The sequence below is a fragment of the Platalea leucorodia genome (assembly GCF_965183815.1).
Source record: "Platalea leucorodia genome assembly, chromosome: 14".
In the NCBI taxonomy this organism is placed as follows: domain Eukaryota; kingdom Metazoa; phylum Chordata; class Aves; order Pelecaniformes; family Threskiornithidae; genus Platalea; species Platalea leucorodia.
This window is the reverse complement of record NC_138836.1, coordinates 1,894,709-2,417,364: the sequence shown is the minus strand read 5'-3', so window position 1 is coordinate 2,417,364 and position 522,656 is coordinate 1,894,709. Positions and strand designations below refer to the sequence as shown.

Below are 522,656 nucleotides of genomic sequence, written 5' to 3'. Positions count from 1 at the left end.
GGGATGGCTGAGCCCTCTCCCCCGCTGGCCCGGCAGCTCATTTGTGACCCTGGAGGGCTGGGGGGTCCCGGCCCGGTGGCAGTGGGTCCCCAAGAGGGAACAGGCCATTGCTCCAGCGCCGGTCATCAGCCAGTGATTGGAAAGATGCTCCTGGGCACAACGCTGCAACCCCAGTCCTCAAAAATTAAATACAATTTCCCTTGTAACCACGGCACTGCCCAAGCCCAGACCCCCTCGCTCCCAGGTGTCCTCCCAGTCCCCAGACCAGAGCCACCAGGGCCAGCCACGCATGTGTCCCCGCGGGCAGGCACCCGACCCGGCGGCTCCCCGGCAGCCGCCCACACGAAACTTTTACCGCTCGGCACAGGCAGGGTAACTCCAGGCTCCATCCGCTGCCCTCTCTAGGAAAGACGGATGTTTCCAGCCTCCTTGGCACGTGCCAGTGTAAGGATGGAGGACGAGGACCCCAGCGAGGTTGTGCCAGGGGTGGCACTAGCCGGCACTTGCCGCCTCAGGCTGATCCGCAGCCGAGCAAGGACCATTTGCCAGGGTGGCTCAGTGCCACTGTCCACAGCTGCTTTTCGGGGCCAGGTCTCCCCGCCAGCTCCCACCACCAGTCTTGCAGGCCAGAAGGGAAAGGGGCTGGGAGGGAGGGTAGGGCTCAGGGCCAAGACCCTTTTGCCTACTCCCCCAGGAGTATTTGGACACACTCCCGCAGGGCTGTTGCGTTTGCCCACTTTAAGAAACCAGAGCTAAGGTGGGCACAGACCAGAACCTGTGTCTTGACTCCGTTGCTGCTCTTTGTGGGATCAGGAGATGCTGAATTCATGGAAACCAGCAATTCCTGTAAGACAGAAAGCTCCCTGCTCATTAAGAAGGCCATGCACGGCTTTAGTCGGCAAGAGGAGGGGTTGCACGATGCTGTCCCTGCACCCGGGATGGGCGCTGCCCTCCACCGGGCACGGGATCGCACACTGCCCCAGCATCGGCTCTGCCCCAGCACGGCGGGTTGGTACCACCCCGGGTGCAAACAGCAACTGGGTGCTGCTGTCCCCGGGCAGGTGCCCGCTCCCTCGCCGCTCCGGCCGGAGGGGAGGCGAGGGCAGCCGGGGCCGTGACGTAACCCGCCGTGCCCGGGAGGCAGTGCCTGGAAGGGAGTGAGCCACCCAGCCGGGGTGGGAATCCAATGCGCTGTGTCACTCCTTCAGGCTGGAAATTTGGTCGGGAGCCAAAGGGCTGCCTAAATCCAGCCGGACTCCAAGAACGCACCCCCGTCTTCCCAGGTCTTGCACGGCCATAACCTACTTCCCCGCTTTTGGCTGCTGCGGGGAGGTGATGGTTGAGCCAAGGGGGCCAGGGAGGGGGTCTGCTGTCCCGGCTCCATCAGACACAGATGGGCTCCATCTCCCTGCCAGGCTTGGGGACGCAGCCAGCCCATATCCCGTCTGTCCGCCCTGCCCATTACACATGGGGCAGACCCAGCCCCGGGCAAGGGGGACTGGCTTTCTGGGGCTGAACTGCCCCGAGCCCACCTGCCCCGGGAAAGAGCCCATCCTTCCCGGTGGGCACGGGCAGCCACCGTGCTGAGGGCAGTTTTTGTTTCTTCTTCAAGGCGAGCGGCCAGATGCACCCTGCCAGCCAGAGGGATAACTCACACACCGCCTGGCAGTTATTTCATCAGCACGGCTGGACCAATAAAACCAGTTAGCTTGGAAAAACAGGGCCTCTTCTAATGATACCTTTGGAGCAGTGGTGCTCCGGATCTCAGTCCACCAAGGGAATATCTGGAGGAGCCCAGAGGAGGCTGCGGGTCGGCTCTGGCTGGCATGCGGCTGCATCCCCAACCCTGCCAGCAGCACCAGGTGAAGAAGCCATCCCCCATCCCCAGCACCCCAAAAACTGGCATTTTGCAGCCTCCTAGGAAGACACAAACGCCAGGAAAGCTGCTAATCCTGCAACCGGTTTTGCCACAAAAGCAACGTCTTCCCAGCCCCATCGCTCCAGCTTTCCCCCTCCCACCTAGAGCCGTTGCAGGCAAATCCAAGGTGCTGCTCCTTAATCCCGGCCTGAGGAAGCAGGACCCACCCTGACCCAAGCAACCTTGCCAGTGCGTTTTATTACTGACTTTGGCGAGACCCCGCTGGGATCGGGGTTAGCAGCAGCCGGGGCCTGCTGGCAGGAGGGCAAAGTGGGGCAAAGCGAAAGAGGGAGGAGGACCGTGAAAAAAAAATAGGGCTTAGAATAGAAACCAGGTTAGGGCTAAACTGTGGGTGGCAGGAGCTGTCGTGGCAGGTAGAGCGGGCTGCTGCTGCCAGGCCAGGGGCCCCGGGGGCCTCGGAGCCATCCTCGCCATCCTCACTGAGTTTGCTGGGTTGCCAGTCCTCCAGTTTTGGGAGTCACTGGGCTGGAGGGCACAGGGGGAGATGGGCCGCAGGGATGAGCCTGAGTGCAAAGAGAACACGAGCTCAGCCCTAAACCCATCCCTGCATCCCTCAAGGGCTCTTTTGGTCCATCGGATGGCCAGGGTTTGGGACTGCCCCTCCGGAGGGTCCTTGCTGCCCCAGGAGAGCTGCACGCGGGGCAGCTGGACAGATTCCACGGAAACAGAGACTCAGATAGCAGTTCTGCAGATAAAGTAGGGGTGTTGTTGTTTTTTTTTTCTCCTTTCTTCCTGAATGAGAAAAGAACAATCAACAATGAGCGAAGCTTGGCGCAAGGTGAGATAAGACCGACCTCCCACGGCCCTTGTGGCAGTGGGACCAGTGTCACCGGGCACTCGTCACAGCCTGGAGGGTTCTCCTGAAGGGCACAGAGGGCTCACGAGGTGCTGCCGGCACTGCCCCGGCACCCACCAGCCCGGGGAGCCCATGGGTGGCCGGATCTGCCGGCAAACGCAGGAGCAATCCCCATAGCCATGTCCCTGGCTGGGCCGTGGCCAGCTCGAGCCAGGCAGGGAGCTGATAGTGGGATTTACTGAAGGAGGCTGAGGCGGTTCTGGGAATGGGAATATCCCTGCTGCCCGGCACGAGCCCGCTTCCCGAGCAGGATGTGGTCTTCCGGCACGTTGAATAGGTGATGCCCCAGAAAACCAGGCGATTTGCTGGAAAAAGGGTGACTAAGGCTTGTGTTTTGTTGTGAAAAGGGGTGAAACCAGGCCACCTGGAGTGGATGGAAAGTCTCCTTGGAGAACCCGGGGTTCAGCCTGTACATGGAGTGATGGTTTTCCCCAGCCCACAACGCACTTGTCACCCAGGACTTCACTCCATCTGCTCCAGACTGGGAGAAAACTCGCTGTCAGCTGCGGCAAAAAACATCTCTACGACCTCCCTTTCCCATAGTGAAAAGTCCTGAGGTCAACAAAATGACCTCTCCAGAAGACAAGTCCACAGCAATACCGTGAGTGGGCCCTCGTGCCCATCCCCTGCCCCGCTGAAGCACCGGGCGCGGTGCCCTCAGCCCCTGGGGCCGGCTGTGCTGGCGGCAGGGCTGGTGGGGAGCTGGGACTTCTGCAGAGAGATGGCAAGTGCTGCCAGCTCCCCCTCCTTCTTTACACACCCAATAATCTGGGGAAAGAAACAGTGTAAAAAGGTGCTTTTTTTCAGCTTTCAGTCCCAACATGGCCTTATCCTGCTGTGAGGGTTGGGACAGCTCTTGCCATCATCTGTCCCTGGGCTGGTGAGAAAGGGAGCTTACGGTCCCCTCCAGAGAGGATGGCACCCATCCCGTGCCACCTCCTCCAGCCCCTGGTGTCCATGGGATGCCCAGGGACCTCTTCATCCCACCCCGGCACAGAAAGCCACCCAGCAGGCACCCGCAGCGTCCAGCTCCTCCACCTCGCGCACGGACACTGTCCCCAGCCGCGGGGCTGGTCCTCCCCAGGGAAAGATGGTTTGAGCACGTGGCATTCCTGCCCGGTGGAGCTGAGCACAGCCCCGGGCCGGGTGAGTAACGTCTTCGACTGGCTGCCTCGAATACCGGGGGTTGATCTATCACCTGGTGCTGGCGGGCAGGGAGGCGTGCTGCTCCGCTGGCACCCAGGGGCCCCTCTCGGCACCTCCAAAATGCCTCCTGGGGGGGTCAGGGAGCCTCTCCCTGCTCCTGTGAAGGAGGCTGATCCAGCTCAGCACCATGTCCCAGTGCCACCCAGGTTCCCTCTGCTCTTCTATGCCCTCTCCCACCCACTCACTCCAGGCAAGTGGTCCCCACGGCCCCTGAGCCACCGGCCAGGGACTCTGCTGCCCTCCACCCCAACACGCGGCTCTTAGGCACGTGGACACCACCAGACCATCTTCACCCCTCTCCAGGCCGGCTTTTGCCCCTCTACGGGTGCTCCCCAGGCCCGCTCTGCTCCTCCAGGAAGCCTGTGCATCCCTTGCGGGTACCGCTCCGGGGTGCCACTGCCACCCAGGGCTTTCGTGAGGGATGCCCAGCACAGGGCAGGGGGCCGGGCTGTCCCCATTCCTGCAGGTGTTACTCCGGAGTGGGAGCAGAGGTCCGGTCACAGACACGCCGATGCTGCTGCCGGCACCCTGCCTGCGCAGGCTTGTATAACCTCTTACGTCAGGCAGCGCTGGGCCGCGGCCGAGCCACCTCCTGCTTCCCTCCCTGCCTGCACCAGCCCAGCACCATGGCCATTTGCGGGGCCCAAAGCTCCAGGGCCCCACTCCCTGGGGATCCCCGCGCCTGCTGGGTGCCCCATGGGCCCCTCTGCCCAGCAGCCTTCCCGCAGGGATGCCGGCGGGTGCTGCCACCTGGTCCCTGCTGCGACCCGAGGATGCTCATCCTCCACTGCAGGCAGCTTCAGAGCACAGCCCTGCTTCATACAGAGCAGCCTTCCCAGTCATCTTTGAAAGCAAACAAAAAAGGGGATGGTTTCTTGCTTCTCCCAGGGGAGAAGGGGCAGGATGCGGCAGCGGAGACAAGCCCAACATAGCCCGGCACAGTCCAGAAAGCCTCCACCTCCCCAGCCTTCCCTGGCCTGCTTTCCAAACCTGACCGGCCGGGTTTCGGGGTGCTGGAGGTGTGCCAAAGCACCAGGGCAGCAGGGCGAAGACATTCCCCAGAGCCAGAGTGGGCAGGACACCATGCCAAGAACAGCACGCACTGCTCACCTCCCCTTCCCTGTCCCCAAAATGCGAGCGAAACCCCTGGGGAGATGTTGCCAGCGGGTGCAACCAGCGGCCAGCTCATGGCTGCCTGCCAGCATCCTCGAGGGCTGTACAGCACCCATGAGACCTGCAGCTGGGGTCCGTACACCCCTGGGCATGGGTGGCCGAGCCCGTACACCGCTGTTGAGCATCCGCTGTTGACCCTTGGGCATCACTCGCAGGTTGCAAAGCGCCACTGGGTTTGTTTTGGCACTTGGTGCCCTTATGTAAGGGAGCGGGAGAGCGGTGGGGATGAGCCCTGCTTTATAGGTCAGAAAATGGAGGTGCAGGGCAGTTAGGGGATTGGGCTAAGTCAGCCCATGAGTCAGTGGCAAAGGAGGGACCAGCGCGGCGGAGGCTTTATTAGCTGATGAGGGGTGGAGCAAGGCTCCGCAGGCAGGCAAGGAGCCACACCGAGACGCAGCATCAACAGAGCGGGGTCTTGCTCTCCTGCTTGGTGCATCCCCCAGCACCCTGACCCACTGGTGATGTGGCCCTGGCCCTGCTCCTCCTCCTCCTCGCCGTGCCCCTGACGGGCAGCTGAGCCACTCGCCCCCCGCCGCAGCCCCAAACTCGCCCACGGAGCAGCCAGGAAGGCGGTGATGGAGCAAGGTCAGTGAAACAGGTTTCTCCTCCCGCGTCCCTCGAGCAAGGCGTCCTTCCCTGCACAGGCTGGGGAGCTGCAGACTTGTTGACAGCGGCTCTCGTTAGCTCGGTTATTGAGCGAGGCCCGAGGGCTGGGCTCTCGGCTCCGGAGGTAGCGGCTCGGATGGGGCCACGGCCGCCCTGTGCATCTCCCCGTCCCTCCCCGGGTGGGCAGCTGTGCTGCTCAGCCTTCCCCGGCCTCACAGGACCCCACGGGAGCCCCGCGCCCCGGGAGGAGCGCTCCGAAACACCGACGGGGCCGGGGCGGCTGAAATAACGGGTGTTGGTGTGGGAGCTCTGCCGTGCCAGGGACCCGGAGGGGTTTGGGGGCAGCAGCCCCAGTTGACCTTGGTGCCGTCGTCCGTAGTCGCCCCCAGGTGCTGGTACGCTGGCCGAGCGGCCAGTGCCAAGCTCAAGGGTTGTTTGTGGCTGTGGAAAAGGGCCAGGCTGGGTGTTTATCACAGCAGAGGTAAAAGGCAGCACCCAGGCCAGCTGCCAGGATCCCTCCCCTGCCCCGTTCAGGCCTTTTGCCGTCTCACTGGAGCTCCCACACTCTCCTCTGCGCTTCTCGCCAGCAGTGCCCACGGCCGGTGGCACTACAAACCGGGCTTGGAGAAACGCGGAGGTCAGCCATCCCGTCCACGGGCGCGTTTACAAAACACAGCTGGAGATCCTGGGGACAGCGTCCTGGGGGGGCGAGCGGGGGCGAGGGTCCCCGCTGCCAGTGCCCGGTTTTGCTGCAAGGCGGCAGTGCCAGCCAAGCTCCGCCGCTTCCCAGCAGAGAGATAATGGGTCGGGAAGAAAAGGGATGTTGTAACAGCCGGATCCATCCCTGGTGCCTCCTGTGAGGGCAGAGCCCATCCTTGGGCAAGAGCGGCGTCGTGCTCAGCCCGCTGCCGGTGGTGCCCAGCTGCAGCCTCCACCCGGGCACCGGCAGGCTGCAGCCGCACCAGAGCCGGGGAGGGGAGCCCAGAGAAATCCCTCCCCACCAGGGCTTAAATGCTTGCGCAGGACTTACTGCCTGGGTTTAGGGGGTTTCTGGGCTGGATCCCTTCCTTGCAGCCCTGGGTTTGCTTCTCCAGCCTGGTGCAGTCCCACGGTGGGTTGGGTGGCTCAGCCTTCGCCCGGCTGTCTCCTCTGGTGATGGCTGCTCTGGTCCCACCGGTACCTTCTGGGCTGGGTGGCTCTGCCGGCTTTGGAGAACGCTCGAGAGTTGCAGCTTGGTGTCCTGCAGCAGGAAAATACAGTTGTCAAACTGTATCCTGAAAGGTTAAAGCTCAGACAAAGATCAGGGAACAGGAGCAGCGGGAAGGTTGTCCCTGTCCCTCCGAAAGAGCACTGGGAGATAGCAAAGAGGGCCGGGATCCCTGCCCGCCCTCGGAGCTGCCCCGGGGCCCAGGCTGGCATCGCGGGGCTGTGCCGCGAGCAGGGGCCCCCGCTGCTGCAGGGCAGGCGGTGCGGCGGCACGGTGCCGATGGGCGCTGGCTGAGCCCACACCAACTGGCTGTCGCACAGCCCCCCGGTGCCTTCGTCACCCACCTTCCTCCCACTGAAGCATCTGGGGAAGGATGTATGGGCCGGCCAGGGCACCAATCCTGCAGCGCCGGTGTTTGCCCCAGCCACCCGCATGGTCTCGGCTAGCAGCGCTACCGAGGAGCCGGTGCCGGTATTGTCCCAGCTACGTAGGGTTTCCCACCCACCGTCACCTCTGGGACCCGCGGGCCCCCCTGCTGAGCTGGCCCCTCGTTCACGCAGGAGATGCCCTGTCGCTGGGGCTGTGCAGGGCTGCTCGCTGCCCTCACCCCGGCACGTGGAGCGGCACACAGCCAGCTCCATCGCTGGGGTTGGAGTCAAGTCCTCCTAAAACACAGTTCCCCACAGCTTCAGCATCCCCACCAGCAGTGCTGGGCACGACCCCGTCCTCACCGCTGGTTTCAGGGCAATGCCAGAGCAAGCCAGGAGCCCGGGTGTCACAGGGGACCAGGGATGTTCAGCAGCTGGGGACGAAGATCAGGCGGTGCCTGTGCGTGAAGCACACTTATCCCCAGCAGCACCGTCACTGCTCAGCAGGATGAATCCAGACCAATGCCGCGTACCTGCCGCAGCCATATCTTCACCCCAAGCAAAGGTCCCCCAGCCTGAAGTCCCCAGATACGAGCCCTTCAATCCCTCCCTGTTGGGGCAGGAGCCCAGGAGAAGACATCTGGCTTTTCCAGCTCTGAGTGACCCCGTAGCTCCCCCATTAGCCCCCGTTCGCCCAGGCTGAGTGCCAAGGGGCCCCGGGGGGTCTTGCAGTGGAGGCATTTCCTTGCATGCTTCAGCAGAAACAGCTCCATAGCCCTGCTGAGGCTGGAAAAGTTATTGCAGCAACAGCTCCCCAATTACAGAGCAAACCGGCGCTCCAGCCCTGCACCGAGCCCCGTGGGAGGTGCTGCCCTGCTCCTGACCCTTATTCAGGGACAGTCAGGGATTTTAGCTTAACACCCAGGAGGGAGCATCTCCCTGCCCTGCACCTCGAGCGCACAGCCTGCCTGCTCCAGGCGCTGCGGACAGACCACCAAAAGCAGATGGGCCTGGGGCACCGGTGATGCCCCACACCTTGCTCTGCCCCGGCTCTGCCCCAGGGATGCTCAGTGCCGTCTGCAGGTGCATCCCCGTGCTCCTCTGGCCACACCAGCTGAGAGCAGCCGGGGCGATGGGTACCAGGACGATGGGTACCGGGGAGCTCCCTCCTGCCCTGAGACACTTGGTGGCAGAATCCACGGCATCGCCTGATGTTTTGCTAACATTTATGGATTGCATGAAGCAGATGTAGAAAATAATTCGCCCTGTTAATACCGAAAGCCAGCATTAAAAGAAAACGACATTCCACTTCTGCTTTCCTGGCCTGCTCTGCAGCTCCCTCTCAGGGAGGACACACTGAGCTGTGTCCACATTGCTGCCTTTTGGGGCATTTTGGTTTTGGGAACAGTCACGGAGGGTCCCAAAAGCCATTGCAAAGCCCCTACAAGGTGCTGCATCCAACCCAGGCCACATCAGCACCGCATCCAGCCCGGCGCTTGGCTGCTGGAGGGCCCCGTGCACGGCACAGCAAAGCCGGGGTGTGCCACGGGTGCTCTGCACGGAGCCCCTTCCCGCTCGCCTCCGTCCTGGCCGTCCGCCTTCCTGCAGCCGCGCGTTACTCAGCCGCTCGGCCAGGAAGTGAATCCCCGGCGGGATGGGCAGGAAATAGTTAAGCAAGTGGCGTGCAATGGCCCACGCTGGCCCGGTAGCTCCCTGGACCCCAGCATCACCCTCCCGTGTGGGCACTGTGGCCGTCACCAGCTCCAGGTGAGGCTGGAGGAGAGGAGCATCAGGCAGGGCTGAGGACCTGGTGCTCCAGCCCAAGGGAGATGCCTCCCCGAGGTCCCCTCTGCTCCTAGGACCTACCTGGTGTCCTGATCTCGGTTCCCACGGCATGGCATGGCTGAGCACACGTGCCATCCAAGGGGAGCAGCCAATAACCCCAGTGCTGCCAGCAGCCTGGGGGAAGGAGCCACATCCCCCCCGGGCCGGCCGCGGTACCCAGCAGCCGAGCAGGGATGCTGCAACGCTCACTCGGCGCCTGCAAACCCGCATGTCCAACGCCGCTGCTGCACACCCTCGGTCATCTCGGAAAACCTCCCCTGCCTTCTCGCTCCTCCAGACCGCGGTCTGGGGGCCCAGCCAGCTCCTAAGGACAGGGAGACAAAAGCACCTGAGTGACAGCGAGTGCCAACACATCCCCCTCGCAGCAGCCGCACGGGGATAAGGGCAGGGCCTGTGAATGGGCATCACTTTTGCGAGCAATGCTCCTGCAGCCGAGGAGCCGGAGCTGTCCAGCTCAAGGATGGGGTGTCCATGCCATGGCTGGACCGCTGGTGTGGCCCCTTGGTCTCGCTCCGCTCCCTACGTGCCACCTCCTGCACCATCAGGGACAGCGAAATACATATCCAAGCTCAATCCAGGGGACTGGTTTTGCTGAGAAGCCGAATTTAACACAGGCACAGGGCGGTTTGGTGTTCGTGGCTTGGGGCGTTAAGGGACGACTGTCCCCAGGATCACAGGTTCCCTGCCAGGGAGATGCTGCCATCCGCTGCCACGGTGCCTGCAGGACCTGCGCCGTGTCCGACCGCCCAGGCGCCGCGGGCAGGTACAAAGGCCGGTGTTTTCTCGCTGGCAGCACCAGGTCGGGGAAACCTGCCGCCTGGCTCGGTTTCTGTTTGGGAGGGTATTTAAGAGTGTTCTCCAGGGTGTGCCAGCCCTGGCCTCCACCCTGCTTTCACAAGTGCCCTCTCCGAAAGGAGCTTGTTGTTCTCGGCCGTGGAGCAGATGCAATTAGCACCGGCGAGGTTCTCCCGCCGAGGCCGGGCTGCCAACGGGCAGAGCAGCAATGGGGCCCGTCTGCGCTGAGGACGCGGGGATGGCCACGTCCCCTCCCCATGCCCAGGGCAAGGAGAGCCCGGCTCCATCATGAGCCTGGTGAGATGCAGCAACCCAGCCGGCCGGGGGGAGCTGGAAACCAGGGGATGTCTCCTGGGCCAGGGGGTTTGAACACCGTGTCCTGCAAGGGCTGCGTCCCCACGCTTTGTAGGAGACGACCTGGTTGGAAACCACCAACCAAACCCAAAGCCAAGCAACACGCACGAGCCCAAAGAGCGGGCGCTTGCTCTGGGGCTGCCGGCGCCTCTGACAGCCGTCCCTGTGCCCACAGACTGTCCTCCTCGCCCCATCTGGGGCAGCCGCGGGCCTGAGCCCATCTCTTGGGCTCTACAATGCTGTGTTGGTGCCACGGCTCAGTTTCGGTCTCTCTCTGTGGTTGTGGAGGTGACCACATTGGTCTTGGGGCTTGGCAATCCCGAGTGGGATTTCTGGGCTTGGTCTCAGCTGTGCGGGGACGTGTCCCATGGCACTGGGGTACCATCATGTCACCAAACCTTTTCACCAGCTCTTTGGAGGAAAGACAAGTTGGGAGAAGGGATCTCTGTCAGAATCAGCCACTGCTTGGGTGCTCCTAAGCAAAAAGGCAAAGTTAGGGAATGTGTGAACCCCAGCTACCCAGCAGCCCCCAAATAACCGCCGCATCCCGGTGCCCAGCCCGTAAAAGGCTCCGGTAGGTGCCAAGCCAATAGATCCGCTTCTCCCTGTCATCCGCTGGGTAAACTGGTCCCCATTGCACTGGAGTGACAGTGATGCGAACCAGGGTGAATCGCTCCCCTCCCATGTCCGGCACAAACCCAAAGCCATGATTCATCCCCGGGGGAATTGGAGCCGGAGCTGGTTCGTGGCGAGCAGAGGGCATTCTGCCGGTTATTCAGAGCAAGGGCAGAGGGCTTGGATGAAATCACACGCGTGCACGGGGAAGGGGGAGAATTTAGCCGCCGTAACCTCACCTGAAAACCAGTCTTGAATACGGGTCCTGCTCGCAGACGGGACTCGGCAGCCATGTGCTGCACTGCTGCCTCGCAGCCCCGGCGGGCAGCGGGTCCCATCCTGCTCTCCCAGGCCTGGTCCCGGCAGAGGGAGCTGTGACATTAGTGAGCCCAGCCACCGCTCTCCCTGCTGGGACGGCAGCCCCAGGCTTTGGAGAGGGACCAAAGAAAACAGTGCTGGGGCCCCGGTGCCACGCAGCCTTCACAAACTTGCTGACTCAGCATATCTGATTGCTTGCCCTTTTGCCTGGAAATCAAGCTAAGAGTTATGCAGAACTTCTTGTAAATTCAAATATAAAAGCATTTTTAGCTCTAAAAGAAACACTTTAAAAAGCTCCTTCTCAGTTTGCATCCATGGAGAAAGATCTTGGACCTTCGATTCAGAGGCAGTGTTTAGCCGATGCTGGAGCACCTCTGTGTGCAGGGGCACGAGGCTGGGACTGGAGACCCCACACTGCTCCCGGTGGGGCTTCTGCCACTTGGGGAGCACAGCCTCACCCCCAAAAAATCCCCATCCTCCAAACAGAAAAACCACAGCCTCCGCAGCCCCGAAGGGACAAGTGTGGTCCAGATCCCAGCCAGACCTGGGCTGAGCACATAGAGACTGCCAGGAGTCACTGTGCTCAGGTCATTCCTTATCAATCATTTGCATCCTTGAGATAAGGCTGGATAAGCAGTACCAGAGACACCGCGAGGAATTGCTCTGATCTGGTAGTTTGCATCACAGCCTGAACAGGCACGGCGCCAGCACCCCACGGCAAGGGGCTGGTGCCTCTCTCCCGTTAGGATACGTCACTGCGAGATCAGGGGAGGGCGCAGGTCCCCAGCCTGCTGCTGCACCCCAAAACCACTCCTGCCACCCAGGAGCTGCCCATAGATCATGTATGTAAAATGGTGCAGTGGAGCTGGGAGTTGAGGGCCTGGTAAGCGAATGCGATGGTCAGTGAGAGATGCGATGGGTCTGTGCAAAAAACCAAGTAATGCTACGGCTTGGAGCTGGGCCGTGTTTTCAGCGCTGATGCATCAGGGGTGCTTGGAATAGGCTCTGGGCTGCAGCCTGGTGCTGCGCTCCGTCCTGGGAAGCTCCTGGAGGCAAAAGCCCAGGCTCTTCGCACACAAACTGCTCACGCAGCTCAGTGCCCTGGGGAGAGAGGGCAGAAACGCTGCCTCGCTGGGACAGCCGTTTGACCAGCGCGCTGGAAGACAGCTACCAGCATGTTCAAAGCTCCATCTTCATTTCGGATCGTCACACTCAAGACAGCACAGACTGGACTGACAGACGTGCTGGGCACCTGCTGGCAGAAGTCAGGGCTGGCACATCTCAAGCTGAACAGCCCCAAACCACAGTAATCAAAACTCCCTTCCAAAAACACAGCATCGAACACTGTACCAAAGCAGCCAAGAGCCAGGAGAGAGGCCAGGACTCCCCATCCCCCTGCTCCTCCAGCACAAACCCCAAATCAACCACTTGCTCCAGAAAGAATGGGTGTAATTATTTATTTTGGGTCCCTTTGAAAATACCATCACGTATCTCCTTCTGCTCATGGCTTCGTGTGGTCCCTCAGCCTATGAAGGCAGTGTCCTCGCCAGCTGGGCAGCACGCTTGTTCCTCCAGCGAGCGGGTGAGCGTGGTCCCTTCACGGCTGGCAGGTTGGAGCTGCCTGGTCCGATCTCAGCAGTCGTCCCTCCGTACCGGGTACCGCCTGGGAGCATCGCACAGAGAGGGAGCGGAGCGAGGGAGCAGGAGGGCAGTCCGGAGGGACTGGTGGGGATGGCTGTAGCCTTCAGCTGCCCCAGGAAGAGAATCTCTGGCTTGTGTTTTCTGGCAACTTAGAACTGGGTTTTTTTCTTGATCATTAAAAAAAAATAAAATAAAATTATGATGCTGCTATCTGCAAAAGAGAAAGAGAAAAATCTATCAGCACCCTGAGGACCCAAGACTGAGCTGTACTGAAAGCCTGTAAAACCAGCAAGAAGCACACAGATATTTGCAGGCTGGGAAGCCCAAACAATGCAGTGGATTGGGGTGTCAGCAGATGTGACCGTGGGGAGACCCACACTACTGCCTTCCCTTCACCTCTATGGCAGGCACGTGGTCCTTCAAACCAAACCGACCAAACCCTGGGAACACCATAAAACAGCAACAATTCCAACCCAGACAGGCAACCTCCAGAGGTCTGAGTAAGATCTCAAGCACTTGGGGAAGGATTCCCAATGCCACTGGGCACTGCCGTCAGCCTGCTCCCACCGGGAATTGCAGTTGATTTCCTAACGCCTTCAAAAGGTGAAGAGTCAAGACAAGCCTGAGTGTGGTTGAAAATCCCAGCTACAGGGACTCAGAAGAACCAGACCACAGCGCAGTCTGCATTCATACTGGTTATGAAACAAAGCAGAGGCTTCACGTCCTGCCCAGCCACACTAGGGCTGTTGAGTAATGAACTAACGCTATTGCCACCTCTCCGAACTCTCATCGTTTCCACACGAGCAGGAATTTGCCCACACACAGAAGCACTGAGGTTACCTGGACTCCTACTCTTCCAAGTGGGTTGAAAACAAGACCTTACTTTATCCACATCTCCACCTGCTGAAGGGCTTAATCGCTCAGAGGCCCCATCTCCTACTTACAGTTCAGTGTCTACAATGACATCTGGCTTCTCCAGAGTTTGCCGTCTCCTCTGGATGGCATCCACAATCTTTTTCCTGGGGCCCAATGGGATATTGATGCTCTTCAGGTCATTGTCTGAACATAGCATGAGGGCCTCCAAGTCGATCTTTTCCTTCTTCAAGATGGAGATGAACTCAAACATGTGCAGGGAAGCCAGAAAAGTCTCCAAGGGGCTGGTCTCTGGTTCGTCATCATCATCTAAGCCCAGCTCCACCTCGTCCCAGGGTAGCTCCTCCGCGTTCCTCTCCTGCAGGCTGTTGGCACTGCCAATGCTATCGTTGAGACTTGGCGAGCGCTGCAGGCGGCTCCGCAGTTTGACACCTACCCCATCGGCGTTGTCTTCACCCAGCGTGCCAGCGTCCTCCCGGCCGATCCCAAAAAGCCCACTGCTGACGTAGTTGCGCCGGAACACCATGGTGCCCAGCCCGGGGCGGTTGAACAAGGAGTCGTGGCCAGAGTCGGTGCTGACTTCTGAATGGGCCGAGTCCATGTGCAAGCCTGGGTCACTTATGGCACGGGAGACGGTGTCTTCATCCGTGAGGAACATGTCTCTGATATTACGCCGAGTCCACTCCTTGGGGCTGGCGTACGTGCCCTGCTTCACAAACATGACGTCGTTCCCCAGCTGCAGGCCAGACAGAGACCGCACGCTTTTCCTCCCATCCTCATAGATCTTGAACGTCCCGTCTACCTGCTTCTTCTTCTCTAGCTTCTTTTGTATTTTCGTCTTTCCCTTGGCTGTGCCATGGATGGTGGCTTGTGAGTATGGCAGGGAAGTCACCATAGACATGTGTTGGAACTTCTTGCTTAAGGTGCTACTCGAATAGCTGGAGAAGCTCATGGTATCCGAATTATCCGACATCTCCTTTCTGTACCGTTTCTCCATCCTTTCGTGGTGCTTCTTCTGCAGCTTCACGCAGTCCTTAATCCTCCTCTCCGCGTCCCGAAAGGCCTTGTCCTTCAGTTTGCTCACCAGCTTGGGGTTGAGGCTGCTCTGCTTGGCAGCAATAGAGTCCAGGTATCGCACACACTCCATGTGCCCCTTCATGGCTGCCATGTCCAGCGGGGTGTGGTAGTCGTTGTCCAGGCACCAGATGTTGGCCCCAAAAGAGATGAGGAAGGAAAGGCAGTTCAGGTGGCCGTTGGCTGCTGCCAGGTGGAGAGGGGTGTTCCCCCAGATGTCACATTTGTCTGGATCGCCCCTAGACAGCAAGAAAAATGACAAGTTAACACGCAGGCATGGCTGGCAGACTCTACCGAGGTATTCCCAGTTGTACAGGGGCAAATCAGCACCGTGAACTGTTGCCTCCTCAAAATATGGAGCTACACTCCTCCAGCCCCAACAGCTTAATTTTAAGGGGGTCTTCTGGAGGGTTTTAAGGGGGTCTACTGCTGACATGGAATCACATGCCTGACACGCAAGTCTGATTATTCCCGTGACTTGAATTTAGCTCTCAGGAGACAATGTTCCTGCATCAAACCGAGTTTTGGAGGGACTTAAACCAGATTCTGAATAGCCCAGAACTGAGATATGGAGCTGATTTCTAGCTCAGCTCGTTATAAAATTTAAAATCTCAAGCATCCTATTAAATGCTAGTCAGATTTGATCTTCAAATCTTGGCTTCATTCAGATTCCATGGAGAGACATCCCAAAATACCTCTCCCTACACCATACCCTGTGTGGGACACCATGCGTTCCCACCATGATGGCAGCACCACCACGAAACGGCCATCCTCAGCGTTGGTTCTGAAAGCCACCAGCTGCTGCCCCTTCCCACCCTCCTGTTCACTGGTGCCTGGGGGATTTTGGGGCGCAAGAGGGCACGTAGCCAATAAAGAATAAGAGCAAAGTTGCTGGCATTGGCCTCGGGGTTGGGGTTTTGTGGGGGTTTTTGCTGCACCACGCTTGGTTTCGATTGCATGGCTCGAAGCGCATTGGTATTAGCACATCGTGAGAATCCAGTTTCAGAGAAAGTGGAGATTAGGTTTCTGCACTCCTCAAGAGCTGGACACTCGACTAATGCCTTTAGCATCCCTTCTCACCCTGTGCCGGACCCTGCTGCAGCAAGCTGCGGACGGGGCACAACCACTTGCCCGCATCTCCTGCCTCCTGTGATGGGATGGACGCAAACCGAGGACTGAAAGAAGTCTGTCCTCCTGACATTCCTCTCTATTTATGATCTGCTGAAACAAAAGAGAGTTCACACCCCTGCTGGCACCCGCCTGTGCCCGAGCGTGTGCTAACGATACGCAGCCAGCAGCAGTATCTGTCAACAAGGCACTCTCCCTTCCTGCACATGGGTAAGGCAAAGCCTTTTATTACGGCTGTGCAGCTGCACCACCCTCAAGAGCAACTCCCCGCGGGCAGCAGGGCTCCGGCAGAGCTCTGGCTCGGCACAGCTCCTGCCCGTTTCCAGCCACCCTTTCAACGAGCTCTAGAGGAACCGAGCGCTGTCCCTCCGCCACAAGGACCCCAGCTCCAAGCCTCGGTGACACCAGGAGTCTGGGAGGCAAATGCACACTTGAGACCTTCGGCCCGTGTTATTTCACTCCTTGCTGCTTTAGGACCTGTGTGGAGAAGAGCTGGGAGCAGCAGAGCCCAGAACCCTCTCCCAGATCCCGCATGCTCTGTGCTTATCTCACTTGAAACAGTCTGAAAACGGCTTCAGAGAAAGAAGACAGAGATCACAGGAGCTGAGGGACTTCTTTCCCCTGCCAGCTTCGCATCTTCATCGCTAGCAGCCATGCACAAGACCCAGCGACAGCTTCGTCCAGCACATTCACCCTCCCAGACCGCAGGCAGGCTCCCTGTGCTCGCTCTGGACGCTGCTGCCCCGGGAACAGCGGAGCCGGAGCAGAGCCACCCGGCCGGTGCGATGTCTAGTTCGCAATCCGCAGGCTTTGCCGACATCTCAGCTATGTAATACTGAAGGGAAATGATTCTGCAAAAGGCAGAAGCAATAAAGACGGCGTCCAGAGGTTAAGCTGGAGATTATTTGGAGCCAGAGCATGAGCTTCCCGGCTGTATTCCCCAAGAGCCGCTACGACATCCACTCAGCTTTCCCCTTGTGGGAGCATCAGCAGTCGCTTTCCACCACACGTGTATTTTCACAAAACTTGTAGAAACTTAGTACCCACAACCTTGAGCCTGCTGGCAAATTCAGCAAGAGTTTGAGTTTTTGAGTCAAAAGGCTCAAAACTGCGTAGGGGCCAAAAAGACGCACAAAAACTGCAGGACTTCCATATCCAGAGCCTTCAACATAGAATCACAGAAGCACAGAAAGGCTTCAAAGATGGGTGCTAGGGAGGAGAAGGGCAGGAGATCCTAGGATTGAGGAGCCATGAAGCCAGCAGAAGGAGAGGAGAAAGCGGCGGGTACTCCGGCAATGCCGAGTTTCCAGGAGCGGTAACTCCCCAGCCCTCGCCTCTAACCTCATCGTGACATGTCCAGGCTGGGAAATTCATGGGGGGGATAAATATTTGATGAATTGCAAGAGAGGAGTAAATTATTGATAGAGCTGGATTAACGAGCCAGTGAAACTGGAGCTGCCGGCGCTGGCGGTGGGACTCCAGCGTGCGAAGGGTCGTTCGTTCGTTTACGTGTGCTCTGAACGGGCACGCGTGTGCCCGACCTGAGCGGGCAGATGAGCCAGGGCACTGCGAGGGTCCCACCACGTACGGCGACTCACGACTCGGGCAGCGACTTAGCAGCGGACTCACTAGAAACAATCTTGCTCCCCAAGCCGAGCGTATGGATGCTCGATCCATAAAGCACATCTCGGAGCCCATTCTCATGTCTGTCTGGTTCGGGTGGCAAAGAGCAAAGCCAGGGAGGTCTTGGGGGGCTTCATATTTGAAGGTCTACTTTCCTCATGCTTTTTACCACCTCAGAGAGTGAGTGAGGGGGAAAAAAGTACCAAACCCAGCTTTTCCTGGACATTTCCACTGTCTAGAAACAAGAGTATTAGAGCAAAATTAGATCTCTAGGTCCCTTTGCCCTATAAACGTCTGCCGCAGGCGCTAAAAACACATCAGAAGGAAAGAAGAATGGTGACTTGCAAAGTAGAGGTGTTTGATCCAGCAGAGATAATAAACATGAGGCCCTCCCTCTGGCAGGTGTCTGTCCGAGCAAAACTTCACCTCCAGGGCGCCGCGCACGCGGAGATGCTGACTGCAGGGTCCACTAAGTGGGAACGCATTTTAATAACAGGGGTGAAGCGCAGCGCTTCTCACCTTCAAAGCGTTGTCGAGTGCTGAGTCAACTCCTGTAATAATCATTATTAAAAACACTCTTAATTGAGCCCCTTAGGTGGACATGTGCATCTCCTGAGTCATTGCGTTTGTACCGTGACATGCACACTCACTCCCTTCCTGCCGGTTTTTCCCCTCCGCTTCTCCCATAGGATCCCAATTAGCCTGGGAATCCACCGGCACTTACATACGTCCTTCCCTGGCTGCACGTGTGAAGTTCCTCTGATAGCAATGGGCTGGCTCACCCCCAGCTCATGGCTCTGCGTGAAGGATTGGGCCCTCGGACCAGGAGCCAGCTGGGTGCGGAGCATCTCTGGCTCCCATGAAATGTTTTTGGATGGAGGAAGAGGAAGAGGAAGAAGTCGTTTATGGCTTGAGGGAAAAAAACCCACCATCTTCAGCATAGCCAGTCAGGGCAACGATCCAAGCAAAGGCTAGGAACGAGCAGAAAAGATGAGTTTTTGGACCCAGAGCAGAGCCTTGGGTCCTGTATCCCAAGCTTTGTCCAGGTAGTGGTAGGTCAAGGATTCAGCATTTCTCCAAGTTCAGATCCCCCAAAATCCAGCAGAGATGCTGTAGGTGAGGTTCACCTCGGGGCTCTCTGCCTCTTGTACCAGCAAAAAGCCAGGTGAGGAGTTACTGGGATTATGAATGCCGGCTGTGCTGCGGTAGCGCCTAGGGGCACGTCTACCAGCTCAGCGCTTCGCCATGCCCAGATCTCACGCCGGCTCCAAGCAGCCCGCTCAGGTGCCGGAAGCGCCGAAGCTGCGACGCGCTCCACCCTGCTCCTGCACCTTCCCGGCAGGTGATCGCCCGGGCGAAGGTCCCCACCGACACGGCCACGCTGCTCCTGGCACCCACGTGGCCGTCAGCCCTGTGGCGTGCAGAGGATGCACATCCCCTTCATGTGCCTTGCTGCCACCTCCACTGCAAGCCTGCCCCAGCCGGGGTGACGCGACTCCCTCGAGCAGCCTGGCTGATGTCAGGAGCCATCTCGTCCCCTCCAACCCACTCTCGCCCCTCTGCCATTAACATCCAAAGCATCCGTGACCCCCATTTTTGTAAGAAGGGAAACTGAGGCACGCCTCTGCAAAGAAACGCTGGGTGACAAAGCTGACTGCGGACCCGTCTAGCAGAAAGACACATCCTCACCTCTCCCGCGATCCACTCCAAGGCAAGAGAGTCCCAGCCGTTCCCAGCCGAGGCCCCCAGACCCATGGTTAACTGGAGCTGGACTGGCGCCCGCCACTGCCACAGCAGCTCATAACGAACCACGCTGAAGAATTACTGCCTCTGAAAGGCTGCAACGCTAAATGCCAGTTAGCCTGCCTTTTCCCAGCCATCACATTAATTGAGTTTGCTTCCCTCGCTGGAGCCCAGCCAGGAGGAAGAAAAAGGCTTTTTGTGTTGCAAACAAGAAGGATGAGCCACTGCTGCTCCCTCCGTCCCAGCCCCTCTCTCCATCCCCATGCAAAGGTGGCACAGAGGCCCGGAGACATCACCGGCTGTTATGGACAGAGCAATAGCCCTGCTTCGTTACCCCTTCTGTGCGAGTAGAGACGACAAACTTTCCTCAAGGATCCCCCAAGGGATTTATTATATTTTCTTTCCCCCTCCCCATTTCAGCCCCACACCACAATCTGCTGAACACGGAGACGTATGAATGAGGCTCCTTCACCGATGACAGAGCCCAGATAATCCTAAGTGTCCCCCAGCCTGCCCCGACGATCCGAGCCGTGCTGTCTGCCCCTAGCAGCCCCCTCCCTCGCCGCGCTGCTCGGCACAGCCCTGCCTTCTCGGGGTGCCTCTGGCCGGCCTCGCTCGGACGTTTAACAACAGCCTGGCCCCAGCGCCCAATCTCCCAGCTTGTCTGGGCACCGGTATCACTGCCCAGCGCTGGCAAGGAGGATTCAGTGTTCCTTGCTGCCCCAGGACTCCCCCATCACCCGCTGTGCCTCGGCATCCCCCTGCAACGCGGTTGGAGGGCAACCAGCCCCCTCAGACCCCGAAGCTGCCTCCCACCCATCCCTGCCCCGAAGCCCCCGCTCCGTGCCGCGGTCCCACGCTCTCCTGCCTCGCAGCGCAGGGCTCTCTGTGCCAAAGGAGGAATGTTGTGACAGCAGAGGCCAGAGAGAAATGTCCTGACATTTTGGGACACTCGGGGGTCCTCCCTCTTGCCTCCCAGTTGTTGTAGTGCAGGTGTAATAGCAACATATCTGACACAGAATTAAATTTAATCTCTGAACAAGACTTAACTACGATTGCACGTCATCCTAAACACTAGCAGAAAATTACCAGGGTCTGCTCCCTGGGCAGGGAGGCTCCCTGGGTCCTGTAGGATTTCCCCTGTCCCCCCCGTCCCCAGGCTGGGGCTCTCCCGCCTCTCGCAGACCCAAAGCCAGCAGAGGTGCGCCTGCCTCCGCACCGAGCCGGGCGAGGAGGCTTCGCTGACCCCTGCGTGGTCCTGGGCGAGGATCTGACACACGGAGATGGATGCACAGACATAAACGCATCCTCCAGCCCCACAGACACGCGCTTTGCTCCACCATCCATCACGTAAAGGGCACTGGGCTTTTGCCAGGCTATTTTCCCTGTCAGGAACAAATGCATATTAGGCTGTTAATTAAAGAGCAGCCAAGCTGCACTCGGACATGATTGAGCCCACAAGGACCTTTCAGTCAGATACAAATTTCTAAAAGGGGCCCCTCCATGGAAAAGCAGCCCTTGGGCTTCACGGAGAGGCAGAAGCTGCTGGCTTGGATGCATGGATCAGCAGGGTGTCCTGCGATGGAGATGGCAATACAAGGAGATATAACGATATAAAGAGATATAAAGTCAGTCTGAAAGGCCCATGCTGTGGATGAACGCCCCGTGGCACGGGCCTTTCAGACTGACTTTTTGGCCATCGAAGGGTCTTTGGAACCGTTTCTAACTTCGGGGTCTCATCCCCAGAGCTCCTGCCCTTGTCTCTCCGGCCCTGGGTGGCGATTCCCCTCCCGGCGGGAGCTCAGAGCGGGTTTGTGCCGGGCACAGTCTCTCCTGGGGGCACACAGTAAGTCACGCAGCCCCCACCCCGGGTAGCAGCCCAGGGGCAGCTCGGGATGCCCCGCTCAGACCCACGCCTTGCTCGCTCCCCTCCGGGCTCTGAAATCATCTTATCCCGGGCGTGCTCCTGTTGCGCCAGGCACTCAAGAACTTTTCAAAGCAACACCATACAGAGCCCTTCTGACCCCAGGATCTGAAAAGAAAATGTTTTACAATGGAAGGACGGCTGGCCAGGGCCAGGGGAGCCGGCTGAAGGTTTTGCAGAAGCAGACCGGAGAGTCAGGAGACGCTGAGAGCCCAGGACCAGGCACAGCGGAGACGTGGCCGATGGGGTACGAGAGCTGCAAATGCAGCTGAGGACGGACACAGAAAATCCCTGCTTGGGAGCTGACAGCCCCACCGAGCCGCGACCCAACGTGGAGCAGCAAAGCCCTTCCAAGGAGGCACGATGTACGCCCAGGCTGCCGGCCCCAGCACTAGTCCTCAACATTAGAAAGAAAATAAATCAAAGCCAGCAGCACCACCAACCTCTCAGCACAAGGCAGAGGCCACCCCACCTTGGATGCCTTTAGATGAAGTGCTCAGAAAGGCAACTGGAGTGGGAAGCACTGGGACGTGCTCCTTTGGGCCACCGGTAGGAACAGGAGAGCCACGAACTGCTCAGGAAGGAACGAGGTATGGCAGCTCTTGCCTCAGCACAGACCTTCTCCTACGGTTCCCCCAACACCACGGCGCGGAGCCTGACAAGCCCCCTCAATCCCACTCCCCTCTCTCCGCCGCATCCACGCTTACGCAGCCAGAGACCCCCCGATTTGGCAGCGCAGGGTGAGGGAGCGAGAGACGCATCAGCATCGAGCAGCCCCCGCGGGGGAGACGGGGCTTCAAGAAATCTGCTCTTGGGGAACCTGCTCCCAAATTTTCTGGGCTGCTGGTGCACGACAGGCTGCCCGGGGGTCACGTATTCAAACCTCGCTTGGGTAAAACACATCTCTCCATGAGAGCATTTCTTGGGACAGAAGGAGCAGTTATTCTCTCTGCCCCCTCATTTAAAAGGGCTTTTTTCATGCCAGTGCCCCGATGTGCTACACTTCAGCTCTGCCTGTCTTTATAGGACCTGGCTGCAAAAGCACTTGCAGGGGAGCAGGGGGGGACCCAGCCCCACCTGGGGAGCTGCAAGCAGGGTTTGGGGCCGGAGCAGAGTCACGGGGTGGTTATAGGATCAGAGGAGCTGGGAAAACACAGATCGGTTATCAGGAGCATTGGATTAGACTCAAAGCACCGCAAGGAGAGAAAAATAACAGAGGGGAGGACGGGGGGGGTTGTGTTATGGACAGAAGCCATCATTTTGTGGGGAACCTACACCCACGCTGACCTGTGAGCAGGAAGGGGGAAAAATGGGCTCCGAGCTGCCGTGTCCCCCGGGACCGGCACCGTGCGTTCGCCAGCGCTCACCCTCTGCTGACGATGAGGCGCAGGGCGTCCAGGTTGCCGTGGTAGGCGGCCCATAGGGTCGGGGTCATGCCATCCTCGTCCGGTGAGTTCAGGTCCTTCTTGGTGGCTTCCTTCAGGAGGTCCAGGTAGCCATCCCGGGCTGCTCGGTGGTACTGGTCATTCATGGTGTGGAGCGGTCCCTGGGCAAGCGCATGGGTGCCCAGGGGGTCTCAGAGGATGGGCATGGACGTGGGGAAGGGGGAGCTGCCAGGAGGGCCCAGCTCGCCGCGCACAGCGCCGCTGCCGTACCAGGACACCTGAGAAGTCCTGGCCGCGGAGGCAGGAGCTCCTCCAAGCCCAGCCAGCCAGGCTCTCCAGCGCTTCCCCTGGGTCCTAAGCATCCTCCGGCCCTGACGGTTCCTCGCAACAAACCTTTCACGCATCAGCTGCACGGCACGTTAAAAGCTCCAATTAAGCAGCCTCGCTGCGCTGGGCTCAGCCGAGTGCTGTGGACACAGGGTCACGCAGCGAGACCTCACCAGGGTCTCCACGTCCCCTAAGCGGAGCAGCTGCCAGAACAGCTCGGGGGCCGTATCGTGCCCGATACCCCTGCCTGCACCCCATCTCCAGCGAGGACCAGCAGAGCCCCGGGGCAGAGCCGCAGGAGGGAGCGGGGACTGGTGAAGCGGGAGCCCCGCTGCCTCCGCTCGCAGCCCCGCCGGAGCGGGGCGGCAGCAGGGACCTGCAGCGATGCTCCTGCTCCGGGCAGAGACAGCCAAGAACAATTTGGTGGCTTCCCCGATTTCACAGCAACACCAGGGGTGTTCACAGCTCAGCTTTTCCTAGTTAAAAAAAAGAAGGAAATATATAAGTACCCCTAGTGTCGCTAGGCAGGCAACAGCAGACCCAGTCCCCATCCCTGTCCCCCCCACTACCCTGCCTGTGCCCGCAGGACTCTGCTTTCCAGGGAACCGCACAACAAACTGCACAACAGGGATCTGTGAGATAAACCTGTGATAACTCACACGGGCTGGAAAAATTCCCTTCCTCACCCCTTCTCCCTCTTTAGAGACCAAAAAAAAACCCCAAAACCAAACCCGCTCCTGCCTGCGGCTCTGCACTTCTACCGTGATGTGCACGAGGGACGGTGCTTGGCCTCCAGTGCCTTTGATGCGGACACAGAATTTCGGGCTGGGCTGAGCCCTGCGGGGAGCTGGATGGCCCCAGGCAATGCCTCCAGCGCAGGATTCCCGGGCCCCGGGCACCCTCTGCCGTCGGGAGAGACGGAGCCCAGCCTGACGGTGGACCACAGCACGTGGCCGTTATGGCATATCACGCCCGACGGTGAATCGTATCCCTTGGGGCACGTGGCTGTCACAGCATGTCGCGCCCGATGGTGAATGGTATCCCTTGGGATACGCTGTCACAGAGCAGGAATTTCCTGCTCCTCGCTTCTGAGTTTTGCCTATCGTGTCCTGGCTCTGGGGATGGAGATCTCTAGGGCTGGGCGCCACAGACGGGGTTTGGAGAGGGGAAAGGCAGACCCAGGTGGGTGAGAAAGGAGGAAAAGAGTGGAAAAATGGGGAAAGACTGAAAGACAGCAGCAGAGAGGGCTGGGAGGTAACGAGCAGAGAGGAGGAAAAACAGAGAAATGCAGCTTATTTTTGTAAGCCCCAAGACAGCAGGGCGGCCCTAAAGCAGTCCCAGGTGCACCCACGCACGCTGCAGTGATTAACCCCTGGGTGACCGACACAGTCACTGTCCTGGCTGCCCGGGGACACCTGGGTGCTTGCCACCGGAGGGAGGGTCCCCTCCCCGCACCCTTTGCTCACATCGGCAGATTCGGACTTGCCCGCTCAGCCTCCCTGGGCGAGTCCCGACGGGATGTATTAAACATCGAGGTATTTGGCACTGGGATCCTTCAAGGTGAAAAGCAGCATAGTAACGTCTGCAATTCATTACCGAGGTTATTTAATGATTCTTGTATTATTACCAATTAAGATTGCTGTGCTGTACGGTGGTTCCTGGGAGCATTGCCCAAGGCAGTAAATGCTCTTTCCTCTGTTGCTGGCTGCTAAGGACAAAAAAAAGGGAGGGTAAATCAGTGCATTTAGCCCAGGGGGGACTCTGAACCTCTGGCCTCTGCAAAACATCACCGTTATCAGCTCAGATTCACCGCACGGGGTCTGGGCTTCCCCTGGGAAAGGCTACAGACGGAGAAAGGATCACCCGCTCACCCCAAAGTGGAACGCCTAAGGATCAGCAGAGACCGGGCAGGGCAGATCCAGCACTGCTTGTGGCAGCACGGGAAAGGCACACGAAGGTCTCCTTGGGCTGCAGAGCGGATCCTGAGCTCTCCTTCGCCATCCCGCAGAGTTCGGTTCGCTGCTGTCCCTGTAGCGGTGCGAGAAGGAGCGCAGCGGTGGGCAGGCAGGAACGGGGCTGGGAAAGGCACAGCAAACCGCCCCGTCTCTGTGCCTGCCCCGGAGGAGGCAAGCGGCGGGGACATCGCCAAAAGAGGCGTCCTCATGAAGGAATAAAACTTGTCCCCAGCCCCTCAGAACTGCCCTGGGCCCCCCTGTCTCCCCCACCAAAATATGGGGTAAAGGAGATCTTGAGCAAAAGCTCTCCCCTCACCTGGCAAATGCTTGAATCCCACCCACGCTGTGGTTTGTAACACGGCTTCTTTCTCCTTGGAAGGAGAGAAGTTAAGCTCCTGAGAGCCAGAGAACGGCGATCCCACCCTGAAAAGTCAAAGGCAGTGCGTCAAAGGGGAACGTGGACTCCGGTCCCCAAATCCTGCCCCGTTTCAGTACTAAACCTTCCTCATCGTGGGCACCACGGATGGGAGAAGATTGAGCTGCCCTTGGCACTCAATAGATACAAATGCAAATTTCTTCCTTTCCCTCAAAAACATTCCAGGCATAGAGCATACTGACAGAAACAGTACAGGGTGAGGCACAGTATTTGCTGTGTGCAGTTAACCAGAAAGCCAAGCCCCAAATCATCAGCAAAGATAAGTTCATCACCTAAACCATCTTCTCTCAAGGGAAGAGATCTCGTGCCTGCAGGTAGATGGGTTTGATGGGGTAGCTTTGCTTTATGGTGACCGTGACCCTGTGACCGAGCGGTCCGTACCATGCTTTTCGCAGTGTTGTCATCTCATGCCCTCCCCAGATAAATAACCCTTATCTCCTCATCTCTCTCCTGCTTCCCCAAAATCAGCTATTGCACAAAATGGATCATATGACTTTCTCTGAGAAGCCCATGAAGCACTGCTGTCAGCTCCAGACATGGTATAAATCACAGAGACATCCCAACGAGTATAAATTCTTCGGCTGACCAAGCTGCAGCAACGGGGAAACTTCTCCGACAGCCTGGCAAGAGCAGAGATTTGGACTCCAGGAAGCAAAACAGGTTGGTGGAATGGCTTTGTTTGAACAGCTCGTTTGCTTTGTTTCAGGCTTTTCTTTGAGAATCAATGAAGTCCCAAGCTTGGCACAGGCCAGGGGCTTTAGAGGGAGCGACAGCGGAAATAGCTCACATCCTTCTTGCAGGGACTGGTATAAACCATGATGTGACGTTCTAAAGACTCCCAGGGCTTTCTTACCTTTCACCGGCCTGTTCCTCAGCCGGGAAGTATGACGTTTTCTCAGAATGTTTTGTGGTTGACATTTAGAAATCAAACCACATTTGCACCAGGATATTTGATCCTGCGAGTGCTTTTGTAGTGCTTTTGCAATATCTTGCATCAATAAACACCTAAACATTGTGTGACATATTAGGCACGCTTTGTTAAACTGACCTGGGATCTGCCCAAGCAAAAGTATCTTAAGCAAGAACACAGCCTTTGGGGAACCGGGAAGAGAAAGGTTGAAAATGAGCTCATCCCTCTTTTTGCGCTCCTTGTCTCAGCCTTCCCCGTTCCTCTGATACGTCCTCTCCTCCTCATCACATGTCCTGCTTTGGTCCAGCCCTGGACTATTCAAAATGAAGTGACGCCTCTCATTCATGGGGCTCTCCTCCCAACAGCATTAAAGCCTCAGCTAAGGCATTAGCTGAATCATGTCAGAAGAGCCCGTGCGGAAGGACAGCGAGATCAGACACCCCAACTCCAGCATGGGCTGCGGACACAAGGATGACAAAGCCAGCCTGGCTTCGAGCCAGATAGTGTCTTTCGGCCACCAGCCTCATCAGCCCCCCTCCACTCCTGCCTCCAAGGAAGTGTGGAAAAAGGGCGGCCGCATGTTCTCCATCCTGCTGGCCGTGCACTTAGCCCTGCTGGCCTGCACGCTGGTGAGCAGCGGGGCTTTTGAGAAGATTGCCGTGCACGATTACGACGTCTTCTTCCTGCTGACTGTCATGATGCTGATAGTCATCATATGGATCATCTTCTACCTCGTCGGCACCTCCCGGTGCCCAGATGCCATCCTCTGCAAAGACTCCCACGCTGGGCCCGTCTGGCTGAGAGGTAGGAGCTCTGGAAGGGCTAGGGCTGGAGGCGAGATGCGGGGCGGGCAGTTCATGGGGGCAGCAGTTATTACAAGGGAAAGAGCAACAATCTGGGGCACGGTCTCCTCCTCCTGTGCTGGGGCATGGCACCATGCCCTGCTTCAGAAGGTTAGCTCCTAGTCTTTCCACCGGTTTCACTGCCAGGTCTCCCTTTATCCGCAAGGGCTCTTAGTACTTTACACCAAGTTCCTTCCCAGCCTTGCCATTGCTCTCGCAAGAGCTCTTAGCCCCAGTCAGCGTACAGCATTGATTAAAAACCCCTTCCAGCCAAAATAATCGTATGATTCTGCTGGTGCCAAGATAATTTGGGTGCTGGGAGAGGAAAAATAGAGGTAGAAGCAAAGCTTCTCCATGGCAATAGTTCCTCTGCTTCCTCTCATCTGTCTGCATTAGCCCACATGTGCGTACATCTGTCCAACCACGGATATTTTGGTTCCTCAACAGGAGGCCTGATCCTATTTGCTATTTTCAGCCTTGTCATGGATGTGTTCAAAATAGGATATTACTCGAGCTTCTACAGCTGCCTGTCTGCAATCAAAATAATCTACCCCATTGTGCAAGCAATATTCGTGGCCGTCCAGGTGAGATGGTTGTGCTCTGTCTCGGGGAGGGGTAGAGAGACAGAGCCACCAGCGGAAGGAGCTCTGATCTCACGGGCATGGTTCAGCTCCCCCTGCGCCAAAGGCAAGCGGCTTAGCTCAGCCCCCACCCAGCCCACATCATCTCCCTCCAACCACAACTTCCAGCTGTGGCAACTCTCTTTAAGGCATTGATTTAAACTTCTTCCCATCCTGTGACATTTTGGCTTCTGGCAGGATGGCTTGTCACAAACTCTAAGCAGCCCCCATCCAGCCAGGTCTCCTGTCCCATGAAGGACAGAGGGAGGAGGACAGTCAGGGCAGGGACCGCCTTGCAGTTTGGAGTCCTACACAGAGGACCACCTGCTCTGGGACAATACCAAGGAGGGAAGAGGTCAGATAGGGACAATTTAGACAGGAACAGGGACTGGCCATGGGCAGAGCAATGGCAGTGGGACAGGGCAGGAGGAGCAAAGAAAGAACAGACCACATCCAGCAAATGGCCGGGATTATGGGCTAGTAGGCTAGTAGGCTGGGCCCAGACGGACCCAAGCCCAAGAGGCTCCAGCTTGCTCTCCTCTGCTGAGCAGGGAGATCCCTACTTCAGAATGATGCGATTTGCTTTCTTGCTTTGTGGGAAATAACTTCTTTTCTTGCCCCTGCCAGACGTACTTCTTGTGGGTCTCTGCCAAAGACTGCGTCCACGTACACCTCAACGTTACCAGGTGAGCACTGCTGCTCTTTGAATGCCACTGGCCTAGAAGACCTGGGCCACCACAAGCCCGCTGCACTCCCACACAGCGAAGATGCAACAAGGGGAGAATCCCGTCCCCCTTAATGCTGGCCAAAACTAAACCTGCTCAGTCTCCAGCCAGCCTTAGATCCCAGCTCAAGCAGTTGAAGTTCACGACCTGTGGATCTAGCAGGGTTGGGATCCAACTCAAGAATACAAGCATTACTCAAAGCAGATTAGTATTAAATAAATAATTAGCATTAAATAAAATGATTCATAGCTGACTTTTGCTTCCCTGGGGAAGACAACGATGCAGTGGGCAAGCCTCGGGCTAAACCAAGATCTTGTCTACTTTTGCAAGACTGGATCTATTGGAGACCAGTCCAGACCTATAGATCCAGTCACTGTTGAGAAGCTCTTCCAAAACCAACAAGAGGAATCAGGCCTTGCTAATTCTCATAAGCACAGACAAAAAATAGGAAGAGAGGGAGACCAGCAAAGCAAGGGTCAGGATTTCCAGCCTTGACCACCAGACTCCTTGCACCACTTCAGGCAGCTCCCACAGCCCCTCTGAGCACGTGCACATCTATAACATGGATGGGAGCAACATGGCCTAAAGCCATTGCTTGAATCTCATGAACCTTCTCCTCCTTCTGCAGGTGCGGCTTGATGCTAACGCTGACCACAAACTTAGCGGTGTGGATGTCAGCAGTGACAGATGAGTCTGTTCACAAAGCGCATTCGAAGTTGAAGAAGAACATGACAGACGATATCTTCAGATGGCTCCTGAAAGGTAATCTGCCCATTTGTGAAGCCATCTGGTCCAGGGAGGGAGCCCGTGAGGTAGAAATTGTTCTGCAAGTCAGGTTTTTTCCCTTTTCAGAAGGCCTAGCACTGAAGATTCCTTTAACAGCGCTGGTATGCTAAAAGCCAGGTCTTAATGTTCATTTCTTAACCTGTATCACAGAGGAGTCAGAAAGGTGGAAGGCCCTGTACAAATGGGATGGGGATGAAGAAGGGAAGGAAAAAGAGCGATTTAACCTGGCACCTAACTCCTTCAGAGAGAACATGAGCACCAGAAAGCTGAGGTTGAAGTGCCCTTGTTTTCAAAGTGGTCACGTATTCTTCCGTCCTTGGTCTTGTTTTTCGCTGACCCTAAGTATCCAGTTCTCCAGGGCTGCTAACAAGTGCTGGCTCTTGTTTTAATACCACTGCATCTATGTGTTTTTATCTTGTTTCAGTGGGAATGAGAAGTAGCTCAGCCGAAGAATGCAATTGCAACAGCCAAATCTGCCAAGTCTTCAAGAACGGCTACTTTTGGCTGTACCCCTTTAACATCGAGTACAGTCTCTTTGCCTCTGCCATGGTCTATGTCATGTGGAAGAACGTTGGACGCTTCATAGACCACCACTCCCACCACATTCACCGCCTGAAGTTCAGGCTCTTCCGAAGGACCTTCTTTGTAGGCATCGTGTTGGGCCTCATCATTCTGGTGAGTGGTTTGGGAGTCCTTATTCTTTATGAGGTGCAGGTAAATTCCAGCACTGAAACCAGTAAGAAGAGACAAGCACTCACCATGTACTACATCTTCAACATTGTTTGTCTGGGCCTGATGTCTCTTGTCTGCATCGGTGGCTCTGTCATCTACCGGTTTGACAAGAGAGACATGGATCGGCACAAGAACCCGACCAGGACCCTGGACGTGGCCCTGCTGATGGGTGCAGCCTTGGGGCAGTACGCTATTTCTTACTACTCCATTGTGGCCATCGTAGCCAGCACACCAAGGGACGCTATCAGCGCGCTCAACCTCACCTACGCCCTCCTAATGATTGCTCAGCACACCTTCCAGAACATCTTCATTATCGAAGGCCTTCATCGGCAACCCCCCAAGGAAGACCACAAGCACGATTCTCGCCAGAAGGATCTCTACGGACTCACCTTTGTCAACATCAACGCAGTGTCCCTCCGCGTGCCCGACAGCGGCAGCACCTTGGCCCCTAGCACTGCCTCTGGCACTGAAGCCATGAATCCTTCGGACCTCGTGCGGTCCCTCACCGCCCCCAAGAAGATCAACTGGAGGAGGAAGTTCTTAAGGGAGATCTCCATGTTCCTCCTGCTGAGCAATATCATCGTGAGTACATCCAGAGAGAAGAGTTTGTCAGGGTGGGGGAGAGGGAAGCAAGCACAAGGGAGAAGCGTCGGTGTGAAGGAAAGGACGCGGCCCGTGCAAAAACCGTCCTTTCTGTGCCTCCGCCATGCAGAGAGCACACCGACTTACGTGCGGAGAGCTGTCATTCCCTTGTCGCTTAAAAGCAAGAGGAACTGCCCTAGAGTTAAGACATTTTAGGCTATGCCGATAGACCTAGCATTGTCACCAGAATATCAGACAATAAAATTGGTGGGTACAACAGAAGAATCAGCTTCAGTATTTTTATTGGGTACTAGCAGATATGTAGAATAGCTTATTAAAAGCAATAAAATTCATTAAACCCTTCCCTTACACCCCCAAAGAAAGGACGTAAAGTGGCAAATACCTGGGGTGAAGTCTGGGTTTTCTTGGGAAATGGCAGCGTGTCTCTTCTTAACACCCAGGGCCTGGGAGCCCACACGCTGATCCCAGTTGCCATGAAGAGAAACTGGTCACTGACAACTTTGGTTGGGGTTTCCACGTTCATGAGCAGCCAGGGAACCACAGTTCCCTGCTTAAAGAAACGTAGGATTACAGCTGCACCTCCAAAGAAGCCAAGCACACGTTATGTCTCTAGAGAGCCTCCAAATCCCCAGCTAGCCAGTCACATCATCTCCTCAAACTGATTTTACACACACAGAGAACGAGCTGACAACCCCCAGGCAACCAGATACGCGTGCTGGCTGGGCTTCTGGGCAAAACGTGGGAGACCGAGCTGCTGCCGGCTCAGCCCTACCCACGCTCGCCCCATCCAAAGAGTTTGAACGGGCCAGGCTCATGCTAACACACAACATGCTCAAGGTCTTCCCCTGGTGAGCGCTTCAGCACTTGGTTCAAGCCTGTCTCCGAGCACGAATTGAGACCGGGCTTAGGGTACAACACTAGATCAGACTTGATCTTAATGTAAACACAGGCTCCTGGCACAGGTCCCGTGCTCAGAAGGTTGCTCTTTTCCCATCCCTCGGTAGCTGTGATTGCAAGTGCTTGCTGCACCGCACGCCCTTCTCACTGCAATGTTATTCTCCTGTTTCCTCAAACAGCTCTGGATCATGCCAGCCTTTGGCGCCCGGCCCCAGTTTGACAATGACACAGAACTGAACTTCTATGGCGATTCCATGTGGCCGGCCATCGTGGACATTTGCCTGCCCTTTGGGATCTTCTACCGAATGCACGCAGTGGCCAGTTTGCTGGAGGTCTACATCATGTCCTGAAGAACTCTCTCGCAAGGAAGATGAGATCCTCCTCAATCAATCCAACTTCTTCCCACCCCGGGGCTGGGAGGCCGCCCAGACGTCCCGAGGGGCCCCCAGCACTGCCTGAATCGTGTCCCCTTGCAGTGTTGGGGCGTTTATGAACTGCCAGTGAAGATCATCCGAACATAGTCCAGATTTTATTTTTGCTACTTGTGTGTGGATGTGTACGCGTGTGTCTGAAGTTCTTAAAGCTTAAAAGAAAAAAAAAAAAAGATAAAAAAAAGGAAGGTGTCCAAAGTAGGATCACGGTAATTACCCTTGGTTCGTGCAGAGACTCACCTTCCTTCGTAAAAGCCTGTTCGCTCCGTGCCACCGATGCTCGTGCTCGGCACCCTTGGGCAGCCCGTGCCGGCCTGCACAGAGACTCGGTGGGTACCAGGGGCTAACGCAGGCGTGGAAGGCAAAGGAAGGGAAACCCCTCCAACTGCTGGTACGGCCAGTCGGAAATCGCTCCCCTGCAGAGATGTGAAAAACAAACCGGTGACCACCAAAGGCTTTAGGAAACATTTTCATCTTTCCTCTCTGTATTGCCCGTTCATATTGGCCCTCTCGACCCTCCCCTGTATCAGCCCCTGCTGTTTTCCTTCCTCTCCAGGGAGGCACCGCCGCTGCCCCGGGGGTTTGCTCGCTGCAGCCTCCCTTCCCGAGGGGCAGGTCGTCTCTGCAGGAGAGCTGCGCGCGGCCCTGGGCCGGGATTGCTCTAAGCACACTTTTTCCCCCAGTTTTCCTGAATCGGGGCTCAAAAACCATAAAGATCATATGGGCAATACAGTCTGGGAAACGATAGAGAGATTTGTTTTTTCTTTTTTTTAATAGATAATGATTTTTTTTAATATGTGAACATTTTTGTACGCAGTTATTTATTGATTTTCACTGTAACACTGAACTCCTGAAGGGACCTTCTGTGCTCTACGCAGAAATCAATCCAACACCATGGCCAATTCGATCTCCCATGCCCTGGAGGGATGCTTGGGCTGCACCCTCCGGCCTGGGCGTGCTTTGAGGCTGGGAGCACAGCCCCGGCCCCCAGGCAGCCCCCAGGCAGCCCCCAGGCAGCCCCCGCGCACGGAGCCCTGCGGCCCCGGCACAGGCTCCTGGGCGCCCGCAGCTCCCCGTGAACCGCTGTGCAATGGAGGGGGCATCCAGAGCAGGACCCCTGGGCCGCAGGAGGTAGAAACGGGCCCCTCTGCTGTACCCAGAGTCCAAGCAGAGCCTCGGAAAGCCCACGCTGCCAGGCTGGGAGAGCGCATGCCAAAATGGCACAGCTGAGCTTTGTCTGTACCCTGAGACATCAGGGTTTATTGTTCCAATAAAGAACACTGCAAAGGTGGCAGAAATCATCCAGCCTTTTCCTATGGACCTGCATGCCTCCGCCAAAGAAACAGAAAAAAAAAAAAACCCATGGAGATCACGATACTTGAAATCAAGTGATGCGATTTCCCACCCGACGGCCCCGACGGCCAGCCCGGGCTCACGCGTGTCGAGCCGCCTTTCCCCTCCAACCCCAGATCACCAAACCAGACCGGTGCCTCTGGCTGGCGTGACACCAGCCTGCCGCTCAGCAGCCTTTTCCTGAGGGGGGCAGAAGATGGGGTAACCCTGATTTCCCACGCCCCGAGGGCCGCACTGACCCAGCGCCCTGGGGGGGTCAGTCCTTCCCGTCCCGCGCCCGGGAGCGAGGCAGCCTCTCCCAGCCCCACCGAGCCGCCAAAGGCCCGGCTCTATTTTTCCCATTGATCTGGTAAAGATACAATCTCTCCCTATAAACTTTATCTTTCATAGAACAAAAGCCTTATTAATTTTAACTGCAGGAGCCACAGATTAAGTCAGAAAAGAGACGTAAACGGTGCACAGACGTCAGTCTTACGTACACCCCTACGCGCTGTTTTAGCCCAAGCCGCTGAGCTCGCACAGGGGCACAACACGCTTTTAATCACCTGCTCTCTTCCTAGGGGCGCACCGGGTTTTCCTCCTACGCACGCTTGCTGGTCCTGGTCCCAGGTTCCCAGGGCTGGGCGCACTGGGCCAGGCAGGGCAGAGTTTGAACTGCTCTTTTGTTCTGGACAGAGACCCTAGGGGCACTGCTGGGGCCAAATAAACTCCGGATGGGTGCAAGGAGAACCCCACGACAGCCCGAGCACCACTGATACAGGCAATAATCCCAAATCAGCCCCTCCGGGGTGCTGGGTCATCAGGAACCACAACATCCAGCCACAAGCCATCGCTTTGGGATAAACCGAAGCACCGCAAGCTCTGTAAGGACACCTTGAGGCTTCTCCAGGCTGCAAGTGCAGGGACAGCAGGGGTTTCCAGCCAAGCGCTGCCTTCTTCTGCCCTCCAGCCACATACCCGCATCTTGGGAGAGGCAGCAGATAGGGAAACGGCCATCAGCAGACCCTATCTGTATACCCAAGAAGGAGGATAGAGGGCAAGTGAGCACCCACAAGCCCAAAAAGCAAAACAAAAAACCAACCAAACCCCAAACCCTAAGAAAACCCCACTGCAAACGCGGGCGCTGCTGCGTGCTCGAGGATTGCCGACCAGAAGGTATCAGCTCATGGTCGGTCAATGTGCAAAGGGACGATCTCCAAGGCTGGTGGCGGTCAGCCAGACGTCCCTGGGCAGCTCCTCGGTGCAGCCAGCGTCCCGGGCTCGTCACCCAAACCCGGGGGCAGCCCCGGCGCAGGCGCTGCCGCATCCTCGTTGCATGGATCCATGCCCTTCCCTGGGACTCCGCGCTGCCAGGCGCCGCGGCCAGCGGATGCTGGCTGCTCCATCAGCACCCTTCACCGTGGGCCCGGAGCGCGCCTCCTCACAGCCCAGTTAGGGGGACGTCTCTCCCTGATGGGGAGTTTTACGGATGGGGAGAAGACCCCAAATGCAGAGCACCTGAGTAACGTGGGGGGGTCCCACTTGGTCCTTTGCACACACATCCTCGTGGCAGGTGCCTGCAGAAAAGCACTGCTGTTAGCTCCATCTTCCACAGCTGGAAGGAGGGAAACCGAGGCACGGGAGTTGAATCATAGAATCATAGGTTGGAAGGGACCTCAAGGATCATCTGGTCCAACCTTTCTAGGCAAGAGCACAGTCTAGATGAGATGGCCCAGCACCATATCCAGCTGAGTCTTAAACATGTCCAGTGTAGCAGTCAACCCCTTCCCTGGGGACGTTATTCCAATGGTTGGCTGTTCTCATTGCGAAAAATGTTCCTCTCGTGTCCAATCGGAATCTCCCTGGGAGTAACCTGTACCCGTTACCCCTTGTCCTCACCACGGGACTCCTTGTAAAAAGAGAGTCTCCATCTTCTTTGTCGCTACCCTTTAAGTACTGGTAGACGGGCGAACAGAAAGCCTGTATCAGAGCAGGGAGCGAGGCTGGGCCCCGAGGCCACCGGCAGCGTGCTGCCGGCTGCTCCTGCCGTTGCATCCGTTATGGAGAGACCAGATCCGCATTCGGGGATGGGGAAGGGGACAACGATGTGCCTCGGGGTGACTGTTTAAATAGCAGCTGTTGCAAAGGAACGGCTACGGGAAAGCAGAGGCCTGTCCTGGGGCTCTCGCATCTTGCCAGGGGCTTCCAGTCTTGCTGGCTTTGGTATAGGAGCCACCTTGGCCTGCCAGGGAGCGGAGGACCTGCTGTGCTGCAGGGGTTTGGGGGGAACACTGAGCCCCACTGGTAAAAACCACTCATCGAGGGATGCCAGGTTTAAGAGCTCAGCTCTGGCTGAGCTCAGGATCTGCAGATCCAGCCCCAGGACTTCAGCCACTTCACGAGTGCCGAAAAGGTCCTGATCCGGACGCTGGCCTGCGGCCAGCAAGGGAGAGCAGCGAGAAGGGGAAGAGCCGAAGAGCGGGAGAGCAGAAGTCACTGCTCAGAAAAAAGCAGGGAAGTCCATAGCCAAGGCCAGAACTGAGTCATCATCCCACCGCTACCGGGGTTTCGCACGCCCTCCTCTGCTTCTTAATCATCTGTTATTTGAGGGCGAGTTTTGTTTTATTAGGGGGGGGAAAAAAAGCGTTTTATCTGGGTGATTTGCTCTGACGTGTGTCAGGGACAGGGGAGGAATCGAAGTTAATTATTACCTGTCAATGCAGCAGCTGGAAAGCAGATGCAGCGAGGAGGTCGCAAGGCTGGAGATGAGGAGCGGGTCTGCAGCACAGGCGAGGCGCAGCCCGTGAGCGGGACTGGCTCCGGGGCGCGCAGGGAGCCCGGGCGGGAGCTGGCGGTGGAGGAGGCAATTCCCAGCAACCGAGGCAGTGGTCCTTCCCGGGAAGGAGCATCTCAACGCCGGCAGGAGGTCGAAGCAACCCACAGCAAGGGCCAGCAGGGAAAACGCAGAGCCGTGCTTCACGCATGGAGCCCACCTGCTCCCGCAGCGAGGGGATGGTGCAGCACGGCTCAGCCTCCTCCACGTTTTAAACTAAAAGAGGGGAGATTCAGACTAGACATAAGGAAGAATTTTTTCCCGATGAGGGTGGTGAAACACTGGCAGGGGTTGCCCAGAGAGGTGGGAGATGCCCCATCCCTGGAAACACTCAAGGCCAGGCTGGATGGGCTCTGAGCACCCCGATCTGGTTGAAGCTGTCCCTGCCCGTGGCAGGGGGATGGAGTGGGTGGCCTGGAAAGGTCCCTTCCATCCCAAAGCGTTCTGTGGTTCTGTGTCGATGGGCTGCTCTTCGCAGTCCCGCCGGCCCCACGGGAGACACCGCCGGCGCGGTTATCAGCGGGGAGGAAGGGTGTGGGCCGGCCGGGGAGGCACGAGGCGCGCGGCGTTCCTCGGGCAGCCTTTGGGCAAACACGGCGGCTGGGCCCGGGCTTCCTTCCTCCCCAGGTCCTGTTTACAGATCCGCTTGGCCCAGCCTGGGTGTTATTGCTGCTAAGTGCACAGATAACACCATTAAAAAGCGCGCTGCTGATAGCAGAGGGGCAAACATCACTCCTAACGTTTAGCAGCTTTCTCCCAGCCTCCGAGTAAAGACAGCTTCTCCAGGGCAGAGCAGGGCAGTGATTTATGTGATCGATCCAATTAGTTCAACTCATCCTCTCCCCTCCTGCCCCTCTCCTGCGCATTTGCTTACCTTGGTTAAACTTGTGTCAATACAGTCAAGTCAAACAGCTTCTCTTCTTCACCATAAAGGCCAAATGAGGAGGATTAAGAAATCTCCCAGGGCTTTACAACTCCTCTGGGTTCACCCTGGGCTCCAAAGCCAGGAGAGGGCAAGCCAGACTAGGAAGGATGCCTCAGCTTTGCAGCCCAGATGCAGGGTCCCATTGGCACACTGGGGCACAGCAGGCCCCAGCATTTTATTTCAGGCCCATCTTTAAAGGAAAAACCTCCAGTTTCACTCCAACTTATTTACCCCAGGATAGATTCAGGCTCCTGGCCTCCATTTCCCAGTTCTGCAGTCACCCCAGTTTAGGACCACATGCACTGAAAAACAGCCAGGTTTGATACCCTTGCATGTAAATCGTTGGCTTTGTTCAACGGAGAGGCCACCAAATAGCAGTGGGGAGATCCCAGTTCCCTGCTAAGCTCTAGAACGGGGTCCGGAGAAGAGCCAGGAACCCAAAGCAGAGCCCGACTGCGCTCAGGGGATCCCAGAGCAGCAATGCAAGGAGCAAGGCCACGGTCCTCCGAGCAGGCTGGAGATGCTTTGGGGGAAGGCAGAACAAATCTAGCCATGGCTAGTCATGAAAAACCAGCTCAGATCAGAGCGTCTGGGCTCCACCACGGCAGTGCAAGGTTTTGGTCAGACATTAAGCGTGACCGTTTTGCTGGCAGACATTAAACGCAACGGCTGCGCCAGCACACACGGGGTGTTCTCGCCCGGGAGCAATGGGCCCCTTTCACTCTTGTTTTCCGTCCCTTTCATCCCACCCCCACGCGTGATAACTTGCGCTCCCTCACCCACTCCTACCCCTAATCAGCTTCTCGGGGAGTGTTTCATGGCTCTGAACTCCCAGCTCACGTGTTTGCCAGCTGCAAGAGCCCCAGGGCTTGGGGGTTCATCCGGGGACACACAGACAGCTCCTCTCCTTCCACGGAGAGGTCCATCCTCTCGGCTCACGAGCTCAGCCAGGAATGCCAAATCCCCACTGCCAGCCACAAAACCAGGGGGTTCAGCTCACCACAGAGACAGAAATCAGTTTGCTCTGCATCAGGAAAGGGAACGGGGACAGCAGAGCTGGGGCCTGAGCATCCCCGACCCCGCATGGCTGAGCCCGTGGCGCTTGCACGCGAGGGGCCGGCTCCGAAGTCGGCGGTAACAGCTCACGGCTATCGCCCCCCAAAGCAGCAACCTGTCTGCCAGAAGTACATCGAATTGCCATAGTCCCTGCACCTAGGCTGGGCTGCGAGCTTTGCCTTTTGCGTCAGTCTGGGGATCTGAGCCCTGGATAAAGGCACAAAGCAATGGCACGGTTGAGGAAAAATAAAAAATCTTAGGATCTACCTAAAAACAACGGAGCGGGGAACTCGGGTGGATTTTGGCAAAAGCAGTGTGGCTAAGCACTCCCAGCACAAGCCTGTGCCAGGAGATTAGCTCTATGCTCGCCTGAGCCATTGCACAAATTAGTCACTGCGGCTTGTGGTTTTACCAGTTGGCACGTCCTGTGCCAAGGCCGCCGAGATGGGGCAACCCAGCAGGTGCATAAAGGAGCTGATCCCCATTGGCTGCCCTCGGCAGAGCCGGGAGCTCCTCGCCGCGTAATTAGTGTAATGACAATAATAGACCCAAAGTACACAAGGTGGGAAAAAAAAAAAAAAAAAAAGAAATCAATAGGCTGGGAGCAGAGGCTGCATTCGGCGGGGAGCAGAGCGGGGAGCAGTCCTGACGGCTTCTGCCTGCACCTCGGTCCCTTGGAAAGACTCACACGCATCCTGGCGGCACTGCAGCGGCGGCTTTCACATCAGCTGCGAGCGAGGCGGCGCCGGGAGCTGCTGCGGCTCGCGGGCGGCTGCGGGGAGGTAAGGGCTGGGGCTCGGCTGCTCTCCGCAGCCCCCAGCTACGGGATCGAGCGGTCGGGTCCCCGGCAGCAGCTGCTGCGTGCAGCCTTGTCCGGGCGCTTGGGTACCTCCTGATGCAGCCTGGATGCGTCCCCATCTGATCCTTCTGATTTTATGGCCTCTCCCCTCCTTCCCCTGACCCCGAAGCAGAGGAGCTATGGCCCTAGGAGAGGGGAGGGCGTTTGCTCCTGCGCTACTGAGCTAGGAGAGTTTTGGAGCCAAAAGGGGAAGAGTTTAGGATCAATCTCCGCTAACAGAAGCGCAGCGAATCCCCAGAGACCAAAGGGAGAGCGAGCGCCTCAGCGCACGTGCACAGCGGGAGGGAAGCACCGAAAGTTCACCCCCTTCTCTGACAGCTTCTCCCCCAAAGCCCCGGGACAAGCCCACGGATCCCCCCACCCTCACACACGTCTCGGGGGTCTGCTTTCGCTCCAGCCACCCCCCACCGCAGCCAGGGTCGCTCCCTGGAGCGAAAGCCCCTTTCCATGTACCCAATCTATAGAGAGGCTGATCTTGCCCGAGTGCTGCACGGGAGCAAGGAGCTTTCTCTCCCGCGGGCAATACCGTCCTGCCGAGATTCTTCCAAAAGCCAGACAGAAAAGCTCCCAGGCTCTGGATGCCGATCCGGGCCAGTCCCTCAAACCCCTCTGCGTCAGCGCGCTCACAGCTCTGTGCTTTTTCCTCTGTGCGACAAGTAGAAAAAGACAAGCAGGTACTCACCGTGTCCCAGCCTCAGCCCGCCTGGGTGGGAGGTTGGATCTTCTCCCAGCAGCTTGGATCAAAACTTACAGACCCTCTTTTTATTCTCTCCAGCTCTGCCACAATTTGTGCGACCCTAGGAGGAGCGTGGTGTAACTCTCACAGCCCAAAAACACGAGGAAGAGGTTGGATCCATCAACCAAAATCAAACAGCTCTGAATTTTAGAGCAGGTCCAAGCGTGCTCTGCGTTTCCACCTAATCCTCACGGCAACAAAGGGAAAGGAGGAGACCTGAATCCAGGGCTGTACAGAGAGGCGTGAAAGGTGAGGATGGGAACTGCTTGGGCACCTCTGGTCCCAACAACTGCCCCAAGTACCGGCGGGGCAGGGCAGAGACATCAAATACCCGTTTTAATGCAGGCGCCTCTGGCCAGCTTTTGGCAGAAGGGCCTTTTCCCAGTGCCCTGCGATGACTCTGTCCACCAGGAAATTTTTAATGCCTAACCCGGGCTAAGCACCAATCTCTTTTCCCCCTCATCCAGCTTCTGGAGAGGGAAGGGCAGCTGCAAAGCAAGGAAGGGAGGGCACCACACACGTGGCTCTCACAGCAGAGCACCCCACCTCTCATCTCGGCGCGTCCCCCACCCTCCGCCTTACTTCAAACCTCCCCTTTGTTCAACACAGCAGATGAGCCATGTCGGGCAACGAAGCTTCAAGGCAAAAGCCCTGCCATCACTGCAAGAGGAGGTCAGCCTCAGCCCCACCAGACACCTCCGCGATCCACTATGAGAAGTTCTGGCTGTACCGTCACTGCTCTTCCGTGCAACAGAGGGACAGGCAAGCTCAGAAAGCTGGCCAGCTCTTCTCAGGGCTGCTGGCCATGAACGTGGTGTTTCTGGGCAGCGCCTTCATCAGCAGCATGATTTTCAACCACGTGGCCATCACGCTGGGAGACGTCTGGATCCTGCTCTCCATCCTCAAGGTCTTGTGCCTGTGCTGGATCATCTACTACCTGCTGGGCACCAGTCGGCAGCCGCATGCAGTGGTCTACCGGGATTCCCACGCTGGGCCCATCTGGATTCGGGGTACGTTCTGCTTTTAGTGATCATCTCATGCCTTTCCCCTTCTTCCCAGTGCTCGATAAAGAAGATAACGAAATTATTCCCCCACTATTAAAGAGCTAGAAGCCACAGGAGATGTAGTCAGGGCACTGGGAATCTCCCAGTACCCTGCCCGCCTCTGGTGCAAGGCTGGGGGAAGACAGGGGCACAGTGGATGACGGAGAGGAACCAGAGCAGCCAGGAAAGCCTTGAACTTGGCTTCCCTTCAGCCTCCAGCCCACCCTCGCTCCGCGGTCCCTTCCCAAAGCACAACCCGGGCATCGCTCACCCACAGCCCAGAAACTGAGCACGGTGGGAGAGACACGGGAAAGGTTTTAGGCACGGCCGCTTTGCCAGGTGAGAGGAGAGCCACCCCGTCTACCCTCCGAGGGCGTCAGCGGCCCCGTGCCACCCTCGTCCTTGTTTAACATCACAGCAGTCCTGTTGCCAGGGGAAGATTCCTGGCCAGTGACTCACATCCCAGTGACACCCAGGCTTTCCTGGGAAATCTGCCTTCGGTAGCTGCCGCGCTTTGTGAAATGACCCATCTCCGGGCAGCCCCCTGCCTCTGGCCTGTTATGGAGTTTCTAATTAGCGCGCGGTCCTGTTAACGAAGCACAGAGAATTAAAGGGAAGAAAGCTGCGAGGTACCCGGGTACCTAAAGCTGCAGAGAGGTGTCAAAGGCAAAAGGGAGAAACAGTTAAAGGGTCCCAGCCTCTGCAGTCCGGTGCTGCCCAAAGCCTCAGCAGACCTGCGGTCATCTCGGGTTTTCTCTGCGGGGCAGAAACCATCACCCGCCATTAGCTTACCTCTGTCGCTCCAGATTGCACAGAAAAGGCCAAAACCCCTGTTCCCACCTTGTATCCAAGCACAAGAAAATAGCTTGCGTTGTCTCGACGCCTTAAACCAGCCAAAGCGCGCAAAGAGGTTCAGCAATTGGGCTCCCTTCCGCCCCTTCTCTCAAAATCATGGGACTTCCAAAGGCGAAGGCCTCCAGCTCCACTCAAATCCAAGGAGCACGGGGTCTCCGGTCGCCCGCCTGGCCCCACAGATGTGTCTGTTTATTTACTGGTGCTTTTGCTGTTTGCCAGGGTCAGTGCTGCTGTTCGGCAGTTTCAGCATCCTCCTGAACGCGTTTCAGATCGGCTACAGCGCGATTCTCATCCAGTGCAAATCCAGGGTGGAAATTGTGTTCCCCAGCATTGACATCCTTTTTATTTGCACCCAGGTACTGCCTTTTACCCTTCTGGAAGCTCGCTTGTTCTTTCTGTCCCGTTCCTGGGAGTCCAAGGCGGGGGGGGAAGCGGGTTCCCATGAGCATTACAGGCATTAAGACAGCACCCACTGCTTCAAACACCACCCACCCACGCTCCTCGTGCCAGACAGAGACAACACAGTAGGATTTGGAAAGAAATCACTCTAGCCATACCTGACGTACTGTAGGATCCAGAAGAGTTTGTTTTGAAGCATTAAAGTAGGAAGAGGAGAGGGAATTCCGGATTTTGCTAGCGATGTCTTTGCGCCAGCCCGAGTCCCAGCCTCTCTCTCTATTTGCTAACGCATCCCCCCAACAAAATCCTTTGCGTGCAATGGTATCTCACACCGTTCGCAGCTCGTTACCCTGATCCCAACCCCTTTCTTCCCAGACCCAAAGCCACATTTGAAAAGCAACCTAGCTCCCATCTCGGCAGCGAATACCCGCATAGATACGAGACAGAGAAAAGCAGATCTCCTAGATCCGCATTGGGCGCAGGCACGCACGTGCCGCAGTCACCTAAGGATGCCAGCACGCACCCCAACACCGAGATGCAGGAACACACGTGCCCCCGCACCGCTCGCAGGCAGGCAGGTTCGCTCCCACTGGGACACGCGCCGTCTCGCCTGCGCGGCAGGCTGCCAGCCTCGCCCTGCTCACGTCAGCGTTGTTATCGATTTGCAGGCTTTTTTTCTGTGGCGTCACTCCAAGGACTGCATTCAAGTCCAGCACAACTTCACCAGGTACAAAAAGGGGGAAAAACCTGCCCTCGACTTCTCTAAAGGAACTCTTCCTTTCTGTCCGCTTACGATCTCCCTTACTCCTGCTACAGCTCTCTTCACCTGATCTTACGCAGACTCTCTCTATTCTGCACCGCACAAGAGCCAAGCTATGACTTGACCAGACCCATCCTCCTTCCGTTGACCTGGGCTCTCCCCCCTTCGGTTCTCGCTTGGGCCTCGGACTGCTGCAAAGCTTGTTGCTTCCTCCTGACCCCAAACACCTTCCCGCTACGTGGCTCAGGGAGCGATTCATTGACTGGAGGATGAGGTGGGGCGGCCTCCCCATTCCTATCGCTGGGAGACGCCTCAGCCTTCCCTCCCTTGACAGCACGCAAACCTGGGCCGGTTTCACCAGCGAGCCCGGCGTTGCCTGCCCTGCTCCTTTGCAAATGCCCAAACGGGAACGCGCTCAGCCGTATTTGTGTGCGCCAAGTCAGGCGCCAATGCCCCTGCGCAGAGCAGGCACAAACGCACCGTGGCTGCGTACATCCACGCATCGGTAGGCAAGAAGCAAAGGGCTTCTTGCAGGCGGACACACAGGCAGGTTGTAGATGATCTCCGCAGGCAACGTACCATCGAAGTGCCTTTCTCCTCCCCCAGGTGTGGGCTGATGCTGACCATCGCCACTAACCTCCTCCTCTGGCTCTTGGCCGTGACCAACGACACCATTCACTTGGAGGTTGAGTCTCAGCTGCGGGAGGTGGAGCAGCGATTTGAAGGCAAGGCTCCTTTTTCACATCCCTGTTTGTGCTGGGCTGACACAGATGACTTCTAGGGAGACAACAGTTCTCAATCTCGGTATCACAACCAGTTCCCCCAAATGCTGCGACTTCCCTGTTATTGGGGGCCGTCTCGAGGAGATGGGCTGCACGGGGAGGACATCTTCACGTGGAGCGTATCTTCACGTGGAGCGCGAGGGCCCGATATGAAACTGGGAACTGAGGGCTAGGAAAGGAAAAGCCCACCATCAATTAACATTTTTGCTCACATTTACCTGTCAACTGCAAGCAAAAGATTGCCAGACTAGAAGAGATTCACATAATGGTCGTATTTTACTTTCTGAGGATATAGGGGGAAAAAAAAAAGAGGGGGGGGGGGGGGGACACTAATATTCCAGGGGTGAGATAGAGCAGGCTTCGCTGTGAAGGAAAGGGTGTCTCTCTCATCTCTATGGTGTTGGCCAGAAGCACTACGTATTTGGGAAAAGACATTTGCTAAACCCTGTTATTCTGAATCCTCACAGCCTCGAGGACCAGCTGGTGATCACTTCACTTCCCACTGATCACTGTTTCCAAGATAGAGATGGATGTCGTGCCTGCACAGAAGGAGCTCCCAAAGATAGCCGTGAAATCCAGGCCATCGCCCTCTTAATTGTTGCTCTCCTCTTCTCCCGTTCCAGGCAACGAGACTACCTTGTGCAGATGCCCAAACACAACCATCTGCAAAGTCTTCCAGAAGGGCTACATCCTGGTCTACCCCTTCAACACCGAGTACTGCCTCGTCTGCTGCTCCGTGCTGTACGTCATGTGGAAGAACGTGGGGAGACGCATCAGCCACCACCTCGTCCCTCACATCAAGCCCAAGTTCAAGCTCCAGGGGGTGGTCTTTGGGCCACTGCTGGGCACCGCGACCGTAGTCATCGGGATCTGCGTCTTCATGATGTACCAGATCCAGGCCACTGGCTCAGCCCCCAGCCGCCAGGTCTTCATAATGTATTATTGCTACTACATCGTGCTCCTGCCCCTGATGAGCGTGGGCGCAGTGGTTGGGACAATCATCCACGCCTTGGAAAAAAGGGAGCTGGACACGCTGAAGAACCCGACCCGCAGCCTGGACGTGATCCTGTTGATGGGGGCAGCCCTTGGCCAAATCGGCATGTCCTACTTCTCCATTGTTGCCATTGTGGCCACTGACCCCAGGGACCTGTTGAACAGCCTCATCCTGTCCTATTCTGTCCTCCTCATCTTTCAGACCATCACCCAAAATGTCTTCATCATTGATGGGCTTCACCGGCAGCCCTTTGTAGCAGCAAGTGAGGCCAGACACCCAGGCCACGCCGGGCAGCGTGCGGCGGCTTCGGAGCTACCTGCTGAAGAGGAAACCACAACAAGCAGCAAACAGGAGCAGACACAGATCTTTCCCGGCAAAGAGGAAGAAATGAAAGAGGAGCAGAATCGTGAAGCCTACGACCAGAGACGAGTGAGCATGCTGGAGCTGGGACAGGAGATCCGGAAAGCTTCACTGTCCTATCTCCATAGCTACTCCCACCTGAGTTGGAAGAGAAGAGCATTAAGAGAGATCTCATTCTTCTTGGTTTTGTGCAACATCATAGTAAGTATTGCTCTCTCTGCTGCACCACAGCTCTGCTGAGCCATGATGACCTGCGATACAGCCGTGTTCTTCTTGTCTTTCTCTTGGGCTGCTATTCCAGACAAGAAACCTTTGCCCACTAAGTTTCAGTCTACCGGCGAGGCAAGTCAAGGCTGCTTCTTCTGTTAATACCCCGCTCCCACAATTGTAAGGTCTTTTAACCTGAATTAAATATGGCTAGGTTTCCTGGGTGTGGGAAGGAGACGGCTAATAAATCCTTACGTGCCAAAATTTAAGCCTCTGAAAGAGCTATCAAAGTCATTAAGGGTGTTTCATGAGATAGGTAGAGAAACATGAGGCACCAGCAGTGAGTCTTTGTAAACATGAGTCTCCAGGATTGAAATCCACCCAATAAAGTACACTGTGCTCTGGGATCTTGGATCAAGGCGGATCTTCACTGCAGCCTTAATCCAGTGAAAACAAATTGGCTGAGGAAGCAGTGAAATTCTGTAAAGATGAAGCGGCTGGGGCAGAATGAGGCCATCATTGGGTTTCCAGGAATTCGACAGGATTTGGCTGATAGCGAGGAGTCAGCAGCATAACTATGGGATTTTCCTTCTCTTCCCTGGCAGGGAGACTCCTCCGATGCCCTTGAAATATTCCTACCACCACTTGAGCCAGTGCTGAGATTAGAGGGCAGGTAGGAGGGAGTTCGTCATCCTCTGACTTCTGCTCTTTTTCCCTTACACCTCTTTAGCTGTGGGTCATGCCCACGTTTGGGGCTCACCCCGTCTTCGAGAACGGACTGGAAAAGTCATTTTACGGCTACTCCACCTGGTTTGCGATCGTGAACTTCGGCCTCCCGCTGGGCGTGTTCTACCGAATGCACTCGGTCGGGGGGCTCCTGGAGGTCTACGTCACAGCCTGAACCGGGCGGCCTCCCCGCCCCAGACGCTGAGCAAAGATGCAGTAAGCAGCGGACATGCACGTGGAAGCTTTTAAGTTTTTTCCCCCTCCGGCTTCTGCTTTGGCTTCTCCTTGCACAACATCTCCGTGCGTTTCAGAAGAAAAGGAGGTTGGTTTATATTATCAGTTTTTCCTCCCCAGAGAACAGACTCAAAGCCCGTAAACAAACTGTCATACTGCTCTAAGGAAGGATGCACGCTGGTGCGTTTCAGTAGTCTGCCAGCGGATGCTGTATGGCAGCAAGCGGGACTTCACCAGCTTTGACATCTTCCAGATAAAAGAACGCAAGAGCAGCCTTCAACAAAAGCAAAAAAGATTGACCAACACTCCCCAGAACTTCAAAAATCCACAGTCAGGGACCGCCAGCCCCACCAGTGCCCCCCACCCTGCAGCACAGGAGAGGCCCATCAGTACCAGCCACGCCAGACGCACGCGCAGCCACGGTCATTCCGACACGAACCAAACGTACGCTTTTTTAGGTGTAATTTTCAAAAAGATGCTGGTAGCTGCTTTAAGGGTCAGAACCGGGAATATTTTTGTTTGTTCCTGGTTATGACATCTGGCACACCACCTTGGGCGCCCCGCAGGACCCAGCCCCACCGAAGGGCCAAGCTCTCGCTGCCACGCTCAGTCCTGAAGAGCAGGACAGGCCTTGAGGCTTGCACCGCTTCAGGGCCCTTTCCCATTACCAAAAACAGAAGCTAGAGCATCACCTCGCCTTACTGAAAACACACACTATTTCTCCTACAGACACTCACACAGCCTCAAGCGAGAGGCACTAGAGAAGCACTACGGCTGAGCTTCACTTGGCGCTACGCGTGCACGATGTTATTTATCGCCAGCTGTACTAGCAGAGGTCCCACCCTTGCACACAGAGGTAGCTCAAGGAAGAGCTACTGCCAAATCTACTCCGAATCCCTCCCGACCCCAGCACTTCGACCCTCACCGCTGCTTTGCTCATCCACAAACGTTTTGCACGGTGCACGAGGGAAGGTCACACAGCGTGGCGCCTGCTCAAAGACCCCTTGGCGCTCGTTCCGCAGGAGACGCTTGCTTTGAAAGCACACGGGAGAGCGAAGGGGAACTTGCGACTCTGGGGCCCAAACACAGAGCCTGACGAATGGAAATAAAGAGATTGAATTTTCCTCTGTGTGTTGTGAAATCTGCTCTGCACCCACCAAAGACCAGGCTCAAAGTTAGCTGACGCTGACTTACACCACTCTTGCGTTCAGAGGTTATAGGAGATTTAAGGGCAGGCTTTCATACACAATCAATCTTTTGCTATCAAAACCTTTCATGACTCTTAACCAAGGCCAAAGTAGCACGGTACAAAAGGCATCTACGTTATTGCTTCTGTTCCTCTACAAATCAATCGCAGAAGCAGCGTGGGTTTAGGATCAGAGCCTATTTGTGGGCTCTGTTTTTTGTGATCCCTAGAAAAGCGAACTCCCCCAAGACAGTAAGAGCGATGAGAGCCAGGCACTCCCGACCACGCACATCCCGCTCTCCTGCGGATTCAGCATTCAGGCCACGATAGCACCTTTCTCGGTAACTGCGAGAATGATTGCTTGAACATGAACTTTGCCCAATAAGTGTTTCTACTTAGGCCTGTGTCAACAGAAATATGTCATGAGAAATAACAGCTGGATAAATTAGGCTCCAATAAAGTTAATTATTATTCTCATGTCCCAGTTTATACCAAGGGATCTACAGGAGATACATGCCAAGGTCTGGTCCTTTCCAGTGACAAACGTGATCTCAAATCTTCTTCCTAGTTTTTGACAGCCTGGAGACAAGCAATGATGAACTTCACGGGCAAACCCATGACCTGGGTTTTATCTGCAGCGTCATAGATAAAACACTGTTTAAGTTACTGAGCAGGTGACTTTGGAGGTCCCCCATCGAGATGTAAATAGTAAGTCCCATCGGTACTAGGTATGGGCTGAAAGAGAAGTCGGCTTGCGATTTCTTGCTGAAAGCAGATGGACTGCCCGAATCCGGGGTTAGCACAAACAGGGAGGAAGCCCACCAGCTCCAACCCTCACCCACAGCCACTACAGATCAGAGAAGTGGTCTCTGTGTCCTTTCCCAACACCGCCCAGTTCTGTCACTGTAGATGAAGGTCAGAAATCCCACAACGGGCACCAGTAAAAGCATTCTTCCAGGCCAAAGAGAAACGCAGGGTCCAAGGTTTCAGCCCTTTCGCTTAGGAGGGTTCTGTCTCTGGGCTGCTTTGTGTCTGCCTTCAGGAGGGGTAAAACCATGAACACAGTTTGCACGCAATTAAAACTGCCTTCAGCTCCTTCACAAGACTGCCAGCAGGGCCGGCACTGCAACCAAAGCCTCGTGAGAAGTGAGCTAGCCGTGACTCCTGAACCCGACACAGCCGTGCCATGCCAGCGGCCCGCCTGCTCCACCATCTTTTGTCATCTGCCATCCCTGAACGACTTCCAGGGCTCTCCCAGGGCCAGGGCGCCTGTTTTATGGGTCCCAGCTGCACAAAGGTTTTCGTACACGGTTCACAAAGTCAGGAGACTTGATCCTGTTTAGTCTAGTTCCTTTTCTGTACCCTTGGAGGCAGTTACCTTGGATGACATCTCATGCCGTAAACACAGAAATGGCCAAAGCCACACAGTTTAGGCTCATTTTCCAGAGTTCAATCTTCATTTCTGATTACAAAAAAAAAAAAATCCACACACTGCAGGGGAAGCCAGCACACGGTCTCCTAGTAGCACAAATCACCTCAGCGTAAGATAAACAAGATTATAAACCTCCCTGGGAAAAAAATAAGCAGCCAACTGCATGTTTCAGATAATCTTTATCTTTCTCTCTGTAAGTAAGCAAATAGTTTACAGTGCAAGTTGATTTCCACAGAACAAGGATCAGACTCCAAACACCAAGAAACAAACAAAAAGGTTTCCAGAGGAACTCACAAAAAAAACAAAGCAGAAAAGAGGACGGAAGAGATCATGAGAACCAGCAGATCCATGGGAGGGAAGAGGCAAGCGCGTGGGACACAGGATGCCCCGCTCCAGCTGTGAGGTGCCAGTGCCGTACAATCAGGGGCTGGCCCCACCAAACCACATTCTTATATACGAGAGAGATTCCAAGTAAAACAGAGACCTCACCCTGTTTACATCTGAACGGAGATGGGGTCAGGATGGGAGTAGTGCTAGATGGCAAAGTGGGTTGGAGATGGGGGCGGAGGGGGGATAACCTCTCTCTATTTCACATATTTCTTATCCTTCAGAAAACCATTCAGGCTTTATTTCAGCTTTCTACTGGCCTGGGACTCCAGCCCACTTTCAGTGCCCAAAGGAGGAAGCTGCCTGACTGCAAGCCAGCAGGGGCCAGCAGCGCACCAGAGCAGCGCGCGCTAGGAGAGGATGGTGGTGGTGCCACCACTCCAGCCTCACAACTCAGGCAAGGGTTACAAGACACAGAAGCGTGTGCCATACCCATCCCCTTACTTTAACGTGAGACCAGTTTCCAATGGAGTGACCGCACTGGTTCTAAGCTGTGGCAAACAGCTCACGGCCACTGATCCTCCCAAGAGCCTGAATACCAGAGCACCAAGGACTGAGCTTTGGTGGAGAGGGAAAGGTCTCAGTTCATGGCAGGACCCCTCGCACTTCATTGTCTAAAGACCACGCAGGTTTAAGACAGCGGCCCCTCCCAGCAGAGCATAAAATTTGACCCAAACCCCAGGATGTCTCCACCTACCAATGTGCAACCCCATGCAGCAGAACCAGGCCAGCAACAGCAGGTCTCCCACCAGCTCTAATCCTGGTTTCCCAGACTTCACATGCTTGGGACCCAATACATTCAGGATCCGATAACTTGGTCACTAGCAAAATGCCCTGAAGAACTGAACTTTGCCTCAGCACTCTCCACTCCCTAGTGACATGGAGATGCTTCTCCTCCTACAACTTCCAGATTCCTCCTACAACTTCCCTGAGTGCCTCCCTCAACCCCCTGCCTTAGACAGTAGTGTGCAAAAGACCCTTCCACTCCCTGCACTGCGTCAGCCTGCCAGGCAAAGATGGAAGGATATGGTTCCTTTCAAACCCAGGTGACACTGTCCTTTCAGTCAACGGGAGAAGACTAGAAGAGTTTAACAGTCACTTCTCTTCTCCTTGCTCTCACTGAGCCAGTCCCTTCCTCCCTGCGTGCTCACGTGGATTAAGCAGGGCTTTCCAAAGTGACACACGCTCCATTGCAACAGCCCACCACGAAGGACAGGCTGCTGGGCCTGGAAGCCAAGGAAAAACTTCTCGCACCACACCAAAGCACTGGCTACTACAAAACTTCTTAAGCAGCTTTCCAGGAAAGGAGTAGAGAGATTCAGAACTGAGACACAAAGTTTTCCTTCAGCAACTTCTCCTTTGATTTGGATGGGAAAGATTTCCCTACCAATATGCAACCGAGACAGCAGGGAGACGCCTGCAGCCAGAAGGGGTGCCCTGGAAACCTTATGGAGCCACGTGAAAGTGACTGCAGTTTCCAGACCCCATCTCCTGCAGGAATAGCAGCTTCTCCCTTGCACCCAATTTACAGCTAGTCGTCTTCAATTAAACGCTGACTCTGACCAGGGCAAGGACAGGGTCAGATTGGTTTCCAAACCACATCCAGGAGCAAAAGAGTAACAGAAGAGCTAAGAACGGTCTGATTTCTAGTGCAACCACAACGATGGACAATCCCTTAGACATCTTTCACTCAAGGTTCCTGGTGAAGGGTGAGGGAAGAGAAGTGAGCTGGGGGAAAGGGATGTCCAGGCAGGTCCCAATTAAAGCTTTAAATGACGGGGAGGTAAATGAAGTGATTGTCCTTTTGGTCTCTCAGCTGGATGTGAAACGCAGGAATAGCTGTGACGAAGCAGCACACAGCAGTCCTTAGATCCAGTGTATTTCTCTTCATAGAGGTAAGTGCTCTCTTAGACCCGTTGAATTTCAAACAGCTTCACATCTGTATCATACCAGATAGGGGGATCCACATTCCTGAAAGAGAAAGACAAGAGCCACTTTACTCTCTGCGGCCGGGTACATGGAATTCAAACCTCACAGCCAACGCTACAGGAGCTGGCTACACAGAACGCCGCCAGCTTTGCCAAACAGGAAATCACTGCTTGAGACAATGGGCCTTAACGGGATGATGATATCTACAACATCACACAAAGCCAGAGCTTGGCATGAAATCTCTGCACCATCCCCTCTAAGCAGCAGCAGGGAATACAAAAACTGCCAGTTCCCAAACAAGCAGCACTCCCAGAACAACTCCCTTCACGTCACCTACTCAAACAAAGTTTTGGAGCTGCTGATTCACCCTAGTCCCTTCCAAGGAAACAACCTCTTTCTGTCCTGTAAATATGAGACAGCCCAGAGCTGGCCAAATGCACGCAATTCTCTCTACAGGCCCCCCAAAAGTTTGGAAGAGACCAAGCTATGCTGCACCCAGCTGGTTTACCTCAAATAAATAACTCCCCACATGTAGGTCCGGAACCACATGGCAGTGCCCGAGTTCGCCTGGTACTTGCGAATGAGGATGGGGTGAGGGACAGGCAGCAGCCCCACCAGCGTGCCATGCTGCAAGAACTTGAGGATCTCGGATTCATCAGTGAGACCCCTGCCAAGAGAGAGATCAGGAGCATCCTTAGCATGTCCCCTAGATACCCCCAAAACTGCTGCAGCACAAAGTATCAGTCTAAACAAACACAGAGCCAGCAACCGTGGCCACCAGGAACACACACTCCCTCCACTGGAGGGGAAAAAAAAGAAAAAAAAAAAGGTTGAGAAGGGATCAGACAAACAAGAAGCCTGGCAAGCAAAATAACATCTCTGCTGAGACCGTGATGCTTTCAGTTACACTTTTCAAGGCTTCCCCTAGAGGCCCTCCAAATTCAAACTCTGCCAGCCTCACAGAGCTCTTTACACACTGCACAGCCCTTTCTCTCCAAAAATGTACTTACTTGTCAATGCAGATCTTCTCCACCTGAGGGACCAGCACCTGTAAGAGCCGCATGATTGTCTGCAGGGGAAGCTTTGACTTCCAAGACATCACCTGTAAGCAGGAAAGCCCACAGGGAAATCAGTGCACTGCATTAGTAGTTTTTCTATGGTTATCTCCACTCTCTCTACAACAAATGAGGTTTACAAAAATCACGAAGGTGGTGGACGAACTGAGTGCACAACAGCAATACAATAAATCCTGGAGCACGGGAATTATGAGCCACTCAATGAAACTAGCGGGGCATCGGTTTAAAACAGGTAAAACAAAATACTTCTTTGCAGATGGCAGTAAACTTCTGGAGCTTTGACCACAAGTCAAAGACATTCCCCGTGAGGAAATGCTCCTCTGGGGGAGTCTCTGCTGGCAGGGGAAGGGGATGTGTGTGGCATTTCTGCCACAACTCTTCTCCTCATTATTTAGTTCCTCTGTCCAGATTCCCTTACCCAGTCAGGAGTTGGGAGCCACTGTCCACTGGAGGATGCACTAGAGAGACGCCTTCGATCCCGTCGGGGATGTGATGCCTCCTGTCAATAAATATTATTTTTAAAAAAACTAAAGAACAAACAGACAAACAAAAGCAAATCACACTTAAGAGCAAGAAATACAACCCATTTTCTGCTCACTTTCCCCCAGCTTTTCCAGAGCACTGCTGGGAGAGACAGCTCAGCCCGTCCCTAGAACAGATCAAACCCACCAGACCTTCATTCACCGAAACCATGCACTTTGACCCAGCGAGTGGCAATATTTCACGGGGTTAAGCTGTAGGACCCTGCGGCAAGGTCACAACTCCCGTCGCCACTGCTGACGCTCCGGTGGAACAATCCACAGCGGGAGAGTTATAACGGGACTGACGAAAGACTGTTCAGGCATGCTTTTCTTTTAGCACAGAGATTAAACAGCTAAAGGCCACAGCCTTTCAGACCTCTGTCTACTGAGTATCTCTGGGATTTCTGGCATCCATCCTGGAATATCTTAAAGAGCATTTTTCCAAGGGTGAGCTCTCAGCAACTCCTACCTAACAACCCCTGCCCCTTAAGGAACGACACACTCATACCCCAAACACGAACACCATCACTAGTCACTGCTCAGAAAGCTCTGGTCAAAAGTCCAGGATCCAATTCTCTCTTATTATTCTTCTCGCCATCAGTCTGTTCTCATTTCTCTTGTACAGAAGACATTACTAACACCCTGGCTTTCCATATTCATGGTGGGAAGGAAGGAAATAACCCTTTAAAATCACTCAATCTCTGTGCAAGGTAAAAATGGAGAGGCTTTTTCTTTTTGCAATGCACCCTGACCATTCATTACTACAGCCCAGAGCTGACTTTTCTATGAAACAAATGGGAACAGCACTTCCTTCCGACAGCCGTCCTGCCCCTCCACACGCACGGACTCATTCACACGTCACCTTTGCAACCAGAAACAGCAGGCTTGGGGCAGAGCCGTGCTGCAATCCACTGGAAGCTGACAGTGCTGTGCCAGTCCTTTTCTGACTGGGGAACAGCTCAAGCCAGCCGCTGGACAGGGATGTAATGACCCATGATTATGTTTCATGGGCTGCTGGAAGAAGAAAACCTTTCTTCTGCAAGTTCTCGGCCAAGATCTCACTTAATGACGACATAATTAATTGTGTGCTTAAGACGTCTTGCTGACCATGGGCCTCCATCTGGTACCAGGGAGGCCAGGAAGGGTAAGTAAAACTGATCCTGGGATATTCAGGAATTCTGTTCATTCCAGTTTATTCAAAGCCTAAGCAGCAATATTATTTTACAATGTTTGCAGCTACAACCTTATCGTTCAGCCTGTTCAGCTTCAGTGCCGTGTCCTCATCAAGCTTCTAAAAATAAAATTCATAAAAACATAAAAAACTGATTTCTTTCAGATGACCCCACCCTCTTCCTCTTTCCTCCTCGCTCTCCCACAGCCCTTGCCCCCTCGCAGCTGCCATCCAAATGCTGGCAGCCAGCTGACACATTTAGGAGAGGCAAGATGGAATTACACTGAAATACGAACGCTGTTGAACATTTCACGAGACATTTTTGAAATGGTTATGAGTGATAAGGGGAGAACATTACAACAGGTAAAGGAAGGACATTAAATCAGTCATAAGGGTGGGTATCCTAAAATTTATCCAGAACCTCTTATTAATTTATCTTAACTCAGCAGGTTGGAACCAGGTTGGAGCACAGAAAGAAGACAATGTTCAGACAGTCTGAAAGACCACAATCCCTGGAGACAGGTGTGTGCTACCTGAAACACCACGCGATAGCAGCGATGGTTCTCCCCACAGCGTATCCCACACCCACTGCTTTACTGCCCTTCGCCTCCTGTCTGCTTTTTGGTCCCCACCCCACAAACACTCAGACGTGCAAATAGCGTTGCTGGAGCCAGGTGGGGCAGCTAATGGGCAAATGTCTGTCTGAGCCCAAAGGCCCACATGCGCACACATGCAAGCAGAAAAGCAGAGAGGATCAGGATGTAAGGGTAGAATATAGGAGTCTTCAGCCTGCTCCGCTAGATTGCAACGCCTTTGCAAACATCCCCCATTTGCACCCCGATTATGCAGTACCGTCTCAACCAAAAGCATGTCGAGCGCAAAACAGGCTGAAAGATTCTTGTAGCACCACCACAGTCCGTAGCAGCCCAGGATAAAATGCATCATCCCATCCCAACTCATCGCCTCCTGCCCAGTTTGCTCCACACCTGGTGAGACCTGGTGTGTCAATTTGGCCACTCCAGAGAAAACTAAGAGAGGAAAAGCTGGGAGAGTTAGGCCTTTCACCATGGGGCAGCCATGCCTCCGTCTGCAAACGGATGCAATGTTCTCACTGCAATGAAATGGCTCAGTGGACAGCGAACGCTCAGGCAGAGCATGAGGCAGCGCTACGTGTATGTGGGTTTGCTGGAGGAAAGGACGTGCAAGACAGGCCTTGTAATACACTTCCTACAAGACAGCCTAGAGGTTTTTGATATTGGACAGGAAAGGACACGGACTGAGGAGTTAACAAAGAGCAATAAAAGACTACTGCTCCTCTGAATTTGGAAGATAGCTGTTTTATAGCTCTTGACGGGGAAAACTAGCAAGTGCCACAAGGCTGACATTGGCACCAGAGCCTAGGAGGCCAGCGCAGCCTTGATTAACAGGCTGCAAAGCCTCTGCCTCATCTGCATGGCCAAGCAGCCGCCACTCTGAGGGCAGCACCTCAGCCAAGCCCTCACGGGAACACATTTTTCCCAACACCAGCTAGCCAGAAGATTCTGGTAGGGCTCTCCATGCCAGAAAGGAGGGAGAAGAAAAAGCAGCAGCAGTCAGAACCTGAGTTGAAAGCCTCTGGATCAGGAATACATCCCTTTGCAATTACACACTTGCTGCTCTATCAGTAGCCTTCAAAGGTGGAGAGAGCTCACTGCTCTAGTGTCCTCGCTCTTGTGTCACTAGCACAAGGAAAGACCCAAGATGACGCAACCGTACTTCTGAAGCACGGTGTTGTCCAGCACAGCGCACGTGTGCATATCGCCTCTAATGTGATGCCTTTCTTCAGAGGGCCAACCAACCTCTCCTAAAGTCCCCAAGTTTAGCTCCTTTCACACCAAGCCCTAGACCTTCCCTACACACCCGAATGTCTGGCCTTACCCCGCTCCAGGGCTCCCCGTCGCTCACAGCTGAGGGCGGGTTACCCTCTGGCGGAGGCTGTGAAGACTCGGGCTCCAGCGAACGCATGGTCCCATCCTCCGACACCTGTGACTTCTCCGTGAGCTTGTCAATTCCTGTGGTCAAAAGAGACAAAGCTCAGAAACACAAGTGAATTAAATACGCCTAAAAGCAGGGGGTTCTTCTCTGCCCTACTACACACAGACACCCTATGCAGCTGCTGACATCTGAAACACTCTCCTTTCAACAGCAGAAGCAAGATCTAGCCTTGATTTCACCACCCCAGAGGAGTTCGTTTGTCTCTAGGAAAATGCTCCGCGATGTAAGAGGAACACAGATTTACATGGATATAGTTAAACTGAGGCAAAAGGTCAAGATTAGGACAAATCATAGAATCATTAAGGTTGGAAGGGACCTTTAAGATCATCGAGTCCAGCCTGTTAACCTAACTGCCAGGTCCACCGCTAAACCACGTCCCTAAGCACCACATCCACACGGGTTTTGAACACTTCCAGGGACTGTGATTGTACCGCTTCCCTGGGCAGGCTGCTCCAATGCCTGACCGCTCTCTGTGAAGAAGTTTTTCCTAATATCTAATCTAAACCTGCCCTGGCACAGCTTGAGGCCGTTCCCTCTTGTCCCATCACTTGTTCCTTGGGAGAAGAGACTGACCCCCCCGGCTCCAGCCTCCTTTCAGGCCGTTGCAGAGAGCAATGAGGGCTCCCCTCAGCCTCCTCTCCTCCAGGCTGAGCCCCCCCAGCTCCCCCAGCCGCTCCTCCCCAGCCTTGTGCTCCAGCCCCTGCCCCAGCCTCGCTGCCCTGCTCTGGCCACGCTCCAGCCCCTCCATGGCCGCCTTGGGGTGCGGGGCCCAGCGCTGAGCACAGCACTCGAGGGGCGGCCTCCCCAGTGCCCAGCGCAGGGGCACCATCACCTCCCTGGTCCTGCTGGCCACACTATTCCTGATACAAGCCAGGATGCCACTGGCCTTCTTGGCCACCTGAACACAGTGCTGGCTCACATTCAGGGGGCTGTCGACCAGCACCCCCAGGTCCTTTTCCACCAGGCAGCTCCCAGCCGCTCCTCCCCAAGCCCATAGCGTTGCATGGGGTTGTTGTGCCCCAAGTGCAGGACCCGTCCCTGAGCCTTGTTGCATCTCATACAATTGGCCTTGGCCCATCGACCCAGCCTGGCCAGGCTCTGTAGAGCCTTCCTAATGGCCTAAAGCGGCCACATGGACACTAAATGTGAGAGGAGAGAAACTCAAGGTAGTTTACTTTGACTTGTTTGTGATCAGCTTGGGCAAACTGATCTGAAACTCAGACTGAAAGGCAGTTAAGTCATTCACAGATGTAAACTCTTAATCTCTCCCACGCCCAGTGAAAGGGTGAGTCCATGCCATATCTCACAGAGAAAACAAACCTCACTCCTGTTACAAAAGTAAACTAAAGCTGACCTGGAGTAGCCACCAAACTTGTCTTCAGCGTCCCTGGTTCAGCAGGGGCAGCAGGACGTGACCCTTCCATGGAGATCCCGTCCTGGGAGTTGGTGCGAGAAATAGGCTCAGGAGTTTTCTTCTTGCGCTGCAGACCTTTCTGGATGGACTGCGAGTCCGTGGGTAAGTTGGCCAGCTGGTGAAATACGTTCCGCTTGCGGATAACAGCATAGACCAAATTTGAGTTCCCTGGGAAAATCACAGCAACAAAATGAGCAGAGAACTAAGACTCAAAGAGCTCTGCCAATACAGCACAGCTCACTGCGTACACAAAGCGTGATTGTGGAGACCCCGCAAGCTCAGAGAACCATGCTTCCACCCACAAAGGCAATGGCACAAGGAAGAAAGAGCAGAGCTCGATATCCTCTTATCCACTACAAAGCAGCACAGGAAATTCAGTGAAATCCTTCCGAGGCTGGAAGGCTGGCAAGAAATGGCTCAGAAACTGCTGTTCAAACAACCGAGAAGAAAAAGGACAGTTTAAACCCCATATTAGTGCCTATTTTGGAAGAAAAGGTTGTTAGCCAAGATTCAACATTTCTCCATCTTCAAAAGAGTTCACAAAACAAATCAGGGGCATTCCACTTGAGGAGAAACCGGCTTGAAATACCAAAACCAAAAGGCCAGAATTCCAACTGTCTGCAAGGTGGCAGAGAACGGAATGAAACCATCCCCTAAAGTAAAACACAACTCTCAGCCACAAAGGCTGTTTTAGGATCTGGCAACCACCACTTGCAAGACTTCCCCACTTCATCAGGGAAGCAGAATGGCCCCTCTTGATTTGCAGTTTTGAAGCAAAACGTTAAATTTGGAGCAGGGTAAGGGACCTCACTTGTATTTCCTTGAGGTAAAAGACTGTCATGTTTTTAAGAAGGAAAACATAAGGCATTCCCTGGAAAGGCAGCGAGTGCCAGAACTTGGTTTGGATGGGGCTGTTTGGTCTTCAGCTCCAGTGACCTGCCAGAGCAGAACTGAGAGGCGCTTTTAAACGTTTAAGGAGACAGAAGTTCTTTTGCCCCCTCACCTACATTGCTGAACAACATTACCAGTTTCACAGCAGCATCCAGCCACTCACAACTTAAGCGTTACACACTCACTTTCCCTTCTTCTTCCTCTCTGCCCATCTCATCTTCTGGTCTGCAGGAGGCTGACGTTATGCTGATAATGAGCTGCCATCTCATGTTGCTCTAACCCGATCCATCTGGGTCAGGACCCAACACTGATTACCTACTAACTCCACTTCTCAAGCCCAGGCAAGTCTCCATGTAGCTGGTTTCTATGCTTCTCCCCTTCTCTCATCTGTTTGGACCTTCTCTGAACTTCCATCTCACCTTCTCGTGGGCTAAACTAGTGTAAACCCACTAAACACAGCAGTCAGTCTCTTACCATCAAACTGGTACTGAATGATGTTGTTGAAAACTTCCAGCAAGAAGAAAACGAGATGGTGATTCTGGACAGCGGAGAACAGGAACCAGGTGGTTGAAAAAGCCTCCAGGAGATGCAGTAACTTGTTAGCAGCCACCATGGAAAGAGACTTCAGGTACGGAGACACTGTGGAAGGCAAACAAATGAAAAGTGGAGAAAAAAACCAAGGTGTATCTATTTACATAAATACACCACTAAAAATGTTGCTCTTACCACCTTCCCACCCTGCACTTCTGGGAAAGCCTCGTGGAACAGCTGAGCCCAACAGGGTTCCACAGAAACATTTCCAAATATAAAAGAAGTGAAACAGAGATATAGCCTAGTAAAAGCAGGCATTTCTGCTTTTAGAGGGTCTTGTGTGGTTTTACACCAGTAACATCGTCTCTGGCGTGTCTCCTGGAAAGCTTACACAACCGGAGCCACCTGGACACTCACTAAGCCCAAGGGAAGCCACTGCCACCACGGGGAGGTGGCACTCCCTGCTGGAAAGGGACAGCACTGCCAACCACCCTCAGCAGGCCTTCTGGCAAACGCCCTTCTGCCACCCCAGAGGGGCTCCGGGGACTCTGCTGTCCCACCCTCTGCCCCACCCGACTGACCCAGGCAATAGCCCTGCAGGCAGGTCTGATCTGCAGCTGGCACCTCCAGCACGGACCAGAAAGGATCCGTTTCCAGCAGCAGTCACGGACACCAATCAGCGTTACGGGGCGCAGGTAGGAGCGCGGGGAGAGGGGAGCGAGAGCAGCCAGAGCTGTCCCCTCTGCGGGCGGTGGTTTCACACCGCACACAGGGCTTACCGTTCACAACGATGGTGAGCAGGCAGTCAAAGAGAGGCTGCAGCCGCTGATGCCCGCTGGTTATGATCTTGTGAAAGACCTATAGTAAGGAAGGAGTTCTTGAGCAAGGTAGTACCTTACCGAAAGCACCCTCTCAACCAAAACCAGTGCCACCCCCACACTAATCGCTTCCTGACACCATTCCTTCCTAGGCAGGGCCCTGCACACTCCACAGTTACACAGGTGGGGAAGGCTGCTCTCACCACAGACCTGCGCTCCAAGAGTACAAGCTTTCATTTAAAAGGAATCCTTTGGGAATGTGATTAGGGCTCTACAACATTGCAAACAAACTGACTGTGAGCTGTTCCAAGACGCACAGGTGGCCCAAGACAAAAATAAACCACCAGGAAGTAAGAAACATCTTCACCTCCAATGGATTTTGACTCTGAACCCTAATGACAGCTGCTTGAAAAGCCACAGAACTAATCATTTCGCATTTGATTTTAGTGCAAACTTCTAACTCAAATGTTTGTCCTATTTTTCTTAACTATACCCTCGGACATGGAAAGATTCAACTGCCTCGCAACCAGTTCAGACACTCCCAATCTTGGCCTTCCCACCTCTAGCTGGCATGCCTGTAGAGAAGACCTGCAGCATAATGAAAATACAGAGACGATCTAAGATTAATGGAATGTAATAGCAAAACACATAGCATCAAGAACAGTTCTCGTGGGCACATTTCTTCCCACTCCTTCTAATGGGAATCTCCTTTTGAAGGTTTATCAGAAGCTGCTGAGAGATTCTTCTCTGGCACATGAGCATAACATGACAGGAGGGTACCACCTGAGGCTGGTACTGCAGAACACACAGCTGTTTGTAGGCAGTATTGTGGCCCTCGGCACTACAGACGAATGAAATCATCACTACAGATGAATGAAATCTTGCAGCAACCCAAAGCTGTAGGGTTGAGCTTGGTAGCACCAGTGCTCCCATTCTGACAGACGTGCCCCACACAACTCTGGTTACTCGGGAGAGAGCCAGCGATGCAGTCGGATCTCCTGCCTTCCCCACCTGCAATCAAGTCTGGTAGAGACCACGCACCCATCCCACTCATGCCGTCCCAGAGTCCTTTAGACACCAGTCCAGCACCATCTGGGCTCCTGTTCTTTGGGATCATCTCATGCAGACGGAACTGCATCTCATGCATATGCACCCTGCCAGACACGTCACCTCAGGTTAACAGCGTGCAAAGATCCCACCAGTGCTTGGATGCATCCCACACGCTTTCTAGCTACTCAGTGGGCTGGCAATCTAAGAAGGACGAGTATATTGAAGGAGGACAATTATTTGTGGAGGTATGAAACAGGAGTTAGGAGGGACAGAAAAGAACTGCTGGAGCTATACTCACTATGATGAGCAGATCTGCATGTGTCCCTGTGAAGACAGGGATGTCCATAGGCACTCGTACAGAATACGGCTTGTTCAGTCGAACCCCAAAGTTACGCTCCCCACTGAGAAGCAGGAGGATAAAGACCCCAATGTGCATCAAACCCACTCGTGCTGCAGAGCAAAGAAAAAACAAAAAACCACACATCACAGTGAGGCCAGCGGACTCCTAAAGACAGGAGGGCAGTGAGGAGAGAGGAGAAACACTATGGGACTGAAAGAAAAACTGCACAGACCAGGCCATCCTGATAAGGGACATCCCACACAGAGCTCCCTCCGTTGCCAGTACCAGTGTCCTTCCCAAGCACATCCATGGGGCCAGTACAACACCACGTCTTGGATAGATCATGCTTTTCTTACGTTCTTGATGTAAACCCATCGCTGTAGCAGGGAAGATCTGACTACTTCTTTCCACTGCCCGGTGATGGAGTTATGCCTGATTTACACCCAAAGCAAGAGCAGATTGCTCATTTCTCCCTCTTCATGGGATCACGGACGCGGTTTTTGACGTAAGGACTCAAAATGAGTTAACACGTGCTAAGGATCTCCCTTCCCTGGGTTGTGGCATAGACCATGTCCTGCTTCTAGTCTGTTACAAACATTAACACCCAGCTAACTGAACCATTCTACTCCATGCCTGCAGAAGGCTAGGAACACAGTCAAGATGCTGTTGCATCTCAGTGGTAGGGAGGAAGCATCTTAAAAACGTTCTACATCAACTGTCACGCACAGATCATCCCAAATATTGAAAAAAAAACAACTTACACTGGTCTGCTCTGGCATCATTGAGAAAATACAAGATTGGAACAAGGATGTCCAGAACATCGCTGCTCTTCAGCACAAAGAAGAGGAATTTCTGGAAGAAAGGGGAGGATTTCAGACAATTACAAGCATATTTGGCTTTCTGCACCATCTGCAGGACTCAGGCCAGGTAGCCTCAAGCTTATTAGTCTCTCAAGAACGTTAGAAAGGCTGGTGTACACACCAGCTCTTCAACTCCAGTGTTATTTGTAGAGTTATTGTAACGCCTGCTCCGGCATTTACCTCAAGCGCTGACCTTCAGGAGCTGCAGCCTCTCTCACAAGCTCTCCCTGGAGCCAGACCCCCCCAACCCACCCAGCAGGGAGTGGTGCTGCTGAGCAGAGTGCCACCGAGTCCCTGCTAACTACCTGCCCACAGCTCTTCACCAGGGCTCGGTCCAGCCAGAGCCACACCAGGCTCCGGCCAACAGGCAAGGTGTGGCAAAGCTCGACAAGAAGCAGATCCACACCTTGTTGAAATCACAGAGTTTCCAGAAGAGGACAAGGAGTTCCTGATGGAATTGGATCTTCTTGGCAGAGTTTGGCAGGTAGGTCTGGACCAGTGGGTTTGACAACAAGCGGGCCACTCCTTTCAGGATGAACTGGAAATCCTGCCGACAGACCAGGAAAGAGACTGTGGTGGGCCCAGGGCTAATGCAACCCGCGTGAAATCAGACAGGAGACAGTTCAGGGTAGGAGCACGTTACCTCCTCTCGGTGTATTCTTGAGAGGTAATTCACAAACAGATTGTCTGGTCCAGGAGGCTGTGTTCAAAAACAAGGAGTGAAATGCTTACTGGCAACAAGGTTTACTCAGGAAGTGTAACCACTGGCTCTGGGGGCTAATGTCCGTCATTCAGCTTTCCTCTCTGAATGATCCAGTTTTAAATGGTAAGAGACAGAGCACCTCAGTGAACAGTAAAGTCAGGGGCTTTTCACTTACATGCTCCTGATTCAAGTCAGTGACCAAAACCTAGTGGTTTGGTCATCTACAGCTGTTTAGTGACCTACAGGAAAGAAGCAGGACTGGGCCAGAGATAGCAGACTGCAAGGAGAGGAGTGGTGCTGGGCCCTACAGGTCAATATTCAATGCAAGCTGGTGTAAAAGGACCATAGGGAGTTCAGGAGAGCAGCAAATACAGATCCCAGTGTCACTCACATCCACATCATCCATGGCTGTGCCAGTGGTCGTGCCATCCACAGTGGGACTTGAACTGGTGGAGCTGTCATAGTCCAAAGTGACGATCAGCACCTGGGCTGCCTCCTCCACCAGGGGCTCGCGGTAGTCAGAGAAAAGCAGGTGATTGTAAGGAATCCCATAACCCACCGGGTCGTAGGCACAGACGACATTCAGGAGTGAGGTGAAGAGCGGGAGCGCATGTCTGGGGAGGAGAAAACATTCTCAGAAGGCAGAAGCAGGAAGCAAAAGGTGCTGCCTTGGGGAGGGACAGGCATCTCTCTCCCCAAGAGTATGGGGTCATGACAAAACCCTAGCATCTTCCCTAAGTGGCCCACGACTGAGCAGCCCAGAGGCAAGAGCTGACACTCCAGCCCCCAGCTGGTCTCCTGCACCACAGCTGAGAGGGCAGGGGAGGTGAGAAAGGCCGTGCGGCCTCCCAGAAGAATCCTGTGCAGCAATGTGAAAAAGAGGACAGGACCTTAAAGCTTTCTAGACTCTGGAAAGACAAAGCTGCCTGCCTTCGGCCAGGACTGTGCTCCCCCAGATGAGCAGCTCTCGCCCGAGGAGCTGGAAGTCCCAGGGAGCCAATGTCACTAGAGGGCAGCATTCGTCCGCCACCAACACCACAACCCACCCGCTGCAGCGCCAGGCCACCCTCCCCACGGGGGAACGGCGTCTGCAGCAGCGACCTGCCGTTTCCCACAGGACAGGGATCACTCCTGCATCAAACTCCAGTCAGCACCATTCTCAGTCTCTCCTGTGGCTGCTGAGGAACAATTCTCTCGAAGCAGAGATGCTAACGGGGCATCTCGAAGCAGAGATGCTAACGGGGCATACGTAAGAGAGGGACGAAGAAAAAGGACAACAGCCCCTAGATGTTGGAGGTAGCGAGTCCTATGGTCCCCCAGCATGAACACACTCCATGGAAGAGATCTGAAGGTATTTCTCGCCCTGGCACCCAGTCCCCCACCCTTCACCCTCACCTGTTCTCCGTAGAGCAGAAGAACTGCACCCAGGGGTTGGCGTTGCTGCTGTCCGAGGAGGGAGGCAGATACATGGCCTCAGAGAAACACGTCAGCAGCAGCTTAAGCAGCTCTGTCCTGCAAGAAGGGAAGAAGCCAAGGCCTGGAGCCATTCAGGAGCAGGGGCTGGGCACAGGAGGCACCATCACTTACCACAACACCGCACAATTCCCATCCAAAAAGTCCTCCCCACAGAGAGCTAAGCCCATTTCATTTCATAAGCAACACTGCTGTCACCGGTGCAAAGCTCAGCAGAATTGCTGCCTTATGGAAAAGAAATACAGTACAGAGCTCCTAGGCATTTTCAAAGCAGCAATGTTTTGCCAGTTCCTCTTGCGGACACTCCGACTCCCATGTCATACTACAAAAAGCTATTCAAAAGGACAGCTGTTTTGTTTTTGGGGTTTTTTTGTGGGTTCCCCCCCCCCCCCGCCCCGTGTTGCCAGTCCTGTTAGCTCAGAAAGGAGCAAGGGGAAAGCCCCTTGGGAATCACATACACCCGAGGAGGCAAGGAGAGCCCATCTCCCTCAGATCCCTCTCTTCTGAGCCCAGTTTCTTTCCATTCTGCCCTTGCGGACCCTCTTACCTATTCAAGTCATGGATGTAGTTAGGCTGCGGAGAATGAGCAAAGCCCACGCCTGCCTCCCAGATGTACTCGCAGCTGTCGATGGAGTGGATATCTTCTGCTGTGTCCTGCGGGAGAAATAAGAGGTTGGACCACAGAAGGCAAGAGCCAGAGTTGACAGCGCTAGTGGTACCCAAGGCAGTTCAGCCCCTCTCTCTAGCAGCAGCAAAGAAACGAGCAGAGAAGCATCCAAACACTCGGACTGCACATACCAGCTCCACCCAGGGAGCACCCCTGACAGAGGACCTCTTCTCTTCAACAGGTACTAAGCACTATGCAGCATGAGACCCCTCCCCTAGCATGCTAAGGTGCGATGCTAGCCGCCTCCACTGGGAAGGGTCACCCAGTGCCAAAGGATCCAAAATACATTCTGTGGTCAGTACTGGAGGCATCACCATCTCTTCTCCTTTCCTCCGCATCCCATGAAGCACAGCCCAGGTCAGGGCTTTTCCTCTGCAGATCAAGAGCACCACAGAGGGGTTCCGTCTTGCTCAGCACCTCGACCCGGTCTCAGAGTACATCACGTTGAGTTTACCCACGTAACAGTGACCCGCAATGGCTGCACCCCAAAGGCAGGAGAAGGAGCAAATTAACCCTCATTTATAATAAAAGCGGATATGGCTGTGACTTGCTATTCAAAGGGTAAAGCAAGAAGGTGACCGCAAACATGTTATTTCTCCTAGCGAGAACCCTCCCAGCCCCTTGACAGCTGCTGGCGTGACTCCCAAACTCTTACTTTGCAACCTGAGGAGATGAACCACAGCAGTTTGCCCTTCTTTGTCACAGTCGGTCAGGTCAGGGTTGAAGCAGCTTTGCGGAAACAAGCAGCCACTGAAAACCACCTTGTCAACCCTCCAGGAAAGACCAGCAGCAAGGGCCCAGATGAATATGTTTGCATCAAATGCACTTGGCACACTTTGGCTGTCTCTTTTCTGGGGTTTAATTAAGCAAATTCTACCACCTGCCTTTTTTCCTCTCTGCACTTGGGGAAGGCAGATCAGAGGACTGTTTCTAATTACTCTGGATTCCCATTGCATATCTCCCTCCCACAAAGGCACAGATCTCAGGACAGCAGGGCTTGAGGACAACCAAGATGCACTTACCGCCCCAACCACAGCTCCCACAAAACCAGCATGTTGACAGAGGCAACTGCAGCTTCCTCCACAGTCTGGGCTTTTCCTGCCTTGCTACTCACTTCCTACAGATAGGCTGGAGCTCACCTGCTGTCAGGTTTCTCGCCAAACTCCTCAGAACAACTCTTGCTGAGACTGGAGTGCCCAAGACCTCCCTCCACCACCAAATCTTGAACATCTCCTGCCAGGCACGGGCTTCACGGAAAGAAATGCAATTACATCCACAAACCTGCTTCTACCACATGTAACTAAGCAGGAACACTAGGAGGAGACAGCATGTTATAGCTATCACTATAGCAGTTGCCCAGGCCTAAAAAAGCAGGTGCTGATGTCTTCAAAGAGCTCAGCCTTTGCAAGTAACTGATAAAACACAGATACGCAGGCACCGCGCATGACAGAGGCATCCCCAATTTCTAGCCATAATTGCAGGGCTGACTTCAATAGGAAGGCAAACAGCAAAAGAATATGGGTCACTCCTGGGATTCCTTTGCCCATTCCCTCCCAGCTCTTGCTCTTCCTCTTCACTCAATCCTGCTTCAGCCATTATCCACCACCATCTGTATCTCTGGGGCCATGTGCTGTTCTGCCGCGAGCATGAGGTGGTTGTACCCATCTCTGCTCTTAACCTGCAGTCAGACCCAAAAGCGCAGGTCAGACCAGAGATGGAAGACAGCTAGGCAAAGACTGCAGCGGCCACAGGCAGCAGACAGGCAGCTAACAGCATTCACGATCCCATCATCTAATTCAACTTGCCCAGAGCCCTGGAAAGCCAGGCTGGCTGCTGCCAAGGGAGAAGTCACAGGTGTGGTGGCAGGGGGGCTCTCCCAGGAAAAAGTTTCATCACCCCCACTTGTGCAATCTATCCCAAGTGACAGCACAGGACAAGTCCATCTCTTTCAGCCATACTCCCACTTACTCTTAGCACACAGCCACGTGGCTCTGATCCAGCCTTACCCCTTCATCCCCAGATTTTAAGCCTGTTTCTACGACCCAGAAACCTCAAGCAAGCAATTTAGTACTCAAGTTTGTCAGGGAATTTTGCAGCCATCAAATATACAGTGGTTTAGCACGTTCATTTTTAATTGACTTCACAGCTATACCAAAAAGGAGGACTGCCCACTTTTGTTTATAGACTGGACCTACAAGAAACACCACAGAGTCACTGGTGGGGAGAGAGAAAGAGAGAAGGAGGGAGGGAGATGCACCAGAATCTGTCCTTAGCACACCTGGTAGGAGATCCCTGCTTCAGGGAACTCCTCTGAAGTAAAGGCAGTCACCATAAGGATCAGAGCACATTTGTCTTTGCTGCAGTGATACAAAGAGGGAGAGGAGGTGGAAAGAGGCAACAAAGACCATCTCCTCATCCACGTCACAGCACCTGCGATCAGGCAGACAGCTGCTTCCTGCCCCAGACTGCACCAAATAGCCCGTGAGAGGAACCAGGTGCTAAAGGTCTCTGTTCTGATGGCAACAACAGAAGAGCAGTTGTTTGCCAGCACAACCACCTTTTCCTGAGGGGCAAGCTGCAGTGTGGGGTAAGTGCCAGCCACTCCAGCCGAGACTCACCCAGCTGTCTCAGAACATCTGTTTTAGGAGGCACAAACACCACACAGTGAACCCAAAATGTTGATCAATATTAGTCACTGTGGGTTCAAGCTCAGCAATTCCGTATTTTCCTGCCTGCAGGTTTGCAGGAAGCTGCTGGGGTTTTCCAGGGTACCCCCCACCATGCAGCTAATCTACCTCTATGCAGATAGTCTCATGATTCAACTTACCACCGTGCTCCTCCGGTGGCTCTGCACAGTGAAATCGGGACAGAAGAGCAGATCTGCGACAGCAAGGAGCAACGACTCAGCCAGTGGCCGGGCATTTTCATCATCTTCATCTCCCTAAAAAGCGAGAAACATGGAAGAGTATTGTCAGCCCAGGGCGAGCAAAGAGCACACAGTAACACTACTATAACACAGGAAGAGCAGATACGTTCCCCAAGAACACGCAGGGAGGCAAGAAGTTACAAAGGAACAAGAGGGAGAAACACAAAACCCAGCCAGTACAGGAAAGAAATTCCCCCCTGGAAGGTGATGACTAAATAGGAACAAGCTCTTTCATGACACCAAACTGAGCAGACAAAGGCCTAGAAGTGTTGGGGAAACAAAGAGTAGCACTGGACCTTTGCCACGTGGAGATGCTTGACTTACTGAAGACAAAAGGAAAGGGAACCATTTACGGAGGAGAGGGTTTTACAGCCATGAAGGAGGGTGATTTGGATGGTGCACAGCAACAGCGAGAAGCCAGCCAGCAGCGGTAAGGTGTAAAACCTCTCAAAGTCCTGCACGGGCTGCCCAGAACTGGGGGTGACAGAGCCGGGAGAGGCTGCGTGCACCATGCGATGGGCCGCCTCAGCCTGCCATGGCACAGCAAGCATGGCAGCAGAGGGGATTTTGCTGTCTCCAGTGTTCAAAGCAATCACTCGAATCATGCATGGCTACTCCTCTGTAGCCGTTGCCCCGGGAAACCTTGCCAGATCCTGCCTGTCAAAGAGCATCCTGGATGGGAGGCCTTCCCCACCACACGCTGGTGCTGGAGGGAGAGGCAGGGAGCAGGAATGGCAGGAGCTTATCTGTCTCAGCCAGGCCCCCGTCAGCCTGCGCACGACACGCACCTCTTAAATCATAGCAGGCAGCTAACAGAGATAATAGCCCGTGTGGCTCTGACGTCTGTCGTGGCGACAGCGGGAAGACTACCATCAAACAGATCCCGGGTGTAAGGAGAGGCCCAGAGAGGATGGATGGTGCCAGCACAGCAAAGGTGCTTTTACTTGGGCTCGCAGTCAGAGATGAAGTGAAAAGTGTTAGAGTCCAAGGGGATTTGTTTTCCCAGAATGATCTTTGCTAACATCACCTCAGTTGCCAGAAAAAGTCCCTGCAGGCTCTGGGTACCACCACCTCCAAAATGGGCGACACACACCAAACCAATAGGTGCGTACGCAATACAGAGCCCCTTACAGGAGAGGGGCACCCATCCCCCAGGAGCTCTGCCATCCATCGCTGCGTCACGAAGCAGGCGAAGGATAATCGCAGAGATTTACTAACGGTCCAGGCATACCATCATCTTCCCCTTCAGTTCCCAGGGAGAAATCGGACTTCAGACAGCAGAACAGCTGCCCCTAAATTAGGCACGACCCCAGCTTCAGCCAGCCCCACAACTGCTTCTGCACGTGGTTCAACAAGGCAGCCCGCTGAACCACAGCGGCTCCGCCGACATTCAGGAGGCACAACGCAGCGGGAGGGCTCCCAAACCCAGCACACGTGCGCGGGGCTGGATCACCTTGGGGTGACCCCACCACTCCAGGGCTGAGAAACTCTGTCCTCCAGCTACTGAACAAGGTGGAAAAACAGTTGTAAGAGCAGCCTGGCTGGATCAGAGCACCAGGCACCCCGTGTGTTCCTTCCCAAAACAAGCTCCTCCGTCGTTCAGCCTCTCCAGCGCTCCCCGGCCCCTGCAGGGATGGAAGGGTGGACAACCACCACCCTCCCAATCACACAGTTCACAGCACAGCAGGGCTAGCAAAGTCTTCCCTTTCCACCACCCAGAACTTCCCCTTGAAGTGGCCTCAGGAGAAACAGCTTAGAGGTGACAGGCAGAGACAACGCAAGGTGCCAGGTTTGTTCTGTACCAACCACTGCCGATCCTTTAGAACCTTCCCCAAAACCAGTTCAGTACATTTAACATTCAGGGGAAACCACACTCTTCGGTACAGCCACGCTGACCTGCAGATTCAGAAACTCGTAGGAGAGCGCTCTCTGTGCACAGAGCGGGCAGCTGCTGAAGGAGCAAGCAGGCAAATTCCTGGCCCAACTCAACTGTGTTTTCAACACTATTTCTCCTATTTGCAGGAGATCCTAAAGCACTTTCACCCTGATCCTCTGAGAGCCACAGAAGAGCACTACTGTGCCTGCTCTCCAGACAGAGAAATGTAGGGAGGTTCAGAGACTCCCCTGAGGTTATACACGTCCCTGACAGAGCCAGAAACAGCACCTAATTCTTTAACCCCTCTTGCTCAGTTGTGGGCTTCACCTATCAGGCTAGGGCCCTGGTTATAACTGCATCACTCAGCTCATAGGTAGGGTATTGAGTCATGATGCTGAGAGCTCCTCTGGCACTATTTGCTTTAAATGTGACATTGTCAAATCAGTGGAAATGACACCCTATTTCAGTTTGACTTGAATCTTAAATCAACTTTAGTTAATGGAATAAGGTCATTGAGGTTTAAGGAGGTCATACAGCCTGTAGTACCGCTCTCATGTTCATTTTGATTCACACCTTCAGTTATACTGGAGAAGCCTTCCCTGAAATACCAGTGCTCTCCTACAGCTACCCACCCGAGTGAAACATTCAGATGATGCAGCAGCCTGTGCTGAGCAAAGCAGCTGAGGGGGAGAGGAAGAGCAGCAAGAATCAAAGGAAGGAAAAGAACATAGAAGGTGCCACCTAATTTCTGACCAAATAGAAACAACTGGAATAAAGTTGCCCCCAAAAGTATATAGGGTCTCCTCACTGCAGCCTCCCCTTCACCCTCCAGAAAGAAGAATAAGTGCCAAGAGACCAACCCCTCCTCGGCCAGCCCCAGGGACAGTTGACCAGAAGAAACCTCTCCAGTCTGGGTCCTCGAAGATGTAAGGCAGGATACGGGTGAGGAGCCGGCAGCAGTTCAAGACGATTTGCCTCTCCTTCTCCGTGTGGCAGCCGCTCTCTGCTCCCTGCACCAGCTTTTCCACAGCCTGAAGGAAACAAAACCAAGGCAGGTAGTGTTAGCCTGGACACAAGTTAGCAAGAGTTGGGGAGGTCTGTCCTGCTGGTGACACCCTCACATAGAGTTATAAGCAGTTCTTGGAGCCCATTTTCTCCAAGTTCAGTGGTACGGGTGCTGTTGCTGTTTGCAACACTGCAGAAAGAGGGTTAATGATCTTAAACAGACCTTTTTGAAGGTCTTCTGCAAGAGACCTCACATGCCAGGGCTAATCCACGCAGCACACGTGCCGTGCCATGTGAGACGGCCAGCCACAGCACCAGCAGGCTCCTTCCAGCACTGCTCCGTGACACCACAGACTGCAAAGAGCAGATCAGATTAATCAGCCGCACCAGGTACCCGAGAGGCAGGCAGAACCGAGGCAGCAGCACTCTGCTGCATGGTGTGAGGTGCTGCCAGGGGAAGACTGCACAGAAACACACAAAGTCTGGCAGATCTGTATGTGCTGTTGCAATTACAGCAGGGACCTCTCCTGACGCAGAAGGTGGGAGCTAAGCTGCCGTGACTATTAAATGTCCCTGTGAATAAGACTGCTGCTCTGGAAAGAGCTTCTGGGCCGAGTCTCTGCAGTCCATCCAATCACTACTGAAACTGCCGCTGGAGACAGTCACACCGGGTTTTTCAGAATAGGATGTGGGTCTTGCCAGGCAGCAACCACAGCCCCAGGAGGTTTCACCCACAGAGAGAAACGGGCAGCTCCTTCCCCCAGCAGCTGCACCCACTTGCTCTTACTCCCTGATCTCAAGGGGAAACAGAGGGGGAATGAAAGCCAAAGCATTTGCCAAGGATTCACCTTGCTGCTTTTTAATTCATGAGGTCATGTGTCCCTGCTTATTTTCATAGCAGACTGTCTGGGTCACTGGCTCTGCTAGCCTGCGTCATTGCCTTAATGGGTATTTAAATGCTGTTTGTGTAGTCTCAGGCTGTCCACACGCTACTCTATGACCAAGCTTAACGATTTTGTCAGGCACATTTATGACTCTGTACAGTCTGAGTCTCCAGCCATGACTGCAAATGACATTTCAGCCATGCTGTTGTGCTCTCCACCAACACGCAGCGTTGCTAAGTCCGCTGGCACACTGCACCCGGCACAGGCCAGGGCCCTCAGCCTGGCAAAAGCACTGCAGGGGTCTGCAGGCTCCTCTGACCCCACTATCCCAAGATCTAGGGCTCCTGGATAAACAGCCCTGCAGCAACCACGTCTCCCAAAAGGTCTGTTTCCAGCAGGGAGAACAGCCCATATTTTAGTCTTGGTTTTGGGGGAAAGAGGACACAGAGACAAAGGGGCTGTGTGGTCAGTATGGGTCTCCCCAGCCCTTCTCAGTTCCCAAGCTGCTGATTGCCAGAAGCCAGGAGGCAGCACTAGGGAAGAACCATTCCATTTTGCCTCAGTTTTGTATCCTTTCTCACGTAACTACTACAGGCATCTGTCTGAGGCACGATTCCCAGTCAGGGGTACCTTCGCTATGATTCAGTAGGTCTCATTCACATTTTGTAGAGCAGGAAAGAATAACAGGATGACAACAACCATTTAAAACTGGGAAAATGCCATTCCAAATGTTTCCAATACTACAAATTCAAGGCTACTCTTTGCATGGCTCAAATCAGGAGCGTTATTAACACCTGCACTTTCCCAGGCAGAGTAAGTCTCAGGCTGTTGTTCACCAGCTTGACAATTTGCCAAACCTGGCAGGGGAGGAAACATGAGTCAGTGTCCCTTGTGCTCCAGAAAAGGACATGGCAACACCAGAAGCAGCATCAGGGATGTTTTGATGTCACAGCAGAAGGAAGAAAAGCGTTAACATCTCCCCCCTGACATCATCCAGGCACTTGTACAGTGACAATCTCCACATCCCTTTGGAATCTATCAGCTTGAAGCCAGACTTACGCAGTGAGGAGCAACTAGGTGCAGACAGGGTATCAGATGTACCAGCCTCCCCACAAATACGCAGCCTTGGTACAGAGCTCCCTAAGCAGGAAGCAGTTTACACAGCAGGCAAGACCCAAAAGGGCAGGGTGAAACGCAGGAAGGAGACAAGAGGAAAAAGGCTCCAAAGGGAGCAAATGCCAGCTGTGGTCTGTGCTAAACCAAGAGAGGAAGGGCTGAGCGTTACCATCAGGAGGAGACCGGGACAAGCAAGCACATCATGTGGTACAAGGAAATAATGCGATGCCTGCCTCCCCTTGGGAGCCACAGGACTATTGATCCAGGGACTCCCCCCTACTAACACAGCACCCAGGAATAAGACAGCACCCACCTTACCTTATAACACAAAGTGGCCAAGTTTGAAGGCGATTCTTCTCTCACTGCTCTGATCTCTGCAGCTGGTACAAGGGCAAAGACATCCTGCACTGAAGTGGCTGTGTCTGCCCAGAACTGGTCCCAAAAGGCATCATCCGTTGCCTCCACGGGCTGTGAAGAGACAAATGTGGTTACAGATGCAGAACTACCATTCTACAAGGTCCAAACATCAGCGATTATGCCTGGCTTGGGGACGGGACCAGGCACAGAAGAGGTTCAATAAAAGATACTGGCACTGGTTTTGTACCTCAGCCTCTTTGTTACCAGGGCTTTGGCCAATTTGATCTCCCAAAGAGAGCATGCCCTCAGCAAGGGGGTGAGCAGCAAGACATTTATGTGACCAGCTGCATCAGGCTGGGACTCTCCAAGTCTTTCATGGAGCCACAACATACATGAGGTCTCCTGCTTGTCTGCAACCTAGGGCATGTATTACGAGGTCTTTACCCACGCACATGGGCCAGGCTGCTGTCATGCACTCTGTCACCTTCAGAGAGAGCCAAGGACGCCCTGAGCATGCACTGGAATTACTTCTATTGCAGCCAAAGTCTCGGGGACGCAATTGGGGCCATCTCTCATTAGGGCATGAACAAACCCACAGAACGGACAGACCCACCCCAAAGCACTTACAGATGCAACAGAATTGATCTTTCCAAATCAAATATTTATGGGGAACTGGACTCAGTGCAGCTGGCCGCTGCCAAGGCTTTGTTCTTAAAAAGCACTAAGTGTGCAATTCAAGGAGGAAGATGGAAGGAGGAGACTGAGATGCCAAAAAAAGCAATCCATTTCAGACCTGTGGTCTGAAAAGCTCACTCCCCTGGGAACACACCTCTCCCAATTACCTTTTCTGGTTCTGCGGGTGCAGACAACCCCCTCTTTTACCAGCACTGTTGTCCCCTTTTCACAGTGAGAGAACAAGGATTCTCCTCGAGCCCACCCTGAAACCCCAGTGCTAGGGATGCTGGCCACAAGGACGGTCTGTTTGCCAGCCTGCAGCTGGAAAGACAGCTCTGTACAGCTGGCTGCCGAGTCCCAGCGTTATTTCCCCCAGCTTCTTCCTGACAGCGTGGCATCAACTCAGAAATTAAAACAACAATGATGACAACCTGGACGTCAGGTTATATACGGCTGAACAAAGCATATTGGACCTTGCTTTGCCCTCTATGGCTTTGCAGAGCCAGAGGGCAACGCTGGCTATTCAAGGTGAAGCAGAGGCAAATGCCCGCTCAGACACACGAGCCCAGCGGTGCCTCCAACCCTGTGGAAGCCTGGCAATGACTGGCCACCCCCCAAAAGGTGAAAATGCCAGCACTGCTGAACAAGAAGGCATCTCCATTACACAACATCTCAGGCATCCAAAGCCCGGGAGCTCTGATCAGGAAAGACTTAACTTTTCAGCGAGTCTAAAACTGCACATGGCTCTTCCCATCTAAATGCCAGTACTTGCCAAGAGATAGGCATTGTCCAAACAAGGCTGGGGGTGCTCACGCAGCCCAAGGGTCCTGCTACAGGGGTGGGATAGATACACATTATTTATGCCGAGTAGCATGAAAGAGATGGATCCACAATTGCAGACAGAAGAGGAAAAGGGAAGCTTTTCCGGAGGCGCTTCCCCAGCCGTGCTGAGGCGCGGTGGCACTTTGGGCAGGTCAGAAGAGCCGCCCGCCTGAGCACCCCCAGCCCTTGGCTCGGGGGACCCTCCTGCCTGCGACGTGCAGCAGCTCTAAAGCAAACAGCAGCTCTCGTTAACTGCGATAATTAGCACCGTGGGTGGGTCTACCATGTCAGATGGGAAAGGGGCAAAAATATGAACGTGTGTTTAACTTAAACAGTTCCTGCCCACTCCCAGCTCTGCTGTAGTAGGCAGAAAACTGGCCCAGCTCTATGCTGTTTCTAAATGCAGCCAAGACATGACTCCAGGGAGAACAGCTCATTCACAGCTCTGACACCAAGAAGTGCTGCATCTCCCCCTTTGCTACCACCTCCTGAATTAACAGCCACAGTCCGCGAGCAGGTGATGTGTCACTACCACCCAAAGGCCAAAAAGTGAGAGGGGCAGGCAGGCAGGCCGCCCCCAAACTGGTATAGCAGGTTCCTGCCCCGCAGCTCTCTGCCTTAACGCTTCACTGCCATAGAGGCTGCTTAGCGCTTGTCCTCGTCCTTCCAGCCACGCAAGGAATCAGCCCAAGCGACTCCCTGGTCTTTAAAAACAAAACCAGAAAAAACCCCCACGTGTTTAGGCATCTTCTTAAACTCTGCTCTACTGCTGAAACACTCTTCATTTTATCACCTGGCCACCAAAGCAAGTTCCCACCAGACCTCTTCCCAAGGGAAAAACAACTTTTTCCAAATGGTTCAAGAGCACAACTCCTCAGAGGGGATCTGTAGGAACAGCCAAGTGTTTACAGCCTGACTTTCAGCTTCCTGAGTGCGTGAAGGAGCTGTGCTCTTTGTAACCTGGGCATGAAACGCTTAAATGGAAGCAAAGCTATTTTGCAAATCTCATCTCTAATTACGCTCCTCAAAAAGAGCCAAGTATTTGGAAATCCGATCTATGTAATGCACAAAACAGCCTACACTTCCTACACCCCCTTTCAAACCACGCACCACAACCGCATGTATAATTGCCACATGTACCCACTGGCTGCCTGCCACAGCCACTCCCACCCACAACAGCGAGCAGCAATTGCTGCTAATTGGAGATCATGCATAAATAATGGCTTCACTCTCATCTGGAGGGGAAGGTGAAAACCATTTCCCTCCAGTAGACACAGATCCCTTTACCTCCCACTAGCCTGAGGCCTCCTCAGAGGTTGAACACAGCCGCTGTTTTACAGATGGTAACACAACAGCTAAGACGGATTGAAGAACAGGGTCTCTGACTAAAACTACATGGAGGCAGAGAAGCATAGCAGCAATTACCCAAGCTGCAACGTTGGGTGTTGCAGCCACATTAATGTCACGGCTGCCATTTGGCAAGCAGATTACGCTAAAACACCATTTCTTTCATTTTTAATAGCTGCAGCAAGTCAGCTCCTGATCCAACAGATGGTATCCCGTGTACAACCCTGGGACATGGATTCAGTACTGAGTCACTCACATCCCTGCAGCCCCCCTATTTTAATTAACAGTCTGGCATCATGAAGCTACTCGATCCACATAATATCCATCTTCTTGATAGAACATTACTGGATGTTTTTAAGCCGATTGTACTCTGCACGCAGCATCTCTGGGGATCTAAATATCCATTTCCTCATGCTGAGCTCACCCAACAACCTGTATCGAGCTCACAGAGAAGGGAAATAGAGAGACCTAGGACAGTCTTGTTCACCAGCCACGGATATCTTCATGTGAAAATGTCAAGATTTGGTTACAAGACTTGGTACTGCACACGCTGCAGTAACAAATCCCGCAGCACCGCAGCTAGCCTTGACAGTGCTTTAACCAGAAGAGCTCACGAGGAGCTGAATCCTCACCAGCAATACTGTGAGCTGGGGCCACTTCGGATCCTCCAGATCAGCACAGATGTCTCCTCTCTCGGCGAGGGAGCTGCAGCACACAGATCTAAAAAAGAGCCTGATGTGCCTCCAACACAGTGCAGACAACCCGCTCTGCACCAGCGGTGCAATGAGAAATTCATCGTTGCCGCAAGAATCAAGGGATCAGTAGCTCAACTCTACTCTGCAAACACGACTGGCACATCTGGAGAGCAAAGGACGCTCCGGGCCCCCCAGGCACCCCACCGCAGGGGCTGCTGAAGTCAGAGAGCTAACCGGCAGAGAGAGATGCTGCTGCCTGAACGAAGCTCGCCACACCAAAGGGAAGAGATGACCGCAGCACGGAGGGGTTGCTGAGAGCACAGCGGGCAGAGCTGAGCTGATGCGACCTCACAGAGTGGGCAAGGAGGGAGACTCTTGCCTTCAGTTTACCCGGGCAAGGCGTAAAGACCTCCCGCTTGCATGCTGGCCCCTCAAAGGTGGAACCAGTCCTACTGGATGCCTCCAGTCTTTATTTCCCAATAGTTATAAACGCTGGGTTTCAGGTTGTTTAAAGCACACCATACGCGCACGCTGTAGGAGTCAGAAAAGGAAGATGCTCGGTTTGCAAGCATCTTGCCGGTTTCTGAGCAGGGAATGAGCGTCCTGAACAGGCGATCCCCAGGCAAACAGGATACATCACAGGAAACAGGAACACCAGTGGGGCTGACCATGTCCTACAAACAGGAAAAGGTCCCAAGGCACAGCCTCCCCCGCTTCGTCACCTTCCTCAGCCTGACGCCAGTACCACCTTCGCTTTCTCTTTCAGACACAACCCCTCACAAACTCGGGCAGGGTGAGCGTTTGCACCCTCCTCCCAGCCAAGAGCTCTCGGCACTTACGCCTTTACATCGAATGCCCGTTCCCAATAATTCCTCCAACAGGTCCCTACCGGAGGACTGTCCATAATCCAATTCTGAGGTTGCTGCAAATCACCAGTGGAGAATCAAGGGGGAAGCAGCCACTCATCTTCCTCACTGTATTCTCCTTTTGCTCCTTGCCAACACGCCAACCGAGCATCCCTTCAGCCGAGGTAGCGAGGCATTTGGGACAGGGACTCTCCTTTTTCTGGGACTCGACCGCAGAGCAGGGCCCTCATCCCTCACCAGGGTTTCTAGCCAGCACTACACAAGCTCAGATAATATTAACAGCAGCGTGCTCCTTTCCACCCCAAACGAGGCAGAACCCTGGAGTGTAATGACCAGAGCGCCACGCACGCAGCACCTGATCGAGCTCTAGGAGGTTAGGCAACCCTGCGGGCCAGCGGATTAGTTTGAGGCAATTCACACACCTTTGTAGCACCTGTTTGTGAGCCACTGGGCAAAGGGAAAGTCTGAGGTCAGATTTATTCAAAACGTTACTAATTAGCAAGATTTCATCCCTGCTGCCAAGGACAGCAGCTCCACGCAGATTTCGGAGTAACAGTAAATTCTTCTGTAGGATCTTTGCGGTCAGCAGTGCAGAATCAAGGAGAGGCTCCACACGAGTCTGTCGCCAGTTCTCTGCTCCCACAGCAGAGACCACGTTGCAAAGGAAACTGGAAAATGGGATTTGTGGAAGTCTGGCAATGAAAGCCCAGGACAAAAGTCAGCTGCGTGAAGCGTCAGTTACAGCTTCGCTTTTAAGAAAACAGCTTTGCTTTTGATTAACCCAAGAGCCTTGGATACTTGAATCAAGCTAGAATACTATCAGAAACAGGCTACCAGAAACCGATCTCTCTCTAAACATACGGTGTATTTTCATCGGGCTCAAATTAACAGCCTGTTGTACTACTGCATTTGCACATCAGAGACAGAGAAAGGACTGGAGTTTGTCCCTACTGTCTGATCCTTCCTGTCTCTTTAAAAGCAGAGGCATAGCTAGCATTAAAATCTAACAAGCTAGTTCACAAGATCAAAATTTCTTATCTTCCAGTCAGTTGCTTGCAGAAACCGTTTCATCGCCAGGTGGCTGAGGAAAGAAAGCGTGTTTCCCCAGCAGTTACGACTCCCAGCTTCAGTTCCCTGCTCCGCCACGGACTAGCTGTCGTACTCCCAACCTCCATTTCCCTTCACCTGTTAAGTAGACAGCATTTTTATGGGCAATTTGGCAGGGCTCACACATTCTATGATAAAGCACACCTGTTTTATTATTAAAAGGGTGGGCTCTATCAATTTAAAGGTGTGCAGTGTAATGTAATATATATGTATCAAAAAAATCCTAAAGCCCATTGCTCCATGTGTGATTATTAATATACATCTGTAGCATAAGCTAATTCCTTCCTTCTGGTACTACTGCCCTTTTTTAATCACTGAAATCATTCTGAAGCGATTTTTCGTTTTTAATACTCTTACACCTTCTGAGTTTCTCTCTGGCAATTAAAAATCAGTTAAGTCGATTTCATTTGTGTCCAGACTTGGTTTGACTTCCAAGTTCTGGGCTCCCCACGTGCTACAAGCATTCAAGTGTTATGTTCCTTATGGATTTATTTAATTTTTTTAAAGTGTTCACATGGGAACACTCATATTTTTTTAATTAACAAAAGCGTGGAGATTATAAGAACTTATTTTTAAGAAAAATGTAACTTCAGTGCCAACTCTGAACCTTCACCAATGAGTGAACAGTGCTTTCTGCTCAACTACTTCCTTCCATCAGAGCCTTAGGAAACACCGCGTAGCGCATTAATAAGCTCACGGTTTCATGTTACCGATGATTTGACGAAAAACTATTTGTCCAGCTACCTAATGTCAGAGGAGAAGGCTGCAAAAAAGGAGACACGCTGCTGAGAAAGCAAAGCTTATTTTGAGCTAATAGCTTTGAAGTGGGGATTTGACTCTGGCCAATATTGCAGCCTGGTTTGAATCCAGGGTCTCCTGGACCAGGAGGTTACGTGGAGGTTGCTGCTGGTATGAGCTCAGAAGGCTCCAGAAGGGTCCAGTCATGCAACCTGCACAAGCAAACAGCAGTGCCCTTCTACGGTATGTAAATATGGGAGCGCCAACACCCCGCCCTTCTTCCACATGGCAGTTAGTCTCACCTAGACCACAAAGACGTGAAATGAATCCAGCCAAGAATGAAGCTTTTTCTCCGTCCTTTATTCGGAGCCCCAGTAAACCTTCTTTCATTACACACGTCGATAAACTGGGGGAGGGGAGCGCTCTCTTCTTGGCTGGCGATATGAAGGATTGCCTCATACAGGATCTTCTTTGTGAACAGCAGACTGAGAAGATCCCCATAGGCTTGATTTTCCCCCCCCCACAATCTCACTTCATAAGCATGTTTCCCGGTGGAAGAAGGACAGTCCAAAGCTGAAGGTACTCTGAACTACTTGGCATCCAGAAGAGACTTTGGAAGAATCCCTTAAAACATTCATTCATCCACTTCTCTTTTTGCCTAGGGATGTTGTGGAACATCCACAATTGGAAGTTTTTAAGAACATGTTCACAGAAGCCATTCCTGAGCAATGCAGATAGAAGCGATAGTGCTTTAGAAAGTATAAACACCATTTCTCAAAGGCTCTTCCAGCCTTACTTTCTATGATCCATTTTCCAGTCCCAGTCTTCATCTCTTGAGTCTTCACGCAGATTTTCTCCTATTACTCTTTACCCCTTTGCATCCATACTCTTTCGTCTGAATTCATTCCCTATCATTAAATATCCTTCCACCATCATCCCCAAGTTTTCTTAGCAGCTGTTATTCCCTCACCACCAAAGGAACCCAAGATGCAATTTCTCAATAGAGCAAAATCCCTCTGCTCCTTGACAGACGGACAGTCTACTAATTTTCTGCCAGTGTGCTGCTGGGCTCCCAAATTAAAACAAGAACTAAACTAGCTCCCAGGACACAAGCAGCATATGTTAGACATCTAGGCAACCACCCTCTCCATAGCCCATCCTGACTTCTTTTCACTTAACTCCTTCTCTTCTTCAGCCTGCAGAAATAAAGCAGTATCTCACAGGTCACAGATGGAAGCCGCTTCTGCTGCAAAAAGCTCACCTCAACAGCATGGTTGGCCAAAAGCCCTTTCAATCTGCTATCACCCAAAAGCAGGGCAAGATTCTCCACTAATTATTGGGGAGGGGGATATACAAAGAAGGGGGCATTGCCAAACCTTGCGGTGATGTAAACCTGCAGCTGAATACATTAGGAGCTGTGGCCGTCCCTTACGACAGCAGCGTCTTGGTCTGCTACCACAGCTCGCTGTTCAGCAAAGCGCAAGATGTCAGAGGCAGCGAGTGCCATGCTGCCAGCTCGGCCCTGCCAGACCTGACGGCTGCTCCCAGCGACCCAGCCCGGCCTCGCCGCCTCACCCCTGCTCGCCCTCCACAACCGCACCAGGCCCCTGGAGACCAGCGACGCGGCAGATCGGACCAGCTTGCCCGGATCCCCCATCGGCTCCCCAGCCTCAGGGCAAGGCCTCACGGCGAAAGCCTGGACCAGAGCCAGCCACGGCCGAAGCCCCCGGCCGCCGCGGCGTCGCCACCCCCGCCCCGAGCCCCGCGGGCCCCCAGCAGCGCGCAGCCCCGGCCCCACGCACAAGGCACCGGCCCTGCTCACCAGGCCGGGGGTGGCTCGGGGCAGGGCCGGGGGAGAGGGACCTGTCAGCCGGCCCCGGCCGCCTCCGAGCATCCCCGGCCACCTCACGGCCGGAGGAGGCCGCGCCTCAGGAGAGGCGGGCGGCTCCCGACATGGCGGCCCCCCCCCTCACCTCCGCCACCTCCCGACATGGCGGCCCCCCCCTCACCTCACCCACCTCCCGACATGGCGGCCCCCCCCTCACCTCACCCACCTCCCGACATGGCGGCCCCCCCCCCTCACCTCAGCCACCTCCCGACATGGCGGCCCCCCCCTCACCTCACCCACCTCCCGACATGGCGGCCCCCCCCCCTCACCTCACCCACCTCCCGACATGGCGGCCCCCCCCCTCACCTCACCCACCTCCCGACATGGCGGCCCTCACCTGGGTCTTGGTGGTGAGCTGGATCACCGCCTTCCTGAAGTTGAGCTTGGAGTCGGCGCTGCCCATGGTGCGGCCCGGTTCGGCGGGGCTGCGGCCTGCCAGCCGCGGCGGGCAGGGCCGGGCAGGGCCGTCCCCTCACGCCGCCGATCCCGCCTCCCCTCCTCGGGCCGCCGCTGCCGCCATCCCCCTTCCCCGTACCGGCAGCTCTCCCTCCCTCCCTCCGTCCCTCGGTCCTGTCAAACCCGGCCTCGCAGGTCCCGGCCCTCCCTCCCCTCCTCCCGCATCCCTTCCTCCGCCCACGGCCGCCGCTCCTCCTCCGCCGGCGCCGCCGCCCGCCCTCCATCCCGCCCCGCAGGCACCCTCCTCCTCCCGCAGCCTCCCCTCCTTTCCCATCCCTTCCCCACCTCACCCCTTCCCTCCCTCCATCCCCTTCCCTCCCCATGGCCGTGCTCCCCCTGCGCCCTCCCTCACCTCCCCTCTCCGTGAGGACCCACGGCAGAGCACGGCCTTCCTCATTTCATCATCCTCCTCCTCCAGCCCTTCCTTGCTCTCCCCTCTGGCCTAGGCTCCCTCTGCCTTCTCTACCCCTCGCCTTCTCTGACAGCCCCCTTCTCCTCTTCTTCCCCGACCTTTGCCTTCTCCCTCCCCATCAGCTTCCTCGGCCCCCATCTTGCCCCCTTCTCCCTCCCCTCTGCCCGCAGCCTTTCTCCCCCGGAGCCCCTTTGCTGGGCTGACTCTCAGCCACAAGCCCCACGACGGCTCCGTCCAGCCATGGCTGGAGAGCCCAGCCGCTCAGCAGCCTGGCCCCAAGCCCGGATGATCCAGAGATGCAGCGGGATGCAGAGGGATCAGCCAGCTCCAGCCTCTCCCCAGTCCTGGGTTGAAAGGAGCCAGGAGCAAGCAGGCTTCTAATAAGTACCCTGTGCAAGCACCTTGTAACGAGCTCGTTGCATGTGGTGGCCCATTAACCCTAATGAAATTCTACCCACCTGCAAGGAGAAGATGTTTTATAACCCCAGGGACTGGGAATTCAGGATTCGGCCCTCACTGAACAGCTCAAAGCAGGTGTTAAAGGCGATTCAGTCTCGCCTTTGAAGCTATCATTGCTGTTTTCTGCACCGAGCAGAACTGCAAGCAGGTCTTTTTGGTGTCGCTGAGTTACATTTCACATGCTCAGCTCTGCAAACCTCCTTTCTCCAGAGGAAATGAGGTAATTCTAATCATTTTGCAAAAGAAAGCAATGCGCTGACTCCCTGGCAGGAGCAGACTGTGGGAATTCTCATTTGTTGGCGTGTAACCTGTACAGAAATCACCGATGTTTGATTATATTGAGTGACAGGTCAGATCTGAGACATTCTTGTAAAACCTACAGCAAAAAAAATCTTATCATGAAATCATACATCAGGCTTTTGCTGTCAAACAGCCCAGAGCTTTGCATCCAAGCACTCAGTATGGCTGTACTGTACAGACAAATGATGATAGTTTATTTTTAGGAACAGAATACTTTTCACAGGCGATTATTTTTCACAGTTAGTATCTTCCAATTTCTATATTAAAATTGCTCACAAAAAGATCTGGGAGCCAGTCAGAGACAGCTTTCTCCCAGCTTGACTTTGCTGAGTTATAAACACCAAGTTAAAAGAGACTCCTTGATTCTGGTCTGCAACTGCCTTAAGGCAGAAGACTTCCCAGGCAGTCGCTGAATTTTGGGAGTATGTCGACGTGCGTAGAGAGGTCCATCAGGAGAGAAGGGGAGAGGAATTGTCTACAATTTCTCTCTTAGTCCCTGCTCTATTTCCCTCCTCTGCTGCTGTGCCGGAGAGCTGAGTGCTAGCCATCGCTTTCATCACCCAGGGCTCTCAGCTGCCTGTCACCGCTGGACTGGACGGAGTTTTCTGACACAGATCCCATCTTTTCTGGAGGCACACTCTGCTGCTCTTGCATAAACACCTTATATTGCCTTTTCTGCAGGCACCGCTGCAAGGTAACACAATCAAGTGTAAATCCAGGGAGCTCCATCACACAGAAGGCAAAAAAATAATCATCTAAATCCACTGCCATGTGAGTTAATTTGGATCTGATGGATTCCAGCACTGACAAGGACAAATAAATCCCTTTGGACCAAACTCCACACTAGCAAGTAGGAGAAAGGCCGCCTTCTCTAACCCTTATTCCCATAAGCTGAAAAGCACGTACCAAAATCCCAAGTCTTTTCTGACCTTACTTGTATGTAACAGACACATCTCGGAACTCTACAAACCCTCATTTCCCTCAATTGTAGGCTCCTTTTACCCTTCAGAAAGACACAAGAGTTTGTCCTCAAAAATAAAGAGAAACCGGCCTCAGAAGCACTGTTTTTTTCACCAGGGTGCAAAACAGGGAGGGTTGGAGGGAAGACACAACGCTAAGGCGATGCTGCGGGGCTGTGTGTTGGGGTTTCCCCCTTCGCAGCCCCAGCCGGGGAGCTCAGAAACACCCCCACCTTGAAGAGCAACACATCCAGCCCCACCAAGGCAGAGGAGGCACCCACAGCCCCACTGAAGGGTCCCGAGACTTGCCCAAAGCCACCGCGAAGCCCACGGCAAGGCCAGGACACCCTCCGCATCCCAGCCAGCGCCGGAGCAAGCCCTTGCTCCTGGCTGACCTCCCCGGGGGTGCAGGGACCCAGGCGGAGGCAGCAGAGCTGGGGGACCACGGGTCACCCCCACCTTGCCAAGCCCAAACCCCGCTCCCTGCAGCCCCATGCCCGCCCCGCTGCCCGCGGCTGGGCTGGGCCGGGAGGAGGAGGAGGAGGAGGAGGAGGAGGAGGAGGAGGAGGCCGGTCTCGCCTCGCCTCCCCCTTCCCTCTCGCCGGGTTTCCTTGCAGCATTTCCATGCTAGAGGTCTCCACCGAGCTGCGGAGAGAGGATCTGCCTGGCTGCGCCGGGCCCTCTTCCTTCCTTTGTGCATCCCCCAGCCCGGTGCGAGCCGTGCCCCCCGCCCCGGCCCCGCTCCGGCCCCGCCTCGCCCCCCGCAGCCTCCCCCGGCCCTGGGGCAGGAGGGAGCCGCCCCCCCGGGCGGGCAGAGCCGGGGCAGCGGTGAGGAGCCGGGTGCCACGTCGTGCCACCCCCCTTCCCGGCCCGGCCGGGGCACCGAGGCCGCATCCCCGCCCGCATCCCCGCCCGCATCCCCGCATCCATCCCCGCATCGCGTTTGCGGCGGCGGCGGGGTCCCCTGTGGCGGATGCTGCGCGTTTCCCCGGGCCGCTGGTGCTAAATGCTGAGCACCGACAGGATGGAGGAGTTTCAGAGCGAGGAAGAGGAGCCCTGGTACGACCAGCAGGACCTGGAGCAGGGTAAGGATGGGGGCACCCCGCAAGCTGCCAGGGATGGCGGGCCGGGGGGATGCGGGGGCAGAAAAGGGGACAAATCCCGGGTAAAAGAGGGTGGGATACCTTCTCTCTAGACTCCTATTTCCTTGGGAAAGCCAGCGCCTCATCCTGCAGCGGCACCTCCGTGGAAATCTCGGCTCCGCTGCTCCAAGCCGCTGTCCTGGCCGTGGAAAGTTGAAACCCGATGGATAGAGGCAGGGATCCCAGATCCGTTCCGAGCACCAAGGGGGAGTAAAAAATTTGGTGTGTTACGTCCACAAGGAAGCCGGTTCCCCCGAAAACTTGCTGCGGGCAGAATCAACCATGGGTAGTTATGACATTGCTTTCATCTCAGAGCAGTTGCAGGCAGAGTTAGCAGGAACACTGGTTAGAAATTAATGCATCAGAAATAATGTGTTGCTAAGCTGAGGATGCTGAAAGTGTCTCCCAAAAGCTCTTGCTGTCCAAGCCTAAATCCAGAGGGATCTCCAGCTTCTAAGTCACCTCATTACTTCTGGAGATTTTTCCAATCAGCCATAAATGCAGGAGAAATTGGGAAGGAGGAAAAAACCCACCAAAAATCAAGGCCAAGTTTCAAACAGCAGAAATAGCCTTGTTAGAGGATAAACATTCGCTTGTACAGTTTGTTTTGAAGTGGCTGTACCTACGTTGGCACTTGTTCTATGTCCTGTTTATCCTCAGGCCGGACAGTTGGTGGCTGTGGGTATTTGGGGCTTCTTTTTTTTATTTATTTTACTTATCTTAATATTTTGAGTCAACACGCAGTAAGTAAATAACTTGAAAAGTCCTGTTTCAGGCCCCAGGAATGAAATGAACTGATTTGTCATACGTAGGGAAAAATCATTCCTACCCAAAGACAGTGGCCCTCCGACCCGTCGCACTACAGGTAGGGTACAGTTATATATTTGCTTTAGCCAGCTGCCTGGCAGCGGGGACATGTGGTCCAGCTGCAGCGCCTCTGCTCCAGTACATTATGTCATGATTTAAAGTTTACACGATTTCAGCTGCAGGGCAAAGGCCCAGCAAGGAATGATAAGCGGCCCCCCAGGGACTGTTGCAGCTGGTTTTGAACTCCCAATTTCTCAGTTAACAGGACGTATCAATAGCAGGATACTGGGCCCTGTTCTTTGAAACACAACGCTCAACTTAAGCCAGGGCAGAGCACGGAGACGGAGCTATCAGCTGAATAAACAGAGCAGCCTTTGAGTGCTCAGAAATTCACATTTCTGGGTGACGTCTTCCCATGGCTCACAAGGGGCCTGGGCGCTGGTCCAGGGGCAGGGTGCAGGCTGAGGAACAGCAGAACTACGGATGAATACAGGGAGCGTTGAACAACGCGGGACCGATTGATTTTTAGCCTAACGCTGTCCCCGGTGTCAGGTTCGTGAGTCAGCACTGGCACCGTACAACTGGCTCACAACAATAAAAGCACCTTCCCACTGCAGGCCAGGTTCCCAGCTCTGTCCTGGCAGCGTAAATGCAGAGTAACTGCCTCCGGATGATGGATTGATGCTGGGGATAGACTCCACCTTTGAGCACATACAGGACTGGAGGAAAAGACAGACCCAAAACAAAGCCCAGCTGTGGGGTTTGCAGTACGAATGGGGGCTGCACAGGCTTGCACAAACTCAGAAGGAGAGATGGGGAAGGCTTTGACTAAAATCAGCCAACTGGAAAGGTCCTACGGGCTAATTACAACCGTAATTAATTTGTGTGGTGCACAAAGCGTCATGAAGGACAGCGCTAGACTTTGTCCACGTACACCGTGCCTTTGCATTACAACCATAGCAGCATCCGGAGGTCTTTGGTGACGGCACAGCCACGAAGCTGTTGGGTTGGAAACCGGGGGTGGAAGTAGGGTGGAAGACGTCCAGCGTAGCACGATTACGAGGCGGCCGCGGGCCAGCATTACTAAGGGGATTGGCATGCCAACGGCCCGGGGTCGCGCAGAAACCCACGGCTGGCAGCAGCGCCAGGAAGGCGGAGGACAAAAGCACAGGCTTAAAGACTGTTCCTTAGGAGCGAGGGGTGGGAGAAACGAGAAGCAACCTAAGCTAGGAGAGCGGAGAGGGTTCTTCTGTGAACCAGTTGGTTGCTGGGCCTTTATCGTCATTTCACAGCATCATCAAATATTTATTACATTTACATCCAAAACTGTTTGCTAAGCAACGGATGGCTTAACTGGGAGCTCTGTGATGATTATGTTAATTAACCATTTTAGCACCACAGAGGAGATCATGCCTCCAGCTCCACTCCGAGCACCTGTTACTTTCCTCCCCGTCCTCCACAGAGCTTTGGCTTGCTGAAATAACTCATTTTTTCAAGAAAATAAATGCCAATCGCTCTTTTTTTCCACTGAAGTACCCACAGCAACTGACTGAATCCACCACTTGCCCTGGAGGCAGCAAGATCTGGTCCCCAGCCTCAGGGCCCTTCCAGCCCTGTTCAAATGAAGCCAGTGCCTTTCAGATTCCTTTACCCGTGTCCTAGCATGCTGTAAGCCCGCGTGGTTCGAGGCGTTGTACCGAGATGCCGTAGCGCATAGAAGCAGAGACTCAAATCCCAGCCAGGAGACTTGGCAGTGACACGGAAACAGTAGTGGGACACCTCCTCCGAGGTGTTTCATTCTTATAATGTTCCCTCCGGGAAGGCTTTCTGATTTAAAGTGGTAAAAATGGAGCTCTGATTGTTTGCTAGCGTAACCTTGCTTATTGCCAGGCTTTCCAAGCATGAATAGATGCCAGCACTACTTTGGTTCAGCCACAGCCTCACCTTCCACGGGCTGGGGAATCTGTGCCTGTAAGCGTTAAAACCAGCATACAGCGATGGTGAACCTTTTTCCAGCCATTGAGAACTGGTGATGTGGCTACAGTTGCATCATACCCTGTGTACAGGGTGTACGTGCAGCCAGACCCCAAGAGAATGAATGAGCTAAAATGAGAGGCTCTGAGCTGGGGATAAGTGGGGGCACCTTTTCTCTTCATCAGAAGCATTTGTGTTCAAGAACGGCTGCGTGCCAACTCAGTCGCATCTGGATCCAAACAGAGCAGAGAGCAGACCCAGCAGCTATCTCTGCCAGCCACTTCCAGCCTTCATCTCCCCCGCAGCAACCTCCTAAGACGAGTCTTCCTCGCAGTTGCCCCGCTGCATTCCCTGATCTTCCCAGCCTCCCTATCCCCCTGCCAGCATTCAGGTCTAAGCCAAGGAGCACAGAGGGCAGCCCAAGAGGAGGGCTCTCAAAGCCACCCTGGAGCCTAAATACAGCCTAAGTGCTGGGGTGATTCCTCCCGTGTAAATAAAACGGCCTTGTACCGCTCTGAGTTAGCCAGCGGGACCAGAGGTAGCACAAGAACCAGCGCATCATCTCAGTGCCACTGCGAGACTGACAGTCCTTTCCTCCTGAGCAGCCACAGAAACTTTGGGGCCAAACCATCTGCAATGCAGGCGTAGGACTTTATGGCTGTAACCTCTAAAGGTCTCCAGATTAAAGTATCTTATTTTAATTCCTTCTCCTCCTGCCAAGCATCTGATTGCTTGCACGCTAAGAAGGAAAATGACACCAGGTGCTGAGCTTGCACCACTCCCAACTCATCTGTGTAAAGACACAGGGTCACCAGCGCTCCGGTGACCGGCCCCTGACGTTGGGATGAACCCAGGGGATCAGTGCGAGCACCCGCTAGCACCCATACCTGCCCGTTTTCTGCATCACCCAGCCTACGTGGGGTGGTCCCTAGAGCTGCAATGCACCACCGGCTTGCCCAAAGGACTCACTGCGGCGGGGGACTAGTGGTACCCCAAATTCCGTCCCGCGTGAGGCAGGTATCCCAGCGGCCCAGCCCAGGGGACGAGCCACCCAGCTTGCCTGTCCTCCAGGAGCGCAGCGGTTAACTCGCTGTCCTTCCTCCCCAGCGGCAGGCCAGAAGGACGGGGTTTTGCCTGCAGTAGCTGAGCTACTTACTTATTTAGGAGTGCGGTACAGCAGGTAGCTTATGGAAGCGGAAAGTTTTCAGTGACTAATTGCCGAGCTGCTTGGGAATGACAAGAGGGACTAGAAAAGTCACAGGAGACAAGGAAATAAGATGACAGTTAGGTTAGTCTGAGGAAGGGATGAGAGCCTCCGAATCTGGGGAAGAAAAAAATGAATATATAGAGAGATGTATTTGCCTAGAATAAAAATTGCCCTGTTATATGAAGGCAGCAAGAAAATGGGGCATAAGAGAGCCCTGCACAGCAACTTCCAGGATCTCCCTCGTAGTCTCTCACAGAAGCTCCTTTCTGCATCTGCTAACCCCAGGCACATACTTCCAGCTGTGGGAGGAACTGCTGGAAAGGAAAGGAGAGGCAAAGGGAAAAAAAAAAAAGACAAGAAAAAAAAAAAGAAATCCGAGTTTTCCATATCTCCCATCCTGAAACAATCAGCTAACAGTGGCATTTCTCCTTGGCGAGGCCACGTGCAAAGGATTTACGGCCCGAGTCCTGAAGGACATTCCTCCCCCAGCAGCCCTGAGCCCGAGGGACCGGGAGCCGAGGCGGCGGCCGCTAACGCCCTGCACATGGAGGCTGTCCCCCCACCCCTGCGTTTTCCAGTCCTCTTTCTTCCCTCCGGTACCAGCCAGCGCTGGCTGGTGACAGGGCGGCTGCACTGACTCAGTGTGACAGCCAGGAACCACTTAGAGCTGTGACAGCACCGCGGTCCCATCCTGCTCCTGCTAAAAGCAGCGCCAGCGCTCAGGCTAACGCACGGCTTGCTCGCTCCTGCCGACGCTCTGTCTCCTCCGCTGAAAGGCCTTTCCCGGGCAGCACGGTGGTGCGTTCCCACCTCACCCAGCTGATACCTCTGGGTGCTCACACCAGCCGCATCATTAGGGCTTCCAAAGCTTCTGCTTAACCTACTCAAAAACACATTTGTGGGCCAAGGATTTAGGAAAATATCTCCAATGCAAAATATCCTGAAGGAATGAGACCAGATGTTACACAACTGCCGGTCTTTGCACAGCTGGGAATTTTAAAGTGATTTTATGTTAGAGTTTGTTCTTTGGTTGGTTTTTTTTTCATGCATATTTAACAAACAGTTGTAAACCTTCTCTCCAAAAGGTGACAGTTCTTTTAATGGTTTAAACAGCCTGTTCCTCTGCAGCCTTCTGGGAAGTCGCTCTAGTTTATCCCATGTGCAGTGCAGCTGCCCTGGCACTGCTCGGTTCTTGTCTCCTCCCTGAAGAATTCAGTCCTTCGAGTGTGCAGCAGCCAGGTCCACGCTGACCTCTTCCAATTATGCAGCTGCAGCGATGGCAGTTGGAGCCAGGACATTGTTGTGCCGTCCTCCAAGTTTAACTGGCTCGCAAGCAAGTGTTGAGCCGTGGGAAGGCACACTGAACTGGGAGGTGGTGGCCGAGCACTGGTCTCTGCAGGAGGAGGCAGAGCAAGGAGCAGCGCAGCACATCCCCCCGAGCACCAGGCTTTGCAGCGGAGCTGCTTCGGGGGCCCTGGTTTTGGTCCTGGGCTCTGGAAAGAGGCATTGCCCTGCATGCTGCTCAGGACAATGATGGACATAAATAACACTGTCTTGAGAGTACATCAAGCATTTCATCACTCCCTTTCCTCGCAAACTCCGACTGGAAGGCTACAGCACTGTGTTCTTCCTGCGTAGCTCCACGAACGGCACTGATCACTCACCCGAGGCCAGGACCCCTTCCCACACGAGCAGCATCTCCAGCCAGTGCCAACAGCCAGGCGCAAGGCAGCTGGGCTGCGTGTGAGCTTAGCACCCGGAGGAACAGGGCTTCGGAGCATGTCCCAGCAGCGGGTGGGAGGGAGCAGTAGCGGGGCAGCAGCGTGCAAGATGACACGCTTAAAGCCAAGCAGAGGGGCCGCTGGAGAAGAGGTGGGCAGGTTTTTGGTGTTGCTGGAGAGGGTCAGGCTGTTTTCTGCATTTAGCTGTACCACATGGCTGTGGAAAGAAGAAGGATCTTCTCTGCACCTACGTGCCTCTGGCACATGAGAAGTAGCAGACAGGAGTAACCAGCAGCCACGGTGCTGGCGGTGGTCGCGGGGGCTGCTGCCGGCGGCAGCTGTGCTGGAGCTTGGTTGCTCCCTGAGAGACCAAACCACTGGTGGTCCCGCCTGCCTCCCCCCAGCAAGAGGACAGCAAGGGCGGCCGAGTTGGCTGGCAATGGCTCAGAGTAGGAGAACGCGTCGGGTGGGCACAAGCGGGGCTGGAGAGCTGACGTGGCTGTGGCAGCCCACTGCTGCGGGCGCCGTGCCCTGCCGCGAGCCCGCTGACCTGCCCTTCGCGGGACGCCTTTGCCTGGGGCTCTGCACAGGCGCGTGCACAGCACCCTGGTGCAGCAGCAGCAAAAGACAACGTGTAAAGTCTCCCTGGAGCTCATCCTCCTTGGCCGTCCTGGGTCACTTACAACCTCCTGCCCCGAAAACACACTGGGGAGATGAGATTCCCACATGGCATCAATCCACATGTCTGTGTCTTTAGCTTTAAAAAGAGTAAAAGCCTCTACTCACAGTTCTCTGCATCCCGACATAATTAGTTAGAGCTTTGCTGCCCGGAGGAGGAATGCATGCAGGAAAGCACTGGCTGCCTTTCTCCCTCCTCTTTCCTCACTTCTCCTCCCCAACAACTCCGCTTGTATGTATTTATTTAGGATGCTTTCTGATCCAGGTGCGCTATCGGAGCCTCCGAGCCACCCGTCACAGAGCTCTTTGAAACCATTTCAGCCTGCAAGGCAAACACGGGCACCGAGGCTGTTTAGATAAGAGAACAGCAGGGAAAGATGCAGGTGGGGCCCTACCACGGTCTAATAACATTCTCCGTGTTATCATGCTCTAACAGCTCGGCAAAATGCACATCGATTGCTGTGGGCACGGGGATGGGACTGGTGTGTCCGTGTTTGTATGGACACACACAGCTTATAAGGAGAGGTAACCATCCTAGGTCTCAAACGTTACGATATAGGGGAGGCTTTGGGGCACAGCATGATAGAGGGCAGGAAGAAAAAGGTGAGCATCAATTAAATCAAAAAAGCCTGATGAGCATCTGAGAAGAATAAAAAAAGAAGAGCTGACAGAAAGGAAATACTGAATAGGACTGAAAAATAGAGAAGGCAAGGAAGGGAGCGGCAGGGGCTGAGAAGGCTGGAGGGCTTCCCCGCAGCGCAGCACGGTGCAGGCAGCGCAGCCCTGAGCCCCTCGCCGGCGTTTTCTGCTCCTTGGTGGTGCCACTTTTGCTCAGGGGACGGAGACAGCTCGGAGGGAGCTGCTCTCATTGCACTGTGCTTGCCTCGACCCCCTGCAAACGGCATCTCCCTGCCACCGCCCGAGCTCCCCGCCTACCAGGGAAGCTTGCAAAGCCAAAGGCAGCCCGGGGTACGTAACAGATTGCACAAGGGAAAGAAAAGGAAGAAAAAAAAAAAACAAGCAGGAAATCCAGCAAATCTCATTAAGCTAACAGAAATGCCCATGAACCCAACGTCAGCTCAGCCCAGCCAGAGCCACGGTTTGCAAGGAGGAGGGAGGACGCGGCTGCGCTGCCGGGGCCTTGGCGCCCACCTCTTGCCTGCACCCCCCAGCCCTGCCAGAGGCACCTTTCCCCCTCGCTGCATCGGGCTGCTCTGCAGAGCAAACCCTGCCGTCGCGGTACACCTGATCACACCGAAATGGCAGGTCCCCACGAAAAACAGACAGAACATCAAGTGCAAAGCTGCTTCGGGTAGGAATGTCCGAGTTACGCCAGGGTAAAAGGGATGGAGAATCCGCGCCTCAGCGGTAACACTGGTGGCTGGCTGAAAGCTCTGCCTGGCCATAGGAAACACTATCATCTGTGGAATGGGTGTGTTGAAAAGGCTTTTTCACACCCAGACATGCCTGCAGGTCGGTTGCAAGACGCTGTCAGATGGCACTTGCTTCTCTGCACCCCAGCACGTTCCATCGCAAAGGCTTGTAAGGGCTAAGTACACAGATTGCCTCCGTCACCTGTCACGGAGCGGCCGTAAGGGATACGCAAAAGCTGATCTTCATTGTAATATACCCAGACAGCACAATCCCTTGCAACTAAGAAGAAAAATAAATGAGCAGCAAGTACACCCTACCCTGGGGTAAACCAGCATAGCATCATTTATTTAGATTTTGAAAGGAATAATTGCACCTACCCTTGACTCTAAGTACCCGTGTGTAATGGAGCAGACAGCAAATGCAATTAAATTAGTCGTCAACAGCATTAAACATCAGTTCTTAACTCTCAACCTACCCCATCCATCAGCTAACAAGCACCCTGAACTTCCTCCAGAGACCTCCACGCCAGAGCTCCGCTAGCGGCTCCTCCCCGCTCCTTAGCGGGCGAGTTCACCATCCGCAGCAGCAGGAGAGGCGCAGCCCTTTCCGCAGCCCCGCGTTTTGGAAGGGACCGCAGGCGATTCCTTCATAGATGCTTCGCTGAAAAGGGCCGGCAAACACACGCACCGTAAAGCCCTGCTTTTTGGCACGGCAAGCCAAAGGACTTCTGTCAGCCCCTGCAAGCCTGCCCGTCTCGCAGGACGGGGAGAGGGCGGGTTTATTTAAAGGTGAGGAGCAAAGCGCAGCACCGCTCGCCTGTGCTCGGAGCAGCGGGCATGTTCTCTCACAGCCTCGACACACGAATCCCTCGATGCAAGAGAGACGACGGGGGGAAGGCCAAAGCGGCTGCTCCAGACGGTGGCTTCCTCCAGAAAGCCGGTTTTACGAGGACCATCTGAATAGCTACCGGATCGCCGTCGTGCCCAGAGCAGCCGAAACCTCCCCTGCCCGGCACCAGGCTTACGCTGCCCCGAAGCCACAACCAGGAGATGCTGGGGGGAAAAAAACCCTTCAGAGGGCGAGCTGTGGCAAAGCCTGCTCTGCCCAAAGAGACGCAGGCCGGCACTGGGAAGGCAGAAACGGCTCCAAACCCTCTTTGTGCCTCATTGCAAGCTGCTGCGACGGCTGGGGCAGCCGGGCAGCGCCCAGCTCCGCAGCAGCCCCGTGCAGCACACATCTGCCTGTGCCAGCATTGCCACGGGCTGCTGCAGCGGGGGAACACCCTGCAGGTTGTTCCTCGGCCTCTTTCCGTCAAAGACAACCTGCTACAGCTTTTGGATCAGGATTTTTTTTTAAGGTTCTCCAGCAATACAGAGCCAGCAGAATTATCGCTGGGCTGATGATGATCTCTGCAGCTCCAGGACGGCTGCCTCCTGGATGCACTGCCCGGCCGTGCTCCCCTGTACCGAGCGCTGCTTGGATTCAGCTCCTGCTCCCTTCCCACCATATGGCCTCTCTTCTCTTCCCCTCCCTCCTCGCTCAGGCGCCTTTCCCGCGGAAGCTTGCAGGGAAACGCAGCCTCCGTCCCTCCCTCCACTTGGCTCTGTAGGCGCAGCTCTTTGTTTGGGGACGCGGGGTGTCTCCTTGGCTGGTGTTAATTAGAGGGGTCACGGCAGCGCTTGCGGCACTGAGACCCGGAGGGCACCGAGCTGCTACTGCCCAGGACAGTTTGCATCTGCAATCCTCTCCCACACAGGATTTGGGCAACACCAAGGCCCCCAATTTTTAAGTTGAACACTGGCCGTTTCCCGGCGGTGCCTTCAGCGCAGGCAGGCTGCAGCGGGATCGGGCACATCGAGCGGACGCAGCCGCTCCCCATCACTTTATTTCTCCTTCTGCATCGAGAGGGGAGGGGGAAGGGAGGCAGCAGCGTATCTGCTAAATTAGGGCAAGTCGTACAGCGCTGGCTGGCTGATCTGACAGTGGAGAAGCAAAGAGGAATACAAAAAATTGTGGGAAACCACAGTGTTATGCAGAGAGAATCCCCAAAGTTCTTCCCCCCCCCACGCCACACGACTTGCTGAAAAATTCACATTCAGGTTTCCGAGGTCTCAAAGGAGAGGAGCTGTGTGCTCCCCGAGCCCGCGCAGAGCTTCAATTAGTGCAAAGATCAAGAGGGATCTGGTCTATAGCCGACATTAAAGCACTTCCACGCAGCATCCCCTCCCTCCCCACGGCCGGGGGGAGACCAACAGGTGGGGAAGGGGACGCAGGCGCGAGGGGGATGGACGAGACGGGATTACGGAGGATGCTCTGGCTGGCTGGCAGGCAGGGAGCGAGGGGGGGTGTGTGACTATGGCTGAGGCAGTTAAAAGATGCTAAAAGAACCAACTCCCCCGTGTCCTTCAGGCCCGGAGTCTCCCAGGCCCTTACGCTCAAAATGGAAAGGAAGAATCAATTTCCTCCTCAGGGCTCAGCCCCGTTCTTTCCTCTTTCCCGCTCGTCCCCAAACGCTGCCCATTTCCCCCATTAAATTATTGCTGACAGAGCCCTTTAAATTACAATGCAGGATCTTACGCTGCCTAATCCACTTAACTCAACCCCAGCTGATTAAATTGGATGCCATATGGTGGGAGAGCGCTGGTGTAATCCACAGGGATGGGGACACACTCGACTCATTACCTGGAGCGCAGCACGGAGCCCTCTCGCCACGTGCCTCTGCGCCGGGGCCCCGCTTGCTGCAGGGGATGCGGTTTGCAAGGTGCCCGTCTCCAGCACCGACACCAGCTCTGGCAAGGTGGCGGTGCCATTAAATACAGCCCCGAGCAGCTTAAAGGCACAAATTGTCCTCCATCTCTGCTGGCATCTGGCTGTTCCCCCGTCCCCAGCTGGTGCAGCAAACGGTCTCCCAAGGGCACTTTGGAAACTGGGCAAATTTGGTGCTTGGAAAAAAAAAAAAAAAAAAGAAATTAGGTGGAGGAGGTCTGTCCATGGGGAAACGTGCCAATGTCTTGATTGCACTGATAGCTGGGCTTGCAGCCCTCAGACCGGGTCACTGTGCGATGATGAGGATTATAATTAAAAAGGTCACAGCCTGGAATAACACCCTGCAATGCAGGCCGCAGCTGGAGAGCACATTCCCGTGGTAAAGGGGAGATTCGAGGGCACGCTGAGCAGCTGTTGGCTGGGCCACATCTGGGGAGCCAGCCCTCCGGCACCGCTGGAGCCGCGCGGAAAGAAACACGGCCAACACCCAAACTAATAACGCATCAGCGCTTCCCGCAGCGCAGCGTTATCCATCGGGAAAGCCCCGTCCCAAGCACTGGCAGCGCTGATAGCCCTCCTCCCGGCGAGCACTCGTGTCCGAGAGGTCAGCGTGAGCCTCGTTTTGTGAGGTCCCAGCCGAAGTGTGAGGGATCAGTGATTTTCCCAGGCTCGGAATACATCCTAGGCGTCCTGGTTCCCCTTCTTCTCGTCCTAGTGACCAAGTATCGCTCTTTCCCAATCAACTGCATGGCCAAATTAACTGCTGGAAGAAATGATAGCTGCTCTCAGGCCTGGCAGAGCCTTTGCAAAACACATCATTAGCTGCAGACTAGAGAGGAGCGCTACGATGGGCTGAGAAAACCAGGGCAGGAGGCCCAGGTCCCCTCACACGCTGCAGGATTGCCACTCCGCAACTATTAACCCTGCGTGATAACCGTACCGGAGAGAGAAAGAGCGATAACACACATCAGGACCTGTTTCCTTACATTTTTGAAGGTTTATGGTCAGATTTTCAGTCTGCCACCGAAAGAGCTAGAAACTCACCTCTGAAAGCACCAGGAAAAAATAGGAACCCACATGACCATAGGTCAGGCTTTAAGAGGTCAGGCTTTAAGAGGTCAGGCTTTACGAAGACAACCACTTTCTGTGAAAGCAAAGGGATGTTATCAGAGCCAGCCGTGCCACCCCAGGCCCGCAAACAGCATCACCCGAGGTGCTCAAGCTTTGGCCAATGCAGGGCTCACAGGGTCCTGGGGCTTTTTCTTTATGCAGGAGGCAGCAAACCCAGTATTTTAAGCCGACCACACTGTCAACATCTATTTTTCCCTGCACTTCTCCGAAAGTCCAACTATTTCAGTAGCTTCCTAAGGGCGTTTCGAGGTGGCAGAGTGAGCACAAAGCGGTTTGTCCTCACCCCGGAGCTGCCCCAAGGAAAGAGCCGCAGACGCAGGAGGTGCTTCCAGCCCCCTCGGGCCACGCGTGGTTTTATTATTCATGTCAGTCTATTAGCGGGTGATGGATGGAGGCTGACGGGGAAGGCAAGGCACTCCCTTCGTTACAGATACTAATATAATTTCCAGAGCATCCCCAAGGCCCTGCAGGGCTTTACCAACCCTTGCTCTCATCCTGATGGATGCTGAGCCCCTCTCAGCCCCATAGGTCTTGGTGATAGGGGATGGAGGTGCTGAGCACCTGCCACAGCCAAGCCTGGGGCCTGATCCTGGCTACGCAGTGTGTAGTGCGGTGCAGAAGGGTTACGCCGCCAGCCAGGCACCGAATCCTCATTGCATGGAGGAGCTGCAGATGTCCCGAGCTCGGCCTCCCCTTGCTCCTGCAGCCCAGCAAGACCAAAGAGGCCAGATCCTGTATGTCCCCTAAGCACGCATCCATATCAAAACCTGCCGATAACACCAGCGCCGTGCAAAATGTGCCACTGTGCTTGGTGCGGTGGCATTCGGGGACCCCACCGCATCCACCCACGGAGCGCGGGAACTGCAGCACCTTTGTCCCGTCTGCTTTTCAGACTTGCATTTGGCCGCGGAGCTGGGGAAGACGCTGCTGGAGCGCAACAAAGAGCTGGAGGACTCCCTGCAGCAGATGTACGCCACCAACGAGGAACAAGTGCAGGAAATCGAGGTAGGAACAGAGTCGGGCCAGGGGTGGGGACGGGAGCTGCTCGGCCACCGCCGTCACCTAAGGGCGACGGTGGGGAAGGGGCGCTTCCACCAATGCCAACAGCTCAGGCGCCAGGCGAAAGGAAGGGATGCGCCGTGGGGATGGGAGTTAAAGCCCATCCCAGCCCTGGAGAGGACCCCCTTTCCCCACTAACTGGGATTTTGCCCCTTCTCGCATCCCCACCCCCTGCCCAGATGTGCACACGGGATTTTGGCACCAGGTTGCATCTGGGACACGTTTGGCCTTTCCCTGCCCATCCGCCAGCCTTCACACTCGCTTCTCTGCGCTGCTGCTGCTTTCCCTTGATTCCAGTTATTCATAATCGCGTCTGTTCCCAGCTGGCCCCTCGGCACCCCCGTAACACAGCCCCCTTTGTCAGAGGCACAAAATAGCTCTTTCTCCGAGAGCTGCAATCTAACCCACTGTTTCAAGCGTCCTTTGGGGTCAGGGCAGTATTTCTAAGAGCCCACAGCACTAAGCTTAGAGGCTTAAACCTGCTGTGCCGGGAGGGTTTTCATCCGCTGGAAAACTTGTAGGGATCTGCGAGTTAAAAAAGATCAGAAACCCCATGATTTAAAAAGACGCGGGGCAGAGGAGGGCTGCGAGTTCACAAGATCAGCACGCGATGGCGGTGGGGATCTGGCAGCTGATGGGGGGATTTAGCCGTCCTCCCCAGCCGCCCTTCCGGAGCGCGCCCACCGCGGATTTGGGATCTGGTCCCAGCTGAGGGTGAGCTCTTGGGTAGATGCCCCTCTCCCAGGATAAAAATCTCACCATGACAGGCTCACAGAAAGGGAGCTTTGGACACACAGAAACCGCGAGTCTCCTCACATTTCACAGACTCGGAATTTTAGCCTGAATTCCCAAGGAAACGCAGCTTCTGCAATCGATCTGTCAGACGATCCAGTGACCAACCAGCCAATTTCAGTCACCTTTGGGAAGGGTCACAGTCCCAGGGATATCAACTTTCTTTGGGTACTGGGAATAAAAAAGCAGCTGAATAGCGAGAGACTGAGGTTAGCGCCCTTCGCAGAGGGCAGGGGAAGTTCAATCTTATTTTAGACACAAAAGTATTTACAGTGGGCAGGAGTATGAATATTTCACCTGTACAAATGGGTTCAACCACGTAGAGGAAAAATCAGGCACAAAACACATAATCAGAGGAAGCAAAGGCTGTAGGAATTTCTGCCTGCGAAACAACCTGGATTTTGGATGTGGAGTGTTTCTGTTTCGCTCTTTCTTGCAGTACCTGACCAAGCAACTAGAGATGTTGCGGCAGATGAACGAACAGCATGCAAAAGTCTACGAGCAGCTGGACCTGACAGCACGGGACCTGGAGCTAGCTAACCAGAAGCTCGTGCTGGAAAGTAAAACATCCCAACAGAAGATACAGTGGTACGGCCTCCCCTCCTCCCACCGCAGCGATGCTGCACCCGAGACCTTCGTTTCGCCCTTCCCCTGCCCCAAAGCGCAGCGTGTCTCTGCTATTTAAGCCGTTCTCTTATCACTCAGGTTTTGCAGCTATTTACAACACAACCTCACCGCACCGATGCTGGTTAGCAGAGGTCAGCCACAGCACAGACACCCCCGGGACGAGGGCTGGATACAGGAGTGTCTGTAGCTGCCAGGAGAGCGGCACGGCAGCCTCTCCTCCTCCTCCTCCTCCTCGAAGAAGAGGCACACAATCACATCAGGGAGGTCCCCAGCACGCAGCCCAGCAGGCACACTAGGCACAGATCCAACATTTAGCAAAACCCTGGCTAGTCCGTGCTGAAACACCAGTTTGTCAATAACTTTTTCTTTCCTAAAACAGGCCCACGATCAAGGTCATCCCTGGAAACAACAGACTAAGCCATGTCCTTGCAATGCAGCATCTTTTGCAAACGACTGGGCAGAGAGCAGAGAGTTTTACAAACTGCATTCACAGCCAGAACAAAACTAAATCTCTGCCCGGTCTCTCTGTGTTTATCTCTACAAGAGAAACAAGAGGAAAAGAGTAAATAGCTTGCCTGCTTGCTTTTAGTGCAGAGATATTCCAGGACAGTGCTTATGTCCCAGAGCTGGCTGTTTTAGCCAACTGATCTGAGGCCAGAGGGCTTCAAATCAGTACGATCCCTTGCCGCTGCTTCAATCCCTCACCCTTTTCTGCAGACCCCCTCGCCCAAGGGCGACCACACAGAGAAAGACCAACCACGGCCATGAAAAGCAAGCGTTGTCCTGCTCCCAGGGCACATGCTAGAAACTGGAAGCACCTTCCCATAGACTGGCTTTCTCTATGAGGAAAAACCACTTTTCAAAGCCTTGTAGTGCCCGACTCCTCATCTGTGCTCCCTCCTCTCTCCGCAGCTTGACGGAAACGATCGAGGGGCTGCAGAACCAAGTGGAGGAGCTGCAGAAGCAGGTGGAGGAAATGCGGAGCTTGGAGCAACTCCGCATTCGGCGGGAGAAGAGGGAGCGGCGCCGAACCATCCACACCTTCCCCTGCCTTAAGGAGCTGTGCTCCAGCCCCAGGTACGGAGCCTTGCCTTTAGCAACCCCTCCAACCTTCTGCCCCACCTCCTCTGCCCGTGAACAGGGGACGCGGTGGGTTAGCCCCTCGGGGGCACGCAAAACCCCACCTACACCCCCAAAGAGATCTAGGCTCTGCCTCAGAGCCTGAAACTCAATGCTGGAGGTGAAGGGAGGACCTCCCGCTCTCCTACCCGCCTGCCTAAGCAGGTGGCCTTGGCAAAGCAGAGCCTTCGTGATCCCAGCATCAGTGATGCCTGGAGCGGGGAGACGCGAGCTCTTTTTCAGAGGGCAAGAGGAGGCACCCCGGAGGACCTGGATGCCTCACGCAGCCGCCCTGGGCCAGGCTGCAGGGGCCAGGCGTTGCCTGGAGGGGCTGGGACTTTGCTGGCACGTCGGCGGGGAGGTGTGCGGGAACACCCAGCAGACAGGACGCATCGCTTGAGCTCTAGATAGCTCAAACCAGCCTCTCCCAGTACAGCCCACCCAGCAACGCATCATGTGCAGAGGACCCTCGCCTCGAGCTGCCGAGGCAGCTTCCCTTCCCGAACCAGCACAGCCCGCTTCCCTTTGCGGCTGCCTCCCAGCACAGTACCAGCATCGCTGGCTCACTGAAACCAGCCGGGATGGTGCATTTTGTCCTGTACGACTCCAGTACCCCCCAGGAGCCCCAGTCACACACCAAGGTATGCCACGTGCTGCCAAGCGCTGTACAAACACCTTCAGCGCTATCGCACACTTGATCCTCCTTAAAACCCAGCCACTGTGTTAATTCACTGACCTCGTGAGGGCATTTCTTGCTCAGCTTTGTCCATAATAGAGGCTTCTTTAAATAGATAAGCAATCAATAAACTGTGTTACTGAAAGCATCCTCTGCCAGAGGATATGAACAAAAGACACTTTTACTGCAGCAGCAACGGGGACGTTTATGAGGCCATAACCTAACCCCCAGCAAAATCCACTTAATGTCTCCATGGTTCTTTTCCGCCCCGTCCCCCAATCCCCCTCTCCCCCCGGAGCCTCGGGACCTCAGTTGGGCTTGCAGCTCTGCAGCTGGCTCTGAGGGTCAGGCTGCCCTTCAGTAACCTGGAAATCTGCTCAACACCCCCGCCACCGGTCAGGCCTCCCAGGGGAAGCCACGGTGCTTGCTTTTTTCCAATCTGTTCTAACCAGATAGCATGCCATGGGCACTTCATCGAGGAGGAGAAAAATCTGATTTCCCAACGGCAACGTGAGGGAAGGGGGCAGTGCGTGTTACCGCTTCCCAGGCAGTGAGCCGTGAGGAAGGGGTAACTGTCAAAAGTCTCTTTCTGCCTCTCTTGCTGTATCAATCTTCTCCCGCTCTCTCTGGAGCACCTCCCAGGCACAGGAGAGCAGAGCCCGCGCTTCTGGTTTGTGGCTGGGTGGGGTCTGGGGTTGTTGGCAGATGCTGCGAGCAGCTGATGAACTCCAGCAGGAAGAACTCAAAGCCTTCTGCTTTCAGCTCTTGAACTGGTAGTACCTGAACATTCATCCTTGCTTCACGGCAACGTTGGTGGCTTGTCCGTTAACCAGATGAGTCTTTTACCTGTCAGGGTTTCATTTCCCTCCTGTCTTTCATCACTGCTATCACATGAGACTGCAGGTTGTCTGAGACAGAGCCTGGTCTCTGTGTCCAAAAGAGCCACAGCCACAACTTGTGGTCTCCTGGCACATGGGAGGAGACGTATCTCACTCCACGAGCTCAGGTTACCTCCTTTCTGGGCATCAGTGGAATTACTTACATGACGATAAGACACAACCTGAGTGCCTCATGGATTGTCCCTTGGTCAGACTCTCCAGGGTCTTTCTTCTCTTTCAGGTATGAGGACGCGTTCCAGGTCCACAGCTCTTCCACAGAGTTCAACCAGAAGCCACTGGAGAGGGAGAATGAGCGTCTCCAAGCCATGGTGAACTCCCTGAGGTCCCAAGTCAACCAGGAGAAGCAGCGGAAGGAGAGGGTTGAGCGCGAGTACACCTCCGTTATTCAGGAGTACTCGGACCTCGAGCAGCGGGTGTGTGAGATGGAGAACTGCAAACTGCGCATCAAGGAACTGGAAGCAGAGCTCCTAGAGCTACAACAGATGAAACAAGTCAAGAAGTATCTGCTCAGCAGAGAGGACAACTTGTCTGAGGCCCTCCTCGAGCCGCTGAATAACGCCCCAGAAGCAGACTACATCGACCTGTCTGAGGAGGAAGGAGGGAAAAGTCACGGGCCATCCATGACGCCTTCCCCAAACCACCCTGTCCGGAAAAGCTGCAGTGACACAGCCCTCAATGCCATCGTGACCAAGGATGCCGTCAGCCGGCACGAGGGCAATTACACGCTGCACGCTAACAACGTGCGCAAACGGGGCATGTCCATCCTGAGGGAAGTGGACGAGCAGTATCACGCCTTGCTGGAGAAGTACGAAGAGCTCCTGAGCAAATGCCGGCAGCACAAGGACAGCGTGCGCCACACAGGGGTCCAGACGTCCCGGCCCATCTCTCGCGACAGCTCCTTCAGAGACTTCCGGGGAGAGGGACACGAGTTGGAAGAGCGGAAAACCATGGAGAAGACCATCAGCAAACACGTGGAGGCGGTGGACAAGCGGCTGGAGCAGAGCCAGCCCGAGTACAAGGCTCTTTTTAAAGAGATCTTCTCCCGCATCCAGAAAACAAAAGCAGACATCAATGCCACAAAGGTGAAAAACAAGAGCAGCAAATGAGTCCTGCCCCTCTGCAAACTCCCACAGGCAATCGCAACAGCCAAGTCTTCTCTTCAGCCCCAGGAAACGCCACGTGGCCCCACTGCTTTGAAGGTTCGAGAGGTCTACAAGCAAGAAAACGTCACGGAGACTCAACTCACTTTGTTAAGCTTGGGCTCTGGACAACTCGTTGGGACAATTGTACATTGTAGTTAGAGGATTTCAGAAACCGTACGACGGATCTCTGCATGAGTTGCTGCCGCTGCCAGACATCACAACAGCAACATAAACCGCACCACGAAAAAAAAGAAAACCGATCGCTTCCTCCACCCTTTTCAGCTTGTCTTACAGCCCGATTATCTGCAAGCAAAAGCCTGGACGCCCTCCAGCAGCCTGCCACAGCTGGAGCGCAGGGTTTCCAAGTAAAACAAAAAGCCATCAGAACTTCAGGGGCTGCTCCGGCACACCAGCCCAACCCTCCGCTTTGGTTTTATGGCTAAGAACCTACGCTTGTACCCAAGAGACTTCCGTCTACGCCTTCCCCTTCCCCAAAGGGCAGTATGTTCTTGCTATTTAAGCCATTCTCTTATCAGTCAGGTTTTTCAGCTATTTACAATGCAAGCTCATTGCAACTGGAAAAACTTGAAGAGAAACATGAAACTGATTGTTCTGTCTTCATCAGCGTCGCTTGGTATTTCAGTCCATACTCTCCAGACTTTGTAGGCATATGGGATTTCCTCGCTTTAAATCTGCCCCGGTATTTCAGCCCAGGTGAAGCACTGTGCCTGGTAGGAACTTGATGACCAGAGCTTTCCCATAAGCTAGACGAGAAGTGCTATTACAGTATCAGAGACATGCTTTCATCTCATGGTCTGGGTACCAGCCCTCTGTGCTGTGCTCTTCAAGAGGTTGTCATTGCCCCATTGTAGCAAACTCCTCAAAAACAGCTTGCATGGGCTTGCAAAACTGACTGCCCGTGCCTTGCATGCAAGCAGAAGGATAAAGCATCACACTCGTACGGCGTCGGGAGCTCCGGCCCTGGCAGTAGCGCTGATCACGCATTGCCCCACACTTTTGCTCTGAACACCTCCCCAGTCGAGAGGACAGATTTCAGTTTTCTGCTGAAAATAATCTTTCTTGGCTGAGATACCGTCTCCAAAAGTTGTTCACCTCTCATGTTCCAGTTCACTTTCCAGCACTGAAATCTCCTCACTTCTGCTTCCGCAGACATGCAAACACCCAGCCAAAAGGCCACTGCAGTCTCAGGAATCACCAGTTTCCATTTTTCATGAACTAAGTGATGACCTTGTATGGTCAGACACGCGTTTTAGGCAGAGAAGCAGCATTTCATTACAGCTTAGGCGACACCCCGAGCATTGAGCCACAAAAACCCAGCAGTCACTGTAAGCTACCTATTCTGTACCTGCCTGGAGGCAAACTTCAGGCCAGATTTGGATTCTATTTTCACCAGCTTACATCCCAAAGTCTTGGGGAAATGGTTGGCATTTTTGCAACACTGAGATAAATAAATGATAAATAAATGACTTTGGAGGGGGAAGACTGTTAAAATGTAATTATCCTCCAAGTCTAGGGCCTTGACGTTGCGAGGAGCTACCTTTCTTTCACTCACCATGGAATTCATGCAAAAATACCCCCAAAATACCCCCTTTTGTTAAGCTGAGTACCACGGAGGTAAGTTGGCAGGAGCGCGATGCCCAAACCATAGCCGCTCCAGAGGTCTCCTCCTCAAACCGCCCACCACCAACCGCTCCGCTCTTCCACGCTCTGCATCTTCAGGTGCCCCGTGGCCCCGAACTCGAGAAACGTTAGGAGCCATATGCACGACTGTGGCTACCAGCTCTGTAACAGTATGGAGAACCTTCATGCCTTATTTATTTATAATGGAAAGCAGTTGTCTAATAAAATAAAATAAATAAAAAATGAACAACAACAGCAACAAAAGCTTCGTTGTTGATTTTCTCGGAGCGTTCACCACCCTATTACTTCAACACTTGTAGCAGGGGATGTCTGAAGCAATGTTGGTTTAAGTCAGCCAACGCTTATTCCTGCAGTCATCTGGTTGCTGCAGAGGTGTGGGAAGAGGATCCCTTCGCTTTCCGTTTTAAACGATCCCGTGTGAATCAGCACCCCAGTTAAGTGTACAGCAGATTAAATATATTTTCCAATGCTTTATTCTCTTCTCGAATAAAAAGAAACACCGGTATTCTCAAAGCTGCGACTTTCTTTACAGCTCTTTTTACTTTTAAGAACAGCAGAAGAGTTATTTCTTTGATTTTCATGTACGATTTGGGTCAAGAAAATGCTTCAGGCCTCTGTGCAGAAAGCAGAGAGAATGTGCCGAACTACGCTGCTGCATTATTTATATAACATACATTTTATGCACTTGGACTACTAACATTTGCCGCACGATAAAACCCCGTCTTTTGTCAGCTCTGAAGTCTCTGCAAAACCGCACAATTTCTAAGCTTGCAATTCAAATGCTATTTATGTTTTGGTCTTTCTTGAAAGCCACACATCCAAAAATGACTGATGCAAGTAACACGATGCGAGTATCTGGCTTAACAAAGGAGCAGCTGCTGTACATCAGCAGTTTGTTCAGCAAAGTGCTGAGGGCATTTCTTCTGCATCCAAAAATATTAGTGGCCATATATATATATATATACGTCCTGATGACTGTGTGAGTCAGAGTCACTTGATTTTTTTCTTAAGTGAGGCTTTCAGCGATCAAAGGAGGAAAAAATAAGCATCTTCTGGCCTTTTATCCCACCTTCTAGCTAAACTTTTCAAATTGCTTTGAAAACTCCAAGGAAAACTACACAACCCCATTACGAGGTAAGAAGAGAGTACCAACCAACCGCACCGGTCACCACAGAAACCGGTCTGATAGAGAGCAGCGGCTATTTAATAGCAAAGCCCATGATTCAGGACAGAAAAAAATGCTGCATGCAATTAAAATGGATGAGAAAAAGTACGCTGTAATAGGAAATAATGCTTAATTTCAGAATTTGGCAAAACCAATGACCCCGTTCAGCTCGCTCCATTAAGATCAGTAAGGGCACAGCTTGGCAAGAATTCAGTTTTATGCTGAATTTCAAAGACGACATTTAGACAAGTGCATTTCCATCAGATCGGGTCTGGTTCTTACTTTACCACCAGTTTGAACAACCTTCAGAAAAGCACCCATCATTGGGAATAGGGATGGACCGCTTGAAGCACAAATTCAAGGGTTTTACAGAGCTCAAACTCTCCCGGGGAAGGAGATTTCCTGATTCAGCAGCCGTCCCTCTCTTACGGGAGCTGAGACCTTCGGGAAGGTCCCTCAAAGTCCCGACTCGCTCCTCCCTTCTGCCCTCACTCACACGAGGAGCAACCGGCTCCTTGGACACATCAGCTTTTGCGCCACGTCTCAGGGATGGCTCCTCACAGCTCCCGCTGACCAGCGACCACCACCACCAAATGGGGCGAGCTCGCTTTCTACGCCAGCATCGGCGCTGAGGCAACTCACGTCTCCAGCTTAAACGTCAAAAGCTTGGCTCTCCTTGGGTCACGCCAAAGGAAGACCTGCTCACCCCAAGTCCTGCCTGCCAGGGAGAGCTGTCTCCAGCCACCCAAGCGGAGGTCATTCTGCCTTTCGCCGAGGCTCTTTGGGTGCCTGCAGCAGCCAGCGCGGCGTGGGAAGGGAGCAAGCCACAGAAACCTCCTTTTCGATGGGTCTGGCTTCACCCGCGTGACCTCCAAGCCCCTTTCCCAGCCCCGCTGTGCGCTGTACGATGACACCGTCCTTGGCGTGTGTCACCAGCACAATAACAATGCCGACACGTTTGACAACAGTTGGTAAAATGAATCATCCTGCTTTGGATATTTTACCCATCCCTCTGGCTACAAATCACAAACGTTTACCTGTTCCCTGTTAGAAATTAAGGTCACCAGATGGCATGGTTTGTCTCTGACAGTTCTGGGGTTTTTTCCTTAAAACGTTCTGTTTTCAGCCGAGTTTGGACAGGGGAAGCAGAGCAGAAGAACCCCAGGACACAGAGATTCAATTAAAACAAAGCACAGAGCCCTCCTTGGCCCCCGAGCGCTGCTCAGCACCAGTCAGGGCAGACCGACCGTCCACGTTCGGGACCTGCTCCTTTCCTGAGGACCGACTTTCCTGATTTTGCGCTGATGATCCAGAAGGGACCCAGCTCGGATCCCCAATCGCACGCTGTCTTTCTATCAGCTTCGAAACACCCGTTTTGACTTCACCCACAGTTTTAAACAAAAACTCCTCAGCTCCTGTCAAAACACCAGAGCTAATGACAGCCCCATCCCTGCCTGGGCGTCTTCCTGCTGCCAGAAATAGCGATCCTGCCCCTCTCGAAGGCGCACCCTTCTTGTCAAGCCACCGCGACAGCTCCAGCAGGAGCAAGAGCTGAAGGATTTCCACAAGTTCTTCACTCCCCTGCGCTCCCCTTCCACCTCGGCATCTCTCTTACAGACCTGGAAACATATATGTGCTGCCGTATCAGTCTTCATTAAAAAATTACATATACACACATATATATAAAAAAACCTTTTTAGCACTCTTGAGCAGATAAAAATCTGAAAGCTGAAGCATCCCAGGTGCAGAAACTAGACAGTAAATAAAAAACACTGGGTGTATTTTCACTTTTATGCCCGGCCATCAGCCGCTCAGCTCACGTGGGCGCGGGGTGCAGGCGGGCGCACGCTGTCCCCCACCGCTGCCTGCGCCGTGAGGAGCTGGAAACGAGCTGCCCAAACCGGCCCCAGGCACCGGGCCCCACCCCGGGGCGCACCGGGCCACCCGACCGCCACCTCGCCCCAGCACCCTTGTCCCCAGCCATCCCACCACCTGCCACAGCAGGGCCTGCCTCAGCGCCCACGGACCCCACAGACCCCCCAGATGCCCCACATCAACCACTCAGCACCCCACAGACCCCATAACCCCCCCCAGACCTCCCACATCCCCCCCATGGTGCCCCACAGACCCCATAGACAGCCCAGATGCCCCACATCACCCACTCAGCACCCCACAGACCCCATAACCCCCCCCAGACCTCCCACATCCCCCCCATGGTGCCCCACAGACCCCATAGACCCCCCAGATGCCCCACATCCCCCACTCAGCACCCCACAGACCCCATAACCTCCCCCCAGACCTCCCACATCCCCCCCACGGTGCCCCCCAGACCCCATAGACCCCCCAGATGCCCCACATCAACCACTCAGCACCCCACAGACCCCATAACCCCCCCCAGACCTCCCACATCCCCCCACGGTGCCCCACGGACCCCACAGACCCCCCAGATGCCCCACATCACCCACTCAGCACCCCACAGACCCCATAACCTCCCCCCAGACCTCCCACTTCCCCCCCATGGTGCCCCACAGACCCCCTATACTCCACACACAGTGCCCCACAGACCCCCTAGACCCCCAAAGACCCCCTACACCCCCCCCAGTGCCCCACAGACCCCATAGACCCCCACTGACCCTCTACACGCCCACACAGACCCACATAGACCCCCTATACTCCACACGCGGTGCCCCACAGACCCCCTAGACCCCCACAGACCCCCTACACCCCACACACGGTGCCCCACAGACCCCATAGACCCCCACAGACCCCCTACACCCCCCACACGGTCCCCCACAGACCCCATAGACCCTCACAGACCCCCTACACCCCACACACGGTGCCTCACAGACCCCATAGACCCCCACAGACCCCCTACACCCCACACACAGTGCCCCACAGACCCCCACAGACCCCCACTGACCCTCTACACCCCCCCCACAGACCCCATAGACCTCCCCCCCACCGCAGACCTCACGGACATCACACACCCCACAGACCCCACGCATCCCCGTACACCACACGTACACCCCACAGACCCCACACCCCCCATATATATCCCATATATCCAAACCCCTCCGGCCCCCACACCCCCCCCCCCCAAAACCGCTGCCCCCGCAGGCCCCGCCCCGGAACGCGGCGCGCAGCCGCCGTTTCCGTGGGGACGCCGTGGCGGAGGCGCACCGCGGGAGCCAAGATGGCGGCGCACACGCTGCGGGGCCTGCGCCGGCCGCGGCTGGGGCTTCTCGCCGCCCGGTTCTCGCAGCGGGCCGCCGCCGGCACCGAGTACCGGAGCGCCTACAGCCTGGACAAGCTGTACCCGCCGCGGCAGGACGGCGCCGCCGCCGCCAGCGCCCCGGTGCGTGGGGCGGGGGGGGGGAAGGAAGGAAGGCGACCGGTGGGCGGGGCTTAGTGTGGGGCGGGGTTGGGGAGTTGATTGACATGGAGCGGGAGGGCGGGGTTCTCGCAAGGGGCGGTGCCAGTGTGAGTGGGCGTGGCTTAGCACGATTGGGTTGAGAAGTGGGTGGGCGGGGTTTAGCGGAAGGGGCGGGGTTATCGTGGGTGGGCGGGGCCAGGCAGCCCCAGGGCCGTCGCCCCGTGGCGAGCGGGGCCGGGGCCGGGCGCGGAGCGGCGATGGCGGGGCCCTGGCGGCCCCGGCGCCTAACGCGGGCCCCCCGTTGTCTTTTCCAGCAGGAGACGCAGCCGGCCGCCCTCGACATCCCCCTGGGTGAGTCCCCCCGCCGCGGCCCCGGGCCCCGGGCGGTGCTGGGCGGGCTCTGCCCGGGCCGGGCCCCGCGCTCAAGCTCCGCGCTCCGGAGCTGGGCTGGACCCGCAGCATCCCCGCTCCCTGCCGCCCCCGGTCAGCCGCTGCCGCTCTTCCCTTCCAGCTCGCCTGACCGTGTCCTACTGCCGGAGCAGCGGCCCCGGCGGGCAGCACGTTAACAAAGGTGAGGAGGAGACTTGGAAGGGAAAAAAAAACCCCTAATCTTCGACTTATCAGAGAATCGTCAAGGTTGGAAAAGACCCTTAAGATCATCGAGTCCAACCGTCAACCTATCACTGCCAACTTGCTTCTTTATGCTTTATGGTGAAATACCGGGAGCTTGAAATCGAGCATCTCTGTGCTGCCCAATGTTAATTTCTCATTATCATTACCCTACGTTTTAAACACAACTTCTAAGGCTTCACAATGCTCGAGACCAGCGGTACCGTGTGGGATTCTCCTAGAAACACTCGTCCTGCTGCCACACGTCACACCGCTTCTCTCTAATCTGCTTTCATTAAACGTACAGCCAACCGACTGGATTCTGAAACTTCACAGTGCAATAAATTCTCAGCTTAATTCAAATAAACTGAAAAGCCTTCCTGTTTTTTATTAAAAATAAGGTAGTTAGCGACTGGCAATAGCAGTAAATCTTGTAATGTCTAGAAAGGCAAATGCCGTGACAGAGTCTCCATAAAAATTTAGAGTGTGTCTTAGAGAGTGGTATGGAAAAATATAGCGAGAAAAAAATCGTGAGCTTTCAGGAAATTAATACTGGAATCATCCTGTGTTCAAAGCCAGCAGTGAACAGACTGAATTCTCTCATAAAACTTAGGAAGGCGAGCCAGTACATTGAAAAAAAGATCCTGTTTTTCCTCCCAGTGAACACCAAGGCAGAAGTTCGGTTCCACCTGGCGTCGGCAGACTGGATTCCAGAAGCTGCGAGACAAAAAATGGCATCGATGGTAACTACCCCCCCCCGCCACGGTTTACACCTCACGCTTGCAGACAGACCGTGACAAATCTAATGAGGTTTCAGTGATCGCATCCTGGTTTCCCTTCTTTAGCACAGGAATAAGATAAACCGAGCTGGTGAGCTGATTGTGAACTCTGAGGAGAGTCGCTACCAAATGAGGAATCTGGCGATTTGTTTAGAAAAAATCAGAGCCATGGTCACGGAGGCGACGGAGAAGCCCAAGGTGGTGTCTAAGGAGACTACGCAGAAACTCATAGAGAGGTATCTTTATTGAAGTGGCCTTTATTTCCGATTATCGTGTTCCATGATTTAGTTTGCAGCCTCTTTGAACCACCTTCTTCATACTCGTTAGGATTTCCTTTTTAAAAAAAAAAGGAAATCACAGGTCCGTTAGATCTTAACTGCTTTCCTGGGCAGCATCCCAGGAACGGGGACTGGTTTTTCTGTCTGTGGACATTTCTTGGCTCATCAAATCTATAATTATGCTCAAAGTTGAATATTTGAATGTTTTCTTTGTACGCTAAAGGATCTTTTCTTTTTGTTTTAGGGTGGAAAAAATGAACCGTGAACGACTACGGCAGAAAAAGATACACTCAAATATAAAACAGAGCAGGAAGGCAGACTTTGACTGAGACCAGCAGCGATCGGAGTCCTTGGCGTACTGTCTTTAAAGAAATGGCGTTGGCAGCTGGAAACGATGCTAAACTCAGTGACCTATCTTGAATAAAAATGGTGTAAACGTGTAAATAAAAATACTTAACATCTCCTTTTGAACCTGATGATACACTGTGACAGCCCGTCAGTCATTTTGCAGAAAAATTATTGTTTGTGTTTGAGAGAAACTAAAAATTCACGGTTTTGTCAGCTACTTGTTTTTATTGTGCCCCCTTCATCCAGGCCGCTGCTCTGCGAGAGCACCCTCTGCTGCTGAACACATAAGCAGCAGTAGAGTTTTGGGGAGAGGGAAGAGTAAAAGCAGTCTAACCACTAAGTCGCAAATAGAGTATTCACCATTTTAAGCACTTTCCTTCCATTTTAGTTGATTTTTTTTCCTAACCAGAAAAAAGCGCACGCCATTTTGTTGAACTAACGCAAATCAATGGCGGGAATTTGGCGGGAGGCAGTCGCTCCCTGCTCGGGAGCCGCCCCGTAAGCGCAGGAGGCTTCTGGCCCTTGAGGTGGAACACCGAAAACCTCAAACTCGGCTCTCACAGGCTTCACGAGTCCCTCGTTAGCGGGCCCTGTTTAAACAGGATTACGTTCTGTGGTTTAACGTGGATTTCACCACCACCAGTTTACTGGGGGGTCTCAAAGCTACGGAAATTACACTTTTTTCCCCTTTTTGTGGGGCCCCAGTGGCCTAATGGATAAGGCACTGGCCTTCTAAGTCAGGGATTGTGGGTTCGAGTCCCACCTGGGGTGAGGAGAGGCCGTTCTGTTTTAGGCAAGAACCAAATCAGCGGGGAAAGCGCTGGGCCCTGGAGCGTAACTGGGCTTGGGGTGCGGCGAGGTGCACGGGGCGCTCGCACCACGGCCCGTGCCCGGGCCTCTGGGGAAGGGGAGCTTTTGAGTTCTGCCCTTACGCAGCCCAGCATTCACGTCTCCAAAAGCAGCTCGCATCCCCCCGAAGAGGCTGCCTGGGGGTGCGGGAGCGCTCCCCGACATCCCTCCCGGGCCCTCCACCGCCGTGCGCGCCCTGCCCAGCAAGCGGAGCAACGATAACGCCATTTTCTCCTGCCTAAAGCTTCTCTGCGTGGGAGAGGGGCGGCTGGCAGCCGCCTGGCACGGCAAAGCCGTCTGCAGCTCCGTGCCCTGGCAAGCAAGCGGGGTGTCGCTGCTCCAGACGCATTTCTGACCCAGAAGCCATCCCACGAACATCAACCGGGAGAGCAGCAGCCCCAGCCGAGAGCTCCGTGCCCGGGGGACCTCACCGCCGAGCCCCCCGCGGCTCAGGCCTCCCTCCCCGGGCCCGCGATTTGCAAAATTTGGCCGAGCGGAGCCCGCGCACGACGCCCGTGCATTAAAAGCTGGGTCCCCGCTGCTGCCTGCTTTTCCCCTTTCGCCTGTGGGGCGGCCGGAGCCGGGGGTGCCCGGGGGTGCGGCGCCCCCCCCCGCAGCAGGGAGCCCCGCCAACCGGGGCGCCCCGCAGCAGAAAAGAGTCACCCCAGATGGGACTCGAACCCACAATCCCTGGCTTAGGAGGCCAGTGCCTTATCCATTAGGCCACTGGGGCTCTCTGCACCCGGCTTTTTGGGGCCGTAACTTAACTCTCTGCTGGCCAGAGGGGAGCGGGCGGGAACGGGGGGTCCCGCACAGCCCATGGAGGACCCCCCCGGGGCCGAACACCCCCCAAAATCCCCGGGGGGGGGGGGGGGGCGGAGACCCCTGCGCGGGCCCAGCCCCGCTCGCACGGCCTCACGCCGCTCTCCGCGGCGGCGGGGCGGGAGGTGCCGCTGCCCATCCCCGCGGTCGGGTGCAATAGAGCCGCCCCCCCCCGCCCCCCCCGGCCCCGTTTGCTCCGCACCCCGCGGAAACAGCGCGGGGGGGCGCGGGGCAGGGAAGGGGGGGCGGCCCTTGCGCGGCCCCAGTGGCCTAATGGATAAGGCACTGGCCTCCTAAGCCAGGGACTGTGGGTTCGAGTCCCACCTGGGGTGGGAGCTGCCTTTTTTCCCCCCCCATCCCGGCTCCTTGCAGCAGTGGGGCGATGTGGGGACCCCCCCCTTCCACACACAGACCCCCGCGCCTCGCCCCAGCTCACCGGGCCTCCCTGCAGCCGTGAAAAGGCTCAGCCCCGGCCGCCCCCGCCCTTTTATCTCCCCCCGGGAACCGGGCCCAGCTGGGGCTCAGCCCCCGCCCGGTGCCGGGCTCCGGTTGGCCTCCCCCGCCCCGGGACAGGGCGCCCTGCGCTGCGGCACAGCCCCGGGGGCACGAACGCCCCGGCCGGGAGATCCCCGGGGCAGATCCCGCCCCAGGAGTGCCCCCGGCTGCGGGCACCTTCCCGGGAGCTCTGCCCCGCGGGTCCCCGGGGCTGCTCCCACCCCACGGGTGCCAATCGCCGTCCCCCCACGCAGCACGGGGAAATTAAACGATCGTGGCTTTAAAACAACCACGGAGGGACTCGAACCCTCAATCTTCTGATCCGAAGTCAGACGCCTTATCCATTAGGCCACGTGGTCCCCCATAACGGTGCTCCCGGGACGGTGACCCACAGCGGGGGGGTCCCGGGGGGTCCCTGCCACCCCCCGTGCATCGCCCACGCTCCCACCCCGCCGGGGATCGCTGCCGTCCCTCCCGGCCCAACGCTGGCGATGGGGGTGAGCGGGCGAGGGGTCCCCACCCCCACGGGACCCCACATGCCAGGAGGTCATCGCAGACCCCCCCAGACCTCCCCATCCAGCTGCCGGGGGTACGCGAGCCCAGGCCTTCCCCACCACGGCCCCACGGAAAGGCAAAGCCAAGACCGTCCCGTCCAGCCGAGGCCGGGATGAGCCCTAAGCAGGAGGGAAGGCGCGTTTGCCTCCCAGGGTCGGGCACTGCTGGTGACGGAAGGACTGGGACAGCCGGGACCCTGGCGACAGCTCGTCCTTTCCCGTGACAGCCCTCGGTGTGGTGGGCGCAGCGTCAATGAGCCGCCGGTGACGGGCACCCTCTGTAACGTAGCACCGCTACAGCATAGCGCCGTGACGCAACGAGAACCACCGCAGGCCTGGTTAAGTTATCGAGTTATCCTGTTCGTTATCAGTAACACCTCCTGCGTGCGCCTCCCGGTGCAGCTTTGCTTCTCCCCAAAACCTGCGTTTCTCATCTAATCCTAAAAAAGAGTTTCCTAAAGCCGGACACACGGCAGGAAGGTATCTTAACCTCTTCCGCGGCCACGGGAGGCTTTGGGGACATGGTGGTTCCTGGGGTACGTTCAGCTCAGCTTCAGCCCACGCGTCTTTTCCAATGCGGCTGTCAAAGGAAAGCTGTGCAGACACGTGCTGGAGAGGCAGGGCTGCACAAGAGGCGCGCTCGTGCCCCACGGGTGTGCAAAGCTTCCCAGTACGGCGGGCGGCAGCAGCCAGCAGCTGAACCGGAGCACGCAGCGGCTGCCCCAGCTCCATCCCCCCCCGGCCGCCCCGGGCGCTCGCCAAGGCGTGGGGGGGACGGGGGGTGCAGGGTGCAAACCCCGGCGGTGTCGGAGGGGGAGAGGCCGGCGCGACGGGGCTGCGGGCGGGCAGCACCGCACCAGATGCGTGGTGGGGACGGCACGGCCAGGCGGGTCCGGCGCCTGACTGCAGAGCGGGGCAAGGGTCCGAGCCCCCCCATGGCTGAGTGTCCCTCGGTCCCGGGGTCTCACCCCAGGGTGCAGGCAGGGCTCCTTGCTGCTGGCAGTGGTTGCCGGCTCTCGCCCAGCACCGGGGGATTCGCAGCCCTGAGAAAGCCTCGCGTCACCACGGCATTTCTCCCTGGGGCTGGTTTTTTCCCTCTCTGCACCCTGGTTGCCACCCACCAGCCAGCAAAGACGCTCCTGCTCATGAGGAGCAGCACAGGTTCAGCCTTCTGCTGCCTGGGACTTAGTGCTCCAGGGGCAGGAGAGGAGAGGAACAGCGGGAACAAAGCCTGGTGCCGCCCGAGCGAGGCCGTCGCTGATGGAAACCCCTCGGACCACACAGCGAACCAGCCCAGCCCCTCGCGACGCTGCCACCAGGGCATCCCGGCGGGACCGTGGGTACAGCGTCTCCAGGAGATGCAAAGAAAAGCCCGAAGGAAGCCAAGTGATCATCTTGTTCCTGCAACAAAAACCCCCAAGAGCCACCTGATGCTATCCCAACTTGTAAGAAGGATGCAAAAAACATGCTCTCACCATGCTTTCAACTGCAGCCCTGAAGGTGGTCACCCAAAGGGGTGGAAGTCAACTGGTCCCAGGTGATACCGGCCTGGAGACACCCCTTTGGCCCCTTCTCCCAGCCCCCAAAGCGGGCAGGGCTGCTGAGCGGCGCCGGGACCTGCCTGGGGCTGCCGGGGGCTTCAGCAGGTTTGCTGCATCCCAGGCAGCAGAGTCATTTCCTCCCACACCTTAAACAAAATTACTGACAAAGAAACTTACTTAGAAAAATTACTTAGAAAGAAGCTTCACTTTAGGTTTTACTGGTGTGATATCACCCTGACCGCAGCTGCCTTTTAAAACCCATTAACTCTGCAGGAAAAGACCCTCCAAGCGGCTTTTTGATGGAACCTGAGAGGGCGTTGTCCCGGGGAGGACTCTGGTCCCAGGGCGGCAGAGCCGAACGGCGCGGCCCCCCACCGCCAGCCCCTCACGGGGATGCGGTTTCTGGCGGAGGAGTAAAGCTTCCCTCCCGTTAGAGCCGGTCCCGTGCCAGGGGCAAGGGGGCCATCCCCCGGCACCCGTCAGCTTTGTGCAGCGGATGATACAGGGAGCACCCGGAGCGGGGGAAATGACCCAGCACAGACCCAGCTCTGCCCAGACGAGGCTGAAAAAACAGCTTTACCTGCTCTGCTTTTGCACCTTCTGGGACACCTTGGAAGGTGCCCGTGCTCCAGGCGGATGGGGCAGAGCCAGTGATGGATGCGCTCTCCCCTCCAAAACCCATCCTTTCATTAACACCTCCCCAAAACCCATCCTTTCGTTAACACCTCCCCCAAACCCATCCTTTCATTAACCTCTCCCAAGGCAAAAGCCGGCCGTTGTTCCCTCAGGAGCGGCCTCATGTGAGCGCTCGGCACGTGGGACCCACCACCGGCGTGGATGGAGCCCCCGCCTTTGCACCGAAGCCTGGGGCAGTTTGGAGCTGCTCCTCGTTGCTTCCCTTTTTCATCAGATCGAAATCGGGAGCGCTGGCCGGCAGCAGAGAACCACGTCGCCCAAGGGCATCACGCACAGCCTGCGTACAGCGGCTGGTGGCGCGGGGAGCAAGCCCGGAGCTGCCGCGGGGATGTCGCTGCCCCAGAGCGCCCGTCGTGGCCCACCCCAGCCTCCCTCTCTGCCAGCTCCGTCCCCGGCGGCTGCGCTCGCGTACACGCGGGCAGCGGCGCTGGTTTATTTGCACTTCTGGGTTCTCCCGTTGCGTTCATCTCCTTCATTGACATCTGCAGCCGGGGATGGGAAACATCTTCCCAGCCAGCAGCCAAAGCCAGCACCCAGCGGGTGGCAGCCAGAGGCCCGGCGGCACTAAAATGGGGAGAAGGAGCGGGAAAATGGGGTTGGCACTGGCAAAATTAAGGGGAGCCCACCCCAGATGGGACTCGAACCCACAATCCCTGGCTTAGGAGGCCAGTGCCTTATCCATTAGGCCACTGGGGCTGGGTGAAGGAAGATTTTCCCCTGTGGGACCTCGTGCTGTGGGGTGCAAACGTGGTCACGCGTGTAACCCGTGGGGGGAATCACCCCGGGGCTCCAGAGGAAGGGGAAGCAGAGCTGGGCTGTACCAGGAGCGGCGGGGGCAGGGGGCCAAACCTGGGTTCGCTTTTTCCCCCTATAAAGGGAAGGGGCGAGAAGGGAGGAGAGGGGGAAAGCTGGAGCAGGTTTAAAAATGGGGTGGGGGAAAAAAGGGCCGACCACGAAGGGACTCGAACCCTCAATCTTCTGATCCGAAGTCAGACGCCTTATCCATTAGGCCACGCGGTCACCGGTGCGGCAGCCCCCCCGGCGGCGCTGCCAACCCCCGGCACCGCTCCCCCCACCCCCGCGGGCTACCGGGGCTACCGGAGCCCCCGACCCCGGCTGCGCCGCCGGGCACCGGCGGGGGGGTCCCCGCTGCCGGGGCACGCTGCGATGCCAGCAGACGCGGCTGGGGAAGGAGCGTCCGTGGCCGCAGCCGTGGGGAAATCACGGGTGGGACGTGCCGGCCGCCACTGCTGCGCTGGAGCCGGGGGACAGCGCTGCAGCCAGGGCCCGGGTGCTTTGCCGGGGAGAAGCAGGGTGCTGGGCAGGGAGGGCTTTCGCGGAGCATCCGAGTCACCCCATCGCCTCACCTGGCACCCAGGTGCCGCATGGATCCGGCTTTGCCCCCTCCTCCGCCCCCCACGGCGAGCTGCAACGCGCGCAGGGTGCGCGGCGCAGCCAAGGGCCTTGCTGCGACAGGGCACAGCTTTTGGTACCAAAAGTCTGCGGAGCAACTGGATGGATTTGCAGCTCCCGTGTACTGCCATCCCCTCAGCTGCGGGCGGACGAAAGGAGGCCAAGTCGCCGCTCGGGGGGCTCAACGCTGTCCCACCTCCAGTGACACTGTCACCACCGGCGTAAGCTCCCACAGCCAACACAGCCCTCAAGCCCCAGCACAGAGGTCACCCCTCTTCTCCCCGCACCCCTCACATCTGAGTCAAACCCTGTCTCGTGATCCATTCGCTTCCCACCTCCTACCTCAGACACAGCCAGGGGCCACGGTAATAAGGTGCCATCTACGATGTCCCAGTGGGATGGGACTTTCCAAGCACAGATGAATTGGAGCTGCTCCCCTGCAAGGGAACCATCACCTCGAGCACCTGAAGGTATCGCTGCAATCACAGCATAAAAACCAGGCAGTGATGGAGAGGAGGGCGGCTGAGGGAAAGACAGACGGAGATGTGAAAAAAAAAAAAGTCTCCGAGTCTTTCATCTTAACAGCGAGGACTTGGAGCAGCTCCTCGAGGGCAATGGAGATCAGCAAGGAGGTAGAAACAGAAAGTCAGTGGGTGCGTGGCAGGTTCAGTGCTTTGGGAAACGGGGACAGGCTCCAACAGCCCGCAGGCTGGGCTGCCATGGCACGGGGCCGGCTCGAAGGAGAGCAGCCTCCCCTCCGCCTCCCCAGCAGCACCCCTCACGCTGCACAGGCGCTGATTCCGCCTCCATTTCAGGGGGCTCGCAGGAGACTCTCAGCCCTGTAAGTGAGACCAGATTTGTTTCTGAGTGGCTCTGGCTCCTCGCCTTTTCTTTGCAGAGAAAGGCCCTTTCTTTTCCTCGCCCTCAAATTGTTGGATTTTTTTTTAATGACCTTATTTTTCCTTGACCACAACTAAAGGCTGCTCCCAAGAGCCAGCTGAGTGCATCAAACCATTAGCAAATTCTTCCTTCCAAAGCAAATAAATACATAAGAAGTCTAGCTTCTGTTTACAAAACATCCGTCCCTCATTAATAAATATCAAATCAACTTCTACATAACAAATGACGTGCCCTGGAACTGTTCATAAGACACGCGGTACCATTTGCCTCCTTATTTGGGAGCAGGAGAGGATGCAGCCAGCTTTTATAGCCATCCTCACCTTTTCTCTCGGGACAGGTAAGTTCAAGCGGGATAGAAAAGCTTGGAGGAATTCTGTTCTCATCCATGTGAGAAGGGATTCGCCTGTGTTAACGCCGTTTTCCACATCCACAGCTCCATACCCTTTCTCCTTTGGTACGTCTCTCTCTCACAGGCTGAGATCTTGCTTGATCCTTTTCCGATTCAAGCGGAGTCTTTTTTTCTAGCAGGGGCTGCTCCGAGGTACGTCTGCACCTACTACGATGTGGTTGAGTACCTGAACGTTTCCTCTCACAGCAAGCTGCACGCACACATACTGCCCAAGACGAACTTGAAGGAGCCTCTGGAAGTGAAGATGGATTTTATGCTGGTGGCCATTCTCTCTGTGGTAAGGACCCAAACCTCCTGCCGAGTCCACAGCAGAAAGCGGGGTGATTGCTAGGTTGGGGTCCGAGTCTTCTGCCAGGCGGGGCTGGGCCAGCAAGGCCACAGGGATGAGAATCAGCCCCTTCCACTTCTTCAGCTTTCTGCTGTTTGAAAGCATTTTTGGAAGATCTGGAGTATTTTCTCCCTCCTACTTCAAGAAAAAGTCCAGAGGCAGGCACGGACAAACAGCCCGCTTTGTACCAGGCTCTGGAAGCGACTGCGGGGTGCCTGAACCGAGCAATGCAGTGGCAGGGCACTGGCATGGAAATGTTAACAATAATCTATTTTTTTTCAAACCATTGGATCACGTGCTCCCTCTTCTCCGCGGCCGTAGGACCAAGGCCCTTGAGCTCTCCTCCTGAGCTGAGTTTCTGCAACCTGTCCACTGCAAGAACGGGGGAGAACTTCTGGGCTCTGCATGGCATGTACCTAAGAAAATCAGCTGAATATCTTCCCTTTTGTTTCTCCAGGTCGAAAAGCTCCAGACGGTCACTTTTTACTTTGTGTTGAGCCTGGTAGGTCCCTCAAGGGTGTTTCTCGCCTGTGATGCCCAGCACGATAGCTGGTGCCAAGCCCGACACTCATTTCTCTCCTGCAACTTCTTCCCCCAGGAGTGGAAAAACTCTTTTGCAACCTGGAACCCGCAGGATTTCTGTAACATTTCCAAAGTCGTTCTGCCCACGGATACGTATTGGTCTCCCCCCATCTTCATTTTAGAGCGGTAGGTTCCCCTTTCATTTTTATCCGCTGGCTTAACAGAAATACAATGGGTGCAAACTGTTGCTGTTACTGTAGGAAATGGGATAAACTCATTTGGTTAAAAGTTGTTCCCATGAGCTCTCTGTAACCAATAACCTCGTAATTTAGATTAATGGCGACCACAGTTCATACAAAGCACTTTGTGGCTCTGTAATACTGTAACGTCTCCAGAAACGTCCCATCTGGGCTGTAGTTAAAGCCGAGGAAGCATCAGAGGCCGGCAGCGTCGCGGAATGGGATGACCCTTAGCCGTTTGTTGTAAGACAGGGGACAGCCCGCTGCGGGTCTGACAGAGGGACGGCACCGCTGCCGGCCCTTCGGCCGGGGGGAAGGACGGGGAGGCAGCTCTGCAGAGCCAGCAGCGAGCCCCTGCCCCGGGTGGGAGTGGGAAGCGGAGGGCAGCGAGCAAGAGCTTTCCTTAGGAGGTGCAGGGGGAAAAACCAGCTGTCTTGTGCGTCAGCTCAGCTGCTACAAACCTCAGCCCAGAGGCGCTCACCAGCCCTTCTTCAAGCCCCAGGTTTCCTCTCCTCGCTACTACCTCCAATGGCGGGGTGACAGTGCGGAGCCCCCCCCAAAAGGGTGCTTACAGAGCCCCCAAAGGGTGCTTACAGACCCCCCCAAAGGGTGCTTACAGACCCCCCCCAAAGGGTGCTTACAGAGCCCCCCCAAAGGGTGCTTACAGACCCCCAAAGGGTGCTTACAGACCCCCCCAAAGGGTGCTTACAGAGCCCCCCCAAAGGGTGCTTACAGACCCCCCCAAAGGGTGCTTACAGAGCCCCCCCAAAGGGTGCTTACAGACCCCCCCAAAGGGTGCTTACAGAGCCCCCCAAAGGGTGCTTACAGAGCCCCCAAAGGGTGCTTACAGACCCCCCCCAAAGGGTGCTTACAGACCCCCCCAAAGGGTGCTTACAGAGCCCCCAAAGGGTGCTTACAGACCCCCCCCAAAGGGTGCTTACAGACCCCCAAAGGGTGCTTACAGACCCCCCAAAGGGTGCTTACAGAGCCCCAAAGGGTGCTTACAGAGCCCCCAAAGGGTGCTTACAGAGCCCCCCAAAGGGTGCTTACAGAGCCCCAAAGGGTGCTTACAGACCCCCCAAAGGGTGCTTACAGACCCCCCAAGGGTGCTTACAGACCCCCCAAGGGTGCTTACAGCCCAGGCTTTTGTGGGACTGAGGAGCGTGGCAGCGTCTCGGAGCTCGGTCGCTCTCCACTTTTGTTTCCTCCAGAGTGAACGGACAAAACTCCAACTTGGATTACATGGCCATCACGCACAACGGCAGCTTTAATTCCACCCAGCCCTTCCAGGTTACCCTAACGTGCGGCTTGATGATCCTCAAGTTTCCCTTTGACACCCAGACGTGCAACTTGAGCATAGCTTCGTTTCTCTACCCAGGTACGGCAGCACGCTGAGTTTTACCGTAGCTGGGCTAAATTTGCAGGAGGAGGACTAGGTGAGATGGACGCTGGCTAACTCCTGGGCTCCCTTAGCAGCACCGCACGCTCACGCTTAGTGGGGTTGAGGTCATGTAACACCAGGAAAAATGAGCTAAACCGCTGTCGTTCCGCGTTGGCGTGTTTCCCAGCAACACCTCTGGAAGCATCTGGATGTTCTGTGGCCGGTACCCGCCCCGCCGGGGCTGGTCTCCACAAACCAAGAGACTAGCAGGCTTCTTGCAACAAGGCTACTTGTTCATAAAGGATTTTGCAGGGCTGCTCTTTAAACATACCTGGAAGCCATGGAAACGAGAGGAAATGAAGGACAGTTTCAGGGATCCACACTGCAGAGTTCATCCCAGCAGGAAGGGTTGAAGAACAAGCAGAGGCGACACAAAACCCTCAGCTCCCATCCGCAAAGGACAACTGACCTAATTCACCAGAGCTTTCCCCTCTGATCCACCTTCCCAGAGGTCCAGCCAAGTCTCTTGGCCAGAATCCTTTTTAATTTAATGGGCTAAGAAACCCCAGCAGTGCGAGCAACATCACCTTTCCCCATCTGCACGCGCTCTTGGTTGGGAGGGAAAGGGAGAGGAAATAACTGACCTCTAATAAATACCTAAATTTTGCAACTTCTCTCCTCTCCCTCCTGCCCAAGCAGTAACAGACCTTATCATGAAGACGAGACGGACACCAGCTGAGATGATGAGAGACAGCCAGAGTTACTTCCTAACTGATGGAGAATGGAAGTTCACCAACCTGAGCATCATTGAATACAGAGAAAAGCTGGACGATGAAGAATTTTCTGTGGTCACCTACGTGGTACGGCAATACTTCCATATTATATTGTGCTGATTTGCCACCAAAAAAAAGTATGAAATAAGATAATTTTCTACATTAGGGAACAAGCATTCACCCAATGCAGTAAGTTACCTCTTGCTCACCTAAATTTTGTCCATCTTCTTCAACAGGTTTCCATGGAGAGACGACCCACTCTGTATATTTTGAACCTGATCCTCCCAACGTGCGCCCTGTATCTGCTGGATATGGCTGTGTTGTTCGGACCCAGCTCTCTCGAGGAGAAAATCAATTTCCAGATTGCCATCATCCTCGGCAGCTCCATGTTAGCTGTGATTCTCAACAACATCCTTCCAACTTCCTCCAACAAACCACCCGTAATAGGTACCCGTCTTTGTTGAATAAAAACTAACTGCTTTTTACGCAGGTCCCGGCTCTAAGGGAGGTCTTTGGGCGTTTACGGACACGTTCATGAACGCTGAAGTCACGACCAGCTGGGCTTTATCAGCTTGCTGGAGTTAGAAATTTCCCCTTTTCCCCACCGGGCGACTGAACGCAGATAGGATTACAGATTCCAGAAAGCGATGCCAATTATCAAGGGTTTTCTTTGTTTTCATGTTGTTCTGTAGTGGTATTCTTCTTGGGCACCTTCCTGCTCATGATCATGGCTGTGTTAGACACCTTCTTCCTATTGCACCAGCAGCGCAAATCCCTACGCCTCGACAAGGTTCTCGGAAGCTTCCAGCAAGGTAAAGCAACCCATAACCTCGTAAAACAAGTGGCTTGGGTTACGGGCACTTTACTGCAGGTGCCTTCGAGCGAGGGTGGGTTTCCTCGGGGCAACCAGTGCCCCAGACAGCACCCGTCGCGGCAGCCACCCGCCACCCCCCCATACCGACGGGTGCCGCTTGCTCTTTGCAGATGCGCACGCCGAGCCGGCGACGCGAGCCGCGAACGCCCCGACCACCAAACCGCTCGCCAAGGAAGGCGCCCAACTGCCGAACCTTCCCCAGGCGGCGCAGGGCAAGGGGCCGCCAGCCCAGCCCCGCTGGCAGCCGCAGGAGCAGGACCTGTTCCTGCCCGTCCTGGAGAAGGTGCTTCTCTACAGTCACTTCTTCCTGTCCCTGGGGTTTTTTGCTGTTATTTCTCTAAAATGGAGCAGCTAGAGACCAGCTCGGCACAGGGCTCCTTCAGTCTTTCTCCGCTGTGTTGCTTCTAACCCCTCCGCTGTAATTATTCTCCTGCTTGATTCATAGAGCTGCAGTTGTTTCAGTTGCTGAAATAAAAAACCCCACAAACGTGCAAGGCATGAGACCTGCATGCTTACTGCTTTGCACTCTACTTCAGTAGAGAGTTCAGCTACGTACGTTCTTCGAGTATTCTGTGGGCTAGCGAGGTACTTGAATAAAACAGTTGTGAAATTGGGGGATAATACCTTCATTTTAGCCGTCTGTAATTCTTACCACAAGCGTGACCATCAGAAAAGGGAGTTAATGCCCTTCTCTTATGGTGACATTTCCGTTTTGGAGAAAGAATTCCACCCCAGATAATTAAATAAAACAATTCAAGTCTGAAGCGTTGGCGCTATTGTTTCTGTGCATTTCAGCGAGATCCACACCAGAGAGCCGGGACAGAGATAGGATCACCAGGATTAACGGGGTGATACTTGGGATGTTTTAAAAAAATAAAAAAAGAACTTCAATTATTTTTTTAAGTGTATCTCAACACATCTATGCTCCAACTCACAACCAACCTAGAAAACAGCCCTGGACCTCTGCCTGTAGAACTGCTGAGACTTCTCTCCCACCACGCGGCAGATCACTACCAAATACAGCCCGGCACCGCAAAGGGCTTTGTACGTTCAACTTCTCAGCAACTCTTTGCCTGCAACGGCAGAACTACTACATTCCCTGCACCAGGGGGTTACTGAGGTGAACAGAGAGTTTATTTGCGTTACAGAAGATGCAACAGGACTCAGTTTTATCAACAGGCCTAGCTGGGATCTTGGTCCTTGCTACAGAAACAAGCTCACAGGTAGAAAAGACAAAATCCAGGAAAACAGGGTTGTTTGCAAGTCGGTGTATTGTTCCACATTGCTCAACACCTTGCAACCTCATGTCTAAGATCTAAGCCACAAACAGGAGGGGAAGCACTTTTATTTAAAAGACCATCGAGCCTGGCAGTCGTTAGACAAACTGCTTCCAGACAAGTTTACAGATCAGCAATCGGTCTGTGGGGCCAGTACGGGTATTTCTCCATGTCCAGTTTGGTTTCAGGGAAGGCTTCGTGCAAGTCTTCAAACGTCATCTGTTCAAAGGGAATCATGCTTCTGAGCTTCTGCAGCTTGAAGGGGGAGCAGAGACACACACGTTACACGTCACTTGTCAGCAAGAAAGAGCAAAGCACACGCTAAGAACAAGGTGTGTGCCAGGCTGGGTTAAAGGGAGTACTCACGAAGCAAAGTCCAGACTTACTTGTTGCTCGTACTGGGCAACCCGAGCTTTGGAAGCCTGCACGTATTCAGCGGTGCTCTTTGCCTGCAGGAAAGCAGAGGACGTGGTGAATATGGTTATGATAAAGACAGCGACTTAGAGCAAACCTGCAACCCCACGCTGTAAGTTGGCATTAAAATTCATTGTCGTTACACTAGGTAAGTGGACAGAATCTTGATCAAATCCCAGAGAGCCAAACCCTTCCACGGGCAGAAATCCTCTCGCTTAGCCAAAAGCCAGAGACGCGTGCGAAGACCAGAGGCACGCTCTGGCCCAGGCTGCCCTGCCTGCGCAGGTGCGCGTACAGAACACCCCTTCCCTCTCACCCCGTCCTCACAGGGGGCAGAGACAACCCCGGCATCAGGGAACAGTTTAAACACTTACAGCTTCCTGCTCTTGGGCATCAATTTTGGCAGTTTGTGTATCCACTGGCTCAGGAACCTTTAGTGCACTGAACTGTAAATCAAAAGAGAAAATTTGTTTGATTGAAATAATCCTTCACACCAAGCTCATCTTCCCTAGCAGCAGGGGAGCATTCCCTCCTTTCTTCCTAGGATATGCCCACAACATGGGAAGTTAACAAGCTTTCTAAAGCTGATCACTGCAGCTTGACTGCATCCTTCACAAGCAGCGCTGCTCACCCGCGAGCTGAAAGCAAGCTGTTCTGCACGGCCTGCCACCACCGGGACAGGTAATAGCACACACATTCATCACAGCGCCGCAGAGAGCAAAGTGCAGCATTGCAAGGAAGCCTAACACCAAAGACTGATCATATCACAGCCTTTATTTCCCCCCGAGACAAAGTTCGCAGATCCATCCGAGGCCCGTGGGTCCTCCCGCTCTTGGGAGGCCAATTTTCACAGCGCCAGTGACACCACGCGTCCTTCAGCAAAAGCCTCGCTCGTGCTCTTCAACTCCTGCTTGTAAAGAGGGTGGCAACCCCTGCAGGCATCCGCTAGCCCTGCACCTTTCAGTGCGCAGAGCCACGCTCCCCACCTCCTTCCGTTCGGTGAGTTAAGAGAAACACTTTGAGCGTTTGCTTCAGGAGAGGCACTACCCCAGAATTCACGCCTGCAGCCAAAATAATTTATCAAGTTTTCTTTCACCAGCTGTGCCAAGGTTTCCTCCTGAAAGATGGCACTGAAGTGACCTCCTCGAGGTCAGCGACGCTGATCTGCGGGACGTGAAGCTGGGGCATCTGCTAGCCAAAAGCAACCTCCGCTGCCAATTCTGGCGTTCTCCTCTCAACACCAAAGACATTCCCCGTTTAAACCTCCAAGAAGAGCAACAACCAGCTGGCAGAGACCGACCTTCTTCTGAAACTCATCCACCATGCCAGCTTTAGCAACAACAGCCTTGTAGTGAGCCCAGTCGATGGCCGGGGGTTTCTCTGGCAGGGCGGCCAACCTAAAGAGACGGAGGACAGCAGTCACAACCAGCGCTAGAAGTAACCCTGCGCTATCATTTGCTCTCTGCCACAGTTACTTTCCAGAGTGTCAACAGAGCCTGCTAAGTCTAATTTAAATATTTCCAGGTCCATCATTAACAAGCAGCGATGAACCACTTCTGCAAACCCCTCTGCCCTTGAAACAGACTTCGCTATACGGACGAGAAGAGTTGAGCCTGCAGCCCTGCTCCCCTTCAAACTATTATACAGCGTCTCTGGGCGCGGCCCTGTAAGAAAGGGTTAGGCAGTTTTCACAATACTGCGCTAGAGGCAATCAGCAATAGGAACTGTAACAGCCAACGTTTGTACCAAGCAGCGGATGCTGAAGCATTTGAGAAGACTCATGAATTCCTACAGCATTTAACAGAACAACAAAGCTTGCAAAACGTTTTGAACACGCCAAAGCAAACTGCTTTCACAGAACTGCTTTTTTACGTTTCAGCTATTGTTTTACTCTGGGGAGAGTTAGGTAAAGACAATTTGCCAAAAAAAAAAAGCCACCAGCTGTCTTGAAGGTGCCCTGCCAGGACACTTCTGCAAGACCACGGTTACCGACAGCGGCTCACGCCGGTACCGCAAAGGCTGAAGGGTTCAGCTGAGGGGTTGAACCGCCCCACACGCGGGCGCCGGGCAGGCACTCACCGGGCCGACAGCGCGTCGCTGCGGGTCTTCAGGGCGTTGAACATGGCCCTCTGGTTCGGGGGCACCCTCTCGGCGAAGGCCGCCCAGTCAATGGCCTTGATGGCAGCTCTGCGGCCCGCCATGCTTCCAGCCTGCGCCCGGGGGAGACAACACCGGGGGGGGTTACGCTGGGGCGGGGGGGAGCGGGCAGGACCCAGCGACAGCGGGGGTGGGGAGTGACGGCTCCGGCCCGGGGATGCCGGCACCGAGGGGTGCGGGATGGGGCGGGAGGGAGGACGGGGACACGGGGGACAGGGACACAGGGGGACGGGGACAGGGGGGACGGGGACACGGGGAGCGCTCCTCAGCCCAGCCCAGCCCCGCCGCGGCCTCACGCCCCCACCCCCGCCCAGGCCCACCCCGGCCCCTTCCCTCCCCCAGCCCCGGATCCCCCTCCCCGGTTCACCGGCCGGTCCCCACCCCGCAGGCCCCCCCGGCCCCGCCGCCCCCGGCCCCGCCGCGGCGCTTCCCCGCCCTCACCTTCACTGACCGCCACCGCCGTCCCCAGGCGCAGACGCCAGCAGAGACGGAAGTCCCACCCCCGCCGCCCAATCAGAGCGAGGCCCTACCGGAAAGCGTCATTCTCCGCCCTCCCGGTGACCGCCGCCGCTTCCGGCGCGCAAAGCACTTCCGGGACGGCGGCGGCGGAGCGGGGCGGCGCAGCGCAGCGGGCGGTGATGGCGGCGCGGGGGCGCTGAGCGGTACCGCCATGGCCGAGCTGGCGGCGGCGGCAGCGGAGGGGCCGCCGCGGGGCCGCACGCCCAGCCCGGGCCCCGGGGGCACGCCGGGACCGCCCAGCCCCCGCGCGGCCGGAGCGGCGGCGGGCTCCGGTGGGGCGTTGTCCCCTCCCGGCGCGGCCCGGCCGCCCGCCGCCTCCAAGTGGGTGCGCCTGAACGTGGGCGGCACGTACTTCGTGAGCACCCGGCAGACGCTGTGCCGGGAGCCCAAGTCCTTCCTGTGCCGCCTCTGCTGCCAGGACGGGCCCGAGCTCGGCTCCGACAAGGTGAGGCCGCGGCGGGGGGCGGCCCCCACCCCGCCCCGCGGCGGCGAGGCCCCGGGCCCGGCCGGTGACCGCCCCTCCCTGAGCCGCCTCAGCCCCCACGGCAGCCGGTGTCACCGGGGGGGCAGCGCCTCGACTTGCTGTACCGGCTGGGTGACAGCCCCGGCCCCGGTGTCCCCAGGGCCACCACCCCCAGCCCCGCTGTACTGGCTGGGTGACAGCCCCGGCCCCGGTGTCCCCAGGCCAGCACCCCCGGCCCCGCTGTACCGGCTGGGTGACAGCCCCGGCCCCGGTGTCCCCAGGCCAGCACCCCCGGCCCCGCTGTACCGGCTGGGTGACAGCCCCGGCCCCGGTGTCCCCACGCCAGCACTCCCAGCCCCGCTGTACCGGCTGGGTGACAGCCCCGGCCCCGGTGTCCCCAGGGCCAGCACCCCCGGCCCCGCTGTACCGGCTGGGTGACAGCCCCGGCCCCGGTGTCCCCAGGCCAGCACCCCCGGCCCCGCTGTACCGGCTGGGTGACAGCCCCGGCCCCGGTGTCCCCAGGCCAGCACCCCGGGCCCCGCTGTACCAGCAGGGTGACAGCCCCGGCCCCGGTGTCCCCAGGCCAGCACCCCCGGCCCCGCTGTACCAGCTGGGTGACAGCCCTGGCCCCGGTGTCCCCAGGGCCAGCAGACTGGGCCCCGCTGTACCGGCTGGGTGACAGCCCCGGCCCCGGTGTCCCCAGGGTCAAGATCCCCAATGTTGCTTTATGGCCCCGGCAGCCCCTGACCCTGCAGCGTGGATGGGCCGATCTCCGCGGCAGCCCCGCTCCCGCGGTCCCCGGGACACGCGCCGCTCTGGCACACGCCGGCTCCTTGTCCCTCGTGTCCCGTTACACGGCCGCGGTTTTGGCCGCATCCCCAAGAACGGGGCTTAGGGTCTGCCCTCGTTCCCGTAACACCCCGGCACTGTGGGCACCGACGCCCTCCACCTCCCGCCGCGGAACCTTTCTGAGAAACAGGAATTTTAATGATTTCTCACCCTCAGCATGTGTTGGGTTGGTTTTTTTTTAATATATCTCACTTTGCTCTTGTAAAAGATCACACTGCACGTTCCTTACACGGGTGGATAGTTTTGCAGTTGTTGCAGTTTATCGTAAGGATTTTGCAAACAGTTATTCTTGTAATTGCAGGTTTTCTGTAGGATCCACTGCCCCAGGTTTTGTAAATATTTCGTGGGTAGGTCAGACTGAGAATTATTCAGGTGTCTTGCCACTCTGTTCAGAGTTTAATCAAAAGATAAAGCCTGGTTGTGATCAAAATAGCAGTCGCCAGCATCAGTGAATAGAGGAGATGACATTTCAGAGTGGGTTTTGTTTTTTGTTTTTTTTTTTTTTTTCCACAGTTTTTATTGCTTTAGAGCAGATTGACTGGCAGGACAAATGTTGCTTTAAAATGATTTAAAGGAGTGATATGAAAGACTTCTGGGCAGGCTTTGTCAGCGCTTCAAAGCTGGCTCAAGAGATGTTTTTGGTTGCGAATCGTTGGTTATTTGATGGCAATAGTGTATTGCTAGAGACAAGGATGGTACGTTGCAATGTGCTTTTTCAGTAGTAGAAAGGAGAAAAAAAGAGCTGCTTAAACCATCACAGGCTGCTAGCTAGAACTGGAGATTCAATCTTCCTCCAGAGTTTCTTGGCTAAACTAGTCTGGAAAGCAAATTTAGATGCAACACAACTGCCAGCTTTTGGTTTTTAATATTGCAGTGAAGAAAAACAGCTAAGCCCTGCTTTTCTCTCCAGGTACATAAACTCTGTTATGGAAGTGCTTAATCTGAAGCATCTGCCAGCATCATTGAGCTGCAACATTTGTAGCCGAGTTCAGATATTGGAAAAAAAAAAAAAATAATAATGTTGGTTTGAATGTGGAGTCATGAGTACACGTTTCACAGGCAAATGAATCCAGGTTCTCAGAGAAAAACTGTTCAATTTATTGTTTTCAACTGAAATTATTTTTTTCCTGGTACCACTTAACCACCCCCGCTTCATTCCTGTACGCGCTCAACAGGATGAGACAGGGGCGTATCTCATCGATAGAGACCCCACGTATTTTGGTCCGATACTGAACTACCTCCGACACGGGAAGCTCATCATAAACAAGGAGCTTGCAGAAGAAGGTAAGAGAAAAATGCAGGGGAAGCACTGCAAATGCTGTCTGATGGCAGCATCCGAGCGCCATCATCAGAAACTTGCCTGAGTGCGCAGGGTTCCCGAGACGGCGATGTGTAAGGGTGTGAGCAAGCCGCATTTCCCAGTAGTGCTGTTAGTACTGTTGGTTCCTCAGAAGGATGCTCGTTAACAGGGATTAAATCGCTAGATTCTGTAGCTTCCTGAAAGCAGAGGCCTGCAGCTTACAACACGAGCCATCGCTCTTCTGCTTAGGTCAAAAGCTTCTGTTAGCAGAGCAAAAGATCTGTCAGCACATCTCCTCTCCCTCCACGGACAGGAGTTCTCTGCAGGCAGGCAGCTTTGGTGACTTTCCCCTAACGGGGCTGTGTGAACAAAACAGAGATTGTACCACGAGGTTTCTGATAATCCCAGGGAATGGGGAATAATCTTTCTTAAAGATCCTGTAAGGGACAAAAGGAGGTGACAGCTAGTTGGTCATTTTCTTCCAGCCTGCGAGCACGAGATCAGTGGCACAGTCTATTCAGCGTTCGGGGATTTCCTCACATCTGGGCTAGATCTGGAGTCAGGAGCAGCTGCTGCATCCTTGTAGCAGAATCATCTTCACTCTACCCTGGACACAGTAACAGAATTTCTCTCTACTTTTGGTTCCTTTTTTAGGGGTACTGGAAGAAGCCGAGTTTTACAATATTGCATCTCTTGTGCGGCTGGTGAAGGAGCGGATACGGGATAACGAGAACAGAACCTCTCAAGTAAGGCACAGGAACTTTTGCGTTATGAAGTCAGTCATTTTCTGTAGCGTAGTAGAAGGGCGTGTGGCTGTAGATGCTCCTAGTAGCAGATTTTTTGTTTAGTCATCTTTAAGAGGTGGAATCGGTGCTTTTAGGTAGATCTGAGGCACAGCGAGGAAAGAGTATCCATTATGGTTTTATAAGCACAGACCACTGAGTCATCTTGTTAGCACTGCAGGGCAAGACAACAAACAGTTAAATGAGAGGGGCCAGGAGCAAAGACGGGTGGTTATAAAGCAAAACATACTGCTTTGGTGTGTAAGGAAGAGTTCAAACTCTTCCTTCTCTAAATCGTTTTCTTCCCTTCCTATCTGTCTCTCTGTGGCAATTTTTTCCGTTGCTGCTCAGCTGATATTAACACACCCACTAGATTCAATTGCAGAAGAGAAACACTTTCAAAAAGCACTAAATGGCTTTGAAAGCCAAGGAAGTTTTGCTTTCACTGGCCCTTAGACACATAGAAGGCTTTTAAGAGAAGCGTGCCAACCGCATGTACCCGCTTTAGGATCGGTTGGATGGTCGGAACATCAGAAAGCCTGTGGGGCTCAGGCTTCCTCAAATAACAGATAAGAAATAATAAAAGACGACAGAGCAGGAGAGGCTTATTCATTTCCTAGCTTGATACTAGCATAACAATTACTAAACTCACACTTATTTTTATTCTCCGTGCTTTAGGGACCTGTGAAGCATGTGTACAGAGTCCTGCAGTGCCAAGAGGAGGAGCTCACACAGATGGTGTCCACTATGTCCGATGGCTGGAAATTTGAACAGGTACCATTACCGAAGAATGGCAGAATCCCTTTGAAAGCTGCATATGGAATAAGCAGAGTTTGCTATTTAATTGCACTTCACACTGCTCTGCTCTGCTCTTCTGAATAAGCAGTCTGAACTGAGCAGCAGCCCACTTCTGTGGAATAACTGACAGGGAAAGGCAGAATTTACTCAAACTGCCAAGAGAGATGTCATTTTTTCTCTCAGGACTTCTTGTATCCTTGTCAAATCTAGAGCCATTCTTCCCTTCTCCTGCATTTCATCACATATACCAGACCCCAGAACAACAGTTTTATCTGGGAAAATTAATAGAGCCATGAAAAAACACAGCACGACTTTTCTGGAAGCTCAAAGCCACGACTCCCGCATTTGCTGAAGAGGTGCTGAGTGATGTGAGAAACACACTTCCTGCAGATGCCTTTGTAGCGCAGCCGGTTCCAGAGCTAGGTGTCACTGAAGTTGCATATGGCATTAGTTCCAGATTTGGTTTCTGGAATTGCATACAGTCCTCGTATTTAGGAGGATGGAGAACTGGAAACCAGCTGGCCTGCATGGTAATGCTATATTAGGAAACTGCGGAATAGGCTCTGTGGATTACAGCTCTGCTGTCTTCCCAATTAGTCCAGCTTCAGTACAAGTGGATGTTGTGGGAAATATGCTGACACGAAGTGAGGCGTAGGATTAGCAACAGCACTTTGCATCACTTGTTCATATATATCTGTTCTGTAGTGCCTGAAAACTCCTATTGCGTAGTGGAGAGGCAGCCAAAAACTCTTGCCCCTGTGAGCCGGTAGGGAAATCTTGTGACCAAGAGCCACTGGCTGCTTTATGGAAATGCAGTTCTCCAACACCCAGGTTTTACTGTCCAAAAACGTACGGAACAGATGTTGCCTTTCACACATGCACGTACACACCCCCAAAACCAAAAGGCTATAGGCAGTGCCCTACACAGGAATCTGCAGCCTTACATCTTTCCTAGCCTTGCTTTTCAAATCTATAACAATAGGGTCGAGATAGTGGTTACAAGCAAATGCTAGTGTGTTCCCTTCCTGTTCCCTCCCTCCCTCCCTCCCTCTGCCATCCACAGCCTTTGCACAAACCACCGAGCTCCCTGCCAGCCTCCTCCTTCCTGGACACTGCAAGCACCAGCAAAATTTCCTGCACATCCCGCTCCAGCGTGCTCCCACCATCAGGAGCTGTTCTTGCCCTCCCCTGGGACTTGCATTCAGCTCAAACCCCCCCGAGGGCAGCAAGACCGACAGATAGGATGCTTTGGTCAGGGCTAGACCTCACACAGCAGCACAGCCTCTCTCCAGCTGTGAGATGGTCCAGGCTGGGTCACAGAGCAGGAACGTGGCAGTGGTGCAGCACGGGATATGTCCCGTGCTGAAATGGGCCCTGCTGGGAGGCACATTGTAGCTGCAGCCTATTGCCGAGGTCTTTCCTCAGATGTGCAGCCCAGCGTCGCTTCTACCCTCCCCCAAATCACACCGCTTGGCGTGCCGAGACGTGTTAGGAAAGATGGTAACAGATCCACGTATCGGGGACAGAGAGAGCACCTGTTGCTAAGTCTTAGCCTGGATGCCAGTGGTTGAACAGAGCAGATGTTCCCTTCATGGGCTCTTTGCATCCAGTCGCTTCATAATATCAAAAAGACTGGTTCAGGAACCTGCAGGAAAGCCAGGAGTGGTAAAAGCTGTTGCAGCCTTACTGCCTGTCAGGCTTGGGTTCTCAGAGGAGCATGTGGTCTTTCAGGTTCTCTGCCTTGTACCATTCAGTCCTGCTTAAATTAAGGATGGAATAGAAATTTGCTATTTTAAACAGAAATCCATTCTCCTGTCCACCTACAGCTCAGTAGTCTGGAAAATGGCTATCTTTATCAAAAGACACTTTGTGTTTGTTGAGTAAATAATGATGTGTGGTATTGAAATACCCAAGAGCTTAAACAGTCAAGACAGGGAGCAGGGAAGCAAAATTCAAAATAAAAGAAATCTTTTTTTATCCTCTGTCTGTTGCCCTCAGCACAAGCATCAAAGCCTGTTTAAAAGAGTGCTGGAGGCCAGTCAGTACGACAGCCCCGAAGTCCTCCCGCAGCTGCGCTGTGAGCGTATAGATAGTCGTCTGTCTAGGAAGGCTGTTGACTGCATCTGTCTCCTGTATAAATACGGAGCGCGCTCTTCTAAAATCCATCAGGACATGGAAGTTAGGGTGCACGCTGCGTGTTAGAGTTTCCTAGATATACACGGTTGATAAGATTCACACTGCTTTCTTCAGATTACTTAGATTTATGATCTGGAAAGCAGAACTGAGTTGTAAATGACAAATTAGCTCTGCGCTCCAGGGTGTCCTTTTAATGTAATAAGGATCAATGAGACAGATGGGATGGCTTGGATCGAGTCCAGACCCCTCATCACAACAGTCATAGAATATAATCCCATTTACACAGATATCAAACTCCATCCTGACAGCATCTACGTAAAGAATGGTGCCAGTTTGCCAGGTGTCCCCTAGTTAATGTAACATCTGTCCATGGAAAAGAATTGTCTTTCCAGTTGTTACACATGGAAGTCAAAAGGCAAGCCGAGAGCCAAGGTCGGTGTAGTCTGGACCGGGAAGTCTGCATTGCCTGCCCCATATCTGAATTAGCTGGATATTATCTATTGCAAAATCTGCCACGCTCTTCCTTTTTCTGCCCTCAGTAGTTGGAAAATGTTCTGTTGTGTTCAGCATTGCAGTTCCAGGCTGGAATTTCTTCCTGAGGCTCCAGGTGCCACTAGAGGGCTCTGGAGCTTGGCCGTGTCCCTGGGACACGGGGGGACACGCAGGACGCTGGGGGTCCCGAGCAGGTCTCGCTGGACAGTCGCATCTCGCAGAGCAAGTGTAGGAGCAAAGCAAAAGTCAAGACTTAGCGATAGTTACCTTGGCTGTCTCCTGTTGTGCAGCTAATCAGCATTGGATCTTCCTATAACTACGGAAACGAAGACCAGGCAGAATTCCTCTGCGTTGTGTCCAGGGAGCTCAACAATTCCACCAACGGCATTGTCAAGGAGCCCAGCGAGAAGGCAAAGGTAAGGCATCTGCTCGGAGGTATTGACCTGAATTCCGCTATGCAAAGAAAAAGCCCTTCTTACACTAGCCGATCCACGATGGGCAGCAGCAGTTCCGGGTGCCAGCTTTCCTGTTTCCTCCTCTATGCATGATCTTCCCCCTCTGGAAGATGTCATGGTTTACTGTAGGACAAGAGCTATGGCTATTTGTACATTTCAAATTAAGACCAAAAAATTGGAGGAAAGAGAGAGACTTGAAAAAGGAGGACAGCATAACAAGGGCCTCTGAGATTGGTCACATTTTGTGGTTGAAGGATACTGCAGGGAGAGACAAGCTTTTTTTTCCCCTCTTTCAATCCACTCTTTTTTTTTTTTTTTCCCCCCAGGATAGCAACAAAAGGCGACAATCTTAACTCCTGGCAGGCAGCTAAGCAGGATTTCTAGAGAAGGGCTCAGTCAGCTTTAACCAGCCTGTCATTTGTTGTGGTAGCTTAAAACCCAACAAGCTGCTCTCACGTTAGCCCATCTTTCCTTTCTCTGCAAAAAACAAGGACTCTGAACGTGAACTTTTGCATCTAAACTTGTCCAAGGTATTTAGAGAAGCTCTCTTCTTTTTCAGATTCTTCAAGAGCGAGGATCCCGGATGTAATTCAAGCGTCCACGCTGTTAAAACTCCCAGATGTCAAAAGGGCAGTCCCGCTGGGCAGAGCGCCTCTCCGCAGCGCAACCTTGCCCTTGTACAGTAACCAAGCTAATGCAAAGCAAAGCCGAGCCTGTCCTGCCAATGGCGAATAATTCTGGTCATAACCAAAGGCTTCCCTCTTACCCTGGAAACCAAGGAAGGAAAAGACTCTTCCAGTTGGATAGTCCTTTCCACAAGTATTTGTTTTATTTTCTTGGCCAGCGCTGTATTGAATTTTTCCAACAATGGCTGGGCCGGATTCCCAGTCGGAGCCTTTGCGAAGGTTGCTCAGGTCCGCAGGCCCTTGTGATCAGTCCCACCTTCCGCAGGCTGGCGTAGGTGGGAGGATCTGGATCGGAGCTGGGCCATTTCTCGCACCCAGGTCTGCCACCAGAAGAGTGCAGGGAGCTCGCAGTGCTCCCCCCGATCAGCCAGCCCCCCCCCAAATCAGAAGAACAGGGCTTTAAAAGGAGGAACAAAACAACCACTCGTAAAAACCCCACACAGCCTTTTTCCATTCTTGCTTTGTATTTGTTCCGTGTTCAATTCCTGAGAGCTGAGTTTAGGTCCTAAGGGGAGCGGAGTCGCGCGTACATCTAGCACGGGTCTCGCTGTTAACACTAATACATACGGGCTCCTGGCATTTCCCAAAGCCCATTACTTCGCATGCGTAAGCAGAGAGACCTGTGCTCACCCAGAACAGCGACAGGGCGGTAGTTCTGTCCTTTACGCTTCTCTGCTGCAGAAGAGTGGTGACACCTTCCCCTCCAGTACCCTGCCACGGCCATATCTCAGCCTGGTGCCAAGGCACGAGGTTAGGGACTTGTCGCTGCCAAGTTCAGCTTTGCCTTGTTTGTCTCCAGCAGCGTGGGCTCTGTCTCCTTCCTTCTCACCAAGGGAGGACTTCAGGCAGAATTTCTTTCTTACTGTAGCAAGCAGGTAGGTTTGTTTTAACCCATGAGATCCTTTGCGGAGGAGATCCCCTATTTACATGCAGTGATTTATCTGCAGCCCCCTCACGTCCCCACCTTTAAGAGATCACCTCAAATTACAGAGGGGCATCACAGAGCTGGGGGGGTGGGAAGTTGCCAAACTGTTGTAATGTTTCTTGTCCAAAGTGATGTGTCGACTTCTGTGACTTTTCTCTTTTTTTCTTTCCTTTTTTTTTTTTTGGAATGCCTTGGATGGATGTGCAAAATGTTCGTTTGTGCCTCTCGAATTCTGATCTTAGCCAAACTGCAGTCACTGGTTCCCCTCTGTTAATCTGTGCCACCCCTCACCAAGGGCATGTCCCTCCTCGTCTGGTAAATGGAATTGCTTAGGAATTTGCTGCATGTTTTTCCCTTTTCATCCTGGCTTTGTTCTTTGTAGCCTAAGTGTCCAGGCACTTGGGTCTTTTTGGGTCAAGTCCCAAACTGACATTAAACACAAAGCTTCAGAGACGCTGGAATTCACAGATGCTGACAAGCTCAGAGCAGATGTTTCTCCACAAGGTATCAGAAATTCCTCACCTGGACTGAGGAGTTGGGCTCCTTTCTGGAGGACTTCAGCTACCTGTGGTCTCCTTAAGGCTTTGAGATAGAATTAGGCAGGTTTCCCATCTTATCCCTTGCTGACAGGGCCTTGCGGCAGCTTTACCAACGGTCCAACAACCAGTTCAGCAAACGAGGTGCAGCAAAGACACCGCTGCGCTCTGCCTCTTTCCAGTCCTGTACGTACTCTTGCCTGTCCTCTCCCATCCTGCTTTGCCAACGTATCTCCTCCGGTGGAGGCTTTGCCTCATTCTCAAGAGAGACTGGTGAATTATCTGCGCTGGTTTAATCCTGGTAACAACAGACTGTGCCAAATGTCTGAATTCACATCGTGTCAGTTACAGGCTGTTGAAATGCAGCTGGCTTGCCGTCACGCTGAAGAACCCAGCTCTTCTTCTTCCCTCCATCTTCCCTGTTTCGAATGTGGTGAGATGGTATCGGTGTGGTTAGACCGTACGCCTTGGCTGGGCCCAAATAACACTGTGATGTGTATAGATCTCCCTCCTCTGTCCGTATCTCGTAGCCTCGGTCATTGTCCGTCTGTGCTCCCAGCTAAGAAGTCAAGAAGCGCATGTATGCGAGTTAGCAGCCTAAAAAGCCCTTTAACACTCTCATCTGTCGTCTTTCCCTTCCTCAGAGGAGGGAGTTTCTGGGAACTGGTCAAGAAATATCAAAGTAAAGGCAACAGGAGCTGGTCCAGCTGCTTTTGTCACATCGATGCTAGCTGAGCGCCTTGCTGTTCGCGGAGCTCAAAGCAGCACTAGTTGCAAAGGGAGACGGTACAGCTCAAGTAGATAAAAACGATACCTCGTTGCTTTTCTGCATCACCAAACATGCCATACGCGGTGAAGCCCACCGGAGGACTGCCTGATGCAAGAGCGATGCCATCACTTTCCCCCCTGAGCCAGGCAGCCTAAAAATTGCCCTTGCCCGTTGAGTGGAACAGCTATTTCTCTCGCATGCAGAAGACAGACTATCAAAGTTGCGTCTTGGTTTTCCCCTCCACGCTGCTCTCTGCGGCAAGGACGCGCTGGGGGGTTGAAGACGCTTTGGGTTCGCTTGCAGGGTCTTTACGTTTAACAGAACAAGTTTATGGTAGATAACTGATCGCCGGTACTGGACCCTCGAGTTCTCGGGCGATATTTAGGACCAGGCGTGCAGTCCATCCAGAGCAGGGACGTTCCCAGTGGAGGATTTCTCCTTTCCTGACTGTGCTGGGTCACCTTTACCCTCAGACCAAGGCTGGTCTCGGCATTACGCACCAGTTGCATCCCTGCTGTGCTCGACGGGGCTTTTCCTTCCATTGCCTTCCACTCGGTCACAACTATATCAAAACTAGCGCTGAATTAGGATGAAATTTGTCCCGTTCACTCTAAAAAAGGTAGCAGGTTGTGGCGAGTAGGGTAGGTGAGCAGGGGTAGGTCTGCTGGATGTCCCAGAGCGCTTGTGCCTCTTGGGAAGGTTCGCTTCAAAGCATTAATCCTGGGAACGGAGAGTATGACACCTTGGGGTTTTTTTAAAACTTTCCCAGTGGCCTAAATTGTTCCATTATGGCAAGACTGGAAATAACCTCTCGAAGTGTCTTTGTTTCTGCACATTTTTAAAAGTCGATTTTTCTCAGGGGCGACTGAGCGGGCGGAGGCGACGGGGGCACGGTTCGCTGCAGGGCGCCGGGACGGAGCAGCTCCCCAGCCGCGCCGCGGGGCCGGGGGCTCCTCCCCTCGCCTTTGCCTGCAAACCCGGAGCTTTTGTACAGTTTGTCACGTGTCGGTGCCCTTTGCTACTGTTTCTCTTTGTTTATTAAATGTGTTTGAATAACAGTTGAGATGCTGTGATTGATTTTTTTTTTTTTTCAATAAAGATTCTGAAATGGGTTTGAAAAGTTTGAAGAGTTTGCAGCCTGCTGCTTTCTCTGCATCCATTTGCCACCTTACCGCACAAATACTGCGTTCATGTGCAAATTGGGTACCTGCTTCGGCCTCCAATTCATTTGTAACAGTGATTTGCCAGGAGGAGAGCATTTCCGAGTCGTTGGTTACTTCCAGAGAAAAAGGCAAACTGAAGCAGGTTTCTGATTTTCTGTTATACAAAAGAATCTCAACTTCTACATTTAACTTTACCGTTTCTGCTGTCAGCCCCAAGCAAGCAGAACGTTAATACAAGCGTTAAACGTGAGTAGCTAAGAAAGGAACAGGGATTTTTTTGGCGGCTTTCATTTACTAAACCCCTGCTCGACTCTGGACCAGCGCACGTGGCAGAGGTCCGACCGTTGCAGGCAGCTTCGCCCCTTCCTCCACCAGAAAAGGCCCGGGCTGCGCCGCCGCAGGAGCTCGCGAACGGCTCCCCGCCTTCCCACGCGAGACCAAAGGTACCAGGGTCTTGCCATCGCCGAGGCAAACGGAACGAACGCGAGACAAGTAAGTGGAGTTTCTTCAATCCAGCTTCCCCTCGTGTTCTGAGCCTGCGACTGGCTCCTGGGCACGAGCCCGCCCCGGGCACGAGCCCGCCCCGGGCACATGGCATCAGCCCAGAAGCCCTGGCGGCTTTTTGGAGCAGCTGCTGGATTACCTCCACCCCGAAAGCCGCCAGCCTGCCCCGTGCTTGTGTTTTTAGCGAGACTGGGGGATTAACTGAGATTTAGGTTCTTTCCTGTTTACACGGCATCGCAACTGGGAAGCGCCTGAGACAGAGGCACCCGCAGACGGACAAGCGGCGGGGAGGCAAACCAGATATTCAAGCTTGGGTGACGCCAAAAGTTGGATAACCTTGACAATTCAGTCCCAACATGGGGGAAAAGGAGGAGAAGCAAAGACATAAGTGAAGAATGGGAAAATTGGGATTAAGTTAGTCTTGCTTTTGACCACAAGTGGCTGCTGACCACTGTGGCTGCTCCGCAGGCTGCCGCTCCTCCAGCCCCACCACGACAGGAGCCTCAAAGCGACCGAGCCGGGAGGGGGCTGGCACGTCCCCAGCCCGGGGTTTAACACCAGCGTGGTGGAAGAAGATGAGAGTCTCCCTCCATGGGGCCAAACGGGGAGGGCTCGTGGGCACGGAGGGCAGAAACCAAGGCTGAGCCAGGTCACCACGGAGCAGGGGCTGATTTAAGACGGTACTTTTCAAACCTCCTTGACCCAGCCCCGTATCTCCGTGCCAGACCCGACTGCAGGTCTGGACTGCCCGTGAACTTGCCCAAAGCAAAGCCATGCTCAAGTGCCGGCAACATCTTGGGCAGAGATGGAAGCGGCAGGGCTGGCACTGCTGGCGCCGCATGCATATTCGATCATGTTCACAAGGTAGGACTTGTGAGCAGAAATTCAAATTACAGACGGCATTTCAGGCCTGCAGCCATAACCTCCCTGCTCTCCCACTTTAGGGCTCTCCTATAAGGCTACGTAGGCTGGGAAAGGCTTTGTGCGGGACCTCTAACCAGCTCCTGGGCTGCCGGGCGGGCGGTTCCTCTAGCACAGTGCTACACCAGCCCGCAGAAGACACAAGCATCATTCGGCGGTTTCTGCCGAAACCGCAAGCTGGAGCCGCCAGGCGTTGGTGCCATCCACCCCTTTCCCATCCAAGGCTGTGCAACCCCCTTAACTCCTTTCAAAAAATCATTGTTTTTACTTCTTCCTGCAGAAAACACAGGCGATGCCCCAGCATCACCAAGCGGCGAGAGGTTGTGCGGGACAGGCAGCAGCGCTGTGTGTGTTACCTTACCCAGAATAAGAAGTGAACCCTGTGCCCCACCTCCTAACAATCAGGCCCCGCTGTTGCCACGGGCCAGCCCGAAGCTCAGCTCTCGTTACCAAAACCCAGGCTGCTCTGGATCTGCCGCAGCAGGAAAAGGGAAGGAGGGGGACGGTCTGCAGCAGAACCGGCCTCAGCGGAGGGTGAAGGCCCTGGCTCTTGGCTGGGTTTGTTAGGGCACCCCAGGCTGCCCCGAGAAGATGTGGGTTGTGGAGGCACCTCCCAGGGACGAGCGGCGCCGGTGGGCGAGGGGCTCCGCCAACCCCAAGGCAGGAGGTGGGCGGCAGCACAAAAACACCCAGGGAACTCTGTGCCTGCCCGTGGCAGGATTTGGGCCCTCCTATCCCCCAGAGGCAGCTGGGGGAGACAAGCCCAGGTGGCTTTGCCAGGTGCTTGGGAGGAAGATGAGTAACGAAGCATCACTGAGATTTGCCGATAGCCACACAGTAAAGTCAACAAAGAGCGCACCCATCCCAGCTGCAGCGGAGGGACTTTAAAACCCCTTTATCAGCCTTTTCTGCACTGGAAAGGGCATAAAAGGAACAATCCCGCATCCCTCCTCTGGAAGGAAAGGCTCAGGCTCCCACCCGGGCTGAGCCCACCCTGGCCACCCCGCTGTGTCCGGGGGCCACCTGGCTGCCTGGGCTGGGGCTCACCTCGCCGCAGCACCGCAAAACTCCCATTAGTCACCCCAGCCGGCAGCTCGGCTTGCCCCTGCCAGTTTTGCCTGGGGCACAGTTCATTTGTTTTTTCTGTCCTGCCGGCTCATGTCTGTGGACAAAGAGGAAACCCGAACCGACATTAAAGATAGGAAAGGATTTTAGCAGCATCAAGGCACCTATTGGCGTCCGACTTCTCAGCCTGGGGCTCCAGCAAAAAGCAGTGCACACTGCTGCTGTATTTCCCTTCTCCGCACAGGTCGGGGAGGGTGAAACCCGGCGGCGCAGAGGTCTGGCCCCAGCCACGAGCGCGTGTTGCACAACACCCACGCTCTCCTGCTCTGCCTCGGGCTCTCGCGTAAAGACGAAGGTCAGTTCGTCACCTACCCGCCCGCCTTCTCCCGGAACAAAGTAATCGCGCCAGGTCTATTGCGGACAGAAAGCCTGCAGATATTTTCAACCCAGCTTAGTAACTTGTTTGGGAAACAAGGACCTTAGCCACGGTCTTCCACCTCGATCTGGTTTTGAGGCAGTCACTGAAGGTTTAACCCAACTTTCATATGGGCCAATAACCCCCACGTACCCTCGCCCTTCCAGGGCTGGAGAAACACGCTGGTTTCTCTAAACCAGAGTGAAAAGGAGCTGCAATCCCCCAGCAATTGCCTTCAGATGGTGGTGCAACAGAGGAGCAAAGGCATAGATACTGGACCTTTCATCAGTATTTCCTACTGGAGGCCTCCATCCCTCCTAGGAGCTCCCCAGACTTCAGCAGATGGGAGCCCGATGCAAGTCCATCGTCAGTCTGAAGTGCGAGGAGTTCGCGGGTATCATGGGCCCCAAAGAGATCCTTGGGGAGCCGAGAGCTCAGCCCGTCTCCGTCACCAGGAAAATCCTTGGGAAAGGCGAGCACCTTCCACCCGTGATTTAGCTCGGGGCAGCAGGTCCTCCAGCACGGCCGGGAAAACACGCACCAGTGATCTCGATGAATTCAAGTGACGGTGGCTAAAAACGAGGAAAACTGTTTGGGCAACCAAGCAAAGAGCCAGGCCCTTCACCCAGGCACCGAGTTCAAGATGTCTCAGAAAAGCAGGCAGATTAGTCACTAAAGGGCTGGGAAATACCTAACAGTCGTCCTCACCCTGATATCTCAGGGGGGTTTCATCTAAAATTTGAATGCAGAGGAACATGTAAAAAGTAAGAAGGGGGTGGTCGTATTTGCCAAACCAAAGGGGTTTTGCCCACGAAACAAAGGCTCAAGGCCGCGTTTTGCCGTTTCCACACCCCTGACAACGTGACCCTGACGCGCACAGCGGCCTGCGCTTCCCAGCAGGACGAAGAGCTCCTGTCTTGTCTTTTCCAGGAATCGCCATGCCGAACGCTGTGATCCCTCTGGGTGTGGGCCTAGGTGTTGGCACTAAGCTGCCGGCTCTCCTTTTCTGCCCCATTGCAAGTTCTAGGCATCACCTGCACCTTCCTTGGAGCAACCGTCCTTGGACAAGAGACCTGAGCAGGACCTGGTTGGGATGGCAGAGCATCTGCCGAGAGCGGCACAGCCGAAGCTGCTTCTCTTGGCTCGCTGGAGCCCAAAAACCCGCTGGCTTCCCCAAAACCACGCTCCGCAAGCTCTGGCTGCACACCTTCAATCCCCCACAACCTCTTCTCCACCTGCTCCAGGGATCCAGCAGGGAAATGCTTCTCTTGATCCTTCCCCCACTAAGTCCTTTGTTCGTCATTAATAAAAGTCAAGGCAAATGACAATTAAGAGCTTGATAGGCAAGATCTGCTAGCGGGAACCCCCGCAGTACTGCTCAGGTCCCCGATGGCAGCCCAGGGGGGAGGTGGGCTGCGGCAGGGTCAGACCCTCGCCCGCAGCGGCAACGCAGCCCCCTGCCCGCTCCCCGCGCCGCCTCCCCAGCTGCCGGCGAGAGTTTTCATGCAGCTAATGGTGAGGTAACTCCATTTCTTCAAAAGCCCCACTTTTCAGGGAACAGACCACCCTCCTCACCTTCACAAATGCAGGAAATCGATGGAAGAAAAACACCAGCAGCTTCCCGATATCCTCAGTAACCTCAGCCGGGTTCCCAGCAGAGACCTCTGTCCCTTCGGGTAGCCCTGTGCCAGCATCGGCCCCCACCTCCGCCCTGCTCCGCAAACCCACAGCACGGGGCACGGTGGCAGGTCAGGGTGCCACGGCGCGAGCCACAGCCGCTGCCAAAGCCGCCTCCAGCGTGAATTTGCACAAGCCCATCTTTCTCGGACTCATCTCCGCAGCCATCCCCGTTGCGGCGGGGAGAGCTGCCCTTCTTGGCACCGACCTGCCCGCCCACCGCGCAAAGCGCGGGCGCTGGGAAAGCCACCGGCAGCGACCGGGGGGACGGCGGCAGCCAGGAGGGCAAGGGCCAGCTTGCACGCAAACCATTTGCAATCACCCACCAGCCGGAGATTTGCCACCAGGATAAAGAGCAGGGACAAGCCACGTCTTGCTGGATTCCTGCGAACTGATGAGAGCTGTCAGCACACGCTCTGGTGCCAGCTGCCTCCTCAATCCTCATTTCCCATCTCCACGCCAAGCAGTGTTATCCCCGCTACTGGCTAATGGTCATGAAACCTGGTCCCAAAAGTGGCATTTCTCACCTGCTGTTTGACCCGCATTGTTGATGATTAAGGAGCACAAAGCAGCCCGGAAGATCCAAAGTCAGTCCAGGAGAGCAGAAAACAGTGGTGAGACAGATCAAAAACCTATCTAGGCAAGGAGCTGGGCTTAAATGCAGCTGGGGAACAAATGGGGTGGAGGGGGTGTGGGAGGAGGCCCCAGATGAGGCTGGTCAGGCTAATTAAGACCCATTAGTGCAGGCAGGACCCTGATGCCCTTTGCAGGGGGAGGACGTGGGAGCGATGCTATGGGAACTGCTCGGGAAACTCATGACAAACCAGCACTTCCCCGTCCTTGGCTCGGTCCCAGTTTTGCAGCACCAGCAGAGCTGGTCCGTGGGGGTTTTGCCAGGGCTGCTCAGATCCTGTCTCTGCCTCAGTCCCAGGCCAGGAATCTGTTTTCAGGTGCTCTGCGAGCTCAGTTATGCTGGGGCTGTCTGGGCTCAAGGGAAGGACCAGAGCAGGAGTTTAATTTGGGACTGAAATAGCAGAAATAGCTCCCTGCCCTGAACTGCTCTGCAGTCCCACAGCTGAAATGTCACTGAGTTTCCCTTGCTTTTTAAAAAACCCCAAAGAAACCAACTCCCCCGCACTTCCTCCGGAGATTCAGTCTGTCTGACGATTTGCTAATCTGGATCTCTGGAACAAATTCAACTAGTCTTTCTCAAAAGTGATTTTTGCAACTCTGAGGCATTTGCACTTTGGTTTCCAGCCACACGGTCTGTCCCAAAACTGCTGCTGAGCCTGCGGAGCTCGGGACTGGCCGACAGAGCCGTGAGGTGCCGGGAAGGGCATGCACCCAGCGGGGGACTGGCAGCCACCTCCACCGTGCCCCAGGCAGCCGCCTGCCCCTTCAGGGCTGCGAGTCACTGCTGGCAAGTGACACCCCGCAGGCACAAGCCCGTAGCCTTGGGCCAGGCTGCACTACTTGGGCCAACGCTTTAATCGGAGCTAGATCTGGATTCTCTGCTGTCAACTTGCTGGGTCACCTTGGAAAAGTCAGCTGGGATAGAATACAGCCTACCTGGGAGAGGATGGCAAAGCAAGCCAAGATCTCAGGATGAAAAGGTACTTAAAAACGTTACTTCCAAAGGTATTTACCGAGAGAAGTGCTTGGCTTTCCTACCCCCAACAGACACCGAGTGACCCCCAAAAAGTTTACCACCCTGCTCAGTTTGCAGCCAACAGCTCGCTCTGTGCATGCAGCCTATTTCACACGTTCATAAAATGCCCAGCAGACGCCGGGGCTGAGCTGGGGCGGCAGGAGGATGCTGCGAGCTACGCAGTGGGATGCAGAGACCGAACGTACCATCACCAAGAAACTTTCTTCTCCGTTTCCATCCCTGCTCCCAAGCCGCAGGCATCGTCGGGGCTGTGAACGCCCCTCCAAGCCCCATCGCTGCCTCCCCCGTCCGCCCCGCTGCCCCGCTGGACCCTGCTGCCAGCTCCCCTCCCGAGCGGCTGCCGGGGAGAAGCGGGCTGCTCTCCTCCCCACGGAGGCACCCACCAGCCACGAGCTCGTACTGAGGACGATATATAGATACCATCAGCGTTCGCAGGCTAACTATAAACCTCTTCCTAGGAGGTGAGCTACATAAACGTCCTTGTGTTTCTCAGCACGAGGGGCTGCCTGCTCTTGCAGGCAGCAGCCAGCAACCCTGCCGGCTGCTCTCATCCCGGCAGCTGCTTGTCCCCCATCCCAGCTGAGGGAAACCGAGGCACGGAAGAAGCGGGGAGAATCGCTGCGTGAGCACTCCTGGTCTGCTGCCATAAACAACAACTGCTTCCGTCACGGCCAGGGAAATCCGAGAAGGCCTGAATACCGGTGTCTTGGGGTCACTGGAAGAAGAAGAAACAGCATTCAGACCTGAACAAGAGCGAATTAGCTCATCAGGGCAGAGAGCGGCTGGAAAGAAAGACTGAACCTGGCAGCGCGCTCTCCCTTGTCCCACCCAGGGCACCCGTCCGTCCGCGGGCATTGCACGGGCTGCTGCAGGGAAGCACCTTTGCGCCGGTTCATCTGCTCCCAACAAAAGCACGCGGTTTGCAGTAGGCACCCAGGTGTGGCTACTGCTGGGAATTTCAATCCTATTCCCAACAGGATCCCGTGCACGTGAAAATCTGCCCGTGTTTCGCAGGTCTCCCTGGCCTTTCACGTTCACTGCTCAGCACCAGGAGCAGGTGGCCTGAGAACATCGAGCCCACAGGAGCACAAAAGCACGCGTTAGCCCTACACCTTTGCACCGTCCATCCTATCTAGTTACCCCGGGAAGGGTTAAACCAAGGTTTTGCGGCGCTGCCGTTGCTCGGTGTAGCCAGCTCTGGAACAAACTCGTTCCTTTACCTTTATGCAGGCAGGAGGCAGCGGGGAGGCCGGGCAGCACTGGGCAGCACATCTCCGGGTCCCTGCAGCGACTGTGCAGGTCAGGCTGCCCAGTAAAAGGTGTCCTGCAGCCAGGGGCAGAAGGCGGACGAAAGCCGTGGGGTCTGCAGCCCCACCGGAGAGCCCTCCCCGGCGAGCAGGCGCGCGGGGAGATGCGAGGGGAGCCAGAAATCTTCTGCTGGACGAACTCGAGAGTTGGACAGGGCGGCTGGGAACAGAGAGGAGCTGTGCTTCTGCCTCTTTTTGCAGGTTTGCTGTTGCCGGGGAGAGGTTTTAGGCTGTCATCCAGCTAATTCACACCAGAGAGACAAGCACTTGAATTAGTTGCATTATCTGCGCCCAGCTAAAGTGGACAAAGGATTAAAGTGTGCTGAGCACCACCGCCGTGATTTGCATCTCAGAGCCCCTTCCCACGGGCCCCCTCCGCTCCCGGCCCTTTTTTTGGTTTTGGCTGTGAGCCAGCCGGCGTGAGAGCCCTGTTTACAGAAGTGATGCCTAGGTTAATATTGCAAAAGCCTTCATCAAAGCCTTTAGTCGCTACTGAAGCAGAAGTATCCGAGCGTGGGCCGTGAGCTGACCGGGCTGCGCGCAGAGGGATGAGCCGCCCGCGCCGCGCACGCAGCCACGCGCTCGCTGCCCTCCGTTCCGCCAGCTCTGGTCATAGCCTCAGGTATGAAACTAACTTTCTGTCACCGTGGCGTATTTGAAATAACGAGCAAAATCAAACTCGTGTTCATTTTTAACCCTGCACACAAAACTCAAATGTAGCTATTGTTTTAGGGAAAAAACACTGTTTGAGTGCTAAATCAATATTGCCCTGTGCAGTGACCTTATGGGCACTTTGTTTGAGCTCATCCAGCTCCCAAAGGTGGTTTTTTTTTAAATGCGCGTTTATTCGTGTGGAGAGGATGGGGAACGCTGTCGCTAGGCTTTTCGTGCCGCTGGTCTCAAAGACATCAAAACTGGGATCTCTCAGAAGAAGCTCTAGATCTAACCAGAGGTAAAGCAAAAGCCTCTCTGCGATCACCGGATCCTAATTAATTAACGGCTTTAAGAATGTTTTTTTCACCACTAGCACTTGGTGCGGTTTTCCTGAAAGGTTCACGCTGCGCTCTGCCGCAACACGCAAGCTTTATAAGTTTCTATTTTTCTTGGCATTTGCCGAGTTTTCCCGGCTCGTCTCAGCACGGGGACTGAGTGACCTTAGCAATTGCCAGCAAGGGGACTCCGTACCATGAAAGCAGGTGAAAGGGAAAATAAGGGCGGGATCGAGGTAAGGCCAATTCCTACCTCAGAGGAGGTGTGGTCCTGTCTGTACCTGGCTGTGGGCACAGTCTTGTGAAATAGAAAAGGGGCAGGCAGTTGTTTCTCAAGCAATCTGTTGCCAGGATCCTGTAGTGAGAAGGAAGGGAAGTGCTGGAAGGAATGCAGAGTAAGTCTGGGGTGTCAGCTGCAAAAGGTATGGGTGCCTCGGAGCCTCGGGACCACCACCAGCCCTTCTCCGCGGGTCCGTTCGCTGGGCCGAGGGCTGCGTGGTAGCCGCGCTACCTTCCTCAGCAGGCTTGGCTTAGGAGGAGAAAGAAGCCATCATGTCCCAGGGAGGAGCAGCAGCACGCGAAGCTGCCAAGCCCCAGGACCGGGGATGGGCATGGATGGTCCTGCTCGCCGCAGTGGTGCTGCAGGGGCTGACGCTGGGCTTCCCCTCCTGCATCGGCATCTTCTTCACGGACCTGCAGCATGAGTTCCAGGCCAGCAATAGCGAGACATCGTGGTTCCCATCCATCATGGTGGCTGTGCTGCATGGAGGCGGTAAGTAACGGCCGCAGGGAATGCCCTCCACCACCTCCTGCGGTTGTGGTGCTGATGAGGGGCCCTAACGAGGGCTCTCTGAGCATTTCGTTAAGGCGGACGGTGGAAGGGACCGGGAGGGCTGAGCAGGCTACCTGGGCAGCGGTGCGCACCGTCTCCCGGCCACTTTGATCACACAGTCCAAAGCTAAATGTCCACAGATACCAAGCTCCCTTTTGCCACTCTAAGAGACAACCAAGACCCTTGGTCAAAGAAGGTGAAGCCCTTTCTCAGCCCAGCTTCTCCAGACCAGTGAGAACTTAATTCATAGCAGCTCTTCGAATAAGCTGGCGGGCAGCGCTGGGGCTTGGGTACTTTTTTGATTCATCTTCTGTCCAGGAGAGCACGTCTTCTTCCATGTGCCACATGACAACTGTGTTCTTCACGGCTGAAAAGATGCCAAAAGCCAAGCTCCTCCAGGTTGCTGGCGGAGGCAGAGTGTTAAAAGCAGCTCCTTGGGCGGTGGCATAGAGCGCACACCCGGGCAGGCATCAGGGTGGACGTGAGCACAGCTGGATTAACGCAGAATGTGGGTCAGGCAGCGCCCTCCGGGTGAGGGGGGTGGAAGGAGGGGTGGGCTTTGCGGATACTGGAGTGAATCACTGGTGTGTCGGCCCCCCCAAATAAATTGTGGGAGCTGCATAGGACAGGGTCCCCAGATCCCCCACCCAGATGGATATTTCTGCATAGAAGAGAAAAACAAATCCCCAGCAGCTCGAGCACTTCCCAGTGAGTGGTCCGTGTTGCTGCTGACTCCTCCGCGTGCCCATGCTTATTTGATAAAGAGACTACCCAAACCCCACCAGGCAAAAGAAGCCAAGTACCCAGTGACGCCCACGTATCCGAGCCACATATCCCCGAGTTCATACCTCCTTCCAGTACCGGTGAAAGGTGACACTATCGTATGAAGGAAAAAAAAAAAAAGCAGAGTCCTGACTCAGGCTGATGCGAAGGCAGTGGCAGGTTCAGTCTCTCCGGTGCAGGACTTGGCTGGCAGCCACCTCCCATGGGAGGGAGAGCCTGCACCTTAGCAGGAGCAGCCGGGTCCAGAATTGCAAGGCGCAGATGGAAAAGAGACCTCAGGGGAAGCAGCTGCAGGAGGAATTGTCACTGGAGGTCAGCAGGAATGGAGCAGTGTCCTTGGGGCTTTGAATTTGGGCACTGCTGGGCATTCCCCGTGCTGCCTGCCATCCCCTGCGGTCCTGCTGTGGTTGGTGGGAAGGAGCCACACGGGATCTGCGGGCTCTGGGGAACGGTCTCAGAAGCAGCTCAGTCCCAACATGTCCGGGAAGGACAAGCCTGGTGGTATCCCCAAGAAACTATCCATTATCCTACCTTCTTTAACGAAGTAATTGTTTTGTAGGAGGCTGGAACCACAGTAAAAGGTAATATAAAGACAGCCAATAAGCAGATCCAAAAGTTATAACTTAGACAAGGAACGAATAGCCTCATGTTAATCCTATCCACTAACAGAATTTGTCAGGGCATAGCCAGTGAGTTACAAGAGTTGCTGCTTTGCTTGCCAGGGATGGCTCCTGTGGCAGGCTGTTACAGCCGAGGAGCGCTCGTTCTTGTCCCCCAACAGCATCAGGCAGCAGTAACACAACCAGAAACCAGGAAGAAAAAGCAACAAAACCCCAGAGATAAAAGCCTTCCTCTCAGGCCAAGCGTGTATGGCTTTTGCTGCAACTTCTGACCTCCTTTGCAGTCGGCCCGGCTCTTAAACCCTTTCCAAAATTGCGTTCTGCTATGTCACCGGTGTCTCTTACGGGTGCTTCTCTCTTTTCGTCTCCTTTATTCTTTTTAATTCGGAGGAACTGAAGGGGGAAAAAAGCATATTTGTTGCAAAAATTGGTAAAAAGAGGAAGGGGAATGGACAGAGCAGCCCATCCTCGGAGCGGTCAGGGCGGTGCGAGGGGCCCGCGCAGGAGCGGCAACCTCCGCTCCGCAGCGCTGTGGAAGGAAACAGGGAAGGGCACAGTGCAAACAATAGCTCATAACTTATTAAGCCAAACAGATCTCTCTACCCACGCGATGTTCCTGGGTAAAAGCGATTAACAATTATTTGTTGTAAGAATCATTTGAGAGACCTCAGGATCCTCTGGCCGTCTCCGAGAGGGGGAATGCAAGGCTCCTGCTCCGAGATATTCCTGCACGCAGCTCTCTGCATCGCACTCATACAAATGCAGCACTTTTGTTGGAACCATTTTTGCAAAGGAAAGCCCCAGGGAAGCAAGAAATAACACCTGAAACCTAGAAAGCAAGTTAATGGGAACAAATAATGAAAAACCCTTAAGATTTTTAGAGCCAATCTCATTATTTTGGAGTGTTCAATTTATGACTTGTGGCTACGTGGGTTGGTTAAACAGCAGTACCACCCTTAATGTCTTCAGCAGGAGGAAAAATGATCCAGTCACCAGTGTGCCGAACACTTTTTCAAAGGCCAGTTGAAGTCTGAGGTGAAAATCTCCCAAGCAGATCAAAATACAGACAGCTGCAGTCCTAATTTTAATAATGTTCCACTGTTCACTGGGCTATGTGGATTTTATTTCAAACCAGACGTTGATTTAGGTCACAAATATGCCACAGGTTATTTTTCCCTACGCTGATTGACTCCTAATTCTGAAGCTTACAGTCATTTCGCATTTGCTTATCTAAGTTTAAGTGTTCAGAAGAGGGGAAAAAATAATGAAACTTGGAAAACCTTGAGGATCCTCAAAGGCACAGGGAAAGAAACTTTACCTTCAGCTCCTCTTCTGCCGGAGCGTGCAGAGGGAAGATGTTTCCCACTGATGGTCTGCAGGCCTGAACTAATCTTTTCCTACCCCAAAATGAAGGATGCTAAATGGCATTGACAAACTAATTTACCACAATCTCATGGAATTCACCCAAAGTCTATGAAAACCGAAGAATTAACTGACCTTAAGCACCCACCTCCCTGCCTATTTGTTCATTGCGTTCTCTGATGAAATAACTTAACCCTTTCCTAGTAAAGCCTGCCAGCAATGCGGGAACACGACAAAACGCCGGTTTCTGCCCCAGCCGGGCAGAGCTGGCTCTGGCCCATCGGAGCCGCCCGCGTCTCGCTCCCACCTCTGCGGTGGCCGCGTGGGAGCGGGAACCGGGGCGTGCACGTCCGCTCCTAGGCTTGGTCCTCTTGGAAGTGGACACAGTTAAACCTACCCACCCCTGCCAGGTATGCCAGGACAGGCATGTGCAAAGAGCTGTGCTGACAACATCTTATTATTTTCCTGGGAAGACGACTTGCAGGACAGCTGCAAGACTCCACAAGCTGCAGCTTGGATGCTGCTGCCTGAAGCTTAGATTGATTCCATGCAGACATGAATATACCTCTCCAGCCATTTTCAAATACTCCTCCTCAATGACGTCTATTTTTCTCCCATTCCTGATCTAGCTCAGCATCAATCTGCCTTCTCTTGTAAGGAATTTCACCTAGTAGCAGGACACCAAGGGCAATTTAGGAGATTTTGTGGTGAAATATTTGAAAGCCACAGTGAAATGAGAGTGGAAGTAGGCAAACAGAAATATCACCCTGCTTCGCATCTCTTCCTTGGAGGCACAGAAATCCAAGTCCTCTCCTTTTTCAAATCATTCCCGGGATTTATATCATGTGAGAACAGAATTAGACTTGAAGGTCCTTCCTCCATTCCATTTCCAAGAGTTTTAACTAAAATCCATCACAGGGAAGCTTAGAAATCCTACTTGATGGCCAAAATCCAAGCAGCTCACAGGAGCCTTCCCCTCAGCTAACAGGCCGACCACGCACTTGGGAGGATCGGGGAATATATTTTCTCTCCCTGGCTCCCCTACTACATTATGCTGCTGGGACAGCCCTCAGGGTCTCTCGACTATATAATTTGATAATTGCAGCAGTCCAAAACATTTTTCCTTCCTCCCTAACTGCTTCCCTTTTGCTTCTTTGCTTCCAGGGCCCCTCTGCAGCATCTTGGTGAAGCGATTTGGCTGCAGGTTTGCTGTGATGCTGGGAGGCCTGCTCAGCGGCGTGGGCATGGTGTCCAGCTCCTTCTGCAAGTCCATCAGCCAGCTTTACTTAACTGCTGGCCTCATCACCGGTAAGCACCCAAGACCAGCAGGAAAACCCAGCTGCTGTGCTGGACTGGAGAGACTGGAAATAGCGAGAGTCCCGACTAAGTGCTCACGTTTTTTCCGTTCGTCTGTGAAATAGGATAAATCAAAAGGCCCAGAGCCCAGCAGGAATCGTACAGCAGCTCGGCTTGCCCTTCGCACCCCTTTAACACACGCCTCATCCAGCCAAGCTCACTGGAAAGTGCTTCTCTCTGGAAAAAGCTATGGGTCTCCAGAGGGCGAAACGGAGAGCAAAGATGTCTGTTCTTTTTAGTGGCTTCTCAGCCTTTTGTCTTTGAAGAAGGGAGGGTTTTTTTTTCAATCTTGGAACATAATGTGTTGGGACAGCGGCCTTCCCAAGTTCCCTGGGCTTGTATTTCACCACTCCCAATCTGGGCAAATGTGGAGATATCTTTTTCTAACAAAAGAATGTGTTGGTTTTGAACAGAAGTAACAGATGGGAACTTTTCCTTTCCAAATATTTCTCCTATGTGACTGATGTTCAACACTTGCTTTTTTCTAGCACAGAGAAATTAATTTCTTCAGCCAGGTTACTTTGGGACCAGTCCTGTTGGATCTTGCAAGCTAAGCTGTGTCCGCTGCCTAGAGAGAAAACCAAGTAACTCCCCGAGCCCTGATGAAAGGGTCGGGAAGCAGCACTGCTTGTTGCATGCGGTATAAACCCCAAGTTTTTAATGAGCAATTCCATAGCAATTTTAGGAATGGCAGCGTGCCCCAGACAAATGTTAGCTTAGATTTAGTATACCCGAGAACACACGGAATTTAATTTACGCACAACATCCTTCTTCACGCCTTGTGTGGGGTTTCTGAGTGCTAATCGCTGGGGGTTGTCCAGGCTGGCAGGCGGGGAGAGGCTCCAGTGGCAGAAGTCATCTGTGGGTACACTCCGGATTTGGGCTCTTTTCACCCTTTAAGACAAAGCAGAGGGACCATGCACTGTCATTTTCTCTTTCCTTCCTACCTTTAGGTCTGGGATCATGCTTCAGCTTCCAGGCAGGAGTGACTGCGCTGGGCTACTACTTTGTACGGTGGCAAACGCTGGCCAACGCCATGGCATCCACTGGCGTCTCTCTGGGTTTCACGCTGTGGCCGCTGCTTTCTCAATACTTGCTGGATGAGATGGGCTGGAGAAACACTTTTCTCATCTTTGGAGGAATACTGCTGAACTGTTGTGTTTGTGGAGCCATCATGAGACCAATTCAGCTTGCATCAAGGCCACCACTACAGTCACCCAAGCATGCAGAGGAGCCAGGGAGAAGAGCAGAAGGGGCACAGCTCTCCAATGGAGCATCTTCTCCCCACCCCGAGCTCCAGCAGCAAACCAGAAGGACGGCATGCTTCCAGATGCTGCAGAAGTACCTGGCTTTTGACATCTTCTGTCAAAACAAAGGTTACCAGATCTACACGATCGGAGTGGCCTGGATGATGATGGGGTTTGCATTACCCCATGTCTACCTTGTGCCTTATGCCATCCAGAACGGGGTGGAGGAACGCAAGGCAGCCCTCCTCATCTCCGTTATCGGGTTCATCAACATCTTCATACGCCCGTTCACAGGGCTGCTCTCAGGACACAGGATCTTCACAGGGAGACGCATCTACCTGTTCAGCCTGGCTGTGCTCCTCTGCGGGCTGAGCAATTTCATTTGTGTCATTTCAGCCGAGTTCAGCGTGCTCATCATCTACTGCGTCATCCTCAGCATAGCCATGAGTGGCATCGGGGCACTCACCTTCCAGGTGCTGATGGACGTGGTGGAGATGGACAGGTTCTCAAGTGCTCTAGGGCTCTTCACCATCCTGGAGAGCATCACGCTCCTCATCGGACCCCCTCTCACAGGTGAGAGATGCTATTAAAGCAGGCTGGGGAAAAATCGGGTGTTTAGACACTGGTGACAAGTACTTGGGAGCATAAAGAAGAGAAATGAGGGAGTTTCCAAACCCACGCAGGCAGGTGAGTTACGCAAAGGGAGGAATGCAAAAGGCAGAGTCGGAAAGGAAGGGTCAGCCCCTTCTCACAGCTGGAGGAGGGTCATTTCTGCAGCCGCCCGAGTGTCACTGCAGCAGCAGCGGACAGTGAAGAAGTTACCCACTCGGTCGGCAGCTTGGATCGGGATGGGAGCGAGGAGAGCTTCGTTCCAGAGGCAAGACACAGAGAGGAATTCCTGTGGTAGGATCTTGCTGCCCATGAACTATTTCACTGCTCTGCTAGTGTGCGTTGTTTTAGCTGTGAAGTCTCAAGGAATTGCTAACATCCCATTAAACAAATGAACTGTGATCGGGATTATTACCATCTCTACATTATTCAAAAGCCTTATAGTAAAAGCTTCTGTTCACTCTTCTTGCTGAGTTCTAGAGGGTATTAATTTTTCTCTGGAGACAAGAAAGGAGCTAGTTATGACCCCCAATCCAATAAATTATTCACAGATGTCACAGTTCGCTCCAAATGCCACTAAGTGGCCTGCCCAAGACGCACCTGCTCCTGCAGTACAGCAGCAAATTCAAAAGGCTAACAAGCAAGAAACGTGAACCTGAGCACGAAGCCTCAACGCAGGCTTTAGTTCTCTTCTGGGGACGAGGAATTTCGTGCCATTCAGCAGGGAAACAGCGCCTGTTCTAAGAACGGGATGATAACATGCACCACGTTCCACGGTATTCCCTGGCCGAAAGGGTGTCAGTCACTTCTCTCAAAGTGCAAAAAAGGTCTTTTCTTGGACATCTCTGATAGGAGTGGCCATTGGGCAAAACCAAGTACAGTAAAAGCAGCTCCATTTCTATTTGTAGTCCTAATATCTGCTAAAGAAAAGTGCACTATGAAAAGAAACATCACCAGTCTTTACTGAAGAATACAAGCAAACAAACATTCCCGTATTTCCATATAAATAAGCAGCCTATAGAGAAGGCATCATATATTTGACCTGAGTATCGCCTCCCGTCTCTAACATGAGTGTTAAATTACTCATTTGATATATCACGCTTCTAAATGTTTGACGCTGAGGGCGCTTCATGTTCGTTATAATGCTTGCTGTGCTGTGAATTCTCCTCTCCCTGATTACACACTATTAGAGATAAGTTTTCAGTTTAGAGACCCTAACATGTCGATTTTTGAGAGATTTCTCCATTTATTTCCTCTGTTTTCTGACCTGGGATGTCACAGGGTCACTCGCGGCAAAATCCAGTGAGTGACAGTGGCACAGGGGTCCTCTGCTGAGCCAACAAAATGAATCGGCGGGTTGGGGAAAAGTTACAATTTCCTTCCTTTCCTGATTTTTCTGTGTATTGAGAAATACTTTATACAGAAGCAGAAACATCACCTGAGCGGTGACCACAAAAAACCCCAAACAAACCCTAGAATCTAGCGGAGAGAACTTAACTCATCTGTGAATGCTTTTTTGTATATGGCAGTTTGATGATTTAGGTTTAACATTTATGTGTCACCCCGTTGCCTTTAGTACGCAACTTCTCTTCAACTAAGCTGTGGCTTCTATTTCAGGTCTCCTGGTGGACCTGACTAGTGATTTCCACTATGTCTTCTACAACTCCAGTTTCCTCCTGATATCAGCTGCATTATTCATGGGGCTCAGCTTCTGCGCTCTGGAAAGAAAAAACAGATTGAAAGAGGCTTCAAAAGCACCTTTGGATAATCCCTCCAGAAATCAGTACAGCGAAACGCCAACCGAACCACAGTCTGAGAGTCAGTCCCCGCCAGCAGTTGTGTACATCACAAGCATATGAAGAGAAAGAAAAGAAGGAAAAAACCAAAAAAAAAGAGGAACAGAAAGAATTAGCCGCCCTGTACAAACCTAGACAAGGGCCAGCACTGATGGCAGATGAGAAAACAAGCGTCTGCTTTCCACAACTGTCGTCATCCTCCCGCCCTGCATTCCCACTGCGCGGGGCCGCGTCCGGCTCCCGGCTCCCGGTCCAGCCCGCGAGCGCCCAGCGCCAGCCAAAGAGCCGAAGGACAAAGGGAACGGCGCCTTCCCAAAGCAAACCACGGGATAACAGCCATGGTAACCAGCGCGGAGAGACAAAAGCTCTGTCGGTTCAATCGGTTTAAGTCAGTGCCTTTAAGAAGTCACTGGGATTTCATACCCATTTCGGTTGGTAGCACTGGACAGTACGTATTAAAGGCTATGCACGATGGTAGTTCTTTCACAAAGAAGTATTATTGCCTCATCTGAACATGCAATTTTGGTGCAGACTTATATGAAGTTTTCTGGCTGCTTCCTATGCTGGGGGTGGCAAGACAAACACTTTCCACAAGAAGCGTGTTATTATTTTCCACATCTCTCAATGTTGTAGCGAGGCCGCTGCATGGGTTGCAGAACTCAGCCAAGTCTCTACTAAGATCAAGTATTTTCTCCTGCAAGGTGTACGTATGAGTTCTTCATGCCAAGGACATTTTCAAAGCCTCAAAGTTTCAACTCCAGATCATCAAAAAGGAAAAAACCCAAACCTTAAAGTGCCTCCTTTGTATAACCAGTGATATCTCAAGTGCTTCTTGATATATCATAAAACAGGACTCATGGCTTCTGTAAATACACTTCTTTCCAGCATTAACCGGGGCTTATTTTGGGGGGAGAGGGCAGGGAAGGTGTTAGTAGACCTGAGAATAAGCGTATGCATCCTTATATAGGGCCAAATTCAAAGCCACTGTCATTCCCCCTTGTGTAAATGAATTTAGCTCTTTAGTCTTAGACTCTCAGACTTAATTACACCAGCATTCTCATTATCGAGAAGTTTGCACAAGCATAACTTACATTTCTTATAAACACAAGTATAACCTACAAATAAATCTGTGGAGAGAAGTATACTGAGAAGAGCCAGCGTTACTGACTTTCACAGCCATACAGCCTTGGCTTTTCTTGCCGCGCTCCTGGGAGTTACACTGGTGAGTACCAAGATGAGACCTGCATCAGCCCCCGGGCTCCCTCGGCATCGGCTGGAGTTGGTGACTGTTTATTTTCTGTATCGCCCCTGATCTGACAGCAGCAGAGAGCTCACAAAGCACCGCAGGTGAAGACTACTCCGCACATTAGAGCCATCAGAAAGACGGAAGCATAAAATGGGAGCGCAATGGAAGCAGAAACAGCTTTCAACTCAACTGCAGGGCTTCTCTTGAGAACCGTTACATCAAATTCCTAGCTACAAAACCAGTTTTCATTAGCGTGGTGGGCTCCCCAGACAAAACAGACGAAGCAACCAAAAAAACCCACACTGGATGAAAGCCCTGGAAAACTGACTCCAAGGTCTTCAGAGACTACAACGGCTTCCCAGCGGGGTTTTAGGGTTGAAGAGGATCAGCCCTTCGGAGCGGTTCCTGCTCCTACCGCTCAGCAGTATCTGTATTTCGGTACTGCTCCAGGATCACTGAAGCAGTAGGCTTTGCATTTCCTCATCAAACATATACTTAAAAAAAGGGCTAGTGGGAGCCGTACATATCTAATCTCTCATCACACGTGTTTATTAACTTGTGTAATGCTTACATAGTCCATAACTACAAAGTAAACAGGGACCGGTCCTTCTCAGCTTACCAAAACAACGACTGCTGTGCGTTCCTAGGAAAAAGGTGGGGCTTTCCCCCTTCCAAAAAAAAACCCAATGAAAAGAGATCAAGTCCCGAACCTCTTCTAGCGATTGCGAATAAACCAGCTAAGCAGCTGAACAGATTGCCATTTTTTTCTGTGTGTAATTCTTAAATTTTAAATTCTGTTCACCTTTCTGCATTCCCTTTCTGTTTCCTTCCAGAAACACGGGGTCACGTTGTCCCAAATCCTCCCACTGCTACAAATGTCCGGGGCAAAACAGGCAAGATACGGTGTAAGCTACAACCCCTCAAAATTCCTCACAGGAAAAGAGAGGTTAGTTGAAGGAGCAATAGGATGCTTCTCCTGCGTGGAGCCAAGGGCTCTGTCTGCAGGGGTTTGGCTCCAGCTGGCTCGTGAGCAAGCAAATGCATGGTCTGACGCATGCTTGCAAGACACAGGGAAAGGTGCTCACCGGCTGAAGCTGTCACCCAGAGCTCAGCTCCTCCTACGCCACGGCAAAGAAACCTCTTTTGACTATTTCTTATCTGGGCACGGCAGTGCGAGGTAATTTAGGACGGGAAGCTAGGAGAGTGCTTTATAGAACTGCTTTTTGACACTCCCAGACTCGGCACCAGCGTCACTGGGACTTATTTGCAGAGGCAGAGAGATGTTTCTGGGAAGAAAAACCACGAATTCACCAATCCTTTATTTTAACTTTTCTCAATTTGTTGACTAAAAACTTTCTAGCAGCCTTACAGCGTTTAAGCTGGCCGAAAGCTGGGTTGTCTCCCCTGGTTACTTCCCGCAGACCCTTTAGAAGCAATCCACAACCCGCAGGTTGGAAACACATGTTGGAGAGAGAAGAGTTGACATGTTAGGCTGTGTTTCCACCGGTAAATAAGATGTCTGAGCTTCCATAATGGAGAAAAATACCCGCTCCTGTCCTGTTCCACAGCTCTCCGCCCCTCTCTCTCTTTTCAACCTGAATTCCAAGCTGCCGTAAGCAGGAGCTCTGTAAAGCGTAAGCGAAGGGACCAGGCCTACCGAGCATGCGGCGGTGTAAGAAATATTCCCCCTCCGAGCGATCGTACAGGAGCGGTAATACTCAGTCCTTGAGAATCTTGAGGCCCAGAAGAAAAACAAGCAATAAAAGTTCCTTTCATTAGTCTAAGGTTGTCCCGTTACGCAAGGCAACCACAGCTTAATTACCACCACCCCGTGAAGCGGGTTTTTTTAACACCTACAGATGGTAAAATAGCCCTGGCTTTAAATATGGGCAAACACTAATACCTCCGGCAGGTTACAAACCTCTGAGAGCCAGCAGAGCAAGAAAAGCTGACCAGAAATAGATGTCCCTCGCTCGCCTGGTCCCCTCTTACCCCTCCTGCTCCCTTTATCATTTAAAGTGTCATTAACCTTGCAAGCTAAGCGTTTTTGCAAGGAGCGCTTGTCCTCACCGCAGCGAAACATTCACCAGAAGTTCACACCGAAATATTGCAAGATCATGATCCTTAAAAGCCGTAGATACTCTGCCAATGTAATCCTTGGAAAAGTTTAATAAAAACCCAAAGAAAGGTCACGGTAAACTTGCACTCTCTAAACCACCTCAGAAATGCAAAATCCCTTAAATGAAGAGCTTGCCATGCTGTTTGCAGACCTGGCTAGTAACCGCAGGAAAAGAAACACAACTACTAGAAATGAAAATCCACCGAATTCTAACTTTGGTGTGCTACCAGTGTCACTGGACTGGCCCCTGGAGCTGTGAAAACCCCGGCTACACCAGCCCATTCTGTGCTAATTATTCCGGCAACAGCAAGCGCTGGGAGCGCTCGGACAATTAAACAACACAGCCGAAACTGGGGGAGTAAATGGCCTGAGGAAGAGGGTTACAGACCCCGGCCAGCGCTGCCTGCGGCCAAGCGATCTTTCTGGATGATCAGGACAAACTCCCCGCCGTAAGGCAGCACAAAGACAAGCAGCACACAGCTGGTAGCAAAGCGGGTCGTGGAAGCAGCAGTAGCACCGTCTGAAACCCCCGCAGAAACCTCTGAGGACTACAAAACCAGGGGATGTTATCCAGCTCCTCCAGGAGGCAGCTCCAACACAGCAGGTTAAATGTAAAATGCTTCTCACACCTCTTAACCCGCTTTGATTCAACTCCCTGCAAGACAAAGGCATCGCGCCGTTCCCAGAAGCCAAGCCCCGGTGTTCCTCTCCCCCCGATTCCTTCTCGCCACGCACCGAAGAGCGTGGCCTGGAGAGGCAGCCCCTGAACCTCAGCCAGCAGAGCCCCCAGCCCCTTCTGAACGCTGCTCTGTGAAACCGCTCCGGGGAACAAAGGTCCTGCTGCTTCCGTGCATGCAAAATTACACCCACTGGTCAGCCGGATCTAGTACTTACGAACAGAAGTCATGGCATTTTCCCTCTCTAAATACTGTTTTTCCCCCCTTATTAATCAATCCCAGTATCCTTAATCGCTTCTCTTTGTACTGACCAGCTCCTCTGCCTTTGTTTTCTCTTCTGCTTTCTCACGTTAGTCATTCACTTTCTGTGTAATGACAGATGTGGCTTTAAAGTATGTCAACACTTAGCACTTACAAAGGCATACATTGAAAGGGATTTGTTAATACCCTAGCAAAACATTCCAATATTGAAGGAGTCCGTAGCACTTTTGCTGATCATTTTCATATATAGAGACACATATAGAGACACACATATACTTACCGACTTGGGCTGATAATTGCGATAAGAGTTGAAGTTGCTAGCACAGGCCTGGCTTAAAGTTTTATACCTGGCAGAAGTACTTCACATTCTGTCCTCCCACACCACTGCAATGCTAAAAGCTTTAGCATCACCGCATTCAGCGTAGCTTCTTTGCTCATCCTTCTATTTAACGTGGTCACGGGCAGATATTTTACTACCCCCAGCCGTGCGGGAGGAGAGATTATCAGCCCAACGCGCTTGTCACTGATGCCACGTATTTGGCGGATCGGTCCACGTTCAATTTGCTTTATATGAAAATCAGCTGCACTTGGAGAGAACGCAAAAGACAACATCTGCTCGCAGCCTGTTTCCTACCTTATCTACAGAAGAACCTCCATGCATTTAATTGCTTCAATAAAAGCAACGCGAATTGCTGCAAAGTCCACCCCCCCGCTTTATGACGTTTATGTACCTTTACCTTAGGTACTTACCCGACGCGAGCCGCAGCCGAATCCACTTGCGGTGCTCATCGCCACAGTGGTTTCTCTGGAGCTGGGCCAGTTCAGAATCAGGTAATTGCTCTGCGTTGTGCTTAGACCAAGGTATTGTACCACCAGGGCGGGATTACCTGCTGCTGTTTTAATTCACGCCTTCCTGGCTTCGTTTTTTCTCCCCAGGTAATTTATCTTACCGTGCACGTATTCTGCCTTCTTTTTACCTTTTCCTTCGGCTTTGAATCCTTCTGCCATTTTACAAAAGGTAAAAAAAATCCCCTCCCATTGTCCTTTACCCCGTGAGCTGTGATCCCGTATTAAAACTGAAACGAAAACCTTTATTCCTGCCAGCATCGCTCCCCACCCTTGCCCTCCGTGCCGCCGCAGCCGTCCCCGTCCCCGCGTCCCCCGTTTCGCCGCGGCGAGCAGAGACGCCGGGCGCGGGGCCCCGACGCGGGCGGCAGAGCCGCGGCCTGGGCTCTCCCCACGCCGAGCAGCGCCATGGCGGCCGCCCTGGAGAGCCGGGAAGGCCAGCGGCACTGAGCGTGAAGGGCGGCTATTGCAACTGAGCAGGAAAATTACATAGATGTGAACATTTTTTGAGTATATAGCTAGCGGGCGAGGGAAGGTTAGCTCCTTCCCAGAGCAAAGTGTTTAAATATCAAAGTTTTGCCATACAGTGAAATACAGAGCCAAACACCACAGCACGCTCGTTTATTTGCAGGGATCGGTAACCGGTAACAGGGTCCGCGGGGAAGGAAGCCCCGCCGCAAGGCGCTTCCCTGCCGCCCCGCCCGGGATCCGCGCTCGGCAGCCGCCCGCCTCGCCCTCTGCTCCGGCCTCGCCTGGCAGCAGCCGCCCCGGGGCCCCGCACGGCGCCGGCAGCGGCCGGGAGCCGCCGGCCGCGGCGGAGGAGGAGCCGCCGCCCGCCCGAGGGGAGCGGGGCTCGGCCGCTCCCCGCCCACAAGATGGCGGCGGGCGGGCCCGTCCCGCCCTGAGGCCGCCGGCGGCTCCGCGCCCCGCGGGACGCGGCCGTGGGGAGGCCTCGCCCTGAGCGGGCAGCGCCCGCGCCCCGGCCGCACCGCGGGGCTCCCCGGGGAGGGCAGAGCCGAGCGCCGGGCGCCTGCGGGGGTTCAGAGGCTGAGCCCGGGGCGTCCCCTCGCTGCCGGGGCCGGGATGGAGCTGGGGCGGCTGGAGTACCTGCAGGCCCTCGTCACCGAGTTCCAGGTGACAGACAGCCCAGGTAACCCCGGGCGCTGCTGCTCGCCGGTACTCTCGATGTACGCGCCGATACACGTTGAGCGTGCTTGCTCACGCCCCCGATGCTTCTCCGTTGCAGAGGCCAAGGAGCAGGTACTGGCCAACCTGGCCAACTTCGCCTACGATCCCAAAAACTACGAGTACCTCCGGCAACTTCAGGTCCTGGATCTGTTCCTCGATACGCTCACCGAAGACAGCGAGACCCTCGTGGAGTTCGCGATTGGTAAGGATTGCACCCGGCCGCCCGGGTAAGGGGCCGGCAGGCCGGGGCGCCGGGCCCGGCCCCGCGGTTTGGCGGTCAGCGTCCTCCCCGAGAGGCAGATAGCAGTTGTGCTGCGAGGACGGGCCCTGCGGCGCCGATAAGGCTTCGCTGTGCTGATAAGGCTTCGTTTAGCGGAGAATGAGTGGAATGGGGTGAGAGGTAGGAGGCAGGTACCTCCCCTTCATCCTAATACAGCTGCTGTGCTTGAAAGATGCTTTCTGGAAAGGTTTTTTTTTTAAAAAGACCAAGTAAACACTAGATGGATTACTTTAACAAAACCTCTCCTATGGAGAAGCAGTCGTTAATACATAAATTGTTGCCCTGTATCATGAACAGGTCCAATGTTATCTACTACTATTGCCAAGCAGTCTTCTAGAACACTTACCTGAAATTTTTCAATAAGCCCTCTGAGGAACTGCCTTATGATGATACATCTGAACATAAGCTAAGGGGCCAGATCCTAATGGTGAGTGATTCCATGAGATGCTGGTAAATATATTTGATTTTTGAGGTTTGTGGCTGAGCTACAGCAGGGAATGGCTGTATCTTAAAAGCCGCCGGTACAAACATTCTGTGCCTCTTGGCCACTACTGTTACCTCTGTTCGCTCTTTTTCTAACACACCTGCAATAAGCTGCTGGCTTGTAGCCCCTGTTAGGGTTAAGCGATACTGGAATTTGTTCTGTGAAAGACATTATGTCCAGTAGTACAGTGCCCTCTAATGACATACAGGAGGAGGAATGTTCTGGTGGAAAATCTCTGGAAAGAATCAAGAAAACCTTGCCCAGTAAGCTGTTAAGAATTTTCCATCCAAATCTCTCAGAAAATCTGGATGCTTATTTCTGTATGAGAAAAAAGGGATCAGCAGTGAATTTGAACCTTAGTATGAAAAAGATGAGGCTGTGAAGAGTCTGTCTTGCACGTGTCGGACATTTTCTCTTGCTGTTTCAGGCGGTCTTTGTAACCTGTGCCTGGATAAAACTAACAAAGACTACATCCTGGAGGCAAACGGGGTAGAGCCCGTCATCAACTGCCTCTCCAGCTCCAACGAGGAGACGGTCATGTCGGCAGTCACGACGCTGATGTACCTGACAACGCCGCAGTCGCGCCAGCAGACCACGGCTCTCCCGGTGGTGGAGTGCATGCTTCGCTTCTCTCTCTCAGCCAGCAGAAGGCTGAGCAATCTGGCAACCGTCTTCCTGGAGGATTACTGCACACCGCTGCAAGTGGAGGAGGCCAGGAATCTGAGCAAACACACAGCGGTGGGCATTCCTCTCCCCAAGGACTGAAGCTGCCCGAGCAGCGCGGCGCTGTTGAGAGGGAGACCTCCCTCTGTCCTCCCAGGCCTCGGCTTTCTGCTCAGCAGGTCAAGAGTGGGTCAAGAACAACATTAAAGAGGGAAACTGGCCGTACCAGCGCTTGGTTTTAGTTAATAAAGAGGAGGGTACAGCACTACCCTGCCAGTCAGGCCAAGCACGCAGCTAAAACTGCAAGCAAATATTTAAAATAGAACAGGTCACGGGTGTCAGAGCGCAGGTTGCCAAGTGCAGCCCAGCACCCGGCTTGCACAAATAACCCTTCCCAGCAGCTAGGGGGGTTTCTGCGTGGGTTACTGGGCAGCTCATATCCCCTCCAGTTCCTGGCTGGTTCTGCTGCAGCTCTCTTCAGTGCCAACTCAAATGACTTTGAAGTGTCGCATAAACGTTATTGCTCCTGCAGAAGAGAGAAGGTGTTTCCCTGCCCCGGCAGTTTGCAATCTCACTGCGTCCCTTTGGTGCTAAACATGCCATCCTGTCATCGTGGCACAGGCACCCGGCTAGGAAATCGCGGCGCAGGGCAGGTTGTAGCTGTCCTGTAAATCAGGAAGTGGAAAGTGGTTTTTCTTTCATTACCACTGGTAAGAAAGGTGAAGATAAAAAAAAAAGGGCTCATGGTACTCTGGCTCATGAGAACAGCTGTCTTGTAAAACCTTCTCTTAATAAAACATTACCTTAAATGCTGTGTAAACAGTCTTGTATAAGCTCATAAATATTTCTCTACAGCACTTGCAGCCCAGCCTTCGCCCACTCTTACTCGCGCACGTGGCCCAGAAATTGCCCAGCGTGGTCTCCTTTCATTGTCAGCCAACGATGCAAAAGGCAACCCAAAGCCAGGGTGGCTAAATACGTAAAATTTAAAAGGCTCTGGCTGCTGAGCACAGCCTTGCCTGACAGACGCCCACGCTGTGTCTGCTCAAGTTCCCTTCTTCCTCTCCACCCCCCCCCCCCCCGGCCCCCAGTCAGCCCAAAACAAACGGGAGCGAGGTTAAAAGCACATGCACACGAGAAAAAAAAACCCACAAACAAGCAACCCACAACTGCGTGCATTTTATAGTTTCTCTTCACCACCAGCAAACATCCCGAACAGCTCCGCAGAGGTTAACTACCTGAACGCGCTCTTCCCGAAAGCTGGCGAGGAGCCGGCTCTGCGGCACGTCTAACAAACGGGGGCAGCTCACTGCGTGTTAAACTGCCCGCTCGCCGCCTCCTGGGAACGGGAACGGGCTTCCCAGCCCGCGGGCGAGCTGGCCGGCGCCCCGGCAGCGGGAAGAGCACAGCATCCCCTTTTTTGCGTTACTGCCTGCGCTTGCTTTCCAAAATCGCCTTCCAATCGTCCGCCCAGGACAGCAGCCGCCTGCGCGGCGCCGGCAGCCGGAGGTGCCTGTTGTGGCAGCAGGTGAACAGGACGTGCTCCCAGCTCGGGTTCGGCTCCGCGCCTGCGGAGGGCGAGGGAGGAAAGCGGGAGTCGGCTGGGGGGGTCTCCTCCCCAGCTAACAGAAAGCGATGCAAATGCTTTTCAAACCTCTAATGGTATCCTTGTCATCAAAGAGCAGGTCAGCAGATACGACGGTCTTGTCGCGGGTTAGAATAATCCGCTCCACAAACTCGGGTCCCAAATGTTTTTCCACCCACTTATACTGCGGAGGCAAGAAATAAGATAGGAGAAAATTCTGCCGTACTTTCGGTTTGCACCTTGCTCCAGTCAGATCAGCCCCAGGACAGCAATCTTTCCCCCATAAACCAGCGTCTGTGTCTGTGAATCCCCGCCAGAGACTGGCTGCGGCCCAGGACACCGATTTAACCTGTACTTTTAACGGCCTTCAGTCAGCGCCGCGTTTGCCGTGCCTAATCGCTGTCGAGTTTGCGAGCGGCGCTGGCTGCTTGCCCCGAGCACGTGGGTTGTGCCCATCTAAGTCATTCCAGCGATTCAGGTCCCCTCCTCCGTCCTTGTGCCAGTGGCAAACGGGGCTAATTCCAACGCTACAGCCCCCTCTGAACTCAGCCTTGGCCTCTTTCAGGACAGCTGGATATCTCGGGCTCCGGATTTAGACAGAATAAGGTTTTGTCGGTTGAGGAGCCTCCTGTGTGGAATCCCCTGGGAATATCCCATCCCTGTAGGCCACGCTGAAAGCCAAGCTCTCCGGCCTTACCCGGCCGTGCTGCCACAGTCCCTTTGCTATCACCTGCTGACCCAGCTGGAGCCCGAGCGTCAGGCGCCAGCTCCAAGAGCGCGGGGCTCACGGCCGGCACGGCGGGGCACGCCGAGGTTCCCCGTCCTGCGCTCTCGCTGCCCCTCGGGCAGAGGGATCGCAGGGAAGCCTGGCAGCCCGCGCCGGCTGCTGTCTTTAGAAATGCCGGACTGGGGTGGTACGGAACAGCAAGGCCTTGCAAAAGCAGCATTAAAACCAGTAAAATAAATTCTCTCCCACCTTTTCCACGATGCAGTGCTCGTATTTCCGGAGAGGACTTGTGCAAATAAAGACTTCGGTGCTGAAAAGAAACAGCCGTTAGCAGTCAGGGGAAAGTGCGTCAGATAACGGAAAAGGGCTGCAGAGCGCAAAGCGTCCTTACTCCTGCATGTGGAGCATCTCCTGCATGGCTTCAAGGGCTCCTGGAATCGGATCCAACCCCAGAAAGAAGCCAGGCGATTCATAGACACTGGCTACCTTAGCCTGCAAGAGACAGGAGGACAATTAGCAGTGCCCGTGCTTTTACCCGCGCTCTGTGCACAAGCTGTCCAGTCACCCCGTGTGTAACGGCCGTCAAAGGGCCAGCGCTTTAGAGAGGGAGGTGATGCTTCACACCAAGAGCGGATTTTAAAATTTCTCACCTTTTGGGATCCGGGAAAAGTCCAGCTCAGGCACACAAGAACGAGAAGCTACTCTCTGCTGGCTTGTTCGGAGTGAGGAGGCAGAGCTGGCCCCGACCCGGCTTTGTTTCCCCGAGCCGCTGCGTGGGCAGCACCCCAACGCAGCACCGTGCCGCGGCTCGGCGCGCCGGGGCCTGGCAGAGGGAGAGCTCACGCCTCGCCCTTCCCAGCGGGTCCCTCGCCACTAACTCTTGTGAAAACCAAAGGACCACGTCGGAGGCTTCTGCTCCCCTGTCGCGTTTGACTGAAATTTGCTTACGGCTCGGGAATTTACCGGGCGTGAGCGCGTAGACGTTATCGAGTCGCCCTCTTTTCCTTCGGAACCAAAAGGGCAACACGGTCACCGTGCTAATCGCCACCCTCAGCGGAGGGGCCAGCTCAGCGCACCCACACGCTTGGGGTTAATCCTTTTAGACCAGAACAGCTCAGCAAGAGGGAAGGAAGAGGACAGGAGAGCTAGGAAAGCCACGTTTCTTTGCTGCTTTCTATGATTTTCAATCACACGCTATAACACCAGTTGTTAAAGGAGCAGCGCCGGCGGGGCTGGGTTTGGCGGTGGCACCGGGGGGTCCCACCGGCCGCTCCCCCGGCTCAGGGCACCCAGCCTTAGCGGTGGGCTGAGCAGGGCCCTTACGGATCACAGCTTCACCCTTTTTTCCCTCTGCACCCGCTCTGGGTGGCAAACCCACCTCCCCTACACGCGCCTGGGACGCGGCCCGAATCAGGAGGCGTTAATGACAAACGGGTGGGAAAGGCGGCGCGCTCTGGAGTTATAATCGTTTTTAAGGGAGTGTAAGTAGGAAAGAAACAAGATTAACTGGAGGAGCAATGTTTGCCCAGGCTAAAGCAGCCAAAAGTGGTGCAAAAAGGTAAAAAGAATTTAATATGATACAGTGCAGTGGCATCTTTAATCTCTAAAAGGAGAAGTAGTATTTCCAGGGCAATTCCTGTGCCTCTAGGCAGGACTCTCCTTCCCATCCTTTTTTTTTTTTAAATTTACTGATAAGACATTGTCTTTTACTCGTAGGAAGTTCACTGGTTTGAAGCCAGCTCTGGTTAGTTAATTTTAAACAGTGCTGCCCGCTGACGGCTGAGCGGCCGGCGCTCGGTCAGAGCCTCTCGGCGCCGGCCGCGGCAGCCGGCGCCTCTTGCCCCACAGCCCATCACCACGCACCCGCCACGGCTCAGCAGCATTAAGTTAAGGGCTGAGTCCACTTCCAGGCCCAAGTTTCATTCTCAGACAGAGAGGTTAAGCTTCCAATACCTCTTCTACCCCGACACATGAACCTTACCTTCCCTGTGCTCATAGACTGAACTTCAGAGATGCTGAGCTAGCAGTTTTCTGCAAACATTGAACTCTTACGTTCCCATGCCACCGAACAATTTGGAAAACTTAGTTCTTGGTAAGTATTCTTCAAAGGCAGGCTGGCAGCCTGTGCTTAGAAACTGTACAAGATTGCTTTATAGCCCAGCTGATGGTCTCCTTGCCCTGGACCAGCAGCGGAACACCGATATAAAAACCATTTCAGCTGAGCGGCCACGCGAAGGAGCCAGCACGGGGCAGGCCTCCCAGGTCAGGGTGCTCGCTCAGTGTCATCACTTACAGCGACGCATAAAGCAACAGCCAGAACTTCGGCAGCGCTGCCTGCCTTCCCATGCAAATCAGAAGAGGGTACGGAGTCCAGGCGAAGATGTGGCAATCGGATCTGCCCGGATCTCTGTTTCCATGCGAAGCCTCCCCGATCCCAGCAACAATTCCCTGGAGCTCTTCCCGAGGAGCCGGAGTTACAGAGTCAGGGCTTGCGTCTGAAAGCGCTTTTAGCCTACAGCAAGGCATCAGAAACTGGCAAGTGTCCACCACGTCACAAAAAAGGCTGGCTTTGCTGGAAAAAGCCATTTGGTTTGATGACTCTTAGAACCAAAAGCCGTTTGTCAGGGGGAAAAAAAATTACTAAAAAAAGAAAGTAAAACGATTTTCTTTCCTCGTTCTCATCCCACCATTGCTGAACGTTTGCTTTTAACTTCCATTAGCAAGACAACAACTTGGATTCAAAACTGGAGGAATTACGTCTATCCCTAAGCTTTTCCATTTGCGATACTTAAAATAATTCCAGAAATTCTTGCCACCGCTGGAGATGTTGAATCCTTTTTTGAAACTGTCTGGGACCAGGTACCACAGCCTAAACGCCGGGGAGATAAATCCCCATCAACAACATCGCTACACGCACAGGAGGCCAGACAGGCAAGTGCAGAAAAGAAAGTCTTGGGCAAAATACTTTCTAAATAAAATGGATTTCCAGTGTGAAATTCATGATCCGCTCGCAATCAAAAAAGGAAGAAAAACCCAAGGAATAGTTCAAGTTTCAGGAGGCAGCTGCTCGGCGCCAACAACGCGTGACCACCGCTTCGTACGGGGGCAATGGTACGTCATTATCGGGGCGCTGCTGCTGGCGGGCCCGCGCCTGCCGCGGAGAGCGGCTGCCGGGCCGATCCCCCTCCTTTCGGCGGCCGACAACCTGCAGATTCGGTTTCTCGGCACGGACGGGCGGCCCCGCAGAGCCCGGGGTGCCGCCGGCGCGGGACGGAGGAGCCGCTCGCGGTGTCTGCGCGGCCGGGTCCCGCCGGAGCTCCTGCGGCCGGGGGCAAGGAGCGATGGGATTCTCTGCCCCACAGCCGCCCTGTCCCGCCGGGGCAGAACCACCAAGGGCTCTATTTGTAACCAGCTGTGGTATTTACATAAAACCTGTAGGAGCTTCAAATCTTTAAAACTTTATTGTTCTGCCAAACGTACCTAAAGCAGAGATCCAGGGGCTACCGAAGGAGACAGACGCACGACTACACGAACCTAACTGCCTTAGGAAGCGGGGCTAATAACAAACCGTAAGGTGGGAGCTTTCTGCCGCTGCTAATCCGCGTGGGATTCAAAGCCTGGTTATTTCATCGACACACCTAAGGTCTGGGAAAGAAAAGGATGAGCGTGAACCAAATTAGGGAATGGGAATGCCAGAAATAGAACAGAACGCACCTTTCAGGACAGATCAGCCTGTAGGCCTGGATAAAAACAAATAAAAAGCCACAACCCCTTAAATTACTTGCAATTTTTTTGCCCCAGTATACCTAAATGAGATTCACGTAAGGAATACTCACTGAAGCAACAAATCATGTTTGTTCATGTAAAATGATAAACAAATCATGCCTACTCCCTATATTTACAAGTTACTCGTTCCAGGAAGTTTTGAGCATCCCTAGGCATCGATCAGAGCTCGGCCAGTTTGGAGCCTGGGGAAACGCTGCCGGGCCCGGCGCTCCCGTGTCACCCCGGCGCGGGAGCCGGTGCCGCGCTGTGGAGCGGGGGGGAAGGAATGCGAGATGTCCTTTCTTAGCGGGAAAAACCCTACAGGCTCAGTACAGGATCTTAGATTTAGCAGCGAACGCCTCAGGGAAAGCGTGCGGCCCAGCCTGGCGCAGCATCCGTTCCGTTCTCTTACGGAGGCCCCGGCTCTCCTGCCGTCACCAGAAGGAAGGGTGAAGTCTGGATTCCCAGTATTTTTAATTTTGCCTTGCAAATGCCTCCGATACTCATTCAGTCATTAGCAAACATTAAAAATAGCAGCAATTTGCACAGATGCAGGGCGTACCACAAGCTTTTTACGTGCTGTTCCAGACGGCTTACCCACTGCGCGCTTGCTTGCCAGAGCGTGCAGAGGGGACGATCCAGGTACGGGGCTTTCCCGGCTGTACAGCACCCATATATAACATTTACATTTCTCGTCCCGCTGCGGAGCTACGTTAACGCTTGCAGAGCGCTCAGGGCGCTTTAGGTAAGTTATCACCACTGCTGCAGGGCGAGGGCAGTTTAGGAGCGGGTGAAGAACAGCTGAAGGCGGCTCAGCGAACAGTCGAACAGTTTCACCCGCTTATTTTTCATGACGGAATCACTCATTCCCAATTCCCGCACACACACACACCCCCTCCCCTTCGTGAAGGGCTTGCAAACCTCCTGGGAGAAGTCACCAATTATCGCTATACGCATGAAGGCTGCTGGCATGAACCCACCCTTTGTAGCACCCCCTTAAAAAAAAATACACCCCCCCCCCCCTCTGCGGTGCACGTCCCTGGGCAGGGAGAGGTTTCCTTTGCCCACAGCGGGGTACGGGGGGGGGGGGGGGGGGAGGGGGGGGAAGGTGGGGGGGAAGGGAAGGAGGGAGAGAGAGAGGGAGGGAGGGAGGGAGAGAGGGAGGGAGGGAGGAAGGGAAGGAGAGAAGGGGGGGAGGAAAGAGGGAAGGAGAGAGGGAGAGAAGGGGGGAGGAAGGGAAGGAGGGAGGGAAAGAGGGAGGGGGAGAGAAAGGGAAGGAGAGAAGGAGCGAGGGAAGGAGGGAGGGAGGGAAGGAGAGAAGGGGGGAGAAGAAGGGAGGGAGAAAGAGAGGAAGGGAGAGAGGGAGGGAGGGAGAGAGGGAGGGAGGGAGAGAGGGAGGGAGGGAGAGAGGGAGGGAGGGAGAGAGAGAGGGAGGGAGAGAGGGAGGGAGGGAGAGAGGGAGGGAGAGAGGGAGGGAGAGAGGGAGGGAGAGAGGGAGGGAGAGAGGGAGGGAGGGAAGTAGGAAAGGAGAGGAGGGAGGGAGGAAGGGAAGGAGGGAGGGGGAGAAGGGGGGGAGAGGAAGGGAGGGAGGGAGAAAGAGAGGGAGGAAGGGAGAGAAGGGGGGAGAAAGGGAGGGAGGGAGAGAAGGAGAGGAGAAGGGAGAAAAGGAGGGAGGGAGGGGGAGAAGAAGGCGCGACCCCCCCGGTTTCCAGCCGCGCCGCTCGCCGCAAGCCCCGCGGCCGCGCTCACCGCCAGGTCCTCCCGCAGGCAGCGGTACTGCTCCCGCACCGAGAAGCCGCTCCGCTCCGCCAGCTCCACCCGCGGCTCCCCGGGGAAGCGGGCGCGGAAGCCCCGCAGCACCGCGCCCTCGAAGTCGGCCAGGACCCCGTCCATGTCCACCAGCACCCGCAGCGGGCCGCCCGCGCCGCCCATGCCGCCCCGCAGCGCACGGCCGGGCGGGGCGGGCCGCGGCGGCCTCCACACGCACGAGGGGGCGGGGCGGGGCGCCGGGGGGGGGGGGGGGGGGGGGCCTCGCCCCGGAGCCGCCCGGGAACGCGGAGGGGGGGCTGCAGCGGTAGCCGCGGTGGCGAGCTGAGGGCGAAAAGGGGCGAGCGAGGGCCCCTGCGCAGCCACCGGCGGCCGCGCTCGGCCGAAGTCGCAGCCGCCCCCCGGGAGCGCCAAGAGCTCGGCTGGTTGCGGGGCTTGCGAAGCGAATACAATTTGATGCTTTTCCTCCTGCCAGGCCAGCAAAGAGGCGGGCACGACTCCCCCGCGCCGGGCAGCCGTACCCCCCGTACCCCATCCCGCAGCGGCTGCGAGCGCCGCCCCCAGAGCGGGAGCGCGCTGGAGCAAAGTCGGTTTTACCGGCGAAGCGGCCAAGGCCGGGGCCTCTCCGAAGCGGCGGGCGAAGCCGGGGAGGCTGGAGGCAGCGGTGCCCCAGGAGGAGGCTGGAAGAGGCACGCTCTCCCCAGCACCCATCGCTCCTGCACAACCCCGCTGCTCTCCCCAGCACCCATCGCTCCTGCACCAGCCCGCTGCTCTCCCCAGCACCCATCGCTCCTGCGCCAGCCCGCTGCTCTCCCCAGCACCCATCGCTCCTGCGCCAGCCCGCTGCTCTCCCCAGCACCCATCGCTCCTGCGCCAGCCCGCTGCTCTCCCCAGCACCCATCGCTCCTGCGCCAGCCCGCTGCTCTCCCCAGCACCCATCGCTCCTGCGCCAGCCCGCTGCTCTCCCCAGCACCCATCGCTCCTGCGCCAGCCCGCTGCTCTCCCCAGCACCCATCGCTCCTGCGCCAGCCCGCTGCTCTCCCCAGCACCCATCGCTCCTGCGCCAGCCCGCTGCTCTCCCCAGCACCCATCGCTCCTGCGCCAGCCCGCTGCTCTCCCCAGCACCCATCGCTCCTGCGCCAGCCCGCTGCTCTCCCCAGCACCCATCGCTCCTGCGCCAGCCCGCTGCTCTCCCCAGCACCCATCGCTCCTGCGCCAGCCCGCTGCTCTCCCCAGCACCCATCGCTCCTGCGCCAGCCCGCTGCTCTCCCCAGCACCCATCGCTCCTGCGCCAGCCCGCTGCTCTCCCCAGCACCCATCGCTCCTGCGCCAGCCCGCTGCTCTCCCCAGCACCCATCGCTCCTGCGCCAGCCCGCTGCTCTCCCCAGCACCCATCGCTCCTGCACCAGCCCGCTGCTCGGCCGAGCCCCTCCGGGACGGCAGGGCGCTTCGTGGCTCGGTCTCCCTTGTTAGCGGCTAATTTGGGGTTTGTTTTTTTTTTTTGGTGAGGAAAAGAAACTTTCCTCTATTTTCTTGAGATTTGGATAAAACAGATTACAGACATCGAGCCATACTCCGTGCTTCTCTGCTCTAGAAGCTACAAACGAAGAGGCACGCCAGACACTTTCTGCAGGGGAAGACGCGCGCGGCAGAGCCCGCAGGCCAGCTCTAAACTCTTCCACCTCTGTTAGAGCAGGGCAGGAGGGCCGAGACGAGGACAAAGCAAAACCAAGCCCATGAAATAAAACCCACACAGGAAACACTGCTTCAAAATTTCTATATTATTTACTTTTAAGCAACAGTCCAGCTTTGTGAAATTACAACACACACTTTAAAGGATGAGATTTTCACCTCATGGTCAAGCACCAGCATGATCATGCACAGCATTGAGTCAGTTGTAAAAAAAATGCCCTGTAGTTTTTATTTATTTATATGATCCACTCCACCTTTACCGAATAAAGTCTGAAGAAATCCCCTCCTAGCATTAGGCCAGGCGGCTCTGGTCGTCAGCCCTCGATTTGGCACACACCCTGCTTCATAGTAGTCCAGTATCAAGATTTTTTAATTTTTTATTTTTTTTTAAAGGCAGCACGGTGTACACTAACCACTTTATGAGTTCTATGGCACAGCAGGGCTCAAGGCATTTACCACATGCAGTCAGTGAAGCCTTTCAGATCCCCAAATCCCACATGTGGAGGAAGGGACTGCTCTTGCTGATTGTTTGCTGGCCTGTTCAACCAGGATTCTAGACCCTCGTAAAGCTAAGGGGTTCTAAAAAATCTCAGTACAAAAACCCTCTAAGCACACTTAGAACCAATCTACTCTCCTTTGAATTACGTTACTATACTTCATAAAGCTTTCCCTCAAGTCTATCACTAGAAAACACTCATGTCACTTCCAGTAGATCTGGGGGAAACACAGGACAGAAGTGGGGAAAAAAAAACCAAACCCTTGATCTCAAAAAAAGATGGAGTACATAAAGTGCTTCTTTTTAATGAACGAACTTCGAGATGTACAGTCAGGCTCAAGTTGTGCAGTTCACAAGCATGGGGGAAAGAAACAGACACGAGTTCAAAACAGTCAGGAAGGGAAAGGTTTAACCGAGGACTAGGCTGGACTTGCCACCGGGTGGATTTCTCCTGGACGGTGCTGGTGCTACTGGGCTAGGAACGGGTGCAGCAGGCAGGGATTTTTCTTCATTCTGACCTGGGGCAGCTTCTACATCAGCCTCAGGGTTTTCTAGAAGAAAAGAAGCTTTTAAAGGGTTTGATGCGGATGACGAAAGCCAGATGTTTCGCTGGCTTAGACAGAAGATCAGCTCCTGTCAGTTTGCTCCAGGCTTACAGACACGCTCGAGCGCTGCTGTAACCTGCTGGCAGGACGGACTTCAGCCCTCTGAAGTGTTTTTCAGATGAACTCCGACGCCTTAGAGTTCAGTTTCAGGCACTCAAGAGCCACGTTCACTCAGCTGCTATTAGGGGACCCCAGCAATTTTTTTTTTTTTTTTTAATTTATTTATTTTTTTAAGTCTTGCACCTATTAGTATTGTAACTCCGGTCTGAGCAGGTGCTGGAAACCAAGCACAGAAGCACCGGTACTTGTAAGCAAGAGCTCAGCTTCAACCTACATTCCCAATTTTGTACTAGAGGGCAGAGGATCTGACAGACACTTCTGAGGCCGCACACGACCAGGCTAGGAACAGCCATGCACGGGTAGGCTCCGATCGTACATTCCCTGGAAAGCACGCCATAGTTCCATCTATTTTAAATAAACGACCACGAGTGAAGACAGGACACAGAAGGAATTCTTCACAGGAAGCACTTTAGATACCGTAGCAAATGACTAATGTCTCTGCTTCATTGACAAGTAATTCATGAGCACAGCGAGTACATTAGCACCTCACATTTTTATAGATTAACAAACACAGTCAGGAGCCAAAGGCCCAAATCGGCACCAAGTAGCCCCCGGTACTTGGTGGGGCGAGGGGAGCGGAGCTCACCGCCAGCTCTGTGAGGATGTACTTCATCTGTTTTTAACAGCCCCCTCCGTTTCATCTAATGAGCACTGGTTCTTGCTTTGGAGGATTCGGGAAGAGCTGCACGTTCACCTTAACCTCCACCTTCACGACGTAGTAAATCTCGATCGTATTCCCTCTCCCCCAGCCTTCTCTTTAACCTGAGGCGGCACAGGCAGCTGCTGCACCCCCTTCCCCTCCCCGTTACCTTCCTCTGCCCCCGCTCCCCTCCACTACAACCTTCTGGCCTTCACATCTCAAGGCCTGTATACACGATTCAAGATGCGGGCATATCGTTGTTTACGGAGGCAAAACAACGCCTTGTTTCCCATTCTCTCCCTGATGATATCCAGCATTTTTCTGGCACCTCCAAACATTTCAGAGACCTTTCAGTTATAAGACTCAGGGCAGATCCCAGGAGCTGACTGCTGCGCAGAGCTGAACGCAAGACTGGCACGGATTAGGTGTTGGTCCCCGTGTCCGTCCGTCCCCCCCCCCAATGCATTACTTTATACTTACTTATATAAAGATTATTCTGCCACCTTTTTACCTCCCTATCTTGAGTCCTTCTGACAGTTAAGATTTTCTCACCATCAGCACATTTGGCTACTTGAAAGAGCTCATATCACCAGCAAAACTGGAGACGTCACTGTTGATTACCTTTTCCAGGTCACGGATGAAGGCACTGAATAAAACTAGTCCCAGCATCACTTCCCACAGCTCGTTTTTCCAACCCGAAAAGCAATCCCTAAGCCCTACCCTTTGCCTCCTATTCCTTAGCTCCCTTCCTATCCACAGGAGCAGCTTTCCTCCAGTCCTGTGGCAACTCAGCTTTTTGTGGGTCTGGGCTTGGGGTTGGTTGGTTTGTTTTTAATAACCTTTGATGCAGAATTTTGTCAGAAACACTGAAAACCCGCTCGTGTCACCGAACCCCCTGTACCCACGCGTAACACCAAAGAACTCCAGCAGCTTAGCACAGGCTCCGTGCAATCAGAAATAACCTACCATATAAATTCCCTGCTGTATTCATTAACCCACAGGCACATCCCAACAAAACAGTTAATACCAAGTTTTAAGCCCGAGGCTTCTGTAGCTCAGGCGTACCGCCGCCTGCTTACTCAGCAAGCCGAGAACAACCGCGGCCATGCCCGCTGCTCGTACAGCGCCCAACGCTCCCTCGTCCGTGCCGTCAGCGGTACTCGTGAGGAGGAGGAGGGTCTGTCCACCAGACGCCAGACTCCACCTTCCCGTCTATCACGTGAAGTCAGGCACTGCTGACAGTCCGTCCAGCGCTGTCTGGTTCTCCCTAGCTAGTCCCGTTCCTGAGGTACACCGTGCCAACTGAATCGCACAAGAAACAAGAACTACTACCACAGGATTCTTTGGGGAAGTCTGTAGAGCATTTAGAGGCTCCCGTAGCCAGCTGATGCACACATTAGCACTTCCCACGTAACCAAGGTGTAGGTAAGTTTGACAACCTAATCGCTGAAGTGGTAAATGGAACAGGGTCAGATCAAATGTTAAAGTTCTTCCCTTCTCAGAAAGGCTATCATCTCTGAAACAGTTTTCTACTGAGTATGCTGCAAACTGTGATGCACAGAAAGCAACTACAGCTTCCGAAGAGGAAGCAAGAACACTGCTGCAAAAGGAACAAGTTTCCTTCCCCTAGACAGGCATGATTAAATAAATATGCGTATCCCACCTGACACCTACTTGGGGTTTTGTAATCAGTGACATACAGGAAATAATTTCCAAATTCAGAACAAACATTTTTTAATGATGGAAACCTATTAAGAATCTAGTTATGCTTCAAACTCATAGGCAGAGAGTTTTTCTTTGGAGGTGTGTTCATTCGGCCCCTTTCGAGACAGCTCTACAACATCGAGTGCCAAATCCCAGGTGTGACAGGCGTTCACCAGCTCCCGTCTGCCATCTCACACAGCAGGAATATCAAGCGGTGGAGTGACACAGCTAGCTCAGCAAGGCTCTGTGCTCCATTAAGCTACAATACCCAAAGCTATCAACATGAGAAATTAATTTAACAATTCATTAAAATTCTCAGGTATCGGCCACGGGTGCCATGTCCAGGAAGCATTAACTTTCTACACCTTCCTAAGTACCATCAGTGGAAGTTTAACATTCAAACCTTTGGCTGTCATTTTTATTTCATCTTGACTATCTTAAGAAAATGTAATTTTTAGTCATGGCCACAACAGTAAACAACCCCAGTTACTCTCCAGTAATGCTTTTGTTTTTTTTAAAAACCACCTCCCAGCAGACATTTACTTGGTACTTGATAACAACTTCCGTCACTGTCGCCTACCAGAAACAACCCAAAAGCCAACAAATATGAAATCTGTGAAAACGGGAACTTGTTCTAAGAGTCAGGAGTATCGTTTTGTACTCGGTTTCAGTCGGCTGTTGCTCACCCAGGCAGCCCTGCTTCTGCTTCTCCCACCCCAGCTCCTGGTGCCTCCCCGCTGACCCCTCGGCGAGCTGGTTTACACAAGCCCCCGGAGCAGCAGCGGAGCCCTTAGATCAGTTTACTTCTATTACCAAACCACATCCTCCTACTTGAGGCATCCACTCTAAACGCCTACGGCGCTAATTAAGATCAGACAGACATGGGAACGAAATACTAAAGCAGCCTGTATAGTTTGATTAGAAGCAGCCTGCTAAAGAAGCAAGACTGATTTTGGGCACAGATACCACTTAGGAGGTAGTTAAAAACTCCCACCCTCCCAGCAAAAGTCTTTTCAGGACATGGAACTGCTAATGGCTTCAGCGATCTCCGGCAGCTCTTAGGTGTTGAAAGTAGCACTTCGGAAGTACCCGGCCAAGGTACGCATTGCTCTCATCAGGAAGTAAGCTATTCTTAAGGTGAATCTTGCAAAGGAGAGATTTCCAACCTCAGAGCTAGAAAAAACACTTCAGGGTTGACATGCATGCTGCTGGGGAAAGGGCCTCTGTTTACATGAAATTTGCAGCATGCAGATGAACTTCCTTGGCAAAAATCAGCATTTAAAAAGCAACAGGAACTTAAAAGCTAGTTAATGCAGACACTTTCAGATGCAGTAGCTGGTTTTGATTATTTCTGTGAACATAGGGTTTGCTGTAGGAGAAGGCAATAGGAAAGAAGGAAACTGCTGAACTAAAATCCATGAAGTTGACTGTTCTATTGAATTACAAGCTACTCTAACAGCAGTATAGTCTTTCAATCACTGAACTCTTTGCAAGATGGCATCCACCTTGCCTTCTAGTACTTAAACAAATCTTGACACCAACTGCTGCTGGCAAAATAAACCAACAGGACTGTTCTCATTTTTAACCTGATGACTAACAGGCACTCCGCCATTTCATTCCATACCCACGCTTCCGCCGAAGCAGTCAGGTCACTTTATTGATTCGATGGATTCAAGGGACAACCCCGAGCTGTCTCTCTCCTGATACATGACCATTTACTTATCCTATATCCTCTTCTATTTCAAAAGCACCTGACTGCAAAAGGCTTTTACTAGAAGAGTCCGAAGGAGTTACTCACCAGAAGTTTCACCACCACCATCTCCTCCCTAGAAGAGAAAGAAACACATTATCTCTCACACTTCACGGCGTACTTTCCCCCTCCATCGAGAGGGTACTCAACGCGTTACGGCCACGGGGGTCGGGCGCGCCGCTCTACCTAGCGACGCCTTCCGAGTGACAAACCCAATGAAGCACTTTTAGGCCAGCCACTGGCTCTTAGGGACAGATATCGGAGTGGCATGGTGGGTTCTGCAGACACATTTCTGCAAATTAACGTTATGGGTTCGTAAGCACCAATTCTTACAGAGCGACTAATTTAATTTCATCAGCTGCTTATTAACATCCTTTTAAAAGAAGTTTAAACAGATACTACTGAAGAAATCCTGAGGACCTGTAACACGGGGCGTACTTGTTATTCCCACGTTGTGAAGGATGCGAGTGGGTAAGAGCACTTTATTATAAACAGCACCCGTCACGAGGCAGCACTGACAGTAACCAGGACATTGTAACTGCCGAGCAGCAGCGACAAGAAAGTTATACTGTAAGCAATTAGCAATCGTTCCGTGTCCTCTCCTTGCTACTAAGCCACCCTTTCCCACATCAAACATTTATCTGTTAGCAAGGCATTTGTTCTGTCCAGGATGTTTAACTTCATTTGTGAAACACAGATCAGGTTTTTGCAACATTACTGATAGTTTCCTTCGCTACATAAACAGCTTTTATTCTTTTCATTCTGAATCTGTTCACAGGCTGCAACTTGACACAAAGATACAGAAAGTCTCCCAGCAGCAGCCAAGGCTCCTCAGTGGCATGAGGTTTTATCAGCTTTTACAGATTTAACATTGTTAATTGCACAGCAAAACTGCAGTCATCAGCATATAAATGCACAGAAACTCAGGCAAATATGTCGCCTTAAGTCTCAGGCTGGGCTACAGTACATTAGCTCCAGCTTCTGTTGTTTGTAGCTATAACTACTGCATAAAATTAAAGTATTCCGCATTGGAAGAATCTGTTTGCAAAGCTGAGAACCACAGGATTTAATAAAATTAAGTAGAAAATAGAATTAGACTAAACAGTTTATTTCTGTTTTCTGTGGTAGCAGCTATAAATTTAATCTCGCTTATATTTGCTAAATTGGAACAAGACACTTTCTGCAAAGAACAATTAATAACAAAAAACGGGTTAAAGTGATGATCGATGCCAATTATCAAAATAAAACTTGCTGTTTATAACCCATGAAGCAAAAGGTATCTGGCACAACATTTGAGATCAACAATTCACCTACCCAGTTCTTTTCAGAAAACCAAAAGCTGGAGAGCTTTAAAGAACACGGTTTCTTTTTTCCCTCTAGAATTTGTTTATGTTAAGTGCAGCCTACCCTAGGTTCCCTTTTTTCTAAGTGCAGAGGAATTGTTACTCTTCATCCTGTTTTTCCCATTAAATGTAATCACACATCGAGCAACACCCACGTTGACACTACAAATCCTGCTCTCTATTGCTACCAGGTAGACAGTTTACACAGAAAGCAACACACCTGATGGTATTATTACAGACAGGAACAGAAATAAAACAAGCACTCAGGCTACTGAGGTAAGTACTTGTTGGGATGAGAAACCAAGTCCTTTGTCAGTCAACAGATCCACACAGTTTGTTGTGGGTAACTATTGTTTGTAAAATCTGTTAAAACACACAATTATACACGTGGCTGAAGCTAGATCGCACACCACTTCATCACTGTCTCACCAATAAGAAGAGTTAAGAGCTCTAGAAAGCAGTCCTGTCAGAAAAATCCAGCCCTTCATCAACATACATAGCACATGGAAAAGAAAACCTTCAGGAAAAGAACAGATTCAAATCCTACAACGCTTCCAACTGCGTGAACCTCGGTGATAAAGCCATCGCCTGCAGAGCGTGAATCCGTCCCGTTATCAGGCTCTTCGTAGCTGATGTACTGACCTTGGGATCTACAAACTCTCCACAGTTCCCATCAGTTGAGTTTGTTCTTTGTGGTCCAGATGATTCACAGTCTTCTCTGATTTCACCTGGCTTAGTCCCTACAAGCAGAGATTGATTCTAATCAGGTCGCGAGATAAACTTACTGGGAAAGCAGATCATAAGCAGCCAGGGGGGTTGGGGGGTTTTCGTTTGTTTGTTTTTCAAATTAAAGCTTTACCATTCTAAGATGTCCTGGTCCTTTAGATACTGTCTCACAAATTACTGTCTTACAACAGCATCTCCTGCAGTTGAGGGTGCCACTTAAACAGATGGAAACTAGGGTCCCAAGGCCATCCGTACAGGAAGCGCTTTGCCCAAATGGAAGCTTAATCCCAGCTGCGAGTACAACGCAAAGCTGAACTTCCCCTGATTAATCAAGGCCAATCAGTGCTATTCCAAATACTAAGACACAAGTTCACCTTACTGTGACTTGATTAACTTGGAGAAATTGCATCCAAAATACAATTCTCTGCTTGCAACACCTATGCCCAAGACTTGCATAAAAATACCCTCTGAAAGCAATTCAAAATGAGAAATAAAAAATCCCATGCAAGTAGACACCATTTATAGCCCTCAACTACCAAGTAGCTCTGGTTTCCACACTGAGCCACCAGCAGCTTCAGGCTGATACCAAAAATGAATTCATGCACGTCAGCAGATCTGGAAACAAAGCACTACGTTCTTACCCGATGATTTAGCCCAGGAAGGTGGGTTTTCTTCAGGAGTTCCAAAGATGCTGGATGCCATTTTGTTCCTTCGCACGGGTTGCTCTTTCGGTTCGTCAAACCCCAAGGAAAAGTTGGAGCCGCCACCAGGAGGACGCAGCACTCTGGGGAGAGAGTCAGCTTTACAACCTTGCGCGTACCATTACTAAGCCGCACTCCAACATAGAAAACAAGACTGATAAGCCAAGAGATCACTGTTGGCTCTTGTAACGGGCAGGCGTACGGGCTAAATTCTGTCCAAACAGAAACGACGCGACATGACTGTATTATGCATTGGCTTTTAACAAATGACGGAGACTGTCACGTCTTCAGTGCGTTATTTGAACTGTACAGGTAAGCTGCCCGCCAGCATTCCGTCCAGGCACTATCTCCACTGCTCTTTAGCGACACTTACAAAAATAAAATGCTCCTGCACTCTGCTTGTGCCCTTGCTTTATGAGGTGTCAACAAGAGCTGCTGCTACCAGTCTTCAGTTCGAGACAATTTAAAAAAAAAAAAAAAAAGAGGTATGCGGGCATGTCAAATTCCAGCTTTTTTTAAGAGAACCCTATGAAGGCTAACATTAATCAGACTGGCAGCACAGCAAAGACTAAAATCTGGCAGATGAGCCAAAGTACTGGTTGCATCACTGATGACTGAGGGCTGCAGCCTTTATCTGGATTTGTTTCATCGGAAAAACCCTCCAGTCTGCAGCATGCTACTGGACAAGACTTAAAAGATGCAATTAAACACTTTTAAGTTAGACTATTATTAGGAGAAACATGTGTACAAAGCTCCAGATATATAAGCTAAATCTAACCATCTCCTGTTAGAAAGACACAAAAGAAGCCTGTCCGGCACTTCATGAGCTGTATCATGGTCTGCTTTCCAACTTGCAGATATCAACCAAAATGAACAACAACAACAACAAAAAACCTTGAAACGTAAATTCCTTCAGATCTCATTTTCTTTAGCATGAGATCTTTTCAAGGCTGATGTGTTAGCTGGAGAAGCCAGACAAAAGCCAGAATAAAAACGCGTAAAGCCACGAGAGAACTGTCACAACCCCAGAGAGACGCGAGTACACCAACAGAACTGGGCTTCCAGGACATCCAGTGCTCTGAAATGAAGATCAGGACAAGCTAGGAAAGGTGCACACTTCATCTTCTTTTCAAATAATTTAATAAATTAAAAGTTAGAACTTTCCAACAGAAAACAGGACACAGCTTGTTAACGCACCAAACCCAGGAATTCAACACAAAGAACATGTCTGATTTGACAACGTCATTGCCATCGGTAACAGCGTTCAGATCTTTTGAGACTTTGTGCCTATTGCATTCCAGATGCAACACAAAAACACTTCCCCAGTCTACAGAGCTCAGACAACACAACAGCAAGAAAAATTCACAAAGGTGTTTGGCATGGGTATTTAGTGTACCTTAACTAGCAAACTACTTTTCCCTACAAAATTATTCTCCAAAGTTCTAATTATTAATGCTCAGCTGCTAATGGGAGGATCCCAGTAGATTGCAGAATACATTTTAAGAATCCAAGAACATTTTCATGGCTTGCTTTGTCTCCTTTCTGAATTTAAGAGATGTGGCATCATGGTCTTGAATCGCTCCATTATCTTTTTTTCCAGAGGAAATGCCCTGGTATAGAAGGTTTGTTTTCTTAGTTACACATGTTGCACTTACTAATTTGCAGAACAGCCTGTTCAAAGGAGGGCTTGTTCCCACATCTTAGTTCACCTTTATTTTACCAGAGCAGTGAAACCAGTGCTCTCTTAACAGCACGCTGCTTTCCACTGACAGCCTTAATGAAATTAACAGAAGAGGCAGCTGAAGGAAAAAAAGCCATCGCTCAAACCGTCCAAGAAGGATAACCCCTCTTGCCAACCCCTGCTAGAGGCTGACCGATTTCATGAGAAGCCTCTCGCAGCCCTGAGATGTTGTAACACGCTTCGTCAAAGCGACATTTAACACTTCAAGCAATGAACCGCTCTTAAAATTGCACCTGATGCCCAGGGATGCGTACTGAAAATTCATCCCCGGCTCCATCCAGGAAGCACTCTTGCAAAGGGCTTGGGGTATTGTCTTTTTTTTTTTTTTTTGCTTTGTTTTAAAATGCACCCCAAAAAGCTAAAAGCAAACAGGCAGCATCGGCTTTGTCAGGCCACAACCTTACAGAAAAAGGTGGTTATCCTTACGATAGCTTGGAAAAATAAGAGGCGATCGTCTCCGAGCCAGCTGTGACTCCTGCAGAAACGTGGGTGCCCGACACAGTGCCCTGCACCCCCTCCAGACGAACCGGCCAAGTTTTCTTTGTTTCCAGCCGGGCTACGGCTGCCCCCCCCCCCCCCCGCCCCCGGCCCCCGTTCGCCCCCCGGGATCCCCGCCGCGGGGCCGGGGCCGGGGGAAGGGGCACCCCCCCGTCCCTGCCAGCCGGGGGTGGAAGACGCAGCCGCCGACCCGATCGGCCGCCCCGGCCGGGGCGCGGTGCCCGCGGGCAGCCGGCGGGCAGCGGGGCCGCGGCGGGCAGGTGGGGAGGCCGCGGCGAGCAGACAATGGGGCCCGCCCCGCCCCACCCAGAAGGCGGCAGCCCGCGGGGCCGCTCCGCCGGGCCGAGGGGCAGGGACGGGCCCCGCCGCCGCGGGGAGGGGAAGGCGGCGGGCAGAGGGGAGCGGAGCAGGGGCGCAGCGCGGCCCCCCCCGCGCAGGGAGGCAGGGAGTCGCCTCCCCTCTTTGTTCGGAAGCGGCAGGGACGCACGGGCACACCCGAGCAGCCCGGGGTGGGTCTCGCCAGCTCCCACCCCTGCAGCGGCTCCCACCCCCCCTTCCCTCCCCTCCCCCGGGCAGCTGCGGCAGGGCACGGCCACGGCCACGGCCACGGCCTGCCCGCCCCCCCGCCGCCGCCGCCCCCCGGCAGCGCAGCTGACTCGCCCAGCCGCCCGCTGCCCCCGGGTGGGCGCGGCCGCCGCCTCCCCGCCCGGCAAACGGCGAAGAGGAACCGCACACGACGAGCCCCGACCCGGCCCGGCCCCTCCCGCCCCCGGAGCCGCTTCGCGGCCAGCCGGGCCCCCCCGGCCCTGAGGCGAGGGGGGAAGCGACGGCCCCGCCGCGAACGCCCTCAGCCCCGCCGCCCTGACGGTCCCAACGGTCCCCGAGCCCCCGCCGGACCTGGAGCTGCTCCTGCCACTGGGGTCCATGCCCGAGAAGGTGGTGGTGGTGGTCATGGCGGCGGGGGCGGAGGAGACGGGCGGAGGGGAACGGGCTCCGCGGAGAGGCCAGCGGGCAGCGACGGTCCCGGGAACGGAGCACCGGCCCCCTCCCGGCCTTGCCCCGCTGCTGCCGGTGACAACTGCAGCCGCCGCCCGCACCGGCCGCCCCTTTTATACCCACCTTAAGGCCCGCCCCTCGGCGGCCTCCTCATTGGACGGTTCAAACCCAATCCCGAGCTTCTATTCGACCATGCCCTGCCACTCTGCCCTTAGGCCCGCCTCACCGTCTATTCTGAGGCGCCTTGCCTCATCGGTAAAAGCTCATTGGTGAAGCAATACGTCTGCTCTGCGCTGATTGGCCGTGCCTGGGCGGCGGCGCCCTTTGTTGATGATTGGCGAGAGGCCTGTCGCTCAAATAAGGTGAGCTGTGATTGGCTTAGCCACCCATGAGGCGAGACAAAAGTCCCGCTGCCGTTTCCCTTGTGAGGGGCGGCCGCGCCGTGAGGAGAGGCCGGGCGGGGCGGGGGGGGCCCGCGACGAACGCCCCTTGGTGCCCCGGCCGCCCCCAAAACCACCGCTAAGGACGTCACCTCAAGTGCCATCGGGCCACCAACGCCCATCCCCGGCACCCCGCCCGGCCGTCCCCGCCGAGGCCCTGCTCCCTCAGGCTTACCACCACGCTGGGAGGTGGCCCGGCCCCTGCCAGCCTTGAAGTTGCCTCGAAGCGTGTCATGGCGCAACTCCAAAGCACACGGATGAACGATACAGAGGCCATCGAGGTGCGGGGTGTCCGCGTAAGGCCGCTGCAGCGCTAGGGGCTGGCCCCAAGGAGGATGGAGGAACACCCAGCGGCCGGCAGAGACACGCACGGCTGCTGCAGCGGGGACGGCGTCAAACGCTGTCACCTCGGAGCGGAACGCGTGGCGCAATGAGGCCGTTTGCAATACCAGGTGATTTTGGAGCAGTGGATTATTCCCTTAAAATTAGGTGAGTCCACGAACGTCTACGGTAGGTGGAGTACAAAGCCCAGCAACACTGCTCACCTGTCTTAAAAGCACGAGGCTGCCTGCTTTCGTGCCGTCTTCCTCCCAGTGCCAGCACAGAACTCGTACAGCGCGCCATTGAAGTTACCAGGTGTTGGCTGCTGACCCCTCTGTCAAATCCACCTTTGCTTTGGTGACTGCGAGCTTCCTGAGCTCCCTGCAAGTTTCAGACACGCAGATGCTTCCTTGATCGCCACAACTTTTACTCTGAAATTAATGCATTAGGACCTCCCACTGCAAATGCTATTTTCATTAGTACTTGCATAAAGGAGGGAGAAGGGGGAAAGAAAACCCCTATATCTGTTCTATGCATCCCTCCCAGTTTGCACTAATAACAGCCCTTAATACCCCCAAAACAGTCCTCTCTAGAAAATACCTCTTTTTGGTCTGGGAAATGCAAGCTTTGTTTGCGCTGCTTCACTCTGTGCAACATGAGCTCAAGAGTCCGAACTATCACCAGCCTTAATATTAACACAACTCAGGAAAGAGCTGAGCTGCTAAAACTACACAAACAGGACTACAGTATTTTATTTTTTCTGATCTAGGATCTATAAAAATTTCTTGTTTAATAAAAAGCCCCAACCACTATCTAGGTCCCCAGGGAATGCTCTGTCTCATCACATCTTTCTAGAGGAAGATTAAAGGGAAATTTTAAGTAACATGACACAGTTTTAATTCTGTTATCCCTTAGGCTTGGGCATTAAGAAGTCAAATGATACCTACTTGCATACAGGTAAGCACCTGCTCTCTGGGGAACTTTCAAAAGTATTTTGTCATCTAAATGCTTTTTATTCAAACCCACAGGATTTGACTCTTAAATTTGTACCCCTGAGACATACAGAGCCATTTTTTAACGTCAAGATGAAGAAAAACCCGTTCCCTCTGACAAAGCTAGTTTTAACATGCAGCTTTAAAATTCCAAGCCTTCAGTATTTCCAAGGGACCCCACTGATCTCTCAGATGGTCCTGACTGCAGGACGGTCTTTAAATAAAAGCTGCTTTGCTGATTATTTACCCAGACCAAGATGAAGGGGTTTATGAAGATGGCTACAGGAACTGGGCTTCCCATCCTTCCCAGGATGATGACATTTGACCAGAACAATTCTCAGCAGCTGTTTGAAAACCTCAGACACCAAACAATTCCACCTGTTGTTGAAATTCAACTGGGAATGAATGCAGAAAGCATCTGGAAGTCTGAACAAGACTCCAGGAAATGCAAGGGTAAGGCAAGGAGAGATACCATTGGTTTGAGAAAAGCCTCAGCTTGGTCATCCTCCCGTGACCAAGGTTTCTTCTGCACTCCAGTCTCTGCTATTTATGGCAGTCACAAAGCGCTTGCTTTCATTATTCCAAGCACATCGTACAAAAAATAGGTTTTGACTCAGTCTTGTCTTCTCTTCTTCCCCCAATTCATTCACAGCTGAAGGCAAAAAGTGTGAAGGATAAATAATCCTTCTTACAGCTGGATTTGCAGCTGTAAAAGACTTTCACATCTGAAGCGAGGCACGGTGGAAGTGCAGTGGAAGACTGGTATCCTACAGATTCAACGGTTTGTCCTACCGAGCAGAGGCTGTAGTTTGCAAGGCTTGTGAAAGTTGCTTTTGTGCCTCTCTACATCTTCAGGTAAAGTGAGTAACAGTAAGTTACTGTTTGGGAAGGGGGCTTGAATCACAACGTCCGGACTCCTCTCAAAGCTGCAGGGACGTAGTTCTGAACAGCACAAAAAGCAGAGTGGCCAATTCACGCTGCTGTTCTCGTCTGGGCATCCAGCATTACCAAGTCTGGCAGCGTACTCCAAAGCATTGGTCCTCAGCGGGGAAAAAAGACAAGCATCACTGGAAGGGGAAGTCAGTGTCCTGACGGAGTCCTCAAAGAGCTCCTTTCATTCCACTTTTGTTTTGTCCGAGTTGGCTTAAACTGTGAAGTTTTCTTAATCAAGTGTTCCTTCAAGAGCCCTTGCAGGGCATCGGATTTGCCTCAATGAGATCTACGGGCTGGATGCTGAAAGGGGGGGATCTGAGCCACCAAAACCAGCACAAAACTCATCACAAAGCGTGTCCTTTGCGTCCATGTCCCCCTGCAGAATATTCCTTTCCTAAGGAGTAACAATCTCTTTATTTGGGCTTCCACAACCTTCGTCTTTCCCCAGGGCTCCAAAGTCCTCCTCACCTCAGGATTAATTGTTCAAACCTACAGCGCTTCCCACAGCGCCCCGCCGACCCTCATTACTGCTGGGATCTCTGCGGACAGCGAGCCACGTCTTTCATAGCACCACCAGCCCTACTTGATCCCTCCCAGAAAGCTGAAATTCTTCAGGAGGAGAGGAAAACTCTTCCCCTCAAATGGAGTCAAACCATTTAATGAACACCAGCTGCGCCTCCCAGCATCGCCATGTTCGAGTAAGACCATTAGTCCCATGCTCCTAGCGAAGAAACCAGAAAGCCTCTGTAATTAAGCATCTTGAAGGCCAACCAAAAACTGCAAACAGGGATCAAAATCCAGTCTTCCATCTCCCACTTATCCTCACGCTCCTACATGCTAACCACCAGGGAGAAGTGCTGTACTACCACCTCATCCTGACACGAAGTACAAAAAGCAAGGTAAATTAGAGGATTAAAATATTCACTATCACAACACATTCAGTTCGGCAACCGGTTAACAGCCAGAACGAACAAACCTCAATAATCCAGAGAATGAAATGTATTAGATTACACTGCTAATATAATTAAGAATAATTTGAGTTATTTAAATGCTTTCAGATTGTCTTTTATTACTCCACATCAGTCCGTCACACCAGCTGGTACAAGCGTACTGAGAAGTGGCCACAATCTAAATTCTAATAAAAACACTTCAAGTTATTATTCACTTTCAATTTAATAGATGATGATCAAGGAAGCATCTAGTTTTTCATTTTTAGCTTCGAAAACAAATTGCTATTCCTTAGAAACTCAATTCTTTCCAACTGGCTGAAGCATAGAAAGTATTATTTCTTTGAGCCAGTCACGTTATACCTTTTCATTAATGTTGCAGTAACGGTCACAATAGAGCCAGTACCCGACAGACAAAATGACAGCACTTACATTACATTGGCTGCCTCAGAAGTAATGAAGGGACTAAAAAGGAGTATTCTTGCGAGAAAATAAACTGGCTTTGACCACAACCTTTGCAGCGACGCGGTATCTGTTTTGATATGGCAGTTATCTTGCAGCAGCCATTATCTTAGTACTGCTTCGGGGTTCGTTCTTTTGCCGAGAACACCTCCATACGCCAGTACAAGAATCTCCCCCGCGTCACCACGTGGAGTATTTCCTTACACCCTCGCAGGTTAGCGTATTCTGTTTCAGAAGAGCCTTGCACTCCCAGAACCCCTTTTGAACCCGTGTCTCGGGCCACTGGATACCGATCCTCACCAGAGCCCTCTTCAGCGGGTACTATCCCCACCGCGCTGATAAACTACGGCACTGGCTGTCAGGTGTTAACCAGGGGTCCCGCCAAAACCAGCTGTGCTTCAATCTGTCATTATCCCCCCGTACATGAATAAAAATCCCTTCCTTTAGGTGCCCGAAACAAACAATTTTGGTTACATCTTTTTAAATAACTGCTAGTGTCCATTCCACCACTGAAACTGAAACCGAAACTGTTTGAGGGACTGAAGACCTGGCATACGCTAAAGGCAAGGTCTCCTCATCCCCAAGAACTCGCTGGAGTATTGTATCCAATTATAACTCACTCCATTCTTTTTCATTTAAAAACCATGAGAGGAACATTAACTAGATTGCATGGCAATCACTTTAGAATGCATTATTTGAGAATTGTGGGTAATAATATAATTTGCCCAGGCTCTTGAAAGATCTCAGCTGTTTATTAATGATAAACATGAAAAACTTACCTCCCAACTAGTGTGACAAGAGCTCTTTGCCCAGCTTTCCTGTATCCTCTGACACGCGGACTTCTAGTAGTCCTTTCGGCTACCAGCACAAACACGAGAACTGTTACAAATCAAGCCAGGCCAAACAGCTAAGCCAACTCCCAACTAATTCGATCCCAATTGTTTGTATCCCTGTACCTCACGCTACTTCTGAACCATCACCCCTAGCAGCAGCTCTCGTAGCGAAGATGAAGCCACAGCAAAACCACTCAGGTCCCAGCAAACAGGAATCAACAGGTAAATTCTCTAAGCAGCAGAGGAGCAGTACCACCAAGCAACAAGCACTGTCATAGGGAGAGTATTTGCAAGATCATGCGAGAGTTCTAAAAAATCAGTTTTTAAAAAAACAGGTTAGTATTTCTGCATTGCTGCGTACAGAAATATGCATCAGAACGTGCCAGTCCACTTAACAGTCTGCTAGACTAATGGAAATTAAATGTTGGAAGCTCTTAAGGAACTAAGTCACTTAAGGTCTTTGAGAGTTTCTTGGTTTTTATCTAATCAAGGAAATCTCTCTCAGAAAAGACAATTTAGTCCGTTTTTGATTGCAGTCACCACCTTCCATAAACACCATTCAGCACTGTTAGAAGAAATATTTCAGAAATATGAGGAGCAAGCTCAGGTGAAGAGCAGAAAGGTGTTAGAAATGGGGGAATTTAGGTGATCAATGCCTCTCCATTTTTTTAACAGCCTGTTGCTAAATACTAGAGGAAACTTCAATTTATGCTGAATTAAGGAGTATTTCCAAAGCTGTCACATCAATTGAAAGGTACAAAAGCCTATCTTTTTCATTTTTGTACAGGGGAATTTTGGTAAGCTGATCAAAATTCATGTTAAATGGTCTCATTTTATTAAAGGAACATTATGTTACAAGAATCCTGCACATAAGTTCATGACAGATGAAGCACCACTCTACTAATTCAGGAAATTAAGACACTGGTTTTGAAAGCATGCTGTTCAGTACCTGTCACTTGACTTCTATTGCCTCAGGAAAGAAATAATGGTAGGCAAGATACAACAGGGTATTTTGAGCTTCAGAGTCCTAAGTTGAGCTGAAAAAAAAAGCTGTACTTCAGGAGACCTCACCCTTTCTTCAGAAACTAAAGCAAGTCCAAACATCTTTTTTGGCCAAACAAGATAAAGACCGCTTTCTCCTGGGAAAAATCTTGGCACGACACCAAGTTGAAAGAATTTCACACACTGTTATCAGCACTCTAGCCAGGTTGAAAGCCGGAGATTCTAAAGCCGAAGAGCAATGTATTCCACGTCTAAATATATGCCCCACCACCCTCCTTCCCCCCCCCGCCCCCCCAAGAAATTTTTTCCAGGCCTTTGTGGGTTTGGATATGAAAACATTTGTTCACCAGAAGGAATTCCAACCTTGCAATATACCACAGCAGTCTACAAGACATATACCAGAGTGAGAAACAATCTGCTTAGCAGTAGAATTTCCTAGAATTAAAACAATGGCATACGGTAGCTTATATTCTTCAGCTACACAGTCGAAAGGAACTGCAAAAACCAGCTGCTATTTTTCTTGTATCTCCATTAAATGCAATTAATGTCGTATCAAATGTGTTAAAATCGTGACAGAAGTCAAATAGATCGTTGCCCGTCAGCTAAATGCACAGACTCATCATTTTGCCACAAAGTTAAAGCATCTCCAGACCCAGCAGGCAAGGCCTAGCAGGCAATAATCACTTCTTGAATTAACTATTACAAAAACTACCACCAAAAAGTGAGCTCTGCTAACAGGTTAATACCTAAAAGAGCATTAACTCACTGCAAACACTACAAAATAGGAGGCCATTGCTAGGACACCAGGGAAAGCTCTGCGGCTGCTGAGCAGACAGGTACACAACCTTCCAGGAACATCCACGGATTTCACCACGACCTCTCAGCTTCCCCATGAGAGAACTCCGGAACAGCAGCCTCGTGGGGAAGACCCACAAAACCCCTCACCGTCACTAGCGCCCTCCGGCACTCCAAGCCTCTTCCCCTCTCAGCTGGGGACACCACAATGGTAAAGCAGAGCTTGGGATCTACACCACCGTAGCTAAATACACCCAAAACCAGAACGCAGTTCTTTATTTTTGCTTTACATTTCCAAGCATCTCCTATTTGATACCATGGTAAACTGAATGGTTAACGAAAATTATTCGCTCTTTTTAACTCAACGTTTACATAAAAAAGCATTCGAATACAGACTTTTAAATAAGCTACTGTAACAACAATATTGATGTTTCTATTAAAGACTGACAAAAAGAGCTCAACCCAAAGGCATAAGTAAGTAGTCCAGGATTTTGCAGTTTGCCTAATCAAACATTTTTGGCTTAGCAGAGCATACACATTTTTAAAAAAAAAAAAAAAAAAAAAAAAAAAAAAAAAAAGAAAGAAAAAAGAAAAGAAAAAGACAAAACCGACTTCTATTTCCAGTTCAACTACTGACTGACTGTCTCAAGGAAGCCTTTCATTTTCCAACAGTCTTCTGACTGTAAAAGGGGATTATGCTTACTTACCGCACCGAAAGCTGAGAATTGAGAAGCATAAAGTGCTGCATAGAAAGAAATACAAGTGCTGAGTACTATTACTCCACAGAAAAATAAAGAAAACCGGTTATTTTAAACAAGAAGTTTATTTAAACAACAAGACGCTTTACTTGAAGGGAAAACTATCTAGGATCATTTTTTTTTTTTTTTTAGAGTCATTTACCCCTACTTAGACAGAGATCGCTCTACATGTAACAGCTACGTACAAAAAAGTTATAAAATTGTCCTTGGTTTTACAATGATAAAAGAAAAACATTGAAATTATCCAATCAAACAAGGTATGCAAGGTTTTTGTTTTTAAACAGTGAGAGCAAAATAACTTACTGGAATATAAAGATAAAAGTAGAAGGAGCATGCCACTAACGGAGAAAGGGGCATTTTCACAGAACCAGTTTGTTTTCCCACCCCATCTCCATTAAATGTTGATCAAAACATACCATTGGCCATTTAGTTAAAAAAAATATGCATTATGTCTGTGCACATACACCAGTTACTTTATGTACAATAGAAGGAATAGGAAAAAAAAAAATCAAAGAGAGAAGAGAGAAAACTATACTGCAGTAGTCAGGATGTGGCTGAACCAAGTCTCATTTTTCTAATTGTGAATGTGTCGCCTGTGGGAGCACAGTTCTGGAGAGGAAAGTAGCAGGTTCTTTTTTTGTGTGTTTGTTTTGTTTTGTTTTTTTAGTAAACTCCTCCTGTTTGCTGCTGGAACACATCAATTGTATCTTCATCCTCCATTTCCAACTATAGCAGAAAAGAGAAAAAAGGCTTTCAACTCTGCTCAGGTATCTACTATAGGCCAGCTTGCTCTTACATTTCCTATCTTCATGTTTACTTTTCACGCAGCTTAACCAGACCAGCCCCGCTCCCCGCCATCATCATCATCACTTTGTACATTTAACCTACTTCACCATAACTCAAAAGCAAAGAAATTGCATGGAAAAAAACAATGCCAGTTGACAGTCGTTGTCCTAGAAGGAATTCTGGCAGGTAACTTCAGGGTGCATTGTATGACTCCTATGGAAAAGATCAGCACTCATAATACTTTAATTCTGTTGCCTACTTTGCCATTGCATCTTCTTTCTCCTATTTACTTCCTCAGTTTACCTCAGAACATTGCCACAATTCCACTTTGCTGCTGCTGTTCAAATGGGCAAACTGCTTCAGCTACAGCACTAAAGAAAGCAGACTACAATTAAGGCCCCTAGCCCAACCAGGCAGGAAAACCAAGCACCAGCAGGCACAAAAAAATTAAAAACACTTTTCATGGTCAACAATGTAGCAAACTGCCAGTGAGGAACAGCAATACTTCATTAATATAATGCTCTTTTTTCAGCGTAGTTTTTACAGTTGATATTCCTGGGATGTTAATGTTACCCACTGACAAAATCTGTACCAAGACTTCGCTATAACTAATGTACGTTATATTTCTAAACAGTCTCAATTTCTGCTCCAGGAAATCACACTAGTCTATGGCATTTACCGCAGCTATAAATAGACTGATCCTAAGCTTCAGCGTAACATGGATGGAGAGAAAAGCACCCTGTTGCCTCAATTATCAGTATCCCAAGTTAAAAAGTTGCCTAGGTTGCGGCCAGAAGAGGCACATTCTTTGGAGCAACTGCTTAAAAAATACAGATCCACTAGGAGCCTTCTAAAAACAAGAGTCCCTTATTTCGTAACAAGTGGTTCTGAAAAGCATATAAAACTGTATCACTTGGAAAGTCTGATTACACACGGCTACGTGGAGCAGTACAGAAAAATCCTCAGAGTCACAATGAACCATTCTGTTCTCGGGATGGCCTTCGTTTTAACCAATTACAAGCAGACAGCCCAAACTTCACAGTATTCATTAATTTTGTGCCGCTGAAACAGAGCTTCGAATTACAAGTAACAGAAAATGACTTTGGTATTACAAATGCAAGTTTGCAAACGGGATCTCTGACAACAGCCTGGCAAGCTTTTATAAAAAATAAAGCCATCGCTTCAGGAAAAACTCAATTCTTAACTTACCGATTCTTATCTTGGAGCCGTGACCCAATAAAGCGACAGTTTTACAAGACTCGCCATCTGTACACTGTACTTCATTTTCTTACTTTATCACTACAGTGATACAGACTTATTATTCAAAACACTGAAGAAATCTTAAGATTCCATTTCCAATAATTCTCAACTAGTTATACCAAAATGATGGCCAAAAAATACCAAGTTCTATCAGTAATACATACAATTACACAAGTATTTTGTAGGAAACGGAAGCATCAACTCCTGCAGCAAATTTCAAATACAGTTCTTTAGTCTTGCTTCTGTGGTTTACCTGTGCAGGTGTGTCTGTTTCATTAATTGGCTGCCCATCGAACCGGAATCTGATTTGCCTCATTGACAACCCCTGGACAAAGAGAAGTAACACAGAGAGACGTAAGTCTGGTGTAAGAGTACTCGCTAGTTTTCTCTTGAGCTTCTCACTGGAATTGCAGCGTGATCATGAAAAGCCACCGTTCACGATATAGTTTTCGTACTCCCCTCATGCACCGACTTTAAGGCATTTCACTACAAATCCTTGCAGTCTGTTTTGCATTAAGAATTGTGTTGTGTCCAATAACTAAGAGAAGCAACAGTGCCCCCACTGCCTGTAAGTTAAAAATAAAGCAATTTCTAGTACACAAGTCTCACCCCAAAGGCCAAGATTTTTAGAGTGCTTTTTAATAATAATTCACCTAAAAATTAGATGCAACACTTTGGATAACAAATGTCAAACAGCAATATTCAATACTCTTTTTTGATCTTCCCCCAAAGCAAAGGTATTCTAAAATATCTTTTCCAGAAATGCAGCCACCATCTATTAGTCTGCAGCAGCAAAGAGTAGCCAATGGGAACTTTGTGACCTTTAATTCCTATTATCAAGACATCAACGGAACAAAGTTTTTCCATGCACAGCTGGAACTTTCAAAAAAACTTACGGAATCGTCTACTTCCAGAAACTACTGAATAGTATTTCCAACTAGCATTTCTACCACACAATGGTCGTTTTGCTGACCTCTTCCATCCCCAGAAGACTACTTCTCCTTCTTGCTTGAGCCAACAGGTTCAAAAAGGTACCTAAAGAGCAACGATCCCTCCCACTAATAACATCAGCTTCAAATTCACAGGTTAGTTTTCAAAGGTATTCTACAGCACGCTACATTCTGCAAAGATGAATGAAGTTGGAGGATACAACCAGAACCAAGAACCTTGCTGTCTACTGCTTTGCCAGTTCTACCCACCCTCTCCACAGAGTATCTAAAGATACAAGAAGTCGCGCTGGTTTTGAAGTAAATCCAAGGTACTGCATGGTGCTGCTCTGGCACCTCTGAAGTAGAAAAGAAGCCTTCGTTTAGCCATGCGAGAGCAGATGTAACACACAAAAGAAAACTTAATGTAGTAATTATTTTTGAGAAGTTGATTTGTCGGGAAGAATATTTTAATAAAGAATACGAGTAAACTTTTTGGTAAGACTTTATAGTTCACAGCAAAATGCCTTCTCTAGCCTGACGAAGATTCCGCAGTGTTCCCTCAGAACATCATCTTGTTTAAGAAAACCACGTGGCCAAGTGTCATGGCAGCAACACATTTTTGCACAGGAACATTTGGTTTGAGCTGTTTTCTCCAACATTGTGTTTCTTAAAATATATATTTCCTATTCCAAAAGTGTTGGGTTTTTTGCAGGTTCCCGACAACTTTATGAGCTGAACAAACGGTAGCTAAAAACATACTGAAAAACTGTACCTTGGCGAGATTAGTATCCACCAAAAAATTAGGTGTGTTCCATGGATGATTTCATCCCCGCTTACAATAATCGCAAATAGTCTTAATCTTCTAAACATATCATTCAAGGTTTAGTTACTTCCATTTTAGGTCTACTACACGCAATCTATGATTTTCATTCTCTAAAGCTGCTAAATTCTCTACGCAGCTTCCACCTCTCCAAAATTAAATCTCAGTCCACAGCTTAAGGATTTTAAGATTGGGTAGGAACCCTAGTTCCTAGTTAGGAACACGAACAAAATCTAACTTTTAGAGACACACAGAACAAATACTTTTAAAAGAAGTTTGAGAAGTAAGCACCTAAGAAACAAAATTTAAAGACAAGTCCATCTCCACAGAAATATCCTTTGGATACCTACTAGCTACTTGAAACCAAAATCAGAAACAATGTCTCCCATTCTAAAGATTTAATATTTTTTTTCCTCCAGTTGACACCTGGGTTTTTTGATGTGTTGTTTTGTTTTTGTTTTTTTTTTAAAGCAGAGTGGAAATTGAGGTGAGAAGTTTTACTTTTTTTTTTTTTTTTTTTACTTTTGTTTGTTTCCAAGTAACTGAAGTGTGAATGGTACTTCTAAAATCACCTTTCCCAGGACTTTACAGACAATTAACCAATCCTCAAACTCCCCAAGAGACAGATATAACTGCACTTCATGTTTGGAAAAAGCAATACACAGTGAAGTGCATAAATGTAACATGAGTTTGTATGACAGAGCTAGGAAAAATGAGCTCACAGCTTCAAACATTCGCTAATTTATCCCCAGAACACCCGCACAAGAGCATATTCACATGTTCAGTACGAGCTGATTTTCCCTGTCTTTATCCGGATCACTATCCTATTGTGGCCAAGGGTAAAACAAAGAGGTTTTACCACTCTGTAAATTAGAGTTTGTTTTTCTTGGTGGTGAAATAGTTACCTCAATATTTTATACTGATTTTATTGCGTTCCACGGTTATCACTGAATATTTGTGTTTTTAAAAAAAAAAAAACAAACAAAAACCTTCCCCAATTTCAAACACTTTTGTAGAGATGGAACTTTTTAAAGGCACACAGTCATTAAAAAAATCAGGGACAGCATAGACAAAATTTTCCTAATCAGAAGCTTCAGAAGAAAGCATTAAATAGCACTACTCTTATACAGGTGGTTTTGAAACTCGCAACAGCTGCCTGCAGCCTAGTAGGGTGCCTGCAGTTGCCGCTACACTAGGAAAATACATTTTTTTGTCCCTCAGAGGATTAACTTGACAACTAGGCCACAAGAGAAAAAACAAAGCTCATCACTAAATGTACAAGCTCCTTCTCAAGCTAGACATTAGACACCTTTAAACGCTGAAATACTCATCGATGTATTGATATTCTCTCATCTCAACACAATACTACAAAGCTGATAAACCAGAAGTCTCTGACCAGACCGAGAAGTTACTCAGTTATAAAAATACTCCTGATTATCACTCCACTCTCTATCCTAAGTTCATACCGCAGGTTCCTAACCCAGCCCTTCCATACTGATATTTTTGAGCAGCAGAGTAACAGTTGCCTCCCAACAGCCTAGACCAATGCAGATTTCACAAAGACAACAACAGACCTTTATTTTACCCGTTTCCTGCCACAACCCCGTCGGTCCACTCTATAACAGATCCTACGAACAATACACTTTCCACAACACAATTCGTTTCTGGTAAGCCTTTATCATTTTGCATATTTACATAGACTTTACTGTCTTCATCTATCTCTATGGAGATCACCTCTCCCCCAGACACCGGTTCTCCTGATGATCATAAAAGAGCCATACCTGTCGTTCACAATAGGCTTTCATTAGTTTACTAAGTGGTGTATGCCTCTTAATCTTAAACTGCACCACCGACCCATCTTGCCCTGCCACCTTCAGATTAATGTGGTCATTGTTTTCAGTCTTCACTCCTTCCTGTTGAGGAAATAAAAGAAAAAAAAACCCAACATTTTTTTAAAAGGTATGAAACAAGAAGTTAACATTTTACCAAAGTGCAACAGGTCATTAAAAAGGAGGAAATAAAGATATCATAGCTGTTTACCAACTTCAAACTTTGAATTAGGAAATAAAGGTCAGCACCTTTTATCTGGAGAAAAAAAAAAAAAAAGGCCATACACACAAAAAAACCTCCAAACCCTACTAATATTAGTTGTCATTCTTGAGACTGGTTAACATGCAAAGTAGCAATGAAGAGTTACTAGGCCAGTTGTTTTACAACAAATTTAAAAAAAAAAAAAAAAGTTATTTCTATCAAGGGCACAATAATAGGCAACACTACTGTTCCTAATCAAAGGAATGAGGTTATTTATGTTATAACCATGATTTCCACCACCAGCAAGTCTCTTTCTTACTGTATCTCAAACTTTTTCCTATCCGTTGAGGTACTTCTGAAGAAAAGTTCAAGATACTTTAAAGGACTGAATTTGAAAAGGTGACAAAATCTGAAAAGACCCAAGCTTTCTCCTTCCGAAAACGATTAAGAAAAAACCCTCCTTAACGAGCAGTCCGGTCCTCTCGCTTCCATTAGAAGCCACACGCAGAAGCTGCAGAGAACCAACTTCCAACTCCGCTGCTGGTGTTCTGATCCCGAGTATCCCGGCAAAGAGAAGGTTCAGCGCTGCCCAGACCCCAGGCAGCGCCGGCTCCCGAGGTGCCCAGCAGCTTTTCCATCTTTGTTTGCTTCAGGAGGAGCGGGGAGGGCGTCGGATGGCCCCGGCCGGGCTGCGGGTCCCCGCCATGTGACAGATCCCCGCACGCCGCGCTCCAGGCCACGGCCCCGCCACGCCGGGCGTTATCTTCTGGCGCCTTCAAACTCACAAGGGGGGGGGGAAGGGAAAAAAATTTAAAAAAAAAAAGGGGGGGGGGGCAGCGCGGCGTTCGCTGGTTGTGTTTTTTTTTTTTCGCCGTGGTTGTTGTTTAATTCCTGCTGTCGAAAGGCGAAGCTCCTCTCCGCCCGCAGGACCCCCCCGGGCGGCCCCTCCCGCGGCCGGGGCCAGAGGCAGCACAAAAGGGGCAGGGAGCGCTGCCCGCCCGCCCCTCCCGCGGCGGAAAGGCCCCGCCGCGCTCCGGCCAGCGCCGCACGGGAAGGGGCTGGCGAGTGCCCCGGCGAGAGGCGGCCTGCGAGGGGGGATGCTGCGCCCCAGCCGCCGCCGGCCGCGCGGGGGAGGCCGGATCCGGCCCCGCGAGGAGGAGGAGGAGGAGGAGGAAGGCGACGGCAGCAACCGCCTCCGGACCTGCCTCTCTCCCTGAGGAGGGCGGGAAGGGAGCCCGGATTCGCCCCCCTCGCCCCCCCCCCTTTCCCCGCCGCCCTCCCCGGGGATCCTCCGCCCGCCCCGGGAGGCTGCGGCCCCGGCCCCCCCTCCCCCGGCGGGGCGGGAAGGCGGCCGCGGCCTGGGTGCGCAGGAAAATGGCGCGCAAAGCCGGCGCGGCGGAGCCCAGGCCGACGGCTGGCCGGGGCCAGGCCCGGGCCCGCGGCCGGGGCCCGGCCCTCCCCGCCGCCGCCTGAGGGGCGAAGCGAGGCGGGCGGGGGCGAGGGAGGGAGGCGGAGGGGGCGGGAGGGAGGGCGCCTGCCTCACCTTGGGCTTCTCGTCGGCCATGGCGAGTCAGCGATGTCCGGGCCACTCCGAGCGCCTCACAAAGGGGGGGAAGGAACGACCGAGCGCGGCGGCGGAGAGAGGAGAGAGAGAGCGCGGGGAAGGCGGGGGGGGGAGGGAGCGCGCACGCACCGCCGCGGGGCCGCGCCTTGCCCCGTGCGTGCGCGCGCCCGCCCCGTCCGCCGGGCTCTCCCCCGCCCCCCCCCGCCCGGCGCGGCCCCGCCGCCCATTGGGCCGCGGCGGACGGAGGGGGCGGGGCCAGCGCGAGGAAGCGGGGGGGGGGGTGAGGGGGGAGGGAGCGCGCGCGCGCCCCGGCCGTTACATAACGCGGCGGCGGGAGGCGGAGCGTGCGCGCGCCCCGGCGGCCGCCCGCGCTGCGTGCGCGCGCCCCCCGCCCGCCGGGCGCAGCGGGCCCAGGCGTGCGGCGGGCATTGTCCTCCTCAAAATGGCCGCCGCGGCCCGGCGGCCCCGCTCCCGCCCGGCCCCGTCTCCTCAGGGCCCCCTCGGCGCTGCCGCCTCCTCCCGCCCCTCGCCCCGGGGGCCGCGCTGGCCGCCCTCTGCGCTCGCCCCACCGGCACCTCTCCCTGGCACTCCCCCGCGGGTGACCCCGCTGTGGCGGCCTCCTCTGCGGCCTCCTCAAACCTGACACGTTTTCCTCCCCCCCCTACTCACGGGTGTTTCACGGGTGACAGTGATGGAGGCTGCGAGGTCTGAGAGCCGCCCGCTGCGCTTCCCCAATCCCCAGCCTTCCCCCCGAGGAAGGCGAGGTGCGGGTTTGCCCTGAAATACCTGTCGTTTCTGCAGAGGGAACCGAGACCCGCTGTGCCTCTCTGCTGCGTCTGAAAAACGCATCTTGAATATAATTAAAACAATTGCAGTCCAGGTTTACTTATATTCTTCAACAGGCTGAGGACGGGATGCAGCACCTCAAAAATTATAATATATAAATAAGAGGATACATCACTAATGATGCGATTCTTTCAAGTTCATTCCGATGGAGGGGAGGAAGAAATTCCCAATAACTCCAGGGATTTCACTGAACAGGTTCCCACAAAACAGTTTCTGAGCCTTTTTTCATCAGCATTACACCCGCCGCCATCGTTTGTCAACCGTTTCTCTGCAGCACGTAGGTGGAAAAGAAACACCACAAAGATGACGACCCTTGTAAACGCTCCAGGGACGGATTTACCCGGCGGGCATCGGCCCACACCGGCGTCGCTCCGCGTGGTGAACGCGCTCCGGATCACGACGCAGCGGTGGCCGTGTGGTCGCGCACACCCTCCGCTCCCGGCGTGACGAAACCCCGGCCTGCGTATAACGCGCCTCCCGCACCATTGCGGAGAAGTTACAAGACGGTATTTGTCCAGAATAAACTCCTCAAGTAGTGAAATATCAACTGAAGACAAACTTAACTTACGAGCAAATACAGACTGCTTCTCACTGTGGATTCTCATCTCATTACTTCGCTTCCCAGTACCTCCCTTCTGCGTGCAGACTCACGGGGAGTATTTTGCTTTATTGCAATTGTCTGGAAATTGAAGAAGACGAAGCTGAAGCTGAACCTTTACCCGAGTCCACAGCTGCAAAATAACACAGTTGCAACCCTACCTGAGGCAGCGAAGATGGCCTGCGCCGCCAGCGGAGCTTCCACAAAACACGGGCGGTGAAGTCTTTTACCATCTCCTTGTAGACAAGGCTCCCATAGAGTGTAAATTTTTCCCTTCAGTACTCTGAAAGATTAAATCTCCTCTAAAATTTCATAGAACCTTTTAGTTTTAGTATTTTACTCCTTCTCAAGAGTCTGTACGAGTCAGTTCTGGAAAAATCAGAGGCACTGGAAGAGCTCCGTCTGACCAGGGAAGGCAACTGAGATGCTGTTTTAAATTGTGTCTGAGACTCAAACCGGTACTCCTTTGAGCTGTAGTTTCCACTCCTACCTGTGTCATTTTCCTTGATTTATCATCAAAAGACTGTTCCAATTAGTCTATCCTGCCTGTTTTCCTTGCGTTTAATTACTCATTATTTTTCTATTTATTTAAGCTACTGGGAGGCAAGAAGCACCTGTGGCTAGAGAAAACAACGTGCTTCTGTACAAATCCCCCTCGCACAGTCTGACAGTGGCTCAGTCTCCTACAATCTCCCTTCACCTTTTATTTTAGCTCTGGAGAGCAATGGGCAATGCCACCTGCACCTTCTGAAGTCCATTCTCACCAACAAGAAGCAGGACTATACGTGAGAACACAGAAATAAAGCATCTTAAAACCCACTCTACTGCTTCCTACACGGCTTTTTTAAGCAAGACTCAAAACGCACGGGGTGCTCTACAGAACAAAAGACAAGTGCCATTTCCCAAGGGACCGTAAGTTCTATTTTTAGAAATGATGCAACATCACAGAGAAGCGACCGCTGCGAGGAAGGGTGTCACAAGACCGACGTTGCTCGACGGCCCTGTTTTGTGTTGCTCTCGCCACCTCCCCCTCCCGCTTTGGAGCTCTCTGGGCGGCAGGTCCAGGCGGGGGATTTCTTTGGGAAGTGGGATGAAACTCTCAGGGCCTGAGAGCGGCGTGAAAGAACTGAATGCAGGAATGGCGTTAAGCGAGACATACGTTAAGCCCAGCATCACAAACAGAACAAACGTGCTTAAAAGGAGACGTGAAAATACGCTCGAGAACGTCTGGGATTTTGTTCCCCCTGCAGAAGTTATATGCACTCAAAAAAGCTGAAAACTGGTTCAGCTACACCCCCATTGGTGTCGCCACCAGTTAGACAGATCCCCAGTCACAGAGCAGAGGTTTCTACAAACCTCTTATTTACATGGCTTTTCTTCTAATACAGCAACAGAGGAAACTCACGTTATACAGGAGACCCAGTGGAGCTAACAATAAACGGAGCGCTAAAACCCGCAAGGATCACTGGCGAGACAGCAGCACTCGGAGCCAGCGGCAGGGGAGAAGCCACACTGGGAACTACAAAGGACCCAGTCTGGCAGGGTCCGGGCTGCAGCAGAGGGGGGCAAGGGCGAAGCTTTTTGTCTCTCTGAGCTCCTCCTCTTCAATGCACCGAGTTGAAGGGCAGTGAATGGGGAAGCATCACAGTGAGAATTCCAGAGAAATTCCATCTCTGGGAAGAAAATTCCACGTGTTGTTTCCTAAAATATTTCCACCCCTTGTTTCATTCCGGTACAGCAGTTCTATAAGGAAGAAATCCGATGTATCTAGCTCTTGCAGAGCTCCTGGGCTTAATTCTGCACCGCCTTCTGAAGAGGGCAGGGAATAGGGGCGTTCAACGTCCGTTCCCTTTCACACTGAGAGTTTAAGACGTTCAGGTTTTTCAGACTTAATTAACACAGCTACGAGCAGAGTAGCACAAGCGTGCGGTACTGCACACCAGCAAGCGTAACCCTACAAAAGCAACTCCACCCTTCAAAACTGCGCGTTACTTTGCAGTTAGGTCCATGCAGGAACAGCAAGCGCACAGTTATCTGAAGGTGCAAGCAAGCGAGTAGGGCTGAGGCTGCCCTCTCAGCCGGGACTCTGAAGCTCAGAGTGGCTTATCCAGGCTTTGCTCTTCGTCAATACTCGTTTAGCAGCGGGAATAGAAAATATCTTTTGCCTGGGGCACTGCCTGTTCCCTGCCTTCCCTGTTCACGATGCTGATCATTCCCTCTGCTCCCCAAGCCATGAAATAGCTTTCAAACCTCCTATTTTGCAACTTAGCAATTCCCCTCCTCATCAGGCCTTGATTTTTTTGCCTTTTTTTCCCCTTTCTTTTCTTTTTCCCCTGACTGGAAAACAGCAAAATAGTTTCTCTTTGCCTTTGCTTTCCTCGCTGGACCCCGAGCCCGTACTCCAAAGCCTTTTTGAGCAATATGAAGTTCCGTGCTGACACAGTGGTTCGCAGTTCTGCTTAATGACATGGACTGGGCAGGCACAGAAGCCTTTTTGCAAGGCGTGCAGGAAGGTCTCCCTTCTGGAGATGTGCTGACCTCCAGCCAATGTTCAAAGGAGGACTAAGAAATGTCAGGATTTCACACTAAAACTCACCTTTCCCGAGATGACTTCCCCAGGAACCGGCCACCTTCCTTGGCAGTTTAAGAGCATCAGACGCTGCAGATATGAAAAGCCACGTAGGCGTTTAGTGAGCAAGCGAAGCAGTGTACCTGCCAAGAGACGGCAGGAGAGGATCCAAGAGCTCCTGGACCGGCTTTTGGTGTCTCTTTACACAGGGTGGATCCTGGAGCAGAAGAGGACACCGCCCCACTCCTAGATCCACCACCTCAGTGATCAACACTTCTCTCTCCATGCTGACGAAGAGAAAATAAGACCAGTGAGAGCGAGGGGCACCCTCCAGGGTTGCCAGGCTTTGCAATAGAGCTGCTAAAGGCTGCCCACCCGCCCTTTGGCTGCCTCTCCCTGCGGGCAGGGCTGTGGTTCCCTACGGAGTGGTCCACAGGGGTGGAAAAGGACAGAAGGAAAGCAAGAGAAACACAGGCGGCACAGGGAAGGGACAGAGGGACGCCCCAGGCACTCGAGCGTCCCTCGGAAAGCCGCAGGTGGCGAGTTCTGCTAGCATGGTTGATACCCAAATGAGCTCGCGTGGAGAGAACTCCTTAGTCCTTTCCTACGTGGAAAACAAATAGCGACTCCCATCCTTCTAGCAAGGATCTCACTCGGCAGGCAAGTCTCACATTCCCATTAAGGGAGTTAGCCAGCTCTATAGTAATTACGCATTTTAGTTCATTAGTAGCTTTTAGCGATGATGCCCGTACAAGCGGTGGGCTCTGTGTTCTCCAGCGCGCTGTCTGGCAGCATCAGCCATCGCAAGTCTCCTTCTACCGGTCCCACGAAACTGATGCAGTTACAGAAGCAGCACCTGACCCTTGAAGAATGGTGGCGGAACACCTCTTACTGCGGGGTTTTCAGACATCCAGTTTTGATTTGTACCGGGAGCCATTTCAGTAACGTGTGGAAGGATATTTTTGCACCTAGAGATCAGCACTAACATGCTCAGAGGTCTGCAGCAGAGCAGCACCATTTTGTAAGACAGTAGATGAATCTGACTTTGTACAACAGAGATTTGAATACACGCACATCCCCAAATTCCCCCAACATACAGGACTCCTACCACAATAAAGGATGAGCTTTCTTAAAACTGATGAGTCTTACTTTCTCAAGCAGGTTTCTGAAGATTTATTTTAAGTTCTACCCTGCAACAAGCCATTCCTCCTGACTGACCTGAACAGGCACCACTGCCTTTTCTCAGCACGACTGGTGTCACACTGTGCTCTTACCGAAGATACCTGCTAGCTTGGTTTTTATTGGAAATGATGGAGGCAGTAGCCAAGAAAGTAAAAAAAAAAAGGCAATTTAGCAGTGGAGTGTTGCAGCCTTTGTCACATGAGGACAGCGAATGGTTTAAGCTATCTTGAAAAATGACTTCTTAGTGAGCTTCTCTGAAGAGCACCAGTCCGAGAGGGACGGGCTGCTTCTAGCTGCGAGTTCAGCAAGACAGCATCGTTAGTATTTTTCTTAAAAAGCATATCACTGAACACGTTTGTTACTGTGAGGAATAGGCAAAAAGTGAGGAGTATGGAGAGACGGGCACGAGAGCAGAATGGAAGGAGCAGCGTGTGTCAGTCTTTCACCACACCAAGTTATTAACGGATACGCAAGTTCAGTTCCACCGGTGCGTGAGCTCCCAGAGCCAGCAGAAAGGCAGGCAGCCTCCGCAGGCAAACTCTGCCCAGGCTCTAGCGGGTGTTAACTCCCACCCCGACCCCTGCCAGCCAAGGAAGGGAAAAGATCTCATCACCCCGAGTAAGCGAATAAGGCAGACGTGCCCGGCAGAGCTCTTCCTGACGCCGGCCAGCACGGCTCCCCGGCCTGCTGCCATCGATCCAACGCTTCCTTACGAGTCCTTCCCCAGCCTGCGGGGAACCCGCTGCAGTCATAACGCACCTAAGTTGATTAGTCAGCTTTATCAAAGAGTTTGCCCGAGAGCTCCAGCAACTCCGCTCCAGAGAACGTCACCTTCAACAGCCTGGAGGCTCATCTACCTGCAAGCGTTTGAAGCGTGTAAAGGAATACGAGAAGCAGGTTACTGCAGGGCAGTCGAGGCAGTGGAGTGGACACGAAGGCAATGCCCGACCCGCACCGCATCCACGCAGCGCTTAAACCCCCCAAAGCAGAAAATGAAGGAGATGGAGACGGGGCGGCCTCCCTGCCTCCCTGCCGGGTACGAGGTGCGGCGGGGAGGCACAGGCCCGCCCCGGAGGCCTCGGGCAGCCCCCGGCCCCCGCCCGAGAGCCAGCGCTCGGCGACCCCCGGGCGGCACCAGCCCCCCCGGGGCTCCGGGGGCCCGGCCCGGCGCCTCACCCGCGGCCGGACGCGGGGAAGCGCCCGAGCAGCTCCGGGCGAGAGCGGAGCGGAGCGGGGCCCGGCCCCGTCCCGCCCCGGCGGGGCCTTTGGAGCCGGCGGCGCTTCCGGGGCGAGCGGCCGGCGCCTGCCCCAAGCCGCGGGGGCCCGGCGGGCCCCTTCCCCCGGCCCGCGTCCCCGCTGGGGCCGGCGGCGCGGCGGGGAAGCGCCGGGGCTCGGCGGCGGGGCGGGCGGCGGGGCGGGCGGCGGGGCGGGCGGCGCAGGCAGCGGGGCGGGCAGCCGCGGCGGGGCCTCCCCGCGCTCCGGCGGGCGGGGAGGCGGGAAGGGAGCGCGGCCGCCGCCATGGAGGAGCTGGACGCCGAGCCGCCGCTGATGGTGCGGGCCGGGGAGGGCCGGGCCGGGCGGGTGCGGGGCGGTGCGGGGCCGCGGGCGCCTCTGACGGGCCGCCGTCCCCTCACAGGTGGTGCCGGGAGCCGACCCGTCCGCCAGGCAGCTCTGCTTCGCCTGGGGCCCCGCCGAGGTGCTGGTGTGCGAGACCCTCTTCGGCCGCAGAGGTGGGTCCCGGTGCCGTGCCGGTGCCGGTGCCCGTCCCGGGGCGAGGGCAGGGCGGGCCGGGCCGGGCGCGTCCCCCCGGGGCGCTGACGGGGCTGTGTTGCAGGCAGCGGGCAGGGAGGGCCGAGCTCCTCCCGCGTCTTCGTGGTCCGGCGGGATCAGGACATCTACATCCAGACCTTGCGGAAACTCTTCAACGAGTCGCACGGGATCTTCATCGGCCTCCAGCGCAGCGAGGAGGAGCTGGCGGGGAAGTCGAGGAAAGCGCAGTGAGTGGACGGGGAGGGCGGGCGGCACCGCCGCCGCCGCCCCCTCTCCAGCCAGGTACAGGCCGTTGACTTATAAATGCCTCCAGCGAGGCAAACGCCATGGACCGGGCTGCTTAGAGCTGCTGCAGTCGCCAGCAGTGCAGAAAAAAAGACTGATTCGGGGTAGTTTTACAAAACAAAGCCCTGATTCTTCCAACAACCGTGCTGACCAACGCCTTTGCTTGCGTGCGTCCAGCCAGCGCGCACGGCCTCGCTGATCCCCGCCGGATTCACCCACGTACAGGGAGTCTCTGCTGCTGCAGAGAAACTTGCAGGGCTTTAGTGGACAACAGGCGTGAGACTCAAACAGCTCTCCCTAACCGAAGGCTTTTTGTGTTTGGCAGATTGGTTCAAGTGAGTAAAAACTACCGATCGGTGATAAGAGCCTGTATGGAGGACATGCACCAGGCAGCTAGTAAGTTTGTTTGTTCTCTTACTGCAATAAAAGGAAATGCTATTTGTGATTATTAAAGTAGCATTTCAATTGTAAGTTATTGCAACTACTGTACAATAGCATGCATAGATTTCAGTAATTATCAAGACTCCGTTTCCATCTGGGAGATTTCCAAGCTGGTTTGTAAATCTGGTCAGAAATTTTTTTTTCCGCACTGTGTTTTAACTGATTTCCTGGGGACTTGCAGTCTTTTCACGTCTCAGGTTGCAGTGTTTTGGGAAACTGAGGCCAAATTAACAGCTTGCTTCCCCCCGCCCCAAAAGTTGGAGATTTTACTGTTCCTTTCCATCCTTGCCCTGTAAACATACCCAGATTTGCACAGGATTTATTAAAAAGAAGTTATAAAGTTTTATATAAAAGCGAGCTTTGCCATGTGTGTACTCATTTAGGTCTGTGCTTGATGAGTGATTGGGTATTGTTGTCTTTATTTATGAGCCCAGAAAGGGCTGTGAAAGGGAAATGTGTTGCTCTTTGACTTTCCTTATTCTTCCCTCAGTTTCAGCCCGGGACCCTGCCCTGCACAGCCAGTATAGCACTCAGGTAAGCCGCAGTCGTGTCACGTAGTCACAACTGAACACGGATCTCTGGCTAGTAAAGTCACTGAGGCCAACGCTGGCAGTAAGGCAGTTTAGATTTAACTCTGGCTTAGTATATTGGATGCAGTTTGTAACCAAGAATAAATGGGAATAAATAGTTAGCTCCGTTATTTCTGAACCAATAAAAAGGTGCCCCACGTCTGGATTCACTGCCATTTCTTAAACATATATTCGGTGTTGCAGGTGTGATGTTTTCTTGTCACCCTAAAGGCAGCCGTGGGCCAGTACTCACCTGTCGGAAGCTTCACCTCTCAAACACTCAGGTTCCAACCAACTGCAGCTGAGCCTTGCAGCCAGCTCGGGATGTTCCCCGTGAGCTGTCGGACACCAGAAGGTGTTACGGGAAGAGCAGAATGCTCACAGTGGTTTTGTCCTGTTAGCTGCACTGATGTTGCTTCACTGGCCTTCCTTTCTTCCTTGCTGTGCTGTTTGTAATGTTAAGTCTTGGAAGTGCAAAAAGGCGGAAGAAGCCTGTACTGTTTTGTATTTCGCGCTGATGACGGATCATCATCGCATCTCAATACACGAACAGCTCGGCTATTTTCGGAGCTGAACGGGTGTAGACAAGTTTGGCCTGATTCTCTCTTTTCGTTTGTATCTCGGAAATGTCAGTATGCCATTTCTCTCTCTGTAAGACCTTAACTGACCAGTTGCTAGGGACAGCAGATACCTTTGTGTGGTTAAAGAACAAAACCTAACTGGAATAATTGCTAAATCTGAAACATGGCCCTGCTTTTTTCAGGTTTCTATTCTCTCTGCAATGGAGCTGATCTGGAACCTGTGTGAGATTCTGTTTGTTGAAGCAGCTGCAGGTAAACAGTGAAGTATCCTGATGTTAAGACTGAAGGGCTTTTTGTTTGCATATTTATTTTTTTTAAATATATGTAGCATCCATTGTGTCATAGCTTCATATGTTTTAGAGATATGACAAGTGTCAGTAAGCCTTTTAATACCTCTTCTCCCTCAGTAATTGCCTTCTTCATAGCAAATTATGTCAAGCTATTAGATTTGCCGTCTACTTTTTCCCCTCATGTGTAGTACACTACAATTAAATTGTCTTTTTTACAGAAAGGTAGTGAAGAAGAGGGATATCAAAAGTTGTTGCCAATTTATTTGACTTTTAAGCATAAACACATCTTTAAGCATCACATATGTTGATGTCAACTAACATGTACTCATTCTCTGATGCAGCTCCTTTAACTTCAGGATGCCGGTTTTGAATTCAGTTTCTTTACACCAGCGTTTTAGAGAAGTAAATAATTTTTTAAGGAAATCAGATTATGCAAACAAATATGTTACTTGCACAGTCCCAGAATTCAGAAGAGAAATTCACAAATGATGGATTACTTAATCTGAAGAAAAGTTAATCACCTAGTGCCAGATTTCCTCTTCACATTCAGTTAATAATAATGAGTTGATGCTAAATTAAACAGAAACATTCTGTGTGTCTCTTGGCATTGCAAGATTTATGATCTGAATCACTCACCCTTTATTTTATTTCTTCAAGTAAGTGGTTAGGGTTTTCTGCTGGACCTTGCTGCTGTTCTGTCTAAAATTGCCGCACGGAAATCTGTCAGCAGCCTGGTGCTCCCACAGCTTGGCTACTTCGGGAACGCTGTTCCTTTTTAATTTGAGCGTGGCAGATGGAAATCCAATTAGTAAACCTCATCTAATGATTGTCAAACCATTAAAGTTAGAAGCATGTAAAATAACAGTTTGGGAACAAACAGCTGGGAACTAAAAGAATGATATCTTCTCTGCATAAAGCTGGCCCCCTTCTGCTTCGCCTCCTTGACTGGGTTCGACTTCATGTCTGCGATGTGGACAACATGGTCCGTGAAGTCCTGAGCAGCGAAAATCCATCGAAACACGAGCTCTTCTGGAATGTGGTGAGTACGGTCACCTGTAAGATTCTTAAACAAAGAGAATTCACGCCTGTGTGTTTCGCCTTCCTCCTCCCCACTCGACACTAGACTGCACCTCAGAAACTGATACCTAGGACACCGCCGTGCCTGCCTGTATAGGTTTTAAGGTGAAGCCGTTCTGACGATCATCCTACCCCTCATTCCCATCCTGATCCTTTTGCTTTCGTGATCCGTAGAGGTCAGGACTTACACTGTGTATTTGAATGAGCAGTGCCTACCGTTTAAGCATTTTAACTCCACTCAACTTGCCTAAATCACAAGTTGAACTTCCCCTCTGACGCTCTTCCTGGGTGTTCTGTAGCCTTGCGCAGCGTGGCGCTCACAGACGGGTGGTTTTTGCAGGTGGATGTCTTTGTGCTGCAAGGCCGAATGGATGAAGCACGGCACTTGCTCTCCAAGGAAGCCAGTGCCAATCCCGCGTCGGTGAACATGTACAAAATCTTGGATGACTTGATGAAGAAGATGCCTGTGCCCAGTGTACGTACAAAGGGGACTTGTTTCATGCAGTTCCACTGGGAGAAGAGAGCCGCCTCTGATGTGGCTCCTGTAACATCACAATTTGCTCACCATTAAAACATCTCAGTCTTAATCCTTTACAGTAATAACATTTGTTTTCTTGAATTGCCCCAAAGACCCAACCATTCAGATAAAAGCCTGTTCGGTGACAAACCAACATAGTTAGAAAGATCATTTTTGCAGCAGGATGCGTTATCCAGCTGTCTGAAACAGTTCCCTGAGAACTGTTCCCTTGTACAGAATATTCTCTGGAGACTTTACCAGCAGAGCTTCCCTCTGGTGCAGTGATCTCCTCCTGGAGGAAAAACTGCAGCTGCATCACGGTAATCTTTCATGGGACCCCTCTTCAGGTCCTTTGCCTTATTTAGATGGGGAAAGTAAGAGACTTCAAATGCAACTGTAGGACAAGGAAAGATTTGATGGTAGCCCCGTGTTTAGCTTTTTTACCATGAACGACTCCGAGTTCAGCCCAAGCGCCTGTTGTGATTTGACTTGGTGTTTCCTTTATTTTATGTATCTTCTCCTCTGTTCAGCTTGGCAACACCCAGACGCTGACCGAGATGGAGCTGAAATGGCAGCACTGGCATGAAGAATGTCAGCGGTATCTGCAGGATGGAACTTTTGCTTCCAATTCCCACATGGAATCCATCTGCAAGGTCTGTTTTTGCTGGGAAGGAAGGAAACAGTGGACAAATACTGGATCCATCCTTGGGTATTTCAGGAGCCGTGTGTAGCCATAAGTAACTTGAATATTCTGGGTGATCTGTTCATTAAATCAGGAGATTTCAGCCAGTCTTCTGTACTGCGTTCTTTGTTTTGCAAGTCTTTGCAAGCCTGGGCAGATTGTTTTCTCTTCGTGTCCAAGGCCATAAGGCCGATTGATGAGGAGACGGGGCTCTGGGAAGGCCCTTTGTCCTCTGTTATGTAATTTTGATTAAATCCTCAACTTTGCCAAATGGGAGTGATGCCTCTGAAGAGTTAGGATGCAGCTGTGTACCTTGCTGAATTTGCAGAGTTACTCCCGTGTTTTTCTCCCGTTAGATCCTGCTGGGAGATGAGGATGCCATACTGGAGAAGAAGGAACTCATGACTACTTGGTACCACTTTCTGGTTACCCGACTCCTGTATTCCCATCCGACTGTGAAGCCAATGGAACTGCGGTTTTATGCACAGGCATGAAATAATAGAATTATTTTTGTATTCTCCACTGTTTCATGCACACAAGGGTTACTGTACTTAAAGAAAAACTTTGGGAGGGTTGACATCTTACAGCAACTATGTAACTATAAGACATTTCCTAGAATTTGTAAGTGGACTGGGAGACGGATACAGCGGACAAATAATTGTTGAAGACCAACTCCCTTCAGCGTCTCACGTTACCAGTCTTGTTCCTGCAAATTGTTTTCCCTGTTTCCTTATGCTAAAATAAGGAAAAATCCTTTATGTTAACATGTTCCGTCTCTATGTCCTATTCTTTCCCATAAAATAACCTAAATGAGGCTGCTACATCCAAACGTCTTCCTTCTCCCACCTCACAACTTCTGCATTTATCATGTCTTGTGATCTTATTCCACAGTCTAGCATGGACCTGTTCCTGGGCGGAGAAAGCAGCCCTGAGCCTCTAGACACGATTTTAATGGCAGCCTTTGAATTTGAGATGCATCAAGTGATCAAGGAATGCAGGTTAAGTTTTAAGGTTTTTGATTCTCTAGTTGTACAGTATTGCTTCTGTGCGCATTCACTCCCGCCGTAACTGGGGCAGAGGATAGGGGTACAGCCCGCCCCGTTGGCCTTTCAAAGCGTTTAGCAAAAAGAGGTGAAGCAGGCAGCAATTAAAAGTATTCCAGTGGGTCTGGGACAGTGCAACCAGACGTTATACTGTACCATAGCTTCTGTATGGGTCAGAACCGCCTGTGGAAAACCTGACACGTTCCTTTGCAGTGGGGGGCTTAGTTTTTTCTCTCTTTTGCTTGCTTCAAATACAGCATTGCCCTGAGCAACTGGTGGTTCGTGGCTCACCTGACCGACCTCCTGGATCACTGTAAACTCCTGCAATCTCACAATCTCTAGTGAGTATTTATTTGCATTGAATGTTCAGACACCCAGAAGCAAGGATGACTGAAGCAGCATGGGGATTCTGGTTGAAAAGGAGCATTTTGGGCATTTACAGAAGATGGAGAATAAAGGTGGTGCATGTGCCTCTGAAGTTACAGAGCCCAGAGGCTCTAAGAAGCAGCAGCAGCAGCTGCTGACCTGATGAATTTGACGTGCTCCGCAGCAGTGCCTCGGTACAATATTAGGATTTTTTTAAAATACAGTTTTATCTGAAATATAATCAAGGGCCCAAATGTTTGTGATTATTGGGAATGGTAAGAAACTCATCTAAAAAGAGTTTCCGTAATTATGCTTTGAATAAATTCAAGTTTGAGCAACTGAATTTTGCTCTCTGAATTTCCTTGAAGTTTCAGTTTCTTAAAGCACTTCCTCGAAGCGATATCTGCTAAGTGCCGTAAATATTTGGCAGGTCTCCCCAAGGAGAAAGCTGACCGGCACGCTTAGGGCTGAGGCACGAAGCTTGCCAAGACAGCCTGTGGAAAACCATGCTGCGTAAATGAAAAGTACTTGTGAAATAAAATCAGCAGGTTTTTCAGTGAGGTGCAAATAATAATGCCTGTTTCTTTTCTCTCTCCCCCCCCCAGCTTTGGTTCAAATATGCGTGAATTCCTTCTGCTAGAGTATGCCTCAGGACTCTTCTCCCACCACAGGTAGCAACATTTTTTTTTCTCAGAGGACAGACTGACATCGAGGCAGCCAAAGCACAGAAATACACGTTAATGAAGTAAAAAGACAGAGCTTACAGGAGCCACTGTTAGGATTTCAGCAAAGGTGTCCCCAAGGATCACACGACACTAGCACGCTTCCTTTCCTGAATCAAAGATGAAAGCTATCAGACCGCACCAAGCGTGGGAACTGCTCCCGCCACTGTGGCTTTTTGGTACAGAGCAACTTGTACCAAAGCACCCGGGAGACGCAGGGGTTCCCAAGCTGTGTAACGGGCAGCTGGGAGTTGGTAGCAAGTAAAAGCCATTTTAAGTCTGAACACTAAGTTCATCAGAGCAGACCCAGATTCTCCTTGTGGCTTTACTGTTGTGCTTATTTAAGATTTATACGACTGGAATGCTTGATGATTTTTCTCTCCCCTCTCAGCCTGTGGCAGCTGGGGGTAGATTACTTTGACCACTGTCCAGAGTACGGCCGGGTGTATTTGGAGCTGCACATTGAGCGGATACCCCTTAACACCGAACAGAAGGCCCTCAAAGTGCTGCGGATCTGCGAGCAGAGACAGATGCATGAACAAGGTGGTTGATTTTTAAATCTCATCGTTTTGTAGTGATGCAAGTGGAACTACTGCAACTAATTTCTTCCCTCTTCTCCTGTGTTCTCTCCTAAGTTCGTAGCATCTGTAAAATCATGGCCATGAAAGCTCTGCGGAATAATCGCTTGGGCTCTGCCCTGTCGTGGAGCATCAGAGCTAAGGATGCGGCTTTTGCTACGCTAATATCCGATCGGTGAGTCCGAGTCCGAAGCTCTCGGGCGATGCTGCTGTAGTGGGTGGTTGGGTCGGGGAGAAGGACCCGAAAAGGTCCTGCTGCCGGTCGTCTTTCCCTCAGACCAAGTACCTGCGTCGGGACTAGAAAATGACATCCTTGGTACTCTCATCTGCAATACCTCGCTGTTCCTGTTCTGCTTCATGAAATCTAGAGATGAACAGATTGGCTTTCTCCAACCGTCCAATCCTCTCAGACCTTGCTTTGATAAACATTTCTTTTGGCGACCGCTCTGCCTTACGCAGGGCTGTTTGATGGACTGCACAGGGAACTGGCTGGGTGGAGGACAGTCCCCTTCTGCGCTTTATCCAGCAGGTTATTTTTAACCAGCCTACTTCACCGTGCAGTCTCCAAACAAGTCCCTTAAGCCACCGTTTCTGCACAAAATCTCAAGCCACGATTATAACATATGTAACAAACAGGAAAGTTTTATCGTGTCCCTGGCGTTGCATGAGCTTGTGACGATATCTGACCTCGCAGGGGTGGGAAGGTTGTTACAAAATGGAGGAGGATGCGAACGCTTAGCTTAGGCCTAGACCAAAGATGTGGCGACTCTCTTTATGGTTTTTAATCTCTAGCAATCCATGCCCTGTATTTTTTTTGCTAATTGGAAATAGGCAGGTACCAATCTCTTTGCATAGTTAGAGTATAATTTCGAAGTCACGCTCTGGGTAGAGGGCCAGGCAATACGCTATCTTCAGCGGTGAAAAAAGGGAGTAGTAAGAGATTGCTGGGGTGTTTTTTCATTTGGTTTTGAGGGAGTGAGAATCATTTTCTTTCAACAGAAGGTGAAAGAAAACCATCACAGGAAGCAGCTCTGAAAAAAGCAGCAGAATGAAGGCTGTGACAAAACAGATGAAAAGCTTTTAGAATTATTTTTGTTCCTGCTGCTTATCAACGTTTTTTTACACAGCAGAAAAATAGAGCTTTTGTTATGATCTGGGAGTGTTATTTATGCACCCACCAGCCTCAGCTTCCTCTGCTCCTTCCTTCACTTACTCCTTTTAAAGAATAGATCGCAACTACCACAAAATCTAGCAGAGTAAATAGCGTCTGTTAAACGCACGTTGCACCACTTCATTGGCCACTCCCAGGAAACATTCTGATGCCTTCTGAAACCCTCCCGGGAGGTTGATTAAGATGGAACTCAGTTGTACAGTAAAGTTTTCTGGGAAGGGATTAGGAGCTGCAAAGTGAATGGGGACGATGTTCTCCCCGCTAAGCTTTTATTGTGCTTTACTTTCTCCCTAGATTCCTCAAGGACTACTGTGAAAGGGGATGCTTCTCTGACCTAGACCTCATTGATAACTTGGGGCCATCCATGCTGCTTAGTGACCGGCTAACATTTCTTGGTAAGAAGCATCTCCGGTTTTCATTCTGGTCTGTTATTTAGAACACAGTTAACTCCGCGGAAATATTTGGATTTGTCTCTTCCTCCATCTGGCTACCTCCTGTTTTAGCGATGAGGGGAAAGCAAATGACGGAAGGTGATCTGGGATGCAGCCCGCTTGCTACCGGGAGACTGCATTTCCGATTGCACTCCCAGTCGGCGTCTGTGCTGCGCGGCTTTGAGCGGGACAGCGTTCAATTCTGACACTTGGGGGCTTCCCCCTTCCAGGCTGCATCGCTGCCTAGAGAGACTCTGGAAGATTAGCAAACACAGTCTGGCAGACCTTAGGGGGCTTCCTTGGAAGAGTAAACCCCTGGTTTAAGTTATTTTGCCAACGTGATAATTTTACTGCCTTCACAAAGTTCTCCAGAATCTCCACCTTTTGTTGGTGCAGCGTGCCAATCCCAGGCTCACTCAAACACAAGATCTCTCCTGCCCTTTCGCTGCAGCGGTTGTGCCAGATACCGGCGCAGGGCCTCCGGCTGGTTTCCTTCACACGCCGCGGCTTCCTTCTCCCGGCTGGCACAAGCGGGGCTGCGGTAACCTGTCCGTCTGGCTGCAGCTGCTCTGCGGCCTTTGATTAATGGACCAAGGCAGGAACTTGAGCTAAAGCGCACCTCTCTGCGGAGCCGTGCCGTTAGCAAGCCCAGTTCCCGGGGCCAAAATCTAATGGGAATCTGGAGTAGGTGTTGGCAATTGGACTGGCTCCCTGCTGGCTGACACCGGCATTACAGCGAGGGTGAGCCCGAGTTTGATCTGCTCCCGTGTGGTCCAGGCTTGCAAAACTGGAACTGTATTTCCTTCATTTAAACCTTATCCGAAATTAAGCCTAGAAGCTAACTGTGCCTTAGCAAACGGGTAATCCCTCCTATCTCTGTAGGCCCAGCGTCACCCAGTGACCCTTGCATCAGCCCCAAAGATTTGCCGTTTAATTCTGTAACCGTGTTTATAAACTGTGTTTACAGAGAAATGCCCTCCCTTTCGGCTTTTTATAAAAAGACCCTGAAAGGCCTGAAGATATTCCTGCTTCGTTTTCCTTTGGGGGTTTTAGGCTCATCAGGGGTACTTTTGCTGGACCACTTCCACATGTCCCTGTCTTGAGCTCCGGCGTTAGGCAAAGGTGAACCCGAACGGGAACCGTTACTGCCAGTATTTTGCCAGTTTAGTGGATACGAACAAAGCTGCAGAATAAAACTCACTCTCATCCTCAGCCAGTTCTCCTGTGCTGGACAGTGATCAAACCAATTCCTACCGAACGCAGGGCTTCCCACACGAACAAAGATCTCGGTTTCCATTTAAACAGTCAGGGAGACAGCGAAGCCTTTCCGACCTCCTGGTATTCTGCGCTATCAGAAAGACCATTCACCCCCGCCTCTCCCCTCCCGGGGAGGGGAGCCAGCGCCGTCGCTCACCCCGCAAACACTCAGCACCAGACAGCACCAGTCCACAAACGGGCTGCTTCAAACAGCAAACCTTACCAGGACCAGTAACAGGTCTTTGGCGGCCTCTTCAGCCAGCCTCCATTTTCACCTTTCCTCACGCACGAGATTCCCGCTCCCCCCCTCGGCTGCTGGGGAGACCCGGTGCAGCTGGGGCAGCTCCGCCAGAGGCTGCCGGGAGCCAGGGCGCCGCCCGCCATCGGTAGCCCGGGCCCGGCAGACGCTGACGCCCTTTACCCCTCACCCCCGCCCCTGCGCAGGGAAGTACCGGGAATTCCACCGGCTGTACGGGGAGAAGCGGTTCTCCGAAGCTGCCAAGTTGCTTTTGATGTTGATGACGGCTCACATTGCTCCTTGCTCCTTCTGGATGACCCTGCTGACGGACGCCCTTCCCCTGCTGGAGCAGAAAGAGGTGAGCAGGCTGGTCCCGCAGGCCCCCCGCCCCCTTTCCTTCCTGACCAGTCTCAAACTGGTGACCCCCTTTCTGCCCCCGGGCTGGGACTGGCACTCCCAGAGCAAAGGAACCGTTGGTGGCAGCTCCAGAAGCGCAGGGCTGTCCCGACGGCCCTCGCTGGGCGCACGCAGCACCCGGGACAGGATAATCAACGCTTAACTTGGTTCCCCGCTTTTAGAAAACAGCGGCAGAACACGCGCACGCTGCTCATTTAAATACACACCGCGCCCAGTGCTTCTGGGACTTGGCCTGGCCCTTTTTCCAGTGTGCTTCCTTCCCCTGAGCTCGATTTTTGCTTTAAGATCCCTCAAGAAAACGGCCGTTCGGTAATGAGAGCGCCACGGCTGGATAACGGCCCCAGCGCCCGCTCTGACCTCACAGCTGACCCTGCCTTGCGCGGGAGGTGGCACTGGAGACCTCCCAAAGGCGCTTCCAGCTGAATTATCCTGAGAAATCCTTGCTTTAAAGGGTCGGAATGGATCTGCGGGAGCGTGAAGGCATTCTCTTCCTCTGGCTTGCGTTACCTTCTCAGACTGCGTGACGTCCTTAAACTTGATCGTTTTCAGTCCATGCTTCCGTTTCCACAGGTCGTATTTTCAGCGGAGCAGACCTACGAGTTGATGCGATGCCTGGAAGACCTGACAGCAGGGAAGTCGGACAGGCAGAAATTCCAGGTAGCTCCTGTTTTGAGGACAACTGGGAACGAATGGGGGCTGTAGGGAGGGCTGGGGCAAGCGAACTCGGAATTTCTGTTGCGACGTGGGGGCAGAAGAGAGGGAGAGCCCCAGTTACCGAGGCTGCAACGGGGGGTTACCTTTAAAGCCCGGCCCAACGAGGCATCATCGCGAGAGATTTGAGTATACACAAAACCGCAGGAGCGCTTCCACTCCTCACCGCCGCTGACGTGGATCGGGCTGTGATGCTTTTCCAAGATAAATCATTGCAAATTAGGTGGGCAATGAAAAGCGGAGCCGCTGCCATCTAACAGCTCGAGCTGTGAAACGTTCCAGGCGCAGAACAGGGAGCCGTTTGCTCCACACGCAAACCTCTGCAGCTGCCAGAAAAAGGAGAGGCTGGGCAGAGATCTAAAAAGCAGGAAAGGTCAAAGGATGTAAATGTAAAACACGAAAGGAGGAAAGAGCTTTTGCTCTTCTCGGGAGGTCCCTGCGACAGGTAAACAGGCGAGCCCTCGTCCTCTGACTGACCTGCGTCCTGCCCGCCCGCGGCCCCGGACGGGACCCCCCCGGCAGCGCCTTCCTGCGCCTAGCAGCCTAACCCAAACTCTGCTCGCTTTTAGGATGACGACGTCGAGACTATGAAAGTGGAAATGCTGAGGCTTGCTCTTGCACGAAACCTCGCACGAGTCATCGTCAAAGAAGGCACCTTGGAAGGGTCCTGAAGACAGCAACACCTGATTTCGCTCATCCTCTGGGGCTCACTGTACATAAACCTGACTGCTTTTCTAAGAATAAATGTCTTGTTTTGCATATCGCTTGGGGATTTGTTCTTGTCTTCCGTAAACAGAACTATAGAAAAAAGAAGTAACTTTTAAAAAGGAGCTGCATCAAAACACCGAGGTTGCTGTGGCCCCTCCCCGGGGCAGCAAAGCTCATTGCAGCGGCAGCAGAACCGTGGCTTTCCCCGTTGCTTTACCTCTTCAAGCCCAGGACTGAAAGGAAGCCCACCTTGTAAACCACTGGGGCTTCAGAAAACCGCAGCGCTCTGTTTTCGCTTAGTTTGGCTGGTCTGGAGGTGGCGGGTTGAGCGTTAGGATGCCCAGGAACAGCACCGTACTCCACGAGCCGTCGTTAGGAAGGGCCAGCCAGGGAGCCACGTAGGGAAAACGATTTATTTAACATGCAGCAGAACAAACGCGTTTGAGATGTGTATACAGCCACGGCTGTTGGGTACGAAGCGGGAACCTCACCCTACAGACAAGGAACATTCATAGCTTAATTTCCAAAGCTTTTAACAACGCGTTTCCACACAGCAAGAGCACGGCATCTTTCCGTTCGGCCGTACGGCGCGGGCAGCGTGCTGCCGTTAACGCTGAGGAGAAAGCCGCTCCGCGGAAAGCGCGTGTGCTCGTGCCTTCCTCGGCGTCACAGTGAGATCCGCGTGCGGGCACCCCCGCAGGGAACCCGGCTTCCTCGGGACGCGCTGCCCCAGGCCTCCTGCGCCCAAAGTGCTGGCAGGAACGCGTCCGAGGCACAGGGAATTCTCTCCCTGCCCCAGTCCCAGTCCATCGATTTAAAACCGCTTTCCTCAGGGATCCAGGCCGCGCGCCCGGCCCCCTCGCCGGCCGCCTGCGCCAGGGCTGCCCAGGCCGGGGCTGCCCGAGCTCCAGGCCAGGAGTTCACAGCGGGTTCCTGGGCCAAGCTTTGATTCCACCTCCAGGGCTTCTGCCGCCGCCCGGGGCCTCTGCGCAGGACCTCAGGCCTTCGACTCCGCTGTTTCTCACCTCTAGGGATTTTTTACTTTGCAACCCAGTGAAGAAAATTCAGCTACAAATAACTCCGAGCTGCGTTTGCAGCGCTGGGTTTTGCAGCCACCGTTAATTCCAGCAGCACCTTCCCCTCTGGCGTTTTCTCCCTACAGCAGGCAGGGGCCTCCTCCCGCTGTTTTCCCAGCGCTGGAGCTGGCTGCTCCCGGTCCCAGTTCGGCGAGAGCCGCTGCTTGCCGGCGCTGCTGGACACGCTGAGCTGCGTCTCCACGGACCCGCCCTCCCTGTGCTTTTGTCAATGGATGTTAAAAACCTGTTAATTTAAAACAGCCTGTCTCAAAGCTAGCCGAGGCACTGCTCGGGGCTGGAAATGGAGAGGGAGAAGGAAGGGACTGCTGGAATCAAGCTTTGGTGATTTAAACCTGTGCGACTGTAGCGAGAGGGGTCGGCTCCTCTGCCCCGTTAGCGCAGAACGCTGACGTCCAGCAAAACCGCTTTTCCCCCCGTGGAGACAATTGCACTTTGCCACTTAATGCCGGGAGGGAATGAACCAGGGCGTTAAACCCAGCGCGTGCATCGCCGCAGCGCAGCCGGCCCTCCTTTCGCTGTCTGCTTCTTTCTGTTTCCATATCCTATGGCTCTATTATTTACATCTTGTATTTCATTGTACTCATCTCGATAAAACACAGCATTCGACTACACTAATAATACTGCCTGCAGGAGGGGACGCGAGAGGCATCTCTCCTTCCCCCTGCATTCAGTGACTGCGCCTGATTAGTGACTGCAAAGACCTTTCTGCGCTCAGGCGCCGTCCTCCACCAACGCTGACGGCTCCTTTCCAGCCCCGTTTGCCTCCTCACCGCACAATTCCTCTTTTCCCCACACCATGGAATGCAACGAAGGCAGAAAAATAACCAGTGCAACCATTTGCGTACAAAACTCGGCCCCGGCTGCCCAAAATGGACAGAGCGGGGAGGCAGCAAGCAGTAGAAAATAAATATAACAACTAAAGATACAGCAGTGTGGCACAAGACAGAGCGAGGGTCTGCTTACATCGGCCGCTGGGGATGAAGCAGCGGAGGGGGAGGACGGAGCTAAGGGCCGTTTCAGTGTAAAAAATAAGCATTCCCTCGCGGAGCCGGCATTATTGCTGGACATGCTTAGCGGGCCCGGCCTGGCACCGAGGAGGTGCGAGTCCGAGGGAGGGCACGTGTAAGGGCTCTGCGCTGAGGAAGCTCACGGCGGCATCATTACCCCACCAGCCTGGAGGTGTCTCCGGACAGCAGCACAGGAAGGAGCCAACTAAACCCCCTTCTGCCGACAGGTCTCTCCTCAAAATCCGATGACTTCAAGTTTAATAGAGTGGAAGATAGAACCAGATTCACCCAGAGGTCAAGATAAAAGCAGCCAGCGCTGCCTGTTACTGGCTGCCACTCAGTTCATGCTTGGCATAAATGTTCCAGGACCCCTTCAACGTGGGGCAAAACATTCTGGACTAAAGCTACAAGCAGAGTGGTCAGGACATGTAAACAAAGCCGAACATCACCAGTGGATAGCACGAGCGTCCCTCCCCACGCCACGTTCATTCCAGTCCTGCGGGATCCTTTCCTGGTCCTGTCCCAGAGTCTCTGGCAGCGTCCCAAGGTCATAGATTCCCCCACTGCTCTACCGGGGGAAACTGATCCACTTCGCCCACCTCTGTGCTGGGCTGCTCTCCCAGGGTGAAGGTCAGTCTGTACCTCAGCCTCACCTTCTCCTGCAGGAAAGACAAAACCCAAGAGCAACATGAGAACAGCCCCCGCGGCTCCCGAACAAAACACTTCACTCTTCCAGCGCTACGGAGAGCACGAGCCTTCCGTTGCACATCGCGGGGGGAAGAGGGCCAAGGTTAAGTTCATGGAGTAGCTCAGCTATTTAGCAAACCTCAGTTATTTACCTTACCGTTTTTATACCACAAAAGCTTTATTGCTGAGCACGGAACAGCAGGAGCGACCTGTGATGACAGTTTGCACAGGCGTGGCCAGCACCCAGTGCTCAGCTGCTCTCCAGCGAGCCTGAAGAATGCTGCTGGAATAGTTCGACATTTTCAAAATTAAATTCCTCATCATGCGGAGGAAGAGAAAACAGTTCCTGCCCTGCAAAATTCCTAGTAAACCGGTAAGCGGGAGATGGAACCGGTCTTCAGTGAGGGGATCTCCATGTACCTCACAAAGTTTTTTGACAACCCACCAAACCCCTCTGACATTCACCCTTCTGGATCTCAAAGCTTCCAGCTGATACTTGAAGGACCCTTTTGCTGTAATCCTCAAGTAGTAACATCCAGATTTGTCCAATAGTTACAAACTACTGCAGCATACAGCTTTGAGCTTTATGGAGCAGGCTACCTAAACAAGTAACTCCAGCAAGGAAAAACAGCTCCTCAGACGCTCCCAGCGCGGTCAGCAGAAAAGAAAGCGTTAACCACGCTGTTGCGCTGGTCGGAGGCACATCCTCAAGGAATAATGGAACAGACCGACCCGACGTTTGTCTGTCGGTTCGGGTCTGTCAGGCCTTAGCCTCAACACAGCAAAAGTACTTCTACGGCACCAGCTGATTTGACATCAGTCTAACTATCGCCAAAGCCAGGCACTTCCAGCGCGCAAGGGAGTCAGAGGAGCTCCCGGTCCAGCTCCGATGGCCGCCCTTTAAGGCTGAGCCTTGCACGACTGCTGCCCTTTTGCTGGGAGGAGCGTAGAGGTCCTTCTCATACCTCTCCTCGCTGACAAAGCCTGGTGGGGAAGAGCCTCCCTCCAGCCCTGAGCTGAAACGCCAACGTTACGCAGTAACCGCCTCTGGAGGGAAAGTCAGGAACAAACAGCTGTATCTGCTCAGAGGTTTGCTCCAACGCCCCTGCAGAATTCAGCTTACGTCAGATTTGTCTGACAAGGACAGGATAAATCCCGCTGCCCCTCTCACCTTCGTAGGATTTGCCAGAAGCATGACTTGGGTGATGGCAGCAGGCGGCTGGATGGGATTGAACGGAGACAGCTCTGTGCCAGAGGGTGGCTGCAACTTCACTTTCATGGACTGCAAATGAAAAAGAAAGCGGAACCTCAGGGATGCTCTCCTACCTTGGGGACAACGAAAGACGCGTGCACAGGCTGGGGAGGTAACAGCACACATCCAAACCGAAGAGGATCCATCTACACGCGAGGACGAGGAAACAAGAGCCAGCCCCGCTTGCGCACCACGACAGGAGCAGGCAGACTGACCGAGTCAGCCCAGAGTAAAAGCATGGTGGGAACACCAACAGCGCCTTCCTCTCCGAGCGCTCTCGCGTCAGAGGTTTTGATGCAAACACCTTCAAGGCAGTAGGCAAATCGTAGCTAAGACTGGGCCAGTTTTCAAAACAAAGCTGCTCATCCAAAATTACCCAGGTGCAGTAAGACTAGAATGGAACATGTTCTCAGATTTAGGATCTCTGTTAGAAATTCTGATTCTAAAGACCTGAGGGGTGGCTCTGTCCACGTGTCCTGTCGTCGTGCTCCCTGAGCCACCTTCAGGAACAGACACAGCTGGATTAATCCTGGATAGCAAGAAAAATAGAACGCTAACTCCTTGCCGTTCTTGACTTATCCTATTCAGTGGTTTCTGCCTCTGACAACCACCTTTATGTTTTGGGAACAGGCAGAGCACAGCCTGTAGAACCAGGTAGAACCAGGCTGTCCCTGGTCCCAAGTTCATACCCAGGCCCTCCCGAACGCAGTGTCACGTCGCCGTGGGTCTGAGCCACGCATCCCTACCTTCGGCACAGCAGCCTGCAGCACGATGTTCTTCACAGGAAGCGGTGCCGTGTTCAGCATCGAGACTACCACGACTAGCACATCCGACCTTCCCGGCGGGCACTCCCTGGCAAAGTGCAAGAGGATCCGGAAGCCGTTCTTGTCGTAGGCTGTCACCGGGAGGGCACTGCCTACCGCAGAGAGAAGGGGAGAGGAATGCAGGTTTGTGCTGTAGAAGACGATCTGGAGCAGCATCAGGCGATCTGCCTGCAGCTGGGACATCTCATCCTTTCTCTCTACTTTGTAAGTTTTGTCAAGAAGCTTTGCTTTTAAAAAATGTTCAGAGAAAGGTAAAAAACCTGAGACACTTACTGGGTTTAATGGATTCCAAGGGAACGTGGACATTGGCCAAAGAAATTTCAGGTGCTTTCATGGGACTGCCTTGCTGCTGGAACGATGCCGGCTGGAAGAGAGGACTTCCTGAGCCAGCAGTGCAGCTGCTTGGGAAAGGAACTGGAGGGGCTCCAGGGGCAGTGGCTGGCAGCCCTGCAGGTGCTATTAACGGTGCAGAGGTGACAGCGGTTGGCAAAGTAACCCCAGGGAACACCGAGGGTGTTGCCATGCCTTGGGTGGCAGTCCTGGAAGAGAGACAGAGAAAACATGGGAAATGGAGCTGGAAGTGAAGCAGGCATTTCACCACAAACCCAGGGATAACAGCAAGTCGCGAGGACAAAGCCGTGGCCCGGAGCCAGGCTGGAGTCTGTGACTCAGCACGGTCTCATGTAAGGAGAGCTACAAGGAAAGTGGTGGTGGTAGGGTCAGGCATCGCTTCTCTAAGTCAAGAAGAAAGCAGAGTCCCACCTTGGCAAAGGTGGGCAAGGCCCCTGTACCTGTCTGTATCAGGAACAGTACCGCTGTTGTGCTCTACCTAGCAGTGCCTGCCTTTCCCTCCTGGAGGTGGGACCCTCGTCTTAGTTTGTCAGCTGAAACCCTCTGAGAAGAAAAATCCCAATCACACATTTCTACCAAACCAGAGAGCTGAAAGTCTGCCTCTGAACCTGACGCTGCAGCATGCTCGGCTTCCTAACTGCAGCGACAAAGCAAAGTCCAGGACTTTTGGTTACCCTTTGGCTTCTTCAAGGAGTTGTCCCAATGCATCCATCTTATGTGACATATTGCTCCCCACAGACGAGCTGAAGTACCCAGGAGCAGCTGGAATAGTCTTAGGAGGCCCTGCAGGGGCAGCCGGGACAGCGGGGAACACAAACGGTGCCGAGTTTGGCGCTGGGATGCCGGGAGCAGTCTGAGCGGCTGTGAAAGCAGAGGGCAGCGTCACTGACGTTCCACCCGTGGTCTGTGATGCCTGATGGAGAAGAGGGTTCCCTGCAGGGTTGCAAGCAACAGTCACCATCTTCGGATTAAAGAAATCCAGGTCCAACTGGTCATTCTGAAAGAGAGGACACGTAGATGCTCTAACTCACTGCTACCCCTGTTGGAGAGCCGGCACCGGTACAGAGAGGGACAGATTTACCACAAAAACGGGCGCTGGGTGGCAAGCAGCAAAGTCTGCGGCCTATGTCAGGACTACACCTGATCTGTAATTTAAGCAAAGGAAGCGCTAACATCATGGGGGACAGATGGGAAACGGAGAAAACCAGGTTCGGGGATATCTCCTCTGTTCAGACACGGCTATCCCAGTTATCCTAGGGCTAAGCCAGACTTCCCCTCAGGAGCAGCAGCCCCTCTGCCTGCCTGTGTGATCGCACACTTCTCCGAGGTGACAGAGTGTGTCCCAAGACCTCTCCCAATGACGGCCCCTGCCTCCCCTTCCCCTGAGACCCTCCTCTGTACCTCAAACATGCTCCACTGGTTGTTTTCTGACGGCTCCTTCACTGCTGTAGGGGCTGGGTCGTTCAGGCCTGAAAGAGAAAATAACAAGTAGGTGACTGGAGGAGAAAGTGAGTTCGGTGTCATCCCCTGGCAGTTGTTTCAGTACCATCGAACTACTTGATTCAGCTCTGCCAGAGCCCAAGAACCTGATGAAAGACTGAAATGGGCTGCCAGTCCCTGATGAGGAAGAGAGGCTGACAGCACCGGCAGTCGCCCCTGCACGCAGCTCTTCTAACCCCTCCTGATGTGCAGCGTCTTCGGCTGTTCGCACCTGGGCTCCACGGGCAGGCATTCTGCAGGCTGCTATACGCAGCCCCTCGGAGGCACCTTGCTCTTCAGCACGGCCGCAAAGTCAGGGGCGAAGTCTGTGCCAAACGGCAGCCTGCATGCCCAAGCACCTCCAGAGACCCGACTGCAATTACACTCAACTGTTATTTCACTTGCAGCCTACTCTGGGAAGATCGGAGTTTTTCATACTGGCTCGCTGACCAGGTCTTACATTCAGGATGACGCAAGGGAGTGTCCCCTGCACTTCTCTAGAAACCAAAGGCATCTCGTGCTCCTTTTAGGCATGCCACAGGCGCAGCCAGCCCTCACGCTGAAGGAACAAAGCAGCCTTCGTTAGGCATGGATTGAGCAGCCCTTCTCTGGGCCCCTCAGTCTCTTACCTAAGCACAGAAGCTCCTCATCCAGCAAGGAGAGGGAGTTGGCCGTGCTGCTCTGCTGAGCGGCTTCCACTTGGCTGGAGGAGCCGCTCCGCAACTGCGCGAACGCCTGGGGAGGAGGCGGGAGAATGGGGATTTCGGCTGGGGCCGGGGCTACCGTGGGGGCTGGCGTCAGGGTGGCGGGTGGCAGCGGAGGTGGCGCAGTGCTGGCGACGTCCAATCCAGCGAGGTCAATGAGGGCGTTGAGATTACTTGTGGAGTTACTCCCTGCAGCGGACAGGAGAAGAGCACTACTAGGAAAGAAGGCAAAAGGCTCAGAGCAAACCCAACGTGCAGAAGAAATTACCAGAGAGATGGTTTAGCTGACACAGATCCTCACGTAATCATGGCTTGTGGCTCTTTGTAACACAGCAAGCCCACATGCTTTCCACCTAACCATTTGCTGCCCACAAGCTACTTAAATCAACCCAAATCCTTAGGAAATTTCTATCTGAAAAGCGACATCTGCTCCAACCACTGCTCTTTCCCCAGTGATTCTTGTAGCATAATTCGTAGTCTTTTCAAAATCTTTTGAGCTCAGATGAGGCTTTGGGAGATCCTACAGAATTACAATAAACAAAGGCTACCAGAGAGCTAGAGAGCTGAGGAAAATTCATACTGTCTGGATCTCGAATTCCCTTCATATTAAGGACAGTCTTGTCCCAATAAGATGCTGACAGGCAGCATTATGCATTCCTCCACGGCTCCCCGTGCAGAAATGTGACTCCAAACGGTAATTCTGCCACACGCACGTCCAGAGCTTGCAATGGTGAAACTGAAGCGTAAAGCGGGCGCCTGGCCTCAATTCACAAATGGAATTGCTGGCAAAGCCAGGACCCCTGGCCTGGCTCCCACTCTCCCGCTACCGTCCCTTTGATAAGATCGTCCTCTTCTTGCATGTCACCATTAAGAAACAGGACAAATGGGGAGAGGAAAATGTATGAGAACTTCCAGCCACAGACACTGTTCAGATGCAGGTTTGCTACTGACGTTATCAAAGGTTTCGATAATACAGAACGAGCAATGGAAAATGCAAAGCTGCAGCACTGTTGCTCATGTCCAGAATTGTCTATCTATAGGATTGCACGATTCAAAATTAAAAAGTTGGCTTCCCAGGAAACTCACCTTCCACTACAGGCATCACAGGGAGATCCACTTCACCATTGATCGCTTGCCCCTCTATTATTTTTTTATACGAATTTATCACACGGGATAAATTGTCGCTGGCCTGCAGAATATCCCCTACATGCAAGAGAGAGAAAAACGACCTCCAAGACTTTAGTAACTCCGCTCCCACTGATGCTGAGAGTACTCAGTTATCAACTCAATAATCAGCAAGAAAAAACACAATTATTTGGCTATGAGCTCCATTACTCTCTGTCTTTGCCATGCTTCTCTAAGCAATATCCTGGCCTTTCTAGGTCCATGCACGTTACAGTAACAATGAAAAAATGAGCCCAAGGCTTTGTTCCCCACAGCAACTCCTTTCCCCCTCCAAAGCAGCAGCTGTCCCCCATTATCGCCCCCAGCTCCCCTAACCACCACCTCTGCTATCAAGTCCTTGCCTGAATTTAAATGATAAGCATAAAGAGGCAAGGATCTTGTCTTTTATCTGCTTGCTTGCAGCGAAGCGCGTTCACAGTGAAGAGGCGTCTTTACAGCAGCCATTCCCTTGCTGAGCCCTTGCACAGTCGCAGGTCACAAAAGCAATTAAAAAAGAAGCGTAGCTTCGTTTACCCAAGCTGCTGTCATTATCCTCTGTCTCACTGGCCAGTTTGAATAACGTCCGCCTTTTGGTTTCACACCTTTCATAGAGCTCCTAGGAAGACAGATTAGGACAAAGGGCTTTGATGAAGCCAGGAGCCACTGTCGGCAACAGCAGCCAGCGCAGAACGGCTCCCCAGACACGCACTGGGAAGGCCAGCCCTCTCCCTGTGCTGCACGTGCAGCGTGGCTGGACAACCAAGATCCCCTGTCCCTGCCCTGACGGAATTCCTGACGGAATGCCCCCAGCATTCCGTCAGCCCGGCAGCCTAACACAACCCGCGTTTTCATCACAACACCTCTCAGTCCTCCCTCACGTCAGCACTTACGGCCAGCTCTAGTCCAAAAGAGACGTTCGTTCCTTGTGTTACAGTAGTCCCTAAAAGCCCGAGGAAGGGCAGAATTGTGCTTCAACAATTACGCTTCAATCGCGCTGCAACGACTACTCAGAGTCTGCGACCACCCAGAAGAAAGGTGGCAAGAAGGAAATGTTTCACAGAAACAAACCAGTTTCTTAAGCTTCTTACCATCATTTCAGGAGCTTGTTGTTAAAAACGAGTAGTTTTAACTTTTTAATTAGATAAGGTGCAACTCCTCAAGGCCCTGGGCCTATCCAACCACGCCTGGTGGCTGTTTTGATTTTTACCTTCTTGATGCTCTCCTAACACTGGCTAAAACTCTTCCTTTGAAGGAGAGGACATATTTTCTGCCCCATTCAGCCTTTAGTTTATCCATCCACAGTGCTGTACGGGGCAGCTACGATCTGCAATCAGTGCGTCCCCACAGGAGCAAGAACTACAAACTGCCACGCTGCACCTTTGGAGAACAGCTGTACCTCGCTTCAAGCATGTGCAAAACCGAGCTATCACCCACCGAGTCCTTTGGTGAAAGTCCTTAAAAACAACTGCTCTTGTTTCTCGCCATTGCTCTCCATTTTACTGCACTGTTTGCAATTCTCTGTAAAACTCAAGCCTGTAGGAAGAAAGGACTGACTCCAGGATTTCTGGGAAGAAGGAGCAGCTCAGACCCACCTTCATGAGCTCCCTGTCGGCCTCTGACGAGTCCTCTTTGCTGTAATGAACCAGCATCTCATTCAGCAGCTTCACGTTGTTATTTACTTCCTCCAGCGTGTGCATGCGTTTCGTCACTTTTTGAATCCGAGCCTCATCCTTCAGGGTGTAAAACACAGACATGAAAAGTGAGCTTCCCTGTACAGGTTCACGGTATCACAACAGCAGGTGTTACCTGTAAATCGTGTCAAGTAACATCTATTTAAGGTTAAGCTAGGGAAAAAAAACCCAAAGCCCTCTCCATTCATGTGAAGCTTTGCTTATTTTATTAGCTTTTCACCACCGTTGTGAAATGATAGAAAACGCCATATTTCCAAAAAGTCTCATTAAATAGACTTTAATGTATAATTATACCACTAAAAATAGAAAAGTTCCCTAAAGTTCCTTTCTGGCTTTTTCAGAAGATTTTTTTTTTTTTGGTCACTTAATGCCATTTTACAAAAAAGATGTGTTTGAAGCAAAACATTTACGAGGAACAACAAGCGCGCTCTGGTAGAAAATGTCCACCCATCTCTGATTTGAGATTCCAGCTAAAGACGTAGGAGAGTGTGCCCTGGGGACAAGAGAAGCTTGAATGGAAACATCTCAGTAGCCTATACATCCTCTTCAGTCTAGAAGCGATCCTTTTTTTTGCCCGAATCCCAGTGAGTCATTTCCTGGACTCCAGAGTTTCTAATGACCGCCATGGGTGGATGCATCACAGCTCCACAAACAGGAAGGCGTCTCCACGAAGGCTGCTTGGAGAAGCCCCCGGCCCGTGACTCCTCAGCATCCAGGGGCGGTACTGCCATGCTCCCACCAAACCCTGACGTGAAATACCGTCTCGAGTGATGAGAACGTAGTTCATTACAACAAGGGCCATTCAATCCTGGCCCCTTCTCGCCCTGTCCTCCACCAGAGACACCAACTGTAGACATTTTTGTGCGATACAAACATCTCCCAGCTGCGAGCTAGAGTCAAAATTACACCACATTCATATCACACAGAGCCCTACTAAGCCATCAGACGGCACCCTCTTCGTGCCAGTAACCACGGGGACTAGATGCAAGTTAGCACTGTTAGAGGTTTTAAAAAATAATAAAAGGCTGGCTGTCGCTGATGGTCAGTCTCACTCAGTCCCCACAACTTAACTACGGAATGTACTAACACAACGCTCCCGGAGCCTGAAAAACCCAGGTTCTGCCATTCACACGATCCTAAAGCTCTCCACCATTTTGAAGTCGAATTGCTTAAAACCTGGAAAGCAGACTGCTGACTGGCACCAATCCTACAGGAATTTCTTACCTCTTTTACCATGGATTTTATAAGCTTGTTGGCCTCTTGTAAATCATCTGGGTTTTTGCTTTTCAGCAGTTTGGCTAGAAGCTGTAAGACGAGAAGAGGATATTCAGGAGACAAATAAAGACCATTTGGCAAAGGGAACCAGCGAAAGGAATCTAAGTGAACAATTCAGGGAAAAAGAGGTACAGCCCACTATTACAAAGCTTACACTGCTTTCATAGTTACAGTGACTTCAGCAGGAGTCATTTATGGTTTATTATTTTATGCGAGTTGCTGCATTCTTGCTTCTACACAGGACACGTACTGTGAAATCTCAGAGACTTCTGACACTAAATAATTATTCCTCCCATACAGGATTGTTGGTCCTGCGTGTGAAACGTTCTCTGCCTTCTAGTACTACAGCAGGATGGCACTTTAACCAGGAATAACCTCCTAATGGTAACACAGACAAGGCCTTAACTGGAACTTAGGTAGGTGGACAAAGCAACGAGTCCTGTGAAAATACACACCACCACCCCAAAAACAGAAGCCGAATTAGTATGCTTTACTTCCTTATTCTGAATGTGCATTGAGTAAACACTTTTCATTAGTGATTACGATACAAGTCTTCACCGTACCTTGGATTTCTCCTCATCATCAAACACAGGGTTTTTGGGACGAGGCGGTGGAGAAGGAATCAGGGTTCTGTCTGCAGGAATCACCGGATCAAACATAACGATCCCTGAAAGCAGAAAGGGAACCCACGTGGGTTTGCACGTGCGGTCACACCAGGCAGCGCACCCAGTTATTCACAGGCTGCTGTCAAAGCGAACACGCAGCCAATCTGTCCGTTGGTACCCGCACAGTGCTCTAAGGGGCAATATAGGATCAAAATCGCTGGGCATCCTAGCTGGAAAAACAAAGAAAGTTTTCTTTGATAAAGGCCAAAACCCCAGCAAATGCGCTGCCATGTCCATACCGCTCCTCTAATAGCTCGGTACAATCGATAGCTCTCCACTATTTGTCCTTCCCCCTTTCACTTTAGCTGCGGAACCACTCAGTGAAGTCCCAGACAGCCCAGCTTTGTGCAAACTCAAGGGCATGACATTTGTTTGTATAAATGAGCTGAGCAGGAAAGCAGACAGCGATACAAAATGGGGCGATGAGCATCCTAACCACGAGTGGGGAAAGAGCCAAGCTTCCTGCTTGTTCCATTGTCAAACCCCCAGATTTGTGCTCTACCTCAAGAGCTTTCCTGGAACCAATTTTTCTTGTGTTGAAGCCGCATGCTTCTCAGCTGAGCTTTTTTCACTGTGCCTACACAAGAAATTTGTATCGGTTGAACTAAAGGTACAATTGTAAAGCGATCTAGTTAAAAGAACGCAGAAGGCTACATGGAGGCTCTTATTTCACTTTAAATTAGAATTGTTCAAATCATTTAATAGCTAGTTCCAGAAAAACTCAAAAAAGGCCCTGCAAACCAGAACAAAAGTATTTGCAAGGTGTTTAACTAATCTAGTTAAAAAAGCCAACCCAACCCAAGGCATTTAAATACAACGAGCAGCTTTTCAGGGAATTTCTCCCTTGTTCTACCTCCCCTCAGAGCTTGCCTTGACCCCACGTAATTAGAAGCTGTGTATTTTGTGACACTCCTGCTTAAAGCACGGGCTGGAGAGAATGCATGAACGAGCAGCTGACGTCCTACCTTGTCGCTTCAGCATGTAGTAGGCGTCCTTGATTTTGGATTCTTCTGGCAACGCCACTGTCCAGCTGTACAGCAATTCAATGACTTTGGTCTTCACCTTCTCTGAGACTCGGTCTCCCAGGTACTAAGAATGGAAAAAAGATGTAAATTCTCCACCGTCTTCATTTCTTTTTAAAAATAAAGCTCAAACCCAGAGAATGGAAGTTCAGTGACATACATTAAAGGGTGTATAATCCAAGTTCCAAGATGATCTAAGATACATCTTATTAAGAGGAAAAATGCTCCTCTAACGTATTTGAAATAACAGAGAAGAGAAGCTTTGCGATTAGTTTCAGCAAAAGAAAAAGCAGCTATTCTGTTGGTTTCAGGATTTTCCTATTTAAAGATTACAGCGATACAGATAACCACCCCCTCTCCTGTCTTACGGGAAAGAATCTGGGAATACTTTGCTGCATCAATCATGCCATGGGGTGCCTCTGTCTGTTTTTCGCCACATTAAACTGATCAGGAATGTTGAGGGACTTCGCCAGGCACTCTTTACACAGCAAGTCGGCGGCAGCGTGAGGGCTGGAACTCTGCGGTGTGTTGCCAAGTCTCGTGCTTTAACCTCTGCATCCCACCTCTCTTCCACTGACGCTGGAGTTTTGTTTGTTTTTTAAAAACACACAGCCCAAGCTTTAGAAGCCCTTGAGTTACGTGAAGGATTAGAACAGTAGAGACTACATACTGATGGTAAGTAAGTGCAACTCACTGAGAAAAACAGTAACCAGAGCATTAAAAAAAAAACCCAAACCCAAAACTTAGCCAACAAATGCTCTCGAATATAGGTTAATAAATGCAACGGAGCCAGACAGAGCACTGCAAACATTTTGGATGGTGCCTGTAGCTTCCGGAGGCCAAACGAGAAGTAAATACAGCCATAAGGCTCAGGGACTAACCTTTGGAGACACAACTTTTATTAACTCGTTTAAAAAGCGAAACTTCCCTACTTCATTGTGAAATCTTCTCCCACAATTCTTCATACAAGCTTCTAGCACCTGCATTCAAGTAACAAAAACAGGGGCTGAAATGAACACCAAAACCCCACAGTAACAGCGTAGCTTGTCGGGGAACTGAAGGACCCATGTCAGCGAGACACGTATTCCTGCTCTGCCATACAGGCACGAAGCTCCCATCTTTAGGGGTGACAGATCACGACAGGCTGGTCTCCCACCCTCAGCCACGTATACATGGGTCTAAGTTATCTCACCATTAGGTCTCTTAACCCTGAACACAAGTCTTGCCTGGAGATAACAAAGGGAAGCAGCTAAAACTCACCAGAGTTATTTCTGACTGCTCTGTGGCTAATGAGCAATCTGGCCACTTCGGGTACCTAGCTGCGCTCCCTCTCGCTGCCCACTCCCTCCCGGCAGCGGGAAATCAGGGCATTCAGCCCCAAACCCAGCCCAGCTAACCCCACTGACTCACGCTGTGCCCCCCTTATACTCCGCACAATGACGTAAAATGATATAGAACTGGATTTAAGAGGAGGGTTAAGGACTACCTACTGTCAAGGCTTGGACGGCCTCCCATTCCTGGGGCGACTGGATTTTATGCGCCAGGAGTCTCACAGCTATCTGTGGCCTGAAACAGAGCAGATCCCCGTTACAAACAAAGCAGGCGAACACGCTGAAGGATTTTCAGGCTTTCACAAATTCTGCTGTTTAAATGAGATGTCTTTCACATAATTAAAAGGAAATGCCATTTAGTACTTTTCACCTTCCCATCAGTGTACAAAGGCCAACAAGAAATGTTCAGGGCATCTTTGTAAGCCTGGGTGTCTGCACGTATGAAAGGAAGCGAGGGCTGGTAGTCTGAGCCAGCAATTCCAGATTCCTCCTTGGGAGGGGCCAAACAACTCCCAGTACAGTCCCCAGCCCAGGAAATCACTTCATTTCTCTTGCATTAGTTTCCTTTTTCCAGAAGAAAACACATTTCTTCCTTAGCCCACAGGAATGCTGTGACCCAGGAGGTTTCCTCAGTTAAGCCTTGCAAAGATTTTAAAGATGTGAAGCCCCATCAGGCACTAAGTGTTATAACCCCATTTTACAGACTGGCAAACAGAATAACTTTGGCTGGATGAGAACCCTGCAGCTGCAGAAGCTGACATTAGAGGCGGATTCACAATTCCCATTTTCCTAGCGCTCAGTCTGTGTATAAGCCATGCTGCCTTTCGCAGAAGAGAAACCACGCTTCACAGCATCTTGTTTCTTTTGTAGCAAGATCTTCCTTGCGATATCGGTACATATAAAAGAAAACATGACAGTTTGATGATCAAATGATTTTTAAAACTATTATTTTAAACTGTGAATGTTAATTTATTAAGTCTAGAGCGGTTTGGGACACCCACCCTTCAAGTTCTTTGTTGATCTGGTCACAGAATCCGATGATGTATTCCCAGTCTTCTTGCCTGTTAGATGGGTTAGTGGCTTTATCTTTGGTAAGGGAAAGAGAACATATTATCAATCAAGCAAAACAAACAGTATAAGAGGTCATGCATTTCCTAGCGAAAAGCATTCGACATCCATTGCCAACTCTAAAAAAGAAGAAAGGAGTTCACGCATGGTGCATCTGCTCAGGGAAAAGGGTGTGTCCAAGCTGAGACAGCCAAATATCCAGCAAGAATTGCTGCTTTCCAAAAAAACAGGTGCCAAATCTCAAGGACTTAGAAACACACTATTTCCCTACTCTAAATGAGAGTACAAGATAAAATATTTGAGCTCGCACAGTTTCCCTCTGCCTGAAATGCCATCTCTTTCTATTTGGCTGTAACATTAAACTCCTTAAAGGCTAAACCCTCACACTTTCTACATAGGAAATTATTTCTGTATTCCCTGGGAGTTTTGTAGAAGTAAGAGCTGGAACATCAGATGTCATTTAGCATTAACACTTGTTTTTCGAATGCCAGCTGATTTGTTAGATGCCTTGGCATTTCTCCTGGGAATTATGAACTGAAATTTATTATTATACTCCGAGTTGTTCTTGCAAGTAATAAACACCACAGCCCGTACCCAATCAGGAATTCAAATCCCGTATGCTCAAACTGAGACCGATGCTCTACTGACTGAGCTATTTCAGGCTCCTGAAGGATCCTCCCTCGGGTACCAGGACCTCGCTTATTGTACTGATTGCAGAATAGTGAGGCTATCAGCATCTTTTTTTTGTTATGAATGCATCTTTTCCACGTATTCTACTGAACTCTGATGGAGTACTGAATTTACAGTAGACAAGATTCCTGCTTTAACCTAATTTTCCAGCCAAGATGACTGGAAATAATGATTTTTCTTTCTTGTAAGGGAAGAAACAACACACTGGAGCTATATATCTAAGGGCTGGCATTTAAGAAGCCTTCCTCAAAATTTTAATGCAATGGAAATAGATACAGAAAAGAAAATATTGCTTAGCCAGATAGTATAGAGCCAGGAAAGAAGGACAGGAGAAAAACCAGCACACATCCCTGTACTTTCATCACAGAGGGAAGCATAACGAAATAAACACATGCTACATTACAAAGTATCATTTCTTTATCATCATTAAAACATATCCTTTTCCCTTTCCACAGGCAGATAAAAGCAGCTGTCAAATATCTACTCTGAAGCCTCACTTTCACAGTGCACCTTGGACCTCCTACTGCGGCAGTCCTACGAGGTCTGCTGGTATTTTCCTCCTCACGAAAGGGTAGTTGGAAAGCAATTTCGTAAACTGTTCCACGGATTGCACCTGCAGAGGCGAATCTCCGTGCCCGCTGCTGACATTCGTGGGACCCTAGATAAGCAAAAGGCGGCAGCCAGGGATGGCTAACTGCGGGATCGCATCTTGCTGCACTAGCTACGCTACCAAGCTATTTTTTGAACTCAAGAGATTCAAGGGAGGCTTAGTTTAAAACGCAGCTGCTGCAAAGCCAAGCAACTGTTCAAAACATGTGGCACTTAAACCTTATTACCACACTCACAACTGCTGAACCCCCTGGAAGCATCATGAAACCACGGACTTGCAACGATCTGAAGTCTTTTCATGCAAGTCAAATGGTTTTGCGCATGGTTCGGTGCTCCAAAGCACCTCTGCTGCTCTGCAGGCCTGGGTGAAAGAAATACAGCTCTTGGCTGGAGCTACTGGAATTTATTTAATAAATACAGGAAGAGCACAGGCAAGGACGGACACTCAGCTCAATGAACTCTTTGTTGGTTGCACATCCTGAAATTAGGAGAGATCTGGTACAAACAGGAAAATGTAACCAGCGTTTCCACGCTCCAAATGTTAATTTTAAAGCTGTTCCGAACATCTCCAAAGACTTCTTGGAATGACACTGGATTATTTCACACTCTCAGATTGGGTTCAGATTCATCTAAGTTTTTGCACCAAAAGCTCTCACACAAAGACAGTAAATTCTCAGAAGGAGAGAGAGATTACTGAAGGGAAGTTACGATCCACGTGAAGAAACTCCCTATTTCTAACGTTCATAAAATCTCCATGTGAAAGCCCAGTTCATAAAAATCAGTAAGCGTGACCAGAAGTCCTGCCCTGGCTCCGGAGGTTGATGTGTCTGCAGGACAGAGCGCACCGGTGTGTACAGAGAGCTAAACTGATTTGGATACCAGTCTCAGCACAGCCACGTGAACGCAGCATCCCAGGCAAGCTAAATTACCTTGCTTCACGTTTTCAGGACATCCCTACATGAAGCTGCATCATGTCTACGAAGGCATAACCTAAAATCCTCTATTTTTATGCAGAACGCTCAAAATGTGGGCAGGGAGCTCCTCTGCACTGCCTTATAAATATGCTTCAACCCTTATATGAAAGGAGTCGTTCCAGGAAGAGGAGTTTGGGGGTCTGGAATATCAAATCCTTGGCTCCACTGCTGAAACTGCCAACACAGCCCCATTTGGTACCGGTTATAGAGTTCGCTTTCAGAGACACTTGTCCACCGGGTCCCATCCTGAAAATCCCGCTTCACACAGGCAACCAAATGAATCTGAATTAGTAACCTGGGAACAAAGGGCTCAGCACTGCCCCGGTCCTGCCACCATCCCTGCCTTCGCTTTCAGACGCTGCTGCGCGTAGGACGTGCAAAGCTGCTTCCTACCTGCCCCAAGCGTCAGAGCCAGGCAGCCCTCAGCTGCTCTGCTAGACCGACCCTGAAACGCCAAGGAGACAACATTCAGATGCATCATTGGATATGAAACAAAGGTGCTTATTTTGTAATTATTTTATAATCTATGATTCTATGATTTTCTCTATAGAGAAACGAGGTTGGAACGCAGAGAACCACGACCATTCGTTGACTGGTAACAAATGCTCATATTTTCCTGGGTTTACGTCTCTACTGAAATGAGACCAAAGCCATCCCAACAAAGGGTTTCCCCAGGTCAGGCTTAGCATAGAAACTGGGAATCCCCAGCCCAAGCATGTCGAGTCTAACAGTCGGATTCTGTTTGTATCCCCGGGAGGAGGAGGAGAACGCTGACCCATGGCAACACAAGGAAAAAAGAAATTAAGACAATCATCGTATTTTATCCATCTGCATCTATTACATAGCTGGACAAAGCCTAAGCCTGACATCAGTGTGATACGATAAGCTTCCTTTTGGATGCAGTAGAAAAGGAAGCGCTAAAGTCAAAAGATCCAGCTGTGTTTGTAGAACTGACATGATTTTCTAACGTCCTCTTCTATTTCAGCTAAGTGCAGAAGGAGAGCCTGCCAGCAAGGGGAGGATGGAAAGGATCACCTTCTCTCATCCCGGCTGCCTGAAACGAGGCAGGAGACATGAAGATGCTGGATCATCACTGGCTGAAGTGCAGATCGTGCTGCAGTATTAGGACACGAGGACGGTGTTACTTCATGGGTCTATGACTCCACCTGATGACAGAGACAGGGCAGCGTGGAAGGCTGCAGACCACCGGTACAGAAAACAAATCACTGGCAAGACGAAATTTTCCATCTTCCCGTGACGGGGAAGCTGGCTGTGCTGCCGAGCAATTCCGGCCCTTCCCTGTAGTAAGGGCAGAGCAGGTGCACACCCTCAAGGTTCGCATTTAGACACGGCACGGCTTTGTGGTGGTTACAAGAAAAAAAAACGACTCAGGAGGCCTGGTGAAAGCACTCAGATGCACCAGCCTTTGCACTCTGCCTCCCTGCTCTGCACGACTCCTCCGGTAATTCACGGCGACTAAATGCTCCGTGCTCCCCTACAATGGGAGGAGCGATACAATCACACCAGCACAAATCACTGGAGCAGTGACCTGGCATAAATGCATCCTCTTAAATGAGAGCAACACTCAAGCCTTGAAAAATGTGTACACCTCTGCAATCAGGCTCACTGCAATATTTCTTACAGTGAGGCCTTTGCAACACTACCCTTTAGTATATGTCCTCCGGTGCAGAATATCCTGCGGCTTGGCCAAGGAGAGGTAACTTCTCTCTTAACTTCCACAATTAAAAAAATAACCCCACAAAACAAACCGTCAGGAAGCTTTCCAGGCTATACAACCTACAATATCCTTCCTACTAGAGACACCTTCACACACAAACTGAACTTGGTGAGTCAGTTCTCCTCAGAGAAAGATGAAAAGGAATGGATGTGGGCGTTTCTTCATGCGTCTCACTGGCTACAATAAAAGGTATTGACAAACTGTGGGAGTTCAGAGGAGGAGCAAAAATGGTAAGGGGACAGAGGGGATTGATCTAAAACGAGAAGTAAGAGCTGAAAACATCATTTAGCCAGTAACTCCTATAACAGATAGTGATACCATGCAAGTGTTTGAATTTTATATAAGAATACCAGGAAAGAACAAGAATGATTTAATCTTGTTTATGGAAGGATAACTGCAAAAGGGTAACAGGTTTTATACTCCACGGCATTTAGGGTAACGACCATCATCTGCTGCTTGCCTGGTGCCCGACTACTGAGGAACTTCACTCACTGCTGTAATCAAACAAATAACTATTAAAAAAAGAAGAAAATCTAGGCAATAAGCTAGTGATGTGCAGGATAGCCTCCCAGGGACAGCAGCAGCAGCCCCTGTGTGTGGAATATATGAAAAACAATTACTGTTATGCCTGATTCATTCAGGAATCACCTCCCGGTCCGCCGGCGCTGGGTCGGGATCCCGCAGCGCTAGGTTGTACCGCCAAGAGCCCAAAAGCCAGCCGACGCACAGACAGCACGGACAGACACACGGCGAGGAGACACTCAGCAAGGGCTGTGCGTGAACAAGCCATAGGGTTTTCTTTTTTCCCTGTCTCTAATGTTTAAGATTCTGTGATAAAAAAATAACTTATCCTGACAAAGGATTTTTAAATATTGCAGTCTGCATGGAATGGACATCCATAACTCCTACCCTGAAACCGCAGCTAGGCACAAAGCAGAATTTGTCTGCTTGAAAATCGTGGTTGTATAACACATGAATACAATTTATTTGGGAAATCCCTACGGTTCTCAACCTCGCAAACAGCAGTAAGGCTGTACACTGAGCTAACCGAAATCCAGGCGAGGGAAGAAGAGACAGCAGGGACAGCCACCTACCGTGAGCCTTTAGGGCCAAAAAAAAAAAAAAAAGGCAACAGCCTTGCAAGTGCTGAGCAAGGTGAGCCACAAACCTGCCCGCTCCTCGCGCCTCCCAACAACCAAAGTGACGCTTAAGGGACCCGAAGCGCCGCTGTGCCCCTGCGGCCGCAGCCCCGCGCCTCCCCTGCGCCGATGCCGCGGGGCCGAGGGCGCCGGAGACCGGAGCGGGCGAGCCGGTGGCCCCGACCGCCGGGAAGGGGGAGGCCTCGGCCCTCTCCCCCCGCCCCGGAGGGCGCATCCCGGCGCAGGCGGAGGTCTCCGCTCCGGGGGAGCGACCCCAGGGTGCTCACACAGCCCCCAGCCTCCCCTGGCCGGCCCCGGCCACCTCGGCGGCCCCCGCCTCGCTGAGGGGGGCGGCGGGGAGGAGGGCTGCCGTGAGGCGGTGGGAAGGGCCCGGGGGCTGGGGGGGGGCCCGGGCGGAAGGGAGCGGGGCCGGGAGGCCGGGGGGCGGCGGGCGGGGAGGCCGGGGGGCGGCGGGGGGCGGCGGGGTACTCACTCAGCCACGACTCCAGGCTCTCCCCCTCCGCCTCCGCCATGTTGCCGGCCCGGCCCGAGGCCCCGCCCCGGCCGCGCGAGAGCCGAGCGAAGGGGGCGTGGCCAAGGCGAGGACCGCCCCCCTCTGCGGGCCTGGCCCCGCCCCGCCCCGCCCCGCGCGCGGAGGGAAGATGGCGGCGCCCAGCGCGGCGGGGGTGGCCCGGCGGCTGCGGGCCTGGCTGCCCCGGTAAGCGGCGGGGCGCTCCCCGCGCGCGGCTTGGCTGCTTTCTGGGCTGGCGTGGGCGTGCAGCGAGGGCCGCGGGGTGTCTGGGTGCGGGGTCCGTCCCGGGTGGGTCTGCTGCCCGCCGCGTCGAGGGGCGCGGGGGTCCCGGTACCCGCCTGGCTCCTCTCCAGGACACACCCAAATGCCGCCTCCTGCTCCGAAAAATGAATAAAATTCCAGTTTCAGGGGCTCATCCCGCTCCCGCTCGCACGGAATGGCATTTACTGAAGCCGCGCAGAAGCCGGGAGCTTGAGGGCGTCGGGCCTGCGGGCCGCCGGGCCCTGGGGCCCCTCGGTGGGCGCAGGCAGGGCCTGGCGGGAGGGCGAGCTCCGGGCTGCCGGCCTGCGGCGCCGGGAGCTGCGGCCTGGGACCCCCTTCCCGGGACCCCCTTCCCCCCCCGTCCCTTCGGCATCGCCCGCTGATTTTGCAGCAAAACTGCGGGCCTTGTTGATGGGTGCCTCTGGCTCCGCTGCAGGGAGAGAAGCGGCGATGGAGAGGAAGGCAGAGACGCCTCTCAAGTCTAACATGGCCGGAGATGCGTTCGCGTCTGTCCCCGTCACGACATGTCGCGCGCGTCAGTTTACAGCCCTCCTTCCCCTCTTGTTCTTTGCAGGCTGACGCAGGTGAGATGGAGTCGCTACAACCCCAGTTTCATAGAGCCAGAAGTGAACAAGGAATTGTATCAGAAACCTTGGGAGGAGCTGTCTGAGGAGGAAAAGGAAAAAATGGAGCTTAAGGCTGTTCAACCCATAAAAGCTGCTCCTCCCAGCATCTCCAGCTCTGTGTTCAGCGACCCTATGATCAGGTCAGAGAAAGCGTCATCTCTTCTCTTACAGCTAGGTCCCGTGGAGCCAAAACCGTGGGAGCTGCGCTCTCCTCCCCAGCCTTCGCTCGCTGTGCTGCCCGGTGCCTTCTGTTACTGCACAGTCCCTTTATTCGGGTTAATCTCTTCCCACAAAGCCAGTCCGTTGACTGACAGCGATTAGAGATAATTACAGCAGATCTAGCAGCACCCAGACTTAACCACGGGAACAACACAAGGTGGGGGCTTATTTCTGTGAGTGATAAAATCAGAATTTAAATCGCATCTGGCTTTGTGTTTACAGTAAATTCATCAATATGATGATGAAGGATGGAAATAAAATACTGGCCAGAAGCCTCATGGCTCAGGTGAGAACTCACGTTTCTTCTCGCTATTATGTTAAAACAATACAAAATGGAAGGCTGGGACGCCAAGCCCGCTGGAATTAGGAATTACCAGAACTTGGGTCATCTCTGCGGTCCTAACGCGTTTCCCTCCGCACACAATATTCTCATCGTTATTTACCTGATCAGACGTACATTTTGTACAAACCCCAGGCTCATTCAGTTCAGAGATCAGGTGGTGAGAGCTTAATGGAGAACATTCTCTTTCTACTCTTCAGTGTCTCTTGGACCTTATGTAGAATCATGGAATCTTTTAGGTTGGAAAAGACCCTTAAGATCATCGAGCCCAGCTGTTAACCTAACACTAGCAAGTCTACCACTAAACCACAAACTCAGAATATACCCTTAAAGGCATAATTTTCTCAAAAGATCTTCCTTCCAGCTCTCTTTCATGCCTTATCTTCTGTATAACTTGCCAATGAAGTCCCACAAATGTCACCTATAGGACACAGCTTTGACCCCTGCTCTGAGGTACAGTAACTGGTGTTAGCTGGTGCTCCCATCTGGTGTGTTCCAGCCCATGAAACAGGGACACACGCTGCCCCAGTGTTCCCCAGGTAACTGCTGATTCCTTGTGACAGAAAACCAGGCAGGCTCTGGGCTCCTGAGTCCAGGCTTTGGAGGGGAGGATGCTTAGGGCACACAGACCTGCATTCCTGTCTCCGCTTTGTCCCTGCCCTCCCCTGGCTCCTGGCCCAGGTCTGTGCTGCTCGGCCTCCTTGCCCCAAATGCAATGTCCAATAAGAGACTGAAGAGCTGGAAGAGGGGGAAGTAAAACTTAAAAGAATCCCTGACTGGGCTGTTGCCTACAGGGCTGGAAAGCCAGCTGCAGGCTGAAGTGAAAATGGGGTGCTTGTAAAAGTGACGTAACTTCATGGAGTGGGATGATCCATCTGCTCTGCACGTCTCCTTTCATGTCTTTGTCCCAAGACTCTAGAGGCCATTAAGAGGAAGCAGCTGGAGAAGTACCACAAAGCTCCAGAAGATGAGAAGGAGACAATTGAATGCAACCCTTATGTCATTTTCCACCAGGCTCTGAAAAACTGCCAGCCCATCATTGGGCTCAGCAGCATCACAAAAGGAGGCAAAACCTACCAGGTAAAAAGGGGGGGACTGGGAGCACATCTGGTGGGGAGAGAATTAGCTAGGGAAGCAGATGAACTGGTTCCCACCCCTTCAGCTCAAGCTTTCCTCCTTGGAAAGAGAGCCGCTTTGCAATCTGGATTAAAGCAGCACCTAAGAAACAGTCCCGGGACTACCAGTCCCATCCTCTCAGCTGCATCATGTTGCTTGGGTGGAGGCCCCAAAGCCCTGGGGAGGGTCAGCGTAGCAGAAAAAGCAATTAGACACTGCGATATTTGAAACATGGGCAGAACCTGTCTAAGTATGGGCTCTGCAACACTCGAGACCTGATGGAGAAATGGGATGCGGAGGCATGTCTCTGTCAGGGGAGTGGTGACCATCTCCCACTTCTGCTAGCACAAACCAGCCTGGATCCAGTTCCCAAACAGGCCAGAGGTCCTTACCAAGGCCAGCGGCTGCCAGCAGTACCCAAGGCGGATCAGAATTTCCATTTTGGTAGCAATGGCCAGTTTCTATGGACAGAGGAGGCAAATTGGCACAGATCAGCTGTTGGAAGCCGGTCTTACTGCAGAGAGCAGCACGCTGCCACTGGAGTCACAGCACGGTGTAAATCTGCACGTGTCCAGCTGTATCTGTATGACCGCTGGAGCAGAGCAGCTTACTGCACCCTCGCAGCGTGGTAACTGCTAACGGTTTAAACCTTCCCCAGGTCCCGGTCCCTCTGAAGGACAATCGGAAGCGCTTCCTGGCCATGAAGTGGTTAATCACCGAGTGCAGGGAGAACAAGAACCGTCGGACGCTGATGCCCGAGAAGCTCTCGCAAGAGCTGCTCCAGGCCTTCAACAACGAAGGGCCTATCATCAAGAAGAAGCACGTGCTGCACAAGATGGCAGAGGCCAACCGGGCTTACGCCCACTTCCGCTGGTGGTAGGGACTCTGTGCGCGGGACACGGCGCCACCGCCCCCGCGGCCTGGTGAGCAGAGCCCCAGGGCCGCCTGCCTGGGAGAGGCTGGGGAGAAGAGGGAAAGGTGGAAGATCCCTTCCAGACGGCTGCTGAACTAAGCCAGGGAAAGCTCATCCGAGCCCCGCAACGTTCATTTCCTTTGTGCTTGTTTGGGTGGGGAAGGGGGAATCTGAAAGAGTTACCGACCCCGGCACGGATGCTCTAGTTGTTTCATAATCACTTTCCTGTGAAGAGAAGCCTTAGATGTTTTTCTTAAAGCAATGCTGTACAAAATAATCCACTTACCTGTTTCTGGGGACTTTTAAGTCTCTCTGCTCCTGTAATCAGCGATGTTTTTGGCTGCACAGCTAAGAGCAGAGCTGGATTTTTTTTTTCCACACCATAACCAGCCTTAACATGATTGGTACAAAAGGCAATAAAAGGCCCTTTTTGATTTTTGGTTCTGGTCATCAGCAACATTGTCTGCACAGATTTGATGGGAATATTAACAGAAAAAATAAAACCAGTTTTATGGGGAAGGTTTCTCCATTCTAAACCTTTGTCTCTGTTGCCTGAATCTCACGCTGCTCCTTCCAGCTACCCTGGTTGTGTAAAGCCACACTGACACCCTGCATCGGAGGAGAAAGTCATCATCACAGCCTTAAGGCTTCAGTCAGGAACAACTTTTAAGTATTGTTCATAGCTCAGCAGCTGTGTAGAGAGAAAGCAGGGCACATGTTAGTGGAAAACTTTTATTAGAAAAAATCCTTCAATAGACTATTTTGTTTCCTTTCTTCCTCTCCCATTCTCATAAGAAACATACCATAGTTGAAACTTGCTAAATTCTGAAAAAACATGACCGTTACTGTATAAAATTTATAAAACCTGTTCCTAGCTACATGTGCTCAGGGACCTGTCCTGCTGCAGGCTGCCCTGTGGCAGGTATTGGTGGCTCGTGACCCGTGGGGGAGGCTGTGTGCACGTGGGTGCAGCCAGCGTGCTGGAAGGAGGCTGGGAAAAACAGCACTTGGTTGGGCTGTTCGTGAGGCCGCAGTGGGTTTTGTGACTTGTCCCAGAGAACCAGGTACAACCTGAGCAGTGAAAGAGTTCCCCTCTGCCTCCCGCAGCTCCGCTGGCGCTCAGGTGAAACCAAAATGCTCTCAGCCTAAACTGTGCTTTCCTTAACACTCATATAAAATGCTGGTTTGAGCTAGAAGCCTTCCTTGCCCTTTGCGGGCAGCAGCCCAATATTAGACCAAATCAGTGGAAGAACTTGCTGGGTTAAACATGCCCTGCCCTCCCCACCTCTCCAACCCCCCCCCCGTCAGGCCAGCACCAGTTGCAGCCTGGCAGTTACGTGCCCAGAGGCTCTAGCCGGTATAAATCCTGTTTACAGGAAGTGCTAGAAAAACGTGAACGTGAAAAGAAATTCAAACTTGGTATGAAGCCTGCTGGTGAAAGTGCTGGGGACATCTCTCCGCCTCTGCTGGAGAGAGGTTAATCCGTCACTTCGCTGTAATAGTATTTCTGGGCAGCGTCCGTCATCTTCCAGTCAGCAGCCCGAAACTCGATGATCTCCAGGAGCAGGAGCTGGGACAGGGAGCTGAGCCCCTCCTGCAGAAGGAAGCCGTCTCGGAGGAGGGAGAAGAGCTCATCCATCCGCTGGGAGTTCATCTTCTCCAGCTGCTCGCCGATGCGATGGAGCTGTAGGACCAGGCAGTCCACCTTCAGAAGGAAGAGAAGAAGATGGCTGAGTACAAAGGACCGGGGAGGTTTGGCACATCTCTGTGGAGGTCCCCAACGGTCACTTAGGGACCAACTCATCCCGTTCCCTCCGTTCTGGATTTCCAACAGGTGACGGTTCTGCTTCCCCCAAGTCGCTGTGATCCGGGAGGCAGGAGAGGCTGAATCTGTTCTGGTCTGTTCTAGTAAAAGTGCTTGGAAAAGCACATCCTGAACTTTCCAGACAAAACTGCCAGAGAAACGCACCCGCAGCAGGTGGAAAAAATGTTAATTTTCTGCAGGATGTCTATGAGGAGATGGCAAGGCTGAAGCCGAGGCTGGAGTAAGGAGGTGCCTCCAAGAACAGAGGGAAGTGGCTGGAACATGTGCTAAAGCTCTTAGAAAGTCTGGTGATTTGCAGGAAACGGGCACTGACTCGGTCTTTGGAGAAGAGGGAAAGTGGATGGGCTGCAGGGGCGGGAGGGTTGTGCCGAGATGGAGAAAACCCCCAAGGGCCCATCCAAGGGCCCCTACATTTTACAGGAACCCCTCGCTGAGGGGCGGCTCAGCCGTGCCGCGCGCAGGCTGCCGCACACCCAGGCGTGCGCGAAGCTCCAGCTGCAGGAGAGCCTTCTCCAGCCCGCTGTGGTCTGGTGCAGCATCAACGCCGCCGGCCCCGGCGGGTCAGCGGCAGCTGCAGAAAGCATTGCACAGCACGCCCCGGCCCCCGTGGGGACACAGAGCCGCCCTGCACACCACGGTCACGCAGCTATCTGCCGTCACCTCCCACGGCTGCGGCGCCTGGGCAGCTGAGTGCGACAGCTGCTTTTCCAGATGTTCAGCAACCAGGGCTGCTGGAAAAGCAGCTGGTTTCTGTGCAAACGGGGGAGAGTCATTGTCTGTGTTCTTCTCACGGGACAGGAGGTGAACCTGCGTGGAGACAGCCCCTGCTTCGAGGGACGGCAGGGAGTCACAGCCTGCACCTCCATCCTGCTTCCTTCTGGGCTGCAAACCCTCCTGCCGGGGTCTCCTTCAGCACATCCCGGGGAGGCAGCCCTCCCTCCTCGGCACCAGGACGGGGAGACCGCATCCCCCCGGGCTGTGCTTTTTGCTGGTCCTTGGCAGGACAACGGGAGCCTTAGCAGCCCTCTCCCCTGCACCCACCTCTTCCTCCTTCCGCAGGCTGTCGGGCTGTGCCAGCCGGAACAGACAGTCGTAAACGGGGTTCACCAGAGCCATCATGGGCATGTTGTTCACCTGTAAGGAGGCAGGAGCCATCGTCAGCTTGGGGCCAGAAAGGGAGGAGTCCGCAGCTATTTTAAATAGTTCCCTTGCTGCCCTTCAAAGAAGGGAGCAGAATTTAGTTGTGCTGCCAAATGCTGCATTGGTGGGATTTACGCAGGAGACCACACATTCGAGTCTCCAGGAGCCGAAGAAGCTGAACAAATGGTGTAAAAAACATCTATTTTTAAATGTAAACAGGTAGTCATGGGAAATACACTGGTTGCAACAGCATTTTTCCTGCCTGCAGCTCTACTTGCATCATTTTTACATCTACTCCAAGCAGGCATCCAAGTACACGTGCTGCAGCGAAGGCTTGCAGACAAACTCCGTCAGTATGTGGGCTAGAAATTATGTGAGCACCCACGGGTTCCCCCCCCGGACCTCATAGCAACCAAACTAGTTCAATCTGGGACATTTGGGAGCAGGCAAATCAGGGGATTTCAAACAGCAGGTACAAAATGAGGAAGCTCAGACTTTGTGACTGTTCCCAGAGACAGCTCTGCCTCTCCGAGCCTGTTTGCTTGCCTGCAGGTAGCACCAGCCCCGGCAGCATCCTCGTGCTGAGAACCGGCTCTGGCCCCCACTGCCGAGCCACGGCCTTGGGGCTCCATCCAACACCCCAACATCCGACGTCTTTGGATGCCCAGGCCCTTCTGGCACCCCTAGGCAGCAGCAGCCGGGTGCTCCTGCTCCGGCTCCTTACCCGCAGGTAGTCGAAGATGTTGCAGATGAAGGTGACGTAGCAGATCCACGCCTGGAGCGAGCGGGTGCGCAGCTCCTCCCTGTCCTTGTACTCCTGCTGCAGCCGGTTCAGCAGGCTCCTCCGGAAGATGCTCTGGCCGGCTTGTTTGCTCTCTGCCTACGAGCCCACAAAAGCAGGACAGAGGGATGAAACGGGGGTGTGAGAGGGGCAGGGGGGTGCTGCTACTCAGGTGATGCAGGACAACGCAGATACTCTCCTGTGATTGCCTGGAGAGGCAGGAAAGCTGCAACTAAGTGCCTGTGCTCGCCGGCTGCTCCTCTGGATGCTGCCACCGCACGGGGCGAGCAGCAGAAGAGGAAAAGCTGGCTGAGGGCTCAGAGCGCAGGGCTGGGGCAAAGCCTCTCCTGGCCCAGCCTAGGGGCAGCCCACACAGCTGAAGTGTTTCGCTGTCGGGACACGAGGAGCTCTCACCTGGATGATGGTGTAGCAGATGCGCCCTGCCTCCTTGCTGAACACACAGTCTTTGAGGGACTGGTCCACTATAATATTGGCCACTTTCTCCAGGTCCACGTTGCTGGGGTCTGCAGAGAGGAGAAACACGGTCAGGACCCAGCACCCTTTGTGTCCTGCTTGCTTTGGGGTACCCGGAAAGCAACCAAGGTCAGCGCAGGGCCTGGTACAACCATGTTAGATGGTGCAAAACCTCACGCTCACTCCCACATCAAGAATCACAGCTCCCCTTGCACACCAGCTGCTTTGGAGATACCATCTCCAACAGTGCACGGTCCTCCCAGGCTGAAGACACAGCTGCCATGATGGGAAAGCGATGGAGGAAAGCAGGTAATATGGGGAAGCAAGAGATTGATCTGAATCTGAAATCCCAGCGCTGCTTCAAAGCTGGGTTAGTGGGAGCCAGATGTGCGAATTCCTGCTGGGCTTTGAATAGAGATGTGACCAGTGAGCAGGAGAGCCCGGGGGCCAGGAGGATGAGACGGCCCCGCAGCTGGGAGGGGCAGAGAGCAGGAACCGGGCACTGGGAAGGGGCGAGAGGCCAAATCTGGGGAGAGATGCTGGGCTAGAGCAGGGGAGGAGGGTACCCTGAAATCGGGGGAAAGCACAAGGATGAGAACCAGGAGCTGAGTTTGAACAGCTGCACCATTAAACACTGGGGAGAAGGTGAGAGGGGACAAGAAGAGGCAGGGAGCAAAGACCTTCCCGGAGAAGATTCGCCAACAGCACCCAGTCACGGATGAACAGCGTTTATGAAACAGCTTTTCTACACTGAGCAATCGGTGTTCCTTAAAGGGGTCCAAGCAGCCAGCCTCAGCCACCAGCCAAGCTGCGTGTGGCAGAGGAGCTAGGAAAAAGCCTGCTGACCTTTGAGGGCTGTTTTCAGCAGCTTCTGAGTCTCGCTGTCAAACGACTGTATTTTATACTCTTCTTTGCCTGTTTCCCCCATGACTGGCTTCCTCCAAGGGCAAGAGTCAGGGCCACGGATGGGCTAGTGACAGTCCCTGGGGAAAGAAAGAGCACACGGAGCTTAGTTGGACAGAGAGGCAGACCTTCACCTCGCCATTTGGCAAATCCCACCTAGTGCTGGAGCACAGGCTGTTATCCTGACCGCCCCCCACCCCAAGGAACCTCCTCTGTTATTAGGGCACCCAACTCTGGCCCTAGATGTGAGCAAAGCCTTGCTCCCACGTCTTTTTAAGACTTGCTTCCTACCAACCTACGACAGGACTCCATCTTCAGAGCCTTTACATTTTTCTGATATGAAAAACGCGTTTCAGTCCGTTGCTCTGCAGGTTCAAAGCGGACAGCACACCAAGGAGCCCCAAAAGACACCGATCTCCCCTCAGAAGGCTTCCCTGTGGCTACATCACAGGGAAGCGCAGGCGGGAGCACCCCATGCAGCTGCTCCCTTGTGCCTTCGAAACACCCATTCAGCTGGTTTCACACGAAAGCCTGGAAAGAATCAACCCGGCACCTAAGCATCCAACGCACCCTCGCCAGAGCCGGCAGAGCACCTCCCCTGCGCCGGAGCCAGGCTCCCCCGGCTCCCAGCGAGGCACAGCAAGCTCTGCAGCCAAATCCCCGCAGCAACAGCTCCCGTCTCATCCCCCTGCAGCCAAGCACAGCTCTCTACAGTACCAACGGGGCTCCTAAATAGTCTCTAGATTAATTTTCTTCCACTTCGTGATACAGCAAAGACAGCAAGAGGGTACGCACGGCACAGAGAGGAAGGGCTTTCTTGGAAATGCACATGAGATGAGCTGCTGGATGCAGAATGCCGGGCTGGCCAGGCCCGCAGCACAAACAGGAGAAGGCAACCGGCCAAATGAGTTTTGCCAGCTAGTCAAAATTCCTGGGCCGTTACTCACCCCTCTCTGCAAACAGGTCCCTACCCGGATTAAAGCCGAAGAGCCCGTCGCCCTTTAGGGGCATGGGACACGTATCGCAGGCAGCCCGACCGCTCGGACACACCGCTTGCCACGAAGCCACGGCACAACACGTAGTAACCTCAGAGCAGAGAGCGGAGCTCGCTGGCGGCAGAGGCTCTGCCCTCCTCGCCTGCCTCTCCGGGAGGCCCAGGGCAGACCTTGCCCTGGGGGGGTGACGACCTGCTCGCGCTGCTCTCGTAGCCGAAGCTCTCACCGGCGCAGGGTTACCTGCCCCGAGACCTGCACAGAGGTTTCTTTCCCAGATGGATTCACAAGCAGCTGGCTGCCCTCCGTGCCGTGTCTGGTTGGCAAACGCCTTCCCATCCGACCTCTCCTCCTTCTGCACCGTCCCTCCCTCCCTCTGTACCTGCACTCACGCCATTCCGCACTGCCAGCGGAGCAGCCCCAGCTCGCCAGCAGCCCCGCGTCCCACCAGCAGCATCACCGCGCAGAAGGAACCTGGCGAGAGCTCAGCGCTGCACGGAGCGCGGCGGCAAGCGCCCGAGCCCGTCTGGCAGCGTCTCTGCCGCCACCGCCCAGCGCCTCTCCCGCAGCATCCTTCCCCACGGCTCCCCGGGGACCGGCACAGCTGCTTTGAACTGCTGTGACAAATAACCCTGCCCAGAGCAAACCACGGTGCGTGAGCGTAAAACCAGCCAGGCCTCGCCTGCGCTGGAGACCCTGCTGCCAGGACCACCTCGCCTGAAGGGCTGGTGGCAGCGGGTGACACCGGGCACGGCGTCACCCGTGGGCACGGGTTCCTCCTCTGCAAGTGGTGCCCAGCAGACAAGCTGTCCCGGGGGCTGCTGGGGTCGGGCTTGGCGTCCTCGGTCTGCCGGTGCCCGTGTGCGCCCACCCTGCGGGGGCCATACCTGCCGGGACGGGCTGGACGCGCCCCGGCCATCGCAAGGGGAGGGAGAAGAGCAGCGAGCCCCCCCTGCCGCCCCTGAGCATCGCAGGGAGGCTGCCGGCCGCCCGGGAGCCCCGTCCCATCCCCGCCGGGCCGCGGGTGGAGCCCCCAGCGCCGAGCCGCCCCCCGCCCGGGGCACCCGGGCCACCGGAGCCCCCCGAACCCCCGCTGCTGCCTCGCCCCAGCCCCGCGGGGGAGCCGCAGGGCCCCCGGGACGGCGGCGGATCCCGGGGAAGCCGGCCCCCCACCCCGGGCAGGGCAGGGGGAGCCGGGCGCAGCCCCACCGACCTGCCGGCCGCCCCCGCTGCGTCCTCCGGCCGCCGGGGCATCGCCGGAGCGTCCCGGGCCCCGCCGCCCCGGCCCCGCTCCCTGCCGGCACGGCCCAGGTTTCCTCTTAGGTCATTTCCTCGCCGGAGCCGGGGGAGGGACGGGCCGGGACGGGGCGGGAGAGCGGCGGCAGCCGCCGCAGCGCCACCGCCGGCGAGCGCCGGGCCACGGCGGCCCGCGGGGCAGGGCCGGGACCCCCCGGGCAGGGCCGGGACCCCCGGGCAGGGCCGAGCTCCCCGGGGCAGGGCCGGGACCCCGGGCAGGGCCGGGACCCCCCCGGGCAGGGCCGAGCTCCCCGGGGCAGGGCCGGGACCCCGGGCAGGGCCGGGACCCCCCGGGCAGGGCCGGGACCCCAGGCAGGGCCGGGACCCCCGGGCAGGGCCGGGACCCCCGGGGCAGGGCCGAGCCCCCCCGGGCAGGGCCGGGACCCCAGGCAGGGCCGGGCCCCCCCGGGAAGCCCCCCAGGCACGGCCGGCTGCCTCCCGGCTCCCCCGGGCACCCCCACCCGCTCCCCGGGCACAGCCGGCGGCTGGAAGGCGGCAGCACCCAACCCCCGGGCCCGGGCCCCTCCGGCCTCCCCCGCCGAGCACCGGACAGCGCTGCCGCTCTCCGGGGGGAAAACCGCGTTTATTCCGCTCTCCCCTCCAGGCCAGGGCAGGCCGCCTGAAAAAATCGGTAGGAAAAAAATCAGGAGAGGGGAGATGCACTAAACCAAATCACTGCAACAAGAGCTGAGTGAGGCAGAACACGCTTCGCGGTTTTTCTCTAAACCCCCAGGCGTGTTCCAGGGGAGGACCCCTCAGGGCCGAAGCCTTCGCAGCATTTAGAGGACACAGCGGAGCAGCCAGGCCGCTGAAACCAGAGCACAGCCTCAGCAAACGCAGAATGAGCAGTTTGGGAGCATTTTCTGCAGCGCTGTGTGGCCTGGCTCGATACAAACAAAGCCCGAACTCGCCCACGCCAGGGGCGCGTGGCTCGGGACTCGCCGCCGTGGCTCTGACCGTCCCTCGGGCACAGCGGTGGGACTGGGCTGCACAAACCCCCTCGGCCGATGCCCCTTGGTGCCGTTCTCCACAGCGATACCCAAAGCATCACCCCATATCGCAGGGGGGATGGGACGGTTCTGCCCGCTGCTGCGGAGCACCCAGGAGCCAGCGGTGGGAAGGGAAAACCGGCTGGCTCCTGCCGCTCCTGGGCTCCGGTTATCCTCCGGTTATCCGGGCAGCAGCAGGGCGGTGGCGGCCCTGTGGGGTCTGGCTGAGCATACGCACTGGGAGGAAAGGAATAAACAAACTGCAGCCAGACGTGAGCATAACGAAATATTTAATGTACCTTTTCTCAAAGGCAGGCACAACGTTGTGCGCATTGTGCTCAGATGCTTTCAGACAACAGCAGCTGCAAAAGATCCACCCAGGCGACACAGCAAAATGCCGCAGAAAATTACAGCTCTACATCACAAGAGAAACTTAAACCCAAATTAATAACGATCTATTCCAAGCCTGACTGTAAAACATTCAGTTCTTTTCAAAAATGATGCTGTGCAGCCCTGGGTGAGCATCCCGAGAACAGGACTGCCCTAGGAACTCGCGAGCCAGCCGGCGCTGCAGGACGCCGTGTTCATCACAGACGCCAGCGCTGCCCGTCCGAGGCCAGCCCAGAGCCACGGTGGATCCCCTAACCACCACAGCGCAACTCGCCTTGAACGCTTTGCCCGCTAAAGTGCTTTTGGACATTCGGATGGTAAAAGGCACTAAAAGAAACCAAACGCAATTGCTGAGCAGCTTGTGAGGCGAATTTCAGGCAACGCAAATCCCCGCTGATAGGATTACACAGAGCGAAATTCCAGCCACCCCGACAGGCAAACTGCGGCGCAGCCTCACAGCTCACCGCGTTGAGTCACTTGAGACCGAACTGGTGCGCGCAGCTCCCGAGAGAGAGCAAATCCGTCCCAGCATACGGGAGAACAAGGTGACTACAGATCCTCCCACGCCTCTAATTCTAGGAAATGCAGCTTCAAATGGCGTGTGTTTTGCCGGAGCAGCATCAGAAATAAGACCTGTCCTCCTAGCGCTTTGCACTAAACCAGTCTCATTCCCAAAACAATATTCCCGTTACAGTCCTTTCCCCAGTGGCGACTCCCAGTTAGCAAAGTGCACGTCGGAAATTTATGAGAGAGACAGATGCTGCTGAGCAGAGGCGAGCGATGAAGCGACTCTTAGGTGCAGCTTCAGTGTCGGATAGCTGAGGCTGTCACTTCTTCCTCCTTCACTCCCTAGAAGCCCAGCTGCCTCTAGGGGCCTCCAACTTCTGTGACCAACGGCCCAAAGGTGTGCATAAACCAGGCTGCGTGCCAGAGCCCTCCGACCGGGGAGCGCCTCTTCCACGGCCTGGGCCAGACCGGCACAACTTAAACTCCGACTCTCTGTTGGATGGAGGCAGGCTCATTGAACGCGGAGCGGAGGAAAAAGCTATCCCGGAGAGGAGGAGCTGCTCCGTACTCTCCATCGCTGCCCCCTCTGCGGAGCAGCCGAGCTGCCTGCCCCTGAAGCTGCCTGCCTGCATCCCCCCCAGCCCCACCGCACACTTGAGGAACACCATCTTTCAGTTTTCACAGCTTTCTCTTCTTTATTCTTCACCCCTGTGACAACCAAAGCAACTCACCCCCTATTTCAGAGGCTGCAGTTCCCACTGCCGAGTTCCTAACCATCGCCCCTCTATTCCGTGCAGTTTAACAGCAGCTCTTTGACACAAAATGGAAAACAAGAGCCTTGTAATGTTTAGACGGGATGGATGAGCCCTCATTTCCTATGCAAGCCTAGGGTAGCACAGAGAATTTTCTCCTGTGGCCAGTCCTGTCCCTGCTAACCCCGACAGCATTCCTCTCTCCCAGCAGCCACAAGACAGTAACAATCCCAACCTGTTTGTGGCTGGTTTGAAACAAGACATTAAGTTCATTACTGGTTACGACTGTTTTCCAAGAACAACAGATGAACAATAAACAAAGGCAAAATATCGTGAAGAAGATTTTGGGGGAATCTCAGAAGAGCCTAAATAACACAGGAAAACGCCAACAGGATTGAGGCACTTCAGGAAACTTTACTCCACATTCTTTGCATTTTCTCCTCTAAGCAGAACTGCCCATTTTTAGCGTCCATGCAGCTAACACTCCCTCTTTGAGGCTCATGTATTAGCCTCCTGCCTGACACTGACACTGCTCAGTGAATTCAATTTCACGTAGCTCTCGCTCTCAAAGTGAAACGGCCGCTTTGCACTCCAAGATCTCAAACCACAGCAGACACAGAGTTATTTGGCCTGGGCTCGCAAGGAATCTCTCTAGATATCTCAGCCACCAGTGACACAGCTGCTCTTTAAAAACAGCCTCTCACAATGGCTCAGGATACGTGAGCAACGCTGATATGCTCAAAATCACCAGGAGAAGTTGCGTCAACAGAATGGAATTGGTCACGCTGGAATTTGGCCAGGCCGTTTGGGATTAACACCCTGAATATTGCAAAAGAGCCACGAAAAGCTCTGCTTTGAGAAGAACCATCAAACCATCCTCTCAATAACTGCGGTGCTCTGCCCCATCCACCGCTCGCCGGACGACTAACGTGCTTTTGTATCACAGCAGCTCTTCCTCAGTCCAGCCACACCCTGCTCAGCTTGAGAAAACAGAGAATAAAAGAGGAGGAAGACAGTAATTTTCCTCTTTTTCCCTGTTACCTAAATCAGAGTTGTTTGGTTTTTTTTTAAAACCATTCACAAAACCTTTGAAACTCCAGAAAAACTTTTCCAGCTCTAATTCCATCATCCTTTTCTTGTCAAACGCCATGCTAAGCCAACCAATTCCGATTTGACCTTCAGCCCTCTCACTTCAGCTAATCTTGTCAAAACATTTTCATTTGTTAACGCCACTGTAGGACTGAGGTTCAGAAATGTTTTGAGGCCACTACAGAAATGCTTGCTAGAAACATTCAAAAGTGGTATTTAAAAAAAAAAAAAAGAGCTTTACTAGCTTCCACAGGACTTTTCCTTCATTATTCCAACTTAGATTAAATATTTCTAAAGCTCTACAGAGCATTTGTTTACTCACTGCATTGAAACAAAGAACCCTGAAGTAAGAATTGGGCTTGTGCGTTGAACCCCCTTAGAGCGGGGTTCTTAATCTGCAGGTCTACCTGTAAAAAGCGTGACTGAGGCAAGGCAAAACCTAAGAGATGTACGGCAAGACACGCAGGAAGAGAAATGGGCACTTAGGGTACAGTCAAGCTCACCAGAGTTGAAGACAGAGAACGTTTGGGTCAGCAGGATCCGCTAGAAGATTTTGCGTTTAAGGTGGCTGAGAATGCCCAGCCAGCAAGGGCTCATCAAGCAGCAGCAAAGAAAAGGAAACCCGAGGTTCTGTGCACACTAGAGAGGTTTTAACTGACTTCACAACAGCAGGGCAGAGCTACCTGAGCAACACGGAGAAAAGAACATGGTGCAAACAGCAGGCCATAAGCAAGGAAATAAAGCTGTGCGGACGCAGTGATGGGAAGTGACGTTACGTCGGTTAAGCAGCACTAGCTAGGCCAGGATCCCTCTCTGTGATCCAGGGCAAACACAGGAATTCACCCGCTTTATCAGGTGCCTTTTCAGAGCACAGTCTCTGCTAGGTCGTTGTCCGCTTGGTTCCCCTCTCCCCCCTCTAAATGTGTGCTGATATTAGAGGAGACAGAGTAAAAAAGCGCTCAGCTGAACAGCTTCCAGCAAAGCAGTTCGGTGTCTTCAGCAGAACTGCAGTCGCCTTCTCCTTCCGCTTGGTCCCCGGAGGTGGTTTCCGACAGGCCGGTGGAGCCCTGGGCGCTCTGACATTTCCAACATGCTCACGCCAGAGCAACGCCATCCGTGTCCCCTCCTCCAGGAGAACACCAGGTAGCCACACACACGCCCCTTTCAGCCTTCCTTCCTCCCAGTGCCATCGGTGCTCTTCAGGGCACACAGGAGGCTGCAGAACAGCTCATACCAGAAGAAGACAAGGCCAGTAGAGACAGCAGCCTTCAGCAAGCTGGGCGAAAGGCCCTTAAAGAATCCGCCCGGGCCCTCCTCTCGCATGATCTGCCTTATGCAGTCCAGAAGACCCCTATACATCCGTACCTGGGAGAGAAATTGCGAAAAGGTTAAACAAGAAAACTCCAGGACGACCAACCTGGAAAAGAACAGAGAGATCCCCAAACTATACCACAGAAACATAACCTAGACGTGCGGCCTGGGGATGCCTTGCTGGCTCTTATTGGAACTAACTGAAAGTTTCAGAGAGCCAGTTTGTAGAGAGTGGGGGAGGGGAAAAGTACGTATTTTGCATCGGCAATGGCTTATCCAGATTGAGTGGCCATAAAATCTTTATGCTACAATGGCATGTATTATTTATGGTACAAGTTTGTGAAGTAATTATTTCAGATTGTGCTGCTACTGTTTTCCATCCCCTTCGCTCTCTAAGAAGGGAGAACTTTTCAGTTTTCTCACAGAAAGAAAACCCAGCTACAGCACTTAGAAGTCTCTACATTAGCTATCTGCGTGTCATCGTGTCACACTGAAGGTTTAACATCTTGTGACACATCAATGCTAAGAACAAATTCTGTACCTCACTGGATGAGGAAAAGCATCCAATGCAATTGGGTTAAGACTTCAAGTTCCTATCCCAGGGTTTCTTGAGGTACAGACTGATTTGCCTCTCAGATCCAAGGAATTTGAAGGAAAAAAGAAAATTTCCACATTTCACAGAAAAAAAAGAGATAGTTCCTTGAAAGATCTGTGTTTGTCTTAAAGTGTACTTCGAGGTGTTAAGGATGGTGCTAAAGAACACCAGAAGTATTTAATTTGCTTTGAATTTCAGGATGTTCTGTACGTAAGACGCATGCTGAACACTTGGCACCCGTTCCTTGCATCAAAATATTAATTGCAGAAAAGGATCCTGACAGACAGGCGATCCCAGCATAAAGCTAGTGTCATCCTCTGCTAGTCCTCAATCACAAGTACCAAGCTGCAGCTAAAAAAGTAAAGTAAATTGAAACTCCTTTGCCTGCCTAACTCCTCCCCAGCTCTGAGACAGCCAACCCGATGGAGATGGATGAGAAGGCAGAGCACAGGTCTGTTGGACAATGTCATAAAATGAACCCAGTTTATTCATGCAGCTATTCCCATTATTAATCAAGAAAAATGCCCAGCTCCCAGAAGTTCCCTGGGAGCTCCCGACCCGAGTATGAACACAACAGGTACCACTGGTGAATCATCACTGCATTCTGGTGATGACTGCTCTGGCTTGACTTGATGCAAATCCATACTTATGAAAAATCAGTCAATTCAAACATTTCTCACCTGCCCAAAGGCTGCCCGGGCATGCTCAAAGCCACCCACTTGCAGTCTTTTTTTGAACAGGTCAAAAGGGTAAGTGAGGGTTTTGCTGACGATTCCAGCGCAGCTGCCACAAACAAGGTTTTTAACGTTGCCTGAGAAGCAGAAAGGGGAGATAGCGGGGAAGAAAAAAAGAGGATTAGCAGGGAGTTCTGATTAAAGATCGCGACAGGTAAGTTAAAATCACTTTTCACAAGAAGTAAGGCCAAGAAGGCCCTTTAAAGTTGCATCACCTCTTCTGCATAGTTTGGGCCACAGAACCTCAATCTGTATTTTCTACATCAGGTTCGCAATGTCCGTTGGAGCCAGAGCATGACAGCTCACCTTGGTTCATTACACTGATTTATGCTTTTGCTGTGCCAAGTGGCATTGCACAAAAAACCCCAGTCACCAGAGAACCTGCCACTAGCGGATGGAAAAGTTTTCATGCCCCCCAGTAAAGCCTGGTCACTGGAAATCTTGCACTCCTGATTGCTCATACTGACTTTATTCTGGATTGAAGTCACAAGCTGACAATGCCTGGTGATTTCAGAGGCTTGTGGGGAATGAGTTTTGTGACAGCCAACAGGGCTTCACTAAGGGCAAATCGTGCCTGACAAATTTGGTGGCCTTCTACGATGGGGTTACAGCGTTGGTGGGTAAGGGAAGAGCAACTGACATCATCTACCTCGACTTGTGCAAAGCATTGGACACTGTGCCGCACGACATCCTTGTCTCTAAATTGGAGAGACACGGATTCGACGGATGGGCCACTCGGTGGATAAGGAATTGGCTGGATGGTCGCACTCAAGAGTTGCGGTCAACAGCTCGATGTCCAAGTGGAGACCAGTGACGAGTGGCGTTCCTCAGGGGTCGGTACTGGGACCGGCGCTGTTTAACAGCTTTGTTGGTGACACGGACAGTGGGATTGAATGCACCCTCAGCAAGCTTGCTGACAACACCAAGCTGTGGGGTGCGGCTGACACGCTGGAGGGAAGGGAGGCCATCCACAGGGACCCTGACAGGCTGGAGAGGTGGGCCTGTGCGAACCTCATGACGTTCAACAAGGCCAAGTGCAAGGTCCTGCGCATGGGTCGCGGCAATCCCAAGCACAAACACAGGCTGGGCGGGGAACGGACTGAGAGCAGCCCTGAGGAGAAGGACCTGGGGGTGTTGGTTGACGAGAAGCTCAACGTGACCCAGCAATGGGCACTCGCAGCCCAGAAAGCCAACCGTATCCTGGGCCGCATCAAAAGAACTGTGGCCAGCAGGGCGAGGGAGGTGATTCTGCCCCTCTACTCCACTCTCGTGAGACCCCACCCAGAGCATTGTGTTCAGCTCTGGAGCTGAACCTAACAAGGACATGGACCTGTTGGAGCGAGTCCAGAGGAGGGCCATGAAGATGATCAGAGGGCTGGAGCAGCTCTCCTGTGAGGACAGGCTGAGAGTTGGGGTTGTTCAGCCTGGAGAAGAGAAGGCTCCTGGGAGACCTTATAGCAGCCTTCAGTACCCGAAGGGGGCCTACAAGAAAGCTGGAGAGGGACTTTTTACAAGGGCCTGTAATGATAGGACAAGGGGTAATGGCTTTAAACTGAAAGAGGGTGGATTTACATTAGATCTAAGGAAGAAATTCTTCACTCTGAGGGTGGTGAGGCACTGGAGCAGGTTGCCCAAAGAAGTTGTGGATGCCCCATCCCTAGAAATGTCCAAGGCCAGGCTGGATGGGGCTTTGAGCAACCTGGTCTAGTGGAAGGTGGCCCTGCCCATGGCAGGGGGTTGGAACCAGATGATCTTTAAGGTCCCTTCCAACCCAAACCATTCTGTGATTCTACTTTTGCAATATCTGTGCAGGGTAACAATGAGAGATGGGAAATTGAGATACTTTTCAGATGTCGCATCAAAAAGGGTGACAGGACAGAAAACTGAGCTTCTGTCAGTCTCCCAAACTAGCATTCATCCTCTCTTTCTCTCCAGATCACAGACATCACTCTCCCAAGTGCCTACCTCCTTTCTTTCCTTCAGCTGGAATCGCCCACTCAGAAAACTGTTGCAGGATGTTGTAGAAGGAGAATTGCAGACCAGCATACGGAAAGATAGCAACGATTGTGGGGGTCAAACCTCTATAGAAAGCCCGAGGCCCTTCTGTCTGGTACATGGTCACCACTGCATGGCGAAGGTTGCGATAAATCTAGACAATAAAGAGGAGGCTGACTCTCTAGTGAAACAGGCTTAAAAACAGCAAACCAAAGGTCAGGTTATTTTCCAGTCATAAGGAGAGGAATTTCCCGCTGCCCAAAATACAACTGACTGATTTTCATCACAAAGCGATGAACAAAGTGATCTTGTACACCTTCACAGAGTATTCTCAGCTAAGCCCTTGTGACTCTTCTAAGTAAGCTGACAACCTAAACCTGCCTCTGAGCCACGAGAGACTAACTGAACGATCGCCAGCTCCGCACTGAAAGGCCGGGGCTGACATTGTACCCCACACCCAGGCTGCGCTTCTGAGGGGAAGAAACAAGGCACAGAGCTGTCGCCTGAGACCACCTGCATCACCGACATGATTATTTTTCTCTTAACAGCTCTGCTTGCTCCTGCAGCAGAATTCACATAATATATATTGTGATTCTACTGCAGGCTAAGTCAAAAAAACAGAAATGGCTAATACAAATCTGTACGAGGTATTACAGACCTAATTAGCACAGAGACCAATTCTTGCGTAAATAAGACCATGAAACACAGGCGAAAGGTGACTGGTTTCAAGCATCATCCCCATCATTATCTAAACGTGACTCTGCGCAAGGGGAAAGTTTCAGTGTTTGACAGACGGGGGAGTGCATTCTATAAATGGCCAACAGCCGAAATGAAAATAGAGTTATCCTGTTAAGGACAGTTTCTCCTTTCTGGATCTCCCGTCACGAGTCAAACACAATCAGGAGCAGGAAAACATAATTAAGAAAGCTGTGTCAACAGCACAGGGGATAACTCGGCAACAGTGCAAACATTGCCCAATAACAGCACCTGTTCCTTCATGCTAACCCACAGACTGTTACGTAGTTTTCAAACCTCCTGTATTCACACACATGAAATATTGCTACTGCTATGGATGATAATTCCAACCATTAATCCGCAACCGTACCTTAGGCTCACCCTGGGCAGCAAAGCGGGTGCGTAGCGTGTCAACAGGCTGAACTGCAACAGTGGCTGTGCAAGCAGCCAGTCCACCGCAGACGAAGTGCACAAAGGAATCGCGGGCGTTGTACGAGGTGACGTTGTGCACCAGTTTTGTCAAGCTTTCAAACGCCATGAACTTACAGAAACAAACACACACAGGTCAAGGAGTCAATCCTTATCGCTGCCATGGATCTCCCACTCCTCTCTCGTTTCACCAAGAGAGCTCCACCCACCGCTTGTAACCACCTTCTCTCTCTGTCCTTGAAAAGTCCTCCCCAACTCGCAACCTGGTGGAGCATGTGCTCAAAGAATACCTTGTAAAAATCACCCAGCAGCCTGGGGAATGCTGGGGATATTCTGATCTCTGACACTTCTGCTAAATCTTGCATTTAGAATTGTGAAAAACTCATTTGAATGCTCTATGTATCCTGAAGAGTATTTGCTACATCACAGATAATGCTGCCCGTTATTCTTTCAACCACTGCTCATAAAACATATTGCTCATATTTACAAATTAAGCATAACAATACTGTGTAAAACACCATCATCAGCTTCACGGATTGTTTTTTTTTTTAACTAACAAGCTGTTAGGGCGACCGCGTGAACCAAAGCAAAAAACTACACAAGCTTGGAACATGAACAGCTAAGCCAAGTGTCAGGAACGAACAGGGCATCTATGACACCAGATACAGAGAGCACGCAGTTTGCTCTAGCTGTACTCCAGGCCGGGCAGGCCGTTCAGCAAGCTCAGGAATGTTAACTTGGGAATTATACATCAGCATTATACAACTACTCATCTTTGAGACTGGAGCTGGCTTGCATCAGTACAGTTTAAGCCTGGACCTTTCTGCATCTGCCCATGCAGCCAGTCTGAAGAGGGGCAAAGCAGAGTCCTGTGTATGCACGCTCGGAGTCCTGTGTATGTACGCTGGGCCTGGTTGATGCCCGGTCACCTTACCTGAACAGCGCCGTAGCCAACTGAAAGGAGCTGAGCAGGAACATGGCCCTTCCAGAAGGCTACCAACCCCTCTTCCCGGAAGATGCGCTGTACAGCTTGCAGGATGCCGTGGTACTTAGCCCCTGGATTTCTGGAGGAGAGCTGCTCGATCTGAAGCTGGAGGAAAACAGAGAAAATATTTTCAATTCTGCATCACATTTCAACAAGGTTCAAGTGTCCAAGTCAGGAATTCACAACCCTAACAGCCAACCAATGCTAAGAGATGACGTTCTGCCTTCCCACAGAATCCCATCTAGAACTGACTGGGATGTTATTTATGTGGGGCTTTGCAAGAATAAAAACATGCATGTGACACAAAGGGAATCAGTAGGAATGATGGTGAAATTCAGTTAGATAGCAGGGATCATTCGGAAAAACAGAGAAAGAGAACAACCTACGCAAAACACAAGATCCTATTCAAACACACAAGTTAAGTTACAGGAACAGAAGCGGTGGACACAAGACAGCCCTACTACCTCGCACAACCTGTACGCAACGTAGGTGAGGGCTGACGAGCAGATTCAGCGCTCTCTGGCTGCACAAGCGACCTGTTCATCCAGGCCGAGATCAGCTCCGCGCTGTAACAGGCTCTTCCACCCCATCCCCAAGCACGCCGTGAGGAAGGTACCTGAAAGCGGATCTTGATGACGTCCAGGGGGCTGACAAGGACCCGAGTGACCAAGCCGGACGCTGATCCTGCTGCAGCCGCTTCGGCCGTGGAGACGCACTTGGCCTCAGGGTCGTAGCCGACCATGCCTGCCTGGTGTCCCCGCAGCCTGGGCAGGGGACGGGGAGCCCCGGTCAGCCCTCCCCAGGCAAGGAGCTCTCCCTTCCCGCACCAGGGCTCTATAGCCTCACCCCGCAGCGCCCCCCCCACCCCAAGGGCCCACAGCCCCCCTTCCTCACCCCAAACCCCCTCCTCACCCCGGGGGCCCCACAGGCCCCCCTCCCCACAACGCCCACCCCCATCACCCCACGGCCCCCTCCTGCCCCGCGGCAGGCACCGGAGTGGGATATGGAGCCAAACCGCGGGCGGGGCCGCCGGCCGGCGGCCGCCCGTGGCCCATGGCGGCGGTGAGCGGCCACGGCCGGCTCCAAGCCGCGGGCCCCGCCGGGACGCCTCACCCGCCCGCCGGCTCCTCCGCGCCGCACTGCGCCTGCGCGCCGCGGGGGGCGCTGGGAAATGTAGTCCCTTGGCCCCGCCCCGGGGCGCGCGGTTTCCGCCATGGAGGGGGCTCGGCCCTGAGGTTCTGCGCTCCCAAAGCAACGCCTGCACCGGGGACCCCGCGCCCCGCCGGCGGCGTTGCTGGAGCAGGCGGCTGGCGCTAAAATAAGCTGGGATTTAGGGTTTTTTCTGCAGTTCAGCCCCAGTTTTGCTGACCCACGTGCCAAAGCTGGCGAGCGGGAACGGAAAATACCCATAAAGACAGGGCTTGTTCTTTGCCATGGCCTTGGCCTCGGCATTACACCAGCACAGCAGCAACAACCATTTTTCCCCCTTCTATAAAGCACAAGGAAAGGAACATTTTCTCAACTTTTCAGTAGAAACCCAAGGTACGATAGCACACAATTTTGAGCAACACGATCTGTTATAGCATTACAGAAAAGCGAAGAGCTCCGAACCACACTGCAAAGCATTTCTCTATTGACTTTACAGATAAAAGAAATCTTTAAAAATAAAGAACTTTCTTTAAAAATAAAGAACTAATCATGGGAATAACCAGGCATTTCTCAGCAACCACAAACTCCTTGGCTACCTCTGCATCTGAGCATGTTAACTACAACAGCAACTGTTAAAAAACAACCCAAGCCCCCACGACAGCCGGCCTCTTCCTATCGTGTATTAAAATCTACTGCAAAATTCACAGAACATAAGCGAAGGCTGGGGAGAAGCTGCAGAGCGGAGAGCGGCAGCTCCGGCCAGGTAACCTGCAGAGCTGCCCGCGCGCCGTAGCACAACCGCGCAGTTCTCTTTCTTCAGGCAACGAGCAGAAAGCGGCAACGATCCGCACGGCTCTGATCGAGCAGAGCAAAAGCTCCTGCCGTGTCCGGGCCAGGGCCGCTGTGCTTGCACAGCCGTACGCCCATCCGCCCGCTGTCCTTCAGCAAGACGCTCCAGCAATAACTGGTGTACCGTTCTCCATGGCTGGCTCCTTGCGCCATTACTGTCCGGACCGCAGAGGAACGCGAGCAGTTTGGTAAAAAGCTTAGGGGAAAAAAAGGCAAGGGAAGAAATATTAAAGTGCCACCCTCCCGTTCTGCTGACAGATAGTGGTCTTCAGTCCTGGAAGCGACGCGATCGCTCCTTTCCCCCTCCTCGCTATCCATAATGCCACAGGGCTCTCCGGTGACTTTGCCTGAAAGAGGAGTTAGAATTTGGCGGGGCGTGCAGAGATCGAACTACGATGCTGAAGAGCCCGAGGGCTCCGGGCCAGAGCACACCTTACAGCTTTTCCCTCCCACAGCAATTTAATATCCTATAAATTAGATCGATCAGTTGTATTTTGGTCAGTTAACCGAAATAACAGACAGATGCTCAAGTGAAGAATTCAATGTATATTTATTATTCACAGTTAATTACTACCTACCAAATGCTGCTGCAGAGTTAAAGGATTAAGTACATAGGCCTTTTTTATTTAAACACTGATTTTTTTTTTTTTTAATATATATACACACACAAGACATATGTCTGCAAGGCTGTATGATATACACCAATTCCAAAATAAGGAAACAATCAAATGGTCCAGGTGTAGAATGCCATAGATTCCTTTTCCAATCACTTTACAAAGAAGGAAGAAAGTGAGTGACAGCTAGCAAGGAGAGGGGGAGAAAGTAATACTCTACAGGATAGCTCTCTCTTTCATCTGCTGGAAAATTAAAGTGTAAGGCAGAGTCCGTCTCAGGAATAAAACATTTGTAACACTTAGTACAAAAAAAGGCACCCTCCAACAAAAGATTGCCCGTGCTCAGGCAGGGCGGGAGGAGATCTCCGCTGCGGTTTTTGGATTCGTTGGTGGGGTGAAGGGATCCAGCCAAAACGGCCATCAAAAGGAAAAATAACCCAACTGAAGATTGGCACAGAGCGCGGTGCGGCTTGATTGCTTTCCTTTCCGTCCAATTTAACGTCACGCTGCTCTGGTGGAGGAGCAAATGGCCACAACGAATGCCATTACGGTGCGGGGTGGGGATTACGGTCATCACACAGCCTGCTGTGAACGGGGAGCGGGGTGGGGGGATCTACTTCAACAGTAACACTGACCTGAGGAGGGAAGAGAAACTGGAGAACAGGGATGCCGACCCCGCTTCTCAAGAGCGACACGACTGCAAATATTCCCTATCCAGGCCAAAGAGACAGGCTGATTACATGCATCACGTAGAAACATTCACTAATAGCATAAAGTTTTTTCAAGCACTATTTCTTGAGGTTTCTCTGCATTATAAAGTTTTCCATCAAAGGAATGTACATTTTATAGGACATCTCCGGGCTACTATTTCTCAAATTCGCCCCTTAACCCTCCCTCCCCAAAACAGTCTTCCTCATTTTCCCTGGTCATAACTTGCCCCTTCCTCTTACTTCTTTTGAGGCTCCTGGTTGCAGCTCCCCACCTCTGAGCAGCCTACGCTGCCACTTGAATGCCTTGATTTTATGTTCCTCGGAATAAGGAAAGTTGAACAGTAAGACAAATGTTAAGATTAAAGCTCCACCTCTGTTTGTAGATTTTTCTCAAACGTCCATTGATAAAACCACCCTCCTTTACACCCTTCCCCAGAAGTATTTATTTACACATAGGCAGAAAAAACTCCTCTGAAAAGCTGTGGACTGTCCTTTTAACTTAAAAAAATAATAAAAAAGAAAATAAGGGAAAGGCACTATGGAAAAAATTACAGAATGTGCTCAACCGTACACCTTTAAGAAAAAACAAAAAAGCTGTCAGCACAGCATTAACAGACTTCAGTTGTACGCTGGAGTTTCTCAAAGCAGCTCCGGGACACAAAAGAAAAAAAAAAAAAAAATAGAAACAAAGAGCCACACAACTCTTCTCCCTCCCCCTGCTTGGAAGCTGCTGAGCTTCAGAAGAAAGTGCCAAAGGAGAAGAGACAATAAAAATTAGATTAACACCTCATCTTTCCCAGGCAAGAAGAGCTGAATGTTGAAGGCAAAAGCAGAGACTGATGATTTTTGTTTTTTTTTTAAAGGCAGGACTGTGGATTTGGTTCTTCTCTCGTGTCCCTTCATGTCAAATGAAGACCGTTTGCAGAGAGAGAAAATACCAGCAGAGTTTCTCCCTTTTCCTTTAACTGCATGGCTAGGACTTTATATGGCATTAAAACTTCATGCACTGATGGACAGAGGAGGGGGAAACAAGAAGAGTGAATGAAAGGGGGTAACCCAGGAGCAGCTGAGGAAATTTGTTATTTTCTTTTTTTTCTCTCTCTTTTTTTTTTTTTTTTTTTAAAGATAAGTTTTGGTGTGTAAGTTGAACTCTTTCCCCCCCACCACCCCTGAAGTTCCGTACTGAGTGGAGGATCACCTCACGGTGAAAGGTGACTCAGGTTTTATCGCCGTGTGATTTTAGGTCACTGGCTGCAGTTAGGCTCTGTATGTGTATTTACTGTTTCTCTGGTTTCTTTAAATAATCTCTAATATTTATCTCTAGATGTTCCGGTTCACTGGGGTCACATAGTTGCGTGGAAACATGCCCGTCTGTCCGTGGCAGGCTCCCTTCCACCAGTTGGGGTCAGAATTGTCAAGGACTTGGATAAAGTCTCCGCGGCGGAAGCCCAGCTCTCCTTCCTCCTGGGGATCAAAATCAAACAGGGCCTGAACATACGTTGGTTGCTGAAAGGGGAAAGAAAAAACATAACACAAAGTGAGAATCATCCACAGCACTGGAGACACCGGCTCCCTCAGGCAGGAGCTTCGCTTACACCAGAGTTTAACAATAAACATTCGGGCTCTTTCATTTCCCTGCGAGCCAGCTTCCAACACCTGTAACAAGATGCTTGAATTAGGAAAGCAGAGTCTATAGAAGACTTCAGAAAAAAGTCAAGTTTCTGTGGAAGAGCCAAAACAAAGATAGCAGATGACTCAGACGGTTTCCTAGCATTTTCTAGTCTTCACAACCTACTGTAAATCTACCGCAATACAATGGTCTTTTTGCTTATTCGTCCTATTTTCACCAACTGACAGCGTGAATATTACTAATCTACAAAACACTGTGATACACAACCTTCCCCCTAAAAACTAGATGTTGGCATTTTACACGTTTTCCTTAAAACTCTCCAGCATCAAGAAATTCTGTCGCAGAGCATTCTGTCCGGTCAGCAAATGCTTCCATTCTTATGGAAAAGCTAACAGCAAATTTAAAATGCATTTGCATTCTTGAAATCACGAGTCTAGGAAGGTATCTTCGTGCCTGTCATTTTCAGCCAGCTGTTTTCTCATCCTGTTTATCACCGACCCGACAGTGCAGAGCCAGATGTTAATTCAGACACGCTGTGGCGAAGGGTGCCCGTGGCACCGGGAGAGCAGGACGAGTTCCACAGCCCTTGCCTTCAAGCTAGAACTCGAGTGCTGCACGCGGAGGCAAAAGGATTTACCCAAAATCGACAAAACATCCAGTTACATCCAACACAGCAGTTTGATTGCCCTGGGAAATGGAACAAAACAAAGAGCTAGATATACTCAAGCTGCTCTGCTGGCGCTTAGCATTAGATTTTGGTTTCTCTTAACACTGGCGAGATCCAAACCAGCAGGCAGATGTTCCACATGCTCTTACTACCTGTAACCACCTCTTCAGGAAGGACCAGCACCAAAGCTTCACCAGCTACAGAGGGGTACAGCTCTGGCTACGAACCAGTACAAGTAGAACTGTCCTTTCTTACTAAGTCCTAAAACCAGGAGTAAATCCATTTTTAAATCACAGGAATCAGATGACCTTCCTGCAACCGTATCCATAAACATTAAGCCAAGCCAAGTGTTCAAGCAGCAACAATAACACTTTGCCAGAACTGAAGGGGAGACTAGGAGTTAGCAGGTAGGCTTTGCACAAACACCCATTTTATTTCCCTGTGTAATTCTGGCTGTGGGATCTAAAGATATGCTTCCATGGACGAGAGAAATGTCCGTCACCTTCTCTCCATCCCTACTCATTTACTCTAAGGTGCAATCGCACTTCAGACTGTGGTTTCAATAGCCTGAAAAGCGCGAGGCCACTTCTCTTACCTGCGGCACCTGTTCGATGTCCCGGAGAAATATTTGCTGGTTCCTGGAGACAGATGTGGATCTGTGATAATCTACCAGCTCGTTCAAAGAATTGAACTTCACCACCCAGAGGAAATACTTGCCAGCTCCATCTCTAAGCACCTTGAAGTGCTGCACATCATTTCCAAACCTGGGAGGAAGGAGCGAAGAACACAAAAAAAGCGGATTATTAGTCACTGAATACTCTTCTTCTGGGATCGTCAGCACAGGGTTTGGAGCAAAAAGGTCCTTCAGGGCACAGTGGAAACTGTAAATGATGCTGATAATATGGTTACCAATTGGTTGCTGGAAAAAAGATATTTGAAAACCACTTGTTAATTATATTTTACAGAAATCAGTAATCAGAGAGAGAGAGAATCCAAATAACTGAATTTGTTTTGAAAGAAGTCCTGCAAGTTTCATATGTGCTTTTATATTTTATAATAGGACTTCAGTTTAAAACCAGCTTTTCAAACCACTCTGAATTTGCAGAAGTTTGAGGTCTTTTGGTCAAGGATTTCTGGTGTTACAACACTCTTTCTCCTGGATTACATGTAATATTTCAAGATTTTATTTTACACAACATTGCCACACAGCTGGCATCCAGCACATGTACTTTTTATGTACGTATGCAGTCACCTGTACGGCTGAAGACAGCGCACACAATACCCCGGGCGCATACCAGGGACTTGGCAGTACAAGCGCAAGGTCACACCGAAGCAGCCGCACCATGGTGCCCCCCGCTCCACGTTCCCAAATGCAAGACTTCGGAGTCAAACAGTGCAAGCACTTTCGCTTTAGCTCTTCACACACAGCCGTTTCACAACTGACTCGAGCCCGGGTAGGTTTGTGCTACTCTTGCTACGGTCCTGCACCTCCCACCGCCTCAGTCCCTCCCTCACGCAGCACCACTGGGTGCGCGAGATATCGCAATACCTAAGCACCAGTCCCATTACAGGTAAATTGCTGGGAAAACACTGCCACGGGGAGGGTAGGATTCTCTCTTTTGGCAGCCAGTCTGGACTTACGCAAAAGACTGTCTTGCAAAACAAAAGGATCTCTCTGGTCCTCAGGGGGAAGAGAAAAAAAAAAAAAAAAGAAGAAGAATACAAAATGCTCAAAAGGTGATGCTGCACATGTAACGCAGCAACCTAAATTCTGTGTTAACAGTTCTTTCTGACACATGATGGCATTCAGTTGAAGCTACTTTTCCAACAACTTTATTCTGAATAAAGGGGAACTCCAGAGAGGTCCCTTGGGATTTTCCAGACAAATGGCACATCAGTATTTTTCCTTCAGTCTAAACCACCAAAACCAGGAGACAACTGTTCCCCACTTGGCATGCACAGCTTCTGTACATTGGCTGAAAAAGCAGACACTGCCTTGGCCACAAAGCTAACATGAAACAACTCAGGCGTACTGCCTCTGCTCTCCCTTCTTCAACCTGAGAGCTTCTCACCATTTCAAATCCCCTGTTTAGGAAAAAGCCTTCTCTAAATTAAACAAACACGAAAAAAAAAATCAACTGAGAAATTACCACCAGATGGCAACACCAAGCTAACAGGCAGGAAGAGCTAGGCTATCGTAACTTCATCTTTCTTAAAGGAATGCACTTTCTGGCATGAACCTTCCATTCATATCTAGTATTCAGCTCAGATGATTGTACGCAAGACAAATACAAACATCTCTTAAAATCAGTGGCTTTAATCCAGTTTGTTGGCATGACTCAGTGCTGCTGTACAGGAGGACAAAAATTTGGTTATAGACCAAAGATGATCAGAAAAAACCCAATCCTGCGGAGACAGATCACTGATAGCCACAGAAAATAGAGCAAACTAGGAATCGTGCATGAATAATCACAAATTATTGTTAGGATTCTAAAGAAAATCTTGTTCATTTCTGGTAGGAAAGGGGAAGATCACAGAAAATAAAGGCAAAATCAACTGCTGAGGACAGAATCCCTCCCAGCCCCGACTCATGTTAAATTACATCACATACTCTGTCAAGTTTCTAATAACTCTATTTTATAGTGACTTCAGATGGGGAAGATGGGTAGCATGGGATTTGTGGGCCATGGGTAACTAGCAGAAACTCCTGCTGGTTAACAGCCAGGACTTCTAGTGAGGTTATTCAAGGATGAGAACTGCTCCTCCTCACTTCACTGTTATTAGACCGAGTTTCTCTACCAACGTGGAATGCAGTTGTGAGAGATGGAAGAGGCTTCTGTTTTCACAGCTCCATGTCCCAGTGCGAGGCAACGTGAATATCCCCAAAGCGGTGCCAAGCAGACATGAAAAACATATTTGGAAGTGGACTACACAAAGAGAAAAAAAGAGAGTAATAACTTGTACTGCAGAAGAGGAATGAAGGAGGATGGGAGAGAACATCTACACACTGGGCACTCTGTGGCGGTAAGGAGAAGGAATGCGATCCACAAGCAAACCAACAGATAGTGCCCGAGACTACACGAGCCAGACGGCAACGTGCCACCGGGTCAGCCCTGTACGCTCATTACAAACCAGAGCATATATATATTTGTTCTATTAAAGAGGGAATAAATAAGTATCACTGGAAGAACAGGAACGCTATAGGGTACCTGGAAGATTATTCCTGCTGCTCAGCACTGACAATCACCTGTCCTTTACCCACAAGTCCAAATGAGCAGCAGATGGCCTGATTACCACACCGATCGCTTCTGGGCATTACTTACTTGACTGAGAGAGAGAAGTCCCCAGGAGCACTCTCACTCTCCCTGATGAGGAAGGCACCATCGTGTCTCTGTTTGCCTAACATTTCTTCAGCCTTCGCTCGGGGAATCTTTCCAAAAAACCACCTGTGGAGGGGGGAAAAGAAAACAATAGGGCAAGTTAAGAATTTGACTCCTTTCACGAAGAGCCAGACGTAGATATTCACACAGAGGTGAAATGATTCCCAACAGAAATAACTACGCTGCACCTCACTGCCGCTCCGACACAGGCTACTGAACCACGCAGCTTTCACAATGTTTCGTCCTGGCAATGAAGCAACCATGACCTGATAAGCAGGTGCTTGCAATAGCCCTGTTTCACCCAATTTAGCAAAGCAGAGATGTGGTAAGAGCGAAATCCTCAAATTACAGGATTTCTTTTCAGAGGTGGAAAAAAACCTGCTCAAAATTTAATGCATTATTCGCATTGTTTTGCGCCCTATTGTATCTGCAGTTTAGCATATAAAATAGCACAAGAATCTAATGTACACAATTGCTTCACAGCAAAATCCTGCTTTGTGAGACTCGGCTGACTACCCTGGGAACTGGCTACAACCGTGGACAAAGTTAAAATGTCCACTGCGGTCTGCACTGATATTTTAGTAATCAGGGCTCATAATCTAAAGTCAAACAGATTAAATGCATAGGTCAAGCAAGAAACTCAAGTCCCTTCCTCTATCACTAAGGAATAAAGTCCCATGTCTCTACGTGCAAAGTTTTTATTGTCCAAATTTTATAATGCCATCAGCTCAGAGACAACGAAGAGGTCCTGCACTGGTGGCTGGTCACTATGGAACCTCCTTATGATATAGCAGCATTTATTTCACTATTAGTACCCAAAGATAATCAGCGGAGAGTAATTACACAGCGTCCTTTATTACTTTTGCCTCCTGAGGAGAAGCCACCCATGCCTCAGTCATGACTTGTAGAGCAGACAAGATAGAAAACTGAAGTTATTAAGGATTAAGCACATGTTAAGAAACATCACCATTTTAGCAGGTAAGAACCTTTTTAAAAAAAAAAAACAAACCAACAAGCATAGTCTTTGCAAAATGCAAGGGAAACACTGGGAGTTCGCTCACAGGTTTCTCTTCAGAAACATCACAGCTGTAGAAAGAAGATCCTGTCTATGGATTGACCCATCCGGCACAACTGGAAAGCGCATTTCGTATCAAACCCAATTTCTAGTCTCTTTTAGATCAGGTGGTAAGACACAACTACCTCGGCAGAGAAAATGAGTAGCTTCATTCAGCAGCTGGTCGTTCCTGCAGCCCAGCGTCCAATCTTTCCGACCCCTACCAGAGCGCTGTGGTCGAAGATGGGTATCGTGTGCCAGAAAGCTGAGGCAGGTGCCAGGAGCAGAGTTACATGCAGACCAAGCGAGAAAAGTCCCCTCAAGGTCTCTCTGCTTCATCGCAGACGAGTGCTGATCTGGGCACGCTATTTGGTTCTAGGAAAGGTGCTGATAAGACTTGTTTCATTAGCCTACTTTCTTGCTTTCTCCTACAGTCGGGACAATCCAGCAGCTTTCACATAAGCAGTCACATGAAACAGCTGCACCATTAAGCCACATCTGAAGTTCTTGACAGTCATGCAGAAGTCAAGGCCGCAAGCTGACCACCTCCATGACACCAATGGTGAACCTACCTCAGGCAACCAGATCATCAGCACTGACCAACAGCCCCTTGTCATGAGATTCTTACCCACATTTACATTTGCATTTCCAGATTAATCCAAGATTAAAGGCAAAGTGGTAGGTCACATGGCGTGGGAAAAGCAGAACCATCTGCACAACCAAAAAGTACAGCTTTCAGTTCCGATCACACAGGATAGAAGCACTTACCACAGCCTATAACCATGCAGACGATTGACCTTAGAGGAGAGCATTTAATAACAAGAGCTCCACTCACAAAGTTTACTTTTACAGTGAAGGTTTTGGTGCAGCAAAAAGACAGAAGTTGCAGAACCCTCCCTGAAACAGAGTCGCTCTTGAGAGAAGCTGAAGCTTTCATGAAATCACAAAGTCACCAGATCTCCCTCTCTAAGCAGCAGCTGTCTCCAGAGGCGAAGGAGGACCTGACTACTTGACTACCAGACTCTCCAGCTACTGGAAGGCCTCGCTCCTCTCACTGGCTGTCTTCAGTAGCCACTCACCATAGGAGGCTACACAAAACCATATCCCTATATTATATCAAGGATGATAAGTCCACAGATGTATTTCTACTATATGCAACACAGTCAATAAAACAACTCCAGGACATCCCCCTTGTAAAAGGCGTGTTCACTCCATTTAACTATGCAGCTTCATTATGAAAAGCATTTTGGCACTGAAAATGACACAGCTTGTTTGCAAACTCCGTTTCCGTGATCACCTAGACACGTTTCACTTGCTTGCAAGTCTTGGTGTGTACTTTCTATCCCCTGGAATGGAAAGGGCAAGCTTTCTCCCACAACCATCCTATTTCCACTGATACAGAACTCTGTGGCATTTAGTACTTTCCTGGTGGTTTAGCATCTGCGCTGCTTCTGGGCACCCGAGGTGGTGGCAGAGACGGCAGAGGGAGCGCCTACCCGTCTCTCGCTGCGCTCTGCTGCCTTCAAAAATCAACCAAGAGAAACCATTATGTGAAACTCTTTCAGAATTCAAAGGTAGTATTTTGTTTCCTGGGCTTTTTAGCACAATTGTCAGAAAGATAAGGAAGTCTTGAATTTTGCGTCTGCCAAATGTTACATAAAGCAAGCTTTATATTATGATTTTAGATATCTTGCCATAGCTCTTGTTTACGAAGTGTTTTAATTCTGTTCCGTTCCCAAATAATTCTCCATTACTCACATGTGACTTGGAAATGAAAGCCTCTTCTTAAAAAAAACCAAAACACAAAACACCTCACCCATCTCTGTAAAAAAGAAGGAAAGCTTGAAAGAGCTCAACAGAACTTCTATAATCCTTCCTGAAGCCTCAGCAGGATACCCTATTTTTCCCCTGAATTTTACTGAATCACTACCAAGTAGAAGCGTACGCTTCGATTAAGGGAAGTAACACTTTCAAAGTAACAATATCAAACTCTTAAAGTTTTCTGCCGGCTGTTTCTAAGGCACTTTACTTTAAATAGACTAAAAATCTTTCACAGTTCTTGACTCCCTTGCAGTTTTATGACTTCACTACCACTTTTAACCATTCAGAGTAAAAGGAGCTTGCATTCTAAATATAAAAAAAAGACGAAAAGAAAACCCCATAGATGAAAGAAACAAAGTTATTTTGAAGGACTAGTGTCTACTTAAGAACAGACTTGTAAAGCATCAGAAGTGTTGTGCACATATGAATCTTTGCTACAGAATGACTGAAAAAATTAACAAAAATCACAGCATGTCCAAGAGAATTCAGCCAAAGAACTGACCACGACTCTCCCGCAGCTTCCCTGCTGATAACGCTTGTCTCCAGCTAGCTTTGTAAGGCAGGTGAAACTCATCCAGTCAGCACTGCAAAACCAGATCCAGGCGTTACTGCTGATGCTGCACAGCTAGAGGGAAACGCGCTCTTCGGTACAACACCGAGTTCACATCGCGTTCAGATTCCTTGCGATCGGCAGTTTGGCAATTCGTTTGGCTTTACTTCGCACAACCATTTAGCTTGGCCGATCTCCTCCACGTAAGTTACAATGCTGCAAAGTGAGACTTCAGCTGTATCTTCAAGAAAAGCTGATTACGAACACAAACACTTGAGATACACCACGAGTGTGATCCAGGCCGTTTCGTAAACAGCAAATTCTCCCCCTGCCTCCTTAAAGAGAGAAAGGGAGTCCTGCCGCTGAACCGCACTGCTGCGCCTCCGCGGGAAGCCTCCCGGCCCAGGGTTTCCTGCAGCTCTTCTCCGAGTATCATGCCTACCTCCACTTACATCTTTGCTTCGTTAACTGATGTGGCAATTCAGATCAACCCTTCAGAACCCAGGTGACTCAGCTGGTGGCCGAGAGGCACCACATTTTCCTTTCAGCTTCACTTGCTAGTAGTTACAAAGCAAACAGGAAGATTTGCAAAATACAAGCAAGAAATACCACTGCATTTAAGACTGCTACAGGGCTGGAGGATTTGAGTCTCAGATCCCAGGACAGCATTTAAAGCCATTTTCAGTTGCTTTCTTTCCGAATCCTCTTGAAAAGCTCTCGTGCCACCTTCCCGCAACACAGTTTGACACTAGTCTGAGAACAGGAACATTCCCTTTCTCATACCTGGTCAGCTGCCTGCAATTTGCTTTTTGTATGACCTGCTGGACTACTTAGAGCGCTCTGCGTTACAGCTAACATTACACTATAAAAACTTTTGCATAATTTCCCAGGGTTGTTAATGCACTAGTTAAGACTCCCAGCATTGCTGACACATGGAGCTAACTCCATCCAGCTGCCATCAGCAGTTTAAACATCTTCAGAAAAGGTCAAATTAACTACACTTACAAAACAATACCAAATTCATCCACTTGCAAGCTCAGATCTTGTTCACTTTTTGATCTCAAAGGGGAATGAAAAACTGGCAGTTCCATCCCTCTAAAACAAAACACCATGGATGATTACAGAACAAGCTGATACCATCATCACAGGAGACACCACCGCAGTGTAACTCAAATGCCTGCAAAACTGTTATGAGAAGACGTATGAGGATTCAAATCAACGAGAGAGAGAAATTGCAGTGTACATTTGTGATCCCCAGTAGACTAGCACAATCAGGGTAAATAGATGTGTTACTGCAGCACACAAGGCTTTAAACAATTTCAGAATTCTCCTGTGCATCCTTGCTTCGCTTCCCACTTGGCTGCACTAAAGCAGTACACCTCCTCTCCTTGGGACACAGTCCCTCAAAAACTCCCTTCTGCTATTTCAAAAGAGCCCTTAGAAAAATAACTCTTGATTGGATTTAACTGCAATATCTTCATGATATAACTACAGCCAACAATTAACAAATCAATCATCAGTTTTTGTGGGCAAGTGAACCACTACAGTTCCTTGTAAAAACCCTGAGGACAGGTTTTGCTGCTCCTTCCTAAACCTTTTCTTGCCTTGAATCTGTTACCCAGAGTTTGTAGTTTTCTTGTTCAGGTGTTGAAGGATCTCAAAGGTTGGCAGAACCAGAGTTTAGTAGAAGACAGCAGAAACGCATGAAATGACACAAAGAAAATACCCAGTCATGAAATGCTACTATTTTCATATGCCAGATTCTTTCTATCTAAGAGGAAACGTCCAAAGCAGTTACTCAAATACAGTTCTCTGGAGCCGCAAGGCAATGCAACTATACTTGCGTAACAGCGCGCACTCTTTGAGGCTGGCCTGTTTTGTGAGGAAGGTGTTGGACAGATGAATGTTAGAGGTTCTGTCTGACCTAAATTATTCTGTGATCCTATACTCGGGATGCGACATAGACATACTAAGAGTACAGCTCCAAATACCCTTAAATATTTTTCTGGTGAGCTCTGAATGCCACAGTTTTTACTTTTACCTGCTACGCTAAGTGAAATAGAGAATCATCACAGGAACACAGTCACTCTTCTTCCTGGGGCAGTGGTGGTGACAACCCTCTAACGAGTTTTCTGCTGGTTTATGCCTGCTACCTCCAAGGTCAGTCTGTCTGACCCTACAGCAAAACACCAGAGCAACCACCAGAAAAGCTTCCAAAAATACCCTGCTGTATAGCTAGCTGTGAAATGGGTTACAGTAAACACTACAGCCAGAGATACAACCCAGTAGCCATCCTTTATCTATCCATACATTTTGGTAGATCAGCAGAAAACGTTCCTTCTGTTTGAGAGGATGCACGAAAGTAAGATCAAGGGAGCCTATTGCCAAAGCTCTACTTACGGATGTGGTTTCATTTCTATGTAGTTCTTGGGAATGAAGCCGTCTTTTCCATTGAGTTCTGCCTTGTACCAGTTCTGATCGCATTCTTCATTCAAAACCTGAAGGAACCAAACAAAAAATAAGCTTACCACATTTCAAGATACAGCAAAACTGATGAAGGTACTAGCTTATTCTCCTCATTCTTGCTTCAAAGACTGCTCTTGTAAGGTGAACCTATAAAAAATGGTGCCAGTCATCCTGCTCCACTGCGTCTCATGAGTGTTCAGAATTGTGGTGAACAAAAGGTGGATGAGTAATTTAAAATAGCCAAAGGATTTTACTGCCAACCCCCCATAATTTAGTAAGAAAGTGACTGTAAGTCCACGGGTACTTTTAACAACATAACTAGACTGAGATCTGTGCCAAAGATTAAGCTGGCTGTCATCACCAAAAAATTCTGTCCAAAATCTGCAAGCCAAGAAATTCTGATTCTTTATCACTTCGAACGATCACTTTTTCCTGAACTTGGATGACAAACCTGATGCTTTCAGTATAAATGTGATTTCATCCAGCTTTTCTGCATTTACACTGGTTGCACGCTGGATATGTTAAAGATTCTAGGCAACATCTATATTATAGAGAATTTCACCAAAAAACTCCCTCATGACAACATTAGCACAGACCCAGCTGCAGACACAACTGGCAGCTTCAGCTGCTTTTGCTGATACAAGTTAAAACCAGGTTAAATCGGATGGCAGAAACAGTGACTTGCCTGTTGAGCATTTTCTATGTTAATAAAGCAAGTTAAACACATACAAACAGCAAATGTAGATAAACAAAGTTTGTTTGTTTTTTTTAAAAGGGATACTCGTCTTACTATAACTTTATTCTAAAATGAATGAAAGATCGGGAGTCACAAGAGAGGAGCCACGTGCACGGGTAGCTTTAAAAAGCACAGACTGATACTTCAAAGCATACTTCAGTGCTTTATTTTTCATTGAATTTCTGGCAACTGGTAGAGCAATAGGCAAGCCTAGTATGCTGACTGGAAGTAGTCTCTCGAATAAAGTAGTATTATGTTCTGTAAATGAAGCTATGCTATAGTTTGAAACTACCTCTCCTCAAGATTTTATTTGGTGTTGGAAGTAAACAGCGCACAGAACCTGCCCCCCCCTTTAAAATTAAGCACCACAACAAGGCTTTTTCCTGAGCACTTTCAGTCCTTCTCAGCTTTCTGAGGTTCTTTAACTCTGTGACAATGGCCAACAAAAAGCTGTGTCTGAGTTAAAGAAAAAAAAAGAAGGAAAAAAAAGAAAATATACTTAAAGCCTCAAGTCACAAAAGTATCACATGATTAGCATTGCCTGAATGCGGGAAGATGAGGAAATGCAAAGAGAAAGACAACGGGAACACAGATCCAGAGATCAGACACTCCATACGCATGCAGTCATGGTGAAGATATCCACCAAAAAACCAAAATCTTTATAAGCAATTATTGCTGTTTCTGACTTTTTTTTTTTTTGTTATCTCACTGTTTCTTTTTTAGAAGGGTGATGAGAGGAAATAAAAAAAAAAAAAAAAAAAGGAAAAGCAGACAAGAATTTGCAAGTGCAGGCCTTAAAATTGTTATAGCTGATGGGAGCGCTTCAGAAAAGTAAACTCTAAAGATCAGTGTTTGCTGCCTTTCAAAAATACATGACACATCAACACCCTAATCTACCTCATTGCTGACTGCTACATATAGAAGAGAAAAACCTGAACACCTACTGAAATGAAATCCGGTAAAGCACAAAGAGAACAGAGCCTGAGCCTCCTCAGCGAGCGGCAGTGGGCCATAGCCACCTGCCCGTTCCTGAGCTCCCAAGCGACGCGGCTGATGGTCGGACGTACATCCCCCGGTGCCGGCCCTCCCACGGGGGAACCAGCCCAGTAGCAGGGCCCCAGCTACCAAACTTCAGGTGAGCGAAGATATGCACCTTTACAGCCCACTTCAGGATCTTTTCAGTTGAAGAGACTTTAATACTAAAGACCCTAAGTACTGCAGCATCTGATTCAACTCCAGAATACGAAATACAGGTAGATGACACCAGCAGGCAGCTCTGGGATAGTGAGCCGGGAAGACGGAGATTAGAAACAGGTACATAAAAAAGGTGAATTGCATAGAGACGGGGAGGACAGAGGGCGCAGGTTGAAGCCCAGATCTACAACTCAGTCACGCAAAGATTTTGGCACGTAGCTTGAATGACCAGGAAGTTTCGTTGTTACATAGCTCAGCCGCCATCACCGGAGTCATTTACAGCACAAGAACACCAACATCACAGATTTTGATGGGATTTCTAATAAGCCAAATCTTATGCAATAGCGTGCATTCCTTTATCAGGGACAGCAGAGATCGAACCTTTGATAAGATTGGGTATTACGAACTCATTTCATTACCATCAGAGAGAAGTTAAGGGATATGGCAGTCTGTTGTTTTTCCAAGAATTAAAAAAATGGGTAAATTGTAGCTTCATGTGAAGGACACTACCACATATTTGTGCTTTTGGCAGTAGGTATTAAAAATTATCAGAAATTCTAATGCCCAAACGTAAATTATTTTAATGAGTTCTATCTTGCTCTGCAGATATGCTAATAGATTTGGAGGAGCCAAATCACATCGGGCTTGGGGTTCTCATTAATGCTTGGCCTGAAGCCAAGCGCCAGTGAGGGAGCATTGCCGAGGCATGCATTAAGCTTTGTGACTGGAAAAAGAAATAGCTGGATAAAAGGCACAGTAAGGTGAACTGCCTACACATATGCACGTACAACCTGTTCAGAGGACTTCTGCTGTAACGAGGGATCCTCCACAGCTGCCCCCCTTCAGTGGCTTTGTTTGCTCCGAGGACTTTTCCCTGCTTCACAGCCAGCCTGACGTACCTTCAGCGCCGGTTGTCCTTTCTAGGATCGTTTGAACTAGCTGTCACAGCTCCCTCCACACCCTGGCAGACAGCCAAACTCTCCATGCCCTATATCATATACCGGAGAGCTTATACACACACAGTCACCCTGTAAGCATCCCTGTTTTCCCCTTCCCAGGTCTTTCAGCGTGCACTCCTCCAGAGGCAAGAGACCGTACCGTTTTCTTTACAAAGCTCCATGTTCACGGATCATTTCAAAAGGAGTCACCTCCACAACACAGATATCTACGAAGTCATTTTTTCTCGCAGTGTCTCAAATAGACACCGCCGGAGCTGCTCCCGATGCTTAGTCAAGCAAAAATGCCTTGTGCTGAAGTACCTTAAATGCAGGACAACTTTGCAGTCACGTGGAGAAGGCTGGAATTCCGGTGGCTGCTATGAAGTTATGGAGCTGTTATTACAACTACAGAATAGTCACCTAAAATTTCAGCTTTCAAAAAAACTTATGCCACTAACATCCATTAGTGAAATACAACTAAAAAGTAAGTCGGGAACACACGTAGGAACTCTCTGCACTGGTGTATCCACCTTAGACGTTTATATCTGACATCGCTCTCTTTTCTTTTAAATCATAAACCCACTGAAATGAAAGAACTGACTTTAAGCAATTAAACCATTTTGCTGCAAAACATTTTAAGAAAAGCACCCAGTAAGTCCACCTATCCCAACACCTCCAACTGGCCTCCAAGTGATTTCTAGACAATAATTAAGATTAAAATTTATCATTTGGATACTTAAAAAACAGTGCTATGCCTCTAAGAAAAACAAAGATTCTTAACTGAACTCTGGTAAGATTTTCCCAGAATTACCCAAGCTATAAAATTTAGTCTAAGTACTGCATGCAAATTTTGCTTTGAAAATTTCCCCAAGTACAAATAAATACAGATAAATTAAGCAACAACATGAAACTTAAAGATTCACTGCTCCAAACTGAGACAGCCTTCAGTCTGCAAAAAATCTAAAAGGCACAAACACTTATTTATCTCAAGAACTGTTAAAAACTGCTGCTTTTTGTATAGGTCCAAACATAAAGCATTCCTTTGCAGCCCATCCCCATGTCTGCTATAGATCGAATCAAGTCTATGCCAGAGAGACTTTTCCTTTCACACTGGGGTATCTGTGCCTGAGTGGAGGAAGAAGGAAGGATATTTTTAGCCTCTACATTTGAACACATACCGCCATGTGATGTCCCCGTCTGTAGTCAGCCCTGTTTTACAGTAATAGTGGCTCAACTGCTGCCCGGCAGTTTCCTAGTTTGATAATAGATCTCTTATCAACAAAAGCCCATCTGTTCCCATGGAAATGGAGAAGAGGCACTGCTGAAGAGCCAACAACAAGGCAATTCCCAAGTTTTAGCTAGAACCGGTCACACACAGCAAGCATCCCCAGTCATTTTCAATTCCATACCTAGCAAATAGTGCTAAGCCCAGCTTTTCCACCCTTGTGAATTGCTGCACACCAGTCTCGATCCTCTCAAAACCAACTTTCAGGAACATGCAGGCACTAAACTGGAACGTAACGAGCAGATCTGGCATCTCAACTTTCAAGCTGACTCCCATGTGCAAACATGAAACTAAACATAAGGCCTCAGACGCACTTATGTGCTTGCGAATTTAGCCAAATTCGTCAGAACGCTTGGGTTTTGGAGAGACGAAACCCAAAAACCTTGTTGAGAGAGGGCTCCGAGTTCTGGCTTAACCTCCTCTTTTCCCTGAACCGTAAGGTTTCGGGATTCTTGCTGTGCTACCGAAAGAGGAGGAACACAACTGCTCAAGCACAACCTGTTAGCTGCCAACGTGGTTCTTCTCCTTGACAAAGTTGAGTTGACACTGCCACAAAGAGACCAATGCAGTATACTAAAAGCACTCCCAAAGTCTCAGGAATATAAGGAAAGCGCTCACGACACTCAAACTAGGACAAGAATTAAAATCTAAAAAGTGAACGAATGACTCAAAGGCAGCAATGCTGCAACTGAATTTTTAAGCCCAGAAATTACTCGTCCCAGGGTGGAATGCTGGTTGGAAGGACGGATCTCACCCTCTGCAGAGGTGCTTTAATGCAGCTTTTCATTTCAGAGAAAAATGGCTCCTTTTCTGCTCCAAGAAGAGAGGTACGAACTAGCTACAAAACCAGCAAGCACCCTCTGCTTCAAGGGAAGCTACCCCTGGGTTCAACAGAGCGAGTGCAACACGGTCCATTATATAGCATTTTTCTTCCCCACAAGCTTACTGCAAATGGCACCACACGATATTCAAACTCATCTCTTCAGGGTTTTGCAGAAGACAACCCAAGATGTGGCCTGGTACCTGCAGCTCCCTGCCTCGTCCTCATCTTGCACAACATCCCCTGAACAAATGAATCCTCCTCCCTCCCTGCTTAAGGGAGGAAATGGCATCTTAGGGAAACCTAGGGTAATCTGCACATCAAAATGTCACTGTAATTCAGGTCAAGCAGAATTTTTTTTTTCTCGGTTTACTCATCATGACACACAGTACAGTTAAAACTAACTTCAAACATTCAATGCAAAAAGATACGTTAGATAATTAAGGCGACTAGCTCAAGAAACGTAATTGCTGAAATATTTTAGGCTTTTCCTTAAATTCAATTTATCATAATCACAGATAGGAAATGCAAGATATCCACATTTTTCAGACCAAAATCTAAAGCACCATGTTTGGACATGCTTTAAGACTGTGAATACTTTCTCTAGTATTTTCCCTTTTTTCTGGTTCTTACTTTACTCTAGGCAGATATAAAAAGCCATGAAAACACGTAACAACCACTGACCAAGCGTTACTGGAAACGGCCAGAGAAAGATTGTTTCTTAAACTGCACTCAAATACCAAGTATTATAATCTAATACCTAAATAATGCACGCAGATTGTAATATAATGCAATAATGTGTTATGGATACAGGTTTTCATTCTTACCCTCACTCCAATTCTCATTATCACTATAGAACACTTCTTCCACCCTTATCTTTTTAAAGGCACAAAAAGAGCACAAAATACAAACTCCAAAAAACCACTTTCAAGAAAGTCTTCCCACCACAAGAAATACGAAGTACACAGGCCCTTCCTCCCCACTCCTCAAGCGGTGCCTTTGTCAGAAGCCTTCTCTGAGCGCCGACTGCTTCAACCCAGCGCACGCGGACTCTGCACGCCGACAGCGGTTGCCGCAGCAGGCCAAGCAGCTGAAAGCAGGAATCAAGGAGAGCAAATTTTGAAGCTGCTCAAATCAAAAGGCTGGTGTCTGCGTTACACAGTGCTGGCTTTAGACGTATTTTCTTCTTAGGGAAACTAAGTTATTTCCATTCATCTTGAAGGATCCTGGAAACTAGTCCAAAGTAAAATACAAGCCAAAGTTGAGAGACCACAAACCAAAAGTCACAGGACACAGCCACTCTAGGATCTGGGCTTCTCTTTCCAAACTGTAAATAATATTGTCCTCCAAGTCTATTGCACAAACCTGCTTGTCACTGGAGGGCCGTTCCATACGGACATTTATAGGTAAATCCAGTATTCCCCTAACCTTCAGGAAAGGTTGCTGGGGAGAAGCAGCTGGGTAAGATTACAAGAAGCGATGTCACTTTTAACTACCTGAGATAAAGGCAAGTTGCAATTAAACTTCCATGCAATATTTCACCGTGCAAAAGAGAGATACATACAGTGGTCAAGAAATCCATAGTAGCACTGACTGGCAAGTACAGTAAAGTATGTTGTAACAAAGCAAAGTCCAAAGAGAGGAATGTAGCTAGGAATTAGTATTCAAGCTTTCACTTCAAAACCACCTTTTTTTTTTTTTTGTATGCAACACAAGAATACTTGAGGCAACTTTAAGTTATGTGAGGTACAATCAAGTCTCGCCACCAGGACAGAACTCAGCGCAGACTAACTTACCCTGCCTCTCAGGCCTTGCAAGTCTCGTACTACTACTTCCCCTCTGGGAAAAGCCTTCAATTACGAAGGCTTATTTATTTATTTAAGATAATAGGAGAAAGAGAGAGAGAAGTAAAAAAAGAACACTCTAGACAACAATTCTCTTTCCCTATGGCTCACCTTTTTTGGTTTATGTGGCACAAAGAGATGGGAGGAAAAAAACAGTATTTTAAAGTATATTGTAGTGACCTCCAAAATGTCTAACGGAGATCCTGGAAGGAGTCAATAAAGCTCAAGGAACTTTGCCACAGGTCTCGTCTTCAATGGAGTTTCCTTCTGTGTAGGAAGTTTCCAGCAGCACAAACACACAGAGGTAAAACGATAACAAATTCACCAGTTCTGCCTACGCTGCTTGTGAAGGATAGCGAGATGTCAGCCTTAGCGATTGCAGAATTCTCTTCAAATTACTGTTACCACTTGCATAAAGGTTAAGCTATAGATACCACAAATTGCGTATTTTCAAGAAGGTTGATGCAAAATCTCCATTACAGAAAGAATGGGAGCCTGCAGTAAAAAGCAGTATTGGTGATTTTACAACCCAAACAAAAATAGCTTTAGAGAGCTAGAAGTAGCTACAGCTAGTGTTCTAATTAGGCTTCCCTCATCTAAAAGACCCGCAAGCGTTTCAGTAACAGCAGGGACTCCCAGAAGTGAGATTCATTTTATGTTCAGCCACTTCTACGGTGCTTAAGTGAACACTAATTCTGACGAGCTTCATAATGTAAGGATGTCTGTTCAACATTTGGATGTTGCAATGAACGCACCGTCTCATTGCAGGGCTTGATCGAAATGGAGTGCAAAAAAGTACAAAGATTGTTATCACGGCCCAAGCTCCACAGTTTGGCTTGCGCTTGTAGAGAGCAGAATGCTATGGGATTCACAAGAACAGTTTCTTAAAAAGAGGAAGGGGAGTGTTGTATTTCCCTAACAGACCAAGGGTTAGTTTACAGTGACTAAAGACCAGGACCAGCCGCCTTTTATAACTAGCTGTAGTGCTCAGGATGTTATCACGGAAACAGAAGACAAAACATCCTTCCTTAATCTCAAACCAAATCCACATCAAATTTGGAGGCATTGAAGAGCATGGCATTTTGTCAGTTTTCTGTTGCGCAGTCCGGATTAGTTTACTCAGGTACTAGTGGGGACGGTCATTTGCTTACAAATCAGTGTCTCTCCTCATTAAGGTTTTATTTGAAAAGTAAACAGATTAGCACTGTTTAATTTAGGTTTAAGCAGGGTCCCAAAAGGACAACCACCAGTGAAGCACACGGAAGAACAGGTCAAGCTCTGAAGCCCAGAGAGCTATGCCACCCTCCCTCTTTTTTACTGAGGAAAGAAAACAGCCTTCAATTCTGAGTAAAAACCTGCTCTATTTGGTAAAGGTTCAAAATCGAAAACCACGGCCCAAAATAACCCACATGCATATATGCACACCTGTACATAAAGAACAGAGTATACATCGCCTTAAGCATCTAAATAAACCCTCAATTTTGAGAAGAAAATTTTTGAAAGCACTACTTTTACCTAGTGGTCAGAGTAAGGTCTCCTGGTTTCTATTCCTGTATCTGCTGCTAACGCAAATGCTATAAATTCCCAGCCATCTTAAAAGAGGGGCTGTTTCTAGCTCCCTTCGAGTTCAGCAACATGGATACCAAGCATAAAACACATCTGGTATCATACGCTCCAGACTATTTATCCAAGTACAACCAGCTACAACTTTTCAGGCCTTTAATGAAATCGTAAGGCTTTTGTAAGAGCTCTTGGCACAAGCTCTGAGGGATGAAGGTCGAAAGTCACTCTACCAGAAAATAATAATAAAAAAAGCTATCAAGCATTCCAATGAGAGCGTCTCAGAGTTGCTTTCAAGCTTAACAAAGCAACACTGCAGAAATATCAGCAGTGGTCTTGTGGCCGTTTGCAAGCGTATCAAAACCGTACATTTCTCCCTCACGCAACTTCTCTCATCATGCTGGCTCTGTTGTAAACCATTACTTGATGGTGTGTATCAAACAGAAAAACTGAAAAAGGTAATGAAGAACAAGCAATCATAACGTGTGCTCGTCATTCCAGCTGTGGTTGTCCTTCTAGAGTTTTACAATACAAATGAAGCTGGTCTCATACAGTAAAAGTGAAAAATACCCTGGGGAAATACACATGCATGACAGTCCATAAATCAGACTAGATTCATAGCTTGTGAAATCCATTCTTCATCTGCTTTGCATAACAATTTTACTTGAATACCCTATAGTTCCTATTTCTATTTGCATGCGCCCTATTTTGTCCTAGTATCTCTTACTAAAATGCACTGCCGGCGCCTGTATTTCTCGCCACCTCTGAGGCGGCGGATACACCTGTCCCAGAGAGACAGGGGCGATTCCGCTGCGATTAGAGGAGCTAGGAGCAGAAGGCAGAGTTCCTTGCTGGTTGTCCCACGCGTTGCCTTTAAGCACACCGCAGCAATCAACACGACTAAAGCATTCACTAGAGGACAAGGCAAGGCTTGCATTTCATTGAAGAACAGCATATTGCAACGCTAACAACCAGCCCTTAATCATCTCATGCTTGGTACCCCAAACCTCTACAAATATAAAGTCCCCAAAAGTCCTCCTTGAAAAATGAAGGATAAGAAATGCTGAAATTAAGACAGTCGTGCTTTCTATTCCAAATGGAGGATGCGTACCGTTACCTCTTGTACACCCCACCGCCCGAGACACCAAGCCCAACGCTCCACTCCTGTACTTTCCTTCCTAGTTACTGCTTTTCCTAGCACACAAACTCGAGCGATTTACCTATCGCTTTTAACCAGATAGGAACAGTGATTTGTGGAGTGACATTGAGCAACCGCTCCATGTACGAGGTCTCTATTACAACCATTCTAACGCTCGTACACAGAAGAGTTTTATGATGTACATAAGTAATAACAGGTTAAAGTTTAACAGGACGCGTTAAGGAAGACAAACTGCCTAAGAGCATCTGCGCAATACAAACCTTCGAAGAAGGTGACTGCAGCCACTGAAGCTGAATATTGCTCAGTCCACTTGGCATCCTGCAAAAATCCACACCATGTAAGGCACCTCTACTCCAGTGCCGGAAAAGCTGGGCAGGAGGAAAGATGATTACTAGTGGAACAACCTGGACTTAATCAATCTTGGATCAGAAGTTTAGGGTACGTGACTGGAGGGCAGTTTTACAGTTGTCTTGTGGACTTCAAACTACAGTGCTCCCCAGCCAAGGCCTTACATGGACCGAGTTGAAGAATTTCTTTGCATGTTGTATAGATATCACAGCCCTGTCTACATCTCCTTCTGAGTTTTGCTTAAGAGTGTGACACCACCTCGATTTCAACCAGTTTTCCACTGTAATGTTTGGGGTATTTTCAGAGGAACTGATACCTAGCTAGTTATTCCTCATCCTTTATTGGTGCAGTTGATTACTTCTGCCCACATGTATGACAGTACACTAATTCTTGTTGAACATCTTCCTGTTTTTATAATACATTTCTTCAAACCATCAAGATAGTTTTAAATTCTATCTTCAGCATGCATAAGCCCAACTCAATTAATCGTCACCACAAATATTATAAGCATGCTCTATTTCATCACCCAGTTCATTAATGCAATACTATCATACCCAAGGTTATACTGTGGAAGGACGCTCAGAGCCTTCAAGTGAAAGAGTGAACCACTGCTACCTAAGCTTGATGGTGGTTTTCTAAATATCTTTACAATCCCTCCTTATTTACTAGTAGGTTTCAGCTAAAGGAGGTCTCCCTGGTTGCTTGTACAACTGGCTGCCAATGGCAGCGGACTACTCGGCTTGAGACCCCAGGACGCACTGGCAAGTTTAAGTGATGAACAATATGTCTAAAGACGTTACGAAAACTGCAGTCTTGATGTACTTCGAAAATCTGGAAAAAGTTAAAGAAAAAATGTACATGTCCTGCACTGACAACCAGACTATTTGGTGAGAAGCAAGACAGACACCAACGTTAACTGCCAGCTACAAAGCAAGCCAGAAGGAAAAAATTTAAAGGTTGTCCGAAACCACTACCAAAACCCAACTACATTTCAGCGGGAAATACAATTAGAAACAGTATCTGCTACATTTCAAAGCACACTGAGAAAAGATACGATCCATAAAGGCCTTACAGAAAAATTTCAAAAGTGTTCAAAACAAACTTTCATTTTTTGCTTTTAAATGAAGTAAATTAACTTGATCTGCAGCTGCTCTGCCTGGTTTTTTCCAGTGAAAAAGCTATCACAACCACACGAGCAAAGTGTCCAACATGCTTCCAAAGATCAAGATGAGAGGCAGATTCCTGCTGACTGTTACCAACATTACTGAGGGGAAAAAAAAAAAAAAAAAAGGCTTTCAGTGCAATTGGCACATATTTACAAGATAGATAATCTTAAATTTGTTTTTTCTTGAAATGCATGGTTTTGTTTAAACTGTTTTATTGCAGTATTTATTATGCATTCATTTTACAGTGTGGACAAGTTAACAGAGCAATAAAAACCTTAACTTTGCTTCATCTGGTTTTAAAATGTAAAGGCTTCAGGATTCTACTAGCATAGATTCTTGCATTTAATATTGATTGCTTAATATTTTATAGCATTGTAAATTTTACAGAATGTGAAACAGTCTTACTCAGCTCTTTGCCAGAAAGATATCAGGAATAATATTTGACAACTAATTATCTATAGAACAAAGTTCCCTAGGTCAATTACACCTGATATGCCATATTAAAAAAAAAATAAATTGAAAAGCTATGCAGCACTTTAGTTATTCTGGTATCACCGAGCTTTTGTACATTTCAAGTCTCTTATTGACGGTCCTCAAAAACCACAGTTAAGCTATGCCTTGAGAGGTGGAACACTTATTCAACTGAACACAGAGCCATAAGCCAAAATCCAGATGACTTAAGCCTGCATCCAGGCATGAGGATATTTGCAGGCATCTCTCAAAACGGTCAGCAATGACATCGTAAATACTGATCCTGCACAGACCTTGACCTCAGAATTAACAATCGTACTAGTTAATTCACACTTCTGAGCACAAATTCCTACCCAGCTACAAACTGGGAGGCTACGCTATCGGTTTGCAGTGGCTAGCTGTTTGGCAGCAGCACTGTTTGAGTTGGTTTACGCAGTCACTGCTGCGTGCCCGCGCCCTCCCACGCGCACTCCGCACTCCGTGCAGTGGCTACAGGCCCTCCTGTAGTTCAACAGATTGGGGAACTGATCTGCAAAACAGCTTAGGGACGTGGTGTATTTTTCACCTGTCTCAGCTGACTGGTTGGCTACGCAGGCACTTATACCGGCAAGCACAGGGTACAACTCTGGAACCGAAGCAAGCGACGGAGGAGACGGGAAGGAAAGGAATAGGGCAGGACTGCTTGAGCGGGCACTGCCATGGAGGAAACACCCTCTGTTCCAGCTTCAAAAGACACAAAAAAGGCCTGCTCTACAATTCTTGCAACAAACCACCCGAAAACTGACGCATGCAAGAATGAATAGTTCCACTTGCTTAGAGTTTTATCTAGGCAGAGTTAAACAGAGCAGACTATGGCAAGAGGTGGCCGAGAGTTCAAGAAGGAGCACGCGGGCGGTCCTGCAAAGGGGCAGCAAAATCCCAGCACCGGCTGCGAGTGGGAGGGGAAATGGGGGAGCAGGAGCAAGGGACTCAGCTCACGTGTTCGGGTCTTCTGATGACAGGCTTAGTTCGGGTAAGCTTTTTTCCAAGCTGTATACAAACTAAAGCTGGGACCTTTAATGGATAAGATGGAAAGAAAAGTTACCTTCAGGTCAGCAGCCAGGTGAAGCTAAGCCTCATACTGATCCTGGCAAGAAACACCCAAAGATTTTTGCAGCATAGACAGAAAACACACAGGCTTCTTGCATGAAACAGTTATCAAATTCAGGGACACTTACAAGAAATACTGGTGGGCCAACCAAGCCTTTTTTCTGCTCTGTACTCAAGGATGATAGCTGTTGATCTTTCTGACAAATTTAATCCTTTACAGGTTACATCACTGACAGGCACGGCAAAAATCATCCCTTCCAACTACACGCTGCGAAACTGCACACACGGGAAAGAGCAGGGCTTTATGATGAGATGTTTAAAAATCATGTGTTGATACCAGCATGCAAAACTCAAACCTTTTAGACGTAGGATGTCAAGCGAGTGTTAACTGCAATATCCTTTCTGCAGCAATTGAACAATTAATATTTACTAATTTCTTACACATCTAAAATACACATGTACTTTTCTGCCAGTCCCTAGGGCATACTCTGCAATTTGCATCTGAAAGTACAGAAGAAGGAAAAGCCCAAGTTCCACTACCTTGAAACAGCTGCCCCAAATGTCGTCGCTATTCAGTTCAGACCCAGCTGCAAAGGCTGCTCGCTTTGCCCAACGAAGCTGAAGTCTGCCATTTCCTGTTAGCACCAAAAAGGTTTTGCAGCCTTGGCGATCTAAGAATAGTATTATCACCATCTATTTGAACTGCATTCTCCCCAACTTCAAAATGCATCTGTAGCTCCCCACCCATGCATTTCAATCCCTATCCTACTGACAAAGTGAAGTAAATGGTGTCGAAATCTCATTTTGAGATGAAAAATAAAAACTACTTTTAAGGAGTCCGCACAGGATTTTACGAGCAATCGCTGCAAGGTGACATCAGTGCTCCAGACAGGACCTGAGAACCCCTCCACCAACAACTGCCAGCCCGTGCAAAGAAGCCATACTTCCCACTGTTGTTAGGACGGGCAACAGCAGTTGCATCTGCACCGTTGGGAAAGCATAATTTGGCTTTAGCCGTAAAACTTACCATGCATACTGATGGAGAACAAAATGATACAAATGCTTGTCCGACAGAAGATACAGATCTTTATTAAGCAGACTTCACACATGGAGAATGGAAAAGACTAACTAGTGATAGTTAGACCAGAAAATAGAACTTAAAATACTGCAGAAAGCCCCTCCACTTTTCTGCTGTTATGAAAAAATCAGTCTCCAATCTCAAGGCTATGCGAATCTTTCAGATGTAAGCCTTACTGCAGTTGCCTTAATCCAACAGATATCACAAATTAAAGACTTGCCCCATCTTCACCAAAAGGGCTGTCAGGCCCTGGCCCAGGCTGCCCAGGGCAGGGGCTGAGTCTCCATCCCTGGAGGGATTTAAAAGACAGGTAGACGTGGTGCTCGAGGACATGGTTTGGTGGTGGGCTTGGCAGTGCTGGGTTAACGGTTGCACCCAATGATCTTAAGGGTCTTTTCCAACCTTAATGAGTCTATGAGTCTATGATCAATGCAGAGCTTCCACAACTCTCCTATAATTTATGCAGGAGTCTTACGGTATTTGTTTATAGAGACAACCCTTTACTCAGACTGACAGCAATCTAACTCCTGCTTTGGCAAGAATGAAGTTTGGGGGTAAAAAAATTTTGCATTTGCTGCAGTAAGGGTTCACTGTGCTCATTTGAATTTTCCTCCTCTTACAACAGAGAAGGTGTAACTCATACCGAGCATCCATGTCAACGAATCCTCAACATCTTTATTTTTCCTTCAACCCCTTGCAGCTCCTCACAGAAGTCATTACGGGGGGAGTGTCACACAACAGCCCTTACATCACCATCTATTCCCCTTTCCTCCTCCACTACCCCAAATGGAACAGGCATGCTATCACCAAGCCAGCTCATGCAATTCTTTATTCTTTGCAATTTCCTACCTCTCATTTGAAAAACAAATACTTCACTGTTATCTAAAAATATATTAAAACATTGCCAGCAACTCAGCACTCAAAGCAAAACAACCATCACCACCCAGTGTGAATGCACAATAGAAGCAGCATTTTGGTAAGGCAAATTTTTAAGGAGTTTTTGAGAACAGCAAGAAAAATAATTCAAGTTACAAAAAGAAAGGGCTGCTCTATAATCGCCAAGAGAATGCTGCTCTGCCATCATGAGACTCAGCCAAACGTATAGCCCGAGGGCAGGAATGAAGGCTGCAGTTTGCCAGCAGCAAAAGCATTCAGCAGCAATGCCAGCGTAGGGTACGCTGATCCAACTCCCATGCCAAAGCCGGTTCCCCCCCAGTGCAGCCAGCACAACTACTTTAAACCAAATCAAAGACAATCTCAGCTAAAAAAAACAAAAAGAAAAACCAAACCGACAACAAACCCTTCTCCACTGCTGGCTCTCTTCCCCGACCAGTTCACAGCGCAACTCTACAAATGGCTGCACTAGCACAAGCAAGAGTGACACACAAGACAATATCCTGTTTGTAAAGCAAAGATATGTCCCCAAGGCAGCGATTCCACAAGTGAAGTTTGTGACAGAGCTAAGTTAAGCTTTTTCCAGTACCTTCTTCCCTCCAGCCATTCATTCTCACCTCTGCACTCTCCATCCCCACCCTGTGCTGGCCCCAGTGGTTGAGAAGTTAGTCAAGACTGAACAGGGTGAAGAAAAAAAACCACATAATTTGCAAGGGCTCCATTTTTTCCCAACTTGCTCAGTCCCAATGGAGCTCAGCCACTTACATGAATTTTATATCACCAGAGCACAGGAATTAGCAACTAGAGGAAAAGCTCAAGTGGTCCCTGTACTACAAAACAATGAAGCCCGATTAAGAGTTACCCACTCAATGTACTCCAGGCAGCTGGGGCAGCAACTTCAGAGATGCTCCTGCATTGCATGCTTCTCTCTAAGCAAACCTGGTGTAACGATCTATACCATTCTACAAAAAGGTCCAAGTTAGACAACCCATAAAAATGACTGAACAAACATGGAAGGAGAAGGAACTTGCTTCCTTCTATCCCAGCTCTGATGTACTAACTTTTTCCCCGTCCTTTCCAATCTTCTTCCCTGTCCTCCAAACGCAACTTCAGGATAGGAACTGGCAAATATGCTTGATATTCAAAGATGACCACTAGAACAGTCAGAGCAACATTCAAATGCTTTAAAAAGAGTTCCCTTCCTAAGCTAGAAGTCCATCAGCAGAGTACAACGAAATCTCAAATATCCTATGAATCTGTTTGAACCAGAGTTACAATAAAATACAAACCTCAAAGACAGAGAATCATATTTGCTTTTCAACTCCCACCATCAGCAGCTGTCATTTTGCCTTCCTTTCATTTACAGGCCTGAAGAAGCAATAACGCTTATTTCAGAATTGGTGCCTGAAACCATGAAGAAAGGACATGGTTCCTCCACAAGTTTAGGACAAAGACCTCTTGTAATCCTCAAAGTCCACCTGACAACGTCTGCATTAGTGTTCTCAGCAAAACATATTGAGCCCAGCACAGAAGAGGGTCCCTTTCGCCATCACAGACTAGAAAGTTAACCCTTTGCAATCAATTAAAGTTGACCTCCCAGTAACAGTAGTAAAGTTGTGCTGCAGATACTAAAAAGCTAGGGAATTTGGTGCTCCAATTCAGTTGTCCCATCTTCTTTTAAAATACACGGCTACGTATTTTCCAGCATCTTGCATTAACTTCTCTGTAATTGTGATGAGATCGAGAGACGCTCCATTAAGTTTTATATTTTTGTGTGTCAAACATTGGGACAAAGCTCTGGAAAATCCCATTTCTTTTCAGAAAAGCTAGAAAAAAAAAATTCTGACCTATCATGAACTAAGGATCTCCAGAAGGTCCTGTTATTTTAGATTCCCCAGACCAAAAGTATTAAACTGAAAATGGAATTCTTAATAACCATAAGTTATTTGTTGTCACATACGGGGGAATTTCATCCTTTATAACTCAAATGAGTTGATTTACTCATCATTTTAGACAGTCTGTTTAGAAAAAAATAATCTAAGTGTATTGCTCTAACTAGGAAAGTCTTTGAGAGCTTGGTTATTTCAGGATGATACAAACATTTTAATCCAAAGTTTGCAGAATACGCCTCAACTACCTTTTCACTAAATTTTTTGTAGCTGTTGAAGAAAGGGTTAAAACCAGGACATTTTAAAATCTGGAGACTAAGTGTAATGAGATCAGAATAATAAGATTACCATAATCTGCCTCACACACATAGCTAGGATCAGCCCTAATCTCTTCATTTTGAGACAGATGGAAAAAGCATGAAATCAGAGATAACAGGAGGCCAATTTCCTAGAATAGGCAGCTTTTCGAGGTTCACCATAGCTGTAAGTCAATATTTTGCTCGATTTGTACCTGTTTAACCAATTCTAATGTAACATATTGGAAGGGAGAATCGCAAATCTCCAAATCCATACTACATAAACAATAAGTAATACATCACTGTAATTTTAATATGTTGCAGAATATTAAAGACTAACTAAGAGATTAATTTACCGAGACTCTAGCCAACACCATTCCCAGATGCTGTAACTGGAAACACAGTGAGTAAAGAGCCAGTCGTTTGCAAAACAAAACTGCACATGACTAGAGACTGCTTATTGATTTTTACTACCAGGTGGATGAACACTGTTACGATAGCAATTTGCATCTGCGACCAGTTTGACACAAAGCAGTCGCAGGAAGGGACAGTTTTAATCTTGGTTTAAGACAGCGTATTGAAGAGATGCAGCATGGAGTGACCCCTTAGCTCTTCTGTTCTGCAGGATATGAACGTTGGCGGGGGGAGAGGGGAAGCATGAAATGGCCTCAGATAGACAAGATAGCCGAGGGCGATTATGGTGGCCACTCTCCAGCTACCTCAGTGGAACCTGGCCAAGCATGAGCAATAGGGAAACTTAGAGAAAAGAAAAAAAAAAAAGCATGCTCTATTTTAGCATTAAATAGGATCAGGAAGATGCCTTGAGATTAAATAACAGTTAAGGGAAACAGAGGTAAGCAAGAAATCATCCAAGGAATTAAAAACAGACTGGCAACTATAAGATAAATGGAAAATTATTTTTCAAGCAGCTAACAGCTCCTAACTTTTTCCAGGAAAAAAAGCCCTACCCTGCAGGTCAGCAAAAGCCTCAGGCTCTCTAAATCAAAGCCCGCAACATGAGACCTTTGAGGTTCAATGGGAAGGTTAGCAATATTGTAAGCTAGTTGTGAAAAGGCCTGGGAAAGGAGAAGGGGGGAAAAAAAAAAAGCAGGAGGGGGGGAAGCACCAGAAGATCCAATCTCTTACCAAGCAGGTTCACTTGTCAGTTCAGACTAATTACCCTCGTAACTCTTACAGCACATTTGCAGTTTGCGTGCATCTGCTCTTGGCCAATAATTTTACAGCATGTCTTAATTCAGCCCACAAAAAGCCTGTTCACACTCTCACAGCCCTCATGATTTTGTAACATATTATATAGACATAGCCACAATTAACAGTTTGATTGGTATCCACACAAAGCTCCTTCTATTGCCTCAGCTCTGTACATACGCGTAACTTGCCGCCTCACCTCTTATCTGTGCATTTAAAATGTTAAAATTTAACTCTCCTTTGTGGGGAAGACAAGCAGATCTGCAAAAAGCACTTATAACCAATTTCATTTCGGGATGGTTCACTGACGAAGGCTAGAAGAGGAGACCCGATGGCATCAGTTCCGCAGGGCTGGTCAGACAGCCCCCTCCACATAACACCGGCAGCAAAACCAGCAATGGAGTAACTTCAGCCTCCTCCCAGGGATGGTTTTGTGCTCCCTATAAGAATCTCAATCCAACTGCACATAAACAAACCCTCGCTTAAAACAAGACACCTTCATAACTAGGTTATAAATTCAGTTATAAATGCGCGTCGATTAAAATAAAGAGAAATTAACGACGCTTATCTTTCCCTGTACAAATCAAGGCAATTTCAGCGCATACAGCTAACGACATTTTGGCTTAGCAGGACGTAAGAGCTCAGTTTTCCACAGGATAAAAAACACCATTTAAGGCACCTAAAATACTAATTTACCACTAAGGAACTGCAACTATATTCACCAGAGATCTGTCAGCTGCACAGCGATCTAGCATATTTTTGATTGATATAGTTTATTTAATCTGTTTGTACTGACTTGTATCTAGCAACATCTCAAATTGGAGAGGAAACATACAGGTACTTGGTCTGGCTGATCTTCAGAGAGCGAGAATATTTAAGAGAGACGGGAACTCTTCTTGTTTTCCAGTAACTGCGAAGCTGCTCAGACTTCCTCTCTAGTGGGACACGCACACGCAAGAGGAAGACACTTGCAAATGGTTTCTGATCAGAGCGCTGAACATCGCCTGACTCATTCCTGTCACATTTGCATAATGCAAAGCACACAGAAAGATCTTGCAAACCTTTATGGGAGCGTAAGTGTACATATCGAACTAAGCAAACTGAAGCCGGTTTGCACAATGGGCTCTAGGACATTATGCCCACTTAAAAACATTTCACAGAATGTCTCCAATCTCATAAAAGAGAACCAAAGGAGAAGAAATGAGATGCAGCTTTACCGTACAACATTATATTAGCACCAGTGATTTTCCTGCCCACATAACACTGAATGAGGGGGAAAGAGAAGATAATAAAGAGGCCCTTTAATGGAAAAAGATTTTTAGGGGACTTGATTTTAAAGGCCTGAGACAGCACATTGCCATTTTCTTGCGCCCATGTTTCAACAGACAGGCACAGCTCCCAGCAGGTCACCAGCCACACTTTAAAAAAAAAAACAAAACAAACAAAAAAACCCAAAAACCAACCCAACAAAAAACCCCAAACAAAACCAAAACACCACCAAACAAAACCCCACCAGGATTATGCTGGTGTTGCACTAATAACCTGAAGTTCCAAGACAGTTCAAGCAGTCCGTTCTTACAGACTGCTCAAGCCACCGCTGGAGGTTGTTAGGAGATACGACAGAGCTTTCATTCGGCAGCTTTGGTCATTTCCACCTCCTCAGGTTCTGCTAAGAGAAAAAGACTTCAAAGAGCAGATGTACTGAAAGACCCTTGTTAGCTAAAGACATCAGGTACACTCCAAATTCAAACTCCCGGGCATGCAGGAAGCAAACTTAAGTTTCAAAAAGCCAGTCAACAAGGCAAAGATGTTACATGAAAAAAAATACCCAGGAAAAAAGAGGATTTCAGAGGATTTTGCAGCTAAATAACCTTTGTGAAAATATATTTAATTACGGCTCTGTTTAACAGGTTGTTTTGAGAAACGTTTCTAACAATTTTAAAAGCCAAGAAAAACAAATTGCACCAACTGGTTATGCTCAGTTGTCTTTCCAAATCTACAAAGTGACCAAAACAACTTGTTTTAGCTATAGGCCCTTCACTTCTTTTCCAGGTTTCCTTAGCTCTTTGATCATGAGGGATACCACTCGCATGTCAATATTCTTAGCATTGTATCCTCAAGTCATTTTACTAGGAAGAGTTGGGCAATAACACTTAACAATCAGCCCCAGCTTTTACGCAACTGCCAAAAACGACGGCCTTCGCTGCCCAAGGCTTCTTCAGTGCCTTCGCAGCCACTCGTGCCTTCAGCACATGTAAGCCTCAACAGGGCAAACGCACTGAATTCGATAAAAACATAGAGTGGGGTTGGTGTACTAACATCTCATGTTCATCTTCAATTCATGATAACTTTAAGAAGAAATATATGATTGTTTTCAGTCTGCTATGGAATAATGAACTATTATATCCCAGAAATCTTTTAATGACATTTAAGTTTAGCCTATTTTGGGGTCACAACAGGCCTTAGTTAGAAGTGTCGATTCATTCAAACACTAAACCATTTTTCTTTCTTCTCCAAACTCATCATTAGATCACGGTTCAATTTCTGGAGAGCCAATAGTACACAGAATGAAACACCCACAATTCTCTACTCACAAAGTTGGAATAACAAAATTCAGAATTACGATGGCCTCAATTTAACCATAAAAAGCCCAACAATTTCTGGCAAAACAGGAAAGGTTAGCCTTTCAAAAAGAAAAGAAAAACACACACACACCACCAGAGCCTGTAAAAATATGCACTCCTCAGTAGACCAAAGAAAGAACATGCTTTGATAACTAATGATAGACTGAGGCGTTGGAGAGAAGGACATCTGAACCATAAACAAGGAATTAGATGTTGAAGAATAAGGATCATTCCTTTAAAACAAGGAAAGCTATCGGAACTAAATGGCCTACGTTTAACCCCAAAAAGAAGCCCATATGGAATGCCAGAAGCCATTATGAATGGCAAAAAGTAAAAAGATATCAATAAGCTGCTCTTTTGAAAAAGGAGGAGGAAAGGTGGCCACCATACACTAAGGACTACACGCGTGCCAGAGGGCTGCCTGATGGTCTGAAGCATACACTCATTTTGGCGTCAAAACAGTGTTCCTACTCTGACTTAAACTGGGAAAGTGCAAGGCCCAGTAACTCCCAAGCAAGTTTAACTTGCATCCTACCTTAGAAAAAGTCCAAAACCACAGCTGTGGGGGCTTACTGAAAGTAATCTTCTGAATCACACACTGTAGGGGAGGGGAGAGGGGAAAATGAGGAGCATAAAAAACAAAAGAGCAACATCTGCACGTCAAAGCGATGCTTTAAAAAAATTCCCCTTATGTTATGAAGTTCCTCTTTCTCTTCAGGGCTAATAAAATAGCATTAGTTCATGTCCAATTCTCTCCATAAAAGGAAAATAAAACATTTAAATGGAATTTGCTCACACCAAGTGAGAGTAGAAGAACTTTGTATATTGAAGAGACTGAGCCTACAATAGTCATTGTAGCTCACAACCACATGGATTGGGAAAAGAAACACTCATCCAAAGCTACCCAGGGTTAGAAAGAAAAACAGTATAGTAATACAGGAATCATTTGTTAATTTAAAAAAATGCACTACCTACAATATCTCAGAAGAACAGAGAAATATAAAACCGATAAATAAGTACTGATACATCTTTTTCTTTTTCTTTTCTTTTTTTTAGGTGTAACATGCTATTAGAAACACCAGCGATCTCTACAAGAGGTCTATTGCCGCTTTTTTGGCTTATGGGCAAAAAAGAAAATCAAAGAGTGTCCTTACATGAATAATGCAGAAATGCAGATACTAAATGCCCAAAGCAGTAACTTGCTCCAGAATCCTAAAGTCAAGACAGCTGAGGCACCAAATTCTTTATGGAAAAGATCAGAGATAACTAAAACCATCTCCTAATTAGTGTCTCAAATTAGAAGAACTGTTCCAGGTCAAGAACAAATTAAAACGAGAATAGAACTTGTTATGGCTCCATTGCAATAACCTGGAAGGGATATCATAATGCAGGTCACTGACACCCTAGGGTATATTATTTGACCACAGACTAATTTTAAGCTCCCAGGTACATCATAGTAGCACAAGATCTCCATTCTAAGTCTCAGTAAAAGCTAAGGCACTAAAACTCTCCCTTACTGGGAGGTTCCAATCAGGAGATCAATACTTTGACCACAAAAACCTCCCCCCGTAGGGCCCTGAACAGGAGTCAGTCGTTCCTACACAACAAAATGGCATTTTTAGACCATGCGTTAGCGTGGATGCATTCAAAAACTTTCGCAAAAGTGGAGTTCCAGGAGGACCTTAATATGTGGAAGCCATCTCACTAATGTACTCACAAACCAGGATCAGGCCTTATCTGAAGATATTAAATACATATCTTGCACCGTGACAGATGCCAGTTGGTCCCAGCTGGTTTGCAGCAATATTGCTAGTATGCAGCCATAAAACCTCCCTGGAAACACAGCTATCCAATTAAGTTGACTTTCAAGCAGCTGTTTGGAAGCTGGGCTCTTCTGGCAAAGCTATAAAAGCACAAAGCAGTCTTCACCTCAGACCTCCATTTAATCAGTGGCAAGAGGGAACAAAAATATAACTGCATATAGAAGACAGATGAATCGCTAATTGAGATAAACTAGAATAGTGGCAAGGCTGAGACTCAGGCTTTTCTAGGTTTCATGTGGGTTGCTTCATTTAAAAAAAAAAAAAACAAAAAAAACAAAAAAACAAAAAACAAAAACCAAACCACACCTCCGGTTTTTGGCTACTTATCTCCACAAACGTAGTCATTAACACAGGAAACACCCCACCCCCCCAGTGGCTTAATATAAGGTTAACAGGGAAACCGAAGGGCCAGCGTCGCTGCAGCACAGGGACCCCAGGAGGGGTGCGCTGCTCAACAGCCTCACCGGTGACCGGAGAAGGTGACAGAGGGGTGAAGGGGCCAAGTTCGCCAAGACAGTTATTAAGTGTACTCAAACCTTAAAACTGATGAGTTGCACAGGTAACTTTTAATACTAAAAGACCAAGAAGTGAGAAAGGGCAGATTAAATACAATATGCAAAAGAACACGGATGAGGAAAAACCCAAACAAAAACCCCGAAGAGCCATAACTATATGAAGCTATAGGTTTTAAACAAACTATTAGTCCTCAGCAAATATCCTGGAATCACGGGTGTAGTAATCTCAAAACAAATTAGAAACATTACCTAATATTCTGTTAAGAAACAACCAAACCAAATATTTTGACACTGTAAATCCGTTCCATGTCAGCCTCTGAATACTCCGAGTACCTACACTCAAACCATCTCAAAAATACTGAAATGAACTAAAAACATCGAGAAAGGAACAAGGATAAACCGAAGTACGGAATGGGGTTTGCACTATAGGCAATCAGACCCCCCCCAACTTCCTTCTCAGAAAAAAAGCGACAAAGGACATGTGCAAATCTATTCTCCCCGTGAGAAGTACGGGGAGAGATGTTTTCCTACTATCGCTTGCAAGGGGAGAGGGACAGAAGAGTTAAAGAAGAAGTCAATAAAATTCCCAGGTAGCACGTTTCAAACCAACAAAGGGAATAACTTTTTTCCACACAGTACATGTCTACATTATGGGAATTTAATACTATAATGTACAGATGGAGTCAAAATGGGTTTAGAAAGATGCAGAGAAGGTGTGGCCCTCAGTGGCTGCTAAAACACAATAGTCCAGACACAGCCTCCAGCTGGGAAAGCCACTAAAGCTTGACTATAGGAAGCCAAGACATTATACAAGGAGGAAGATGATGTCCAGTGCTAAATGGCTCACCCAATACAGCCAGCACTCAGGGGGTCCATCTAGCCCAGTCTCTAACGGCAAATAGTGCAGATATTCAGAGAAGAACAGAGGAACGTTATATGTGTAAAGAGTTTTCTATTACTTTTAATCATGACAACTGCATATAATTCACTTCAGATGGGAACTGCTCCCAGAATGACACAGGACAGTATTTTAACATTATGAAGGGTAGAATTTACTTCCATAGGAGAAAGTCTAAAGCATAATCCATTATAGAGGTACAATAATATTATCTGTGGCAACAAACAGTGAGTAGGAGAAAGCTGACTAATACAGGTAGTTGGCAGCATAGCACAAAGGCTGCGTAAAAGGTCAGCTCAAATCTGTCTGTGACAGTGCTGAAAACCGTGCCAAAGCCAAGCACGCCCAGCAGCGTTGCTTGTTCCCTGCGTTAGGACACGAGAGCCAGCTCCGCTCATTTGGACGCTGCCCCCTACCCCCCAGTTAGTAAATCAGGAGTTTTGGGGACCATGACTGAGGGAAAACAGGTGGTTTTACAAGCGTTTGATTAGGTATGGCCAGACTGCTCATGTTGGACTGCAATCCTGAACAAAAACCAGCTCAATCCAGTTAGATTCAAAGCAAACTAAGAAAATGGTATAACCGTATTTGCTTTGTGAGGACTTTAACCTAGGGAGCCCAGAAGGGTCTAGAACTGTACTCTCCTGGGGTAGCTCAGACACCCCCCCAGAATGCTAATCTGCAACTCACAGTCACCCAGGGGTCCATTTCAGGAGCTGACCAGACTGTAGAGCGGCTCTTTTATCAACATATTGCCTTATGTTTAGTAACTTCAGCTTTTTTGAAAGTTAAAACTAATTTTTCTTCTCAACAAATAAGCTTCAGGGGGAACTTATTACTCATAATGCAAACAGCATCAACAGTGTCTACGATCTTACTGCAGCATCATGCACGTTTGTAATCCAAACAGAGACAGGTGGAATGAAACACAAGCTTTTCAAGGAAAAGAAAGCTCAACAAAGTTTATAGAAACATCCGAAGCCTCTTTTTACCTATTCTTTTCCTTTTTACATTACCTAAATAAACTGAGTGAAGGTAACAGCTTGCAAGATTTCCAGACATAACAAGCTGTAAAGGAAGGGGTGGACGCCAGGAAAGCTGGGCCAGCTATAATCACTTTGGTTATCTCTATTTTTTGTGACCCTGTAAAGGCAGTTGCTAGTTTCAATCTGGGACTTCCTCGGTAGCGTCCCAACGGTCTTCATCTATCCATCCTGGCAGAGAGCAGGTTATACTCTTAACCTAAAATGCCATTTTCAGGAAAAAACTGAGGAATGGATCACTGCCTGCTGAGGAGTAAGGAAGTGTCAGAACGGCTTGATGCTGGAAGCTTAAGCACCCTGCTACAAATGGTCAAAACAGACAAATCCACACATTAGTTTTTGACAAACTATAGTTTCATTAGAGGTAGGGCAAAGGCATCGGTGCAAAATATATTTTAAGAAATAAGGACAGAAGTGAAGGCAAGGAGGAAGCAGAAGCAACTTCTGCTTCCTCCGTTCCAGCAGTCAGAAGAGAGCCTGAATTGCCGGTCCATGCTTTATCACTTCCAGGGCTAAGGATACGTCTTGACAAAGTATTCTTCAAGGACGTGCAAAACATCACAGAAACATAAAATTTAGCTGTGGAATATATGCACAACAAGTTTTCCTGATGTTGCCTCAACAAGGCACGTTTGTCAAGCTGATGTTCATCGCACCAAAATTCAAGTACTGTCTGAAGGCAAGGTTAGGAAAAGCAACATTTTAAATGCCAAATTTCACCTTTAAAAGCTTTCATTGTACTTGTCTCCATCATGGCTGCCACTTCCTCCTCATTTTCCTCCTTGCATTTGTTTCGTCCCTTCCTCTGCAACTGCAGGACACACTGTGAGCACTTGTTTGCCTTCCCCCCAAGAATTTGGGTTTTCCCTGATTAGTCATGCCCCCAGTAGCAGTCAAGATCAGAGCACAAGACCTGAACTACACAGGAGCTCGGGGAAATACCTCTCAAGTAAAAGTGGCAGATTTTCCAGAGGAACTAGCAAAAGATGCACACTTCTGCAGCTTAAAATCCATCCTAGTATTCTGAAATAAATTCACTTAAACCTGGAATCTAAGCATAGCTCTTTCCAAGCAGACCATAATCTACTGTTAACAGCAGAAAGTAAAAGCCAGATCAAATGGTTAAAATATTGCTTTCATATTTAGGCTAAAGAAGTGTAGGTAACAAAAGAATACTCAAAATTTGACTGCACATAAGGATTTATAATGGAAAAACCTAGTCAAGCTCAGCCAGAGTTGCATGGTTTAAAACTTTGTGCCAATTTCTCACAAACCAGAGGGCTGACTAGTTTAGACCACAAGTCTCCTGCACTAGCAGAGCTGCTATGATTAGTGGAACCTGCTGGCTCATACATAACTCATGAAGAATTCCCCCCTTTCCTCCCAAGGGAAACAATTTTGCATAACAGCAGCACTTTTTTTTTTCCTCCACATGTAAACCTGTAGAGTTTTAGTACAAGTTAGAGCAAGAAGTAGGTTGGCTCAATGCAGAAAGCATGAATTCCAGAGACAAATTATTTAAATAAGAGGTTTTAGAGACAAACAGTATAATTACAGTTCAGCTGAACTTAAAAAAAATGCTTTCTGCTCTCTGCATGAGGTCCAGCTGCAGTGGAGCCAACACGCGGTTCACGACAAAGCGTGCGTGCTGACATGGGCGCATGCAAAGCAGCTAAATTCAGCAGGTACAAACAGAATAAATCCACTCTGTTAAGTATTCTCTTTCTGTATTTTATTTATAAAGGTCAGTAACGTTTGAACATCACAATTATAAATTAATTACTCTACAGAGCCTGACAATCTACTTCCTAGACAAAAATAGCTGTCCTAACTTTTGCCTTATTCCAGTCACCATCCTGACCTGCCCCCAGGGGATCAAAAACCCAACTGATCTGACCAACCCTCGCTAACAGGACTGTCTAGCTGTTGTCACAACCTCAAACAATTGGAGACAAAAGGATCCAAGATCAGGTACAGAAACTCAAGTGAGCAATCATTCCTTAAGGGGGGGAAAAAGCCTCTCAGGCTCTCCAAGACATTTCAGACATTTTTTAAATGGGCTTTTATTTAGTATCTACATAAAAACACTATTCTTTTAGTAAAGAGAGAAATACAGGCTGAGGAAAATTATGAACACAACCATTTAAAATGCAAATTTCAGATGCATCTAGTAACTAATCAGGAAGTATTGTAGAGTAGCATCTGGGTTTCAGAAATATAATAAATATCCTAAAAATAATTACCATGAGCAGTTTTGGAGACTGCCAGTTCACTTTTTGCCCTATTAGAGCTCAGCTGTACAACTCCATGTGCTTAGCACATGTCACCATGGAAAAACACATTCTTAAGTTTGTTAAACCAATTCTCACTTGAGTTGTCAGATGGTGGCACCAATCATGCATACAAGACATGGGAACAAGTTCAGGCTCCACCGCAGACAGTCTGCTTTACAACCGCTTTTCTCTTCCATTTGAACACCTACTCTTATGAGGTGTTACAAGATGACTTCAAAGTTGAAGGCATGTGCCACTCATGAGCAGTGCTTTAAATACTCGGCAACAGGGCATGAGCCTAGAATGTGACAAATACAGTGCAGCTTGAAGCTTGACAGATTGAGATCGACAATGCTGCTTTTCCATCTAAAAAGATATGGATATTTGAGGGAAAGGAACAACTTTACACAACATTCCCCACATTGTAGATAATAATAAAAAAAAAAAATTAGAAAGTATTCTCCTACCCTCCTTTCTCTCCCAAGGCCCAAAGCATCTACAAAACACATTTTTATTTCCTTGTGTATATTCTACTCAGTGATGTCGGGCCAACTTGGGAGATAACGTTAATTGTCACTGCAGAGCCAGCAAAGGAAATGAAAGAGCAAGAACTGCTGTGGGATAAAGCTGCAGATAAGAACTTATGTATCAACTACTGCAGTATCAGTTTGCTGATCTGCATAGAAATGCAGAACGCATACAAGTCACCTACTCATTTGCATTTTGAATGTAACAGAATTTTCAGAGAAAACTGGAAATGACAGAGATCAAAGGCAGCTTTCCTAACAAAATGCTAAATAAAGCAAGTAAAAAAAAAAAAAAAAAAAGCAACATTGAAACCTAGTGCCTCTTTGCACTAGTGCCCCAGTGAAATGGATTATTACACAAAAGCTCCATTTCTCAGTCCATAAGACTACGCATCAGAGGAAGAACAAATGCGTTTCCTCGGTCACTTTTCTACCTAAACATTACATTCACAAGTCACAGCTTCATCCCTCTGGCTAGCACCTATCCCACCAGCACTGAAAGAAGGGAGTGAGGGCAGGGGGGGAGAAGGGAAATAGGCTTAACCTTTGCTACACATCTTGCTAATTAAGACCTCCAGAGTAGCCAGCTCAGACACGAGAGCATCACACACCTTGTGCCACAGAACTAAGCACCGGCTAAGTGTTCATCCAGAGTCCCGTGTAGGTTTGGTACCTCATGCTGAATCCCATAATGTGGTTATCGTTACTCCAGCTACCTGAAAATCAGTCTGGACACAGCTACAGAAGATCCAGTCCCATCTCTTCACTAGGCAGGGCAGACATACCCGTCACCCTCTGTGCGGGGGATGCGACAGACTCCTCTCAGTTCTCCTTACTGCTTTAACACCACCGCTGTCAAACCAGGCAAGGACATTCTGCAATTCAACACTGCAGACCAGAAGAAACGTGAAGCTACCTACACAGTCATGCAGGAAAAAACTCAAACAAAACTCATCTCAGCTGGTTCACGTGTGCTGTCAAATCCTTTGCTGATGCCTGTTACGTGCACGCCTGTAAATGTGCCTTTTTGGGAGGGGGGGAGTAGGGGCGTTTGTTTGGATCTTTTAGAGTTGTTTATTGTTATGGTTCTAGAACTAGCTTTGATTTTTCAAATCTTTCAAGGCCTACATGAATAAAATCATTAACAATTTAGCAAAGGTTTTAATTCAGAGGTAACCAGCAAGTTACATATGGAAATCTGGCATCATTGGTATAATAGCCTTAAATTCATACAGCAGTTCAGTCTCACAGCAATCGTGGAGATGTCCTGATGTTATCTTTAGTACCTCCTCCACTTTAGATTTATATTGTAAAATTCATCATGTTTGATGAATTACATTCCCTTTTTGCTCAATGTGAGATTATAAGATTTTTGACTCCAGTGTTGTTAGGGGACTAATGCTTAATTTTCTTTCATTTTCAAAGAAATAGAATTAGTTCTGCCCAGTGCATTTTTTCCTGAGGTTTAGGCTTTAGTTATTGATTTCTGGTATATAGCCACTGGCAACTTTAAAGCACAAGGGATTTTATCAAGGGGTCATAGAGGTCACTGCTTATGTTAGGCTGAGCTGTACACAGACAAATTGGATTCCTTATCTCCCCTCACTTAGTTGGATCCTTACTGATTATAGTGAGAGATCAGAAAAGCCTGAATTTCACTACAAGCCGGATCCCTCCTCCTCCCCCAATTAGCAGGGCTCTGCACAGAAACTGGACACCTATGAATACTACATTTATGACACTCTCAATCCTTTATGTATGCCACTAAAAGTCATAATCCCTCTTTTCCTCCCCCAACTGTGATCAAACTTTTACCATTTTCATTAAAAAAAACTAAATCAAAGTTAGTCCATTAACACCTGGAATGTCCCTCAGAATAACAGATTTTATTGATCTGAAATTCTCAGACATTCCCTCATCATATAGTTATCCCGAGAGAAATGTCACTGAACCAAAGGGGAGAGAAGATGTTTTTGTGTTGCCAGTAAATAAAAACAAAAGCGCATCACACGGGTTGCAGTTTGACACGCATGTTGAACCAAGCAGATAAATAATTTAGCAAGCCAAAATTTGATTTGCTGATATGGCTATGTTAAGACTTTTCCGAAGTCTGTCACACCAGTCATATCAAAAGCTGGACCTCGCAGAAGCTGTAACAATAGCGCTTCCATTAAATTTGCAAAAGGCATCTGGAGCTTCAAATTAGCATCATTTCCCCTGGTTATAACAGAGTGCAATACGTGTTAAGTCAATACAATAAAATTAGCTGAGCTGACCACGAGCTTTAATCAGTGTCTTGTTTGACATTCAAAACTCCAGCAGGCTTCAGCTACACACAGCTCACAAGAGCTAATTTTTCTCTGCTTTCAGTGACAACTTTAAATAATCGTCACAAATAGCTACTAAATAAAAACAAAGATGCCATTTTTAAGGAGGAATGCGTTTACTGCTCGCTTACAAAGACCGATTCACACATTCAGCCTGGAATACTTCATATTTACGTCTTCTGCACAGACACACCTTCAGCAAAGCAATCTTGCTCCAAGCAGGTCCAAGCTCTTTTAGAAACACAGAACATGAGCGTTTTCTTTTTTGGGCACATGCACCTTGGGGAGGTCAGGTAGTTCCTTCCCAGAACCCTTCCCCCTGATGCCTAGAGAAGCTGGCTAACAAAACACATCCCACCTTCAGATTACTATTATACATAAGAGGAACAACATTTGAGAAGTTCGTACTAAACCCATAGGTGTTGAATAGTTGGGTAGACCAGAAGAATGCAACCGCTTATAGCGGCATCTCTTTGTAACACAGATCTCCAACGGCCAGGATGCCAAGTCAACTACGTTTAAGATCATCGTACTTGTCGTTATGAATCTCTGCAATTTTCTGACAGTTTTGTCTTCTTAGACTGCAATATTGATCACATATTGATGAAAAATATCATCTTCATTCAAGGCTGCTAGCCAAGGAGCACAACCTAAGCGCACCTTTACGAATCCACTAGCACATACAACAGAGTTGCCACTCACAGCTAAGTCGCAGAACAACGTAGGCTGGAAGGGCCCCTGTTCGGCACCCAATCCACCCTCCTGCTCAAAACAAGTCTCGTTAGACCAGAGTGCTCAGGGACCTGTCTGGGTGTCTCCAGGGATGGGGATTCCACAACAGCTCTGGGCAGTCTGTTCTAATATTTGACCTATTTCGCTATAAAGCACACAGACCTTGCAATTTGCCTGAATCATTAATTCAGAAAACTGTTTCTCACGTATTAAAATCATCAAGATCACACTGAGCTCATCCCCTTACAAACAGTGGGGAAAGATGAAGGAGGTGTGTAAGGAAGGGAGAGGAAGGATGAGAGTGAAGACAATTTCACCCAAAACAGAGGAAAAGTCTTTGCGCTACGCTTCAGCAAGCCACGAATTTCTGTTCCCTAGCACAGACACCACGACATAACAGCCGATGCAGATGAAGTCAGGGACAGGGGACGAGGAAGAAGAGAAGGGAGACCGTGCTCCCCTTGTTTATCATAGTCCTCCTCTATTCAAAACTGCTTCACTGTATCCAGACACAGAAAGATGGTTTTCATGCAGGAACTGAAAATGCCATCTCAGCATCAACTGTTTGCAAACACTCAATCCTCTTAAAGGCTGACAGAAAGAAAATAAGTCTGGTGGCAAACAATCGCAGAGCCTGCAGTGACTGTCAAGTGTACGGTGTAGGGAAAAAAATCTTGACTTTGCTGAACTGCTTGACTTCACTGAACAAAATTGTCAAGTGATCAAAATCCTATCAAGGAATTCCTTCTTTTAGCATATAGGGAAGCTGGTTTCTGTGTCACACAAAAGTGAAAACCCCAAAATTAAAGATGATAGCCCTCTATTTAAAACACCACCTGAATAATTTTACTGATAAAAACAATCTGTAAGTGCCCCTGAATGAATTATGCTGACAACTACTGGGAACAGGAACTTATTCAGTTCTTCAGAAGATCACTTTCCAGCTATGCCCCAACCCTACGACAGAAGAAGGAGAAAGAGGAAATGGAGCAGTGGTCTATAGTTTTAAAAAAAACCCACAATTTAACAGTCAAGATATTCATGAATATGTTTAGTGCTTCTGTATTAACCACGCAGAAACGGTTATCAAAGCACCATGGTATTAACTGCACACTTCAGATTAGGTGTAGGAGGAATAGAGAAAAGAAATGATGATGAGATGAGACAAAGAATTATGATTTTTCTTCTCTCCTCCCCCCCCAGCTCCTACCAAACCACCAGCAAGTATTAGCACACTTTAGGTCTGGACACTTGCCAGTTAGCACAAAGGCCAACAAAACCAGAAGCTGCTAGAAATACAATAGTTTTGGGGGACATAAAACCTGAATAACAAATATAGACAGAGACTGACGTTAACTACTCCCAACTTCAATAAATACAGCAAGTGAAAGGGGAAAAGACTGAAAAAGCATCATGACAACCATGAACTATCCAAAGTGAAAAACAGTAAATCAAAATTTCAAGTAGGAATCCCTCAGTTTCCTTTTTTTACTTTTCTAAATAACAGGACAGGCCATCTTCACACCCCCAATAGGCTGCCAGTCACCAACAAGTTTTTGTGAAGCGACCACCAGTACAAAAAAAGAATGGTGATCTTGAGCGCTGCAGCACCGTGCTGTAACCAGAAGACACAGAAAGAAGCAGCGAGCTTTTCCTTCTCTGGAAAAGGCTTGGCGAGTAGTATTTACCGTATTTAAAAAGTTTAAAGAAAGCTGTCAGTTTGCATCTCCTGAATGGCAATACCACACACGGCTACAGAACCGCTAGAGAAAAGGGTAGGGGGACCCAGCGTACTGCCAGGGTTACAAAAATCGTAGAAGCAGCTTTTACCATACAGTGCCCACAAAGGAAAAGGCCAAGCACTTTTCCTCTTCACTCAGCTGTTTTACAATTGCAAGCCAAAGGTCAACTATCTTCACTCACTTTTGGAAACCAGCCACAAGATTACTAACAACCAGCTTAATGGCTCCAGTTCAAACGCTATTCAATCAAGCCCCGAATATGTGGGTATGCAGCAGTAATGGCACCATGACATCATAGGCGAGTTATCTGCTGAAATCGGAGGGAGCCAGACAGCGTGCATCTTTGCCTTCTCTGCCCACAAAAAGAAACGTGAATTTCCAAGCAGTGGGAATTCAAGTGTTAGAGATTTTGTTCTTTCCTTGGTGCGGCCAAGGCATAACATTTCGCTATGAAACAATCCTTTGCCATCACCGTATATGCCATCAAACTACCTCGACTTTCCAGAGCTGCACCAAGACAGGCGTCTAACAGCTAAATTTAAAGAAGTCTTCACTACACGGTCAAGTTAACGCGTGTGCCTCAGCAAGGGATATCTAAAGAGCGAAGCGTGCAGGTGCATTCAACGCGTTACAAGTTTATTTCTCTTCCCAATCCACTGGAGGCCAGCAGAACTGACCTGATTAATAAGACAGGTCACAGGAGGCACATGAATGGGATGCCCTGAGATTTTTTGGTCATGAGCAAAGCACTAACAAAACAGATCCGGCGTGTCTGACGGAAATTCATTTCCACAACCTGAAACGCATTTGAAGTGAACCAGACTTTCAAAATGACAAAGCGCCACAGAAGTTTGGCAGTTTAAGTAAAGCGAACTGTAACAATTCTAATTGGTTTTGGCTTACTTGTCTGAAATTTGCCGGCTTTAGACCGTGAACCTTACCATGCTGTACCGAACTCATCTCAACCATGTGCTGAAGAAGGATTCCTGAAACTCTGAGTTTCCACTAACTTTAATGATCATCTTGAGCAATTTACCATTTCTATGACTCAGTTTACTCATCTATGAAGTAAATATGTAAAATCTGTAAGCACTTTCTGAATACGAGCCGAAAAGAAACACAGTTTGAAGAACTGTTCATCACCCCTTTGAGGAAGTGTTCAGCCTAGGTTTTGTGTAGAGTAGGAAAATCCCTCTCTGTATTCTAGAAAAAATACAGTGATTAACGTAGGGTAACAGCATACGCACCACCATGTTTCTATTATTGTGACCAAAGTCGTATCTATGTGATGACATCAAGTGGCTAGGACTCAAGAACATCTTACTATCAACCACTGTGCGCAGTTGTAAGAGTTTTAGCACAGACTGAACGTTCAAACATCTAAACAAAGTTATTCTTCCTTTAATTCCTAGAGAAGAAAATATTTTTAAACGCATGCAAATTTTACAAGACTTTCTTTTCCACGTACTTCAGCAAACTTCTATACCAAGCTAGAAAATAATTAGGAATACATTTTAAAATAAACTATATTTCATTATACTTCATTTTTCCTTTCTGTTCAGCATTTTCTACAAGCTGACTTCAGCTGTGCTCTACTTCAAATACACTATAAAAGCTGAGGGTAGCTAGTAGTAACCCAAAATAAAAGAATACTGCTCAGGTTAAGAAACATAAATGCAAGGTTATCACAGAAGACTTCTAAAATTCTGACAGTCTCAAATGTTTAAAAACAGCAAAAGGAAATATTCTGGTAACTCACATAAATACTGGAATTGAGGTGTACAGGTCTAACAGGTGTTTTTAGGCCAGTTATGGGCCAGGGGCGTGTAGGATATATACAGATGCGATTATTTTAAAAGTTAACAATCTCAAAGCAGGATACATTTTTGCAACCTTTATCTGTTGATGGCCACACACTATTACTGCACTTTTAACACAGCCACAGTTACGTTATTGAAATATCAGCTATAAAAGACACACATTAAGTTTACATGTAGAGGTTGTTTTTTCCAACTTATCTTAAAATAGTAGTTAAAATCGAGCCCTTCCCTGGCAAAAATTTTGAGCAGATGAGTAATCCCACTGAGGTCTGCAGGACTTGATTTGTCAGCATACACAACGTTACAGCCTTATATCTGCAGGATAAGCACCTCTCAAAACAGTTTCTACTCAAAGCATTTTAAAAAGAAGCAGCTTAAAATACTTTAATACTAAATAGATCACGCTAGGAAGGTAAAGCCCATCTTATACGTTCATGGAGAAATACTGACTCTGAATGAAACTCCATTAAAGCATTCCGCAATATGGCGCTCGTTACTTGGAAGCAACAAAGCTCAGAGCTATGCTTCACTGAGGCCAAATCACTCCGGATTTTTATATTTTACTCCCCCCCCCAAATAAAATTTTGGGCTTGTTCTGTGTGTCCAGTTTTTTAAAACAAAGTTTTAGACATGCAAATATTTTTCAAATTCCTTTACTATGGCCAAGATGAAGCCTAAAAAGCCCTTGATGTATTGAAAGAACTATAGACCAAAATTCCTCTAATGCGCTCCAACATCCACTTACATCTGCACAGATCCATTAAATATTCAGCCACAAGCCTATCACTCGAGTTCATCGGGACTGAAGATAAAACTCAGCACCAATATTTGACAGCCTGATGCTAAAAGATTATCTACTGAGAAATAATCTAATCACTGTTCTTTGATATTGGAATCCTTGGCAGGAGGCAAAGGAAAGGAATACCAAATTGATCTCGATTACTTTAAGGTTTCCTCTCGTAGAAGGGAGTTCAGCGTCGAGATTATCTTGCACTTCTGCTTATTTGCTACCGAGTTTACGACTAAGTTTTCAAATATTCCAATCTCGGAAGAGAGAAATGAGAGACTTTGGGATGCATGTTTAACACAGAAACAGAACAGCCTCTCCCGCTCTTAAAGAGGTCAGACTGCGGCTGAGGAAATCTTGAGGTACCCTGGTGAAAGGAGATGGCGTTTGCCGGGGAGGCAGGGGAGGGTCAGGTCCGAGGGACAGGAAGAGGCTCCCGGGAGAAGCCGAAAAGCCCGGGGCGAAGGAGGGAACTCCCGAGCCCTTACCCTCCACTTACCTTAAGGATATCGCCCCGTTTGAAGCTCAGCTCGTCGTCCGCGGTGGCTTTGAAGTCGTACTTGGCGATGGCTTCCATGCTGGGGCTGCCGCGCAGGGCGGTGGGCAGGAAGCGCTCCCCGAAGCCTCCGCTCCTCCCGCGGCGGCTCCCGGCTCAGCCCTCCCGCGGCCCGGCTCCGTCCGAGGCGCCGGCCCCGTCTCTCACATGCAGGGAGGCCGGGGGACGATCCGCCCTAGGGGAGGGGGAGGAGGAGGAAGAGACGGGCCATTAGGGGAAGTGGCACGGATCGATGGCCGGGGCCGCGCCCAGCGCCGCTCCCTCCGCCCGGCGCGGCGCGGCCGCCGCTTCCTCCCGCCGCCGCTCGCCCAGGCCCGGCTCGCCCGAGTGACACCTCCCGCGGCCAATGGCGGCCCCGGGGGCGGGAGGCGGCCCCGCGGCCCGCACCGGCCCGCCGGGAGGAGCTGCCCGCCCCGCGGCAGCCGCCGGCCCTCGCCCCCCGCCCCGGGGGCAGGCGGGCGGGCAGGGACCGCCGCCGGCGCCGCTGCGCCCCGGCTGCCGGGCCCCGGGAGGGCAGGTCCCGCCCGGCACCGCCGCTCAGCCGCTCCGCAGGCGGGGGGACACGGCGAGACGGCCCGGCGGCGGGGCCGGGAGGCAGCGCCGAGCCCGCGGCGGAGGGCGGGAGGCGGCTGCCAGGGGCGATGCGCTGCTCTCCCCCACCGCGGCGCCGGGCAGGACCCCCGCAGTAGCGGGGGCTTCCCTTCACACAGCTCGGATCCATCGAAATACAGCGAGTCAGACAAAGCAGGGAATACTTCCGCCGGTCCTCTGTAACAGGACTTTCTCGGAATTGAAATGCCCATCGAAAAGCATCCTAAAATCCTACTACAGAGAGACAAAAGTTTGGGCTCGCTCTAATGTAAAAGCAACCACCCTGAAATTCCGGCGTCTCGAGCAGCAGAACGTGTTAAGAAAGCTTCATAAGCACAGCGTGAAAATCAGCAAGCTTGCCTATCTCTTACGGGCCCAGAGAAATGACATCAAACCTGGCAAGGCAGACACAGGTGCTCTGAAACCACTGAAAAGGCTTATATCTTGATCTCAGGTTAGAATAGGAAGGATCTAATCTAACTCCAGCTACGTTCGATAGCAGAGGCTGTAAGGCATCAGAAAAAAAGTCAAGTGAGAGAGTCTATAAGTTAAAAACCACCACCAACACCCCTCTGAAGGGCCAGCAGGGCGCTGGCACTCGCCGATGACAACTCAAGAGAGACGGGATCTGGCGAACGCCAGCGAACCCGTGCACCTGCTAACGCAGTCGCTGTGCTCACGGCCCAGAAAGAGCCCCGCGACGTGCAAAGGCAGCAGATGGCAACACTATTTTCTCATTTCGGAGAAAAACCCGCCTTAAATGCCGTTCAGCAATTAACGTGCTCGTATTCCATGAGTCCCATGCTTGCCCAACCCTCAGCTCCCCATAAAGAATAAGGAAGCTCAAGGCAAACGCCCCAACTACGATTTCTTCCCAGGACACGGGCAGAACGAGAAGGGGTATTTACGGGATTTACCTTGATCAAAAAAAGACCAGCTTAGCCAAGTCCCCACGTGGACAGGGTTTTCTTCGGCACTCCTACCCAGCATTACTGAAACGTCAGTCAGACCGACAAAGCTGTCAACAGCCGCGAAGATCACAATCACAACGGATTGCACCCGCGCCACTGCGACTACTGGAAACGAACACACTGGGTCCGGGCTTTGACCCCCACACATAATTAAAACCAAAAAGCGTATCGTCTTAGCTACACTATGATGATTCTAAGATACTTAATTTTTGTTTCAATGCTGATGAAAAAGCGTCTGTCTGTCTGATGTCAGTCTTCCACACTGCACCAGCATACTCATACAAACAACAACTTCCCTTCGCCGGGAACATCTTCCCTTTGCCAGCCTCTGTTGTGCTCGGGTCACCACCTCCTCATCTTTCTGACCTGGCCTCTGTGGGTTTTAACTGATGGTATCTATAATTTTCTGCTATTATAGCAATATTAAGGAGCAGCATGAATGATCGTGCGTGAAGCAATGGAAAACGCAAACATTTGTTCAAGCATACTGTCTGCACGTCCTGTATGCTTCATGGTAAACATCATCGGTTTCTATTCCTTCATAAAGGATCAATAACACTGGCAGCGAAGTTTTGGTGTCTCAAACAGCACAATGCTACGCTGGAAGGTGTGGATCATTATACGGGCACGCAAACACCGTCAGCTACGGGAACACTGCTTGAAAACCCCAAGTTCCAAACCTGAGAACGTAACAGCAAGTTGCACTACTTAAAGAATACGTTATAGGCTCAAGACATTTAAAGAAAGAAATGACTGCCAACCGGTAAACGTTCCTGTCTTTGGGGTACCCAAGTATATTGCTACCGAGTACTGCATTAGCATCTAAGATTTTTTTTTTACCTGAAGGAGTTAATACACAGCTTTCTTAGAGAAACTGATGCAGCATTTCCAAGAACTACACTGGCATTTCCCTGAGCTTAGCAGTAGCACAACGTTGGGAAATTTTCCAGCACAATTCAAGATGAAAGAGATTCATCACGTAATTTTCTTCAAACATGCATTCATATTACCACCACCATCATATATATTGTCAGCATATAAAGGAGTCATGTTTCCAGGTAACGATGCTAACAACAGCTGCAGCATAGAACAAAATTTTAACCATCATGACTTTAGGCAAAAGCGTAGCTGAAGTTTAGGCACGAAAGTTACACGTAAATCAGGGAAAAGCTTTGACAATATTAAACCAAGGTACTTACGCAGCAAATGTCAGAAAAGGTAAACTTAGAACATCAGTTCCCTTGAAGTCACTTAGAAAGCATCTGCTGTTCACTAATCTTATTAAATAAGTTCTTATAGGCAGTCAGCCACATAATGATTAAAATACAAACAAACCAACTGCACAACAAGGGAAAAATAAGCTTACTGGGGAAGCAGCTTGCGCTAGGTCTCTCCCCACTGAGAGCACAGCTGTAGGTATTTGTTTTGGGCAGACAGCAGCGAAACGGGACACGTTGCAAATCCTATGGTGTACCCCAGCTCCACAGGCTTCAAACAGAATAAGATAGGTATGAATGAACCACAGTCAAAATACGACTACACGTAACAAGAATCATCGTATGATCTTACTAGAGAAATGACTAAGATTTCTCAGAACATCAGTATGTTTTCCACCTCTTGCCTTACTGTGATTTGGGGCAAGATACTTCTCTTGCTCTTAAAAAAATCTGGGAGGGGGGAGAGGAAGGAAAGGCAGCAGATGCAGCCAACAGTAAATTCTTGTTAGCAACACAGTGCTGCAGCTCAGGATGGAACATAAGTAACTGTAAATACAAACCTCCCTGTGGTAGCCAACAGGAAACAATTCTCACGTTCTTTTCAACAGCTATTTCAAAAAACACACAAGCAAAGGTAGGCTTTTTATACTACTCTTACAGTACATTTTTTCTATACTTTATACAGTTTTTAATATACTTTATATATATTTTTATATGTTTTTTCTAGCAAGTGAGAGCTTTCTCATCGTTCTCTTTCCACTGTTTTAGTGTTCTTTTGGAAAGTGAAACAGGCAGGAATAGAAAACCAGACAGCTTAGAAAAGCCAAAGCGAGGGAAGAAAGAAGATACATTCAGTGGAAGACTTTGCAAAGAATCAGATCCTAAGCTTCATCAGCTGTTACAGGACAAAACATTACTGAGGGTGGTGGAAAGAAAAATGTGTGGATACATCATCTGGAAGACATGCAGAAATGTTAAGTGTCAGGCTCCAGACAAAAGAACAGAAAGAAAAAAATCATAAGGGCAGAGCACTAATTCAAATTAGCCAAATAAGGAAGTATAACACAATAAACGAACGAGGTAAAATATAAATTAAATTATCAACATATAAACCCCAGAACATTCAGGGCCATAGATGATACTCATGACCTACTAGCTTAACACGGTTCGACTTCCTTAGGCACGTCTTGTCAGAGGACAACTCAAGATATCAGTTACAAAACCAGGCTACAGCACAAAGCACAGATAATATTTATCAGATCAAATCATTTTATCAGGTAATAGAAAACTTCACCTCTGCCAAAATTTATTTATTGCCACTTTTTTTTTTTTCTTATTTTAAACTGCACAAAGCCGTTTTAAATGTTACAAGCTTGCCTGGTATTATGAAATACTTAAAATGTTACATGACTTAATCATCACAGGAGACGATAATAATTGAAAGGTTTTTTTTAGCACAAATTCTCAATAGCCAAAGTTTGCACAGAAATTGATTACAAACAACACTGTTGTTTGGAGAAGATTAACAACCTGTGACCCTTCAAATTTTGGCCCTCGACCACAGGCATTTAATAATTTTTAAAACAAGACACGAACTTCCCTAAACACTGTATTTATCTATGAATTGCTCTCCCAGTTATTAACTGTGCTTCAGAATATTCTTCTCTTTAGGTTATAAAAGAGATGTCTGAGTCAGATGTTGTGGGAGTTAACAAGACTGCATCCTTGTCTTCTACAGGTTATTTGAAACTCTATTGGCAAGTTAGACCTTATCCCACAAAACCAACACTGAATCTCAAGCAGGAAGTTCAGAAGAGAAAGAAGCAGCTAAGAGAAAAACGCCTTTATCACAGAAACACATGCTTGAAGCATGACCCAAAAGGTCTTCGGAGAAAGGAAGGTGGGGATGTTAACCTGCCGACGAGGTATTCACAACCTTTTAGCCTTCGGAAGCGGCCTGAAGTTAGGGAACACTTCTGGGGAATATTAAAAATGAGCCCCAAGAACCACCACAGCCAACGCTCCACGGACGAACGGCGAAGAGGGAAGCGGCCCGAGAGTAAAACCCGTCCGGGGTCCCGAGGTCGGGGAGCGGCAGGGAGAGCCAGGGAACCTCGCCCAGCAGATACCGCCTCTGCCCCCGGGACCTCGTTCCGCCCCCCGCCCCGGGCCAGCCCCGCTCCGCACGGCCCGCGCCCCCGAGGAGCCCCGGCGCCCCAGGAGGGTGGGGGCCGGCCGGGGCGCAGGCCCCGCAGCCCCGGGACAGCGCTGAGGCGGCTCCCGCCGAGCACAGCGGGGAGCTCGGAGCACCCCGGGGGCCCAGGCCGCGGCACCGGGGGACGCCCGCCGCCGGGGCTCAGCGTGTCGGCCCCCGCCCCGGCAGGGCCCGCGGTGGGCAGGGGAGCCGGGGCCTCGCCGGGAAGGGCCTTCCCCGCGCCGCCCCGGGGCTGGGGGGGATCGGCGGCCCGCCGCCCGCCCTCCACACACACACACCCCCCCCGACTCACCGCGCAGCGCTGGGGGCGCCGCCCCGCCCGAGGGTCCTCGCCGCCTGCCCGGCCCCGCGCGGCCCCTCCCGGCCGCCCCTCCAGCGCCGCCTCGGCTGCCGCTACGGCCCCGTCCCGCGGCCCCCCCCGCCCGCCGCGCCGCCGCCGCCGCCGCCTGCTCCGCCGCCGTTCCCGCAGCAACTCTCGCGAGAGCGGCTCTGTCAGCCGCCCGTCGCGATCGCCGCCCGCCCCGCCCACCGCGGCACAGGCGCCTGCGCGACCGCCTCCCCGCGCCGAGGGCGGGCGCCCCCCGCGCAGGCGCAGGAGCGGCGGCGGGGAAGGCGGCGCGGCGGGGCGGGGCCGCCCTGCCCGCAGCCGCCGGGCCGAGCCCCCGCGGCCGGCCCGACCCGGGCACCGCGCCCCACGGCCGGCCTCGCCGCGGGACCTGTGTAGAAGCGAGCGGGCAGAGGCAGCAGCCGAGGGACCGAGCCCTCGCCAGCATCGCCGTGATCGAGGGCCGGAGCAGCTCTCCTGTGAGGACAGGCTGAGGGCTGGGGGTGTTCAGCCCGGAGAAGAGAAGGCTCTGGGAGACCTTATAGCAGCCTTCAGTACCTGAAGGGGGCCTACAAGAAAGATGGGGACAGTCTTTTTAGCAAGGCCTGCTGCGACAGGACAAGGGGTGATGGCTTTTAACTAAAGGAGGGTAGACTTAGACTAAACACAAGGAAAAAAATTTTTCACAGTAAGGGTGGTGAAACACTGGCAGGGGTTGCCCAGAGAGGTGGGAGATGCCCCATCCCTGGAAACACTCAAGGCCAGGCTGGATGGGCTCTGAGCACCCCAATCTGGTTGAAGCTGTCCCTGCCAGTGGCAGGGGGATGGAGTGGGTGGCCTTTAGTGGTCCCTTCCATCCCAAAGCATTCTGTGATTCTGTGTGCAATGTTGGACTGTATGAATCCCCCCGGGAGGGAGGCCACGAGTACGGGCTTCTGGAGGTGAAACTGCCCCATGTTTGTGCCAAGTATTTGCCTTGTTTGTCTGTGCCTCCACTTGTCTGTAGGAGAGGGCAGTCTGCCTCACCATGGAGCTAGCAAGGAGAAATTCATTTAGAAGCTACCTGTAACTACCAGGGAAAACTCCACGGCAGCCTTAAAGCTGAGCTTGTCCACGCAGTGTTTGAGCGGGCACTGAGTGGTGCAGAACTGCTCACCGAACTCAAAAGAACACACCTGGTAGAGCCATTACTTGACAACCATCCTCCCTTCCGAGCACGCATTAAGGCACCCATGCTGCAGGAAAAAAAACCACAACAGTGTGATCACACATGGCAATTAAAATATGCACAGAGGGCAAAACTCAGATTGCACAGGCAACTAATTCCCGGGTTTAACTATTTGACCCTCCTAACATTCTTTTAGCTTGAAAAGACTCTAATTACAACATAGAGCAGAACAGTTGCTTAGGGAAACATCAGGGCTCGATTCCTCGATAAAGCCACTGAGTAAAAAAAGCTTTCCCCTGGCTCTGGAGAGGAACACCAGTTTTGGAACTAGAGGCTTTCTACAACTGTACTCCCACTCCCCTGAAAGGATGAGCCAACTATAGGGATTACTTACTTCCCCCCCCCCCCCCCCCCCCTCTTTTTTGGATAGGTTGTTCCCCACTCCCCCATCCCCAAAAAGATGCTGAGATTGGGAATGTGGGGTCCAAGCACAGCACGTATCAGAGTATCGAGGCATAAGCTGCAGAGTTCAGCTCTGGGCTCATGTAAATTTAGGTTTATTCTGGACCAGGGTCTGGGTTCAAGACTACATCTCATTTAGGCATAGATAATCGATATTTTGTTTGACGAGAGATGCATATGTTTAGCCTCTAATTACACCCACTTTCTTTTTTTAAGTAAACCACACACTGGTTGATCTCCCCAGCGGTTCTCTGCAGGGGGGGTGTCATGGTTTCATCCATACCACGATTCAAATAACATCAGAATATATACTGCGACCTCATACAATTTGGCTTACAAACCATGTTCTGCAAACATTGCCTGCTGACATTCTCATTCTAAATGCTTAAGCAGCTTGATAAAGATTCCTGAGAGGTTATTTTTGGATGAAATTCGTGGTTTAAACCTTTAGCAAGATCATTTTCTCCTCCTAATAGCATTGTACTTAAAGGGCTTTAACTTCTTGCTGGATTTGGGTGTTGGGGGAAGGTGTGAATTCTCCCAATACTTCATTCAAAAATTGGAAAGGGTGGAGAAAAAGAGCTATAGGAGTTGAGGATGCTACAAATGTTTCAGATGTTCTGAGGATGCAGAAGTGACTCATCTAGGATGACAAAAAGACTGATGAAATCGGAGCTATATTCCAAGATCCCTCAAGTCCCCAGTACTTGTTCCTAGAACAGGCTTACAGAATCTGTGGTTTCGTGTATGACCTCAAAATGAGGATTTAGAAGTTCTTACTAAGCCTTCGATCAGTTAAATAACATCTTCTCCGAAAAGTTATAGCAGCTACTTTTAGCCGGACTTGAAAAGCCAGATATGGCTAACAGCTGCCAGTTGAATGATAGCTACTTTAAGAGGCTGCAGCTGCCCGACTTTAAAAGGGCAGTCCCAGAAAATCAAACAAGCAACAAATTTTAGAAATAGCAGAGATCAAAGCGTTATAGAAAGATATTCCTGATAAAGGAGTTGCTGAGATATACTTGCTTGCAAACCAGTTAATGTAGAATGTTCCCCCAGCTTGCAAACAAGCTAATGCTTTAGAAAAATATACATCTTACTGTGCAAATACAGGGCAGCTTCACCGCAGCAAAAGCTGAAATCCTGGCATAGCTGTAAGAAAGGGTGGAAAAGGCAACAGAGACATTGTTTTGCTAGTGGATCAATTTCAAATGTTTTTTTGTAGTCTAGGAATAGCTTGAATTTTCTATGACAGTTTGTGGTGATAAAATATAATCTAAGATTAGCTCTGAGTATTTTAAGAAGTACTAAGGGTAAGAAAAATCTTGGAGTCTGACATTTCTTTTGGATACCTTTTTAAACTTCTCAGAGCAGTCTGGGGAAATAAATGTATGTTTTTTGCTATGAATAGATCAGAGGAATATTTGTTAAAAACTATTTTTGTGTAAGCAGCCACTCAAGGTTTAAAACTGCTGCTTGGAATATTTGTATTAATACCATGTTATGATTAAAGACAATAGTTACTGATGACATGAAGTAACAGCAGTTGCATTAGCGCAAATGTTACCGAAGACAAACCACAGTGATAACACGTGCTTTACCTTGACACTGTCTTTAAACTATGCTCCATTAGTATCTGTGTCCTTGCAATGGAATTTAATTATTGTGGAAACTTTTACATTATTAGGACTCAGAACTCCCACTGTATGTCATCTAAAGATTAACTTTTTCTAGTGTTGCCACAGCAAATGCATGACCTTAGCGTATGTTGTCGTAACATACTGCTTCTCCAGACGAGCAACTCCAGCACGTATTAAGAGATACCGATGTACCCGTTCCTGATTTTTGTCACCATTTTAGCACTACTGTATGCAGTAAATGTACTTCTTTGTAGGGCTGATGCAAGAAGCTAAATGCTAACCAGGAAGATATTCTAGACTGTTTCTTTTCATTCAAAGGAATAAAGAAGTGACCTCTCACTCCCACTTGCTGAGAGCATCAACACATGCAACTTCAAAGGTGGTTTTGAGAACTAAGCGTCAGAGCTTAAATTGGAGCCCAGGGGCCTCTGCCTCAAACAAAAGAGCAACTGGGAACTATTGGGAGAGCTATTGAACTTAGAGAGGGTTCATAGTCAGAAAATATTTGCTCTAGCTTTGATTCATATCTGTTCTCTCTATTGGCAAACACAAGTTAAAAGCTTGTGAACTGACACAGTAATGAAAGAATGAGCTAGTGTGGTCTCTATGTTCTGTGCGCATTGCGAGCAAATTTACCTACGGCAGAATCTTTCTGGTGATAGTGCAAGACACAAAGAGCCCAGAAAGCGATCATATCTCAGGTGGAGTGGAGGCTGCAACAAGAAAAATCCAAGCTTGAGTGGAGAACAAATGATCTTTAATTTGCAGTTCCTTAATTTGTAGATGTTAATTTGATGCGAAGTTGCATGAGGCCCAATTCTTTAAGGCTTCTAATCAATCGAGGAAAAATCTAACATCTGAGTACTTTAGATACTGTCAGTATCAAAGATAAAACGGGGTGGGCGTGATTCCCTTGAGCATGAGTAGGAACTACTTGGTGGTTGCTGGCATCTGACATCACATCCCAGCTCTCACAGAAGGAGCCTCTGGCCCTGGGTAAGTCCTCATCCATCAGCGCTGGTGTTTCACAGACAGATCGCCTTCTCGACAAACTTCCCAAATGTTTGCAACTTCTTTACAACGACGTGGCTTAACCCTACGTTCCACGTGCTTCAGCCTCCGGGTCTTCTGAACCACAGGCAGAGGAAGCTTTCCTGCTAGAGCTCTCCAAGATATCTCACTTCATCCTTTCTGTAGTCTTCACATTTGTTCCTAGGCCCATTCTCCTCAGACACGAGGATCTGCGAGCATCACGAACTACAATTCACAATTGCCAATTTAAGGAACTTTGTGCCTGTTGCAATGATTTTTTAATGGCATCCAGCACAATAATTGTAATAAAATACATTGCTAATATGCACCTTTCTTCCTCTGACGCATTTCCTCATTTCAAAGAATTGTAGTGATCTTTTTTTTTTTTTTTAAAGCGAAACCCTGACTGGCTCAACACATCTGAAGATGCTCAAGATTTCCCATTGTGATTCTGCATTCTATTGCTGCAGTTCACATAACATCACACTATATGTGTTATCACAGTTGTATATAAGCAGCCTGACATATGAACCAAGAGAGAGAGCTTCCTCCCATAGAAAACAATCCAGACAATCTGCTATGGGGAACGTAGAATAGATGTAGATAACTCAAGATGCCCCGATCAGTTTTCTTGCAAGCTGAAAATATAATGCCATAAGACTGTTCTGACAGCTGTAGGGGCACTGACTTGCTATATACCTCTGAGATGAGCAGGAATAAAGTGGGTGCGGCAAATAGGAGAATGCCAGGAATGTAGGCAGAGCAAGGAGGGAATGCTGGGAGCGGGGCTGTTGATATTTGCTGCATGAACATTACCTTCTTGCCTTTTTTTCTTCTCACATCAACCCATGTTGGGCTCAGTGTAATAATCAAGCCAGGGACATTAGCCATAAAATCCAAAGCTATTCCATTTACTAGATGTTTGAGCCTGTCTTGGAGCAGAAGTTGCTTCACCAAACACGCCTGATGCAACGACAGAGCAATGAGTATGACCTGCTCTAGGAAGATGCTGGATACCTTGAGAAAACCTAGCATCTAGCTGCTAGTCAGGCCCCAAGCAACAGACCTGCAGATACTACTTCCAGATAGAAAAGGCAACGAATCCCCTTCATTCATAATTAAATATTAAAACGGTCACCAAACAAGCTTGGCCCATTGACGGAGTCTACAAGACTTAACTGGTATTACCAGAGTTTCTCTAAAACCTTAATCCAAGATCTAGGTTTCTGATCTATATATAGGATTCCCCCACATGCCTGTATCTGGAACATTGTGTGACAGCACTAATTAGAGAATCAGACAGCAAAACTAAGGAAAAAAACCTGTCCAAATTTGTTTTCTGTGTCTATTCTTTAGACAGCAGGACAGCGAACAGATTGGATAACTACTTTGCTGTGTATTGACTACTTATTTTCATTTTCGCTTGCAGCTTTGTGTTAGTGATAAAGGCAACAATATCAAAGGGATATAATAGGCATATACACGTATACACAATATAAATATCCACATTCTGCAAATGGGGAATCAGAGGCATAGAGGGCTTGCCCAAAGCCATACAATAAACCAACGCCACAACGTTCAACAGCATTAGGAACAGAATTTATAGTTCTTGACTTCTGAGCCTTGCTGTAACCATCAGCCAGCTCTCCCTGCTCAGAACCCCTCCTAACGCTCTGTTCTGGCTTTCTCACGTACATATTGAAATGTTATCACAACTGTCTGTTTCTGTGAATCTGTCCAAGCGCAGTAAATAAGTGTTGGTACTTGTGACCCAGACAGAACAGCTGATCTGCCAAAACAGCTTCACAATTTTACTCATTACAGATCTCAAGAGCACTTGTGAAGGAGCTTAATCATCATGTGAGACAAACAGGGACTGTTCTGACTTTTATAGACCAAGAGACAAGAAAAGTTAGCTTAGCCTCAAAACTAGCAGAAAAAAAGGGCCGAAACAAACCCACCCGTCAGTCTTACACTAAAGCTGAGTGAACTAGGAAGAATGCAACAAAAGCAGATTCCCTTCCGTACCACATGTGTTTCTATGGTCACAAAGAGAAGGACAAGATTGTTATAAAAATGACTATGTAGGAAATGCTGCTCAACCTGGGAACTGTAATAGCCATTGCTGACATTAAGAAATTAAACAATAAAATGAGTTGGCTGGGGTCACCCAGAGCTGCTTAAGCTCTGAAAGAAATCTGTAAAAGGGAACCAGATCCAACTATAGTGTGCCATCTCCCTTTCTTTAGTACAAAAGGGCTTCTGCTTTCTTCCTACTCCCAATTCAGTCATCTGTCATTTTCAGGACAGCTTGGAATTGTCAGTTCAATTACCTTTCAGTTTGGAGAAAAACAAAGCAGATGCTCTTTATTACCGAAAGGCAGAATCTCCCTCTTTTGAGGACTATATCATCTCACTTATTTTTTATAATTAGGCATTGAATTATGTGTATCCCCCTTATTTATTAAAAAATACATAGGAGCTGGGAAGTAATATCATTCAGCTAAAATGAAATGCTATCTTCCCTTCAGCTTTGGTAGAGGTGTTGGTCAACTCAACTACTGCTTTTAATTTTTAAGACTCAGACAGCTTTTGTATCAATCTTCCCCTTTTAATTCTTCTTATCACTACACACATATTAGAAATATGGTCAGTTCCTAGCATCTGTCATGAAATGTGCAAATGGGCAGGGGAATCAGATATACAGCAATTGCCTTTTCTAAACAATACAAAATTTCCTCTACCAATTTAATTCATTTTTAAATTATTTTTGCACTACTGCTCAGAAATGCTACTCATCAAATATTGATTAAAATGCAACTTCCACATCTTGCCAGAGAGCTTAACTAAAAAAAAAAAGGCAAAGAAAGATTTTTTTGCATACAATACCTGCTTTAAAGTGGTCCTACTCAAATTTTCATGTCTGCTCTACCCGCAGCAGCACACTGATGAGGACTGACTGAAAGGCACATACAGGGAGGTCAAATAGTTCCCTTAGATCTGTCAGGCACTGCAAGCCATTCAGAGGCGGAAGCTTACTGCAGACCGCGCCATCTCTCTGCCCATATGTTGTGGTCCCAAGAGGAGACAGTATATCCCTGCGCTGAAGACATGGTGAGCATGAAATTAAGCATTTTCAGACTATACACATAGGTTTGCAGTAGCAGTTTCATTTCTGTAAATTCATTTCCTACCAAAATGATACAGGAGGCCTTTACACAGTGAAACAATTCCAAGAAGTACAAGGATGTGGGGGGAAGAAAAACAAACAAACAAAAACCAAACTACCCAAGGAATAGTTTTAATAGCTATTCTGAAGCAAGTATGGAAAGTGATCTTAATTTGTAGGCAAAATTGACTGATCTGAGCTTTCCATATCAGAATATCACATTACTATAAGCGTCCAGAAGTAACATTATCTTGTTTACCTTTAGACCATTCATTCACAATTCTGTAATATTAAAAAATAGAGAGGATGATGACTTAACGTAAGACAGAGCATTTTCTTGTAGAACAGGTCTTTACACCAGAGTTCTCAGATCCAAAAATCATACCAGTTTAGTGCCTCTCAAGTACTTCACAGCATTTGCCTTTTGAGTTTTCCCTTTGTCATCTGAGTACTGGAATACATGGGAGAAGTGCTCTCTGGATACCTGTCCTATTTCTGAATCCATAGCAACATTGTCCAACTCAAGGGTGTTTCTGCTCTTCCAACCATCTTTGTAATAATGCATTTTGATAATGTTTTTCACTTAATCTCAACAAGCTCTACAAGCACCAGGTCCCTAAATCACTCTGACAGGAACAGTTAGATCAGATTTACCAAGGAGGAAATAAAGGCACAAACAGGTGAAAGGTCCAGTCTATCAGCCCCTATAACTGCACGTCTCCGACAGAAATTCTATATACAGCATACCTGTGAGTGAAAGCAGGTTTTATTAGTGGCTTGTTCAAGACCCACAGGGAACCAGTGTCAGAGGCAAAACAATCCAGACTCCGGATCTCTGTTCAAGATGTATCTTTACTCTGACCTTTTATTTAAAGCCTTCTACTAATTAGAGTAGATTTTATTGGGGGTGGAACAATCTAAAGAGGAACTAGCGAGATGCTTGTGCAGCACTAAGCACAACTCATGATCTTATGTTATTACAATTCCAGTAACACATTTATCCTCTTCCCCTTCCTCGTACTGTCTCTAAATTACACCCTAAAATTCCCCAGACCTGCCATTTTATTTCCTTCTAAGACACCAAAAACACTTACAGTGTCACTCAAGTATATTGGAGTTGTGGGGTTTTTTAACTGATTCTAGGGAATTGTTCTGGGTAACAAGCATCTCGGGAAAACCAGGAGTTTTGTGGCCTTCATTCTCCTCACTAAAATTTAGACTGCGTTTAAAAGAGCCAAAATCACTCTTGTAGAACTCCTGTGCTCTGTATGTATATTCAATTCAGACACTGTGAATGTAGACTGTCTCAAAGGAGTATAGAGTACACTTCCAAAATACTACATTCGTGTCGAAAACTGCATCTGCAGGGAGAACAGTGCAGAGCTTAAGTTCTTTGTATAATTTATTGCCATAAAATTGCAAACAACTGCACCAGGCTTTGGCATCTGTAGTTTAGCACACTAATGAACATCAGTTTTGTGAAGAAAAGTCTCACATGGGAACTGTTGCATCACAACCTGGGATAACACAAGCTCTGCAATGAATTATAGGAACAGGAAAGGAATTAAAACTATGGGACCTGCATCTTTTCAATTTAGCCAGTCCACTACGAATTCAGAAGACAAACCCCAAATCTCTCTGAAGAATCTCTGTAGAAGTGGGCCACCTCTGTCTCACACCTCTCATTTCCTTTCCAGATTCTGCAGTGGCTTAGATTTCTCGTTAGATTACCGGCTTGGTACATTTGCGTGCTCGTTCCCACCATGGCTTCCTGCGCATCTGGCACCCAGTGCGGGCACCCACCTCATGGCTCCTTGGAGACCTCCAGTCGGTTGGTTACTCTACGGCAAAAGCAGCTTTTCAGAGGGAGATCTGCAGGTGTCACCCTCCCCTTGCAGAGGCACAGCCCTGGCAAAGGGACACCCCTTCTCCCTCATCCCCCCTTAACCGGGGCACCCACCAGGGCCTGCCTTGGCCAAGGGGCTGGAGCCTTAGGCCACAGGCCGCTCTTGGGCTCTCTCCATCCCCTCACGCATTCCCTTCGCCCCCGGGTCACTTCACCGCCCCTCAGCACCTTCCCTGCGACGGCAGCCGCGGGGCCAGAGGGCTGGCCGCCCCGCTCGCCGCCCCGCTCGGGCCGCCGCCGGGGCCGAGCGGCCGCTCCTCACGGCTCAGCCCGCTCGGGCTCCCCTCAGGGCGAGCCCCGACCTGCCGCCAGGGCGGATGCTCGGCTTCGCGCGCCACCCTGCCCAAGCCAATCACCGCGCGGCGTACGGGCGGCCGCGCGGGATCCCACCAACCAGACACCGGCTTCTTGAGGCCGCCCCGAAGCGCCACCGCGGGTCCCCAGCGCCGTGGCGTCCCGCTTGCCAGTGACCCTGATGGCGGCCCCGGCGGCGCGGGGGGAGGCCCGGCGGGCGAGCGGCTCCCCCGCCGAGACTGCCCGGCGCGGCTGGTGAGTACGGGCCGAGCGGCGGCGGGGCGCGGCCGGGCTCCGTCCCGTCGGGGAGCGGGGCCGGGAGGGCCCGCGCTCCCTCAGCGGGATCCCCACCTCGGCCGGGGACTGCCCGCCATGGCGGGGGAGGCCCGAGGCAGAGCCGGCGGCGGTCCCGCCGCGCTGCCCCCCGTCCCTCGGGCCGGGGCTCCTGCGCAGCGCCATTCCCCTCAGGCACCCTCCGTTGGCGGAGCGTTACCCAGCGGCTTATGAGGGAGAGGAAATTAAATAAAAACCACCCGAAAAAGGCGCTCCCACACGTGTTAACGCCTCAGCTCAGCCGGCGGGGCTTCTCCCGCCGCCGCGGGACAGACTCCGCCTCGCAGCGCCGCGGAGCATCCCCCGCCGGGCACCGGCTCCCTCGGCCCCGGGCGAGGGGCCCAGGCCGAGCCCCCGGCAGAGCAAAGCTGGGGGTGCGGCTGCAGCTTTGGACTCTGCCTTAGGGCTTGAGGGATGATCCCAAATTCCGACTAAACGCCTTCACGGGTTTGCCTAGATCCCTTACGAGCCTGGATAGCAGCCTCGACTCCGCCAGTTGTTTTTTGTCTTCACTCCTGCTCCTACCTCATCGCAGTCTTTTGAGCAGCAGAAGTTCACGGCACACTTCGTTTTGCCCCAGACGTCCACTTGTTTGATTTCCAAAAGCTGGGATCCGTGCAGTTCTTGGATTACATTACCGCTGTTTGTCCGTTGTTCAGGAGCTTTCTCCTATCGGGATAACACAGGCCATTATTGATAAGAAAAGGCCTAAAAAAATCCCAGTTAAAAATCCCATTACCTAAAGCACAAGAAGTTTGTCTTAGATGATGCTATCTACCCAAAAGATAACTACAGAGGAAGGGAAAACCTACAGACAGGAGCGGATAGTGTTTTAGTTACACATTTAAGACTCACTGAGTTTTCACAGGACAGCTTGTGCCACAGAAGAGTTTCTTTAAGTTAGTCTTATGAGTTACCACGATAGCAGCTGATGAGCATAAGCACCCATCCATCTTCCCGAGGCAGCTACCAAGTAGTACATATTTTCACATTTTCCGAGAAAAGGAAGCTGCTTGGCATGCTTGTCTAAAATCCTATTATTCTACAATTGCTGGGGGAAATAAAGTTCCTAGTTGAACAGACAGCTCCTACACAATGAGATACAGCGGTATAGTAATGCATGATCTCTATGAAAGAGTTTAGGTTCCTTAGAAATAAAAGTTTCTATATAAAGTTACTTAACAGCTGCTGTACTGTATTAAACTACAGGGCTTGCTAAAATACAGCAAAATTTGAACAACCTAGGAAGCAAACTACATTTACTTCCTAAGAAGCCTGCTTAATACAGGCATGCATATAAATAGCTACACTGTGCTGGTTTCATGCAAGGTATCTTTTGTTCTGTAGAATATATTTCTTTGTTCTCTTTATATTTCTCTTTATATTTCTTTGTTCTCTTTTACTCAAGCATATCAAAACACTTTACATAATGTTCTTCTTAACCACGACCTTTCAAATAAACACATTGCCAACATTTTTTATCTGATGAGAAGATTAAGATATTAGGGCTTTTAGCCTAGGTCACAAAACAAATCAATATTGCTACTGCAAGTGGAACCAAGAAAACAAACATCCCTCCCCTAATCTTCGTATTACAGCTCTAACTGTTTAAGTCTCTGCATCTTTGAGGCCACCCTTGTTTCTCTGAGAGTCCTACCCAAACTGGCTGCTAAAAGCCACAGCAAACACTCCACAGACCAAACTGCTCCAGGCAGAAAGACAGCCCTGAGGAAGGGGTGGGGTGTGAGGGATTATATACCCTGTGGCTGGGTGGGACTGGCCGGGAGCCGGGCCAGGGCCACGGGGGATTGGCCAAAAGGCAAGTCCTTCTGTAGGGTTGGCCAAAAAGAGAGTCCTGCTTGGGCTGGGGTAGCATTGTCCTGCACCCAGGCCTGTGGAGAGCAGGGTTTGCTTTGGGTTGGTTGGGTTAACGTCTGTGATAATGTATGGGACCATTTGTACACTGCATACGGCACTTTGGATCTCTGTCCAGAATGCTCGAGTGAATGGTGGAGTAGAAGTTCTTAAGGAGCTGCAGAAAGCTCCTCTGGTTTCCTTTCACAGTAGAGTGAGTCAGCTCACTGCCCTATTTCTAGACACAGTTCATCATACAAATGTTCATTATAAAACTTTCATGGAGCTTGTCGTGAGAATAGCAAAATACACGATCGACTGAACTGATCGGTGTCTTTTCTACATAAGGGCTGTGCTTTGCTTTGAATGAATGTCCGAGCTTGAGCTCGTTAATGGCCTTCAGGTGCTGGGCCTGCTTTGGGGAACTCCCAGAAAACACCTTCCCATCAGCATGACATTTGTTAAAGATCTTCAAATGGCAAACACTGGTGTGTTTTTGCCTAGATTTACTATAAACTATGCATATAACACCCTTATTTATAAACTGGAATTAAGAGCAAAAGCTGTGCTTTTATCTGTGAGTCAGTGTACTTCAGCAAAAATTGATTTGCCAGAAGGTCCTATAAATACAGCATGGGCTTTTTTGTTTTATTTTGGGCTGCTGCCTTTTTGTGGTTTTCTACCATTTCAGGATTATTTTTTTAAATGGAGGTAGTTATACGCTCCTGATTACCATAATAACCAATATCATGATGAATGACAGCTGTCACTTTTGCAATGAATTCTTCCCTACATTTGCTGTAAAATGTTTTAGTTGTCATTCAAGGCATCGTGCCACAAAGCAGATGATGTCTCATTGCTCTGCAGAAGCTGGAGGGGCCATTACAACTTTCAGAATTATGCCTTTTGTTGCATTTTTCACTTTGATCCAGACCAAATACATGCTGTGTCTTTCTGTGGCAGGCTTAGAGTACCTGAAGCAGAAAAGATAAAGCAATCCTTTAATTGCCAAACACTCTTTTTTTTTTTTTTTTTTTTTCAACCAAGTAAGGAAAAATGAACACAGCAAAGATCTTCCAGATTTACTATACCTTAATTTGAAACGGTATTGGCCCCTGTGGAAACAGTAACGTAGACTAAACTAGTTTGATCATTCTTTTGATCATATCCATCAATTACTTCTCAACTCACCAGAAAAGAAGTTAAAACAAAAATAAATGCGTTCTTTTGATTGTGTAGCATCTTGTTTTACCAATCTTAATCTTGCAAGTAAACTGATGTTCTGACTCCGACAAGTGTGCCAAAGCTATTTCCACCTCCCCTTCTCCCTCCGTGTTGCTCAGCGTTCATTTTAAGCCACACTGTCCTTTGAAACAAGTCTAATGTGCAAGTCCTGTGCTGAAGAAAGAATGGAGTCAGAGATTTTTTTAATTGGAAACCTCTCAGCAAGTAAGGTTTAAACAAAAATTAATTTCACGCCCAAAAGGCACACTTGTCAGTTGGAAGACAAATTTTAAGTTCATTTCAAGTTTAATCCTGTTCCTGATTCAATGTAGAATAGATCTCTCTCTCTAATTCCTGTCATTTCGCAAGGGAAGCAGAGCCTGGGTGAAATACACTCCAGACACTTCACAGCCATGCACAAATGAGATATTTGTCCACTACTGAGTTGATAATACTTAGCACATATACAGCATTAGTTCAGAAGATCTCACTTCACAGCTACTAATACATCGACCTCACAGTTTCTCTCTGAAGCAGATATGCGTGTCCCTATCTATAATCTAGGGTTATTGAGGCAGAGAATGTTTAGCTGGCCCAAATTTTGACGAGTTTTTTCACAAGCAGATACTGAAGCCAAGAAGTGTGGCTGCCAGCTCCCTTGCTGTAATTATTCTGTGCTCTCAATTGGTCTCAAAGCAGTTGACACTATCACTTGATGCACCTTTGGAAGCCCCTATATCAGCAAATGTGCCCATGGTGCAAATTATCAGGCAGACATCAGCTACTCATGAGTAGGAACACCGTATGGTTCTGCTGATAGCAAAACAATCAGCTCTAATCTAAGCCATTTTCTCCAAGGCAGCTGCTTTTTTTTGGTTATTATCTGTTCCCCCGTGTTTCTATTCTCGGTGACAGATCAGGCTTCTGTTCTTGAGGAATTCACTTTTGGCAGCAAAAAATGTTCAGACTCCCCATCATTCTTCATAGAGTAATCTATGTTGGGAATTTTCAGTAAATAACATGAAAGCATCAGTGATTGAAAACTTTAGGGAAAACAGTATCATTAAGTTGATTTAATTTCCTCCCTAAAGACTTGCAGCTTCAGAAACACATTTTTCTTTGCACATGTCTATAGGTTGTATAGTTATCTGATCTTTCTATTTTGCTAGTTGTTTTCTAGGTTCTGTATGTAATGTATCATGCTGTATAGTTTCTTATTAAATTTCAACACTGATACCTCATACTGATGTTGTGAGGTCTGGTAAGTTGTTGTGCTTTGAAATCCTTAGATTTCAAAGGAGGATCTGAAAGCACGGTGTTTATTACCTATATAAATACACTGACTGCATAAGACAGTGTTATGCAAAAGATGATAAGGTAAACAAAAGTTTGAATGGACCCTTGTAAAGCTCTGCTTCTGCCGCTCAGAAGGATGTTTCAAACACTTGTTGATACTCAGATCAAGCTACAAGACTTACTCTTCGCTCAGGGCACTTCCAAACAGAAATGAGTTTGGGGTGATGGCAATGTATTTTTCAGATTTGAAATGGTCTGGGTATCAGACACACATGGCAACCCGAGCACTGAACTCATTCATCCTTATAAATATAAAATAAAGATATTCTAATGTGCATTGCAGACCTCTCCACATGGCCATGGGCTAACTATTGCCTGAGTTCGGCATACTGGATTTTCAGAAAGTTAGCTTGCTGGTAGTGCTGTATGCATTGGCTTGAGTTATTTCAGTTGGTGGGCCCTATGTTGGGTTTCACTCTACCGAACGATTTGGAAGTATTTCTTAGGCTGGATGCGGCATGATGACACTTGAACGCCACATCCAGCCATTTCCATGTTTCACGGACTGCTGTAGGCATGAGAATCCTGAGAAGGATGGAGTGTGCTGGGAAAGTGAAAGGGGTAAACTGGCTGCACTTGGAGCCTCCGGTGTATGATTAGAGCAGCCGCAGCTTCAGGCATCTCTCTCTGCAGCTGAATACTTGACGCCCACTAACATGTTCCAGCAAAGCAGTCCCACTTCATTTCTGTCCTGCTGTCTGGCAGCATTTAACCTGTCAACGGCATGAGTGAGTAATTGCCTGGGCAGGCAGAAGAGAGATAAGAACAGGGAGGACAGAGGAAGGCAGATAACTCTAGTTTGGAAGAAATAGTAGTGCCCAAAACTCCTAGGATGGGTCCAGAGTGTGGCGAGTCCCTGGTGTTGGGTAGGGGTGATGGAGGGACACGTCCGGTGGTGGGAATTACAGGAGTCCCCGAAACAGAAGAGTCTGGAAGGGGAGCACGCAAGGACCTTGTGGGGGATGGAGTGGATGGATGCCCAGCTCTGCAGATCTGCATGTTGCCTACAGAATTCATGAACTGCTTCAGCCCCTCGCTGTGTGAAGCTGTTCTTTGAGTGTTTGCAAGACCTCTGTAACGCATATGAGATTTTTAGTTGGTATGACATAATTCTTGCAATAGTCTTGCAGACTTTTTATTTTGATAAATTATGCATCTGAAAGAAGGCATGCGAATCATATTTTATATGGCTCCGGTGCCAATACTGGTGCAGGGATTGAGGAAAGATGGTTTCTCATTGTAGCCCGTCTTTGCTTTTTGCTTCAGTTGTCCTAATACTAAGATATCCCAACCCATCTAGAATTAGCTGTGTTTGGAATTCTTGGTTCTAAATGAAAACCCTTTTAAAAGTGTAGTTCCACTTTGAAAAATGAAACATTCTGCTTGTGTTGTATATCCAGATTGGCACGGGAAAGACTTGGCTTCTTGCTTTCTCTGTGTGAAAAGTCTACAATCTGACCGTTGATGGCACCTTATATTGGGGATGTGAGAGAAACTGAACTGCTTCTGGCTTTCAGGTTGGTTTGTTCAAATTTTGGAGAAGCCCTGAGCACGTATGATGATGAAGCAGCGCTGCATGCACCGCTGATTACTTTTGCAAGCTCATTGTTCATTATAACAGCTTTTCAATTTCTCTAGATAGGGATTATTCACTCTTTCCAATCAATATTTGATCTTTGTCACACCCTTGTTGTGTATCCTGCTTCCTGGCGCTGAAGGACTTCAGGGTGGCGTTCCCAGGCATGCGGATGATGTGCCTTGAACTTTAAGGCATGGTGTGGTTTGCGTTCAGGATCACATTTCAGTTTGCTGCCTAAACCAGAAATGTCACTCAGGCAGCGCAGCAAATCCTGCCTGCTGCCCAGCTGCCTCCCTGCACGGCCCCCTGCCCTCCAGCCGGAGCCACCCACCGCTGCCAATGATACGGGCTCCATGGGATTAGCACAAACAGTCCAGGATGTTTTTTCTCGTTCTGCTTTTGTGACTTTGGCTTCCCAGTTACCCAGTTGTGTCACGGATAATTATGCTTTTGAAGTACAGATCCAGAGAGAAATTCAGGTGCTTAATGTTTGTTTGAAGGAGTGAGAGCACGGTGCATATATCGTTTAGTAGATCTACTAATATATCTTCTGTCGGAGGGGAGTAAAAAGAAGAATCGCGGCTTTATTTCTTAGCCCTTTTATTGTTAGTGACCATTTTCTCCTTAAAATCATCTCCTCTTGCCTTCCGTTATATCGAAGTCTCTCTCAAGTTAAAGGCGAGATACTGAGGCTCTAAGCTGCTGCGTGCAAGCATACAAAAGTACGTTTTCCTCCTTCCCACTCCCAGCCCTCTGTGTCAGCTTTGCTCCAGTAGCTTTGTCTGATCCTCTCTTTGCAATTGCTAATTGGCCTGGCAGGGATACGAAGTGACTGAAAATAGCTTCATTCCCTTGGTGTGTGCACATTGACAAGGGTCATAGAACAGAAAAGTAGGGCAGAGTCCAGACTTGTGGCTCATGCCAGCCAGCCGGCAGCCAAAAAATGCCACTTGCAGGTGCTGGTTGCCATACTGCAAGCAGCTCTTTGATAACCAGCAGCCTGAATACCGAATGCTTGCTGCTTCCTGGCATGTGGGTGCAGGACTTGCCTGCATGGGATGAAATACTGACACCTAACTCCTCAGTGTGGGGCAGCAGTGGCTTTCTGAGTAAGCTTTGGATGCCTTTTGTTTTCCTTGACATGATACAGCATCATGGAGAGTAGCACTGTAGACTTGCCACAAGGATGGGATCTCCAGAATCCTTCTTCTTTCAGGAAGGCAGTATGGTATAGAGCAGGGTAGTAAATCCCAGCTGGCAAAAGCCAGTCCTCTTGTATGGAGGAAATGTGTGGGTGGTTTGGATTGATTTGCAGATCTAGCTGCTTCCTTGTTTGTTTGGATTTACAAGAAGTATATGTCCAAGCCCTGAGTTTGTGTGTGATATTAAAAAATATGGAGTTGGAGCTACTAACCAACCAAAAGACTTTCCCAAGATCAATCACAGCACTATCTTGTAATATTTCATTGTGTTTATATATAAGAGAATCCTCTGAAGCAATGTACACAGATCCTTTGTTTTGACCAGAAAAGACATTGGGAGATCAAGAGGGAGATGGGCTAGAAGAAGGATGTGAGTTCCAGAGCTGCTTCCTACCTCAGTTCTGTTAGAGTCCCAGTTTTGCTAAAAAAAAAAAAAAAAAAAGGCAAAAAGCCCAGTTTCCTGGTGCTCTGGAATTGTTTTTATGACTTCTGGCCTACTGAATGGTGGTCAGATGATACATGCTCGGCCCTTGTCAAAGATTGGATGTGTTGTTCAGCAAATGGAAGAATCGTTACTGCAAGCTCCATTAGAGATTAGCTGGACAAAGCTCCTAGATAAGAATAGCAAGACAAATAGCCATGGGTGACAGCATGCTCCAACACCTGGTGGAATCCAGCGCCTTGTCAGCTTTTTTTGGAGGCTTGCCCAAAAGTGTGTCAGGGCTGCAATAATACTCTTACTCTGAGCTGCAGGGAACTTCATTCATCTATTGCTGCCAGTTTTTGGGGGGAGTTAAGCTAATGGATCAGTTCTGAGTAAGGGGAGGGTTGCTGTTCCATTAGAAGCACTTTCAGCTCCCCAGTTCGCCTTTTTTTAAAGACCAATCCTGTCATTTGAATTTTGTGAATTCCATCACTTTCTTGTCCTGCAGGGAGTGATATGGGGAGATTGACTGCTTCCCCTTTTGTTTCCACAGATGGTGATGTGATAAGGGTAGCCAAGCTCATCTCTACCTAGGAGACATTCTCCCCTGAGGAGCAATCCCCTTTTGCTGGACATGCTCACAGAACTGCATGGCCATGGACCTCAAGGAGAAGTGTCAGGTAGGTTTCATAAGGGTCATGCCCAACTTACATGTTGAATCCTTTTAAATGTCTTTCATTTTTTTGGGTCAAGACTCACCATTTGGCATTATTATGTGATGGTATACTCCATGGCTGTTATCAAAGTTCAGAGTTCTGTCACCTTCACATTCCCAGGGATGTATTTGCTGGTGGCAGTAGGTAAGTCCTTTGCAAGCTGGGACTGAGGCACTATGATGGAACAACATAGGTAAAGTGTATGCTGTCACATGTGCTTTGTCTTTCTTGAGCTTGAAAGTAGGGCTTCAGTCCCCTGGACACTTAGCTTGGCTTTATTTGAGAGGCTGAATTCACTGAGAAGATTTTTTAAATAAACTAAGGTGATGAAGTCATCTGAGTCCGGTTTTACTGATTATAAGTGTATGTATTTCTTGGGCAATTGCGTGTCTTCCTAGGGTGTGCTGCAGGATAGTATTTCTAGATCTGGTTTAGAAAGTGCCAGATAAGTCTAGATATTGTATGGAGGGGCAAGCTGTCTCTTGCTATCTTGCCATGCTTTGAGCTTCAAAGGAAAAAGGAGAGAGATCTTCATGAATAGCTGCTATAGAAGGTAAAAAGACCTATCTACTGTGGCTGACAGGAGACTGTAAACTTGGCACATGTTACTGCTTCCCAAAAGTAAAATGATTTCGATCACTTCAGTGAGTAGTCTGCTGGTCACTTAGGTTTTGGCCATGTTTCAGCAGCCACCTCAGTATTAAATGTACTTCTCACTCAAAAAAGTGAACTGGTCCTAACTCTGGATCCCAATCAGAAATGGGACAGGTAGTTTGAGACCAGTGGAGCCAAGCTCTCAGCTGACTGGGAAGAGAACATTCTTGGCTTTCCTTTTTGGTGTCCCTCTCTCCACCACACTGTAAGCTTTGTCTGCCCGGTCATGTTTGCTGTCTCTGTTATTCTGTGTGCATCCCTTTCTTGCTGGTTTGTTTACAGTGCTTCCAGCATCAAGAAGTGTTTTTGTTCATCAGTACCAAGTACCCACTAATCAGCTAGACTCAGACCTGCTCTAAAAGTTTACTACAGCAGTGTAAGTGACTTAAAAGGTACTCAGTTTTTCACATCAGCTCTTGCACTTACCTACTAGGCTTCTTATTTGCTAGGTTTTTGGTTCTGTAGCGTGCTAGAGCAGGAAGGCCTGGGTTTCCTCATGCCTGAACCTCTCACCGCTGGTATGCTCGGAGGACGTGTTTGAACTATGTTGTTTTATATCAAATTGCTGTATTACTATGGAGGTAACATTCCAGTGAGGATAATTATCTATTTATTCTCTTGTTAATGACGTCATGGGCTAATCTGGTATTGATCATTTTAAGAGATGACGCGATTACTGTTCTATACAGGGGAGTGTTCTGTGTAGGATCTGAGAGCACCAACACTGGCGTTGCTGCAGCCGTGGCAGAGCACAGCGGGGACACTTTCACTGTAGGTCACTGTCTTTGGTTCATCTCTCTTTCTCGTATCACATTCTTCATTGTACAACACAGGAAGAGCGTATAAAACTGCTGGACAGGCAGCAGCGTGGACAGTATTGTAATAGACCTCTAAAAGGCCTATTAGGACAGTGTCCTGCACAAGGAGGTTACGGAGGGAATCATGGTCTTCTGAAGTCCTAGTCTCCTCTCCTGCCTAACTGAAGTTTTTTCTCCCTCCTTTCTGAGTGGGGATTAAAAGCAAAGGCAAGAGATCATCACACTCTTTTCAACAGGAGTTAAAAAAAACATTGATACATACAGCTGCATTTTACAGCTTACTTTGTTTGGATTCTGAGGAAAGACCATGGTTTTATTCTTGTTAGCAGTATATTATTTAGTGTTAAGGAGTTTGCTCTTATTTTTTTTCAATACTGCAGAGCCTTGTTTCGTCCCCTTTAAGGTGGAATCCATCTTCCTTTCCAAAGTGAAGAGCTTGGACGGATAGATGCTGATAAGGGAACAAATTAACCTGCTATGTAACCTCAGTAGTAAATTTGATGTGCTAGGTTTATTTTAAAATGCTAAAAATAAAATGAACCCAAGTGAAAACATCAGTCCCAAATCTAGTTGAAAGCAATCTCTTTGCTCTAATATATGTGTGTGATGAAGAGTTAGCACTCCTGGAACAGAAGACGTGCTTGGAGCACTGCTGCAGCACAGACGTCTGTCACTCAGAATATGAGAGGCTTGTCCTCTGGCTCCAGTCAGCTAATACAGTTCCGTTGTCAGAAATGGCTGAGGATCAGAGTTTGTCAGGTGTAATGTAGTCCGCCTTCCAATTTTTGCCAGAAGCCAGACGCTGCAGAGAAAGGCGGAGTGTTTTAGGAGCAGTGCCAAAACCTTCTTAAATTAAATGTGCTGATATCTTGTTCTTTCCCCTTCTCTCCTGACTTTTTGATTTTCTGTGTATTTCTGAAGTGAATTTAATACTTGTGAAAGGTGTCAGAATCCCTGCTCCCAGGCCCGCTCAGCATATACCAAGACAGACAGCAGGATTGATTTCACCAGGACAGTGTTTGCCTCCTGAGTTTGAGTTACTTCAGACATAGGCCGTATTTGCAGCAACACCATCTATTAAAAATTATTGACATCATGCACAGTTACCAATAACAACTGAGCTGTGTTATCGCAGTGTAATTGCTGCAGCCTGGATACAGCGCCGTGCCTCCTGGCCAGAGCCCGGAAACGTATTCGGGGAGCCGGTGCTGTGCTCCGCATTGCTCCAGCTGCAGCACTGTTGCTCCTGAGCTATCGTATTCCGGGATGCCTAACGAGCTGCAGCCCTACCTTTGGACTGAAAAGCAGCCCAAGTCCTTTGCCTCTTCTTATCTTGCCAGTAACTGTATCTCTGTTTTTATTCCCTGCTGTTCTCAAAAACCTCAGCTCTTCTTCCAAGGGCTTTTTCACAAACTGATCCTTTTTCCACAGGCGTCTCTCATCTGTGCTGCAGTTTTTGTGTGGGTCTCAGTCCCTGCCTTTATACTCAGCTTTTTATTTCAACCCACAGTTTTACCTTCAGATCTCAAGTTTACAGCTTCTGCTCTTTCATTCTTTTATTTAAAGCACAAATGCATGTCCAGATGCAATTTATGATACCAGCTGATATCAGAAGGAAGCTGCGTAGTACAAATTACTGCCCTGCACAAAACCCTGTAGAGCAAAGTCAAAAAAAAAAAAGTCAAAAACAGTGGGGTAAACAAGAAGAGGTAATTTGAACCGTTTCCATTTGTGTTCACAACCAAAGCTGGAGGTTCAGAGCTGGAAGAAAGTTGTGTTGCAACTGCATGAAGCACAAGGGTTATTCCTGGTATTGCACTGTCGCTAGCAAGTTGTTTTATTCATATTCATTCGAGTCTCCAGAAGGTGCACAGCCATGGGAAACAGCTCAGCAAGCACCAAGATAGGAAGGGGCTGTACATACACGTCTATGTTGTGTGAGGGTTTGCCCATTCTAACCCCACGTTGTTGTTGATCCTTTCTTTATTCTCCTTACCTTTTTTTATTTGTGTTGAAGCAAGTAGGTGAGTAGTTTCTAAGCAGGAAAAGAGGAAGGAAGGAAAAATCGTGCCATTAGGACATTTTGTTCCTCTCTGCGGTTTAAATTGTTGTCTAGGTAACAAAATGCCCTACAGAAGGATGAAGGATGTCTTGCCTCTTTCTCCCCCGCTTTCTCCTGAAGTGACATTAAATGCAGTGTCTGCTTCCCTTCAACTTTGGCTTTAAGAGCTTTGTGAGATTACATACCAATGTGTAAGTCAGTGCTGAGACAGAGGTGATAACTAGTTCCTTCAGGAGTTGTCTTAGGTCTAGCCTGCGTTGGGTTTACGGTAAATACTGCGACCTCCTAATTTCTGCACTTCTGGCTTTAAACACAGAATATGGGCTCTGCCTATTCAGGCATCTGAATCTCAGGGAAGGAAAGGAAGAGCTTGGCCAGGGAGGTGGGCGAATCCTGACACCTGTACGTGGTCTTCAAAGCGACGTGATGTGCCGAGACTGGAAGCCTTTCCAGCGCCTGTCTGTTCCATTCCACGCCGACCGGCTGTAATCCTTGGCAAGCTGTTGACGTGGTTCTTGGCTGGGCCAGTTCTTTACCCCTTTCTATGTAGAATGAAAGTAATTGGTTTAGTGATTGCTCTGCAGAACTGGGAAGCCCCAGACAGAATTAGGACAGCACTGAAGTAGGAGCTATATAAAAACCCACTTACAAAGGTGCTTCCCTCCAACAATGAGAAGGAAGCATTCCTGTAAAAGATGAGCGTGAGAGAGAAGGCTCATTCCTTCTTCACTTCCAAAGGTCTTTTCATCCCATTACCGGTTGTTCTACCCAGCCCTTCCCTATCTACACTAATCCTTTGCCTTCTCTGTGCCCCTGCCCAGGTGGCAGTAAACGGGGAGCCCCAGGTGTGGTGCATGGCTATGAAGAATTTACGTGCACCTTTTGGCTTAGATTGTGTGGCTCGGGATGTATGAATATTGGATGCTGAGAGGGGCTTTTGCTGCTTTCTCTATTAACAAGAGAAGAGGGAGGGAACACTTCAGACTGGACCTGTAACCACCTCAACTTGTTTAAATAGCAAATGCTTGTATTTTTAAATTGAGCTTGAATCCAAAGCTGTGGAGTCATCTGGAAGACTCTCCTAGATTTATGTAAGGGAGTTAGTATTCCTGGGTCTCTCTGTCTCAATCTAGTCCTTTTCCTTGCCTGCTCAGGTGTTCCTTCCCCTGTAGTATATTTTATAGCACTTTGTCCTGTGTAATTTGCCATCTGCTTTTCCACAGACCCCTGTCTGTCAGCATCAACCCTTACTGTGCATTCATATGCATCTCTACAGACAGGGAACCCAGGGATTCTGGCTGCATCGGCTCCATCTGATGAATGGATCTTTATTACAGACATCTGGTGCTATCCTGGGCAAACTTTCTTCCCTCTCTGCCTTTTTTTTCCCCCTTTCTATCCCTCATCCCCCACCCCCATCCACCGCCTCCTTGCTGGATCTGCAGCATGACTGGAAACAGGCTGAATTAATCAGCAGGCGGGTGCTTCACTCTGCTGCTTCTGTCTCATTCTCTGCAGCGCTGGGCTCTGCACAGTCTTGCTCTCTCTCCCTCTTTGCTCTCTCATTTTTGGAGGGCAGCAGCAGTGCAAGTTGCTGGGGAAGTGGTGCAGGAATTTAGCCCAGATGCTCTTCAAGCAGGCCGATCTCTGGATCCCCCACCAAGGCAAATGCCGCAAAGTAAGTTTCTCTCCCTTAACATTTAAATTCAAAATGGCTTTCCCTCTGTCCCTCCCCAGCCTGCATCCTGCCTGATGTGATGGTGCATGAAGAGCTTTGAGGCTTTGAGGAAAGAGGTTATGGCAGGACGTGAAGCAGTGAATGATGATTTTAGCTAGGGAATGGCTTGGTGTTGGAGGTGATGGGGAAAGCAGCTCTGTTTTAAACTGCAGATTTAACCCTAGAACCAACAGGAGGGGCCAAACATGGTTTTAGCTACTGCTTTCCTGTCCCTCTGCCTCATGACTTTGTCTTTTTCTTCTGTGTGCTTTGATCTGTAGCTCTTGAACCTCCTTATCCCTTTGAAATGTCTGGCAGTGCACCTGCTAGGCTGTATCGTAGTTTTAGTCCCCAAAGTCTTCAGATAAAGAAGTGGGGATAGGAAGGAAACTAACGGGGGAATGAAAGATGTGCTGAAGTTCTGTGGATTTCTGAGCGTTGCTGGCCTCTGGGAGGGGATTAGCATCCTCTGGAGTAAGCTCTGCATTGGCATAAAGCAGTATGCTGTGTGTTGAATCCAGAATAAATATGGACCCCTAACTGCTCTCTGAACTTGGAGGAATACCGTAACTGGATAAATTACAGTAATTAAAGCTCGATAATTGCATAGTACAGGTAAGCTTCAAAGCACTGCATAAACACTGCCTCATCCTGCCAGCAGCCTAGTGGGGCAGGTAACTATGGTTGGGGATTTGCTGCTGTAAACAGGACCAAAGAGGCAGACTGGGGAATGTACAATTCAAAACCGGGCTGTTACCTGGGGAGCAGTCGCCTCTTTCTCTGCCGTTGAGCTGCTACTAGCTGAGGGAGAAGCAAAGCACTGGGCTTTGCGTTACCCGTGTGGAAAGGTTGATCGTGCCTGTTGGCATCTTACTCCGTACTTTACGGAGGGCATAAAATGTGAATGTCATTGTCTGGATTAAAATGGACTCTGTTCACACCGAAATGCAGTGGTGATTCAGGCGGCTGATTAGCGCTGCTTTGGCCAGATCTCTCGGAGGTCTGTGCTCCTGCAGCTGTGTCTCTTTGCAGTGTAAGTCTGCAGGCCCCGTTAGCGATGAGCTGCGGGGAGCCTCAAAGCCAGCATCCACACCGGAGCCCCTGCAGGCACCCCGTTACCAAACTGTGGGAGCTCTTTTGTCCAGGGGCAGGGGGAGGTCTGGGCTGCCTTTCATACTGTTGCTGCAGATGGAGGAAGGAGACAGTTGTTGACTATTGCTCTGTCCATTAATTTGGGCACTGCTGTGCTGAAGACTTTGCTTGTTTCATTTGATTTGAGACCACCAACAGCTAAGCTGTGGCTGCCAAGCTCGTGTCAGGTGGCATTTAAACCACGTTTAATAGCTGTGTTCGTTGTGCCTTCTGGTACCTTTCCCGGCATGTTTTAAAGGCAGTGGTCCCCATAGAGCCATGATCTGCTTGATGGAGCTGCCTGAATCATGCAGGTATCAACACACATTTCTTTTTTCTGTGCTTTCCAGTAGTGTTCAGGTGGGTTGGTGGATATTATAATCTTCACAACGCCTACAGTTGGTAGGGAGTTGGTAGTCCCGTTATAGAAATGAGAAACTAAGGCACAGAGGAGCATCCGATTTTCAGACTGCCATGCAAAAATCCGTGGCAGAAGGAAGAACAGAACCCAGCTGTGCTGACGGTTAGCCCGGAGTCTTAATCGAAAGATCATTCTGTGCAGTAGGAATGTGGCAGGGTGGAGGCTTCATGTACCCTGGGTCACTAGGGAAGCACTCTTGGTAGGAGTCAGGGATCGGACATCTTTTGAAAAGTAACTAGGTGAGTGCTAAGAAAGACAAAAAGCATAATCGGGACCAAAGATGTAGGTAGCAAAGGGAAACTTTTGCCTAGAGTGGCCTATACATTGGCTTTGCTGGCTACATCTGTACCGTTCTATAGCGTGGATATGCCATTTCAGGCAGTCTGAGCACTAACGCGGCAGCTGCAGCTGGACAGAGCTGTAGCATACTGATGTACAATTTGCTTTAGAACAAGAATAAATCCCTCTCTAGCACTCGCCTGCTGTAAGAAACATTGCCCCAAGAAACGGCATGCTGTTGCGTGTATGATGTCTGCCACCCTCTCTGATGAGACCCAAAAAACACCACTATGGGTCATATTGTGCCTTATCCTAAGCAAGAACATGACTTACAGTACTAAATGCAAATGTATTTGGTGGCGTTACTCCTTCTCATATGTTTTTGGAACTGTGAATAATGCTTAGATTTCAGGAGGTGTAATCCCTGAAGTAGATTAATAGCCTGCAAAATGTCATTGTTAAATTAAAAACTGCCTTCTTGTTTCTGCTAAGGAATGCAAAATAGCTCTCAGAAAAAGGAAGAACATTCTGCTGCCCAGTTTCCCGCCTCCAACTGTTTAAATCTGAAAAGCAATTGAGTAGAAGTGTTAAAAAAGGGGCCTAGTGTGTGCAGCCTGGAAAGGGGGAAACAATCTGACAGCTGCCTCGTAGGGGTTTTCCATACCGCTCTGAATCAGAGGGGTGGAACTGCAGTCTATGAAAATTGAAGCTTCTAGCAAATCTTCTGTTTTCTATTCCCTTATTTGTTTAAACAATCATTGCAAAGGCAGTTATATTCAAGCGTACAGCAGTCTTGGTGAGAAGCCCGTATTCTGCAAGAGACTGAATCCACAGAGGACGGAGGATGATTCAACCCACTTTGCTCTGTTGAATCAACTTACGTGTCTACAGAAACAGTTGGAAGGGTGAATTCTGTAAAGCAAAGAATATATTTGTGCTCCACTATTATCTAAAAAAATGTTTGGCACATGTGATATGACACCACATATTGTATCAACATATACTGGTACAACAAATAAATATGCTACTCTGGATGTGTAATGGCTGTATGAAAATATAGGAGGACTTAATGATACTAATATTTTGTGGCCATTTCTTACATGTATACATTCTGACCTCTGCTTGTTTGTTCGTCTTGAAGGAAGGAGCAAGACCGCTATCTTTCATCGGATAGCAGAGGGTGTGAGAATAGCTGATAAACTTTTAAGATATTCTTGATTCATTCTATGTGTAAAAGAACAGGATGGGAGTTTTAGGAGGACAGATCAGGAACCAGTGATGATTTTGTGTAAGGACAAAGGTGGGCTGTGGGAAGCAGAGATGACTAGGTGGTGATGCTCGGGAACAACTTCACATTAAGGGAGGAAAAATCAGAAGATAACCACTCTTTTCCTACCTATCAATCTGAAAACGCTCCTGCAACCCACGAGGAAGGTAAAAGAAGCCTTTTTGCTGTGAGCCAGGCAAGGCTACAGATTTAAATAAGCTCCTGGATCATTGGGTATTTGCCAACTAACTTCCCACTGTCAAACTATGGAGGGCCAACTGAGAGGAGAAGGCAAAGAAAAGGCTACTGATTCTGTGGCTCCCCGTCGCCTAGCTCTGAGCTGCTTCTTGTTTCCTTCCTGAAGAGCCAAACCAGCTCCTAAACCTGGGCATTTGCTAGATCTAGCTCAAGTTCCCTTTCCCTGATGTTTGCAGGCAAGCTAAGCGGTAATTTAACATTTAGGATATTTACTGAAGGTGGAAAAAAGAGGAGCCCGTTGACGCATCTTTTCATCTTCCCATCCAGTCCACACCTCAGTGCATTCATTCCCTCCAGAAAATGAAATCACATGGACAAAAAAAATCTCCCGCACTGTGTGCTTTTTCCTTACAGCCATCCTGCAGATTACAACTCTTAAGAGAGACGCATTATCGTTCGCAAGGCAGAAGGTTGCAATCATCCTGTGTTTACCTGGCTTCGGTCACGCCTCTCGGGCTCGGGCTGTGATAGCCGGAGCAGGGGTCAGCTCCGGAGGAGCCGTAAGTGCACTTAGAGGCTCCTGTGCTCTCCGGCCTCTGGGGCACAGGAGGAAGCAACTGCTCATTTTCTCCTCAGGACATTTTCCCTTTAGGCATGGGCAAAAGGAAAGTATAGCCTTTTAAAATGCCTCCTGATACCCATCAGGGGTTTGCTTTCACGGTAACCTGGAATTTACCGTCTGTTTTTTCTTTCTTTCTTTTTTTTTTTGTTCTTCAGAGGAAGCCCTACGCTAAGGCAGCTGTGCAGGAAGGTGTCTCGCTGTTTTCGTTTTGACCTGAAAATTAGCGGATTACTCTTTGAATGCAACTTTCCAAAGCAGAGATGCGAATGTTGAGGTTTTTATTAATGAACTGACACCTCCGGTGAATGGCTTCTTCACCCTGGGGTGCTCACCTCCTCTTTTGTGGCAGGAAGAGCACTTGCAGCTGATGAAAGGCTGGAAAGATCCCTCTGGGACAGCTTAAGAGCACCTAGGTTTGCCATATAGAAAGGTTTACTTTAGGGCATTTGAAAAATGCCTCATTAGCAGTTGATGACTTAGCAGGGCAGCTCTTGTTGCGAATACCTGCAGCTGCCCCATGCCAGGAGCTCACGGTGGCTCTTCTCCCCCGTCCCCTTCATTCCTTGGTTCCAAGCGCCGTCCCTTGCTGCTCACCGGCAGCAGGGTATCGGAGTCACCGCAAGCAGCCTCTCACTCACGTTATTACGGTGTTTGTTTACCAGGCTGGCTCTGCCTGCTTTGCCGAATACTCCATGTTTGAAGTGTCAGGATGGGTGTTTAAGAATCCCTGCCCTTCCTGCTGTTCTTCCTCCCCAGCCCGGCCACACTCTGCACTTGTTCTTTCTCACCTGCTGCAGCCACCGTCCTTTGTGGCTGCCCTTACCCTGACCGATACTACCGCAAAAGAGGAACTCTTGTGTAAAGACTGGAGCAGGTGTGCAAGTATTTCAGGAACCTTTTTGATTACCTCTGGATTTGCTGCCTTTTTCTGCTCGCTGCCTGCTGTGATGTGGCTGTTTCTCTTTCCAGGCAGTGTGTGTTGGCAGATGTTGGCATTAAGTGCAGCTTTCCTCTCATTTCTTCTGTAGCTCTTGATGTATCCATTGCAGCCAGCTCGGTGTCTAAGCAGACTTTGCTTTTCAAAGTCCCTCTTATTATTGCTGCCTTTCATTCTGTATCTTTTCTTTATCTGTCTGCTTTCCCCGTGCTGGAGAGGATGAGTGTTTTTGTGGGTGCTTTGCTATGCCCCAAACAGCCAGCAATCAGCGGAGAGAGAGAAACCTTATTGTGCGCCTTGCTCCGCGTCGCTCGCGGGCACTCCCGTGGTGCAGTAGCGTGTCTGTTGCCAGCTACGCTGCCTGCCATCTTCTCCTCTGGGAGTCTTTGAGAGACTCCTATGTTTAGTCCTATGCTGATGTTACCTGGGCTGCTTCCAAGAACAACACAGAACTGCTTCCTCTATTCCTAAAACTGACACGGAGTGAAAACTACAGCAGGATTATTTTTAGTTCTGTAAAAGTGCAGCTAAAGCAGCATTGCTAGACTCTGCCCAGCCAGAATTTGCTGTTTCAAATTGCCCCTGCTAGGCAGGGAGCGTGTGTATGTGGTAGATGGTAGTTTAAAGAGCGTCTATCTGCTATTCCTTCACACTTACATTACAGTTTTGGATTGGACCATCAATGCAAATGAGTCTGAAGTCCAAGATTAGTTTCCAGTAAATGTTCATCACGAAACCACTCAGTTAAGGAACAGGAAGAAAAGTGCAGATCACGGCTAAGCTGCGCTTGCAGAGCTGGGCGCGTGCACGCAGCTCCTGAAGAGCAGAGCGGCTGCTGTTTGAGACCACGGTGGATTTGGCAGGGCTGGGAAGGGCTTGTGACTGCACTAGCAGGGAGAGCTGCTGGGTTTGCTGGGCTGTGTGTCATGCTGGTGGGGGCTGGAGGGGGACGCTCCCTGCCTGCTTTGTGTTCAGTACTTCTGTGCCCTGTAAGCGGTATGATGCACCTGAGCATTTCTAATGTGCAGGATATCCTATGCGCTGCGCACCCTCAGGGTGTTTGTATTAAAACGTGAAATGCAAATGAGAGCTCTGATTGACCAGTACCATGATATCTGCTGTACCATGATATCTCACGGCCACCTGCCTGCTTTTCCTTGTTGATTGGCTTTCAGTGAGCTGGTACCTCGCAGCAGTTTCTGTGATTTGAAAGGAAGGTAAGTGCTTGTGTTCTTGCCCCAGAAATGCAAGTGCTTACCCCACTTTCTTGTTATCAGCATCAGATCGCTCTTGGTTTGCATCCTTTCAGGCTGCTGCCTCCCTGCTGAGGAGTGAGGGAGCAGTGGTCTGGACTTTGTGCTTCCATAGCCCTGTATGTTCGCACAATTCAGCCCTTAAATCTCCAGCGCTTTCTTTTGTAAAAGGAGGAGTTGATGCTGGAGTCGTGTCACTGCCTGAACTGATGCATTGCCTAGCACTTGAATCTGGGGGTTTCTGTGTCAAAGTAGCCACAGAGGCAGGATTCGTAACCGAAAATTCGTAATGAGCAGATATTAGATATTATCAGAATTGCAGATATTCTACTACTTAGTTGTTATTACTGTTAGAAAAATCCATCCTGTAACATTAAAATTCTACCTTAACTGTGTTCTGTTGTCTCTACAAGCTGATACCCGTTCAAGCCTGCATAACCTCAGAGCTGAGCAGCCTCCTTTTGTACCGACCCCAGCCTCTGCTGATTAGAATCTTGTTTCGCAGAAATGACTTGGTATTGTGCTTTGATAAAGTATTTATCCAGCACAGTCACGACCGGTTTGTTTACCTGATGTTATCTAGGTGCTCTAATTCCAGCCAGCAGTCTAGAGTTCACAGGAGGGAAGGTGATTTCAGGAAAATGGAGAATCAGACTGATGATGATGAGTGCAGGGCGCTCAGTCGGCCACCAGGAAAATGCCTAAAAAGAAAATAGGAAAGCACTAAGCAGTTTGTTTTTCTGGCACCTCAGGATGAGATGACCTCAAGTTTGGGCCTTACCACAAAGAAAGCCCTCACGATCCTGAGAGACCAGTTGTCAGCACTGCTGGAGGGGCATCAGAAGGAACGGAAAAAAGTGACTTCGTGGAAGGTGAGGCACTAAACAGCACAAGATTGGGCACTCGGTCTCCCCTTCTCAAAGTAAAGCTGAAGATTAAACAAAAGTTGGCTGCGTTCCCTCCCAGACTGCTGCTGCAGAGTGTCTGGGTGTAGAACTGCTAAAGTCCTTGGGACCAAAGCAAGGCATTACCTAAGGGTACGTTTCTCTCTGCACTTCTCTCCTGGACGCTGGAGCTCTACAGGAGCTTAGCTTCACCTGTGAAAGGATCTAAGGGCTTCAAGAGCCACTAATGGCAGCGTGCCTAGGGGTGCACATCAGGTGGAGAGAAAGAGCTGTGGAGCTCAACAGTCTCCCCTTGTCCACCATGTTGGTCTGGCGTGTGTGTTGAATACAAAGCGCTAGTGTTTATGCACATACTTAAACGTGTTCCTTGCTTGGTTAGTGACAATGGGGCAGCCTGGAACAGAAGCCTTTTCATTCTTCCAAGCAAGAGTAAAGCAGCGAGCGTTCACCCCGACCGGCCAGCTGAGCAACCGTTAGTGCTGCAGCATTCGCATACCTGATCTGGGATGCTGCGTGTCATTTTCAGGGGTTTTACAAAGTTGCGCTCACCCTGGAGTGTCAGCTGCTGCCTTCACCCTTTCTCACTCTGCTTTTTCAAACGTCTGGCTCTGTATTTCATGAATGCTGCCTGCTGCTCTCCTTTTGTAGGAGGTGTGGAGGAGCAGTTTTCTGTACCATGGTAACCGTTGCTCCTGTTTCCACTGGCCTGGTGCATCTCTGATGCTTCTGGCAGTGCTGTTGCTGCTGTGCTGCTATGGGAGCCAGCCACAGGGGAGGTAAGCAAAACATCCTATGCTGGTTAGCAGAAGCAAGGTGGTAGTTTTAGATTGTCTTGACACTGTGTGTGGCTGACATAACGGTGTTGTCCCTCATTCTGTCTAGACATCTAGACGCTAGCATACTCATACTGGGAATTCTGTCCCTTTCGCAAAACTTCAGCCAACTTAACTCTCCTTTTAATAGACCCATAGAATGCCCTATGGAGAGACTGAGATTTTTCTTTCCTACAGCATGGCTAGATCTTGAAAAAGCCTAAGGCATTATCACAGTTAGGAAGGATTTTGAAACTGGAGAAGTTAGTGGCTCATAGGAGAAGTTACTCTGCTGTCCCATGCACCATAGCATGCCTTGACCATATTTGTAAGAGTATTTTTTAATTGAGACAAGTCCTTTCAGACTTCTCTGGTGGTGTTATTCTAAAGAAGAAGTGTGATCATAGCTCCCCTGCTTTTCTTTTTTAGCCATAAGTCTGTGGGATGTAGGAATAAACAACCGAGCAGGTGCGCATTTATCTCTGTGGGTGGCTGGCAGTGTATTCTGCTCATTTACTCAAACCTCTTCTGCTTTCTTCTGTTTTGCTGTGCAAAGCCAAGGTGCTGAGATAGTTAATGCACTGGCACTCTTCCTCCTTCTCCTCTTGGATCTCTTCATGATTGGGCGTCAAGAGAGGCTGAAGTGCAGAGAGGTGGAGAGGAGACTTCAGACAATCATTGATAAGATAAACGGTGAGGTCTCATTCATCTGTCTATTTGCATTTGTGTTTTCCTCCCATTGGGTTTTTCTCCAAACCTTATCACATACATTACTAATTGAGCTTACTAGCCTTCCCCTGCGTTACACGGAAACAGGCTGCGAGAATTGTCCTACTCATGCCTGTCCTGTAGAACAGTTATTTTGAGCTGTCATGTGGCCATGTGTTTCCAATCTGTGTGTTATCAGGTAGGCGTCTGTTATGTCTGTGCTTCGGAGTAATTCGAATCCTCAGTATCTTACAAAAATATCTGCCTTGCAGCAGATGATGAGAGAAGAATACGTGGGGTTGTACCACAACATAGAACAGAAGGAAATAAATTGCTGTGCGTGAGCATCGTCTCAACAGGGGCTTTTGAACCTGAGGAGGCAGTTCATTTCAGTGTGGCAGTTTTAAGGACAGCCTTTAGCTTTTCCATTGTACAAGTATGTATTTAAGGTTATAAAATGACTATGTTTAGTTTTTAATACTGGGTGGAGAGAAAGGGGAAAAGCCATCAAGGAGAAAGAGAGAGATGATAAAAGATCATGGAAATGGACGGAGCTTAGCACTGGAGGACCTATAGCCGTTACAGGATGTAAATCGATGTATGATTGGCCCCTCCAGAATTGTTACCACTTAATTCGTTCACACTTTGTCCTTTCAGATACGCTTGGCAAAGAGGTGAAATGGCCAGACTCCATGTACCCTGACCTTCACATGCCTTATGCCCCATCCTGGTCCCTTCACTGGGCCTACAGGGATGGTCACCTTGTCAACCTGCCTGTCAGCCTGCTCGTGGAAGGAGATGTCATTGCTTTGAGGCCAGGCCAGGAGTCATTTGCTTCTCTGAGAGGGATTAAGGTAACATGCTTGTCTTGTTTCCCTGGCCTGTAACAAGATATTTCCCAGGATTTTCCTGCTAATACTCTAATTCCCAGCGTACAGATTATTGGAGTGTTTGATTTCTTCTGACCTTGAAAATAGTTTGAAATTCCAGTTCAGTCAAGGACGGTGCTTTGTTAGACAGGCTGCGTCTTCTCTATGAGCTCCCAAACCCTATGGACAGGAGACACTAATGTGATCCCAAAGCACCGTATTTCCATCTCTTCCAGGTCAAGAGGGAATTGTAATGGGCTGCTAAATATAAGTAAGTGGAGTGAATCTATCCAGTAGGATGATATGACATACAAACCCCCTGCTTCATCCTGGTTTTTATGTGGAGAAATAAAGCTTGTCTGCTGTGACCTTCTCCTTACTACTGATTTATTGTAAAAGAAGATAATATAAAATACCTGGGGTAGAAGTCAATTAACAAATCATTTACAAGATCTATGCAAAGATTTTGCTGCTTAAGAAGATTGGAAAAAGTTTAAAGCTTGAAATGTACCTGTGTTGGTTTTTATCGTAACTTTCGCTCCAAATGCCAGTTTTCGTGAAATAACCAGGTGTGCTTGAACACAAGCTTTTCATTTTGCTTCAAGTTTGAAGCAAAAGTTTAGCTAATGAATTTTTGAGAGCTGAGACAGGGAACTGTGACAAACACGTATTGTGTCCCTTGCAGCGGGAGGGATCCTGCTGCACTAAACCTCCAGTCTCTCGCAGCAGGATTCCACCGAGGCCCCGACTGTGCAGCCTTCGGGCTCTCTGACTTTTTTCCTAGGATGATGAGCACATAGTTCTGGAGCCAGGAGATCTGTTTCCACCTTTCTCACCTCCACCCTCCCCAAGGGGAGAAGTGAAGAAGGGACCTCAGAACCCTCAGCTATATCGTCTCTTCCGTGTCTTGAAGACCCCAATAATTGATAATGTCAGGTGGGTTAAATACAGTGCACAATGCCTGCACAGCTTGTCTGTGTCCTTGTTGCTGCCTTGTGTCCGCAAAGAATGAGACTTATCAGTCCAGGCCAGGAATTTTCAAATATGCTGTGCTGTGTTTTCTTTATTACCTGGGAATGCTCTAAGTCTCTTACTGTCTGTCTTCAATTGTCCTCCTTAACTGGTAGATGAGGCTAGTATATAAAACCACATTTATGCTGAGTATTACTGTTCAGCTCATTACTTTCCAACTGAATTTGTACTATGCAGGGAGGTCACAGATTTCATGCATTTGATGTAACCAGCGATATGACACCCTTTGGTCAGCTGGAGATACAGATGTCTGAATGTCCTGTTGGAGTTTCAGTACACATTGGGGCGATGGAGCCTTTCTGTTAAGCGGGTGAGGAGACCTGGGGAGTTTGCTCAACAGCACAGCAAATTTACCATGGCAAGCGCAATGCTGTTGTTGTAGAACTTGGCTTCTCTTTTGAAGGTCATCCCTCACAGCATAGGGTGAACACAGTGTTCTAATCAGGTATCCTAGGAGGTTTATATCTGGGGAGGGTGCAGGGTTAGGGTCTTGGTTGCTGAAATCTCAAGCTCTTTTCCATTTTTTAGGTGGTGTCTGGAAATGGCTTTGTCACGTCCTGTGACAGCCCTGGATAATGAGAGATTCACTGTACAGTCAGTGATGCTGAAATATGCTGTCCCTATTGTACTGGTAGGTCTCATTTCAAGCCTTTGTTGTTGAATATAGCCATGTTTTTGTCAATAAAAGTGAAGAATTTGCAGCCATCAACAGGAAATTGTGGCCAGGCCCTAACTCATGCAGCTGACTCTTTATGTACCTTGGGTAGTTCAGAGAAGCAAAGATGCTGAGCCATCTAGCCATGAGAGTGGAGGGAGGAACTGCAGCAGCAGACCAAGTATATCTTCCAGCCTTTCCCCGGGCTGAGAATGTTACAAGGCAGTGAAAACTCCTTCCCTGCAAGTACTAATAGTTAGCTGACAGTGTCATCTCTGTTTGAATTGCAGGCTGGCTTCCTGATCACCAATGCTGTGCGCTTCATTTTCAAAGCTCCTGGAATTGCTTCTTGGCAGTACACTCTTCTTCAGCTACAGGTAAAGGAGAGCTTTGAGCTCCAGTACACCTCCCCAGAGCACCGCTGGGACCGATTCCCTCCCTCAGCGACCTCCTTCGTCCCGTGCCAGCATCCTATGCATGCCCTTGTGTGTGCTGGATCCAGCAGCTCTCAGTGGAGCAGGACAACAGCCCTTCCCTGGCCGTTCCTCCTAGACTGCCCTTTACATTGTTTGCTCTCTCTCGTTTGCCTTGTATGTATATATGTCTGTGTGTGTATATATATGTGTGTGTATATATATGGTATCCTTTGCCTTTAAACTTGTAAGAGTTTATGCCAAATTCAGCAGGAAAACCAGCTGCAAGTTGGTGTGATTTATTCATGGCCTCCTTCATTACAACCCGCTCAGAGGGTGTGTGTCTCCCCTCCTGTGCTTCTCCCTGTGTTGTACTGCTTCCAGTGCAAGCAGGCTCCTCCTCTCCTGCCACTGCCTTTTACCTGTCCTCTCACTGTGGTGGAGAAGATGTCATCTGAGAGGTCTGACTTCTTCTTGTCTCTGTGCTTGCTGGTGATTACAGTTTTTTTTTTCAGGTGAACGGTGTCCTACCCATCCTTCCATTGCTCTTTCCTGTCCTGTGGATTCTTGCTACAGCCTTTGGAGAAGCCAGAGTCTTGGCCCAGATGAGCAAGGCCTCATCCACCTCACTGGTAGGTATCTCTTCACATCAAACCATTGCAGAGAAAAGGGCGGGAGACGAGAAGGGCTCTGTGAAGCGAGCACAGTGAATTCAGCAGATATGTCCACATAATTGTAAAAGCTTGTTGGATCTTTGGTTGTCCCAGCTATGCCCTCTCCCTGGAGCAGTGTGACGTCTTCTTGAACAGATGTTTTAATTTTTTCAATGTGTGTACAGATATCCCAAGGTGATAGGAAGCTCCAGTGATTCCATAAATCTCTTCAGGGCATGTGCTTTGTATCAGCTAAATAAAATCTGTCAGAGGGGCTAACGTGGAGATAAATGCCCTGTGGTGGCTATAACTTGGGAACGTTCAGCGACTGAGAAGGACTGGGATACGTGAGGTCCTCTGCAATCCCCTGGTTTAACACGTGGGCTGAACAGCCCTTTCTTGAGGCTCTGGGGCTTTGCTTGCAGGCATGGCCTTTGCAATGGATCAGGGAGTAAGAGGAGTTTCTGGTGGTTGTGCTGGTTTGGGGAGTGGAGTTTGGTAGTTTGATGGGTGTGTGATCCCGAACTGGATGCGCTGATGGGTGTCTCTTGTTCTCTCCTGGTGACAGTGTTGGTGAGGTGCACTGTGCTATGTTTGTCTTCTGTGCTGGCTTCTGTTACGCCTGTACTCGGACAGAGTTTCTCTCTCCTTCTTGTCCTCCCTTGGCCGCTGTGGCCCTGGGTCTGTGTTTTCTGTTCTTTTCCCTACAGGTGGTACGTGACTAAGCTGTCTGTGTCCTGGGAGGGAGGACACGTTACCTCCCTCAGTGCCGTTTGCACCTTTACCATCTCTTTTCGGTGTTTTCTCCACTTTACCTTTCCCGCCCATTCTCAGCATCACTTGGTTTCTGTCTTTGGAACCTTCCTCTTTCCCTTCACACCTTGCTATTTGACTGGGAAAAGCCAGAGCCCCTTGGCTTCCCTGCTTCATCATTCTCAACACACCCATTTGCCCTGTCACTCATACTTGCACCTTCCTTGTGTTCTTTCCTGTCTTCTCCTTTTTCTTGTCCAGGCAACTCACTCTGTCCAGCCAGCTCTTTCTGTGACATCTCAAACACGATCCTCCATCCTTGCCGCTGCAGAACAACCGTTGTGATGTGCCTTGGTCATTCTCCCCCTTGACTAGGGCAGTCTTCTCTTGGCCTCTCTATTTCACTCCTTCCTTCTCTCTACTCTGTTCAAAATGTAGCAGGTAAGACCCAATCCCTCTCCAGTCACTTGGCCTGTGTGGTGCTCTTCACCTTCTGCGCCCTCCCGTCGTGTTCAAGCTGTTTGATTCCCAGTTTTTCAAGGCCATAGGGGACCCTGTGACTGGTTAGTCAGCCGTCCTGCAGGACACAAACCAGTGCCACCCCAAACGAGCCCCTGCCTCAAGCTGCGTTACTACAGTTGGATTACAGCAGCATTCCTTTTAGAAAGGAATTTGATGTTGGTTTGAAAACATTTGTACTGCCTTTGATAGGTTGTTTCAGTAATTATTTACCTTCGCTGCTAAAAATGGGCATTCTATGTTAGTGGGACTTTTTGTAGTATCTGATTTCCAGCCCTTGGAATATTTACATCCTTTGTCTCCTAGATTTAAGAGCACATCAATCAAATTTCTGGTCTGTTGTAGCTACTCACATTCCCTTTTACCATCTCTTTGGTTAAGTAAACAGTTTAAGCACCTTGAGTCACTATAAGCATATTTTCCAACCCTCTAAACTTTCTCTTGGCTTTCCTCTTAGCTTTCTTCAGTGCTTCAGGATCACTGTAGAATTATGAATCTCCAAAACCCACAAAATATTCCAGTAACAGTTGTGCTTGTGCTAAATTTCAGAATAATTTGGACTTTCTGCTCTATGTTCCCTTGTTAGTGCAACAAAGGACCATATTAGATCTTTTAGCCACTGCTTTAAATGGCCGGGCTTTGTTTCAGCTGATAATCTACAGAGTTACTGCTTTCTAAGACAGAGTCCTCATCCTGTAAGTCCAGCCTTCGTTTTTGCTCCTAGGTATGCAGCCTGACTTTTGTGCCTGTTGGTATGCATGTGTTTGCTTATTTACCCAGCAATCCATATTGTGCTGTAACAGCGGTCTGTTCTCTTTATTGTTGGACCCTGCCCCAAACTTTGTATAGTTTACAGACTCAGTAATGTTTTTTTAGTTTTCTTTGAGGCTGTTAACAAAATACCCAGAATTTGTCCCTGCTTGAGCTAATAACACATCCTATTGCAAGTAATTCCTCAGTTTCTGTTCCATTTGGAAATAGTCTAATATATTTAATGTGGGCCCTATTTCTCTGGTATTACTCTAGTTTTTGTTAGAAAACCAGTAAAGCATTTCGTATCAAGCCAGAGTACCAAGCGGTCTACATCAAAAGCATTACTTTTATCAGTCAAATTTGTGATTTTGTCAAAAAAGATATCACAACAGTCCAATGAGATTTATTACTCATATACTTGTGGTGTTTGGCTCCGGTTGTATTATTCCACTTCTTTTCTTTTAATTGGGTCTCATATTAGCTGCTCTGTTATTCGGTCTGAAACCAAAGTCTCTCTGGGGTCCTGTGGTAACTTGGTTTGTTCTCCTTATCCTTTTTAGGCAGTGGCACCACATTCGCTTTCTTCCGTTGCACTGGGACTTAATCCATGCTTCAAGCCTTGTGCAAAATCAGCAGTAACAGTCAGAAAGTTGTCCAGACCTGCTAATTTAAACATATTTACTTTCAGTAGCTGGTGTTAGAATGGAAAATATTTCATAGTTATCATATGGTATGATTATATCACTGAATAAGGAATAGCAATATTTATTTAACACGTCTGCCTTGCCTGCAATATCATTTGCAATTTCACTGTCTTCAACAAGCGGTGGACTGGTTTTAATTACCTACTGGTATACTTTCTCTTGTTTTTATGTTAGTTTTTACTTCTATTTTTATTTTCACTCAAAACTGGACTTTTTTATTTTTACTATGGGATTGTTGCCTTTTAAAGTTTTAATAAAATATTGTTAAACAGTTCCTAATTATCCCTCATAGTTCTCAGTTTAAATTATTCCTGACAAATTTGTCTTGGCTTTTTTCAGCTTTGTTAAACTGATCCTTTTTAAAGTGTCAGATATATGCATTATTATTTGGGGTGTCGTTTTATTTACATACAAATGTAATTGCCATATTCACTTATGAATATACTTAAATTTAAACTGCTTTTCAAAATTACATCTCCTGTGGAATTCCTTTGTGCTGGATGCACACATTTTGAGTTAGTGGATTTCTCGGTGTAATTCCAGGAGCCCCACGGCAGTGCCCTGCTATAATTTCTTTTCATTTCCTATCCACATCCCATTCATACCGCCTCATTCCTCTGTGTCCGTTGTGTTCCAGGCACCTGCTCTTACAACCACTCTTCCAGCTCCCTTCTTTTAACTGACCCGTGTAGCTTAAAAACAGATCGCTCAATCCTGGCTCTTTCTGTCTAAAAATAACCATCAGAAAGAGCCTCCTCCGGGTCTAATTGCTATTATTCTCTCTGTAGACATGTAGGTAATGACTGTGTGTTCTGTGATGTACAGCACCAAGCACTTTGACTGTGCTTCACAAGTAGATAAAGACATAGTCCATTAAAGACTTAATTGCTTCGATGAATTATTGGTCTGCCTTGGTATAGCGATTCCCACGGAGCAGGACTCCTGCTTTCTTCTCTCTGCAGGCACAGTATTTAGGGCAGGACGTTCCTCATGACACATTTCTGAGCACAATTATAGTAACTGGTCTCTTCTCTTGCTGCAGCTTGCTAAGTTTTCAGAGGACACTCTCAGCAGCTACACAGAGATGGTATCTTCTCAGGTACTATTATTATGAATTGTTTTCTTCCATCTTCCCTGCAGAACTTCATGATATCCTTTCCCTTCCTCTCTGATCTCCTGCTTGTTCCTAGACCCTTTTTACTTGTGTCAGTTGTCCATTGTCACTCCTTTGCTGCTTTAATTTGCTATGCATGCAGGTTGCATGTCTTTCCCCTATACCTTCCCATGTAAATGCTGCTCTGCTGACCAGAGATTGAGGTGCCTTTGATACTGAGTCCAGTTGTGCTTTCCTGAATATTGCAAATGGTTTGAAATCAACTTTTTCTGTCCTGAAGAAAGTACCTCTTTCAAGTCCTTCTGTTCCAGGAGTAAACCAAACTTTTTATGGTGCGTGTCAGAAAGAAGGGAAGTATTTTGCTTGTACCAGAAAAACCTCCTTCTTCAAGCCAAAACTAAAGGACAGAGGGGATGGTGGTCAGCACCAAGACCAGATGTGAAGAGGGGAGCATGGGATCATTAGCATTAGTTCAGGCTAAAAGTCTGATCCTGTTTCATAGGCTCCTTAACGAGCTTAAGCACATTACTAGTGCTTCCAAAGCTGGGGCAAATAAACATTCAGAAGACCTTTTTCTGGGGGAGGAACTGCAGCTGGCCACTCTATAAATTGCATCACCCAGATTAAACAGGTGGGTAGAGGAAAGACACTTGTCTGTCTAATCTGGCATTAAGATTCCCCTTTCCATAAGGAGGCAGATGGACTCCAGGAGTAATTAAAAATCCCTAGATATTATAAGAATCAATTCATATCTCCTTGCTCCCAGCCACACAGGGGCGTGCACATGGATGCACAAACACACGCTTTCTTTGCTGAATATTTTGTTGTCTTTCTGTGCCAGTTCATCATTTAGCTGAGATGTTTTTCAGGTGTTAAATGGGAGTGATTTGAGCTGACCTTCCTCATTGAAAAGATCTGCTTCTTTCCTTTTGTACCTGTGTAACATTTTTGCTTATGAGAAACTGGTTTAAGTAAGAGCTTTTTTTCTTCCTAGTGATAGCTCATGATTGTTTTGCATCTGAGCTTATGGCTGTACTAACCCTTAGGATCTAAGGAACTTGATCTCAGGGGCTTTGGGGGAAGTGCTCTGCAGTGACAGCATTCCAGAACAACAGCTAAAAAGCAGTAAAATAACACTGTAATGCAAACCTGGTTTTGCTGCCTTTAGGAGTGCACAGAGAAGAACATACAGCTCTGGTGCTTGGGTTGATTGCTGCCATCCAGACTCCCTCCGAAACATTTTTGTGTGGAAGATGAAGGGTGCCAACTTGACATTTTAATTTTGCAAAATATCCCCTTCTTTCAGTCTATTGCCATGGGGATTACAATTCATTTGTAATGATGGAGTAGTCAGGGCTCCTTGGCTTTATTTCCAACATTGTCACTGCCTCAGTAAGTAACCTCGGGCAAGTCACCTCACCACAGAGACTCCATTTACCCAATTTGCAGCATGGTGATTGTAAGCTTAAGGCCTCAAACTCTGTAATCCAAGGGGATGAGCGTTACTTCAGGGAAAAATACTAAGAGGTAACAACTGATTCACCCCAAATGAAATAACTTCAGAATTCCTTCCTGTGTTTTTGGGTAGACAAAGGTAGTTTCAGTGAATTCTCAATTCAACAATCAGACTGTCTGTTAGCATCCTCTGGAAGGGGGAAGAAATGCCTTTCCCTTGAGAACATCAGCACCATATCAGTTAACAGGTTCCCACGGAGACCGGTGTTTGTCTTGCAGTGTATCACTGTGTTGAACCTGAAAGCAGGTAACGTCATACTCCCTTTCTTCCTTCTCTCCCCTCGTCTTTCATTGAATGAGTCTTTAATTGGTTGATGTTCTCTGCTTCCCTCGGCAGGAAATGATACGCTGCATCTGGAACCACTTCCTCTGTGTTTTAAAAGGCAAATCCCCAACTCTGAGCTTCACGTCCAGCTTGCTCCATAGTCTGGGATCTGTCACTGTAAGTATTGCTGGGTTGTCAGAAGGAGGAGCCCTACGGGGATGCTTCATTTGCATCCTTCATGTCGTCCTTCCCTGAGCATAGACTTAGCAATTAGTTCACTGTGCTGGAATTAGAAATCCTTCAGGCACCCGTCTTTGTAGAAGAGTTTTTAACTGTCTTGTCTTGTCCAAGCAGCGCATCTACACGCTAAAACAATGGTTAGAGATACTCTGTGGCATCTAACAGGGTGTCTGTATTTTCCAGCTCTGGTTCTGGTCCCATAACCCTCTTGACTCCTGTTCAAGAACCAGCTGGTTTGGGTCCTGATAAGGTACTAGCTGGTGAAACAGGCTCAGTAGTTGCTTCCTTCCTGTGGTCTTCATGCCTGGTTTTGCAATATCCTGAGATAAAATTGGTGTTAAACAATCAGTCCTGCAAGAGCAAGGAATTCTCAGATTTCTTGGAGGGTTATTAGGTGCAGTTTCTTAAGACGGAAGGTTGGTGAAGGAGAGACTTGTCTGTCTTCCCATGTGTTTATTAAACTTGCAATATCTACAATTATGCATGAACACCGAGACGTGTTTTCACTGAGATTTTATTTTCTTGGGGGTGTTGTGGGATGTTTTAGGTGCTCTGCTGTGTAGACAAGCAGGGGATTCTTTCCTGGCCAAACCCCAGCCCAGAGACTGTTCTGTTCTTCAGTGGGAAGGTGGAACCACCTCATGATAGCCATGAAGATCTGACTGATGAGCTCTCTACCCGGTCCTTCTGCCATCCTGAGATGGAAGACGAGGTGAGGGATATGTAATCCATAACGTAGTATGTTGGCTGTAATCATAGTTTGACTGACACGCACAACGTGATATTGTAGAGGGGGCCCTTTGCTTGTAGGAAGGTCCTGTGCTATAGTTCTTTGCTTAAAAGGTAAAGAAGCAGCGAGGGTGAGATCCTCTTCTGCAGGAGTCCTAAAGCAGCATGTGAATCAGTAGTGGCTCATGTTCAACCACCGAATCACCACCGTTCATTTTGTTGGTCTCTTGCAGCCCCATGAAAGAGATGCTTTGCTCTCGGGCCCCCTGGCAGACGCGGTCCACATGACCAATGAGCAAGAGAGGAACTGGTCTAGTGACCCTCCAAAGGCTCCTGATGCCCATGGCCACCGAAAGCCAAACAGCAGAAGCAAGCACCCCTCTGGGTCCAATGTGAGCTTTAGCAAGGACACGGAGGGTGGAGAGGAGGAACATACTCAAGTAAGACATACTGAAGGGGCACACAATTAGTCTTTTGTGGAGCTATAAGATAGACTTAAACCTGTAAAGTCTCCCCTTTTGGGAATTTAATTGGGAATTCCCTGTGGGATTCTAGGCAAGCTATATTCATTGTAGCCAATTAGAACTTTCCTGTCTGTTGGACCAGGTTGTTGGTGACAGTGAGGTGTTGGCTTGTGAGGCTGAAGACTTTGTGTGTGACTACCACCTTGAGATGCTTAGCCTCTCCCAAGACCAGCAGAACCCCTCCTGCATCCAGTTTGATGACTCCAACTGGCAGATGCACTTGAATTCCCTCAAGCCTCTGGGCCTGAACGTGCTGCTCAATCTCTGCAATGCCAGTGTGACGGAGCGTCTCTGCCGTTTCTCTGACCACCTCTGCAACATTGCCCTCCAGGAAACTCACAATGCCGTGCTGCCTGTCCACGTGCCCTGGGGCCTCTGTGAGCTTGCCAGGCTAATAGGTAAGGATGAGCGGACACAGAGAAATCAGAGCTGTCAATAGACATTTAATCCTTAGAGAGCACAAGAAAAATATTTCCCCAGTCCTGGTTGCTGAGAAGGTGGAATTTACAGAGCTGACTCTGTTGTTGTTTGATTGCCAAAAGAGTCTGTTAAAGAGGTTGCTTTTGGCAAGTTCTGATATTGTAGACACTATCAAAGGAACAAATGTCATCAAGGATACTTCCAGCCAGGCCTGGCTAGGCTTGGTATTCTTCTGGCTTGAGTCTGCCAATCTCATCAGGAGACAAAGAAGAGCTGCTAATGGACAGATAGCTGCGCTGTCTTTACAGTAACGCTTTATCAGAAGTTGGGGTATAAATGATGTGAGGTATCTCAGTTTGTTTTATAGATGGGAAAACCGAGGCATAGGGGAGATAAGAGGTTAGAGGCAACACTAGGATTAAACTCTGGAAGCTCTTGAACTCACTTCTGCGCCTGTCCTTCAATGTCACAGTTCCTCTCTTCAGTGAACCGGAAGCATGAAAGCTGTAATTACTAATAACATCTAGTCCTTCTGAATGTTTTTCATCATAGATCTTGAGCCATCTTGGTGTAGATGCACAGTGAGCACAGCTCACCTACCTGTTGCTGGGGAGATGTCAGAATGAGTGCAGGCAAAGTGGGTGGCACAGAAGCAGGAGAGAGGACCTTTCTTTTGCTTTGGTTAGAGCCTAATTTGTCTCCTCCTTATGTTCACGTTTCAGGTTTCACACCAGGTGCTAAAGATCTTTTCAAGCAGGAGAACTATTTGGCCTTGTACCGCCTCCCAAGCGATGAGATGGTTAAGGAAACAATCCTGGGGAAGCTTTCATCGATCACCAAGAGGAGACCACCCCTGAGCCACATGATTAACCTGTTTGTGAAGGACACCACTACCAGTAAGGCTGCCCCTTTCTTTGGGCATCCACTTGGCATGGGAGGATCTTTTCCACAGAGAGCCTAGAACATCTCAGACTGGAGTAGTCTGGAGCCCCTGGGGGGTGGTAGCCTTGCTCTGCCTGTGGCCAGTACAGATACGCTCAACAAACCTTAGTGGTCAGTGCTGTGGCATGCTGAGGAGCGCAGTTCTTCCCAGCTCTGGCTCACTCCAGAATCATAAATAATTTTAAAAAATTATCTTGGATAGCACACAGTAAACCTGTTTTCCGGGACCAAATGATGTTGCAGAGCAAGGTGGGGGTTTTACTGGGTTTTGAGTAGACTTCATTATGAAGTGAAGCTGATACTGCACGGGGTCGAATATTACTCCGGGTTTTAGCTAGTGATGCTCATCCTTCTGATAACCCAAATCATAAATCGTTATCTTAGTGAGTTGTCTAGTATATTATATTGCATACTGTATTTCTATATTGCATACTAATAAGAAATCACAGAAATCCCATGCAAGCTCATAGTGACTGTGAATACAACCCCTGAAGCCATGCTGACTTCTCCACACCTTCTACTCCTTCCTATCCTGATAGGAATGGGCTAGGACAGAAACAATGTACAGCTGGGCACCGTGAGGTCTTAAAGCACCTCAGCAAGATTTAACAGCTTTCCTCTCAGAGCTCTTAGTCTCTTCATAATACCTTAAATTGACTGAACTTGGCTCTCTGGAGTTGACATATGTTCAATGTTGAATCTGAAATATGATTATTATACTGGCCAGAGATTTACCAGGTAAACTGTCTTCTCTTGCCCAATTCTTCTTAAATTTGTATCTTAATCTGGGGAGGAGCTTTTTCATTTGTCCTGATTGCTGCTATCTTGCCTTTGTGAGCAAGAATTTTTCTGATGCTGAGTTTCTTGGTGTAGGGAAAAACCTTTAATGTTGCCTCATTTCAACTCCTTATCCTCATTTTAAAACGGTTTAGTTTAGAGGCTGGAGCTCAGACGAATACATGTGTGACCTGGATTATGCTGTCTAGAGTAAATTCTAAGAGGAATTTTGCCAGCGGGGTTAGTTAACCATGGGAACACCTCGTACGTGACAGTCTCGTCCCTTGAAACTTTCTAAAACACGTACAACTAGAAATAATGGATTATGCAGATAATATTGGGTGAAATCGAATGGCTCTGTTTATGCAGAAGAGTCAGACCAGATGATGACAACTAACCTCTCTTGATATATTAGTTGTGAATAAATCTTTGAATCCACCCACTCCCGTGACACGCTGAAGTCAAAGGGAGATACATAATAAATTCTACAGCTGTAGCAGAAATAGGAGGTAGCTTATCTGTGTGTTCCCTTGCTATTCCATTGAAATGCGTGTCTCGCCATCTGGCAGCGTTCATGCCAAATCCATAGTAACCACATGGAAATGAGGGGCTCACCGGCATCTTCAGCGGGGTAAAACGGCTTGATACCACCTCTGTCTTCCCTCGCTATAGCTGCACTGTTAGATTGCTTTTGCCCTTGCTCAGCTCTAGTGGCTTGGTTCTTCCTAACGAGTCCCCGCCGTCATGAGTGGCTAGTCATACGCCCTCTCCATTAGTTTTATCCCTTGTGCCAGAGAAATCCTGGCCTCCAAGTTCACGATTTAGGAAGGGAAGAGGCTGAGCTCACTTTACTGCAATGACAGCTGAATGAACTCCTTCCAGTTTATAGCGCGGGCTGTCACTGCCGTTTACCCCTCAGAAGGACTGTCGTGTGGGATGCTGCTGATGCCAAATGGGAAATGGATGGCAGTGGCTGTCAGGCACGAACGTCGGTATGTGTGTGCTTGTGGTCATCTGCAAGCTCTTGCTCTGTGTCCAGGGCATGGGTTTTGCATGAACTAATAAACATCTCCTGTTCCCTTTTTCCTAGCAAGGACTATCTGACCACAGGGGCAAGGTGGGAAGGATTAGGTGTTTATACAATAAAATTAAGCAGAGCTCTGCACAAGTACTCCTTTGTGTCTCTGAAACAGGCTCCTTCTTTCACACACAGCTCCTATTCGTCTCGGAGGTTTGTTATGCTGATAAACTTGGCATGTGATGACTATTTATAGCAGAAAGCAGAGAGCTGCTATGTTTTGGAAAATCCTCCGGTGTTCCTGAAGGTCCCTGCCTGGTTTGTGCAAGTGGATATTCTTGGCTCTTGATTTCACCAGCTAGCGTGAGCATTTGCAGTCAGCAACAATGCCTGCAAGAAGCCTTTGGGCTCGTTTTTCTTGGCAGTGATGTTTTTTTCATTAGATCAGCTTTGAAGCTGTTGGGGGCAAAGTCACAGAGCAGCTGGAGGAGGGAGCCTAGACAGTGAAGTCTACGTGCATGCCATGTTGATGTATTGGTGCTAACGAAAGGGAGCAGGGAGCGTGGAGGGGGAGGCAGCCCCGCATCCTTTAACTTGTGTCCTGTGCCTGGGACCTGCCTCAGACAAGTGACATCATGCACCTTTGGGAAACGCTTTTTAACACCCCTGTGGACAAGAGGGAATGAAAGATTTTAAGTCTATATTAAAGAGTAAAGGAGTGGGGGGAAAAAAACAGAATAAGCTGTGCTGTCCATTGATTTTCAGTTCTTCCCTGATCACAACATGAGTTACTTTTTTAGGGTCTGTTATGTTGAACTTTCAACCCATCCTGATTTAACATGTTTTCAGGACCCTTTGTGAAACAGGCTGCTGTCTAATGGGTCACGCTGTTAAATTATCTTCTGCTACTTGAATGGAAGGTATTCAAGAATAGCTCTTACCCTTTAGATCCACTCCTGGCCTAAAATTGAATGCACTTTCCAGTGTAGGCAGACTTTGATCCCCATAGGCTCATCACTGGTGCTTGTACTCTCATCAGCAGAGGCAGACAGGAATATCTTTTCTTGCTCTGTTGGATACAGGAGCAAGATATTATCCCACCTTCTGTAGGAGCTGGATTGTTACACGGTGTAAGGGGAGAATAGGAACTGACTCCGTGGCTCACATTTTATCACAGCCTTGTTTGAACTCACAAGACAAATAGCAGCTGAATGCTTGTCAGCCAGTCTTGAATAATTTCTCGATGGAGACCGAAGATTTTCAACAGAGGAAAGGGGATATCTGGAGTGCATCAGTTTGCGGGAACACTTGCTTCTAACAAATAAGGGAGCAGTTGGTATGATCTCCCTTTCCTGGGAGCAAGGGAGCCTGCTGTGTGATGCTGACTCATTGTTCTCCTACACTCCAGGCACTGAGCAGATGTTTTCTCATGGCACAGCTGACATCATCCTCGAGGCCTGCACAGACTTTTGGGACGGTACCGATATCTACCCCCTCTCTGGCTCTGACAGGTGGGCAGCTTTGTCATTTGGTGCATTCAGGAGCTGCAGATAAACTGCAGAGGGAACCTGGTCATTCTTTGTTAAAATTCCCTTTACCGATGCTTATAAGCTATTTAATAGAAGTTTCAAGTAGGTTACGAACATGAGCCGTCTCTGCTTATAATTAATTGTTATAATTACAGCAGTGTAAGAGATTAGGTAGCAACAAGCAATAGGTTGGACTCTAAGACTAGGCCACTTCTTACTGTATCTGTTAACGTATTAGCCTCTTGTAAGTGGACTCTGACTGTACTATGTCGTAGGACCGTGAATTATAATCGGGTCACGTGCTGGTGGCAGAGAATTTTTTTTGTTGTTCAAGACAAATGCCTTGTCTTACACAAAATGCAAAGTGATCGATTCTACCTGCTGTTGCCAGCTTCCAACCAGTCCACCGCAATGCATCACACCCTGCTAGTCCTGCTGCAATATCTGACAGCGGCTGTTGCATTTTCATCTATAGGCTAAATTTCTGTTCCTGTTAGCAGAGCAGACCCATAATGTTTAGGTTCATTGAACAGCAGCACATTGCTCTTATAAGTCTGTTTATCCTCAGGTGTAAGAAAACTCCCACTGGTCCTTTTTGGAATATTTATCATCTTAGAAGCCAAAGAAAAATCCCACGTATAGTCTAATTTGTAACCTTTGTGAGTTCAGCATAGAGAAGGAACTTTACACTATTCCAGTGACTGAATTTTGACTAAACAGAGACTTCACATACAGTTCCTGGGACCCAAACTCTGAAAGGAGATAGGAGAAAAGTCTGTTACTGTAACTATCTCTGCCATAGATACTATTGTCAGAGTTGTCAGTTCCTTCCTTGGTGGTTATCTCCCTACAGATAAATGCTCTCTGATGAATTAAGCTTCTGCTGTCATGCAGTGAACTTCCTTGGAGTCATCTGGCAGCCATACAGAGCATATTATATTAATAAGTGTATTCAAAGAGTACTGTCTTCATACTCATCAATCTGTCTGACAAGCAAACAGAAACATTCACCACTGCCCCTGTTGGAATATGTGGGTTTTGTTGCCCTGTAGCGCCTGCAGCTTAGAGAATGCAGAAACAGTAAGGAAAGGCTTTTTCAGACTCTGACCGCTCCTCATGGAATATGTTTTTCCAAATACCCAACTGGTGATTTCTACATTGGACTACAGTGTACATTGTCAGAAATGCGGCACATTTCTGCTGACTTTGTCTGTTTTTTGTCTCTTCCACATAGGAAGAAGGTCTTAGATTTCTACCAGCGAGCCTGCCTCTCAGGATACTGTTCTGCCTTCGCATATAAGCCAATGCATTGTGCCTTGTCCTCCCAGCTCAATGGCAAGTGCATAGAACTGGTGCAGGTCCCGGGGCAGAGCGCTATCTTCACGTGCTGTGATCTCCCTGGGACGACCCCCATCAAACAGAGCAGTCGGAGGAATAGCTGGAGCTCAGATGGTATGTGTCTTCTGTGCTGTCTGTGGCAAGGTCTGCTGCTGGGCCAGGTGCTTTCTTTCTGATCAGTCTAGAGCTGTAAGAACATTGTTATTCAGAATAGCAGATGGAAATTGAGAACTAAAGGTTTCTGAAGTAGATGCATTTCCAGAGGAAGTAATGATGTAGCAGCTGGTAGGTATGTTTCTGGTTAAGTTATTGAAGCTTGCAGAGAAATTCTGCTTGTGGGAAGTCTGTTTCTTAAAGCAGGCAGCTGAGAGTCAAGACTTCTGGGTATTTCGATACTTGGTTTGCTATTTGTCTAATTTTATGGAAATTGCATATGTTGGGTTTTTCAAAGGAATTAAATGTATGGTGGTATGCAACTATTCTCCTTTGATGGATTTTGTTGCTGTGCTGAAAGAACTGATTCCCACTAAGTGAATTGTACATCTCCAGAACAGCAACGGAAACTGAGAAATAAGCACATACTAATACATAGCCTCCAGGAGTCTCTTTTAGAAAACCAGTCTTAATCTCTTTCTGCCTTGGTCTCCCCTTCTGTAAAATGTGAATAGTAGGGTTTCCGAGAGCTGGGAGGCAGTTGTGACTGAGTGTTTTCAAAACACTTTTCAGTCCCACCTGTGGCAAGCTTTGTAATTGTGTGAAGTGTTCTATTACTTTGTTCCTCATGCTGCTGCAGCTCCCGTTCACCACAGGCTGATCTGCTGATGGTGAAGGAGCCCTGTCAAAGAGCCTTTGCAGGCTCTTCGGGAGCATCTGCAATGTCACTGGAAGGAACAGGATCCAGTTCCTTTGCATCAGCCCCTCATACTCTGATGCCACTCTGCCTCAGCCAGACTCGCCATGTTTAAGCACAGTATGACGTGTTTAAAACGCACATGTGAACATTATGCAGCATATATCCTTTACCTTTCTGCCCCAGTTCCTTGCGACTGATCCCTGTCTTCTGTTTTGTCTTTTTCCTTTCCATGCTCGCTGTTTCATGCTTGTATTCTTGGTCGCATACGTGGGGATGTCCTGAATCCGCTTCTGTGATGGGGTATGCTGGGACAAATGGATGTCTCTTCATCTTTCCTCCTGTATGTGTGTGTGTATCTGCACGTTTCTGTGTACTGTGTCCTTGGGCGTTATCTTGGTGGCCTCTCCCGCCATGTGTGCTGTTGTCTGATGCACATGTGGCCCCTTGTGTCTCAACGTGATTGCGTGTTGTTTGCATGCCTGAAGAAGGGATTGGGGAAGTGATGGAGAAGGAAGACTGTATCCAGGCTCTGAGCGGACAGATCTTCATGGGAATGGTCTCATCTCAGTATCAGGCCCGTCTTGACATTGTCCGCCTCATTGATGGATTGGTCAATGCCTGCATTCGTTTTGTCTACTTCTCCCTGGAAGATGAGCTCAAAAGCAAGGTAAGCTGTCTTTGCTGAACCCCTTGAACTTGCATGTCCCCTGGTTGTCTGACTGGCCAGTTTAGCTCCAGTGCAATCTAAGGTTAATCTGATTCAGCTAGCTAATGGGTCCAGAAGGTACCTACGCTCCAATATGGCATTGGTCTGCAATACTCCGGCCTGGACAGCTACGCTAAAATCTTTTGTCTGCTCACCTACAGGTGTTTGCTGAGAAGATGGGTCTTGAGACTGGCTGGAATTGCCACATATCTTTAACGCCAAACGGTGATGTGCCTGGCTCAGAGATCCCTCCCTCTAGCCCCAGCCACGCTGGCTCTCTGCACGATGACCTACATCAGGGTGAGAGAACTGCGCCTAAGCCACTTTGAATGCCACATGTTTCCTGGATGGTTCTTTTAAACCCATTCATAGGTTCCTGTGTCCTCACCAGATACCTGATCCTTCAGAGCTTTGAGCACAAAACTGGATGGGCCTGAGGGGTGTGTGTGTGTGAGCGAGAGCACCTTACATTTATAGCCTTTCCACCCAGTCAGTACCGCAGTTGTTGGAAATAAACATCCTTCCGTGCACCAGCTGCCGTGATTTTACAACTACTCATTAGTGCTTTTGGTTCTCACTGGGGCCCTGCTCAAGCCACTGAGGGTCCCTTGCCTGTGCACTACCCTTTTTTCTTACTTCAGGTGGGATTTCTTTACTCTTTTCTCGCCCTAGAAGAAGAGAGAGAGCAGAACAGATAAACTATCATGTCTCAAAAGAGCAGAGACTAGACTCACATATCTACCTCTGAGCAGATTAGTCATCTAAAAATACTGCATTTTAGATGACTGAGTGGGATCTAAGTGTTGCTAACCTAGAAAATCAGGCCTCACGTTTCCTGGCTTCTGCAGTGCCATGTGAATATACCATGTGGGTGGCAGAGGCAGGTTTGTGCTTATTGTTTATGCTGCTTTTCTCTGCTCCAGTTTCTCGAGATGATGTGGAGGGGCTTCTGCTGATGGAAGAGGAAGGGCACTCGGATCTCATCAGCTTTCAGCCAACAGACAGCGATATCCCCAGCTTCCTGGAGGACTGTAACAGGGTGAGGCCCCCTTTACCTGCACACCTTGTGCTGTTGTCATGGTCAGCAGTATCACCTCATTACTCCCAGAGGGAATTCCTCTTCGAAGCAGATTGATGGACTGGTTTGCATTGGAATTCCTGATTTCTGCCACCCTCTTCCAGCTTGGTATCTAGAGCTTGGGAAGTTTGGGATTCTTGCAGTTAATCACTTTTGCTGAACAGGTCTTTTCTTTGGAGTTCAGGAATGGAGATGACAACACATGGGGTAGCCTTGAGAGCCACGTCTCAGTCTGTCTGGGTCCCCTTCCCATGTGCTGGGCAGGGAGCGGCAACGGCCCCACATTCCATGCAGACAGAAGAAACTTGGTCTTTCCTCCAGCTGTGAGCCACGGCTGGTGCTGCCCAGCAGTCAGAGTGCAGGACAGGCTCTTCCTGCCTCATAAAGAACTCAGACATGCTCAGCAGAGGTTACGGGAATATCAGAGATAGATGCAGATTTAAAAAAAAAAAAAATAAAATCTATTAGGCCTGGTTTTAGAAAGCAAGAACCCTTTCCTTGCTGTGTGTTGATGTGGCTGCAATTGAAATAGATCTAGTTGCTGGGAGACAGCACATAGTCTCTGAATAAATGCTCCACACAGGTAAAAAGGTCCTTAGAGATCCTTGAGCACAGGTTTATCATGCTGATGTTACAAACCGTGAGGGTGAGCACAGACAGCTTGGCGTGTCAGTGTAGAACTTTAGGAGAAGACTTTTTACAGGGGCTTGGGAAAGCCATCTTCTGCCTGCAGGGACATCAGTTTGTATCTGGTCTTGAAGCTGCATAAGTCTGGGAATCATAATTCTCATTTCAGCAGTTCCCTCTGAAATGTCTCTCCCTCACACACACGCTCCCCTGCTTAGTCTTTTCTTCCTCTTTTTCAGGCCAAACTCCCACGGGGGATCCACCAGGTGAGACCTCACCTGCAGAACATAGACAACGTGCCTTTGCTGGTGCCCCTCTTCACAGACTGCACCCCAGAGAGTAAGTGGCAAAGCGCCTGGGTCTGTCCTCCTGCTGCCCCTGAATACCTTCCCCATCCAATTGCTCTTGCTCATCTGGGCGCGGACATGGATGAAGGGAAGGGGATACAGCCCAGAAATCTAGAAGGGCATTTTGATATTAATGACCCTCTATTGCTACCTGTGGGAACCCAGGTGTTAACTTTGTTTTAATACAACTGTTCCCTAGCTGCAGAATTAGGCTAAGAACCACTCCTTTCAATTTGCATCTGTAAGAGACACAAAAGCAAACATCCAGAATGCTTCTGCCTCTTTTCTTTTTATTAAATAGCATTGTCAGTGTGCTAGGAGACTTTGATCTCTGCTCGCAACCCTCACTGCCTTATATAACTTGGAAATCACTTCCCAGAAGTGTTTTCCTCTAGCAGTTGCTGTTAACACCTTCTGCTGCTTTGCAGAGTTTTTGATTGCAGAGACCAGAAAGGACAAAATTTCTTTATCTCTCTCAGAGATACTATTTTATTTAAGGGGCTGAGCGCACGTACCTATCCAGTCTACAGTAAAAGTGCTAAACGTCATTATAATTTGGCATTTTAGGTACCTCTGGGCAGTTTACAGTGCCAGTGAGAACCAGTTACAGCCCAGTCTGCCTAGGCATTCAGTGCCCACTAGATTTCCTCTCTCTTTCTGACAGAAGCGGCAGTTCCCCACTTCATCTAACCCCTCGCTGTGCTGCAGATCTGGGTGCACCGGTCACGTAGATAAGTTGTTTACACAGGAGTCTGCAGAGGGTGGGTTTGAGGGTTTTTTTGCCTGAAGCATTCTAGAAAATTCATAGACACACAGAGCACTGTGCACAGAGCTACAGAAAAAAAAAATCAGATCAAACACCAGCTTTGATTTAGAGGCCCCAGGAGGATGTTGATAAAAAGATTGAGGAAGGCTAGAGGTAGTGGTGGGAGTGCAGGAACAGGGGCTGGCTCCGAGTAGGAGTAAGGGTGGCACTGCTTTTGGAGTGGTTTGTTATATTCCCTCTGTTCCTTTAGACTTTGAACAGTAGAGATGTGCTGCTGAACAAAATTTAAAATTGTATATTTATTTTAGGTTTATTTAATTTCTACTGTTTTCTAACAAGATCATTTGATGCTGAAGCCACCTGTATTATATGCCCATGCTATACCTACAGCTCTGATCTGAAAGAGATGTGCTAGAGATGCAAATCTCTGGGTCACAGTTCCGTGAATCGTAGCTCAGTTCCTGCAGGGGCACTTGGACTGCAGTTAATTAGCTATTTAATTGTGTACTTTGACTTTGGACCTCACTATACATGGCTGATAAATATCAGTTGGGGTAATTTTAAAAGATCTGACTGCTTGTAATCCAGACTGGAAAGGGTGTGTGAAACACTGCAGCTTTGTGTGCATAATGAGGAAACACGCTGTGTTTCTCCTTCTGTCCCTTTGCAGCCATGTGTGAGATGATCAAGATCATGCAGGAGTATGGGGAGGTGACTTGCTGTCTGGGAAGCTCTGCCAACCTGCGGAACAGCTGCCTCTTCCTGCAAAGTGATATCAGGTGGGGCAGGATCCAGACTCCTCCAGCTGCCTTTGCCTTGAGCTTAGCCAATGCCCAGCCATGGGGCACACCAGACCTGTGGATGGTGCAGGGTGATGCTCACAAGCGCTCTGTCCATTATTAGCTGCATTTGTCTCCATAAGGGACATTTGGGTGGTATTGGATGGGATGATTACCTAGCTCCCTTGACACAGAGATCTTTCTCTCCATCTTTGAAAAAAAGCTCTTACTCTTGCATGCTGAACTATTGTGCACCAACTGGCATTACAGATGCTTCTCGTTGGGTGAAAGAGTGGAAATGCCCCTCTGGATCAACCAGTTTCTTGACCTTGAGCCACAAACCCAAATGTGTTTATTATTTCTCTGGGAACAACTGAAAGTCTAGGGAGACTGATCCTAAATTCATGTTGCAGCTCAGGACTTCTCTACCAGTGAGGTAGATAGAGGCAGCACAGCATGACTTTACAAGCTGCACTGCAGTGAAATGTAGTTTCTCCTCTGGGATGAGGACTTTCGCTAATGCTCCTGTGTTGTCCTTGCAGTATAGCACTGGACCCTCTCTACCCATCTCGCTGCTCCTGGGAGACTTTTGGCTACGCCACCAGCACCACCATGACTCATGTCTCTGATGAGCTCACCCCGCTGCAGCTCTCAGGGCAACTCAACAGCCTGCCTTGCTCCATGTCCTTCCGCCAAGAAGAGAGTACCAGCATCATCAGGCTTATAGAGCAGGTAAGCCAGGCCTATCCCCTCTCTAGTACTCACCCCTCTGCAGGCAGCTCACAAAGAGCAAAGCTAGGAGCTGATGTGAGCATTCGTGTTGAGATGCCCACAGTAAGCTGCCAGCATTGGCTTTGCTTGTGTCTCCTGTCCTTTGTTCAGGAAGCTCAGAGATACTTTTCCTGCCTGGCCCTACTGGTCCAAGGTGTAGGGGATGGTTTGGGAATGGTGCCTTCTGGCAACAGAACACGAGTACCGTTCAACTGGATAAAATATAAACTTGCAGAGATCCCTAGCCAGAGAACAACGCAGTGCTAGAGCGAAATGTTAGCCCAGAAAAGCCAGGAGGTTTAGATGAACTTACCTCTTGGCTAAATTCTGCCTTTCCTTCACAACCTCTACATCTAGGCAGGAGACCTTCCCCTTTTGCTTACAATATGTCCAGATCCTCTCCCCTCCCACTTCCTCTGCAGGCCACATGTTCTGCCCCTGCCTGCCAATAATTGCTCTTGGCTGATAACTGCTCCCATCACAGTGAGGGCTCTGAGGGCTTGTGCTTCCTTCCAGGCCAGGCATGCAACGTATGGGATCCGCAAGTGTTTCCTCTTCCTGCTGCAGTGCCAGCTGACCTTGGTTGTCATTCAGGTGAGTCCTGGCCTGGCTGGGGACAGCATTTAGCTCAGAGGACTGGAGCACTAGCATGGATGTGGGTGGCTGCAGTGGGGCAGCCTTGCGAGAGAGGAAGGTGGCCTTCAGTCAGATTTACACAGCATGTTTGGGAAAGTTACAGATAGAGACTATGTGATCTCAGCCTACATTGCCCCTTCTCCCTGACCCTCCTACAGAGGTTTCTTTCCAACCCCTTTTTCCCCGGAGAAAAGCATCCCCTGCAGCACCTGCCCCACGAGCCCAGAACACGGGGCGAGGCTGTGCAGTGGTAGCCTCGTTACCAGCTCATCCCGGCATTTTGGGGGAGGACGGTGGCATCTTGGGTAACAAGACTGTCCTAGCACTGCTCACACTCTTCACTCCGGATTGTTCCTGTCCAGTTCCTCTCCTGCCTGGTGCAGCTGCCTCCCATCCTCAGTACCACGGACATTGTGTGGCTCTCCTGTTTCTGCTACCCGCTGCTCAGGTGAGTCTATCAGACAGGGTGGAATCTCCTGCCTCCCACGCACAGGATGCACAGACCAGTCCCCCAGCCTCACTGTGTCCATGTTAAAAGAAAGCTGACATCACCCACAGCATGCTAAGAAGGCTGCAAGGATTATTCCAAGCATCTGCTTTGACAAGGTGCTTGGAAACACAGATAGGAGCATTTAGGTACTGCTGTCTTAGCCCTGCCTGCTGTCTGAGAGCTGCTATTATCTTGTGGCTTGAACCTCCAGCTGAAAATCACCTTCTAATCCTGATACTGTTGCACTGGCTGGAGTGTGATGGAGAGCCTAGGGTGTCGGGCAGAGGCCAAGGTACCATGGGTGGGTTTTCCCCATCACACATTTGGAGGTCACCTCTCTCCCTGTCTGCACCTGCCATGAATGACACCTTTTACAGCATATGCTTAAGGCAGTGGCCAGATAAGTGCCAATACTCCAAGCAGCCCGAGGAGGTTATTTGGGTTCAAATGTTAGACACAGACAAAAAAGCAGTAGCTCTGGTGCCTGAACTTGTTACTGAGAGACTAACTTACCTTTCTCCAGCATCTCACTCCTGGGCAAGCCTCCCCACAGCTCCATCATGACCATGGCAACAGGAAAAAACTTGACTTCCATTCCTAAGAAGGTAAGCAGCCCATCAGATTAAAATTTTTCACACATTTTTCTCTTCTACTTTGTCCCAGTGTTGATGCCTAGCTGAGGCCCTGTGCCTTCCCAGCTCCCTTAGTAAATTGGTCCATGGCATGAGCCATGCAATCCAAAAGCCTGGCATGGACAGGAAGGGAATCCCTTAGTGCCAGCATGCCCACAGGGCAGATCCACAGTGCAACATCTCATCTGTACTACAGCTTATCTTTTGCAGCCACTGATTCCCTGATGGTTCGTGCCGGGGAGGTTTGGCCAGTGACATGCCCGTGTCATCCTCCTGCCTCTCCCTTATTCACAGACTCAGCATTACTTCCTGTTCTGCTTCCTGCTGAAATTCAGCCTGACCATCTGCTCCTGCCTCGTCTGCTTCGGGTTCACGCTGCACGAGTCCTGCAAAGAGGTGAACACTACCAGCCTCAATCTCACAGCCTGCTCCTCCATCATGCTGCACAGGTGAGGAACTGAGCCTGGCACACCACACCCCCCACCCTGCAGGGCCTGTTGCTCTTGCCCTTTCCAGGCAGGACTGATTCCCCTCTGACAAGCTTCAGGCTTGATCCAGCTACAAGGGCTGTACAGAGGGCTGGGTGCTCTCCCTAGAGCCTTGACAACTGCATCTTTGGGGCACTGGCTCACTGTTGCCTCCTGGTACTAGGACAGCCTGACTCCAAGCTCACACTTAGTTCTCCCAGCTATCAGAGGGGGACATGGCCCTGGTGGGAACAGGTCAGACAGTAAGTCCTCACTGTTGACTTCTTTCCTGTGTCCTCTCATTTACTAGCAATGCTGCTGGTGCTCCTGACTGGTTTGGGACATTTTCCAATGCTCTTCTTGTAGCCCAGAAGCTCACAGCTGGCCTGATTGTGTTACACACAGGTAAGTCCCTGTTCCTAGACCTCCTTCCCCACTCTGGGGCAAAACTTGCATCCTTTGCCCCCTATGCCAGAGCACAAACTCCTTGGTAGAAGCAGACACTGCAGTAGTCTCTTAGCACGGGCATAAAGCTCCTTGTCTTGCTAAACATTGCCCTAACAGATTAAAGATGGCACCTTCCCTGCTGATTCTGCCTCCTACCAGTCTGGTGAAGTGCTGATTCTTTTCCACTCACCAGAAGAACAGCATCCCTCTTTGATGTCATGCAAATCAGCCAGCAGCATCCTGCAGCTCTCCAAAAATATTCCCTGCCTCAGAAGTCCTTATATGCCTGCTGCCATTTTGTGAAGCACCCCACTTCCTTCCCCCAAACAGCTGGAAGCCTTTTTAAACCCTCTGGAGGGGTGGGGAGCCTGCCCCTGGCTGACCCTCACCACCTGCACACGATTGCCTGGCAGAGTAGGTCCAGCTGCTCTCAAATGCCCTTAAAGGGTCTCTGCTCCCTTTCCACCATGTCACGTAGTGCTGTGCCTTGGTGCCAGGTGGAGCATTGCATGTGAGATGTGCAGGGTGTCCAGGCCAACAGAAACGCTTCCTGATTTGAGAGGCAGCCCTGCTTTGGAGAGAGGTAGCGTGCATTACTGTTTTATGTCCTTCAGATCACTGAGGCTAGGCAGGGATGCTCTGCCTGGCAGGTGGGAAATGCTGTTTTGAAGAGCCCAAGCAAAAGCTGAGCAAATACTTTGTCCTGTGCAGACAGCTCTGGGTCTCTGGCTGAATCTCTTTCTCTGGGCTGGAGACTTCCACTGGTGCAGGCCTGCAGTGACCCAGGGACAAGGGCACCCCCTGCCCTGTTCCCTAGTTCTGGTCCTTTGCCTGATCTGCTTTAGCATGCCAGGCTGCAAACCAGCCTTGGCATCCCCGCAGTGAGTCATCCTGTGCACTGCTACTGCTGCACTCCCCCCCCGCATATCTGGGGACTTGGAATTGCCGTGGGGAGTCTGGTCTGAACGGACCTTGAATGAAAGGTTGGTTTCAGGGACATAAACCCCATATCCCTTTGGAGTAATAGCTGTCGATGTATATTGTAAAGTGTTGTATCTGTGTGTGATGCTAAATAACTCCCTCTTCCGTCTGTCCCTGTAGTGTTCATATCCATCACCCATGTCCATCGCACCAAGCCGTTGTGGAAGAAGAGCCCCCTCTCCAACCGGTGGTGGACGCTCACTGTGGCTGTTGTGTGAGTATCGCCAGGCCCCAGTGAGGCACTCCAGAATGCTGGAGGCAGGAGGGCTCTAGACCTGCTCCAGCACCAGTTTGCTGGTGCTGAGGAAAATGACAGTACGCGGCAATCGTTCTCCACTGCTGAATTGGTGAAGGGTCTCTGTTGTCAACTCGGGAGTGTTACATCTGGGCCTGAACCCTGATCTGCAGATCCTGGGAAGATTTTTAGCTCTGCTGAGATTTGCTGTGTCTGTTTATGATCTTAGGTTGCTGGGGCAAGTGGCACAGACGGTGCTGGACCTGAAACTCTGGGAAAACCTCAATTCTTCATTGACCTTTAACCACGTTTCCATCTCCCCGGTCTCATGGCTCCTGGGTTTTCTTTCCTTGGTCCTTGTGGTTATCATCAATGAGATTGTCAAGCTGCATGAAATCAGGTATGGGGGTAGTAGGGAAGATGGGGAGAAAGAGCTGGAGCCTTGCTCCAGCCTGACCTTGAGCTGTAGAAAAATGATACACAGGGAACAGGGTGGGGAATAAAAAGGAAAAGATGATTGCATTGTGTAAATCACCTGGCTATTGTGTGCAAGCTCATGTTCCACCTCTCGGAGAGGAAGCGCAGGGGAGGAAAGAGGGTCAGGGAAGGGCAGTGGCAGTGATTGGGAGCAGGAAGGGAGATGAAAATTTCCTTATCTCAAACCAATGAGAGGGAGACAGCCAAGTTCTATGAAATACCAGTATGGAATTGGAGAGGGCTGTTCTCTCCATCTCGTCCCATGAGGACAGAGAGGCATTGAATCACAGCAGAGGAAATACGTCTTCGCACAGTGCCTGGACTGTGGGACTCATTTTCACGGGAAGTGGCTGAAGCCAAGAATTAGTAGCAGGCAAAGTGACTGGCTGTTCTTCCTAGCACAGGGAGCAGCTGGAGCTGGGAGTTAACGCTAATGAGCATTGATTCAGGAAATGGGTTGGTGAGGAAAAGCAGCGGGGATTACAGGGAACCCTGATGGGGACAGAGCTGCTGCCTCTGTTCCTGAGAAGGATTTCTGGACCTTTCTCTGCTGCGTCTGGTGGCCCTAGAGATGGGACTTGGCTGGATGGGGTAGGACTGAGACCATGGGTTGCTCTCTGGATTCAGTGGCCCTCCCAGCGTGCCACAAGGCCTGGGCCAGGGGCTTCCCTGCAGCTTGGGGCTGTGCAGCTCAGGAATTGCAGTGGGGCAGCCTTGCTTGCCTTTCATCCCTCCACATGCTGACTCTCTTTTTTTCTTCTGCCTTCTGCAGGGTCCGGGTCCGTTACCAAAAGAGGCAGAAGTTGCAGTTTGAAACAAAGCTGGGGATGAATTCGCCATTTTAAACACTCCCAGCTCGAGTTCCCTGGAGCCAGGGCCACACAGCTGCGTCCTGCGCTGGGAGAGTGGCTGCACCAAAGGCTCAGGGAGTTTTCCCTCACACATGCAAACCAGACAGCCTCCTCGCAAAACTACATCAGCACCTTCCAGGGGGGCCCAGGCAGGGCACTGCTATAGGAGCCCCTAGCAGGTATGCAGCCCCTCCCCAGCCTGCTAGGGTACTCTCAAGGGAGCCTGCAAGCTCTGGTGGCTGTTCAGGCTGCTCTTCTTTTATTTATTTATTACTAGAGGTTTTTGTTAGTATCACGGTGATGCTGAAATGAAGTGACTCCTTCACTCTGTGCGAGCAGATGGGTTTCCTAGACCTGGCAGGAGAATCTGGGGCCAGCAGGGGAGACATAGGGCTGCTGAAGCAAGAGATCTCTATTGAAACCCATTTTGTTTTTCCATCTCTGCGTGCTCTCCTGGATGATGTGTGTGTGCATGTCTCGCCCACCTCCCTGTCCCTGTGTCCTGGGACAAAGGAGCCGTCTCTCTTGCAGCTCCAGGAGCGCTGGGTGCCAGCTGAGGACTGGAGCTCAGATTCCCAAGGGGACACTGGGAAGGGTCTCTGGCAGGGTGCTGGGAAAGCCCCTGCGATGGCCAGGCTGTGCCAGGCCTGCCCTCTAGCGTTGTTGCTGTAGCCATATGCCAGCTGTTGAGTGCTTCAAGAGAAGAGGAATGAGACAGGGCTTTAAGAAAAGCTGTTCGTATTCGACCCTAATGAACTGATGCAGAGGGAGTCAGGAGGGCAGCTCTGCCTGCCTGCAGGAGTCAGCATGGCTCAGCTTCTCCAGCCCTGTTGAACCAGCTCTTATCTGCTTCAACACCCCCCAGAGAGGTTTATAACGGTCCTCATTTTTGTGATTCGTATTGCTGTTCTGCTTCAGTAAAATGCCTGCTTGAGAGGGCCATAGCTAGAGATAAAAGCTGAGACCTGCCTATCCTGCCATGGGGGGAGTGGGACACCTTTCCAGGCAGGGTATCTGCATCTTGCAGCTGGGACTAACAGGGAACTGGTGGAGGGCTCCTTTCCCAGTTCTGGGATTGTGCTGCATCTAGTACTTGGTCTCTAAGGCACAGGGAAACCCCCTCATCATGTCATTCTGTGATAGTGCTTGCAAGTCTCTCCCCTCCACGCTGCTGCCCTCACATCTGTTCCCTGCTTTTCTGGAGGTCTTGTCTTCATTTGACTGGAGGAAGCCTTCCCTGGAGGCCTGCTGCAAACCAGGATTTGCCCCAGTGTGGCACACATGCTCTTGAGCTCTGAACAGACCCCCGCTGTACTGGGAACACTGGTGCTGTTGTGGGCTGACAGTCGAGGGCTTGGCTACCAGAATACTTGCAGCTCATGGAGATGTTGACTCCCTTCCTAGTTCTAAAACCTGGCTAAAGCTGGTAAATCCTGGCACTATTTTTGCTCCCAGCATTAACACTACGATATGACTGTTGCTTCCCCTTTGGTACCTGAGACTAGCAAACGGCTGCTGGTCCTTCCCTGGCAGGCAGGGAGCTGGCTGGGAGCCCCCAAGCTCTGCCCTGCTGCTCCACCTTGTCTTCCTTACATTTCAGCAGAACCAGAGAGCGCGCACACTGCTGCGTGTCCCTAAGCAATACCCTTCTCCCTGCTGTGCGTCTGGTAGGAGAGCAGAGTGCAGCCAGCCCCTGAGCTCCGGGGGCGGACGGAGGATGCTGGAGGGGGGCAGCTGGGGGCGGCCAGAGGCCTGGGCCCTGTTCCTGCGGCTGGAGAGTGGATGTTTAGATTCCATGCTGCTGGCAGGGTTGCATGGGATAGGGAGCCAGCAGCTCACTGCGGAAAAGCAGGGCTGCTCTCCTGCAATGCAGCAGTACCAGGCTCACCTTTGCCAGCCAGGCTGACTCTGCCCTCGCTCCTCGGGCCTGCAGAGCTGCCTGGCTCACGGAGAACAAGCTGCTTTCTCAGTCTCAATTCACTAAATGCCAGCTCCAGATCTGTTACCCCTGGCACCTGAGAAATCGGCTTTTCTTTCTGAGGCCAGGGTGTGCTAGCAGCTGGGATACAGTCTCCTCTGTGGCCGAGCTGAGCTGGAGTCAGCGGCAGCACCAAGCTGCTCGCTGCTGTTCCTGCAGAGCCACCTTCCCCTCCCAGGCCTTAGCTCCTGCCCTGTGCCAGGAGCTGCTGTAGGTGACGAAAGGCAGCAGATACCGGGGCTTCCTGCTGGCCACACCTTCCTCCAGAGGAGGCACCTCCAAGGTTTCCTTCTCTGGGTGATCACAGACGTTTATTTTCCTGCACCCTCCTTCCCCTGCTAGACTTGGAGGGAGCCCAAGCATATGAATGGAGCCTTTTGGATGGTCTCGCCAATGCCACCCTTCCCTCGGCCGCTGAGGTATCCAAGGGTCAGGGTGCACAGCTTCAGAGAGAAATTTCCTACATCAAGATGTTTTTAAATGGTGTATATTTTATATTAAATTTTTTGGGATGTATGTAAAAATATTTGATTTGTATTAAAGCTTGTAAATTGTATTAAAAAAAAAAAAAAAAAGGAAACAAACCCAGACCCACATGCATCCAGTGTATGAGCGGCAATAAAAGATTGTCTTGGCTAACGCACGCAGTGAGAGTGGGAGGGAGTTTGCACCCAGCAAAGTGAGGAGATAAAAATGTGTATGGCTGCTCGGGCGATGGGGCCCGAGTTACCTGGCTCACCCGTTGTACGGACACAGCCCGAGAGCTGGATGCTCCTGGGACCCGATCCTGGCACTTTTTCCCACTTTCTGCTCAGCTTTGGGCAAATCTGTCCACTCTGCATGCCTCTTCCTACAGAGGAACAGCCCGATTGCCTCGCGGTCCCCCGAATCCCAGGCACAGCACGCGTGGTCCTTCCCAGGCGCTGCTTCGGTCGCGGCTGGTGGCACGGTTTGAAGCCCTCTGGATGAAAGGAGAAAAAGCAGCACGGCAAGAGGAGGAGACCTGGGCTTCTTGTTCCGAGCAAAGCAGGACCTGGTGTCACCGCGGCCGCGCTCTGACCACCGAGGCGGCTGGAGGAGCGCTTGGCCCGGGGTAGCTGTGGCTTCAGACGTGCCCAAAGCCGGGCAGCGGGGCGCTGGAAGGCAGCGCTGGTCCCCAGCGCTCTCACCGCGTTACTGCCGCGGTGGTGAGACTCAAACGGAACGTTAACCTCACCGGAGGCGACAGCGGGACTCTTACCGGGGGAGATTATCTGAGGAAACCCCGATCCTGAGCACTCAAGGGGCCAGGGTAAAGCTGATCCTCGATGAACTTCAAACAGAGCAGGAGACAAGCTTGTGTGATTTGACATGAAGGAGACAACTAGGCAAAACTATCAAAAGGGTAAAATATGCCCCACTGTTTAATAGAATTTAGTCTTAATGGATGTTAGTGGAAAACAAAGCACATGATTAACGCAAACAGAGCAGATGGTTTAAAATCTGTTGTCAGTCTGGTGATTACATGGGCTATTTTTTCCCCTCACCGTCTTGCTGCACGGAGCAGGTGCAGCCGGGGTCAGTTAGTCCCAGTTGCAGTGTGCATAACTTACACACCATACAGTAGCTTCAAAATAGAGATCTAGAGCTTAAAAAATAGGCATTCTTCTGCAAAATCAAGTGTTTCATTCCCTTATTGACAACGAGAGCAGCGTGGTGCTGCCCTCAGGCGGCTCAGACAGCGACAGCTCCACCCCAGTGTCCTCCCAGCCCTGACCCTAGAGTACAAGACTTGCAGTTCTGGTTAGTAAATATATATAATAAATCACATTTAAAAATATATACATTGGCCTTTAAAAAAAACATTTACAGTTTATCAACATTGGAAAAAAAAAATAACTGAGCTTGTCCCAGGCTGACTCGTGAGAATAAAAATCAGTTTTAAAAGGTTTCTGCAAACCTTTTGATAAAGTGCCACTGGTTGTAGCTATTTAAAAACAAATCGGGTCCACGACGTAGCACTTGCCGGTCAGACACGGTCATTTAAATACACTCAACGGGATGTATGAATCAGAGCAACCAACTAGCCAGGAGAGAAGTCTCAGCTGCCTCAAACTCACCTCAAGTCCCAGCCAACAATACATTTTTTCTTTTTTCCAGGGCTTTTTTGTCTTCGCTTCCCAGCCGAGAAGCCAGGCAGGCGCCTGCCGCCCGCCCGGCCCGCGGCACGACCGCCGCTGGGGAGCGGAGACCCTCGGGAGGGTCCCGGGGGCCCCGCTCCGGGGCTGCGCCCCTTCCCGCGCCGGGGACCAGGGGCTGCCAACGGCCCGACTCGGCCGCAAACTCCTAAAAGGACTGGGAAGCAACTGCCTCTTCGGCCACCTTCTCCCTCTCCAGTTTGGTTTTGCGTTGGTGATTTTTTAAAAACGGGGGATATGTGGATTTTCTTTTTTCCCCTTTGTTTGGAATTTTTGTAGCAAATGGCACTTCAGTACAGTCTTGGGTTCCCTTCTGGTGCTCTGCTGCTTTCATTTGCTTGGCATGCCGAGCGCAAGCCAAGTTCGGGGCTCTTGGACATATTTAGACATGCACTACTAAACAGATCCTACTAGAGAAATCTGTCTGCAAGCTATGCAGCCGGTCCTCCCGCTTGGACGCGAGGAGCTATCGCTGCTGTTCGCCTGCCGCAGGCTGCGACCGCATCCAGCCTGCCCGCGCGGCAGCGGCTGCCGAGCCCAACGCGGCCGGTGCAGGCAGGGTCACCGCTCCCGCTGCGCGCGGGCGCCGCAGGGAAGCATCGCGCCGAGTCCCCAACGCTGCTACTGTTTAACGGCGCTCGCCGCGGAGTTTGTGCCAGCAGCTCCCCGCAGGGAGGGGGGGTGGGAAAAGGGACCGTTTTCTCCCCCAAAAAGGGATAGGGGAGGGGAAAAAAAGAAAAAAAAAAAAAAAAAAAAGAGCACTAACCACGCTGCTACTTCACCCTGGCAGCACCGGGGTGGGGGTTTGCGTAGGCACGGTGTCGGCAGAGGGCAGCCTCCGTTTCGCAGCACGCTCCAGCCGGACTGGCACAAATACACGGGCCTTCGGCGCTGCCATCGCCATCCTCATCGCTCTGGGGAAGGGGCAGGTAGACCTCCGTGTCCGGAGGGCCGTGGCGGAGCATCCGCCGCTTCGCAGGCTGTGCCAGCCCCGTCTCGAGGGGTGCGTGGGTCCCACCGGAGGGATTTCGATCCACTTGGATTACACGTTGCCTGACGCTGACGCGTTTGGAAAAACCAAGAAATAAAGCAGAAAGGTTCCTTCTCGCTCCGCGAGCTGCCAAATCGCGACAAGCCCTGTCTTCTGTTAGCTGCTGTCAGGCCTTGCCAGGGCTGGGATCTGCTCAGTAAACAGCCAGCGCGGTGGCGGCTGCCCGGGGAGGTCTCTCCTTTGACACATTGTTGGCAGGGGATAAATAATAAGAGGCAGGACTCAGCAATGCAGCGGGGAAAGAGAAAGGTCCCTTGTGGAGGCTCCTCGGCTCTGTGCGAGGGAGCGAGGGCTTCGCCGTGGCCTCCAGGACCACATGTGTGGCCCCTCCGGGCTCTCCTCCTGCTGCCAGTCCGGTGGGAAATGCCTGACCCCCTCGGAAACCAGCCCGCGGCCGCGCTGGCACGTGTGATACGGAGCCAGGGGCGAGCAAGGAGGGGCGGCTGCGTTCCCAGCCGCAGTGCAAAGCGTGGGGAGGGAGGCGGCTGGAGAGACCCGGAGGCTCCGCTGCGTGCCAGATCCGCTCTCCCCCCATCAGGAGGGGCACTGGCGGGGCAGCCGGCGGCGGGGAGGGGAAGGAGGGAGCCAGCCTCAGTCCAGCATCGCGTCCAGCTGGTCGGCCAGGTCGTCAAACATGTTGCTGATGTCTTCCAGGATGTTCTTGGCCGAGTGCACAGCGCCGGGGTGGCTGGGGAGGAAAGGGAGAGAGTCAAAACACCGCCCAAAGGCTTCAGGTGCCGATGGGGCAGGGCTGGCCAGGCTGGAGCCGACCCTCCCGGTGGCAGCCGCAGCTCAGCACGCCGCGGGACTGGAGCACGCGTGACCTGCTGCGGCGCAGGCACGTGCCCGTGCACAGCCCTTCACCTGCCCTCGCTGGGGGCTTCCCAGTTCCACCTCGAGGGGCCCAACCCCAGCGCCTCCCTCACCCCCAGCGCTGCCTCACCTCTCCGCCTCCTCCGCCGTGATCTTCTTCTCCGCCGCCTGCAGCGCGGCGGTCAGGGTGGAGTTGGTCTGCTCCAGCCGCTGCTGGGCCAGGGCGGCCCCCGGGGCAGCTGCCAAAGGCTTCGCCGACACCTTGCTGCCCGCCTCCAGCGTCAGCGAGCCGGGGCCGGCCAGGGACCCGATCACATCCGGCACCGCCTCGGCGGCCGCCCAGGGAGCAACGGTGTGGCGGGAGGGCTGCAGGACCTGCTGGTAGATGGTCTTGGGCCCGGAGAAGACCAGCTTGGTGGACGCCACGGAGGTGTGCTTGGCGGGGACGTCTGCAAAGGAAGGGGACTCGTGGCACAGGGTGGCACACGTCCTCCTCGCCTCCCGTACCAGCCCAGGAGGGAGCCTCAGGTCCCACCACCGCCTCGGAGACACCCCCACAAGCCCACGTACCTGGAGCGGGCGTCCTCACCACGGTGGTGCCGAGCAGCTCCGTGGGGCTGGTGGCTTTGTTGGGGCTCGGTGCCTTCTTGATCCCCTTCTCCAGCGACAAAATGCTTTTCTCTATCTCTGCAATCCTGAATTCCACGCTGTCGTCGTCAAAGGCATCCCCAGCCAGCCCGGCCCGCGGCGCTGGTGCCGGCATGGCAGGGCCCGCGATGCTCACTGCTTGGGCCTGGGCATACTGGGGCGCAGGGCTGGCCCCCGCCTCCGCCTGCCCCGCCATGCTGAACGCCTTCAGCACCGCCTGCAGCGGCTCCCGCTCCCTGAAGCGGGGCCGGCGCTTCACCGTGTCCGACTCGGTGAGGTTGAACTCCAGCACGGGCGGCTCCTTGGTGGCAGTGGGCGCCGCCGGCTCCTTCCCAGCAGAGCAGGGGGGCTCTGCCGGCTGGGAACTGGGCTCTGTGTCCGGCACGGCCACGTCGGCCTTGGGGTGCCCGGTGGGCTTTGGCCGCTGTTTGATGGTTAAGTTGCCTTCTTCTGCAAAGGGGATGCACTCGCTGGAGCTGTTCTGGGAGGATGAGGAGGAGACCCCCGGCTTGGCCTCCTCCTCCGTGTCCGAGCAGGCATCCTCCCGCCCGCCCTGTGCAGCCACCTCCGTCATGGGAGCGCTGGGCTCGCTGAACGTCCGTCTCCGTGGCTTGCTGCTCTCAAAGGGGTCCTTGCCAGTGTCAGAAAGCGTGGCACTGCTGGTGTCACCACCATCGTAGGCCTCATTGTTCACATCTGCCCCGGGGAGACAGTCCTGAGCCGCGTGCAGCAGTTTTGGGGCCAGGAGGGGCTTGGGCGGACTCGCCCCCGGCGTCCCCTCCAGTGCAGCCGCCAGGCTCTTCACTGTCCTGCTGCGGCCGGCATCACCGGGGCTGTCACCCGCGTCGGCCATGTCCTGGGGGGCTGCGGGCTGCCGCTCGGGGTCGGGGGGCTGCTCGCCATCTGCCTCGGCAGCGAGGGCACTGGAGACAGAGCTGAGGCGCTTGGGAGGCGGCGGCGGAGGCCCCTTGCGCTTGGCCCGGATGGCGAAGGACTGGCTGCGGGTCACCTTGGCGTCCGTCTGCAGACAGGCCCGTGGCATCTGGCTGCGGCCCGGCCGCCGCGTCAGGGTGGCGTAGGAGCCCAGGGTGCTCGTGGGTGCCCCCTCCTCCTCCTCATGCTCCCCGTCCGACAGTGCATAGCGGTTCAGGCTGTGCGAACGCTTCTTGTACTTGAAGCCTTCGCCCCCATTGTGCTGCTGCTCCCCGGCCTGCCAGGCGCCCGGGGCCGCCCCAGCCGTGGGCGGCATGGCGGGCGGCTCCGCGGGGCCACACTGGCTGTGCAGGTAGGAGAAGGCTTTTTGGGCCGACGTCTGCAGGCTGCTCTTCTGTCCGGAGGAGATGGAGGGGTATGGGTGCGCCAGGGTCTTGGGCTGCTCCGCTCCCAGCAGGGAAGGGACCGTTGGGGATTTCAAGGAGACGTGTGGGTACATGAAGACGTACGGGGCCGTCGCCTTGCTGGGGGTCTGGGGAGGGGTACAGGGGGTGACCGCCGGTGTCCCGGCACCCTTCTGAGCCACCGGCCGGGCGTACTGATCCGTGCCTTCGGGCAGGTTCCTCTCCTTGAGAGGGCTGCCCCCGCCGCCATTGGCATAGCTGATCAGCCCCTCGGGGGAGACGAGCTTCCCGTAGGGCTCGGGGCTGGGCCGCCCCGGCAGGCTGGCCGGGCTCTCCTTGCTGCGGGGCGGCGCGCAGGACTGCCCGCTGCTGCTGCTGCTCTCCCCGCTGCCCAGGCTCTCCTGCGAGGGGCTGGAGAGGTGCCGGGACAGCACGTTGTCCTGCGAGTGCCCCGAGCCCCGGGACCGCACCCCGATGCTCTCCTGGCTCCGTGACATCCCCTGGCTGCTCTTGATGCCGAGTGTCTCGTGGCAGCTGTTGGACATGGCCGTCTGGAGCTCGTAGCTGAGCTCGCTGTCCTGGAAGGTCGTCATTTTGGGGGTGTGCGGGGACTGGCACTCCCCGTTCTCCAGAGACTCGATGGTGACGATGTCCAGGGCACCGGGGACTTTGCGTCTTGCCAGAGTTGCTTCTGCTTGGTTGAGGCTTTTGCGGAGGTCTCTGAGCTTCTTGACAGCCAACATGATCTTCTTCTGGTGGCCTGCGGAAGGTTGCAACAGGAAAGGGGCATTAGGTCGGCTCTGGCCCCCAAGGCCTTTGTTTCCTGACCAAGAAGAGCTGTGGTCTTGTCACCAACTGGAGGCAAAGGCCTCCAGGTTATCCAAACCCCGCCTGCGGGAGGAGACAAACCACGGCCGGCATCCCCCTGGCTCAGCCCGGCTCCAGCCTGCCACGGGGAGTCCTCAGGGACAGCCACGCACTGCCCTTTCCGAGTGCGCAGGACGTGGCTGCACCTCCCAGCCCGAGGGAGAACGGAGCGTGGGGACCGGGGTGGGAAGCTTGGCTGCCCTGGGCCACCCAGCACGGTGGCAGGGACTCACCCAGCTTGTTGATGCCAATCTCTTGCAGATCTTCCCACGTCAGGTCCGTCACGATGGTGATGGAGTCGTAGCCATTGTTCACCAGCTTTTTGTGGTACTGGGGCAACCCGATGGCACTGAGCCAGTCCATCAGGTCAGCCTGCACGGAGACGCTGCCGTGAGCATCGACGGAGAGCCAGCACCTTCATCCATCCCCTCCCTGCCCCTGGCCAGGAGACCGCGGTTTGGGGGTCTCTCTGGCTGCATTAACGCAGGCTGTTGCAGCATGCGTTGACTTAAAGACCCCCGTCCTGTCCTGGGGGAAGGTGGCTCTGAGAAAAGACCTGGGGAAAAGAGGGTGCCAGACCGAAGCCCCGGTGCCAGGGACTCACCGGGATGTAGTTGGGCAGCCACTCGGCGATGCTGAGCTGCCCGATCTCGGTGGAGATCTTCTTCCTGTGGCCTGGTTTGGTCACGCCAATGGCTGTCAGATCCTACCAGGAGCAGAGCGGGGCTGTGGTTAGCAGCGGCACGGGGAGTGCGGGGCAGTGAGTACCCGCTGCCGGCAGCTCTGGGGGTGCTGGCCGGGGGGCAAGGACCTGCCTTACCTCCGGGGTCATGCGGCTGATGGTGGGGACGTCGTAGCCGGCATTGAGGAAGTTGGCGGTGTACGACTCCAGCTGGAACTCACTCAGCCAGTTGTAAATGGCTTCTGCGTCCTGGGGAGAGGACGGGGCAAAGAGCAGCCCGTCACGGTGGCTGCAGGGGCTGGAAGGACCTGGCTGCTCCAGGCAAGATGCCGGGACCTCCTTGGGCAAGACCCACCTGTCCCCACCATCCCCAAGACCCGCTCCCCTGTGTCCCCAGTGCAGCAAGAGCTGGGCTAAGAGCCCCAAATGTGGCTCTCCTACCCGGCACGCCAGGTCGCCAGTTGGCCCAGTTACCTTCCCCTCGAGGAGCTGCTCAGGCCGCAAGAACTGGTGGGAGAAGACCCTGTCTCCAGCAGGGCAGCTGCCCGGGGTCTGGTGGCCCTGCGGCCCTGGCAGAGAGGAGAAAGGAGAATGGTTACGGGGGCACTTGGGCAGCCAGCAGCCCCCAGGGCCGGGGGGACGCTGTCCCCAAGGCCCCGTGGTGTTCGGACACCCCTCACCTGGCGTGGAAGTCAACTGCCCGTTGTGGGGCTCCGATCCCAAGAGGTGCTGCTGGAGGTCGTCGCCGGCGGAGGGCAGCGGCTGGGAGAGAGGAGGAGTGAGCGGAGGAGGGACCTCCCTCCCTGTCCCCCCAGGTGGGTGCCGGGGTCTGCCTCGCATCCCCGGGAGTGGGGCGGGGGTCCCCACACGGGGCTGGCAGGCACAGCTTCACTTAGTGAAGGGCTGGCCCCTCGCAAGAGATCTGGGCAGGATTTGGCCCAGGGCCCTTTTTATCCTCTCTGGTGACACAGGACACGGTGGAGATGCTGTGTGGTACCAACCACAGCCTCCAGCCCTGCTCGGAAGGGCCAGCTGCGCTGTGGGGGCAACCGGGGACCCCCCAGGAGCATCTCCCCACCGAGTCCCAGCAGTGAATAGGTGTTTGGTGGGGGATGCTCAGCTCCTGCAGCCCCCCCCTCGCCCGGAGGTGCAGGGGGTGACAGGGAAGGTGCTGGGGCTCCGTCTCCAGCCTGAGCCGGCCCAGGGCAGGCCTGGGGGAGCAGCACAGGGGGAGCGGGGACTGGCGCCTACCCTGGCGTTCTCGATGAGGATGCTGGTGCTCTGCCCGTTGGTGCCCTCGGTGCTCTGGCCGCTGCCGGCACTGCGGATGCTGCCGATGCTGCCCTCGCTGCCCACACTGTTCCTGTCTCCTGCTGCTCGGGGCAGGCGGGGAGCCCGTCAGCAGCGCCCCGGGATCCGGGCTGACCCAGGGCACAGAGGTCCCCAGCGGGGACCCGCGTGCCAACACAGTGACGCCAGTAAAAACCAGCATCCCACGACATCCCTCTGGCTACAGACACTGCATCGGTCCCTCCCGCCTCCCAGTGCGCACGGCACAGACAGGGTGACCTGGGCTGGCAAGGGACGCACGAAGGGGACCGAGGGACGCAGCCTGGCCGAGGACACGAGGAGGGAAGGGGCTGCTCTACGGGCTCCCCAAAACTCCCTTTCCCTGCACCTGCTCCCTCTCGTCTGGCTGTTTCCCCATCGGGAGGTGGAAGGAGAGTCTCCCCCCGTGTCCCCCTGCGTGGGCAGGGCTGGGGGCAGGGGACGGTCCCCAGCCCCTCTCCCTCCCCAGCTGCACCCCTGACCTGAGCTGTCAGGGCCCGGGGCCGTCCGGGTTAGGGTGAGGTGGCCATAGGCCGCTGGGACGCTCGGGGCTGCCTGCTGAGGACACTCGTCGGGGAGGTGCTGCGGCCCGCCGGCGGGGGCCGGGAGGGCCCCGGGGGAACCCTGGCGCTGGTGCGCGGGTGCCACGCGGGGGACAACCATGCCTGCATTCAAAGACAAAACACGCGTGGTCAGAGCTCGTGCGGGAGGCCGAGCGGGGGGGATATCTGAGCCTCAACCCCCAAATGGCCACCCCACCGACGGTGCAACCCCCTGTGCCCACCCGAGTCCTCCTCTTCCCCCCTAGCTAGCCAGGGCTGCAGGGACCTGTCCTACAGGAGGTGCCGGGAAGGCTGGGATGGTTTCACACAGGACACTGTCCCCGGCGTGCCCAGGACAGCCACTGACCTGTTCGCTTGCTGATGACTTCGGCGATGGAGGGGGGGAAGTACCCGACCCGGTCGGTGCCTTTCTGAGCATCGTGGATGTGCCCCTTCCATCGGCCATCCGGATGTTGCTCCAGGACCTGCCGCGGGGCCGAGAGGGACGGGGTTGGTACCCGGGGCTGTGGCGGGGCAGGGAAACAGGGAGCGGGGAGCAGCCTCACCGTGATGACATCTCCTGCCCGGACGTTGAGAGCAGTTGGGTCATGGAGGTTCCAAAAATCCTTCAAAGCTCGGACCTTCAGGATTCCTGATGCCTCTGAAGACAATGGACAGAGGGAAGAAAGAAGGTGCCAGAGCGCAGGGGGAAAGAGAGCAGTTCGGGGAAGACAGAGGGAGAAAACAAGAGTGAGGAGAGGAGAGAAGAGAACATTAATATTGCAGGAAGCACTCGATCCCTGGACATTGCCCGCACGGAGGATGAGGGCACGCCTGATGGGACTGGGATGCCGACGCTCGCAGCCAGGCTGGTTTAGGCTGTTCAGGAGGAGCACTGGGAGCCCCCGGCAGGCCCCGCGGGGAAGAAGCCCCTCGCAGCGCCAGGCAGCGCCCGGCTGCGCGCCGGCCCCACCTCACCTCTCAGCAGCTGCTTGATGTCCTTGCTGGCGTGGGAGGTGGTGAACTGGTTCACGATGTCCAGCGCCGTCTGGTTGTAGGTGTTCCTGATGTTCACATCGACGCCGCCCTGCCCGGGAGGGGACGCGGTCAGGGACAGACCCTGCAGGTGCCGCTGGACCCGCAGGGGACGGAGGGACCGAGGGGAAGGGGGTGATGGCCGAGCCCCAGGGGCCTGTCCCCCCATGCAGCCCTGTCCCCGCTGTGCTCACCTCCAGCAGCAACCGCACCACCTCTGTTTTGCCGTAGAGCGCGGCCTCGTGCAGAGCTGTGCCCGTCTTCGTCTGCTTGTTGATCTCGATCCCGGCCTTCAGCAGCTGCCTGGTAGGACAGAGGGAGAGGCATGAACGGGAGGACACGGACATCAGGGCCAGGCGATCGGCTGCTTTGTGATGGGAAGGGGACATCCCCTTGCACCGCTGAGGCTTTGGGGACGAGGGACTGAAGCCCGCAGCAGGGAGGTGGGTTTGGGAGGAAGCAGGACTGAAGCCATGATGGGGTTTTTTGGGACAGGGCGGTGCCGTGGGCTGGCGGGGGGTTACCTGATGATCTCCTTGTGCCCGTTCTTGGCTGCCAGGTGCAGCGGGGTGGTGTAGTTTGGGTCGGTGGCGTCCTTGGACTGTCCCTCCAGGAGGGCGACGCACAGATGGCTGTTCAGCAGCAGCTGGGCCACCTGCACGGGGCACAGGGGTGAGCAGCGGGGTGCAGGCACCCCCGCCTGCGCCCTCCCAGCAAGGGGCTCACCCCTGGGGCTGTCCCTCTGCTCCCCATCTCCGCTCCCCTCCATCCGCAGCCCCAGGGCTCGGCCGGAGCCGGCCGGTGCTTGGCAGGGCCACACTTGCGAGGGGCCGTAAAAGGTCACAGTCAGAAATAGTCTTCCCATAATCAGGCTTTTCAGACAAGCCCTAAAAAGCTCCAGTCTCTCCAAGCCCAGAGCGACTCTCAGCATCTCAGGGCAGCCCAGAGGCACAGAGGAGTTATTTTTACTGCCCTGTTTATAGCTGCAGACATTATAGATACTCCAAAAATGGAAATATCCCCCTGGTCCCCTCCCTGGTGGGGCACGGGACAGTCTGGCTGGCCACGCTCCAGCCCAGCCCGGCGGTGCGGAGCTGGCTGGGCCGGGGTCTCCCAGAGCACGGGGCAGCCCTGTCCCCACGAGCCATGACGGGGACCTTGAGCAGCCGAGCGGGGCCGGGCGCCCAGGGCTTGCGGGGATTAGCCAGCTCAGCCTATCTGTGCTTAAACAGGAGCAAAGCTGGGGTGGGCGGGGGGAGGCTGCAGGGAACGGGGAGCGGGGACTCCTGGCTTCTCTCCCAGCCTGACGCTGCCCTGCCGCAAGGTCAGGAGCAAAACCTGCAGCTCCCAGGTTCAGGATCCAGCCTTGCCTGGCCACGGGAGGAGGCAGGTGCGGCCTGCCGGGCTCCAAGGTTCGTGGCGGAGGGAGAGCAGTCGTGGCCGGACCCAGCACCTTGCTCCCAGAGCAGCCAGCCGGCTCCAGAGCTGCCCCCGGAGAAGCGCCCGGCGCAGGGCAGAGCCCCGCAGCGCTCACCTTCAGCCGCCCGAACTCGCAGGCCAGGTCCAGGGGGGTTTTCTTCGCCTTGTTGATGAGGCAGGGGTTGGACTGGTGCTGGAGCAGCATCTCCGACTGCAGGGGAGCAACGTGGTACAGGGGCTCAGCATCATCCCGCGCCCCTGCCTCCCTCCCGCCCGGCACGATGGGGTTCACCCACACCCGCACGCCCCAGAGAGACCCAGGGTGGGCGCGTGGGCTCTCACTTACCACCTCGTAGTGGCCATACTGCGCGGAGAGGTGCAGCGGGATCTGCCCGTCCAGCGAGGCCATGTTGACGGAGGCGGCGGCGCGCAGCAGCACCCGCACCGGCTCCACGCGCCCCTGCCAGGCCGCATAGTGCAGGGGGCGCATCCCTGCGGGGGAACGGGGCTCAGCAGGGCTGGATGCGGCCCCCGGCCTCGCTCGGAGGGCTGAGCCAGCTGCTGGAGGCACGGCGCCATGCCGGGGGGTGACCCCTTACCGTTGCTGTCCTTGATGTCAACAGTGGCCTGTGCCTCCAGCAGCAGCAAGATGAGGTCCAGGCTGCCGCCCAGGGCCGCGTGGTGCAGCGCCGAGAACCTGCGACACAAGGCAAGGCTCAGCCCAGCCCCGGCCCCCGCCGTGCTGTCCCTACAACCCTGCCTGCACGGGGACGCGGGCAGGGACGGTCACCTGCTGTTCACGACTACGTCCCTCCTGATTCCCCACTCCCAGCACCTCAGTTTCCCCATAGCAAAGCAGAGAGAAACCCCGCTGTGCTGTCTGTGCCCCAGGGCTCAGCGAGGGACGCAGGGGCCCTGTGCACCCCTGGGACCCCGCCGAGGGGTCCCTCAGCCCCTGCCCTGTGCAGGGGACAAGCCGGTGGGATGGAGAGAGATGCACCTCCCCTCTCCGTGGTGCAGCCAGGCAGCCCGAAGCCGCGCTGCTCACAGCATCCGGCAAACACACCGGCCCCGCGGCTACTCCTGGCCCCTCCGCCAGCCGCCCCCTCCCCGTGCCAGCAGGGATGCCGGGAGTCCACGGCACAGTGTGGGAGGCCGCTGGTAATGAAAGAGCCCTGTGTCTCGGGGCTGTGAAAGGGGCCCGTCTGCCCGGCGCTCCCCCCGTGCCGTCACGTGAAGGGCCACGGCCGAGTGAAGGGTCCCTGCGCTGCCGGGGATTAGCCCGTGGGCCGCTCCAAGGGGCACGGGGAGCTCCAGACAGCGCCGGCCCGGGGCTCTGATGGACTCAGCAGTGTCCCAGCCCCGTGCTGGCGATGCAGCCCAGCCGGCACAGCTCTCCTCCCGACCCACGGTCCCAGGGCACCCCCAAATCCCCGCACAGCGTCTCTAGGCATCGCAGGAGGGACGCTGTTCCCTCCTTCAATGCAGCCACCGTTCCCCTGAGCCCACGCCAAAACCTCTGCCTCAAAGTGAGAACGCGGGGGTACAAAATCCCCCCGAGCCAACCCTGTGGGGATCCCTGCAGGGCCAGCTCAGCCCTGGAGGCGGCTGTGCAAACCCACGCTTGCCCGCCAGATCAGCTCCAAGCCACAAGCGAGGCGATGCTGAGGACACCACCAGCGGCGTGGCTCTCCCACGAGGGCGCACGCTGCCGTCCCCGTGCCAGGGTCTCACCTCCCCACCGTCCCCTCCCTGCGCCCCAGCAAAGCCCAGCGTGCCGCTCACACTGCTACCAGCCCGCCCGCGGCCCTCCGATGGGGAACGGACCCTTTACCCCCCTTCCCATCAGCAGCCCTCCTGGAGCTGCCCGAGCACAAGCCCTGTGCCTTATCAGAATCAGATCATGGCTTCTATTATTACATTTTTTTTCTCTATTAAGCTCCATCTGCACAGTATTATTTTAAGACAGAGCCATCCTGCACATTTTCAACCCCCCGCCGGCCTGTTAGGACTCATCACGGACACCTCCTCCTACAGAGTCCTCAAAAAGAAAACATGTAGAAATTAGGTACAACAACAGTACATAAAACAATGCTAATAACTCACGGGTCAGAGTTAATTCAATAAGAATAACATGCTTATTTATTTTATGGGCCTTTGTGGTTTCTTTAACTCTCAGTACCCAGCTTGTTAAGTGCTTGGATTTTGGAAGTGATGAGCTACGCAAATATGCTGTGGTCACTTGGCAACCTCATCTTTTCTTTCTCTAACCCCCCCAAACGAAGGGATTTTGCTCCTGGGATATTAAACGCAGGCACAAGCACACGCAGGCGCTGGGGCCAGCCGGGTGCTCCTCCGTGCTTCAACCCGCACTCGGGGCACTGGCGGGACACGCTGCGGTCCCTTTTCGCCCCCAGCCTGCGGAGCGGGACGCAGAAGAGCTTTAGGAAGGATTTTGCAGGACGGATTGAGCACAGCCCCCAGCGCAGATCCGGGCAGGTGCTGGGTCTGCCCTGGCTTCGGGACACTGTTGCGTTCTCCAGGGCTCAGCAGCTGCCCCCGAAAGCTTTACGATACCCAGAGCTGCAGAACCGACTGGATATTGGGTAGAGCAAGCCCACCCATGCTGCAGCAGCAGCACCCAGCACCCTGCCCGGGGAGCACTCACCCGTCCGCATCCTGGTAGTTCACGTTCAGGCGCTTGGCAGATCCCAGGAGCTCTGCAGGGAGAAGAGGCAGAGGTCAGGGCAGGAGGCGAAGCCCACGCCGCCCCGCACGGCCCCGGGACCCCGCGCGGACCCCGTCCCGCAGCCACACCGACCTCCCAGCGCGCAGAACAGCGCCTGGCCCATCCCGGCGGCCTCTCCTCTCCTCTCGCTCCACGTTCACCTCCACGAACCCTCAGCGGGCTAGCACAGCTCAAGCTCAGACCCTTTCCTCCCTCCGTCTCTCCTGCCCCATCTCTGTCTGCCCCGGGACGGGTCGGACCCCGCAGCTCCTGTTGCCCTGGCTCAGCGGGACGGTGCTTCCCTCCCCTTTATAGGCAGCGGCACCCCAAAACTGCTGAGCGGGGCCATTTTGCCCCCCACTCGCTCCCTGTGCTCGCCGCTGCGGCCGAGGCCTGGCCCACAGACCACATGGTTGGCATTTTTACGGCTGGGGCAGAGGCTGAAGCCTCCGGCCGTGAATGCGAGGATTGTGTCACCTCGGATATCCCCGGCCCCCCGTCCCTCCCCTTTGGGGACCACTGAGCGGTGGAGGATGCTCACCCCACCCTCGGCACAGCCTCACGCGCGCCCCTGGCTCCCCACTCCTTCCCGCAATTAATTCGAATGAATTCCTTCCTCCCACACGGAGAGGACGTTTTATTCTTCACTAAAGGGTTGAGAGCGGATTAACATCTCTGGAATTCATCCGCCAAGTCAAAAGGGAAAGAAAGGGGAAGGTATGCGGGGGGCAAGAAATGCCGCCACTCCTCCTCTGCCTCTCCAGGCAGCCCCATCGCCGAGCTGGGGAGGTTTAAACACTTTGAAAGGTTTCTGTGCTGTTTCCTATGGAAAATCAAAGCCCGAGAGCTGGCCTCCGAGCCCGGGGTGAGCTGCTCAAACCCCACTGAAACGTGGTGGGGTCCCAGGGAAGGAGCCCCCTCCCTCGCAGCCAGGCAGAGCTCCGGGGCTGCAGCTCCCGCTCCCTCTCCCCCTCTCCTCCTCCTCCTCTTTCCTCCATTCCCGTCTCTTTTCCTCCTCTCCCAAGCTCTCTGCCCACCTCGCATGGCAGATCCCATACAAAGCCATACTCTGCTGCATGGCCCCTCTGCCGGAAAGGAGACTGGAGAGGGGGCCAGCTCATTCATCATGCAAATGTATAATTAAAGGAAACCAAGGAACGGTGTGTTCATTACTGCAATTTACAGTGTTTTGTAAACAGCCTAATTAACGCAAAATGGGCTTGGAGTGGCTGCTGGTGGAGGACTCGTGACTTGCCACAGCTGAGGGGATCAGGATGGGATCACCCTAATTACCTCTTCCAGGGGCTGTTCATCTTCAGAGCAGCAGCAAGCAGCTCCGCCACCCTGAAAGCCCTTCCCAAAGGAACCGGCTCCCAAAGCCATGGATCAGCAGAGCTCCTGCTTTTCCCTTCCAGCCTGTATCGCCCAAGAGCCCAGGATCCGGGGTCTCTATCAAGGACCAGCCACTTCCCTTGGCCCCGCCAGCCAGGACAAAATAACATTTCCCTTGTGAACCGGCCACTTCTGACCCGAGTCATGGAGCGACCGTAACCACTGAGCCCCGCGGTGCCTCTTGCACGGAGCCAGGATCAGAGCTGGGGCGTGCAGCGGAGCCAGAACGGGGTCGGCTGCGGTGGGCAAAGGCCTCGTCCTGCCCCTCCGACCGTCTGGGGGCAGATCCTGCAAGGGGGAGCAGCAAGGGCTGGGAAGCGTTTGCTGCTGGGGGATTTCCAAAGGACACAATCAAGATAAAATTAAGAATAAACGAAGGGTTCCACTAAGCTGTAGGCAATGCCCGCGAAGCCATCGCCTCCCGCTCCCCAAGCAATCCTCCGGCCCCCCTGCCTTTTAGTTGGGGTTTATAAATAGGTATTTTTAAAGGATGCTCTGTGTGGTAGGAACTGAAGGCCAATGCGGGTTTGCTCCCATCAGCTGCAGCTGAAAATTGCCACGGGGTTTTGCTGCTAAGAAAGGGTGGAGAGGAGGAGGAGGAGGAGGAGGAGGAGGAGGAGGAGGAGGAGGAGGAGGAGGAGGAGGGGTCCTCACCCCGGCAGGAGGGGCAGAGCCTGACCCGTGCCAGCAGAGCGCAGCCGGGCGGGCAATGCGGGAAGAGAAGGGCTGGATGCAGATGCCCACTGAGCACAAGCACTCTGAAAGAGGCAGAACCATCCCACAGCCCCGGGGGCTGGTCCCGCAGTTCAGCAATGCCCACTATTTGAAGAAGGAGAGCTCACCCCAAAATCCCATCCCCGTCCCCCTCCCACAAGGGGACCGGGCTGGCCAGTGGGGTCCAGTAAGCAGGGCTGGGATGCGGTGGGTGTCCCAGGACACAGTGGGTGTCCCTGCCCACTCCTCGGAGGCAGCTGTCAGCATCTGCACGGCAAAACGCCTGTGTCTTTGCTCCTCCTGACCAACATTCCTCAAATTAGTTCCCTGCTCCGGCAGCCCAGCAAGGTCAGGACACAGAGCAGGACCACGCGGACACAGCGTGGGTGGCGGGGAAAGCAGCAGGTCCCAAAAAGCGGAGCTGGGAGCAGCATCCCCTTTGGGGCTCTTCCCAAATGTGAATGCAATAACGCTCATATCCACCTCGGGCAGGAAGGCAAAGCGTTCGTCCCCGGTTTGTAGCTGGGTAAATCGCTGCTTAGAGAACTGGAGGGTTTGCAGCCAGGCTGGAAGGTAAAGCGTGGGTAGGAAAGGGGCCAGCCACCCTGGCACCGTGGGCACAAAGGAACGAGCGAAGAGAAGAAGAGCAAAAGGATGGAGGGGAAAACAGAGCACAGCCAGGCAGCCGGGACCCCGTCGCCAGCGCCGTCCTGCTGCACACCTCGGCACTGTACGGCACACGGGGCCGGCAGAGCAACCCCAAAGGCAGCCCTGCCTCAGCGGGCAGCCAGCGCCGGGACGGGGTGAAGCAGCGGGGCAGCACGAGGGCTGCCAAGGGGGTGCCACCAGCCCCCGTCATGCTCCTGGGGACGCGGTGACAGGAAGGCGGGCGATGGGATGCTTCCCTGCATCCCTCTTCCTCATTCCATCCATGCGCTCCTTTTGACCGATTCCTGAGTTTTTCTCCCCATTTCTTCAGCCCCTTCTCTCCCTGTCGGTACCCTGGCACCTCCAGGCTCCTCGGCCTTTCCCACCCAGATGTTTTGGGGCTCGGCAGAGGCTGGGCCAAGCCGTTCCCAATCCCACAGCCTTCCCAGACCGGCTGGTTCGGAGGCGTGGCTCCGGCCAGGAGACCACAGAGCCGGGCTGGGAAAGGGCTGCGGGGTCAGGGCTGATCCAGCCACAGCACCAGGATGGGGTGGCGGAACCCTTCCCAGCCACATCATCGCCTCCTTTGGGTTTGCACCGGGGTGGGAGCACCCGTGGGCCTGATCCACACCCTCCGCTCCCCGCCAGGAGGACACTCGCATCCCGGGAGGATGAACCCAGAAAAACATGGACCCACCGCCAAAATGCAAAAAGCCCTGAAGCGGATAATTACAGGGGAAAACCCGGCTTGGCGCACCCCGAGGGTTAACTCCAGCCGTGGGTTCCCCCTGCTTGGCCCCGCTCCCCAACACGACCCCGCCAAGGGGTCCAGCCAGGCCCCCGCCCCGCGTTCGCCGGCGCCTGCCCGGGCAGGACGAGGCTCAGCAGCGCAGGGCCGGGGCTGAGCGAGGCCTCGAGGGAGCCAGCGAGCTTCTGTGCAGCGTCTGGCTGCCAAGCAGCAGGCGGGAAGCACCTCCGGAGCGCTCCGGCAAATTGCTTACAAATGTAGGGCCCGCGTGCTCCGCCGGACACCGGCTGTGGCGAAGGCAGCGTGGCCGCCCGCTCGCCAGACGGGGCCGAGACCCTCGTCCGTGGCCCGTTCTGGCTCCAGCCCCAGCCAGGGGGAAAGTGCCGGACCTCAGCCTTTCGGATCCTTGTTGGCAGGGGGGGCCGGGATGGCGCAGCCCTGCACGGCGCGTTTCCAGCCAGCTTCCCTGACCAAGCAGCCTCCTCCGTCGTGCTGCGCCCCGCGCCTCAGTTTCCCCGTGGGGCTGGGCTGCGCCCCCACGGCGGGGATGCCAGGCCAGGCTGAGCTCCCCGTGGGGTGCAGGGGGCACCCAGGGAGCCCGCCCAGGGCGGGCGCCTCACCCGCACCGCTGGCAGCCAGCCCGGCACAAACCTGTATTTACTTCCCCAGGGTGCTCGCCCGGCACCGGCTGTGCCGGCTGCATGGAGCCAGGCGTGCCCTTGCCCGGCCCGGCCAGCACCCCCTGTGCCAGCACGCTGGGCACCCTGCGTCACCCCGTGCCCTTCACCGGAGACCTCGTCCCCACGGAGACGCCCTTGGCCTTCGCCCCCAGGTCTCGGAGACGGACACAATCCCTCCGAAGCGCTGAACCGCTTGCCAGGAAGAAGCGACACACTCGCCTGGGTTTGGCTGGGGAAGGAAATGCCCAAATCTCCCGTGCCTCCCCCAAAGCGCCCCTTGGAGACTCCTGCCCTGGCTCTCACACAGCGTCAGGCTCCAGAAAGCAGTGCTTTTGCTGTAACCCCCCCAATTTTGTCCACCCAGCGTGGCCACAGCAGAGCTCCGCCACTGCAAGCCTTTGTCGCTGTGGGACAGACAGACCTGTAACTGGAGACCCACCTCCTTGCCAGAGACGCCTTGAAACACTACATCTTTCTGCTGGCCCTGTGTCACAGACCCTCGTCCCTGCCCCTTGCCCTGGGAAATCACATCCCCACACCGCTGGCTGCAAGTATCCCCGCGCCATGAGCCTCCCTGCACTGCAGGTCTGAGCATCCCTGTACCACGAGCATCCCTGTACTGCCAGCCACGAGCATCCCTCAACATCCAGCCTGAGCATCCCTGCACCACGAGCATCCCTCAACATCCAGCCTGAGCATCCCGGCACCACGAGCATCCCTCAACATCCAGCCTGAGCATCCCGGCACCACGAGCATCCCTGCACTGCCAGCTATGAGTGCCCTGCACGCAGGGATGCCTGGTCTGGGCACTGCAGGAGCACCATCCTGCTGCCCCAGGCGGTGGGAGAAGGATCCTGTGTTCTGGATGCACCAAATACATGCACATACCCTCCTGGGAAAATAAAATCCACCTGGGGACTGTCACCACTAAGCCAACAAAGCAGCTGGAGGAGTTAATCAGCTGCGATCCTGCAGAGCACCAGCCGTCTCCAATGGTGCTGGCAGCCTCCTGGGGCTGGAGACGGAGATGGCAGGAGGTGGCAGCTTCACCCGGCCTGCCCTGCCCGGCCTCGACCTGCGCCAACGGCCTGGGGTGGCCCTGCCTCGCCACATGGCAGCTTCGCGCTGGGGCTCAGGAGAGACTCGATGTCTCACCCAAAACTGAGACCCAAAGAGGTGACGTCGACCTCTCTTCTGCAGGAATCACCCTCCGCTGTCACCCTCCGTCCACAGGCACATCCGCTGCGGCCAGCCGCGCCTGGCTCCTCCTGGCGCAGCCTCCCAGCAAACCGGCTGCTTCAGGTGCAGTTTCCCAGTAGGTTCAGAAGAGATTCACCCACTTCCATAGGGAAGGAGCTCAGCCACAGAGACATTAAGAAACTCAACCAAAGTTGCCCAGCAAGCTTGGGACGGAGGTTGGGTGAGACCCAAGGGCTCCTGACCCTGGCTGCCTGCTGTGGCCACCAGCCCGCACCCCAAACGCCGAGCCCAGCGCTGTGCCCAGCTCCCCGGGCAGGCAGGGCCCCCGCTATTTCCCCCATGGTTATGGTGGGTGCATTTGGCTGCCAGGGTGTTGCTGCCTGGGATACCCAGCCAAGCGCTCATCCCTGCATCCAAATGCCACAGGTGTCCACACGCCATGGGTGCTTTCCTGCCTGCAAATGGCCTGTACGAGGGTTTGAGGCTTCGCAGCACCCCTGCAAACGGGCTCCCCACCAACGCCGACAAACAGGTCCTTCGCCAAGCCAGGCACTGTGGGGTGGGTCCGACTGGGGCAAAGCCACTGGGTTAACTGGCAGGGACGGGGAGGCTGCAATCAGGGAGGCAGATTCCCATCAACACAGGGCAAACAGCAGCGACGGGAGAGCACGACACAGCAGGGAGCCCCTTATCTTTCCCTGTGCCAGCGTCTTGCAACTCCTTGAGAATAAATGGTGTCTTCATCCCTTGAGAAACCTACCAAAACCGGGTGTGAGACACGCCGGACCTGGCCAGGGCCCTGCCTGCTTTGACGCTGCACACGCTGCGCGATGGCTGTTGCATCCGAGCCCTGCTCCCGGTTTCGGCAGCCCGGGTCCAGCTGGAATAACCCCAGCAGCTGCAGCAACCTGCCGGGAGCTGAACTCCCAGCGGCTCCTTACAGCATCCCAAGGGCTGGACACAGCATCCCTGTGCTGTGAGCATCCCCACGCCAAAACACAGACTGCTTGTCTCCAACTCAACGGCCTCCACCATCTACCCCTGCCTTGCGCCCCAAACCTTAGGGCTTACAGCCACGCAGAGCCCAAGTTGTCCCTGCCACCACGTTGTCTCTGCTGATGGCATGTCTGAGTCTCCTCTGGCAGCTCTGCCTTCCTCCTCATCTGTGCTGTCTCCTTCTCTAAGCTCCCCCGTTCTGCAATGTGTTCAGATATGATGGTGGATGATGGTGAAGGTAGGTGATGGCAAAGGCAGAGAAGTCTGAGAGGTCCAAGGCATCTGCCTTCCTGGGCTGGGGACCCACGACAGGAGAAGGGGAGGGTTTGGGGACATGGCAGCAGGACCATGGAGTCAGCTGGAAGCCTTTTTCCTTCTTTGGGAAAGACTGAGAGCCTTTTTCCCAGGGAAAATCCAACAATTAAATTTTTTAAAGAGGCTGGCAGCAGGAGGGAGCAGGGGCAGCATCCCCACACAGCACAGACATCGATTGCTCACCCCCAGCCCAGCCGCCCCAGGACCCCCGGCCAGACCCCCAATTTCCCCTCGCCGCTTCCCCCCACAAGCAAAGCAGGAAAAAACAGGCAGCTTGTTCAAAGCGCAGGCTCCCAGAACAATGAAAGGAAAAGCAGAGTCGGAAACCCCGTCCTCATCCACGCAGCTGGGAAGAAGGTGCAGCTCTCGCCTCTCGCCCCCAAGGTTTGACGGCTGCAGCGGGGATGGAGGGGGCAAACACCAAGGCAGGGAAACAGCATCACAGGAGTCCTTTGGGGCTGGATTCACCCCGTGCAAAAGCCAAACACGTGCTCCTGCTCTGAGTTTCAGGCCCCCAGACACCCAGCTGTGTGGTGGGATGAACGGTGCTCCCTCCCATTCCCCACAATAATTTGGGGGTTTGCACCGGCTGCCTACCCAAAAGCGATGCGCCCCAGCCCGGCTCCCCCAGCAAGGGCGAACGGTAACACCCATTCCCCACGGAGCCGAAATCGCATCCCCCAGGCCTGGCCAGGATGGAAACAGCTGGGAAAGGCTTTGGGTGGGGGAAGCCGAGCAGCTCCTTCAGAGATACAAGGGCTCCTTTCCCAGCTGGCTGGGGAAACACGTTACCGGGAGGTGAAGTCACCGTCCCTGCTGGGACCTGGCTATTCCGCTCTCCAGGATATGAACTCAGAGGAGCTGTATTTGCCCAGGGAAGAGGTGGAGCCTTTTCCATTTCCCCCATCCTTCCGAAAGGACAGGACGCCTCCCGAGCGGGAAGAGATGGGGCGATAGCGGTGGGGGCCAGCGGCCAAGCACAAGCTCTGCCTGCGGTGCATCGCCGGGCATGCCACCCATGGGCTGCAGGACACAGGGACCAGCAGAGCATCTGGTCCAGCATTAACAATGCGCCCTGGCTCCCATTCAACTGGTTCCATACTGGTTCCAGCTGGCTCCCCTGGGAGCCAGGGAAGGGGCCGCGGGGCTCCAGTGCCCCCTGGGTACCCAGGTAAAGGGGCTGCACCTACGGACACCCTCAGCGTTCCCATTAACACGATACCAAGCAAATGGTACATTAATATAATCCGTGGAGGATGCTCAACAGATCGACAAGGGCAGAAATAACACAAAAGGGACTTAGAGAGATTAGGAGAACAAACCCAGGCAGATTCAACCTGGGAAAACTGCAGGCTTGCAGCATCTGGGGAAAAATAATCCAACCGGCAGACGGTCAATGGGAGGAAGAAAGAGGGGAAGCAGGATGCGGGGGGACGGCGAGAGCAGCGTGAGCACGGGCACGGCGGGAGCCGCCGGCAAGGAAAACAACCTCGGCAGCCCTGCGCGGGGGGGATGCTGCTTCCCGGGGTACCATCTTCCATCGCCTGCCCAGGGCTGCGAACGTGATACAGGCTCAGAGGGGACATGAGAGGCTTGGGGGGACACGAGAGGCGAGCGGTGGGAGCCGGCAGCCAAAGGGCTTGCCTTGCACGGGAAGATTAGGGCAGGTCAGTAAGTCCGGATTTGCTGAGCAACAGTTAATTAGGGAGGGCGGGCAGGGACGCAGCAACCCACCTACACCTGGAGGGTTCTGACGCTCGAGAGGAGCATGTAGCTATTTATTTTATGGTTCTGACAATGAGCCCCAGATAAAAATTAGAGCAGCCAAGAGCGGCCAGCAAAACCTTGCGAGCTCAAGGGAGTGAAACAAGGGTCCAGCCCTCCGCTGTAGCTTCGATGGTTGCAGCAAATCATGCAGCTCCCTGGGGCAGCGGGGCAAGGCTGGGGGACCGGGCTGCCACGGCCCTACGGCACCGTCCCCATCACTGCAAGCCCGGTACCCGCGTGTGGCAGCTGGCACCTGGGAGCCGCTCCGGCCAGTGGAGCCAGTACTCAAAGCACACAGTGATGTGGCGGCTGGAAATCCTGCGACATCCTCCTGCTTTGGCCCCGGGAAAGCCGCCGTGGGCCCGGAGCAGGCGCTGCCGGGGCAGACAGAGCGGCTGTCCCCACCCTGGATGCTCTAATCTAGGCAAGGCACACACAGGATGGGAGGGGAGGCAGCGGGAGGTGAAGCTGTTTGCTCGAGGTCACCCAGGTCAATGGTTCAAGTGCCGTCACTCCTTCCCGAGGCCCCAGTGACCGGGAACCGAATTTTCCCCAAAGCCCCCCCTGCCACCAGCCCACGGGCAATCAACTGTCAGCAGCCGAGGACTAACCTCAGACCGCTGCTGGTGGCTGCGTGGCTGGGGTTTGGAGTCACAGGCGGTTAAAAATACCTTGCGGATGCCTTTCCTCAACTCTGACCCCGCGAGCCGATGCTGCTGCCAGCCCCACTCAGGGACACGCCAGTGGGGTCCCCCGGGACGCACACGGCCTGATCCGTGCGGGGACGGGGCAGACGCTGCCTGGGGTCTGGGTTTTCCTCCCTACGAACCAAGGGTTTCCACTCCTGGGGGGCTGCTGCCTCTACCCTCTATTACCAAACCAAAACGAGAGGCTCTTTGCTTCCTACAGCCGCCTTCCAGCAAACGATGCGTGGGCTATCCAGCTCCATCTGAATTGCAGCCTGGATCCGAGCAGCTTGAGCAAACCAAACCATTTCCTTCCCTCCTGGACAGAGCCGGAACGTGGCCTCTGGCTCCCGCTGGTCCCGAGGGATGCTGGATGGGCGAGGGCTCCCGCGGATGCCGTGGCGCTGCAGCCATTCGTGGCGGCTGCACTGGGAAAGAGCAAGAGGATCTCAGCCAGCAGCGGCTGCTCGGCGCTCCCAAGCCATGAGGGATGGGAGGGATCCCTCTCCAAAGCCCCTCTCTGGCGATGGCAGGGGCGCAGAGGGCACCCGTCTCTCCTCGCTGCTCCCATCCCCTGCGCGAGGTCGCCTACCAAAGCAAGCGGGCGCTGCCCAGCCGCTCCACGCTGCTGCCAGTGGGAAGGGCAGAGGGATGGGTCCGTCCCCAGCAGATCCGGGCCAAGCTCCCTCCAGCCTGAGACAAGCAGCCCGAGAGAGAGGAACCCGCCGCTGCTCTCTCCTTTCCCTGCCAAGGCCGGGGAGGGCAGCGCGGCTTTGCCTGTGCCCAGTGCGAGGGCTCTTTGCCAGCCAGGTCAGACCCTCCGGCTGCCCGCCCGGGATTCCGGCTGGCCGGGCAATGCCGCAAAGTGGGAGAAGCCACCGCCAAAATCCTGCTGAGCATCTGGCTGGTGGCGCTTTTCTCGTGCCTTGGCTGGAGCAGGATGTTTTCACCCAGCTGCGGCAGCGAAGGATTCCCCTGGGACCCCGGTCTGCAGCGGGACCCTGTCTGCAAGGGACAGGAGAGGGATGCGATACCTGTATCACCACGGTGCCCTGCACCACCCTGTGTGTCCCCAGGTGGAAGCAGCAATCCCCAATAAATGCATTTAGCAGCCGGTGACACAGTATGTCCTGGGAGAGGCATCTCCCCATCCCCGTGGTGGAAGCAGGAACCTACACCAGGACCCCGCACCCGTCTCGCCGTCCCCGTCGGGGCCTCGGCGGCTGCCAAGTTATTCCAGGCACCGCGTTCCTGTCCCCCTCCCCTCGTCCCAGCTGCTCCAGGGCCGGCAGGGAGGGCAGCGGGTTCCTCCCATCGCCCAGCCCGGGCGCCGGAGCTCGCTGGCAGCTGCTCGGGGACCAGCTGGGGACAAGGACAACATGGAGCAGCCCTGTCCCCCCACATACTGCGGGAGGGACAAGGGCTGATTTACAACAAGGTCAAAGGCATCAGAATACAACTGTGATGGATAAAGGGGGGTTGGATCTGAGGACCCCCAGTCCATGGGCTGAGCTCTGGTCAGCAGCTTCCCATGTGGGAATGGGAAAGGGGGCTGGGGGGCAGCAGATCGACACCTCCGAACCCCTAAAGAGCAGCCCCACCTTAGCACCAGAGGTAAACTGAGGCAGGGGCAGCATCCCTGGCCCCTCGTCAAACCAAGGTTGTGCCCAGCTTCCTGCAGGGACCCTGCTGCCAGGTCGGCCCCCTCCATCCCGTCCCCCTGCCTCGGTGCTCCCCACACCCGGACCCAACCGAGCGGTGGTGGGACACAAGCCAAGGCCTGCCTGCTCCCTGGACCCCTGCCGGCAACCTGATCTGTTTACGCCTTTCCAGCGCGGCGGGTGCGTGTTGGGAACGGCCCCGGCAAGCCCGAGTTGGCGGCAGAGGCAGGACGTGGGAGCCGAGCGCAGAAACCCCCGCCTGCTGCCTCGCAGCATCCCGGGGGGGTGGCGGGGAGAAAGAGACGGGTGCACAGGGGGAAAAAGGGTCCCCCCACCTCCCTCAGCTCCTTTTTGTAGGAAAAGGCACCCCTTCTTGCACCGTGCCACCTCTCCGGCAGCACCCCGCGCCGCCCACCCTGGCCAGGGAATCACGGCGGGTTGCCTCATCCCCAGGCCCCGCCGGCAAACGGCTTTCCGAGCCGTGCCAACCCTGCTGGGAAAGCGCTGGGAGAGTGAACCGGCCCTGGAAGCTGCATGTCCCTCCCTGGCCGACAAGGCACCGGCTTTGCAAGCACACTGGGGCTCAGGGGGCTGATGGCCACATGCCGGTCCCTGTCCCAGCAGCCAGGTTGTCCCCAGGTGGGGCTGCGCAGAGACACCCACCTGCGCTGCTCCTGGGAGGAGATATTTATCCAGGACAAGACGCATCGGTGACACCGACACCTGGCATGGATTCGGCCCTGCGAAGCTGCAGGCATTTGGGGCGGGGTGCAGTGGGACAAAGCACAGTCGTGACTTTGGGGCCTCAGAGCTGGACCCCCCCATATCCACACCAGGTTTGGGGTGGAGGTAATGGAGAAGCAGCTCCAGGACATCCATGTGCAGCCCAGCACATGCTGCTAAATATAACCAGTGGGACAGATGCTGCGAGACAGGGAGCTGCCTGTGCCCCAGCACCGCCGAGGAGGAAGCTGAGGGCTTGAGCAGCCCTCGGGGTCTGGAGACACAGAGCAGGGTCAGAGGCAGCTCCTCTGTCGGTGCAGGAGCCTCTTCCTCTGCAAGGAGGAGCGTTTCCCTTCCTTTCAACCCAGCAGGATTAGCGGGTGCTCGTTCAGGGAAGCCAGGAGGGCTCATGCAGCCCTTCCCACCCACGTCAGCCCAACAAAACCAAACCTGAGGCGCTTCAGGCCGACCAGAGCAGCCCGGGCTGCAGCCCAGAGCAATCCCCACTGCCATGGCTGTGCCGGCCCCCACGCTGCCGGCTGGGCTCACCATGCACCTGCGTCCCCCACACAGGCAATGATTAGCCGCTGGGGAGGACTCTGGCCCCTTTCGGAGGCCGCAAAGGCAAGCGGTGCTCACGTGGCCTCGCCATGGCGGGGACGCATCCAAGGAGGTCCCTGAGAGGCCACGCAGGCTGTTAGTTGGGTGTCCTGCCCAGGGAGAGAGGACACCCACGGGAGGGGAAGGTCCATGGGGCTCCCAATCCATGGTTCCCCTATTGCTGTTTGCACTCGATTCAGCTCCAGCTGGAAAACCCCTTTCAGGCTTATCCATGCCCGTCCTGGCAAAAAAAAAGACGATGCCCCAAGATGGGCTGCTCGAGGGGGGATGCAAGGGCCAAGAGCCAGCCAGACCCTGGGACTGATGCTCCAAGGGGGCAAGAGGCACCGCAAAGCGGGTGGGAGAGCCCGAGCCAGCCCCGCTGCCGGGGGCACCTCCGTGCCGGGTACCCGACACCCGCGCCACGCTCACCGACTCCCTTCGCAAGCAAACAGGGCGCCTTACACAACCGGCCGTGCCCGTGGCCGAGGGCGGTGTTACGAAACCCTGGGAGTTTTCCCCCGTCGCGGCACAGCCGCCCACCGGGGTCGGCCAATACAGACTCCAGCTCCCGGGATGGCACCCAGGGCGGGGGTCCGGGCACGGCGGCCGCGCCAGGGGCCGCACGCTCTCTGCGCAGCCTTGGCTGGGGGCCGGCGGCGGAGCGGTGCCGGCGCTGGCAGGGCTTGGCGGAAGCGCAGCCGGACGTGTTGCACCAGGCCTGGGATGCTGCGGGAGCCGCATACCTGCTGCGCACGCAGGTTTTCCCTGCTCCCTTATCTCGCCATCGAAGCTGTGCTTGGTTGCAGCTCTGGCCTTTCTCCCCGGGGTTGCAAACAGCTTAGGGTGCCTGCGCACCTACCCCAGGCGCAGGCTGCCGCAGCCCCGGGCATCCTGCAGGAGCGAAGGATGGGCGAGGGCGTCCAGCCCTTCCCCGGGAGGGTAAAGATCATCCCAGCAGAGCCATTTCCAAGCAGTTTGGGCATCTCCAGACAGGTCTGTGACTCACCGGGACACCTCAGCGAGGCCCGGGCGATGTTGCACTCCCAAGGTTCAAGCAGGTTCCTCCCTCTCCATCCCAGGCACGGTTTTCTGGGGGAAACCAGGATGGGATTTGGGGGAACTGGAGTGCTCACAGCTCCTCCCCACCCCCTCGCTTACTAAAGCAGCCAGAAAAAGGTGGTTTATTGTTATTTAGTTTCTGCCCCTTTCATACTCCTTTGCCGGAGTTTTTGCCAGCGGCGGGCCCCGGGTCTGGCGGGGGGCCAGGCCAGCCGAGGCGCTTTTAAAAACAAAGCAAGGCGCGTGCATGCACACACATATGCACGGCATCCAGCCCCTCTTTTAACTCTTGCCGGGGCGATGCCGCGTGGAAGATGGTTTCCAGCCGGCCGGGAGCGCGCAGTAGCGCGCTCCCGGCCGGCTGGAAACCATCTTCCACAGGGGATGCTGTTGATCACTGCTGGGATCCAATAATTCCCTCCCCTCTTCCCAGGAAAACCTTCCTGCAGCACCGGGATCCTAATGGAGAGGTGACAGGAGTGATGCTGGTGATGCTGGCTTGGTCCACGGGGACCAGCTTGTCCTAAACAGGGACAACACTGCAACCCCTTTTCTAGGTCGCGGCCAAGATCTTTGGACCCAGCAGCCCCGTGGGAGAACGAGGAGGAGGAAGAGATGTTTTTACCTAAAAGCAGCTCCTCTCCCCCATGGCAGAAAGCCGGGAAGCGCCAGCGACGTGCACAGAGCATCTCCAAACCCGTGGGGCCGACCGCCTTTTTGCATGAGTCGCTGCCACCATCCACCACTTTTTGCTGCCTGCAACCAGCCCCATGCCCCCAGCACATCCCCAGCCCCAGCCGGAGGATGGGACGCCTGCGCCGGCGGTGTCCTTGCTGTGTCCCCTTCTCCCTCGCCTGGGCGCAGCCCTGGGGAGCACCGTCCCCGTTATGGCACCTGTGTGCCGCCAGCAGCCGGGCACATGCCGTCCCGGGGCTCGGGGCTGCCCTCCCTGTCTGCCTTTGAGCTGTCGTCATCCGAATCGTCCCATGTTTCTGGGTCAGACAGCCAAAACAGCCTCCACAGCCCTTGGGAAGGGGGAGCTGAGCCCCCTGGCCTGGGCTGAGTCACCGGGGAATGCCCGAAGGATGGAAATCCCCCTCCTGCCCCAAATCTCAGCCTCCCACCGGCGACAAGGGGGATGGCCACCAGCCTGGCTCCGTCCACGGCCCTGAGGGACCTCTGCAGCCCCTGAGACTGGCACGTCCCTGGGATACCCCAGTGCTGCCCAGCCGTCCCCAAGGGAAGGCAGCATGGCCCGGAGCAGCCCCGACAGACCCCGCACTCGTCCCCTTACCCAGAATTAGCCCTTTTTTCCCTCTGCTCTTTTACTCAGGCAGGGAAAAGGCAGCTGCAGGTGGCCCAGGCTGACAGCAAGGAGCCCAGGCTGCCCTGCCAACGCATTTTCAAAGGCTGAGGACAGAAATACAGTCCCGGGACAGAGGGAGACATGGACCTGTGAACACAGGGAGATGGGGTGCAGAGGGGCACGGGGCTGGGCGCCCCAAGGAGGCCGTGCCCGCTGGGCCGGGCGATGCCCCGCACAGCCTCCTCCATCTCCCTGCGCGACGCCGTTTGCTCGTACCTTATCTCCCGCGCTCGGCGCGGTGACGCTTTCCCCAGCTCCGGGCGTGCTGGCAGCAGCCAGGCCCCTTTCCAAACACAACACCCATCAGAGGCCGGCTTTGAAAAGCAACCGCCCGCTCACTGCTTTCACCGTTGCTGCCCACGTGGGGCAATTCCTTCCCAGGGAGAGAGGCGGAAAAAAAGGGGCTAAATCCCTCCATGAGCTGGGACAGCCGGGATGCAGGTGGGAAAACCCACCAAGCAATCACCAGGCTGCTGGAGGAGACCCCCCCAATCCCAGGGAGGCCAAGAGCCACGGGAGGAGGAGGAGGAGGAGGAGGAGGAGAAGGAGGGAAGGACAGACCCCCCCGTGCCGCACAGCTGCAGCCCTGCCGCCATCCATCCCTGCGGCTGCTGCGCTCGGCGGAGCCTTTGAAGCCTCTTTTCTCCCCCACCCACCCACCGCAGGCTGGTTCAAAAGCGGATTCAGGCAGGCTGTGGGGCAGCGGGGTCCCCGGCGTGGGGCGGCCGCCAGCCGGGCTCCCCTGGACATGGCGCCTCGCCTGGCTCCTGGCTCGATCTCGGCGGAAGAGGGAGTTTTGCCCGTTTCGGCAGAGTTTCTCAGCGTCTCTCCGCAGGCGTGCCCACGGTCTTTCCAAGCAGGCGTGCGGCTGCGGAGCCGGTCCAGCCCGTCAGACCTACAGCACGCGGGGAGAGGAGGGGAGGACACGGCTGAGGACGCTTGGGAACTCGTCCTCGAGACTTGGGCTTCAAGGGATGTGGCCAGGGCCACACTCAGGCTCGGTGGCAGGGCCGGGTCCAACCGCCTGCACCACCCGGGGCAGGACTGGAGCGGGCAGGGTGCCCAGACATCCCTGCACCACTGCCAGCAGGGAAAGCCATCGGGTGTAACAGAGCCTGAAACGATAAGGATCCTGCCTGAGGCTGGTCCTGGCTCTTCCCTGCAGCCCGACCATGCAGAGCAGCCGGAGCACCCAGGGCTTAGGACAAACCTCCCTCGGGAGCAGCAGCAAAGAGGAGGACGGTCCTCCTAGGTGAGGGGGGACGGCGTGCTGGGCTTGCTGGCCAGCACAAAGGCGCATCCAACATTATCGCAAAATAACCCCCAAGCTGCAAAAAGGTGCAACTTCTTCCCCAAACAAGTATGGATCCGCTGCCACTGAGAGAAGGAAAAAGCCTGGCAGGACACGAAGGGAGGGCGGGTGTTTCCGCAGAGGATGAGGACATGGAGTGCCAATGGCAAAGGCTAACATCACAGGAGAGATATTAAACCTCACGCTTTGGGGCTTAAGCTGATATAGCTACTAGGGATTAGGAAGAAATTTAAGGGGGAGGGAGAGAGCGAGCTATCCCACATCTGTCCGCTGTGGTCTCGTAGCATGCAGAGCAGCACTGTCCCTCTCCTGCCCAGCCGGACGGTGACAGCAGCATCCGAGGGCCGGCATCGCTCCTGGGAAAACCTTGCTGTGCTTTGTGCTGCCAGGACACAGCGATGAGGGGCACCAGCCCAGCTGTGAGGATAAAGCCAAGATCTCCTACAAGCTTTGCTAGTGTTTAACAACTTGCTAGGTCACAGCCCAGACACAGCCGAGTCTCAGGCACCCACCCCTGTCCTCGATATATCCAAGGTCTGGAAAGCCCCAACATAGCTGGCAAAACGGAGTAAGTCGGCAGTGAAATGGGGCAAGTGGCTGGCCGAAGCCGGCCGGACCTCCTCGAGGCAGTGGCTGAACCCCGGCAGGGTTTCGCTCCCTGTCCTTGAGTTTAACGCCAGTTTGCTCAGCTGCCGCCCTTTCTTTGCACTTTGCACGCGTTTAAACAAAAACCTTCACCACTCCCTCGAGGAAGGCAAACAGTGAGCCCAGCTCCCGTCGGCTTCCACGGCTCCTCCAGCCCTCGGCTATCGTGGGGGCATCACTCTCACCCCCCAGCATCACCCCAGCGTCCCCCATGCCCTGCCCCTGAGCCCTGCCCGTCCAGGGATGGGGACACCCAAACCTTGGCGGGCACCGTCCGGCTCCAGGAGCCATCACCCCTTCCCAGGGCCGAGCGCCCCGGCCGGAGGGCTCTGCCTCTCGCCTCCCCCGGGAGCCCCAGCCCCTCGGTGCTGCGGCGGCCGCCCCGGCCAACTGGCGCATTGTTGGCGAGCGCGGCCAGCCCGGGGACGTGATTGATCGCCGGGGAGAAAGGCCAAAGCCGTGACGGGTCGTTTAACAATTTCAATTAAACTCTGCAGCGCTCCGACGCGGAGGGGAGGGGAGAGAGAGAAGGAAATTAAAAAGCGGGACGTTCCTATTGCTGGGCTGGGGAACCTCAGCAAAGCGCGGCCGGCTCGGCAGGAGCAGCCCGGCTCTCCCAGGGGAGACACCCCCTCTCCAGCCACAAAAGTGACCATGGCATCGTCCCGCCATCCCCTTCCCGCAGGTGGGACGCCTGCCCTTGCCTGCCCTTCTCCTCCTGCTCCTGCCCCCAAAACTTTCTCCCTACCCACCCCACCGCCTTGTAATAATAGGTGCTGTGACCCACTTGTACGGCAGCGCTTGCGCGGGGAGGAGGGCTGCGCACGGTGAATATTAAACGTGTCCCTGAAGTTCCCGCTGCCGGGACTGGCGCTTGATTTTTGCTTACGTGCGGTGACTTTTTTAGGCACAGGAAGCCCCAGAGGGCTGATCACAGCGACCGAGCTCCCAATCCACTGAGACAGCAGAAGGACTCTTAGAGGGATTTTAAAAAAAAAAATAAAAATCAGCATCTCAGCCCATCATATGGAAAAGGCGCTTTAATGAGCGGCAAATGCAGTAAACGCTGGGCTTGCATGGCATCGGCGAGGGGAGGGAGAGGGAACTGTAAGGGATAGGGAGCAGCGATGCCCTCCACGCCAGGGACGAGCCCCTGGGACCAGGCAAGCCTCCCCAGCGGGTCCAGCACAGGAGCCCCACCGAGGGCTTGCACCGGTGGCCTTGCAGGGGTCTGGGCTTTTTGCCCCCCCCCCTTATAAAGGAATAAAATAAAAATAAGCAGAGGGAGCTGCTGACGCTGCTGCAGCGGGGGAGTTAAACACACGCGTTCACGTGGGTGCCCCACGGCTGGAGGGAGGAGAAGACGTCAGAGAGAAAATACAGACAGGGTTTAACTAGGAGAGAGTTACCGGAGGGGACCGGAGAAAACAAGTGTAACTTCACCCCTCCGGGTGCGCAGGAGGAGGAGAGCCACGGGCACCCCAGCCTGCCCGCACCACCCAGCCATGGGACGCCAGCTCGGGGGCACGGGGCTGCGCCAGCCGGCGGGACGCTCGCGTCCTGACGTTATTTACTGCGTTGGGGGTGTCCTTCAACCCGCCTGCGCAGGCAGACCTCGCTCGCCCCAGCTCAGGGAGCCCGTGCGGGCGCAGTCCCTGAGCTGCAAGTGGAGGCGATGGCACCCAGTCCCTTCACCCAGAGAGGGGGCACCAGGCACCCCCTCTTTTGGGGAGGAGGTGGCCCCCAGCCCTCCCGCAGGCCCAGCAGCAGGGATTTGCAAAGTTTTGGCCCCAATCAAAGCCTTCCAGCAGCTGACCCAGGGGAGCTGAGCCCCTTCTCGCATTCATAATCCTCAGCCTAACTCATATTTCTCAGCACCAGCCTCTCCACCCTGAGCCGCTCCTAAGAAGCCTTAAAGCTTCTTCTCCTGCCCAAATTTCCCCTCTCTCTCCCCAGGGCAGTTTTTTCCCCCTCCAGTTTTCCCACACACACCCACGAGACCCCCCACGACGAGCAGCCCTGGCAGGGGGTCCCGCACCCCCCAGCCCAGAGCGGCTCCCGCAGCCCGGGCAGGCGCCGTGCACCTTCCCCCGGCCACACACCGCACCGAGAGCCCTTTTATTTACTTTTCCCAGTTTCCTTCTCTTGGTAGGTCACAAGAAGCGACCAGGAGTGCAGCTCTCTGTAAGGGCACCGTGGCACCAGCCCTGAGTGGAAAGCCCCCACCTTTCCACTCTCCCCATCTCCTCCAGACACCGTGCGGCGCCTGCAGGACCCCGGTGCCCTTGGGGACCCCCGCGAGCCTGACGTTTGCTCCGAGCCATGCTTGCCGCTGACCTTTCCGAGAACATGTGCAAAAAAACAGCCCTGCTGAAGGGTTAAACATTACCAGACTGAAATTCAAGGCTTGACGATTGGTTCCAGTTGACTGGCTGGGATGATAATTTTTCACAAGATAAATACGGCCAGGAGCAAGTGGCAATCACTAAAGACCCTCTGTAGCTGCGTCCCCCCGCCACTGCCGTTTCCCTTCGCCCGTCCCCGCTCAGCAGCCCACGCTTCAGGGTCCTTGGCCCTCAGCCCGAGGGGAACCCCAGCCCTGCCGGGAGGATCGCTTACAGCCCGGTCATTCATCCGCACCGGCTGCGCTTGCGCCCCCGCCTCCAGCCGCGGCGTGACTTGTGCACCGGGGTTCAGAGCCAGCACTTGCACCCCAGCTTCGACGGCACTGAGCCCGCTGCCGGGACTCGCACCCCGGGACAGGGAGCGGTGCCCGGCCGGGGAGAGGGAGCCCGCAGCTCTGCGCCCGCGTACTCACTGCTCTTGGATGCCTTGATCTTAGCCACCAGTTTCTGCACGCTGGGTACGTCCCCATTCTTCACGGCCTGGATCAGCTCCTGCTCTCGCCCCATCGCAGGCAGGTGGGGCGGCGGCGGTGCAGAAGGCAGAGACCCTTGAATCCCGGTGGTTTATAAAGCCATAGGAATAAGCCTGTAATTCCTCAAAACACACTTTGATGGGAGATGAAATCCAGCAAGAAAGATGCTTTACAATCCCACGGGACATAAAAAACAGAAGGAAGGAGTCTTTCTGTTAAGGGCAGAAGTGCCTTTCTGCGTCGGGAGGAGCAGGACGCGGATGGGCTTTGGTTGGAGAACATACGATCAATTAAAACAAGAAATAGTTCAGCGCTCGGGGACGGGCTCCCGGCAGCACCAGGGCTCCGCGAGACAAAGCCAGGCAGCTCGGGGCAGGGCGGCCGGCGCAGTCGGCATCGGGATGCCCTCGGCCTCTCGCAGCACTCCCGGAGCCGGAGGTGTCGTGCTTTGCTCCCCTCACCAGGCTCTGCTGTGCTGATGAGTCCCTAATTCTTCCCAAAGGGATTACAGGCTCGTCGCCATCTGGAAGTTATAGATCCTCCCTCTCTGGTGCTCGTTAGCCCCTTCGTTTCAGCATTCCTCTTGGCGACGGCGCTGCAGCCACGCTGGGGAGCCCTGCACACGACCGAGCCCCGGCGCGGCAGCCCGGGACCTGCGGAGGGGAAGAGCAGAGTCAGCCCTCGAAGGCCATTTACCTCCCGGCTTTGTCGCGACAGCTTTTGTATCCCCGCCGAGGAACAAATACTTTGACTATATTTAGTCCTGGCGGGACTTGGCTCATCCTCGTGTTAAACAGAGAGGGAAGAACCTGTGGAGGAAACCTCCCGAGGGTGCTGTCGGGGGGTGGCGAGGAGCGGGACGGGGCACAGCCCCTTCCCCGTCCCCTCCCTAAAGGCAGCACACAGGGCTCGGGGCACCACAGCATCTCTCCCTCTCCTTTCCCGGTGGGAGCACCCAAGGGATGGAGCAGGGGAGGTTTAGCCAAAGTCCTCTGCAGCCCACGGGAGTGGGTCAGCCTGCCCGGCACCCTTCCCCTCCCATGCAGGGGTAAACCCTCGCCCTCCGAATTACCCGTGAAGCTCAGTGCCCTGGGAGCCAAGACACCCTTTAAACAGTACGTGAGCTCTCTCTGGCCCAAGTGAGGGGCTGGGTGTAATTCAGCAGCACAACCACGCTCAGGAGAACAGGATCAAGCCCGCGTCCTGGCCAGCTGAGCTGCGCCAGAGGGGGCGCGGGGTCCCGCAGCAGCGGTTCGCGCCTTCCAGCCCATGCTTTCCCGTTGGCGCCCCGGCTGCCCAAACTGGGTGGCGAGAAAATCCCTCCTGGTTTGGGGCCGTGCACCGGGCAGGCTGCTCCGGCGCCCGGGGAGGAGCGTGCGCGCAGCAGGGCAGGGAGCACACGCCGTGCCGGCTGCGAGGCCGTCGCCAGATCACCCCGCAACTCCCCGTGTGCCAATCCGGGCCGGATCAGAACCAGCTCCGGTTCCTCCAGCCACGGCTCAGGCGTGCCATCTCCCTTCCCAGAGCACTCGCCCTCAGCCATTTATATAATAGCGGGTGTCGCTTCCTCCGAGCAATCGAGGTCACTGCTTTGAGGATGGAAACCACAGGGGAGAGAAGGCAACAGCAGGGAGAGAGGTCCTGCCTGGGGGGGGGTGGAGCAGAAAGAGAAGGGGCGTCCCACGGCACGGCGTCGCTCAGCCCACCCACCGTACAGCTGGGAGCTGCAGCTGCCCACAAGCACGGACCCCCCGTGGGCTCCCCACGCTCGGTGCAGCGGTATTCAGGGCAGCCGGAGAGGCTCCGGTGCTGGCTTAGCTTCTGGGACAAGGGGATGCTGAGATTCCCGCCCCAGGCCGGGGGGTTCTCCCCCCGTCGTCGCTCCCCTGGGACCCACGGTTCGTTCGTGATGAGCCCCTGGGCACCGGGGCTGCTTGGGGGCTTGGTCCCAGGCACCCAGGCCAGTGCCCGCCGAGGTCAGCTGCCACCTCCCCGTGTCCTGGGGCACCCGCACCAGCTTATCTACATTACAACAAAGTTTCAGCCGCTTGACTCAGACTAACCTCTTGCCACAAACAAATCCCCTTCCGAAACCTCCTATGTTGCACCGTCTTCAAAACTATTTCACTTAACTCTGCGCGCTGCATCCAACTTTGTGCTGCTCTTCAAAAGCGCTCACGAGAAGTGGGCGTGAGGGTGCCGAGACTATTTACTCGTTTATTAAAGAAGCCTGCACGGCCTCGCTTAGAAAACAGCCCCGTGCTGCTGCCGGCCTCCCCCGGAGCTGGCGAGGCTCGGTGAGCAGCCCAGAGGTACCGAGAGCTCCGCGTACCGACCTCCGCCTCCTCAGCCTCTCGAGAGAGGAGCAGCAGCGAAGGTAAAACTCGAGAAACGCACAAAGCTGGAAAAGCAACAGCAAACATCCCTCCCACCCGAGCAGGGCTGAGCCTCCAGCCCAGGAATCCACCTGGAGAACTGAAGTATCCCAAACATTCCCGCGGCCAACGGCAGCGCCGGGAAAAAGGAGGGAGAGAAGGGAAAAAAACCAAAACAAACCCAAACCAAACCAGAGCAATTACGTAAGTGGGGAAGGAGAGATGCGAGGAGCAGCGGGCACCGAGGCTGGGTCCCGAAGGGGCGGGCGGGCGACGCTCGCCTCCCCCGGGAGGCCCCGGCGGGCAGCGATGGGGGCACCGGTCGCGTCTCCCCCCGCCCCGGGCCGGGCCGCTCCCTCCTTCGGGGGGGTTCAGGGGTCGGGGGGGGGATTTTTTGCCCCCACCGAGACGAGTCGCTCCGCTGCTGCTGCGAGCGGCCCGGGCCGGGCGGGCTCCGCAGCCGGCGGCCCCCACTCACCTGGCGGCGCTCCCAGCCGCGCCGCACCGGGGCGAACCGAGCCGCTCCGCACCGCGCCGCACCGCGCCACGCCGGGAAGTGCCGAGCCGAGCCGAGCCGAGCCGCAACCGGCCGAGCCGAGCGGAGCGGGAGCCGAGCGGGAGCCGAGCGGCGCGGTCCCGCCTGCCCGGCTCGCAGGGCGGCGCGGCGCTCGGCAAAGTCCCGCTCGGGCCGGCCCCGTCCCGGCAGGAAATCCCTCCCCGGCCCGGCCTGATTGGAAAAGCCCGGCGGGTTGTGCGGGCTGGGCAGGGCCGGGGCTGCTGTCACTCACCGTGATGCGCCGGCAGATTTGGGCAGGGGCAGGGCCGCGGCAGCCCGCCGCACCGGCACCGCTCCCGCCCCGCGGGATGCCCCGGGGCTCCCGGGCCGGCGGCGGGCTCGGAACGGGGCCGGGGGGAGAGCCACCGCGGTCCGGGAGCGGCTCGGTGCGGGAGCGACCCGGTGCTCGGGGACCGGCCCCGGGGGGGGGTCCCCCATCCTCGACCCGGTGCTCCGGGACCGGCCTGAGGGGCGATCCCCCGTCCTCGACCCGGGAATAGCCCCGGGGAGCGACCTCCCATCCTCGTCCCAGTGCTCCGGGACCGGCCCCGGGGGCGATTCCCCGTCCTCGACCCGGTGCTCCGGGACCGGCCCCGGGGGCGAGCCCCACCTTCAGCCCCAGTCCGACCCGCTCAGCCCTTTGCCCCCTCCACCACCGACCACCCCGGCAGAGGGGCTGCACAAAGCTGCCGATGGCACCCACGGGACCAAAAGCCACTGAGCCCCAGCTGTCCAAGCCCCAAATTAATCCTACTCTCACAAAGCACTAAAAGCACAAAAATCACCCATTTCTGCCAGTGCTCAACAGAAACAGCCGAGTGCTCCCTCGAGCACAGTTCTCTTAAAACAAGAGACTGCCTAATAAAACTGGACAGCTTTTGCTGCACGATACCACTGGATTATCATCAACTAATCAGATTAAAACCACACGGAGACTTTGATTTTATTCACTAAGTGCCCGGCCCACAGCTCCCTGGGGGAGCCGCAAAGATCCAGGACCTCTTCAAACCAGGCCCTGAGACGTTTCGCCAAACGATGGCTCCATCAGCAAGCCCACTAAGGGGGATCCTTGGCAAGGAGGAGGAACTGACGTTTCAAGACACACCCTGTCTTTTCAGTTCGGGAATAAAGAGATTATTATGCACATCTAATTATAAATGTCAACATTTTACGGCTGCTGTGCTGAAGCGTGAAGCTGTAAGTTGCCCTGCTAGGAAGGGCTGTGAAGTGAAAGGTCTTGTTATTCCTCCCGTGAGTTTTGCCAGAGCTTGTAAAGCGCAGTGACATTTATAATAATCCCCTGAATTTATGTAGCACCTTTTGTCCTTTTAAGGATCTTAATTAAGATTTGCAGCTCCCTGAGCACAGACTAAACCCGCTTTGCAAAAGAGGAGCCCAGGCCCTGCTTTGTACAAAACATGCGCCCCGTTTCAGGCAGGGGTCGGACTTTTCCACCCCAGCGACCTCCGGCAGCACACCGTCACACCGCAGCAAAGGCATGCCGCACCGATATTCTCACCCAAAGGTTATGCCGCTTCAGTTACACTCGTATGGTTAAAGCTGGGTAATTTAAGCTTTAAACTCCGGTGTCACACAAGCTTTTTGAATGGAGGGTGCCACTGGAGGGTTTACCACAATTTACTAGAAATGCACAATTTCTAGCGCAGCCTTTGAACATTAAACCACGTATTGGCGCTCCCGCCTCCGCACCCAAGCCCGACGCCTTCGCTTTAGGGCCCTGCCCGCAGGCAGGCAGCCCAGGGGGGACAGGCAGGCAGCGGCCCCCAGTTCCTAGCGTGGATCTCAGCTTTCCATTGACTCTCGGAGGCTGAACGGCTGGTGGGTGATCCCAGCACAAAGACCTGCCAGCGGCTCCAGCCACGTCCACCTTGCAGAGCCGCCAGCCCCACCGTGACATTTATTCCCCCGTGTCCGCAGAGCGGGTGCCGAGAGCATCGGTTGAGTTTCCCCTGCAGAGAAACCCCTTCACCATTTTGCTGCCTCTCTGCGCTGGGGTGAGATGCTCACGGTCTCGGGGGTTTTCGGGGTGCAGGCACCCTTGGGTGGCTGGCCCTGTCCCCAGCCCCTGCAAAAAGGTGCCCAAGGCAGCACCGGTTCGTGTCCCCCGCTTTGGGTGCGGGGCCTGGGGCTCCCACCCGGAGCTGCTCGGCTCCGGCGGGGCCCCCGCTCGCAGCTCTCCAGGTGGATGTTGCCATCTAGAGGCCCCTGCTACAACGATCGTCTCCTTACAAAGTTTTGGGAAGGAGTGTGTTGTGGTTTTTTGTTTTTGGTTTTTTTTTGTTGTTGTTGTTTGTTTGTTTGTTTGTTTTAATTCAATGCAACGTTGCAAAGCAGCTTTTTTGGGTTGGGGCTGCGGGGGAGGAGCAGAGGAGTTGCTCCTACAGGTGATGTGGTTTTGACTCAAAATGTCACTGCGCAACACTTTGCCAGCTCTCCCCAGGCCATGTCGCGGATGGCTGATTGATGGCAGCTCATCCCGGCTCGTCTTGCAACCCCAGCAGCTGTGCAAACCCCTCCTCTCCACTCAGATTATTTTGAAGATGGGGTAAAAACCTCAAAGCAATGCATTTGCTGCCAGGGAGGCAGCTGCACTGGCAGGAGCAGTGCACGCAGCAGCGTCCACAGCAGCTCCGCCGCCAGCGCTGGCTCCAGGTGAGGCCGTGACAGACACGGCTCCAACATCGGAGAGTGCAAGACTCCCACTCCCAAGTCTCGCCCATGAAAACTAAACTTGGAAAGTCACGACCATCTCGTCCCCACCGAGCGGGTAGGAGGTCTGCAAAGGCCCATCCCAGACATCCAAAGCATTTTAAGTATGTTATGAACCAGCTGGATGGAGATCTACTTCTCCCCTCTCAGCTGTGGCTCAGGCTCCTCCTTTCGCTGCTGTTTAAAACCGCAGGGAACATGCCCAGCTCGACCCCAAGACTTGCTGCTGCAGCCCCGAGGCTGCCTCTCGCGCCCGGGCAGGGGGAGGCTCAGCTGAGCATGGGAGTGCAGGCAGCCGTGCAGGCAGAGGGGGATTCCCACGGGCAGACCGGGTTGCTCTCCCTGGGCGGGTGTGCAGACACCGCTGCCCGGACGCCCCTAGCTCAGGGTCAGAGCGGGGCTGGAGGCTGGAACCTGCACACCCACGAGGGCGACGCCACCGCGGCGGAGGCTGCGGCACCCCGCGCTGGCACCGCGGCATCAGTCCTGCAGGGAGGAAGGTGCAGGCTGAGGAAGAGCCTCTCCTGCACTGAATCAGGCCACGGCAGAAAGCAGGTTATTGCCCAGATTTAGAGCCAGCCCCAGGAGCCCTTCCTGCAGCTCCTGACATTCGTTCCCACAGCACCTGGCTTGCTGAGCACCAAAAGGCGATGGGTGCCCCACTGCTGGGCTTTGGTCCTGTCCAGAAGCAGCCCAGCAAGTCTCAGTCTCATTCCCAGTGCTCAACAGTCAAATCCCATCCCCGGGGATCCTTTCCTGCGCAGGCACCCGTCCCCTCCCGCGTTACGTCCAGGACAGGCACTTCCCGCCTGGCTCAGCACTCCACCTCGCTGGCCGCAATGTCAAGGGCAAAGCTAGAGAAGGACGGGGGATCCGGACACGCAAGGTGCTTAGGTGTGCATTTACTCCATTGCCTTTTGTAAACCCTCCTGGCAATAGCTGCTACTGGAAGAAGCCCAAGGGGAAAAATTAGGGGGTTTGGTCAAGAGGGAGATGCACTGCCCAGAAGGAGGAGGATGCTGTGCTCCCAGGGCCCAGGCTCTGGCAGAGAAGCGTTTGGGCTGGTTTGGCCTCAGACACCTCCTGCCCCCACACGGCCACCGCTGCCGGCAGGGCTTCAATGCCAGGACACGTCCCAGCCCCAGGCTACAACCTGGACACAGCTCCATGCATCTCGCGAAGGCGAACATCAGCCGTAGCACGAAAAGCAGCAGTGAGTGCCCTCTGCAGAGCTGGTGGTACCTGCTGATGGCAGAGCGCAGCATAAACCATACCTAGAGTCAGCTCTCCAGCAGGTAACAGGGCTTTGGAGGCGATTTAGGAAGCTCTGCTCAGCTACAGTCTTATACAGCAAAGAAATCCCCCCCCCCCCACGACCTCAGGTAAACAGCCCACGGTTACATCGCTCTGCTGGAGTCCAGCTCCGAGCTCCCTTGAAAAGCAACTCCACAGCTACAGCTCGAACACGCGTGAGCTGGGAGTTAGAGCCCGCACCAGCCTCTGCCCTGGCACGGCAAACCCTACGCACGATCCCTTTCCCGGCATCCATGTGGGAACTCGGGCAGGCACCGGCATGGGGCTCCCGGTGGGAGCAGCCCTCCCACGTGCCAGCGCTCGGCTCCCGCCAGACTCACCTCTCCCGGCACACGTGCGCTGCTGCTCGCGCCATCCTCCCCCTCCGCCTGCTTTCCTCCTCCTCCACGAGCCTCCCTGTGCTGACCGACACTTCTTTCTGGTCCTGTGCCTTTCTTTTCTCTCCGTCTCCCTCGCTCAGTCCCTCTCTCAGGAAATTAAAGATAATCCTCCTTTTTTTTGCTGCCGGATTCCCTGTTTAACATTCGCTGCGTGTGCTCGCACCAATTCAAAACGGGATTAGACTTTCTCTTGCTTTGATGTCAGTTGGGCTTTGCACTTAAGGCAGAGGGGGGGAAAAGAAAACGTCTGTTAACAAACGTCTTGGGTTCTGCCCATCCACTTGCACCCAGCCTGGAAATGAAGTTCAGGCACATTCACCTGCAGAAACTGGGTCCCCTTCCAGGATCGACCCAAGGGGAACAGACCAACTCGCAACCCCAGCACGACAGTCCCTGCGCTGGACGTTACCCTCTGGAAACACCCAGTTTCCACCCTGTCTCCGTTATCATCCAGCACCACGGAGGCTGAATGGCTCCCGTCAGGAGGGAGGTGTCATTAATCATCGGAAAACCACAACTTGCTGGCTGTCAGTGAATATTGCAACCTCCAGCTGCCACACAGCAGGGAGCGTGCGGGCCACCGGCATCGCTTCAATAGGGATCGGGGCTCAGGGCTCCCCACCAGGAATACCCCGAGCCGCTCATTTCTAAGGGAGAAGCAGGTGCTGCGGAGCGGCTAAGATGGAAACCCGTACCCTGCTCCCTGCGGTGCGACACCTGTGCTACAGCACAGCCCGGGAGCCGGGCGTTTCCCTCTGCTTCCTCAGGCCTGAGCTTCTCCCTTTGGAGGACAAGGACTCGGGGTTATTTCCACCGGCCCGTACCTCCAACACCAGTCCGAAGCAGACGAAGAGCATTTTTCTCACGCTGTCTGCGACAGTCTTGCTTTGCCTTTGAGACACAGCTCCTCGAGCCCACAATGCACAAACTAGCCTGCAGCACAGTTCGGAGCTGGGGCATGATCTCCCGCATCTCTGCCCCGCACTGATCTTGCACCAGAAGAAAAGAACCTTTTACATGGGCTTCTGCAGAGCTGCGACCAGGGCTGGGATCTGACGGTGGGTCCTACTCCTGCTCACCCAGGACAGCCCTTTCCCAGAGCCTCCGGGGCCTGCAGGTCATTTCTGCTGCCTGATGCTCCGGCTCCATTCCCGTCTGAGCTTCACCACACAGGGTCTCCTCTGGGTAACAGGCAGGTCTGGGGGCTGCAGAGCTGGAGATGTTGGGTTGCAACTGGAACCACCCCTGCAGGTTATTGGGAAAGTGGTTCCACGGATGAGCACAGTCCAGCCACGGACAGGACCCACCTCCCAGCCCTGTCCCCAGAGAGAGGCACAGCCAGCGCTGCAGAGCAGAAGTGGGGGCACACCCAAGCTCTCCCCGGGATCCAGCAACCGTAATCCCTCCGTCACCTGCACCGCAGCCCCGGCTGGCACCGCCACCACATCGGGCATCCTCCAGGATCGCGCACGGACAAGCACCTCTGCCAACGGCACAGTGTCTAATCCATTTTGCCTGGTGCACACACACAGACTTGATTAATGCCTGCAACAAGCTCCACGAATCATCGGGGAGTAAAGGAGATTAACGCCGCAGCACGCCTGCCTTGCGTTGATCCCATTCTCCAGGCCTCCTGATTAATGGCGAGGCCGCCTTATCTGTCAGGCCAGGAAACACGAATATCCGGGTTGACTGGGGATGAAGGGAAGCTGCCGACGGCCCAGCCACAGCACGCTCTGCCATCGGGGCCGTGCCAACGCACCCCTGCTCCCCGCGCTACCAGCCCTGCTCCCCGTTCCTGTTGCTCCCTCCATTCCCGTTGTTCCCTGCCTCTCTGCACCCTCCGCTCCTTCCTCCCAGCCCTTCCCAGCCGTGCTGGCAGGGATGGCCGGAGGGAGAGCAGCAACTGGAGCACTGATGCATCCCTGCAGGAATGCAATGCCAAAACCCAGAGTCTGGGATTCCATTTTCCCTCGACGGTTAGCAGGGAAGATGTCACTCCTCATCCACAGAGGGAATTTGGATGGAGGCCTGGAGCAACCCGGGCGAATCCCCTCCCGGGGCGACGGGCGAGGCTGCGGCTGACCAGCGCTGCGGAGGGCGGCCGCTCGGCCGGGCTCTTCCCCGAGAGGACGCGCGTGCAAAGTGGATGCGGCGGATGAGCGGTGCCATCTGGATGGGCTCCAGCTCCTGCCCCTGGCTCGCTGCTGATGCTTCATTAACAGCTCCCTCCTTTCAGCTCCCGATTCCTTGGCTTCTGCTGCGATCAGCTGGGCCGGAGTTTTGTTGTCTTGGGTTTTTTCCAAGTGGAAATTATTTCTCATTTCTTTTAACAATCAGGCCACAGAGAAAGAGACAGGAGAGGAAGGAATTTCCAGGAGATGAAAGGACAGGATTAAGGACACGGCTTTCACTTTGTTATTCCGCTAGTGTGGCTAAGAAATTCCTTTCAGGAGAAGGCTTTAATTAACTATGTTTTTCTGACAGGAAAGAAACCTGGACCTAGAGATAGGTCTGGTTTCTTGGGTCTGCTGACAACCCCGGCTGCAGCCTCAGCAGCCCGGATTCATACACACGCACATGCTCTTATACAAAACATAGCACAATACGTTTCAGTTTGCTTTACAAAGGCACTGTCATCCCAGTCTGGAAAATAAGGCATAGAGGAAAAAAAACAGGCATGAGCAAGGCTGCTGTGCATGGCATCAGCGGGAAGAGGATCCGAGCGCACTGAACCACAGGGCTCAAGATGTGGGAAGGGGCCTTTGCGTAGAGGAATAACCCAGGGCAGGAGGCAGTAGAAATATCTCCGTTGCCTTCGAGACCAACAGCCCTTCTCACACAGCAGGAAAAATCAGGGGGAGAGGAGAGAAAGAGGCCCAGTGGCAAACTGGGACATTTAGAAAGCATCGCACTGATGTATCTGCATCCTCTCCTGCCGCAAACCCCTCCGGGAACTGAGTCAATCAAAAATAACATTTGGGGCTGATTTTTATCCAGATGAACTCTCTCCAAATATTTTAAGGCAACCAGCAAAATGGCCAACTTCTGGCTTGTTTAACCCTTCTCCTGAAACCTGCATCAAGTCTGAAAGAAAGCACCATCTCAGAAAACACCTTGTTCTGTGAGCTTGACCTGCAAAACTGGACGTCGTGCCGGGTCTGCCCGTCCCCAGCACCACCCCAGTCACCTCCCCGCGCCCCAGCTCTGCCCTGACCTGCTTCGTCTTTCTGCAGCTCGACTTTCTGTGTAGACCTGGACACAAAAGACCGAAAATCCACGCAGGTTTCCAGAGGAAGCCTCGCCCCCGCCATACACAACAACAGTAAATCCTGGCAGGGAAACTTCTCGCCCCGTCCCGCCGAGATTCACGTTTGCCTTTGATTGAGCCACGTTAAGCAGGGAGCTCCCACCGAACCCACGTCTTGCTCCTCTCCCGTCTTTCCAACTAATGAACTCCCGGCTGATAACAAATGCTGATTGCTGGAACGTCTGTCTCTGCTCTTAGCATTTAACAGCCCAAGGGGCTAAGTGGTTTACCAATTATTGTTTTCATAAGTGAGCATCATCTTTTTCATTATCATTTTAAAAGGTTCCCACCTCTTCCAGTGCCCTCAGCCGTTGCCTCCAACCCCGGCAGCCGTCCCCGCTCCCGGCGGCGGCACGGGGCACAGATGGCTGAGTCGCCAGGGGGAAGCGGCGAGGGAAAACATCTGGCTGCTCCAGCGACCCGACTGCCGAAGCGAGCGGAGCTTTTCCTAGGGCCCGCAGGTCCACGTCACGAGGGTTTCCCATCCCGTGCTACCACCGCCAACAGCTCCCCTCTCAACACAAGACTTCAGTCTCACTTGTGATTTATTCCTTATTAATTTTACAGGGTTTGTGCTTCTCCACATCTTCTCCAACCTAAGAATTCCCTGGGAGATGCTGTATCAAACACTTTACAGGACTTTAGGTAGATTCAATGTACCGCAGCTCAAAAATCAGCTATTACTGCTTTCCTCCCTGCTGCCCCTGCTCAGGATCAGGCAGCAGGATTGCAGTCTCTGGTTATAAAACACCACCTCTTTTTTTTGATAGCTCTGTCATAAATCCTCACGCTTGGATTTGCAATTTCATGTGACAGCTCTTTCCAGGCACCGACTGGAGTTTCTCTCGCCTCCCTGACTTGAACCTCTCAGGATTTTTAGTTTTGCTTCATCTCAGATCTGTAATTTCCATTTCCCAGTTCAACACCGTTCTCATTGAACAGGGCGGCAGAGCGCTCATTTTGGGTTGGGCAGACGGCTGTTCTTGGTCACTGACCCCCCTGCATCAATCCTCCTGCTCTGCCTCCTCTTGAGCCCCGTGCGCTTATCTGCGAGCCACAGATCTCAGCCAAAACTTTTCCCCCCCTGTTCAGACTCAGAAGGAATGGGGGTTACAGCCGCCTCCTCCTTGCGCCGATGCCCGTTCTTGTGAAAGGGAAGCACGGTGACTAACCCCGTGCCCTGCAGCAAGATTCGCCTCCCTGAGGGCTCCTGGCTCTTTCTGGCAGATGCCGAGAGCTGCCGGCAGCTTCCTACGTCCGCCGACGGGATCTGCCCGCTTCCCCGAGCGCACGTCCCATCCCCGACTGCAGCACAGCGGCTGCAGGCAGCCGTGGAGCCCGTCAGCCTCTCGGCTTCCCCGTCACAGGGCAAGCCCTGCTGGGCCCCTTCTCGTTATTTTTGGCCGCGCTTTTGTCTCTGGGATCCTCTAACCTTTAGCAATGAAAACAAAACCACAGAAGGCTCCTGCCCTGGCCTTTGGCTCGCTGCGAGCAACCGGGATGGGCAGAGGCCGAAGGCTAAAACCCCGAAGTAGCAGCGTAGGACTGGGATGAGCCAGGACTGACCAGGCAGCTCGGACCTCTCACGTCAGGGGCAGGAAGGCTGCGGGGAGAGAGGCAGTGGTCATCTGGTTCCAGATAAATGCCAACTTTGTGCTAATTAATTAGAAATGCAGTGTGGATAACAAGAGGGTTTAGATGATTGCTTAGCTAAGTATTCCTGTAAAGCCACGTGTGGCTACCGAGCAGCTGAGAAAGGGAATTCGCCCTGCTGCGTTCATTAGAGACGCCCACGTGTAAGGGAAAGCGGAGTCTGGGAGGTGGGAAATTGGGGCTCTGCTCACAGCTCAGTCTCAGGCCACGGCTCCGTGTTCATTAATGCCAGCTCGGGGCAGTACCGGACCGCACGGGAGCACTGATCTGAATCGAATCAGGCATCGAGACATGACAGCAACTTCTTTCCCATCAGCCAGACTATACATGCAGCGCACATCCAGATCGATGACAGCAAGGCCTGAGTCACCATCAAGTTGCCTTGACAAAGCTACTGCTTCAAACCTTCGGGTTTTCTGTGGTTTGGGTTTGTTTGGTTTGGTTTTTTTTAATCAAATGATTACATTCAGCACACATCCCTCTGTGGGGATACAAACAGTTGTGCTGGGATAATCATTGCAGAAAGATGGATAAGGCGCTGCCTAAGCCAGTGCTGCTGTTGAGAGAATTACTGTCAATTTTTGACCTCAAGCTCAGCATGTGGCTTTAGGGAAATTATTTAACTTTGCCACATGACATTTTCCTTCCCTGCAGGTGAGAAATGATAGCAAAGACTCACTTTCCAATATAAAGGGAGGGAAAACGGATCAGTAGTTGGAAACTACTTTACCAATCGTGCCTGAAAAGGCGTGAGACTGATGTGCAGCTCTCGGACAGAGACAACAATATTCAAGCACTCAGCCAGCACGGAGGGTCGATGCACCACGTCTAACGCATCCTGAAGGAAATCATCCCCACCCCTAAGGCCGCTGCAAGGGCGAAACTTCACCCATTAGGCATTTGATCAACATAAGAGCTAAGCAATAAAAATGCAGAGGCCTGTTCTGTACGTCTGGAGCTGTGAGTAAGGAGACCGGTGAGTTAGAGGCGGGGATTTGCAACTTGGCTTTTAGTGAAGGCTCCTCTCTCCAGAGTGCAAATCAGAGTAGTAGCTAGGCGCTAAATAAATATTTAGCGAATGCAAAAGTCTCCATTTAATGAGGAATTATTTGGTGAAATGAGCTGGGGAAATGGTTTCAGTAGCGCAGTAACAGAAGCCGGCGCTGCATTCTGCCCCATGGGACGCTGTGGTTCTACTCGTGTTGCGTAAGACAGGATCTCCAGCTGGGACAGACGTGGGAAATATAACTCCTTGCTGAAATGCAAGAGCCTTTCAGGGTTAAACCACTGTTGGACCAGCCAGATTTGTTCCCTAGTTGCAGAATTTGCCTAGCAGCAGCTTTGGAAGATTACTATCTTTCTTCATAACAGCGGTGTTGCAGACAGGATGGTCTAAGGCACTGGTGATGCCAAGCTTGTAGGAAGAAGCAATTTTTTTTCTTTTATGGTCGAGGGCTGAGCTCCATTTCCACACCTTTATCTACATCATTAGGCTGACGAGATGGCAGTTCCTTGCTTAAATGTTAATTACTATATCTGTCTTTTAAGATATGTTTTCAAGGGGTTAGTGCCTCAATCTTCCCTGTAATTACATGGAGTGGTTAGTACAACTCCTCAGCTACATCCCAAGGTCCCTGGAGAGCTCGTCCCTGCTGCAGTTTCCAGTAGATGAGCACTCACAGAACTAGTCCTTCAGAGAGATGCTCTGCTCAAGTGTTCAGCCAGATAACGAGCCGATTACTGTGCCTGCTCCTCCTGGCAACAGCCAGCTCTGTGCACAGCCAGGCTGTGCCTCACCAGTCGCTGCCGTTCGTATTCCTCTGCTTCTCTCTACCCCTTCCAACTTGGCGGGGCTGGTTTTACAGAGCCCAGCCCCTCTTTGGGGCAAGACCTTCCATAGATCATTGACAGAGCGAAAAGGGAGAATCAAACCTTGTCAAAGCCTGAATATAAAAGCCCAGTAATAAAACAGTCACATAACCATGCTGTGCAGTGACAAGTGCTGAGCACGGCCTTGTCGTTGCAGCTACGATGTGTGCATCAGGGATGGAGCAGCTGTGGTTTATCATGCCCCTACAGCTGAGGAGAAGGAATTACAGCTCCCTCAAATGCAAGGCAGTTTCTAAGCCAACAACAATATTTGAGATTGCAAATTAAAAATAATGCTGTGCTTTGGAAATGGCTAAATTTAAATGTCAGGTTCTTTCTTTGAAAGCTATAAGATAGCTAGTTCCTCTCCAGGGAAAGTGAGTAGGAGCTTGTCAACGCAGGGAAAATGTTTGGAACAGCAACTGCCCACCAGTTTCCCATGCAAACACTCATACTCTGTACTTAAAGACTAGATTAAGCAAAATTACAGCAAGGCACCAAATTGTGCAGGTTCAAAACTGTCTTATACACCATAGATATCTGCCAGGGAAAAACCTCTTGGGCAAATCACTGACTGAGGCAATTCCAGAGACTCAGCAAAAACCTCACAGCACAGCAGCCAAATCGGCCCCAGCCTGTCTCCAATTCCTAAGAGCTACCATGCCTGGGTGAAGCGTGCTCCAGATTTCTGCCTACCGCTGGTCCGCTGGAGGACAACCTAATAATGATGAACTCCTTTGGCTTGCACAGTAAAAGGCCCACACTGAAAATGCTGCTGCCAAGTCTGGCTTACAGCCCATGCTGGGATTGTTGCTGGTACGTGTGCTGGACCTCATTTTTAATGGTATAGATCGCTTCTAGTCCTGACTGATACAGCCTTATGAAGCTCCAAAAGATGGCCCCTACAGTTGGTGCCAGCCTTTGCAACTACAGAGAACGAGACAGAAGCAAGGGAGATTTCCAGACAGACAGATGTACTTTTTATGAAGCAAACCCAATCCCCTACACTGCACTCAGACACAGACAAAAAGCTGCCTGTTGCTGCTGGTTTTCTTGCAGACTTCTGACATGATACCATGCCTTTTCAGTGCAGGAAATGCTCAGAGGTACAGAATGATCCTTTCGCCCTGGTAACATGGGGTTTATCAAACCGTAATGGAGGAACCCAACTCATGTATAAACAGCAGGCAAGAAGCACAACAAAATCATCAGCTCAAAGCCACAGAAAAGAGCAGGCTACTGCTCTGGCAAGGCATAAAAAAAGAGCAAAGCAGTTTCTCAAAACCCAAGGGGGATTCCTGCCTAGTATTTTTAAGGCCAAAAAATAGAACACAAATAAAATCTGAACTAGCAATAGAGCTAATTTCTGGAGCCAGGAAGCAAATGAGCTGTGGCAAGAAGTGGAACAGCAGAAAACAGCAGAGAATTAATTACAAGTGAAGTGTCTCAGGTTGGAATTAGACTTAGAGGGGTCACAGGGTCAAAGCAACAGTTTTCAGTGGGTAATTTGGTGTCTTGACATCCCCCAACCCTACTAGCAGGGATGTGCCCGTGACTCAGGGATGAAAAGCGCGTGTGTCTCTGCAAGAGAGAAAGATACACACTGAAGGCAGGAGATCAGAGCTACTTAAAAGATAAAATCTGCTATTCCTCTCCTACTGACGATAGCGAGCGCAGGCTGGCTGTAACTGGGAGGGCGCAGATCCCAGCCATCCCTTCGGGGGCGGCATGGGGAGGGGAGGTGATGTGAAGGGGCGCTGGCAGCCCCCTCCCACTCGAGGAGGGCAGCTCCCCCCGGCCCCGCTCGGCACCAGCATTCCCTCCCGCCCCACGGCGGCGGAGGGATGCTCTCAGCCGACGTGGCTGGCGGAGTCAGCTGCTCTTTGATGTCAGTACCTGCTCCGGGCTCGGCGGGGCGGGAGTGGGCGAGCGGAGCCGAGCCGCAGCCTCTGCTCGCCGGCTGCGGGAGGGCTCCTGCCTCCCACACTCTGCCCGGCCCCGGCGGGGAAAGGGCGGGGGGGGGGGGGCACCCCATCGCCACCGCGGATCCACCGAGGGAACTTGCCCAACTTTCTCCATCCCTGGCACCGGGGCTCACTGCCATGGCCCCCGCCAACTCCTCCCGCAACTTCTCCGCGCCGGAGGCTCGGAACGGCTCAGGTGAGCAGGGGCCGCGCGGGGCGGAGGCGCCCTCCCCGGCGGGGCGCCCGCGCTGGGGCCGGGGCGGGGGCGCGGGGAGCTTTGCGGGGGAAAGCCCGCCCGCACATTCCTCTTGCGCCGCTCTGCAGCGCTGAGCCCGGCTTCGCTCGTGCTCAGCGGGGCTGCGGGGGGCCGGTACCCCATGAAGCGGGAGAGGCTGAGCACAGGGGCACGGCCCCCCCAGCACCCCACCCCCGGGCCGCGGCCGGGGCCAGCCGCCTTCAGCACCCGCGGGCGGGCGGACAGCTCCGGGCTGCGGGCGCCGCGCGGGCGGGCGGGGCTCAGCCCGCCGGGCGCTGGGGAGGCCCCGGGCCCGGACCTCCCTCCCGGGACACCGTACAGCACCCAAAGAAAGCCCGACCACCGCCGCTGGCCCCTGGGGCTTGAAGCGATTCGCTGCCTTTTGGCTGCGAGACAGTAATAACTCCGGCAGCCCGTTGGTCTGAGCTGCAGAGATGAACCAGCCCAGCTAGACAGGGAGGGGAACGGAGCACAGAACACGAGACATCACTGGAGAGAGAAGCAGAGATCCCCACCGGTCTCCTGTTTTCTCCATGCTACCGCTGTTCCCAAATCAATGGTTTAGGGTCAGGCAGACCAGTTCTCAGTGCTGTAAGTTGGTGAAACTCTTCAACAGAAGGTGTTTTATACGTGGTCTGCCTCCCTCTCCACCAGCATGTCCTTTATAAACTGAAAGTGTGCCTTAGGTGCTTCCTTCTGAAATGCAGTAGACAGTTTCTTATGTATCGGGGCACGGCTGAGGACAACCACCACCTCAGAGAAAAAAAAAAAATTTAGGCCAGTCCTCATTCAGTTCACATCGTCCCTTTGGGACTTTTAAGAGTAATAGAACAGCCACAGATCTACAAGCAAGGACAAATCAATGCCTGAAGTAGCTGTTTCAGTAAACAAAGTCCAGCCACTTGGATATGCACAGAAGCAGCACTGAAAATTCAGATTCAACCACATCTCTTGAGATGAAAGAGGCTTTAGAAGAGAGGTAACTTTTGATTATTTGACAGTCATGCACTTCTGACTCCCACCCATAATACACACACAGACTACAGCTTCACACTAGCTTCCAGCTAATAACACTTCAAAGTCCTGCTTGTACAAATACCAACAGCAGGAGAGATGCCGCAGCACTATACAGACCACCTTTCGCACGAAGCCTTTGGGCTCGCACACGTTGTGCTCTAAGGCCAGCTGAGCTCATTCCAAGTGCTACAGGGTCACCATGAGCACTCTGTTGATTATACTGCAGGAAAAGGACATTTTGTCCCAATTTCCAGCTAACCAAGTGGCCTTTATGGTTCACTCATACAATCCATTCCCACCACATTCATAAACTTTGGGGCTAAAAGAGAGGAGAGCAGAGCTCATAATAGCTACATGTAGAACAGCAGGACCACAGTTGTAGTCTTCCAATTTCTAGTCTGCCATCTTCAAGCATTAAGGAGGTGCGAGATCTGTTTGGACGTTCAGGAGATGCACAGGCTGGATGCTGAAGAGTAAGTATCAGGTCTCAAGAGGGTGCTGATGACTATGTTATCTACCAAAAGCCACGTAACACGGGGCATTTCCTTGCATTAATGAGCAGCTGGGAGGAACAGGGACCATTTAAACCCTCATGAATAGTCTGGACCAGGCTTTTTTGTCTAATCCAACTAAGCCTGGCTTTCACCTTCAGGCCCCTGCCCCACTGGCTGCTTTCTGTCATCTGCATAGGGGCTTTCCAATAAACTGGTGCAGCAACAGCTCTACTGGATTCTGACCTTGGCCTTGCTTATGCCTAAGCTGGCTGCTTCCTAGTGCCAGAAGGACTGAGGCAGTGGCAGCGCATCATGTCCCACTTCTAAGAGCACTGAAATATTACATACGGTTGATACGACACACACTTTTCCAGCCACGGGCCAGGCCAGCGACATAGCCCCAGTTATCTTGCCAATTCAGCCAAGCTTCTCTGTCACACCAAAGTAAATCCGGAGAAGCTTGTACCTAGGAATTCTAGAGGTCAAAGTCGGCAAATACCACCTCAGCAAACAGATACCACTTTGGCAGCGACACCACCTTATGAGTATCTCTTATTTCACTTAATCTCATTTTCAAGGTTTCCCTAGGTTCTGTTGGAGGAGACCTCGCCACTTCTCCTACAGGCGTAGGCTGCCAAGGAGATGGAATAGTGCAGTGACTGAAAGCATCGCCAATTAACACCACATTGAATCATCTGCAATTCAATGAAAGACACATGCAGGCTCGGCTTAGGGGCTGTCATGCGTGTCTTTGTAACAGCCACACAAATAACTCACACAAAGCCTTCCCCGAGAAAAAAACAACAACAAAAAAAACCCAAAACAGGTCCCATAGGAGAGGAGTAATGAGATGAAATGAGATTTGCCTCCGCTGAGAAGGTGATTTAAGACTCCATCGCACACTGTACATGGCAGTCTTGCAGAACGGAGAGCACCACAATCAGTGCCTCAGACACCACCTTCTGTGCCCAGGAGCAGAAATCCCTCTTGGCTGGCACTGAAGGCTTGTGGCTTCAAAATGTGATTTTAAACCCAGGCTGGGGACAAGGCAAATGTGAATTTGATTGCTTGGGCCTCCCACCCCAAACAGCAACAGTCAGGAATCAGTGCTAATAAGCTAAGTATTATCAGGCAAGAATTTTGCCTTGGAAGTCCACCTTCATCCAGAACCCAGAGAAAGCAGCTTTAAGCCACGTGTTTCTCCATGTACAACTAGGGCATTCCCTGTTGAAGGGCCACTCTGAAACATACTCTCAAAACCCTCTCTGGCCCCACACCTGGATTTCTTTCTAGAAAAGAAACTAGAGAAAGGGAGAGGGGCAGGGAAGGAGGAGGGAAAGGAGTGCATGCTCTGGCCTAACCCTGACAACAGAGGTGGGAGACAGCCAGGGTACAGTCCCGGATCTCACAATACAGATAAACATTAGTTATCTGCCTGCGCGGTCAATGAACTGTCTCGTACTGCACAACAGAGAAACCACCCAACAGATGAGCTGAAGCTTTCTGACAACAGCTTGAGCATTGACTATAGCCAGATTTTGGCACCCACGTAGAGGCTTACTTCTCTGATGTGGAAAGCACCAGCTGCCTCACCCACTCCCCTCAAAATGGCTGGACACCCAGCACTCCCTGGAAGCAAAGTCACCATCCGCTCCCTGTCAGATACTGGCAAGTGCAGAGGCACACCAGCCTGATGTTAGTGCCCTAAAAAGAGCTGGGGAGGTTCAAGTCAGGACAGAAGTACATCAGGAGAGCTGAGGAAAGAGGCCTACGCATGGCCAGATTTGGGTGGTGTGTTGCATGCATCGGGTGGCAGAGGAGGAAGTGTCAAATCCCCAGCTAAGCCTCTCCAAGTACAGCAGAGGGTCTTAAACATCATTCCAAGCTACATCTTTGAGAGGGATCCAGCTGCAGGACAGGGCAAGCACACAGGGATGCAAAGAAGTTGCCTCTGGGTTGCACTCATGGCTTTTGTTTGTTTTGGCAGTAACAGAGAAGCCAGCACCCTACACCAACGTGATCATGCCCAGTCTCTTCAGCATCATCTGTTTCCTGGGCATTGTGGGGAACCTCATTGTCATCTACACTATCGTCAAGAAGAAGAAGCTGAGATGCAAACAGACCGTGCCTGACATTTTCATCTTCAACCTCTCCATTGTGGACCTCCTCTTCCTCTTGGGCATGCCTTTCCTCATCCACCAGCTCCTAGGCAATGGCTCATGGTATTTTGGAGCTCCCCTATGCACCATCATCACTGCCCTGGACACCAACAGTCAGATCACCAGCACCAACATCCTTACAGTGATGACACTGGACCGTTACCTGGCAACTGTCTACCCTCTAAAATCTACCTACGTCCGGACCCCGTGCGTTGCAGCTCTAGTTATCTGCTTGGTGTGGCTCCTTTCCTTCCTGACCATCATTCCTGTGTGGATGTACGCAGGTCTTATGCCTCTGGAGGATGGGACTGTCCGCTGTGCTCTCTTGCTTCCCAACCCAGAGACTGATATCTACTGGTTCACCCTCTATCAGTTCATGCTGGCATTTGCTGTGCCATTGATTGTGATATGCGTGGTCTATTTTAAGATCCTCCAGCACATGGCCACCACTGTGGTCCCATTGCCCCAAAGAAGCCTCCGGGTACGTACCAAGAAAGTCACCCGCATGGCAGTTGCCATCTGCTCTGCCTTTTTTATTTGTTGGGCTCCCTTCTACATCCTCCAGCTGGTTCACCTCGGCATCGACACGCCATCCATGGCCTTCTTTTATGCCTACAACTTTGCCATTAGCTTGGGCTATGCCAACAGTTGCCTCAACCCCTTCCTCTACATTACCCTCAGCGAGACCTTCAAGCACCAGTTCTTAGTGGCCATCCGCCCTGCAAAAGAGCCACGTCGCAACAGCAGCTCTGTCAACAACAACAGCATGACAGAGGCCAGTGTGTGTCTAAAACTGGCACCAGAATCTACTCAGCAGACTCAGTTTCTGGAGGACTTTTCCCCACATTCACTGCCTGTGACTGTGGCTGTTCACTAGGGCACTCTGAAGTGACCGCAGCAAAAATCCATCAGATCTATAAGTCAATGGAGAAGCAGAAGCTGCAGGCAATTCTGGGGGAAGTGTATGAACTACCAACTTCCACCTCCAAGAGTCCAGGTGCCTCCCTTTTTCATTGCAGGGCTCTGCTCCTGCACGGCCCTTGGCCTACGAGATGCTGCATCCTGCTGCTTCTTTCCACTCCCGCACGAGAGGATTCTATCACACAAGACATTGGGCTCCCCAAAACGATGGATGGAAAAGAGAGAAAGGACAGAAAGAGGAGTTCAAGGGGGAATATTCACCCTGGAAGAGTAAAACCTCTATTGACAACGCTGACCAGGGATTCCCTGCCTCTTGTCCTGACCAGGGTACCTAAGCAGCATGCCAACATAGAGCTTCTTCGTTCAAAACTTGAACCTTTGAAACACAATGTCATATATTTATTTTTGGTAAGAAATCTGACCTGCAAACTTTGATGGCTGCGCTCATATCCTAGAAGCAAACCGCAGAGAGAGATCTTGGGGCCAGAAGTCTCACCTAAGTCTGCCACTTGGCCTTTTGGTCCAGCCCTGCCTGCCTCCAGCGGGCTGTACTGTTTGGCAACCAAGACATTTTCAAGAACTGGTTAATTTTTATGCTCATCCTAAATATTTCAAGCAAAATCAGGCAGACAACCAACCGCGCTGCTTCAAGGGACTGCAAACAATTCTCAAAACTACTGCTGCTAACACCAGATTTGTGGCTTTTCATGCCAATGAGCCTATTTTCACACTGCTAGTTCCTCATGCTGCTCTTGTGCCTCGCAGTCTGCATGGCCATCGGGGAACCGCAGGTGGAGGGTTTTAAACACGACTAAAAACACCATGTGCAGAGATCTGTGGAGTGAGAAAATGTGAAGAGGCAGCTCAGAGGAAGCAGGGTTGCTTATGCAGCTTCCTTAAAATAACAAATGCTTTACAAAGTTAAAAGAGGGAAAATTAAATGTCTGTGTTTTGTATATGCGGCTTTAACAGTCGGAGATTAGGAAATAGTTTTGCTTATTACAAAGACTAGAGAAAAGACAGCACAGACCAGCGTAATGCGGGGATTACACCGATAGCCTGCGCAGGGCTCCCAGGGCACTGTGCAGGCATTGTTCAACACTTTGTCAAACATGGAGGAACTGGTTACTGTAGATGAATTTAATATAAAGCAGAATTAAAAACATCAAAGAGCACAAAAGAATTCCTTACCACGCTTATGGTTTCAAGCCGCCAGCCACCCGCAACGTACCCAGAACAGAAATCCACCCTTACACAGCTACACAGCAAAACCGTGCCGCTGCACAGGACTCCAAGCCACGCGCACGCCTACGGGCGCACCTAACGCACACACACCACGCTCGCGGGGATTCTGAAGTACAGCCAACACTTCAGCCTACACCCCACGGAGAACACGCGGCCACTCGCTCACCTCCGGCGATCAAAGCAGGCTGGTGTGCAACACCAGCCCTTTTGACGTCATCGGATGCAGCGCGTTGCTTTTCGAGTCACTGAACAAACCTCATAGCAGGGTCTCTCTGTATTTTCACCCCAGGCTCTACCAGCCTGCGCCCACCGCAGCAGCTCATCCACACCGCGACTGCACGGTATCTCGTCAATTTTTTTGCCTCCATTTCCCTGGGCAATAAAGCCAGACAGACACGCACGGAGCTTTCAAGCTTTATGACTTTAAAATCTTTGCCCTATTTTAACTGCCAGGAATTGTCACCTGTGCTGGTGTTCACGGAGCTGCTTTGCTCTTTGGCCAGCACTCTCCCCGAAGGGCTCGGGAGCGAAGGTCGAGGCAGATGCGTGCTGTGCCAGGCCAGACCCGCTCTCGGGACAAGGGAAGCTATTGCGTTACCTTTCTCCCATAAGGAAGTGAAGGGGAGGACTGGCACGCTTCGCCGTGGAACGAGATGGTAACGGTTGGGTGGGTTGTGCTCTTCCTCTAACACCAGCAATGAGGAAAGCATGAGCGAAGTGAAAACAGACTGAGCTGTCAGGGCTCTCAGAGAGCACACTGAAGATATTATCTTGCTTACAGTAAAGGTGTTTATCATTGAACTAGTCTGTTCCTGTCTGAAGTGAGTCAGTCTGACCCAGCGCGGCCAAGCCACGTGCCAAAAACCACGGGGGCACCCTGGGCTAACCCAGAAGGGCGGCCAGCACCGGGAAGGGTCTTTGTGGGGCAGACCTTTTCCAGGTCTCATCACACTGAAGTCGAGGCACGTACGCAGGCATCTTCCCAGGCTGAAGTCCTTTTAGATCTCATTTATGTGAGGGGGAAAGCCATGCAGAGAGACCTGGTCCCGACACCAGGGACAAGGCTTCCCATTTAGCAGGCGTCCCAGCAGAGGGACCTGCCCCTTCCCACCACCTTGCAAAGGCTCATGGTTTCCATTCCCCCATGTTCCTCCTGCCTGTCCCCAAGGGGCTTCCTAACCCAGATGTCTAAATGCTGGCGGGGGGGTCCCCTCCCTTTCTGTATATACCCATAAAAGCTGTGGCAAATGCACCTCGGGAAGACAAGGATGTGAATACCTGTGGATGGGCTGGGAGGTTGGGAAGAGAGGTACAGACAAAGGAAACTAGCAAAGAACACAGGCAGCCTTTTGCCATCTTCCCGAAATCACCCCAAAGCACAGGGCAAGATGCACAAAAGCCTCTCCTTTGAACACAAACCTTTTGATCGAAGGCCTTCAGAGGTGTCCCCCTGCCTAGGGGTAAGGTAAGGACTTCAGCAGCTACACAGTCTCTGTGCACCTTGCTGTGACCTATTCCAAACACCCTACCCTTTTCCCCTGTTTTTCAGAGCCAGCTTTGTTAAGTTGGAGAATCTGTTGACGTTCTGGTTTGCGTTCAGCTTTTCTCTTTGTTTATTCTGCTCTTTGTATTTATTATGTGATCCCTCCATCTCAGTGCCTTGGTTACTGATTGCAGAGCCTGAATAAAAGGCATCAGTAAGTAGAAGAGGACGCAGCTACTCATGCGGAGATAGGCAGCTGAAGTGCCGCGAGGTCGGCCCGAAAGGCGCGGCGAGAAGGGCGCAGATAACGCAGCGTGTTTCCCCGCAGCCCTGCCTCCCGCACGCAGCCCGTGGTCTCTCTTGCTCGAGAGAAACGAAGGGAAATCCAGCTAAATAACCAGGGGGAAAACCACCCCCAAAACCAAAGGGGGATAGAAAGAAACCATTCTGTCTAGTTGTTCGGATCAACAGCCTGCTACACTGGATGAGACAAATTTCCTCGGCTCTTTTTGCCAGCACTTCTCCCGTGTGTTCGCGAGCTGCCTCATCAGGCAGCAGGAGGACAGATGGGTTCGCTCTCCACCCCCTCCCTGTCCTCAGAGGTGCGACTGAAGCCACATGTCCCAGCTCTGCTCTTGATAAACTCCCCCAAGGGGCAGATGGTCCAGTTACGCTTACTCCTGCTTTCCCAGCTAGCGACAGAGCCCTCCTCGGCTGGTCGCTGCAGGCTTCAGTCCCCAGCTCACCCTTCTCCGTTACCTCTTTTCCACTATCCACATCCCTGGGTCCACACCAGGCAGTAAAACATACCCCTGCCTTCCCCGCAGTCAGAGCTCTGCCAAGCCAGCCCCAAGGACAAGCTGGAGCTGAGGTCCCCAAAGCCCTGCTAGGCAGCGGGCTGGTGACACCCTTCTCCAGCTGAAGCCTCTGCACGGCTAAACCTGCCCGGGAGCAAACTGCAGCCGTGATGGAGAGCGAGCACAAGGCTGGCGGCTGCCAGGTGGGGAGGAGGGAAAGGTGGGGTGACTCACTGGCCCCCGGGACACAGCCAGAACCTGACTAATCGCGTTTCATCAATCCTCCCGGGCTGCTAATTGGATGCATTTCATTCAACAGACTCACCGGTAGGAGAGGAGCCACGCGGCAGGTACAGATACGTTCCCAGCCCACTCGCTTTGCATTAGTCCTGCCAGATGCGGGGACCACACAGCAATGCCCTTTCTCGCTCACCCCCCGTTAGCAAAGCAGCAGAGCTAAACCCTCACACCCCCTGCAGCTCCCCACTTGCTCCAGCCCTGCTGCGGGGCTGGGGAGGGCGCAGCACGCAGGGGAGTCTCACCAACCAGTAGAGAAGTAAAAGTTTGGGTGAGACATCTCCCACCCCCCGAGCCCCGATCTCCCACTGGAGGGCTCTTCCAGCAGACGGGAGCCCTTCGGTGCCCCCAGGCAGCAGAAGACGTATTTTGAAGCTGTATTTACAGGGCAGCATTTGAGCAGGGAACTTGCTGCACCACTGGAGGGAAAACCTTTGGTAAGAGGTGTAGACCCCGATTGCAGGAGGGCAAGAGAGATGGTGTCTGCTCTTAGAGCCTTTGTGCCCTACCCATATCCCATTTGGGAAACAGCCGCTACGATCGTACAGGTCCCAGTAGTTGTTCCTCTCACAGCATCTTTCTACCAGTACGGTTGTGCTGGCTATGGGAATCGTCGCTCCTGATCTCCCAGTCTGGCTCCCGGGAGAGCAGCAGCACTGGCTCCTCCTGAAGGGCAGAGCTGGGCTTCAACAACTGCAAAGTTCCACTTGAGAATTGCTTTACTTCAGTAAGCGATGTGATGGTGAACAGAGTGGTGCTTTCACAAGCCCTCTGGACGTGCTGAGGACAAGCACGCTAGAAAAGCCTCCAGCGCGGTCAGCTCAGTCCCTTTCACCATCTCCAAGTGCTGCAGCCTGATGGTGGAGTAATGTCAATGCTCCTGGGGTCAAGCCTTGTATGAAAGGTTCCTTCTCCAGAGCTAAGGCAGAAGACATCAGCATCGCCCTCCTCAAGCGCAGCGGCTGAACAACACCGGTCCCACTGAAGGCTCGAGGCCCAGTCCTGCAGGTCCATACAGGGTTAGTCCCCTGGAAACGAGAGCCCAGCTCTGCTGCCCGGCACACCAGGGTAAGTCTGGGTTTACACCACAGCAGTCAGTGGGTTTTTAGCACGACAGGGAGCAGACTCTACCCAGGTATGAGTGCCTCATCATCCGGCACCACGTGAGAAAAGGAGATCTGCAGGGTCTGGCTCCACAGAAACACCTCCGAGGCAGTGACTTCTCCAAGCGCCAGTTAAACAGTGACACGCACAGGTTTTGGTTTGGGCCTTAAACCTTATTTCTTCCACTTAAAACGAAGTTAACAGATGAGTCAGCCCTTCCCTCCAACCTGCGCTCTTCTGTCCCCTGCAGGTTTCCACTCGCAGGGTAGGCAGGCTGAGCATCAGTGACATCATTTTAATTATTCTGGTGTTTGGTTATTATTAAATTGCCTTTGCTAAGTCTGAAGGAGCTCTTACGATTATCTTCCTACACATGCCGCTGGAAGCACAGCGGCTCGGTGACAGCAGGCTGCCATGCCCTGCTCCACCAGACACTTCGGAGGAGAAAGCAGAGCTCTCCCGAGGCAGCCACAGCCAGGAGAAAACCCCCGCCTCACCCGGGAGCCGCGCTGCATCTCGCCCACATCCCACCGCAGGCTCGGGGATGCAGCCCGGTACCTTTTCTCCCATGGGGCTTAACCACAGAAAGCCAAACACTAATATTTTGGCATAGAGCCCTCAGTAGGGATAAACGCGGTGGTGGAAACGATGGGTGAAGTTAGCACTGGTGAGAGCTGCTTAAAGCTCTTATTGACTGATTCCATGAGGAGGTTGGTTCTTGGAGACGCACCTCCTCCAGCAGCAGGTCCCTCCCACCAAGAAATGGAAGCAGGTTTTGAAAGGAGCAGTTCACGCCAGGGCTCCCTGTCCTCCCTCCTGCCTGCTCATAAATGAAGACTTTGGATTTCAACTTGCACAAAGCATTTTAGGGATTTAATTCCCTCACTTTTTTTTTTTTAAAGGCCAAGTCATTATAACCTCCTAGACCATAATCCCCACCTTAGACCTCCAAGTGCTCTGGCAATGTAAATGTGTTGTGTTATCAACAGGGAAACCACTTTAGGAGGGAAAAAGAGTAAAATGTCACCTCTCTGAATGAGAACAAGTTGCTTGTCCTTTGCTTTTATTCAAATCCCAATACTTTTCCCCAGCCAACCACTGCTGCTGAAGAAAGCGCATAAACATTTGCTCCCGGGCCGAGACGTGCTGTGCCAAGCCGCGGCCCCCGGCCAGTACCGACACAATCTCTAGGTTTAGGAACACGAATGCCGGCAGCTCAATGAGCAGGGACCCATTTGCTGGGATTAATATTCAGTCTTTCTGCAGCATGGGAAACATCAATTGTTTGGTGTGAAATAAATTACGCGTCTGTCTTGGGGGGGATTTTAATGAGATCTCCCCCCTCTTCCTGCCACTCTTAGACTCAGGGTAAAAGAAGAAAGCAAAACAACATTCCAGCATCTCTCCATCAACCTTGCATCATAATGGCCCAATCAGGGTAATTAGGACGTCTCCCGTGTGCTCTGGGAGGCTCTACCAAGCAAATCCAGCCTGCTGTTCATTATACTGCCGCAGCATAGCTAATTACTCCTGGTTTGAGAGGGAAGGGGAGCAGACCAGCTTTATGTGAAGTTAGGAAAAGGGCTATGCCGAGTAGAGTCAGGTTTTGGCTTTGCCTCTGGTCCTACTAGAAGATCTCCTGGTACGCCAAAGGCTACAGGATGGAAGAGGCTGGTCTGAGGGGTGAGTTCTTAAAAGAACCAGCATAAGGACCTACGTGCCCCAGAGACCTCTTTATTTATCTTCAAACTCCTTTGGAGCAGAAAGGCAGCCAGGCATCTTCCCTATGGCTCCAGCGCCAACATGAGAGCAAAGAAACATGCATGCAGAGACCGAGAACCCCCCCGCAGAGACGCCAGGCAACCCTTCGGGGCAGGAAAGCATCACACCCTGCCACGGCACACAAACGAGAGCCTTTCCCAAGGCTGCTGGAAGCTGGATGGGCACTTCATCTCCCTCACCTAGGTCCCACGGTGCAGCCGTGATCCCCCAGGCGTGCATCCACGTTCAGGCTGGCAGACCCTACGGAACCCCTCTGCCATCAGGTTATGGGGCCCAACGGGGATCGCATGACCCAGAGAGGTGCTCTGGGAGCACCTGTAGCCCATCTCCCAGCCCTGGCTAACGCATGAGCCGCTCACAGCCCACATCTCCACACCAGCAGCCTGATTTACCACCTTCCCTGTCCACATGGCATTGTGTCCAAGCTCAGGCTTGCTAGGAATGGATTAGAGATCCACTGTTGATATCCTGCAGTTTTCTCCTCTCCAGATTTGGTTAAAGCACACAGCTGGAGCATTGGTGTGTGGGTGCAAGACGAGGGAGGACACCATTGTGGTCTCAAAGCTGCACTGAGGTGGCCACATAGCTGCAAACTGAGACTTGGCCCAGTTTACATCAGTGTCTGCTTATTTCTTTACAACTCAGTCCCTTGTTCTGTGACTGTCTGCCCTTTTCCTTCTGGCTGCCTTAGTGTCCTCAAGCCTAGAGAAGTTTCTTTAGCAGCAATAATTCCCAACGCACATGTTCATGAAACTTCACAAGTTATCACCTGTGCTTGGAGAGGAAAGACTTGAAAGACTGAGCAGGAGGAGATTATGAACCAAGCTGTGAACGCGGGCCCTGTGACGGACATCAGAGCGCACTGCGGGCAGACACGGGGCAGCCGTGGACCAGGCTCCAACCGCTCTGCTGTGTTTCCATATCCCATCTCCCTTCTGCACACACATGGTCTAACTCACTCCTAGAACAGGAGCTGACCCAGGAACCTGCCTTGCACGGCCAAACGTGTCCCATGACCGAACTGACACACTAAAGGGGTGCGAGTACCACCCAGCCTCAGTCCTCTCTGACCAGACCCCAGTGTTCAGAGAGGTATTTAATCCCTTCCAAAATGGGACAGCACCTACACATTGCACACGTGCATCCAAGAGGTTAACGCTCATCGGGCGATTGAACGGTCCGTGATCGCGCAAGGAAGGGGCCAGTTGCACAGGCAGCCTCAGATCCCCTTTACTGTGCGACCGCAGAAGGAAATCCAGTCTGCTCTCACTCACACCACTGCCTCCGCTGAAATTAGTGACGTGGGATTAGAGAAAAGCCAAGCAAAACAAGGCCTGAGTCATGCCAGAAACTTCTTCTGTGGCTGCCCAAGAGTGGAGTTTGACATCTCGAGGCTCTGATTTCACCACCGAAACGAGCTGCCAAGAAGGGAAGCTGACATGTTGCTGTCCTCTAGTTCCTTGAGTCTAATAATCTCAAATGCTTTACAAGCATTAATGACCCAAACCTCAGATGATGGCTGGAGACAGGACAATAATGATGACCATTTAATCCTTGGGAAGTGTGGGCTGCCATCTCAGATAAAATCTACAGTACTGCTGAGAAAAGCAGCTGCTTATCTTGACTCCGTCCTTTAGTACAGGAAGGGAAACCAGAAAAGAGTAGCGGATGATTCAAGAAAAGACAAAGTTACCAGAAACACTGGAGTCTGCAGCATTACGAGTGGCAGATAAAAGCTGCAGCGCTGACGAGCCTGCGAGCATCAGGGATCGGGCAGATCAGGCAAGACTTGATGTATTAGAGACAGGACATAACCTCCATTTCTTTAATCTCCCCAAATCACTTCATTGTACTAATTCTTTAAAATGTGATTATTCCAATAGCTGCAAAGATATCAGATACATCCCGCAGGCTGGGAGAGATGACCCAGCCGTGAGAGTATTGCTTCAGACATGTACGAGATTAGCTAAGCGACATGCAGCCGACTTGGAGAATTACCAGCAGAAAACACGCTTCTGTAACCAGTAACAAGGCTGTGATACATTAAATGTCATGACTGTTTTTCAGGAGTATTTAATCTCTTCTTTAAAGAGGAACCATCAATACTAATGAACTGCAATTGCGACAGCTCAGTGCAGAAGCCCAAATTTTAAATCCCGTATCTGACTGTTCACATGGTAAGCTGACTCAAGTAACGCTGCAGGAGCATCAGGTCTTCGTAGGAACGCTTCGGCCCTTTTGCTACCGTATTAGATATCACGGGTGTGATGGAAGGCCTCAAAGACAACACAAACAGTTCATAAAGTTACTGTCTAAGCAGCAGTTTGTATTTTGGAACATATTTTCCACAAAAACCCTGCAGGAACCAATTTATCTGCATTTATCACATTCCCCAGAATGCAGCCGTCTTGGGACGGAAAGCAGGAGGGCAGAGTGCCGCTACCGCAGGCTCTGGAGAAATGGGATTCATCAACTGAAACCCTTCACTGCCGCTCCCATGGAAAGAGCTATGGGTTCGGCCGTATCAGGATACCTCGCCAACATCCAGAGTAACAAGCAGAAAATCCACATTACATTTCTCCCCTTGCAGGCAGCTTTTGGGTGACGTCTGTCAACTCATTTGCAAAGGAAGCTTTGAAGACGTGTCTCATTCTGGAAGAAGCAATGAGCCCAGATCACAGCTGGAGAAAAGCTGCTCTATCTGACCCTCCCATCAACCCGAATGGGATAACTCCTGAGGATATCAGTCAAGTTTTAAGCAAATTCCCCAGTTCCTTTACTCTGCTCCTTCCTCGCCTTGATGATGAGCTAGAAAAGGGCAGTGCTACCCAAACTGGGTTTGACTGGTAAAGCGCTGCAGAGAGGGAGGAATCTGGGGGTGGCACTGGTGGTGGAGAGGGGACAAGGGCTGGCTCCTGCAGAACAGGGCACCGGGAAACAAAACTCAGCTTAACCTTTGTCTTTCCATCAAACAAACCTGACTCCTGAAAGGGCAAAGCTGATACACCTGAGGGTAAAGGAAGCTTTGAGAAATATGGAGGGTAAAGACCAATAGGCAGGCTACAGGAATTTCTAAATAAATATTCCTTTTAACCAAATGAAAGGATGAAGCAACAGAAAAAGGGGAAAAGGACAAAACAGGTTTGGTTCTTGCAAAATCCAAATAGGGACTTTTGTGACTTGATGCTTTTATTAGCTCCCAAGAGAAGAATTGCCCCGTGGAAGTGGGAGCCACTCAGTGGCCTGCAAGACATCTGCCTGCACTCGGACAGTGTCACACGTAACAAGGGCTCAGCTGGCAGCGGTGGCTCTGCAAGGGGCTTACATTACCCCATCCTGCTGCTTCACGTCACATCTGACATTTTAGTGCCAATAGCTGTATTTCAGGATGCATTAGTGTGAACTGCAAACACCTCGAGGAAAAAAAAGTTAGCCTTACTTGAGCTGTAGCTGGCTGGGAGAAGAGGGAGTGGGAATGAGTACTGATTAGCAGATGCTATACTATTTCTGAAGCTTGCAAAACTGTCTTAGGTGGCATTTCTGCAACACGCTCTGGCCCATGTTATGAGCATTCATAACTCCATGCCCATAGCTTGCAGAGGGGGCAGAAATAAACTTATCCCCATTTCTACAGTTAGGGAAACTGGTGCTCGTGGTGGTGGCATGATATATTCCTGCAAGACACATCAGACCCTGCCCGTTCCCCTGCGATTTGCTCACCCTGGGGTATGTGCACCTTTGCACAGACTGCGACCTCTCCAGCAGCCCCTCTAGCAGTGGTCGTCCACACAGAAAAACCACAGATGCACACACACTCTGGCTCAAAATGAGATGAGCTGATGGCACTTCGGGGGCTTTGCCCTGGATGATAACACGAGGTAAAAACATCTCAATAGTTTGGCTTAAATTTCTTTTCTCCTTTTGACTCCTGACCTGACTTTTCCCCCTTGGGCTTCTACTTAGAGGTTTCCTTTTAGGTTCCCAGGAAAGGCTTTCACCAGCCTCCAAGGCCAGGACACCACGATGACTAGTACATCAGCTGGACTAAGCTGGTCAGTTTTCATTAAATACCTAGAAGCGAGACAGTTTTAATCAAAAAGATCCCTGACCAAGGGCGATGATACAGGCACTGGGAAGGGCAGAGATGCAAGGAAGCTCCAAGGACTTGGCAAAGAGACCAGTCAGCACCGTTTGTGCCACTCTGGGAGAGGACATAGTCAAGAGAAACCAGCAGCACCCGAGGGGCTTGTTTTAAGCTTCAGAAGGAGCAATGGGCACCGGAGACTCAGTGAGCCAGACAATTCCAGCACCGAGGGAAGAGGCCAAAGGGAAACAGTCGTCTTGTTTTATGAAAGAAAGAATTTGTGGGTTTGGTTCTTTTTAAATAGACCACCTCCAGGAGTTAGTTCCTGCTACTTTCTCCTAGGGAGGAAAATGGGGGGGGGGGGGAGGGGGGGGGGGGAATCAAAGTCGATTCTGAGTCTTTCAAGCAGGCTTTGAAAATGGAATTATTGAGCTAATTAAAACCAGAGGTGAGTTCTACCAACATCTATTGCAGTCTTATTTGCCTTGTTAGTAGCTCCGTCAAGATAGTTGATTTTGGCTCTATATAAGACTGCTGCTTACAAGACTGCTTTTTAGCTGGCACAGGGGTTTCAAGATCTCCACTCACCGCCTGTTCAGCTCCCCTCCCCGGGCATGCCCTGGCCACGCTGTTGCTGAAACAGCCCATACAGCAAACTAAATAAAACCACCATAGCGCAGAGCAGCATTCAGTGTCAGCAAGGGGACGCTGGCAACGTGACCAGCTTCCAGCCTCCAAGGAAAGGTCCTTCCTGAGCCTGTGAGGGCTTCAAGCCTGCACATTTCCATCTTAACTCCCTCCCTGACAGACAAAAATATTTTAACTGGTCAGAATGAACCTGGTGCTCAGAGCGTCTCCGCTGAGATATTCCAGAAGTTGGGTGACTGAACCGAGCGAAGACTTCATTTTCAACCCCGGACTTAGGAAAGGTCCCTGCCCTCATACACGTCTACCTGAAAGCAACTGTCAGGCTTTGCTGGGCTCAGCCTGAGCCCATCCCAGCAGCCTGCTGAGCAGACCTGCGTCTGCAAACGGGGCAGCAGCATCCCCCGAGCCTCCAGCGCAGGCACAGGTTTGGTTCCATAACCGTCTTCCAGGGTCAAACAGGGACACGTTTTCAGCAAAACTTCCCTTTCTTCTGGGGATTTATTATTGATGTTACTATGGTTCCCATCTTCAGCTCAGGCCTTAAAAGTAAGGAGCATTGCTGTGTGCAAATTAAGGGAATTTTCCAGTTGCAAACTCATAGCGCAAAGGGACACTGGCTCTTTTCGTACCTTGTTTTTATTTATTCCATCTGTGCAACGCAGCCCTCAAGTCAGCAGCACTCAAAGCACAGCTAGTCAACAGACCTGTTTTAATTTAAAAGCTGAATGTATTTCAGCTGGTTGAATGACTTGCACAGCTTTTTCCCCCTATTGCAAAATTAGTTTGAAAAGTCAACCCCCACATTTGATTTTCTGTGAAGTCAGAAACAGGCTTCAGACTGTCCTGTTGTACAGTAACAGATCCAGAATCGAGCAAATCAATACCCTTTGAATGGATTCCCTGCAGCTGTGCTCATGCCTTTATTTACATCCTGCAAAACGCTGGGTGAATTTACTTTACTTGGCTAAACCAAGCCCGAGCTTATTCTTCTAGGTGTGTGCGTAAGAACTATCCCTGCTGTTCGTGCATGGCTGAGTCAATATAACAGAAGGATTAAACATCATGTTTTATTATGAGCACAACTGTGCACACACGGGCCTGTCGCATCCCGGCGTACAGTATTTAACAAACCAGAAAAGCACGCTAAACTGCTACAAATGCAGTGATTATTTAGACAGTCACAGATAGGGCGTCCACGCAGGGGAGGCAGATCTGAATAGCTACAGCATAATTATAACCCTGCCATTACACCGGATAATTTCCTAGCAGGCACACCAGGCTCCCCCAGCACACAAGGCAGCCTTTGAGCCAAAGATCCATAAGCCAATTTTCATGGAAAATTAGGAGGTGTCAGAAGAGGCAGAACTAGACAGGTTTCAAGGATATTAATTCCTGCTCCCTTAGCCTTAAGCTTTCAACATATCATTAATCTAAGATCGTTGATGTCAGACTTTCATCAATGCCATGAAGAGAAGGAATGCTTCACTTAGGCTGCGCTTGTGCTGGGTGAAGATAAACCAGCTAAAGAACCAGCCTGCGTGTGCAGGTTAAAGCACTTCCAGCCCAGCCGCACCAAGACCCTCGCTCCGACAGCGGACAGACCACAGCTCGCCCCCCGCTCGGCCCTGCCTGCGGGGCTCACCCCAGCATCTCTCCGCACCGCGGACCCCAGCCGCGTGCAACGGGGAGGAGATGACAAACCACACTAAGCTACTTCCAGAGAGAGACGCTAACTTCAAAGGTCACCCAGCGCCATCCTCTTCCTATTTTCCCCTCCTCTCAAGCTCCCCGACCAAGGCCATAGGCACCCAGGGCCGTGATGACTTTGCTCTGGAGCACACCTCCCTCCCTCCAAGCACTACGAGTTGTTAATCAGAGTTTGATACAGAGGGGTGTAGAGGACAGCCAGCGCCCCGCCAATCTAGTCTACCATCTACAAATTTATGATACATCTGCAAGCAATTTGCTCTGGGACAACGAAGCATCAGTCAATTAATTTGCAGCTGGGTGCAGTTATATCAATAACAAAGCAAATAAGGGATGCAAACTAGTAGTACCTGCTATGAGCAAACTGACTGTCCGTTTAGGCAGAGCAGCACGCAGTCATGAGCTGATAGCCATATCAGTGAGTCATTAGATGAGAGACGAGCTCCCGTTGGATGCTGTTACCAAGTTTTAGCTCTCCCCAGAAGCTAGGGCTTTGCACAAAGGCAGGGCAGAAAAGGCCATTTCCACCAGGTTTAGCAAACACAGCTGCGAGATGCTGAGGTTTGGCCACGCTGCTTCCTACGGGGTCTCCAGCCTGCAGCTGCGGTGCCCCCCAGTCCGGCTCTGCACCCCCTGCCAGCGACGTCCCGCACGCATCCGTGCGGCAAGCAAGGGCTTGTCTGCACCGGCTCCGGGAGGCAGCTCGCCGGGGGCTGTGCCGGCAGGCTCCTCGCAGCACCGAGTGCCTCCTGCCCTGCCCAGCAGCACGCAGCAGCCTCTGCGCATTTGTTGGTTTGAATTCGGACACCTGGGGTTGGTTTTTCCCCCTGCTTCTCTTTTCCCCAAGCAGCAAAGGCTGGAAGCCAGATGATCATTATGTCTTATTGCATGTCTGACACAGCAACTCCCATTCTGGATCTCCAGTTCTGGCCTTTTGGGCATGATTGCAATAATACACCTGACTTGTTACCCCCCCAGTTTATGCCTGCAGTGCGGCAGCCCCCAAGAACTGAGGAACATCAGACTTGACACCATCTAGAGCCCAATAACACGGGCAGCATCCTTCCCCCTCCAAAGCCCTCCCCGAGCGCGGGAAGCCGGCCCTTCAGGGGCTGCGAGGACAGAGGGCAGCGAGCTCTCAGCTCCCCAAACACCGGAGGGGGCCTGTGAGAGGTGCTTGTGAGGCCTCTCCCACCCCCTTGCCACCCTATAACCACAAGTCATTTTGGGTTCTTATCCTTAACTCCCGGGGCTTGGCGTGACAGGACCCTCCAGCATTTCGACTCTGCCGTAACAGGGTCAGCATCACTGGAGGACATGCTGGGTGCGACGGATCTCTCCCCAGGATCACATGTAATTTCTTCCACTTCGAGAGGGAAGCTGCCTCTGAAGGAAAGGGCAGCAGCAGTTAAAAATCAAACCAGACAGCTAGACCGGGACTACGACCCACATCACCACACTTTGCTGCTGTAGGCACTGCTGCTCCTAGTGCCTTCACACTGAATTCACACCCTACCTTGCTAATAAGGCCTTTTGAGACAGGCCATGAGATTATGCTAAACTAAACGAAAAACCAAGACTACCACATGGGAGGCACTCCTCTTCCTCCCAGGAGCCCAAACGCATTTTAACTCAAACCTAAGAGGAGTGGTGAGGGGACAGTGCTGCAGTTCCCCATTAGCATCTCCCCGCTTCTCCTCAAAAGAAACACCAAGCAACAGCTCCAGAGACCCATTTCTCTGACGGGTTAAAGTGGTGGAGGAGAAGCAACCAGGCAGCGCTGCTGCAGACCAGCAGAGGAGGAAGATGGCCTCAGCAGCTGTTTCAGTCTTCCAGCTGAAATGGAGACCCTGCCCAGCGACAGCTGCAGCTCCTCATCCAATTTTAACCCACACCTCATCCAATTTTAACCCTGCAAGAAGGCAGCCAAGCTCCGGCCTCTCCACAGACACCCCAAACCCTGGACTCCAGCCTGCCAAACCAGCTGCCCCTGGAGCAAGGCACTTTGTCCTCCCAAATCTCAACTTCTACCTGCAGCTTTTTCAAGAGATTTAAATTCATTTGAAGCCACAATTAAGGCTTAACCTTTCGTGTTCTTTAAGAGCTGCAAAACCAGAAAATCCTTCACATCTGAGCAGGGCCAGGTCATCCGACATTAAAGATGGGGCAACAGAGCTGCATTTGTGCAGTGGTTAACAGCTGGGGATGAATTAGCACAGGCTGAACCCAACCCAGGCCCGTCCCAGTTCGCCGAGCAGCCACACCAGAAGGAAGCTGGACATCTTTCAGCAGCAAGCACCTGCCGAGACCTTTGTGGAAGGACACCCTTGACCTCGCATGGTTTAAAGTTTAAAGCTCAGCTCAGTCCTCTCCCCTTGCTCCAACCGGGGGCCACCACTTCCCTCCAGCCGAAGGACCCATGACTCAGCCGTGAGTCACCAGCCAGCCTCTCCATCTCATCCACCCAGCGCCCTACCAAGCCTTGCCTATGAGCAATTAGAGGGATCTATTGTCATGCTAAGCAGCCCGCTGGGCCCCTGCAGCCCCCGCCAACTCCTCCATTCACCGTCTGCGTTGCAGGGGCAGAGGTATTTTTAGTGCAGCTAGCGTTTTTAAACAAGAAATGGAAATGGCGCTTTTCTGGCTGATTGACTGGCGGCAGAGCGCGGGGCTGCGTGGTTGCCGTGCCGCCTCGAACCAGAGGAGAGGAGCACCGAGAGGCAAAGCCCGAGCAGATGAATCACGTAGAGCGGCCAGGCTTGGGGGAGCTTTAGCCCCCGAGTTGTCGGAGCGATGCCCTTTGCAGTCGAGGTCAGCCCAGGTCTGTGTGCTGCATCCTCCAGAAAGGCGCCCGCTCCCGGCTGCGAGCTCAGCAACAGCAGCTCACAAAGGCTCGGTTTACTTTCAGCTCAAGCTGGACACTCATGCTTTTTTTGAAAAAAAAAAAAAAAAACAAACACACCAAAAATGAGATGTTTTGGGCAAGGAAAAAGAAGTCAGCAGTGCTTTTCCCAGCGGCTGCGCAGGCAGGCTATAGCTCGGCACACCGCAGACACCCCTTGGGGAAGATCGCAGCGCTCTGTCTCTGGGTGGTGAGTCTCCAGCACGAGCACGCCATCGGCAGCGATGCAGGACAGGTTTCTGGAGGTCTTTGCTCTCCAGCACTTGTGGTAAACATTTTTCCCAAACTCGTGGGCAAAATGATCCAGTTTTCCAAGCACACTGGGGGACGAAGGCGATGGCAGAGAGGCAGCGGAGGACTGCCGGCGCTGGGTAAGTCTCCTTTACCCTGCAGGAGAAGTACCAGCACACTCGGATGGGCCGGGGGTGAAAGGGCTCACCCAAAGCAAAACCAAAGCAAAGACCCCCAAGCTCACTTTGCAAGAATTAATTCGCTCTATTGCCCTCCAGAAAGCGATACTAACTAAACCCTGCCAGTCACACGTTAAACAGTTTCTGCTTTGTAGGTTGTTCACGAGCAGTTTAGTGAGCAGATGACATTTGAGATGGAGTATGTTTTAGTTCTTTTTGCTAAGTGCAAGATATCATTTGGTTTCCAGGAAAAAAAAAAAAAATTTTGTTTCAAGAGACAGATAAGAGTTTCCAGAGTTCATTACTCTCACAAGCTTTTCTGACAGTAAGCGTAGCTGATGAGCGTTCAAGCTGGAAAAGAAGTCCCTTGTATGAGACAGGGACAAGGATCTGCTCAGCTTGAAATAGAGACACTTCAGAAGGCAGCGACCGCTTCCAGAGCGCCTCAAACACTTGAGCAGCTCAACATCTCTGCAAATTGGGAAACGTACATTTTAAGGACGATTTAATGGGCTGCAGTAGCTAAATAGCTTTTTCACATCCATCCTGGGAGGACTTACTCCATTCCATTTTTGCGGGGGAAAAAAAAAAAAAGATCAGCCTCCACTCCCCCACAGACAACAAAGCAAGTTCCCCAAACCTTCTTCCACCAGCCACGCCGGCAGCCTGGCTCGGGCTCTGCAGGAGGGCCCTCGCCCCCAGGTAGCCACGTCCCCACCACCGACCGGCAGCACCAGGGCGCTGCAGCTCGCCCGCCTCCGGACGGCCCCGCTCCCCACGGACACGGGCTCTGCCCCAGCCTGGCCGTGGTGGGAAGCTGGACAGCATAAGCTCCGGTGCCTTTTTCATCTGGAATTAAAACTGCTCATCCAGCAAAGTTACAGGCAGAGCTTGTGATTTCCCAGCATAAGACAAGCTTAAGAGAAGGGATCAGCTGGAATGAGGCAGGAGACTGGGAGAGGTGCCACTGCCATCTTCTCCTCCCAGAGGTGCCAGAGGCCAAGGGTCCCATGCTTTCCCACGCCTGTGGGACCCTGTCCCCTCCGGAGCCGCCAGGGCCCTCTGTGCGCACGCAGCCAGGAAAAGGGTCAGCGTCCCGGCAGGCGACTTTGCAATCGCACAGACCCAGAGCCCAGCACCCTCCCGGCGCAGAGGCTGAAAGAAACGCTGCGGCCGTGGCCGCGCCGCAGGGCAGGAGCCACTCAATAGCTCTGCAGGCTTCAAAAAAACCAAACCAAAACAAAAAAATCAGCAAATCTCTTTGCTTTAATCATGTTTACTGGAGGCCAGAGCAGTGCAGAGGTACATCATTAAAAGTGATCCATCTGCCCTGGAAAATTCATCTGAGCCCCTTTGGGGGGAGGCGCGGGGAGAGGGCGCAATACAAAAGGAAGAGGGATGGGTTCCCTCCTATTGTCCCTGCTCAGCACCAAGGCTTTGACTCCATTATAGGGGACCTCCTTCTCATCTGCACACAGGCAAATCTCAAAGAGAACAAACGATTTAAATGGACCGGCTTTTATTTCCAAAGAGGAGAATTCCTATTTGTTCTCAGGATTGCAATTTTCTCCCCATGCTGCAGAGGATACGAACAGACGAGCAGGGAATGAAAGGGATTAATGAATGGATGCGTGGGACCTGGGCTCCCAGCTGCAGGAGGAGGGGGGAAGCCAGCCACAACGCGAGGGACTGCCAGAGTGAGATAGCCCGCGTGGCTAGTGTTTAGCATTACAGACACCAAGGGCTGGGGACCCGCTGGCCCCTGCCCACCGGTGGCCATTTCCCCCACCGGCAGCTGCCTGGAGATGAATTAACAAGCTCTGAAATTATTCACTTAAGGGGAAATAAAACAAAAAAAAACAAAAAGAAAAAACCAAAAAGAAATGTAGGAAGGGTTTAAAGTTTAGACCAACCACATATTGCATAGAAAGGGCTGGTTTTGCAAAAATGCTGAACTTCTGACTGCTGACACCGCTCAGTTCCTAGCAGCTTTTGTCCTCCTTGAGAGATGGACCCACGCGATGCTCGTTTCCTCCCAAAGTCTTAAAAGCTGCAGAAAACCAAAAAGGCATTTGGTATTTACTGAGGTATTTATACCAAGCGTTGCTCATTTAAGACCTATTGACTCTCCTTGCTGGATCAGGGAGATGTAGACCTGTGGAAGCTGCAAAACAAGCAAAAATTAAATCTCCTTTCTCCCCTATTCTCAAGATATTTTAAGTCAAGTCCAACATCAAGGGATTAGAGGCAAAGTTTGGGATTAGGATTAGTTTTCAACCTGGTGAGTGAGCTGGTCTGATTCACATGGCAGTCGGTTCCTGGTGCCAATGGCTTCCAATAAGCTGGATCGCCGCACCCTTTGCTGTCCGTGCCCCAGGGTCGAACCTGGCTTTGGCTCTCCGGTGCTTGGGAATGACGGGACACACAAAAGTCACATTAAAGCCATCACAGTTTGTTCGGGTGGGAGAAGCAAGTGACACTGCACTCCAAAGGGTTAGCAGTTCCCCATCATGCTGCTATAATGCATGGCTTAATTTAAAAGCAAGCTTAATTTGCAGATTAATTGCTAGAGTCTCTGACTGGATGAGCTTGCAATAAATCACCTGGATGTGAAATTGCACAGCAATTACCTGATTGTACATTGAGCATGTAAATGTTGGTAAAGAGGTGTCACCTAATGGAGACCGATGTCGGGGAACTGCAGGCTACAGCCAGCAGAAAAAAGTCAGAGTGCAAGGCAGGTCAGGGGAGGAGGTGGCAAACAAGAACAGAGATCAAAATGTTTAGCACTGCTCAAATCGGTCTTCAGAAGCAACCTGCAAGACCAATGCAGGCTTTTCAGGGACCCACAAATTCTGATGGAAGCTGCTGGAATTCCTTACAGGCAGCGCTGGGAGAGCCGATTTGGGATGAGCCTCTGGTCAGGACAGCCCCAGCCTCACTGCCTTAGGGAGAAGCAAGAAGAACAGATCTCAAGGGCATTAACCCTCAGTCAACAGTGAAGCTGCAGCAGATGATGCTTTCTGTGTGCCACGGGCTTGGATTTCAGGAGCATCAGACTTCCCCGTGATCAGCCCAGCCCTGCAAAGCTGTTCCCCTACAGCGTCCTTGGGATGTGGCAGAGCCCATCGAGCCACCGGTCCCGGGGCAGAATACGCGCCCTGGGACCTTGGAGCACCCAAGCAAGAGACTCCCCAGCCGAGTCCCACCCGTGGCAGGGGACAGCTGGGTCTTCTTATGAAAGGTAACACCCAATGCACCTCTCGCCCCCACCAGGGAAGGTCTGAACTGGCCCATTTCCACCACAGTGGCTGCCCCTTTCTGCTAGCAGAGCCAGAGCAGCGACAGCAAGTCCCTGCCCGCGGTGCGACGCACAGCCCACGCAGAAACTTTTCCTTGCCTGCTTTTGGCTGGCTGCAGCCTCGCTGCTCAGCGGTGCCAGGCGCTGGCTCTGGTTCCGTTTGGGGCTCTGTTTTCAAGGAAGCAGATTTTCAGCTTCATATTTAAAGAGGCTCAGCCCAGGGCCATGGGGCACCCAAGACTAGAAATGACTTTAGAATAGAGAAGATAACACACTTGAGCCTGTGAAGCCAGGATGAACTGGAAACAAGGCAAGTTCAGAAGTCATTTTTCACCGTAGCAGGGCTCAAGCCTCAGAGAGCAGTCTGTCACCCGCGGGATGTCCAGGCAACCTCTCCCCTCCGCAGCACCAGCACTCTCACCCCACGCCGTGCTGCCTTGGCAGCCCAAGCACGCGCTGCCAGCACAGCACCAGCGCTGCCGGGGCCAGGCAGCCCAAGACGCCGAGGAAAAGCCTCTCGCCTCCCTGGAGATGATCCCAAAATGGGAGGCATTGCGGAGGAAAGGTGGCAGAGTCGTGCAGGGCTGGAGGAAGCCAGGAGATAGCAGAGCACCTCGGTCCATCAACGCTAACACCACGTGTAGCCTCCTAGGCGAGATTCAATTTGCCAGAGGAGCTGGGATTTATTACCATGATCAAAGCACTAGGAACAAATGCAAACACTGCCGGATGGAAGCTGTGAACACTACAGGATTACAAACACTCCTCCAGGACTCAAGTTAAGAGAAGCAGCTGAGCCAGGCTGCAATCTGCATCCAGGGCCAAGACATTGATTAGAGCCAGCAGGAGCTGTGGATCCTTCTCTAATTCACAGCCACCTCCTTCAGCACAGGCTACCCCACAGGGCTGCTCAGCAACACAAGGGCTGATACAGCCAATCGACCTGGAGCAAGCCCTCAGGCTCCCAAGAAAAGATGCTCTTGCTTGACACCATGCGCAAGTTGCATTTGCACTCAGCAATGGTGAGCTGCTGGGGAAAGCCAGGAGCCCCCGGCACCCCCATCGCTCCCGGGGCTGTGACCCTGCCTGCACTGGATGCACCCAGCAAAAAGCACATTTGCGTGGCACGGCTGCCTGCAGCCCCCCATTAACACATCTGGTCACAGCAAACAGGATCCTGGCACCAGCTCCAGTTGTCCAAACTGGAAGTTGCAATAGGGTTACACCCATCCAACACTGACGCTCTGTCGTTTCCCAGTAAGCTCCTGACATGATGCAGACCTTGCAGGCAAGCAGAGGAAGCACAGACCTGGACCTGCCTCTGCCAGCAGGTTCACAGGCACATAGATGCAGCAGGGTCCTTCTCCAGGATGAAAACAGGTCACCAGTGAAGTCCTGCAACCATTGCGGCCCACAGCTGCAGGATTTCCCTCATGCTCCTTCCCTTTAACTCCCAAACGCAGCTTTTTGGCAGCAGCAGGCTGCCTGAGGCACAGGATGCTCCTGGAACAGGGTTTGCTGCATACGTGGCCCCTCCGCTGGAGCACCAGTATTTGTGCAAAGCTCCACAGCAGTGCCTGGCAGCACCCAGCCATCGCTGCTCCTCCTTAACCCAAAGGGCCCTTGCCCAGCAAACCAGCCAGAGCCCCAGCTGCAGCCCCTATCTATTTCCCAACACAAAAAACCCAAAAAGGAAATATAGAAAGCCCAAGTTAATATTTATGACTCCTGATTATCAGCATTATCAGGAAATTAGCAATACTGTCAGGGGGAGCTAAGATACAACTATTCCTCCAGCCCCCAGAGAGCCCCACGAGCTGTGCCTGGAAGGACCGAAGGCAGCAGGAAAAAAATGTCATTCTTCACCAGGAAAGAAAAGTTTCATGAGGAATGAAAAGATGACAAAAGCTGCTTTGCTCTTGCAGAGCTCCCGGGGAAATGGGGCCAATTACAAAACCTGCCTGGGACTTAGCAGATAGCTGCTAGGAAACACATCAATTTGAATGGAGAAAGAGAAATTAGGTTGCAGAATTATTAGTGACACAAGAGAGGAGCTTTCCATGCTCTACACCCAAAGTCAATGCAAGTGTCTGCAGCACTTAATCCTTAACATCTGGTTGCACAGCTGGAGCTACAGGCCCATCACCCCGGCAATGGCGGTGACTGCCCAGGGCTCAAGCCCGGCTCTCCATTCTGCTGTGGGCAGCTCCAGCCTCATCTTGCAACAGTGGAGCCTTTGCCTCTTCCACCTGCGACTGCCCGAGCTCCCTTGCTCTTTAACACTACATGCAGTGGGTAAGTATGTTGGGTTTTCAGTTGTCTGCAAGTTTTGCCATGCAGGATTGGGACGATCACTCACACATCTTCCTCCGTGCAACGACAAAGGTGCAGCACTGCTACACTAACACCCAGCAACACCCAATGCTGAACACATGAGGTCCCAGTCCTGCCCAGGCTCCCAGCACCTCTCTGGTGCCCTCTCCATCTGCCCCAGGAAGTGTTTATTGACTTGCTTGCCTGGGAGCTGGTTATCTTGCTGCTAGATAGCTAGTTCCCCACAAAAAGCAAATGCATCTTTGGTGTCCCTAAGAAGCAAGGGCATCTCAGGAAGGTCTGGGTCTTTAGTCTCCAGTTTTCCATCCACAGCAGCCTGGAGAGGTTTCATTAAGAGCAAGGCAAGCCATTCCCCAAGCAAGACAGCCACTAACAAAGGAAATCACTCAAAGGCACCTCCCAACACATACAACTCAATTAAACGAGGATTCTTCCTCAAAGGCACCATCAGATTTCTGGAGCCATGGGAGAGCCGAGAGCAGAACCAGCTGCCTGCAGCCCCGGGGGCTGTGTTAGCAGGTCACATTTCCAGTGCCAGAGAAAGACACTCCATTTTCTTGCAAATAAAGCTCATTGAGAGCAATGCTTCCCTGAAGGTTTCCCAGCCCTGAGCGGTGCCATAGCCCAGTGCTGCATCATCCTATTTGCCCCACTGCACACAGGGCTCAGACCTGGACTCCCTCCAGCATTAGGGCAAGTACGGAGGGAGCAGCGTTGTAGGTGGATATTAATTACCGGGCTCCCTGTACCCTCCCTGGGAGCCCCGGTGACTCCTTGCAATTTGCAACAGGAGATCAGCTTGACCCACGTGCTTTTCATCTCCAGTTCATAAAAGAGAAGACAAAAAACTTATTTTATCAGGTGTTCTATGCCTGGTGCTCCATTTCTCTCTACACCACCAGACAGCCCCACTGGCAGCTTTTCCATCTGCAGATATGTCATTTAAATGGAATTGTGCCAGTAGCAGGGATCATGCTGTTCCTGTTCTGTAGCCACGCTTTGGAAATGGATGCAAACTTATTTAATATCAAATTCTGACTTTCCTCAGATCTGTCAGTACAGCTCCCTTGGCTTCAGCACAGCTGAAGCGCTGGGTGCAGCTGAAAGCAGGATCTAGCACACAGCACTCCGGAGTTATTAGCAGTGCATGAATAATCCGGATACAATGCCCTTTTAATGCCAACAGCAGCGATAAAAGTGCAAGAACAGAGTCAGCAGAAGTAATTTTTCTGCTCACGTATGAGTGCAGCCTGCTTTCCACCCGCTGCCTCCGGCGAGCTCGGCGCTAGGGAAGACCACGTCTGCCACTGGTTCATCGAACGCGCTCCGGACACCAGGGTTTGTGGAGGCCGAGGCGCAGGCAGGACCACCAGCCCACCTAACCCCACAGCTGGCTTGGGACCACCTGTACGAAGAGTTGGCCAGATGTTCAAGGGTGACCAGGAGCCCCAGAAGCTGGACCCTGCAGCCTCACGGTGCTGACAAGGGAGCCCATTCCCCACATCCCGGGGTGGGAAACACCTCTCCTCTTCCCACCTGCCCGCTCTAATGACTACCACCTCCTCAGCCAAAGGAGCTGCTTGGTTTAGTGAAGATGCAAGACAGGTCTGGCCAATTCACACCATCCCATCAAGAGACAAAACTTCCCCCTTGGGGTGGAAGTCATTAGCAGATCACACAGTATTTCCAGCTTCAGTTGGTCTGATTTTATCCTTCAGACACAGGCTCTCATTGTGCCTTTTTTTTTTTTTTTGCAAGATTAAAGTGCTCTTTGCTATCTGGGAAAGTACTTACAGTGTAATTAAGTCACCCAGTCCTTCATTTGATAAGGACTAAGCAGATTGAGTCCTCACATTCCCTCCCTCCAAGGTATTTCCCTCTACGTGCCTTCCAAGCTTTCAACATCCCTTTAAAACGCCGATACCAGATACCAAAGCTGTACAGGCGATTTTAGCATCTCTGGCCTTGCCGCTGCCCAAAGGGGGAAGAGATCACCTCCCCACCCTTGTCCCCCACCCTGTAACCATTCCTCCTTCCCACCCAGCAGCAAGAGGTAGGGAGACAGCCTTCCCCATCCTCCCCCCCTTGCAGGCTCCTGTATTTCACCCATTTGATAGCAGTGCTGCACACCGGTAATATCAGCCTGCTGCAGGCATCCTGTTACAGCATTGCACGCCGCTAACAGAAGGGTTTCTGTATCCAGGGTTACCTTTGGATGTGTAGGTATAATCAAAGGGCTTAACCTTGCCTGTTCCCACCCCGGATCCCGCTAGGCTGGCGGGATTATTGCTAACCCACATTGCAGATGGTTTCCAACAAAACTCCTTCCCTCCTGATGCTGTCCCCCGCATGCATGGCAGCTCGCCAGCAGGTATTTCAGCCAGCTCAGGAAGAAGGATAATTTCAATCCCATTTTAGGAGTCCACCAAGGAGAAAAAAAGTAGTGTCTTTAGATGTATTAGGATAAAGTTACACCTGGCTGAAGTTGACCACTGCACAGCCATTTCTGCTGGAACACCTTCTTGCTTAAATCTACCCATCCCTACAGCTCCTGACAGCTCCCAGCAACAGCTGGAACTCCTGAAAGCAGGAAAATGAGGCTTTCGGGGGAAAGAAAAACTTTTCTGTTCACTTCAGGGGCATTGCCCTCACTTTTCCAAGGACCTTGTTCGGAGCACTGGGTACAAAGATCACATCCCAGCCTGTCCCCCAGTTCATCCCGCGCATGCCTTTTAGCTTTTAAAGCCTCATAGATAGACAGGGAAAGATTCATAATGCCCGTCCCCAGTGCTCCCAAGTGAAGTAAATTAAATAAAAGCTGTTGATTTAGCTGCATGATAGTGGGAACTACGCAAGCCACCCCTGCGGCAGAGCACAGCCCAGGTGCCCGGAGGCTCACATCAAGGGGCACAGCCCCGGCACTAAACCGTGCCTGCTGAGGCTCGGCAGCATGCAAGCAAGGCAGCATCTGGCCTAGGAGCCAAGAAGCCACTCCAGGATCAAAGGAGGCTGCAGAGGGTCCATTTCCACCATGTCTTCTATTCCCCATTGCAGATACACACCGAACTCCTCACTCTGATGAAAGACAAATATATAGGGACCTTGTCCTCCTGTAAGACATCTTATGGCTACACCTTTCTTGCTGAAGTCTCAGTTCTGGTGTTTGAGGGAAGCTGAAGCACCTCTCGCACGAGGTCTGGTGGGCTGCAATAACCACGGGGGAACAAGCGCTGCTCTTGCAGCTCTAAATCAGAGGCACCTGCCCACTGCTATCATGGAGCTCAGTGCCCCCAGGATGACCAAAAGCAGCAGCTATCAGGACATAAACTACTCCCCCAAAGCAGCCAGGAGCTCCCCCAGCTCCCAGGCAAGCACAGGCAGCAGCGCCCAGCATGGGAGCCGGCTAGCAACTTATTTCAATTTTTAGCAACAAGTTTATGAGAGGAGAGGGGGAAAACAGCTTGTTTATTTGGAAAAGATTTATGGACAATCGCTGTACGTGTGGCAGGAGCTGCCGCATGCAGTGCTCACCGGGATGCCCCAGGGCTACCGCACACGCGTGGGCTCCACACCTCCCCCAAGTGCTCCATCTAACACGCCTGCTGCCAATGTGGGTTCAGGTGACTAAAAAATACCTTTGCTGCGTAAGGTGAAAATGACTCTATGCTTCAGCATAAAGCCTTGGTGAAGAGTAAAAAGCAGGTAACTGGCTTTACAAGCTGGACCCAGACCCACACGTGACTGGCAGAAAGGTAACAGCCCTCAGGCATTGAGTGTTTTTCCACTTACGCAGCCCTTTCAGTGCAGAAACAACCACTTCTACAAACCTGCCTTTTTAGTCCAAAGGGAATCCAATCACATAAAATACCACGTACACATTTGAGAGAAAGTTCTCAGGTTATCAGTTTGTTTCAAAAAGGAGTTACAGCCACAAAAGGGCCTTGATGTAGGCTCCGAAAGGTGCATACAACTTTGAATGCAAGAACCACCACTTGGTTGGGAAATGGCCTTAAGTCAAGGTCAGTCCTGTGCAAGGGTGGCAAGAAGTCAAGCAGAGTCTTCAAGGTCCCCAAGGGACAGGGCTCACCCTGCAGGATCCCACGAGCAGCGGGACATTTGGGATCAAAGACTCTCTGAGCATCCCAGTAACCCCGCCAGGCTCCCAGCTTGGCTCCTGAAGCCACATGCCCAGGAGGGAGGGAGCCCAGAAGGGGATATTAAGGGGGCTGCACGTGTCACTGTTGCAGACCTCCTCCCGGCATCCCAGAGATGCTCAGGAGCGAGAGCTGGGTACCCGGCAGCAGTGCAGAAACACAGGGGCTGGCAGGAAGAGAAGCATCAGAAAGCAGTCAACGATGAAAAGGGGATGCTATTCGTTTGAAGATGACAACGTGAAGCCTCCTAGCACCTTCCTCCTCAGAGCAGAGCATGCCAGCCTCTCCAACCCACCCACAAATGCTTTGCCAGCTGCCACAGGCCAGCTTCCACGCAGCAGCCCAGTTTTCAAATAGCCCAAAGCATAATCACAACCGCCCTTACTTCCCACTCCTCTCCTTGGTGCCTGCTTCGTGCCAGCTGCTGGCTGGAGACTCACCCCTTCCCACCCCATCCAGCGGCTGGGTCGGCAATTTGCTTCCCACAAGCAAAGAAGAAAGCAACATCCTTTTTAGCCTTGCATGCAGAGAACAAATCAACGTATTGTAGTGCTGTAATTGAAGTTGTCTCGACCTGTCACCATCACGGCACTGTAGATGGGACTTAGTGTTCGCACGGCTGATTTGTTTGGAGCTGTTAAAATATCTTCATTATTCTAACCTCTTGCTGTAGCACTCGAATTAAACTTAAGGCCCCAGAGGAGCACACATCAGTGCTTCAACTAATCAATGCAAAGACCTTTGAAACACAGGCAGCGACGCAGAAGCAGCGTAGTGGTCTGGGGGGCTGCTGGTGCAGACGCTGGGCAGCTCTCCACCCTTCCTTAGCACCTCAATCACCCGCTGCTCCCAGCCTCGTCGCGGTTACGGACTCAGCCTTGCAAGCAGTGCAGTGCAAGTTGTTCATCCCATTTGGTTTAAAGCCCAGGGTGCCCAGAAAAGGTCTGGGAGCTTCACAAGCTAATGAGACACTGCAGAGCTGGTCCTTGATCTCCCAGTTCCTTGCCTTAAACAATATTTCCTCCTTCTCAGTCCCCAGCACAAGCCAAAGACACCCTGGGAGTCCCAATTCAGTCGCTCATCTCTGACCCAAAGCCACGTCCCTACCACGCATCCTTTCACAGAAAGCCCAGCAACAAGCAGCAGGTTTTTGAGTGCTTCTCCAGACCAAAGCCCAGGGAAGACATTTCAAAGTACCTGGTGAGCGCAAACGCATTGCAAGAGAAGTTATGAAACTTGAGCAAGAAGCATAATCTACAGCCTTGAACTCTAAACAGCAAGGCTCCGTTACCCCAAGGCGGGGATCCCAGTGTAAATCTTTAATCTGTTCAAGTGAACCGTGAGCAGGACGCCAAGGCAAATTGGGGAAACGAGGAAAGCTACACCCGTTCTCTCCAGACAGCAATAACTCAACACTTCTCCAGCCTAGAGCAGTGCATCATTGAGGTAAGAACGACTCCTGACTATTTTAATCAGCCCTGCTGGATTTGGTCCGTGGTTCCTTGCCTTTTCACGTGTAATTAACAATGTGCAGGTTCCAGTAAACGATTTCAAATAAATCCTTAGACAACTAACAGACAGCAGCTCTAGAGATCCGCAGTGGTGTTTGAAAGCCTAGATGCAGATGGTTACCTGGGGCCTTAGGAGCTCACTGCGTACCACAAGCCTGCACGAGATGCTGTATCGGTTTTCCTGCCGCAGAGCGGAGCCCAGGAATTGTGCTGTAGGCTATGGGTGGTCACACAAAGGCGATTTCTACAACAAACTTATCAGAAGAGAGAAGGGGAAATTTAAGCTCCTCCATCTCTCAGCCATCGGAAGGCAGCAGTAGATGCCAGTGAACAACAGCACACACACTGGTTATGTAGAAGTATTAACCACTTAACCCCCAAAGTCCTGTACTCACAGGTTTTTTTCTTAAAAACCTTCTCCTTACACCTCCCAAGCCCAGCCCTGACAGGTGACAACAGAGGCTTAGCCCAGAAACCTTCCTCAGTAGTCTCCTTCTTGGAGAAAAGCCTCTTTCCATTGCCCTGCCCAAACTCCGCGCTGCGGGAACGATCGCAGGCATCACAAGCATCCCAAAGCAGCCAGGAATTTGCCAAAAACTCCTAGGTGAGGCTAGAAACCAGACGGGTCCCACACCTCCCAGACAAGCCGTAACACCTGACACCGTTATCTGCTTTTCATCCAAAAGCAAGTATTTTAGTGTATATTTAAGGTCTGCCAAATCCTGTTGAAATTGATTGCCAAACCCTTCCTTATGTTCTACTGTAAGAAGTTTAAGTTGTCTATGTGGTGCTCTAGAAGCTCGGAGTTCAGATATTTTCCACGAGAATATAATTAAGTACAATAATAATAATAAAAATAATAATAAGACAATTGTATGCTGAACTACAGCTAACCTGTGATAACAGGTCTGTCGAACAGCGATGATACGAGCATAGCTCAGAGCCAAGCAGTTGCGATAACCCCGCACGTACTGCGACACGCCCCAGAACTGAAGCGCTTGCCAGTTTTAGGGAGTTTGTAACATCCTTTACCGTCCCAAATCACAAAGAGCATCTACACGCAGAACCTCCTGGTATCGGGACACGCTCCATGGGTTGCGGCGCAGTTGAATGGATGGGCCACGTTACCTGCCTCAGACACTAAGTGTTACCAATTGATAGCAAACAGATAAAGTCTGAGGCACAGCTGGTTTCTGTAGAGTTACTAAAATATTTCCAAATACCATGCCAGGAACTGCGGGAGTTGTTAACACGGGGATTAAAGCCGGTAGCGGTACCTGGCAGAGCTGCTTAGCTCAAGCACAGAGCACGCCATTCCCACCTGGCTGTGCCTTGCACGCTGCACAAAACTAGAAAAACAGTCCCAAGGCCAGGCTTTCTCCTATTTTCTCAAAAACCACCGTGAGTCTATTTACACTGAGTTCATCCAGGAGTCCAGCACAAGGAACTTGCGATTACAGGGACTGCACAAACACGACGTGGACACAGCAGAAAAGGACCGAAAGGACGCAGACCCGCTCCCTCGCACCGCGGCTCTGCTCCCCGGGAGCACCAGGGCCAGCAGCAGGAGGGAAGAGGCAGCCAGCCCACTTTTTCAATCCCAAGAGTCTCTTTACATTTTATCAACATTTTTTTCCATCCCAAAAAAGAAAAAGAAAAGAGAAGTGAGCAAACCCACCAGACTTACCTGCTCTGAGAGCCGGGTCCCGGTGCGCAGCGCTGGTCTCTCCACTCAAACCAAGCCCGTTTTCCCTCGGGGCGAGGGCAGGGTCCCACAGGGGAGCGAGGAGCAGCCTTGGCCTCCACCCTCAGCGTCCTCCACAGCTGCTTGCGGGCTGCTCGTGCCACCGGGACGACGAGGGCTGGATCCCGCTCTGCTGCCCGGTGCCACACACCCACACTCTTCCTCCCTGGGAGCCTCGGGGCTCACAGTCCCCCATCCATCCTTATTTCAGCTCGCAGGACCCCCAAGCAGACCATTCCCTCCCAGGGCCAAGTTTTGCCACCACTCAGCTCAACAACCATTATTTTAGCTGTAAGAGCAGCCGCCCACCCTCTCACAGCCCTGACACAAAGAGCCACGGCAGAAAGCCCACAACCATCCTCATCAGCTGCTTTTTAAGTTTCCTGCCACACACAGCTGCTCCACAGGAGATGCCCTAACGCCCCACCCAGAGCAAGGGGAAAAAGACCCCAAACTTAAGAAAAAACAAATTAAAAAACACCATGAGCACCACAGTCATGGTCTCAAGACAGCTGCACAGAAATTCAATGTTAAAAATCCTAACTTAAACCCAGAAAAATATCTAAAGATAAAAAAACAAACCCGCCTCCCCCTCCCTCTGCAAGCAGGGAAAAGAAAGCAGACCCAGCTGATGGCACTCGCCCAGTTAGGGCTGGTGAGAGGCTTCAGCTGGGGCCAACGCGAGTCCCACCACGGGCACGGCTCTGCCCGTGCCCCCCTGAGGAACAGGACACCCCCGCCCCGCGACAGCTAAAATCCCAGGGTTGAAAAGAAACGTGAACTGGGATTAATCTTGACATTTCTGGGTCTTGTAATCACAGTGGGTGACAAAGGCAAATTCTGGACCAGAGCCTTTCCCCGAGCAATTTGAACACATCTATTTTAAGGAGAGGCTGAGTTAAACAAAGGGGCGACAGGCCGTAAGTTGAAAGCCGCAGGACGTGGCATCCTGGGATTATGTTAAAATCAGGCAGTCTGAGAAGCCTCCAAAATACGTATTTTTTTTAAATCGGGGAGACGCAGCGCTGCCACCGCACAGCCCGCCGCCCCTCGCGCCGTCCGTGAGCCCTCGGCCCCCCACGTGCCGCGGAGAGGCGCCGCCGACCAAAATCGCTTGACCCCCTCGCAGGATGAGGGCTCAATTCAGGAGGAGGAAATAATCAGGCAGGAAGCGAAAATTAAACCATTCAGCAGAAAATGGAGGGGAACGGTTTTTGCATTCATCTGCCTATGCTGGCGTCTTGTCAAGGACTATTATTGGGAAACCGCAGCGGGAACCAGGGACTCCGGTGGGGGGAAAGCTGTGTTTTTCCTCCTTGAGGCTCAGTGACTCCTGCAAGCGATCCCGCAGCAACAGGAGATGGGCTTGAGGTGAAACTTGAACTTTTGGTGCGTTTGCCCGTCAGGTCCGTTCACGCCTCCCCAGGCAGCGAATCCAGCCGCGTCAGCAGAGACGCGAGGCCGCGGTGCAGGGAGGTTTCTCGTTTTCCAGCCCAGCGGGACCACTGCACGCTCTGCACAGCCCGGCGGCACCGGCACCAGCACCACGCCGGCCGCCGCTGGAGCCTGAGCCATGAGAAACGGTGACACCCGCCGAAGGGAGAAACCTCCCTCCCCAGCACCGCTGCTTCTGCTCTGGGGGCTGCTGCTGCGCACGCTCAGGCTGCGGGGGCTCTGCGGGGAGAGGACGGGGCTGCCCCGTGTCGGACACAGCCACTTCCAGATGGTTCTGGCTGGTTCCAGACGGCGCCAACAGCCCCAGCGCAGGGCACGGCTGAGCCCATCAGCGATGCTGGTGGTGCCTTTGGGGAAATGTACTTAAGAAAGGGCAAAACACTGCGTGGCAGTGAGGGGAGAGGGGGAAATGTGTGAGAAATGGCCCTGCGAGCAGCACGGTCAGGGAGGAGGGCAGAGGGGAAGAAGAGGTGGTCCAGGTGCTGGATCAGGCCTTCCCCAGAAGCCCCCGGAAGAGTCCCTGCCCGAGCAGACATCCACGCCTGGGAATGTTAATTGGCAATAAATTAATTTTCCCCAAGTCGAGTCTGTTTTACCCATGATGGTGAGTGACCTCCCTGTCTTTACCTCAATCCACGAGCCATTTCACCTTACTTTCTCCCCAGTCCTGCTGAGGAGGGCGAGAGCGGCTGGGTGGGCTGCGGGCAGCAGGCAAGGTCAGCTCCCCCCAACGGCCCCGGGACACAGCCCTGGGGCAACGCTCGGTGCGCAGCCCTGGCACACGCTCTAGTGCAAGGCCCTGGTGCACGGCCGTGGTGCACAGCCATGGTGCATGGCTGCAGCGCAGGGCTCTGGTGCACAGCTCAATGCACAGCTGCAGTGCAAGACCCTGGTGCATAGCCGTGGTGCACGGTAGCAGTGTAGGGCCCTAGTGCATGGCTGTGGTGCACGGCTGTGGTGCAAGGCCCTGGTGCATGGCCATGGTGCACGGCTGCAGTGCAGGGCCCTGGTGCACAGCTCAATGCATGGCGGCAGTGCAAGACCCTGGTGCACAGCCACTGTGCACGGCAGCAGTGCAGGGCCCTGGTGCACAGATGTGGTGCACGGCCGTGGTGCACGGCTGTGGTGCAAGGCCCTGGTGCACGGCCATGGTGCACGGCAGCAGTGCAGGGCCCTGGTGCACAGTTCAATGCATGGCTGCAGTGCAAGGCCTGGGTGCACAGCTCAATGCATGGCAGCAGTGCAAGACCCTTGTGCACAGCCGTGGTGCACGGCAGCAGTGCAGGGCCCTGGTGCACAGATGTGGTGCGCGGCCGTGGTGCACGGCTGCAGTGCAAGGCCCTGGTGCACAGCTCAATGCGCGGCCGCAGTGCAGGGCCCTGGTGCACAGCCGTGGTGCACGGCAGCAGTGCAGGGCCCTGGTGCACGGCCATGGTGCACGGCCATGGTGCACGGCAGCAGTGCAGGGCCCTGGTGCACAGCTCAATGCGCGGCTGCAGTGCAGGGCCCTGGTGCACAGCCATGGTGCACGGCCATGGTGCACGGCAGCAGTGCAGGGCCCTGGTGCACAGCTCAATGCGCGGCTGCAGTGCAGGGCCCTGGTGCACGGCCATGGTGCACGGCCATGGTGCACGGCAGCAGTGCAGGGCCCTGGTGCACAGCTCAATGCGCGGCAGCAGTGCAGGGCCCTGGTGCACAGCCGTGGTGCACGGCAGCAGTGCAGGGCCCTGGTGCACGGCCATGGTGCACGGCCATGGTGCACGGCAGCAGTGCAGGGCCCTGGTGCACAGCTCAATGCGCGGCAGCAGTGCAGGGCCCTGGTGCACAGCCGTGGTGCACGGCAGCAGTGCAAGGCCCTTGTGCACGGCCGCGGTGCCGCTCCCCGGTGCCCGCAGCCCTCCGAGCCCCCAGGGGGCGCACTAGCGGCCGCCTGGCCGCCGGCGCTAGGGCCCGGCGGCGGCAGGAAGGGCCTTCCCGCGGCGCGCCCATGGAGCCCGGCGGCCCCGGCCGCCCCAGGTGGGGCCCGCCCGGCGGGGAGGCCCGGCGGGGCCCGGGCCGGGGCGCTGCGGCCGCAGGGTAGCGCAGGGCGCGCTCCCCTCACCCCGCCTCTCCTCTCGCCCCGCAGCGCGGCGGAGCAGCCGGCGGCCCGCGGCCGCAGGGCCCCTCAGCGTCCCGGCGGGCAGAAGGACTTCGTCCCCGACGGCTCGGCCGAGCAGGCGGAGAAGCTGCGCCTGTGCCGGGAGGAGCAGTGGCGGCTCCTCTCCGAGGAGCGGGTGGAGCGGCTGTAAGTGCCCGCGGCCGCGCTGGGCCGCCGAGCAGCGGGTCGTGAGCTGCTTTTTCCCCGGGGGGGGACGGCGCCGGGGGCCGGGGCAGAGCCGCTGCCCGCCGCGGCGGGGTGCGCGTAGGGCCGAGCCGGGAGCAGCGGGGAGGCGTTAGCGCTCCGCGTTCCCCTGCCCGCCCCCTCCCGCCGGCCGCTGCGGCTCCCCGGCCGCTCCCGCAGGAGCGGAGCCGCGCTGGCAGCGCCGGTGCCTTCAGCCGCGGCGTCCGGAGCCCCGCGGCGGGCTGCTCGGCTTTCTCGAGTGCGTCCATACTCCTGCAGCCTTTGCAAACAGCAGCCGCTGTTCCTGGGCATGGGCCGAGTTACGCAGCCCCGCGTTGATGATGCTCCTGTGTGGCCTTGTGCAGACGGGGCCGGCTCTCGGTGTTCTTAGTTTATCAGCTTTTGTGGTTTCAACAGCGCTACCGGTCTCTGGGGCTTATAATTTCTTGGGAGATTTTCACACGCTGCCTCTCAGCGCACACCTTCCCTGTTTGGCCTGCTGTTTTCTGGTACCAGTTTCTCTGTCTGCGCTGATCAGTAGCAGCAGAAAGTATTCACAAAAAATCACGCCACTTGAAAGAGAGAAGGGCGGCCTCCAGCAGACAGGCGGCTCAGACAGGCTGGGCCGTCCCCTTCCACTCCTGCCGCAGTGGGGTTTGCTCAAGCGCGGCCGTGGACGCCTGTCTGGGGCAGCAGCGGAGGCCCTCGGGATGGGAGGGCGATGGGGAGGTTTAGGTTCCCTTTCAGATGGGGAAATTGCAGTGCTGACTGAAGGTGTAGAGCAAGTCCGTGGTGGACCCTACAGGTCTTATCTCCTGTTTCCTCCTTATTTCCTGTTTCCAGCTGCTAAAAATGCATGTTTGCATTCTTGCAAAGTTGCCCTCCACTTTTTCTCAGCTATTAAATTTTTCCTATGAGACCATGTGGGTGGGATACAGCGATTTGAGAGTCTTGGCAGCATCCAAGCGATTGTATGAGATATCATGGCCATGCATCTCCAGCAGGCTGCTGTAGCCCGTGGGCAGATGTCTGCGGTGCTGACTGAAGACACTCTTAACTAGTTGGTGGTGTTAAAATCTTCGGCTGGTACTGCTAGATCCAGAGCATGATGTCTTTCTAAGGCCTTAGCCTGCAAAAATGCCACCTGGAAGTTTGCTGCCTTTTGATACCTTCCTGAGCTTGTTGTGTTGCTGCAGGAGGAGTTGTTTGTAGGACGTGCTAGTAATAACAAACTCCTCTTTACCCTTCTCAGGGGGAGTCTGGTGAAAGCCGAGTGGAAGCCAGAACAGAGCATCGTGGAGCTGCAGTCCCCTGCGGTGAGTCTGCTGCAGAGTGTACTCAGCACCATCAGCTCCCGCTGGCCGTGGCAGATTCCTTAATTTGCTGCTTGAAATGGGGGAGAGCCTGGTTGTCGGCAGGGAACAGCCAGAGCCCATCGTGGATTTGTGCTTCTGTTCCAGGGGAAGTTCTGGCACACCATGGGGTTCTCGGAGCGTGGCAAACAGTGCCTGCTGCCCGAGGAAGCTCTGTACCTGCTGGAGTGTGTAAGTAGGATACCTGCGTGGGGACGGGGGCGTCGGGTCCTTCCTGAGGGACTGGAGGAGCTGTAGCAGCTTTAGACTGAAGTCTGAAATCACTTGGCTGTGTGGGTCACTGCTGCAGTCTGAGCAGCCGATAAACACCTGGTTCTCAAGGAATTGTCTCTTTTAGCCTGTCGCTGATGGAGCTGTTCGTCTCCAGGCCGCGGGTTCGTATGTTGTGCTCCAAAGCAGCCTCTGTGTCATTGGCGGTGCGCGTTAGTTGGATCAGTGGCCGGTTTATTCAGCTGATATCGTGTTTAACCCACTTCTATGTCAAATATGACAACAGAGACTAAGAGAGTTTTAGCTGATCCAAATTCCTGTTAGTACAGTGGTAATAAGTCAGCTCTCTTACAGAGTGAAAGAAGCATGAGGGGCACGTTTCAAAGTTTTTTACTGAGATCTCTACTGTCTTGCTCTGGGGGCGATGAAGCACACAGTTATACATCGGTTACTTCTTTACCGAAATCTGTGTGTGGGGACTTGAACTTCCACAGTCCAGGAAAACTCACTGTTCTGGGAATTTCTGGAAATGAGATCAAACCATTATTCTGTTCCCTGCAGGCGTTAATTGGAATAAAAGGTTTGACAGTGAGAAATCCTTTTCCTCAGAGCTGGTATACAGTTAATTAGGACATCTGAGACTGGGCAGTGCCTTTTCTGTCATAAGTTGACGTCCTCCCTTATCTTACATATTTTGTAGTGACAGGGTTTGTAAGTTCATTAGCACAGTTTTTCTGTGCTTCCCTAAGAAGCCGATGGGAATTAGTGATGCTCTATCCAGCTTGGTAAGGCCACGTTAGCAGCCAGCACTGTACGTGCTTTACCTTTAAGCAGAGATCTTTGGGGTTGCTACTTGGCATCTCTTCCCGGTATATATGGCAGGAAGAAATCTAAATGTGGCAGACAGGGGAGCGAGACCAGGTTGCTTTCAGTGCTCCTCTGCTTGCAGAAATGCTGCCTAGGGCTCAGCTGGATTTCTTTGCTGTAGAGAGGGGTTTTTTGTCTCTCTGCCAAAGCGTGTTACCAGTAGAATAGGAGCACCGATCTAAAGGGGAGCTTTTTTTCCTTTAGCAAAACTTAATCAGATGATGGGCATCTGATGCCATCCCTTAAATCCTAACTGCCAAGGTAGGGCGCTTTTACCTCTGGCAATTTGACAAACAATAGATCGTAAACAAATGGATGAAAGTAACATTGTTTAGTCAGTTGCTGAGTACAAAATCTCTCCCCAGAAGCAGAAAAGACCTGTTAGATGCCTTCAGCCCATCCCACGGGAGAGGTGTGGTTCCTAGTGTTTTCTTTTCTTTGTTTATGAGTAAACACATTTTTTAAAAAAAGGAGGAAAAAGAGGCGTAGCCTAAAACTGCCTCCTGGAGGTTAGTTGCTATTGCCTGGGGAACCTACCTGTGGGCTCGCTGGGGCTGCAGTAAACGCTTCTGAGGAGCCACCAGTTGATGGCATCAATTCCTCTGCTCCGGCTGTCTCGGTTGTGCTGGTCCTAAATGTTTTTGTTGTTGTGCTGTGTCCTGAATCACTGAGATCATAAAAGTTAAAGAAAATTATCTCCCAAAGCAATGGTTATTTTAACAGTTGAGTGTTGTGCTCCCAACTGCATCCTCCAAACCGACGCAGCGCTGGAGCAGGAGCTGACAGCTGTGGGTGGGAGCTTCTTACCTGGCTGCTAAAACCAGGGCATGGGGGACCTGGGCATGGGAGAGGGACCGCAGGTAATCCAGGCGGCACATGGGGAGCCATGGATATCACGTGAAGGAGGGCGCTGAGACCGGTGGGAAGAAACTGGTGTGAGCTTGCATAGATTTGTTCCCTGTGATTCTCTCAACACCAAGCTTTTGCCCCGCAGGGCTCTGTTCAGCTCTTTTACAGGGACTTGCCCTTGTCAATCCAGGAAGCCTACGAGACCCTGCTGTCCCAGGAGGCAATGAGCCTGCCACATTACCAGGTGTGTTGGGACCTCCAGCTATCGCAGGGAGGATGAAGGCAGAGAGCCCAGCCTCTGCCACGCAACCTCTTCCAGTGGCTGAGAGCAGAGTAGCACAGTTAGGGAGGGAAGGGGAGTCATTCTCTGCTTTTCCCTCTCACCTTCTTCCCGATGATCAGTTCCTGTTTCCCCGCCTTTGCTTTGGGTCCTAACCCTGGCATTTTCTCCTCTGCCGGTGCCACACTGTGTTCACTCAGCTGTAGTGGAACTGAAGTAAATTCTTTGGGTTTAGGGTAGTCATTTAACCCTCTTGCTTTCCTTTGCTCTAAGGTGTTCAGCCACTTGAAGCAACTGGGTTATGTTGTACTGAGATTCGACCCCAGGTAACCAGCTTTTCCTTTCCACGCTGCTTTCTCCTTTCTGAAGACCCTGAGCAGCTCTGTGCCCACTGTATGGCCCCAGTGGAACGGCAGAGGACTTTGACCCTGCATTCCGTCTTTTGGGAGGATTAAAGGCTAAAAGTGGCTCTCTACCCTTCCTTGCTCCTCCCTCTTGAGGAGGTGATTTGGAACGTGAAATGGGGCATGAACTGAGGACCATCCTGGTCCTGCTTGTGGATTTTCTCTGCCTGGAAGAATGGGTTTTTGTTGCTGTGTTCTGGGGGCTGAGCAGAAGGGTAGCTTCACTGCCCCGCCCTGCTCTCAGCCTCTGTCTTGGTGTCTCCTTGCAGCACCGTCCTGTCTCCCTACGAGAGGCAACTGAACCTGGAAAGTCACTGCAAGAGCGCTGGGAAGCACCATCGCAAAAGGAGGAGGAGTTCCAGCCCCCGGTAAGGATGTGGCCCAAAGCTGCCTTCCATCTTCTCCCAGGGAAGAGCATCCTCAGCCCTTTGTGCTGTGGGTGACTGGGCTGGAGCAGCTGCTCTCGGCCGTCCCCAAGCAGCGCAGTGCTTCTCCTGAACTCTGCAGTGTGCGCTTTTGTCACACCTGTACTTCGTGCACGGCTAACGGGGGCAAAGTGCCCCTGAGCTTCCCAGCTGCAGTGCTGAGATGCCAAAATAGAAGGGTAGAGAGGTCAGTACAGAAGAAACGCGTGGCAGATGTCTCCTCTTGCTCTTTTTTAGAGGGATCGCAGATGCCGCAGTGCCCATCTTGCACTTATCCACCCCCTCAATGCAGCTTACATGCTAGGACTGTACAGCAGAGAGCTTAGCTGGGTCCTGGTCCTTGCACACGGCCTCTAGAAGTTGCCAAAATGCAAACAGCAGCTCACATAATTTACTAATTTTGCTAGTAATTATGACAATTTCCAGTAGGTGGCGTCATCCTTTAAGAAACGGGGAGGATGAGACTGGTCTGCAAGTCCTCTCCTGTTAAGGAGTAACTCGGTGCCTGTTACGAAATTTTAGGAATTGGGAGATAAAACTGCTGGTTTAAAAACTGCCCCGTCTTCTCTGGGAGCCAGGGACTGAATCTCATACCACTAAGAGGTGCTGGCAGGAAGATCTCTGCCTGGCCGGTGCTGGTTGGGCTGAAGTCCATCGTGTTTGCGCGGAGGTGTTTGGGTCAGTACGTGTGTGGGGGGTGTGGAGGCTGCATGGCAGCGTGGGAACCTGTGTCTACACAAATCAAGGCTGGGCTTCTCCTGGGCGTTGAAGGCAAACCTCAGGCAGGACTGCCGAGAAGTTTATTCTGCCTTTGGCATTCATCACTTGTTTTGGGCCTGCTTTTTTCCCTTCTCATTTTGTCACACAAGCAAACGCCCTCCTTCCAGCCAGGAGGTTGTTGTCAAGGGTTTGCAGACCTGTCTGGGGGTTCCTGCCACCTTTGCCGTTTTTCCTTCAGGCTTGGCAGACTGCGTTCTTCTGTTAGCGGGGCGGAGGCAGGATTCAAAGGGAATAAAGTTCCACCACACGCTCTCCCCGTCTGTTATGCTGCTGCTTCTGCCTTTAGGTCACATGAGAAGAAACATAAGGCATCCGAGGACCTCCCAGAAGCTGAAGGGGCCTCTGAAAAAGCTGGAGATGACTGTGGAGACTCCAGCTGCCCTCCCATGGATGAGAAGCCCCTGTCAAAGCAGCCAAAGGAATCCAATGCTGGCAGTGGAGAGGAGGAGTCAAACTCTGTTCCTCTTGATACAGGACAAAAGGACTCCCTGAGCCCCTCCAGGAGCTGGGATGGAGACCACAAGGAGAGCAGCACTGGCACCCATGCCCCTCGCTGGGATTTTACCACCATCATCTTGCCAAACGTGGCCCCAGACCAGCCGTGCACACATCTGCCCTCACCTGAGAACGGGCTCCTGCCGGAGAACGTGCCGGGGAGGGAGGTTGATGCAGCTTGCTGGTGTACACGCATCAATCAGAAACAGGAGAAGCTGTCACGGAAGGAAAGGGAACAGCGAGAGAGGGAGAACAGGTACAAGAGCAGTGTCAATGCTGACCGGGAGGTGAGGCGCTGCTCCAACTGGCAGGAGTACAAAGCCCTTTTGGAGCAGAGGAGCCAGCAGAGGGTTTGGAGACGACCGCCGCATCTCTGGGACCAAGCTGTCACACCGCTTTTGCGGCCCGATGAAGCTACCTCATCAGGTAGTGGCCCTGGGAGCGTGACAGGGGCCCCCTTCTCCCCCCCAGCTCTGTGAAACGCTGCCTGCTGTGCAACAGCAGAAGGGGTGACATGGAGAAGCCGAACATCAGTTTAGGGGACAGTACCTTGAGATGGAGAATCTCATGAGAAGGCCTAGGCAGAGCAGGCACAGGGGAGCCCGGCCGTGGACATGGGGAGAGAGAAGAAAGCTTGTTGTCTGCCTTCTCATCTCTTTCTATAGCCCACTCAAGTGCCAGGATAAACAGGGCCTTGGGAGGTCTTCTAATCCATTCCCCATGTCCTACTGTATTGCAGTCCTTCCTGCTAGGCTGTTAGGCATGTGGAATCGGGGCCAGCAAGATGCAGAGCAGTTGCAGGGTGTTCTGGGCTGTGCGCTGGGAGGAGATGAGGAAGTTGAGGCCTTTGAAGTAGCCAGTGGTGACTGTGGTGCTGCCAGCCATTGTCGGAGGAGGAAGGCTTGTGGGTGGTGGTGGAGTGCTTGGAGTGCCCTGGGAGAGAAATAGCTGGTCTGATCCTTTCCTATTCCTTCTCCCTCCAGCTGCGCTCCTCCAGCAGATCAGCGTGCTGCAGCCCTCCCACATCCTGGATGGAGCCTCCCGGTTAGTATCCAGCCAGCCAGCTCCTAGCTGTTCGGGAGTGGGGGTGTCTTGTGACTGTCCCTGCTTGTGAGGTCTGCGAGATGCTCGCAGCAGCAGCTTGGGAGCTGCCCGGCATCCAGGATGCCGAGAGAATCCAGCGCTCTGCTCCATGACCCTGTTGCATCTGTAGCGAGGGGCTGACGTTTCTGTGAAGTACCAGGTCCTGCAGCAGCAGAGCTAGGGCATTCCGGGCCAGTTAAGACACCGGGGTTGCTCTCCTTTCCTGCCGTTCCCTCTCTGCACCCAGCCAGGTGATGTCCCCCAGAGGTTTGGTTGGGTTTCACCTCTGCCTCATCCCTGGAATGTGCTGCCATCCCTGCTGCAGGGATTATAAAACCTTGGCTTTGGGACTTTGGTTCTGCTCCTGCCTCGAAGAGTCTGTGTGGTGTTTGTGTGCAGTGCCTGTAGGGCAGAGCAGTGCTTTGCTTCTGTAGCTGTTGGTGGTGCTCCTTGCAAGGGGGTCTGCAGAGAAGGGAGTGCGGCAGATGGGGGGCAGGAGCTTGATCTGGTCCGACAGCAGGAAAGGTCCGGAACGTAATTGGAACAGTTGCAGGGTCAGTCCTTTCAGGAGTGAAGCCTTTCAGAGGGCTCAAACTAGCCACGCTTCAAGAGCTTTTGCTCCCTCTTTCCTCTGCTGTATCTGTACCCTGCAATATTTCATTCCCATACGTATGTGGATGTGTTCTCTCCTGTAGGCTGCAGGAGGACCCAGAGGGCATGAAGATAGACTTCAACGTCTATCAGCCAGATGCTGTGGCCAAGTTTAAGAAGACAAACCCTGGGAAGCCGTATGTCAGGATGTGTGTTCGGAGGTATCCTCGGGTTTTATGCTGTGTTCTGAAACAGCAGCTGCTGTTGCGGAAATGAAGTCCTAATGATCTGTAAATGACCCAGCATCTTGTGAGCTTCACAGATCATCAGAGTGCCTCCCTCGAGGGTGGTCCTGCCCACAATTTTTTTTTTTTCCCCTTCAGTTCCTCCTTCCTTGGAGGCTGTGGCTGACAATTCCCCCAGCCCTTGCACTCAGCCCACACTATTTGCTCATCTGTTTGCTGCTCGTGTCTGAGTATTACCGGAGTCAGGAATAAGAAGCCACGGCCGTATTTACGCAACGCTTGTGAAGCTCACGTAGAGCTCAGTTTTGCAGGGGGCCGTATGGTACCTGAACCTCAGCCGGTGCAGGTCGCTATGGATTTCTGCAGAGATGTACCTCCCCAGAGCTCGCTGCAGGCCGTGGGTGTAGTACTTTGATCTTTGTCAAATGTAGCTTTAAGATCAGTACGAACAGAGGATAGGTGTCCCCTTCCTTGCTGGATCCAGAATCTGATACTTAAACTCCATAGGCAGGTACAAAGTTCAGTCTCTGCCTTTTCTAATTTTGATATATACTAAAACTGTCCCTCCTCCGCTCTGCAGCTGTAGTAGCCAGAGCAAGGAAGGCGGTAATGCAGTTTTACAAAGGTCTGTTGTGAGCAAGTAGGATGATCCTTGCTTTATAAATATTTTCATTTACGAGCAAACAGACTCTGCAGAATTAAAAGGAGGAAAAAGCAGGTCAGATGTTGATCCCAGCAACCTAAAGATCTTCCTAGCACAAAGGTATTAAGATTACAGTGGATTGGCAATTTGCCCATAGCCCTGTGGGCCGCATCTCACAGGCACAGCGTGGAGCAGTGTGCGGTCGCCCTTCTTTTTGGCAAAGGATTTGACAGCTCCCAGTTCCCGGCATGCAGCGTGCTCTCAGGGCTGGCAGCCTCCTGCTTTGACTGGAAGGGTGGGGAGGGTCACTGCCGACTCCTAAGACCAAAGTGAGCTATTGTGATCCTTGGCCAGGACAGCTTTGGCTCCGTATTCTTATTGCTTTGAGAACAACGGGATATTTTTGTCTCTGCAGCTTTGACGAGCAGATTCCATCCCTTCGGGCTTTGAAGCAGGTTACGTATCAGAGTGGGGACGTCCCGGTGGTCTTTGCGCTGGTGGATCATGGAGAAATTGCCTTTTATTCGCTAAAGGAATTCAAGCTGCCGGTTGATATTAATCACTGAAGTTGCTGTCGCTTGCAGAAATGGTATGGGATGAAGGGAAGAGCTTTACTCAGGATTTGTTTTCTTGTTTAATGAAATATTACAGAAAATAGAGCCTGTGATAACTGGAACCTTGGGTAGCTGACTGCTTTATTCGTTGTTACAGACATCACCCAACCAGGTGGCTCAGGCATAATAGCAGAATTTACAGCGAACAAGTGTGTATGGCTTAGCTGGGCATTTCTGGACTGGAATACACGCTGCTTTGTTCTTGAAGCCACTGGTTCTCCGGCTTTCTCATCTCATGGACCACTAGTCTGCCTTTTCCATGTCGTCTTTGGCTGACCCGTGGACCGTTAGAAAACCCTTTGCTGGTGATCCTCTTGTCACATGTTAAGAACCCCTGTGCTACAGCAGTCGAATGGTCGGAGAGTCACTGAGGTCAGTCAGGGACAGAATAAGCTGATCAGATCAGCGGTGGTGTCCTGAGCCTCTGTCATTCAGCTACGCCAACAACCGTCAGATCAGATTCTGATCTGAAAAAGGCACAGCCATTAAACTCAGCCACCCAGAGTAAAGTTTCCAGGCACTTTAGAGCAGGAAACTCTGCCTTGAACGCTGCTCCATCAGCCGGAGGTCACAGAAAGCCCCAGGGCATTGCAGATGGCACCCCAGCCTCACGCTGTAGCGGCTGAGAGATGCGTTTTGGCCACACAGCATTATGCCATATTAAAGCTTGGTCACCGATACCGGCACGCTGTATCTGCCGGTGCCACCGGGGCTGTGCTGCAGCCCCCTCTGTCTCAGCCTGACCTCCTCCTTCCTGGCTGTGGATCCTTTTCTTTTGCAAGTGAGAGATCCCCGAGTAAAGAAAGAAGCTACAAATTCCTCACGAGCCTTCCAGTCCTATGGCTGTTGTGCTCCAAACTGAGGCCATCGTTGTGTTCCAGGCCCTGCTGTGGGAGCTTTCCACCAGGGTATCCAGGTACCAGATTTGCTTTAGCCTCTATGCAAAAGTGCCAGTGCCAGAAATTCGGCTCCGTGGATAGAAACGTGCTGAGCCTGGGTGTTCGGTATCGAGGTTCTTCAGAACTGTGATAGCAGCTGGTTTCGATGCATTTTATTTAATAATTTTTTAGTTCGTTTTGGAAATGGGGAGGAGGCTAAGCAATAAAAAAGCCTTTCTCAACAGTGCGAGCTCCTCAGTGTGGTTCTTAATTCCTGCAGAAATGTTAAGTTATGCAGAGGGAGACGCTCTTGGGGAGGCTACTGGGACCCCAGTAGCACCAGCTGGTGAATGCCTGCTCGTGGTCATGCACCCCTGCGGCTGCGTAACCCCGCTCCTACGCCCGCCTGTGTTTGGATCCAGCCGCTGCCCCATTCCCGGGGAGGGCAGCGTCACTCGGAGCCTGGAGGAGTCCGTACGTCCGCGCGCGGTTCCTGTCGGCACACGACATCTTGCCACCTTCCTCCCGCGCGGTCGGAGGTATCGTAGCCCGGGGCGGCGGGGACCTGCGGCACACACCCCGCCTGGTCCTGGTCCCCTCGGTTATCGGCTGCTGGGAGCCAGCGGGGCCCTGCTGAGGCGAGGGTCTGGCAGCTCCTCCTCTTCCCCTTCCTCCCTCCTTGGAGCAGCGCTTTTGCTCTGCTGGTCCTCTTCAGACGCTGGGGTTGTTGGCAGCTCCGGTCTGTGCCCTCAGCGTTCTCCCAGAGTGTTTTGCAGATGAAAGGCAGTGGGAAGAGAGTTTCTAAGAACAGGCGCAGCCAGAAGAGCTGCAGTCCGACCCACAGGGCTCACGTTTGGCCTGGAATTAGGTCAAACTCCTGTTGATTTCAATCAGTCTCGTCTGCTTATGCCAAGGTGGAATTGTATCGATGAACTCTACGAGAGCCACCCAGTGAGTTTCGCTGGGGCAGAGACTCCCTGACTCAGCACAAAATAATTACAATTTAATAACCACTGCAGGGAGGATTGAGAAACTGTGGCTGCCTTGCTCAGCACCACAGCATCTGACGGTGCCTTTACCAGGACAGGATTACGATGCAGACTGATACCACTGCTTCATTTTGGCCTGCGATGCGCATCGGCTGGATGTTGCAAGGAGAAATGAGTATTTGATTTGATAAACATCACTTTTGGGAGCTTGGCTGAAACGTTGACTGTTACCGGCCCCTTGTCAGAGGTAATTTCAAGCTGTTGCGTGGATGCAGAGAGGTGGGCAGACCTCGGACTGCGGTCGCGCTCCACGTAGCTGCCGATTCCTCGCCCGGCTGCTGCTCCCAGCCAAGGCTTCGACTTTCTGTTCGGGCTTTCCCTCTCGTTTTTTGCAGCCGACGGCAGTCGGCACCTTCCCTCGGCTTCGCGCCGGCGGCGGGGGGCCCGGCCCGGCGTGGGAGCCCCGGCCGGGGCCGGCGCTCGGTGCCCGGGTCTCGCCGGGGCCAGGGCGGGCGTGGCTTGGGGGGTGGGCCGCTTTCTGATTGGCTCCGAGCAAGCGGAGTGCTGAATTATTCATGACCACGCCGGATGAAAGGGAGGAGAGGCCGCGGCTCCGCTTAATTTGCATGCGAGGCCCCGCCCCAGAAGGGCGGTTTGCATACGCGGGGCCTCGCCCCGCGGGCGTGATTTGCATGCCAGGCCCCGCCCCCGGGGCGGGCGCATCGAGGCCCCGCCCCGCCGCGCCCCTCCCGGAGGTGCCCAGGGAGGGAGGCCGCCGCCGCCGCCGCGCAGGCGAGGGGGGAGCGGGCGCGGAGCGGAGCGCGGCCGGGGCGGCCCGGCTCCAGGCCCCGCAGGTGAAGGCGGCTCCGCGGGGGGGTGCGGGACCGGGGTCGGCCGGGCGGGATAGGCTCCGGGGGGGGGTGGTCCCCGCGGGGCGTCTGGCCAGCGCGGCCCCGGCAGGGCTCGCTGCGGCGGCCCGGGGCGGCACCGGCCCCTGCCCGCCCCTCCCGGGCTTGGCGGCGCCCCGCGGGCGCGGTCCCGGCCTCCCTCCGGCGGGGCTGCAGGTGCTCGCCGGTCCCCTCGCCCCGGGGGGGGTCCGCTCCGCCGAGTGCCCGGGCCCCTGCGTGCTCCGGGTCCGGCTGCCGGCACCGGCCCGGCCGCATCGGGGCTGCCCGCCCCCGAAGCCCCAGCGCGCCCCGGGACGCCGGCCTCGGCTCGCCCGTGAAACTTCAGGCGGGGCCGGGGGGGGGTTTGCTCGGGGGTTGGTTTGCCTGGGTTTGGGGTGTTTTGCGTACCCGCTGCGGTGCGCTGCCGGCGCCCCGGCCGGAGCGGGCGGCGGGGGGGCACCGCGCCCTTTCCCTCCCGCGATTTCCCGGCCGAGGTCGCGGCTCCGGCCGCTCCGGCGCTTCCTGCCCCGCGCTCGCCGGGGGGCGGCTGGGGGCGGCCCCGCAGCGGGGCTCCCCGGGGGCCGCGGCCCCCGCCCGGCTGCTGCGGCCGCCCCGGGCAGATGTCCTGCCCCGCGATGCCGGGGGCTCCTTCGGGGCGCTCTGTTACTGTCTTTGTTTGTTTGTTTGTTTTTCCTTCAAATCCCTGCCCACAGTAAATATGTTACTGTTTGTTTTTTCCTCCCCAAACTGGTAAGAGCGTGATGGGCGAGGGGGCACGTTACTTCTATCCGACAGCGAGCAGGTGAAAACCAAGTTGTTTAGCCTTTGTCTCAGGCTGCCCTGCAGCCGTGGGATGGGAACAAGCCGGGTACTGACATCTCCCCTCCTGGAGGTGAGGCTTAACCCTGGCTTTGGAGAAGGTTTTGCGTGTTGATGTTCAGTGGCGGTAATGGTGTCGAGTGGTTGAAGTAGGCTTCTGGGGCTGTGTTTCCGCAGCGCAGTGGCACAAAGCTTTGTGCTCGTGTGGCGATAGCGACAGGGTAGGACAGCTGCCCTGAGATAATAAAAGCTGTCCGTTGTAACGTGTTACTCGGTGGGGAAGGCTGCTCTTCGTAGTCACCTGAGAGCACTTCAGTCAACTGGAATAGCTTGCTTTACCAAGTCCCAGGTGAAGCTGTATGCCCAAAGCAGCTGCCTGGTGATTTTAGCTTTGATTTGGGAAGCTGGCGCTTCTGGCAAGCGGAATGCAAAGCGGTGGTACGTCCCAAGGCTTCTCCGTGCATCCTGGCACGTTCCCTGTAAAGGCAGCCTGGCCCACGGAGGGGACCAGGGTGATCTGCGCAGGTGGTGAGCAGTCCCTAATCCTGCTCAGCCCTGCTTGCAGCCGCTTCAGGGGCTCCGTTTGGTTTACAGTGTTGAAAAGGGAGAAGAGTTCTCAAACATCTTCATAGGATGGTGCCGAGGAATATCTTTTACTTAGTTTTGAACAAATTGCATCTGCTGTAACTACTGACCAAAGAAAGTTATCGGAGGAGTTAAACCAATTGAGAGTCCTATATCTTGTAATGGCTTTTTGGTGCAGTAATGTGATTATTGCTGGGAATTGCCCCTGGAAGAGGTGTGTTTTTTTCTTGGCTGACATAGAGGCTTGAGAGATGTCAAAGAGTAAGAGGTTTTAAACATATATAATGCAATGCAGTTAGCACATGGCAATAAAAGTATGCGATATGGCTAGTAGCCTGATCTGTCTTTAAAATAGTTTATCAAAGGAGGGACTGGTGGTTAGCTAAAAGTTTGATTTCTGTGCAGAAATTCCATGGAAACTCTAAGTCTTGTCTAAAAGTTTCTTCTAGCTAGATCTCTTTGTGTTGCTTTAAGCAGCAAACGCTTTTGTGGTTTACTCCGTTGACCCACGATGTGTGGTGTAAAATGCTGTTCCAGAGTGACAAGCCACTCTTCCATTTGAATCATTGCTTCTCCGTAGAAGCGCACAAAGAGTTTCGCATCATGTGCGATGATGTTGTTCAGTGCAAAGACTTTGTTCTGCTGTAGCGTTTTGAAACCTCATGTTGTCATGCTCCCATGACAAGGGGAACACCATAGGAGTCATAATGACACACAAGGTTTGCACAATTAGTGAATTCATTGCAAGTGGGCGGTCCCTGGTAACTCCAAGCGCAAAGCTGTGAAAGTACGTGAACTTGCCTGATTTGTATGGTTGGTTCTCAACTTATTTTCCAAGAGTTGTTGGGGAATCTGTCTCTGATCTTTTAGTTCATGTTTTCTGTGTTTTGGGAGGGTGGCCGCCTGCACGTAGTGTTGGCACAGACTGTTCAGTTGTTCATTTAACTGTCGGTCTCTCCAGGTTCACCAAACTAACTCCTTTTTACGGGAGGATCTTTTGGTTTGCCTCTCTGCTAGTGCCTGGCTACTGCATGCAAGGTGCATCTGAACGCTCTCCTGTTTATAAAACTGGGAGAGCGGGGAGCCGGCGGTTGATCGGCAGTTGTGTTGGGTGAGGGGGATTTCTCCATGGTCTCATCAAACGACGCGATTATTGTTGTTAGAGCATCTTCCCAGTCAAGCCTTATCCCGGGAAAAGGGGGTGGTATCCTATGCTTCCAAGCTTTCCACGTACTGCAACTGCTCCTTCCCTTGCTCCAGCTGTTCTGCTTGGCTCGTGCCTTCTTCGTGAGTATTTGTCTTGGTGGTGTGTTACAGCCCAGCATGATTGTAGAGATGAACTTTACAGTGACAGCCCAGTTAAAGAGCTAGGGGTTATTTCATCGATTTCAAGCTAAAAGTGTTCTTAAACTTGTGATTTTACAGTGAGTCATGTCTGAGGAGTCTGATGGCTCCTGTAATCGATAAACTTGATAAGACTAGTATTTAAATGATGCTTCGATCGTTTGTGTTGTCGAGACATCACTGGTGCTAAGGACTAGCTGCTGCCTGTGCAACTGATCCGGCCTCTGTTCTGTTGCTGCCGACGGGGTTGGTAACAGGAACAGGGCAAACGCCTGGGTGCGGGAGGGAGCCTAGTTCAGAGGAGGCCATGGCGGTGACTGTTTGTTCCAGGAGCACTAACTGCTTGTAGTTCAAACAAAGCTTGCTGATAAGGCCTCTTTTATTTTAGCAGGGTTGATAAAGTATTATCAGATGCATAGGTAGAAGTTCTCCCTTTAAGGACCTGTGAGCAGGAAGGGGCGATGAGGAAGGAATGAAAAGGAGACCTAAAGCAAGGCAAGATTTAAGAGTTCTTGAGATACTTGATGGTATTTTGAAAAGAACGCTGTTGGACCTTATTCCGTGAAAACCTGTTCAAGCTGAGTAAAGGTTGCCCAGGAAGCACACAGATGGTACCTTGCAACTCTCCTGTGTGAGTAGAATAAACTCATTATGGGGATGGTTTTGTTGTGGGGTTAACTTGGGACCATATCCACACTTAATACTGTCTACGTAGTAAAAACTTCTGACCTGGGCTTCCTCATCTTGTAAGACTGGATTAACTTGTGTGATTGGGCCTTATAACGTTGGTTCTCTTACACTTTTGGCTGGAAATTCCACTGTCATGGGAGGACATAAGCAAAAATTGCAACAAATTTCTGCAAAGGGTGATTCCCCCCCAGCTCATGCCCAGTCGATGGAGGAAATCCAGAGTGTCTCGGCGAGCTGTGCGCGGGCATCGAGACACATTGCTGCGTGCAAAAGCGATGAAGACAAAGCAAAGCGTGGAGCTCTGATGGGGTTGCTGACACACAGCAGCGAGGAGCAATTAATGCTTCTCCTAGGAAGAAGCATTGGGCCTTCTACTGAATCTGGGTCTGTCGTGAGACGAGGCATGTGCACTTGCTGTAAATCTCAACATCTAAAACGAACAGAGCTGAGCAAGGAAGGCAGAATGAAATCTGGTTTTGATATTCACTGCTCCTTTGTCTGTGATTGGAAACAGGATCATCTTGCAACTCACGCTTTCGTTGCCTTTCTATATGAATAGTGAAGAGCTTTTGTTTTGTGGCTGGATCTAATCGAATGAGGTGAAAAAGGGTACTTTATCATACTTAGCTAAGCATTCAGCTAACGAAGGCTGAATGTACAGGGCACTCTGAGCTTTGCTGTCAGGCGTCCGTGGACGGAATGTGAGCAAAATTGGGATTGACTCAGCCTTGGGCTGTTGTTGCCTACGAACAGCTGACCTCAATGCATCCTGGAAGAAGAGAATGTTGCACATAGTTTCTGGTAAAAGGCTCGTCTTTGAAAGCCTATAGAGTTGTTTTCCTGGAAAATAAGAACATTAGATACATGCAGACCTGGCGTGGCTTCAGAGGCTACTGGAGAATTCCTCTCTGGCTACTGGTAGCCACAACTGTTACCATATGGTTGTAAATGCTGACTGGCAGATAACTGCAGAGCACATGGGATTGGAGTTTTATGTAAGACACCGAAGGTGTGTGGGAGAGAAACTGGTCTGCTAATCTGTAAATGTGCATCTGGAAGATTATACAAATTGTGGAATCTTTTTGTTTTTCTAGAATTGGAAAAGGCACTTGCGTATTGTACTAAAAAGAAAATTCTTCGCATTGACAAGAGCCTTGTAAACTTGTAATAATAACTCTGCTTGGACAGCCTGTGCTACAGCGGATGCCGTTCTCCTTGCTCTTCCTTCTTTGCCTGCGTTCAGAACCGCTTTTCCTCTCATCTCCCATTCCGTGACACTTGGGAATTCTGTGGTCAGGCGTGAAACCCTGATACCAGTCAGTGAGAGACGACTTTTGTAGCATGCCTTCTCCGATTGTAATGGGCACACCAGCTTGCCCGAATGACGATTCTTCAAGTGAGTTACGGCTTGATTCCGAACTACCATGCTCCTTAGCCAGTTGAGCAAGTTGTTGTGGGCTGGAGTGTGAATGCTAGATCTCTTGCATAAGCAGGTTAAAACAGCATGCTTCTAGACGCAATTAATATTTCAGGATAAAACATTCTAGCAGGGCGTTAAATACGAAGCAGCGTCTTTCTCAAATCAAACCCACTCTTCTCCTTATCTTGCTTCTAACAGTGAGCTGGTCTCTGCTGTTACAGCTGAGGAGGTCTCACTTCCAAAGGTGGGAGGATCATTAGTGGAGTTTCTCTGTGGGTTTGCCTAGTTTAACAGGTCCCGGATATTGATTGACAGTGGGAAAGGGTGCGTCTCTTTGGCACTTTCCTTTCCTTGTCTGGCTAAGGGCAAACTCTGTGTTATACATGGGTGTGATATGCTCTCCTTGCATAGCACAGCAGCCTGTCACTGCTCTGTAGCTTTTGCTAACTTAGAGTAAATATAGCCTTGTGTAAATATGTCCCTCTTTCTCTCAGGACTGTCTGGTGAAAGACGATTTGTGATCTGATACAATTTCTGAAATTTCAGTTCAGGTACCTGAATCATTGTAGAAGGATATACTTCCCAAGTAAACTATGCTTTTACTCTTCCTCTCTTTTTTGGGGTCCCCTGCTAAACGTGTTCCTGTGCATATTCCTCATCCCTGCTTGTGCTGCTGGCACGGTTCATGCTCTCAGACGCCTGTAGCTGCCTGCTCAGGGCCACTTTTCTCCATGGTGAGCGGAGGTGCTGGTGATTCTGGGTGGGGACTAAGTGACTCAGGCTCTGGGTGCTGATGTGTCTTCTGGTCCTCTGAAGCAGGACTGCATCGTGGTCCTCTTAGCGAGCTCCGGACAGCACTGCGTAGGTGGCTGGAGGTTTTGGAGTGTGAGCAGGAAAGGTAAAAGGGGATTAATGCAACAAAGAGGTCCAAGTTCTAACTCGAGGAGTTTCTAAAGGTACTTCCCAAAATAGGGCTATGGAGTATCCTGTTTATAATACCATTTCCTTTTGTTGGTCCTCCACAGCTGGTAAGGCTTGGCTAGAAACCCTTTGAAAAACAATTCAAGCTCCTCGGGAATGGCGGGCTGATTTAAGTCATTAACCAAAGACCGTCGTTACTGCCAGGAGCACTCTGCTCACCCATCTGTACAGGTGGACCGTGAAAGCTCCCTTCCCTCAATGCCCCGCCAGCCCCGCAGTGTGAACAAGGGCCCAGGGCCCTCTGTTCACTTGACGGTCCCTCTCCTGGTCCCTCTCTTCCTCTTGCAACACCAGCCTTCTGCCCCTGCTCCCCACCTTGCTCTGTGTGTGTACACCTCTTCTGATGGTGGGTTACTGTAGAATACCTATACTGATCCTTCATCGCACCTCAGAAGTTCTGGCTCCCACTGTGCATGTGTGTTGTGTACAGAGTAGCTGGTAAAATGCTATAATTTCTTGTCCAACAAATTAAATTAAAATACTGATTTGGAGTGTCCGGTAGCTGCTTCATGAACAGCTGAGCTGTCTGTACACTGGAAACTGGAGCTTGTGAAAGATGCTCAGGGCAGGCAGGAGGAATTATGCCAAGGTAAGTTGTCAGGATGCGATTCAAACCTTTGCTCTTGAGTTGGCAGAGCTTTACTTGCCCCTTAGCACCTCTGCAGAGGGGAGATGTGACAAAGAATCTCTGGAGCTGTACGGAACGTGAGGCCGTAGCCTGGTATCCTCGGTGCGATCACTAGGTTGCAAGTCAGGTCTCATTTGTCCTGCTTGGATCCTCCTGGTACTGAGAGAGGCACGAGGCAGTGAGATGTGCTGAAAGGCTTGTGCCTCTGGCTGCGCACTGAACTGCAGGTGCAAGATCTCCTTCCCCTACCCCCACCTCCAACAGGGAGTTAGGCTTGATATTTTACCAAAGCTAGTTAATAATTAATGCGGCCACCCTGCAGGCAGCACAGCGCCCTTTCTGCCGTACCCATGGAGCGAGCTGAAAATGTGGTTCTTTCTCTTTTTAGCTGAATAGCTGGAGGGTTACCTGGGGCGAAAACTGATACTGGTCAATGATGCCTGGGAGTTAGCCTTTGCGTGGGGTTTGTCTGAATGTTTATGCAAATGCTGCAGTTTTGCTTGCCTCTTCTTGGGATAAGGTTGACCGAAGTGATCGCAAAATGGCCAAGTGTAAAGACTTTTCTAAAATCCTCTTGGCTTATCTGTACTGGTTTACTCCAGCAATGTGAAAATGGTGTTGTGCAAGTCCTGCACCAGAGGTGCCGCTCTGTGGTGGTATCGGGTTTTAGTTACTCGATAGCGATGTCTCATTCTGCTCTGGCTGATTTGTGTTACCTGCTAAACCAAAATCTATAACCTACTTCTGCCTGCTTCTCTTCTCCGGCTCCTTTTGTTTATATGGCTTTGCTTTTTTTTTTTTTTGTTAGGATTTTTGGTGCCAAGATACTACAGCGAGGAAAATGAGAAGGTTCTTGAGACCCGGACACGATCCAGTGAGAGAGAGGCTTAAACGCGACCTTTTCCAGTTTAACAAGGTACAGTGCTTCCCTCAAACTCCAAGGCATACGTGTGTGAGGCAGACCTATCCCGAGCCGCTGCACGGTGTAAAGGGAAGGAAAAACTACTTGAGTGTGGGTGGAAAAGTTAAATTTAGGAGAGGCGGTTTGTTCTCTTTTTTCAATTCTGTCCTTTTTTCCCCCAACGTGCCTGACTAGTTTTCTTTAAGCTCACAAGCACGCTCTCAATTCTGGCTTTCCTTTTTTAAGAAAAAGGATATTGTCACGCTGTCGAGTGGCACTTGCTGAAAGAAGAGATATTCGCAGCAGCTTTTATATACTCGGAGTGTTCTGTAGTTTGTCCTGCTCTGTGCTGTGACTACTTCTGTTATAGATAATCTTTGCAATACTACTGTGAAAGTAAATATTTTTCTAAAGATACACAATAAGACACAGCTTATGATGCAACTGAAGTCAGAGTACTTTGTCTGTGATTATACTTTGGGTTTATAAGTATACCTCTGTTTTTAAATGTGAATTTAAAAGTCTGCGGTAGAAATGTGGCAGCACCTAGGGAGCACGGTGGCCATTAATAATGAACTTGCTATTATCTCAGTCTAAATCTGTATCTAGTTTTTTTTTTCTTCCCTCTGTGCAGAGGAAACGGCAATGGCTGTGCTACCTATCCAACATGCTGGGCATTTGCTTTTGAGCCCTGGCCAGGAACATAGTGCTTTCATCTCTGGAAATGCCTAGTATTAATTCATTGCTAGGCTAATGGCTACTTACAAACACCTTCACTGGGTATCAGAAATGTATTTGTAAGTTTTGTATTTCCAGGGTTTAAATGGGATTTTGCTGAAAAGTATAATCGATAAATGAAGTCAGCCTAGGAAATAACCTCCTTGATTCATTAAAATTCTAGTGTAGATATATACTTGAAGTGGAACTTTGGATATTTGAGATGAATGATTTAATGTAATTTGGTACTAACCACACCATTTCCATCCGTACCTGCCTCCCATCGGGGAGACAAAAGGAACTCAAGAGTGCTTCAGGCCTGTTTTCTGCTCGCTACCATGAGGAAGTGCCAGTGCAGGTGCAGTAAAAACCTCAGTAAATGAAGACCAGGATTGAGGTGCTTGCATTTAGCTGAATGCAATGTCAGCTTCCGAAGACATCCCAGGGATGGGTCAGAATTGCTTATAAGCATATAAAATTGTATATATCTTGGAAAAACCTTTGCTATTTCAGGGATGTCTCTTCCTTGAATATGCCTTTCTCTAATGAGAATGTTTGGCCAAACTTTACCTGCCAGAGCCAGACTAATTTGGATGATGCAAAACAGGGTTGAAAGAACCAGCTTTTGCAGCAGAGGGAAACTTCCAAATGTATTAGAAGTTGGCATCAGGAGTTGTGACTCCATTTGATTTAGTCCTGGAGGTAAATATTGCATCTTGTTTCTAGGGAGGCAACTACTTTGGACACTTCCTAATGGTTTATTCTCATTAACAACTTGGTAATTAAAGGCCTTGCAAAATGCATTTGCACTTTTAAGCCACAGTAACTTGTTCTTTTCTAACAAGAATCGGAAAGGGAATGAACATTATGCCATTACATTATACCAGAACCTTTCACATTATACTTTTTTCTTGCATAAAGTGTTTTTTTTTCCCCCAAGTCTTGTGTGTGCCATTTCAGTATTTCCAGAGATACTGGATCATTTGATACAATAAACATCTACTCACAGCTAGGTAGACTGAGAAGATCTGGGAAAGTCAGACCTTAATTCTGACCTGTTGAAGGTTGTGGCTTCAAGGAGCCAAGAAACATAGTACTTTCTGTGCCAAGACTGGCCTTGTCTAATGTGCTAGTAAAGCAAGCACCTTAGTGCTGGTAAGCAAGTTTTTAAACACTTGTTATTTGAGGTCTTTGAAACACTGCTGGTTAAGAACCTGCTTGGGAAATATTTTGTGGGACTATAAAGTTGCTGATCAGAGAAATCGCGTGGTATATTTGCACCTCTTCGGTGTGTGATGCTGGTAGTGACCACATCGAAGGTCCGTACCTTAAAAGTGCTGGGGATTCCTGGCCTCATTTTATTGTTTACACTGAAGTTGAATATGAATGCATGATGCAACACAAATTTAGTGTTAATATGGTGGAATGTATTTGGCCATGCTGACCTAGGAATGGACTTCAATTAAAAAAGCCTTTTTAATAGGTGGTGGTGGATTTTTTTGTTTGTTTACTCCCTCAAGTATAAATAGGTTGTGATCTTTTTACTGTTTCCCTCTTGCATTTCTGTTCCAGGTAAGAGGTGGTCCAGGTGGTTTTAAGGGGCTGATTGACCACTGGACTGTCTCTTCAAACTGTCCTCAGACTTGGGTTTGTTTTAAAAAACACCTTCCTGAATTCTGCTCGTCACTTAGCTTTGCATATCTGTTTCTCTGTATGAGTAAGAACTTCCCATACTTGTGTGTACCTGTTGCATGAATCTGTTTTTAGCTCAGTGGATAGACTGAAGGATAAGGTATGTGGACTTGGCAGTTTACTTCTTTAAGTTTATCCTGCTTTTGGAAGTAGTATTTGGATGCCTTTGGCTCAGTCCAAGCCCTGCAGAACAAACATGTTCAGGCTGGCATTGTCAGACTAGCTGATGGGTAACACACAGGTGAACCAGCCTGTCTTACAGCTGAATGTTACCAAACTGGGAACATTGCATTTAATTTATGGCTTTGTGTTTTTTGCCCCTCTTTTCAGTCTTCCTAACCCTTTGCTAATGGGTGTGATGGATAGCTTACCCTAAATCTGAATTAGTGTCTATGCAAAGTAGATTTCAGACATACAGGCTTCATTGTTTCTTCAAAAGACGCATTAACAAAGGTACAGGGTTTGTATTACCTGTGGCTGGGTTTGTCTCTGCTTTGTCATAAAAGAATCTGAGAGGAGAAGCGGGGAGAAATGAAAGGACGACAGCCCTGAATTTCATCTGCACAGCTTTAGTGTGGGCTGGGAACAACTGTTAAGTTTGGCCCCATTTCTCCTGCAGTAAACATGACTGACATGGAGCATTTCTGTTAGTTAATGCTGCTGACATCAGGCTTACTTTTACTGGGTCTGACAAATCTGTGGTCTGAGGAAAATGAAAACGAAAGCTCCTACCTTTCCTCAAAGAAACAAAGGCCCTTTTGAGAAGGAGAGCACATTGTGGGCACTCCAGTTTCTTATTTCAGCCCTGCTGAAAGGCTCCATTGTAACCTCTCCTGCCTGCTGCCTCGCTCCCCCTCGCTGGGTTTACCTGCAGAGCAGGTGAAAGGATGGGCTGAGGAACGCTGGCCCGGAGAGGGGAGGAAAGGAGGCCAGCCGAAAAGCTGACGATGTGATTTAACAGCTGGGTGTCAGTAAGTGCAGGAAGAAGCTCTGGGTAGTCAGTACAGTGAATGTGAATGCCTGGCCCTGGTGGTGTCAAATACAGCCAAAAAGCGCCCCGATGCCTTTCTTGCCTGGCAAGTGGATGACGTAGGAGGGAGTTATCTTCATTACATCTTACGGGCATCTCGGTTGAAGATTCCAAGCTTTCAGAAGCCATGAGTACATCTTCTTTACTGCATAAGCAGCTGTGTAACACCCTGTGGTGGTTACTGATACTCTCTTCTTGTGTTTCTGCATGCGGTACTATTTTCTGTAGTGGCCTTCTATTACTAACAGTTTACTCCTGGATGTAAAAGTTAATGTAGCTTTGCAAATTTGTCTATGGGATGGGGGGCTACTTAACATTTTCTATTGAAGGAAAACCTGGAGAAAAAATTACCCTCCTATTATTATTACTGAATGGTACACAGTTATGCAGCTGATAGGTCTCATGCTTGAGAATTAAAACTTTTATTGACTTGTCTAATGTGTTTACAAATTAACATATCAAAGGCAAGATATAATTAGGCCAATATTAAGGCTGGTATTGACAGCTTCCTAACAGGCGGTACGGTATTGTATGAGTCATGGTTTTCTATTATGAAAATTTTGGCTAAAGCCGTATCTTTTGGGCTGGAAGAAATCTCAGAATAAACACAGTTTCTAATTGATGTTTCATTGAAAATGGCACCTAGTTGTGCTGATGACATGATAGTACAGCGACTGTGGACAAGTTGAAACTAAAACTAATGGTGGAATTACGCTGGTGTCTCCCTACCGAGTTGCTCACTCCGTTTTGGGGGAGAGTGGAATGGTGTCTGTTGCCCACGCTACACCTGATTCCATTCAATGTCTGATTTGTTGTTAAGATAACATGTCACCTTGAATCTTCTTCCCAGAATTGTATACCGTAGCTTCATACTCCCACAACTTTGACACGCTCCCACGCTTCCCACAAGTAGGAAGCTTTTCTGTGTTGTCTCAGTAGCTGTCATGGTACAGAGAAATTCCTCTTTGCCTGTGCTGGAGGAGAACACTGCCCTGTTTCAATTCTGAGTCCATAGGTAAGTTCCTAATTCCATACTGTCTCCTCTAGGAAGTTTTATATGGGTAGCTAAGCAAAGGTTGGTTAACTGCAACTTCAAGGGTGACATTAAAAAGATTGCTTTCTCAAAATCTGTTTTCAATAATACAAACTTACCACTTCACTTACCTTCTTAGAATATAAATAAGTAAGGCTGGAGACTAAGTTATCGTAAAGGGAAATAAACTCAGTGGTCTTGAAGCCAGTAGTACTGATCTTAATTTACTACATATAAAAGGTTAACAATTAGTAACTACTCCTTTGCCCAGTCTTATGAGTTGGCAAGCAGAAAATTGGGAAATGCTCCAGTATTTCCAATTTTATATCTTCTAAAATGGCTCATATTCCCCTAATAGGACCTCAGACTGGGGTAGCTGATGATTTAGAGGAAGGAGGTCTATTTTTACAATTTATGAATTGTGATCAAATGGCTAAAACAAGCAATCTGGCAGCCTGTGGAGTCAGTCATATCCTCCTATGCCTGCATCTTTTGAGCAGGAACAGTACAAGGGCAGTAAACTGCTTTGTAGCAGCTGGGAGCACCTCAGGCTATGGGCATGACCACAGAAATGAAACTGGCTGTATTCGGTTCTCCTGCAAGGGATTAAGTTGGGAAGTCACTATGCAGGAAATAAAGTCCAGGTGTTACTTCTGTGTTGAATAAACCATAAAGCCAAGTGATGTAGCTCCGTCTCAAAGACATGATGGAAAAGAGGATGGGAGTGAGGTACGAGCATTTGCTTCTGTAGATGGAGGGTTCTCTGCTTTTTTTTTTTTTTTTTTTTTTTAATCATGAGTGCTCCTCAGGCTGTTTTGTAACAAATTCCTATTCTGTAGCTGACCAGCTTGCCTTGGAAGAACATATTTTCCAGAAGCTGGGACTGTAAGGATAACAGCGTTTTCCAGGAAGTACCCCTGTTGATCTCTGGGCACACACATCCCTCTCTACGTGGCTACGTGTTGTTGAGCACTCACGCATGCTTGTTTTGTCGAACCAATGATAATGGCTGGACATCAGCACTTCTGAAAACCGGACTGAGCTATTTTACAAGCAGCTTGGTCGCATCCTCTAAGTATGGCAGAACGTTATTCCGTAGTGTGTAAGTGCATCGGCCACGCAAAGCGTGGTGTGTCCAACGTGCTCCACATCTTCCTCTTGGTGCAGTGTGAGTTGTACTTTAGGGAATCCCCTAGTGGCAAGCAACGTACTGCTCCCCGTGGTAGCGACTGACATCGTTTGATTACCAAATGGCTTTGAATTAGTCTGAGGTGGCCTAGCAGGCTCCTGCTCTCGTTAAATTCCAGCGTTCCTTGTGCTACCTCTGGAAAAGGGATATCAGTTACATTAGTTTTCCTGACTGCCCCATAGGAAATCTGTTCAGTTTTCTTGATGAGCACTGGTGTTCACTCAATAGTTCTTCATAGCTTTGCACCATTTCGTGATGTCAGTCGACAAGAGGAGGGCCCGAAGGCTGACCTGTGTGGAATTTGGCAGATAAAGCTGACCTTACAACACACAGTATTTGTGTCAGACTTTGCAATTGTGCTGAGCCGTTGGTTTACAGAAGTAAAGTTGATGTGGAGCGATGGAGTGTATTGTGGTGACTGAGTAAGCTGTGCTTATGCAGAGTTATTTATAATCTTAACACAAAGAGCTGCTTGGGTTACTGTTTTCAGAACATTTCTCTTTCATTTCTGTTACACTTTTGCATATCCTGGCTGCGGAGCCAGGGGTTCTTGGAATAGATTCGTCCTTAGGCTGTTGTTCAGCAAATCTAACCCGTGTTTGAACACTTTTCAACAGAAAAAGCTGCCGTTAAGTGCTGTATTTCAGACTGCCACGCCGTATTTAACTTCTGGTTTTTATCTGTGTACAGCAATGCCCATGAAACATGCTGTTGATCATGATTTTTCTTTCTCTCTACCAGACTGTGGAACATGGATTTCCCCATCAACCCAGCGCACTGGGCTATAGCCCATTTCTCCGCCTTATGGCCATTGGAACGCGATCGGGAGCCATCAAACTGTATTCTTTTGAGCAGCTCTGGCTAGATTTCTCTGACCGCATCAGAATGTGCAACTTTGAAGACACTGTAAAAAGTTAGACTAAGTTTAAACTCGCAAGCAAGGGTTACTGGAACGTTGGAACAGTTCGCCTAGGTTTGAAGTGATTTCGGTCTGATCAGAATGGGATTATCTCGCCAAGAGCTGAACTGTAGCTCAAACAGGAGCTGAGCTGATGGAGATTTTAGACAAGACTCTTTGCTCTTGCTATGCAGAAGGTCAGACTAGATCTGGCCTAAGTTTAGCAATCCTTCATGCTGTGACTTCCAGGGTTGTTTAAATATTTGGGGCAGGGTTCCTTTTTTTTTTTTTTTTTTAAAGCAATTCTATTTCAAAGGTTAAAAGTGAAGTCAGACATGCGTTCAGCTTCCCGAGTTTTTGACCATCCAGACATTAAAGACCTAAACACTGAAGGTGGTGACTTTTTTTTTTTTTAGCTAACGCTGTCCGATTTTTGTGTATACGTGAGGCACTGAGGTGATTCCCATGGCACAGTACCAGCTAGGCAAGCTGTAAAATAGGCATATCACTCAGCCCAGAAAGGAAAAGTTGGTGCTCTCTCTGCCTGCTTAATCATTCATTCCTGGTGGTGTTTGTGTTCAGAGGCTGGACGCCACATGCGGGCGGTAGCCATCTGTCTCTAGGTTACAAATTAGTTAAGCAGGATTGCAGTGTCTGGGAAACCACTAAACATCTCTGAGAAAAAACAGGGTCCAGGCTCCTCTTCTGCGTACGCTCAAAGGATGAAGTAAAAGTCCATGTTCTCCTGTAGTGTGCGTAACCTGCCGTGAGCATATAAAAATCAAAAAATAGATTTGCATTGGTTCTTTTCAGTCCCGTTCACTAGCAGTAAAACATGGTTTCAAACTAATCTCTTTTCATCTTGCTTGCTAGCAAGCTTCTTATCAATTAATTGTAGCTCTGGGTCGTCTCTAAATACTGTAGATCCTCAACAAACTCTTCAGATATGGTGCCCCTGGGGTGGAGTTCATGGGTTTACATGAAGAAAACAATACTGTGATGCAGATTCACTTTATACCTGATCAGGTAAGTGTATTTTCAGTACCTCTGTGACTTATGTAGGCCTCTCTTAAACAGGTGTTGAGTTTGATCCAGGCAACTGGGCTCCTATTACCAAGTATATTCAAATGCTGCTTGGTTGGGAATGCTTATCCCAGTGCATTTTGTGCTCTCAGCAGCACTTGTTGCTGTGGAGATGCTCAGTAAAACTTAAGAGTAGCTCTGTTGTTCGTAACTGTTAGTCATTTATCTCAGGCAACATATCGGGAATGGTAATAAGGCTGGAATAGTTCGGGCAATCTGCTGCAGAAGCGAGGACTTCCTTTTCCTTTTGCAGCCCCGTCCTTTCAGTGGGACTGGGCGGCCTTTCTTCTGCAGAACAGATAAAGCAGTAGCTGCTGCTGAACTGATTTAATTATTTTCGGGAGTTCAAAGCAGTACTGCTAACCTTGCCTGCTGTTAAGCTTGTTGCCTTTGTGTTTTGGGGTATTGAATCTTGCTCCTGGGGATTGCTGAACAGTTATTGCCACAAACTAAAAATAGGAAGGCAGAATTTTCCAAACATCTGGTGGCTGTCTAACCGCTTTCCCTTCCCTTGACTGGCAGACTGGTGTCTTGGCCACATACTTTGTTGCCTGATGCCCCCGGTATAGCACAAGTGGCCCCTTTATGAGGGATGTAATTCCTGAGGCGGTTTTGGGTGTCTGTTTGCTTAACTAATGGTATAAGCTGAAACTCCCGTGGGGAGTGTTGCACCAGGTGTGGCTTCGGCAGGTAAAATGCTTCAATTTGAACATACAGCCAGCAGGGCTGGGCTCATAAAAGGACTCTGACACAACCCTCCAGAATGAGGTTGAACACGAAGAATGCAAGGAGTGTGGTGTAGTAGACTGTATCAGCCCCACCCAAGCTGGGGTGTGTTGCGGCAAACCATGCTGAGCGAGAAGGTGGTGAGCGAACAGCCTGCAGCTGCCTGGCTGAGCTTTGCAGCACAGGCTGACCTTTTTCAAGAGCTTAAATCCTCGTCATCCCCCTCAGTGATAACCTGTGCCTTTGTCCTATGTAAGAGGGTTTTCAGCCTTTAGGCTGCTCCTTGTCTCTCCCCTTGCTGTTAGCTAAGAGCGTTGCTGCAGTATATACCCGCCGCTATAAGGAACTGTGGCTGGCTCCTCAGTCCTGTTTTAGCAGATAATTATGAACAGCAGCAACTTTATTGCTAGATTTACCGTGTTATATTTAATATTGTGATTCTGAAAAAAGCATGTTGTGTGGTTTTGTAGTGCCAGCTGGTGACATTGCTAGATGATAACAGCTTGCACCTCTGGAGCCTGAAGCAGCACAGTGGAGCATCTGAGCTGCGGGAGGAGCACCGCTTCACGTTGAAAGGGCCACCTGGGTAATCCGCAAGAGTGTTTTTGAGCTAATTTGGGGATAAGCAAGCAAGTAAGAAAATTCTGCTGTTGTTCTAGCTAGTGCTTGTCCTGTTCTCACAGACTCTCACTCCTGGGAGTCCCTGAAAGGGGCATCCATGGAAACCAACGGGAGTTGGCTAGGGCCTGGGAGACCATCTTTTAAGAGTGTTGTACCAAGTAAAGGGTGACACCTTTTATTTAATATTGTGCATCCACTTCTGTGTGTACAGGAGCTGTAAATCTTAAGGCTAAGTAAATCTAAGCATCTCTTAAGTCAGAGTTTAAAATACTGCTATGGTTTTAGTTTCACTTGATCTTGGCAATTTTGGGTGAGCTATTTTTAGCTCTTTTGGGGACACTTAACAAGAGAGGCTTCTGTAAAAAGGCATCTGGGTCTTTGTCCACGTGCTTGTCAAAAGTCTTTTGACATAATTTATCTTAAAGCTAGTGTTTTCCTCTTTCAGAAAAATAATGCCTGTCTCAAAATCTCTGCCTATAAAAGAAATGACACTTGTAAATATCCCTGTTGAGCTGTTACTTCTCTCAAGTTCAGTAACGATGGGGGTCTTGCATGCAGTTGATGAGAGTCTCTTTGCACCCGCAGGTCTCCGCCGAGTGCCACGCAGATAACGGCTGTCCTTCCCCATTCCTCACGGGAAGTCCTCTATCTTGGCACAGAGAGTGGCAACATCTTTGTAGTGGAGCTTCCATCATTCAGAGTGCTAGAGGACAGGACCATAACCTCTGAGGCTGTGCTGCAGCGGTGAGTGCGCAAACAGGCACTGCTGGGTAGAGGTGGAATCCCATTAGCAGACATGTCCTTTGTTAAAATGTCACCCTAGATTATGTGTTGGGCCCTCACGGTTGTGTTAAGCATTGTCCAAATCTGCATGACTCCTGTGAAAATAACTTTTGGTCCTGGTATGTGTTAAGTAACAGTTTCTGTCCTGAGCAACCCAGTACTGTCACCGTGGAGGCACAGCACATAGGCAAAACTCTTCAGGAAACATTTGGAGGAAATCTGCAAGCCTTGTGCCCTGTCCCTTGTGTTTACTTTTGCAAAAAATGTTATGCTTAGCTGTAATTACCCCTTTATTTTTTTGACCGTTGGCAGAACTTCTGATGCTGCTTTGCCTAAATGAGGATTTTTGTCACTCCGGAGATTCAAGTGCTGCTGAAAACTGTCCTACTTCGTGGCGTTGTTGCTTCCTACTGACATTTCCATGTTACCTTTATTCTGTAAGGGTCACAAGAGAATAGGGCGGGTGATTCAGCCTGTCTGTACACCCCTGGGATCCAGTCCTGGAATTCACTGTAAACCTTGGGTTTTCCCTGAAGAGAAGAGGCTGGATGCGTGTTCATGTGGCAGGCCTGGTGTGATGTCTTACATAAGACTTTTCTGCTGCTTGAAGGATTTGTGAAAAGATCATACTTATTCTCATCTGTTTGAACTTCTTGTTGCTTAATTTCGCATTCTTATACCTTAACTGTTATTACAGTCATATTGGGTTGTACCTGGAATAAACTTCTCTTGGTTTTCCCTTCTGCTTCTGTAGGGTACCGGAAGATTACTGTAACAGGCGATCATGTGAATTGGTGGAAGCCCTTCGGGAGCATCCTAAGAACCCTGACCAGATCCTGATTGGATACAGCAGGGGCTTGATTGTCCTCTGGGACCTGCAGAACAACAAAGCGACACACCATTTCCTGGGCAGCCAGGTACTGAGTCAATCCAAAGTCAGTTCAGCAGGGGAGGAAGGGCTCTCCCCTCTCAGACCGCTCTGAAGACAAGTGGGTGCAGGGGGAGCCTGACAAAGCTTCTTTTTAAGTAAGAATGCACTGGTTTTGTGGGGGTTAGCGGCTCTGGAGAGCAGTCATTGTGTGTCTTCCTCTTCAGCAACTGGAGAACCTCTACTGGCAGAGGGACGGCAGTAAATTCATTAGTTGTCACTATGATGGAAGTTACACCCAGTGGCCAGTATCCAGTGACAACAGGCAGCCCGAGCCTCTGGAAAACCTTGTGCCTTATGGTCAGTAAGTGAGGTTTCATTGTTGCGTATTCGTCTAAACGCAGACTCATTTTCAGCTTGTGTGGGATGTTTAAGTCGTGTTCTCCCCAGTGTTTAATCCTAATGGCAAAATGCAGACCTGCCTTTTGAATGGGTTGTGAGCCTAGACTAAGGGATTTCAGTCCAGTTTTTTTCCTGGATTTTGAACTCCTTTGCAATCTTGAGGTCTGTCCTGAACATGGGAGAGCAAATGTATTGAAGTGTCCCTTATGAAGAAGGGTGTTGGTGATTCAGCTCTTTGTTTTAGTTCAAGTCTCCTGTTCAGCAGGAGTTGCTTGGATCTTCTGTAATTAATAGTGAGCTAAGTCTACTTTTTGTTGACCTGAGCAGTGATGAAATGATGCCTCTGATTTGCTGAAACCCATCAAATGGGGATGACCTCATCTTTCAAGCATATAGAAGCTTCTAAAGCTCTATCACCTCTACATTAGTTTCAGGAATGCCTGTGTTTTTAACAATCCTTTCTAGTTAATCAGCTTCTACAGCAGCACTTCCACTCCCTGTTAGCCATCAGCAACGTGGTTCAAAACTTCCCGAGTCTAAGTCTTGTTTTGCTGAGGAGTACTGTGGTCAGTGTGTCCCCGAAGACTTGTGATGTGGCTTGGTCTGGGGAGGTGGTGGTGCCTACTAATTCAGGTGGCTCCCCTTGACTTGGAGGCTGAGGTGACCTAGGTGAAGCAGAATAAGGAACTTCTTAACGTAGAGATGCATTGAATTATGGCAAATAACTCTGTTCTCTTAGGTCCTTTTCCTTGCAAGGCCATCTCCAAGATCTACTGGCAGACAACAAAAAATGGGTAAGTTTGTGGTGTATCCCTTCACTCTCACCTGTTTAAAGGCATTTAAAGGGTGCAGTGCGCAATACCGTAAGAGCCCTTTAGAATAACATGATAGGAATTTTTTGTCAAAGTTTGACTTGCCTCATGTCTTTGAAATTTTGCTTACTCCTCGCTTCAGCATACATCGCTCTAACTCTGCCTTTCTCTTAAGGCTTCCTTACATTATATTCCAAGGAGGGATGCCCCGGGCTAGCTATGGTGACCGGCACAGTATCTCTGTTGTCCATGGCAGTCAGCAAACAGCCTTCGACTTCACGTCACGGGTGATAGACTTCTTTATAATCTTCAGTTCAGAGCCTACTGCAGGTATGTGATGAAGGGGCATTACTGAGGAATTAGAATAGCTGTGTACGCATGTGGAAATCTGCCTGGTATAAATAGCATATGATGTGATAAGGAGGTCAGTTGTTCAGGGGTTTTCTGAGGCTTTAACAGAGAATCATAGAATCGTTTAGGTTGGAAAAGACCCTTAAGATTGAGTCCAACCGTAAAAGAGATTTGCCATTTAAAAGTGAAGTGTAAGATACTGGTATAAAGAATGGGCTGGTTACAAATGCCATACATTCCTCAAAAAATTAAGCTATTCCATTAATGAGAAAAGATCTCTTAGGCTCATGTCTGTGTAAGCTGGACACTGGACATAACCAGGTCGTGAAATGAGGATCTGAGTATTGCTGTTTGGTAATAGCACTTCAAAGGAGGCAATAATTAAAAGCAGAATTTACTCCCACTGAGACACTGTTTCTTGTAATTACTACCTGGATTTATGACTAGGGCTCTGGCTAATAAATCAGCAAAGGGTGACGTAGAACCAAGGGTCAGCATACAGCGAACTTAATTGACTTACTGCTGGTGAGCATGAATGTAAACAGTTCTAAAACTGAATAGCACTCATTCCACGGCTTGCTTAGAGCTTGTCAGATTCTTGCTTCTCTTGAAGAGCTTTGTTGCCCTTACTTCCGCAGTAGCCGTAATATTCTTTCTTTTCATGGAATTGCAAAGGATTTTCCCCAAGAACTGTTTGCCTAATGCTGGTGTAGTTCTTGCTTCTGGTTAACTTGAAGTAACTGAGTATAAAATGCTATTTCAAGCTCCACAAATGTGCAGTATTGGCAGCTGGGTCAGACCAAATTGCAGAAGTCTAGATGCTTTTTAGGGGCTTGTAGCCAAATCTTCTGTTACTGAATCTTCTCAGGCTTTCTCGTTTCTGGTTTGCCTAGTAGACTGGTTTCCAAACCTATTTGTCTTGTGTCCTGCCCGTGGTGGTGGTGACAGCTCCCAGCTACACACTGTGCAGGCGTGGGCATTCAAATACGTCGATGCAGGTTGGCTCCCTCTGGCCTATTGTGCACAGCAGACCACAGACCCAGGGGAGGACCGTCTGGGGAACGCGGCGTTTGCATTCCCCCGCCTCTCTCCCCGGACCTTAACAGACCCTCTCAAGTCACTGAAAAACCAGTAAAGAAATAGGCAGAACGTAACTGAGATGAAGTGCCTGTATGTGTTTGTTATTATAGATTTTCCCTACACAACCCTGCCTTTTATAAGCGTCTTCCAACCGTGCAGAACCTATAGGTCTAAACCTTCAAGCTTAACAATGCCATTAGACTTGAAGTACTGTTTAGCTTTTACGATTAAGGAAACTAGACCTTTTTACTTTCCGTGAAGTTGTCAGAGCTGACTTTCTAGATGATGGAACAAAAGTCTTAAACTCAGATTTCTTTCATCTTTAGGTAAGAGATCGACTACTTAAATTTCAATTCCTGGATATGATTAGAAGTCCTTTAGGATGAAGGAACTGAACTTAACAGGCTGTGTATTTATACTTCCCAAGGATTGAATTCTCTGGTTAACACAACTTCTAGTGGGTACAGACAGGAGCTGCTACAGGAATCTGTAGCTGTTGCACTTAGATGAGGAAGTTTTTTTACAATAAAATGAGGTTTCTGTGGTTGACAAGATTCCTTGTGGCTGATTGCCTAAGCTTAGTGGATGTACGTAGCTTGCCTTGTTTGCCCTTAAGCAGTCTTCCCTGCAATGGCAATACGAAGGTATTAATTGTATACCAAAGCCACTTAATTTAATAAGCCCAAAGCTTATGCATTGCAGCATGGTGGTAGCTGGTGACTTTCCACTACCCTGAATGTGCTGTGGAAACAAGTTTTCAAAGGCTAGCCCTTCCTGTTTTCTTTTTTTTAAATTAGCAGGTGGATGAGTGTATGGCAGTCATGACAAATTCTAGTATGCTTGCTACTTCAGCAACTTAAAATAGATTCTTGCCATAAACAATGAGCTCAGATGTGTGCCTTTGCAGGGAAAAAAATTATTATTAAAACAGAGTATATTTGGTTAATGCTGGCAGCAGCAGAGTCCAGGGCTGATCGTGCATAATGCAGTACAGGTACGATGTTGTTTGTTCTATTTGGAAGTCCTGTAGGCAACTGCAAATGACAGCACATAAAGCAAAGTAAAACTGAATGGAAAACATTTTTTCATGAAGAAACTGAACTGATTAGTGGTGTGTTATGGCTGTGGCTAGTCAGAGATGAAACTTGGGGTGTCTGACTAGCGTGGTGCCAAGTACCAGTTACTTGAAGTTGATTTTGCTGAGTGAACGGCATTGGTATGTGCTTGCTTATAGACGTGCTTCCTTGCAAGTATATTCCAGGTAATCAAACAGCTAAAGCAGGGAACTAAAAGCACAGGTTAGCAGGGAAGGTCAGTGAAAAGCTGCTAGCTTGCTGATGGCTCACTGTTTACCACCCCCCGCCATGTGGCACGTTACAGCTATGCATTCGCTTAGATTTCTGTAGCTGTGTTAATTGTTATTGGTGCGAACTGATTTGTGGTTCTGGTTTTCCCCACCAGTTGCTACTGTGGCTGTCTCGTGACCGTTACTGCAACAATGTCCTTGTAGACTAAATTTTTTTCACTTTTTAATTCTAGTTACAGTGAAAAATCTTAAATTCTTGATTGTGTCAGGTGTCATCTGTAAAGTTACACTAACAGATTTCTTGTGTTTGTAATCTTGTCTAATATACGTATGAACATAATTAGATGATGTACACACTCTTTAAAAAAGAAAGTCCAGAGGATGTGTCAGCACATCCTCTGAGAAGCAGGGAAAATGAAAACTAAGAGAGCTGAGCTGTAAATACTTGTCAGCTCAAGCAGAGAAGCATTCTGCAGAACCCAAGGCGTTACTGTGTTTAAGCAGCTTAGCCTAGACGGACTGTGGTCCTCACCCAGTACTAAATGGGTCACCGCTGGGGTGTACGCATGGCTGTCCACCCCTTGCTGTTAATGAGCTGGAGGTAAAGTCCTTTGAGTTCTGGCTGTTCCAGTGGTGAATATGAACTTGTGTTGTTTAGCCAGGTATGTTGTTAACAATTTTTTTTTTTTTTTTATTCTGCAATGGAACCTATAAAAAGTTACTCTGACAGTCCCAGGAGTGGTGTAAAGAAACATGAATTTGCAGTAAATCTGTCAGTACCCCGAAATCTCTTCGTATTAGTGCCTCAGTAGGCCCAGTTAACGCAGAAGCATTTAGAGGTTTTGCCAACAAAAATGTTTGTGTAGAGCTCTGTGATAACAGTTTTCAAATAAGCCCGACAGGAAGCTTGTTTCTGTTAACCTTGGATGGTCATTTTTGTCAGCCTCAATGAATCTTGTTTCTGCAGAGTTTGATGACCCTTCTGCTATGGTGGTGCTGGCAGAAGAAGAGCTGGTAGTTATAGACTTGAAAACGTCAGGCTGGCCAGCAGTCCATCCTCCATACCTGGCTTCTCTCCATTGCTCAGCCATCACCTGCTCACACCACGTCTCCAACATCCCACTGAAACTGTGGGAGAGGATTATCAGTGCTGGGAGCAAGCAGAACATTCACTACTCAAATATGGTACGGCGGCTTTAAATGTACATGTGTTCCCATGCGTTTAAGAGCGGCGTGACTGCTCAGAACGTGGGTGGTCTGTGCTGCTGGCTGTGCGCAGGGATGAGTCCCAACAGACGTTGTCCTGCCTCTTAACAGGGTCGAGAAAGGCTTTTTCCCAGAGCACCACCAAGACAGTTACTCACGCTGGGGGATTAAAATGTGATATTTTTTTCAGGCTTTGACAAGCTAGAAGGAAGGTCTGAGTGTTCCCAGCTGTCAGTGGTAACAAACTTCTCGTTTAGAAGCATGAAGCTTTCAGCACAGCTTTTTGAGGAAATGTGTAGAATATCTTCTAAAAAGCACAGCTGGTGTCAGAACAGGAACATCTAATCCAAACAACAGCTAACAGCATGGACTGTTTCACTGCCACTTGCACTGAAGTTCATGCTCTCCTGCTGACTGCATATTCTCTTTGCGCTGTCACTGCCTAGGAAGTCACAGTCTTCCCTTAATGTATTTGTAGCCGTGGCCGATCGATGGTGGCACCAACATAGCTCCAGATCCTCCGCAGAGGGACTTGCTTCTGACAGGGTAGGTACTTAACTGATAACAATCAAGGAGCCCTTTCCAGTTCCTGTGCTTCCTTGTGAACTAACTGAGGCTTTCCTGTGAGATTAAGCTCTGCTCGTCTTGTAGGGAGAAGGCTGCAACTTTACAATACAGCTTCTCAAAGCTGGGCTGCTGGCTTTGTAAAGCTAACCGATTCTGCTGCTTCTGAGCAAACAGGTTGTGATGTCCACAGATAACCTATAACGCTGGCTTATGTGTAGCTCTCGCGTGTTATCCGTTCCCCCCACAAGCATCAGTGTAGAAGTGCAGGCAGTAAGCCGGACTGGCTCAAAGGGAGCAATGTAAAAGTGGAGCTTAATCTTGCAGGTTTTGAAGCGTTTTTCCCCCTACCTTACGCTGTTCTGAATCTCAAAAAAGAGGTTAGCTTGGACTCCTGTCTGCTTTGATCAGCGTGAACAGATCTAGTTAAGTGGTGGAAGTAGCTAGCAAGAGGTTGTCTCATCGCATAAAAATGTATCGTTTTCTTTTCAAAGCACTTTAAGAATTTCAGTGGGCTGTTCTTCGGACTTCATTCTTATTGCAGCAAGTTGTTAGAAGTCCTTACCCTTACGTTGGAAGAACGTGGCCAATTTTCACCTAAGAGAACTAAGATTAAAGCTTGATTTCTTTCCCTCCCTCCCACTAATAGTATTTTTGTCAGGATGAGTTGTTCCTTCTATATGCTAAGCTTTTTTTTCCTTTTCAGTGCTTTTTGGAGTAATCTTAAATTGTACGCTGGTGTCAGATCATCGAGAACAAACTGGATTAAAAAAAACTCAACCTAAAACAAAACCAAAGCCCACAAAAAACCCAACAAAACCCCCCCAGAAATCTTTCTCCTGAAGCTCTAAGTTGCCACAGGCCAGGGCTTTGTAACCAGCGTGGTTTAGTCTTTGGTTGTGTTTTTCCCCTCTGTTTTATCATCCTCATCGGGGTGATTTGCTGTTCTCCTGTATGATGTGTTTCTGCACCCCTCCCCATACAGGCATGAAGATGGCACTGTGCGGTTTTGGGACGCATCTGGTGTCTGCTTACATCTCCTTTATAAGCTAAGCACAGTGAGAGTGTTTCTCACGGATGCTGATCCCAATGACAATATGAACACCCTGGGTGAGGACGAATGGCCTCCACTTCGCAAGGTAAGATAGCTGCTGCTTGTGGAGCCTTTCTGAACACCTGAGGAGTTTGATTCTTGTCCTAGTTCATGCATCTGCAAAGACCAGCCACTGTGTATTCTCTCGCCTAGGTTGGTACCTTCGACCCTTATAGTGATGATCCTAGACTTGGGATCCAGAAGATCTACCTGTGTAAATACAGCGGATACTTGGCTGTAGCTGGTACAGCAGGACAGGTATTGAAATACAAACAGTCATCATAAGCCTTGCTTTTAGTGCAGATTGTCACAGTGCAACTGGGAGATGTGTTAAAATTGGGAATACGCATTTCTCTAGTGGCAAATCGATCCAGTTGCTGGAAATGTTGTTTCATGGTTCTCTGCTTTCTCTAATCTGTATTTTAGACTTTATCTAACGTTCTTTATCAGCCCTGAGAGATGCTGTAGTTTTGCAGCTGCTGAGAAGGCCTGCAGCTTGGCCGCTTGAATTGTAAAAGCTGTAGCAAAGTTTGTCCTCTTCCTTTCAGGTACTGGTGATGGAACTGAATGACGAAGACGCAGAACATGTTGTGGACCATGCTGAAGCAGATCTCCTGCAGGACCAAGAGGGCTATCGATGGAAAGGTCACGAGAAGCTAAAGACTCGAGATGGACCTGTTCGATTTGAAGCTGGTTTTCAGCCGTTTGTCCTTGTCCAGTGTCAGCCACCAGCTGTGGTCACCTCATTGGCCCTTCACTCTGAATGGAAGCTTGTGGCCTTTGGTACCAGTCATGGTTTTGGGCTTTTTGACCACCAGCAGAAACGACTGGTCTTTGTCAAGTAAGTATCTTCTTTCCAGGAGGTCTGTGGTAATCCTCTGTTAAAGGTGGCCTGGAATTGCTAACAAAGCAAGTCACGATAAGCGATTTCTCAAGAGCAGTCAGTGTAGCAAGAAGCCCTGCTTCATTGGACTCTGTCCTTGAAGATCTTCAAGAATAAATAAGCATGTTCCAACACTTGTGTGTGTCCTGTTGGACTTTTGGGAGTGATTGCCACCCAGAAAAAAGTGACCACGTGCCTCCTGTCTCCCTCTTTCAGGTGTACGCTGCATCCCAGTGACCAACTGGCCTTAGAAGGCCCACTGTCTCGGGTGAAATCCTTGAAGAAGTCCCTCCGTCAGTCATTCCGGCGGATCAGAAGAAGCCGGGTGTCCAGTAGGAAGCGACGAGGAGGTAGTGGAAATGCCTCAGAGGTGAGGGGTCCGCCTTTTTGGGGTCCTATCTGTTTACAGCTTGGAGCACGCAGAGTCCTGATTAGACTGCCTAGAGCAGGAGGTGGTCTGCAGTCCTCTGTGCTATCAGTAGCTACTGGTATAAGGGCAAAAGTGGCAACTTCTGATACTGCTATCTGTTAGATAAAATAGTGGCATTTTTAGAGAAAACATACTGTCTGTAGTTGAACATATGATGCAGAACATACCTGTTCACTGGTATGATGGTGCTTTCCCTTTCTATTGCTGCCAGTCTTACTATCTCTTTCTGTCCCCTGTGTCTTTGCCTGGCTGACAAAATGTCTCCTCCTCTTTGAAGGTGCAAGAAGCAAATGCCAAATTTGACCAAGACGCATTGCAGGAAATGGAACTGGCTCCGGTCCAGCGGAAGATTGAAGCCCGGTCTGCAGAAGACTCTTTCACTGGCTTTGTGCGCACCTTGTATTTTGCTGATACCTTCTTGAGAGACAGTGAGTAGAAAAAGCATCTCTCCTTTCTTTCTAATGGGTTTTTCCTCCTTCTGCCAAGGAATGTATTAGGATTTACTGCCAGGAAAATTCGGCACCTCCTGTGTCCTACTTTGTGCTATGCTGGAAAACTAATATAGAACAAGAGCATATGTTGTCATGCAGAATTGTTATTTAGCCATCCTGGCTGCTGGCTAATCCAAGGCAAGTAGTCCTTCATCTTTGGATGCAGCCTTTTTTTTTTTTCTTCTTTTATTTTTTCTGAAAACATCCAGGTTTTCAGATGTGCTGGAATGACATCTGACTCTTTAGTATAAGCTTTTCCTTGTCTCGTTACTCTAAAGTTCACCTCTGCCCCGAGCAGAGCCTTTTAACTTTGGTGAGGGTGGTGGCTGGTTGTGCATCAGAGCCCAAACTGCTATCGTGCACAAGTTTACTCTGCCCATATGTGATATAAATATGTGAAAACTGGATGCAGCAATTGTGGTGTCTGATGGAAGCAGCACTCTGTTCCCTTTACTGACACGCCATGTCCTTTGTCAGGGCTGCTGATGGACACTTATTGGGAAGAGAAGTGCTAAGAACCTGTAGTTTCCCTGGCAAGTCTGTCCCAGTATAAAGATATTTAGGATGTAAACAGAGGGAGGTGTGTACAGCTAGTGGACAGCCGTTATCCAAGGATGTCACAGATGGTGCCTTGCTCATGAGCCTTCTTGTTGCTCCAGGCTCCCGCCACTGCCCGTCCTTGTGGGCAGGCACCAATGGAGGTACGGTCTACGCCTTCTGTTTACGTGTTCCTCCAGCAGAGAGGAGGATGGATGAACCTGTCAGGGCAGAGCAGGGTAAGTATGCCTTGTGAAAGGAAGGGCCTAATGGATCTGCGCTGTTACCTGTGTGAGCAAGAGTGACATACAGAAAAGCAAGGTAGCTCAGTTACTGCTGTTTATCAGTGAGAGTGGAGCAGCGTCTGAGCTAAGCAATGCTCACGGCAGCAACTGGACTGAAGAGTGAGCGAGCTCCAGCACTGCCTGATGTGTCTCAGCCTCATTTCCTACTGACTTCAGAAATTTAAATTTGCGTCGGCTGTCACTGACGTTTACTATCAAGCCTCGTGCACATGTGCCTTACTCTGACAGCTGGACCTGCTATCTTTGTGTAACAATAGTCACTGTTTAACATGAACCAGCTCAGTCCAAATAGCCTTTAACTACTCAGTCTTTTTGGGCAGTGTTTCTGTAGGCATCTTGTATAGGCCTCCAGCTCTGAGAGGATGAGAGTGAGGTTCTGACACAGTGTCTCTGACTAGGCTCCTGTTTGGTTTTTCAGTTTGTTTATTGTTCTCCTTATCTTGCTTGTCTAGCCAAAGAGATTCAGCTGATGCACAGGGCTCCTGTTGTGGGCATACTTGTCTTGGATGGACGCAGCACTCCCCTCCCAGAACCTCTAGAAGTAGCACATGACCTTTCTAAGAGTCCTGATATGCAAGGCAGCCATCAGCTGCTGGTGGTGTCTGAAGAGCAATTTAAGGTAAGTCTCACCCAGGAGGGGCATATGGACTGCACAGAAAATCTGCTAAAGCACTGAGCAGGGCTCAGTGGAAAGATGACTCTTGGGAGTGCTTATTCTTCTGTACCTGAATGACGCCCCTGGGACAGCGTTTCTGTTCTGTGTGGTCCATAAATCAGGTGTGTGCTGACGAGTTGGGTGTTCAGCATAGTGATGCACATGCTGAACGTAGAAATTTTATTCCTATATTACATTATACTCTTTGGACAAGGCTGCTTCTGTTTTGGGGAAAGAGCTTTTGCTGTGGCTAGTATGGAAGCAGGAATTGGTAGGCATCTCTATGAAGCAACCAAAAAGCTTCTTGTTTTGCACACTAACTAGTCAGCGTAGGAGAGAAGACTTGAAGTAGCTTGCTGCAGGCTGGCCCTGGCTTTTTAATGCGGGAGAGCACACAGTTAGTGTAAACCCTGTTCTCTTTCTGTAATACTTTGTAGCCAAATATGGAGAGGTTTTGAAAGAACTAGGGGAGAAATGCAGTTTGCAGCCTGAAGGGTAAAACCGCCTGATGTCAGAACAGAAACAGATCCTAACACTGACTGTGGCTGATTACCTCTTGGCCCGGGAGCGGGGGGCCAGGCTGGCTCAGGTTGCACCTGCGTGTGTTGGCTGTGAATGAAAACGCTGTTAAAGGAGGGAGCAGCAGATGTCCTGGGGTGCGGCCGCTGCCATTGTGCAGGAAAGAGATGTCAGTGCCTTGTTTCTATTGACAGGTATTCACGTTACCCAAGGTTAGCTCCAAACTGAAGCTCAAGCTGACGGCCCTGGAAGGCTGTAGGGTACGAAAGGTGACGGTTGCGAACTTTGGCAGCTGCAAGACTGACGATTATAGCGAAAATGACCTGGCTGTCCTGACTAACCTGGGAGACATTCAGATCATCTCGCTGCCCTTCCTCAAGTTGCAGATCCGCTACCCTTGCATCCGCAAAGAGGATGTGAGCGGCATTGCATCCTGCGTCTTCACCAAATACGGCCAAGGTAAGGTGTGCTTCTCCCGAATCATCTACCTCTGTCCTGTGTTTGAGACAATGGAAAAGGGGTTATAGGGCTTGATTTAGAACTGGCTCTGTATATATGCGAACATTACGTAAATATGTCCATTATATGTTCCTGGTGAGAAGCAGTTGCCAAAAGGTACTGACATGTGAATTAGTAGAAGCAGAAGTGAGTTTATTCCCTTATTGTTAATGGAGACACTAGTTTTCAGGTAGCAGGTTGGATGTGCCCCATAGGTAGCTCCCATCTGGCCACCCTCCTCTCGCCTGGAGCCACGAGACTGCTCTCTGAGCAGCTGGCCCTGGGAAGCGGCTGCGTTGTGCCTCACGCATTCCTGGGGCTCAACGCGCAAATTGCAAAACTGGGATCCAACATCCTACGGCTGCTGAAGGCGGATTGCTGCTTTGCAGTTCGGTTTTTACATCTTTCTATGCCGCTTTTCATAAGCGTCAGCGCAGGACAATGCAATTATCTCTCAGCATAACCTTAAATTGCCCAGTCTCTAGGCTAACCGATCCTTGGGAAACTGGGGTAATATCCTCCTCAATGATTCCTCCTCGTGTACGTAGGAGGAAATGCAAACCCTTTCTGCCAAACCCAGAGGATGTTTAGATCTGTTCTTTTTTGGATCACCTCTTGTTCTGGAACTGTAATCTTGGACTTGAGAATTGCTTATAAATTCCCAATCATCCGTAGGTTTCTATCTGATCTCACCATCGGAGTTTGAGAGGTTTTCCCTTTCTACCAAGTGGTTAGTGGAGCCGCGGTGTGTTGTGGATGTGCCAGAAGTTACAACCAACAATCACGTGCACAAGTCTGGCATGGAGAATGCTGCAAGAAAATCCAGGTAAAGTCTGTAAAACTCTTGCACACTGACTGTGTCTGAGTAGTGAGATCTACTCGACTGTTTCCAACCAAGTTTTGTATTTTATAGAGAATGTCATATTTCAAAAAAAAAAAACAAAAAAGAAAGACTTTGAAGTCTTTGTTAATAACATTCCTAGGTGGGTTGGGATGAGGAAATGTGACCTTCTCCCTGATGGTTTTCCTACATGCAGTACAGCTGGTGGGACAAAGTGGTGAAGCATTGGAATTGGTATCCCTAAGCTTGAGTCCTAAACTGCGAGCTCTGGCTTGCTTTGCTTGTTCCCTGAGGACGTGGCTGACTGACAGCTGACTCTTGCATACTTCAGGGGCCGTGTGTTACTGGCGAGGCTGCGCTGCTGCTCTGTGAAGGGACATCCAGCGTTCCTCCTCTCTTCTTGGAACATCAGCAAATAACAGTAGATGTGACACTCGGGGAGATGTTACAGGAATTTTATTCCAACAGTTTAGAAGTGTTCTCTGGTGCCTGCAGGCTTCTGCATCACCAACATGTGGTGAAGCCCTTCCTACGTTCTTGCTCAGCACGCCATTGAGTGAGCGTGCAGTGGAGCTCCCTGCAGCTGCCAAGAGTATACGTGAATTCTCTGCACCCCATGCCTCAGAGTCAGTGATTGTTTTCTGCCTCCTTTCCTTTTCTAGGGTCTCAGGAAGGAGTTCGGGTGACTATGGAGAAGATGGTAAGCAAAAAAATAATTGTGCTAAGTGTAGCATGGTGACGTGTAAACCTGAAACATCTTTCCTATGGCTACAGTTGATATTTTCTACCTAAGAAAGTGGAAAGTAAGGAGGGACATGAGGGAAACATTTGTGACCTGCCTGGACACAGTAGTTGCTAGCTCTAAAGTAAGTTGCATGTGGCAAGATTGCCTTGAAAGGATAGAACTAGTTTCTGCTGGAAGGAAGAGGCTGTGGGAAGATAAGGTCTGAAATTACAGATGAGCTCTTCTGTTAGCCAAACTAGTATTGCTGGAAAATACAGTTCAGTATGTGAGAGGCTTTAAGGATTAGTCGTAAAGCATTCAGTAAAGTCAAAAGATACTTAACAGGGGGAAAAAAAAATCCAGTTCTATTGTGGGTTTCCAAAACTGCGCATATTTCATGAAAAGGGGAAAATATTGTTAGGTAAAAGCTTTTTTCCTACTCTTTTTTTAGAAAGGAAGCCTGGGAGGCTGATGGAACATGCCTTACTCAATGACGAAAGTGAGTGAGATGAAGTCTTGCTACTGAGAGGGCAGGTGCCTTTCTGGGTGGGCAAAGAAGCAAGCTGCTGGGAGTTTTGTGGGTTCCAGTGGTTCCAAGGGATCTGTGATTACACAACACTGGTAGAAATACTGGGTTTTCATGAATTGGTAGAAGTGATGGGTTGGACAGATCAGTCATGCCCTCAGGCAGGGGTTGTTCCACATAGCTGCATTCGCTGCCCTGATCAGAGAAGGATCTTTACTTTCCAATGGGACTTGTGTAAAATGACAGCTGGAACAGACTGTTCTTTTGGGGCTCTGGTGCACCGGGACTGGCAACATTTCCTCTGGCAAATGGCTCCTTCAGTCCTTTATGCCAGCCAGTAAAAACCTGGTGCTGTTGAAGAGGCAATGATATTACAAGGTCTGACCTCTGTGTTGTGGGAGGCAGGTTTTAAAGGCTGTGCAGGGGGAGGTGGAATGTGGCTAGGCTGCTGCCTGAAAGCAGATCTCCACTGGTTTGGCTCACTGCTTTAACCCTCTGCTTTCCAGAAGTCTTGAAGGAGATCCAGAGTACTCTGGAGGGGGGCAGAGGGTGAGTGTCAACCGACTTCTGTTCCTAACGGGTGGGGCTGGCGAGGGAGGGCGTTTCTAGTTGAAAGCAGGGGGATGCCCAAGGTGATGGCAGGGATCCTTGTGCTGGAATCTGGCCACGTATGTGTCCCACAAACCATCAAAGGGAAATAGTAAGAGAGAGGCAGGTTCTCTTTCACATGTTGTCCCGTGACGTTTTTTATGAATAATGCTTTGTCTCTTTCTCTCCGAAAAGCAGGAGAGATCACATTCCCACATCCCAAAGGAACAGGACTCTGAGTATTCGCATACAGGTTTCTATTCGTGTCAACCCATACTGATCTAAGGGCAGGCCACACGGGCTTAGTTGGTCGAGGATGGGACTCTGGAGTTTTAATCCTGGCTTGACACTGTCACTTGGACGTGTTCAGTATCTCTGCTCCCATTCTGCCTATACAACAGAGCTAAGCTACCACCATGGGTGCGGGGCTTTATCTTGTCTCCCTAGAATACTGATGTTCAGGTGACAGGGGCTACGAAGTGTAGACAAAGGACTACTGTTTGCAACGGATGCAGGAAGCTTGGTGGGATTGGTAACTGCTGGTGTGTAAGGCTGAGTGACTGCCTGACGCGCTCTGCTCTGCGCACTTCCTCTGGACACTACCTAATCCTGGTCTTCTGTCGGCAGCTGGGAGTGGATGGGATGATACTGCATTGCAATAATGAATCTCTTCTTGTGTCATTGCAGGAGCTATGCAGAAAGAAATTTGGCAAGAAGTCCATTAGGACATGGACTAAGTAATGGAGGAGGTAGGTGAGGCTAAGGACATTTCAGGCCCAGTGAAGTAGCCAAAGGAAGCAGAAAGTAGAATGAAGTTTGTTTATAAAATGTAGTTTATTTAAATGCTTTGTGATAGTGCAGAACTCTGGCCTGAATTTTCAGGATGGGAGCCTGCTGGCTGTGTGAGGTACTAGCACTGTTCAGCACCTCATGTGCCACATGAGTAAATATGCTGCATCAGCTTTAAAGGAAGAGATAAAATCCTTTGAAGGCTCCTGCCTGGCTCTTAACTTTGCCATAGAGCAAGCTGGAGAGGTAGCCAGAGCTCATAGCAGTAATCTGTTGAGACTCACTAAGGACTCCCAAATAAATAGGTGCCTTCACTGAGCATAACAGGATGCACAGCATCCCTCTTCCCTTCCTCCATGCTTGAAAGATTTGAGTAGTGACCACAGCAACATGTGAGTCTGCATTAATTCTGAAAACCCTTGGGCAGAAAATAGGGGAGGGAGGAGGTTACTATATTTTTATAGTTTCATACATTGTCTTTCAAAATAAGCTAAGCTTATATCTAGTGTACGTGTGTGGAGATGTGCTTGTTAGAGCTTTTGGGTCCAGTGCAAATTCTTGTAGTTGATGCAATGATACGCATTATATGTAGCATAATACCAACTCATTAGCTCTCATTCGCTTTCAACTTCTGTCTTCTAAAATGGCCTTTGCATTCTCTTATCCCAAAGCAGATTGACCAGAATTCATCGAGGACTTGCTGGCATTGGACTGAGTGCCATAACACTACTGATTGGGCAAACCGTCCCTGGGGAGAGGGCACCGCTGCTCCCTGCGTCGCAGGCTAGCGAGCTGCAGCTTGCATGCATATGCGTGCCTGCCTCTGCCTCCCCTTTTAGTGCCTCATTAGAGACATCTCCTCTTGGAGCCCGCCTTGCATTAGGACAGAAGTGGCATCAGAAGCCAGGTCTGATGCACCACAAGCCTCTGAGTACACCTAACTCTTAAATGTTTGCACATTTCTCTTTTCTACTGGGCTGGGTTTTAAATTATAAATGTTACTGCCTTGGTGCAGGATTTTAATAAACGCACACTGTTACCTCCAACTGGTTTAAAATTATTTTTTGTACAATTTTTTAAAATCATATGGGTATTTCAGTTTTAACAGAAACATTTTAGAAATTTACTTTTTAAAACAAAACATTAAATAATATATGCTAGATTCCTGTGACTGCTGTATGTGGTATCTGAATGAGTAATTTTGATTTTTGTTTGTTACGGTACTGTTAACTGGCTTTATGGATTTGGGTAGAATCTATTTTTGTAGCCATTCAAATCAGAGGAAAACTAATTGAACTTGATTTTTGTTTCAACACCACGTTGCTCTGTTTTGGAAATAAAACTCTGAATTCCCTTTTGTGATCCTTGTCTGCTCTCATATCTATTCTGTCCATCAGCAGCCTCTTTCACATTGGCAACAGGCCCATGCCCACTTACCCCTTGAAGAAGGTGGAGCTGTCCCCCTGAGCTGTAGAGGCCAAGAGCACTCCTGGAGATTAAGTGGCCTGGTTAAGCAAGGCGGTGGTTTGGAGAAGACACGTGGCAAGCAAGTTGATTGTATCGCTGTCGTGCAATTTGTACATCGTGCTGCCAGAAAAGGGCGCTGGTACAGACTATCGTCCCCGGCAGGTCATCTACTAGCTTGTCCTGAAATAACGTGGAGATAATACACTGAAGGGAGAAACAGCTGATCTGGCGATGCTGCTGTACTCGTCAGCCAGTGGATTTTGAATTGAAACTGGTAAAACTCTGTGTAGAGGAGTTCGTTACTCTTTAAGCTTTTTGGTTTCTTTGCCCCTGACCTAACGCTGCTTTCTTCTTTTCCAGCTAAGAGGAAGAACAGAGCATTTGCCTGTTTCTCTCCTCTAACTTGCTTGTAGCGCTATGAGAAGAGTCAGTGAGAGAGAACTAAATCCTCCCAGACTGGGTGCTGAGCTGTCATCCTTGGCATGCTTTGGAAACCTTGGAAGCCCTCTTGCTTCGGGCTTTGTCTTTATCTTCCTGAGCAAAGCAGAGGGATCCTTTATTTCCTAGAGCACTAGGGTGGCGCTTTCTGTTCTGCAGGAGAATATGGTTGTAGAGTTGCTGTTGCTCAGGTGATGTTTCAGGCACCCTTCCTTCTAGAAGTATCGGTATCTCCTTTGAGACCTAATTTATTGCTAATGAGGTTTTAGAGAGCCTTCTCTCCTACTCAGTGTGCTCTGACAAACTAGTTTCCATTTCCTTATTTCTACTAGCTTCATTATTTCCTTGTTTCGATTGCTGCGGAAATTGAGGCTAACAGCAAGGTGGCCTGCTGTTTTCCACCTCTTGTGCCAGGCACTGATGCTGCAAATTTGCGGGAAGTTCTGGTTTAATCAGCAGCTTCTGAGCTGGTGTGAGCCTGTGCACGTGCATCGTCCTGGCACACCTGGCTGCTGCTTTCTGCTCCTCGCGGATGGGCTGATTCCAATGCCTTTTCTGAGTATTTTGTTTGCTGGCAGGCTTGGGGTAAGTGACATGGCAGCTGGGCTCGGAAGGGGCAAAAGCAGTTTGTAACTTCTCCCCATTTTCACCCACATAACTTGAAAAATCTAATAGGTCCACTGAGAGAGTTAGACGAGTCACAAAAATGCTGTCATCGTTTGTACACCTTGAAGTGAATTTACATTTAAAAACAAAACAAAAAAACTTCATCCAGGCTTCTTGTTATTTTCCTGAAAGCACAAGCCAGAGTATTCATGGGATTGAGTAGTGTAGGATGTGTGCTGATACACGGCAGATTTTTCCTGGCAATGCTTACTTGAAACCTACAGCTGAAGGATTCGCTGGAGTAAGCTGCTTGGCTTATTGTTGTGACCAAAGGTATTAATCCTTCTAGAGCTGCCATGCCTAAAATACAGGAGAAATAGCGCAGGGGCAAAGCAGGGGAAGACTGGAACTCACGTGTTGTGCTTTCAGTTATATTCTGAGCTGAGCAGGAGAGGATGGAAAGGCTCGTGACATTCAGAACTAGCGTGTATTTTTTGTGCTGTCAGAAAACCACAAGCAAGTAAAATCAGTGATGGGATGAGGTGTCTTCAGTGAATGTCTGTAAGCAGCTTTTGAATGTAATGGGAAAAAATCCCTCTGCATCTCTCCCTTTCAGGAGCTGCCTTCTGAGCCTTGCCGTTACCCTTAGTCTGCCCGTCAGCTGACAATAATAATAATAGCCTGTTTCTGATCAGAGGATTCAGCTGCTGCCAAACTCCTTGAGTTTTGTGCCTACCTCTGCTTTTCACTTCAGCTCCCCTTGTCTGGGATCTGATAGAAGCTTGCTGTCTCCAAGAGCTAATGCTTAATGCTTGGAAGCACTCTGAGGGCCCAGTGGCCCTTATGGACGTTCTGCCAGCCAGGCTTTGGCAGTGCTCTCCCCTTCTCCCGCTTTATGCGGCCGCGTTGGGGTCTGGCACCGTGAAGTGCCCCTTCGCTGCAGGAGCTGAGCTGCTGTTAACACTGGCTGCCAGTGCCTGAAAAAATCCTTTCTTCTAGCTATGCTGGCAGCATGTTCCCTAACCCTTGCAGACCTGTTTCTCTGCAGAGGGGAAAGTCTTGGATCGCGACTAAAGAACAGCCCAGATTTTCCACATCTGAATACACATATTGGGTCCCTAATACGGAACACTGTTTTATAGTGGCCTGAGTTTTAGGTCAAATGCTTTCTTGTAACGTGAGCTCTTTTATAGGGTTGCATGTTTGGTGCCAAAATTCTCTAGTCCTAGAAAAGCTTGGCCTGAGGCTCTTTATTTTTTTCAATAGTAATGCAAGCTTTGCTCAGATGTTTAGCAACTGAATATTTGCTGAATTTGTCTAACAATTCTATTAGAAGAACATAATGTTGGAAGGAAAAGTACTTTTCATCTTAGTCGTAAGGCCTGAGGCATGTCTGGTTAGTGAGAGAATGAAATTTTTTTACAGCTTAATTGGTCTGTTTCTTAGAATATGGTTTTTATCTACTGCAGCTAGAATAAATGCGTGCCTGGACTGTAGTCCTAAATTCAGCCTGCAAAGCACGTCACTGCCTACGTGGCCTCATGAACTGGGATGTCTTTAAGAAGAGCAGGACTGGGATCTGGTGTTGAATTGGTATGGCTGAAGAATGAGATAGACTTTAGTGGAAGTTTTCTTCTAAAGCCTAACAGTTCTTGCTAAGCCACATTATTTGACGTAGTGATCTCTCTCAAGCAAAGGCCAAGGTTGTGTTGCAGTAGTAGCTGATTCCCTGAGGTAAGCCAGGGGGAGAGGACTGACTGATTCCTTCAATAGCTGCCACAAGCCCTTGGTCACAGCAAACTCGATGCCGCAAGCCCCAAGTGCCTGGGTTATTTCCACGCAGCACATCGACCTCTTCCTCCGATGTGGTCGTGGTGGGGAGTTTGACAAGCTTTCCAGGTTAGGCACAACTTACAAGAGGACCAGCAAAACCCTATGTGAAAAGGCTGCTATAGCAGCAAGATGGCCCTTGAGACCATCCTGCTGTTGATTAATTTGTTCCAACTGTTGTTTGGGTAGAAATAGCCCCTCTCAGTGCGTCTGGGTGTAGTGGTTTCTGGTCGAGGAAGGGTCTTTTCTTTGTGTGCCTGTGGAGATGGGTAGGCTGGGGTGGCCTGGCTTTCTCTGGTGGCAGTTGCAAGCTCTGCAATGACAATAATAAATGGTTGCAGGGAAAGGGGATTGTTTTCTCCGCTTAACAACTTTATCCTTCAGTTAGTTAAGTAAATGCTCTTCTCAGTGCGAGCGGGCATCTTCCGCTGACTGCGTGTAGCTGCAGGGCTGCATAGGCTTACTTGTCAGGAAAGAGGGCTGAGTCAGCAGAGAGGGGCGCGTTTCTTCCCGCCTTGGCTGGGTGCTCCACACCCTGCTGAGAGGCGAGTCTTCGTTACTTTTTGTGATTCCTGTCGCTACCGCCTCTGTTCAGAGACGCGTTTCCAGAGCGGGAGGGCTGAACCTGCCCTCTCGCAGCTGTGGCAGGGTCTCGGCCCCCTCCCGCGGCAGCCATGAGGCGGGGGGGCTCTGGCGCTGTGAGGGAGAACGCTTCGCCTCAGAGCCGGGCGCGGCGCCTTTTCCCGCCCTTTCGCCCGGCTCGCTGAGGCGCTGCCCGCCATGGCCGCTCCTGTCAGCTCAGCGGGAGGCTGCGGACCTGCCCTTGGACAGCTTCCCCGTGCGTGCCAGCCCTGCCGCGGCCACCTCTCTAGAGGCATACTGCTAAAACGTTTCTCTTTTTGTGATAATGGTGGAGCAAGGGCTATAGGAATCCAGGGCAGTCCCAGGAAGTACTTTTGTCCTCTAGAAACATGCTGAAGTGTCCTGGGTGAGGTCCAGATGCTGTTCGTGGCTGCCACCATTGAATGCCTTCTGAGCATGGTGTAAATTCATAAAATACCTCACCTTCCTGATACTTTACCCTCAAGCTGGGCCCCAGTGTCCATCCCCTGCTCAGCAGAGGGTCAGCAATGCTGTTCCGTATACTGCCTTTGCAGCAGCCTCTGCTTTTGCTGCCGAAAATAGGACCGTGAAAGCTACAAAGCAGCAAAGGTGGGAGATGGGAAATTCAAGCGAGCGGTTTCTTCCAGCACTAGCTCTGAGCAGAAAAGGAGACCGCCCTGGTGCTGGGGGAAGCCATACCCCGAAAGGTCAGTCAGCTCTGCCAGGGGCTCCAGAGGGACCTGTTTCTTGTAAGGAAGCGCTGTTGTGTAAACAAAATTCTCATTTTCCTCTTGCATCTCATGAAGATGTGCTTTTTATAAATGTTGACTGAACCGGGGGGATGGCAGGAGGAGGGTTGCCGGGAACACAAGAAAGACAGGAGAGCTAAAAGGCTCCTCGCACTTGTGGCCTGTTTCAGTAGAGAGGAAAGTAGCTAAAAAGGTACTTGGATGTGTGGCTGTTACCACTGTACGCCTCTTCCCCAGCTAAATGCATAGAGACCGCTGCTCTCCAGCTCTTTGGGGCACAGCTTTTGTGCCCAGAGCTAAGCTACGTTTTAAAATGGCTTTTTGCTGAGGGGGCTCTCTTTAAGACGGATGGTCCCGAACATGCTGACAGCAGTCAGGGAGAGTCACCCTAGGTAGGAAGGACCTGTATCTCCATGGGCAGAGCCCAGCCGGTCCCTTGCTCTTCCCCTTCAAAGGACACCGATCTCTTCTTTGTGTATGCTCCTGTGGCAAATGAGTGAGTCTGTTATGTGCTTATTCCTGAGGAGACTCTGAATGTTGTTCGTTTGTTTAAAGTCGATTTCCTGTTCTCTGCTTATGCTTAGGGCAGGGACTTCAAAAAATGAAGCTTGGATTCTGCTCACACTCTCCTTCCTTAAAGGGAACTTAGGTTTATCAGATTGCTGTGCCTGCGCCCTTGAAAAACAGGCTCAGCTCTTAAAAACCGAGTTTGTTACACAAGGGCATCTCTGAGCTGCTGAATGCCACCCCAAAGTCAGATGGTACAGCTCAAGTCCTGATGGAGGTGAGAGTCCAAGGGAGCAGAGAACATGCAGGTTCAGGTAAAGGCTTAGTGTTATTTGAGGAGAACCTGCTATCTTAGGCAGTATATTGAGTTGAAAGCGGTTTAAGCTGTTGCTGAGGGAGCTTTATTCCAAACTGCAAAGTCTGAAGATTATTGGATTTGGAAGTGTCTGTCCTGTTAGCCGTGCCTAAATATGGTGGAGGTATTCTTAAAGGGTGGGATTGTTCTACAGACAAGTATGTCCTCCTGTCTTTATTCTGACACAGGTAAGAGCAGATGAAATGCAGGCTTGTGACCAGAGGAGGTATCATAGCCTTTAATTGGTTTGGTAGCCTGTGATGTTGTCACTGCTGTGACAGTTTGCTCACAGTTCAGACCTGATGACATTTGCCTGTCCTTTCATTATAGGAAGACATTTTGAATGCCGATGAACAGTAATGAGGACTTTGGAACAATCCATCTCAAGGAAATTCAGTTCTGTCAAGTTAGGCCCATGAGGCACAGTTTCTGGAAATAATAAAACTTAAGCACTAAGTAGTAGTCACCTACTATGGGATTAACCTTTAAAAAAAGACTGGTTTGATTTTATACTTAGTTAACTTGCTGGAGACCCCAAACTGACCCCTGCGGCTGGCAGTGCCTCAGCCCTAGAGGCTCAGGAGGCACAGAAAGAAGCCTTTACTAAAAGCAACCTGAGAGCCTGGGCGCTATGCCTTCTGTCGTGCAACATTCAGGGTCCATCCTTGAAAAGGCTTGTTTTGGCTATGGTAAGTGGGATGTAAGAATTTCAAAGTGAAATAATATCATGTTATCTTTCTGAAGTGCGTTGCGCTTTCAAAGACTCCTCTTGGGCTGGATGGAAACCGCTCCTAGTCGTTTCAACTCAGTTTAATGATGTTGCATAGGCAGATTCCTCCCCACTGTTCTCTGTGCCCGTTCAACTGTTACTTAGAGGTTTGTTTGTTAAACTGTTAGAAAACCCTGCTTGAGGGTAAGATCTTCATCTAGCAGGTTTTTTAGTGCACAAGAAAAATGCTAATTTCTCACATCACAGCCATGAATGAATGTATCAGACCTCCATGTGCCTCATTAATTAATAACATGGGAGGCAGGTACCGTTAACACTGGTAGATTTTCTTTGACGAGAAGCAGCAGAGAGTAGCTGTGATCTTTTCTTGTTTCATAAGACTGAACAGACTTGGTTCAGCAGGTTAACTTGCTCACTGAGGTGCTTGTCTTAGGGCTGCTTAGGCACAGAAAGGGAACTTTCCATTAAAATGTATACGACATGGAAGCGACTCAAATTCCATAAATCATTTCCTTGTTAAAGTGATATCTATTGAGAGGTATTTATTACTTATGAGAATATCTCCTGTGCATAAGGAGAGATGAGACCTCTCGTAAAATGAATAGGGATCTATCTACAGAAGATTAAGGAAATTAAATATCTGCAGTGGAACAGAGCACGAGATACTGACAGGCTTGTTAATATTGAATGGGAGGAAATGTTCATCATCCTATAAAGTAACTGGCAAGTTTTGGAGGCAGTCCCCTTGAGAAGAGTCTTTGAGTGTGTCTTCTAATGCCTGGCTAGGCAAACCACTCCCAGTTTGTCCCAGATCTTTGGTAGCAAAGCATAACAAGGGTGTCTGTGATTGCAAAACTGTCAAGACAATATAACAGGGTACAAAAAGCACAAGTGGCCCAATATCACACTGGAGTTTCTGTTGTTCTGCTACAGGATAATCTGCTTTTGACAGAGCATCTGTCAAAGTTTCAAAACTAAACCTTCTTCTAGGTACTCTAACCTCCCTCCTTCCCTCCCAGAGCTTAGGAGCCCTAAAAGAGTTTCACATCTGCAGTGTCACTGCTAAGAGCTGTTCTGCCCTCCCATGTCACTTGTTCCTGCTCCCTTTCTTCTCCTAATATGTACTTGTGCTTTCAATTTTATTTTTAACTACGTTAAAATTTTGCTGAATCAGTCAACTGAACCAATGCTGTATGATCTTGCCTTATGATCTGGAGTAAGGGAATAGCCAGCAAGAGCGATTGCAGGCCAGCAGGCCCACTCGTTTAAGAGGAAGCTCACCATTAGATCAGCTTACCTGTAAGGTCAAATTGCACCGAGATGACCACCAGAACTGGTGCAAAGGAAACAACTGAGAAATACAGAAGACACTGGAAGGAGTGGCCCCTTTCAGATGATAGCTGTAAAGTCAGTTTAGCTGTAATATGAAACCTCATCCGTAGCTGCATGATTCCTTCTACCTTTATCTCTGCAAGCTTATTAGCATCTGCTGGGGATTTTCAAATACCTGGTGTAATCATTTCAGTCTGGACAATCTAACTTCACACTTTGATCCTTTGATTTATACTTCAGGGGCTACGATGCTTTCTGCAGAGGAGTCATTTCCCATGGGAGAACAGGCCCTGTGGGCAGCCACACACCAGGGCTGTAGCCCACACAACCGGAAAGTCTCTTGCATTCATGTATAATGGGTTTGAAAACCAGTTCAAATCCAGGGGATTTCACCGACTCAAATGAGTTCAGTATCAAACCCACGGTTCCCAACTATGCAGAAAAGGAGAAGGGGAACAAGGACTGCTCCTTATTTGAGGCCACCCAGGCACCTCAGCGTGCTCAGTAAAGAGAAAGGCTGATGGAAGCACAAAGATCACATCCTCTTTATTTATCCTCCAGCTAGCACAGGGCACAACAGCAGTGAAGATGCAGTAGGCTGACACATGGGCCTGTTTGCTGGTTTCTAACCATGCCGGAGTTCCTGCTATTGTCATTTTTCCGTTCACTGTTGTTACCTGCTCTGGTCACCAAACCAGCAAGATTAAAGTTAGTACAGGCTTGCCTGGCCTTGCATCTTCAGTTTGCTCTTTTTAGTCACTAACTACACAGGTAGGTCAGAGGATTGCATGGAGGAAGCCTGAGCTGCCTCTTAGCATAGTACAGAGTCTTTTGGCTCAGACCCAGATAAAGTCCATCCCTCCAGTAGGGTGTAATACCATCTGTACAGTGTGTGGGTCTGTCGTTTTGGCTGACCTCTGGGTAGAGGCCATGGGACGCTGCCTTCCAGTGTAACAGGATCATCCAGCCTCATTGAATGGCAGACAATTGGGCAACAAAGTGCTCCTGAAATATTCAAGGAGACTGTTTTCAAACCTATGTAACTTAATTGTTTTCGTTTCTTCTTGCAGTCATGAATACTTTATTTGGCTTCCTCAGGTTATTGCGGGGGAAGAGGACCTTGGAGACCTTCTAGCTCATCTTAAAATAGCTGGAAGAAGGGAGCAGAGGCCTTACCAGTTTGAAGCAATGAGAGGCCAGGAATTCTCTCTCAATAGCCTGGGGTACAGGCTCAAGGGAGAATGTTTTCTGTCAATATGAGGCAGCATGTGATATAGAAGGAACAGAGTAAATATTTTATATTGATGCAATGAGACCTAGGGGGGGGAAAAAAAAAAAGAAAAACAAAAACCAAAAACCAACCACAAAAAAGAGCAAGATATTTTTAAACCAGCCTTATAGGCTGCAGGGTCCTGACTGGATTGTCAATTCTACTTGCTATAGAATGAAAGCAAGAGGAGACTATGTATACATTTATCAAGTTGCATCTTAAAAATAGTTAGGAACAGCTTTGACCGGCCCCCTTACCCGAACTACTAACAAACAAATGAGGTGGTTGTGAATTTATGCAAAGTGTCATTTCTCTGATCAATCATGACCAGTTTCTACTCTTTTATACATGTGATTTAGCCATTTTTTTTAAATTGAGTTACCTTCTTAGCTGTCTCTTCTGCAATGGCATCAATGCTTTTATTTTATGTAGTTGACTTCAGAAGAATCTGCAGTGAAAATGTGGGTCTGACGTATTATCACTCTCTAATAACATTTTAAATCATAATGGCTGAATACTGGCTGAAAAGACCTGATATTTTGTGTAAATGAAGGAATCTTTAGGAAACTGGGGAGCCTTGTACTTTCTCAAGGAATGTAGCCTCTTTTTTAAAGCCTTCTCTTCCTTCCATCTGCTGCTGGATTCCCCAGTCAAAGCCGTTTCTCCAAGCTAGAAGGGCTTTTAAATCAGAGGAGCTGGCCAGCTGGAAATTCCTCTTGGTGCTGGTATCCCTGGGCAGCACACAGCTGGCAAAGACCGGGTACTTCCCAGCTCCTTACCGCACCCAGCACTGCCTTCTCAACCCTGTGTGTCGAGACAGAAATGGGCAGAGAAGGGCAGGGAAATTGGGAAAGTGCAAACAAGACTTTAGTTCGAAAGATGACTTAATTGTCATTGCACGTACCAAATGCTGAGGGTGCTGCGCATGAGGGCAAGTTGTGTCAGTATTCATGCTGCTGTCTGAAGTGCATCTGTCTTGTTATTGAGGCAATGACTCGGGCAAAACTACATGGTAACTCAGTGGTTGAGGTGGGCATTGAACCCAAGTGTTGGGCCACAAGCTCCACTGGCCAGTCTGCTCAGGGACCTGGAGCTGAAATCTGGAAATGTTTCATCTTTCTTGTTGCTTACCTCTCCCTCCCTTAAAAAGATATGAAGAAAGTGCCAGCATCTTGCTAGGAGCACTTTAAAAGGCAAACAGATGCCGTGTTTAGTCTGTGCAGAGAATTCAGGTTAGAGGTGCTGAGGCAGACAGGCTTGAGACTGAGTAAAGGTGGAGAGGAAATATTTACACAGACTCAATTTAGCCTCTCTCATCTCAGTGTACCTCAAAGCAGACAGCAGTCTGATAAGAAAGTGAACATGATCAGTACCTTCATCTTGGCCATCCTCCTCAGGCAAAACCCAATCATACCGTCTGAGACTTCTGACAAATCAAAGAAATGAAAGAAATCAAAGAAATGGAGGGCTCCAGTTCTGCCTTGGGTATACAGAGCCTTGGAGAGGCTCCAGCTGATGATGGCATGGAGTTTGTTTGAGCCACTTCCTCCTCAGGAACTGCAAAGAGCTGGATTTTTAAGAGAAATTTCTCTTCCCCGCCATGCACACATTAGAAGTTGAGAGCTAAGAGCCCCAGGGCTTTTTTCAAGATTGGATAAGGAATTCATGATCCAGATGACATCAGTCATTCTGGGCTTTACAAAAGGGATCTCTCTTCTCTGCAGAGAGG

General features: G+C 51.4%; 24 protein-coding genes and 1 long non-coding RNA gene across 56 annotated transcripts; 13 read left to right on the top strand and 12 right to left on the bottom strand.

The window, feature by feature from the left end:
* Nucleotides 1-13,863: 13,863 nt before the first annotated feature.
* Nucleotides 13,864-22,819, bottom strand: USH1G (USH1 protein network component sans; the record flags this gene model as incomplete). The annotated part of the gene is made up of 2 exons (XM_082326573.1): nucleotides 13,864-15,109; nucleotides 22,656-22,819. 2 exons carry the CDS (start codon nucleotides 22,817-22,819, stop codon nucleotides 13,864-13,866), a joined length of 1,410 nt encoding a protein of 469 aa, XP_082182699.1.
* A 3,880-nt stretch (nucleotides 22,820-26,699) lies between these two features.
* OTOP2 (otopetrin 2) lies at nucleotides 26,700-31,856 on the top strand (the record flags this gene model as incomplete). The annotated part of the gene is made up of 6 exons (XM_082326384.1): nucleotides 26,700-27,105; nucleotides 27,591-27,727; nucleotides 28,391-28,449; nucleotides 29,117-29,250; nucleotides 29,699-30,588; nucleotides 31,686-31,856. The coding sequence occupies 6 exons, from the start codon at nucleotides 26,700-26,702 to the stop codon at nucleotides 31,854-31,856; spliced, it is 1,797 nt and encodes a 598-aa protein (XP_082182510.1).
* An 8,441-nt stretch (nucleotides 31,857-40,297) lies between these two features.
* OTOP3 (otopetrin 3) lies at nucleotides 40,298-45,979 on the top strand (the record flags this gene model as incomplete). Its single annotated transcript, XM_082326642.1, has 6 exons — nucleotides 40,298-40,688; nucleotides 41,796-41,932; nucleotides 42,644-42,702; nucleotides 43,342-43,460; nucleotides 44,141-45,072; nucleotides 45,809-45,979. The coding sequence occupies 6 exons, from the start codon at nucleotides 40,298-40,300 to the stop codon at nucleotides 45,977-45,979; spliced, it is 1,809 nt and encodes a 602-aa protein (XP_082182768.1).
* A 2,837-nt stretch (nucleotides 45,980-48,816) lies between these two features.
* HID1 (HID1 domain containing) lies at nucleotides 48,817-81,288 on the bottom strand. Of its 2 annotated transcripts, XM_082326430.1 has the most exons (20): nucleotides 81,161-81,288; nucleotides 72,647-72,796; nucleotides 70,184-70,354; nucleotides 67,349-67,462; nucleotides 64,402-64,508; nucleotides 63,777-63,893; nucleotides 62,773-62,995; nucleotides 62,322-62,378; nucleotides 62,085-62,225; nucleotides 61,580-61,670; nucleotides 60,777-60,928; nucleotides 59,390-59,468; nucleotides 58,554-58,718; nucleotides 57,129-57,356; nucleotides 55,658-55,791; nucleotides 53,813-53,860; nucleotides 52,467-52,547; nucleotides 51,983-52,074; nucleotides 51,481-51,639; nucleotides 48,817-51,014 (listed from the first exon to the last, which is right to left on the bottom strand). In XM_082326430.1, the coding sequence occupies exons 1-20, from the start codon at nucleotides 81,224-81,226 to the stop codon at nucleotides 50,951-50,953; spliced, it is 2,439 nt and encodes an 812-aa protein (XP_082182556.1). In that variant the 5' UTR covers nucleotides 81,227-81,288; the 3' UTR covers nucleotides 48,817-50,950. The 2 variants fall into 2 exon arrangements, with proteins under 2 accessions (XP_082182556.1, XP_082182557.1); XM_082326431.1 differs by lacking the exon at nucleotides 53,813-53,860.
* A 3,077-nt stretch (nucleotides 81,289-84,365) lies between these two features.
* CDR2L (cerebellar degeneration related protein 2 like) lies at nucleotides 84,366-104,325 on the top strand. The gene is made up of 5 exons (XM_082326648.1): nucleotides 84,366-84,494; nucleotides 97,102-97,214; nucleotides 98,500-98,648; nucleotides 99,600-99,764; nucleotides 101,602-104,325. The coding sequence occupies exons 1-5, from the start codon at nucleotides 84,416-84,418 to the stop codon at nucleotides 102,485-102,487; spliced, it is 1,392 nt and encodes a 463-aa protein (XP_082182774.1). The 5' UTR covers nucleotides 84,366-84,415; the 3' UTR covers nucleotides 102,488-104,325.
* A 4,214-nt stretch (nucleotides 104,326-108,539) lies between these two features.
* MRPL58 (mitochondrial ribosomal protein L58) lies at nucleotides 108,540-110,868 on the top strand. 2 transcript variants are annotated; one of them, XM_082326527.1, is made up of 6 exons: nucleotides 108,540-108,705; nucleotides 109,041-109,074; nucleotides 109,235-109,294; nucleotides 109,993-110,075; nucleotides 110,178-110,347; nucleotides 110,634-110,868. In XM_082326527.1, exons 1-6 carry the CDS (start codon nucleotides 108,544-108,546, stop codon nucleotides 110,716-110,718), a joined length of 594 nt encoding a protein of 197 aa, XP_082182653.1. In that variant the 5' UTR covers nucleotides 108,540-108,543; the 3' UTR covers nucleotides 110,719-110,868. The 2 variants fall into 2 exon arrangements, with proteins under 2 accessions (XP_082182653.1, XP_082182652.1); XM_082326526.1 differs by having other exon boundaries at nucleotides 109,038-109,074.
* Nucleotides 110,869-123,786: 12,918 nt separating this feature from the next.
* Nucleotides 123,787-126,882, bottom strand: ATP5PD (ATP synthase peripheral stalk subunit d). Its single transcript, XM_082326936.1, has 6 exons — nucleotides 126,823-126,882; nucleotides 126,304-126,434; nucleotides 125,525-125,621; nucleotides 124,599-124,670; nucleotides 124,197-124,259; nucleotides 123,787-124,065 (listed from the first exon to the last, which is right to left on the bottom strand). The coding sequence occupies exons 2-6, from the start codon at nucleotides 126,423-126,425 to the stop codon at nucleotides 123,934-123,936; spliced, it is 486 nt and encodes a 161-aa protein (XP_082183062.1). The 5' UTR covers nucleotides 126,426-126,434; nucleotides 126,823-126,882; the 3' UTR covers nucleotides 123,787-123,933.
* A 140-nt stretch (nucleotides 126,883-127,022) lies between these two features.
* Nucleotides 127,023-138,193, top strand: KCTD2 (potassium channel tetramerization domain containing 2). 2 transcript variants are annotated; one of them, XR_014229731.1, is made up of 7 exons: nucleotides 127,023-127,345; nucleotides 129,388-129,496; nucleotides 130,167-130,258; nucleotides 130,973-131,068; nucleotides 134,011-134,136; nucleotides 134,735-135,736; nucleotides 136,029-138,193. XR_014229731.1 is itself a non-coding variant. In XM_082326808.1 (6 exons), the coding sequence occupies exons 1-6, from the start codon at nucleotides 127,052-127,054 to the stop codon at nucleotides 134,762-134,764; spliced, it is 747 nt and encodes a 248-aa protein (XP_082182934.1). In that variant the 5' UTR covers nucleotides 127,023-127,051; the 3' UTR covers nucleotides 134,765-138,193. The 2 variants fall into 2 exon arrangements, 1 of the variants encoding a protein (XP_082182934.1); XM_082326808.1 differs by having other exon boundaries at nucleotides 134,735-138,193.
* Nucleotides 138,194-147,353: 9,160 nt separating this feature from the next.
* Nucleotides 147,354-155,469, top strand: SLC16A5 (solute carrier family 16 member 5; the record flags this gene model as incomplete). Its single annotated transcript, XM_082326564.1, has 4 exons — nucleotides 147,354-147,573; nucleotides 151,563-151,706; nucleotides 152,708-153,574; nucleotides 155,228-155,469. The coding sequence occupies 4 exons, from the start codon at nucleotides 147,354-147,356 to the stop codon at nucleotides 155,467-155,469; spliced, it is 1,473 nt and encodes a 490-aa protein (XP_082182690.1).
* Nucleotides 155,470-161,464: 5,995 nt separating this feature from the next.
* Nucleotides 161,465-163,985, top strand: ARMC7 (armadillo repeat containing 7). Of its 2 annotated transcripts, XM_082327132.1 has the most exons (3): nucleotides 161,475-161,705; nucleotides 161,802-161,945; nucleotides 162,935-163,985. In XM_082327132.1, exons 1-3 carry the CDS (start codon nucleotides 161,639-161,641, stop codon nucleotides 163,270-163,272), a joined length of 549 nt encoding a protein of 182 aa, XP_082183258.1. In that variant the 5' UTR covers nucleotides 161,475-161,638; the 3' UTR covers nucleotides 163,273-163,985. The 2 variants fall into 2 exon arrangements, with proteins under 2 accessions (XP_082183257.1, XP_082183258.1); XM_082327131.1 differs by having other exon boundaries at nucleotides 161,465-161,945.
* A 383-nt stretch (nucleotides 163,986-164,368) lies between these two features.
* NT5C (5', 3'-nucleotidase, cytosolic) lies at nucleotides 164,369-171,179 on the bottom strand (the record flags this gene model as incomplete). The annotated part of the gene is made up of 5 exons (XM_082326758.1): nucleotides 164,369-164,738; nucleotides 164,825-164,939; nucleotides 165,732-165,792; nucleotides 165,874-165,974; nucleotides 170,997-171,179. The coding sequence occupies 5 exons, from the start codon at nucleotides 171,177-171,179 to the stop codon at nucleotides 164,596-164,598; spliced, it is 603 nt and encodes a 200-aa protein (XP_082182884.1). The 3' UTR covers nucleotides 164,369-164,595.
* Nucleotides 171,180-172,808: 1,629 nt separating this feature from the next.
* On the bottom strand, nucleotides 172,809-184,113 carry JPT1 (Jupiter microtubule associated homolog 1). Of its 3 annotated transcripts, none has more exons than XM_082326759.1 (5): nucleotides 183,928-184,113; nucleotides 180,732-180,874; nucleotides 180,007-180,104; nucleotides 178,070-178,097; nucleotides 172,809-173,768 (listed from the first exon to the last, which is right to left on the bottom strand). In XM_082326759.1, exons 1-5 carry the CDS (start codon nucleotides 183,981-183,983, stop codon nucleotides 173,611-173,613), a joined length of 483 nt encoding a protein of 160 aa, XP_082182885.1. In that variant the 5' UTR covers nucleotides 183,984-184,113; the 3' UTR covers nucleotides 172,809-173,610. The 3 variants fall into 3 exon arrangements, with proteins under 3 accessions (XP_082182885.1, XP_082182886.1, XP_082182887.1); XM_082326760.1 differs by having other exon boundaries at nucleotides 172,809-173,753; XM_082326761.1 differs by lacking the exon at nucleotides 172,809-173,768 and adding an exon at nucleotides 173,778-176,545.
* A 7,405-nt stretch (nucleotides 184,114-191,518) lies between these two features.
* SUMO2 (small ubiquitin like modifier 2) lies at nucleotides 191,519-199,087 on the bottom strand. Of its 2 annotated transcripts, none has more exons than XM_082326929.1 (4): nucleotides 198,879-199,087; nucleotides 197,086-197,217; nucleotides 193,809-193,880; nucleotides 191,519-192,235 (listed from the first exon to the last, which is right to left on the bottom strand). In XM_082326929.1, the coding sequence occupies exons 1-4, from the start codon at nucleotides 198,897-198,899 to the stop codon at nucleotides 192,173-192,175; spliced, it is 288 nt and encodes a 95-aa protein (XP_082183055.1). In that variant the 5' UTR covers nucleotides 198,900-199,087; the 3' UTR covers nucleotides 191,519-192,172. The 2 variants fall into 2 exon arrangements, with proteins under 2 accessions (XP_082183055.1, XP_082183056.1); XM_082326930.1 differs by lacking the exon at nucleotides 191,519-192,235 and adding an exon at nucleotides 192,247-193,654.
* A 727-nt stretch (nucleotides 199,088-199,814) lies between these two features.
* Nucleotides 199,815-201,577, bottom strand: LOC309597523. Its single transcript, XR_014229789.1, has 2 exons — nucleotides 200,505-201,577; nucleotides 199,815-200,424 (listed from the first exon to the last, which is right to left on the bottom strand). It is a non-coding gene; the product is annotated as an uncharacterized lncRNA (long non-coding RNA).
* Nucleotides 201,578-201,719: 142 nt separating this feature from the next.
* On the top strand, nucleotides 201,720-218,001 carry NUP85 (nucleoporin 85). 4 transcript variants are annotated; one of them, XM_082327016.1, is made up of 19 exons: nucleotides 201,720-205,130; nucleotides 205,731-205,824; nucleotides 205,929-206,091; nucleotides 206,475-206,545; nucleotides 207,081-207,124; nucleotides 207,923-207,992; nucleotides 208,948-209,069; nucleotides 209,448-209,582; nucleotides 210,155-210,277; nucleotides 210,663-210,794; nucleotides 211,198-211,304; nucleotides 211,607-211,690; nucleotides 212,321-212,386; nucleotides 212,829-212,980; nucleotides 213,073-213,190; nucleotides 214,481-214,581; nucleotides 216,319-216,470; nucleotides 217,100-217,186; nucleotides 217,523-218,001. In XM_082327016.1, exons 1-19 carry the CDS (start codon nucleotides 205,035-205,037, stop codon nucleotides 217,625-217,627), a joined length of 2,022 nt encoding a protein of 673 aa, XP_082183142.1. In that variant the 5' UTR covers nucleotides 201,720-205,034; the 3' UTR covers nucleotides 217,628-218,001. The 4 variants fall into 4 exon arrangements, with proteins under 4 accessions (XP_082183142.1, XP_082183143.1, XP_082183145.1 ...); XM_082327017.1 differs by having other exon boundaries at nucleotides 201,722-205,130; nucleotides 217,810-218,001; XM_082327019.1 differs by lacking the exon at nucleotides 201,720-205,130 and adding an exon at nucleotides 205,554-205,645 and having other exon boundaries at nucleotides 217,810-218,001.
* GGA3 (golgi associated, gamma adaptin ear containing, ARF binding protein 3) lies at nucleotides 216,318-239,295 on the bottom strand. Of its 13 annotated transcripts, XR_014229782.1 has the most exons (20): nucleotides 239,209-239,265; nucleotides 233,499-233,583; nucleotides 232,657-232,732; nucleotides 232,048-232,146; nucleotides 231,110-231,233; nucleotides 230,043-230,146; nucleotides 229,429-229,509; nucleotides 228,106-228,243; nucleotides 227,048-227,129; nucleotides 226,436-226,552; nucleotides 225,275-225,538; nucleotides 224,568-224,635; nucleotides 223,841-224,163; nucleotides 223,089-223,354; nucleotides 222,738-222,907; nucleotides 221,911-222,021; nucleotides 220,009-220,711; nucleotides 217,327-217,597; nucleotides 217,037-217,208; nucleotides 216,318-216,455 (listed from the first exon to the last, which is right to left on the bottom strand). XR_014229782.1 is itself a non-coding variant. In XM_082327010.1 (18 exons), the coding sequence occupies exons 2-18, from the start codon at nucleotides 236,911-236,913 to the stop codon at nucleotides 220,601-220,603; spliced, it is 2,259 nt and encodes a 752-aa protein (XP_082183136.1). In that variant the 5' UTR covers nucleotides 236,914-237,004; nucleotides 239,209-239,295; the 3' UTR covers nucleotides 218,348-220,600. The 13 variants fall into 13 exon arrangements, 10 of the variants coding, with proteins under 10 accessions (XP_082183136.1, XP_082183132.1, XP_082183133.1 ...); XR_014229783.1 differs by lacking the exons at nucleotides 217,037-217,208; nucleotides 217,327-217,597; XR_014229784.1 differs by lacking the exons at nucleotides 216,318-216,455; nucleotides 217,037-217,208; nucleotides 217,327-217,597 and adding an exon at nucleotides 218,348-219,268.
* Nucleotides 239,296-239,364: 69 nt separating this feature from the next.
* On the top strand, nucleotides 239,365-243,223 carry MRPS7 (mitochondrial ribosomal protein S7). The gene is made up of 5 exons (XM_082327087.1): nucleotides 239,365-239,433; nucleotides 240,083-240,274; nucleotides 240,576-240,639; nucleotides 241,606-241,773; nucleotides 242,468-243,223. The coding sequence occupies exons 1-5, from the start codon at nucleotides 239,378-239,380 to the stop codon at nucleotides 242,687-242,689; spliced, it is 702 nt and encodes a 233-aa protein (XP_082183213.1). The 5' UTR covers nucleotides 239,365-239,377; the 3' UTR covers nucleotides 242,690-243,223.
* Nucleotides 243,224-243,493: 270 nt separating this feature from the next.
* Nucleotides 243,494-250,149, bottom strand: MIF4GD (MIF4G domain containing). Its single transcript, XM_082326624.1, has 6 exons — nucleotides 250,051-250,149; nucleotides 247,789-247,925; nucleotides 246,883-246,992; nucleotides 246,412-246,567; nucleotides 245,589-245,681; nucleotides 243,494-244,427 (listed from the first exon to the last, which is right to left on the bottom strand). The coding sequence occupies exons 2-6, from the start codon at nucleotides 247,868-247,870 to the stop codon at nucleotides 244,200-244,202; spliced, it is 669 nt and encodes a 222-aa protein (XP_082182750.1). The 5' UTR covers nucleotides 247,871-247,925; nucleotides 250,051-250,149; the 3' UTR covers nucleotides 243,494-244,199.
* Nucleotides 250,150-251,395: 1,246 nt separating this feature from the next.
* Nucleotides 251,396-261,781, bottom strand: SLC25A19 (solute carrier family 25 member 19). Of its 2 annotated transcripts, none has more exons than XM_082326622.1 (7): nucleotides 261,758-261,781; nucleotides 261,261-261,408; nucleotides 260,594-260,749; nucleotides 259,601-259,771; nucleotides 258,466-258,649; nucleotides 256,447-256,577; nucleotides 251,396-255,225 (listed from the first exon to the last, which is right to left on the bottom strand). In XM_082326622.1, exons 2-7 carry the CDS (start codon nucleotides 261,384-261,386, stop codon nucleotides 255,025-255,027), a joined length of 969 nt encoding a protein of 322 aa, XP_082182748.1. In that variant the 5' UTR covers nucleotides 261,387-261,408; nucleotides 261,758-261,781; the 3' UTR covers nucleotides 251,396-255,024. The 2 variants fall into 2 exon arrangements, with proteins under 2 accessions (XP_082182748.1, XP_082182749.1); XM_082326623.1 differs by lacking the exon at nucleotides 261,758-261,781 and adding an exon at nucleotides 261,637-261,712.
* Nucleotides 261,782-263,192: 1,411 nt separating this feature from the next.
* GRB2 (growth factor receptor bound protein 2) lies at nucleotides 263,193-316,612 on the bottom strand. The gene is made up of 6 exons (XM_082327127.1): nucleotides 316,464-316,612; nucleotides 311,121-311,352; nucleotides 275,469-275,566; nucleotides 269,587-269,709; nucleotides 266,859-267,027; nucleotides 263,193-265,472 (listed from the first exon to the last, which is right to left on the bottom strand). Exons 2-6 carry the CDS (start codon nucleotides 311,196-311,198, stop codon nucleotides 265,287-265,289), a joined length of 654 nt encoding a protein of 217 aa, XP_082183253.1. The 5' UTR covers nucleotides 311,199-311,352; nucleotides 316,464-316,612; the 3' UTR covers nucleotides 263,193-265,286.
* A 9,731-nt stretch (nucleotides 316,613-326,343) lies between these two features.
* TMEM94 (transmembrane protein 94) lies at nucleotides 326,344-379,752 on the top strand. 4 transcript variants are annotated; one of them, XM_082326915.1, is made up of 32 exons: nucleotides 326,344-326,422; nucleotides 334,693-334,819; nucleotides 346,967-347,086; nucleotides 347,768-347,895; nucleotides 348,488-348,624; nucleotides 349,297-349,493; nucleotides 350,293-350,444; nucleotides 351,069-351,171; nucleotides 351,486-351,572; nucleotides 352,124-352,240; nucleotides 356,033-356,089; nucleotides 357,957-358,061; nucleotides 358,672-358,836; nucleotides 359,087-359,293; nucleotides 359,460-359,775; nucleotides 360,520-360,693; nucleotides 363,943-364,045; nucleotides 365,298-365,515; nucleotides 366,740-366,921; nucleotides 367,122-367,260; nucleotides 367,884-367,999; nucleotides 368,905-369,004; nucleotides 370,449-370,557; nucleotides 371,100-371,289; nucleotides 371,845-371,922; nucleotides 372,327-372,412; nucleotides 372,978-373,059; nucleotides 373,381-373,535; nucleotides 373,864-373,958; nucleotides 375,102-375,195; nucleotides 375,446-375,616; nucleotides 376,466-379,752. In XM_082326915.1, the coding sequence occupies exons 2-32, from the start codon at nucleotides 334,790-334,792 to the stop codon at nucleotides 376,536-376,538; spliced, it is 4,086 nt and encodes a 1,361-aa protein (XP_082183041.1). In that variant the 5' UTR covers nucleotides 326,344-326,422; nucleotides 334,693-334,789; the 3' UTR covers nucleotides 376,539-379,752. The 4 variants fall into 4 exon arrangements, with proteins under 4 accessions (XP_082183041.1, XP_082183043.1, XP_082183044.1 ...); XM_082326916.1 differs by lacking the exon at nucleotides 326,344-326,422 and adding an exon at nucleotides 332,381-332,451; XM_082326917.1 differs by lacking the exon at nucleotides 356,033-356,089.
* A 144-nt stretch (nucleotides 379,753-379,896) lies between these two features.
* CASKIN2 (CASK interacting protein 2) lies at nucleotides 379,897-415,545 on the bottom strand. Of its 2 annotated transcripts, XM_082326913.1 has the most exons (21): nucleotides 415,397-415,545; nucleotides 412,484-413,196; nucleotides 393,091-393,142; nucleotides 391,022-391,119; nucleotides 390,769-390,914; nucleotides 390,538-390,633; nucleotides 389,528-389,658; nucleotides 389,198-389,306; nucleotides 388,947-389,055; nucleotides 388,535-388,629; nucleotides 388,336-388,453; nucleotides 387,909-388,091; nucleotides 387,349-387,470; nucleotides 386,778-386,859; nucleotides 386,572-386,666; nucleotides 386,236-386,346; nucleotides 386,020-386,121; nucleotides 385,649-385,787; nucleotides 383,134-385,308; nucleotides 382,694-383,012; nucleotides 379,897-382,438 (listed from the first exon to the last, which is right to left on the bottom strand). In XM_082326913.1, exons 2-21 carry the CDS (start codon nucleotides 412,575-412,577, stop codon nucleotides 382,342-382,344), a joined length of 4,473 nt encoding a protein of 1,490 aa, XP_082183039.1. In that variant the 5' UTR covers nucleotides 412,578-413,196; nucleotides 415,397-415,545; the 3' UTR covers nucleotides 379,897-382,341. The 2 variants fall into 2 exon arrangements, with proteins under 2 accessions (XP_082183039.1, XP_082183040.1); XM_082326914.1 differs by lacking the exon at nucleotides 387,909-388,091.
* A 13,287-nt stretch (nucleotides 415,546-428,832) lies between these two features.
* Nucleotides 428,833-433,497, top strand: LOC309597314 (melanin-concentrating hormone receptor 1-like; the record flags this gene model as incomplete). Its single annotated transcript, XM_082326571.1, has 2 exons — nucleotides 428,833-428,890; nucleotides 432,449-433,497. The coding sequence occupies 2 exons, from the start codon at nucleotides 428,833-428,835 to the stop codon at nucleotides 433,495-433,497; spliced, it is 1,107 nt and encodes a 368-aa protein (XP_082182697.1).
* Nucleotides 433,498-466,486: 32,989 nt separating this feature from the next.
* TSEN54 (tRNA splicing endonuclease subunit 54) lies at nucleotides 466,487-476,249 on the top strand (the record flags this gene model as incomplete). Of its 2 annotated transcripts, XM_082327048.1 has the most annotated exons (12): nucleotides 466,487-466,515; nucleotides 466,625-466,783; nucleotides 468,072-468,135; nucleotides 468,280-468,363; nucleotides 470,264-470,362; nucleotides 470,672-470,724; nucleotides 471,072-471,170; nucleotides 472,294-472,928; nucleotides 473,486-473,546; nucleotides 474,281-474,397; nucleotides 475,480-475,653; nucleotides 475,776-476,249. In XM_082327048.1, the coding sequence occupies 11 exons, from the start codon at nucleotides 466,487-466,489 to the stop codon at nucleotides 475,628-475,630; spliced, it is 1,551 nt and encodes a 516-aa protein (XP_082183174.1). In that variant the 3' UTR covers nucleotides 475,631-475,653; nucleotides 475,776-476,249. The 2 variants fall into 2 exon arrangements, with proteins under 2 accessions (XP_082183174.1, XP_082183173.1); XM_082327047.1 differs by having other exon boundaries at nucleotides 475,480-476,249.
* Nucleotides 476,250-476,705: 456 nt separating this feature from the next.
* On the top strand, nucleotides 476,706-512,516 carry LLGL2 (LLGL scribble cell polarity complex component 2; the record flags this gene model as incomplete). 4 transcript variants are annotated; one of them, XR_014229798.1, is made up of 27 exons in its annotated part: nucleotides 476,706-477,792; nucleotides 485,708-485,815; nucleotides 492,203-492,300; nucleotides 493,304-493,385; nucleotides 494,639-494,754; nucleotides 495,375-495,533; nucleotides 496,327-496,489; nucleotides 496,668-496,800; nucleotides 497,582-497,636; nucleotides 497,830-497,984; nucleotides 501,359-501,576; nucleotides 502,076-502,143; nucleotides 503,147-503,300; nucleotides 503,408-503,512; nucleotides 503,803-504,095; nucleotides 504,354-504,507; nucleotides 504,845-504,995; nucleotides 505,718-505,834; nucleotides 506,353-506,519; nucleotides 507,269-507,533; nucleotides 508,248-508,398; nucleotides 509,076-509,113; nucleotides 509,589-509,636; nucleotides 510,170-510,212; nucleotides 510,939-511,000; nucleotides 511,712-511,947; nucleotides 512,441-512,516. XR_014229798.1 is itself a non-coding variant. In XM_082327045.1 (26 exons), the coding sequence occupies exons 2-26, from the start codon at nucleotides 485,741-485,743 to the stop codon at nucleotides 511,717-511,719; spliced, it is 3,078 nt and encodes a 1,025-aa protein (XP_082183171.1). In that variant the 5' UTR covers nucleotides 476,706-477,792; nucleotides 485,708-485,740. The 4 variants fall into 4 exon arrangements, 2 of the variants coding, with proteins under 2 accessions (XP_082183171.1, XP_082183172.1); XR_014229797.1 differs by lacking the exon at nucleotides 503,408-503,512; XM_082327045.1 differs by lacking the exon at nucleotides 512,441-512,516 and having other exon boundaries at nucleotides 511,712-511,982.
* Nucleotides 512,517-522,656: the final 10,140 nt, after the last annotated feature.

What these genes read in the sequence shown, in the direction of transcription:
- HID1 (XM_082326430.1), bottom strand. Translation starts at nt 81,226, where the DNA reads ATGGGCAGCGCCGACTCCAAGCTCAACTTCAGGAAGGCGGTGATCCAG. An exon ending in GCTCACCATCGTTGTGAACG is followed by an intron (nt 58,719 to 59,389) that starts GTAAGCCCTGTG and finishes TGCCTTCCACAG; the next exon opens with TGTCTCCGTACCTGAAGTCT. An exon ending in TGAACAGGCTGAACGATAAG is followed by an intron (nt 52,548 to 53,812) that starts GTTGTAGCTGCA and finishes ATTTATTGACAG; the next exon opens with GAGGCATCACATCCCCGACG.
- CDR2L (XM_082326648.1), top strand. Translation starts at nt 84,416, where the DNA reads ATGCTGAGCACCGACAGGATGGAGGAGTTTCAGAGCGAGGAAGAGGAG. An exon ending in AACAAGTGCAGGAAATCGAG is followed by an intron (nt 97,215 to 98,499) that starts GTAGGAACAGAG and finishes TCTTTCTTGCAG; the next exon opens with TACCTGACCAAGCAACTAGA. An exon ending in TCCCAACAGAAGATACAGTG is followed by an intron (nt 98,649 to 99,599) that starts GTACGGCCTCCC and finishes CTCTCTCCGCAG; the next exon opens with CTTGACGGAAACGATCGAGG.
- MRPL58 (XM_082326526.1), top strand. Translation starts at nt 108,544, where the DNA reads ATGGCGGCGCACACGCTGCGGGGCCTGCGCCGGCCGCGGCTGGGGCTT. An exon ending in GACAAAAAATGGCATCGATG is followed by an intron (nt 110,076 to 110,177) that starts GTAACTACCCCC and finishes TCCCTTCTTTAG; the next exon opens with CACAGGAATAAGATAAACCG. An exon ending in ACGCAGAAACTCATAGAGAG is followed by an intron (nt 110,348 to 110,633) that starts GTATCTTTATTG and finishes TTTTTGTTTTAG; the next exon opens with GGTGGAAAAAATGAACCGTG.
- ATP5PD (XM_082326936.1), bottom strand. Translation starts at nt 126,425, where the DNA reads ATGGCGGGCCGCAGAGCTGCCATCAAGGCCATTGACTGGGCGGCCTTC. An exon ending in ATGCCCAAGAGCAGGAAGCT is followed by an intron (nt 124,260 to 124,598) that starts GTAAGTGTTTAA and finishes GCTTTCCTGCAG; the next exon opens with GCAAAGAGCACCGCTGAATA. An exon ending in TTGCCCAGTACGAGCAACAA is followed by an intron (nt 124,066 to 124,196) that starts GTAAGTCTGGAC and finishes TCCCCCTTCAAG; the next exon opens with CTGCAGAAGCTCAGAAGCAT.
- KCTD2 (XM_082326808.1), top strand. Translation starts at nt 127,052, where the DNA reads ATGGCCGAGCTGGCGGCGGCGGCAGCGGAGGGGCCGCCGCGGGGCCGC. An exon ending in ACGAGAACAGAACCTCTCAA is followed by an intron (nt 130,259 to 130,972) that starts GTAAGGCACAGG and finishes TCCGTGCTTTAG; the next exon opens with GGACCTGTGAAGCATGTGTA. An exon ending in ATGGCTGGAAATTTGAACAG is followed by an intron (nt 131,069 to 134,010) that starts GTACCATTACCG and finishes CCTGTTGTGCAG; the next exon opens with CTAATCAGCATTGGATCTTC.
- ARMC7 (XM_082327131.1), top strand. Translation starts at nt 161,639, where the DNA reads ATGGAGCTGGGGCGGCTGGAGTACCTGCAGGCCCTCGTCACCGAGTTC. An exon ending in CCTCGTGGAGTTCGCGATTG is followed by an intron (nt 161,946 to 162,934) that starts GTAAGGATTGCA and finishes TTGCTGTTTCAG; the next exon opens with GCGGTCTTTGTAACCTGTGC.
- JPT1 (XM_082326759.1), bottom strand. Translation starts at nt 183,983, where the DNA reads ATGACCACCACCACCACCTTCTCGGGCATGGACCCCAGTGGCAGGAGC. An exon ending in TTCCTGGGCTAAATCATCGG is followed by an intron (nt 180,105 to 180,731) that starts GTAAGAACGTAG and finishes CTCTGCTTGTAG; the next exon opens with GGACTAAGCCAGGTGAAATC. An exon ending in GAGAGTTTGTAGATCCCAAG is followed by an intron (nt 178,098 to 180,006) that starts GTCAGTACATCA and finishes TTTCTCTTCTAG; the next exon opens with GGAGGAGATGGTGGTGGTGA.
- SUMO2 (XM_082326929.1), bottom strand. Translation starts at nt 198,899, where the DNA reads ATGGCCGACGAGAAGCCCAAG. An exon ending in TGGCCGACGAGAAGCCCAAG is followed by an intron (nt 197,218 to 198,878) that starts GTGAGGCAGGCG and finishes TTTCCTCAACAG; the next exon opens with GAAGGAGTGAAGACTGAAAA. An exon ending in AAACAGACACACCTGCACAG is followed by an intron (nt 192,236 to 193,808) that starts GTAAACCACAGA and finishes TTTCTGCTATAG; the next exon opens with TTGGAAATGGAGGATGAAGA.
- NUP85 (XM_082327016.1), top strand. Translation starts at nt 205,035, where the DNA reads ATGCCCGACCCGCACCGCATCCACGCAGCGCTTAAACCCCCCAAAGCA. An exon ending in GACCCTCTTCGGCCGCAGAG is followed by an intron (nt 205,825 to 205,928) that starts GTGGGTCCCGGT and finishes GCTGTGTTGCAG; the next exon opens with GCAGCGGGCAGGGAGGGCCG. An exon ending in CCCTGCTGGAGCAGAAAGAG is followed by an intron (nt 216,471 to 217,099) that starts GTGAGCAGGCTG and finishes CCGTTTCCACAG; the next exon opens with GTCGTATTTTCAGCGGAGCA.
- GGA3 (XM_082327010.1), bottom strand. Translation starts at nt 236,913, where the DNA reads ATGTCTCCTGCCTCGTTTCAGGCAGCCGGGATGAGAGAAG. An exon ending in GGCAGCCGGGATGAGAGAAG is followed by an intron (nt 233,584 to 236,873) that starts GTGATCCTTTCC and finishes CCCTTACCAAAG; the next exon opens with ATAAAGCCACTAACCCATCT. An exon ending in TAAAATCCATGGTAAAAGAG is followed by an intron (nt 228,244 to 229,428) that starts GTAAGAAATTCC and finishes TACACCCTGAAG; the next exon opens with GATGAGGCTCGGATTCAAAA.
- MRPS7 (XM_082327087.1), top strand. Translation starts at nt 239,378, where the DNA reads ATGGCGGCGCCCAGCGCGGCGGGGGTGGCCCGGCGGCTGCGGGCCTGG. An exon ending in CTGCGGGCCTGGCTGCCCCG is followed by an intron (nt 239,434 to 240,082) that starts GTAAGCGGCGGG and finishes TGTTCTTTGCAG; the next exon opens with GCTGACGCAGGTGAGATGGA. An exon ending in TTCAGCGACCCTATGATCAG is followed by an intron (nt 240,275 to 240,575) that starts GTCAGAGAAAGC and finishes TTGTGTTTACAG; the next exon opens with TAAATTCATCAATATGATGA.
- MIF4GD (XM_082326624.1), bottom strand. Translation starts at nt 247,870, where the DNA reads ATGGGGGAAACAGGCAAAGAAGAGTATAAAATACAGTCGTTTGACAGC. An exon ending in ACATCTTCGACTACCTGCGG is followed by an intron (nt 245,682 to 246,411) that starts GTAAGGAGCCGG and finishes GCCTCCTTACAG; the next exon opens with GTGAACAACATGCCCATGAT. An exon ending in GCCTGCGGAAGGAGGAAGAG is followed by an intron (nt 244,428 to 245,588) that starts GTGGGTGCAGGG and finishes TTCCTTCTGAAG; the next exon opens with GTGGACTGCCTGGTCCTACA.
- SLC25A19 (XM_082326622.1), bottom strand. Translation starts at nt 261,386, where the DNA reads ATGGTCGGCTACGACCCTGAGGCCAAGTGCGTCTCCACGGCCGAAGCG. An exon ending in TTGGCTACGGCGCTGTTCAG is followed by an intron (nt 259,772 to 260,593) that starts GTAAGGTGACCG and finishes TGTTTCTGTAAG; the next exon opens with TTCATGGCGTTTGAAAGCTT. An exon ending in CTGCCCAGGGTGAGCCTAAG is followed by an intron (nt 258,650 to 259,600) that starts GTACGGTTGCGG and finishes TTTATTGTCTAG; the next exon opens with ATTTATCGCAACCTTCGCCA.
- GRB2 (XM_082327127.1), bottom strand. Translation starts at nt 311,198, where the DNA reads ATGGAAGCCATCGCCAAGTACGACTTCAAAGCCACCGCGGACGACGAG. An exon ending in GACTTCTCTCTCTCAGTCAA is followed by an intron (nt 267,028 to 269,586) that starts GTAAGTAATGCC and finishes CCTTCCTCCCAG; the next exon opens with GTTTGGAAATGATGTGCAGC. An exon ending in ACATCGAACAGGTGCCGCAG is followed by an intron (nt 265,473 to 266,858) that starts GTAAGAGAAGTG and finishes TTCCCCTTTCAG; the next exon opens with CAACCAACGTATGTTCAGGC.
- TMEM94 (XM_082326915.1), top strand. Translation starts at nt 334,790, where the DNA reads ATGGCCATGGACCTCAAGGAGAAGTGTCAG. An exon ending in CTTCTCTGAGAGGGATTAAG is followed by an intron (nt 349,494 to 350,292) that starts GTAACATGCTTG and finishes CTTTTTTCCTAG; the next exon opens with GATGATGAGCACATAGTTCT. An exon ending in TCCTGGAGGACTGTAACAGG is followed by an intron (nt 368,000 to 368,904) that starts GTGAGGCCCCCT and finishes CCTCTTTTTCAG; the next exon opens with GCCAAACTCCCACGGGGGAT.
- CASKIN2 (XM_082326913.1), bottom strand. Translation starts at nt 412,577, where the DNA reads ATGGGGCGAGAGCAGGAGCTGATCCAGGCCGTGAAGAATGGGGACGTA. An exon ending in AACTACCAGGATGCGGACGG is followed by an intron (nt 391,120 to 393,090) that starts GTGAGTGCTCCC and finishes CTTGTGTCGCAG; the next exon opens with GTTCTCGGCGCTGCACCACG. An exon ending in GGGCAGGAGATGTCATCACG is followed by an intron (nt 388,454 to 388,534) that starts GTGAGGCTGCTC and finishes GCCCCGCGGCAG; the next exon opens with GTCCTGGAGCAACATCCGGA.